Source organism: Homo sapiens, chromosome 3 (assembly GCF_000001405.40).
Source record: "Homo sapiens chromosome 3, GRCh38.p14 Primary Assembly".
Classification (NCBI taxonomy): Eukaryota; Metazoa; Chordata; class Mammalia; order Primates; family Hominidae; genus Homo; species Homo sapiens.
The window spans coordinates 120,137,854-120,684,144 of NC_000003.12; the positions used below are offsets into that span (position 1 = coordinate 120,137,854).

Below are 546,291 nucleotides of genomic sequence, written 5' to 3' on the forward strand. Positions count from 1 at the left end.
ACTTTGGGAAAACACGAGACCACCCCATCCCCACCCCTGCTTAGAGACTCCCAGAAATAGTTGGGTGGTATTTGAGAGTGGTCAGATTTCCCAGAGTTGAAGGCGACAGCAGAGTCAGAGAAATAACATTTTTACCATTACTGTGACTATTTTATTTCAGACAGGTGTGGCCTAGGACAACATGGGTTATATTCAGATGTGTTTATTTGCCATCTTAAGGCACACAGAAACAGCAGAGAGATAAAAATAGTTGCGTTTAGGTTACAGGATTATGGGTAATTTTTGTGGCAACAGTTTAATAACATATATAGTTATTATTAACCAGTTACCACAGAATTAACAAATATTATAAATATAAAAATGTTATCAAATTGCTACCATAAAATTTTATATGTTTAAAAAATATGGGCCAGGCACTGTGGCTCATGCCTGTAATCCCAGCACTTTGGGAGGCCAAGGTGGGCAGATCACTTGAGATCAGGAGTTCGAGACCAGCCTGGCTAACATGATGAAACCCCATCTCTACTAAAAATACAAAAATTAGCCAGTCGTGGTGGTGTGCATCTGTAATCCCAGCTACTCGGGAGGCTGAGGCGTGAGAATCGTTTGAACCCAGAAGGAGAAGGTTGCAGTGAGCTGAGATCGTGGCACTGCACTCCAGCCTGGGTGACAGAGTGAGACTCCATCTCAAAAAAAAAAAAGATATAGTGTATATATGTATATATTTATATCAATACATATTCACACATATGTACAAGGCATACCTTGTTTTATCATGATTCACTTTATTGCATTTCACATATGTATATTGCATTTTTACAAATTGAAGGTTTGTAGCAACCCTGGGTCAAGCAAGTCTATTGGCACATTTTTTCCAATAGCATATACTCACTTCCTTCTTGTGTCACATTTTGGTAATTCTCATAATATTTCTAACTTTATTTTTATATCTGTCATGGTGATCTATGATAAGTGACCTTTGATGTTACTATTGTGACTGTTTTGGGGCACCATGAACTGTACTCATACAAGATAGTGAACTTAGTTAATGTCGTGTGTGCTCTGACTGTTCCACCAACTGCTCAGTCCCCCATCTCTCTCCCTCTCCTCCGGCCTCTCTATTCTCTGAGACATGATGATGTTTAAATTGGGTCAATTGGCCAGGCACGGTGGCTCACGCCTGTAATCCCAGCACTTTGGGAGGCCGAGGCAGGTGGATCACGAGGTCAGGAGTTCAAGACCAGCCTGGCCAAGATGGTGAAACCCCGTCTCTACTAAAAATACAAAAAATTAGCCAAGCATGGTGGCATGCCCCTGTAATCCCAGCTACTCCGGAGGCTGAGGCAGATACTTGCTTAAACCTGGAGAGGCGGAGGTTGCAGTCAGCCGAGATCACGCCACTGAACTCCAGCCTGGGTGACAGAGCAAGGCTCTGTGTCAAAAAAATAAAGAAAAAAAAAAAAGAAAGAAAGAAATTGGGTCAATTAATCACCCTACAATGGCCTCTAGGTGTTCAAGTGAAAGAAAGAGTCATGCATCTCTCACTTTAAATCAAAAGCTAGAAATGATTAAGTTTAGTGAGGAAGACATGTCAAAAGCTGAGATAGGCCAGAAACTAGGCCTCTTGCACCAAACATCCAAGTTGTGAATGCAAAGGTAAAGTTCTTGAAGGAAATTAAAAGTCCAACTCTAGCAACACACTAATGATAAGAAATTGAAACAGCCTTATTGCTGATATGGTGAAAGTTTGAATGGTCTGGATAGAAGATCAAACCAGCCATAACATTCCCTTAAGCCAAAACCTAATCCAGAACAAGGCCCTAACTCTCTTCAATTCTGTGAAGGCTGAGAGAGTGAGGAAGCTACAGAAGAAAAGTCTGACGGTGGCAGAGGCTGTTGCATAAGGTTTTAGGAGAGAAACTCTCTCTGTAACATAAAAGTACGAAGTGAAGCAACATGTGCTGATGTAGAAGCTGCAACAAGTTATCCAGAAGATCTAGCTAACATAATTGATAAAGATGGCTACACTAAACAACAGATTTTCAATATAGACAAAACAGCCTTCTATTGGAAGAAGATGCCATCTAGGACCTTCTTAGCTAGAAAGAAGTCAATACCTGGCTTCAAAGCTTCAAAGGACAGGTTGACTCTCTTGTTATGGGTTAATACAGCTGGTGACTTTAAGTGGAAGCCGATGCTTACTTACCATCCCCCAAATCTTAGAGGTGACAGCGTTCTGGAGCCCTCACAGCCCTCCCTCGCTCTGGGTGCCTCCTCGGCCTTGGCGCCCACTCTGGCTGCGCTTGGGGAGCCCTTCAGCCTGCCGCAGCACTGTGGGAGACCCTCTCTGGACTGGTGGAGGCGCAGCCGGCTCCCTCTGCTTGTGGGGAGGTGTGGAGGTAGAGGCGCGGGCGGGAACCCGGGCTGCGGGCGCTCTCAGGCCAGCGAGAGTTCCGGGTGGGCATGGGCTGCACGGGCCCGCACTTGGAGCCGCCGGCCGGCGCTGCAGGCCCCGGGCAGTGAGGAGCTTAGCACCCAGGCCAGCAGCTGCGGAGGGTGCGCGGGGTCCCCCAGCAGTGCTGGCCCGCCGGCGCTGCGCTGGAATTCTCGCCAGGCCTCAGCTGCCTCCCCGCGGGGCAGGGCTCGGGACCGGCAGCCCGCCATTCCCGAGCCTTCCCCTACATCATGTGCTCCTGCACCGCCCAAGCCTCCCCTACGAGCGCCGCCCCCTGCTCTGCGGCGCCCGGTCCCATCGACCGCCCAAGGGCTGAGGAGTGCTGGCGCACTGCGCGGGACTGGCGGGCAGCTCCGCCTGCGGCCCCCGTGCAGGATCTACTAGGTGAAGCCAGCTGGGCTCCTGAGTCTAGTGGGGACTTGGAGAACCTTTATGTCTAGCTAAAGGATTGTAAATACACCAATCAGTACTCTGTGTCTAGCTCAAGGTTTGTAAACACACCAATCAGCACCCTGTGTCTAGCTAAAGCTTTGTAAATGCACCAATCAGTGCTCTGTGTCTAGCTAATCTAGTGGGGACTTGAAGAACTTTTGTGTCTAACTCAGGGATTGCAAATGCGCATTTATGCGTGTTCTGTGGGTAAACTGTTATCAAACAGCATCTCATGCTACAGAGAGATCTTTTGTGAAAGGCAGAGTCAATTGATGCATCAAACTTCATGGTTGTCTCATTTTTAAAAATTGCCACAGCCATCCCAACCTTTAGCAACCACCACCCTGATCGGTCAGCAGCTACCAACATTGAGGCAAGATCCTTCACCTGTCAAAACAGACCAATCAGCTCTCTGTAAAACAGACCAATCAGCTCTCTATAAAATGGACCAATCAGCAGGATGTGGCTGGGGCCAGATAAGGGAATAAAAGCAAGCTGCCCCAGCCGGCAGTGGCAACCCGCTCGGGTCCTTTCCACACTGTGGAAGCTTTGTTCTTTCACTCTTTGCAATAAATCTTGCTGCTGCTCACTCTTTGGGTCCGCACTGCCTCTATGAGCTGTAACACTCACCGCGAAGGTCTGCAGCTTCACTCCTGAGGCCAGCGAGACCAGGAACCCACTGGGCGGAATGAACAACTCCCCACGGCAGGAATGAACAACTCCAGAGGAGCCACCTTAAGAGCTGTAACACTTACTGCAAAGGTCTGCAGCTTCACTCCTGAAGCCAGCGAGACCACGAACCCACCAGAAGGAAGAAACTCCGAACACGTCTGAACATCAGAAGGAACAAACTCCGGACACACCATCTTTAAGAACTGTAACACTCCCCGCGAGGGTCCGTGGCTTCATTCTTGAAGTCAGTGAGACCAAGAACCCACCAATTCCAGACACATTAGGACCCTCAAGAATTATGCTAAATCTGCTGTACCTGTGCTCTATAAATGTAACAACACAGCCTGGATGACAGCACATCAGTTTACAGAATGGTTTACTGAATATTTTAATTCCACTGTTGAGACAGTGGGATTAAATGCTCAAGCGAAAGCATTCCCTTGAATATATTAGTGGTCATCAACAATGCAGCTGGTCACCCAAGAACTCTGAGGAGATGTAAAAGGAGATTAATGTTTTCATGCTGCTAACATGCATCTATTCTGCAGCCCATGGCTCAAAGAGTAATTTTGATTTTGGGGTCTTATTATTTAAAATATGTATTTCACAAGGCTATATCTGCCATAGCTAGTGATTCCTCAGATGGATCTGGGAAAAGTAAATTGAAAACCTCATAGAAAGGATTCACCATTCTAGATGCCATTAAGAACATTTGTGACTCATGAGAGGAGGTCAAAATATCAACATGAACAGGAGTTCGGAAGTAGCTGATTTCAACCCTCATGAATGAGTTAAAGGAGGTCAAGACTTCAGTGAAGGAAGTCACTTCAGATGCAGTGCAAATAGCAAGAGAACTAGAATTAGAATTGGAGCCTGAGAACTAGAACTAGAATTAGAAGTTACCATCTCATGACCAAACTTGAACGGGTGAGGAATTGCTTCTTATGGATGGACAAGGAAAGTGGTTGCTTGAAATGGAATCCGGTGAAGATGCTGTGAACATAGTTGAAACGATAACAAAGAAATTATTACGTAATCTCAGTTCATAAAGCAGTGGCAGGCTTTGAGTGGATTGACTCCAATTCTGAAAAATATTCTGTGGGTAAACTGTTATCAAACAGCATCTCATGCTACAGAGAGATCTTTTGTGAAAGGCAGAGTCAACTGATGCATCAAACTTCATGGTTGTCTTATTTTTAAAAATTGCCACAGCCATCCCAACCTTTAGCAACCACCACCCTGATCAGTCAGCAGCTATCAACACTGAGGCAAGATCCTTCACCAGCCAAAAAAAAATTACAACCTGCTGAAGGCTCAGGTGAGCATTAGGATTTTTTAAGCAATAAGATATTTTTAAATTAAGGTACAAACATTATTTTATATTATATATATATTATATATTATATATATTATATAATATATAATATTATATATATATATTTGAGATGGAGTTTCACTCTTGTTGCCCAGGCTAGAGTGCAATGGCACAATCTCGGCTCACTGCAACCTCTACCTCCCAGGTTCAAGTGATTCTCTGCCTCAGCCTCCCGAGTAGCTGGGATTACAGGCATGCACCACCACGCCTGGCTCATTTTGTATTTTTAGTAGAGACGGGGTTTCTCCATGTTGGTCAGGCTCGTCTCAAACTCCTGACCTCAGGTGATCCTCCCGCCTTGGCCTCCCAAAGTGCTGGGATTACAGGTGTGAGCCACCACGCCTGGCCAATTTTTTAGACATAATGTTATTGCACACTTAATAGACTATGGTATAGTATAAATAAAACTTTTATATGCATTGGGAAACCAAAAAATTTCTTTTCTTTGAGACAAGGTCTTGCTCTGTCACCCAGCCTGGAGTGCAGTGGATCATAGCCCACTACAACCTCAAACTCCTGGACTCAAGCAATCCTCCTGCCTCAGCCTCCTGAGTAGTTGGTGTACAGGTGCACACCACTGTACCTGGCTAATTTTATTTATTTTTATTTTTGTAGAGACAGAGTCTTGCTATGTTGATCAGGCTGGTCTTTTTGTTTGTTTTTGAGAGGAAGTCTCGCTGTTGTTGACCGGGTTGGAGTGCAATAGTGCAATCTCAGTTCACTGCTACCTCTGCCTCCCAGGTTCAAGCAATTCCCCTGCCTCAGCCTCCCTAGTAGCTGGGATTACAGGCGCCTGCCACCATGCCCAGCTAATTTTTGTATTTTTAGTAGAGATGGGGTTTCACCATGTTGGCCAGGCTGGTTTTGAGCTCCTGGCCTCAGGTCATCTGCCCACCTCGGCCTCCCAAGGTGTTGGGATTACAGGCATGAGCCACTGCGCCAGTCAGGCTGGTCTTAAACTCCTGGCCTCAAGCAGTCCTCCTGTCTCAGCCTCCCAAAAGGCTGGGAGTATAGGCATGAGCCACCATACCTGGCCAACATACATTCCTCACATTCATTTGGATACACTTTCTGACTGGACACTTCATGAGTCAATGACAGATTCCACATGAGGCCCCCTTCAGTTTCTGGTAGGAAAAGCCAATGTGTTTGGAGACAGAGGAAGAAAAGTTTCCATCAGGACATGAACAGGGAGATGGGAGATAAGTAGTCACTACCTGTGCACCAAGGAAAGATAAAAGAGAAAAGTAAATGATACAAGCTCTCTAGACATCAGGGTCAGCTTAGGGTAAGATCAGCTCGTAGACAGAATAGGTCTTTAGTCCAGTTCAATTCCACCCTCGTCTCCTTGGATCTCATTTTCTTCCATTTCTCCTTCAAATCCTTATTAAAATCTATGAAAGCACACCTCATTTCTTTGCCTGACTTTGTGTTTCTTGGGGCTCTATTAGCACAAGCGCTCATCCTCTGACTCTGAGTTCTTGAACCCCAGTTCTGGCTTTACTTTCAAGCACCAACTAGGGGATCCTGGACACCACATAATGCCCTTTAGGCCTCAGAAGATTCCCTCACATTAAGCTGGCTGTGTGGTGGCCTAACTCCCAGCTGCCACCTGCCGTCTTGCCCTGTGGATGTTCATCTACCAGGGAAGAGCTTTGGTGCAGACCCGGGCAATCAGTACAGTTTCATGAATGACATGGGCTCCTTTCCCGGGTGGACTGCATTCCTATCATTCCTGAGAGCATGCTCTGCTCTGATCCGTAACTTATCTGACCTCAGGAAGGCTTGAGAACATGTAAAGAAAGCAAATGAGCTGGGTATGGTGGCACATGCCTGTACTCCCAGCTACTTGGGAGGCTGAGATGGGGAGGATCACTTGAGGCCAGTAGTTCAAGGCTGCAGTGAGCCGTGATTGTGCCACTGCACTCCAGCCTGGGTGAAAGAGTGAGACATTGTCTCTAAAGAAAGTAGACTGTGGCTAAGGTCAGGCCCAGGCCATTCTTTCTGGGCCTACTGCTCTGTCAAGGATTTCTGGGGTTTACCATGCTTTAACCTCTGGGGCCTCTTCAGACTTCATGAATAGCATTTAGGTAAGCCAAGGTTGTAGATGGCCCCCAGGTCACATGACTCCCCCACCCCCATCCCAAGTGGCTTACTGAGTCTCAGATTTGTCTGATGCATTCATTAAGAAAATCCCAGCTGGGTGCGGTGGCTCACACCTGTAATCCCAGCACTTTGGGAGGCCAAGGCGGGCGGATCACAAGGTCAGGAGATCGAGACCATCCTGGCTAACATGGTGAAACCCCGTCTCTACTAAAAATACAAAAAATTAGCTGGGCGTGGTGGCAGGCACCTATAGTCCCAGCTATTCGGGAGGCTGAGGCAGGAGAATGGCGTGAACCTGGGAGGCGGAGCTTGAGTGAGCAGAGATCGCGTCACTGCACTCCAGCCTGGGTGACAGAGCGACACTCCGTCTCAGAAAAACAAAAACAAGAAAACCCCACGCAGAGTAAAGTGCTTCTGCAGAGCCTATGAGAAATCCTTCCTTTTGTCTTTACTTGGTCCATACACTATTCCAGGTGGCTCCAGGGATTCCTGGCCTGGTTAATATAAAGGAAACTTCTGGTAGCCTGACAGAAACTCTAGTCTAGGTTCCAGGTTTTCATCAGTTGAGAATTAATGGTTAACTCCCAATATCCTGAAGAAGTATCAGGGCTGTTTAATGCCCCAACATTGCCAAATAACAAGCTTTCTGTTGAACACCTAAAGCCTGCAGAGTTTCACTAATCCCATTGAGATCCTGACTTTTGGGACCAGACTGGACATCCCAGAGTTGCCAAAGACACCACACCCAGCATGAAATACTATGGCTTCAGGGCAGGCTCTAGATCAGTCTTCTGACACTTTAATGTGCTTGTGAGTCATCTGGGGATTTTGTAAAAAATGTAAATTCTGATTCAGCAGATCTGGGTGGGGCCTAAGATTCTGCATTTCTAACAGGTTCCCAGGTGGTGCTGATACTGCTGGCCTGAGGATCACACTTTGAGTGGCAATACTGTGAAGGCAGCAGTGTGGATGGAAAACACTCCAGAGTTCAGATTCCCTTCAATGAATATAGTTTTCCTGCAGCTGGAACGGAAAGTAGCTTTGAGACAAATGGTAATAGTCTTTATCCACTTGGCCTTTGACATCCCCTTGTAAGCAAGCAGAGACAAGGGAAGTGATTAGTGCTCAAGAGGAACCCACACACGTAGGTATTTCTGCCCAGCGGCACATATAACACCTCAAATGCTCACCTCATATCACCCCATCCCTCACCCACCCAGTGATGCTGACTGTTTTAGCCTTTAGGCCCTAGATAGGGCAGAAGAGAGGGTGTGAAATTGCTCAGTGACTGAACAAGGGTTAGTTCTGGAGAGCTGGGATTCTTAGAGAAGGTAACAGGGTTCTTTTCTCTTCAGTCTCTACTGGCTGTCCAGGTAGTAGTTGGCAGCTCACTGGGAAGGGCACTGTGATAGTCAGAAATAAATAGGCCAGGCGAGGTGGCTCATGACTATACTCCCAGCACTTTGGGAGGCTAAGATGGGAGAATTGCTTGGGACCAGGAGTTCGAGACCAGCCTAGGCAACATAGTGAGACCCCCCCCCTCATCTCTACAAATAATTAAAAAACTAACTGGGTGTGGTGGTGAGAGCCTGTAGTCCCAGCTACTCAGGAGGCTGAGGTGAGAGGACAGCTTGAGCCCTGGAGGTGGAGGTTGCAGTGAGCCAAGATCACGCCACTGCACTCCAGCCTGGCCAATAGAGTGAGACCCTGACTCAAAAAAAAAAAAAAAAAAAAGGGAAAGAAAGAAAAAGTAAAAATAAAAATATAAAATAAATAAAAACTTATTCCTGCTCTCCAGAGTCTTCTTATCAAGTGAGGAAGACACACGTGGGCAAATAACAATGGAATGATGTGCTAACTCTCTAACAGGCTTATGACAAATATCTATATTGAATGTACCTAGCAAGATGGTGGAGAATGAGGTTTGGGAAGGGTTCTGGAAACTCTTCTCAGAAGAGTAGGCCAGGAGCTAGGACTTTTCCAGGTGTAGAAGGAGGCATGGAAGGGTTTTCTACCCAGCATTTTCCTCAGGAAAGGGCCAGGAAGAGAGAGTAGCTCCAAATAGAAGCCCCTGGACCAAGATTCCTCAGAACATATGACATACGGAAGGTGACTGAAAGAGGAGCAAAGGCGCTTGCTGAATATTAGATACATGATTGGGCAGATGGAGCGTCTACTGTGGTATGAAGTTTTTCTCTTTTTTAATGTTTCTTTGAGTGATTTTATAAGTATTTCTAGTAAAGTTAAAAGTAGATAAAGAGATGATTGCTGTAATGAAAGGGGTGTTTATGAGCTTCTCAAAGATCTTTGCACCAGAAAGAGATCAAAGTCAGACCACAGTGCTGCAGGGGTGGGTCTGTTGCCTACCGCCAGCTGCAAAGGGGCATAATTGCCATCTAGTGGCACAAACCCACAAGTGTGAGCTCCATTCTTGGCGTCTGTAGTCTCTTCAGGTAAGAAATTGTTATGGCCTATACAACCTCCTCTGTCCTCTTCCAGTTCCTAGGCCCTTAGTTTGGTTACTGGAGAAGATTGGTCCAACTAGGAAAATGTCAAATGGACAGTATTATGCAAGAGATTAATTCATATTAAAATGTAAAGAGTCACTCAAATGAATGTGAATGACTGATGTTGCCTTGATGTCTAATTTGAGAGAGGAGAGGTGTTGGTGGAAGGACCAGGAGAACAGGAAGAGCAGGAATAGGGTGGGGATGGGCTGTCCCTAAGAGAAGGAACAAATACAGGAAGAGGCCCTGCAGGAGCAGCTGCCTTTGATTTTACTTGTTTACCTTCTCCTGGGAAGAAGCAAATAGAAGTTGCTCGTGACATTATTTTCAGAGCTATTTTCAGATAGTGTGGCTAGAAAGGGCCGCGGTGCTATTTTGCTAGCAAGAGTGTTTAGCACGGCTAATTTTATCACAGAGTGGCTTTGTTCCTAGATGCACCAGCATGTTGAATTAAACATTTTGAAGAAAGGAATCCCCTATCAGTGCTTCCTTGATGATGTGTGGTAGCTCCTTTGGCACCATGAGGGCCAGAGCATGGTCTTCTGCCAGTGCCTGACAGGGGATCATTGGTTAGAGTCTGTTTCAGTTTTCATACTGGGCTCCAATTCTCCAGGGCCCCTTATTATTTGCCTAATTCTTACATTACATAGAGAGAGCCCCAGGGCTCCTTATAGACTGTGAAAAGGTGTTTTCAGATAAGGAGGGTGACATGTAGCAAAGCAGAGCCATTATAGAGCAGGTGAGAGCCGGAATCCAAAGGAGGCCACAATCAATAAAACACAGGTAAAATGGGATTTCTGCAATCAAGGATTTTACAATCAGACCTACACCATTCTCATTTTGGCTTCTGATGAGCTGTGTGACAATTTAATTTTAATTTTTAGTTTAGAGGAGACAGGCTCTGGCTTTGTCACTTAGGCTGGAGTGCACGGCTCAGAGAAGCCTCAAACTCCTGGGCTCAAGTGATCCTCCTGCCTCAGCTCTTGAGCAGTTGGGACCACATGCGTGCACCACCACACCTGTCTATTTAAAAAAAAAAATTTTTTTTTTGTAGAGACAGAGTTTCACTATGTTGCCCAGGCTAGTCTTGAATTGCTGGTCTCAAGTGATCCTCCTGCTTCAGCTTCCCAAAGCACTGGGATTACAGGTGTGAGCCACAATGCCTAGCTCTGTGTGACAATTTAGGCAAGTTAGCTGATCTCTGGGGTCAGTTTCTTTGTCAGTAAAATGGAAATAAAAAGGTGCTGTGGTTTTTTTTCCAATGCCTACCTCCAAATCTCCCTTCTGAGTACCCCACTTCCTTCACTGTGCCTCCCCACTTCCTGTTGGCACAGTACCATCCTCCAGTGTTGCTCAGAGATCCCCCTCTTCTAGAAGGAGGAGTTCTCGTGGGGGATGGAACAAAACCACAATGAAGGTATATGAAGGCTGAAGCTTCTGAGCTGCTAAGAGATGTTCAGTGTTTGGGCTACCAGGTGGAGGACCCCTCCTTTCAGAATCTCCTGGCTTCTCTTTGGAATCCCTTCCTCCCTCTCATGCAAGGGACTGTATAGGGACCCCTTACCAAAAGTCTAGGTGTGGGTGGCTCAGGCTGACACTGCTCTGAGTCTAAATGAGGGATGGCTTTTCCCTAGGCACTAATTATTTGGTTCCCTTTTCCAAAGGGGCTCTTTTCACCATCTGAGTGTTAAAACCTCAAAAGGTCCAGATTAAGAAGCTAGACCCGAAGAAAAGAGTTTTAGAAAAACCGCCAGCTGCTCTTAGCCCTATTCTGGGATTTCTCATATTCGGATTATATACAATCCTCTTTTTAAAAAAATTGTGGTAAAATACACATGTCATAAAATTTAGCATTTTAAGCTTTTTTTTTTTTTTTTTTGAAACAAGGTCTCGCTCTGTCACACAGGTTGGAGTGCAGTGATACAATCATAGCTCATTGCTGCCTCCACCTCCTGGGCTCAGGTGATCCTCCTGCCTCAGCCTCCTGAGTAGCTGGGACCACAGTCAGCTAATTTTTTATTTTTGTAGAGACAGGGTTTCCCTATGTTGCCCAGGATGGTCTCAAATTCCTGGGCCCAAGGATCTTATCAACTTTACCTCTCAAAGTGCTGGGCTTACAGGCATGAGCCATTGCACCTGGCCCTTTTGAAGCATTTTTAAGTGTAAAGTTCAGTGGTAATAAGTAGATTTACATTGTTGTACAGTCATCACCACTATCCATTTCCAGAACTTTTTCCATCATCCCATATTGAGATTCCATACCCATTAAACACTAACTCTCCATTCCACTCTCCCCCGACTCCCTGGTAACTGCTATTCTACTTTCCATCTCTCTGAATTCTAGGTAACTTAAATAAATGGAATCATATTTGTCCTTTTGTGTCTTATACAGGCCTCTTTTAAAGGAAAAAAATTGTATGTTATAGACATGCTGTACTGAGTATTCTGATGTTACATACACGTACACATACGTGTAAAAGTAGATATAAAATGCTAAGCTTATAGCTCCACTTAAGCTTAGGCAATTATAAAATAAAATTACCAAACTAAACCTAAAAATCCACAAAATCTTGTATTATTAAGTTTAGTGTGAGAGATAATGTTTTGCTAAAACAAAACTTCCAAAGGCATCTAATAATAGAAATAGTTTTGGGTCTGGTTTCTACATTTAATTTGTGTTTGCATTTTGGCTCCAATTATTTTAATGCAGAGACTAACTGCACACATATGTTGTAGAAAATGTTACTAGTAACATCAAAGCTTTGTTTGATACTGCAGGATAATCAGGCCACATACTTAGCCATAATATTGCCAGTAAGCAATTCTTGGAGGCCAATTTTAATGAGGCATTACTAGATAATAATGTAAAATTATCTCTTCTTGGAGATAAAAGTAATATTGTGGTATTGTTGAAATATGAATTAAAGGGGCATCTACTCTAATTCTTGTTAGAATTGGGAAGAGAGAAACCCTTTATTGTGATTACCTACTATACTTGCTGCTAATGAACTGTTGCAAGTTGATATATACAAAGATAAGCTTTAAGTAATGGAATCTAAATACGAAATTGCCAGCAATGTCCAGGTTCTCTTGAGTTCAGTGTACTTATAAAACTATCTTGATTGCTATGAAACAAGCCACCCCAAAGCTGAATGGCTTAAAAGAACATGTGTCTCTCAAGTCTATGATTTAGGCAGAGCTTGCTAAGGATAGCTTATCTCTACTCCACTAGACCTTACCTGGGGTGGCTCAAATACTAGAAGCTGAAATCACCTCATGCAGAGGTCAATAAACATTTTCTGTAAAGGACCATATAGTAAATGATTTTCAGCTTTGTGGGCCATGCAGTCTCCGTTGTTAATACATTCTGCCATTGTAGTGCAAGAGCAGCCATAGACAAGTAAATGGACATAGCTGTAGTCCAATAAAACTTTACTTATAAAAACAGGCAGCAGGCTAGATTTGGCCCTCAGTTCAAAATCTGCCAACCCCTGATCTAAAAGCTTGCTCTCTCACATGCTTGGCAGTTGACACTGGCTGTTGTCTGGGACCTTACCTGGGTCTTCCAGCCAGAACACTTCTCTATTAGAGAGAGCCAGGCAGAAGCCCTATATTTTATTTTATTTTATTTTATTTTATTTTATTTTATTTTATTTTATTTTATTATTTTATTTTATTTTATTTTATTTTATTTTATTTTATTTTATTTTATTTTATTTTTGGCAGAGTCTCAGTCTGTCACCAGGCTGGAGTGCAGTGGCGCGATCTTGGCTCACTGCAACCTCCACCTCCTGGGTTCAAGCAATTCTCTTGCCTCAGCCTCCTGAGTAGCTGGGACTACAGGTGTGCGCCACCATGCCTGGCTAATCTTTTTATAGTTTTAGCAGAGACAGGGTTTCACCATGTTGGCCAGGTGGTCTTGATCTCTTGACCTTGTGATCCGCCCACCTTGGCCTCCCAAAGTGCTGGGATTACAGGCGTAAGCCATAGCACCCGGCTGTCCTATCTTTTTAAAAACCAAGCCTGAAGAGTCATGAGGCATCACTTCTACCATGTGATTTGTTGAGGCAATCACAAAGCCCCATCCAGGTTGAAGGGTAAGAAATATAGATGTCATCTCTTGATGGGATAGTGACAAGATTCTGGAAGAGCATATAGGACCAGGAATACTGCTGTGCTCATTTTTGAAAAAGACAGTCTTTCACATTTACCACTTGCCATGTGATGAATCAATTCTCCCACCACTTTCTTACATTCAAAATCATTTCAAAATTGTCACTTATACAGCAGGGTTTGACGTCATTTGAGTTTCATTTGTTGGGAAAACATTCTCAAACACAATCTCAGGCACTGAAATTTCATGGAGTTTGTTCTAAGGCAGTCATACAGATGATTCAGAACAAGCCAAGACGTATTTTTCTGTTATCATTAAAATAAAATCCAAATTTCCCAAATTTCTCAGAAAAATCTTGTACATCCCGGAAAATACTTTCCTCATTTGAGAAACATGAATCTAAGTCTTAGGACAAGGGGGCAAACAATATCCTCCCAGCTCTCACATAGTCCAGCCCAACTTCCTGGAGCAAAGGTCTCAAATCCTGTCATCATAAGCAGTGTGCGTTTGCTGCAAGAGTCATCTTGTGGCGCTCCCTTAGGAAGCTGTAGTTCAAGGATTTGGTCTTGGCCATCTCTCTGTCTTTCCCTCAGAGACACTATGAAAGGCCCTTAATTGCTCTTAACCATTTTCATTTGCATTGTGGTTCTTCAGCAGCCTTTTTACAGCAGTGTGAGACAAAGGTCCTCTTCATTTTTCTTATTATCTAGAATTCTGGTTGATGTGCCTCAATTTGTGGGTCATCTTTTAAAAATAATTAGTAGGGTTTCGGTTGGTGCCTAATCTGGAGGACTGGACAGGCTGCTCGGTGCTCAATCTGATGGACACCTGATGCCAGCTGCCAGCTGGTAGAAAAGAAAGCATGGGAACCTTTTCCTGCTTAACTATATAACATGTTTTTTTTTTTTGAGACAAGGTCTTGTTATGTTGCTCAGGATGGTCTCAAACTCCTGGCCTCAGGTGATCCTCATAACTCTGCCTTCCAAGTAGCTGGGATTATAGATGTGAGCCTGCATGCCTGGCTAACTTCTCATTGTTTGTTTGTTTTTGTTTTTTGAGACAGGGTCTCACTATGTCACCCAGGCTGGAGTGCAGTGGTGCGATCTCTGCTCACTGCAACCTCCGCCTCCTGGGCTCAAGTTATTCTCCCACCTCAGCCTCCTGAGTAGCTGGGACTACAGGCGTGCACCACTATGCCCAGCTAATTTTTTGTAGATACAGGATTTTGCCATGTTGCCCAGGCTGCTCTGGAATTTCTGAGCTCAAGCAATCCGTCCGCCTCTCTCTTCCGAAGTGCTGGAATTACAGGTACGAGCCACCGTGCCTGGCCAAATTTCTCATTCCTAATTAACTGAACAGGTAGATCTCAAGAATACTGCCAACTCTGATAAAGCCTTTGCTGACATCTTTGTTCAACATTTTTGTGATGTAAGATGACATGGGAAGCAGGTCAGGTGTTTCTGAATACCTCCTTTAGAGAATTCAGGATAGCTAGATTGAGACATTGTATCTGAAGTCTTTAGGAGGCAATAACAGCACATGGTGGACCTCAGCGTTTCAAATAATGTATGTCAGCACGGTGGTGACAGCCCATAGCTCTCACACCCAGGGAGGCTTCTCTCAAGGTGGTTGGGTGCTGAGCTGCTCACAGTTGGTCCAAGGACTGAGGGCAGGGGGCCCAGCTGGTGTGGGACTGTGGGTACCTTTACTGAGCTGCTAGAAGGGAACTGGCAACATATTCTGAGGTGAGAAGACCTTCAGTTGAAAGCTATTTTGTTGTTTCTGTTGCATTTGGTAACTGAGAGGTTGAGCTGTGAGGTCACCTTTTCTCCAGTACGTCTTAAGAGGCTTCCCTCTTTCCTTTCATTTCCTTCCTGAGAGCCAAACCTTCTCTCTCTGACTCATGTAGTTGCTGTAGAGATAATTCGGATGTCAGAAGCAATGGCCATTAATTTGAGAGGAGGAGGGCAATGATTATTCAGAAACAAGTCTCCTCTCATCATGCAAATACCCCTAATTAAGAAATCCAGAGTCAGATTCTGTGTCATGGAAACATAATTTCCTTTGACTCAGAGAGTTCCAGGAATTGCTGCAGGCTATGAACCTTTCTTAGCTTCCTGGGTTAAATGACTTCACCCTCTGCCCTGAGTTTTCTTGGACAAAAGTGAATTCAATGTGACATGGATGAAGCATCTTCCATGTGCCAGTCACTATTATTTAAAACATGGGAGTGAACAACAACAGAGTTCCTGCCCTCAAGGAACTGAGTAAAGGAATCTTTAAGTGACAAACCCTGAATAATCTGTGGATCGTGATAGAAAGGTGAAAACTTTGTTTGGATACTGTTATGGGTTTAATTATGCCCCTCCAAAAATTAGTATATTGATGTCTTAATCCCCAGTACCTCAGAACGTGACTTCACTTGGAGACAGGGTCTTTACAGAGATAATCAAGTTAAGGTAGGTCATTAGTGTGGTTCTGTATTAGTCCATTCTCACACTGCTATAAACAATACCCCAAACTGGGTAATTTATAAACAAAGGAGGTTTAATTGATTCACAGTTCTGCATGGCTGGGGAGCCCTCAGGAAACTTGGGCTGAGGCAGTTCATGGCAGAAGGGGAAACAGGCATGTCTTACATGGCAGCAGGCAAGAGAGAGAGACAGAGAGAGAGAGAGAGAGAATCTAAAGGAGAAACTGTCAAACACTTATAAAACAACCAGATCTCTTGAGAACTCACTCACTATCACAAGAACGGCACAGGGGAAACAGGCCCCATGATCCAATCACCTCCTACCAGGTCCCTACCTCAACACATGGGGATTATGGGGATTACAACTCAAGATGAGGTTTGGGTGGGGACACAGAGCCAAACCATATCATTCTGCCCCTGGTCCCTCCCAAATCTCATGTCCTTTTTACATTTCAAAACCAATCATGTCTTCCCAACAGTCCCCCAAAGTCTTAACTCATTCTGGCATTAACCCAAAAGTCCAAGTCCAAAGTCTCATCTGTGACAAGGCAAGTCCCTTCTGCCTATGAGCCTGTAAAATCAAAAGCAAGTTAGTTACTGCCTAGATACAATGGGAGTACAGGCATTGAATAAATGCTCCCATCCCCAATGGGAGAAATGGGCTAAAAACAAAGGGGCTACAGGCCCCGTGCAAGTCCAAAACCCAGTGGGGCAGCCATTAAATCTTAAAGCTTCAAAATGATCCCCTTTAATACCATGTCTCACATCTGGGATTTGCTAATGCAAGGAGTGGGCTTCCATGGTCTTGAGCAGCTCCTTCATGGGCTAGCTTTGCAGAGTACAGCCCCCCAGCCTGGCTGCTTTCATGGCTGGTATTGAGTGCCTGTAGCTTTTCCAGGCACATGATGCAAGCTGTTGGTAGACCTCCCATTCTGGGATCTGGAGGACCATGTCCCTCTTCTCACATTCCACCAGGCAATGCCCCAGTGGGGACTCTGTGGGAGCTCCAACCCCACATTTCTCTTTTGCACTGCCCTAGCAGAGGTTCTCCATGAGGGCTCTGCCCCTGCAGCAAACTTCTGCCTGGACATCCAGGCATTTCCCTAAATCCTCTGAAATCTAAGCAGAGGTTCCCAAGCCTTAATTCTTGATTTCTGTGCACCCACAGACCCAACACTATGTGGAAGCCAAGGCTTGAGGCTTGCACCCTCTGAAGCCACAGCCTGAGCTGTACCTTGGCCCTTTTTTAGCCACAGCTGGAGCTGGAGTGGCTGGGATGCAGGGCACCAAGTCCCAAGGCTCCACAAAGCAGCAGGGCCCTGGGCCAGGCCCATAAAACCATTTCTTCCTCCTAGGCCTCTGGGCCTGTGATGAGAGGGGCTGGTGCAGAGGTCTCTGGCATGCCCTGGAGACATTTTCCCCATTGTCTTGGTAATTAATATTTGCTTCCTCATTATATATGCAAATTTCTGCAGCTGGCTTGAACTTCTCAGAAAATGGGTTTTCTTTTCTATCTCATCATCAGGCTGCAAAATTTCCAAACTTTCATGCTCTGGTTCTCTTTTAAACATACGTTCCAATTTCAGATCATCTCACTTAAATTCAAAGTTCCACAGATCTCTAGCACAGGGGCAAAATGCTGCCAGCCTCTTTGCTAAAGCATAGCAAGAGTGACATTTGCTCCAGTTCCCAAGAAGTTTCTCATAACCATCTGAGACCACCTCAGCCTGGACTTCATTGTCCACATCGTTATCAGCATTTTGGTCAAAGTCATTCAACAAATCTCTAGGAAGTTCCAAACTTCCCCACATCTTTCTGCCTTCTTCTGAGTCCTCCAAACTGTTCCAACTTCTGCCTGTTACCCAGTTCCAAAGTTGCTTCTACATTTTCAGGTTATCTTTATAGCAGTGCCCCACTCCTGGTACCAATTTACTGTATTAGTCCAGTCTCACACTACTATAAAGAAATACCTGAGACTAGGCAATTTTTAAACAAAGGAGGTTTAATTGACTCACAGTTCTACGTGGTTGGGGAGGCCTCAGGAAACTTACAGTCATGGCGGAAGAGGAAGCAGGCATGTCTTACATGGCAGCAGGTGTGTGTGTGAGAGAGAAAGCGAATCTGAAGGAGGAACTGTCAAACACTTACAAAATCATCGATCTCATGAGAACTCACTCACTATCATGAGAATAGCATGGGGGAAACCACCCCCATGATCCAATCACCTCCCACCAGGTCCCTCTCTCAACACATGGGGATTATGGGGATTACAATTGGGGATGAGATTTAAGTGGGGACACAGAGCCAAGGCATATCAGAGCCCTAATCCAATATGACTGGTATCCTTAAAAAAAAGGGGAAATTTGAATACAGAGACACAAATAGAGGGGAGACAATGTAAAAAGACAGGGAAGAGGCCAGGCGCGGTGGCTCATGCCTGTAATCCCAGCACTTTGGGAGGCTGAGGCAGGTGGATCACGAGGTCAGGAGATCGAGACCATCCTGGCTAACATGGTGAAACCCCGTCTCTACTAAAAATACAAAAAATTAGCCAGGTGTGGTGGCGGGTGCCTGTAGTCCCAGCTACTTGGGAGGCTGAGGCAGGAGAATGGCATGAACCCGGGAGGTGGAGCTTGCAGTGAGCTGAGATTGCACCACTGCACTCCAGCCTGGGCGACAGAGCGAGACTCCATCTCAAAAAAAAAAAAAAGACAGGGAAGAGATGGACATCTACAAGCCAAGAAGAGAGATCTGGAACAAATACTTCCCTCAATCCTTAGAAGGAAGCAACACTGCTGACAGTTTGATATCAGAATTCTAGCCTCCTGAACTGTAAGACAGCAAATTTCTGTTGTTTAAACCACCCAGTCTGTGGTATTTTGTTATGACAGCCCTCACAAACTAATTTAAACATTTAGTGGCTCCCTCTAGCTCTATACATCTGGTGGGAAAAATCCTGGGTGGGCATAACTTAAATATTTGTGTTGTTTGCATTTACCAGAAATTTGGTAAGTTCATACATTCATTTATTTATTCATCCATTGCCCATCTCCTTATGCTGATTTATTAATTTTTAAATTACACATACCACTCTCTGGAAACTATTTTATCTTCTACTTACTTGTTCATTGTTTCACCACAAGCTTCATGAGAGATGCTGAATAAGAATTTATCCTTCCTTGTTTCCTTCCCTCTCTTCCTCCCGTCAATATTTAAGCACCTCTTATGTCTATTGTGTGCACAGCATTCCATGCTTGTCACTGTTAAAGCATAAAGAGGTACAAGGAATGTTTCTTGTCCCCAAGGAGTCTGTGATTTCTGGGAGGAGACAAAGCATGACCATGTGAGTGGCTGTATTCCACCACCAGGTAGTGGGTGAGTATGTGCTGGCCAGGTGCTGGATCATAACTGTTGCCAAGAGGGAAGGTGCAGGGGACTGAGGGTGTGCAGGAAAAGGCTCCCGGAGAGGAGGGGCCCGCACTTCAGATAAAAGAGGGGAACAGGAAGGAGTATAGTGGAGCAGAATGTTAGTAATCCATTGCCTTCCTTGATGCCTGGGGGCTATGTTTAGGGAGGAGTGGGGTTGCCTCAGGCCAGGGTTGATCAAGGCTTGGGGATAGGGTGATGCACAGAACCCAGAATCTTCATTCTGGCATCCCAGGAGGTCAGAAACAAAGCTCAGAGGCAAAAACTCTGGCCACACATTAAAATCATCTTGGGAACTTAAAAAAGGCTAATGTTAAAACCCTACCTTGACCGGGTACATCCCGGGATCTGCAGGCAGGACCTGAGAGAGAAGAAATCCTTTTAGGATGTGGATTGACAGCAGTGGCTCCTGACCGCAAGGCCCAGGCCACCCTGGCCCAGTCATGGGACACCCGCAGTTCTGGAGTGATGAGGGTAACTGCTGGAAATAAGGCACCAGGCTGCATTCCATTGGTATGGCCTCCTTGTCCTGAGCGTAAAAGTGCCTACTTGTGACATCAGAAGAATGTGTTGACAGATCTGTATCCCACTTCCAATTTTTACTATATTTTATGGTGGGAGCAGCAGCAACAGCAGCAGGATTAATTAAGCTGGTTTCCCTCTTTTTTTGGTCCCCATCAGCTTTCTGCAGCTGTTCATGGATAGAAACCATCCAGAAAGGTGTTTTGTTATTTTTGTTTTTTGAGGATATTGGAGACATTGGGTCCAGGGTTTTAGGGATTGTTATGGTTTGAATGTGACCGCCCCAAAATTCAGGTGATAGTATTAAGAGGTGATTTAGGTCACCTAAATTTAGGTGATTTAGGCCTTTAAGAGGTGATTAGGTCATGAGGGCTTCTCCCAGCTGAATGGGACTAAGACCCTTACAAAAGAGGCTTCATATAGCATTTGTCTGATTGACGCTTCTGCCTTCCACCATGTGAAGACTCGATGTTCCTCCTCTCTGGAGGACGCAGCCCTCACCAGGCAACTGAACCAGCCAGCGCCTTGATCTTGGAGTTCCCAGCCTCTGGAACTGTGAGAAATACATTTCTGTTCTTTGTAAATTTCCCAGTCTGTGGTATTGTGTTATAGCAGCAGAAAATGGGCTGAGACAGGAACCTTCCTCCTCAGGTCTTGGTGGCTCAATTTCTTCTAGCTGTATATGTAAGCTCCTATCACAGTGCCTGGCACATAGTGGGCCCTCAGCAAATGTTTGTTTCCTTCATTTCCAATGAGACAGCAGAGATTCTCAGAAATGTTAAATTTCAAATATGTTCTGACAGAAAATTGCTACCAAATTACTTTTTGTCTGTTCAGGACACTCTTGGTAAAAACAGAAAGATGGGAGCATAGAGAGTTGGCCCATCTTCAAAATAAACCTAGAAATGTTGGTTGACACCTAGGTGTCAGGCACTGCAGAGGCTAGCATGAAAATGCAGTGATAGATTATACAGGGCACTTGCCCTCCAGTATCTGATAATCTATTTGAACAGGTAAGATGTGAGCATGTGAAACCTTAACAATAAAGGATTTATAGAACAGCCCAAGACAACAGTAGAATTGCTGTCGGGGGCATATCAGGAGTATGCAATTTATTGCCTAATAAATCTGAGGACAGCTGGAACTGGTCAGAAAGAGGAAAAGCTACTTCAGGTTGGGGTAGTTAGAATGAAGGAGAAAGCAGCTGGTGTGAACAAAAGTGTTGAGCCTGATCTGGGCCTAGGTATGCCCCAGATACAGACAGCAAACCCAGCTGGCAGGAACAAGGAGAGTTTTAGGTAAGTTTAGTGGGAGGGTGAGCTGTGCCTCACTGGGGTCCCCCTTAAGACAGTTCTGGTGAGACCAGTCTTCCTCCCTTGATTAATTCTTCTTTGACAAGCATTTGCTGGGCACTGATCATGTGCCAGGCACAGTGCTAGGTGTGGGGGATTCCAAGATAATTATAACAAGTTCTAGGCTCAAAGAGCTCACAGTCTAGTGGGGAAAATGAGATTTCAAGCCCCAAACCAAGGTGAGATTTCATCCTGCAGGAAGTAGGGAGGAATGAAGATTTTTCTAGCAAAGTGGGTTTGAATTGAAAAGGGATTGTGGGCCGGGCTCAGTGGCTCACGCCTGTATTCCCAGCACTTTGGGAGGCCAAGGCGGGTGGATCACCTGAGTTAAGGAGTTCAAGACCAGTCTGGCCAACATGGCGAAACCCCATCTCTACTAAAAATACAAAAATTAGCCGGGCGTGGTGGTGGGCACCTGTAATCCCAGCTACTCAGGAGGCTGAGGCAGGAGAATCACTTGAACCTAAGAGGCGGAGGTTGCAGTGAGCCAAGATTGCACCACTGCACTCCAGCCTAGGTGACAGAGTGAGACTCCATCTCCAAAATAAAAAATAAAAAAGAAAAAGAAAAAGAAAAAAAAGAGATATTGTGGCTCTTCCCTCAGCTCAGTAGAAGATCTGAGAGTAGCACTGTTTCCATTTGCCACAGGGTCTTCTGGGTCTCTTGCGCAGAATCATCTTTTTGTGCCACTTACAAAGCACAATCCTTGAGAAAAGTTTTTCAGTTTGCAGGACTGACCGTGATCTTTTTAAACAGGGAGACTGCTTGCTGTCAGTATCACCTGTATTTTGCATTGAGCTTTCTGAAACTGAGGAGGACCAGGTAGCTCTAGGGAGCTCCCTTCCAGCCTCCAGGATGCTGATGCAATGACTGAGCAATGGAGAGTTTTGCAATATGCTTACAGAACCAGACCAGCTTGCTTTTCCTAAGGAAACCTTGGTGTCCTAAGAAAACCTCAGGCTGGGTCCCTGCCCTGCCGGGTTGAAATTCCTTCTGTCTTCTGGTAGCATGCCTGTAGCACATGCTCTGTAACCAGCTTTAGGGAGTCCACAAAAGGCTTTGGAATGAAGTCAAATTTCAGTGCAAACTCAGTCTCTGCCTCTAACCAGTTGTGTGATTTTTGGCAAGTGACCTAACCTCTCCCAGTTAAAGTTTCCTCATCTGTGAAACAGAGTCAATAACTACTTTGCTAGGTGGTTATAAATATTAAATAAGATGAGTATTAAGTGGTGCATAGCAGATTATCTTACATATATTTTCTTCTATTACAAAGTGCATAATATTTTTCTGTTTTTGTTTTTTTGAGACAGAGTCTTGCTCTGTCACCTAGGCTGGAGTGCAGTGGTGCGATCTCAGCTCTCTGCGAACTCCACCTCCTGGGTTCAAGTGATTCTTCTGCCTCAGCCTCCTGAGTAGCTGGGATTACAGGCACAAGCCACCACGCCTGGCTAATTTTTGTATTTTTAGTAGAGACGGGGTTTCACCATATTGGCCAGGCTGGTCTCAAACTCCTGACCTGAGGTGATGCACCCTCTTCGGACTCTCACATTGCTGGGATAACAGGCATGAGCCACTGCACCCAGCCAAAGTGCATAATATTTCTACTAAGGAAATTAGTGTCTCTTGGCTCCATCTTAAAAAAAAAATCGAATTTCCTGGCTTTCCAACTACACCTTTCCTTCTGGCCTCACCCTGATATTTGAGTTCTGCAGATGGATATGCTCCCTATAGTAAATGCACCTGTCTCAGATGGGTTCAGGCAGAAAATTCTATTTCCCCAAAAGTGGGCTGAGCCAAAAGGCTATCCTTGCTTTTCCAGATCTCTTCCCTCAGGAACAAATTGAAGACCAAGATGAGGAATTTTTGTGTAACACAAGAAAACATAAAGAGGATTTCTGCATATAAATCTGTGTTTTCCTTTGTAAGACTTTTTATCTACTTATTTTTATTCAACAAACATATGAAACTTGCTGCGTGCCAGGCACAGTTCAAACCATTTTACAAATATTAATTCATTTAGCCCTCATAACCTCATGAGGTAGGTGTTGTTACCCCAGGTGGCAGTTGGGAGCCTTTGAGCCATAAAGAGGTTCTGAACTTGCTGAAAGCAACATGGTCATGCAGGTGACTTGAAGCCCAGGCATCGCAGTGGGGATAGAAAATTATTGTACAAAAATTAATGAAGAGAGCACATCTAAAATGCCTTCTTTCCACAAAGGGTTCAAGATGTTATCACGGGGGATTTAAATTTAGGTGAAGCAGCAACACTGCCATCCATCACATAAGTTGAAGAGATACCTAAGCCTGGCTTCCCACTTGAACTTTTGTGAGCTGTGCTTCCCTGGGGTGCCCCTTAAGACAGTTCTGGTGAGGTCATTCTTCCTTCCTTGATTGATTTTTCTTTTGACAAGCATTTGCTGGGCATTGACCATGTGCCAGGCACAGTGCTAGGTACTGGATTCCAAGATAATTATAACAAGTTCTAAGCTCAAAGAGCTCACAGTCTTAACGGGAAAAGTGGAGAAATGAACAGTCACACATGCCCTAAAGAAAGGACTCTGCAAGGATATCTCTGCCATTCTTCGCAGAAGCAAGCCTCACCTCTCAACTTAGAACTGGCGTCAGTACATTTATTTATGTGAGAGGCAATTGCCACAAACTGTCCACATAGGATGCCTTTTGTTCTTTGATTGGCTTGCTCCTTCACCACATCTCTCTTCTCATCTCTCTGTTGTTTGGACTTCTTCTTCTTCCTCTTCTCTTCTCTTCTTCTTCTTCCTCTTCTCTTCTTCTTCCTCTTCCTCTTTCTCTTCCTCTTTCTTGTTGAGTTGAAGTTTCACTGGGTCACCCAGGCTGGATTGCGGTGTCACAATCATAACTCACTGCAGTCTCAACCTCCCAGGCTCAAGAGATCCTCCTGCCTCAGCCTCCCGAGTAGCTGGGACCACAGGCATGAGCCACCACACACAGCTGATTTTTTATTTTTTGTAGAGACAGGTTCTCACTCTGTTACCCAGGCTCGTCTTGGACTCCTGGGCTCAAGCAATCCTCCTGCCTTGTCCTTCCAAGGCATTGGGATTACAGGCGTGAGCCATGGGACCGTGCCTGAACTTCTTATCCATCTTCCCTTTTTTTCTCCTAGCCTTTTGCTTTCTTCTTAGTCACCCACAGACCTTTCCAGGGTGTCTCCCAGGCACTTATTCTCTGAGCCTAATGTTTCTTGGGAAACCTTGACACAGACCTTTTCAAGTTCACAACAGGTTTTGATTTGTGACATTGGCATTTCCTGTCTTCTTGTGACTTAAGTGGTGAACAAAACATCTCAAGATGTTCTCTTATTCAAATGTGGTTTGATTGGGGAATGCTAAGGTCAAGAATGTTTCAAGGAGCAAGACATCAGAGTGGGTGCCAGGGATAGGGAAAGCAAACTCTGAGGGCAAAGTGATAAGCTCTCTCCTGCTTTCAGCCTCCTAAACACCACTGTCTGCATTAAACCCTCCCTCTTGGGAGGCCGAGGCAGGCAGATCACGATGTCATGAGTTCAAGACCAGTGTGGCCAACATGGTGAAACCGCGTCTCTATTAAAAATACAAAAATCAGCCAGGTGTAGTGGCAGGTGCCTGTAATCCCAGCTACTTGGGAGGCTGAGGCAGGAGAATTGCTTGAACCCAGAAGGTGCAGGTTGCAGTGAGCTGAGACCACGCCACTGCACTCCAGCCAAGGCAACAGAATGAGACTCCATCTCAAAAAATAAAAATAAATAAATAAATAAATAAATAAACAAACAAACCCTTCCTTAACAGAGCCCAGATTGTGTTACTGGGAAAAGTGCAGTGGCCGGAGGGAATAGAGAAACTGTTTTGTTTGGAGTTCTGAGAAAGGGGACTCAGGAAGCTGTTGGTGATAGAGACAAACAGGTCTTTCTTCTGCTAATACTGCTTGTTACTCATTAACAAGCCTGCAAAGAAAACGTCTTTAAGACAAGAACTTTATCAAGAACTTTGCGCTTCTCTTCCATAAACTTCATTGCCCTGTTCCCCAACCCCCCAACAAACTTAAAGTACTGTCATTTTCAGAATTCAGTGACTCCTGGGTCTGCAGGTGATGTAGTTTCATGCTGTTAACTCACCGGAAGGCAGTGGAACCAGATGCGTGTTTTTCCTCCTGCTCCTCCGCTCTGGCCCCAAAACAGAAACTTTGCCTTCCTTTGTTTCACCCATTTATCTACCCAGAAATCCACCCATCTAGCATTTGTTGGGTGTATACTTTGTGCAAAGATCTGTAATGGCTACTCTAGAGGAGAAAAACGATGGAGAAGACATGCTCAATGCTTTCAGGAGCTTGGAATCTGTGGAGGAGACACATGTAAAGATAATACGATAAACACAGATACAGAAGAGATTTTATAGAACTTGCATTGACTTTTCTCTTTTCCTCTTTCAAAGTGATATCATTCTTTAAAAACAGGCCTCCTGCCTCTGATGCTTTTTTTCTCCTCTATGAACTCTAGGAAGGCCAAGTTGAACCTTTAAGGAAAGAGGGTTTGTGGCAGACCAGGACAGGGAAAGACATTGGGATCAGGATGGAATCCAAATGTTGAAATTCCAAGATTTTCAACAGCAGAGGACATATGCTGGGGTTAGAATCAGGCCTGGCTCCATGCTATGCCTTAGGACCAACAGAGACATGTATAGCTCAGATGACAGCAGCAGAGGCAATGTTTACTTCTCCAGGATTCCTTTGCACAATTTACTGCCCTTTCTTCAAGAGCAGAACAACCAAGAGCATGCCAAAAGTCATGGCACATTCAGCCCTTTAAGGATTTCATCACTGGATTAGCTGATCTTAGGTAAAAATTTAGGAAAGGAGGTGGGGAAGGGTAGGGGTGATGCACAGAGTAAATGATACATTTGGTGGCAACATTTTGTTGAGCACAGTTATGGTGTTTGCACATTGCTTTTGAACAAAATGATAAATTTCAATCAGGTCTGGCAAGCGTTACAAAGTCATTCTAGGTCAAATGGATAACAGAAGCCTCTATATAGTTGAGTCCAAAATACAGACCCTAAGACAGCCTTCCTTCTCTTTTTTCTCTTTCTTCTTTCTTTCTTCTCGAAACGGAGTCTTGCTCTGTCACCCAGGCTTGAGTGCAGTGGCACCATCTAGGCTTAGTACAACCTCTGTCTCCCGGTTCAAGCAATTTTCCTGCCTCAGGCTCCTGAGTAGCTGGGATTACAGGCATGTGCCACCCACGCCCGGCTAATTTTTGTATTTTTAGTAGAGACGGGGTTTCACCATGTTGGCCAGGCTGGTCTTGAAATCCTGACCTCGTCATCCGGCCGCCTCGGCCTCCCGAAGTGCTGGGATTACAGACGTGAGCCACTGCTTCCAGCCCATCCTTCCTTATTTAACTAGGGAATCAATCAGCTTTCTTTGGGGATGGCTGGGAAAGGTTGAAGAAAGAATGTATGCTCCACCTGAGCCTTGAAGGATGAATAATTCACAAGGGCACAAAGTGGGAAAAAAAATTCTAAACAGAAGGATGGAGATGTAGAAGGGCGGGGATGGTGGGACTAAGGTTCTAGAAGCAGACAGAGTGAGAAGGCTAGAAGGATTGCCAGATTTAGAGTCCACATGAATGAATGGTGGGCTGCTAGTGGTGGCATGCTGGGAGGAAGGGAGCTGCAGGAGGGGGAGCCCAGCCACAGGACCCCCAGGGGCAGGAAGAGTCCAGGGTCTCCAGGGTTTCCTATGTCCATTGAGGGAGTGTTTCTGGGATAAGAGGCTTCTTAGGGAGAACACAGAAGAATCTGTTCAAATGGAACTTTGGTAGAAGGTACACTGGGACCCAGGGTAGCCCGGCAGCAGCTCTGATGGCTTCTCTGGTTCCCCTTCTTTGGGTGGGTCAGCCTTCTCCGGGCCCCTCCTGGCCAGCCCCAGATTACAGTTTCTGAAAAGACTCCTCTCGGGAGTCATTTCTCTTTTATTATGGTACCACTTGGACAGCACACACACAGCACAAGAAACTGCAAACCCATGCACAGAATAAATTAGGAAATTCCTGTTTAAAAGTAGATGATAGAAGAAGCTGTGCTTCCAGGAGGGCCTCATGGTTCAGTGCCTGGAGAGTCCAGGGGTGTCAGCAGCCCCCAAGATTCCATGATAAATTGATGATACATTTAGAGCCAAATGCCCCCCTCTGAGAATATTTAATAAGGCCTGAATTCCTTCATGCAAACATGTGCACACCCACAGATGTATACACAGGACTCGGGGCAGGGGACAGCCTGGACATGACAGCCAGCTCAGCAATAAGCACAGTGGACCCAGGTGTGCTCTCCCTGTGGCTCTGGTGGTGGCTGAGTTCCTCGCACTCATCCTTCACCAGCTCCCCAGCTCCCTTGGGAGGTGCCAGTGTGGCCTTTGGCAGTGAGGAAGTGGAGGCCCGTTTCCTGAGGTGAGGACCCAGGTCTATTATTCTGGACTATAGGGGAGCACATCCCAGCTTTCTTACATGAGCCTTGCTTTGTTGTCTCGTCTGCCAAGCGTCACCTGCCATTCCCAGAAGAACACATGAAGCCATGTGTCCCTGGGAAAACCCACCTACTTGAGTCCCAGGAGCTGTGTGTACATCTCTGTCCAGCAGTGTGATGTTGCGGGAAACTACCTCATTTCTCTAAGCCTCATAATCCTTGTCTGTAAAAATGAAAGTGTCTACTTCACAGGGTTATCAAAAGGAATCACAAAAATATGATATTGCCAAGTACTATGCTGGACTCAAGTGAAATATTCAAATCCTGTTTTCTTTCCTGTTTTCGTGTCCCTCGTGTCTTCCTTTTTATTTCTCCATTTGGCTTCCAGGTTTATGTGTCTGTTGGTAGTCATGTAACCCCAATGGAACCAAAAGCACTCTTGACCAACAGGTTCTCCCATACCCCAACAGAAATTGCTGGTGTGTGCCTCCCCGCAGTACAAAACTGCATCAGTGGGTGAATCGAGGATGAGCCACAGGACAAGGGGACAGTGGGGACAGTCAGGACCTCAGGTACATCCGATCCCAGGGGAGAGATCTGGGAAGCCTGCGGGCGCATGGAGATCTGTCTCAGAGAGGAGGGTAAAGTGCCATAATGGTGGAAAGACACCATCAAGAAATAGTGGTGTAGGGGTGGCTCTGAGCTGGGTCTGGCCAGAAGCTGGAATCTAGGGAGGTGCTGTTCACAACATTCAGCAGAAATAAAACCACTGCCTTCCAGGAGTGGGAGGCCCAAGGATGTAGGAGACTTATCTTCCTGGTAGGTCTGTCCACCAAAAGGCCAGTTTGATGGGTCACAGTCCACACCTCAAGTTCTACAGAAATTTCCCATGCATCTCTCCATCTGTCTGTCCATTCAGCCATCCATCTGAATATATTAAGAGTTTTACAGAATGTAGGCTGACCTGGACAGAAAATCCTATGTGTTCATTCAGCACCTTTTATCCAAGGAGTCAGTGTCTTTCATAGTCACTCAACTGGAGTCTTTTATAGTAAGGCTGCGAGGTAGTAACAGGACAGGCAATGCCTCTCTTTTTATAGATCAAGAAGTACTCAAAGTAACACAGTGAGCCTAGCTGAAACATGGTATGGGCTGGTCAAATGCAGGGCACTAATCTGTTCCCCAAAGACCAGAAATTGGCTCTTCTCCTGTGGGCCTTGGTACAGCTTCTCTTGGACTGACCTCTGTGTCTAGACCAGCTCTGTTGCTTTTCACACCAGCGTGGGTTTCAAGTCATCTTTGAAGTTCACAATAGGCTTGGAGCGGGCCCACAGCTTTTCCCAGGAAGCCAGCCCCCCAGTAGGCTCAGGGTCAGTGTCTGATGTGCCACTGTCACTAGAGTCAGAAGAGCTCTGGAAGCAGATTTCACAGTAGGGCCGGTGGCAGCGGCAGAAGAACTCATCTGAGCTGCTGGACTCAGTATCAAAATAGCTGTGTTGAGAAGACAGGGAGGCACAGCCTGAGGGCACTGGGGGCCACAGCTGCCACTGTTCAGGCAAGTCAGGTGAGGCTTTGGAGAGGCATGGGGCAGCAGGACTTGGGGCCCGGCCAGAACCAGAAGGCTGGCGAAGAAAGGCTGCTTTGCTCCCTCTAGCCCCCTCGGGCTCTGTCTGGCTTTGTTTGCTGCCCTCCAGGGTACCTGGTCTGTCTTGAGGATCTGAAGGTAGTGAAGGCTTCCTGGAAGAAGGTCTTCGTACTCTGGAATCAGTAGTTTGTGGGGCCAGGCTGGGGCTGTCCCCATTCTGCACATGTAGCCTGCTGTGTGCCCCAGGAACAGTCCTGTTTGCCCGATGCCCCACAGATGAGGGTGCAGAGCCAGGAAAGTGTGAGCGGGCCCGCTGAGCTGCCCGCCTTCTCCTCACCATGTAAGGGCTAAAGCCGAGCTCCTTGGAGAGGGGCATCTTTTGGGGGCTGAAGGCAGCACTGTTCTTCCAGGTTTGCTGATGACAAGAGGGGGCGGTGGAGAGGGAAGCCTCAGGGCCCAGGCCCAGATCTTGTAAGACCTCCTGAAGTTTCTCCCTGATTACTGAACTAACCCGTGACCGCCGCTCTGGGGGCTCCTCTGAGTTCTCCAGATGCCTCTGTCTCTGGGGATCTGAGCCGCCTCTTTCTGGTAGGAGACTCTGGCTGGGGTTCATGGGGACTTGGTCTCCTCTTTCTGGACCCAGGCTTTGCTCAGTCCATGGCTTCTGGCTACAACCTGAGTCTAAATGATCAGAAAAGTCTTTTGAGTCAGATATCTTCTCCTCCTTCCCTGGGGAGAAGCTGGAGTCCTTCCCAGGCCCCTCAAGGCTTTGTGCATATGAGGAGGGCCCTGAAGTGCACTGGGAATCCCGGGCAGCCATGCCAGGATCATTCTGAAAGTCAGAGAGGTGACCCGAAGGCCCCTGAGCAGCTGCCAGGGTGTGGACCGAGGCTACCGCCTGGACGTCCTTGTTCGGGGAAGAGGCAGGTGGGGCAGCCCCCTCTGGGAGGTCATAGGTGCACTCAGCTGACATCAGCCTCACAATCTTCTCTTTGGCGTTGTTTACTTGTTCCTGCAGGCTTTCAATCACAGCATTTTTCTGTAAAATAAAAGCAAAACCATCAACAAAAGATGCCGCCGAGGGTTCCATAGTGCCCACCATGGTGGAGAAGGTGTGGCTTTCAAAGAACCTTGGCTGAAATCTCAGTTCTTCCAGTGTATTGGCTGGTGACCTCAGGTTCTAAGGAGGTGCCTCCCTCCAGTGAAATGAGTTGATGCATGTAAAGTGCTAGCACAATAACTGACATAAACGGTGCTCAATAAAGGCCAACCATGATTTATTGTCATTATCTTGGTCTTCTCCTTACATCCCCACACTGTGCGGCATTGCTTATGAAGAGCAAGGAGGCCCAGTCTGAGTGCCTGCTGGCCACTGCAGCGCCCTCTCACCTTTCCCAGAACTGAGAGGGTCAGGCCACTCCGCAGGTATGAGCTGAATAATGTTTGGAATGGTCCCACTTGGAGTTTATCACACTTTTGCAAAAATTTAGATAAATGTGAAGCATATCTCCAGGGGATGAAGAAGTAGGAGAACAAGTATTTTGCCTCTTACTAAACAGCCTAGAAAATGGGAAGAACAAGGAGAAGGGTGGAGATTTCTGTGACAATCAAATAAGATTGGAGCTGAGAGGGGCCAAAGAGAATCTCAGGTTGGTGTTATCACCTCCCTAGGCTGGACCTCTGGGAGTGAGTGGCCAAAGCTACCATGTGGCAATATCAGCTGTTGATTTCACCTAAAGCAGGGGTCCCCAACTCCTGGGCCACGGACCAGTACTAGTCCATGGACTGTTAGGAACCAGGCCGCACAGCAGGAGGTGAGCGGTGGGTGAGGAAGCATTACCACCTGAGCTTCCATCAGATCAGCTGAGACATTAGATTCTCACAGAAGCGCAAACCCTATTGTGAACTGCACATGTGAGGGGTCTAGGCTGCACACTCCTTATGAGAAGCTAATGTCTGATGATCTGAGGTGGAACAGTTTCATCCCGAAACCATCCCCCCACCACTATCTGTGGAAAAACTGTCTTCCACGGAAGTGGTCCCTGGTGCCAAAAATGTTGGGAACCACTCACCTAAAGGAGTGCAAGCATCAGAACTATTGAAGAAGCACAAAGAAATGAAAGGACTGTTGGGCTTAAGCCCCTGCTAGCTTGATTCAGCAGCCCTAGAATGGAGCCCAGGAGACGAAGGAGCCTGGGGCAGTTCTGCTACTGACCTGCCTACTCGCTGGATGTTAGCTGGTAAACAAGTTGTGCCGGAGAGGGCTGGCAGGTGAGAGCTGCAGAGGTGTGCCTGTCCTAACTGCGAGATTGTGGGGCATGAAGTAGGAGTAGGAGTGTTGGCAGTGGGTTGCAGGGAACGACTGCAGCCCAGACATCTTTCTGTGGTGCAGCAGCTGATTCTCTAGTTCAGACTGTGTGTCCATCTCTGGAAACTTCTGATCCTCAAAGGCAGAGCAGGGAGGAGATATTCACAGGGAACGTCTGGACTTGGGGCAGATGACATGGGGTCGAGGGTTCTGGGAAGGCAATAATGTAAGCAAATGTTCTAGAAAGTGCTTGTCTGAACACCAAAATGCTACCTCTTTGTTACTATCATCTTTAGGAGCTGGGCATGAGCATTTGGACCTCCATTTATTATGCCCTAGAAACAAAAGGATGTTCCCTGTGTTAGGATAACCAATACAAATTGCCTAGTTATACCGTCCATAACAGCTAACTAGGACTACTAGTTATAGAGTGAACCTGTGGTTTCATCTCAGGTTTACATGGGAGAGTTGCCTAGAAATGATCCTTTAAGGGAGCAGTAGCTTAAGCAAAATAGTCCAATATTCTGACTAGCAACTCTCCAAGCAGATGCACTGCTCCCCTTGTAGAATTGGGAAGGTGATTTTTCTGATAGTTGGTATTGCTAGTTTCACCCTGGTTGAGTATACTTCTTTTACCATCAGAAGAGAGTCCAGGGCCAGTGAGGGACTGGTGAGTAAGGTAGAAGAGACTTTCAGCTGAGCACATGTGTGCCTGTCCTCCCTCCCTTCCCTCTGCCCGCAGAGTGGTGAGGTCTGGGTGTTGCTGGGTGAGTGCAGATGACTCAAGGACTTGTCAGGGGCAGAATGGATGAGCAATAGGGAAACACTCAGGTGTTTGTGATCCTGGGCTGTGCCAGGCATCTCTCTGAGGATCTCATGGGGGGACCTCAACTCCCTCCTCCACCAGCCTCTCCTCCTGAAGCCCATCGTGCACATTCTCATGTGGGCTTCTGGAGGCCTCTATAGCCTCACAGAGTTAGGAAGGACCCATCGGCAGATGGCAACTACTCCCGTGGGTGAAATCTGAGTGCTGTCTTTTTGTGCCTTATCTATAAACTCCTTTGAGTATAGAAAGATACTATAAACATGGAGTTGGGAAGAAGCTGGCTGGTGACAGATTTAGAAACATCAACCTAAACAGAAAATTTCCTTCTTCCAGAAAAAGAAGTGGGACTCTGTTTTTACCATGGCTGCATACTAATTAGAGGTGTGGTGTGAGGCACTGCCATTATGAGACTGAAATCTGACCTACCACGGCAGCTGCACTTCAATGAGCTTATTAATTATTATTTTTGGCATATTGAGGGAAGCAAAACATCCACCTGCATGTTTCACAGGGGGCAGGCCATAAGGAGACATGGAATTAGCCTCTTGTTTCTATGGTTCAGGTAACAAAAGTAATAGGTTTGTTTACTTGGCTGCAGAGTGTATGAGGAAAGCACTTCAGCCTTGTGGAAGGTTCTGTCTGCTGGCCTTCTCTTAGACAGGGAAGTCAGTGATAGATGTGATAGATGCTGTCCGAAACAGCTTCTGGGGGGACCCCTGGCTATAGAGGCAAGAGGGAAAAGTGTGAGAAGATGGGGCTGCCCAGATCACGGGAAAGTAAGAGGAAGGCCTGAGTGGGGGAGTGGGGCCTGCACAGGAAGGCACTGCACACCATGGGCCAGAGTCAAGGTCTGTACATATGTTGAGCCAGGAGAGATACTCATGTTTCTCTAACGGGCAATGCTGGAGCTGGGGATGCAGATGCTGGAACCTCCTGACACCTGCCACCGGGCCCTAGGACTGGCCGCTTGTTCTCTGGCCTGTTCTGGGAAAGAGATTCCAGGTGTAGCGTGCACTGGGGAGGCCAGCTTCTTACCACTTGTGCACCTGTGCCCATTGAAGGGCTTCCTCTGCAGACTCAAAGCATCTTTTTGGATATAGCAGATTGAGTCCCTGCGTGGGAAACAGGGTAGCATGGCAGAAGTACAAACAGCACGTTGCAAATTACCATAAGGCTAAAGAGTCAGTCCACTTGGCTGTTCCAGCATCAGCTGACTGTGAATGAAAACTATCCTGGCTGTTCTAGCCAAGTTTCTGGCCTTCTGTGTAGCCAGGAAAAAAAAATGCTTATTTGAAGACTTCACAGAGTATCAAAGGCAATATTACTCCCTTGCCAGGTGGAAAGAAATCTGGCTTTGAAATACTTAATAGTAAAGAAATGGAGAGGTGTTACTCTGATGGACAAAAATGGTCCAGAACCATAGAGGGGCATGAACGGTGGGTGCCTGGGTGTGCTGAGTCCCTTCATCTGTTGTGTTTTCTAGGTCCCCACCACACTATCCTCTCATCAGGGACTATTAATACCTAGGCAGCAGTCCTAAAAAAAAAGCCCAGTTTTCCAAATAACACCTCCTGAGATAGGTTCTAAACTGAAAAAATATGGAATGTAATTCAGTTAGTGTCAAAATACTGACTAACTCCCCTGGGCCCTGTGCCTTCTTCCTGAGTCAACGAAGCCTTCAAACCTTTCCACGTGCTTTCTTCATGCCTGCATCACACTGCCCAAGTCTGGGAGAGGGGCCAACTCTGGCTCAAATACAGAAGAAAGAAGCCCGGGGGAGCTGCCTCATTCTCCCTTGGTGCTACAATCACATTCAGAAGCCCTTGTTTAGTCCCCTTCTCCATCTGTAGACATGCCTGGACTTTCTGGGATGATGGGCTGATTGAGATCTGTAGCCAGTACCTGGGAAAGACAGTAAGGACCCCAGGAGATCTTGGACATGAAGACACTACTCTATGTAAAAAGAGAAAATGAGGCCAGGCGCGGCGGCTCACACCTGTGATCCCAGCACCCTGGGAGGCCAGGGCAGGTAGATCACTTGAGGTCAGGAGTTTGAGACTAACCTGGGTAACATGGTGAAACCCCGTCTCTACTAAAAATACAAAAGTTAGCTGAGCATGGTGGTGGGTGCCTGTAGTCCCAGCTACTTGGGAGGCTGAGGCAGGAGAATTGCTTGAACCTAGGAGGTGGAGGTTTCAGTGAGCCAAGATGGTACCAGTGCACTCCAGCCTGGGAAACAGAGTGAGGCCTCATCTCAAAAAAAAAAAAAAAAAAAAAAAAGAGAGAAAATGTATCACAGGGAAGCTAGTGTCCACCACATTTCAGGGCCTTTACAATGCTGTTCCCGCAGCTTGGAATACTTTTCCCTGTACTCTTTGCCTGGCTAATTTGTACTTAACCTTCAGCCCTCAGCTCAATGAGTCTTTTCTGACTGGTCTAAGTTATGTTTTCTTGCCCTTACCACACATTATTCTGTCTTACCACTCTGATTTTTCTTTCATAATTCTTATGACAATGTATAATTACATGTTTGCTTGATGAATGAATCTCTATTTCTTCCACTAGACTGTGAGCTCTGTGAGGGTAGGAACCATGCTTTTGTTCATTGTTCACTGGCACAATGCCTGGCACATAGGAGTGACTCATTATACATCTGTCCACTGAATGAATGAAGTAGATGCGTGTCACGGTGGAAATGGTGAGGTTTTGCTTGCTGTTAAGAGAAGTGGGAGAATGAGAGGAAAAGAGAACATCAGCAATAAGAGCCTTGGGGGCCACCGATGCATGATTGGATCCTTTACAGGGAATCTTCCAGGCAGGGGCAGAGCTTACTTCTGTGAGGAGCCTCTCCATGGAGCTTTTCTCTCCCCTCGGGTGGCAGTTCTCCTCCTCACCATACTGGGTATGGAAGCTTTTGTTGGGAGTGCTGAAATATTTGGCCATGCGTCTGATTGTTTGGTTTTCCTCTTCAAATGCCTTCCATTGCTTCAGCTGTTAGATAAAAGAACACATGTTATTTATTTAATTACACATCCAGAAACACACTCTCTCACTCTTTCTCATAAACACCAAGGAATGACACTATCATAGATACACACATGCGCAAGCTATTCTCTCCTTAAAATGTACTTTGCTCTGGAGGGCTCAAAGATGGTAATGACAAAAGGTCCTTACCTTTTGTAATTATACAAAATGTTAAGGTTATATAATTTTTAAAATGCCAAAGGGCTGGGTGCAATGGCTCACTCCTATAATCCCAGCTACTCAGGAGGCTGAAGTGGGAGGATCACTTGAGCTCAAGAGTTTCAGGCTACTGTGAGCTATTGTTGTGATACTGTACTCTAGCCTGGGTGGCAGAGTGAGACCCAATCTTAAAAAAAAAAAACAAAAACCCAAAACACCCTAAAAACAAACACAAATTTCCAAAGGAAGAATAGGACAGGTAGATAAAATAGAACAGCCTTAGCCCATCTGCCTACCCATTGCCAAACTGGTCAAAGAAAACCAGAGCTGAAGTATCTTCTACCACCACATTCTAAAGCCAGAGTTAGGAGCTATCCTGGGGTTAAGCAACCTGAACACTATAAGTTTCAAATGACACTTTCTCGTTGCATGCAGCTATTTAATTATTTTTCATTTGTTCAGTAACAATGTGCTTGCTGCTATTGAAAATTCAGTTCCTTTGGGTGAACTTCTAACCCAAGTCAATAATCAAGGCTCAGAGAGCCTTTGAGGGAAGCCCCCTAGTCACATCAGGATGCTCTAGCTCATCACCCAGTTTCTTTGACAAACTAGGAAAGGCTCAGGAGTGTTGTGTCTAAGCTTACACAGCCACTTAGCAGCAGAACAACAGCTGTAAGCAGGACACTGTGCCATGTCTGTGTCCTCACTCAGTTGATGAAGAGAGAGACTGTTAACGGTGGCAGTCCAGGGAAAGCTCTTCAGGAGAAACTGGTCTTGAGGAACACTCTGCAGAAGCATGGGCTGGTTTAGTTTAACAGGAATGAAGCTGAACATAGAAACAGGAGCCTCTGCCTGAGTCTGTGGGGTACTGCTGACCCACCGAATGACAGTAATGTGAGTGACGCAGGAAGCCACAGTGGGGAAGGCCTCTGTTTTCCTCTCAGGAATCCCCATAACTAAGTGTCCTAGTGATGGACACTGGGGACCCTGGGACCTTGATTCTAGAAATGATGCTGCAGTGTCTATGGGTAGCCTCAAAGGGATCCTGGGATTTCTTTACTCATCCATCAAACATTTGTTAAGCTCCGACCATGGAGTGTAAACCAAATTTTGTAAATCTCAGATAGGATTCTGAATCCTGCCATCAATTTCAATGCCACTGAAATTGATATTATCACCCAAGTCCTCTTGGGTCCTCTGCTGACTCATCATGAGTCCATCATCGCACCAGGAGTCTGTGTGACCTGTGTTGGGTCAGGCCTGGTACCTCCCCTCTCAGATGCCCTTCTTGAAGGCCCCCTCCCCACGAAAGGATGCTCTCAGCTCACCATCCTACTTGGGAGCTACTGGAGCCAACAACACAAGGTCATCTGTGGCCTTGGGTGGATGAATCAGACCTCCTAGGGTTATTCTCCTCACACTGACCCTGGCAGTGCTGCAGTACAGCTTTTCCTTCATCTCCCCCAGCACTCCCAGACTGAGGCCTCTCTGCAGGGCTGGCAGAGGAGCAGCTCAGCACTGGCGTAAGGGCCCTCCCAGGGCTTTTGGTCTTCCTGTCTCTAAATTGGCCAAGTGGAGCCAAGATACCCCTTGATTACTCTAGCCCTTCATTCCTCATTTGTGAAGATACTCCTTAAGGCTCAACCCTTCAGGGTTTCTGGAATCCAGCTATGAATTTCACAATTCAGGGCCTCTCCTCTGCCTTCCTCCAGAAGGACAGGCAGATTCTGGTTTTCTGAGCCTCTGGGCTATGGGGGTGTGGCAGACTGAACAGTGGCTTCTCAAAGATGTTCTCTCTCATCCTAATTCCTGGAGCCTGTGAATATGTGACCTTATGTGGCAAAAGGGACTTTGCAAATGTAATTAAGGATTTCAAGAGGGGTGATTATTCTGGGTTATCCAAGTGGGCCCAATGTAATCACAAGAATCCTTATAGGAGGGAGGGAGGAGAGCCAGAGTTGGAGAAGGAGATGTGACAATGGAAACAGGGGCGAGAGAGAGAAAGATTTGAATCTCTTCTGGCAGATTTGAACCTGGCTGGCTTAGAAGGTGGAGGAGGGGACAATAAGCACAAGAATGCAGACGGCCTCTAGAAGCTGAAAAAGACAAGGAAACAGATTCTCCCCTTGCATCTCTGGAGGGAATACAGACTTCCTGACACCTTAAGTTTAGCCAAATAAGACCTATTTCAGATTTCTGACCTCCAAAATTTTAAGATAATAAACTTGTATTATTTTAAGCCACTAAGCTTGTGGGAATTTGTTATAGCAGCAGTGGGAAACTAATATGGTGGGACTAAATGTCAACTCTTTAACAGGGTCCAGCAGGGCCTCAGAAGCTCCCCAGGTGTGTCTCTCCCCAGTCCTGTCATTCTCCCCCTGGTTTCCATTTGTGCTTCAAAAATAACAAAGACCATGGTGCTCCAAACATACGCTACTCTCTTTCTAGCCTCCCTGCCTCTGGTCATGATGTTATTCCATCAGAAATGCCACCTACTTTCCCCCATCTCTTCAATGAACTCTTATGTTTCCTTCAAGACTGAGCTCGAACACCTCATCTTCCTTCCTTCCTTCCTTCCTACCTCCCTCCTTCCCTCCCTCCCTCTCTCCCTTCCTTCCTTCTTTTTTTTTTTTTTTGAGACAGGGTCTTACTCTGTCTGGAGTGCAGTGGCACAATCACAGCTCACTGCAGCCTCAACCTCCTGGGCTCAGGTGATCCTCCTACTTCAGCCTCCTGGGTAGCTGGGACCAGAGGCATGCACCACCATGCCTGGCTAATTTTTGCTTTATATTTTTTGAGACAGTCTCACTCTGTCTCTGGCTGGAGTGCAATGGCACAATCTCGGCTCACTGCAACCCTTGTCTCCCGGTTTAAGCAACTCTCCTGCCTCAGCCTCCCAAGTAGCTGGATTACAGGCGCCCGCCACCACACCCAGCTAATTTTTTGTATTTTTAGTAGAGACGGGGTTTTACCATGTTGGCCAGGCTGGTCTCAAACTCCTGACTTCACGTGATCTGCCCGCCTTGTCCTCCCAAACTGCTGGAATTACAGGCGTGAGCCACCACGTCTAGCCAATTTTTGCATTTTTTGCAGAGACCAGGTTTCACCATGTTGACCAGGTTGCTCTCGAACTCTTGGGCTCAAGCGATCTACCCGCCTCAGCCTTGAAAAGTGCTGGGATTATAAGCATGAGCCACCATGCCCAGCCTCATTTTCTGAGAAGGTGCCACTGAGTTCTCAGATGGGCTGGGGAAGGCCTTTCTCAAAGCTCTTAACACATGTATGATAATTCCTTTCATGTTTGCTCCCCACTAGACCTAGAGGCGGACTCTGTGTTTAAGTGCATGTACCCAGCAGTTAATAAGTGGATGGATGGATGCATGCATGAACAAATGAAGGAAGCTTTCTTTAAAATGCTCACTGGTCTAGTAGGGGTGCTGGGACATATACATATAATTATAAGGCAGATTAGAAAGGCCTGCACATCTTCAGGGAGGAGCAGATGAAATGCTTTCGGGGTTAGAGGAGAGAGAAAACAATGTCCTACCTTAGGACCTGCCTGCCTCTCTGAGGGAGCAGAGGGCTGGGGGATGGGTCATATTCAGGTCAGAACAGCAGCGGCTGGCTGACTTCTAGTGATGACCTCAGTGCTTGGCATAAACACTCAGGCATTTCCTGAGTGCCTGTGTAAAGAAGGCTTCTTGGGCCCCTTGTCTCCTTAGTAATGTCATCCATTTCACCCGCTCTCTGGCGCTGCCTCGCTGCCCTGGGGGTATCTGTGCCTTTGCTTTCACAAACTCCTCCCATCACAGTCATGTCTGAAAGCTCACTGGCAAGAAGGAACCCCGTTTTGCTGCAACCCCCAACCCTTACCCAGATAGTTCCCCTCACCCACTTTCCCAAATTTACTCAAATTACTTTCCCAAATTATCTTCTAGGAATACACAGTGCAAGTATCACAGGGAGAATCGTTCTTCTACCAAAGACCTCGGAGCCAGAGGGAAACACACAGAAACCTAACAAACCTCAGTTTCTTTTATATTTTGAAAAAGAACTACTTACCATCTAAACCTAAAATACAACAGACTACAAAATATATTTTTTAGTTTCACATCATGGTCAGTTAGTTCCAGAGGAGAAAAAAAAAAAACACAAGGGAGAAAATGGAAGAGGAAAGACAGAGTAAGAGAAAGGAAGCTTAAGAAAGCTAGGAGGGAAAGAGGGAGTGAGATAGAAGGAAAGCAAGGCCAGTGCAGTCCATCCACCCAATTCCTGTACCTCATAATCATTCCATTTCCATTCCCAATTCAACAAATCAAGTGTTTGTTGCTTAGTGAAAACCTGGAAGGCAGATTTCAAGCAGCACTTCATTCTGCATTTTTGTGTGTAGAGTACCCAGATGTCACAATTGTCCTAGCTGCTGAGGACTCAAACACCAGGCAAAGGGGAAGTGATGTGGCTGAGGCTTACGATGCAAGGGGGCAGTGGTGAGAGGTGAGGATGGAGAGAGGAGCAGTAAGCAGGGCGCCATCATGGAGATTGCCAATTCATTCAGTTTTCTGACCAAGGCTTTGTTTGTTCAGAAACATTTTCCTCTGATAGCTCTTTGATAATGACTTCTGCCCCAAATTATTTTGTTCTCTTTCAGAGACTCCTATCAGCTCTCAATTGTATTCCTAGATGTTTTCCATATTTTATTTTTTTCTTTTTATTTTATTTTTTGAGACAGATTTTCGCTCTTGTTGCCCAGGCTGGAGTGCAATGGCGTGATCTTGGCTCACTGCAACCTCTGCCTCCTGGGTTCAGGCGATTCTCCTGCCTCAGTCTCCCTAGTAGCTGGGATTACAGATGGATGCCACAACGCCCAGCTAATTTTTGTATTTTTAGTAGAGATGGGGTTTCACCATGTTGGTCAGGCTGGTTTCGAACTCCTGACCTCAGGTGATCCGCTCACATCGGCCTCCCAAAATGCTGGGATTACAGGCATGAGGTACTGCATCTGGCCATTTTCCATATTTTCTTATCTAGTCTCTCATTTGTTTCCTTATTTTCTGTTTCCTTAAAGTAATTCACTAATTCAATATTTTGTAGTGTCTAATTGCCCAGTCAATGCTTCTATTGGGATTTTAAATTTAATACCATATTTTTAATCCTTATTCAATATTTTATTAAGATTAGCTTTTTTTCATGATAGTTTGCTTTAGTTGAGAAGAGACAATATCCTTTGAATTCTATTGACAAGTCCGGTATCTTCTAAACACTTCTACTCCAGAGGAAGGCAGCTTCTCTAAATCTTTAGACATTTGTAGTCCTCTTCTTGTGAACTGCAGATTCCCTTCATAGATCATTTCCTCCAGAATTTATAATCTTACATGGAAAGAGCTGTATCTTCCTAGTATTATAACTATATTCTCTTAGTCTTTTCCTTATGTTCACAAGAGAGCTGCCATAGCTCTAGGAATCACATACATTCAAGGCAGGAAGAAGGTAAAAAGGGTGATGTTAGCCATGCTTATAACCTTTTTCAGGAAAGCAAAAGCTTTCTCAGAAGCTTCTCAGAAAACCTCTAGTGTTCAAAATGGTGTCATATAGGCACTCCTATCTCTATGGGAAGCTGGCAAAAGAAGAGTCTAGCTGTTGCTGTCTCTATAGTGCAGGCAAGCAAGGAAGAAAGGGGTTAGCAGCTCTGTTGCCCAGGCTGGAGGGCAGTGGCGCAATCTCGGCTCACTGCAACCTCTGCCTCCCGGGTTCAAGTGATTTTCCTGCCTCAGCCTCCCGAGTAGCTGGGATTATAGGCGTGCACCACCATGCCCAGCTAATTTTCATATTTTTAGTAGAGACAGAGTTTCACCATGTTGGCCAGGCTGGTCTCGAACTCCTAACCTCAAGTGATACGCCTACCTCAGCCTCACCAAGTGCTGGGATTACAGGTGTGAGCCACTGTGCCTGGCCAGAGTTTACCCTTAAAGGGTACTTATTTCTACAAAAACTCCTCCTTTTCCTCTGCCAGTAATCAGTCAACCAGGCCTCTCCGCCCTGACAGTCAACAGGTAGGCTGCTGTCAGGCAGGGCTTGCTTGTTTATGGAATCAGGACTGCCTTGTACCCTTCAGCACCAGTTCTCTGCATTGTTGATCGCTACCAATCCAACAATATTGGCTGCAGGGCCTAAGGGGTGGGCTTCCCAAAAGGCACCTGCCTACCCTTACCCCTGCCCACCCACCCCGCCCCCGCCCCCGGTCTCCCAGGGAGAAACAGTCCTTGCTTCTCAGAGCCCATTTCTGCCTCATCCCAGACAAACAAGCCTCAGCTCTAAATGGCTTCCTTCATTCCAGTTTTTACGGCATTAAGATTTGGCAAAAATTCCTCCAGTTTCTGGCACAGAGGCAATAGCCATCCATCGTTTCTAGTGCTGCTGCTGCAGATTTTTCCATATTTATGTATTCTGTTGAGTACTGTAATGAGGATTTGTGATAGAGAAGAATCGTAACAGGGCTATGCCCATGTCATACCATCATGACCCAAAGTGCACTCTTCCCTTTCACAAATACACTGTAACGTGCCATCAGCCAACACTTACATTATCAGTTAGCTCCATCATGAGGAATTAGTTTACAGTCAACTGGAAGTTGCAATGGGAATCAGGACAGGGTCTTGAAGGAGGAGTGGGATGAGGGAGGTCTCAGAGGGAAGAAAAGGAGAACTAGGAGGGAAACAAGAAAGTACCTAGTGCCAAGTTCATTAACCTAGATATATGTGGCTTGATGGTCCCCAGGGTGTAGCATGAACAATCCCACATCCCCTTGCTTTCTGAGCCTAGGATTCCTTCTCTGTTCCCTCTGACTACCTTTCTTCTTTGCTATCTGGCTATTTCTGCTTCTGTCTTCCTCCCTCATTTGATTTTTTAAAATCCCCATAATATGAAACATATTTTTATTTAGTTTCTACCTCTCCTTATTGTAAAAAGCAGAGAAATGTTCTGTATTTTCCTCCAATAAAAAGAAAGAGAAAGCACTTTAAATCATAAAGTTCCATCTAAATGGATTTTTTCCTGTGAGTCTGCAATCCCCAATTGGAAAAATATAAAGGTTCCTTGCTCCCAGGCTAGTGAAAGAAATAGTAATAACATGATGGAAATGAGGGGAGGATGGGGAACGAGTGCAGCAGACCAGAGGGTGGATGGAAAAGCAGGACTGCGAGGCAGCCCCCCCAAGGGACAGGCACCACAGGTGTGGAAGAGTGCAAACAGGGGCTGCCACCACTGCTTGGACCACTCTGCCTTGTCCCCCTTGCTGACCAGGACAGTGAGAAAGGACAAAGGCAACCAGCTCACTAGGATCCCCTGTCTGCTTTCTGACTCTCCAATAAGTGGCATGGAAAGGTATCAGTAGAAAACAAAATGAGCAATTTGTCAGTGAAAAACTCTAGAGTGACTAAGAGGACCAGCCCTGCAAAATCCATACCTGGGGAATGAAGATGAAGCAGTTGATTGTAGTTGTACAAACAAAGATCCCTCCAGATGTGAGTCCAAAGACCAGGTTGGGCCAGGAATGCAAGTATCTGGTGACTACAAAAAGCAGCCCAGCAGCCAGTACAAGGAGGTTGACCCCCACCATGATGGTTAAGGACTGATTCACAGGAGGGGAGCTGACATGGCCAGTCAGGCCAGCCAGGTAGGCACCATACAGCAGGAGCAGACCCTGGGGGGTGAAGAGGTGACGGAGGCTCAGAGAAGTGGAACAAGAGGTCAATGAGCAGTAGGTTTGCAACCAATTTCCTCATCTGTAAAATTAGGATAATAATACCTACCTTAAGGACTGCTATGAGGATTTACTAAGATATCACATAAGAAAACCCTCAGGGCAGCCCCTTATACCTACTAGATACTTAATAAATGTTATTTTCCTCTCCTTTGCTGAGAATTAGTTTATCAGAAGTCAGCAAGTCAGCCATTAAATAAGACTCTTCTGAGACAAGGCATAGGACAGGATCATGTGGGTGGGTTAGTATCCCTACAGAAAGAGCTGTTGGGCACTTGGAGGACAGTGGGCCCACAGAACCTCTGATAGTGAGTGCTACCACAGCCATTGTCTGGTGTTGCCCTGCTCAAAGCTGAGGGTGCACAGGGAAGCTGAAAGTGACCTCTGATCTGCTTGTCAAGTCATGTGCCACAGCCAGGGTAGTGCCCATAGGAAGGGGCTCTTTTCTCTAATTTGCCCAAAGGCACCATCTGCTTGCCAAGCCTTGCACCTGCAAGACTGCATCTGACTAGAAGGGATGGGCCTTCAAAAAATTTACACAAAGGATCTCTACAGGCTAGCAGCGGCTCCATGCCAGTGAGTGTTTATGGGAGATGAAGGGTAAAAAAAGGGGAGAACAAAGGCAGGCTGGGACCCAGGCAAGACTGTGGGGCAGGCACAGACAGCGAAAGCTCCATCTATAGTTCTCACCCTTTTTGTGACATTTCTTGCTCCCCTACAAGGAACCCAGGGCCCTATTCTGTTCTCTTTCCTATGAATATAAACCTGCTCTCAGAGTTGTCATTTGTACTAAGGAGAAAATAACTCATAGCACCTTAAAGTGCTGCCCCCTCCACAGGAGCTGCATTCATACAGAAATCAAAGCTTTAGTCAATAATACATAACACATAGATTCAATTAGGTTCACCTTTCTGACTATGTGTGCAGTGCCATAGTACGTGTAGGGCAGAAAATAGTGACACAAAGAAGTCATGGTCCTGGCTTTTAACACTTGGTCTGGTAGGTAGATTTAAGGTAAGCACAAAAATCTTCTTTTTTTTTTTTTTTGAGATGGAGTTTCGCTCTTGTTGCCCAGGCTGAAGTGCAATGGCATGATCTCTGCTCACTGCAACCTCCGTCTCCCGGGTTCAAGCGATTCTCCTGTCTCAGCCCCCGAGTAGCTGGGATTACAGGCTTGTGCCACCATGCTGAGCTAATTTTGTATTTTTAGTAGAGATGGGGTTTCACCATGTTGGTCAGGCTGGTCTCAAACTCCTGACCTCAGGTGATCCAACCGCCTTAGCCTCCCAAAGTGCTGGGATTACCGGCATGAGCCACTGCGCCCAGCCTAAAAATGTTCATGTTGATGACTCAGAACGTGAAGATGCCATGGGAGACGAGGTGGGGGTGGGACTGTGGGATTCAGAGGGAGAACTAATAATGAAAATAAAGTCAGGTATCAGCAGGACACCTGCTGGTGACCCTCAAATCATATGACGTGGTCAACTCCACCTTCATGGGTGACACTAAAGAACATATTTTGGAGAACTGGCTGTGCCAGAAGGGAAGGAGTCAGCATGGAAGAGATACCTTCCAGGTTCCCCTAATGCCCAGTGTCCCAAATGGGGCCTGAAGGCCAAATGTGGCCACCCTGAGATCTTCAATGACTAGAGGACACATAAGTCAGGAGACCAGGGAAGCCCAACTTTTGGGTAACTGACGCCATCAGGTGGTATTCAGCAGAGTTGGATCATTGCTAATTTAATAAAAGGCAAATGAAATTAATTCTGTGATTTTGAAATGTTCAGATATGATTCCACTAAAAGTTTTTAATTCCATTAAAATTCTTGTTAAAGGGGAAATGGGTGTGAATCAAGTGTCTATACATTCCTGGCTGGTGTCTGAGTGAGTCATATTTGATCCTTGCATATCACTGGCCTTAACTGCTGAGAAGTGTGGGGTAGGGGGCAGTTGACAGAGAGCAGGGGTCCTAGGACTCAATGTGGAGATTGGGGTCCTCCTGAGGAGCTTCTCACTGACCAGGGAGTCTATGGGGTCTGGCTCAGTAAGTTTCCTGATGCTCCATCCTTTTCCTTCTTTTTCCTACAGAAAGATATTACAGTAAAATAGAATGGAAATGAGAGTATATAAAAGGCAATGGAGAAAATAAATCAAATTGAGTCACAAAGTAAGTAGCTATGGGGGAAGTGCTGGCTTTCTGGGCTAGGGAGGACACACTCTTCTACAGGGACTCAAGGAACCAACAGAGGCAATGTATTTTCCAGAAGTGTCTAGGGGGCAGTGGAAGAATAGTAATAATAATATCTAACATTTATTGAGCTCTTGCTATGGACCAGGAGCGGCTGAAAACTCTTAACATGCATTAACTCTTTAGAGACAGAACAGTTCTGAGGGGATATTATCATCATCCGCATTTTAAAATTTGGAAACTGAGGCTCAGAGAGGTTAAATGAGGCTCAGGGTTGGCTAGCCAGGGGCGGAGTCAGATTCAAACCCTGATCTGTCACAACTAAAGCTCCTTTTTTAACCATTAGCAAGATTCTGGAGATCAAGAGCTGTTCACTTCCTAGAGTCTTCTTTTAAAAAATATTTCTGTCAAAGTAATATTTGCACATAGTTAAAAAGGAATGTTTCCCTGCCCTAGTCTGGCCTACCCCTAAACCTGTTCCTCACAAGCAACAACTTCTAATACTTTCTTAGTGGTGAAGTGGGTAAAGTTTACCCCCCCTTTTTTTTTTTATTGAGATAGAGTCTCGCTCTGTTGCCCAGGATGGAGTGCAGTGGCGCAATCTTGGCTCACTGTAACCTCTGCCTCCCAGGTTCAAGTGATTCTCCTGCCTCAAGCCTCCCAAGTAGCTGGGATTATAGGTGCATACCACCACACCCAGCTAATTTCTATATTTTTAGTAGAGGCAGAGTTTCACCATGTTTGGCCAGGCTGGTCTCGAACTCCTGACCTTAAGTGATCCACCCACCTCAGCCTCCCAAAGTGCTGGGATTACAGGTGTGAGCCACTGTGCCCGGCCAGAGTTTACCCTTAAAGGGTACTTATTTCTACAAAAACTCCTCCTTTTCCTCTGCCAGTAATCAGTCAACCAGAACTCTCTGCCCTGATAGTCAACAGGTAGTCTGCTGTCAGGCAGGACTTGCTTGTTTATGGAATCAGGACTGCCCTGTACCCCTCAGCACCAGTTCTCTGTCTCCCTAAGCTGAAAACCAGCTGTCCTGTTCTGAGGACCATCCTCAGTGCTCCATGCAGGTATCCTCTACCTTCTGGAAATAATATTCTACTTTTGCCCATCTAACAGAGACAAATGAGTCTAATGGTGAGAGATTTGGGGCAGTATGGGAGACACTGTGAGACAGGTGGAACCCCTCAAAGGGCCCTGTGAATGCTGCCATCTGTCTCAGAGCCAGTCTTGCTTCCAACCAGAGGGAGAAAGTCAGGTGGGTGAAAGGCACCAGGACACCTTCGCCCAAATCTTGAAGAAAACACAAGAGACATAATAAGGGCACTTAGGAGAACAAATAAAGCTGGGTCAAATTTCTCCTCATAATTCCTCTTGCAGGGAAGATGAAGGGAAAACTGGTATTGTCAAATCAATTAAGAAACCAGACCAATAAATAGGAGAAACAGTGGGTGAATTCCAGATGATTTGGGGGAGGACTGAATGAGGGAGTCTAAAGAGTTGGAGGGTCTCCCCCAAACAAATACAAATAGAAAAGTAAAAACAGTCATGGCTTTGAAGTTTATGCATCAACAGAGGTCTCCTCTGAGTTCAAGATTCTTTGCAGACATCACCTCGTTAATTCCTGTAATTCCCTCTTCATATCCATTTTCTTGGTGACAGAGACCATATCAGATGTGGTTACCAACCTTGCATCCCCAAATGAGAGCAATCCAAACATCGGAATACCGGGAAGCACAGAAGTGGGTGCTGGTCGAAGTGCAGGACACGTCTTTCCCTGTCACCTAGAAGGGACACAGAGTCAGAACTGGAGGTGCCCACAATTACCAGGAACACAAAGCAGATCTTTGTGAACATGCTGGAGCATGAATTCTTCTAGAGTACATGATACCCCCTCAGTATGTAAAAACTGCAGCATTTAGGTGACTCCACTAGAACCTAAATGAGAGTGACTACGTGTTAGGAGAAGAGATGATAAAGTTGGGCTAACAGCTGTGTGCTTGGTGACACTAGGGCTTACCCCTCATTTATGTGCTTTGCTACCCCAATCAAATTAGTGCCTCAACAAAACTATAAACTATTTCATTATGCACCTGCTTTTTGCAAATCATTGAATCCTTAAACATTAATCTTGCAGTGTCACGATTCCATGATTCCACTGTATTCCTCAGCCCCTCGTGAGGCTGGAGATATATAATAATTTTTTTTTTTTTTTGGCAGGGTCTCACTCTGTCACCCAGGCTGGAGTGCAGTGGTGCAATCTCAGCTCACTGCAACCTCTGCTTCCTGGGTTCAAGAGATTCTCCTGCCTCAGCTTCCCAAGTAGCTGGGATTACAGGCATGTGCCACCACGCCTGGCTAATTTTTGTATTTTTGGTAGAGACATGGTTTCATCATGTTGGCCAGGCTGGTCTCAAACTCCTCACCTCAAGTGAGCTACCTGCCTCAGCCTCCCAAAATGCTGGGATTACAGGCGTGAGCCACCGTGCCCGGCCATACTTCTTGTTAATTGAATAGTATGTACTGGACATGGTTAAGTCTTTTACCTACATTGTTTCATTTAATCTTTGCCACAACCCTATGAGATAGGTAGTATTATTATCTCAATTTTACCAATTAGGAAACAGACTTAGAGAGGTTACATAACTTTCCCAAGGTCACACAACTGGTGAGCTTGGTAGAGCTGGGATTTGAACCAGGGTTGACTGACTCCAAAGGCCACCTTAAACTACTACCTCCACCTCTACAATTAGGGGAAGGTAACTGCCGATAGCTGAAAGTTTTAATTATTGATAATGTGGAAGTGGCAGAACTGCCAGGCAGATTCCAGCATGCTGATATCTCATTGTATGCCCACAAAGAGACACTCGGGCAGGAGGAGCAGTGGGAGTGGCAGCAGACTAGGGCAAGAATTACATGGAAGCCACAACTCCTGACTCTCCCTCCTCTTGGAGTCCTTTATCTTCTTGTTGCAAGGATGACTCCTGTGTATCCACAGAGGTCAGTCCAGTTTGGGGATGAGATTCTCTAGGGATTTGGCCCCTCACCGTCATACTGACACTGAGAATCTGGAGGCACTGGATGGGATCAGTCAGCACCCACGTCATGAGCAGGATCACATCAGCCATCAACAGGGCTGCCACCAACCCCAGCAACTGCAGGTCTTTGATAATCTGCAAAAGAGTCAAGGTCAAAACTTCTCCTTGTTGACTGGCTAAATGACAGAGGGGCTAGAGTATCCCATGTGCTCTCAGCTATATGCTCCAAGGTCAGCCCTCCCAAGGAGCTTCAAATGTAGCTATCAAAAATGAAACAGACACCAAACATTTACAATGACTTCTATGCTGATATCATTATTAGCATTACACATTTCCATTTGTTTAACTTCTTCATATCCTACCTTTTCCCACAAAGGACTCAAGGTGTTTTATAAAATAAATAAACTATTATTTCTATATGTTTATATAAGCACATAGATATGAATGTCACACCACAATGTTAATAACTATTAACTGAGAGGGTGGGACTCAGAGATGCAGGAAGAATCATTAGCATTTTCATTATATACATATGAATTACAGATTGACTTATGATCTTGACTTATGATGGGGTTATGTCCGGATAAACCCATCATAAGTTGAAAATATCATAAGTCAAAAATGCATTTAATACACCTAGGCTACCAAACATTGCAGCTTAACCTAGCCTACCTTTAATGTGCTCAGAACACTTATATTAGCCTACACCTGGGCAAAATCATCTAAAACAAAGCTTAATTTAATTTATAATGAAGTGTTGAATATCTCATAAAATGTATTGACTACTGTGCTGAAAGTGAAAAACAGAGTGGTTGTATGGGTATTTTAAGTATGGTTTCTACTGAATGTGGATTGCTTTCACACCATTGTAAAATAGAAAAACTGTAAGTTGAACTGTTTTATGTCAGGGACCATCCGTATTTGACTTAGGATGAAGAGAATGTGTTAGTTTGTGACTACAAAAATAAAATTGAGAAAAATATATACTGTGATAGGATTAAAATATTTAACAACCGGGAAGAGAGAAAATAAAGGGAATTATGATGAAGGCTCAGATGAAGAGTGTATATATAATAGCATTTACTAATTGGAGCAGAAGAAATGTGGATCTGAGCTTTTGACAACCAGTGAAAAGAAGCACAACCAGTTACGTGATTCAAGGTGTTTGTAAAATTAAAAACAAACCAATTGCCTAATCAAACTGTTCAAAACCAGTGATAAAGGGAAACTACTCAAAGCAAGCAGTGAAGAAAGACACATTTTGTGTAGACATAAAATAAACCTGACACTTCTCATCAGATACAAGGCCAAGTGAGAAGACAGTGCAGGAACATCTTGAAAGTACTAGAAGAAGAAAAGAAAATTTCAGTCTAGAATTCTATACTCAGTAATATATCTTTCAGAAATGAAGGCAAAATAAAGACTTTTTCAGATAATCAAAAGCTGAAAGAATTCAGTAGTAGCACACCCACACTGGAATGTTAGATATCCTTCAGGCAAAGGAAAATAATATGAGATAAAAATGTGGATCTATACAGGAAATTAAGAACACTGGAAATGGTAACTAAACAGAAAAATACATGATTAGTTTTCATTATTTAAATATCATTAAAGAAAATAACAAAATTCAGCATGTTGTCCTGGGTCTTAAAAATAAAAAAATAAAATATTTTTAAAGATAATTGATTTATTAAACAAAAGAATTGCATGGGGCCTATAACATGTAACAGCAAAGATAGGAATGGGGATAAAAGGAAGCATACTATTGTAAGGTACTTATACATGAGTGCCAATTATGCTATTCTATAGAAATTATTCCTGAAATTGAAAAGAAGGGAATAGTTCCCAACTCATTTTATAAAGCCAACATTACCCTGATACCAAAACTAGAAAAATATATTACAAGGCAACCACAGAGCAATATGTATTAAAAACATGAATGTACAAATTCTAAACAAAGTTTTTATAAAACTGAGTCCAACAATATATGAAGAGGATAATGTAGCATGACCAAATGAAGCTAATCCCAGGGATGGAAGGTTGGTTTGACACCCTAAATCATTTAACATATGGGGAGAGAAAGAGATAATGAGCAGAAGCATAGAGGATTTTTAGGGCAGTAAAACTACTCTGTATGATACTGTAATGGTAGATACATGTCATTGCACATTTGTCCAGACCCATAAAATGTACAACACCAAAAGTGAACCCTAATGTCAAGTACAGACTCTGGGTGATAATGACGTATTAATGTAGTTCCATCAATTGTAATAAGTATATACTCTGATGGGGAATATTGATAATGGGAGAGGCTATGCATGTGTGGGGAAAGACTGTATATGTAAAACCTCTGTACCTTCTGCTCAATTTTTATGTTAACTTAAAACTACTCTAAAAAATAAAGTCTATTGTGTAAGGGTTTAAAAAAAAAACCATTTAACATAATCCACCATGCGAATAAACTAAGAAAAGAAAAACTGTATGATCATCTCAATAGACCCAGAAAAAGCTTTTGACAAAACCCAACATCAGTTCTTGATTAAAACTCTCAGCAAAATAAGAATAGAATAGTACTGCCCCAACTGGATAAATGGAATTTACAATAAAACTACTGCTAATATCATTCTTAGTTTTGACTGTTTTCCCCATAGGATCAAGAATAACAAATATATCTGCTCTCACCACTTCTATTCAGATTGTACTATTGTATCTAGCCAGTGCAATCAGACAAGAGATTGGAAATAAATTATCTTTATTCACTGCTGATATGATCATCTTTGTAGAAAATCTGATAGACTCTATAAAAAAGCTGCTAGAACTAACATGTAGTTTAGCAAGGTTGCAGTATACAAGCTAAGCATATAAAAATTAATTATATTTCTGTGGCCAGGCATGGTGGCTAATGCCTGTAATCCCAGAACTTCGGGAGGCCAAGGAAGGCAGATCATCTGAGGTTGGGAGTTTGAGACCAACCTGGCCAAAACGGTAAAACCTCATCTCTACTAAAAATACAAAAACTAACCAGGTGTGGTAGCAGGCACCTGTAATCCTAGCTACTTGGGAGGCTGAGGTAGGAGAATTGCTTGAACCCGGGAGGCGGAGGTTGCGGTAAGCCGAGATCGCACCACTGCACTCCAGCCTAAGCGACAGAGTGAGACTCCATCTCAAAAAAAAATAATAATAATAATTATATTTCTATTTATTAGCAACAAACAACTGGAAAGTGAAATTTAAAAAAATAGTAACATATAAAATAGCATAAAAATATAAAATCCCTAGAAATAAGTTTGATGAAAGATGTGAAAGAGCAATATTGAAAAGTACAAAAAAATGATGGGAAAAATTAAAGACCTAAATAAATGGGTTCATGGGTCAAAGGACACAACATTAGTAAGAAGCCAATTCTCCATAATTTGATCTATTAGATTCAACATAATCCCAAAAGAATTTTTGTAGAAATCAGTGAACTGATTCAAAAATTCACATGGGCATTCAAAGGACCCAGATTAGCCAAAACAGCATTGAAAGAGAAGAAGAAAGTCAAAGAACTAATACTACCTGATTTCAAGATTTAGTATAAAGCTACAGTAATCAGGGTAATATGGCATTGCTGTTGAGATAGACACATCAGTGAGACAGAATGGAGGGTCCAGAAATAGATCTACACACTTATGGACAACTGATTTAACAAAGGCACAAAGGTAATTCAGTGAAGAAAGGACAATCTTTTCAACAAATGATGTTGGAATAATCAAATGTCTATATGTAAAAAACTAAAATTCAATCAATACATCATACCATATACCGATCATAGGCCTAAATGTCAAAGCTAAAACTCTAAAATTTCTGGAAGTAAACACATGAGAAAACCTTTTGGGGCCTTAAGTTAGGCAAAAATTTCTTAAATATAATACCAAAAACATGATCCATAAAAGAACACATTGGGGCCGGGTGTGGTGGCTCATGCCTGTAATCCTGGAACTTTGGGAGGCTGAGGCTGGTGAATCACTTGAGGCCAGGAGTTTGAGACCAGCCTGGCCAACATGGTAAAGCCCCGTCTCTACTAAAAATACAAAAACAAACAAACAAATAAACAAGAAACCTAAAAACAAAGAACACATTGGTAAATTCAACTTCATCAGAATGAGAAATGTCTTATCTTTGAAAGACATTCTGAAGTAAATGAAAGTAAAAGGAACAAAAGAACAAACTGGAAGAAAATCTTTGCAAATCATACATCTGATAAAGGGTTTGTATCCAGAATATAAAAAGAACTCACAAAACTCAATAATAAGACAACAAAAAATCCAATTTAAAAATGAGTGAGGCTGGGTGTGGTGGCTCATGCCTATAATCCCAGCACTTTGGGAGGCCAAGGTAGGCGGATCACGAGGTCAGGAGTTCGAGACCAGCCTGGTCAACATGATGAAACCCCATCTCTACTAAAAATACAAAAATTAGCCGGGTGTGCTGGTGGGTGCCTGTAATCCCAGCTACTTGGGAGGCTGAGGCAGGAGAATTGCTGGAAAGCAGAAGGCAGAGGTTGCAGTGAGCCAAGATCACACCACTGCACTCCGGCCTGGGCGAAAGAATGAAACTCTGTCTCAGAAAAAAAAAAAAAATGGGTGGAAGATTTGAACAGAAAGTTTGCCAAAGAAGGTGTATGGATGGCAAATAAGCAAGTGAAGAAATGCTCAATACTGCATTAGAGAAATGCAAATTTGAAAGCATAATGAGATACTACCACACATACCTATTAGAATGCCTAAAATGAAAAAGACTGATCAAATCAAATGTTGCCAAGAATGTGGAGGAAATGGACTCTCATACATTGCTGGTGGAAATGCAGAATGGTACAACCACTTCGAAAAACAGTCTGACTGTTACTTAAAAAGTTAAATATACACTTACCATATGATCCAACCATACTCTTAGGTTTTCACCCAAGAGAAATAAAAGCCTATGTCTAAACAAAGACTTTGTACACGAATGTTCATAGCAGCTTTAATTTTAATCGCCACAACTGGCGATAACCCAAACATCCATCTACAGATAAGCAAATTGTGTCTATGCATTGTAATACTACTCAGCAATAACAAAGAAATAACTATTGATGCACACAACATAGATAAATAACTATAATATTCATAAAAACAATTATGTGAGTAAAATAAGCCAGAGAAAACAGAGTCCATACTGCATGGTTCCATTTATGTAAAACTCTGGAAAATGCAAACTCATCTACAGTGACAGCAAATCAATGATTTTCTGAGGATAGGAACAAGGGATATAAGGATTGGACAGGGGAGGGAGATAACAAAGGGTTGCAAGGAAGCTTTTGAAGATGAGGGATATGTTCATTATGCACCATGTTTCTTGGTTGTATATCCATGTCACAATTTATCAAATCATATGCTTTAAATATGTGCAGTTCACTGCATGTCAGTTATACTTCAGTAAAGCTGTTTAAAAAAGAAATTGGTGTTCTTGAGGGATGAATGCAGTTTTTGTCCTTTTAGGCAATCTTCTTCATAGGTATGGTTGCTCACAGCTGAGCTTTTGGTAAGTATGCACCATGATTCAATAACATTTGCTAAAATAAATTCCCATCATTCCAGAGAAGTAAACACCAACTGAATGATATATTGGGTCTGGGCAGGGCCTATACCCAATGAGGATAATGGTCAGGAATTGAGGTTTGAGCAGTCTCATCAGACAACCTGATAAAATGGGGAAATGTGGTTAAGTTGATGACTGATACCAGGGACATGTCGGTGATCTGGCTGCTACATAACTTAGAGTTGATTCTATCTGCTCTTCCTTGCTCACTGCTTTGGGCACATCCTTCTCAGTACAGAGAACTGCCTTCTACATAGAAAAGAACTGGACTCCAGGGAAGGAAATAACTACTTACTTGCTATAGTTTCTCTGTAATCACTCTTCCTCCCTTCACTTCCAGCTCGCACCTGTGCCAAACAACAGTCTCTGGGTATCTTGTTCTGCCTCACACTGGTGCCAGGTATTGGCCAGCTCACATGTCCCCACAGGGCCTGGGGTACATAGGAACCAGAGCCCACGTTTGAAGCCCTATCTTCAACAGCACTGATCCACAGCCTTCCAGACCTGAGGCCTTATGAGGCTGCATGATTCCAGGGTTTGGAATGAGAAACAGGAACTTTGGATGTCCTGAAAGGGGCTAGGCTCAGTAATGTGCATGAGCTTCTCTAGCTGTTAACCAATGCTGAAGCTACCATCTACAGTCAAGCATTGTGTACTTGCTGCCTACTCACCACTCTCTTGTCCGGGACCCTTTGGGTAAACACCTTGTAGAGTCGCCAGCTCTTTCCCAGAATGGGGCCAAACACAAGGGAGGTCCCAATGCACAGCATGGACAGTCTTGTCTATGGGTGGAAGGGGACAGAAGAGTCACAAGAGGAACCTTTATCAGTTCTCCACACACTCTGATCTGTAGGGTCTGGGTCCCACAGAGCGCACGAGGTACAGAGTGAACCTCACCAAGTGTTCTGGGATTCCCTCGAAAAGTGCCCACTCCAAGGATAAAGGAAACCACCACCCACGGGAGCAGCTGGTTTAAAAAAATAATCAAAACTTTATAGTCAAAACCAAATTTTAAAACTTCACCTACCTGAATGAGAGTTTCCATTGAGCTCCCCACTAAAACATCCTGAATCCCAAAGAGGTAAGCGCTACTGTAAGTGAGACAACTGCCCAGTAAGGTCACAATGTTCAGATTGGGACTGGACATCTTCACAATCCTAGAGGGGATCAGGAAGAAAGACACTTACAGCCATGACCTTTTGCCTTGGGGCCAAAGACCTACGAGACCAAAGCTTCCTCACCAGCATAATCTCCAGTGCAGCCTTGGAGTGAAGGACCACTGGGAAGAAACATCTTTACAGCCCTGTGAAAACTTATAATTTCTTTAAATTTATTTTCACAAAGAACTAAACTCTGGCACTTATTCCTTGTATAACTCCCAAGTCTTTTAAAAGAAGGATGACTACCTACAAACAGGTGGTATTGGAGAAGAGTTGGGATTTTATGCATGAAGTTTATGGTTGCTAGGGGATTGCTATGTGCAGCTTAGTGAATAAATAACCAGCAGGTAGATATCCACAGAGTTTGGAGCCCTTAGAGGTTTTTTTTTTTTCATATACTATTTACTTTATTTGATATGTAAACCATTTTCCTCTACTTTTCCAAGAAAGAAAGAGGATAAAGGGATTAGAAGCAGGAAATTGGGGAAAGGCCTTTTCTCAAGTATTAATAGTTTTAGATGAGATTGGAGACAAATTTGAAAGTTAGAGGGAGATGTAAATAATCAGGGTTTCAGACAAATACCCTGGGCACCAACAGAAGTTCAGGATGTGAACTGGTTAACCTAAGGGCAATGCCAGGCTCACACTGGACAGTGACTGATACTAATTAATTACAAGTAACAAGAAGGAAAGACATTGTATTTAAGAATTGTAATCTAAATAGTGTATATAAATGCAACATTTCTACTAATAGTCATTTGATAATTATACTTTGTTATACTTTTATTTTTAAATCATAACTAAGGAGGAGAGCATTCTTACCTATGTCTCTTGATGACATGGCAGACTGCCTTAAAGGCAGGGCCAAGGCAAAACTATCCACTTAGTGAAGCTTGTTCTAACCACAGGCAAAGCACCTAGGAGGCACTAAACAGTTTGGCAGTGCTGGATTTGCAAGCATCATAACCGCCAGGAGCACGGCTTAGTTACTTTGTGTCTGACATTGTAATACATCCATACACACAAGAACACCAAACCACTGTCCCAGGCCCCAGGTACTGTCAGCATAGGCCAGTGAATCCAGTTGAGCTTAGCCTTGTTTTGGAGGGAAGATTTTTTTCTTTTTCTAAAAGTGAGAGCAACTTTCATGCACACCCTTTTCTAAAATGAGAATAATAATTATGCGATCTACCTTCAAAGAGTTGTAAGGATTTAATAAGGCAATATGGCAAAATGCTTGGCACATGGCCTGGCACATAGTAGGCATGTTGCCAACATCAGCTGCTTATATTATAATCTCACTGTCCACCTCTTCCAGGTTTTAGAAACCTAGGAATCACCTTTTCCTTCTTCTGTTTCTTTATCAGAAACACCCAATCAATTGCCAAGTTTCTTTCATTTCTTCTTCTTTTTTTAATTTTTTTGAGACAGAGTCTTGCTCTGTCACCCAGGCTGAAGTGCAATGGCATGATCTTGGCTCACCACAACCTCTGCCTCCCTGGTTCAAGTGATTCTCCTGCCTCAGCCTCCCGAGTAGCTGGGATTACAGGTGCCCGCCACCATGCCCAGCTAATTTTTGTGTTTTTAGTAGAGACAGGTTTCACCATGTTGGCCAGGCTGGTCTCGCACTCCTGACCTCAAATGATCTGCCTGCCTCGGTCTCCCAAGGTGCTGGGATTACAGGTGTGAGCCACTGTGCCCGGCCTCTTTCACTTCTTATTTCAAAGTCTCTGAGTTTTCTCTCACTCTCCATCCTTTTTTTTTTTTGAGACAGAGTCTCTCTCTGTTGCTCAGGTTGGAGTGTAGTGGTATGATCTTGGCTCACTGCAACCTCTGCCTCCTAGGTTCAAGCAATTCTTCTGCTTCAGCCCCGAGCAGCTGGGATTACAGGTGCCCACCACCACGCCAGGCTGATTTTTGTATTTTTAGTAGAGAGAGGCTTTTGCCATGATGGCCAGGCTGGTCTCAAACTCCTGACCTCAAGTGATCTGCCTGCCTCAGCCTCCCAAATTTCACTCTCCATTTTTTTTTTTTTTTTGAGACAGTGTCTTGTTCTATTGTGCAGGATGGAGTGCAGTGGGGCAATCTCGGCTCACTGCAACCTCCACCTCCTAGGTTCAAGTGATTCTCATGCCTCAGTCTCCCCAGTAGCTGGGTTTACAGGCACGCACCACCACACCCATCTAATTTTTGCATTTTTAGTAGAGATGGGGTTTCACCATGTTGGCCAGGCTGGTCTCGAACTCCTGACCTCAGGTGATCCGCCCACCTCGGCCTCCCACAGTGTTGGGATAACCGGTGTGAGCCACCGCGCTTGGCCTCTCCATTCTTGATACCATGTTTATCCAGGATACAATCATGTTAGGAGCAATGGAACTGGGGTTGAGGGTAACAGGTGGGAACACCAGCTCTGCCACTCACAGCTGACTAAGCCTGTCTGACCAGGAAACAGGCTCCTATTTCCTCATCTGGAAAATGAAAATAACATCATCTTTTGTATCTACCCCACAGGTTATTGCAAAGATGAGATGATGTATGTGCCAAAACTGTTTGCAAACTTTAAGATGATGCAAAAATATTACTTTTTAGATTTTTGATGTAACCTTCAGCTCTCAGTAAACACCAATTTTTTCCTGTTCTAGTACATTCTGTACATTACATTCAGATTTATTAATCTTCACATGCCACATTTATATTTAGCAAAAGAGCTACATGTATAAACAACAAGCTTCTGTGGTTTACCTTAAGTCTCCTGTATCCAAATTTAAGATCTAGCCCTATCATATGATCCACTTATTCATTCAGGTCTGCCTCCTCAGCCTCCATGTCTTCAGATTGTGGACTTATGGAGAGTGATTTTCCTTAATTTCTTTATCTCTCCACAAAAGAAGGGGAATATGTGGTGAATATTAACTACAGAAGTAAGAACAGTGCTAACCAGCAGCTTCACAAAGCATTTTTTGAAGAAAGGTACTACATTAGAGAGACCAGTGCTGACACTGATTCAGAGCAGAGAGTACTGCTGACCTGGCACCGGCTGCACAGGGCAGTCAGAAGTTTGAGCAATGGCACAAGCAGTGGGACTCCTGCAAGACCCATAACCCAGGCCATTCCTCCCCATGGCCATTCTCACATTCCTGCACATAAGCCATGACTATCTGATGGTGACCTCGTCACCAAGCAACTGCCTGGATTTCACAGCCACATGTCTGTTTGGTCCAGATCACTGATCGGTACGTTTCTCTCATAATTTTTCTTTGGACCCACTTTATTTGAGTACCACTATACAATCAGTTTTCCTTTGAGTGATACAGTACTACATGAAATCCTGATTGAGGATTCCTTCTCTTTCTGATTTAGTTAAGAGGAACTCAATTTAGTTATTTTCCAGAAAATATACATTGAATAGTTTTCACCTCTCAGACAGTGGTGCTAATTCATTATTCAAATAGACATACTATGGACTTATATATGTATATTGTGATATTTTTCCCGAGCAATCTTACTGAAAACTTGCCTCAGGGAACAAAAGATGAATACAAGATGATTTCCCTTTTTTGTTTGGCCAAGTTAACACCTGTGAAGTCACTGAAAGGTGAATCATCTCCAATTCAGCAGGTGAATTATGTATGTCTGGGGAATGTCTTTGCCACGTTGGTAGGAATTCAGTCACCAATGTCATTTATATTTTTCTATTGAGCTAAAAGATGAAGCCTACATAGCTGAATATTTTAATCAGCCACAAACACATAATTTCCACAAAGCAAATAGATTTCAATATTGTATATTTAATTATAGATAGCCAGTACTATCTAGGTTACTTGTCTTCCATTTATGAAGAGTAAAAAGCCTGAATTGGGTTACTGTCAGTCAGAAACAAGGTGAATTTTTTTTTTAAAGGATTATATAGCTTTCTCATTATCTCTTCCTCTTCATTTATTGAGTGGAAATGTAAGACAAGAACTTGCTTGATTTTTCTATCCTCAAGTGAGGTTTCAATACATATAGATAAATATTGAACTACATCTGCAAAACCTGTATAATTCTGCATTATCATTTCAATAGTCTCTAATGAATTCAGATGCTTAAGCCACATCCACCAGCTCAATGGTATGATGTTGCAAAAACTTTATCAAATGTTAATTTCTCAACTTGGCAGTTTATTTTATTTGAAGTTACTGAGTCTGAAAACATGGCCAGAGAATGGAGCACAAGGTACTTGTTGGCATGCTGTGACTAACAGAAAACTTATCCTAAGATGTCACAAGACCATGCTCTCTAAAATGCTATAAAAATTGATGTAAATGGTATCACTGAGCTTTAACCTATCCAAAACCAAATATGAATGTCTTTCCAAAATGCTTTTTAATAAAACAATTAAAATTTAAATTGTGAAAATTTATCTGATTTCTTTATCAACTTACTGTTTTTGATCCATGCTACAATGGGATTGTAAATCTAACTCAAATAAAACTCCAAATACCTTTATCATAATGTTATCTGATGTGTTTCAGCAAATTTGATCTTTTAATATCTTGCTTATTTCTAATGTATACACTAATCTGCACCCAATTAAAATTCTGCACACCTCAAGCTAATATTAGTGTGACCTCTAACTATTTGTATTTAAAGTATCCATCATAAGGCCTGACCCCGTTCCCTACTCTCGTGCCTGGGCCACCATCCTCGTAGAACATCCTAGGAGATTTCATTAGCTTTTCAGCCTCCAGAGTTCTAAATTATTCAATCATAATGATTTCACTTTATTCCTCTTCAGACACCCATCCCCAGGTTACACTCTGGGTCTTAGGGTCACTCAGAATGGTTCCCCTTCAGGAATTGTAAACACCAATATCCCAACACCAATTTGACTACAATCTGTTCAAAATTTAACTCCAAGTCTCCCTCTCAATTGCTCACCTTCTTCCCCATTTCAGATAATGGCAACTCCACCTTTCAATTTGCCTGGACCAAAAACCTTGGAGTCATCCTGACTCTTGCTCACTACCCACATCCAATCTGTCATAAATCTTGTTGGCTCTATCCTCGAAATACATCCAGAATCTAACTCCTTCTCACCACCTCTGCTGCCACCACCTGATCAAAGTCTTACTTTGCATTTCTTATTTGGATTATTGCAATAGCCTCCTAACTGGTCTCCCTGCTTCTACCCTGGCACTTCCCTCAAGTCTATTTTCAACATAGCAGCTAGAGTAATCCATTAAAGAGACATAAGATCACATCACTTCTGTGCTCAAAACCCCACAATGACTCTCTATTTCCCAGAGGGAAAGCCAGTCTTTACCAGAGTCTACAAAGCCTACACACTCGATCCCTGTTGTTTCTTGACCTCATTTCTTACATCTTCTCCAGGCCCACTCCACTCCAGCCACACAGCCTCCTTGCTTTTCCTTGAAAACACCAGGCACTCACACACTGCGAGGCTTTGAAGTGGCTGTTCTCTCTGCCTGGAATATTTCAATACATGTATCTGCATAGCTCATCCTCTTTCTCTCCTGATTGTGTGTTCATATGTTACCTTCTCAACCAGAGCTATGATGACAACCCTATTTAAAATTATACCCTATCCTCGGAATTCTGAATTCTTATTCTGCTCTATTCTCTTCCCCTGCCCCCATCCAACCATAGTACTTATTACCTTTTAACATATTACATAATTTACTTGTTTATTATTATGATTTTATTTATTGTTTTCTCCTCCCAATAGCATTGTGCATGATGTACTCTCAGAACTAGAACACTACCTGGACACTGAAGGCACTCAATAAACATCTGAGGAATAAATGAGTGAGCATCCTATCCTCCAGCCCTCTCATGTGCTTACTCCTGCCACATTTGTACATTGACAGCCTATAGACCTCCAGTCACTTGGTTCTTTTGCTTCCTCATAGTTTATCAGTCTCTCTTACTGTCTCTACCTAATTTCAGATCCCTGGTTGGTCATCTGAACTGTTCTCTCAATAACATCCTATTCCCTTTTCAAACAAGCCCTTCTGCAGCATCTGCCCAATAAAACTCAGATCAGAGCCACAATCCATTGTCTGCTTTTGCATCCGGGCAGCCGAGTGGTGCAGGAGAAAATTAGACAACCTTGCAGATTGTTGCCACCAAAACTGACGTTCTCCAACATCAATCTGCCAAGCTTACTGTGCCATCTATCTTTTTATTTATTCTGAGTTATTTCTTTACATTTTCTTTGTGAGTGACTCACCTCACAGGACTCACAGAAACAAGAGCATGTATCTGTCTGGATGATGCCCTCAGTCTAGGTTTGGTGCCATCCTCTATGTCCCTAAAACACCCCAGGGTCTATGTGCATCAGTACAATTGTCATGTTATATTACCACCTTTTAATGTTAGTTCCACCGGACAGTTTCTACTCCTCAAAAGCCAGGCTGTTTCTTATTCTATAACCCACACCATAGTACGGTCTTTGGAAAATGGTAAGTGTTCCATAACCATCTGTTGAATGAATTCATTAATGGATATGGAAACTCCTTCTCTTCTTCTTTCTTTGTCCTCTTCCCTAATCTTATTTTTCCCTGGCAAAGCACTCCCCTATTAGGCAGAAGGCTGAGGGCTAAGCATGTGTGCCATATGGCTCTTAAAGTACTAGAGATCTGTGAGAGTTGGGGGAGAGTTAGGAACTGGTTCAATGCCTATGTGTTAGGAGGGGCACATTCTGGGTAATTGTAGTGGTTTCAGGGGGATCCCCACAGTCCCCTGGAATGGCTGAGAATTCCTTGGAATTAGTGAACACAAGGGCCAGAGATATTTGGGGGGCTCTGAGTGCTGTGGATGCTGTGAACTTCCATAGACACTGGGTTTTCACCACTTTAACAAATTTGCACACCCCAAACCCTCACTAAAAAGCTTTGCATTCTGGGTAAGCCCTTCCTTTGCCTCCCCTCTTAGCACAGAGCTGAAAAGAGCCTAAAAATAAACGAGAGAAAGCATCCTAACAGGATGCCTGTAAAGCTTTTTCCTCTCATTCTTTTTGTTTCTAGGAAAGTGCAGCACCTTGAAGGAGTGTATATTCACATATGCACTGCGTATATGTTTACTTGTCTCCAGTGAGATAGGGCCACTTGAAAGATTCTTTGCCAATGGCTGAATTCTTGCTGGAGAATTCTCCCAGGAAATGCTTTTGTCCAATATGTTTCTTACGTCGTGTGTTGAGAGCCACGCAGGCCCAGAGATACGATGATAGCCCTTGTCAAGCAATTGATGGATGAAATCTCATCTTCATGACCACACAGATTACAGACTCTCAGCAGACATCTGCATCAGAGGTTAACAACATGCATCCCACCCCCAGGCTTCAGAAAATCTGCTGATCATGGACTGAGTTGCTGCTTGCAGCTAGGCTAGGAAGCAGGCCTTTTTACACCCTTGAAGCCAGTAAATTATAACTTTTTACATCCTTGAAGCCAGTAAATTTGTAAATTATGTTTTGTCATGAGCCAAACACTCAGCACTGCCTCTTGTCCTGGGTGGGCCTGGCCTTTCCAAATCAGCCTGCTTTCCTGTAGTCCTGCTTTGTTTCACATGGAGAGAGTGATATCCTTACCCCGCACTGTCAGTTCAGGCCCACAGCTGCTGAAGTTGCACCTGGAAGAACAAAGACATTCTGCCCACAGAATAGCTGAATGGTTAGCAGTGCTTGGACCTGATGAAACCAAAGGTCTCTTCTAGCTTCTCCCTTCTCAAGTTATGCCAGAGACAGTTGTTTTTTGTTTTTTTTTAGACAAAGTCTCACTCTGTTGCCCAGGCTAGAGTGCAGCCAGGCTGGAGTGCAGTGAGGCGATCTCAGCTCACTGCAACCTCCACCTCCCGGGTTCAAGCGATTCTCGTGTCTCAGCCACCCCAAGTAGCTGGGATTACAGGCACATGCCACCATCCTTGCCTAATATTTGTAATTTTAGTAGAGATGGGGTTTCACCATGTTGAACAGGCTGATCTCAAACTCCTGGGCTCAAGTGACCCGCCTGCCTCGGCCTCACAAAGTGCTAGGATTACAGGCATGAGCCACTGCTCCCAGCCCAGAGACAAATTTCTTTTCTCTATCCTCGGCTTATTAATAAGCTGGTTACACTTTGCATTTCTGTCTCTCTTTCTTAACCAGGAAGGGCAGGCTGACTTGGTTTACCAGAGGTGCAATAGAATTTACACCCAAATCAATCAAATAATCAAATAAACAAAATATTTAGCTATAAGTGTGAAAGAAGACTTGCTAAATATCGTGCCCCCAAATTCCCCTTTAGCAAATGACCTTGTTTTCCCCATGCTTTATGAGTTATTGCTTTAATGATCTTCATGTGCCAAACATTAATTCAACAATTCCTAAATACTAACTTGCCAAGGTATTAAGAACCAGTGATAGGAAGGCAAAGGAGATATAATCTCTGCTATCAGCATATTAGGACACCACATCCTTGGTTTCTGACCTTTTCATTGCAAAGACGATTTTCTTATTTGTTCTTTTTCTTTAAAATAGAATAAAATTTTAATTTAATATTAGAAGTTGTTTTATCAGTATCTACTAGGCCATTTGACAAAAGTCTACATTCCTGAATCTATGTGTACTATAGATATTAATATGTGAATATACATATAAATTGACAGTGTACAAATTTCAGCATTCACAGCTCCCTTGGACTATAAACAGGCCTAAGGATCAACTTTTTTTTTCTTTCTTTTTTTATTTTACTTTAAGTTCTGGGATACATAGGCAGAATGTGCAGGTTTGTTACATAGTTATACATGTGCCATGGTGGTTTGCTGCACCTATCAACCCATCATCTAGGTTTTAAGCCCCACATGCATTAAGTATTTGTCCTAATGCTCTCCCTCCCCTTGCCCCCAACCCCCAACAGGCCTCGGTGTGCGATGTTCCCCTCTCTGTGACCATGTGTTCTCATTGTTCAACTCCCACTTATGAGTGAGAACATGCGGTGTTGGGTTTTCTGTTCCGGTGTTAGTTTGCTAGGATCAACTTTTTAATTTAATTTAATTTAATTTCTGAGACAGAGTTTCACTCTCTAATCTAGGCTGGAGTGTACTGGCATGATCTTGGCTTACTGCAACATTTATCTACTGGGCTCAAGCAATCCTCCCACCTCAGCTTCCCAAGTAGCTGGCACTACAAGTGCATGCCATCACACCCAGTTAATTTTTATTTTTTTGCAGAGACAAGGTCTCATTGTTACCCAGGCTGGTCTCAAACTCCTGGACTCAAGCAATCCTCCCATCTTGGCCTCCCAAAGAGTTGGGATTACAGGAGTGAGCCACCTCTCCTGGCCAGGATCAACTTTAAAAGCATCCTTGCAACTATTTTAAAAGCTGAAATATGGAAATTTGGATATAAGACTAAATGCCCACTATCTCATTATATAACAGCTGAAGTTTAGGAACAATAGTGAAAAAGCATAGTGATAAATTCAAGATAAGTTGGTGACAAGGAGGGGGAAAAAGCCCCAAAGGATACCCTTACTGGAAAGGAAGTTTGTGTGGCTTTACTTAGGAATATTATGGGCACATTCTGCTTTGTTTGTTTATCTTCAAAAAATTAGTTTCTGAATGTATTTTTGCCATATCTCATGCAATTATAATATATTTTAGATGAGCTTTTAAATGCTGTGGGGAAAACACTAGACACACACACAAAATCCTCTTTTCGCCTAGAACCTCAGACTCTAGGTTACAACCCTGGCATGTGTTGTAATTTATGAGGCAATGATTTCAACTTCCTTTCTCCGTTTAGCTGCAGGAAAAGGCCTTGAGCAATTCCTGGCAGGAGACTTGTAGCTCTTCCAAAAGGGCAGAGCAGATGTCCTGATTTTAAGTAGGGCATGAAGCACAGGCACAATTGGCCATAGGAAACATCCAATCACAAGGAGTCACTGCTAAAGCAGAATATTATGGGCTTCCAGGTGACATGTAAATTGATCTCCTTGAGGCAGGAAAGATTGCCTGCCATACTGGGGAAGATTCCTCTTTCCTCTTTTTTTTTTGAGACGGAGTTTCGCTCTTGTTGCCCAGGCTGGAGTGCGGTGGCGCGATCTCGGCTCGCCGCAACCTCCACCTCCCAGGTTCAAGCGATTCTCCTGCCTCAGTCTCCCGAGTAGCTGAGATTACAGGTGTGCACCACTATGCCCAATTTATTTTGTATTTTTAGTAGAGATAGGGTTTCTCCATGTTGGTCAGGCTGGTCTCAAACTCCTGACCCCAGGTGATCCGCCTGCCTCGGCCTCCGAAAGTGGTGAGATTACAGGCATGAGCCACTGCACTCGGCCTCTTTCCTCTCTTTCTTATCTTCAATTCTGTGGCAGAACTCCGGGCCTTGGTGTATCTTGGAATCTGAGAGGAATCCTGAACAGTGACAGCTGCTGGAATGGTTCCCCATTAAGCCAGAATCTAGGAATTCATGATGTTGGGACTGGGTTTTACTCAGCTTTGTCCCCATCAGCACCTTCTACAAGGCCCCGAGCCTAGTAGAAACTTATTAAATGCCTGTTACGCTGAATAAATCATTAGAATTAGAAGGTTCAGTACTTGGAAGAGATGAAAGGAAGCGTGCTGTACAGGAAGGCCTTGCTTGCTCCCACCTATCTCTCCACAGCAGGACTGGAGTCCTTGGGTTCTGAGGAACACAGTTTGAAAATCAGTGATCTGACCTGATTCCTTCATTTTTAGATGAAGAAATTTGCATGCTGTTTTATCGCCAGATAGGGACCATGTTGGGACAGCAAATCCAGATGTCCTGACTCCTGGTTTCCTTCAGTGTTCTTTCACTTCCCACTAGTGGACCCAACTGCCTGGGGCCTGTTTTCATCACACTGATTAATGAAGACCCAGGGTCTTCCTGCCCTAGTTTCTAACGTCCTGTAGTAGTGCTGGTAGGCCAAGAATTTTCACCTGCCTCCTCAACTGAGGATCCACAAAGCCCCCATTTATAGCCGGCAGTGTCAACAAGAGGAGACAGAGAGGAAGCCATGAATCTCCCGGGGGGCACAGAGCCTGCAGAGCCTCCTGCTGGGTTTTGCCTGCCCCTTTAGATTCTGACTGCTGGCTTGAACCTTGGACCTTGGCACAATTTCCATGATGCCTCTCGGATTTATCTACTGACTGAACTCCAGACTGAATTCTTGCTACAATCAGCTTTGGGTTCTTGGTTTCTGTCATCGTCTGGTGTCTCCACTGGCTTCAGCAATGGCCTGGAAGTGTCTGCGCCAGGCTGTGGCAGGAGTTGTAGAGTCTGCCCATGTAATGTGATGTAAAAAGAACAACTAATAGACAATATGTATGTGTTTAAGCATCTTTTATGGATTACTACTGAGGTAACAGTGTAGTGGAAAGAGCTTGGGCTTTGCCATCAGACTGCCTAGGTTTACTGTGTTGTTTATAGATGTTGGAGATTTGCCTAACCACTCTGAAGCAGTTTCCTCATCTGAAAATGGGGAAAATAGTATTTATCCTGCATGCTATAAAGGTTAGAAATAGTGTATTTAAAGTGCAAAGCACATAAAAGACATGTAATAGAAAGTAACAACTATTTTAATTTAAATTGTATTTACATATATAGGGACTGAGGGCTGATATAATTTATGAGTTGGAAGCATTGAAGGATCCTGAAGAAACTTTAATCAAAAATTACATTATGGTCAGAATCATCTGAGTGTATTATTGTTACGTCTTAGAAAATTGGTAATGGCATAGAATAGTATTAAAAAGAGTAGCCAACACTGATTATCTATGTGCTAGGTGGTTGCTAAGTGCTCTACATAGACAATCTAATGTAATCAGCTTTCAGAGTTAAGTAGTATCATTACCCCTGTTTTTAAATAGAGAAACAGGGTATAGCAAAGTTCAATAGAAAATCAAGCCACTGGATTTGAGGCTGGGTTTGATTCCAGAGCCTGAGTTCTTATACCATTTAATCTTTCACTGCACACATCACCTTTTGTGACCATTGTTAAAGAGGAACCCTTTTCCCCTTCTCTCCGTTTTCCCTATTGAGAAAATGGAGGCCTATTGAGGAGAGATTCCGGCCCCCTTCCCCATATGGGAAGCTGATGAGAAGTAAGCTTTCATTTCCCTTTCCACCTTAGTATTAGCTCCTCCCCAAGCCAGGAGTGACCTGTTTGAGAGGCCTGGCCCACGTTCTACCAAATGTTCTTCAAGGCAAGAATCTCCACTTCCCTTTACCCCTTTCCCACCTCCACCAGGCAGTGAGCTCTCCACTTCCTGGGTCCTGTTTTAGCATTATGTCAAGCAGTGCTTTCTAATTTAGCTTTTGTCAGAAATCCCTGTGCTTTATTTTTCTCAAAAGCTTTTCATTTTGAAATTATTTAAGACTCACAAGAGGTTGCAAAAACAGTACAGAGAGTTCCTGTGTATCCTTCGCCCAGCTTTCCCCAATAACATCGTACATAACCAGAGTTCATGATCAAAATCAGGAAATTGACATTAGTGCAATACTATTATATAAACTACAGGCTCTATTTAAATTTCACCAGTTTTTATGTGCACTTTGTGTGTGTGTGTGTGTAGTCCTATGAAATTTATCACATATATAGATTTCTATGAAATTCACCACACGAAACCACCATCATAATCAGGATAGTGAACTGTTCCATCACACATACACACTTATAAACACAACTCTCTCATGCTATCCTTTATAGTGACACGCTTCCCCAACCTAACTCCTAGGAACCACTAACCCATTCTCCATCACTATAAATTTGTCTTTTAAGAATGTTGTATAGAACTGGACTCTTACAGTGTGTAAGCTTGTGAGACTGACATCTGTCACGCAGCATATGCCCTTGAGCTCCATCCAAGTTGTTGCATCTATCAATACTTTGTCCCATGTTTATTGCTAGATAGTATTCCATTGTATGGATGTCCCACAGTTTATCCATTCACCTGTTGAAGGATATTTGGGTTTCCAGTTTTTTTCTCCCAGCTTTATTAAGGCAGAATTGACAAATATTATATATTTATGGTATACAACATGGTATTTTGATATTTGTATATATTGTGAAATAATTAAAATTATTAAATCAATTTAATCAACATCCATCACTGCACATACTTATCTTTTTTTATGGTGAGAACATTTAAGACATACTCTCTTGGAATTCTTCAAGTATACAACACGTTATTACTAATTATAGACACTATACTGTATAGCTCTCCACAACTTATCTGTCCTACCTGGAACTTTGTGCTCTTTGATCTGACCAACATCTCTCCATTTCTGTCAACCACCTCCACCCTAGTCTGTGGCAACTACCATTCTACTCTCTGCTTCTATGAGTTCAACTTTTTTAGATTCCACATGTAAGTGAGATCATGTAGTATTTGTTTTTCTATGTCTTGCTTATTTCACTTAGCATAATGTCTTCCAGGTTCATCCATGTTTTTGCAAATGCCAGGATTTCCTTCTTTAAGACTAAATAGTACTCCATCGTGTGTGTGTATGTGTACATATATATCTCACATTTTCTTTATCCATTCATTAGTAAATGAACACTTAGGTTGGTTCCATATCTTGGCTATTGGGAATAATGTTGCAGTGAACATGGGAGTGCAGGTATCTCTTTCATACACTGATTTCATTTCCTTTAGATACACACCCAGAAGTAGAATTGCTTGATTATATGATAGTTCTATTTTTAATTTTTTGAGGAACCTCCATACCGTTTTCCATAATAGTTGTACTAATTTACATCCTCACAAATAGTGTATAGGGTTCCCTTTTCTCCAAATCCTCCCCAACTCTTGCTATCTCTCTTTTTCATAAGAGCCATTCTAACAGGTATGAGCTAATAACTCATGGTTTTAATTTGCATTTCTTGATGATCAGTGATGTGAGAATTTTTTCATATACCTGCTGGACATTTGTATGTTTTCTTTTGAGAAGTGTCTATTCAGGTCCTTTGTCCACTTTTTATTGGATTATTTGTTTTCTTGCTATTGATTTGAGTTCCTTATAGTCTTTGAATATTTACCCCTTACCAGATGTATGGTTTGCAAATATTTTCTCCCATTCTGTAGGTTGTCTCTTCACTCTGTTTATTGTTTCCATTGCTGTGCAAAAACTTTTTAGTTTAATCCCATTTGTCTATGTTTTGTTTTGTTGCCTGTGCTTTTGGGGCCATAACCAAAAAATCATTGCCCGGACCAATGGCAGGAGCTTTTCTCCTGTGTTTTATTCTGATAGTTTTTACAGTATCAGGTCATACATTTAAGCTTTTAATTCATTTTTGAGTGGATTTTTTGTATATGGTATAAGGGTCCAATGTCCAATTTCTTTTTTTTTTTTTTTTTTTAAGACAGGGTCTCTCTCTGTTGCCCAGGCTGGAGTGCAGTGGTGCGATCTCAGCTCACTGCAACCTCTGCCTCCTGGGTCCAAATGATTCTCCTGCCTCAGCCTCCCAAGTAGCTGGGATTACAGGTGCATGCCACCATACCTGGCTAATTTTTGTATTTTTAATAGAGACAGGGTTTCACCATGTTGGCCAGGCTGGTCTCCACTCTTGACCTCAAGTGATCGGCCCACCTTGGCCTTCCAAAGTGCTGGGGTAACAGGCATAATTTCATTCTTTTGCATGTGGATACATAGTTGTCCCAACACCATTTATTGAAGAGGCTGTCCTTTCTCTTTTGTGTTTTCTTGGTACTTTTGTCAAAAATCAACTGACTGTAAGTGGATGGATTTATTTTTGGGCTCTCTATTCTGTTCCATTGGTTTGTCTGTTTTTATGCCAGCATCATGCTGTTTTGATTACTATAGCTTTATAGTAGATTTTGAAATTAAATAGGCTAGGGTGATACCTCCAGCTTTGTTCTTATTGGTGAAGATTGTTTTGGCTATTTGGGGTCTTTTGTGGTTCCATAAGAATTTTAGTTTTTTTCATATTTCTGTGAAAAACACCATCAGAATTTTGGTAAGATTGCATTGCATTTGTAGATTGCTTTGGTAGTATGGCTATTTTAACAATATAAATTTTTTCAATCCATGAATATGGGATATCTTTCCATTGATTTGTGCCTTCCTCATTTATTTCATCAGTGTTTTATAGTTTTCAGTGTATAGGTCTTTCATCTTTTAGGTAAAATTTTTTCCCAAGTTTTCATTTTTTGATGCGATTACAAATGGAATTGTTTTCTTGATTTCTTTTTTGATTGTTAATGTTTCCAGTTTTTGACTATTACAAACAAAGCTGCTAAAAAACATTTGCATACAGCTTTTTGTGTGAACATACATAGTTACTTCTCTACGGTAAATACACAGGAGTGAAACTGCTGAATCGCACAGTGAGGGAATAATTTTATAAGAAACTTCTAAAGTGTCTTCCAGAGTAGGTACATCAGCAATGTATGAGAGATTCAGCTTCTCTGCATCCTTGCTGACATTTGCTTTATTTATTTTTTTAAAAACTTTTATTTTAAGCTCAGGGGTACAAGTGTATATTTGTTACATAGGTAAATTAGTATCATTGGAGTTTGCTGTACAGATTATTTTATCACCCAGGTATTAAGCCTAGTACCCGTTGGTTATTACTTTGCTGACATTTGTTATTGTCAGTGTGTAAGCTTTTGGTTTGTGTGGTGTATATCGACCTTTAAGAGTAGATGCCTTGGACACCATTTGATCTTGCCCTCTCTATTTACTCTAGCTAGACTGAATCCTGGAGGGAAGGGGGTATATTTTAGTATGCTGAATTCTTATCAAGCACTTGTTATGTGCTAGACACTATGGCAGGTGTCAGAACACAGCACCATTGTATTTGACTCTGGGGACTCACAACTTAGCAGACCAGATAAATAAGTGAATAAGTAAACATGGTTATTAAATAATGCAGTAAGTAATACAGGTATGTGTAAAGTGCTATGGCCATTGATAAAAAAATTGTTCCCTAGAACAGTGGTTCTTAAATTTTAGAATGCATCAGAATCATGTGGTGAGCTTGTTAAAATTCACATTGCTGGTCCTTATCACACAAAGTTTTGGATTAAACAGAGTCTAAAGTGGGGCCCCAAGAAGTTGTATTCTAACAAGTTCCCAGGTGATACTGCTGCTCTGGCCCAGGGCCCACATTTTGAGAGACAGAAATTTGTCTTAAAGGATAGATAGGAGTTTGTCAGGTGATAAATGAGAAGAGTTGTGAAACAAGGAAGAGCATGAACAAAGACATGGTGAGGAATGTGCATGGTGTGCTCAAGGAATGGCCATTCTCATGTACGACCAGGGCACAACTTAATTTCAAGGGGAAAAGTGGATATTTTATGTTAGGGCCAGACTACAAAAGACCTTAAATACTTACCTAAGGAGTTATGTAGGCAGTAGAAGTCTGTATTTTAAAACTAGATTGTGTTTGGGGAAAAAAAAATGCTGGCAAGAGATCAGTAGCTGAAAATGTCGGCAAGATGAGTTAGGGGACTATTGCAATAGTCCAGATGAAAAACAAATGAAGACTATGGTTGGGCAATGGAGATGGACAATAGAAAGATTTGAAAGACATTTCAGAGGTTAAATATCTAAAACCTGGTAACTAGCCGGATGTGTAGGGAGACAAAGGAATCCAGAATGAGAACGGGTGGATGGTAGTGCTATTAACCACGACAGGAATTACACAAAGGAAGAGCAAGTTTGCTGGTAAGATATTAATCTGGTTTTGGTTACTGGATCAGAATAAACTGTGAAACATCTATATGACTATATCAACCATGAAGTTAGAAAATGGGAAGAGAGGCAGCACTAGGATATGTCACAGGAGAGGTTAAAACAAGGTGAAGGATATAGTGTAAGAAGTGAATCGAGACTGGAACCCAGAGTGTTACCAAAATTAAATAGGTAAGGCTTGTCTGAAGTCAGTAGTGTCTACAATTAATTGATCACAACCAGTTACAGATTTCTGTGTTCCTTCTCCATTCCCACTGCTTCACTTGACTAGCCTTAAAAAAAAAAAACAAAAAAGAGAAATACGTAAGTAATTCTGGAGCCAGTGAAGGTAGCTAGCAAGAAGTAGACAGGTAAAACCAGGACATTCACATATAATAAATGTTAAGAAAAGAGGTTTCAGAAAGGAAGAACAGAAGAAACAGTTAATGGTGTTATATATCTAAAGGCTAGAAAGAATTTAGTCTAAAAAGCGATCTGTTGATTTAATGACTTTGGCAATGAGTCAGATTTAATGACCTTTCAATGGAGTTAGAAGAATGGGTTGAAGAATGAATTGGAGATGAGAAAGTGAGGTGACTAGGGTAGACTATACACTTAGGAGCCTTGGTGGTAATAGGAGAGGGAGGACAAGGGCAGTGGCTTTAGGGAGAGGCAAGACGAGAAAAATTTCTTCTGGAGGCCTTCAGAAATCTCAAGATAAACACCAAGAGTTTCCAGTGATTAATCAGTATTTATTCTGCCTACCTGACTTGAAATATGCAAAACACAGAAAACCATTGAATTAACTACTACTGATCCATTCGTAGTAGGCAATTTGAATGTGCTATCACTCTGGTATCTTTCTCAATACATTCAGAGGCACATAATTAGTTTGTCTATTGTCTTTTGGTGCCTCAGCACTCCCTGTGCCCCCTTATTCTCAGCAAAAGATCCCACTGTTATTCTAGCTTCTTCCTTTTAATAGATTTTAAATAATCCCTTTATGTGTTTTGGACTCTCTTCGAAAGTGTTTCTTAAAGTCTTTTTTCCTATTTTGTACTTAACCTAATACACTCTGTGGGCTCCCTGCTCTCCCTTGGGGAGCTTTTTACATTCTTTGAGAGATGTCATTTTCCCTCCACAATAACCACTGTGACTGTCACATTTTTATGTGATTGGATTTTTAAAAATTCTCAGATACTCTTTTTCTATGCTTCCAATAAAGTCTCTTAAAATAGCCTCCAATCTTTTTATGCCTTTCAAAAGCCTCCCTTTCCATTTCTCCTAGCTAATACTCATTTTTTTTCACTTTCCTTAATGAACATTGAATAATTGACATAAATTATCTGGGCTTAAAGATTTAATTGTCATGATCACTCACATTTATTGGCTCTCCCATGGTTACCTCATAAAACCAATTCCTGCTCACTAGGCAAGAACCACAGCCAGACATTTTCTCTAGCTATAGGTGGTTTGAAACTTCCTATTATAGGAAAGTTTATCAATCTTTATTACAAATCTCAACTCTATCTTTTGACCTGATTAGGCATTTTATGATTCACATTTGAGTTAAGTCTCCCATTTTTAATACCTGGCATAATTTCTAAATTATCAAATCTTTAACATTTTTATATTGGTATCATCAGCTTAGTCATGTAGTCTATAGCAATGGCTCTCAAACATTAGAATCAACTGGAGATTTGTTTCTAAAACTGTTGCCTGGGTCCTACCCCAAGATATTATCATTTAACTGGCCTAGGGTAAAGCCTGAGCATCAGGATTTTAGGAAACTTTAATGTGAACCAAGTTTGAGAACTATTGACTTAAGAGCATTTCTTCTTCTCCTTCTCCTCCTCCTCTTCTTCCTCTTCCTCTTTCTTCCTTTTTTTTTTCAGAGATGGGGGCTCACTCTGTCACCCAGGCTGGAGAGCAGTGACATAATCATAGCTCACTGAAACATCAAACTCCTGGGCTCAGGCAATCCTCCCACCTCAGCCTCCTGAGTAGCTGGGACTATAGGCCAATTAATTTAAGTATATTTCCAAGACAATATTTATTTATTTATTTATTTATTATTTTTCTGAGACAGAGCCTCACTCTGTCGCCCAGGCTGGAGTGCAGTGGCACAATCTCGGCTGACTGAAACCTCCGTCTCCTGGGTTCAAGTGATTCTCCTGCCTCAGCCTCCAGAGTAGCTGGGATTACAGGCATGTGCCACCAATACCCAGCTAATTTTTGTATTTTTAGTAGAGATGGGGTTTCAGCATGTGGCCAGGCTGGTCTCAAACTCCTGACCTCAGGTGATCTGCCTGCCTTAGCCTCCCAAAGTGCTGGGATTACAGGCATGAGCCACCGCACCCGGCCCCAAGACAATCTAATTTTTTTAAATGTCAAAGGATTTGAATAGACAGTTCTCCAGGGAAGATAAGCAAATGGATAATAAGTACATAAAAAGACACTCAGCATCATTGGTCATAAGGGAAATACGACTCAAAACCACAATGAGATACCCACTAGGATGGCTAGAATTAAAAAGGCAGATAATAAAACAAGTGTTAGTGATGATGTAGGGAAACTGGAACCCTCATACATTGTTGGTGGGATTGTGAAATAGTATAGTCACTTTGAAAAACAGTTCTACACTTATGTTAAACAGTCACCATATAACCCAGGAACTCCACTCCTAGGTATATACCCAGATAAGTAAAAACATGTTCATGAAAAAACTTGTACACAAATGTTCACAGCAGCATATTATTCTTAAGAGCCTCAAAGTGGAAACAACAGATAGCATCAACTGATGAATGGATAAACAAAATGTGGAATATCCATATAATGGGATGTTCAGCCATGAAAAGGAATGAAGTAACGCTTTATGCTACAACACAGGGAAACCTTATAAATATTATGCTAAGATTATGCTAAATGAGAAAAGCCAGACACAAAGGGCCCCATGTTCAATAATTCCATTTATATGAAATGTCCAGAATAGGCAAATCTATAGAGATAGAAAGTAGACTAGTGGTTTCCAGGTGTGGGAGGAAGAGAGAAATGAGGAGAGACTGCTAACAGGTACAAGGTTTTGTTTGCAGGTGATAAAAATGTTCTGGAATTAGATAGTGATGGTGGTTACCCAAGCTTGTGAATATACTAAAAACTATTAAATTGCAAACTTTAGAAAGGAAAACTTCATGGTATGTAAAGAATATCTCAAAAGGAAAACAGAGTAAGTATATTCCTCTTGTTATCTTATGTGTCCAAGGAATTCTTACTCATGGATATTGGAGAAAAACTCCTCTTGCCAATAACATTTCTATTTTACTATTGTTCATTGTATATCTCATATAAAACTATGAGATTTTCTCTTCTTTTGAGAGCTTAAAGCCCACGTCTCACAAAGTGCCAGAATGAAACATTTGGCTTTAGTCACCTTTGCTCAAGAAGGATATGGGAAAACAAATTCCAGCGAGAAAACTAGAATGGCAGGGTCTCTACTGAATGAAGACAGACCGTTCTGTGGCTTGGAAAGAAGGCTAGTGAGGATGTGATCGAAACCTATCAAATCACAAAGAGATCCCAACCATGGCAAATGAAATCCTAGAACACTTGAAAGAGAAGCTACAATTTAAAGATTCAGATATGCATATTTAGGACACGAAAAGTAAAGCACCAACTTCACAAAACACATAGTAATTTAAGGATGATTATTATCCTCCAGGAAATAGTTACAGGCAATAAAATATAGTTTTAAGAAAATGGTCCAAAAATTGATTATTTGATCAAAATGAGTCATTACTAATTAGGAGTTTTCATTTCTCTTTCTTGGGAGATAGGCCTAACTGTTAAGTTGACATTCAGAGGATTAATCTGCCTTCTTACACTAAGGTATGTGGCTTTTAGAGACAAAACTGTTCACAGAATTGAGGCTCAAATGGTGGTGGAAGAGTTTAGACCAGAAGAGTTTAAATTCATGAGTCTGGGTGGACCCATGGGATTAAGACCCATATGCCAGATGTTGGGAACATGAAAGTAATAACAAGCAGTGGTGATTTAGGGACTGAACATGCAAGGATGTCTAAAAGCAGCAGCAGAAGAGAAATTCTGAAGAAGAGAAATACAGAAAGAGTCAATGAAAGAGTAAGCTGTGAGTCACTCTATCAAGCAGCGTCGGGAAGTGCAGAAAATTCTCAGAGCTCCTAGAGAGTGAAGGGTGGTACCAGAAAGGCCCAGGCTAGCCAAGATATCTAAGGCCAAGGTCTTGGATTTCGGGGAGGGGATGGGCCATCAGAAAGGAATAAGCCAACTCTGAATAGGCACTGGCGGCTCTTTAGTCTCTGCCCCAGGGCATGCTGACTGATTTGGGGGTGGGGTGGAATGAAAATACACAGCCCAGGCCCAGGAAATTTATACTGAATTGTTTGGCAGATTCCCAACATTGAAAGGGGTGTGGCTACTCTGATTTCCATCCAGGACGGTATCAATATCCCCACGGGTTGAATTTGATGAGGCTGCAGGGATATCTACGTAGTGGGGTTGCTTGGAGCCTAGAAAGTGTTAGTTACAGTCTCAAGGTTGTAGTGACGCCTACTATAAAATAAATTTAGCACTAAGTAACCCAGACCACTTATTTTCTTGTGCCTAGAGCCAAAGTATGCCAAAATTCTGGCTGATAGTTGGCAGTTAAGTGGGTGAGGGGGTGGGCAGTTGCAAAAAGAAATACAGAGGTTAGAAAACAATTGGTTCTCTGCAATCCTAAGGTGGATGGCCATGACACTGTTCCAGTATGAACATTCTCAGCTGGGAAATAATCGTTCTGATGTTACAGAAACAATATTACCTGTTTGTTTTCCTTTTCTTTCTTTGCTCTCTTCCTCCTCCTTTTTTTTAAAGAGCTCAGAGTATATAGGTACAGATGTGTAGAAAAAACCATGTTTCCAAAAAATTATACTCACAGATAAAGCTTCTCTAATTTGCCAGTTCTTCTGTGCTGAGGCATGCTTTTCAGCAAACAAAACACACTAATAAATCTATCAGGGGCAGAAAGGCAGTGGGGGACAGCTGCAGCAGCACCATCCAGGAGTGACAATGATTAATTCCTACATCTGCTCAGCCAGATAGAAACAAAGGTCACTGTGCATAGATTAGCATCCCGATCACCACCCCCTCCTAATACACACACACACACACACACACACACACACACAGAGAGAGAGAGAGAGAGAGAGAGAGAGAGAGAGAATCTTTCACCATTTACAATGGCAAAATTCAAAATGCCTGAAAAATGTTTACTATCTGGCTAAAAGAAACAAAAAATGCAAGCTCTTTAGTGGGATGGTGATGGAAGAAGACACAGAATAGGATCAGGCACTGATTACTGTCAGATAACTGTCTAATCTTGTTAGCATCCAAACTGAGTGAAATTTGGATGCTCAGCTACATTTACAAAAGCAAAGGAAACATGAAATTTAAGATCAAATCCTGATGCAGTAATTTGATCAAAATAAGAAAGGCTATTATGGTGAAACAGTTGGATACAGTGAATGTCTGGTGTATCAGTCTGCTCGGGCTGCCATAACAAAACACCACAGGCTGGGTGGCTTAAACAACAGAAATTTATTTTCTCACAGTTGTGGAGGCAAAAAGTCCAAGACCCAGGTTTTTTCAAGGGCTGATTTCTGGCGAGGCCTCTTCCTGGTTTGTAGACAGCTGTCCTTTTGCTGTGTCCTCACATAGTCTCTTTGTGCATGCAGGGAGAGCAAACTTCAATGCCTCTTCCTCTTATAGGGACACCAGCCCTGTTGAATTAGGGCCCCATCATTATGACCTATTTTTTGTTAACATTTTAGGCAAATTTAATATTCTTTTTTGACAAAATTATAGGTTTAGGATATAGAAAACAAGAATGCCTTCCTCCCTCCCTTCTTCCTTTCCTTTCTTTCTTCCTTCACCTTCCTCTTTATTGAGACAAAAATGTGCCAGGAAATATTCAAAGAATAGTCCCTGCCCAAATGATCATATAATCTAAGGACTAAAGCAAACAAATAAGCAATTTCATTAAAATAAGTTGTCTTAGATGTAAATTGAAGTTGTGTATGTGTCCAAAAGAGGGTCTTAATAGCTCCTCATAGAAAGAAGTCTCTCTTGATGTAACTTGAATGATAACAGTCATCAATATGCCAAAAAGAATTTCTAAGATCATGTAACTGCAACAGTTGAGTAGGAGAAATGAAATACCACAGGCACTAATCTTGATCCAGAGCAGTTTAAAAGTTTTCCCATGACATTCAGGATAGACCAAAAAAAAAACGCTCAGTAACACTGTAGCCATCTATGTAGAAAGTTCTTTCAAGGTAGGGGCTGACTTCTGCCTTAAAAAACACACAGACTTTTATTTGAAGTTCATGGGTACATGTGCAGGTTTGTTATACAGGTAAACTCGTGTCGGGGGGTTTGTTGTTCAGAATACTTTGTCACCCAGGTTCTAAGCCTAGGACTTAACAGTTATTTTTTCTAATTATCTCCCTCCTCCCATCTTCCACCCTCAGGTAGTGTGTAGTGTGTGTTTTTCCTCTCTTTGTGTCCATGTGTTCTCATCATTTAGTTCCTACTTATAAGTGAGAACATGCAGTATTTGGTTTTCTGTTCCTGTGTTGGTTTGCTAAGGATAATGGCCTCTAGCTCTATCCATGTTCAAACAAAAGACATCATCTCATTCTTTTTTATGGCTGCATAGTATTCCATGGTGTATATGTACCACATTTTCTTTATCCAATCTGCCATTGATGGGCATTTAGGTTGATTCCATGCCTTTACTATTGTGAATAGTGCTGCAATGAACATTCATGTGCCTGCGTCTTTATGGTAGAATGATTTATACTCCTTTGGGTATACAACCACAAATGGAATTGCTGGTGAATGGTAGTTCTGTTTTTAGCTCTTTGAGGAGTCGCCACACTGCTTTCCACAATGTTGAACTAATTTACTCTCCTACCAACAGTGTATGTGTTCATTTTTCTCTGCGATCTTGCCAGCATGTTATTTTTTGACTTTTTAATAGTAGCCATTCCAATTGGTGTGAGATGGTATCTCATTGTGGTTTTGATTTGCATTTCTCTAATGATCAGTGATACTAAGCTTTTTTTCATATGCCTGTTGGCTGCATGTATGTCTTCTTTTGAAAAGTGTCTGTTCATGTTCTTTGCCTGCTTTCAGACTTTTTAATTTTTTTCCATTGCTCATGAAAAAATTAACTCTGCCCACTTTTTCATAGGGTTGTTAGTTTTTTCTTGTAAATTTAAGTTTCTTATAGATGCTGGGTATTAGACCATTGTCAGATGCACAGTTTGCAAATATTTTCTCCAATTCTGTAGGTTGTATGACCTAATTTAACTTTAATTACTTCCCCAAAGACCCTATCTCCAAATACAGACACACTGGGAGTTAGAGCTTCAACATATGAATTTGGGGGGAACACATTCATTCCATAATGTCTGGTTGTATGTAAAGAAGGTATTCGCAGTCGACCCTTGGTTTTCATGTTCAGGAGTTCACTGAAGATATTGTCACTCCTTATTTATAACTCATACAATTGTAGACCCCTGACAGACTGCCTTAAAAAAAACTATAATCTTGGGCCAGAATACACACACACACACACAGACACACACACACACACATACACACACACACACACACACACACACACACATATATATTTTTTTTTTGAAAGAATCTTGCTCTGTCACCCAGGCTGAAGTGCAGTGGTGCAATCTCGGCTCACTGCAAGCTCCGCCTCCTAGGTTCACGCCATTCTCCTGCCTCAGCCTCCTGAGTAGCTGGGACTACAGGTGCCCGCCACCACGCCTGGCTAATTTTTGTTGTGTATTTTTAGTAGAGACAGGGTTTCACTGTGTTAGCCAGGATGGTCTCAATCTCCTGATCTGCCTGCCTCAGCCTCCCAAAGTGCTGGGATTACAGGCACGAGCCACCACGCCTGGCCAGGAAATGTATTTTTAAGTGTACAAATTAAAAATGTATAGCTCAGTAAATTGTAACAAAGAAAACATCATATAGAAAACTATAACCCAAGAAAGAGAACATTACAATACCTCAAAATTCTACCTCATATTATACTTTTTACTCTTTCCCTTCTCCCTTAAGGTGAACTACTATATTGACTTTTAATACTATAGTTGAGTTATGCCTGTTTTTAAACTTCATAAATGGGAATCATAGTGGATGCTACTTTGTGGTTGGCTTTTTTATTTGATGTTGTTTGTGAGATTTATACATGTTGCTGGGTGTAACTGTAGCTGCTATATAATATCCCATTGCAGGAATATACCACAATTTATTTATTCCTTATACTTCTGATGAACATTTGGGTGATTACAATAATGCTGCTATGAATATTTTTGTACACCTATTGATATAAATATGCACATAGTTCTACTGAGTAGAATTTAGAAATGGATTTGCTGGCTCTCAAGGTATATGTGTTGTTAATCTTAAAAGATACGCCAATTTCTTTTCTAATGTGGTTGTACCAGTTTATACCCTCCCAGTGAGTAAATGAGAGTTTCATAGTTTCACATCTTTATCTTATTATCTTAAAAAATTTAAAGATAATTTAAAGATAAGCATACATACCATCGGTATGTATCTCCTAGTAGTTTTAATTTGCATTTCCCCAGCCACATATAACCACGAATCTCCTTTCTGTCCCTATAGATTTGTCTATTTTGGTCATTTCATATAAATGGAATCAAATGTGATCTTTTGCGACTAGCTTCTTTCACCTAACATCATGTTTTCAAGTTTCATCCATGTCCTAGCATGAGTCAGTGTGTCACTTTAATTGCTGAATAATATTTCACTGTATGGATATAACACATTTCACTTATCCATTCAATAGTTGATACATGTTTGGGTTGTTTCCTTTTAGGGATATTATAAACAATGCTGCTATCAATATTCATGTACAAGTTTTTACATGGACATATGTTTTGATTTTCTTGAGTATATACCTAGGAGCTTAATCACTGAGTCATATGGTAACCCTATGTTTAACATTTTGGGAAACTGCCAAACTATTTCCCTAGCTCAGACACTATTTTACATCCCTAGGAGGAGTGAATGAGGGTTCTAATCTCTCCACAGCCTCACAAACACTTGTTAATTTTTATATTATAGCCATCTTAGGGGATGCAAAGTGGTAACTCATTGTGATTTTGATTTCCCTTAGGGGTAATGATGTGCCTACTGGCCATTCATATATCTTTTTTGAGATACTTCTATTCAGATTCTTTGCCCACTTAAAAATTGTTTTATTTGTCTTTGTATTATTGAGTTGTAAGCATTCTTTATATATCTAGATGTGAGTCCCTTATCAGGTCTATTATATAATTTGAAAACGTTTTCTTCATTCTGTAGGTTCTTTTTACTTTCTTAATGGTGTTATCTGAAGCACAGAATTTTTTTTTTTTTTTTTTTTTGAGGTGGAGTCTTGCTCTGTCACCCAGGCTGGAGTGCAGTGGCAAGATCTCGCTCACTACAACCTCCACCTCCTGGGTTCGAGCGATTCTCTTGCCTCAGCCTCCCAAGTAGCTGGGATTACAGGTGCGCACCACAATGCCTGGCTAATTTGTTGTATTTTTAGTAGAGATGGGGTTTCACCGTGTTGGTCAGGCTGGTCTCAAACTCCTGACCTTGTGATCTGCCTGCCTCGGCCTCCCAAAGTACTGGGATTACAGGCGTGAGCCACGGTGCCTGGCCAGAAATTTTTAATTTTGATGATATTAAACACATTTTTCTTTTGTTACTTGTGCTTTTGGTGTCATTTAATAGTGTCTTTTGATAAACACAAGTTCTGATTTTTAAAAACTATTCCTAATGGTGCCATAAACAAGTCTTATAAAATTTACTTCTGCATTTACAGTAAAACTATTCATTATATCCTTCAATATTAATAATAAATATAAAGCTGTGAGGGAGAATTTTTTTTCAGAAAATAGTATTTAAAAATTTTGTCTCTGCTAAAAAATTGACATGTATCCTTTAAACGTTTCCTTTTTATCTTTTCAGGAAGCCCAAAGATTATTTTTTAAACTTTTGCTGAAGAAAAATATGCATAAACAAAAATGCATATATATAAATGTATAATTCACTGAATTTTCAAAAACTGACACACCTGGGCAACCAGCATGCAAGTCAAAAAACATATTATTAGTGCTTCAGAAGTCTTCCTCTTGCTCTATTCTCCCTTTTCTCCACCCACCCAATCTGACTTCTAACATCTTAGATTAGCTCTGCCTGTTTTTGTGCATCATGTAAAAAGAGTAACATAGGGTATAATCTCTTTTTCTGGCTTCCTTTGCTCAACACTATTTATTATTTTTGTGAGAGCCATCTATATTGTGGCATGGAGTATACTGTGATATATTGGACATTATAAATAGATATTATAACTGTTGATGGACATTCAAACAGTTTACAATTTGGGCCTATTACAAATAGTGTTGCTATGAATATTCTAGTGCATTATTTTGGTGAATATATGTATGCAATTTTGCTGGAATTGCTAGGACACAGGGTATGAATATGTTCAAGTTTAGTAGATACTGCTAAACAGTTTTCAAAAGTGATTGTATCAATGCACACTTCCACACTATGCATGAGAATTCCAGTTGTTCTACATCCTTCTCAACACTTGGTTTTGTCAGTCTTTTTTTTAATTGCAGACATTCAAGTGAGTATGTAGTATTATCACACTGTGGCTTTAATTTGCATTTCTCTGATGACTAATGAAGTTGAGCCCTTTTTCATTTGTTTATTGGCTATCTGGATTTGTTCTTTTGTGATGTACCTGTTCATATCTTTTGCACATTTTTTATTTTTTGAAATTAAATTTTTTTATTTTTATGGATTTAGGGATACAAATGCAGTTCTGTTACATGGATATATTACACAGTGGTGAAATCTGGGCATTAAGTGTACCAATCACCTGAACTGTACTTGAAAGGTGGTATTTCATCCCTCACCCACTCCCATCCTCCCACCATTTGGAGTCTCCAGTGTCTATTATGCCCCTTGTATGTCCGTGTATACCCACTGTTTAGCTCCCACTTATCAATCAGAACATGTGGTTTTTGATTTTCTGTTTCTGAGTCATTTCAGTAAGCATAATGGCTTCCAGTTCCATCCACATTGCTGCAAAAGACATAATTTCATTTATTTTTATAGGTGTATAGTATTCCATGGCAAAAATATACCACATTTTAATCCAATCATCTGTTGATGGACACTTAGATGGATTCTATGACTTTACTACTGTGAACAGTGCTGTGATAAACATAAGACTGCACATTTTTAAAAAAGTGGATTTTCTATGTTTTCATATAGATTCCCACTTTTTTATTCTGAATAAAGATTCTTTGATGACATATGCATTGTGAATACATTGTCCCAGTCTATGGCTTGCCTTTTTCCTTAGTGATGTCCTTAATGAACAGAAGTTCTCAATTTCTAATGTAGAGCTTTTTTTTTTTTTTCAATTTAGACAGGGTCTTCCTCTGTCACCCACCCAGGCTGGAGTGCAATGGCGTGATCTCAGCTCACTGTGACCTCTGCCTCCCAGGCTCCAGTGATCCTCCCACCTCAGCCTCTAGAGTAGCTGGGACCACAGGCATGCACCACGATGCCTGGCTGTATTTTTGTATTTTTAGCAGAGACGGCATTTTGCCATGTTGCCCAGGCTGCTCCTGAACGAATGTAGAGCAATTTAACAATATTTTCCCTTATGAATAATACTTGTTGTGTTCTGTTTAACATATTTTCATGTCCCTAGTTCATAAAGATACTCTCTTCTATGACTTTCCTGAAGTTTTTTTGTTTTCCATTTCAGTAGTTCACCTGGAAGTAATTTTGTTGAGGTGGATTCAGGTTGCACTTTTTTCTCCATGTGGATAGCCAACTGACCCTGCACCATTTATTGAAAAGCATCTATATATCCTTGACTCTTTCTGGATTCTCTCTATTCTGTTCTATTGATCTATTTGTCTCTCCTTGCTCCAATACCATATTTAGCAGGTTTTAATTACTAGCTTTATAGTAAATATTGATATCCAGAAGAAGAAATCCTCTCACTTTGTCCTATTTTTTTTTTTTTTTTTTAGACAGAGTTTCACTCTTATCATCCAGGCTGGAGTGCAATGGTGCCATCTTGGCTTACTGCAACCTCTGCCTCCTGGGTTCAAGTGATTCTCCTGCCTCAGCCTCCTAAGTAGCTAGGATTACAAGCGCCCCCCACCATGCCCGGCAAATTTTTGTATTTTTAGTAGAGAGGGTGTTTCGCCATGTTGGCCAGGCTGGTCTCGAACTCCCGACCTCATGTGATCTGCCCGCCTTGGCCTCCAAAAGTGCTGGGATTACAGGCGTGAGCCACCGCGCCCAGCTTGTCCTTTTCTTTCCAGCCTATTTTTAGCCCTTTGAATTTCCGTATAAATTTGAGATTTAGCTTGTCAAGTTTCACACACACATATGCAAGTTGTTGGAATTTCTATTGCATTGAACCTATATATCAATCTGGGGAGAAATGATATTTTTACAATATTAAGTCTTCTGATCAATGAATATAGAATTTAATTCCTCTCAAAATATTTTATGATTTTCTATATAGAGATAATGCATATCTTTTCCTACTGTATTAGCCAGGATTCAAAAAGAGATATATGGATGTGTCACAGGCAGTTGAGTTATGCAATTTTGGGAGCTCTTTAAGCAGTCTCTGTAAGGCTGTTGTCTCCACATCTGATGCTAGAGCTTGAAGTCTACAAGGCAGGCAGTCAGGAGGGAAAATCAAGAGATTAGAGCATGCTCACACCCCTGTGAAGAGACTGAAACCCATGTCAGTTATTGTTGCCTCTGATCTAGGTAATGAGTATATCCTGCAGAAGCTGTGGCCCTTTGTCGTGGAGCTAATCACACACACCTGGCCCAGGGGCCTGACAAGTTAATGGAGGGTCCAGGGGAAGGTAGAGCAATTGCATGTCCAGCTCTGCTTCACCCCAGTAGGTGGATCAGCAGGTTCGCAACAATGTGTGTGCTATAAGATGGCTGGAACTTCCCTTAGCTTTCCAAATCTAGAAAGAATCTCCTTTGTGGTCAGAAAACATACAAGAAAGAGAATTCTAGGAAATGTAGTTTGGCCTAGTCAAGTTGACACACTAGAAAGCCGTCACAAATAGGATTTTATATTTTTTATGCTGTTTTAAATGATCTAAAAAATTTGTTTAAATGTTACATAAAATGGTGTTTACACATAGACCTTTCATCCAACAACTCTGCTGAACTTAGTCATTATGATATACTCAAGTACACAGTGTGTTCTTTCCATACGTAGTTTCAAATTTTCAGTTTTCTTAAATTAGAGGGTTTTGTTTGTTTTATACTTGTTTTCTTTCCTTGCTTTTATTTTCTTTTTCAGGGACTCTTATTATTGATAAATTGATCTTTTTTGCCTATTTTCAATATTTGTTGTTTTCTTTCAAAACTTTTTAAAAATCTTTTTTCATTCCATTTAAAAAATTTTCTTCCTTTCTACCTTTTATTTATGTTAAAGAATTATGTTGTATTCATTTGTTGTTGAGTTCCTTCTAGATCAGCCTTCATTTTTAGATGTTTATTTCTAATTTTTTCTTGAATTGTCTCATTTCTGAGCTTCCTAATTTGATTTATGTTGCTTTTCTATGTCTTATATGACTTCTTCAATGTCTTTGAATGCACCTGAAATAGTACATTAGGGTCTCAATCTATTTTCAATCATATCTTTTTGGCATGCTTTCATTGTCTGCAGATATTCCCCTTATTCTCTTTCTTAGGTTAATAATGTTGTGTTGGATTTGGCCTTGATATTTTCCTGCTGTAGATTTTTGTGGGTGTGAATTTAGTTTTTATGTGATTTTAAAAAGACATTTGGTTCAGATAGCTTTTCTAACTTCACATGGTTCCTTTGCTATATTGTATTAATATGGTGTTAAAAAATACTCTGGCTTGCTTTCCAAGGAGATTTCCTGACTCTGATATGCTTTCATTTGGATATTCCTCTTCCTTCTTCATCTGTATTGTCTTCATTCTGCTCAATTTTGAGCTCAATACTCCCCACAGTTTCTCTTCTTCATGAGATCCTATCTTGGAAGGGAGCCCCACCAGATCAGTCTAGAAATTTCACAGCAGCTAGACTGCTGCATTCCTTTTAGACCTTCCAGAGGTGGATCCCTTGCACTCACCCCTTATTAAGTTTCAGCTGCTGATCTCAAATTGCCCCACCCATGCTTTCCAGTGAATACCTTTGGGCTATTTTGAGTTCTCTGTTCTCAGGTCTGTCAGATGTCCATTGCCTCTCTCTTATTTCTCCTACGTAGACACAAATAACACAGCTCTTGTGGCTGTGGGTGGTCTTTCCCCAACCGGTTATATTTTGAGGATCATAAGAATACCTCATCATCTAATTTTCTTGTAAATGGATTTTATTTTGTTGCCCATGAGTTTTGTGTCTTCTATCTAGTTGCTGTTTTTATGTGGAGATTCAGGAATATCTAAAACCTATGCTACTACTGCCACTATCACCTTCCCAAAATTATTTGTCTCTTTTTAAGTCTAAATAATTTATCTGAACACTTTTGAATTCTCTACACATATAATCAAGTGTACAACGTACATACACATAAGTTGTGTTCTCTACTCATAAAATCAAGTGTTGTATGTGTAAATAATGTGTTTTCCTCCTTTCCAATCTTTAATCTGGATTATCTGATAGTCCCTTTTTGCTCCAGTTTTTATTTTGCGGTCCACGCTCTCTTCAAGTGTGTACAAGGAATGTCATCAGCAGTAATTACTTGTTACTTGCAGAACCAAATTTCTCTTGGCTTAGATAAAGAAGGGAACTGCCTCTTGAGGCAGTCTCTACTGCATATTGCCAAATTATGGCATCCCTGTGGCAAAGAATGCAGAGCATAGGAAGAATCCATGTGCACGGTGCTCTGCTAGGGAGCCCTCGCTTAGGAAGAGATGGCGTTAGTGCTCACCCACCAGACATGAGCAGAGGAGAAACAAAGAGGACTCCCCCATACATTTCCAGGGTTTCTTGAATTCCACTTTTACCCATTAATGTACATGAATTGAGGCACTCCAAGGAGCATGACTTTATTTAAGGTAATGCCATAGATATCTCTTTTAAAATTTAAAGGTCTATTCTCAATGCAGCAGCAGATTTCCTATTAGATGTAAGCAAGGTGTGCCATTTCACAGCTCCCAATCCTGCAATGGCTCCCCATAACAGAGTAAAAGCCAAAGTCATTACACTGTCCTGTGTGACCTTACGTGATGTGGCACCCATTACCTTGCTGATCTTATCTACTCCTGTTCTTTGCCTAATCTACTCTGCTCCAGTCACACTGGCCTCCTTGCTTTCCCCTGAACACTACAGATGTTTCCATCCCTGGCCCTTTGCATTATTTGTTCCTTCTGCCTGGAATGGTTTTTACCTAATGACTTGTTTTTTTATGCCTTTCAAGTCTATTCTCAAATGTTACTTCCTCAGCGAGGCCTTCCTTGGTCAAATGATCTTGAATAGCAACTACCACTCTGACAGTCCCCATTCACTGTCCCTGTTTTACTTTTCTTCTCTGATCACTAACATCCCGAATAGTTTACAATTTATTTTATGTCCTGCCTATTCCCCCTCCAGGAAAGCAAAGTCCACGAGGGTAGTGATTTTGCCTACCTTGTTCTTTGATGTAACCCCAGCACCTAGAACAGTATCTGAAACATTGCTGGCCAATTCAATAAATATTTATTGAAACAATAGGTATATTTGTGAGAATCTGACTATGAGAAGGCCTTCTAAAAGTACAGAACTCTGTGGCTGATAGTGCTTCAAAAGCAGACGGCTTTTCATGGCATACTAAGATTGAAATGAAAGTTGAGAATGAAGGGTCACAACCAGGATGGCTGGGAATCTGGGGCTCTGGACGTCATGCTTTGGGCTCCTAGAGGGAGTAACCATCAAGAAAGAGAGAGAATAATAATAAAAAGCAACTGCTTACCTAGGGCACAATTTTTACATAGAGTTGACATTATCTTAAACAGTTAAAGAATGAAAACAATAATCTAAGAACTGACCTTTATCATCATAGATATATTCTAGGCCAGTTAATTTGTTCATTCGGGAAACAGTGCGCAGTCCAGGCACAATGGAAACACAAAGATGAATAAACTCAAGGAGCTCACTGTATGGTAAGGGAGACAGAGCCCCGCTTCTCTCAACCTAGTAAGTGCCATCAGCTGTGATGGAGTAATGACAGCCATGACTATTTGTAACAGTAGGTGCACAAAGGAGGGTGTGACCACTTCATCTAGGGCTGATATTGATATAGGCCTGACTGCAGGATGGACAGCATCAGAAGACTGTGCAGAAACTATTCCTATGCATTAACTTTTAACCTACCTCATTAACTTCTGCTGACCCACTCGTACTCCATCTGGCAGCCAGTACTCAAGAAAGACCTCATTCCTGTTCATAGTTCTATATATTTTCACCTCATTTCTGCTTTGCACTTTTTTCCTGCACCATTCCTACATACCAGTGGCTTTTTTTTTTTTTGAGACAGGGTCTCACTCTGTCACTCAGGTTGGAGTACAGTGGCATGATCTCGGCTCACTGCAACCTCCGCCTCCCAGGTTCAAGTGATTCTCCTGCCTCAGCCTCCTGAGTACTGGGATTACATGCATGTGCCACCATGGCCAGCTAATTTTTATATTTTTGGTAGAGACAGGGTTTTGCCATGTTGGCCAGGCTGGTCTTGAACTCCTGGCCTCAAGTGATCTGCTCGCCTTGGCCTCCCAAAGTGCTGGGATTATAGGTGTGAGCCATCGCGCTTGGCCACCAATGGCTTTTGATCTCATGATACACCTCCTATTTTTGGCTCTATGCCCAATCCTCTAGAATTGATGATCAATACAATATTTTCCTTCTATGAACCTTAGCTTCCTTTTTGGTCAAGGCCTTGCAGGATCTGCTCCTGGTCACTCTGCCTCATTCAGTCCTTGACCCTGCAACACTAGCCCCAGATTATGCTGTATGGCTGGTAATTATTCTAGGCCTGACTAGCTCCCCTTCTTCCTTCTTGGCCAATAACCATCAAACCGGGGATTATAAAGAAGATCCCAGAAATTCTAATAGTGCATGACAGTGTGCAAACTTTCTTTTAGCCAGAAAAATCAGTACTGCTTTCTTTTATTCCCAATCACCTTCCCTTCAGCTCCAGTTTCTCAAACCACAAAGAGAACAGAATTGATATGAAAGCAGCACAGCTCCTATCCCTGCAGCAAGGCATTATTTTTTAAATGCTATTAAAAAAACCACCAGAATGTACTTTTTGGTTTCCTCATGTTTTTGCACCCAGGTGATGCATTTGAAGCTCCCAGGAACCCTTAAATCATATTTTATACATTATGCTGAGCATAGTAGGTGTTTAGTTCACTAAATATTTACTGTTGATATTGATAGAGAAACCTCACTTGGATGCTAATGTAAGGCTTTCAGGAATGCAAGAATAAAGAAAAGATGAGTATAACTCTTCTCCATAGCATGGAGACCTTGAGGCCTTTTACAAAAATGGAAAACGATGTGAAATCTGGGGAGTCAGAGAGATTCTGAGAAGGGTATAACAATAATACCAAGAACCATGACTCATGTAGTATGTTGGAATTTCTGAAGGCAAAGAAGACAAACTCAGCAGGGTACATGAAAGTATGTAACTCAACTCTGCCAGGTGCAGCTCAAAGGGCCTGCATGGGGACCCTAACTGGGAAGGAAGTTGTAGTGGAGTGAGAAGACCACAGGAACATATTTCAGCCATTCACTGGTGTCTGTGTCTCTGACTGTCACGCTAGCCCAGGATGCAGGCAGAAGTGGCAGGTGCCTCCATGCACAGTCCCTAGTGTGGGAGGCAAACCTACCAGGGGCCCTGAGCAGCTCTGTGCATTCTTGTCAGGTATGCCAAGAAGCAAGGCTCTGACTGCTCTTTATCCAGGCCATTTCTCAGGGTTGTGTTTGTAATGAGCAACCTTGAGGGATCAGGTAACATCTTCCCCTAGACAAAGAACAGGCTTGTTACAACTCACTATAAAAGCAGTGGACTTACCAGGCTCAGGATTCCTCTCCTTAAATGGTAGCCCACTGTGTGTGTGCAAACATCCATAAACATCCATTATGGGACTTTCATTCCCCTCATGGCACGTGGGGCATGGAAACCAGTAAAAGCTCAATATTAAGTTCTGATTACTGCTTTTGCCATGAGTAATCAAGTGTTTTTTCTCTGACCCAAGAGTCTCATGTCTTTAGCTAACATCCATCAAACATTACCAGGCTAACTTGTTAACTTGCATGTAAGGTAAAAGCTCATACCCTACACAATTCTTGTTACTCTACCTTCTTGATTTCATAGGCAATAAAATCCCAGATACTGCTGTGGAAATGCCACCTTTAACCCTGAGAAGTAGCAATATGTAAATAACAGCTACGATCTATAATCATTATCACAAGTGATATTGAAATAAGGTCTCAGAATAAAAGATAGTCCTTTTATTTACTTTTGAACTTATAAACTTTGAACAAGTTTAGCTTCATGCAGAACTTACAACAACGCCCTTATTTTGTGAATTTCAGAGGAGGCACCAGATGTGCTTCCCTTTGGGCCTGAAATATCTCCTTTGTTCTAAGAGTTAAGTTATTATGGTCCTTATTAAGCTGCATGAGGAATCTAGGAAAAACAAAACATTCTCCCATATCAATTATTAGTATTGGCTGAGCATGGTGGCTCACTCCTGTAATCCCAGCACTTTGGGAGGCTGAGGTGGGAAGATCACTTGAGGTCAGGAGTTCGAGACCAGCCTGCCCAACATGGCGAAAACCCGTCTCTACTAAAAATATTTTTTAAAATCATAATAAAATCATCAGTATCAGGCAAAGTCATCAGATAGGTTTTAGGACACCTAGCAAGGTCCTTTGAAATGAACACTAATAAAAATCAATTAATTAATTAATTAAAAAAAAGAAAACGAACACTAGGTATGGTGTATTTTGTTCTCCATGAGAACCTGCTCAGAAAAATAAGAATGTATAATAGTTTTACTAGCTTTATTAAGGTATAACTGGCACACAATTTAAAGTGCATGACATACATATTTAAAGTACATGATTTGATAAGTTTTGATATATGTATGCACCTGTGAAATACCATAATCAAGGTATAAACATATCCATCACCCCAAAAAGCTTCCACATGCCCCTTTGTCATCCTCCTTTCCTGACTCTTTGCCAACCCTACTCATCCACAGGCAACGACTGATCTGCTTCTGTCACTACAGATTAGTTAACAATAGATTAGTTTAGTTTTATAGAACTTTGTGGAATTGGATTTACATAGCATGTAGTCATTTTGCCTGGCTTCTTTCATTCAGTGTAATTATTTTGAGATTCATCTTTGTTCTTCCAAGTATCAATAATTCATGTTTTAAATTGCTGAGCAGGATTCTATTGTATGGATATACTACAATTTGTTTAGCCATTCACTTGCTAATGGGTATTTGTGCTATTTCCAGTTTTTGGCTATTACAAAGAAAGTTGCTATGAACATTGGCGTACAAGTCTTTGTATGGACATGCAGTTTCATTTCTCTTGGGTAAAAACCTAAGAGTGGCATAGCTAGATCACATCATAGGTATATGCTGAACTTTTAAAGAAACTGCCATGGCCGGGCGCGGTGGCTCATGCCTGCAATGCTAGCACTTTGAGAGGCCAAGACAGGCAGATTGCTTCAGCCCAGGAGTTTGAGACCAACCTGAGGAACATAGTGAAACTCTATTTCTATAAAAAAAATCAGCCAGGAATGGAATAAATAAATAAATAATCTCCCAGACTGCCTTCCAAAGTGAAGTGGTTGGACCAAATTATGTTCTCCTCAGCAGTGTGTGCCAACATGGGATTTACTCAGTCTTTTTAATTTTAGCCATTCTAATGAGTGTGTAGTGGTATTTTAATGTAGTTTTAATTTGCATTTCCTTAATGAGTAATGGTATTGGACATCTTTTCATATGCTTATTTGTCATCCATATATCTTCTTTGGTGAAGTATCTGTTGAAATCTTTTACCCATTTTAAAATATTGAATTGTTTTCTTATTACAATAGTCCCCCTTATCTGAGGGGGGATACATTCCAAGACCCCCAGTGGATGCCTGAAACCATGGATAGTACTGAGCCCCATATATACTGATTTTTCTTATACATATATACCTATAATAAAGTTTAATTTATAAATTAGGCACAGTAAGGGATTGGCAACCATAACTAATAATAAAACAATTATGTATTAGTCTGTTCTCACACTGCTATAAAGGTACTACATGAGACTGAATAATTTATAAAGAAAAACAGGTTTAATTGACTCACAGTTCTGCATGGCTGGGGAGGCCTCAGGAAACTTACAATAATGGCGAAAGGCAAAGGGGAAGCAAGACACACTTTCACAAGGTGGCAGGAGAGAGAGAGTGTGCAGGGGAAAGGGCCAGACACTTAACAAACAACCAGATCTTGTGAGAACTCCCTCACTATCATGAGAACAGCATGAGGGAAACTGCCCCCATCACCCAATCACCTTCCACCAGGTCCCTCCCTTGACATGTGAGGATTACAATTTGAGATGAGATTTGGGTGGGGACACAGAGCCAAACCATACCAAATTATAACAATATGTCAGCATCATTACTCTTGAACTTTGGGGCCACCGCAAAATAAGGGTTACTTGAACACAAAGCACTTCAATACCATGACAGGCAATCTGATAATCAAGATGGCTACTAAGAGACTAACAGGCAGGTAGTGTATATGGCATGGATATGTTGGACAAAAGGAGTATTTGTGTCCTGGGTGGGCCAGAGTGGAACAGCATGAGATTTCACCATGCTCCTCAGAAAGGTGTACAATTTAAAACCTATGAATTGGTTATTTCTGGAATATTCCATTTAATATTTTCAGGCCATGGTTGACCACAGGTAACTGAAACCATGGAAAGCAAAACCACAGATAAGGGAGCACCACTGTATTGCGTTTTTAGAGTTTTTTTTTTTCTTTTTTTTTTGAGATGGAGTTTCACTGTTGTCACCCAGGCTGGAGTGCAATGGAGCAATCTTGGCTCACTGCAACCTCTGCTTCCTGAGTTCAAGCAATTCTCCTGCCTCAGCCTCCTGAGTAGCTACGATTACAGGTGCCTCCACCACGCATGGCTCATTTTTTTTTGTATTTTTAGTAGAGACGGGGTTTCACCATGTTGGCCAGGCTGGTCTTGAACTCCTGACCTCAGGTGATCCACCCACCTCAACCTCCTAAAGTGCTGGGATTACAGGCGTGAGCCACCACACCCAGCCAGATATATGATTTCAAATATTTTATTCTAGTCTGTGGCTTTTTCTCATTCTCTTAAGATTCTCTTTGAAAGAGAAGATGTTCTTAATGATTAAAAAGTCTAATTCATCAGTGTTTTCTTTTATGGACCATGCTTTTGGTATTGTACCTAAGAAATATTTGCTTATTCCAAGGTCACAAAATTTTTCTTATATGTTTTCTTTTATAAACTTTACAGGTTTAGGTTTTATAAATAGGTCTGTGATCCATTTTGAGTTAATTTCTTAATATGGTGTAACATGTAGCTAGATCAAAGTTCATTTTTGCATATGGATATACATTTGTTCCAGCAGTATTTGCTGAAAAGACTGTCCCTTCTCCACTGAATTGCCTTTGTACCTTTGTTGAAAATCAGTTGACCATATACATGTGGATTTATTTCTGTAGTCTATTCTGTTCTGTTGATGAATATGTCTATCCTTGCCCAGTACCAAACTGTCTGCATTACTGTTAGTTTTGTAATATGTCTTGAAATCAGGTGGTCCTAGTCTTCCAACTTCATTCTTTTTAAAAGTTGTTTTGTCTATTCTAGGTCCTTCATATTTTCACATGAATTTTATAATCAGTTTGTCAATTTATACAAAAAAAGGAAATGTGACTGTTATTGGATTAAGTCTATAAATCAACTAGGGAAGAACTGACATTTAAACAATATTGAGTCTTCCAACCCAGCAACACAATGTATCTCCATTTATTTAGATTTTTAAAAATTCTCTTAGCAATGTTTTAAAGTTTTCAGTGTACAGGCATTTCACATTGTTTGTTAGGTTATCCCTAAATATTTCATCTATTTGATGCTGTTGTAAATGGTATTGCTTTTAATTTCACTTTTTCAATTATTTGTTGTTAGTATATGGAAATACAGTTGAGTGTTGTACATTGATCTTGTATCCTGCAACCTTGCTAAACTCATGTATTAGTTCTAGTAGTTTTGTTTTGTTTAGAGATAGGGTCTGGCTCTGTCACCCAGTTTGGAGTGCAGTGGCACAATCTTAGCTCACTGTAGCCTCAAGCTCCTGGATTCAAGCAATCCTCCCACCTCAGCCTTCTAAGTGTTTGGGTCTAAAGCTATGCACCACCATGCCCAGCTAATTTTTTAATTTTTTATAGAGACAAGGTCTCACTCTGTGCCCAGGCTGGTTTTGAACTCCTGACCTCAAGTGATCCTTCTGTCTCAGCTTCCCAAAGTGGTGGGATTACACTTTGGGTGGGTGAGCTACCATGCCTGCCCTGTTTCTTCCTTTTAAATGTTTCACTGGATTTTCTACATAGGTGATCAGGTCATCTGAGGGTAAAAATATTTTCATTCTTACTTTTTTTAAAAAGTAGGTGACTTTTGTTTATTTTTCTTACCTTATTGCACTGGCTAAAACCTCCAGTGTTGAATAGAAGTCGTGAGAGTGGATATCTTGTCTTCTTTCTGATCCTAATGGGAAAGGATTCGGTCTTTTACCATTAAAAATGATGTTAGGTATAGGTTTTTTTATAGATGCACATTATCAGGTTGAGGAAGTTCTCTTCTTTTTAAAATTTTTTTAACTTTTAAGTTCCAGGGTACCTGTGCAGGTTTGTTACATAGGTAAACATGTGCCAGGTGGTTTGCTGCACAGATCAACCCATCACCTAGGTATTAAGCCCAGCATCCATTAGTTGTTCTTCCTTATGCTCTCCCTCCCCCAACCTTCCCCAACAGGCCCCAGTGTGTGTTGTTCTCCCCATATGTGTCTATGTGTTCTCATAGTTCAGCTCCCACTTATAAGTGAGAACATGCAGTGTTTGGTTTTCTGTTCCTGCATTAGTTTGCTCCATCCAGGTCCCTGCAAAGGACATGATCTTATTCCTTTTTATGGCTGCATAGTATTCCACGGTATATATGTACCACATTTTCTTTATCCAGTCTATCATTGATGGGCATTTGGGTTCATTCCATGTCTCTGTTATTGTGAATAGTCCTGCAGTGAAGTTATGCATGCATGTATCTTTATAATAGAATGATTTATATTCCTGGGTATATACCCCGTAATAAGACTGCTGGGTCAAATGGTATTTCTGATTCTAGATCTAGTCTTGAACTCCTGACCTCAAGTGACCCACCCACCTCTTATTGTGGTTTTGATTTGCATTTCTCTTATGATCTGTGATGTTGAGCTTTTTTTCATGTTTGCTGGCTGCATGTATGTCTTCTTTTGAGAAGTGACTGTTCATGCCCTTTGCCCACTTTTTAATGGGGTTATTTTTTTCTTGTAAATTTGTTGAAGTTCCTTGTAGATTCTGGATATTATACCTTTGTCAGATGGATAGATTGCAAAAATTTTCTCCCATTCTGCAGGTTGTCTGTTCACTCTGATGACAGTTTCTTTTGCTGTGCAGAAGCTCTTTAATTAGACCCCATTTGCCAATTTTTGGTTTTGTTGCAATTGCTTTTGGCATTTTCGTCATGAAATGTCTATGTCCTGAATGGTATTGCCTAGATTTTCGTCTAGGGATTTTACAGTTTTGGGTTTTACATTTAAGTCTTTAATCCATCTTGAGTTAATTTTTGTATACGGTGTAAGGAAGGGGTCCACTTTCAATTTTCTACATATGGCTAGCCAGTTTTTGCAGCACCATTTATTAAATAGGGAGTCCTTTCCCCATTGCTCATTTTTGTCAGATTTGTTGAATATCAGATGTTTGTAGGTGTGTGGTCTTATTTCTGAGTTCTCTATTCTGTTCCATTGGTCTATGTATCTGTTTTTGTACCAGTACCATGAGGTTTTGTTTACCGTAGTCTTGTACTACAGTCTGATGTCAGGTAGCATGATGCCTCCAGCTTTATTCTTTTTGCTTAGAATCCTAAGCAAAAAGATATTGGGGCTATTGGGGCTGTTTTTTGGTTCCATATGAATTTTATAATAGTTTTTTCTAATTCTGTGAAGAATGTCAATGGTAGTTTAATAGGAATAGCATTCAATCTATAAATTTCTTTGGGCCATATGGCCATTTTCACAATATTGATTCTACCTATCCATGAGCATGAAATGTTTTTCCATTTGCTTGTGTCCTCTCTGATTTCCTTGAGCAGTGGTTTGCAGTTCTCCTTGAAGAGGCCCTGCACTTCCCTTGTTAGCTGTATTCCTAGGTATTTTATTCTTTGTAGCAACTGTGAATGGGAGTTCATTCATGATTTGGCTCTCTGCTTGCCTGTTGTTGGTTTATAGGAATGTTAGCAATTTTTGCACATTGATTTTGTATCCTGAGACTTTGCTGAAGTTGCTTATCAGCTTAAGAAGGTTTTGGGCTGAGACGATGGGGTTTTCTAGACATAGGATCATGTCATCTGCAAACAAAGACAGTTTGACTTCTTCTCTTCCTATTTAGATACACTTTATTTCTTTCTCTTGCCTGATTGCCCTGGCCAGAACTTCCAATACTAGGTTGAATAAAAGTGGTGAGAGACGCCATCCTTGTCTTGTGCCAGTTTTCAGGGGGAATGCTTCCAGCTTTTGCCTACTTAGTATGATACTGGCTGTGGGTTTGTCATAGATGGTTCTTGTTATTTTTAGGTATATTCCTCAATACTTAGTTTATTGAGAGTTTATTGAAGAGATGTTGAACTTTATCAAAGGCCTTTTCTGTGTCTATCGAGATAATCATGTGGTTTATGTGATGAGTTACGTTTATTGATTTGCATATGTTGAACCAACCTTGAATCTCAGGGATGAAGTCAACTTGATCGTGGTGGATAAGCTTTTTGATGTGCTGCTGGATTTGGTTTGCCAGTATTTTATTGAGGATTTTTGTATTGATGTTCATCAGGGATATTTGTCCGAGGTTTTGTTTTTTTATTGTGTCTCTGCCAGGTTTTGGTATCAGGATGATGTTGGTCTCATAGAATGAGTTAGGGAGGAGTCCCTCCTTTTCAATTGTTTGAAATAGTGTCAGAAGAAATGGTACCAGCTCCTCTTTGTACCTCTGGTAGAATTTAGCTGTAAATTCGTCTGTTCCTGGGCTTTTTTTGGTTGCTAGGCTATTTGTTACTGCCTGAATTTCAGAACTCATTATTGGTCTATTCAGGGATTCAATTTCTTCCTGGTTCAGTCTTGGGCAAGTGTTTGTGCCCAGGAATTTACCCATTCCTTCTAGATTTTCTAGTTTATGTGCATAGAGGTGTTTATAGCATTCTCTGATGGTTGTTTGTATCTGTGAGGTCAGTGGTGATATCCCCCCTATCATTTGTCATTGTGTCTATTTGATTCTTCTCTTTCTTCTTTATTAGTTTAGGTAACAGTCTATTTTATTAACTTTTTTTTTTTCAAAAAAAATCAGCTCCTGGATTTGTTGGTTTTTTGAAATTTTTTTTTGTGTCTCTATCTCCTTCAGTTCCACTCCAATCTTGGTTATTTCTTGTCTTCTGCTAGCTTTGGGATTTGTTTGCTCTTGGTTGTCTAGTTTTTTTAGTTGTGATGTTAGGTTGTTGATTTGAGATCTTTCTAGCTTTTTGATGTGGGCATTTAGTGCTATAAATTTCTCTCAACACAGCTTTCGCTGTGTCCCAGAGATTCTGGTACACTGTCTCTTTGTTGTCACTAGTTTCAAGGAACTTCTTGATTTCTGCCTTAATTTCATTATTCACCCAGGAGTCATTCAGGAGCAGGTTGTTCATTTCCATGTAGTTGTATGGTTTTGAGTGAATTTCTTATTCTTGAGTTCTAATTTGATTGTGCTGTGGTTGGAGAGACTGTTTGTTATGATTTCAGTTCTTTTGCATTTGCTGAGGAGTGTTTTACTTCTGATTATATGATCAATTTTAGAGTGCCATGTGGCTATGAAAAGAATGTATATTCTGTTGTTTTTGGGTGGAGAGTTCTGTAGATAACTATCAGGTCCATTCAATCTAGAGTTTAGTTCAGGTCCTGAATATCTTTGTTAATTTTCTGTCTCAATGATCTGTCTAATATTGTCAGTGGAGTGTTAAAGTCTTTCACTATTATTGTGTGGGAGTCTAAGTCTCTTTGTAGGGCTCTAAGAACTTGCTTTATGAGTCTGGTTGTTCCCATATTAGGTGCATATGTATTTAGGATACTTAGCGCTACTTGTTGAATTGAGCCTTTTACCATTATGGAATGCCCTTGTCTATTTTATCTTTGTTGGTTTAAAGTCTGTTTTGTCAGAAACTAGGACTGCAACCCTTGCTTTTTTCTGTTTTCCGTTTGCTTGGTAAATTTTCCTCCATTCCTTTATTTTGAACCTATGTGTGTCTCTGCACTTGAGATGGGTCTCTGGAAGACAGCATCTGGGTGTTTGCTGATGCTGACGGGTCTTTGCTCTTTGGCCAGCTTGCCATTCTCTGTCTTTTAATGGGGGCATTTAGCCCATTTACATTTAAGGTTAGTGTTGTTATGTGTGAATTTGATCCTGTCATCATGACGCTAGCTGTTTATTTTGCCAACTTGCTTATGTGGTTCCTTCATAGTGTCACTGGTCTGTGTACTTCAGTGTGTTTTTGTGGTGGCTGGTAAGTTTTTTCTTTCCATATTTAGTGCTTCCTGCAGGAGCACTTGCAGGGCAGTCCTGGTTGTAACAATTCCCTCAGCATTTGCTTGTCTGAAAAGGATCTTATTTCTTCTTCACTTATGAAGCTTAATTTGGCCTGATATGAAATTCTGGGTTGGAAATTCTTTTCTTTAAGAATGTTGAGGCCGGGCGCAGTGGCTCACGCCTGTAATCCCAGCACTTTGGGAGGCCGAGGTGGGCAGATCACGAGGTCAGGAGATCGAGACCATCCTAGCTAACACAGTGAAACCCCGTCTCTACTAAAAATACAAAAAATTAGCTGGGCGCGGTGGCGGGCGCCTGTAGTCCCAGCTATTCGGGAGGCTGAGGCAGGAGAATGGCGTGAACCCGGGAGGCGGAGCTTGCAGTGAGCTGAGATCGCGCCACTGCACTCCAGCCTGGGTGACAGAGCGAGACTCAGTCTCAAAAAAACAAAAAATAAAAAAATTGTTGAATATTGGCCTCCAGTTTCTTTGGCTTCTAGGATTTCTGCTGAGAGGTCCACTGTTAGTCTGATGGGCTTCCCTTTGTAGATGACCTGGCCTTTCTCTCTGGCTGCCCTTAACATTTTTTCTTTCATTTTGACCTTGGGTAATCTGATGATTATGTGTTTTGGGGTTGATCTTCTTGTGGAGTATCTTACTGGGGTTCTCCACATTTCCTGAATTTGAATGTTGGCCTGTCTTGCTAGATTGGCGAGGTTCTCCTGGATGACATTATGAAGTATGTTTTCCAATTTGGTTCCATTCTCCCCATCTCTTTCAGGTACTCCAATCAGTTGTAGGTTTGGTCTTTTTACGTAATCCCATATTTCTTGGAGGTTTTGTTTGTTTTCATTCTTTTTTCTCTATTCTTGTCTGCCTGTCTTATTTCAGAAAGACAGTTTTCAAGCTCTGAGATTCTTTCTGCTGCTTGGTCTACTCAGCTATAGACACTAGTGATTGGATTGTGACGTTCTCACGTTGTGATTCTCAGCTCCATTAGGTGTTTTATGTTCCTCTCTAAACTGGCTATTCTGGTTATCAGCTCCTGTAATGTTTTATCATGATTCTTAGCTTCTTTGCATTGGGTTAGAACATGTTCCTTTAGCTCAGCAAAGTTCGTTATTACCCTCATTCTGAAGGCTACTTCTGTCAATTCAGCCATCTCAGTCTCAGCCCAGTTCTGTGCCCTTGCTGGAGAGGTATTACAATCATTTGGAGAAGAGGCACTCTGGCTTTTTGAGTTTTCAGCATTTTTGCATTGATTCTTTCTTATCTTTGTGGGCTTATCTACCTTCAGTCTTTGAGGTTGCTGACCTTTCAATGGGTTTTTTTGGGGATCTTTTTTGTTTATGTTGTTGTTGCTGCTTTGTTTTTCTTTTAACAGTCAGGCTCCTCTTCTGCAGGGCTGCTGTGGTTTGCTAGTGGTCCACCCCAGACCCTAATCACCTGGGTCCCTTCTGCACCTGGAGGTATCACTATCACCAGCAAAGGGTGCAAAACAGCAAAGATGGCTGCCTGCTCCAAACTGACGCTGGCCCAAACACTCCTGTAAGAGGTGTCTGGGGATCCCTTTGGGAGTTCTCACCCAGTCAGGAGGAATGGGATCAGGGACCTGCCTCAAGAAGCAGTCTGGCTGCCCCTTGGGGGACTGGGTGCACTGCACTGGGGGGATCCCCTTTTGTCCAGACTGCCCAGACTCTCCAGAGCCAGCAGGCAGGAAAGGCTAAGTTGGCTGAACCACAGAGACTGTGGCCACCCTTCCCCTGAGGGGCTCTGTCCCAGAGAGATCAGAGTTCTGTCCATAAAACCCTGGCTGGAGTTGCTGAAATTCTCACAAGGAGGTCCTGCCCAGTGAGGGGGGATGGATCGGGGTCCCACTTAAAGAAGCAGTCTGGCCACAATCTGCCACAGCAGCTGTGCTGCGCAATGGGGAGGAAGTTCTGTTCTATGCTGTTTGTTGAGACTTTATCAGAAATTGATGTTGAAGTTTGTCAAAAATTTTTCTGTATCTACTGAGATGATCATATAGTTTTCTTTTTTAGTTGGTAAATGTCATGAGTTATTGATCAATCTTTAGATATTAAACAAAGCTTACATTCCAGGGATAAACCTCACGTTGTCACAATGATGTATTCTCTTTTTAACATTTGGTGATACTCAATTTGTTAAAATTTTGTTTAAAATTTTGAATCTATGTTTATAGGACATATTAGCCTATAGCTTTCCTCCTCCCTTCTTCTTCTTCTTCTTCCTCCTCTTCCTCTTCCTCTTCTTCTTCTTCTTCTCCTTCTCCTTCTTCTCCTCCTCCTCCTCCTCCTCCTTCTCCTTCTCCTCCTCCTCTTCCTTCTCCTTCTCCTTCTTCTCCTTCTCCTTCTTCTTTTTCCTATTCAATTTTGAAATCAGGGTAATACTGCCCTCATAGAATGAGTTGGGAATTACTTCTTTATTTTCAGTTTTTTTAGAAGAGTTTGAAGTTGAACTGGTAATATTTCTAAGTCACAGCTTAGTTGGGTGCCTGTGGCTCAGGTTTTCACATAAGAATACAGTCAAGGTGTCACAACAATACAGTCAAGGTGTCACCTGTTTCAAAGTTCACTGACATGGCTGTTAGCAAGCCCCAGGTACTTGCTGGCTGCAGGCTGGAAACATCAGTTCCTTGCCAATGGGGGCCTCTTTACAGGACAGCTTATAACACAACAGCTGGCCTCCCACAGAGTGGGAGTTAGTGGGACAATGAGAGAGCTCTAAGGTGGAAGCCACAGTTTTTGTGAACTAATGCCAAAAGCGACATCTCACTAAAAAGCAAGTTAGTAAGTTCACCTCATACTCAAGGAGAGAGGACTTCATAGGAGTGTGACTACAAGGAGGTGGGAATCATCGAAGAACATCTTAGAGGCTATCTACCATAGTTGTTTACAACATTACCTTATCCGTCATATCTACAGAATCTATAGTGATGTCACCTCTCCCATTCCTTATTTGGGTAATTGTATCTTATTTCTTTTTTTTCTGATCACTTTGGCTAGAGGTTGATCAGTTTTACTTATCTTCATAGCTTTTGGCTTTACTGACTTTTTTTTCCTATTGTTTTCTGTTTCCTATTTTATTTTCTAACCTGATCTTTATTATTTCCTTTCTTCTACTTACTTTGGGTCTCATTTGCTCTTTTTTTCTGTTTGTAAGGTGGAAGATGAGGTCATGGATTTGAGACATTTCTTCTTTTCTAATATGGGGTTTAGTTCTCTAGATTTCCCCCTAATACTGCTTTAGTGGCATCCAACAAATCTAGGTTGTATTTTCATTTTAATTCTGGTCAATATTTTCTAGTTTTCCTTTTGATTTCTTTTTTGACCATGGATTAAAGTGTTCTATGTAGTTTCTAAATATTTCAGGATTTTCCAGAGATCTTTCTGTTATTGATTTCCATTTTAATTTCATTGTCAGAAAACATAGTTTATATGACTTGAATCCTTTAATTTTTTTTTTTTTTGAGACAGAGTCTTGCTCTGTTACCCAGGCTGGAGTGCAGTGGCATGATCTCAGCTCACTGCAACCTCTGCCTCCCGGGTTCTCCTGCCTCAGCCTCCCAAGTAGCTGGGACTACAGGTGCATGCCACCACACCCATCTAATTTTTGTATTTTTAGTAGAGATGGGTTTTCACCATGTTGGCCAGGCTGGTCTCAAACTGCTGACCTCTGGTGATCTATCCGCCTCAGCTTCCCAAAGTGCTGGGATCACAGGCATGAGCCACTGCACCCGGCTTGAACCCTTTTAAATTTAATGAGACTTTTTCTATGGCCCAGAATATGATATATCTTGGTAAATGTTCCATGTGTACTTCAAAAGAATATGTATTCTGCTGTTGTTGGGTGAAAGGTAATATAAATGTCAATTGGGTCAAGTTGGTTGATAGTGTTCAAGTTTTCTTTATCTTTACTGGTTTTTGAAATTTTTATAAAAATTCAATATCTGCAACTGGATTTAAACATTTTTGTATTATTTTTATTGTGTTAAAATATTTTTCTTCCTCTCCTTTCTTGCATATACACACACATGAATACTCACACACACAGTCCCAAATTTAGAGACCACAGAATTGTAACGAAATAAAGCATCTGATTGTGATGCTGCATCTTTTAACAAATGTATTGTTCAATAAAACACTTTTGAAACTGGGTTATTTTATCTTTCCTTGTCTGACCTTGTAAGCCACTTAATTGTAAAATGTGTTTTTATTCACAATACCTCTTAATATTTTATTCTTTATGCCAAGTCATGCTCCCACTGCAAACAAAACAGGCAGCAAAATATTTAATAGAGTGAAAGAAATATAAGGGTTTCTAGTATAATGCTGTTTACAGGTGTTCCTGTTTTAACAGGATATATAAATACTTGATAAACCTTGTATTCTGCAAAATTATATGTAAAAATAATAGACTGTGGGGAAAATAGGATGGGGTCATAACACTCAAAACAGTTAACTTTGTAACAAGAGTATTAATAAAATATTAATTATTCCAACTAAAACACTACCACCCAGTAAATGTCCACTAGCATTTGTACCCAGGATCAAAGTCAACTTCTACAGTCTTAAATCTCAAGACACAGGTCCTCAGGGGCATTCATCTCCAGTAGATAACATTGTCAAAAAATTAAAAATCTGCTCTGGATCTGTGCTTTCTTTAACAATCAACTGAAGTTTTTAAACATAAGGCAAATGTCTTCTCCACTTCTTCATCTACTCCTACAGCCTCATCTTGTAGGGAAGACACAAGTTCTTAAGCCATTAAGCCAGACACTACTTGCACCAAGGGAAGGAACTGCCAAGCTTAAAGCTTCCTTTACTAGCTGTGAGAAAGCTTGCCCCTGAATGTTTAAATTATTGATTTGCTGGGGGAAAAGTAACATATGAATCAATGACATAATTTTCTTATTACCAACTGGGTAATACCAATTGAGTATTACTTTGCATTATAGAAACATGTTACAGCTGAAAAGACTGTACTCCATAGTTCTCTAACCTTGAAATGCATGATTTTCCCAGTCACTTTGTTGGCAGCAGCCACCGTTGGGATTTAAATCTCTTTCCTCCCAGGATCACTGGATGCATATTTACTGAGCACCTATTATATCCCAGAGTCTGTTCTAAATGCTGGAGACACAGTGGTGGGCACAAGAGGACAGGCAAAGTCCCTGTGTTCACAGAATTCCATTCTGGTAGGGGATACAGACAATCAACAGGTAAATCAACAAATATGGTAATAGCAGACTATGCTTGCTATAAGGAACATAAAACAGGCTGATAGGATATGGAATGAGATGAGGGGGTGATCATGGGTAGGGATACTACTTTAGATAGGATGATCAGGGAAGGTGTCTCTGAAGAGGTGACACTGGAGCCAAGACCTATAAGATGAGAAGGAACTAGTCATGGGAATATCTGAGGAGGACTTCCAGGCAGAGGGAACAGTACAGGAACAGTAAGTACAAAAGCCTTGAGATGGGAGTCAGCGTAGTGTGCTTGAGGAACAGAATGAAAAGTGGCTGAGGCAGTCTCTGGGGTATACTCTAGTTGGAGTGCCACGTATCACCACCATGCTGAGGCTGACCCAACAACCAATCACTGCTGCTTAACAATTCCACGTCCTCCATGCCTAACATGGCAAAACAGCATCCCAAAATGCAACTGACCAATTCTCATCTGAGTGTCAAATCCACAGGCAATGGAGCACGACATGCTTGGTCACCACACAGGGTAAGGCTGGAGTGGGGCTGGACGAGTTTGGCTGGTTTGAGGAAGTTGTTAATTTCTGATTGTGGGCTCCATCTAGAAGTCAGCTGTGGGCTAAGGAGAGGGCTGGAGCAGGGCTTCTCATGAGGCACCCTGGGACGGCTGTGGTAGGATGAGGGTACAGTGTGGGGGTGGGAGAGATGGGATGGGCCCTGAGGAAGGATGAAATTGCATCCAAGGCAAGGTGCTATAAGTCCCTTCAGAAAAAAGTCACCATTTTGCTTCTTTTGCGAATCCTGGGAGCCATACTTACCCTGATAAGCTGATGACTTTCTAGTCAGCCAGAATTATCTAGCAAATAGCCAGGTAGCAGTGCTTCACTGCTTTTGCAGAAACCCTAACTCACCCAGACTGGTTCTGCTGTGCTGTCCTCAAGTTTTTGTGTTGTTTTGGAATCCTCTACATGGTCTTCATTTTAAATACAGATACCTCATCTTCTCAGAAGGATTGTACCTCCATTATAGAGAGAGACTCTTCATTCTCTTCTTTGGATACCCTTGCAGTAGTTAGCACAATACCGACCTAGATCTTTCCCCTTCTCAACAGGTAGACTATTTCAGAGGGAATGTCTCATGTGGTTTAATCCTGTAGTGGGAGACCAGATAGTGGCTTGTGCTGCCAAAAGATACTAACATTTGGGATTTCATGATTGAGCTATGTGTGATGAGAAACTGGGCTGCTTACCTGTTCTTCCTGCAGTGAATTGTAAAGGCAAGAAAGAAAAGTATCAGCAGAAGTCCACAGCTGAGAAAAGTCCAAACAATACCCAAGAGGACAGGAGATAATGAAGAGATGGTCTTACTGCTGTGGTGGGAAGATGTCTGAGGACAGAATAAGGAGGAGCTGTTAGGAATGAAGGATCTTCTATAGGTCAAAAACAAACTGCCCCATCGTCACCAAGTGCTGGGAAATATGTATCCTGCATGAGCAGTTTCTCCTCCCACTCCTCCCCTTCCTCATCCCCCTTTCCCTCCACCTCCTCCTCCCCAACACCACCACCACCACATACATCTGAGCAGCCCTGGCATCCTGTGGCTGCTCACTTACAATTGTTGTCTTGCAGAGATCATGAAGGGGTCTCCGATCCAGCTCCTGGCCAGGAAAACTGTCACACAATTCAGAGCAGTTTATTTCAGGCTCCATGTCACCACATGCCCCTGTTGGTGTGTGCTTATTCACAGTCTTGGTTACCCACTGGTAGGGATGTAGATCTTTGACTAAGACACAAGAGCAACTCAAATCTTTTCTTCAGAGGCCCCATTTTGGAGCTGGCTGCAGGCTCAGAATCCAGAGTGAACAACCCATTCAGGTAGAAGCAAAGGGTTATTTCGCTAGGCTCCTTCATCAGACATCCTTCAACTGGTGACCCTCCAAAGTCAGACATCCTTCAACTGGTCCCCTGCTGCGAGTGCATGCCATGTGAGTCAAGAGTGGACATCTTAGTAACCATCAGGCTACACAAGGTGATGATTCTGGTTAACCACCAGATGGCAGTCACTGTTCGAGTACCCTCACTCTGGTTCCTGAAGAAAGGAAAGCAATTAAACCTGTTAAACAAAGGCATGTATACACACACACACACACACACACACACACACACACACACACACACACGTAAATGGTTTATTAGAGAGGTTTTAAAATATCATCTATTTTAATTATATAGTTATATTTTATTATACACTTTATTATATATATTACAAAGGTATCAAATATCATATATTTAAATCAACATATTTTAAGCCATTATAGTAAATAATATTTTTAAAACAAAGATAAAGCATATCTAACATTTTCTGCAGTTTCTTTTCAGATCCTGTTTATGGCCCAGTACTGTAAAGACCTTAGCTTAGACTTGTGAGCCACATTTTTCTTTTTTCCATACTGGGAAACCCAGTGCCCTCCCAAGATCTTTCTAGGCAGCTCATGGCTTAAGTTCTGTCTGATCCTGGATGGTGCTGGGCTCAGGTGCCCCATGCTGTCTCCACACATGATCTGTCGGTCACTCTAGCTCTTGTTCTCTCTAGCTCTTGTTCTCTATGTCCAGTCGGCTGGGGTCAAAGAAAGGTACCCAAGCTGCCTGCAAGAGTCTTTGTGTGTTTGTATTTAAACTGTGAGACTAACAGGCGTGAGATAGACTACTCAGGCAATAGGGAAAGAAACTGGGGAGCTCTAGGAACTCCTGCAGAGTGAGTGGCTGGCCAGAGGATGGTGTTATTTCTCTCAGAAGATCCTTGCAATATGAATAATGTGATCTAAAGAGAAGCTCAGCCTTGTGGAACAAAGACAGAAAGGCAAAAAGGCTCAAATTAGCACCAGTAGAAAAGATAGCCATATCCCTAATTCTTTAAAACAATCAATCCCTTAATAGAGAAAATAGATTTGAAATTTTACCAGTGGTAATCTAAAAGAGGCTGCCACTTCTGCTTTGTATTTTTTAAACAGCTTAGCACAGTTTTCTTTGATTGTGGAGGAAAATTGGACAAGGCAAAAATATCCATTACTATTATCTCAATAGCCACTGAACACAGGGCCCATGTTTAAGCCAGAACAACAGTGACAGGTGGAGAGTGCCATCTTTGGAGTCTGTGTGCTTAGGCACAAATAATATAGCACCAGGTGCTGACCATTCATTGGCCTCTCATATGTTCCTGAATTATTTACCAGGTTTATTACAATGAAATCCCAAGAGAACTAAAAGCCACTATCTCCCATCAAGGCATTTAAATTATTGCATATTCTAGTCAGATTATTGAATGCAAAATTAAGAAGCAAATATAAAAACCTATTTGCATTCTAATTTAGTTGAGATTTTAATTGCTAGAAAGATATTTTTTCTTTTCTTTTTTTTTAAAGTTAGAGATTTCCTATTGTGCCTTCTAGCACAGAACCATACTGCAACCACAGGGAGGATTATTACAACATGATGGATTAGAAGAAAATGTATTTTTCCTATATTGCCCTTTTAATCATAGTGGCAAATAAGTACACTTATATTTGAACCATTATTCATTCAATGTTTATATATTATTATATCATTTGGAAGAAGTGTATATGTATATGTATGGGTGTATATATACATAAAACCTCATTTTGTCCTCACTACAGTGTTTTGTGATGTAAACACCATTCCTCATTTTCAAATAAGTAAACTGAAAAGCAGAGAAGAAGAAAACCCTGCTCCAAATCTGCAGAGGCAAGAATCCCAGGAGTTTACATTCCAAGGTCAATGTCATCCCAGTATACACTCCACATGGTGCAGACACTCTGGACTAACTTCTTCCAAGAAGATACCAAGGGGCCTCTTGGGTTTCTTCAGCTTTAGTTCCCAGAGGTGCACTTCTGTGGGCTCCCTAGAGCTTGGCATGCCATAGTGCCTCTTTACCAGTAGTTCTCAACTATGCAATTTTGCACCTTTAGGGGACATTTGGCAATTCTGGAGACATCTGTGGTTGTCAAAATTAAGAGAAGGATGCTATTCACATCTAGTAGGTAGATGCCAAGGATGCTGCTAAACATACTATAATTCACAGGATGGTCTGAACAACAAAGAATTATCTGGCCCCAAATGTCAACAGTGCTAAGGTTAAGAAACCCTGGTCAACACTGTGCACCCCAGGTGGGCTGACAATCTTAAACTTAAATTATCTTTGAGGGATTCTGTAAATATGATGGGGTTGTCCATCTGAGCCTAAAGTCCTGGGGGATGCAACTCTGACTTGGAATAAATTTCTGAGCACATTCTAGAGGTACCCTTGGATAAGCTAAACTCACTGGCTTGGAACCCTGAATGCTAGGCCCCTCTTCAGTCCATGGATATCCAGTGTAGAAACTTTATATACCGTGATATTGGGCTCCTACATGGGACAGGCATTAAACTGCAAACTTGGCACACATTCAGAGAGATTCACACAAGAGGAGCTGATGAAACAATGAAGGGCTCAATCATTGAAAGGAAAGAGTTGAATGGTTTCAAAAAGTGTTTAGTGATTGGGAAAGTGGGTGGGGAGTTATCAGAGAGGGTAATGGTAAGACTTCTGACCACAAGATATATACAGAATCGAAGGCACAAAGGGAAGGGTCTTCCAGGCCCCTCCAAAAGCTACCTTCCCCCTGTACCCTCACAACTAAGTCTCTAGGGAGAAACTGTTTATGTCATAGACAGTAGTAGACCCAAGGCCATGTGTGGTAGTGTTTGCAATTTATTTGACAGAGATTACAGAATCCTTCCCAGTGATTAGGATCAGGAAAACAGACACTATCCCCAAGCAAGATGGTCATTTGCAAGTTCACCCCTCTGTACAGGCCCATATCTTTCTCACAAAATCTCTATTCTTCTATACGTAATTTATGACCAGTCATACAAATACTGTCTTTTAACAAGTTGTTTTGGTTGTTTTGCAGTTGGTAGAACTTCTGCTTCTGTCTGTGAAGAATTAACTGCTGTGCAAATTGCTTTTTTCTGTGAACAAGTTGAAAACCAGACAAAACACATGAAAGAATCATTTTCAGGCATTGTACAACAGATGCCACACAACTGGGCTTCCTAAGAGATACTGCCTGGAGGTCATTTCCAGGTCACAGCACGTGGAGGGAAAACCAATCAGAACCTAGAATTCTACCTGAGGTAAGGGGGAATGGATTGGAATTTAAGGATGTTGAGGTGGTTAGAATTTGTGGGACAGAGTAATGAAGAAGAGGGAGATACAGAGAGTGGGGAGAGCACTTTGGAAATCTGCAGAGGATCCCCCCCAGTCTTCTCCTAAGTATGATTTGGATATGAGCTGGAAGAAACTACTTGGAGTTGAAGAAAAAAACACTGATAGGCAATAGCTGAGTAATTCCTGGAGCTCACACAGGGCTGAGACTACCCTGTGTTTCCATCAGCCAGTGTGGAGAGACCCCAAAATACACAGGACATTGGATAAAATCCTCAGAAAAGCCACATCTTAGTAGTAAAAACAAATTAACTCTAAACTAGATGTTACTCTGGATATACCCTAAAGGAAAGTCTCAAATGGATCAAAGTGATCTGTAAAAACTCAACTGCATTCCAGAACACAACTCAATGCTCTTAAAAGGAATATAACAACATCCAGTGCTCAACAATGTAAAATTCAAAATAATCACCAGGCATTCAAAGAAATGAAAAAATATGACCTATACCCATAAAGTTTTAAAAAATAGATAAATAATATCAGACACAGAAATAACAGAAATGATATAACTATCACACAAGAACCTTAAAACAACTATTATAAATATGCTCTAGGATATAAAGCAAAATATGAACAAAATGAGGAGAGAATTGAAAGATAAAAAGGAGATCTAAATAGAACTTCTAGAGATAACAATATAATATCTGAAATAAAAATGTAACAGATCAGACATTGCAAAAAGAAACATTGGTTAACTTAAAAACATAGCAATAGAAATTATCCAAAAATCTGACCTCATTTAAAATTGCTTCACACTCCCTCTGGCTTTTGTAAATGTTCTTTCTCTGATCTGCCTTTTCCTCCATTGTCCTCAACAGCTTTTATTTTTATTTATTTTTTTTTTTTGAGACAGAGTCTCACTCTGTTGTCCAGGCTGGAGTGTAGTGGCAGGATCTCAGCTCACTGCAACCTCTGCCTCCCAGCTTCAAGCGATTCCCCTGCCTCAGCCTCCCTAGTAGCTGGAATTACAGGCACCTGCCACCATACCCAGCTAATTTTTGTATTTTTAGTAGAGACAGGGTTTCACCATGTTGGCCAGGCTTGTCTCAAACTCCTGATCTCAAGTGATGCACCCGCCTCGGCCCCCCAAAGTGCTGGGATTACAAGTATGAGCCACCATGCCCAGCATGTCCTCAACACCTTTTAATGTGTTATTTAATTTATATATGTATTGGTGTCCACCGATTATTGACTTCCCCCATTAGAACACAAATTCTGTGAAAGTAAGGATCTTAATTTTGTATACCAGTGTATTTTCAGGTGCATAAACAGAAAATGATTGATAAGAATGATATATGGCGGCGGATCAAGATGGCGAAATAGAAGGCTCCACTGATCATTCCCTCTGCAAGGACACCAAGTTAACAGCTGTCTACACAGAAAAAAACACCTTCATAAGAACCAGAAATCAGAGCAGAAAGGCAAACTAGATCAAACTCAGCTGAAATGTGCAAACGGAGGGAGGATTTAAAACAGCCCTAGCCAGAGAAGAATCACCAATCCCAGTGGTCTAAACTTGAGTGCCTGTAAACCTCACCAGTGAAGGCCACAGTGCTCTTTGTCTCCAAGTAAACTTCAAAAGCAGTCTAGGCCATAAGGACTGCAACTCTTAGGTGAGTCCTGGTGCTGAACTAGGCCCAGAGACAGCAGACTGGGAGTGCATGCAACCTACTGAGACACCAGCTGGGGCAGCCAAGAGAGTATTGGCATCACCCCTCCCCTTACCCCAGGCTACACAGCTTACAGCTCCAAAAGAGACCCCTTCCTTCCACTTGAGAATAGGAGAGGGAGAAGTGGGGAGACCATTGTCTTGCGTCTAGGATACCAGCGCAGCCACAGCAGGATAGGGCACTGGTCAGAGTCATGAGGCCTCCATTCTAGGCCCTAGAAACCAGGTGACATTACTAGACACACCCTGGGCCAGAGGGAACCCACTGCATTGAAGGAAAGGACCCAGCCCTGCCGGCATTTATCACCTGCTAAGTGAAGAGCCCTTGGTTCTGAATAACCAGCAGCAATAACCAGGGACTATGTTGAGGGCCTTGGGTGAGCCTCTGAGACTTCCTGGCTTCAGGTAGAACTCAGTACATTACCAGCTGTGGTGGCTGCAGGACAAAACTTCTGCTTGATAAAAGCAGAAGGAAATGTAAAAGGGACTTTGTCTTGCACCTTAGGTACCACCACAGATACAGGGGGTTAGAATACCAAGAGGGCTCTTGGAGTCCCTGATTACAGGACTTGACCCTTGGGCAGCATTTCTGGACCTTCCCTGGGCCAGAGGGGAGCCCACTGTCCTGAAGGGTGAGTCTCAGGCTAGGTAACATTCAGGACAAGCTGATTTAAGAGAACTTGGGCCTTAAGGGAACATCAGCAGTAGTCTGGCAGTCCTCCTCATGGGCTGGGTTGGCAGTGGCCAACATGGCGAAACCCTGTCTCTACTAAAGGCAGTTCCTCTGCCTTTGGAAAGGGGAGAGAAGAGTGGGAAGGACTGTGTCTTGTGGTCTGAGGGCCAGCTCAGCCACAGTATAATAGAATACCAGGTAGACTTCTAAGGTTTTGGACTCTAGTCCTTGACTCCTGGACCTACCTGGGGCATAGGGGAAGGACAAAGCCTTTCCTCTAAAATCTGGAACACAACAAGGATGCCCACTGCCATCACTGTTATTCAACATACTACTGGAAGTCCTAGCTAGAGCAATTAGATAAGAGAAAGATATAAAAAGCATCCAAATTGAAAAGGAATAACTCAAATGATCATTGTTTGCAGACAATATGATCTTATATTTGGAAAAACCTAAAGACTCCACAAGAAAAATGATTAGAACTGATAAATTCAATAAAACTGCAGGATACGAAATCAACACACATTTACCCAAATAAACATGAATCATTCTAGTATGTTCATTACAGCATTATTCACAATAACAAAGACATAGAATCAACCTAAATGCCCATCAATGGTAGACTGGATAAAGATAAAAAAATAAAGTTCTTGTAATACACAAGAACTTCACAATGCAATCACAAGTATCCATAGGATGGACCAAGCAGTGGAAAGAATTTCAGAGCTTGAACACTATCTTTCTGCATATAGACAGGCAGACAAGAATACAGAAACAAATAAAAAGAGAAGGAATGAACAAAACCTCAGAGAAATATGAGATTATGTAAAGAGACCAAACCTATGACTTGACTGGGGTACCTGAAAGAGAGGGGCAGAATGGAACTGAGTTGGAAAACATGCATCAGGATAGCATACAGGAAAACTTCTCCAAGCTAGCAAGATGGGCCAAAGTTCAAATTCAGGAAATGCCGAGAACCCCAGTAAGATACTCCACAAGAAGATCAACTCCAAGATACATAATCATCAGATTCTCCAAGGTGAAAATGAAAAAAAAAATGCTAAGGGTAGCCAGAGAGAAAGTCCAGGTCACCTACAAAGGGAAGCCCAACAGAAAACAGTGGACTCCTCAGCAGAAACTCTACAAGCCAGAAGAGACTGGAAACCAATATTCAACATTCTTAAAGAAAAATATTTCCAATCCAGAATTTCACATCGGGCCAAACTAAGCTTCATAAGTGAAGGAGAAATAAGATCCTTTTCAGACAAGCAAATGCTGAGGGAATTTGTCACAACCAGGCTGCCCTGCAAGCACTCCTGAAGGAAGCACTAAATATGGAAAGGAAAAACTGTTACCAGCTACTACAAAAACATACTAAAGTACACAGACCAGTGACACTATGAAGCAACCACAAAAACAAGTCAGCAAAATAACCAGCTAGCATCATGATGACAGGATCAAATTCATACATAACAATACTAACCTTAAATATAAATGGGCTAAATGCCCCCAATTAAAAGTCACAGAATGGCAAGCTGGATAAACAGCCAAGGGCCATCAGTATGCTGTCTTCAAGACACCCACCTCAAGTGCAAAGACACACATAGGCTCAAAATAAGGGAATGGAGAAAAATTTATGAAGCAAATGGAAAACAGAAAAAAGCAAGGGTTGCAGTCCTAGTTTCTGACAAAACACACTTTACACCAACAAAGATAAAAAAAAGACAAAGAAGGGCATTCCATAATGGTAAAGCGTTCAATTCAACAAGCAGAGCTAACTATCCTAAATATATATGCACCCAATACAGGAGCACCCAGATTCATAAAGCAAGTTCTTAGAGACCTACAAAGAGACTTAGACTCCCACACAATAATAGTGAAATACTTTGACACTCCACTGAAAATATTAGACATATCACTGAGACAGAAAATTAACAAAGATATTCAGGACCTGAACTAAGCTCTGGATCAAGAGGACCTGATAGATATCTACAGAACTCTCCACCCAAAAACAACAGAATATACATTCTTCTCATCACCACATGGCACTTTTTCAGCAAAGGCAAAAGTATTGAAATCATAACAGTCTTTCTGACCACAGCACAATCAAATTAGAACTCAAGATTAAGAAATTCACTCAAAACCACACAACTACATGGAAATTGAACAACCTGCTCCTGAATGACTCCTGGGTAAATAACAAAATTAAGGCAGAAATCAAGAAATTCCTTGAAACTAATGAGAACAAAGAGACAACATACCAGAATCTCTGGGGTGCAGCTGAAGCAGTGTTAAGAGGAAAATTTATAGCACTAAATGCCCACATCAAAAAGCTAGAAAGATCTCAAGTTAACAACCTAATATCACAACTAAAAGAATGACAGAACCAAAAGCAAACAAATTTCAAAGCTAGAAGAAGACAAGACATAACCAAGATCAGATCAGAGTTGAAATGAAAATATAGACACAAAAAACCTTTCAAAAAAATCAATGAATCCAGGAGCTGTTTTATTTAAAATTAATAAAAAGATAGGCAACTAACTAGACTAATAAAGAACAAAAGAGAGAAGAATCAAACAGACACAATCAGAAATGTTAAGTGGGATATCATCACTGATCCCACAGAAATACAAACAACCATCAGAGAATACTACACACACCTGTATGCACATAAACTAGAGAATCTAGAAGAAATGGATAAATTCCTGGACACATACACCTTCTCAAGACTGAAGCAGAAAGAAATTGAATCCCTGAATACACCAATGACACGTTCTGAAATTGAGGCAGTAACAAATAGCCTAACAACCAAAAAAAGCCCAAGATCAGACAGATTCACAGCTGAATTCTACCAGCGGTACAAAGAAAAGCTGGTACCATTTCTACTGAAACTTTTCCAAAAAATTGAAAAGGAAGGACTTCTCCCTAACTCATTCTTGAGGCCAGTATCATCCTCATACCAAACCTGGCAGAGATACAACAACAAAAAAAGAAAATTTCAGGCCAATATCCTTGATGAACATTGAGGCAAAAATCCTCAATAAAATACTGGCAAACCAAATCCAGCAGCACATCAAAAAGCGTATCCACTACGATCAAGTTGGCTTCATCCCTGAGATTCAAGTTTGGTTCAACATATGCAAATCAATAAATGTGATTCATCACATAAACAGAATAAAAGACAAAAACCACATGATTATCTCAATAGGCCCAGAAAAGGCCTTCGATAAAATTCAACATCCCTTCATGTTAAAAGCTCTCAATAAACTAGGTATTGAAGGAACATACTTCAAAATAATAAGAGCCATCTATGACAGTCCCACAGCCAGTATCATACTGAATGGGCAAAAGTTGGAAGCATTCCCTTGAAAACTGGCACAAGACAAGGATGCCCTATCTCACTATTTCTATCCAACATAGTATTAGAAGTTCTGGCCAGGGCAATCAGGCAAGAGAAAGAAATAAATGGTATTCAAATAGGAAGAGAAGAAGTCAAATTATCTTTGTTTGCAGATGACACGATCCTATATCTAGAAAACCCCATTGTCTCAGCCCAAAAGCTTCTTAAGCTGATAAGCAACTTCAGCAAAGACTAAGGATATAAACATCAATGTGCAAAAATTGCTAGCATTCCTATACACCAACAACAGGCAAGCAGAGAGCCAAATTGTGAATGAACTCCCATTCGTAATTGCTACAAAAAGAATAAAATACCTAGGAATACAGCTAATAAGGGAAGTGAAGGACCTCTTCAAGGAGAACTACAAACCACTGCTCAAAGAAATCAGAGAAGACACAAACAAACGGAAAAACATTTCATCCTCATGGATAGGAAGAATCAATATCATGAAAATGGCCATATTGCCCAAAGTAATTTATAGATTCAATGCTATTCCCATTAAATTACCATTGACATTCTTCACAGAATTAGAAGAAAATCATTTTAAAATTCATATGGAACCAAAAAAGAGCCCTAATAGCCAAGGCAATATTAAGCAAAAAGAACAAAGCTTGAGGCATCACACTACCCAACTTCAAACTATAGTACAAGGCTACAGTAACCCAAATAGCATGGTAGTTGTAGAGAAGCAGACACATAAACCAATGAAACAAAATAGCTCAGAAATCAGACCACATACCTACCACCATCTGACTGTTGACAAGCTTGACAAAAACAAGCAATAGGGAAAGGATTCCCTATTTAACAAATGGCGCTAGGGGAACTGGCTAGCCAAATGCAGAAAATTAATACTGGACCCCTTCCTTACACCACATACAAAAATTAACTGGAGATGGATTAAAGACTTAAATGTAAAACCCAAAACTATAAAAAAAAACTCTAGAAGAAAGTCTAGGCAAAACCATTCAGGACATAAGCACAGGAAAAGATTTCATGACAAAAATGCCGAAAGTGATTGCAATGAAAGCAAAAATGACAAATGGAATCTAATTAAACTTAAGAGCTTGTGCACAGCAAAAGAAACTATTATTAGAGCAAACAGACAACCTAAAGAATGGGAGAAAAATTTCTGCAATCTATCTATCTGACAAAGGTTTAATAACCAGAGTCTACAAGGAACTTAAGCCAATTTACAAGAAAAACAAACAACACCATTAAAAAGTGGGCAAAGGACATGAACAGACACTTCTCAAAAGAAGATATACATCTGGCCAACAAACATATGAAAAAAAAAGCTCAACATCACTGATCATTAGAGAAATGCAAATCAAAACCACAATGAGATACCATCTCATGCCAGTCAGAATGGCTATTATTAAAAAGTCAAAAAAAACAACAGAAGCTGCCAATGTTGTGGAGAAAAAGGAATTATTGGTGTGAGTATGAATTAGTTCAATCATTGTGGAAGATAGTGTGGCAATTCCTCAAAGACCTAGAAGCAGAAATACCATTTGACCCAGCAATCCCATTACTGGGTCTATATCCAAAGGAATATAAATCATTCTGTTACAAAGATACATGCACACATATGTTCACTGCAGCACTATTAACAATAGCAAAGACATGGAATCAACCTAAATGCTCATCAATGATATACTAGATAAAGAAAATGTGTTACATATACACCATGGAATACTATGCAGCCATAAAAAGGAATGAGATCATGTTCCTTGCAGGGACATGAATGGAGCTGGAAGCCATTATCCTCAGCAAACTAATGCAGGAACAGAAACCCAAACACTACATGTTCTCACTTATAAGTGGGAGCTGAATGATGAGAACATATGGACACATGTGAGGGGGCAACAACATACACTGGGGCTTGTCGGAGGGGGTGTGGTGAGGGAGGGAGAGCATCAGGAAGAATAGCTAATGGATGCTGGCCTTAATACCTAGGCGATGTGATGATCTGTGCAGTAAACTACCATGGCACACATTTACCTATGTAACAAACTTGCACATCTTGTACATACATGTACTCTTGAACTTAAAATAAAAGTTGAAGGGAAAAAAAAAGAAAATGTGGTACATATACATCATGGAATACTATGCAGCCATAAAAAGAATGAGATTATATCCTTTGCAGGAACATGGATGGAGATGGAGGCCATTATCCTTAGAAAAGTAACACAGGAACAGAAAACCAAATACTGCATGTTCTCACTTACAAGTGGGATCTAAATGATTAGAACACATGGACACACAGAGGGGAACAACAGACACTGGGGCCTACTGAGGGTGAAGAGTGGGAAGAGGGAGAGGATCAGAAAAAATAACTAATGGGTACTAGCTTAGTACCTGGGTGATGAAATAATCTGTACGACAAACCCCATGACATGAGTTTACCTATATAACAAACCTGTACCTATACACCTGAACATAACATAAAAGTTTATAAAAAATCAGTAGCATTTCTATATGCCAACAGTGAACTATGTGAAAAAGAAATAAAAATGTAATCCTATTTATAATAGCCACACATAAAATTAAATATCTAGGAATTAACCTGACCAAAGAAGTGAAAGATCTGTATAATGAAAACTATAAAACACAGATTATAAAAATTGAAGAAGACACCAAAAATGGAAAAATATCCCATATACATGGATTAGAAGAATCAATGTTGTTAAAATGTCCATACTACCCAAAGCAATCTACAGATTCAATGCAATCCCTATCAAAATACCAGTGACATTCTTCACAGAAATAGAAAATACAATCCTAAAATTTATGTGGAACCACAAAAGACCCAGAATAGTTAAAGGTATCCTGAGTGAAAAGAACAAAACTGGAGGAATCACATTACCTGACTTCAAATTATGCTACAGAATGATTGTAACTAAAACAGAATAGTACTGGCATAAAAACAGACTCAGACCAATAGAACAGAAGAGAGAACCCAGAAACTACAGTGAACTCATTTTTGGCAAAGGTGCCAAGAACATACACTGGGAAAGAGAGGGTCTCTTCAATAAATGGTACTGGGAAAACTGGATATCCACATGCATAAGAATGAAACTGGACACCCATCTCTCACCATATACAAAAATCAAATGAAAATGGATTAAAGACTTAAATCTAAGACCTCAAACTATGAAAATACTACAGGAAAACATTGCAGAAAGTCTCTAGACATTGGTCTGGGCAAACATTTCTTGAGCAATATGCCACAAGCACAGGCGACCAAAGCAAAAATGGAAAAATAGGATCACATCAAGTTACAAAGCCTCTGTACATCAAAGGATACAATCAACAAAGTCAAGAGACAACTCACAGAATGACAGAAAATATTTGCCAACTACCCATCTGACAAAGGATTAATCACCAGACTATATAAGGAGCTCAAACAACTCTATAGGAAAAAATTTAATAATCCGATTAAAAAAATGGGCAAAAGAGCTAACAGAAATTTTTCCAACAAAGACAGACAAATGGCAAACAGGTATATGAAAAGATGCTCAATGTCATTTATCATCAGAGAAATGCAGATGAAAACTAAAATATCTTCTCACCCCAGTTAAAATGGCTTATATCCAAAAGACAGGCAATAACAAATGCTGGTGAGGATGTGGAGAAAAAGGGACCCTTGTACACTGTTGGTGGGAATGTACATTAGTGCAACCATTATGGAGAACAGTTTGGAGGTTCCTCAAAAAACTAAAAATTGAGCTACTGTATGATCTGGCAATCCCATCGCTGGATATATACCCAAAAGAAAGAAAAGCAGTATATTAAAGAGATGTCTGCACTCCTGTTTGTTGCAGCATTGCTTACTATAGCTAAGATTTGGAAGCAATCTAAGTCTCCATCAACAGATGAATGAATAAAGAAAATGTGGTACATCTACACAATGATGTACTATTCATCCATGTATAAGAATTAGGTCCAGTAATTAGCAACAACATGGATGGCACTGGAGATCATTACGTTAAGTGAAATAAGCCAAGCACAGAAAGACAAACATCACATCTTCTTATTTATTTGTGGGATCTAAAAATCAAAACAAGTGAACTCATGAACAGAGTATAGAAGGATGGTTACCATAGGTTGGAAAGGGAGTGGGAGGTGGGAGGAGAAGTGGGTATAGTTAAAGTTTATAAAAAATTAGTTAGAATGAGTAAGACTTACTATTTGATAGTACAACAGGGTGACTATAGTCAATAATAACTTAATTGTACATTTTAAAATGAAAAGTGTAAGTACATTGTTTTTACACATGATCTTATCCCAAAAGGCTGAGAAGTGATAAGAGTGTAAGTGGATTGTTTTTAATTCAAAGAATAAATGCTTAAGGGAATAGATACCCCATTCTCCATGATGTGCTTATTTTACATTGCATGCCTATATCAAAACATCTCATGAACCCCTAAATATATTCACCTATTTACCCACAAAAATTAAAAATAAAAAAGAATGAACATTGTCTCAATGACTTATAGAATAATAGCAAGTTGTCTGACATACATGTAACTGCTGTTTGAGGGGGAAAAAGTGAGGAGGGAGGAGTAGAAAAAATATTTGAAAAATAATGACCAAAATTTTTCGTATTTGATGAAAAGTATAAACCTACAGATCCAAGCTCAACCAATCCCAAGCAGAACAAACACTAAATAACAAAAACAAAACAAGGCACAGAAATTGCTAAAAACCAGCAATAAAGATAAAATTTTAGAAGCAGCAGTCAGATTATGTACAGAGGAACAAGAGTAAGACTTACAACTGATTTTTCATCAAAAATAATGAAAGCCACAAGAGAATGGAATGGCATCTCTCAAGCACTGGGAAAAAAAAAAAAAGTCAGCCCAGAATACAATACCCACTGAAAATGTATTTCAGAAATGGAGTTAAAATAAAGTAATTTTCAGACAAAGAAAATCTGAGAGACATGCACTATAAAAAAATGTTAGAGTTAGTTCTTTAGGCAGAAGTAAAATGATGCCAGATACAAATTTGGATCTATACAAAGGAATGAAGAGTGCTGGAAATGGTAAGTGTGTGAGTAAATGTAAAAAATTATTTTTGTTATTTTGTAAGGCTATGCTCATAAGCATGTACTTATTGGAAAAATACACAAATACTGAATTCTTTAAACCCATATCACCTATATTCTTTCATTTTTCAAATACAGTTGCCTCAGTTCATATTCTCATTGCCAGTTGAGTTGGAGCCTGCATTACCAGAAAAAAAAATAATGAGAGTTCCAGGGCTAGCGGGTGATGGGACAAATGTATAAGAGGATGATATACATACATTAATGGAGACCCCCACAGTTACACCTTTGCTTTCTCCTCAAAATGCTCTTGCTGCTGATATTCATTCATTTAACTTTTTTCTTTTTGAGCACCAACAATGTGAAAGGAACTGTTCTAGGCACCTGGAATACAGTGGTAAACAAAATAAAGATCCCTACTTTTATAGAATCTGTGTTCCAATGGGGGAAGGCAAACAATAATCAGTGGACACCAATACATACATAAATTAAATAATATACTAAAAAATGTTGAGGACAGTGGTGGAAACAGTAGATCAGCCAAAGAGCATTTGCAAAAGCCAGAGGAGATATGAAGTGATCTTAAATGAAGGTGTCCTAAAAAAAAAAAATTAAAAAACCCTAAAAAATAAAAGGCTGATTCTACAGTGAAAATGATTGCAGCTTTCCAGATTAATATCTCCTTTGTTAATGCAGAGAACAACAGTGGTGGCACTGATGATAAAAGACTGACTCTACTGGGAATCAACTAATGATTATCAACTAAGTGAACTAAATTTGGAGAGGATTTGCTTCTTCCCTCTTCTTCAGGAATTTCTCACATTTCTGGTAACCTTCATGATGTATTTAGAGCTCTCTCTGTTTGGGCCTCAATCTGTCTTCTACAGAACCTTCCCATACACATCCTTATTTGCTCTAATCTCACTTGATTTTCATATTTCAGTGTTTCCTGAGAGTTTTCCTTTGTTGTCTTCATATGCAGTTGTGTTTAAAATTATTTTTAATTCATAGAAATTATTTTTAAAATTTTTTATTGTTTGTTTTTCTTTAGAGATAAGGTCTCACTCTGTTGCCCAGGCTAAAGTGCAGTGGCATGATGACAGCTCACTGTAATCTTGAACTCTGGCCTGCTACCTTTTGTGTAAGAAAGGAGATAGGATACATATAGGTCATTGGCTTATTTTCAAAAAGTAATAGAGGCTGGGCACGGTGGCTCACACCTGTAATCCCGGCACTTTGGGAGGCCAAGGCAGGCGGATCACTTGAGGTCAGGAGTTTGAGACCAGCCTGATCAACACAGTGAAACCCTGTCTCTACTAAAAATACAAAAATTAGCCAGGCATGGTGGTCAGTGTCTGTAGTCCCAGCTACTTAGGAGGCTGAGGCAGGATAATTGCTTGAACCTGGGAGGTGGAGGTTACAGTGAGCCGAGATCACACTACCGTACTCCTGCCTGGGTGACAGAACGAGACTCCTGTCTCCAAAAAAAAAAAAAAAAAGTAATGGAAAAATAAAAGCATTATCTATAAGGGGAGTAAAATAATAAGGGGGAGGGGACAGAGAGGCAAAATAGACCTCTCAATGTTCATAGATTTGACTCTGAAACCAAGAAAATATTTTACATAATTTAAAAACAAAATTAAATCAGAAGAAGAAAACCATCCTTAAAAATCGAAGACAAATTGAAATAAAATAATTGTATATGAAGTTGATGGCATAACCACATAGAGAAACATTATTTTAAGTAACAGTAATTTGATTAAATACCCTAAGGACAAAAAATACTCATAAAGAAATCTTAAGCTCCATTAGGTGGGTATTTTTCCTGTTTTACAGATAGAAACATACACACATACATACCTACATACATACATACATAGACATATACACATATACGTACCTATTAGGATAAAGGAAGTAATTATGTTCATGTTATTGGAAACCAAGATTTCAAAGTAAGAGAAAAGACATACACATATAAAATAAGTTATACGAAAACCCTTTAATCTTTAAATTGGAAATAACAATATGAACTCAGGATTTATTTTCTTTCTAAATCAATCTTTTTCCTAATTTGTTAACTGAGTCTTGTAAGTAATGACAACCCAGTAACAATAAACACTTCAAGTGCCCAGATTGTGTTCTATAAAACCACTTTTCACTGAAAAAAATCAAGTTTCATTAACAAAATGGTCAATTTGAGTTACGGAACAAGAAATATACGACATAAGCCTGGAACATCTCATCATGCTAGGAAAAAAAGTATCAAAAACTACAGAATAATGTCAAAAGGACATGAATCAACGGGCTCCTACTGACCCACAATAGGACAATTTGAGCATCAAAAAGAATAATTACTGCAATACACTGAAACATATACAGCACAAAGTAAGTACTCAATAAATGCTTATTGAATGAATGAATTCATCATCATGGGTATTAATACGATATCGTTGAATGTGTGGTCTACAACACTGACTTAGTGGCTCCTTCATGAGGACCCATAGTACAAATTTCTCTTCCTCTTGAACACAGAGAAATACAAATACATTTTTATGTCATGGAATAAATACTATTATGTTTATCTTTTTGGGGCCACTGGAAAGCTCAGAATCAAATTTATGGCTCATTTATAGCAACTATGCAGTTTCAGGTATCTGTGGCTCATTTTAGTATCCTATGACTATTTTTCTTTTCCCTGATTTCCTTATCTCTGCATCTTTCATTTCACTATATGTTTTAAGCAGGAGAAGGGAAAATTGGAATAATAGGGATGTTTCTACCCAATATGAGCAAATAGATACATTACTTGAAGTATTTCAGCCTCAGGTTATGCAATAAGAGAAATAAAAGAGACCTACACGCAAATTCACGCAAAAATGCTTATGTTCAAACCAACAACAAAGATAGCATTGTATGAGATGTTCACTATGATTCCTTCTGGCTCTCCTTTTACTACCTGACTGTAGGCAGCAGATCCATGAATAATTATAAATAGCAGGAAGTATAAAATGCATTTTTAATTGTCTTTGAATGACTGTGTTGTTCTGGTAGCAGATTTACAAACATTTTCAATATGGGTCACCTATACTAATAGTAAAATTCACTTCTATTCTCTGAGCATACACTGCTCCTTGTGGAGGCACCAGGCAGACGTAGACAGAGCCTACGTCTATCTCCTTCTGCCACAAACATCCTCAACACAGAAGACAGTTCACAGATGCAAATATTTTCTTTTTTTTTTTTTTTTTTGAGATGGAGTTTCACTCTTCTTGCCCAGGCTGGAGTGCAATAGTACGATCTCAACTCACTGCAACCTCCACCTCCCGGGTTCAAGCGATTCTCCTTCCTCAGCCTCCTGAGTAGCTGGAATTATAGGTGCCCACCACCATGCCCAGCTAATTTTTGTATTTTTAATAGAGACAGAGTTTCTTAATGCTGGCCAGGCTGGTCTCGAACCCCTGACCTCAGATGATCCACCTGCCTCGGCCTCCCAAAGTGCTGGGATTGCAGGTGTAAGCCACCGCGGCCCGCCGCTTTCTTTCTTTTTTTTCTTTTTAAATTGAGACAGGGTGTCTCTCTGTCACCCAGGCTGGAATGCAATGACATGATCTCAGCTCACTGCAACCTCTGCCTCCTGGGTTCAAGTGATCCTCCCATTTCAGCCTCCTGAGTAGCTGGGACCACAGGCAAGCACCACCACATCTGGCTTTTTTTTTTTTTTTTTTGTATTTTTAATAAAGACGGGGTTTCACCATGTTATGCAGGCTGGTCCCAAACTCCTGAGCTCAAGCAATCTGCCCACTCTGGCCTCCCAAAGTACTGGGATTACAGGCATGAGCCACTGCACCCTCAACAGTTGTAAAGACTTTCTAAGAGGGCATGAGCATGAGATTAAGGTGGGAAGGTGTTGACTATATAGGAACAGAATGTTGAGTCAGGGAAAGATGAAGAGTCAGAGAATGTTGGACATGGAAAATGACCTTAAGATATCATGAACTCCATCTCTTTATTTTGTAAGTGCCCTGCAAGGTTAAGTGAGGGGCTCAGGATCACATAATGAGTATAGAAAGAGAATCTAGGTCTTCCAAGTTCAGCACTCTTTCCATACTGCTCTAAAGGACCTTTAAAGGAAGAGTTATGGTTGGCCTTTCACACATTTGGGACAGCTGTGGTAAAGGTCTGCACATGGAGGAAAGAAGAGAAAGACTGTGTGTGCAAGGAGGGTGCTGGGTGGACATAGTAACAGGGAGAAAGGCAGGTTTGATTTGAATCCACAGCGTGGGTCTGAAACCAGTGTAGGCAATCGAAGCACACAGGGTCATGGGGTACCAATTTAGGACTGTGGTTAGAAGTTTGTGGAGCAGGCCCAAGAAAGAAAAGGAGCACAGTGGAAGGGAAAAGAATTTTCTGTTAGTGTGTAAATGTTGGAACTTGCATGCTTTTGCCCCAACACTGTAAAGTGGACTCAATTAATTTGCTTCTTAAATACTCAGACTGCCTTATAAAAGAGGGAAAGATGGTTTTTAAAATTCCCTTTTAAAGCCTTTAAGTGCCTCCGATTAAGTTTTCTACATACTTCTCTGGTTTCTGAATAATCATCCCAAGGACCCTGGAGCACGGTTGTGCAGGGAATCCTGACATACCAGAGGGAAGAGCAGGGGGAGGAGTGGTGGCTGTTCCAGACATATCCTCCTTAGGGGATTTGACAAGCAGAATGGAATTGCTGGGTGGCCCTTGGCAGGTGTGGAAGGTGAGCAGGGTGGGGTGCAGGGGAGCAGATCTGATTCACTCCTTTAGTCTAGTTATGGATCTGAGAGCAAACAAAGCTTTCACGTCCATGGGTTCTGGGTGAGTTATTGGACTACATCACCACTCCTTCCTATTCTCTGTGTTTCAAACTCTCTCCTCTCCTACCCTTCCCAGCCAACAGTTAGTGATCTTTCCACAATCTGGAGAACATTTATGCTCAACATTATTGAAAACTATATTCAACCTTTTAGTTCCACATTACTTATAAAGCTTTTCTTCTACTAAACCTTGATTTATCCCTTTGCTGTAGAGCGTTTATACTTTTCTGGCTGCTTGGTGGAATTATAGGTGAGCCAGACTGGCCCTTGGTTTGGGTTCCCCACAAGATCTAGAAAATAGTGTTGTAAACAGTAGGTGTATTGTAAACAGTAGGTCAACTGAATGCAGGGCACACACCAAGACCCCTGGACCAATTCATCCCTCCATCCTAGTGTTACAGGAGTTATTAATAAATTATTTTAGGCAGATAGAGAGGAAAAGGGGTCCTTGGGGAGTTTTTATTTCTTTTAAAGCAGCTCCAGAAACGTTTCTTGTCTAGCAGGAAAGCCCCGGCTCTGAGCTGGGCCAGCAAGCTTTGATATGCAAATGCCAGCCATTAGAAACTGGGTCCATCCAAACATGGTGATTCCTGCCATCTTCTTGCCCTTGCCCCTACATGTGCCTGGCAACATGGCCACCCCCACATGTCCCCATGTGTGTAAAACATAATGGCGCCCTGCATTTGCATATTAAAAAGCTAGGGTGGGAGGGTCAGTTTTTTCACAGGCTGCAGGAATGACATGACTGGTCAAACCAATCCCCTGAGCCCTATGCAAATCAGACACCACCTCCTCCTGCATCCTCATATAAGCAGCCACTTTTCTGCCGCACATGAGGTTTTCTCTTTGTTTGAATCCCCCTACTTCTCTCCCCGTACCGGGGAGCTGTTTTCTTCTTCCTTCCTGCTTTCCTGCCTATTAAACTTTTCCCTCCCTAAAACCACTCCACGTGTGTCCATGTCATTTTATCCAAACCGGCATGAGACCAAGAACCCCAGTGTTCCTCCAGTCATCGGAGCCGTATCACTAGTACAATACTTCAGAGTTTGGCTTTGCTTAACATATCCTAGGATCATTTAATGTAATAAGCGGCAGTGCAACAGACACAGCCTAGGCTGAATTTAAGTCCCAGTTCCACAATTTTCTATCTGTGATGCCTTAGGTTAGTCACTTCTCCAGTTCTTAGCTGCTTGCTCAATTAAACACAGATAATACTATCTACACCTCATAGGTTTTGTTGATGCTTAAATCATAGGATGTATAGGATGTGTGCAAAAGTAACTGATACGTACTAGATCTTCAGTAAACATTGGCTTCTTTCATTTTCACAAAATTTAAAAGGGTCATTTGATATACAGAAAACTTGGGGCACATAAAACCAAGATTATCTTGTTTCTCTAAATTTCCTAACAGAATTCCAAGTTCTGAATAATTAATATTTCTAACATGAAGAGCAACAAATTTTATACTGTATTCAACGTCAGATTTTGTAAGAATAATGAATCCTCAGATCCCTGAGGGCAGACAGCATGTTCATTAATTCAATAAACATTGATGGATAACTGTTGCCTCATTGTGCTAAGAGATAGGGATGCAGCAGGCAGCAAGCCAACATGGGCTTACTCTGGCATCTAGCACAGTGCCTGGCACATAGTAGGTGATCAATCCATGTTTGTTGATATCAACCAAGTGATGTTTAGAAAACATTTTACAGTGTAGGAGTCCTTGGAACAATCCTCAGCACTGTCTAGATACTCATGACTTAGGAGAAGCAGGAGGGTTGACACATGAAGGTAGAGAGGGCTGGAACATCCTCCCTGGCTACTGTGGGAGCGCTTCCTGCTTTTAGAGACCTGCCCTGATGCATTTTCTGACTCTCAGGTACAAGCTGGTACAACTACAGGAACTGAGTCACTACTACTGCCTTATATTTGGATCCCAGAGACCTGTTAATATTCTATACTATTCTAGGGGCTGGGGTTTGGGAACTTTTTTAAAAAGCATCATACAAAAACCTTCACCAACTTCCCAGAGTTGTACTGTTACCTAAAAGCACTTAGGTACTATTATGCAAATTGTACATGCATTATTTCCATAAAAAACAGTCACAAATGTCAATTAGTGCTCATTAGTATGCAATAAAATTCTCATTTGAAAACTATTAAGAGCCAAGAATGAATTCCACTTGGCTGCCCTCCTTTAATGAGAACCACTGAGAAGTACCCTGTGCTATTTCTCATCAGCAAAACAGTAAGGTGTAACAACAAATCAAGCTTCAAGCAACAGCAGGAGTAGACAGAATAAACACTTGAAGGTTTCAGAGACTGGTTTTGGACAGTTCAAGTTTTATGCTGCTACAGCTGAGATCCCTACCACTGGGTACTAAGAATATAGGCTGAGCGAATTCATTAAGTTACTTTGCAAACGAAGCATGGTGATACTGAGCACTCTGTTAAAGGATGTTTGTGAGGGTGCCACATGTCTGGAAGAGGGTAATGAAACCTCATTACTGAGGGTCAGTCTGTTCAAGAGACTGTGTTATATGCCTCAAAGGAGGCTGAGAGCCAAGGCCCTTGGAATTACGGGGCTCATCCCTAAAAAGCCTCCTGGTAAAAATTTTTGTGAGTGAACTCACATGCTGTGTCTCTATAATTCCAATTTCAGCTGGACATTGGATTACTCTAAACTGTTGTTTGGTGTTGCTGTGCAACCCAAGACACTTGTGTGAGGGTGATTTGGGCTTTTGAGGCTTTACGATTTTTCCATAAAGATGGAAAATAGAAGCTGTCAACATTAGACTGGTCTTTCTGCAGATACTTGCTTAACAAACTGTTCTAAACCTGGCTTGGGAGCGGGGCGGAGAACAGGATTTTCTAATTATAGCCTAACCCAGTGGTTATCAAACTTTAGTGCACACCAGAATCACCTGGAAAGCTCCTTAGAAAACACCGATTCCTGGTCCCATCTCCAATTTGTAACTCAGTAGGTATGGCCTGGGGCCGGCCTGAGAATTTGTATTTCTAACAAGTTCCTAGGTGATGCTGATGCTGCTGCTGATCTGGGAATCATACTATGAGAAACCCAGTCCAGGATAAGAAATATAGGGCTTTCATCAGAGTTTGAACCAGACAGACCCTTGGGATAACTTTTAATATGTTACTCCAGGCTGCTTTGATGACTCATGCACACATATTTAGATCAAGTCATTTGAATTATTCTCTAGAAATTAGTTTCAGGGAAGTATTATTGAGAAATTAGACACTTAACATGGCACTCGATTCTTTCATTCTTCAAGCCATGATTCTTAAATAGTTTTTGGTCATGAGAGACTGATGAAAGCTACGGACTCTCTCCTGAAAAACTGTATACAAACATGTAATATCTTACATACAATATTGGGGGGAATTATAGGCCACCCACCAACCCTCCTGCAAAGCCCAATCACCCCAAATAAAGAGCCTCATTTCAAACTAAACTCAGCTGAAGTCAGGGATAAAAGAATGTTTTAGGCCAGGTGTGGTCACTCACACCTGTAATCCCAACACTTTGGGAGGCCAAGGCAGGTGGATCGACCTGAGGTCAGGAGTTCAAGACAAGCCTGGCCAACATGGTGAAACCCCATCTCTACTAAAAATACAAAAAATTAGCCAGGTGTAGTGGTCCACACCTGCAATCTCAGCTACTAGGGAGGCTGAGGCAGGAGAATCACTTGAACCCAGGAGGTAGAGGTTGCAGTGAGCCAAGATCTTGCCACTGCACTCTAGCCTGGGTGACAAAGCAAGACTCTGTCTCAAAAAAAAAAAAAGAACATTTTAATTATTCTTCATGGTGTTCTTATAAATGTAGCTGTTTCTCTGTGGCTACCTACAAATAAAACATGATGCACTGAGATGATAAAAGGCTATGAAAAACTCTGTCACCAATTAAAACATTTAATAATCATTTTGAATATGTTTATTCTTCATCTAGTTTCACAATCTTTGTGTTTAAATTGGAGTAATCTATACTTGAAGTAATTACACAAATAAGTTAAAAGTCTAGGCAGGCCAGGCACAGTGGCTCACGCCTGTAATCCCAACACTTGGTGATCCCAAGGTGGGCGGATCACCTGAGGCCAGGAGTTCGAGACCAGCCTGGTCCAACATGGTGAAACCCATTCTCTACTAAAAATAAAAAAATTAGCTGGGCATGGTGGTGGGCACCTGTAATCCCAGCTACTCAGGAGGCTGAGGCAGGAGAATTACTTGAACCAGGAGTTGGAGGTTGCAGTGAGCCAAGATCACGCCACAGCACTCTAGCTTGGGCGACAGAGCAAGACTCCATCTCAAAAAAAAAAAAAAAAAAAAAAAAAGCTGGGCGCAGTGGCTTACGCCTGTAATCCCAGCACTTTGGGAGGCCAAGGTGGGTGGATCACGAGGTCAGGAGTTCAAGACCAGCCTGACCAACATGGTGAAACCCTGTCTCTACTAAAAATACAAAAATTAGCAGGGTGTGGTGGCATGTGCCTGTAATCCCAGCTACTGAGGAGGCTGAGGCAGGAAGATCGCCTGGACCCGGGAGGTGGAGGTTGCAGTGGGCCAAGATCGCGCCCCTGCACTCCAGCCTGGGTGAAAGAGCAAGACTCTGTCTCAAAAAAGAAAAAAAATCGATTATATTACTATTTGCTTTACCACTAAATATGATGTTAGGTGCACGTTTTGCATAGATTCCCTTTATCAGGCTAGGGAAGTTCTCTTCTATTTCTAACTTTCGAGACTGTCTATAATAGATCTGGGCTTTTACATTCTCTACTACCTCTTCAGTGAACTTTGGTAGCTTGTGTCTTTCAAGGAATTTGTTCATTTCATCTATTAATAAGTTGATGGAATTATTGGAGAAAAGCTATAATGTTTCCTTATTATCCATTAGTATCTGTAGAATTTGTAGTGATGTCACCTCTCTCATTCCGATATTGGTAAATTGTAACTCCTCTCTTTTTCCTCCTCCTGTTTTCTGTCAAGAGGTTAATCAATTTTATTAATATTCTCAATGAAACAGCATTTGCTTTCATTGATTTTCTCTACTTTTCAAAATCTAGTTTATTGATTTCTGCTTTGATATTTCTTATTTTCTTTCTTCTGCTTATTTTGAATTTCATTTGCTCTTTTTCTGTTTTGGTTTCTTAAGATGAAAGCTGAGGACACTAATCTGAGACCTTTCTTCTTATAAGCTTTTTTTTGCGGGGGTGTGGGGGGACAGGGTCTCACTTTGTTACCCAGGCTGGAGTGGAGTGCAGTGGTGTGATCTCGGCTCACTGCAGCCTCGAAATCCTGGGCTCAAGTGATCCTCCTGCTTCAGCCCCCATCAAGTAGCTGGGACTACAGGCACGTGCCACCATACCCAGCTAATTTTCTGTATTTTTTATAGAAACAGGGTTTTGCCATGTTGTCAAAGCTGGTCCCGAACTCCTGATTTCAAGCAATCCGCCTGTCTCGACTTCCTACAGTGTTGGCATTACCAGCGTGAGCCACTGTGCCCCACCTTATAAGCTTATAATACTATAAAATTCCACCTAAGTACTGCTTTTGATATATGAGCTTTTACTTTCAGCCCCAAATATTTTCTCATTTCCCTTTATTTTTTATTAAAAATAATTTTTTTAGAGACAGGGTCTCACTCTGCTGCCCAGGCTGGAATGCAGTGGCATGATCATAGCTCACTGCAACCTCAAACTCTTAGGCTAAAGCAATCCTCCAGCTAAGTAGCTGGGATTATGAGTGCACACCACCATGCCCAGCTAATTTTTTTTTTCTATTTTTTTTAAAGACAGGCTCTCACTCTGTTGCCCAGGCTGATCTTCAACTCCTGGCCTCAAGCAATCCTCCTGCCTCAACTTCCCAAAGTGTTAGGAATACAAATGTGAGTCACTCCACTCGGCCCTAATTTTCCTTTTGATTTCTCCTTTGACTAATGAGTTATTCTGAAGGATGTTATTTAGTTACCAAATATTTGAGAATTTTGTTACTGATTTCTTAATTAATTCCATTGTGATCAAGAACACACCTTATATAACTAAAATCCTTTTAAATTTATTGAGACTTGTTTTATGGTTCAGAATATGGTCTAACTGGATAAATGTTCCATGTACACTTGAGAGGAATATGTATTTGCTGTAGCTGGGTAGAGTATCTTATAAAGATCAATGAGGTCAAGCTAGTTGATTGTATTTTTATCTTCTTTTATATACCTAATTATTTTCTGTTATTTCATCAATTACTGAGAGAAGGTTAATGAAACTTTGGACTACAGTTATGGATTTGTCTATTCCTCCTTGGAACACTATCAATTTCTCATTTATGTATTTTGAAGTTCTGTTATTAGATGCATAAATGTTTAGTACTGTTATGTCTTTCTGATGAATCAACTCCTTTATCATTATGAAATGATTTTCTTTATCCCTGGCAATATTCTTCCCTCTGCAATATTACTAATACTGCTATTCCAAATACCTCTAAATAGTTTTGAGCTTTGTTCTGGGATGCAGTCAAATTAACTGGAACAATTTGTTCCTTTTGGGTCTTTTTAAAAGATTTGTTAGACAGGATCAGTGCAGTGCTCAATCTAGGGCTACTTCCCACTACTAAGGCATGGTCTTTCAAAGTATACTACCCAACCCTCCATGAATTATGAGCTTTTCAAGTCTAGCTGGTGGGAATAGGCACAATTCCCAGCCCTGTGTGAACAATGAGCACTATTTCTTCTAATCCTTTTGGGTAGTTCTTTCTTTATCCCAGGTAGTTTCCTTACATGCATGTGCTGCTCAGTACTCAGCTTTATACTTGAGGTGTACCCTGTGAGGAACTCTGGGGTTCTCTCTGCAGCTCTCTCCTCTCCAATACTCTGTCCTACAAACTCTAGTTGCCCTGGTCTCCCCAGACATGGGGAGCTCTGTCTTCTCAACTCAGGAAGTCTGGGTTCTCTCTGTACCATATTCTGGAAACTATATCTTGGTATGCCTGTTTTTGTTTTGTTTTGCTTTGCTGAATACCAGAAACCACATATGAAAAATACACAGGTTCTGGATCATTTTTTCTTCTCCAAAGAATATGGAGAAGACTTATGCTAGGGTGTTAAAATAAGAACAGATTACTTTAATCTAATCAGTGACTAAGTTGATCGGGAAATGGACTTCAATATTTTATTTGACCGGGTCTATTTCTGGTTTCCTTTAACTGGTCAGGCATAATCCGTCAGCAGTCCCAACTGAAAGCTTAGGGTGTTTTTCAGGCCATACCACATTGGTGGGCTTTACATTCTATAATAATTTTTATCTTCCTAGTGTAATAAGATTGCAAGTAGCTCTGATTAGCTTCTCAGCTTTTTAGCACCTTCTTTGTGTTTGGATTTTTGCAACCTCTTGGTCTGCGCTACTTATAAATCAGTGAATGACTTGGAAGGAAAATTGCTTAGACTATTGAGTTGATTTTTCTGGGCCTCTTTTCTGTCCATGATCATGGTTTCTCATGTCCTGAATCATTTGGTTTCCTTGAATTCAATTTTTTTTTTTCCTCCCCAGCCCTATCAGACTGTGGAATAATCTGCCTGGCTTCTCTGATTTTAGCAGCTGCTTATTGTTTGGGTTCTCCTCATGTGCTACTTAAAAATGGTAAGTGTCTACAGGGAAAAAGTAGCCTAGAATTTGGAACACTCAATGAGTTTCTCTTCTTTCTGAGGTCTTAGCTCTCAAGTCCTAGCTGCCTTATTAGGTCTTCTATGCCTTCAAATAGATTTTTAAAACTCAGCTTTTCTAGATGTCCTGTATAGGAGTAAAAATCTACTCACAGATAGTCCATTATAGCCAAAATCAGATGCTTAATATCTTATAATAGGTTTAGCCTTAAAATTTTTCTGACAGGAACAAATGTTTAAAGATAATCTTTACTCAGACGACAGTGCAAACTGTATAAGATATTACTATCCTTACTATTAACTACGACATCAACTAAGATACATTATAGAATCCCTAAGTTATAAAACATAAACCTACTATAGAGTCTAATTTTGCCATCATTATTACTGGTCAGTGCATATTTGAAAATTAAACATTCATGTGAAGTTTGTATTAACATAAAGGGTAATGCTTATTTTGCAGGCATATACATGCACAAACTAAAGTTAAAATTTTCTCCTTAGAAATTAAGTGCAGTAACTTCTATTCTGTTTTTCTTTTAGTTTAGTTTTCAACCTAGGACATAGAAATCCATTCCAAAGCTGCTGAGTAAAAATTGCAGCATATGTTATAGAAGTCAATAGCAAAATATCTGCCAACAGGACTTATCATTTCTCTGTCTTGCTTAGCTAATGGTTGTATTCTGAACACAGATTCACACTGGGGTATCTAATATGTTTTAGAGATCACAGATTTTTATAAAGTGTCCACTAGCTCACAGGACCACTGGTTACACAATAATCTTCAGCTGAGGATTTTCAAATTTCATTCACTTTTTGCCATTTTGTCAGTTCACTGTTTATATTTATTTCACTTATTTGTACTTACCAGCTTCCCTTAACGCTTCTCTGACATTTTCTCCTCTCCAGCCCTGGTGTGGTGGAGAATCCAGCTCCTCTCTATTCTGGTAGACTAGACTGAAGTTTTACATCCCAGCAAGGGCAAAATTAAAAAATGAAAGCTTAGTACTCCTGGGAAGCTTGCTCCTAATACCGGGTTTGTTAAAACCATTTGTTTAAAAATGTTCACGTCTGTTGCTTGGCACTGATCCTTAAGCTCCAAGACCCCTACCTTCTTAACTAATTATCCTCATGTCAAATAATCAGTTACAGTTGATTGATTATATACTCATAAAACTCCCTAAATCCCAAGTCCTCAAAATGAAGACAGAAGACCGGGATGGGAATTGAAGAACCTTTTTCAATCCAACTATTAAAGAAAGGGCATAACAAAAAAACATAACAGATATAGCTTTGTGAGAAAGTACAGTAACTGAGCCTATTCTTTCTGAAAAGACACCCTTCCCAAAAAGCCACCCCTCAGATGATCCTGCCACGGATGAAGACCATGTATAATTCCACAGCATGGAATAAATCAGCAAGGGGAATTGTGAACAGTCTGGCCAACCAAAAGCAAGAGAGACACAATGTAACTGAGACACTGCAGACTCCAGTTCCCCACTAAGCTGATATAATCCACACTTGGCACAGAGGAGTTCTCACTGCAGGCTTTCCTTCTTAAACACACAGGCCCTGCTGGCAAAATGTGGTGGGAGAGGGGAGAGAAAGACAAAAGGAGGAGAGAAACAACTGCTGTAAAGGAGACCTACAGTGAGAATTAAAATTGTGTATTCCCTTTGACCCAAAAATGACAATTTTGGGAATCTCTCCTATGGAAATAAAACCCAAAGTATAGGAATAAATGTAGAATGTTTATTGTAGCATAAGTTGTTGTGCAAAAAAAGTTGGAAGAAAAACATGAATATCTATCAATGGGGAAGTAATGAATGGGAAGAAATTATGGAACCTCCTATAATGGAATATTAGGTAGCTATTAAAAATAATAAATTGGATCAATTATATGTGTTAATCTAGAATAATGTACATAATATGTACTAAATAAAATGAAAGAAATAATAACATATATGATTCCATTTTCACATACAATAGAAAATAAGTCTACACACTCATATGTTTGTTTGAACATAGAAAAGGAGTGAAGGGGCTGAGTGCAGTGGCTCATGCCTATAATCCCAGCACTTTGGGAGGCTGAGGTGGGAGGATCACTTGAGCCGAGGAATTCAAGATCAGCCTGGGCAACACAGTGAGACCTCGTTTCTACAAAAATGTTTAAAAATTAGACGGGTGTGGTGGCATGTGCCTGTGGTCCCAGTTATTTGGCAGGCTGAGGTGGAAGGATCCCTTGAGCTGGAGATGTTGAGGCTGCAGTGAGCTGTGATCGTGACATGTGAATACACATGAAACTTTTTTTTTGAGACAGGGTCTCACTCTGTTACTCAAGCTGGAGTGCAATGTCATGATCACAGCTCACTGCAGCCTCAACCTCCTGGGTTCAAGCGATCCTCCCACTTCATCCTCTCAAGTAGCTAGGATGACATACCACCCACTTGGCTATTTTTTTTTTTTTTTCATAGAGACGGAGTTTCACTATGTTGTCCAGGCTGTTTTGAACTCCTGGACCCAAGCTATCCTCCTGCCTCTGCCTCCTAAAGTGCTCAGATTACAGATGTCAGCCCGCACGCCCAGCCTGGGCGCTTTAAATAGTGGTTTTGTCAGAAAGATGGGAGTGAGAGAAGGTGGAGATTACTTATATTTTCTTTCTTTTTTTTTTTCTTTGAGATGGAGTCTCCCTCGGTAGCCCAAGCTGGAGTGCAGTGGCACAATCTTGGCTCACTGCAACCTCTGCCTCCTGGGTTCAAGCTATTTCGAGCTATTCTCCCGCCTCACCCTCTCAAGTAACTGGGATTACAGGCACACGCCACCACACTTGACTAATTTTTTTTTTTGAGACAGAGTCTCGCTCCATCGCTCAGGTTGTAGTGCAGTGGTGCGATCTCGGCTCACTGCAACCTCTGCCTCCCTGGTTCAAGCAATTCTCCTGTCTCAGCCTCCCGAGTAGCTGGGACTACAGGCGCCTGCCACCACGTCCAGCTAATTTTTGTATTTTTGGTAGAGATGGGATTTCACCTTGTTGGTCAGGCTGGTCTCGAACTCCTGACCTCAGGTGATCCACCCACCTCGGCCTCCCAAAGTGCCAGGATTACAGGCATGAGCCACCTTACCTGGCCAATTTTTTTTTTTTTTTTTTTTTGAGACGGAGTCTCATGCTGTCGCCCAGGCTGGAGTGCAGTGGCAGGATCTCGGCTCACTGGAACCTCTGCCCCCCGGGTTCAAGTGATTCTCCGGCCTCAGCCTCCCAAGTAGCTGGGATTACAGGTGCCTGCCACTGCGCTCAGCTAATTTTTGTATTTTTAGTAGAGGCAGGGTTTCACCATCTTGGCCAGGCTGGTCTTGAACTCCTGACCTTGTGATCCACCCGCCTCAGCCTCCCAAAGTGATGGGATTACAGGAGTGAGCCACCGCACCCAGCCTAATTTTTAGTAGAGATGGGGTTTCACCATGTTGGCCAGGCTGGTCTTGAACTCCTGACCTCAAGTGATCCACCCATCTCGGCCTCCCAAAGTATTGGAACTATGGGGTGAGCCACTGCGCCTGGCCATATTTTCTTTATATACTGCTGTCTTACTAGACTTGTTACCATGAGTGTGTATAGCTTTTACAACTTAAAAATGCAAAAGTTAAAATATAAAAAGTATTTATTGAGACATAACTACAAGTAACCCCAGTCCCCAGAGTTCAGTGAGGTATGTGGTCCTCTGGCATTTGCTTTGAATTGATGCTGGTGGTTAACAGCAGATAGGAGCTTCTGCTCTTGAAGAGAGGGTTCACCTTGTGTCACTCAACAGAAGCCAATTAAAGCCCAGAATCAACAGTGCCTCCAGAAAAGGTCAGTGGTTGTGAAACAAAAACTACATCTATTTATTTAAAGCCTCAGCCACAGAGCTTGCCAAGGGGCTGCCTGAGCCAGTGAGCAGCCAGCAAACACGTGGACGAGAATAACTCACGCTTTTGTCTTGGAAAATCCCACTACTCCAACTATTGACAGCCTTTGTTGGCTCCTGTTCCATACTTCAGAGATGAGAAGCACAAAGCCAGCCACGTGGCTACAAGTATAAATATTAAACCCTGTGGGAGAGATGCTGCTGCCCAGGTTTGAAGTGTTCTCTATTAGCCTTTGGCGGAAAATACTTTGAGCATCACTGGAAGCCACATGTCACACACAGAATGGCACTGGCCAAGGCAATGGTCTTGGAGGTGTGATACTTAGCTCAGTATTTGCAATTCAGTTTCATGCCAATTGGTACTTCCAGATCTTCTGAGGGTGATAAACATATATATTCAATAATAAAGAAAAATATGCACAAGCTAGCAGTCTGTGAAACATAAAGTTTTAAAATTGTTCATTCATCTTCCAACATATTTTTCTTTTCTACAATCCTCTCTCCCCACCCCATGCCTCTTTCTCTACCTCCCTACTTAACCCCCTTTCTCCTTAATGTTTTTCTGATTATCAAAGAAATTCACACTTCTTAAAACAATCATGGAAAACATAGATAAGTTGAAAAAATACAAATAATCATTTATAATCTCACCACTAATATTTTAGGATAGTTTACCCTTTTAAGTACTCTGCATTTGTGTATCTTTGCAAGTGCAAATGAATGTCTTGCAAAATACCTAATACTGTGAATGAATATAAGGAAATGTGAAAGAGGGGTTTGAATAGACATCCTTGCTGGGACCCAGGCTGTTGTGATACGGCCATGTGTTTTCATGTGTCAAGTTTTTATTAATATTCCTCGGATTGACTGTGACAGCTGCCTTTGTGTCTCCTCCCTTCCTTTCTCCTCACAGCTGCCTTGGAAGTCAGCAATATTTGCATGTAAAATTCCCATGGGTAGTTATTTGATCTTCTTTTATCCCTGTTTCTCACTTGTAGATAACTGGGTACCCACAATCTCTGCGATTTCAGCACGTCACTACTCTCTTCCCTTTTCCTCTCTGCTGCTGTTATGCTTCCCTCTCCCTCTTCACTCTGATCTTCTGCATTTATCCTAGCAGCATCCAAAAGCAGGCAGCCATCACTGGCTCATGAATAATCACAGAATCATTGAAATATCTGTTCAGAAAAGGCACTCAGGTAGTGTGATGCTCCGGCTTTGTTTTTTTTTTTTTGCTCAGGCTTGCTTTGGCTATTCAGGCTCTTTTTGGGTTCCATATGAGTTTTAGAATAGTTTTTTCTAATTCTGTAAAGACTGATGTTAGTAGTTTGATAGGAATAGCATTGAATGTATACATTGCTTTGGGCAGTATGACCATTTTAATGATATTGATCCTTCTAATCCATGAGCATGGGATATTTTTTCATTTATTTGTGTTGTTTCTAACTTTTTTTCAGCAGTGTATTGTAGTTCTCCTTGCAGAGCTCTTTCACCTTTTTGGTTTGCTATATTCCTAGGTATTTCCTTTTCTTTGCAGCTGTCGTAAATGGGATCATGTTCTTGATTTGACTCTCAGCCTGGACGTTATTGGTGTTTAGAAATGCTACTGATTTTCGTACATTGATTTTGTATCCTGAAACCTTGCTAAAATCATTTTTCAATTCTAGTAACCTTTTGGAACAGTCTTTGGGGTGTTCTAAGTATAGAATTATATCGTCAGCAAAGGGAGATAGTTCATCTTCTTCTTTTCTTATTTGGATGCCTTTTATTTCTTTCTATTGCCAGACTGTGCTGGCTGGGACTTCTAGCACTACCTTGAATAGCAGTGGTGAGAGTGGGCATTCTTGCCTTGTTCCAGTTCTCAAGGGGAATGGTTCCAGCTTTTGCCCATTCAGTATGATGTTAGCTGTAGGTTTATCAGGGATGGCCCTTATTATTTTGAGGTATGTTCCTTCGATGCCTAGTTTGTTGAGAGTTTTTATCATGAAGAGATGTTAGATTTTATCAAAAGCTTTTTCTGTGTCTATTGAGATGACACAGATGATCATAACGGTTTTTGCTTTTAATTCTGTTTACATGGTGACTCACTATGATTTGTGTATGTTGAACCAACCATGCATCCCAGGAATAATGCCTGCTTGATCATGGTGAATTAACTTTTTGATGTTCTGCTAAATTTGGTTTGCTAGTATTTTGTTGAGGATTTTTGTGTCTATGTTCATCAGGGATATTGGTCTGAACATAGACACAAAAATCATATCTCTTCATCATATCTCTGCCAGATTTGGGTATTAGGCTGATGCTGGCTTCATGGGATGAATTGGGGAGGAGTCCCTGCTCCTCTATTTTCTGTAAGTTTTAGTAGGATTGGTACTAGTTCTTCTTTGCATGTCTCATAGAATGTGGCTGTGAATCTATCTGGTCCAGGGCTTTTTATGGTTGGAAGGGTTTTTTTTGTTTGTTTGTTTGTTTTACTGATGCAATTTCAGAGTTTGATGTTGGTCTATTCAGGACTTCAATCTCTCCGATTCAATCTCAAGAGATTGTTTCCAGGAATTGATTGATTTCTTCTAGATTTTCTAATTTGTGTGCATAGAGCTGTTCATAGTTTTCTCCAAGGATCTTTTGTATTTCTATAGGATCAGTTGTAATGTCATCTTTGTTATTTCTATTGTACTTATTTGGATCCTCTCTCTCTCTCTCACTGTCTCCTCCCGCTTTGTTAACCTAGCTAGCAGTCTATCAATCTTATTTATTTTTTCAAATAGCCTATTCTTGGTTTCACTGATCTTTCATATGGATTGTTGCATCTCAATTTCATTAAGTTTTTCTTTAATTTTAGTTATTTCTTTTCTTCTGCTAGAGTTGGGGTTGGTTTGTCCTTTTTTCATAGTTCCTTTAAATGCAAAGTTACATTGTTAATGTGAGATCTTTCCAGCTTCTTGATGAAGGCATTTACGGCTATAAACTTTCCTCTTAACATTGCTTTGGCTACATCCCAGAGGTCTTCATAAATTGTGTCCCTATTTTCCTTAATTCCAAAGAATTTGCTAGAGTAGCCAAAACAGGGTGGTACTGGTACAAAAAGAGACACATAGACTAATGGAACATAATAGAAAATTCAGAAATAAGGCTGCACGCTTACAACCATCTGATCTTCAACATGGCTGACAAAAAACAAGCAATGGAGAAAGGACTCCCTATTCAATAAATGGTGCTGGGATAACTGGTAGCCATATGCAGAAGAATGAAACTAGACCCTTACCTTTCACCATATACAAAAACTAACTAAAAATGGATTAAAGATTTAACATAAGACCTCAAACTATAAAAATCATAGAAGAAAACCTAGGAAATACCCTTATCAACATTGGCCTTGGCAAAGAATTTATGGCCAAGTCCCCAGAAAGAACTGCAACAAAAACAAAAATTGACAAGTGGGACCTAATTAAACTAAAGATCTTCTGCACAGCAAGAGAAACCATCAAAAGAGTAAACAACCTACAGCATGGGAGAAAATATTCACAAACTATGCATCTGACAAAGGTCTAATATCCAGAATATATAAGAAACTTAAATCAACAGGCAAAAATCAAATAACTCCATTAAAAAGTGGGCAGAAGACATGAAAAGACACTTCTTAAAAGAAGGCATACAAGTGTGGCCAATAGACATGAAAACATGCTCAGCATCACTAATCATCAGAGAAATGCAAATAAAACCACAATAAGATACCATCTCACACCAGTAAGAATAGCTATTATTAAAAAGTCAAAAAACAACAGATGCTGGCAAGGCTGTGAAGAAAAGGGAACATTTATACATTGTTGGTGGGAATGTAAATTAGTACAACCACTGTGGAAAGCAGTTTGGAGATTTCTCAAAAAACTTAAATACAGAGCTACCTTTGACCCAGCAATCCCATTACTGGGTATATATTCAAAGAAATATAAATCATTCCACCATAAATACACATGCTTGCATATGTGCATCACAGCACTATTCACAATAGCAAAGATGTGGAATCAACCTAGGCACTCATCAACAGTGTACTGGATGAAGAAAATGTGCTACATAAACACCATAGGATAAAAAATAATGAAATCATGTCCTTTGCAGCAACGTGGATGCAGTTGGAGGCCTATCCTAAGTGAATTAATGCAGGAACAGAAAACAAAATACCACATGTTCTCACTTATAAGTGGGAGCTAAACACTGAGCACACATGGACATAAACGCAGGAAAGATAGATACTGCAGACTACTACAGGGGGAAGGGAGGGAGGGGGCATGGGTTGAAAAACTACCTATTGGGTACTGTGCTTATGCCTGGGTCCAATTTACCCATGAACAATCCTACACATGTATCCTCTTAATGTAAAATAAAAGCTGAAACTTTAAAAAAAGAAAAGGCACTCAATTAAGCATGCACCCTATTTACCTGTTCAGCCAAAAGACTGATTAATGCAGCACTTGAGAGATTCCACCTCACACAGAAAATCAGGAATATTTTAGATAAGAGCCAAGAAAGACTTTATTGGTCTGAAGTACTGCCAGACCAATGACTTCAGGCCCTTACCACACCTTCAACCTAGACCACACCTTTAGGACCTTGGCATTTCCCTAGTTAAGACACCCACTTCTGCCTTCCCTTTCAAGGTTTTCTCAATAACTCTTAGAAAATCAAGATGGAGAGCTGGCAGTGCTGACTGATGGTCTGACATTCCAGTGTAGGCAGATGGCAACATGAAGACCCAGAGCATACTTTCCTGGGTGTTTTCAGTCACTGAAACCCCATGCTACCCATGGCAGCAGAAGAGCAATTCCAACCAGCAAAGCCCTGGGGAGAATCATGAAGGTCCTCCCTTGCCCTTTCCTATCCTTGACCCAAGAAATCCCTTCTCACCATCAGAACTCCAGAGCTTTCTAGCTAATCTCCACATATGCAAAGCTCCTCACTGCAAGACTGAAGACTGACTTTCCCGGGACAATTGTTTCCACAGTTATTTCTTCCCAATGACAACATAAGGTATAGATGACTGACATGTTTAACACTCCTCCCTACTTCACTATTTTTATTATGGGTTAAAAAATCAACATCCTGAGGCATTTTTGAATAGAAATCTGCAACCCAAAGGAAGAAGACATATGGAAGGGGCCTGGCAGTTGTGTCCACAAGTCATCAGTCTGCATGACCTCAACCCCCCAAGTTGCCTCTCTGGTCACAGCCCGATGGCCTGGTCAAAGCAGACCTGGGCTTTGTGGGGATGATTGGCCAGCTGCATCACTTAGCCCTCAGTTGCCTGGCAACCCATGTCTGAGGTATCCTGGCCCAGATTCAGGTGATAAGGGGATACTTAGATCATTGCAACTCCCCCAGCTGAGGCAAAGTGGTCATGAAGAAGTCTAGGGAATGCTGTGGATTCAATCTGACTCAGAATATTCTGAGTGTTTGTGTGCTGGGGGCAGAGAGGTGCCTGGTGAGGCCTGTTTCTGGTCAGTCCCAGGAGTATACTGAGTATATCTGACCTCCTCTGGTTTACCTCTCTTAGAGTAGACCACGTAGAGTCTTCATAGTGTTCTGGACACAGCAGAATATTCTGGAAATGCCTTGGACATAAACATACCTCAAGGCCTTGCCTAGGGTGGATATACTTCCCAAGAACTCCTCAAAATGTAACCCAATCTCTGGCCAAAAGTTACACGGCCCTCCAGCAAACAGACTGAAGTCCATCCTCCTGTGGCCTTCATAAGCTGGCCTTTAGCTCTCCTGCTTTATGTCTTGCTGCAACCCTGCCCTGACCCCCATCCACCCACCTTCTCTCCTTACTCACACCACACCGGCACTTTGGCCCTCACTCTATCATGCTATTCTGTCTCTCTGGAAAGTCCCTTCCACACCGCAGCTGCCAGTCAAAGAGGCACACCTCCTTCAGAACCTGACTCAAAGCCACTTCTTCCTTGAAGAGAAATGTTGACTCCTCTTGGAATAGCTCTCTGGCTCTACTTGGAAACCCTGCCTAGCCTCCACTTCTACTCTCATCCTCTCATAGCAGGTTGTGATAATTACAGCACTCAGCACAGTTGTCTCATATGAACCTCGTCCACATGAGTGTCAAAGGAACTGTGCATTTTACAATGCTGATTCCCCCATTCTTCCACTTGGAATGACTGCATCCCAGCATTCCTCTCATTTTAACAAGTTCTTTTCACTCTCCTCTATGGATTCATACCTTTGTTGGTACTATATTAACAGGCCCCTCTTTACTCAAGCCATTTTTATCAGTACATGTAGCCTTTCTCTTGATCTAGACAGGATTAATGTCAATTTTTCTGTGTGCTCATTCTTCTCCATCCCTAGAAAGCAAGGTGCTCTGTGTGGTAGGGTTTAATAACACAGGGCCGTATCATCCATCACTGTCTGAGTTCTTCACAATTACGACATGCATCTCAGAAAAATGCCTTGAGAAGTCTAGATGGAAACCAATGCCCCATGGAAACACATGAATATTTTATCAGGCTCTGAACAAGACTCTTGCTCATGAATGTTTAAACCCCTCAGTAGCATAATGCTCAGAAGCTGATTAGAGTCAACTTGTGCTGGGATGGGGAAGCTGAGAGGAGGAGGGAAATACAACAGTGATGGCAGCAGGCATTCCACAGTGTCTCTTTCAAGGATTTAAAGCACTTAAGAGTGCACTGGAGGGCTCGCTAATTTGTTAGACACTCATTTTCCAAGTGCTTTCCCTCTAAAGTGGGAAGCAGGTCAGCTCCCAGCAGAGCTGTCTAGAGAGAGCACTGGCTGGGGTACATGCAAGCTGCTACATCAGTCACAGCCCCCATAACCTTGCCATACTTCTCTCTGCATTGGTGGCACAAGGAAGATTTTCATATAAAGTAGAGAAGACTCAAGATGAGGCAGACCCTTTATAGGTTCACAGCAGCTTTGTTCAAAATTGCCACAAACTGGCAACAACCAAGTATCTATCAACAAGAGAACAGATAAACACATGGTCAATATTCATACAATAAATACTACCTTGGAAAAAAAAGAAATGAACTACTGATACACACAATGGCACAGATGAATATCACAGACATTGTGTAGGGCAAAAAGAAGCCAAACACAAGAGTGCATACTGTGTAACTGCAGTTATATGAAATTCAGGAACCAGCAACACTAATCTATGATATTAGAAATCAGAACAAGGTTTGCTGCTTCTGTGGGGTGGAGGTGACTAGAAAGAGACGTGAGGAAAAGTTCTGTGACTGAAATATTTTATGTCTTGTTTGGGATGTGGGTTTGTCAAAACTGGCCAGCTATTAGCATAGGATTCAGCTGAGAAGTGCTGTGAGGATAAAAGAGGCCACTGATCTCCAGGGTCATCATTTACCTATCAAATATTGATTAACTTGAATTATGAATTACCTCAAAGGACTTCTAGTATTTTACCAAGGGTTCTGCCACCCTTATGGGAGTCAATGCCTTATTTGTGTAATTTAGTTACCTAATTAATCCAACAGTTATTTATTAATTGCTCATAATATACCAAATAGGAACACAGCCATAAATAAGACAAAAAAATTCCTTGTCTTGATGGAGTTTACATTAGAGTGGGGAACATGCCCAATTAACAAGGAAACACATATACTATATAGTGTCAGGGAGTGCTAAGTGCCATGAAGAAGGATAAAGCAGGGTCAGAAGACAGGGAGTGACCACAGGCTGTTTTAGATCAGGTGGCCATCATTCTGGAGAGTATGAAAAGAAACTGGAATGAGCTGAGAAAAGAAGCAGTGGCAGTGTCTGAAGGAAGAGTGTTCAGGCAGAGGGAAGAGCAAGGACGATGGTAAGCAAGAGGACGGCCATAGAATATGAGGGCACCAGACCAAATCACAAGCCCTGGTGGAGAGTTGAATGTTATTCACAGTGTGAGGGGAAGCCATTGGAGGGTGTTAAGCAGGAGAGTAATATCATCCAACTGACTGACATTTTAAGAATGGGAAAAAGAAGGCAGTTAAGGGGTCTGCTCAAGATTCTTATGGGAAAGTCAGAAGAATAAGATCCATATTTTTTTCTTAAAATGTTAATATCCTTCACACATCTATATTTGAAACACCTTCTGATTCAAGCTCTGTCCAGGACCAGATCACATATGTCTGGATTCTAAACACTGATTTTTATTAACAAGTTTGTTTTAAGATAATAAGTTTATAAAATGAGAGGTAGAAAACATCTCTGTATGTCTAAAATTTTTCATAATAAAGTACTGGAGAAAAAAAGGTGAGATAGTGATTTGCATCCTTTATCAGGCAAAATTCATCAGCAACTAAACATGAATGTTCTGATTCTCAAGACCTTTGCAAAATAAAGGCTCTGATTTTTTTTTTTCAACTAAATGTAGAACATTTCTTTCAACCCCCAAATCCACCTTTGCAGCCCAAGTCAGTCCACGTTGCACTGTTTCTGCAGCATGTCAGAGCCTCTGGCTTCTTTCCTCTCTCCCCCTTCCCCCAATTAATCTCTGAAACCTACATAAGAATGGAATAAAATGCAAATTCAAGGAGAAGGATGCAGTTTTCAGAGAAGGCCTCATCCTCCTCCTACCCTATAATGGAAATTCCCTTATGGTTAAACAACAAAAATGGAAATATTAAAACCCTCAGCTGAAAACAAACACTTAAGCACCTATTCTCCTTTCCAGAGAATCTGTTTCCCTCAATCATTATTTTTCCACTCTTTTGAGAGCCTTCTAGGCTGAAAGTTGTTTCATCTCACCCATCTTGGGTCTCTCCTAGGTCTCATTTCTGCCTTCACCAGGCTTGAAGTTCTATATCCCTAGGCTATCAGAACTTTGACTCTGACCAGGCTCAATTCTAGACTTTACTGGGGAATGGGGAGAAGCTAAAAGCTGGGGGTGGAAGAGAAGGGGAAACAGAGGGAACATTCCAGAGACAGTAGTGTCCCTGAAGGGGAATTAGGCTGGCAAAATGGGGACCAGAAAGCCACCTCTATTCCTCACAAGGGACACCTAACTCAAGCACAGCCTGCTAAAGCACTTTATTCTCCAGACTCAAATTGCCTTAACCTGTAAGCAAACGCTTCCCCAGCCATTTATCCGCAAGCGCATTTGCCCCACCTGCAGCAATGAAAGAAGCACTGTTTTTGCAAGCCGGGCTGCTACCCAGACTGCGAGGAGACATTCTGTGCAGAATTCAGCCACTGGTGGAGAAAAAGAAGTTTTTCTTTGCAGGCCTTGCTGCCTAATACAACTATATCAACAATTTCTCCCGCTGTGTAAGCCCCATCTGAAAATCTTTCCCTTTTATCTAGGATGCAAAAATGTAATGTTATCCTCCATATTCTGGTTTAAAGAACTACACCAGGAAAGACATTTTATGATAGGCTAGGGCATCATTTACCTCTAATTCAAGCATGCATGTACCTAGAAAACTAACAAAGGGGTAAGTTATGCCATGCCATGACTTCTCTTCCCAGATTTCTATCCTGAAATCTTAACAAAATTCGATTTTAAAAACCTCAAGGTTTGTATTCTTCACGAGTACATGGATACCTTGAGTTCTACCTAGAGGCCTCTAGTTTCTGACAGAGCTAACTTGGAAAGGGCTGCTTGCCAGGGTACAAGGATGTTGCAGCTTCCAGGTGACTCCCTCATGCCCAGAAGCAAGGCAGTTCAACAGACGCAGTGCAATACAATTGTCCCTTTTCAGGACTTTGCAATCTCCATGGGGGAGCCCATCGTGCCCGCCACTCTACACCCTGGGGGTGAACATGCCCTGCAAAGCAGATTCGGCGTGAGGAGACTCTGGAAAGTCTACAGGCGGTGGGAAACTGTTTCGGGATCTCTCATTTTCAGCACAGCCGGTCGCTTATTCAGCAGAAAACCCACGGCCCCATCTTCACACCAAATTACAGTACTCTCCCGTCTCTTCCACTGAAATTGCCACTCGCATCCCTGATGCGTGACCCCTGCTCACCTCAAGTTCCTATGAGAGTTTCTTTACCGGTTCCAAACAAACTGCCCAGATTCTGGAAAGGGAGAGAAAGCCCCTCCCCCTTTCCACTTTCACTTAATAATTAAGTGTTTGAAGTTTTGTGGATCCTTAAGGTCGCTGTGCTCACCTCATCAGCGTCGGACCGCCGAGAAGCGCCAAGCCCGCTGCTATGTGCAGGACGCCCACGGTCCCCCGGCGTCTCGCGCGTTCGCGGGGCTGGAAGGGGCGGGAAGGGGCGGGCCGGGGCAGAGACAGGGGCCCGCGCCCATCGCCGCGCCGGGAGCCTGGCGTGGAGGCGGCGGGACGGCGGCGCAGGCCTCTGAGGTGTGCGCGGGGCGCCGGGCGCCTCTGGCCGGGGCACTGGCTGAGCCACGCCTGCCCGCCCCTCCCTGGCGCCGCCCGCGTGGCGCGCCTCGACCCTGCTCTCCCGCGAGGGCCGGGAGGGCTCCGGGACCTTGCAGACTCCACGCGCCTCACGGCTCCTCCAGCTCCTCGGATCTTTCTCCTTGCGTCGCCGCCGAGTCCCCTGGGGCGGCCCCGCCTCCGGCCGTCTCCTCAGAGACCTTCCCTGGGGGGCGCCTTCCCCTCAGCGCCCCTTCCCGGGCCTCGAGCCAGCGGCTGCCGCAGGAGCTGGCCCCGGGGCGAGGAGCTTCAGATTCAGGTCCCTAGCCGGCCTCGGTAAGGAGACTGGAAGGATTCTCCGCGAATGCTCATTTTTATTTCTGGAGTGGCGTCGGAGTTACCAATTAGTTTTCTTATTTTATACTCTCTGGAGTTGCCAAATTCTTTACGTTGAGCTTTTGCTTATTTTATAATCAGAAAGACAAGTACGTTTCTTTTTCCAAGAATGCTTACAGGAGGCCACAAACAAGATGTTCGCACCCAGCCCACTGTCTTCCGCTTAAAAATATGTGTGAGATGTTGTGTTTAAGACACCCTCAAGGAGAAACATAGAGGGGAGACCTGGAAATGGTCTTGGGAATCCACTTAGACTTTCCATATTATATTTGTTTCATTTATTTTAAAATCTCAGACCTATTTATGTGCATTAGGACATTCCACATTTTTACAACTGCGCAGAGGAAATCTTTGGTTGTAGAGGACGGGAAGAGAGAGGCCAGGTCCGCAGACCCCACTGTGACAAGACAGTGGCTACATTCTTAACTGTTTTACACATTGTGATACCCAAAGACTTCTTTTCACAGGATTCTACTGAGGGGGAAAACAAGAGGAAGAAAGAAAGATAGACAAGGTTTTCCTCAAGGCAGTAAGCAAAAAGCTGGTTTCTCAGAAGAAAGAATTATGTCTGAGATTTTACCCAGGACTCTCCAGATCTCTCATTCTACACAGAAGGACCCTTTCATTTGGAACGTGCAGAAACTGAGGAGGACCATCTCTCTCCTCCATGGGGGCTGCCTGAGTTAAAAAGGCCTGGGTCCATCTTTTTTCCGTAGGAGAGCTGACTTCAGAGTCTAGAGCCAAATCTTCACTTCTGTGGCTCTAGATTGAGGATTTGCCCTTCTGATCTCTGTGGGGCTTTTTTTTTTTAACCTGGGAATTCCCCTGGGCTCTTCGGCTGTTATTCTCATCAACCCCTCTCTATATTCTGCAAGACATTGAAATCTTTCTCCCAGCTTGGCCCCCACCTCCAATCCCAGTATTCTCTTTTCTGAGATTGGAGTATTTCCAACCCCTCAGTTGCCAGGCACTGAAGGTTTTCATCTTCCAGGCCTGCCATGTTTACCTCTGAGATGTTTCTGGCAACTGTCCACTTCTCTGCATTCTCACACTGCTGCTCTTGATAAGCTTCGATTATCTGGGGCTGAATTGTTTCAATAATTTCCTAACTGATTTTCTTGCCTCCTATCTGTCCCCACCACCAACATAGACTTAAGAATGTCACTCTCTTGACAAAACAAGCCAACATCCTCTATCCTCTGTCCCACTCCCAAACCTGCAGTAACTTTCCTGTGCAATTGTAATACAGTGTAAACTTTCATAAGGATGGGGAGTGGCCAAGATGGCTGACCAGAAGCAGGTAATGTACATGGCTCTCACGGAGAGGAACAGAAGGGACGAGTAGATACAACACCTTCAACTGAAACATCCGGGTACTCGCATTGGGATTAATCAAGGAAACAACCTGACCCACAGAGAACAAGGAAAAGCAAGACAGGACAACAGCCCACCTGGGAGCAACAGGGAACCAGGGGATCTTCCCCTGCCCAGGGAAGTGGTAAGTGAATGAGCGACCCCGGAAACCATGCTTCTCCCACAGATCTTTGCAACCCTCCTGTCAGGAGATCTCCTTGTGAATCCACTCCACTAGCAGCAGGGCCTTCAGTCTTCAGTCTGGCAGACAGGGCTACATGGAGTCTCAGCAAAGCAGCCACTCAGGCATGCGTGGAGACCCTGGAGGCTTAGATACTTGGGCGTTCTGGCAAAAGTAGCTGCATCTCCCACAAAGAGGGAGTTTAGACTCCCATTCATACCCCTAAGAAAGAGGCTGAATCCAGAGGGCTGAGCAGCAACAGCCCGCAGGGCCCACTTCCACAACACCTCACACAAGACAGGACCCACTGGCTTGGAATTCCACCCAGCTACCAGTAGCAACATAGCACCTGCCTAAGTAGGAGCTCCCAGGGGAGGGGTAGGCCAACATCTTTGCTGTTCAGGAGCTTTAGCTGTTCCAGCCTTCAGGGTTTGGAGAGTCTGAGACGACCTGGGGCGGTAAGGATGCCCCAGCACAGCACAGCTGCTCTACCAAAATGTGGCCAGACTGCTGCTTTAAGTGGGTGCCCAATCCCATTCCTACTCACTGGGTGTGACCTCCCAACCAGGGCCTCCAGCCACCCTGCCTGAGCTCTTCAGCTGTGACAGAGATCTGAATTCCCCCTGGGATGGCACTCTTAGAGGGAGGGATGGGCTGCCATCTTTGCTGTTTGGCTGACTTAGCTCTTCCAGCCTTTGGGTTGTAGAGTGTCTGAGGTGACCAGGAGCTGAAGTGGACCCCCAGCACAGCACAGCTGCTATACAGAAATGTGGCCAGACTGCTTTTTTAAGTGTGCCCCATCCTGTTCCTCTTCATTAGGTGGGACCTCCCAACCAGGGTCTTCAGCCACTTCCTACAGGTGCCTTTGGGCCAGCAACAGGTCCATACCTCCCTGGGACAAAGCTCCCAGGGGGAGGGACAGGCTGCCATATTTGCTGTATCATAACCTTCACTGGTGACACCTCCAAGTTCTGGAAAATCTGAGGTGACTAGGGACTGGAGCAGGCCCTAAGCATACCAGAGCAGCCCTGTAGAAAAGTGGCCAGACTGTTTCATGGGTGCCTATTCCCATATCTCCTCACTGGCAGGTCCTCCAGGCCTCGGCCTCCAGCCACTCCCCACCAGAGCTATCCAGCCAATACCAACTCAGCGACTTCCAGGACAGTGCCTCCAGGGGCAATTGAAAGGGTCTTAGCCACTGCCTCTGCTGTGGAACTCCCCTTGCCACCCTTGGACTAAAGAAGGAGCAAAGACCCTAAGTGCCTTTTCCATACCAACAAGCTGCAGTAGACCCAAGGAAAGGAGACCAGTCCATCTCCCATGTGTTCCACACTGCTCACTGGACAGGCAACCCCTGGCTTGGGTCCAAAGCACGAACCCTCCTTCTTGGGCTGATTGCACTGAGCAATTGGTAACCTGCATTTTTCTGGGGGTAGAGCCCCCAGGAGTCAAGCAAATGACTCTCGGCCACAGCACCTACTAAGATGAGCCTCTGCTACTTCTAAGCTGGGGAAGGAACATAAACACAGATCACTCCAGAGCTGCAGTGGGCAGTCCAGGGGTGCTAAGTCGTGAACTACAGCCAGCACTCAAGGGGGAGAGGAACCCACACTTTCGGAGCACTGAGAGGGAACACAGCTGCAACTGTGAAGAAACATACAGGAGCAGGAGTCTACCAATTGACCAATAAGCCTAAGTGTCACCTGCAGGATCACACCCCAAAGCTTCAACACGAAAAATATTTCACTAACATACACACCTCTGAAACCAGAGACAAGAAGTCAGCTTCAAATAAAGACCCTATAGAAAGCCTCAGCACAGTGAAAACATCCAAAAAAGAAGTCTGTTGACTGTAGTCAATCTACGTTGCAGTCAAATGAACACCCACACACAGAGATGAGAAAGAACCAATGCAAGAACTCTGGTTACTCAAATGGCCAGAGTATCATACGTCCTCCAAACGATCACACCAGTTCTCCAGCAAGAGTTCTTAACCAGGCTGAACTGGCTGGAATAACAGAAATAGAATGCAAAATATGGATAGGAACAAAGAGATCATCAAGATTCAGGAAGATGGCAAAACCCAATCCAAGGAAAATAAGAATTACAATAAAGTAATACAGGTGCTGAAGGATGAAATAGCCAGTATGAAAAAGAACCTAATTGGTCTGACAGAGCTGAATAACACAATACAAGAATTTCACAATGTGGGCCAGGTGCAGTGGCTCACGCCTGTAATCCCAGCATTTTGGGAGGCTGAGGTGGGCAGATCACCTGAGGTCAGGAGTTCGAGACCAGACTGGCTAATATGGTGAAACCCCATCCCTACTAAAAATACAAAAATTAACCAGGTGTGGTGGTGAGAGGTGACAGCATGCTGGCAACCCTCACAGCCCTCGCTCGCTCTCGGAGCCTCCTCGGCCTTGGTTCCCACTCTGGCTGTGCTTGAGGAGCCCTTCAGCCTGCCGCTGCACTGTGGGAGCCCCTTTCTGGACTGGCCAAGGCCAGAGCCAGCTCCCTCAGCTTGCGGGGAGGTGTGGAGGGAGAGGCACAGGCGGGAACTGGGGCTGGCCCCCATGGCACTTGCGTGCCAGCGCAAGTTCCAGGTGGGCGTGGGCTCTGCAGCCCCGCACTCGGAGCAGCCAGCCGGCCGGCCCCACTGGCCCCAGGCAGTGAGGGGCTCAGCACCTGAGCCAGCAGCTGCTGTGCTCAATTTCTCACCAGGCCTTAGCTGCCCCACCGCAGGGCAGGGCTCAGGACCTGCAGCCTGCCATGCCTGAGCCTTCCCCCCGCCCACCCCTGCCGTGGGCTGCTCAGTGAGCGCCACCCCCTGCTCCACGACACCCAGTCCCATTGACCGCCCAAGGGCTGAGGAGTGCGGGCACACAGCACAGGACTGGCAGGCAGCTCCACCTGTGGCCCCAGTGTGGGATCCACTGGGTGAAGCCAGCTGGGCTCCTGAGTCTGGTGGGGTCTTGGAGCATCTTTATGTCTAGCTAAGGGATTGTAAATACACCAATCAGCACTCTGTATCTAGCTCAAGGTTTGTAAACACACCAATCAGCACCCTGTGTCTAGCTCAAGCTTTGTGAATGCACCAGTCGGCACTCTGTATCTAGCTAATCTGGTGGGGACTTGGAGAATCTTTATGTCTAGCTAAGGGATTGTGAATGCACCAGTCGGCATTCTGTATCTAGCTCAAGGTTTGTAAATGCACCAATCAGCACTCTGTGTCTAGCTCAGCGTTTGTAAATACACCAATCAACACTCTGTATCTAGCTGACCTAGTGGGGACATGGAGAACTTTTGTGTCTAGCTCAGGGATTGTAAACGCACCAATCAGCACCCTGTCAAAACGGACCAATCAGCTGTCTGTAAAATGGACCAATTGGCTCTCTGTAAAATGGACCAATCAGCAGGATGTGGGTGGGGCCAGATAAGGGAATAAAAGCAGGCTGCCCGAGCCAGCAGTGGCAATCCACTCGCGTCCCCTTCCGCACTGTGGAAGCTTTGTTCTTTCGCTCATTGCAATAAATCTTGCTGGTGCTCACTCTTTGGGTCCACACTGCCTTTATGAGCTGTAACATTCACGGCGAAGGTCTCCAGCTTCACTCCTGAAGCCATCGAGACCACGAACCCACCGGGAGGAACAAACAACTCCAGACACACCACCTTAAGAGCTGTAACACTCACCGCGAAGGTCTGCAGCTTCACTACTGAGCCAGCGAGACCACGAACCCACCAGAAGGAAGAAACTCCAAACACATCCGAACATCAGAAGGAACAAACTCCAGACATGCCGCCTTTAAGAACTGTAACACTCACTGCGAGGGTCTGCGGCTTCATTCTTGAAGTCAGTGAGACCAAGAACCCACCAATTCCAGACACAGTGGCAGGTGCCTGTAGTCCTAGCTACTATGCTGAGACAGGAGAATCACTTGAACCCGGGAGGTAGAGGTTGCAGTGAGCCATTGCACTTCAGCCTGGGTGACAGAGAAAGACTCCGTCTCAAAACAAAAAAACAAACAAAAAAAAAATAGGCTGGGTGTGGTGGTTCGTGCCTGTAATCCCAGCACTTTGGGAGGCTGAGGTGGGTGGATCACCTGAGGTCAGGAGTTCGATACCAGCCTGGACAACATGGTGAAACCCTATCTCTACTAAAAATACAAAAATTAGCTAAAACTTTAGCTGGGCTTGGTGGTGCACACCTGTAATCCCAGCTGCATGGGAGGCTGAGGCAGGAGAATTGCTTGAATCCAGGAGGTGGAGGTTGCAGTGAGTCAATATTGCACCATTGCACTCCAGCCTGGGTGACAGAGTAGGACTCCATCTCAAAACAAAACAAAAACAACAACAACAAAGAATTTCACAATGCAATTACAAATATTAACAGCAGAATAAACCAAGCTGAGGAAAGAATCTCAGAACTTGAAGACTGGTTCTCTGAAATAAGACAGTCAGACAAAAATCAAGAAAAAAAGAATAAAAAGGAATGAACAAAACCTCTGAGAAGTATGGGATTATGTAGAGTCCAAATCTATGAATCATTGGCCTACTTGAAAGGGAGGAGGAGAAAGCAAACAACTTGGAAAATATGTTTCAAGATATCGTCCATGAAAACTTGCCCAACCTTTGCTAGAGAGGCCAACAGTCAAATTCAGGAAATACAGAGAACTTCTGCAAGATTCTACACAAGAAGAACATCCTCAAGACACGTAATCATCAGATTTTCCAAGGTTGAAATGAAAGAATGTTAAAGGCAGCTAGAGAGAAAGGGCAGTTTATCTACAAAGGGATCCCAATCAGGCTAACAGTGGGCCTTTCAGCTGAAGCCCTATAAGCCAGAAGAAATTAGGGGGTCTATATTCAACAATTTTTTTTTTTTTGAGATGGAGTATCGCTGTGTCGCCCAGGCTGGAGTGCAGTGGCGCAATCCCAGCTCACTGCAACCTCTGCCTCCCAGATTCAAGTGATGTGCCTGCCTCAGCCTCCCAAATAGCTGGGATTACAGACACCTGCCACCATGCCCAGCTAATTTTTGTATTTTTAGTAGAGATGGGGTTTCAGCATGTTTGACAGGCTGGGATATTTAACATCCTTAAAGAAAAAACTTCCATCAAGAATTTCCTATCCAGCCAAACTAAGCTTCCTAAGTGAAGGAGAAATAAGATCCTTTTTAGCTAAGCAAATGTTGAGGGACTTCATTACCACTAGACTTGCATTACAAGAGATCTTGAAAGGAGCACTAAATATAGAAAGGAAAAACCACTACCAGCTTATACAAAAACACACTTACACAGACCAGGGTCACTGTAAAGCAACCACACACACAAGCCAACATAGTAACCAGCTAACAGCACAATGACAGGATCAAATCCACACATGTCAATACTAACCTTGAATATAAACTTAAATGCCCCACTTAAAAATGCACAGAGTGGCAAGCTGGATAAGAAAGCAAAACCCAATGGTCTGCTGTCTTCAAGAGATCCATCTCATATGTAATGACACTCATGGGCTCATAATAAACGGATGGAGAAAAATCTACCAAACAAATGGAAAACAGAAATCAGCAGGGGTTGTAATCCTAATTTCAGACAAAACAAATTTCAAACCAACAGAGATTTAAAAAGACAAGGAAGAGCATTCCATGATGGTAAAGGGTTCAATTCAACAAGAAAACCTAACTATCCTAAATATATATGCACCCAACACAGGAGCACCCAGATTCATAAAGCAAGCTCGTAAAGACCTACAAAGAGATACACTGTCACACAGTAATAGTGGGAGACTTCAACACCCCACTGACAGTATTAGATCATTGAGGCAGAAAATTAACAAAGATATTCAGGACCTAAACTCAGCATTGGACCAAATGGATCTGATAGATCTTTACAGAAGTCTCCACCCCAAAACAACAGAACATACATTCTTCTCATTGCCACATGGCACATACTCTCAAATTGACCACATAATTGGACATAAAACATCCTCAACATATGTAAAAGAACTGAAATCATATCAAACATACTCTAGGTTCACAGCACAATAAAAGTAGAAGTCGGTCGGGTGTGGTGATTCATGCCTGTAATCCCAGCACTTCGGGAGGCCAAGGCAGGCAGATCATGAGGTCAGGAGATTGAGACCAGCCTGACCAACATAGTGAAACCTCGTCTCTACTAAAAATACAAAAATTAGCCAGGCGTGGTAGCACAACCCTGTAATCCCAGCTACTCAGGAGGCTGAGGCAGGAAAATTGCTTGAACCCAGGAGGCAGAGATTGCAGTGAGCCGAGATTGCACCACTGCACTCCAGCCTGGGCGACAGAGCAAGACTCCATCTCAAAGAAAAATAAAATAGAAGTCAACACAATGAAAACTGCTAAAAACCATACAATCCCATAAAAATTAAACTACATGCTCCTGAATGACTTTTGAATAAATAATTAAATTAAGGCAGAAATCAGGAAGTTTTTTGAAAATAATGAAAACAAAGATACAATATACCAGAACCTCTGGGACACAGCTAAGGCAGTATTAAGAGGGAAATTCATAGCACCCACATCAAAAAGTTAGAAAGATATCTAAATTAACAACTTAAATTCATGACAGAATTAGAGAAGCAAGAACAAATCAGCCCCAAATCTAGCAGAAAACAAGAAATAACAAAAGTCAGGCAGAGCTTGATGGCTCATGCCTGTAATCCCAGCACTTTAGGAAGCCGGGAAAGGTGGATCATTTGAGGTAAAGAGTTTGAAACCATTCCTACAGAAACTATTCCAAAAAAGTGAGGAGGAGGGGCTTCTCCCCAACTCATTCTATGAGGCTGGCATCATCTTGCTACCAAAATCTGTCAGAGATACAACAAAAAAAGAAAACCTGAGGCCAATATCCCTGATGAACATTAATGCAAAAATCCTCAATACAATACTGGCAAACTGAATCCAGCAGCACATCAAAAAGCTAATCCACCATGACCAAATATGCTTCATCCCCAGCATGCGACATTGGTTCAACACAAGAAAATCCATAAATGTGATTCATCTCATAAACAGAACTAAAGACAAAAACCTCATGATCATCTCAATAGATGCAGAAAAAGCTTTCAAAAAAATTCAACATCCCTTTGTGTTAAAAACTCTCAACAAATTAGGTACTGAGGGAACATACCTCAAAATGCAGCCATCAGTGACAAACCCACAGCCAACATCATACTGAAGGGCAAAAGCTGGAAGCATTTCCTTTGAAAAGTGGCATAAAACAAGGATGCCCTCTCTCACCACTCCTGTTCAACATAATATTGGAAGTCCTAGCCAAGGGCAATCAGGCAAGAAAAAGAAATAAAGGGCATCCAAATAGGAAGAGAGAAAGTCAAACTATCTGCAGATGACATGATTCTATATCTAGAAAACCCCATAGTCTTGGCCCAAAAGCTCCTTCAGCTGATAAACAGCTTCAGAAAAGTTGCAGGATGTAAAATCAATGTACAAAAATTACTGGCACTCCTATACACCATCAACAACCAAACTGAGAACCAAATCAGAAAGGCAGTTCCATTCACAATTGCCACACACACAAAAATAAAATACCTAGGAATATGGCTAACCAGAGAGGTGAAAGATCTCTACAATGAGAATTATAAAACACTGCTGAAAGAAATCAGAGATGACATGAACAAATAGAAAAACATTCCATGCTCAGGCATAGGGAGAATCAGTATCATTAAAATGGCTATAATGCCCAAAGCAACTTATAGATTCAATGCTATCCCTATTAAACTACCAATGACATTCTTCATATAACTAGAAAAATTTATTTTAAAATTAATATGGAACCAAAAGAGAGCCCAAATAGCCAAGGCAATCCTAAGCAAAAAGAGCAAAGCTGGAGGAATCATACTACCCAACTTCAAACTATACTGCAAGGCTACAGTGACCAAAACAGCATGGTACTGGTACAAAAACGGCCACATAGACCAATGGACAGAAAAGAGAACCCAGAAATAAAGCTGACCATCTGATCTTTTACAAAGCTGACAAAAACCACAATGGGGAAAAGACTCCCTATTTAATAAATGGTGCTGGGATAACTGACTAGCCATAAGTAGAAGACTGAAGCTGGACCCCTTCCTTAAACCATATACAAAAATCAACTCAAGATGGATTAAATGACGAGTTAATGGGTGCAGCAAACCAACATGGCACATGTATACATATGTAACAAACCTGCATGTTATGCACATGTACCCTAGAACTTAAAGTATAATAATAATTTTAAAAAGATGGATTAAAGACTTAAATGTAAAGCCCAAAACTATAAAAGTCCTGGAAGAAAACCTAGGGATCATCCTGGACCTAGGGATGGATAAAGATACCATAACAAAGACACCAAAGCAACTGCAACAAAAGCAAAAATTGACGTGGGATCTAATTAAACTTAAGAGCTTCTGCACAGTAAAAGAAACTATAATCAGAGTGAACAACCTACAGACTGGGAGAACATTTTTGCAATCTATCCATCTGACAAAGGTCTAATATCCAGCATCTCCATGGAACTTAAACTTACAAGAAAAATACAAGCAACTCCATTAAAAAGTGGGCAAAGGACATGAACAGACACTTCTCAAAAGAAGACATTTATGCGGCCAAAAAACGTGAAAAAAAGATCAACATCACTGATCATTAGAGAAATGCAAATCAAAACTGCAATGAAACACCATCTCACACGATTATTAAAAAGTCAAGAAAAAGATGCTGGTGAGGCTGTGGAGAAATAGGAACACTTTACACTATTGGTGGGAATGTAAATTAGTTCAATCATTGTGGAAAGGAGTATGGAGATTCCTCAAAGAGCTAAAAGCAGGACTACCATTCAACCCAGCAATCCCATTACTGGGTATATACCCAGAGGAATATAAAGCATTCTACCGTAAAGACACATGTATGCGAATGTTCATTGCAGCACTATTCACAATAGCAAAGACATAGAATGAACCTAAGTGTCCATCAATGACAGACTGGATAAAGAAAATGTAGTACATATACACTATGGAATCTTATGCAGCCATAAGAAAGAAGGAGATCATGTCTTTTGCAGGAACGTGATGGAGCTGGGGTCTATCATCCTTAGCAAACTAACACAGGAACAGAAAACCAAATAGCACATGTTCTCATTTATAAGTGGGGGCTAAATGAAAAGAATTTATGAACACAAAGAAGAAAACAACAAACACTGGAGTTTACTTCAACAGGGCGGATGGGAGGAGGGAGAGGAGCAGAAATGATAACTATTGGGTACTGAGCTTAATACCTGGGTGATGTACAACAGATCCCCATGACAAGTTTATCTATGTAACAAACCTTCACATGTACCCCCAAAACTAAAATAAAAATTCAAAAAATAACTTAAAATTTTAAAAAAAGAAAACCTTTTACAATTGGGAATCAGCTTACCTTTCCAATCTTCTATCCACTCAACACCTGTGTTCCACTTGTACCAAGCGGGGCCAATTCCCAATCTTTGTATATACCCTGTGTTTTTAACGCCTCTGATGATTTTGCTCACCCTGTCCTGGATTTCTCTTTATTTCCATCTTTACCCGTTGAATTGCTCCCAAGCCTCCAAGATCCGGCTCCAGTACCTTCTCCTATAATGATGTTCTTCCAGATCTTTGCAGTCAGATCTGTGGTATCAATTCATGTTTCCTTCCCAGCACTGCGCCTCAGTTCTAGCCCTCACTAACTACAGATATATGTTACAGCTGGCTGTGTCCTCCTATCTCCCCACAGGGTCTGCAAGGCAGGGTGTGTTTCTGTTTTATCATCAACCCCCAAGGCAATTGGCCACACATACCTTTAAAAATAAATAACATCCAGCTGGGCGCAGTGGCACAAGCCTGTAATCCCAGCACTTTGGGAGGCCGAGGCAGGCAGATCACGAGATCAAGAGATCAAGACCATTCTGGCCAACACGGTGAAACCCCGTTTCTACTAAAAATACAAAAATTAGCTGGGTGTGGTGGCACGCACCTGTAGTCCCAGCTACTTGGGAGGCTGAGGCAGGAGGATCGCTTGAACCTGGGAGGTGGAGGTTGCAGTGAGCCGAGATCGCACCACTGCACTCCAGCCTGGCAAAAGAGCAAGACTCCACCTCAAAAAACAAAACAACAACAAAATAAAACAAATAAATAACATGCTTTGATTGTATATAAACCATGTACTTATTGTAAAAATTCAAATACATAGACATATAAGAAAGGGAATAAACCTCCACCTCCTGCATTAATCACGGGTAATGTTTCAGCAAACATATTTTCATGCATCTCTTTATGCACACATCCATGCATATATGCACAAATGGAATCATTTTGTGCATGCTTGGTTTTCTTTTGGACACCCTCTTTTCTAGTCTTTTCTTACCTGACTCTCCCCCTCACTGCTTTCCCCTACTCCCAGCTATTTAACAAGTTAAGCAATGTATAGCTTTTCTTAATTTTTCCATGCTAATATATCTATATCAGTTTTTTGTTCTTGTTTATTTTACAAAATGGATTATCATGGTATATACACTTCTCTGCTTCTTGCTTTTCTAATTAAAGAAAGTCACAACAATTCTTCCAATTCAACTGGTATAAGTTCTAATTCATTCTTTTATTTTAGACCTCATGCAATGTTCCATGCTGTGGATGTACCAAAATTTATTCAAGAGATCCCCTAGCTATGACATTCAACTTCCTTTTTTAAAAAAATAGCTATTGCCATCAATGTTTCAATAATCGTTCTTACATGTATATCCAAATTCCCTGGTACTTTAATTTCTGAGGGATTGATGACCAGATATGAGACTGGACTACTTAAAATGTTAATAGATTGTCATCTAAAAAGCTGTAACAGGCCAGGCACAGTGGCTCCTGCCTGTAATCCCAACACTTTGGAAGGCCGAGGCGGGTTGATCATCTGAGGTCTGGAGTTCAAGACCAACCTGTCCTACATGGTGAAACCCCGTCTCTACTAAAAATTTAAAAAAATTACCCGGGTGTGGTGGCAGGAACCTGTAATCTCAGCTGCTCAGGAGGCTGAGCCAAGAGAATCACTTGAACTTGGGAGGCAGAGGTTGCAGTGAACCGAGATTGTGCCACTGCACTCCAGCCTGGACAACAGAGTGAGACTCTGTCTCAAAAAAAAAAAAAATACATAAAATAAAAATAAATACATAAATAAATAAATTAATTAATAAAATAAAAGGCTGTAACAATGTGCTCTGCATAATTTTAGCCATTCTGATAAGTGAATAGTGATAGTTTGTTGTTCCTTTAATTTGTATTTCACTGACTACTACTGAAGTCTTTTTCCCTCTAAGGACTTTTTGTTCTGTAAATTGCTTATTCGTATACTTAGCTCATTTTTCTTTTGAGCTACTGGTCTTTTTCTTTTCAACCTGCAGGAATTTTTTGCATATTATGGATAGTAACTCTTTAATATGTTGTTATGTATGGAAGCACTTTCCCCAATCTATCATTTATCTTTTAACTACGCTTGTAATTTTTTAAGCCATTACAACTTTTATAGGTTGACATGAAGCTCATGTAGCATTTATTTTGTAACTAGAATCAATATAGCACTTAAGAAATGAAAATAGTTTGCAGTTTCAAACTTCCTAGGGAAACCAATCTTCTATTTCAGTATTTCACAGCTTATTCTGGAATATGACACACCATCTGATGCCCTAATTCCATGCTCAGTTAATATTAGTTCACATTGCCCCATCCACAAACACAGTTGTGTCTATAATATAGTACAAATTTTTTGTATATTATTATCTGGCATGATCACATTATATAAACCATTTTGATTAAACAAAATTCTAGTTAACAAATATATTATGACCACTAAATGGTAACCACATTTAGTGGTCATCAAGTATTTTTTTCCTGCCCCAAGTTCACTCCTTTGGAAAATGTCTGCCTCCCACTGTCCCTCCCATGCAATTCTAGTGGTCTGCCAATCTTGAAACCCCACTCTCCTGACCACAATAGTGGGCACAAGCCACACTAAAACAAATACACTTCCTGTCCCAGGAATTTGAATCTTGAATTTTAGGATGCCAGTGTCTTAAAAGGATTGAATTTAATTTCAGCCACTAAAATCCCCAGATCAACCCTGCTTGTCTTAATATACATAGTTATTTTCTTAGTGAATGATGGTGATGGTTGCATAACAATGTGAATGTACTTAATGCCACAGAACTGTAGACTTAAAAATGGTCAAAATGGTAATATATATATTTACCACAATTTACCAAAAAACAAGACATTATAAAGAGGCCTTTGGAAAGATTGTTTATAGCCCATCTCCATGGGCTTACACTTAACAGTCACAGCAGCAGTATAGAATGGGCATACACTGCCAAGGCAGACAAGCTTCTTGCCTCCACTTGTGAGTCATGCCACCAACACCCTCTACTCTACTTCTCTCTAACCTCTGTTTCCTCATCTGGAAAATAGGAATAATAAAGCAGCATGACTCTGATGCTGTGGAGCTTTCTTGAAATCTAAAATTCTGTTAAACCACTGTAGCATATACTTGCCAATATAAAATGGCATAAAGCATAAAAGGAAATAAGTTTTTATTTGTTTTTTTTTTTTTTTTTTTTTAAGATGGAGTCTTGCTCTGTCACCCAGGCTGGAGAGCAGTGGCACAATCTCGGCTCAATGCAACTTCCGGCTCCCTGGTTCAAGCAATTCTCCTGCCTTAGCCTCAGCCTCCTGAGTAGCTGGAACCGTATCCAGCTAATTTTTGTTTGTTTGTCTCTTCATTTGTTTTTTGAGACGGAGTCTCACACTGTTGCCTGGGCTAGAGTGCAATGGCGCAATCTCGGCTCACTGCAACCTCCGGCTCCCATGTTCAAGCAATTCTCCTATCTCAGCCTCCCTTGTAGCTGGGATTACAGGCATTCGTCACCGTGCCCGGCTAATTTTTGTATTTTTAGTAGAGACAGGGTTTCGCCATGTTGGTCAGGCTGGTCTTGAACCTCTGACCTCAGGTAATCTGCCCGCCTTGGCCTCCCAAAGAGCTGAGATTACAGGTGCCCTGCCCAGTTTTTATATTTTTAGTAGAGACCGGGTTTCACCATGTTGGCCAGGCTGGTCTCGGACTCCTTACCTCAGGTGATCTGCCCACCTCGGCCTCCCAAAGTGCTGGGATTACAGGCGTAAAGGAAATAAGTTTTTAAAAGGAAAAATAAGAAATCCCACACCATTTAGCTATCAACTTCTAGTCCCCATCTTTCCCCCCACCCACCAAGCTCCCACCTCAGACTCAGACCTAAGCAATCTCTAATCTACTTTCTATCTCTATAGATTTCCCTGTTCATATGAATGGGATCATAAAATATGTGGTGTTTTGTGACTGGGCTTCTTTGTCTGTTTTGCTTTTAACTAAGCTGCCTCTGCCTGTGAGAAGCTGTGGAAACCCAGGAGCTCTAAACAAGCCTATAGGTTTAGAAATTTTAAAGTTTTTCCATTTATAGCAGTTTTAAGTTTTCTTGTTATAAAAGTAATATATGTATTGCAAAAATCTCAAAGGATACAGAATTAACAAAAATAATAAAATAAAAATCAGTTCTAATCCCACCACCCAGAAATAACCACTGTCAACATTTTGGTAAATATTCTTTCAGAGCTAGGCATATTATAAACACACACACATACATACATCATACTATATATATTTAACATTTTTTCCTGATTTTAAAATGTATAGATGCTTGTGAATAGCTATTAAAATGGTATAGAGATGTAAAATTTAGGATAGAATGTACTTCAGAATCCTTCTATATATCTTCACTTAAGAATATATCAAAACATTTTCCATGTTCGCTCATAGAGATCTATTTCATTATTTCCAACAGTTGTTAGTAGTCCACTATAGGAATCTGCCATTGTTTGTTTTGGCATTCTCCATTGATAAAATTTGTGTAGCTTCTATTTTTTGTCACTGAAATGACACAATCAAGATTGTGTCACTTGATTCTTTGTGTTAGTATTTCGTAGAAGTGGAATTTGCTGGGTCAAAGGGTATGAAAATACGTGTTGTGTAACCTGTTTGTTTTGTTTAACCTATTAAGATATTATGAACATTTTCAAGATCATTAAATATTTAATTTACCTACCTAGTTTTATAATCTATGAATATATTAAAATTTATTTTCCCAATCCCCTAACACTAGAAATTGAGTTATTTCTAAAATTTTCACTATTAGAAACAACCTTGCAATAAACATTACTATAGCTAAATCTTGCATGCATGCTTACAGTTTTTTCCTTAAGATGAATTCCTAGATATAAAATTGCCCCTTCAAGGAGTATGTATATTAAAAATAATAACTTTTATCAGTTTTTTTCTTATTACAGAAATAATACATGGTTGGGTGATCCTAGATTAGAAAATATAGATAGGCAAGAAAATGAAACGTGCATTACTTTACCACCCAGAGGTAACCACTGGTAATATTGTGGAGGTGATCATTCATACCTATGCTGTTTGCATACTTTTTTTTTACATGACTGCAAATACAGAGCACATGTTGCTTTAAACTGCCTATAATCAATCTTTTTATGTCATTATCATTTAAAATATCTGCATAGTCTTTTATAAATGTACCAAAATTTATTTGCACAATCCTTATTGCTGAGCATTTAGGTTGTTAATGTACGTACTTTGAAAACTTTTCAGATGAGTGCTGTACACATGGAGGGAATCGTCTCACTGTTAAAGAGCCCAGAACAAAAGACTCCTGCCTCTTTATAGACCTGAGAGACAGGGGGAGAGAGAGAGAGTGGGAAGGTCTAGGAGTAGAAAGGTACTGAGTCAAAGTGGAAAAAAGAAGTGCCTCAGCAAGGCCCCCAGTAAGGAGGCCAGTGAATGAAGGGACCAGGGCCAGGATTATGAATATGCATGGCTGGTTGGGGTAGGGAGAAGAAGGGCCGAGTTCTTGACTGCAACTCCCTTCAGAAAAGTACAACGCACTGCCAGTGCAAGTGTGGTATGGGGAGGCAGCTTCTCCTCAATCAGGCCTGCCAGGCAAAGCCCAGTAATTGCTTATGATCAGGCCTGAAAGATCACACATAGGATTTTGACCTGGAGCTGGACTCCTTAATAAATAGTAACAAATTGCCAAGACTTATTCGGTATCCCTCCCTACCAGAGTACACAACGGTGCCAGTAGAACTGGAAATGTGTCAGGGACCCCAGAGAAAAGACTAAAATGATTTCTTTTGGGGTGCGTAAACTGACAACTGAGGGCAGGTCGAAGAGTACCAACATGACTGGGCAACTGAATGAGCCTCAGCGAATCCTAAGCAGGCTGAGCCAAGTCTGATGTAATTGGGTCCCCTCCTTTTAGGGGATGAGACTGAGTCATTGCCATTTATCTCCTTTGAGGCCTCTACTTCTGGAGCGAATACTAAGCACATATTGTACAAATGCTTGATTCTGCTCCATGACCTCAGAAAGTTATGATAAATTTCCTGAATATTTTTCCTTAATAAATTATCTATTTTAGTTTGTATTTCTTGAGTTTCCTTTAAACTCTTTTGAAATTTGCAGTTTGCACTAATTCACAGTCTGTTAGACACTGTGTATATGCTTGTGTTAAATTTTCTTGCTTCAATATTTAAATAATTGGGAATTTAAGCATTCTCTGGGTTGCCTCAGTTACACTTTTCATGATTTCATAAACTGTCATCACATTTCCTTTCCATATTTATTGTTTTGGCTTGACCTTTTCTTTTTTAACTCATAAGATAAGTGATTCTCAAGGCCTTTGACCATATGTGGATCTTCCTGAGTTCTATTAAATTATTATTACTGGCCAGGTGTGGTGGCTTACGCTTGTAATCTCAACACTTTGGGAGGCCAAGGAGGGCAGATTGCCTGAGCGCAGGAGTTTGAGACCAGCCTGGGCAACATGGCAAAACCCCATCTCTACAAAAAACAGAAAACAAGAAAGAGCTGGGTGTGGTGGTGCATGCCTGTAGTCCCAGCTACTTGGGGGGCTGAGGCAGGAGGATAACTTGAGCCTGGGGGGTCATAGCTGTAGAGAGCCGAGATTGCACCACTGCACTCCAAGCTAGGTGACAAAGCGAGACATCATCTCTAAGAAAAATAAAAGTAAAATAAAATAAAATAATTACTACTACTATTACTACTATTATTATTTTAATTATCTATCATAGGGAAGCACTCTTGTAGGTTCTCAGAGAGGGACAAAATGTTGAATAACTTACAGCCCTCGATGAAATTATTATCTTCCCTTGGGCTGTAGAAGTAGCCTATCAGACCAAGTCTTTAGAACAGACATATGAAAGAACATTCCAGATGGACAGTCCATTTGCTAATTCACAGAGTTGCTCAACTTTTTAGTAATGAGCATGAATGGAAGTTAATTTTCTTAACTCTTTGTGTCATATAACTAGACTCTCCCCAAAGGTAGGGGTGACTGGACCTCACAGTCCTGACTTCTGCCTAGAGATTCTCCTTCCCTATGAGTTCTAACACCAACTACCAGAGTTAGGCCAAACTGCCCTCACTTCAGGCAGTATCTGCAAGTTCAACTTCCCCAGGTCACCCTCACCTCTGACCAGCTGGCTACAAAGAATTCAGGAAAGCACTCTACTTACAATTACAGTTGTATTATAGCAAAAGGACACAAATGCATATCTCATTTATTCTTGCAATTCCACAGTTAAGAATTGAGACTACAGATATAATACATAATGTATGACAAATTATATTTTCAAGGATGGTATTTGTAATAGCAAAATCAAATGTAACAAAAAAATAGCCACAGAAAAACTGGAAACAATGTAACATCAATTGGATACCTGTTAAATTATCTCATAATCACGCATTTAAAAACAATGAAAAGAATGAGATAGAGCCATGTGTGTTAACATAGAAACAGCTCCAAAATATTTTATTAAATATAAAAGCAAGGGGCAACACAATGTGTATAAATCTTTAAAAATAAAAACTGCCTGTATAAATACGAAATAGTACACACATGTATATTAATTGCTAGAAGGATCCACAAGAAACTCAAGTAATTTCCTTAGGAAAGAATGACTGGGAGACCTTCAGTTTTCATTTTTTACCTTTAGAAGATATTTGCATTTGTTAGTAAGGGCATATAATTTTTTTAATGGAAAAAGTAAATAGGTTGCACACCAATGTGAATGTGCTTAATGCCACCTAACTGGACACTTAAAAATGGTTAAATTGGTAAATTTGAGGTTATGTATATTTTTCCATTTAATTTTTTTAGTAAACAATATATGTAAATTTATTTTAAATAAAAGAAATATCAAGAGGGGAATTAAGAAGTCACGGGAAGAGAGTGTCTGAGTGCGTGAGAAGCTGCAGGGTGGCAGTAGAAACAGGCTCAAGGCTCTGCCTGTTGACGCTGCCTGAAGGCGATTTGCGTAGGAGGCCTACCTAGGCTTGGGTTCAGAAAGGAGCCCATTTGTCTGAAATAAGTTGGGGAGGGGAATCTGGTAATATTTTATTTCTATTCGAGCTGTTGATTAGACTCTGCACTGGGTGAAATTAGAGAGCAGGAGGATTTATTGGGCAGTGTGACCAGTTTTCTACCTGAGTAACCAAGGTTTAACTTGTACAGATCCTATATAAAACCTGAGCTGGATTCCTGGTAGATGAGAAACTGTCCTGGACTCATGGACTCCTTGAATATCAGAGCTGAAAAGAACCTTAGGGAAGCTCTCCTTTTACTTGGAGACACAGGACCAAGGAATGACTTCTGTTGGTCCAAGTCACATGGATGGTACATGACTAAGCCAGGATTGTAACTTGGGTCTCCAGGCAAATACTGTTTTTCTAAAAAAAAAAAAAAAAAAAAAAAAAAAAAGTTACACCAGCAGCAATAACGTTCTGGGCATGACTTCATTATCTTCACTCAATTTCTCTTCCTGTTAACTGCCCAACTGCTTCTCAAAATAAAGGTCTGGGTATTTGGTCGTTATTCTGTAGATACATTGCAGGGTTCCAGTTGCTAATATCTAGGATGATTGTGCCTGTATTCCATGTGTGAGGTTAAAAATTTTCTGGTTGTGTACTACTACATTTCATTGATTCCATGATGCATATTTTTTCACATTTTAACATCTCTGAAATCAGGATAAGGCTGATGATTGCTGTTGGCCAGGGCTGTCATGACAGTTATCATCACCTGTGCCTGTGCCTGTGCCTGTGTGAACTTGCCTGAAACCTTCCATTGACACCTGCTGGCAAGAACAAGAAAGCTACGGCATCAAAACTTGCCAACGGAACGTCAGAAGTTTGGAAAAAATCACAGAGACGATAATGGATGCTTCTTTTGGAAAAGGTCTTATTACTCTTGCTTTTTGGTACAGAGGACAGTATTACATAGAGAAATGCTGACATCAGCAGCTTTGACTTGGAAAGTGATCCAAAAGAGCAAAACTCTGAGCATGAAGCTATTTCCTTTTTTATAAATGAAGAAGAATGAGGCCAGGCGCGGTGGCTCAGGCCTGTAATCCCAGCACTTTGGGAGGCCAAGGCGGGCGCATCACCTGAGGCCAGGAGTTCGAGACCAGCCTGGCCAACATGGTGAAACCCCATCTCTACTTTAAAAAAAAAAAAAAAATTAGCCAGACGTGGTGGCACATGCCTGTAATCCCAGTTGAGGCAAGAGAATTGCTTGAACCAGGAGGCAGAGGTTGCAGTGAGCCGAGAACGTGCCACTGCACTCCAGCCTGGATGACCAGAGTGAGACTGTCTCAAAAAAAAAAAAAAAAAAAAAAAAAAAAAAGCTGAAGAATGATAGATGTTCAAAAATCTCTTAAAATAAGCCCAAAGCAGGCCAGGCGCGGTGGCTGATGCCTGTAATCCCAAGTGGGCGGATCACGAGGTCAGGAGATCCAGACCATCCTGGCTAATACAGTGAAACCCCATCTCTACTAAAAATACAAAAAAATTAGCTGGGCGTGGTGGCGGGCGCCTGTAGTCCCAGCTACTCCGGAAGCTGAGCCAGGAGAATGGCATGAACCCGGGAGGCGGAGTTTGCAGTGAGCCGAGATCTCGCCACTGCACTCCAGCCTAGGCTACTGAGCGAGACTCCGTCTCAGAAAAAAAGAAAGAAAGAAAAACCCAAAGCAGTGCTTTCAGTAAACTTAAAATAAAAATTCTAAGTGCTAAGAAGCGTAATGGTACATAATGTGAGTTTTATAATCATTGGCAGATTAGATGAACTATGTTAACTATATTAATATTAAACTATGAAATGAATCAAAGTCCCTTTTTCTTTTCTAGGCCTTGACCATTTAAAATAACATTATAATTCAGTAGAAGTTGCAGTGGTTCGGCCGCAGCTACCTCTCTGCGGCGGCGCGTCCCCTGTGCTTGGTACGGCTCAGCCAGTCTCCCCCGAAGCCGCGAGCCCGCGCCCCTCAGTCGATAGAGCCCGCAGCCCCCAATGTGGCCCGTAGCAGCTCCCTGCCCGCTAGGCCCGCGCCCGCCATGGTCCGTCCGCGCCGGGCCCCGTACCGCTCCGGCGCCGGGGACCCCCTCGCGGCCCCTCATAGTGCGCGCTGTCCGCTCCCGCTCCTGGCCAGCCAGCCCCCGAGGCCCGCAGTCTCTGCAGATCCGGGCCTGCTCGGCCCCTCCCGTGGAAGGTGCTCTTGTCTTCGGGGCGCTGGGTCCCATCGGTCCCTCCTCACCTGGGCTCACCCTCGGGGGCCTGGCCGTGAGCGAGCACCGGCTCAGCAACAGGCTGCTGGCCTGGAGCGGCGTCCTCGAGTGACAGGAGAAGCGCAGACCCTACTGTGACTCCACTATAAAGTTGAGGCGGACCCTGCCCCGCCAAGCCTACGTGAACCAAGGCGAGAACCTGGAGACCAACCAGTGGCAGCAGAAGCTGATCATGCAGCTGATCCCGCAGCAGCTGATGACCACCCTGGGACCCCTGTTCCGCAACTCCCGGCTGGCACAGTTCCACTTCACTAACCGAGACTGCTGCTTGCTCAGTGGGCTCTGCCGCATCATGGGCAACGGCTTCGCGGGCTGCACGCTGTTTCCCCACATCTCCCCCTGCGAGATGTGCGTGCGCATGCTCCTGTACTCTTCCAAGAGGAAGATCTTCATGGGCTTCATCCCCTACGACCAGAGCGGCTTCGTCAGCGCCATCCGGCAGGTCATCACTACTCGCAAGCAAGCAGTGGGACCTGGTAGTGTCAACTCAGGCCCAGTCCAGATCGTCAACAACAAGTTCCTGGTGTGGAGAGGCGTCATGGAGTGGCAGGAACCCAGGCCTGAGCCCAAAAGTCGATCCAAGAGGTGGCTGCCGTCCCACGTCTACGTGAACCAGGGGGAGATCATGAGGACCGACCAGTGGCCGAGGAAGCTGTAAATGCAGCTCATCCCGCAGCAGCTGCTGACCACCCTGTGCTGCTGTTGCGGAACTCGCGCCTGGTGCAGTTCCACTTCACCAAGGACCTGGAGACGCTGAAGAGCCTGTGCCAGATCAAGGACAATGGCTTCGCCGGCTGAGTGCATTTTTCCTACAAAGTGTTGTGCGAGATCCGCGTGCTCATGCTCCTGTACTCCTCTGAGAAGAAAATCTTCATCGGCCTCATCCTCCGTGACCAGGGCAACTTCCTCAACGGCATACGGCAAGTCATTGCCTACCAGCAGCAGGTCCTGCAGTGGAACCTGGAGCAGGAGCAGCAGCAGCAAGGAATGGAGGGTAGTGGCTACCCAGGGCTGGGCCCCTCCAGGAGTCACAGACGAGGCCCCGGCAGAGACTGGTGACACGCTTCTGAGCAGGGGCCCCTGGGGACTTCGATTGCCCAGCAACATGGAGGATGGCGTCCTGAGGCTTCCAAGGACGGTCCTCACCCCTGTACGTTTCCCCAATAAAGCCTTTTAAAAACCAAAAAAAAAAAATTCGTAAAAAGTCAACTAACACTCAGCTGTGAACCCACGTAATCGTGGGATCTTTCCCAATGCAAGACTTTTAAGGACAATTTAAAATTTTTCTGTGCTACTTGTTCTATTTATACTATCCTTATTTCAGAGTCAATTTTGGTAATTTGTATTTTTACTAGGAAATCAGCTATTTTCTTTAGGATTCCAGTTTGTTGCTATGGGTTTCTCTTATTAAACTTTTAATTTCTCCTAATTTGTAGTTTTCTACAGAATTTTTAATTTTGTTACTTTTGCTCAGTCTTTTTTCTTAATCAGACCAGATCTTTTTCATCTTTTGCAAAGGATTTTGTATTTATTTGTACATTCTACTGTTTTCTATTAAAATAATTTTAGCTTTTGTCTTTATACATTCTTTCTTTTCTTTTTTTTTTTTTTTTTTTTGAGGCAGAGTCTCACTGTCGCCCAGGCTGGAGTGCAGTTGCGTGATCTCGGCTCACTACAACCTGCGCCTCCGGGATCAAGCGATTCTTCTGCCTCAGCCTCCCGAGTAGCTGGGACTACAGTAGCTGGGACTACAGGCGCCCGCCACCACGCCCGGCTAATTTTTGTATTTTTTTTTAGTAGAGACGGGGTTTCACCATGTTGGCCAGGGTGGACTGAAACTCTTGACCTCGTGATCTGCCCACCTCGGCCTCCCAAAGTGCTGGGATTACAGGCATGAGCCACTGTGCCCGGCTCTCTTTCTAATTTTTAAAAATTGACTTTGTTGCTCTTTTTTTCTAATTTCTTGAAATGAAATCTAATATTATTTTTATATTATTTTATGAAAACTTTAATGTACACATTTTCTTCTGAGTAATTTCCACTGTGTCATTTGGATTTTGGTAAAAAGTGTTCTCTTTTTCATTGCTTTATAGATATTTTATAATTTAAAAAATTTTTTTCTGTGTGTGGTTTCTTACTATCTTTACATTATTTGTTTTCAATCTGTTGGCTTGAAATAAAGGAATGTGGTTTTTAGAGTCTGTTAAGGTTTTCTTCTTGGTCAAATATGACTGACTTTTGTAAATATTCTATCGGTACGAAAACATGTTTTCTTGTAGTTCGAGGGATGTTAGAGCTTACACATAGATACCACATCATTTATTAATTGTATTATTTAATTCCTATGCCATCCCACATTTGCTATATACCAAATTTATCCAATTCTGAAAAAAAAGTTTAAGTTTTCCAATATAATTTTATTTAATCAAATTCTTCTTTTATTTCTTACAGGTTTTGCTTCATATATCTAGCTATTATGTTGTTTTGTATCTGCACTTACACATTCTCCATCTGTAATTATCTAGATATCTTTTGTCTATATATGTCTTTATATTGATTTATTTGTTCTACATTTTGTTGCTCACTACTGAAGCAGTGTTGTTTGTCTGGGGTAATACCCCAGGTTCATTGCCTCACACCAAGGAAATCAAGGAAACGGACTAAGAAGGAGTGAGTTTAAGAGTGAAAGTTTAATAGGCAAAAGAGAAAAGCTCCCTTGTGCAGAGGGAGGGGGTTCCAAACGGATCTCCCGGAACCTGGCAAGATGCGGCTGGTTTTACGGATGGGCTTGAGGAGGTGGTGTCTGATTTGCAGAGGGTGCAGAGAATTGGTTGGACCAGGTGTGTCATTTGTATAGCATCTGAAGAGGCTGGCCACTGCACCCTAATCTTTTATTATGCAAAGGAATTTTCTACCTGGCTGGCACCATGTTCCCTGTTTCTTTACTGCACACATGGTGACAAAGAAAATGGAAGATGGAGCTTCCATGTTGAACATGCCTGGCCCCAGATAGCCTTTTCCTATTGGCACAGCTGCCGGCATTCACCTGCACAAGCTTCCAGCTTGCTTATCTATGTCTGCAGCTCGATTTTACTGGCTGCTGTTTGTTAGAAAAGAAATGGTTTTGGGGCTGTTTTTTGTTAAAAGTGAAGCCTCACCGAGGACTCTCTTACCCTCACTAACTGCCTAAATAATTTCTTTTCAGCTCCTATATCTCTACCATTTCTTCCCTTCTTTATCATCTTGTAGTTTCTCTTATGGTTAATCTATCATCTGGCTAGAGTCACTTCTTAAGTATTTTCTTAGGGTGGGAAAATGTAGGCATTAGTCTTTGACTTCATACATACCTACAAATAATTTCTTCCTATCACTCTGACAACTAAATGATTCTTTGGCTGGTCAAGAAATTCTTGAGTTGGAGTCCTTGCATTTCAGAAGTCTGCAGATATTCCACTAACTTCTAGCTGCTGCTGATGCACAAGAAGTCTGATTCTGTTTGCATTATAATTAATAAGGCAATTTATTTTTTCTGAGTGGAAAAGTTTGTAAAGATTTCTTTTTTTCCTTAGAGTTCCAGAATCTTTCCAGAATATTGCTAAGGGTGTGTGTGTGTGTGTGAATTTATCAATCAAGCCTGGACTTGTTGAATCCATTTAATCTGTAGATTCAGGTATTTCTTGGTCCAAAAATTTTTCTCCTTTCTTATGTTGCTTTTCCTTCTATGTGTCTTTTTCCCCATCTGGATCTCCCAATATAATATGCTAAACTTCTTGGATCTATCCTCAAAATGTCACATATCCTTTCTCTCATGATTTTAATTGCTTTTGTGAACCCAGAAAATCTGAAACAGGTCTCAATTAATTTAGAAAGTTTATTTTGCCAAGGTTGAGGATGCGTCATGACACAGCTTCAGGAAGTCCTGATGACATGTGCCCACAGTGGTCAGGGCAAAGCTTGGCTTTATACATTTGGGGAGACATGAGACATTAATCAATGTATGTAAGAAGTACATTGGTTCAGTCTGGAAAGGCAGGACAACTTGAACTAAAGGCAGGAAGCAGGGAGGGAGCTTCCAGGTCACAGATAGGTGATACACAAATGGTTACATTTTTTTGAGTTTCTGATTAGCCTTTCCAAAGGAGGGTAAGTCAGATATGTATCTATGTCGGTGAGCAGAGGAGTGACTTTGAATAAAACGGGAGGCATGTTTGCCCTAAGCAGTTTCCAGCTTGAGTTTTCCTTAGTGATTCTGGGGGCCTAAGATATTTTCCTTTTATACTTTATATCTTTCCTCCTTGTTCTAAGCTATTTTCCCCATTTGATCATCTAGCCCACTAATTTGGGTCTCAACAGTGATCATCTCCTTTCACTCATGTAAGGAATTTGAAGTTGCAAAATCTTTTATTTCTTTTTTTTTTCCTTTAGATATTAATATATTGTTTTTTGCTTTGTTGACTCAGTGGGGCTCATGATTGGTTGTGGAGTATCCTGAGAAGCAGGAGTCATAGTAAGGGAGGAGAACACCCCTCTTATTGTCTTATGCCCAATTTCTGCCTCCAAAGAAAAAAGAATTAAAAACTGAAGGGCAGAAATGAAATCCACAGGCAGGCAGCCCAGCAACGTGCCTTGGGCCTAGTAGTTAACAATCAACTCCTGACTTAACTGCTTGTGTCCCAGACATTGTATGGAAAAGCATCGTGAAAATCCCTGTCCTGTTCTGTTCCATTCTGATTACCGGTGCATGCAGCCCCCAGTCAGGTACCCCCTGCTTGCTCAATCGATCATGACCCTCTCACTCGACCTCCTTAGAGTTGTAAGCCCTTAAAAGGGACAGGAATTGCTCACTCGGGGAGCTCGGTTTTTTTGAGACATAAGTCTGCTGATGCTCCTGGCCAATAAAGCCCTTTCCTTCCTCAACTCGGTGTCTGAGGGGTTTTGTCTGTGGCTTGTCCTGCTACATTTCTTGGTTCCCTGATCTGGAAGCAAGGTGATAAGCGGATGGTCGAGGCAGCCCCTTAGGCGGCTTAGGCCTGCCCAGTGGAGCATCCCTGTGGGAGACTCTGGCCAGCTTTGGCGATGCGAATCCTGAGAGCGCTCCCCGGTAGGCAATTGCCCCAGTGGAACGCCTCCAGAGCACTGCACGGTAGGCCCCCGCGGAGGATTAATGCAGCGGCTGAACACCGGGAAGGAATTGGCGCTTGGAGTCCGGACATCTGGAACACGGTAAGACCGGTCTTCGAACTTGCCCACTCCATCTGAGTGGAAGTGTGGCCTGATCACCCATGGCGTGCCTTTTTGGCACCTTGGTTTTGGTTTTGATTTTGACTAGATTTGCACTGTTTTGGTTTAGATTTCAGTATTGACTTTTGGTTTTGAACTGTTTTGGCTTTGATTTCGGTTCTGACTTGGCTCAAATTGCTTGATGAATAAGTAACTCCTTATCCATACTTTGGTTTTAGTGTGAATTGCTTGGTGAGTGAGTGACTTTTTGCCCCTTTTTCCCTTCCCTCTTTGTGGTAAGAGTGTTGTTTTGTCTCCTGAGGAAAATGAGTAAAACACAAAGTAAGCCTACCTTGTTAGGAACTATGTTAAAGAATTTCAAGAAAGGATTCAATGGGGTTAATTTTGCCACATATCACCTTGTGAGGTTTATTATAGGAGGGTGTAGGTAGTTTGTTTATGCTTCCCACGACCTCCCACTGTGCGGTCCAGATGGTTTGTAATTGGGGTTTGCTTACTGCAGCAAGGTCTGATAAGTGAAGTCTGCTGGCTTCACCGTGGTGCCTAGACAAGGGCTTAGAAATGTAAAGAGACTTGGGGGAAGTGTGGGCAGCACCAAGAAGCTTTCTTGGGGGAGTCTGTCCCTAACAACTCCTGTGTGCCTTGACGTTTATAGTGGTGGGAAGAACTGTGGATTGGGAGAAAGTGAGAGCAGCAAGATTTTAGAGCCAGACCAAGGTACAAAAATAACATAATGGGTAGTGCACACGTCTTAGTGTCACTGTGCTTCTCTGATGACATAAACAATTTAAAAGTTATCTGCACATCTAATATGGCTAGCACAAATCACAAGAACCTTAGAAAATACTTCCTTTGGCTGGGTGTGGTGGCTCATGCCTGTAATCCCAGCACTTTGGGAGGCCAAGGCGGGTGGATCACCTGAGGTCAGGAGTTCGAGACCAGCTTGACCAACATGGAGAAAACTTGTCTCTACTAAAAATACAAAATTAGCCAGGCTTGGCAGCACATGCCTGTAATCCCAGCTACTTGGGAGGCTGAGGCAGGAGAATCACTTGAACCCAGGAGGTGGAGGTTGCAGTGAGCTGAGATTGCACCATTGCACTCCAGCCTGGGCAACAAGAGCAAAACTCTTGTTTCAAACGTCTCAAAAAAAAGAAAGAAAGAAAGAAAAGAAAGAAAATGCTTCCTTTAGTGACCATTGTTAAGCTTCAGAATTCCTAAAGAAGAAAAATCTTCTGGGAGTTATTTAAACATAGGATATGTTTTTACCCTAATGGATTAATTGTCCTTTTGCAAAAAGTGGTGTGATGATGACTTCTCAAGTTCTTGCTGCTAATCCTTTGATTCTATGTTTTCTTAGAACTAGAAAGAAATTCCTGGCTCTCTCTCTAAGATGGCCAACTACACGCAGCCAGGAGGAACATCTCCCCCCAAGGGACTAGGACATCCGAAGACTGGCAGACCTTGTCTGACCAGCAGAGTGCTCCAGCAGAGTGGCCCCTATGGACACACACCAGCCTGCCTGTGCCCTCCCTCCACTGCAGCCTCCCCCATGCCACTTTGACTGCATGCACTTGCCCACAGCCACCCCCTGCATCACTGTGCCAGTGTATGTGTATGAAGGCAGACTTTGCCTTACCTTCCCTGCCAGTATGTGTGGGTGTGTGCACCCTGCCATGTCACTGCTGCCAGGGTGACTGCACCCTGCTCCCCTCCCCCGTCACAATGCCATTGTTGTCAGATGGTGGTGAGCATGGAGCTTGCCAGTCCTACCCCTGCAAGTGCCCTGCCTCTGTGCCAACACTGCCACTGGCACATAACTAGTCATGGAGAATAGTGAACCCACCCTTGCTCTGACCAGCCACTGCTGTGGGTGTGAATGTGCACAGAGACCTCACACAGTCCTGCACCCTCCAGTGCCCCAACCCTGTACTAATACCACCACCAGAGGAACATGCACACAGCCCCATGAAGGCTGCCACCCTAGTACCCACTAGTACCCTGCTGTAGCTGATGAGCATGCAGTATGCATCCCACCATGCTGCTGCTGCTGCTGCAGCTGGCACAGGCAAATTAGGACAGATCACACTGTCACCCTGCTATGATGTGCTTTGGATGGCATCACCCATTAGAGTATTGTGACCAGTAGTCTGGGAACACCTTGGCCCCTCCAGCACAATAGGTTCATAACCTCGAGGAGCCAGAGAACAAAGTTGGGGCTCAATACCAGTCTCCCAGAGTTAGAACATGCAGTCCAGGAGTCCTGAGCTGAAGCTTGGCCCCCTAAAATCTTCCAGAAATGAAGTCAGTCACCTGAACCCAACACTACTATAATCAGGTCCCCAAGGTCACCAAATAGGATAAAGACAAAAAAGACAGCAACTTCAAAGATGGAAAGAATAAAAGCCCACAAATATAAGAAAAAACCAGCACCATAACTCTGACAACTCAAAAAGCCAGAGTGCCTTCATTCCTCCAAACAACTGTACTTGTTCTCCAGCAAGGGTTCTTACCTGGCTGAGATGGCTGAAATGACAGAAATAGAATTCAGAATATGGATAGGAATGATCATTGAGGTTCAGGAGAATGTTGAAACCCAATCTAAGGAAGCTAAGAATCACAATTAAATGATACAGAGCTGGCAGACAAAGTACCCAGTATAGAAAGAATATAACCAACCTGAAAGAACTGAAAAACACTCTACAAGAACTTCATAATGCAATTGTAATTAATAGCACAATAAACCAAGCTAAGGAAAGAATCTCAGAGCTTAAAGACTGACATTCTGAAGACAGACAAGAATAAAGAAAAAATATTGAAAAGGAATAAACAAAACCTCCAAGAAATGAGGGATTATGCAAAGAGACCAAATCTATGACTCACTGATGTCCCTGAAAGAGAGACTGGTACCAATTTGGAGAATGGTACCAATTTGGAACATATATTTCAGGATATCATCCAAGAGAATTTCCCCAACCTAGCTAGAGAGGCCAACATTCAAATTCAGGAAATGCAAAGAAACACAGTAAGATACTTCACAAGAAGATCATCCCCTAGACACGTAATCATCAGATTCTCCAAGGTCGAAATGAAAGAAAAAAATTTAAAGGCAACTAGAGAGAAAGGCCAGGTCACCTACAAAGGGAAGCCCATCCAACTAACAGCAGACCTCTTGGCAGAGACCCTATAAGCCAGAAGAGATTGGGGCCTATATTCAACATTCTTAGAGAAAATAAATTCCAACTAAGAATTTCTTGTCTGCCCAAACTAAACTTCATAAGCAAAGGAGAAATAAGAAATTGCAAATGCTGAGGGAATTTGTTACCACCAGACCTCCCTCAAAAGAGCTCCTGAAAGAGGCACTAAATATGGAAAGACCATTACAAGCTACTATAAAAACACTCTTAAGTACACAGACCAGTGACACTATAAAGCAACCACACAAAGAAGTCAGCATAATAAACAGGTAATGACATGAAGACAGGATCAAATCCACACATATCAATACTAACTTTGAATGTAAATCGACTAAATGCTCCAAGTTAAAGAGACAGAGTGGCAAGCTGGATAAAGAAGCAAGACACAATAGTATGCTGTCGTCAAGAAACCCATATTATATGCAATGACACCCATAGGCTCAAAATTAAGGGATGGAGAAAAATTTACCAAGCAAACAAGAACAAAAATAAAAAAAAATAGGAATTGTAATCCTAACTTCATACAAAACATACTTTAAACCAACAAAGATCAAAAAAGACAAAGAGGACATTCCATAATGGTAAAGGGTTCAATTCAACAAGAAGACCTAGCTCTCCTGAATATATATGCACCCAACACAGGAGCACCCAGATTCATAGAGCAAGTTCCTAGAGACCTTCAAAGAAACTTAGACCCCCACACAATAATAGGGGGAGGCTTCAATGCCCCATTAACAGTATTAGACAGATCATTGAAGCAGAAAATGAACAAAGATAATCAGGACCTGAACTCAACACTGGACCAAATGGACCTCATGGACATCTACAGAACTGTCCATACAAAAACAACAGAAAATACATTCTTCTCATCAACACACATTCTATATCAACCACACACTTGGACATAAAACAATTCTCACCAAATGCAAAAACCCCAAAATTACACCAACCACTCTCTCAGACCACAATGCAATAAAAATAGAACTCAAGACTAACAAAATTGCTCAAAACCATACGATTACTTTGAAATCAAACAACATGCTCCTGAATGACTTTTGGTAAACAATTAAATTAAGGCAGAAATCAAGAAGTTCTTTGAAACTAATGAGAACAAAAAAACAACATACCAGAATCTCTGGGACACAGCTAAGGCAGTATTAAGAGGGAAATTTATAGCACTAAATGCCCACATCAAAAAGTTAGAAAGATGGCTGGGTGCAGTGGCTCATACTTGTAATCCCAGCATTTTGGGAGGCTAAGACAGCAGATCACTTGAGGTCATGAGTTTGAGACCAGCCTGGCCAACATGGTGAAACTGTCTCTACTAAAAATACAAAAATTAGCCAGGCGTGGTGGTGCATGCCTGTGATCCCAGTTACGCAGGAGGCTGAGGCAGGAGAATTGCTTGAACCCTGGAAACAGAGGTTCTAGTGAGCTGAGATCACACCACTGTATTCCAGCCTATCATAACTAAATAACTAGAGAAGCAAGAGAAAACCAACCCCAAGCTTAGCAGAAGACAATAAATAAGCAAAATCAGAGCTGAACTGAAGACAATTGAGACACAAAAAATTCAAAAGATCAGTGAATCTAGGAGCTGACTTTTTGAAAAAGTTAGTAAGATAGACTGCTAGCTAGACTAATAAAGAAGAAAATAAAGAAGATCCAACTAAACAAAATTAGAAAGGACAAGGAGGATATTACTACTGACCCTACAGAAGTACAAATAACTATCAGAGACTACTATGAACAACTCTATTCCTCCAGACTAGAAGAAATGGACAAATTCCTAGATACATACAGCCTCGTAAGACTGAACTAGGAAGAAACTGAATCCCTGAACAGACTAATAACAAGCTCTGAAATTGAATCTGTAACAAATAGCCAACCAATCAAAAAAGGCCCAGGACCAGATGGATTCACAGCCAATTTTTACCAAATATACAAAGAAGAGCCGATACCACTTCTACTGAAACTATTCCCAAAAACTGAGAAGGAGAGACTCCTCCTCAACTCATTCTATGAAGCCAGCATCATCTTCATACCAAAACATGGCAGAGACACACACAAAAAAGAAAACTTCAGGCCAATATTCTTGTTGAACATTGATGGAAAAATCCGCAACAAAATACCAGCAAACCAAATCCAGCAGCAAAAGCTAATCCACCACTATCAAGTAGGCTCTATCCCTGGGATGCAAGGTTAGTTTAACATATACAAACCAATAAATGTGATTCATCACATAAACATAACTAGACAAAAACCACATGATCATCTCAATAGATGCAGAAAAGGCTTTCCATAAAATTCAACATCCCTTCATGTTAAAAACTCTCAACGAACTAGGTATTGAAGGAACATACCTCAAAATAAGAGCCATCTATGACAAACCCACAGCCAACATTATACTGAAGGGCAAAAGCTGGAAGCATTCCCTTTGAAAAGTGGCACAAAACAAAGATGCCCTCTCTCACCACTCCTATTAAACATAATATTGAAATTCCTGGCCAGAGCAATCAGGCAAAAGAAAGAAATAAACGGCATCCAAATAGGAAGAGAGGAAGTCAAACTATCCCTAGTTGAAAGATGACATGACTTTATATCTAGAAAACTCCATAGTCTTGGCCCCAAAATTCCTTTGACAAACAACTTTGGCAAAGTTTCAGGATACAAAATCAATGTGCAAAAATCACCAGCATTGCAATATACTAATAACAGCCAAGCTGAGAACAAAATGAGGAACACAATCCAATTCACAATTGCCACAAAAAGAATAAAATACCTAGGAATACAACTAACCAGGCAGGTGAAAGTGAAAGATCTCTACAATGAGCACTACAAAACACTGCTCAAAGAAATCAGAGATGACACAAACAAATGAAAAAACATTCCATGCTCATGGATAGGAAGAATCAGTATCATTAAAATGGCTATACTGTCCAAAACAATTTACAGATTCAGCACTATTCCTATCAAACTACCAATGACATTCTTCACAGAATTAGAAAAAAATTATTTTAAAATTCATATGGAACCAGAAAAGAGCCTAAATAGCCAAGGGAATCCTAAACAAAAAGAACAAAGCAAGAGGCATCATGCTACCTGACTACACATGGTTTTGTACCAGCATAGTACTGGTTCAAAAACAGACACATAGACCAATGGAACAGAATAGAGAGTTCAGAAACAGGGCCACACACCTACAACCATCTGATCTTCAACAAAGCTGACAAAAGCAGGCAATGGGGAAAGGACTTCCTATTCAATAAATAGTGATGGAGTAACTGGCTAGCCACAGGCAGAAGACTGAAACTGGACCTCTTCCTTACACCAAATACAAAAATCAACCCAAGATGGATTAAAGACTTAAATATAAAGCCCAAAACTATAAAAACTCTGGAAGACAATATAAGCAATATCATTCTGGACCTAGGAATGGGCAGAGATTTTACGACGAAGATGCAAAAGCAAGAGCAGCAAAAGCAAAAATTGACAAATGGGATCTAACTAAACTTAAGAGCTTCTGCACAGTAAAAGAAACTATCAACAGAGTAAATAAACAACCTACAGAATGGGAGAAAATATCTGAAAACTATGCATCTGACAAAGATCTAATATCCAGCATCTATAAAGAAATTAAATAAGTTTACAAGGAAAAAAACCCCAAACAACCCCATTTAAAAATGGGCAAAGGACATGAACAGACACTTTTCAAAAGAAGACATACACATAGCCAACAAGCATATGGAAAAAAAGCTCAACAGTATAGATCATTAGTGAAATGCAAATCAAAACCACAATAAGATACCATATGACACCAGTTAGAATGGATATTAAAGTCCAAAAATAACAGATGTTGGTGAGGTTGTGGAGAAAAAAAGAACACTTATACATCATTGGTGGTAGTGTAAATTAGTTCAACCATTGTGGAAAGCAGTGTGGCAATTCCTCAAATAGCTAAAAACAAAACTACTCTCCAACTCAGCAATCCCATTGCTGGGTACATACTGAGAGGAACATAAAGCATTCTACCATAAAGACACATGTATGCAAATGTACATTGCAGCACTATTCACAATAGCAAAGACATGGAATCAACCTAAATGCCCATCAATGAAAGACTGGATAAAGAAAATATGATACATATACACCATGGAATACTATGCAGCCATAAAAATGAATGAGATCATGTCCTTTGCAGGCATATGGATGGAGTTGGAGGCCATTATCCTTTGCAAACTAACGCAGGAACAGAAAGCCAAATACTGATGTTCTCACTTATAACTGAGTGCTAAATGATGAGAGCACATGGACACAAAGGAGAAGAACAGACACTGGGGCCTATCTGAGGGTGGAATAAGGGAGGAGGAAGAGGATCAGAAAAAATAACTATTGGGTACTAAACTTAGTACCTGGGTGATGAAATAATCTGTACAACAAACCCCTGTGACACGAGTTTATGTATATAACAAACCTGCTCACATATCCCTGAACTTAAAAGTTTAAAAAAAGATTTTAGCTGCTCTTATCACAAAAAAGTAACTATGTAAGATGATAGATATGTTAATCTGCTTTGTTATAGTATCCATTTTACAATCTATATGTATCCCACAACATCATGTTGTAAACCTCAAATATACACACTAAAATTTATTTTAAAATAAAAAAAAAGAAATTCCTATAGCAGACTAGGGCTTAAAATGTAATTACAGTTATGCCACATCTTAAGCCACAGGTATCTAGTAATTATCTGATTCATTCTTATCCATTGGTCAATTACACACACATCTTTCATGAGATACTGCCCCAGCAGAAATAAAACACTAAGATTATTTGTTTCAAAACCACCGATTGACATCTGTCATCCACTACCACAAACCCTTGGAAGTGTTATAAAGTGTGGAATTTTAATTGCAGATTAGGGGTAAAATTCTCATTACCCTACTAACTCTGCCCTTAGCGTCATGTGCATTGGCTTAGGAGGAAAGATGAAAAGACCTAAATAGAGATGGCTAAAAGAGGTGCAGTGAATGATACAAGAATTTACAAATATTTGAGACCTACACAAATAGAAAGGAGCTTTTCAGCAAGATCATTGTAGACTCTCAAAGTTAGAAAGAACTTGTGAAATCATTGTCAGGTTTACAAAGGGGTTAAAATTAACACAAAATACTAAAATTTTGGGAGCTTTCTAGTATAAAATAAGCTTAATTTTCAAGAAGAAAAACTTATTTCACATCTTTCTTTAGTTCAACTTTTAAAGTTTCCAAAGCTACATTTTAAACTCAGTCATTATTTATAGGGAGAAAATACCCATAATAATTATCTCGATAATATGTTCTTTTCCATAGAGTTCCCATGGCATCATGAACAAGTTTTCTTTTCCATTTAAACTTTCCATATATTTACAGAGGTCTTAAGACTGCATTATTATCCAGATTTAAGCAGGAAAATAATTACATAGCCTCATAACTAAATCTGAAAGAAACTAGGGTAGAACTTATGCATAGTGTTTATTTGTAGTTGAGTTGAACTTTTCTATAGAATCATGGGAATCTATGCTTATGGATTAACTATAGTGTCATCTTCTAGGCAGATGTTTACATCTTATCGTTCTTAGGAATGTCTTGCTGTTTACTGTTGTTTATGATGTTAGCTATGTGTTTATCTGTGATCAATAAAACCAGTGTACAACTTGACAAGGGTTTCCTCATAGATGGAAAGGTTGTCTCCTGCCTGTGGCCATAACCTGAAATATTTGACCAAGTCTTTCTTTCACGAATGTTTCTGGTCAAGTTGATCTGTTTGCTGCTTTTGTTTTCCACAATTTGGTGAACACTCTGCCTTAGTTGTAACTGGCTTCAAAATGGCCAATCCATTTGAATGTAACATCATATACCCTCAAAACACTTCCAGTTCAGAAGAAAAGTGACTGACAGGGAGAAGCAAAAAACATTGGATTAGCAGTCAGTGCCTGGTCTGAAGTATGCATTCAATTAAAAAAAATTGGGGGTACAGATGAATAAATTTTAGCCACAGCAACATCTAAGAGAACTTGAGCAAGTCACTTCATCACTTTGGTCCCATTTATCTATTAAGAAAAACTCTACTCCATTGACCTCAAGTTACCATAAAGGGACTTTCACTAAAACACTGATTATCACCCTCACTGGGAAACCAAGTCACCTACAAGAGCTTCTACAACTACGGATGCCAAGACTCTATCTTTAGAGATCAAGTTTCAATTGGTCTGGGGATGGTGTCTTTGTATCTGTATATTTTGAAAGCTTTTCTGGTGATTCTACTGTTCAGCAAGGTTTGAAAATAGCTGCCCAGAGGAAACACTTTCCAACATCTTTTTCCTCCCTGTGGGATAAAGACTTAATTCATCTGCTTAGATGGCCGAAGACTGAAGATAATTGGTCTAGTTTCTCTACTGGGCAGCACTAAGGGGTTTAAGAATTTACCTGTGCTCCTTTGGATCTGTCTGCCCAAAGTGGTATGTTCTGGGCAGTAGTATAGAATACTATCCAGGGGTAGACTCAGTCCTCGCAGGGGAAGCCTGTGATTTTGGTTGGTTACATTCAATTTAATTAAGGGAAAGAATATAAGCAGCTCAATTCTGATTTGATAGAGCTGGTATTTTGTTCCCTATCTCAGGTCAATGTCAATTTCTTAGTTGATTTCAAACGGCAGAAGGAAGGGGGAAGGCTTTGATAAACCACATGAACGTACGTCACCAAATCTACCTCAGCAGTGTCATGACGATTAAATAAGATAGCCTCTTGAATGTGCTTTAAAGAGGTACCCAGCTGTTTACTCTTAAAGTCATCACCAGATCTAAAATTCTGAATACATTGAGATATAGTGCAGATCGCATCACTTCAATACTAGTAGGCCTGTTATTGTGGAGTACTAATACTGTTACTGATTTCCTGTTACAGCATATTAAACAAAGGAAGCAGCATCCTATAGCAGAATCAAGTCTTTTTTTTTTTTTTTTTGAGATGGAGTCTTGCTCTGTCACCCAGGCTGGAGTGCAGTGGCTTGATACAAGCTCACTGCAACCTCTGCCCCCTGGGTTAAAGCAATTCTCCTGCCTCAGCCTTCTGAGTAGCTGGGATTATGGGCACCTGCCACCATGCCCGGCTAATTTTTTTATAGTTTTAGTAGAGCAAGGGTTTCACCATGTTGGCCAGGCTGGTCTCGAAATCCTGACCTCGTGATCTACTCACCTTGGCCTCCCAAAGTGGTGGGATTATAGGCGTGAGCCACCACGCCTGGCCAGAAACAAGTCTTGAAGCGGTAATCTGAAAGCCTGGATTCAAGATTCAGCCATATGGATTCTAGAAAAAGTTTCTTTCGATTTGAATTTTTTTCATTTTTCAAACAAGTGTGTCAATTTCAGATTTCTAAAGTTTCTTCTAGCTCTAATATTCTACGGGATTCTGACAGATTGTTCATGAAGCTGGAAGTGACTGGTGTGATGGATGGAACATGCCCGTCATACATATCCCCAGAAATGTTCTGGCTTTATATTTGGTATCTGCAAAGAATTAGACAAGTCATTTAAGAGTAAAATGTTCTTGTGGCACTAATGCTATGGAGACTAGGTGGATTAGAGAACGGTTTTACCTTTAAGAAAGGAGGCCGGGTACAGTGGCTCACGCCTGTAATCCCAGCACTTTGGGAGGCAGAGGTGGGCAGATCACGAGGTCAGGAATCGAGACCATCCTGGCCAACGTGATGAAACCCCGTTTCTATTAAAAATACAAAAATTAGCTGGGCACAGTGGCACGCGCCTGCAGTCCCAGCTACTTGGGAAGCTGAGGCAGGAGAATCGCTTGAACCTGGGAGGCGGAGGTTGCAGTGAGCCGAGATTGCGCCACTGTACTCAGCCTGGTGACAGAGTGAGACTCCATTTCAAAAAAAAAAAAAACAAAAAACAAAAAAACGAAAGAGAGGCCAGGTGCGGTGGCTCACACCTGTAATCCTAGCACTTTGGGAGGCCGAGGTGGGCGGATCACCTGAGGTCGGGAGCTCGAGACCAGCCTGACCAACATAAAGAAACCCCGTCTCTACTAAAAATACAACATTAGCTGGGCATGGTGGTGCACGCCTGTAATCCCAGCTACTCAGGAGGCTGAGGCAGGAGAATCACTTGAACCTGGGAGGCAGAGGTTGCAGTGAGCCAAGATTGCACCATTGCACTCCAGCCTGGGCAACAAGAGTGAAACTCCATCTCAAAAAAAAGGAAAGAGATCAGACAAACACATAGAGGGTATCAAACACATACACTCTATGTGTTTTCTCTTCTCCCTCAAATTTTTTGGGCCTGTCTTTGCCAAGCAGTCATCTGTATTAGCCCATTTTCATACTGCTATGAAGAAATATCCGAGACTGGGTAATTTATAAAGAAAAAGGCTTAATGGACTTACAATTCCACATGGCTGGGGAGGCCTCACAATCACGGTGGAGGGCAAAGGAGGAAAGGCACATCTTAAGTGGCAGCAGGCTTGTGCAGGAGAACTGCCCTAGTGAGTAAATCTCCTGAGACTTACTCACTATCACAAGAATAGCATGGGAAAACCCGCCCCATGATTCAATTACCTCCCACTGGGTCCCTCCCATGACACGTGGGGATTATGGGTGCTACAATTCAAGATGAGATTTGGGTGGCAACACAGCCAAACCATATCACCATCCTATATATTAACCAGGGAAGTGCTGAGTTTCTTCCATCTTAGCACATTTGAAACATTAGCTGTTTTGCAAAGTACATGTCCTTCCTATCCACTCTGTTTACCCCAACTTAAAACCACAATATTTTTCCATATCCTGGAATCTAGAAAAATGTCAGGTGCCAAAATAATGGCACTATAAAATATTGGTATGAAGTGCTATGTCAATGAGCTCAGTTAGAACTATATTACTGTGGGTTAAGACTGTGTGATTCTGTACTAAATACAAGAAGTAACTGGCCTTAGTCAGCAAGATGATGTCACCAATTTCTTATTAGAGCATGCACCCGTAAGTCTATTGAGACTGTGGAAGCAGAAGGAAGACTAGAAGACAAGTCCAATTTATCTTTTATCCATTGCATCTAGAACAGAGTCAATGTTAGTACATATTTAATGTATGTATTCAATGATGTAACAAGTAATCAGGCAAATATCAACATTATAGAGACTTTAATATAGAACTGGATTCCAACAAAACAGTTTTATTAAAATAAGGCACAATGTTTGATATGGCAAAATTCACAGAGGATTGGTTAATATAAGATCTTTTGTACGTCCTGGGGGAGGGGGAAGAAGGTGGTAGAATTGAAGTAGCCCATATATTCTTTTAAGAGCATTTAGCATTACAAGGCAATATATAAATTTGATATTAATATAATAAACAATAACTTATCCTAAATATAAAAATTGTTGAATCATGTTGCTGAATTACACTTATTTCTACCATTAAGTTTTACTTATTTATCTATAGATGTAGATATTCCTAATTTGCAAGATTTCAAATACAGAAAATTAAGAAATCAGATCATAAAAAGTAATTTGACCCAAGTAAAAGTATGTTTTCAGTACCCTTCGTTAATACTTTGACATCCCAAACTTTACAAAAACTTACAATGCTGCTTATCTAAAACTTTTCTCCCATTATGTTTTTGTTTCTCATGAATACAAAGCAGGCTCAGAAATGCAAAAAACCTCAACTGCAGGCACACGTCTTTACATGATTGTTGTAAAGTGACTGTTTAGGTTAATATTCTTTCTCAATATCACAACAATGTTAACAATTTAAGTTAGTGAAAGGATTCTCTTAAACATAAGCGGTAGACATAATTAACCAATTTAGTCATGTTTTTGCAATACTGCAACAGCAATGTCAATCTTATCCCCGTATCTTCCAACAGCTGGAACTTACAATAAAAAAGTCTTATCCAATTTATTCACAGCCAAAGGAACAAGTACATTCTGGTGAATGCAGATGTTCTTTCCACCATAGGTTTGTGGTATGACAGTATATAAATAACCTTCATTAAACTAATACACTTTAATATTTACTGGATTGAATACTATCCTTTACAACAACTATTGAGAAAGACTAATGTTAGGTAAAAGTCTAGTAGCACCCAAATCAATATTGCCCTGTGAGTGTTCAATAATATGTAGAGTTCATTAGTGAACTGTTTTTTAAATATCAATTCTTAGTAAATATAGACCAAGAAGAGATAGAAAAAGAATGGGAGATATTTACATACAAAAGTATTCAAACATGTCTCACTTTCAACCTATATTACAAAGAAAACCAGTGGCAAAATATGCTAAGCCTTACAATATCTTCATAAGATGCTATAAATATGAAGTTGGTTAGAAACTGCTGTCATTCTTTGGTGGCACCAGATAAATTTTTTAAATAATATATAACAGAACATATCTTTTCAGTGATTTTATTTCAGGGGACCCTGATTCTTATGACTTTGACATCCTGGGACAGAATGCATGGTAGAGGTTCCCTCCCCAGAAGTCCTAGACTGATACACATTAGGCCATTTTATGAGAAGGAATCTGTCAGGATCACAGTCTTTCTCCCTCAAATCAAATGAAAAAGGTAACAAGGCTGTCACAAACAACTTATTAAATAATATAGCTCTCCAAACTTTGGGTCTAGAGTAGAGGATTTAAGGCACATACTTCCTGACCACAACTGAAATCATGATACCTTTAAAAAGATACGACTATGAAAATACAAAATTGCACGCAATTTTTTTTTTATTTTTATTTTTGAGATAGAGTCTTGCTCTGTCTCCCAGGCTGGAGTGCAATGGCATGATCTCGGCTCACTGCAACCTCCGCCTCCTGGGTTCAAGCGATTCTCCTGCCTCAGCCTCCTGAGTAGCTGGGACTACAGGCATGCACCACCACGCCTGGCTAATTTTTGTATTTTTAGTAGAGATGTGATTTTGCCATGTTGGCCAGGCTGATCTCGAACCCCTGACCTCAGGTGATCTGCCTGCCTCTGCCTCCCAAAGTGCCAGGATTACTGGCGTGAGCCACCATGCCTGGCCCAAAATTGTACACTATTAAATTCATTAATGTTATACAGGGCATAGCACTTAATATGGAAACTGGGACATTCAATACAGAAGGAATCAGAAATGTATTATAGGTCACATTGAATAAAAATCTATACAATAGCTTTTACTATTGTTAAGTACCTGGCACAACTTAAAAGCTCACTATTTTGGACTAAATGGGGAGTAACATTCATAATGACAATAAAATCTCTACCTCTGGATGAAAAAAGGATCATTTAGGTAAAAATTAAATGTTCCTAACTAAATGCAGCTTAACTAACCTCATATATACATAATATAACCGATAGTTTTGTCTACCAAGGGTCTTATGAAAATTTAGGAATAATAACCATTAACTTTTTTTACATAGCTACTGCTAAAATGCTTTAAAAGACCAAATTTTATTTGCACTATTTGCTGTGTGTTTTTTCTTTTTTACATAGTGAAAAGGTAAACATTAACCAAGGCTACCTGTTATATCACAAATTCCAGGTTAATGATGTATTACTTTCTCCCTTTGGGAAGAGCAAGGTTGGCTGTAAGAAGATCGTATTACTTGCTGGCCCTTAATTACGGAGGGATATGGACAATCTCCCAATAGCAAACACTGAACAAATTTGGTGATAAAGGTTTTTGGATGGTAGTCAGTAGGCCACTCAATAACTTAATTTTAAAACAATTCACTATTACTTTAAAGGGCTTTCTAGGCCTAGGACTGTCCCTAGGTGTTTGGTGACTTCTCTTCTAGCCCTGTGGCTTCTAAAGATTTCTTTTTTTTTTTTTTTTTTTTTTGAGACGGAGTCTCGCTCTGTGGCCCAGGCGGGAGTGCAGTGGCGCAATCTCGGCTCACTGCAAGCTCCGCCTCCCGGGTTCACGCCATTCTCTTGCCTCAGCCTCCCGAGTAGCTGGGACTACAGGCGCCCGCCATCACGCCCGGCTAATTTTTTTTTGTATTTTTAGTAGAGACGGGGTTTCACCGTGTTAGCCAGGATGGTCTCGATCTCCTGACCTCGTGATCCACCCGCCTCGGCCTCCCAAAGTGCTGGGATTACAAGCGTGAGCCACCACGCCCGGCCAAGATTTCTTTAACACTCCAGCAATCAGCCTCTTCCTTCTCTTTTTTCATTTAAATCTGATAGTTACAAAATCTGGTAGAACTGGTGTGCAGTATTACAAAACATTATTGTGGACTGCTTTTTACTTTAATTTACACAAACACAAAAACTGCTCAAATTTGAGGTACAATTTACAATGCAAATTTTTTTGTTTGTTTTTTGTTTGTTTGTTTGAGACACAGTCTCACTCTCACTCAGGCTGGAGTGCAGCGGAGTGATCTCAGATTACTGCAACCTCTGTCTCCCAAGTTCAAGTGATTCTCTTGTCTTAGCCTCCGGAGTTAGCTGGGACTATGGGTGTGCGTCACAACGCCCGGCTAATTTTTGTATTTTTAGTAAAGATGAGGTTTCACCATGTTGGCCAGGCTGGTCTCAAATTCCTGACTGCATATGATCCATCCACTTCGGCCTCCCAAAGTGCTAAGATTATAGGTGTGTGCCACCGTGCCAAGTCTTTACTTTTAAATGTGGTAACTTGAAGCTCTAAATATCAAGAATTTTTGAACAAGAGACACTTCAGCACACATTTAGAAGTAAAATATAACCAGTCGCCTTTGGATTTACCTCCACTACTCAAATACTAGAATACTGAGGACCGTAGCCTGAGGACCATAGCCAGCTGGTCCTTAATGTCAGCCAATCCCTGGCACCCTGGAATCAATGTATCATATTCACTAATCTTCCTATTGCCCAGAATCTTAGCACTATTTCACCAATTCAGTTTGGTGATGCTGAGAGAATTGATTCTAGGGATAAAGACTACTAAGAATGCACAATGTACTAATTCCAATTTCAAATACTAGCACTGAAGAATGCCATTCTAAATATATTAATGTTATGCTTAGGCAGTTTTATCCATAGTTTTGGTCACTAAAATCGTCCAAGTAGAGCAATATCAAAAACTTATTTCATTATAAAAATTAGACTTCGCTAATTCTGTCTTTTAAAAACCCCAATTAAAGTTCATTTACTGTAATTAACAAACAAATATATGACTTAAGAACTAAAGAGACAGACTTATTTTAAATGCATAGTTAGCTACATGACTTGGGAGCTGATTATCTGGTTTCTAGATTATGAAGTCCCTTGTATTTGACTTCTGATTAATTTCTCCAATCAGTTATGAGAAAAGGAAAGGTAGGAAAAAGAAACAGGGAAAATCTTAGAAATTATTAGCTGCTCTTACAAAAGTTTAGGTCAAAGATTTAAGAAAGATAAAACCGACGGCTAAATGTAGACTTCATTAAAAATTACCAAAAGACAGTTGTATGCTGATCATAGAGTTTTCAACTATACATAGAACCATAACATTTTGTTGAAATAATACTGTGGTATACATCTATATTCTTATATGCAAAGGCCAGAAACTGTCTCTGGTTGGACCTATTTACATCTGTAAAAGATGAAGCAGTAGACCTTTCTAGGAAGCTGGAAAGGGTATGTAAGATTATATATTTACATACCTATCCATTTATTTTACGAAGACTAACTCTTAGAAGACTACTCAAGCAGTTACTTAAGTCAAGCTGGTAATTGATTAGGAAGTAGGCATAAGCATTTAGGCCAGAAAAAATTGGTCCTATCAATTTGAGTATTTTACTATGAATACATTATTTTCTATGAAAATATCTTATGTATCTTAGGTAAGTCACTTATTTACAAAACATTTTACATTTGTCACTTAGGCACAGCCTAAGTCATCTTTACCTTTCATAACTGTACAGTCTGCAGCTTGCTGTGGCCCACATGGAGAAGTAAGCAAAGACTTTATACCTCTATTTTATGATATAATCACCTATGTATTACTCTTCTAGGCAGTAGGAACATATTAGATTACCTCTATAGACATAGAAAATTTCTGAGTCAAAAGGAAAACAAAATCTTACTACATTATAACAAGGTAAAGGTGAAGGGATTCATTCTATAGCAGCGTTTCACATCTGCAGTTCATGAAACTCTCATGTTTCATGAATTAATATACAAATAAACACATAAACCCTGAATTATGCTAGTTTCTTCTAAAATAAAAAATATATATGAAAAAAACCCTAATACATGTATATGTTATTATACAACAATCTGCTTTTAAGAAATGGTGTGCCATGAATGCCAGAAATCAGAAAAGGTACACCTGATGTTCTAATGCCTATCTGATCTGTATAACATTTCTTACTGTAGGTTTAACATTAACCAACAAGTCATGTTATTAGTTATTTAATGATTACCAGTAAGCACTTACTTTATATCAACTTATAGTTGTACTATTATTCAATTTGTATTGCATATTAAAGTACTTAATAAAAATTTGGTAATTTCTAATAGCAATTAATTTGTGAAACTATTTTCCTGCTATACATTAAGGATACAATATATTTAATAATTTTTTTCTATTTTATTAATACTTTATTTTCAAAAATGCTTCCATAGTTAAAGTAGTTCTGGAAACTGTTCCATTAGGTATAAGGACAATGACTCCTTTTCTCCATTTTTATTTGGCTTGTTGTGATGTTTTTCTAGTTGTATTAGTTTTTCTTTAAAAAGTAGAGAAAGATGGTCCAGTACATGACATGGGTGAGAGTCATATTTTTTCCCTACCCATTTAATGCAAGATATAAAGAAGCTTTCCTAGCTTCTATCTCTTTTAGAATTTTCTGTTAAAAATTCTTACTCTGTCTTATGATGAACAGATTGATGAAGATTGTGGCCTACCATTAAGTGTAAAAGTAATGTGCTTATAAGGGATGAGTGCACATTTAAACAAAAAAATGTTAAGAGGGCCATGAGATCGGATATTAGATACACAGTTATTTACCTAGTTCTGTTAAAGAATATTTTACAATGTTCTGCATGGTATGTCAGGTTATAGGTTGCTCTGGCATTACTTCTTGAATACATTTTTATATCCTTGCTGGATTAAGGCACTATAACAGTCATTGCTAGATTACATAAGGTTAATAGCAATCATATAGAACAAAGGATAATAATGAAAAAGTTTTAATATCTCATGTAAATGTTATATGCCTTACTTTACCAGTTAGTTTGTCAGAAAGGTTTGTCCCATGTAACCATCTGTGAGCTTCTTTGAATAGTTCTGTAATCTAGACATACAGGCAATTAGAAAAGGGAGGGTTAATCCTGTTTATGGCATATAATATATATGGTATATATAGTATATATGGTATATAGTATATATGGTATACAGTGTTCTACCTAAACCCAAGGGCAACTCTGGCAATTATAGCTTTGATAATTTCTCACTTTCTCCATCTCAATGTCCAAAAGTTATACTACTCATGACTTATTGCAGAACTGCTCTTCAAAAGGTACCATTCTGCTTTGTGATTCATGCAAAACTTGAGTGAAAACTGCAAACCATCAGCCAAATGTGAAACTATCATTCACAAATTATGTTAAAATAATCTAAACATGGGACTGGACTCATTCTTGCTGAATGGGTAGATGAAACACAAAATGTTTTATATCATCCCAGACTCTTTGATGAACACTTAAGATGAAGATAAGATTTCTAGTGAACTTCAAGCTCTATTTTCTTGTCTAACCATTTTGCTCAGTTTTTTAAGTATTTCACAACACTGTGCACTCCTGTTCAACCAAGAAGAACTTTCTGCATTCTGCGTGCAGCAACACTAGCTTCATCTTCTGAGTCAGATTCACTCTGGGAAGTGGAGCTGTGAGAGGCAGAACTGCAAGGGGAAGAACATTCTGGTGAACACAAGTAGTGCATCAGTGGGAGGCGATACTTCCCACAGAAGTCCACAAATTTAATTTGTCTGACACAGCAGTCAAAGTAGACTCCTAAAGAGAAGAAGGAATAGAAAGTAATCATTACAAAGCAAGGAATCAATTTCTTTTTCAGCCCTTTCTCCAGTGTTCTGGAGAAATGTCATACACCATCTTCTGTTATGAATCTTAAGCAGAAGTAGTACTTGCTTGTATAGCTGTCTATAAGCCTACTGGAAGGTCTTAAAGGTAGAATCTGGGTGCAAAGAGGTAACCAGGACATTTATCTTAAAGGGAGCAGGCACAGAAAGGACACTGTGTACCTAGCTTCTTTTCTCTGGGAGACTTGGGGCAATGGCTGATGGAGATTTTAGGACACCTGAGGTGCCCTTTCTCTATTACCCAAGCCACCCCCTTGGTACTACCCTACAGTCACAGACTAAAACAAAACAACATAAAAACTCCTTTAATAATTATCTTAAAGAATTAGTATACGAAAAATTTTCAGAAAGGGGATGACTTTTGGCACTCCTGTTCTTATGTACTGGGAAGGCAAAATTTAAAGAAATAAATGCCATTTTACATTTCCAAAGACTGTAAATCTACAGGCCTCAAATCTGTTTCACTGATGATCTCACTTGATTCTCATACAATTACACATCGTCAGGTAAACTGAAAGTAATATCTGGCCCTTTTGATTCCTAGGTTAGTGCTCCTCGACTGTGGCCCTTCAGTTAAGTAAAAACAGAGCTAGAGCTGAGAGGAAAGCAGATGTTGCTGTGCCTCTGGATTCTAGCTGGTCCTTAAAATGATACTGCAAATCTCTAAGACAAAGACTGTCACAATGGTTGCAGTATAACCAGAACATCTAGAATTTTGGTCCAATCACCTCTCTGGAGAGGAATCTCAAGCTCTATACTCTGCCTAAGTTTCTTCTGGCACCAAATACTGTGTGTTTATCACATAAGGGACCAAAATTAAAAGATGTGGTCCAAGCAAAGGAAAAACAATGAATTCTACTTCTATTTTTTTCCTGATATCTCAACTAACCATGTAGTTTTTTTTTGATCTTGTAGTAAGTATAAAAAAGGCGAAATTTGTGGTACATTACTCTGAATGATTGAGGAAAGTAAATACATTCAATAAGTTGGTCAGTCATAGACCGATAATAAATCCCCTAAAATGTGTTAGCTTCTTGAAAACAGATGAAAGAAATAAAATAAAGCATTATGGGAGTTACTACGAACTAAAGCAGTATAACACTATCTTGTGATTTATAAGATTTCAGATTATACAAAGAAAAGTATCTCTGAGAATATAAAAGTACTTTTGTTTAAGTTACAGTTTAATAACTAACGAATTTGAGGGGGAAAATGTCTAATGGTTCATTTCATAGATTATCTCAAATTTTAAACTGATACTTTTTTTTTTTAAGAGACAGGGTTTCACTGTGTCACCCAGGCTGGAGTGCAGTGACATGATCACAACTCATGGGACCCTTGAACTCCTGGACCCAAGCCATCCTCTTACCTCAGCCTCCTGAGTAGCTGGGACGACAAGCACATGCCACTATGCCCAACTAATGTTTATATTTTTTGTAGAGATGGGGTCTCGCTATGTTGCCTAGGCTGGTCTCAAACTCCTGGGCTTAAGAGATCCTCTTGCCTCGAATGGCGTGAACCCCGGAGGCGGAGCTTGCAGTGAGCCGAGATTGTGCCACTGCACTCCAGCCTGGGCAATACAGCGAGACTCCGTCTCAAAAAAAAAAAAAAAGAAAAAAAAAAAGAGATCCTTCTGCCTCAGCCTCCCAAAGTGATAGAATTACAGACAGGCATGAGCCACCACACTCGGCCTTAAGCTGGTAATTTTTAAAGCATTTTTGTTCCTAAGATAAATGGCACATCAGTATACTAAAGAAGTCATTAAGGAAATATTTAAGAGAGAAAAGAGAATTCCTGTAGAGGTCCATTTCCAGAAAAGCATGAATTCAAAGGAGATTTAGACTTTCAGGCCTGAGGGCCTGGTGTGAATGCTGCCCTATGTGTTTTCCTCTGTCACTGTGAAAGCTAATTTAGGAATGGAGAATCAGAGAAAAGCACAGTGCTGCAATCTCTACTTCTAAGAGTGGGTGGCCAGAAATGATCCAGAGCATTATCTTTTTTAAACTCAAAGTGTCTTTTTTATCTTTTAACAATCTTTGAAGAATTTGATAATTTTCTCCCTTTTAACCTTGTAATAGCTTCAAGACAAGATCGGACTGCCAGAGAAAGTCTCACCTGGTTTTGATCATCATTATGCAGCATTTCCTCAGTACCTACTGGATTTTTTAAAAGTAGTCTTTTATGAGGGAGCCAAAGTGAAAAATGACCTACTATCAGTCACTAATTCTCACCCACACACCCTGGCCCTTCAGGCTCTTCACAACCAGGACTCAATGTAGCTTTTCACTCTCATTACTCCCCTAACCTTACATTTGGAGCAAATTACTACTCATCCAACAGTCTGCCCCATACTCTTCTGTCTCCACTTTGTACTCGCCATCTGAAAAATTTCCTATCCTCAATTTTATCCTATCAAAATCTAATTCATACCTCAAGAATTAGCTCATTGTTTCCAGATCTAATTAAATATACTCTCCCCCTCCTTTGATTTCCAGAAGCATTTTGAATTCCTTGGGATACTTACCTGACTCTGCCTTATATCATTTGCATAATTCTCTTCAAATGCTCTAAACTCAAGACATTTTGAACCATGGACTTAAAAGAATATAAAGTTTTGGGTACATTCTGTAACTGGCACACATTCAGCCCATTCTCATACATCTTGATTAAATCTGATACAGGGAATGGTGAGTCTAAGAAAACATCATTCAAATAAATATAAAAGGTGGGCCGGGCGTGGTGGCTCACGCCTGTAATCCCAGCACTTTGGGAGGCCGAGGTGGGCGGATCACAAGGTCAGGAGATCAAGACCATCCTGGCTAACAAGGTGAAACCCCGTCTCTACTAAAAAAATACAAAAAAAATTAGCCGGGTGTTGTGGTGGGCGCCTGTAGTCCCAGCTACTCGGGAGGCTGAGGCAGGAGAATGGCGTGAACCTGGGAGGCAGAGTTTGCAATGAGCCGAGATCGCGCCACTGCACTCCAGCCTGGGCAACAGAGCAAGACTCTGTCTCAAAAATAAATAAATAAATAAATAAATAAATAATAAAAGGTGTCCAAACATTTTAGAAACAGTTTTTAAACAATTAGAACTGTTTATACTTCCTTGTGTTTCCTCTCATTTTACCATCTTGATTTATTATCGTATGTCAAGACAGGATGAGACTTCCTGGGTATGTTCCTTATGTATGAATCCTAAAATATTATGAAAAAGAATTTTTTAAAAAACCCAGAGTGAAATGTCTTTCTCATAAATGAGTGAAAAAATAAAGGGAACAGAAACAGAGACTGCTTTTGTCTGAAAGAAGACTTAATTAATTTAAAAAATAGCTAAATAAGTGGGAAACATGAATACTGAATTAACTTACCTCCACACTTTGGGTTTGGGCAATTGCTGGCTGAACCCAAGTATCTAAGAAGATTTCCAGGAAGATCATAGGGAGTGTAGGAAATATTTCGAATCTTAATGGTCCGTGCAGCTAATTCCAGGAGAGTTGGAGGATCATAGGTTAAATCTCTAACAAAACGAACAACCAATGGATTTCCTCGTAAACTCAACTCTTCCAAATGAATAAGGTTGAGGATCTCTCGAGGCAGATATGTCAGCAAGTTATTGTGAAGACTTAGGGAACGAAGTGAATGTAACCTAGAATAAATGTAGTAGAAAAATCAATGGCAGTAAACAACGTAACTATCAAAAATATTGAATATATGTGTGTATACAGAACTTGATTTCCCCTTAAGAATGAGCAATTAAGATTAAGGTCAATTGAAGTAAAATAAAAAGGTGCTGAAACTAGATCAAAGTGCAGATTTGTAAATGTCATGAAGGACTTTTGCCCTTGCAATCTTGGCGAATTTAGAATACTTAGAGAATGTTCTGATGTGCTAACTGCTGTAAAACCTAGATTTGAAGATTTGGGGGTGGGCAGTGGGCATGCTTTCTCATTCAGATATCTAAAAAAAGGAAAGATTTCAAATGCAACAGAAATTAAGATCCTTCATATTATAAAGCCTAATTAGGATAGAAATGTTTCATATCAAATATAAAATCACTAAAAGTCTCATAAAACCTAGGGAAATGTATGCTAATACTCAATTCTTTGATTACAGAAAATAGACTGAACAAATATTTTGAAGAATAAACCAGAGCATTTAAAAGTGAAATTAAAAAAACTCAGCTTGCAGCAAACCTCAGAACTATAATTAACATATCACTTACTTTGAGAATATCTAATTCTTTTCTACATATAAAAACATGTGAGTGAATACAAGACAATAATTACTAAGCATAGATGTCTGCGTATATACAAATGCCTGGAACTACTCACTGTGAAAGTTGAGGAGGTATGCTTTGGATTTTGTTGTCACATAATACCAAATAATTCAGAGAAGGCAGATTTCCTAATTCTGGTGGGATTTCTTTAATGAAATTTCCTCCAAGATATAAACACTCTAAACTGCAAAAATAAATGAACAAAACCAAAAAAGTAAATAAAGTTGAAAAAGATACCCCATTGTGTCTACTACAAAAAACACGTTTCATCTATTCATTCAGCAAATGTTTTACTTAAGATTTGCTATGTGCTATCCAGTCTCTAGAGAAACAATGCAATTTTCAGGGAGCTTATACTATAGCTAAGCAGACGAGACAGACCAATGTTAGATAACATTATAATGAAACACAAAACAAGGCCAAAAATAGGCATTACAATACCAAAATAAGAGAGACAAACCATAAATGGTATTAGGAGTTGAATGAAAAGGAAGATAAAAGTTTTAAAAAGGCCACAGTAGTTCTGAATGGAACAGGCTTCCCCAAAGGGCTGTGACTTCAGCTGGGCTATGGACTTAGCCCATTTAGACAAGAAGAAAGAGTACACTTCAGGTTGGAGGAGAGGGCTTGTGAAGGCACAATGAATATACCTGTTAATAGAAGAAAATTCATCTTGAGGAATCAAAGATTAAGGTTGTAGAGAGACCAGATTACAAGAACCCTGAATTCTATGCTAGTATGCTTGGATTTGATTGATGCACTGACAGGCAATGGGAAAACCACTAGCTTGTTTTTGAATAGACTGTAAAACTATGAAGTCTCTACATTTCTTCTTCGCTCTTATTATAGCAAATACATTCTTCAGAGGCTGTGTAAATTGTCCACTACTATAAAATCAAAGTTCCAGGTAATTATACTGTTTTCCAACAATAGGTTAACATTTTAGACATGGCATATATTGCACTAAAATAAAAAAAAAGAGAGTACTCTTTGATGATTACTGTTGAAAGGCTTCCTTCAAAAGATTTTTGCAGGGGGTAGCAGGATCAGTTCTTACTATATATATTTATTTATTTATATATAAAAAATATATATTTATATATATTATACTATAAATAAATAAATAAAATGTATACAAACACATACAGATTTTTTCTCCCAATACTGTATTACTTTTATCTTCCTGTTAAATCTGCTAACTCAGTAGAACTACTGTTTTTTCAAAACACCTTTAAATGTGGGAGAAAACAGCCTACTAAAGGGTTACCCAAACTTCCATGGTAAGAATTCCCTATGATATTTTTAAAGCTATGAAGTCCTGACCCCATCCAGATGCACTAAATACTGTCTCCCTCCCTTGAATTGCCTGTGAACTGGCAGATTTTAGAATATAAGGTGTAATTTTAACAGATAAAGCCAAGTTACCTTGTGCAGCCATGGCTATTTACAAATCCATAATTAGCATATAAGAGCACTCCTTAACCTACAACTTTGCCAACACCTAGTATTATCACCAGCATTTATTTATTTATTTACTATTTGATGGTATAAAAAATGGTACCATTCTGTGTTTTTAATCTGCAGATCTGTAGGTCCCTAACTATTAGTGAAGTTTAGCATCTTTTTATGGTTTTAGACATTTGTATATCTTTAGAGAATTACCTGTTCGTATCATTTATCTATTTTTCTCATGAATTATGCAGCTTTATCTCATTAATTTGTTGGGAGTTCTGCTGTTGTTAAATATATATATATATTCTGCATAACTTTGTTCCTTTGTGGCCTCAAGCATGGTCTATTTTCATTCATGTATTATATGTACAAAAAGAACATGTAGCTATTATGATTGAGCTCGTTAACTGAGCAAATTTTTTTTCTCTTATTATTTTGCCTTCTTGCTCTGGTGGTTAGTCTCCTACTATAAACATGATTTTCCTTCTTCCCTTCAGAGTCCTGTCAATCTTTACTTTTTTTCTCATTAATATACAGAAGTTATACTACAGATACATTCAAGCTCATGACTGCTAAAAACTTCCTGAAATGAGCCTTAATTCATATGAATCATTTCTATTTGTTCTTTTTTTTTTGAGACAGACTCTTACTCTGTCGCCCAGGCTGGAGTGCACTGGCATGATCTCGGCTCACTGCAACCTCTGCCTCACGAGTTAGGTCAAGCAATTCTTCTGCCTCAGCCTCCCGAGGAGCTAGGATTACAGGTCCCTGCCACCATGCCTGAGTAATTTTTGTATTTTTAGTAGAGATGGGGTTTCACCATGTTAGCCAAGCTGGTCTCGAATTCCTGACCTCAGGTGATCCGCCCACCTCAGCCTCCCAAAGTGCTGGGATTACGGGCGTGAGCCACGGTGCCTGGCCTCTATTTTTTATTTTAAATACCTTTTGCCCTGAAATCTATGTCCTCTGATTATCAACACTGCTTACCAGTTTTATTTTTGTTGGTATTTATTTCATTCAATCCCAGCTCTACAACTTACCAGTATAAAAATTTGGATCAGTTACTTAATCTTGCAGTTTCTTCCTTTTAAAAATGGAATAATATTATCTATCATATAAAATGCCCAGTTAACAAATATGAACTAACACCTACAATGTGCCAGGCACCATTCTAGGGAATAGAATGTAAATAAGTTCAAGTTCTTGACCTGAATAAGTTTACATTTTAGTGAGAAGACAGACAATAAATCAATAACATGTCCATTATGCCAGATAGTTTTAAATGTCACAAAGAAAAAGGGGGAGCAATCAGATAGTGATGGAAGTTACACTCTAGAGAGGGTGGACAGAAAAAGTTTCTCTTAGGAGATGACATCTGAACAGAGATCTAAATGACTGAGTACAAACCCCAATGGAAAAGTGATTGGTGTGTTGTGAAACAGCAACACAGCCAGTTTGACTAGATGAGTAGATCAGAATGACTGAGGTGGGACTGTGGTCATCAAAGAGATCAGAGAGGTAGCCTGGAAAGGCCACATCACAGAATGTCCTTTGGGCCTCTGTAAGAGCGTTTTGAAAAAACAGTTCTGAACAAAGGTTAGTCATTTAACTTGACTTACTCTTTAGAAGGATCACTTTGGCTATTGAGTGGCAAACAACTGGAGAAGTGGTTAGGGGAGCACTGTGGGCAGGAATAGAAGGAGGAAAAGCAGACTGGAGCCTAATCCAGTACTTCAGATGAGAAATGACAGATTTGCCTGGTACATCATTTCCTATCCCTTTACTTATAACTTATTGGTGTATTTTTATTTTAAGTGTAAATTTTTATAAATGAAGCATAATTTGAAGATTGATATGTTCGGACTTGTGTTTTCTATTATCATGGTGTCTCTCCACATACCTTTTCCCTTTAGTTCTGCTTCTTATTGTGCTCCTCAAGTTTATTTTTGTTCTTTTCCCTCTACTTCTACTGTTTTGAACTGTATATGCTATTTCTATTTTGCCAGGAGTTACCCCCTTCAATTTTCGTTGTACTCTCTCAGTCTCAAACACATACCCATGCTCTCTTCTGTCCTTCTCTTCATATCATCTTCTAGAATTAGTTCTACCCCGATTTTCTACCAATTTATTTTATTTCCAATCAGTACATTGATTCAGATTTATCAATATGTTTTACCAATTTTATCATTTTTTTTGGAGGCTTGTTATTTAAGGTTCATTTTTCTTGGAGTACATCCTTCAGAAGTTCTTTCAGCAAGAACTCATGGTTGTTAATCTTTGAGTCCTTTGTTTCTGGTGTTTTAACTTTTTCCCCTCACTCTTGAGTAATAGTTTAGCTGGGCATAAAATTTCAGATTGGCAGTTACTTTTCCTTGGCACTACGAAGATGCTGCTCCGTTATCTTATTACAGCCAATATTACTATTGTTCCTTTGTAGGTAATCTTTTTTTTCTTTCCTCAATAGGAGTAAAGATTTTTTCTTATTCATCTTTAATGTTCTAAAGTTTTACTACGACATGTTAAGATATCAGTTTAGAGAGCTCCCTTTCTTTAACTGTGGGAAATTTCAGCCACCATTACTTCACACATTGTTTTTCTTTCATTGTCTTTCTAGAATTGCTCTTAACAGTTTTTTAATTTTTTTTTAATTTTTATTTTTTGAGATGGAGTCTTGCTCTGTTACCTAGGCTGGAGTGCAGTGGCACGATCTCGGCTCACTGCAATCTCTGCCTCTCTGGTTCAAGCAATTCTACCTCAGCCTCCCGAGTAGTTGGGATTACAGGCGCCCGCCACCACGCCTGGCTAATTTTTGTATTTTTAGTAAAGACGAGGTTTTACCATGTTGGCCAGGCTGGTCTCAAACTCCTGACCTCATGATACGCCCACTTTGGCCTCCCAAAGTGCTGGGATTACAGGCATGAGCCACCATGCCCAGCTGCTATTAGCAGTTTTAACTTCAGGATCTATCCTCTATGTCTTAATATTTCTTTCATACTTTTTATTTCTTTATCTCTTTGAGCTGAATTCCAGGAAAATAACTCAGTAAAATCTTTCAGCTTATGGATTCATTCTTCAGCTGACTTCTGTCCACCTTTTAGTCTAGTTAGTTAGTTCATAATTACATCTTTTCATTTCTAGAAACTCCAATTGGGGTTTTCATAATTGTCAGTTTTAAAACTCCCTATTCTTGCTTCACTGATGAAGTTCCTTCCTTTATCTCTCTGAAATTAAAAATTCTTTGCCGATTGCCTTATTACAGATATTTTCTCAAGTATAATTTTTCTGTCTTTCATAATCTCAGCCTTCCTTGATGTGTGGTTATTCAAAATGCCAACTTGAATCTAACATTTTGTCTTTTTAAAAAATACATTAGGTCAGGTGCAGGGGCTCACACCTAATCCCAGCACTTTGGGAGGCTGAGGCAGGTGGATGACTTGAGGTCACGAGTTCGAGACCAGCTTGGCTAACTGGTAAAATACCGTCTCTACTAAAAAAACAAAAACAAACAAACAAACAAAAACAAAAATTAGCCAGGCGAGGTGGCAGGCACCTGTAATCCCAGCTACTCAGGAGGCTAAGGCAGGAGAATTGCTTGAACCTGGGAGGCAGAGGTTGCAGTGAGCAGAGGTGGCACCACTGCACTCCAGCCTGGGTGACAAAGTGAGACTGTCTCTCAAACAAACAAATATATGTATATATTAATGACACTTTTAAAAAAACGTATCTCTGATCGTGTAAAGCTTTTCAAAATTCCATTTCTCTCTTTAGACTTAAAATGTTTAGAAAAAGTAAGCAGATAACTTTAATTTTCTGTTATTTTCTTTCTCTTTCAAAGATTATCTTGCAGCAAAAGTCAACTGGTTATAAGATTGAATTCTCCTACTGCAAGTGCTTAAGCATTGGTGAAAACAGTTCCTAGGCAGGGTTTTTAAAATTCTACCAAGTATGGCATAAGTTACTGCCCAGTTACTCAGAAATCCTTATTTTTCAATGATGACAGCTACTTGAATAGAATAGAACAGAACAGAACAGAATACAATATTTGGAGTCCAAATAACAGAAACTACTAGGTTCCTGGAAAAGGGACTATTTCAATGAGAATACTATCAGGGAAAAAAACTGAGCAAACCTCAAAGTCCTTTTTACAAAGGATTTGATAGCTAAATAATAACTTGCAATATAGTCTAGAGAGGGAGAAAAAAAATAAAGTAAAAAAAGGAAGAGTGAGTCTGAGGGCAAGTGTAAATATTATCCTTTCTATTTGCTTAGGTCAGTGTTATGGATTGAATGCCTGTGCCCTCCCAAAATTCATGTTGAAACCCTAACTCCTTAACGTTAGGGTATTAAGAAGTGGGGTATTTGGGTGGTAATTAGGATTAGATAAGGTCAAGAGGGTGGAGCCCTCGTTAATGGGATTAGTGTTCTTCTAGGATTCCCAAGGCAACTTGCTTCCTCTCTCCATCATGTTGATGTAACAGGGAGGCACAGCTGGGGCTGCACATTCCATGGAGCTGGGGGGAGCCCTGCCCTTCTGTGTTGGGAACAGAGCTCCCCAGGTGCAGCTGTGGTGGCCCAACCTGCAGCTGCAGACCCAGGCCTCCTGCTCTACAGAGCAGGGAGAAGCCCCACCCTCCTGGGTGGGGCTACAGCCACCTAAACTGCAACTGTGGATCTGAGCCTCCCTGTGCTCTAGGGGGAGGGCTGGGAGCAGGCAGGACCTGCCTTCCCGCGAGCAGCTGCAGCCGTCCTCCCAGGTGCAGGAGCTGGGTATCTCTGCAGCCTGCACCCTTGGGGGCCCCAGGAAGGATCCCCCCAACAATCCCTGCAGGCTCGAGGGTGTCTTCTCCCGCTGCCTGGCCTCTCTCCAGCCCCCGCTCCCATCTTGGAGCAGGAGCTGGGGCTGAGCCTGGGGCATCACAAATGGCATCAGGAGGCAGACTGATTCCTGGGCAGAAGAGGGTGGGTCCCCAGTAAGGCCCCACCTTTGGACCAGGGTGGGCCTGAAGGCTGGGGGCCAAGCTGCCAGTCGGGCAGATGGGAGTGGGGACTCCTGGTGCCTCTCCCCGCCTGCCCATGGTCACCCATGGACCAATCAGCATGCACTTCCTCCCCTCTGAGGTCCATAAAAGCCCTGGGCTCAGCCAGAACAGGGCAGAGGAGGAAGAAGACAGAGAGAAGATGGGATGGGGTGACCAGCTGCAGAGAGGAGTATCCTCTAAGCTGAGAGCTACAGAGATGACCTGCCGGGAGAGAGGAACCACCCTCTCAGCTGAGAGCTTCAGAGACCTCCAAGAGCTTCAGAGACCTGCAGAGATATCCGAATGACTTGCTTGAGGAGAGGGGCCACCCTCTCCAGGGCCTCCTGTCTGCTGAGAGCTGAACACTTGAAGGGACCACCTGCCTACAGAGAGGAGCTACTCACTCATCTCAGCTGTTCTAACAGTAAATAAAACTCTTCTTCACCCTTCACTTGTCTGTGTACCTCATTCTTCCTGGATGCAGGACAAGAACTTGGGCAAAAGTGCCATGGCCACAGAGGTTTCCAGTCAGAAAAATCAACATCCCAGAGATCCCGTAACAATGTGAGGCCACAGTGAGAAGACTGCAGTCTATGAACCAGGAAGAAAGCCCTCACCAGACATCAAATTCCAGGACCCTGATCTTGGAATTCCCAGCCTCCAGAACTGTGACACATAAATTTGTGTTGTTTATAAGTCACTCAGTTTACGTCTTGTTATAGTAGCCTGAACTTATTAAGACAGTCAGGAACCAAGAAAAACTAGTCTCTGGTGATCATTTGCTACTTGATGTCTTCTTTCAATGCTTTGGAAGTGGACAGGGAAGGTAGACGGAAAGGATGCAAAACATTAGTAGTTACCTTGACTGTGGCAGAAAAGGATCTGACGTTCTAAAATATAACTAAGGCCATGATTTTGCAATTATGTAAATTCTCTTTTGCAATTGATGAATAACACTAATCAAATTACATAACCATCATATTAAATTTACAGTTTCAGGCTTATTTTTTACTTTCTAACTCAAATAATTTCCAAATTTCTAGGGACTTGACATCTTTCGATGATTTGTGGGAATTAAATTTCTATAACACACTCTACTGTTTCTGAATACACTTTTTTTTAAGAAGAAAGGAAACTGTTGTTGAATTTGTAGCAAAACTGTAGGGTTTAAGTTCTTGTGGTTATCAACATTGCAACTCTGTTAATTAGGGTTGGAACAATTCTATTCTTTCAGTATTTGAGGAATACAGAAAACAAGAAAAGTACTCACTAAATTTATGGAACAAATTATTCCTTTCCTGTTTAGCATTAATATATTGACCTTAAAATTGTCTCTTGAAAAATGAATCACGTTTCCAATCCTTAGGGATACTGCAGTGGATGCCTTTTCTCTTATCAAGTACAAATGACCCACTGAAAAAACAGGCTAGCACAAGTAAAAGTAGAAAATGCTTTCTGCTTCTCCAATCAAATAAAACTGACACCGAACATCATAAAAATATACGTTAAGCTGGGCACAGTGGTTCACGTCTCTAATCCCAGCACTTTCGGAAGCTGAGGCAGGCGGATCACTTGAGGTCAGGAGTTCGAGACCAGCCTGGCCAACATGGTGAAACCCCGTCTCTACTGAAAATAAAATTTAAAAAAAAATTAGCCTGGTGTGGTGGCAGGTGCCTGTAATCCCAGCTACTTGGGAGGCTGAGGCAGGAGAATCACCTGAACCTGGGAGGCAGAGGCTGCAGTGAGGTGAGATCGTGCCGCTGCACTCCAGCTTGGTGGACAGGGCGAGACTCTGACTCCAAAAAACAAATAAACAAACAAACAAAAACAAAAAAAAACCCCCAAACAACAACAACAACAAAAATACATTAATCCTATCTTATATGGTTGGTTAAAAGGAGATGGAATTAAAGTAAGATAGGAATGTACAAAGAAGTAGAAAACAGAAAGGAAAAGAAACAGAAAGATAAGAACATCTGTGGATAAAGAAAGTTTTCTTGAAGTAGCATCTTTGTATTAAATGACAAATACTAACATACACCACAGGATTATAAGGTACCTATATGTTCAAAAGTAGACATACAAATAGATGCATCATCTCTTGACACTTGCCCCAAATTAAGGCAATAAAAAAAGTCAGAGGGACGATGTTGAGAGCCAGTGACAAGCTCAGTATGTGACTCTAAATGTGGAAAAGCATTTTCATTTAAACTTTACTGCATTCTATCATCTGGTTGAGTCATCTGTCTCCTTTCTAACATATCAACCTACTGTACACTAACTTCAAAACATTTGAGAGCATTAACTTTTAGCTTTTGTTTTGTCACACCCTCCTATCTCAATCTTTCAAAACCACATCAAACAGATGGTGAGAGGCATCATGAACAGAAAAAGGAAGGCATTACTTAAGAAGAAAAGATTGTAGAAGAGTACCAATGAAACTCAGTTGTGCTCAAACCTACTCTCCAAATATCTAGCATACTGGATTTGCCAAACAATCCAGAAGCTTTTGTTTACTTAAATAAAGTCTATTGGCCATTGAGTGATAAGCTATTAAGCTCTTCCTCAATTAATATCTAACCTAACTGAGAAGAATAAAAGGTATGATTCAGAAAAATAAGTCAGAATATGAATTATACCTACTTTTTCAGCATTATGTAACAAAAAAAATTTTGCCCATATACTATAGCCAAACAATTACACTTATTTGCTGAAGAATAACCACATTTTGATGGAAAGTAACTACATCCACAACCGCATGGTTCACATTGATAACCTAATTTACTCGAGGGGAAGGAAGTTAATCATAAAAATAAGTAAGATTTTCAGCATCTACTTATTTGTTATACTTTGAAAGTGATGCTTCAGAAAACGTTAAAAAAAAAAAGATTTTGCCACTAGGGGAAAGAATTAATAGGGTATAGAAAACATAGATATCTTGCTAAATCTGGAGAGGTCAATGACACCAATTAAGCCATAAGTATTCATTTGTTATTCCTTCCTTAAATGATGAAGAGTGGAAGGAGTGGGGGAGTTTTCATGGATTATATAGTCTGTACTATTTTAATAATTGCTCTTACAGAGGACACATATCTTCTTAATGTGCCAAAACACTAGATCTGGTTTAAAAAGCAGCATGGCATACATAGTATCAATATAAATCAGGGTAACCAATGAAGTCTAGAGGATCCAGGTATTTTCTAAGAGAAGATGGTGTTCTTGGACAGGTAGTTTAAGAGACTAAACCTCCACCTCTACATTTTTGAAGCTTTAATGCATCATATTAGTAGTGAATAGTTAGCAGTGTTTGAAGGCTGAACCACATAACTCTCACTTGTCACTATCTCGCCTCAAGTAAATCACTGATAATAAATCTAAGTTTCCTCATCTGTAAATAGAAGGGGATGAATCGGGTCACTGCCAAGGCTTTTTCTAGCTCAGAGTATATTTCTACACAACCCTTTTAACCTACAATCAGAGTTTATATGTGGAGCATAGCCTAAACCTTTACCGATTCTTAGCAGTAACGAGAAATAAGGCACGCAAGTGAAAAATGAAAACAGTGACGTTAAAGATATCATACATTATTGGTGTCAAAGACACAATGAACAATAAACACAGATAGCACGGTTGTTAGCCCAGAAAACTGAGTCAGAAGATCAGTCAACTATGTGAATGACTTTGACAAATCCTCCTGATCACAAATCCAACAGTACAGAAGTCAAGTTCTAGGCTGGGTGCAGTGCCTCACGCCTGTAATCCCAACACTTTGGGAGGCAGAGGTGGGTGGATCACTTGAGGTCAGAAGTTTGAGACCAGCCTGGCCTGGCCAACATGGTGAAACTTTGTCTCTACTAAAAGTACAAAAATTAGCTGGCGTGATGGCACGCTCCTGTGGTCGCAGATACTTGGGAGGCTGAGGCAAGAGCATCACTTGAACCCAGGAGGCGGAGATTGCAGTGAGCCCAGATCATGCCACTGCACTCCAGCCTGGGCAACAGAGTGAAACTCCATCTCAAAAAAACAGAAAACAAAAAACAAAAAACAAAAACAAGCAAAAAACCATGACCCTCCAACCCCCCAACAAAGATTCAGGTTCTAGTACTCTGCCACTGTGCAGAACTCAAGGGTTTGGAGTCACAGACCACAGAGGTCAAATACAGTTCCAATGCTTACTAGCCTTGTAATCTTATGACTTAATTTCTCTGAGCTTCAGTTTCTGCCTCTGAAAAATGGGAGCACATCATCTTATGGCATCATTGTGAGTATTAAAAAGCATAGTTAGCACCTATGACAGGATCTACTGCATTGTAAGTATTAAATAAATGGGATTTTTGCCTACTTTTCTCCCCATGTGATGGAAATAATACTTTCCCTGGGTTCCTGTTAGTATATTAAGAAAATTCCAAGGCTGGAATTATGCAACATTAAAATTAGAAGGAACCAAGGGCTGTCAATTTTACCTCTAAATCTTTTCTCGAAATCTTCCATTTCTTAGCATTTCTCCTAGTATCAAGCTGGTATAGGCTACCATCATCTCTCATCCTATTACAATGACCTCCTTCAAACCAGCCCTCAAAATCTCTATCTCTTCACCCTCTCCTCACTCCATTCTTGCATAGCAACAAGACACATGCTTAAAACTCTCTCATGTGCACTTAGAATAAAATCCAAACTTTATCATAGCCTTCAAGACCTGACACGGGCTGACTTGCCCAAATTTATATTTGCCACTTTCCCTCTTGCTCACTTCCCAGTACAATGTCCTTCTTTCAGAATTTTAGTAGTTACCCTCCTTGCCTCTGGGCTTTCCCATGTGCCTCTGTCATTTTGTCTCAAGGCATTCTGTAGGTCTTCATAGAACTCATAACCACTGTAATTAAATAATGAGGTTCATAGTTAGTTGTTTAATGTCTGTCTCCTGGATCATGTTCACCATTGTATCCCCAATACTTGGGACAGTGCCTGACACAGGGCAGGTATTCAATAAATATCTATTGAAGAGTAAATGAAGAGACATCTTGCCCAAATGCTTCATTTGTAGATTAGAAAGCTACAGTTAGGATACGCTACAGTTAGGATACAAGTGACTTGCCTAAGGCTGGAGCACCAAGAGTTCTTTTTTCCCAGGCCAATATTCTTTTTTTTTTTTTTTTTTTTTTTGAGACAGAGTCTCGCTCTGTCGCCCAGGCCGGACTGCGGACTGCAGTGGCGCAATCTCGGCTCACTGCAAGCTCCGCTTCCCGGGTTCACGCCATTCTCCTGCCTCAGCCTCCCGAGTAGCTGGGACTACAGGCGCCCGCCACCGCGCCCGGCTAATTTTTTGTATTTTTAGTAGAGACGGGGTTTCACCTTGTTAGCCAGGATGGTCTCGATCTCCTGACCTCATGATCCACCTGCCTTGGCCTCCCAAAGTGCTGGGATTACAGGCGTGAGCCACCGCGCCCGGCCTTCCCAGGCCAATATTCTTTTGCTCCACTTAACTCTGAGGTCCCTTCTACCTTTAACGTTCTGTTATCTCTGAAAATACAATAAAGTGTGAAAATATCTTACAGATGGAAGATACCTCTTTTTCGTTTTGTACAATACATTTGGCTCTATTTCCCACTCCCCCACCGGGCACTTTTATTATCCTGTTTCTCTGCTTCCTCCTAAAGTTAAATTTAACATATTTACTGCATAATCTAGTAGGTGAAGCAGATAATTCCTGTAAACAAGGAATCATATCCAATAAGGTAAATGCAAAGGCAAGATGAATGAAGCACAGAGAAAGTACAGCATAGGCTGTACTTTTTTGTGCAGGGAGTAGTAACGAAAAAAATTGTTGTGCAGGGAGTAGTAAAAAAGGAATCACAGAGATGATTAACTTGAGATAGCTTTTGAAGGATGATAGGCGTTTGCCAGGTGAAGGAAACATTCCAAGCAAGGGAAACAGCACGTGTACAGAGGCACTGCATCCATTCAACACATACTGAGTGCCTACCAGCAACTCCAAGCTGCTTTCTCTACGTGGGAAAATGCATAGGTCACTGAACTCCACAAATGGTAGTTGGTACTGCCACAGAGAAGAGGAAGCTGCAAATGTAGTGGAAAGCAAGGGTTAGATCAGAGCACCTTGTACGCCACGCTCAAAGGCACGTACTTTGATCTATAGAGATGGAAATCCACGGAAGACTTTTGAGCAAAGAAGTGACAACCTCTGATTTACATCTGTTTTGAGTTTCCACTCAGTTTGGATCACGCCCCAGATTCAATAAGGAAGACAGAAAAAATGCCTCGAGAATCTGCATAGGCCAAACACAACACACCAAACAGTCACACATGCGAACATACTAGGTATTTACAACAACTTGCTGAGATGGTTGGGCAGAACTCACTACCGCACAGTTAAAGAGAAAGCTTGGAAATAGTTACGTGACAAACGTTGAGGTGCCCAGGCCCGGCGCCCCAGGGTTCCCGGACACCGCCCGAGGCCTCCCCACCCTCCGGCACACACCCGCTCACCTCTGCAAGTTCTCGATCTCAGCCGGGATGCTCTGCAGTTGGTTGCCGCCCAGGCTCAGGGTCTGCAGCGCGCGCAGCTCTAAGAGCGAGGCAGGCACCTCCTGGAAACAGTTGCCGCTGAGGTTGAGCACCTGGAGGCTGCGGCAGAGCGGCGACTGGGCCAGGCCCTTGGGCAGCGCACTGGGCCCGCCGAGCCGGTTGTTCTTGGCCAGCAGCGTGCGCAGGCCGCGCAGAGCGAGCAGCTCCGGCCCGAGCGCGGTCAACGCGTTGCCGCTCACGTCCAGCAGCTGGAGGTGCGGGAAGCCGCTGCCCAGCGCCCGTGGCAGCGACACCAGACGGTTGTGAGGCAGCAGCAGCCGCAGCAGCGCCTCCCGCGCCCCGCGCCGCTCCTCCCCCCGCGCCTCCAGCTCAGACTCCAGCGTCTCGGTGGACACGCTGAGGCGGGACCAGTTCAGTTCGGCCTCCCCGGCCGTGACCACCGCTGCTCCGGCCTCCTCCATCCTGGCCACCGCACGGCGCGTGGCGCCGGATTCCCCAGAGCGCCGCGCGCGGTCCAGAGGCCGGGAGCTCTGCGGCGCCCCGGAACCTGAACCGAGGGCTGAGTCGGAAGTGGCGCGGGCGGGCGCAAACCCTGCGCGCCTTGGCCGAGTCACGCGACGCGAGTCCTGGGGTGCGCGCGCCGCTCCGGGGCGGGCTCTGCCTCACGAGGCGCGGGGCGCGGAGTGGCAAGAGCGCAGCATGGGCTGCGCAGAACTGAGGCAGACACCCAGAGGCTGCCAAATTGTCATCTGAGCCGGACCGGGTTTCGGCGGCCGCGCTTTATAGTCGCTGGAGCCTGGTGACCTATTCCAGGGCTACAAGACTGCCTCGGCAAACAGCCCAAGGATGTTCGGTTATCTCGCCTTGAGGGTTCGCGCGTCACGTGCCCCCCCCGTCCCCCGCTTGTTTTTCAGTTTAAAAGTGGGGCCCGTGTCTGCAGGACTCTGTGAGCACACAGTAATTTAGTGGTGATTTAGCTCCATGACAGAAAACCGCAGGAATTTAAAGTCCGAGGATTAACAAAGCCGACCTCGAAATGTGAACGCAGCTGGACTAGACCTCAGAACCCCCGGACCCTTACTGGAGGTTCCGCTGTTAAATAGCCTAGGGCAGGGATTTGATTTCAGTTGCCCCATGCATAAAATATGGGTAACACCCGCACTACTTGCCCCACAGAATTATTTTTTTCTTTTTTAAGGCAGAAATGTGTATCAAGTAAGGACGTTTTGCCCGTTTTAATTGTAGAAGCACATACGTGGCTTTTGGTGTAAGTTGTGTCTAGGAGTGAATTTGGGAGATATGGAGGCGGTTGCATGATTTGAGATAGCTCAAATTAATGAGTTAGTTTAAAAACTCAAAGCATAGAGTTTGTACTGCAGGTCAAAACTACAGTTTGGGAAAATCCTGATCTGGTACTAATTTAGTAATTCTAATTAACGTATTTTTCATCCTTGTCCCAAACTCAATCTTTTCTGAAATTACATTTTATGATTTTGAAAAGTAATGAATAGAAATGAGAAAAAATGCTTAGCTTTTTTTTTTTTTAACAAAGCTTATACATAAGAAAGTTAAGTGGTCGTGTATAATCAACGACATTAAATTGCTTTCCTCCTTAAAAAAGGAAAGTCGTTTTTTTCTTGCCAGTCATTTATTTGTATGAGAAACTATGCCTTTACTCTGCAGTCAAACTTTAATTTCTGATTGAGTGGTAGTCCTAGAAGGACGTACTTTGTATGTTTAAGCTAATGGTGGAATGCTTTTTAAAACTGATGAGTCATCTGTTTTGAAAGAGTCCTTTTAAGAACAGACCTTATTTTGGGTCAAGCCAGCATTCTAACAGTAGTCCTAATATCTGAAAATAACAAATATTTAAAATAATAGTTGTTTTTGCTTTAAAATATTTATCTTGGATTTTAAAAAGTGATAGGAACGTAATGTAAAATGAGAAAAAGAAAGGATTCAAACATAATTCAGAAATAAGAGTTGGCCAGGTGCCATGGCTCATGCCTGTAATCCCAGTGCTTTGGCCCAGGCCAGCAGATCGCTGAGGTCAGGAGTTCCAGACCAGCCTGGCCAACATGGGGAAACCCCGTCTCTACAAAAAATACAAAAATTAGCCGGGCCTAGTGGCGCTCGCCTGTGGTGCCAACTACTACACAGGCTGCTGGGAGGATTGTTTCAGCCTAAGAGGTAGAGGTTGCAGAGAGCCATGATTGTGCCACTGCCCTGCACTTTTTTTTTTTTTTGTCTCAAGAAAAATAAAATAAGAGGTAAGATTACAAATCAGTGGAATTAAAGGGAAAAAGATAACCTCAATAATAGCAAATGAGGCTTCCTAGTAGAAAGTTTGGAAAAAAATACTTAGTATGGGAACTCCACATTATATAGAATAAAGGAAAGGAAGTAGAAAAAAAGTGGTGTAGGTAAAGAAATGAGTAACCTGACAAATTTTGAAAACCTACTGCTTGCAACGCTGTACTAGGAGCTTTTAATTTAATAAAGTCTCCAACTATTTGGTTGTTGAATTTAGGATAAATGTAACCAGACCATTGAGCAGCTAAGATAACTGAGAAACTGCTTTCTAAAAGTTGAAAACTGTGTTTCTGCCTCATTGAAGCTATTGGCAAGGAAACTGTAAATTTCAGTGTAAAATGCACATCTCATGTCCAATTAGAGTAGGTTCCTACTTACATAGAATGACTATCTTTATTCATTTTTGGATTCTCCCTCACACCACCACCATCCCCCATTGCCTAGTATGATTTCTTGCAAATAATTTGGATTGACTGAGTTGGATATATCTCTTAGTTAGTGGACTTATTTTTTGAATAATTAGAGTAAATTGTAAAGTCCTTGAAAAGAACTGTCTTATTATTATATACCCATCCCCTAACAGTGCCTGCTCCACAGTAGGTACAGGTACTCTATATCTTTTGAAACACTGAATATATTTGTAAATATTAAGTTTTAGTTGAAAAGGAATTTTTATTTATCAAACACCTTTTATCACAAACCTTAAAAAATGTAATTCTACTTATCGCCACATTTATAAATAAGAATGTTTATCCGCATTTTAGAAATGAGGGAACTCAAGCTCAAAAATGATGAGTAAAGTCTGCTATCACAGAGAGTGAAAGGCTAATTAGAAATTCAGCCTTAGGGCTGTGTGGCTCCAAAGTCTATGTTCTTTCCACTACACTACACTGCTCTCTTGAGCTTAGTTTTTTTTGTTTTTTGTTTTAAATGATTCAAAGCAATAAGATCTTCCAAATAGTGTCAGTATTACAAGTGGCATCTATCCATTGATGGTACTTTGAAATATTGTGATTGTTGGAATTATACGGCACTTGTCTTAAGGATTGGGGGTTTTGTGGGCTTCATACACAAAACTGGAGCAGAGGCACCTGAACCAAACATAATTTGGGGTGCTGTCCTTGTATCATATGACGTCACTTTAGAACCTATGTTGATCGGAGCCATAGTGGACATCTGACCAAGGTAAGCCCATCAACAGACTGCCTGGTGGCCTGTCACTTATAAGGCACTGCCCAAACAGAAGCAGAGATTATTTTTTTTTCTCACTCGCCCAGGAATTTAATCCAAAGAACCCAGAGGGAAATTCCAGTTGGTGGCAGATCAGAAAGAAATTACAGTTGAATCAGAAAGAAGCAGACATGGGGAATGTCGCTAATTTTTTGTCAATTGTGAAACATAAGTGTGAAGATTCATAAAATATTGCTGCTGAAATCTAGGACTGCCTCATATCCAGAGTAACGCACCAGGTGCAGCTTCACTGAGGCCAACTTGTTAACAGCTGGATTAAATGTGAGCATCTTCTTACTGCCCAGTATAATAACCCTTCTCTATCTTAGCTAACGTGGATGTATCTCTTTTCACTGCAGCCAGATGGGTTTAAATGAAGCAGCATCCCCCAATCTTACAGTGGCCCTTGAAACCCTCCAGTCAGCCTGGAGAATACTGAAAACTTTCTGGGAGGTAAAAGAGCTGTGGTGGCTTGTGAACCCCCACAGTGATGGGGTTCATCTGTGGCTAGCTGAAAGAGATGCCTGAGAGGGGAGTGGAGGCACTGGAGAAGGTAAAGGACAGAGGAGACAACAGAATATGTTACATAGGGAAAGGAACATGGGTTACAGGGAACTGGGAAAGTACATGGCCTGTTTGTCCACTTATCAGAACTTCACCATTATGTCAGGCTTGGCCAATTGAATACATTTCAAGATAAGTCTCTTGACTGGAATAGTATTGGACATTTAGGAGACCAAATGAATTCTCCTCCTCCTTCAGCTACCCTTTCTAGGCTTCCTGAAGGCAGGAACTGCATCTGTTTACCATGGTATCCCCCAAGACATCGTAGGCAGCAAATAGTGAGTGAACGCAATAAATGCATGAATAGTTTTTGACATACCTTACTTAAATAGGCCCTATTGACCTACTGACTGCAGAAAAAACAAGAAATAATCTAAGTAGAGAATCCTTTCATAAACCATTCTAGTTAGGAGGCAGCATACTGATGCAGTTAAAAGAGTGGGCTTTGGTTTTTATCAGATACAGGTTTCAAAACCCACCTCTGGAAATCAGATTTCTCTTACTTAATCTTGATTTTGTTACTTAATTTCTGTAAGGCTTGATTTCATCATCTGTATTATAAAATATATTATCTGTTCCATAGGGTCATTGTAAGGTGAAAATCTAAAGTGCTTAGCATAGTACCTAGCACAAAGTCAATACTCTGTAAGTAGTGGCAATTATTATTATTAGCTGTAATAGTAGTTAATGTTATAACTATTGCTCTCTGCCACTTGTTATATCATGATCAGGGTAGAAAAACAAAGTTGAGAACAGTCTTTACTCATGATTGCACAATTTCCTACATAAACCATGGTCCTCTGCTCTGGGCCATTCTGTGTCTTAGGGATTAGGATTTGGGAGGTTGGTCTGACCTCTCTTGCCCAAGATTTATGCTTATTGTCTTTTTTGTCTTCAAGGTATATCAGGACCTCATGCCTGCTAAACCCACTCCTACCTTTATTTTAGCCACCTCTGATTCAGACTGTCCTTTCTAAAGCACTGCTTTCATGATTTCAACCCATCTCTTTTCCTCCTGCCTTTACCCCATGTTTCCTCATTGCTTATCAGATGAAGGCCAGTTGCTTAGGCTAGCATGCAAGGTTTTGATTTATTTCCACTGCTAAATCCCTCTCAGTCTGGTTTATCCATATTGGCCTAGGATGGTTTAAAGTTCTGCCATCTCCCTGCCAATTGTCCAAATCTCAAAAACCGGTTACTCTATGTTTAGGGCAGCATTGAAAGTAGAAGGAGCTATAGTCTTTCAATCGATCCTGAGGAGGAGTTGGCTTCTATATTTATAGGGACCAAGAGTAAGTCTTCAGCCAGTTTTGTGATATAAGGTCTAGCAGTTTGATTTTCAGCAGTTCTTCCTCTGCCACAGTTTGCTATTGCTGTAGAATTGATAGATTAAAATGTCTCCTGAAATATGTCTCCGGGCTTCTTTATCGAAGTTTAGTCCCTTTTATTTTGAAGATTCAAATAATGACATCTTTGGATATCTTTGGAGTCTTTGACTAAGCATTTGTTAGAGCTATAAAAGCATCTTCATGGCTACTCCCGTTGAATTCACTCCATTTAGGGGTTTATCTTAGACCCGGTGCGGTGTTTTCCTTATTGATTGTTTTGGGAGTTGAAGTGACTATCTTTTAAATTTTATCCACTTGCTCAGCTTATGTTGGTTCCATATTGGCTTGTTTGACCTTTTCATAGATAGCTAGTCATAACTACAACTATAAATGAGCTAAAATAATTTTAATCCCTAATTCATTCACAGATAGACATTGAGTACCTACTGTGTGTAAGAAACTGTACTATATATTGCAAGGTATAAAAACTAGTAAGAATAATAGGTAATGTTTATTGGTTATTTTATAAGTGCCAGGCACTGTCCTAGGGGCTCTGTCTAGGGATTATTTTTATTTAATCCTCACATCCCTTCTATAAGGTACATATTATTATCATCATTCTTCAGACAAGAAAACCGAGATGTGGGAAAATTAACTAACTTGCCAAGTCACATATTTATGGTGTGCTGGATAACAACATAGTAAAATGTTCATGATTTTGTTCAAATACAATCACTGCCTTCAAGAGATTTACTGTCTGGTAACAGAGATTAAACATGAACCTATAAAGAAATCCAAGTTAAAAAGGGCAAAAGATCTGAGTAGACATTTCTCCAAAAAAGATATAAAAATCACTGATAAACACATGAAAAGGTGATCAACATCATTAGCCATCAGGGAAATACAAATTAAAATCACAGTGAGCTACTACTCATACCCACTAAGATGGCTAAAATATAAAAGACAGCTAGTAAGTGATGGTGCAGATGTAGAGAAATTGGAACCCTTATAGACCAATACTGGGGATGAAAAAGTGGTGCAGCCACTTTGGAAAATAGTCTGGCTGTTCTTCAAAAGGTTAAAAAAAATAGTTACCATATGATCCAGCAGTTCTACTCCCAGGTATATACCCAACAGAAATGAAAACATACGTCGTCACAAAAACTTACACATGAGTGTTCATAACAGCATTTTTCATCATAGTCAAAAAATAGAATCAAACCAAATCTCTACCAACTGATGAAGGATAAATAAAATGTGGTATTTACATACAATAGAACATTATTCAGCAACAAAAAGAAATGAAGTGCTGATACATGTTACAACATGGATGAATCTTGGAAACATTATTCTGACACATAAGTGAAAGAAACCAGTCATAAAAGAACACCTACTGTATGATTCTATTTATATGAAATCCTCCAAAATAGGCAAATCTTTAGAGACAGAAAGTAGATTAGTGGTTGCCGAGAGCTAGAGGGAAGGGAGAATGGGCAGTGGTTGCTAATGAGTACAGGGTTTCTTTTTGGCAGGATGAAATTGTTCTAAAATTCATTGTGGTGATGGTTGTACAACTATGAATATACTACTAAAAAATCATTGAACTGTACACTTTAAGTAAGTAAATTGTATGATAGGAAAATATATGAAGTATATATCAATAAAGTTATTTTTAAAAACATGAACCCAAAGTAACTAAAATATAAAATAACATTTGGTAACTCATACAGAAACATAACCAAAAGCTATCAAAGTTCAGAGGAAAAAGACCATTTAGGCTACCACAGTTAGGATAGCTTTCAGAGGACAATGGGATTTGGATAGAGCTGGGATGAAATATACAAAATTGAAGGAAAAAAGAAAATATTTCTTACAAAGCATAGCAAAAAGGAGAAAATTATAGCATATATTTGGGAAATGGTAAGGGGTCTGGTTTGGTTGGCATGCTTAGTGCTGATGGTTAGAATAGACAAATATTGATATGCTTTAGATAATTATGGGAGAAAATATTTAAAATTTTAACTTTGCCCCCAAAAATCTAAGGTGTACTGTTAAGATACAGCACAGAGGAAGAGTAGTAGACTTTGAAATGATAGGTGTGTCTAGGCCTTGGAGAAAGAGGTATGAATACTAGGTAGGAGATCACCTCTGATTCTGCCCTCACTGGAAGCTCCAGATCCCATTTCCTTAACTTGTGTTCTTTATTAGCCTTGCAGTCTTTTCACGAAGACTGCAAGGCTTGGGAGAGTCTGTGGATTGTGGCACCTGTAGAAATAGTCTTATATCTGAGTACAAAGTATTCCTCATGGTTTCTCAATACTGTGCTAGCATCAAGATATTCCTCCTCTGCTTCAGGTGAAAGTCAAATGTAAGTCAAGCCTCAGCCCCCATAGTATGAATTCGAGAAGTGACACAAACTGGTCATAATTATTTCATTCCGTTATATTCCAGTTGTTTTCTTGAGAAAACCAAAACAAAACCAGGGCTAAACAACAAATCCAAAACAAAAATTCTTCAATACGTTGTGTTAATGGATATAGCTTTATTTTGAAACTGCATAGTTGTTTCCTTCACTCAGCCACTAAAAGTGATTTGAGAAACTGAGAGGACCTGGAGATGCAAAACCAGGAACTAACTGCTTCATTCATAGTCTGATGGGGTGAGGAACTTAGGGAGAAGCTGCCTCTGGCACCCATTCCCAGCAACAGGCCTCCTATTCTTGTCTTCTTCTTATTTACCCTGTTGTAATAAGTCTCTTTACCAAGGGAAGCGTTCCTTCAAACCCTTCTCTATCATTTACCTAGACTGTGCTGAGTGTCAGGACTAGGTCAACCCAGCTCAGACCCAGATGTAACCCATGTGCTGTGGGGTTGGAGAGAGAAGGGTTCCCTAATAAAGAATTGGCCACTGCTGAACTTGAGCCTCCAGGGTAATGGAAAAGGCTTCAAACAGGAGATACAAACCATGCTTATCCCTAAGAAGTAGAGAGTAAAGAACAAATCTCACTCTCTCCTTCCTGTACTGTCGCTCACTGTACCACATTATGTGTATAAAGTCAGTCTCTTCATTTCTTAATTTTTTCAGTTACAAAGTATTTATTTTAATGTAAATGTAAAAGGTCACTTTAGAAAATTCAGAGATATGAAAGGAAAACAACTGAAATCACACACACTCTCGCCATCCAGAAACAACTATGGTTTACATTTTGGCGTATTTCTTTCTTTTCCTATGTGTACATATTTCTTCCCACAAAGTTGAAATCATACATATATGTATATGTATATTAAGTTTTCTATTTTAATTTTTTTACCAAAAGTTGTATAGTGAGCATTATTCCCATGTTATTTAATTATTCTTCAAATATGTTACTTTGAAAAAATAGGTGCAGAATAATTCCCCAACATTGAAAAATTATGGAGTTCCTTTTGTTCCACTCTTCTCCCATAATACCTTGCAAACACTTTTTTTAGCTAACAAATACAGCCATTGAAATATTAAGTCTCATGGAGCTCTTTGCTGAGCTTTTATAGCAACAGTTTGGTAATAACAGTATCACCAAGCACTTTCCCTGGGGACATCAACAAGTGTCCCTTCAAAGACATGCTGACTCCACCTCACTTGCTTCTCACCTGGTGGATCAGAGGAACCAGCTGTAATACAAGTAAGCTCTTTTGATAAAGAGACAATTTATTGGGGAGAAATTGTTGACTGTGTTTGTAAACTGGAGAGTCAAATGACTGACAATGTAACTGAAGTGTTGAGGTATCTACATTCCCTTTACACTTTGTTGCCACCTAGAGCTGGTTCATTAGAGTTCTCATTGTTTTTCTACAAACCAGAGGTGAAAAGGGTACAATGCAAAATCTGTGTGCACTGCTAGAATTTTCTGTTTTGGGATAGTTTATACTTGTCTTTAGTAGTATATGATTTTTTTTTCTGTCTTTGTTGTTTTTCTTTTTTCTTGTTCCTGGTTTTTGTTTTGTTTGTTTTTTTTTCAGATGGAGTTTAACTCTTGTTGCCCAGGCTGGAGTGCAGTGGTGCAATCTGGGCTCACTGCAACCTCCACCTCCCAGGTTCAAGCAATTCTCCTGCCTCAGCCTCCCGAGTAGCTGGGATTACAGGAGCCCGCCACGATGCATGCCTGGCTAATTTTTTGTATTTTTAGTAGAGATGGGGTTTCACCTTGTTGGCCAGGCTGGTCTCAAACTCCTGACCTCAGGTGATCCATCCGCCTCGGCCTCCCAAAGTGCTGTGATTACAGGTGTGAGCCACCACACCCGGCCTCTTGTTCCTGTTATAAAGTGAAACTTTGTAAGAATCTTACACCAAATTCAATTCAATTCAGTTAATTCAACAAATACTTATTGGGTGCCTACAACTTGTAGAACACCATGATGGATATATGAAAGACAAAGAGGACCTAGCCATGCGCTTAGGGAACTTATAGTCTAGCAGGGCTGATTAGATAGGCATATAAATAACTGCAAGACAAAGTAGACCAGGCTATAAGAATATTTAATGAAGGAGAAATACTCACAAAATAGTGTCATGAGGAAAAAATTAAACTAGTCACTAAACTGTATATACAAATTGAGTTTTCTGAAAAAGTACACATGTAAAAAACTGGAATACTCTAAAATGGTAGTAGTGGCTGTCTGGGTGATGAATTAAAAGGGATTTTAATGTTCTTTATTCTTTTCTATTTTTTCAAAAAGTTATTTACAGTGAAACTGCTACTATTAGGATAAATAAAAGTAAGCTTTATTAAATGAGAGTGTCATGTAACAATAGAAAATGTAGTGCAAGTGCTGAGGAGCAAAGATCATAACTGACTGGGGTGGGGGAATTAGAAAGGCTTTAGGATTTATGTCTTTCAGAATGATGAAAAATTTTTTTTTTTTTTTTTTTTTTTTTAGACAGAGTCTCACTCTGTCACCAGGCTGGAGTGCAGTGGCACGATCTTGGCTTACTGCAACCTCTGCCTCCCTGATTCAAGCGATTCTCCTGCCTCAGCTTCCCAAGTAGCTGGGACTACAGGCGCACGCCACCACTCCCAGCTAATTTTTGTATTTTTAGTAGAGATGAGGTTTCACCATGTTGGCCAGGATGGTCTCAATCTCTTGACCTCGTGATCCACCTGCCTGAAACTCCCAAAGTGCTGGGATTACAGGCATAAGCCACCATGCATGGCTTGTTTTTTTGTTTGTTTGTTTGTTTGTTTGTTTGTTTTTGAGACAGAGTTTTGCTCTTATTGCCCAGGCGGGAGTGCAATGGCACGATCTTGGCTCACTGCAACCTCTACCTCCTGGGTTCAAGTGATTCTTCTGCCTCAGCCTCCTGAGTAGCTGGGATTACAGGCATGCACCACCACGCCCAGCTAATTTTTTGTATTTTTAGTAGAGACAGGGTTTCACCGTGTTGGCCAGGCTGGTCTCAAACCTCTGACCTCAGGTGATCCACCCACCTTGACCTCCTGAAGTGTTGGGATTACAGGCGTGAGTCACTGCGCCCGGCTGAAAAGCTTCTATATCTTAGAAATAGTAATAAAGTTTTACTGAATTGAAAAGACATTATATTTCTACAATTTTTTTTTCCCATGACATTTGACTATAGTCTCTGTCTCTATTAATGATAGGCTGGGCGTGGTGGTTCATGCCTATAACCCCAGCACTTTGGGAGGCTGAGGCGGGCAGATCACTTGAGCCAGGAGTTCAAGACCAGCTTGGGCAACATGGGGAAACCACATCTCTACTAAAAATTACAAAAATTAGCTGGGCGTGGTGGCATACACCTGTAATCCCAGCTACTGGGAAGGCCAAGGCAGAAGAATCTCTTGAACCCTGGAGATGGAGGTTGCAGTGAGCCGCAATTGCGTCATTGCACTCCAGCCTGGGCAACAGAGCAAGACTCTGTCTCAAAAAAAAAAAAAAAAAAAAAAGACCTATAGCTCTAGTAGCTGCTATCTGCCGTATTATCTTTTAAAATTTATATTATTTTAGATATGTCTTTAAAATATTTTACTACATGTACCATGAAGAGATATTTTCTAAATCAGAAGATGATGTCAATCACTAATCAGATTCATAGAGTATATAGACTTGGCAAAGAATCTTACTACTTGTCCCACTGAACGCAGAAATGCTTTATTTGGTCATTGGCTGGAATGGCTACTCGTTTGTCCTTCTTTTCTTCTGAAGATTTCTGTATCTGTTACGGTTCAACCCACAGAGCACATATTTTTCAGCGTCTAATAGGCTCTAGAAAGAGAGTTCCTATAATATTCTGAAAGTCAGCTGCTTCATCAGCCCATGAGCGTCCTGTTTTGGTAGATGCCCTGGGTGATGTGGCTTCCCATGGTGTGCGGGTGACATAGCAGAGGTTTGTCAGGTCAGAGTTTAGGTGGAATGTACAGGCTTCAGCTAACCTACAGAGTGAGAGTCTTGTCTCTGTGTAACCTGGATGAATTATTTATTTTCCTTCTGCCTTTGTTTCTCACTTATAAAATGAAGATAATAGTAGTACCTACTTTATAGGCTCATTTTATAGATTAGATTTGGCATTTGTAAACATTTGATGTAAAGTTGCTATTATTATGATGTATCATAGATAGACTCGATGGACTGTAGCAGATTTTTTAAAAATCTTAAATAGATAACAGGAAGAAGAGGAGAAACGAACATATGCTGAGAGAGTACGATTATGTTACCTTTGTTTTCTTGGAAATAGTGAGGGGCCAAAGAACAAGTAAAGAAATAATTGTCATGCAGTGTGATTCATGCAGCAATAAAAGTATGTTCAAAATAAAGAAGAAGGAATGATGAACTGCATATGGGTGCGGGAGGGCTTGAGAAGTGCTACTTGGGCAGAGTTGTTTTTTTGTTTTGTTTTGTTTTGTTTTGTTTTGAGACAGGGTCTCACTGTGTCACCCGTGCTGGAGTGCAGTGGCGCGATCTCGGCTTACTGCAACCTCTGCCTACCGGGTTCAAGCGATTTTCATGCTTCAGCCACCCGAGTAGCTGGGATTACAGGCATGCACCACCAGGGCCCAGCTAATTTTTTGTATTTTTATTAGAGACGGGGTTTTGCTATGTTGGCCAGGCTGATCTCAGATTCCTGGCCTCAAGTAATCTGCCTGCTTCAGCCTTCCAAAATGCTGGGATTACAGGCACGAGCCACGGAGCCCAGCCTTGGGCAGAGTTTTGAGTAAGTGAGTAGTTGGGGAGTGGATGAAGGCAGTGGTGATAAGGGATGTGCCAGGCACAGAGGATTTGGACAGCACCACAACTTTGGGATGGTAGGTGGGACGTAAAGTGCGGGGGAATAGTGAGAGATGAGGCCAGAGAGGGAGGCTGGATTCTGTGAGAATCAGTGGCTTTACCTATATGTAGATGTGCATTTGTGTCAGAGTTTCTTGAAAGGGCTGAGAGTTGCTAATTCCTTTCTTCTACCGCTTCCAAAGCTATCCTGAGCTTGTTAATGCCATTCCTATTAAACTATGGCCCTGGCTGGGCAGACTCATTTAGTACTGTCTCTTGGTTATTTTTCTCCATTTGGGAAGCATTGCACCATGACTTCGAAGATACACTTGTATATCTACTAGTTAAATGTCTTCCACTTTAGACTTGCACCAGCAACATCCAGAAAGGCCAGTGAACATGGCTTGGGAAGCATAGGAAACTGTCTTTTGTCCCTCATATATCTTCAGGGCTGACTTCAGATCCAAATGACTTCAACTGTGACTCAGTTAGAGAGGCAGATTTTCATATTATAGAAAGAGAGCTCCTGGTTCGTACAGCAAAACAAACAAACATGCACAAGATTAGGCTGTGTGAACTTGACTCAGTAGACATTCCCACATGGGGTACTGAGGTGCTGGAAGCCTGTCTACTAAAGGTGCACTGGTGGGCATGGAATCTAAAGGGGGTGTCTGTGAGGGCCATCCTGGGTCCCAGCAGCAGGTGGTTCCATGGTTATGCTGCCCCACACTTTCTTGGCTGAACCAAATTTTCTGCCTTTCATTTTGTTCCTTACAAAATGTCCTTCTTTTTGGTGACTGTTAACATACTTCTTCACAGTGCAGGTGAGTCATTTTTCAAAAAACTTTGTGGGCATTTATGAAATAGCTTTGGGGATAGTGAGGAAAACATTTGTTTGGAGATAAACGACATAATCTCTCTGAATCTCATTCTTTTCATTTGTTATATGAAAATAACAAATTTATTTTTTACAGGAAAAATTGTATTTATTTTAAAAATCTATATTTACTTCATAGGAAATGGTTAAGAGCAGATGGGAGAAAATAACAGACACATATTATAAATCATTATTGTTTATTCTGCTTTCTTTTTTTAAATGAGAAAAACTTCCACCCCACCCCCCCCAATTTGGTTTGTCCATTTGAAGCCATATCTGAATGACTAATCTCAGTCGTATCTATAGTGTGAACCTCCCAACCAAACCAAACAAAACAATACTAGACACCCACTTTCAAGTGACTCTGACAAGTGCCAATTTATAGTGTAGCATCCAAAATATTTGAAATCAGGTCTGTCCTGAAAAATCTGGATGGGCAGTCAACAAAGGGTTTATGTAAGTCTTTTTGTACTCAAATCTTCAACTCTCTTGGTGACAAACAATATACAGATGTTGGAAATGTTAATATGATTCAGCTAACCAAAAGTCCATAAGCAAAAGTTTTTTAAAAAAACACTGTGTATCCCAAATCTGGCTGTATAACTACTCCATAAAGTGATCAAACACATTTATAGTCTTCAGGCTTATGCCATCTTCCAGAGACCTGCAGCAGTTCTGTCAGTCCCTTAAAGGTGGCAGCAGCTTGAAGGCATCCTCAGGCTCCAGAGTTCAACTCAGGAGTTAGTACAAGGCCTGGTCAACCCAGGTTACATTTGCTGGCTCTTTTCTCTTGATGTTTGATTATTCTGTGTGTGTGTGTGTGTGTGTGTGTGTGTGTGTGTGGTGGGGAGGAGGGCGGGGGGGCTGGGTGTTGGGGGGTGTGTGTGTGTGTGCGGGTAGAGGAGAGCAGTAAGAAAAGTAAGGTGGTAATCCACTCATAGTTAGGAAAAACTCAACCAAATAAAGGAATAGGTATGTATGTAGGCAAGAAAGAGAATGATCTGTTGATTCTAATCTCACATTTTGTAGCAATATTAAGAACTTAATACTATGTGCTAGGTACCATGGCAGATGCGTTAGACAGTATCTTTCTACATTTTTCTAAGTGTTTTCCCACATTATTAACCTTTTTCTGAGCTTTTGCCTCGGCCTCTTAAGGCTTGGGAAGCTAAAGACACATGGTTTAGAAATAACACAGATTGAAATAGACAAAGGAGTTACTCAGATTCAAGCAGGGCCATCTGCAGACATATCAGTTAGAAATTGTCCTTTATACTAGTTACATCAGCAGGAAGTTGTGTTTCATGATGCATTGGCTAGAGCCTTTGGATCCCTGAGTTTGAGACCCCTTCCCTTGGGCCAGAAAGGGTACAACTGTAGCAAGAACTCCTGAGTACAACTGGAGAAGGTAGAATCAAGGACCACTCATGGGTAAACTACATATTCTTGTGAGAGACATTGGGGTGGGGGAACAGCTTACTAAAGTGTCCACTCATCTACTTTACTCCTGTCCTTCTGGAAAATGACCGAGCCATGTCATATAAAAACAGTCTGTAAGATCCCATGGTATTTCATTAAAACCTCGGACAGGTGTTATAATTCTAATTATACACAAGGAAGCTATAACTCAGAGAGATTAAGTGCCTTTCCTGATGCCAAATGATTAGTAAGGGGGTACTTAGAACTAGAACTTGGATTTACAATTCGTCAGACCAGGATTTTACAAAAATAAAGTCCCACAAAAATTATAAAACACTGCTTTTTGGTGATAACCACTTCAGAAAAATAATTTGAGCAAGAAAGCACTTCAGGTTTTTACTTGCAAATCAATCCTTCTAAAGGTTATGCAAGTTATTTCTCTTTGCCTCCTTTCCAGCCTGTCTTGTAGTCATTAATTCATTTAATTAGTCACTGATTCATTCATCAAACTTCGAACCAGTGCCTACTATTAGGAGACAAAAGAGCACATTTCAGTTGGAGAGCTTTGGAGTCAGACTGCCTAGCATTGAATGACAGCTCTACTGCTCACTAGCTGTGTATCCTTGAGTAACTTACTTCACCCACTGTGCCTTGGTTTTCTCAGTAGTAAATTGGGGATAATTACCTGCCTCAGTGTTAGTATCAGATTAAATGAATTAATGCCAGAAAAGCTCCTAGAATATGTTTAGAACATTGTAAATACTTGATAAATGTTACCAGATATGGTCAGAGTTCTCCAGAGAAACAGAACAAACTGGAAAAGAGAGAGAGAGGGGGTTGGCGGGGGGGTAGAGAGAGAGGGAGAGAGAGCCTGATTTTTTTTTTGAAGAAATTGGGTCATGCAGCTGTGCTTGTGGAGGTTGAGAAGTCCCAAGATCTGCAGTCAGCGAGCTGGAGGTGCAGAACAGTCTATGGTATAGTTCTAGTCTGAGTCTGAAGGCAGGAAAAGACTGCTCAAGCAGTAAAAGCAGGAGTTCCCTCTTACTTGAAGGAAGGTTGGCTTTTTTGTTCTATTTAGAACTTCAACTGATTAGATGAGGGCACCTACATTAGGGAAGACAATCTGTTTTACTCAGTCTGTCCACTCAAATGTTAATCTTATCCAGAAACACCCTCATAGACACATTCAGAATAATGTCTGACCAAATATCTGGGCACCCCCATCAACAGCCACGTGATTATCACTACTGGAATGAGCAGATTGTATCTGTCATTCATCTGGAATGTTCTCTATTACATGTCTCTTAGGCTGTTCTTTGCTTGGCTGATGGCTTGGAAGCTTCCTTGTCTACTAAGTTACCATTTGAATTTGGTCTTGGTGCATAACCTATTTTGCCTTCTATTTCATCTCACCTTATTTGATATAATGAGGTGAGATGAAATATCAAATAGTAGTCTTATTTAGGCTCACACTGACCAACTCTTCTGCCTTTCCACTGCTTGTTTGTTACCTGCATAGTGTCTCTAGAAGGAAAAAAAATGCCTTCCTACTGGAGTCCATATTTTCATAATGTTTAAGTCTCATTATTCTCTCTTACTCAAGCTGAGAATTTAATTAGTCTTTTATGTTCGAAAGTTTGGTAACCATGACCCTAATGGTTCTTTTTAAATTCTGAGAGGTCTCGTTTCTTTTTGCAGTGGTACTAGTATCTTACTTTGTGATCTTAAGCAATTGTGCTTCCTGGGAATCAGTTTTGTCTTTTAGTAGCAGAGACATTTTACAGAAGAATTCAATTTGGAAGCCTAATTTATAAAGTAAATTAGGGAGGGATTGTTCTGATTGAAGTGTTAAGGGAGTGGAGATCTCACTGACTTGCTCTTCACCTGGTCATCAGTGGCAACCTATGAGGTGGGCTTTGGGGAAAATAGTTCAAAAACATTGAATCAGAGGATCTGTAAGCTTTCTTGCAAATATAACACATCAGCATTCTATTCCATGTCATTATTCTATGAATATACATAGTGCATGGCTATATTCCCTATAGCCCTCAGGTCCTGCTATGGATAGCTCTGCCCAGATTGGTAGATATTTGTGGCAGGTAGAATAGACTTACTTACTGAACATCTTTTCCCGCCTTTCTGATGTGCATTCCTGGATTGCTGAAACTGGAGAGTAAAACATATTTCCAAGATTCCTTTGCAGTTAGGGTTCTGGGAATGACTTAGAGTCTGCCAATCAGATATATTTTCTCAAGAATTAAATGGCAACTGATTGAAGTGGGGAGAAAGGTTATAGTGCATGACGCATTCTTTCATTGGCCAGTGCAATCTAGCAGGTGCAGATTGGCTATGGAAGCAACACCCGTGGTGATGACTTCCTGCATCACCAGCTTCTTGATAAGGCAGAGGCAACTGTTCTTCCAGAAGACCAGTACTGCAGTGTTGTTGAGCCTAGCATAATGTGGGGGAGGACAGACACAGATATTACACATCTCACCTTCCATGCCCTTCTTTGGGCTCATTTCTTCAGCCTCCCAATGATTTTGTAAGTGTCTAGTTCTCTGTACTAAATCCCTTATGCATGAAATAGCTAGAGTGATTTCTTTTATCGCTTATTAAATCTTACCTGATGCAGTGCTGATTGGTCTTTATTAACTTCATTTCTTCTTTGACATTCTCGGTGTCTACAGAGGAGCTGCGGGCCCACCCATTCACTGATGTTACCCTCTCCTGTCATTTCTCCTTTGTGAAGGGCACTGAAAATCTTGAGTTTTCTTGGGAAAGAGAAGACATCAAACAGGCATATGAGGTAGAGGATAATAAAGAATATTACCTCCTTTTCAAGTACCTTGATTTTTTTGAAGTTTTCTCGAAGTTGGTTTACCAGTTTCACAATAACACAGAGCAACTAGAAGATCAAAATTCCTTGTATGAGGGAAGAGTATCTGTGGACCAGGCTGAAATTTCTGAGGGGACTCTATCACTTTTACTAAGAAATGTGGATTTCATGGATGAAGCTATCTACAAGTGCTCAGCCATCACACCAGATGGAAGAGGTGAAAGTACAATTAAGCTAATAGTAGAAGGTAAGGGAATTTATTGAATGAACTTGATTTCAAGCTCTGTCTCTATTCATAAGTTATAACAGTGACAACTTATCTAGTTCTCTCACTTTTCCCCTTTTACTCAAATTATTATCAGTTCTTCTTATTCCCAACACGTCAATTCGTCTTAGCTAAAAATATTGCCCTGAGCGAAAGATGCTGTATCTATACCTGTATACATTATTCATTCACACAGACAAACAAAACATTAACAACAACAACAACAACAAGCACTGGTCTATCAAAAACTCTCCAAACAAGTTGTAACACTGAAAAATCAAAATATGATATAACAGTCTTACATGAAAACGCTGAGATATGACATATGGTTTAGTGAGAAGAGCCCCGCATTGGGAGTCAGGAGGCCCATATTCTAATTTTGGATGACTTTGGGTAACTCATTTAGCTTTTCTAGGCTTCACTTTTCTCACTATTAAAATGTAGGTTGGACTGGATCAGTGGATCTCCGTAGTGATCCAGGGATCCTTACCCTTCACAGGATTGCATGAAGAGCTTTTCCCCCATCAGAGACTTTCAGGGATTGGGGAAGGCATGGCAGAATTCCTCCAGGATAAGAGTTGGAAGACATGAGAAGGTGGTGGTTGTGAGAATAATTCGTTATCTTCTGTGGTTCTCAGCAGGGTATGTGGAGTTCAGTGGTGAATCTGGAATGAATCCACTCAAAGAGGGGAAGATTCCAAAAGATAAAGGCAGCAGTGATAGATGAGAACTGAAAGGCAGGAGCATACATGTATCCTGTTCTTCTCTTACTATGCTTGGATCAAAATTTTAACTACAGTGAATCTCAAGATATATTGCCTACATAACGGGTTAATGTAAAAAGCGAGAGCATGTATTCTGCTAGCCTGAGCCTCTTGGGGCTGAAATAAAAAAGGAACTAATTGTTTTGTTATTTTTTCCAATCAGACTCTGAAATGCCCCAGGTGCAATTTGACAGGATTGATGATGAGGATGTGGCCACATGCATCTCAAAGGACTAGTACCTCACGCCCATTGTGACATGGCTGGACCGGACAGAGAGGGACCTGAGCAACCACAGCATCGTGGAAATCCTGGAGGAGCAGATGAATGGCTTCTACAGGGTGTTCTCCATCCTGAAATACCCTGTCAAGTTAAATGAGAAATATCTCTGCCACATAACAGAGACAGATGTGAACAACCAGCTCTTCAGAATCATCCACAAGTATCCAAGTAAGTGCAAATCCGAAAGGAACAGTGAAAGTGGGGTGCATTTCACCACAGAAAAGTCATCATTCATTAATATTTACTGAATGTCAAATATATCAGGCATGCCTTCGCACTTTGGGGATTTAAAGAAGCATCAGGAACATACGCTTGGAGCCTTGGGCAAGATAAGGTGGTGAAGTGGAGTCTCTCTGGGCTTGAAAAAAGAACATGCTTCAGAGACTGACAGCTTTCTCCTGATAGATGTGGCTCTTACTATTGATGAGGTTTCTTTTCCTCTGCACAGAACATCAGCTTTATGACGTGGCAGGCTGAGTAGTCATAGTGGCCATTTATTAGCCTCTCACCATGTGCCTGGCACTTTACATATGTCACTTTAATCTTTACCTCTATTTTAATTGTTATTACTGCCCCTCTTCTATATGAGAAAACCAACAAGTTAAATAATTTGACTAAGGACATAGCTAACAAGCACAAGACTCAGGATTCAAACCCATTCTTTCTGAATCTAAAGTTCATGCACTTCATTTTTCTTATGCATATACCACACTGCACTTACAGATCTAAGACTATAGACTGCATGAATAGATCTAAGTCATATATGTTTGGAGAAGGGGATTCCCTGTGTAATAAGCAAGGAGGCAAGAAATAGAGTCACTGCTCCCACTCAAATTCTGAGCAGTCTTTAAGTTGCCGTATCAAAGGCTGTCTACATTCTGGGGAATCTTAATTGAGTCCTCCAGAGAAATTTTGATGGATACTTTTTTGTGTAGCTGTTCTATTACTTCTAAACTGTCTAAACTTTTTCAAGTTAGGAATTTGAAAAAAAAAAGCATGTTAGAAAAAGAACAGGTATTTACTGAACACATACCATATGCTAGGGTGGACCCAGGTACTTTTGCATAAGGTATTTAACCCCACAATGACCTCTGAGTTAGATACTAACATTACAGTATTTAGCAGAGGAGGAAACCAAGGCTGAGAGAAGGTTAAGTATTTACCAAAGGCTACACAGCTGACAGTCTTACAACCCAGGACTTGAACTTGGGTCTAATTATTAACAAAGGCCTGGGCACATTCCACTATGTGGTTGACTCGTGGGCCTTAAGTTCCTTGTGTCAAAGTATCTGTAGCCTCAGGCTGAGGTCATTGATTTATTCTGCCACCTGTGACCTCACCTGCCTCTCCATCAAGAAGGAAGGGATGGTGATGAATACACTTGCACGGTGAGCTAATTCCTTCTACTTTCCTGTATCCCTGACTTAGAGATCTTATTAAGACTTCTTTGGAGGGTTAGCTCTGGCAGGGACTTTGGCCATCATCTACCAATCACAGCATATAGGGGTGACTAAACAGAAGTCCAGAGAGGTGAGATAATTGTCCAAGGTAATACACACTCTATACAAGAAGTATTAATGGAGTCTGACTTCATGCAAAGGTTGGGCAGTTACCTTTCAGGTCTAGTCTGTAGGGGCCTGGCAATTAATCAAAGCATTCAAAACACTATTGCAATCCTGGATCTCCCAGTAACTAGCCGTAAATATTTACAACCGTTAAGAGTATTTATTTAAATTTTTAATGACTTGGGAAAATACCCGCACTATCATGTTAAAATTTTAAAAAGCAAAATAGTAGCTTGTATGTGTAGCATGAGCCCCAGTTGTTTAACTATATGGAGATTTAAAAGATAGGATGTATTATTATTATTATTATCATAATATGAACAGTAATTACTGGTAACCTCTGAATGATAGGATTGTAGGCATTTTTTGTTTTCTCTTTTGTACTTGTGTTTTATGCAACATTCTATAATGAACATATATTATTTTTAGTCCAAAAAAGCTATATTTTTTAAATCTTTAAAAAATATCTTTATGAAAAATGGTTTACATGCCATAAAATTCACCCATTTGAAGTGTACAATTTAATTGTTTTAGTATATTCACAAAATTGTGAAATCGTCACCACTCTTATCATTTAGAACATTTTAATTACCCTAAAAATAAACCTCATGCTCATTCACAGTCACTCTCCATTCCCTTCACCATATCCCCCAGTCCTAGGCAACCACTAACCTACTTTCTAGCTATATAGATTTGCCTATTTTAGATCTTTCATATAACTGAAATTATACAATATGTGGTCTTTTTAAACTGGCTTCTTTTACTTGGCATAATGTTTTAAAGGTTCATCCATGTTGTAGCATATGTTAGCACTTCATTTCTTTTTATTTCTGGATAATAGTTTATTCCATTATATGGATATTACCACATTTTATTTATCCATTCATCAGTTGATGAAGATTTGGGTTGATTTCACTTTTTGTCTCTGATGAATGATGTTGCTGTGAACATTCACATATATGTTTTTATGTGGAAATTTATGTTAAATTTCATTTATCTTGGGTATATACCTATGAGTGGAATTGCTGGGTCATATGGTAACTATTTTTTAACCCTTTGAGGAACTGCCAGACTATTTTCCAAAGCAGCTGCACAATTTTACATTCCTACCAGCAATGTATGAGGTTACTGATTTGTCAACATCCTTGCCAGCACTCATGATCTTTTTTATTCTAGTCATTCTAGTAGATGTGAGTGACATTTGTGGTTTTGATTTGCATCTCTCTGGTGGCTAATCTTGGGCATCTTTCAATATGCTTACTGGTTATTTGTACATCTTCTTTGGAGAAATGTCTATTCAAATTCTTTCTCCATTAAAAATGGGTTATTTATCTTTTTATTATTGAGTTGTAAGAGTTGATATATTTTGAATACCAATTCCTTATCAAATATTTGACTTGCAGAAATTTTCTCCCCTTCTGAGTTGTCTTTTCACTTCTTGATGATGTCATTTGAAGCAGTAAATTTTCTGATTTTGATGAAGTACAATTTATCTTTTTTTTTGTCACTTGTGCTTTTGGTGTTATATCTAAAAAATTATTGCCTAATCTAAGTCACAAAGATTTACTCATATGTTTTCTTCTAAGAGTTTTATAATGTTAGCTCCTACCTCCAGGCTTATGATTCCTTTAAATTAATTTTTGTTTTTGGCATGAGATAGGTGTCCAACATCCCAGGACCATTTATTCAAAAGGCTATTCTTTCCCCCATGGAATTGTCTTGATGGCCTTATTGAAAATCAAGTTACTATAAATGTAAAGGTTTATTTCTGGGCTTTCAATTATATTCCATTGATCTATGTGTCTGTACTTATGCCAGTACCACACTGTCTTGACTACTATAGCTTTTTAGTAAGTTTTGTCACAGAGGAGTGTGTTCTTTTAACATTGTTCTTCTTTTTGAAGATAGCTTTGATTATTCCTATTTCAGCATTTTCATATGAATTTTAGGATGAACTTGTCAATTTCTGCCAAACAGGCACCTGGGGTTTCAATAAGGAATGTATGGAATCTATAGATTCATTTTGGGAGTATTGGCATTTTAATGATACTAAGTCTTCTATCTATGAACACAGATGTCTTTCCATTTGTTTAGGTCTTTTTAAATTATCTTCAATGATGTTTGGCAGTTTTCCATGTATAAGTCTTACAATTCTTTTGTTAAATTTATTCCTAAGTATTTTATTCTTTTTCATGCTTTGGAAATGTAATTGTTTTCTTAATTTCATTTTAGAATGCTTATTGCTAATAGAAAGAAATAACAGTAGATTTTTGTGGATTCCTTAGTATTTTCTATATAGAAGACCACGTTATCTATGAATAGAAATAGTTTTACTTCTTCCTTTCCAATCTTGATTACTTGTATTTAATTTTCTTTCTAATTGCCCTGGCTAGAACCTCCAGTACAATGCTGAATAGAAAAACTAAGAGTAGATCTCTGGGAGAAAGCATTCAATCTTTCATCATCAACTATGATGTTAGCTGTAGGTTGTTATTACTGTAAATGAACAATATCAGGTTGAGAAAGTTCTCTTCCGTTGCTTGTTTTCTGAGTGTTTTTATCATGAATAAATTTAGGATTTTGCCAAATGTATTTTCTGCATCTGTTGAGATGATCATGTGGGCTTTGTCCTTTATTCTATTAATATGATATATTGCACTAATTAATTTTTGTATATTGAGCCAACTTTGTATTCCTGGGATAAACCCTACTTGGTCATGGTATGTAAGTCTTTTTCTATGTTGGTAGATTCAGTTTGGTGGTATTTTGTTGAGGCTTTTTGCATCTGTATTCATTTGTAAGAGATATTGGTCTGTAGTTTTCTTGTGATGTCTTGGTCTGGTTTTGTTATGAGGATAATATTGGCCTCATAGGATAAGTTGAAATGTGTCCCTTATCTTCTGTTTTTTGGAAAAGGTTGTGCAGGATTGGTGTTAATTTTTCTTTTAATTCTTTAACTTTTGGTTTTGTTTATTTTCCCTATTTTTCTATTCTCTATTTCATTTACTTCCATTCTAGCCTTTGTTATTTCCTTCCTTCTACTTGCCTTGGGTTTAGTTTTAATTTCTTTTTCTAGTAATTTCATTTAAAAGATTAGGTTATTGCTTTGAGATCTTTCTTTTTTTTTAACGTGTTTTTGTTTATTATACTTTTAAGTTTTAGGGTACATGTGCACATTGTGCAGGTTAGTTACATATGTATACATGTGCCTTGCTGGTGCGCTGCACCCACTAAATCGTCATCTAGCATTAGGTATATCTCCCAATGCTATCCCTCCCCCCTCCCCCCACCCCACCACAGTCCCCAGAGTGTGATATTCCCCTTCCTGTGTCCATGTGATCTCTTTGTTCAATTCCCACCTATGAGTGAGAATATGCGGTGTTTGGTTTTTTGTTCTTCCGATAGTTTACTGAGAATGATGATTTCCAATTTCATCCATGTCCCTACAAAGGACATGAACTCATCATTTTTTATGGCTGCATAGTATTCCATGGTGTATATGTGCCACGTTTTCTTAATCCAGTCTATCATTGTTGGACATTTGGGTTGGTTCCAAGTCTTTGCTATTGTGAATAATGCCGCAATAAACATACGTGTGCATGTGTCTTTATAGCAGCATGATTTGTAGTCCTTTGGGTATATAACCAGTAATGGGATGGCTGGGTCAAACGGTATTTCTAGTTCTAGATCCCTGAGGAATCGCCACACTGACTTCCACAATGGTTGAACTAGTTTACAGTCCCACCAACAGTGTAGAAGTGTTCCTATTTCTCCACATCCTCTCTAGCACCTGTTGTTTCCTGACTTTTTAATGATTGCCATTCTAACTGGTATGAGATGGTATCTCATAGTGGTTTTGATTTGCATTTCTCTGATGGCCAGTGATGGTGAGCATTTTTTCATGTGTTTTTTTGCTGCATAAATGTCTTCTTTTGAGAAGTGTCTGTTCATGTCCTTCGCCCACTTTTTGATGGGGTTGTTTGTTTTTTTCTTGTAAATTTGTCTGAGTTCATTGTAGATTCTGGATATTAGCCCTTTGTCAGATGAGTAGGTTGTGAAAATTTTCTCCCATTTTGTAGGTTGCCTGTTCACTCTGATGGTAGTTTCTTTTGCTGTGCAGAATCTCTTTAATTTAATTAGATCCCATTTGTCAATTTTGTCTTTTGTTGCCATTGCTTTTGGTGTTTTGGACATGAAGTCCTTGCCCATGCCTATGTCCTGAATGGTAATGCCTAGGTTTTCTTCTAGGGTTTTTATGGTTTTAGGTCTAACGTTTAAGTCTTTAATCCATCTTGAATTGATTTTTGTATAAGGTGTAAGGAAGGGATCCAGTTTCAGCTTTCTACATATGGCTAACCAATTTTCCCAGCACCATTTATTAAATAGGGAATCCTTTCCCCATTGCTTGTTTTTCTCAGGTTTGTCAAAGATCAGATAGTTGTAGATATGCGGCATTATTTCTAAGGGCTCTGTTCTGTTCCATTGATCTATATCTCTGTTTTGGTACCAGTACCATGCTGTTTTGGTTACTGTAGCCTTGTAGTATAGTTTGAAGTCAGGTAGCGTGATGCCTCCAGCTTTGTTCTTTTGACTTAGGATTGACTTGGCGATGGGGGCTCTTTTTTGGTTCCATATGAACTTTAAAGTAGTTTTTTCCAATTCTTTGAAGAAAGTCATTGGTAGCTTGATGGGGATGGCATTGAATCTATAAATTACCTTGGGCAGTATGGCCATTTTCATGATGTTGATTCTTCCTACACATGATCATGGAATGTTCTTCCATATATTTGTATCCTCTTTTATTTCATTGAGCAGTGGTTTGTAGTTTTCCTTGAAGAGGTCCTTCACATCCCTTGTAAGTTGGATTCCTAGGTATTTTATTCTCTTTGAAGCAATTGTGAATGGGAGTTCACTCATGATTTGGCTGTCTGTTTGTCTGTTATTGGTGTATAAGAATGCTTGTGATTTTTGTACATTGATTTTGTATCCTGAGACTTTGCTGAAGTTGCTTATCAGCTTAAGGAGATTTTGGGCTGAGACAATGGGGTTTTCTAGATATACAATCATGTCATCTGCAAACAGGGACAATTTGACTTCCTCTTTTCCTAATTGAATACCTTTTATTTCCTTCTCCTGCCTAATTGCCCTGGCCAGAACTTCCAACACTATGTTGAATAGGAGTGGTGAGAGAGGGCATCCCTGTCTTGTGCCAGTTTTCAAAGGGAATGCTTCCAGTTTTTGCCCATTCAGTATGATATTGGCTGTGGGTTTGTCATAGATAGCTCTTATTATTTTGAAATACGTCCCATCAATGCCTAATTTATTGAGAGTTTTTAGCATGAAGGGTTGTTGAATTTTGTCAAAGGCTTTTTCTGCATCTATTGAGATAATCATGTGGTTTTTGTCTTTGGCTCTGTTTATATGCTGGATTACATTTATTGATTTGCGTATATTGAACCAGCCTTGCATCCCAGGGATGAAGCCCACTTGATCATGGTGGATAAGCTTTTTGATGTGCTGCTGGATTCGTTTTGCCAGTATTTTATTGAGGATTTTTGCATCAATGTTCATCAAGGATATTGGTCTAAAATTCTCTTTTTTGGTTGTGTCTCTGCCTGGCTTTGGTATCAGAATGATGCTGGCCTCATAAAATGAGTTAGGGAGGACTCCCTCTTTTTCTATTGATTGGAATAGTTTCAGAAGGAATGGTACCAGTTCCTCCTTGTACCTCTGGTAGAATTCGGCTGTGAATCCATCTGGTCCTGGACTCTTTTTGGTTGGTAAACTATTGATTATTGCCACAATTTCAGCTCCTGTTATTGGTCTACTCAGAGATTCAACATCTTCCTGGTTTAGTCTTGGGAGAGTGTATGTGTCGAGGAATTTATCCATTTCTTCTAGATTTTCTAGCTTATTTGCATAGAGGTGTTTGTAGTATTCTCTGATGGTAGTTTGTATTTCTGTGGGATCGGTGGTGATATCCCCTTTATCATTTTTTATTGCATCTATTTGATTCTTTTCTCTTTTTTTCTTTATTAGTCTTGCTAGTGGTCTATCAATTTTGTTGATCCTTTCAAAAAACCAGCTCCTGGATTCATTAATTTTTTGAAGGGTTTTTTGTGTCTCTATTTCCTTCAGTTCTGCTCTGATTTTAGTTATTTCTTGCCTTCTGCTAGCTTTTGAATGTGTTTGCTCTTGCTTTTCTAGTTCTTTTAATTGTGATGTTAGGGTGTCAATTTTGGATCTTTCCTGCTTTCTCTTGTGGGCATTTAGTGCTATAAATTTCCCTCTACACACTGCTTTGAATGTGTCCCAGAGATTCTGGTATGTTGTGTCTTTGTTCTCATTGGTTTCAAAGAACATCTTTATTTCTGCCTTCATTTCGTTATGTATCCAGTAGTCATTCAGGAGCAGGTTGTTCAGTTTCCATGTAGTTGAGCGGTTTTGAGTGAGATTCTTAATCCTGAGTTCTAGTTTGATTGCACTGTGGTCTGAGAGATAGTTTGTTATAATCTCTGTTCTTTTACATTTGCTGAGGAGAGCTTTACTTCCAAGTATGTGGTCAAGTTTGGAATAGGTGTGGTGTGGTGCTGAAAAAAATGTATATTCTGTTGATTTGGGGTGGAGAGTTCTGTAGATGTCTATTAGGTCCACTTGGTGCAGAGCTGAGTCCAATTCCTGGGTATCCTTGTTGACTTTCTGTCTCGTTGATCTGTCTAATGTTGACAGTGGGGTGTTAAAGTCTCCCATTATTAATGTGTGGGAGTCTAAGTCTCTTTGTAGGTCACTCAGGACTTGCTTTATGAATCTGGGTGCTCCTGTATTGGGTGCATATATATTTAGGATAGTTAGCTCTTCTTGTTGAATTGATCCCTTTACCATTATGTAATGGCCTTCTTTGTCTCTTTTGATCTTTGTTGGTTTAAAGTCTGTTTTATCAGAGACTAGGATGGCAACCCCTGCGTTTTTTTGTTTTCCATTTGCTTGGTAGATCTTCCTCCATCCTTTTATTTTGAGCCTATGTGTGTCTCTGCACGTGAGATGGGTTTCTGAATACAGCACACTGATGGGTCTTGACTCTTTATCCAATTTGCCAGTCTGTGTCTTTTAATTGGAGCATTTAGTCCATTTACATTTAAAGTTAATATTGTTATGTGTGAATTTGATCCTGTCATTATGATGTTAGCTGGTTATTTTGCTCGTTAGTTGATGCAGTTTCTTCCTAGTCTCGATGGTCTTTACATTTTGGCTTGATTTTGCAGCGGCTGGTACCGGTTGTTCCTTTCCATGTTTAGCGCTTCCTTCAGGAGCTCTTTTAGGGCAGGCCTGGTGGTGACAAAATCTCTCAGCATTTGCTTGTCTGTAAAGGATTTTATTTCTCCTTCACTTATGAAGCTTAGTTTGGCTGGATATGAAATTCTGGGTTGAAAATTCTTTTCTTTAAGAATGTTGAATATTGGCCCCCACTCTCTTCTGGCTTGTAGGGTTTCTGCCGAGAGATCCGCTGTTAGTCTGATGGGCTTCCCTTTGAGGGTAACCCGACCATTCTCTCTGGCTATCCTTAACATTTTTTCCTTCATTTCAACTTTGGTGAATCTGACAATTATGTGTCTTGGAGTTGCTCTTCTCGAGGAGTATCTTTGTGGCGTTCTCTGTATTTCCTGAATCTGAACGTTGGCCTGCCTTGCTAGATTGGGGAAGTTCTCCTGGATAATATCCTGCAGAGTGTTTTCCAACTTGGTTCCATTCTCCCCATCACTTTCAGGTACACCAGTCAGACGTAGATTTGGTCTTTTCACATAGTCCCATATTTCTTGGAGGCTTTGCTCATTTCTTTTTATTCTTTTTTCTCTAAACTTCCCTTCTCACTTCATTTCATTCATTTCATCTTCCATCGCTGATACCCTTTCTTCCAGTTGATCGCATCGGCTCCTGAGGCTTCTGCATTCTTCACGTAGTTCTCGAGCCTTGGTTTTCAGTTCCATCAGCTCCTTTAAGCACTTCTCTGTATTGGTTATTCTAGTTATACATTCTTCTAAATTTTTTTCAAAGTTTTCAACTTCTTTGCCTTTGGTTTGAATGTCCTCCCGTAGCTCAGAGTAATTTGATCGTCTGAAGCCTTCTTCTCTCAGCTCGTCAAAGTCATTCTCCATCCAGCTTTGTTCCGTTGCTGGTGAGGAACTGCGTTCCTTTGGAGGAGGAGAGTCGCTCTGCGTTTTAGAGTTTCCAGTTTTTCTGTTCTGTTTTTTCCCCATCTTTGTGGTTTTATCTACTTTTGGTCTTTGATGATGGTGATGTACAGATGGGTTTTTGGCATGGATGTCCTTTCTGTTTGTTAGTTTTCCTTCTAACAGACAGGACCCTCAGCTGCAAGTCTGTTGGAATACCCTGCCGTGTGAGGTGTCAGTGTGCCCCTGCTAGGGGTGCCTCCCAGTTAGGCTGCTCAGGGATCAGGGGTCAGGGACCCACTTGAGGAGGCAGTCTGCCGGTTCTCAGATCTCCAGCTGCGTGCTGGTAGAACCACTGCTCTCTTCAAAGCTATCAGACAGGGACATTTAAGTCTGCAGAGGTTACTGCTGTCTTTTTGTTTGTCTGTGCCCTGCCCCCAGAGGTGGAGCCTACAGAGGCAGGCAGGCCTCCTTCAGCTGTGGTGGGCTCCACCCAGTTCGAGCTTCCAGGCTGCTTTGTTTACCTAAGCAAGCCTGGGCAATGGCGGGCGCCCCTCCCCCAGCCTTGCTGCCGCCTTGCAGTTTGATCTCAGACTGCTGTGCTAGCAATCAGCGAGACTCTGTGGGCGCAGGACCCTCTGAGCCAGGTGCGGGATATAATCTCGTGGTGCACCGTTTTTTAAGCCGGTCTGAAAAGTGCAATATTCGGGTGGGAGTGACCCGATTTTCCAGGTGCGCCCGTCACCCCTTTCTTTGACTCGGGAAGGGAACTCCCTGACCCCTTGCACTTCCCAAGTGAGGCAATGCCTCGCCCTGCTTCGGCTCGCGCACGGTGCACGCACCCACTGACCTGCGCCCACTGTCTGGCACTCCCTAGTGAGATGAACCCGGTACCTCAGATGGAAATGCAGAAATCACCCGTCTTCTGCGTCGCTCACGCTGGGAGCTGTAGACCAGAGCTGTTCCTATTCGGCCATCTTGGCTCCTCCCACCTTTCTTTTTTTTAATATAGGCATTTCCAGCTGTAAATTTCCCCCTGAGCACTAATTTAGTGGTATCCATAAATTTTAGTATGTTGGTATGTTGTGTTTTCATTTTCAATCATTGCAAAATATTTTCTAATTTCTTTTGAGATTTCTTCTTTGACTCATTGGTTACTTAGGAGTGTATTATTTAATTTCCACATATTTGTGTATTTCCTAAATTTCATTCTGTTATTAATTTCAAATTTCATCTCATTATAATATGTTTTGAAAATTGGAAGTGTGAATTCTTCATCTTTGTTATTTCTCAAAAATTTTCTGAATATTCTATATCTTTTGCATTTTCATATGAATTTTATGGTCAGGTTTTTCAACTTCTGGTCAAAAGCAAGCTGGGATTTTAACAGGTATCATGTGGAATTGCAGAACAATTTAGATAGTACTGCCATTGGGTTAGTCTGTTTTACATTGTTATAAAGGAATACCTGAGGCTGGATAATTTATAAAGAAAAGAGGTTTATTTGGCTTAAGGTTTTGCAGACTGTACAAGCATGGCACCAGCATTTGCTCAGCTTCTGGTGAGGCCTCAGGAAGCTTTTATTTGTGGCAGAAGGCAAAGGGGGAGCAGGCATGTCACATGGTGAGAGAAGGAGCAAGAGAGAAAGGGAGGGTTGCCATGCTCTTTTAAACAACAAGCTCTCACATTAATGAATAGAGCAAGAACTCATTCATGATAGCCATGAGGGCACCAAGCCATTCATGAAACATCTGCCTCCATGATCCAACACCTTCCATTAGGCCCCACTTTCAACATTGGGGGTCACATTTCAACATGAAATTTGGAGAGGACAAACATCCAAACTATATTAGTCATCCTAACAATATTAAGTCTTTTGACCTATGAACATGTGATATCTTTCTATTTATTTGGTAGGTTGTGTCTTAACTCTGTCTCTGTCACATTTCCATTTATTCAATATTTCATTCATTCACTCATCAAATACTTGTTTTATGATACTCAAACTGTGCTAGATACTCTTTTAGGCACTGGAGATGCAACAGTGAACAAAACAAATTTCTGCCCTCAAGAAACTTACATCCTAGTAATGGGGAGAAATAGGCAACCAATGAAAAGATAATTAAAATATACAGTATGTCACTGTTTACATCCATTCACATGAAATACAAAAACAGAAAAAATTAATCTATGCTGTTAGAAGTCAGGATGGTGGTTACCCTTGGAGTTTGGGAGGAGGACAGAAACTGGAAGACAGCACGAAGAGACTCCTGGGGTGATGGTAATATTCTGTTTCTTGATCTGGATGCTAGTTACATGGTTGTATTCAGTTTGTGAAAATTAATTGGGCTGGACACTTAAATGTACTTTTCTGTATGTATATTATAAAGTAAAACATATTTCATATATCAGATGATGAATAGTCATACAGAGGAAGATAAAGCAGAGAAAGCAGAATAGAAAGAGGGGAGTGGCGTAGGGAGGGTTGTAATTTATTTTATTTTATTTTGTTTTATTTTATTTTATTTTATTTTTGAGACAGAGTCTTGCTCTGCCACCCAGGCTGGAGTGCAGTGGCACGATCTTGGCTTACTGCAATGTCCACCTCCTGGGTTCAAATGATTCTCGTGCCTCAGCCTCCCGAGTAGCTAGGATTACAGGCATCTGCCACCATGCCTGGCTAATTTTTGTATTTTCAGTAGAGACGTGGTTTCACCATGCTGGACGGGCTGTTCTCGAACTCCTGACCTTAAATGATCCACTGCCTTGGCCTCCCAAAGTGCTGGGATTACAGGCATGAGCCACTGTGCCTGGGATGAGAGTTGTAATTTTAAATAGACTGTCCAGAGAAAGCTCATTGAGGTTAAATTTTAACAAAGATTTGAAGGAGGTGAGGGAACTGGGCCTTGAAGTGGGCAAGGGCTGGTGGATTTTGGGCAAGGGCTGGTGGATTTGAGGAACAGCCAGGAGGCCAGTGGCTGCAATGAAGAGAGTTCATGAGACAGTGTAGGAGTTCAGATCAGAAAGATAACAGGAGGCTAGATTGCGTGGCGTCATAAAGTCCATTGTAAGGGTTTTGACTTTTGCTCATACTGTGGGAAGAGATGGAAGAAAGCCATTGGAGGGTTTTGAACAGAGGAGTGAAATGATGTGACTTATATTTTATAAGGATCTTAATGGGTACTTTTGAGAAGATGGTGTCTTGGTTCAATGTGTTAGTAGTGGAATTAGTGAGAAGAGATTGGATTATGTATATATTTTTGAAGGTAGAGCAAATATGATTTGCTGACAAATTAGATGAGGGGTATAAGGGAGAGAAGTCAAGTGATGACTAAAGCTTTTGCCCTGAGCCACTGGAAGAACAGAACCACCATTTATTCTGATTAAGAAGTCCTGGAATTTGGTTTGGGACATATTACATTAGAGATGCCCATTTGAAACATTTGAGGGGAAATGCTGAATGGGTGGTTGGATATAAAACTGGAGTTTAGGAGAGAGGTCTAAGCTTGAAACATAAACCTGGGAGATGTCAACCTATAGGTGGTTTTTCAAATTACGAGACCAGATGGGCTCATCAAGAAAGTAGACACAGACGAAGAAGAGTAGAGGTTCAGGAACTGAGCCCTGGAACCCTCCAACATTTATAGTCAGAGAGGCAAACAGAAACCAGTGAAGAAGAATAAGGAGTTGACAGTAAAGTAGAAGAAAAACTAGGAGAAGTGTCATGACCTGAAAGCAAATGAAGAAAGCATTTCAGGGAGGAAGGAGTGTTTGACTGTGTTGAAGACTACTGATGGGCCAAGTAAGATGAAGACTGAGAATAGATCATTTGATTGAAGGAATGTAGGCAACTTTTGGGCACTGAGAACAGATCACTGGAATGCTAACACCGAGGACAGTTTGCTTCAAAGAGGGGCAGCACAGAAATGTGTATTAACTGGAGAAGTTATAGTGTGTCATTTTTCATTTTCTTTTAGATGGGATAAATAGTATGATAATGGACAGACGGAGAGGGTAAACTTGATGCTACACAAGAAGGGGAAGAATTGCTGAGCAATGACTTTCAGGAGGCAGAAGGATAGGGTCTAATGCACAAGTACAAGGTTTGCCTTAGGTAAGATTATGTACAAGGAGGTAAGATAAAGTATATGGACATAGATGCAGAAAGGTGGAGACTGTGGTAGGGAAAGCTTCTGGAAATTCTCTTCTGATTGCTTCTAATTTTCTTAGTGAAACCAGAGGCAATTCATCAGCTGAGTGTGAGGCTGGGGATGGCAGTATTAAGGAAAAAGAATGAAAACAGTCAACTAGGAGAGTAGGAGATGCTAACTAAAGAAATATACCAGGCATCCCGGGTAGTGCTAAAGGCACTTTTGAGGTTCAAAGTCATGAATTTTAAGTGAGAAAGGCTGGGTGCAGTGGCTTACACCTGTAATCCCAACATTTTGGGAGGCCAAGGCAGGTGGATCACCTGAGGTCGGGAGTTCGAGACCAGCCTGACCAACATGAAGAAACCCTGTCTCTACTAAAAATACAAAATTAGCTGGGCGTGGTGGCACATGCCTGTAATCCAGCTACTCAGGAGGCTGAGGCAGAAGAATCACTTGAACCCGGGAGGCAGAGGTTGCAGTGAGCCAAGATCGTGCCATTGCACTCCAGCCTGGGCAACCAGAGCAAAACTCTATATCAAAATAATAATAATAATAATAAAAACACAAATTAAAAAATAAAGTGAGAAAACTCAGTGTGGTTGTATATTTTTATCCAGCCTAATTTAGCTGCTTGAGTGCAAACACAGAATGGGAGGAGAGTTGGGTTAATTGAATATTGAGGTTTTGCCGTACAAGCATGACAGAGGAAGACCTGCATGCTAGAAAGTGATTATAATGATCAACCATGGAATCTAAGCTGGGTTGGGGAGGATGAAGGATGCAAAATGAGAGAAGCACAGTGAAAAAGTGGTAGGATCATTGGATTTTAGGCCCTGATGGCAACCAAAACATTGTTAGAATTGGAGTATCAGAGAAAGTGAGTTGAAAGGATAGAAGGTAGTTGCTGAAGAGTAGGATGCTTGAAATTGAGATAATGGAGAAGTCGTGATTATTGCCAGTGATAAGATCTAAGTTCTAACCATGAGGAAAGTGGCTAAAATAAAATAGAGAAAAAAAAATCCTTGGAGGAGAGGAAGTCAAGATCCAAAGGAGGTCATGGGATAGATCATTTATGAGACAGTGACATCAAGAGTTATGACAGAAGCAGCGATGTAGAGCTTGACAAAGTCAGCAGCTAAAATCGAGGAATGGTAGGGGTGGGGAGAGGAACAATAGAAAACTGTAATGAAAGTGTAGTGGATAGCAAAGTCTAATGACATGATGTTTTAAACTGAAGGTTTGTAGAGGAAAGAGCAAGAAGGATCCAGTTTATGAAAGATGTTGTAAAGAAAACCAGCACCACTTGAAAGGGCTATGGAGGAAGTGTCCTCAGAGGGGAGCCAAGTTTCAGTTAGAAAACCAGAAGGTGAGGGAAATGTTAACAGAAGCTCAGAGTAGAAGGGATTTGTTGGTGATTAATAGCAAGTTCTAGAAGGCACAATAGAAGGGTTTCAAATGTTAGGTGTGGGTTTTGGGGTCAGAAAAGGGAAAGTACAGAGCCATATGGCTCAGAGTCCCTGAGATGAAGGATGAACTGGGGGTCTTGGGCTTCTTGTGGTTAAGTACGAATTGGGGAAAAATGTGATGAGATTAGATTTGGAGGTCTCAATACAAACCATGATGGTAAAGCTGTTGATGTTGTGTGTGGGAGGCAGAGAGAAGGGGCAGGGAGGAGAGGCAAGGATATTGCCAAGATTAGAGTTCTGAGGTACCATTATTCACTCTCAGTTATAGAGGTGTAGAGGCCAGGGTGGAGCAGACTTATCTAGAATAAGGAAAACTCTGGAAGTCCCTTTGGATTCATATGGATTATGGTGTGGAAGCTGGAGAATGAGAAGCACGACAACATATTACAACTCAAGGGTGCTCTATTCACATAGACTCTAATGTGATGGGCACCCCTGGAGGAGTGCAGTGGGACTCCCCTGGAAAAACACACTCTATAGTGCCTCAGAGTATATTTGCAAACTTATTGCATTGCTGAAATTCATTATTATTTATCTTTTCACAAGATTGTGAGTCTCTCATAAGCAGGGATGAAATTCTCTCTTTTCTGGCTCCTGGCATATATAATAGGCTCTTGGAATATGCATTAGCTCTTAATTCCCAAGTCTTATTATCATGGCTCCAGAGATACAAAATAACTTAGAACCTTGAAATGGAAATGTGCAACCCCTTGATTCCTTTTCTTAGGGTACATCAGGAGCATCTTCCTCCCTTCTACTCCTGTGGGCTCACAAACTAACAAGCAAAGTCTACAGTCTTTCATTGGCCTGGGATAACTTCCTTGCAGAGCATACTAGAATGTGGTAGCATTTGCTGACCTAATGACATCAGCTCCTCTTCCATGTGTCTCAGTCCCATAAGCCTAACAGACACAAGAGTGAGTGCTAGGCTACAGCCCAGGGCCTAGTTTGCTTCTGTTTCTCTTCTCTCTCTCTGAAAGTTAGTAAAAATTTCATCCCATTCACTCCCCTTTTCTCTTTTCTCTAATTCTTCCCCAACCAATACTTGTTGAATTAATGAATGGGTAAATTAGAATTTCATCTTACAAATGAAGGAGAACTGCGTAACAGTGAATGAGTTGAGGGCTACCACTCTTAGGGAGAAGAAAGAATTTACTTTGTACAGCTATTCTTTCCTGTGTGACTTCAAGAAATGCACTGTAGATAAATGTAGGATCTGCCTCTAACACAAAACTCAGGCCTATCCTGTTTTCTTTCTTTCTTTCTTTGCAGGGAGAAAGTATCCCCATACCTATTAAGAGATTTGAATAACATCTGCCCAAGAGTCTAATCATCTTGCCTTTAGCCACAGGTGCTCCTGGTTTTCTCTTGTGGATATTTTGTCCTAGACCCCTACCTATCATAAACAGAAAAAAGTAAGGTAGTAATAGGTCGAGTATGTTGCATGTTGACAAAAACTATAGAAGCTTCCACATTTTGCCTCCCTTAGGTTTGTATGTCAGATCTTGTTTCTTTATCTCTATTTCTGTCTTTTATTTATAAGATTTACTTTTATTTTCTCTTATGTATCTCCCATGTTAAATTCTGAGTGAAATTCAAAAATTTTAATTGCAAAAATGAAAGAAGATTAAAAGTCTAATGAACTGTCCATTTTGTGTATATTTCATTGGTGTGATGCTTCAGCGATGGATGACTTGTAAGGGAGTTCAGAGCAGAGAAAACCTGCCCTAGGTTTCCTCTAAGCAAGATTTTTTTTTTATTTTTTGGTAAAATGTGTCTCAGTCTGTTTCCTGTTGCTATAACTGAATACCTGAAACTGGATAATCTATAAAGAAATAATTTTTTTTTTTTTGAGACAGAGTCTTGCTTTGCCACCTAGGCTGGAGTGCAGTGGTGCAATCTCAGCTCACTGCCACCTCCGCCTCCTGGGTTCAAGCGATTCTCCTGTCTCTGCCTCCCGAGTAGCTGGGATTACAGGTATGTGCCACCACATCCAGCTAATATTTGTATTTTTAGTGGAGATGGGGTTTTGCCATGTTGGCCAGGCTGGTCTCGAACTCCTGACCTCAGGTGATCTGCCTGCCTCGGCCTCCCAAAGTGTTAGGATTACAGGCGTGAGCCACTGTGCCTGGCCAAGAAATTTATTCCTTACAGTTCTGGAGGCTGGGAAGTCCAAGACTATGGCACCGGCATCTAGTGAGGGCCTGCTTGCTGCAAATTAACATGGCAGAGTGTATCACATGGTGAGAGGGTAAGAGTGTGTATGTCAGCTCAGGTCTCTCTTCCTTTTTTATAAAGCCACCAGTCCCATCCTGGGAGCCCCACCCTTGTGACATTATCTAATTCTAATTACATCTCAAAGGCCCCACCTCCAAATACAATATGAAATTGGGGATTACATTTCTGACACATGAAATTTGGGGGACACATTCAAACCATAGCATGATGTTACATGGGCACTTTGTTGGCACAAGGAAGAACCTGAGAAAGAGATATCTTTTAAAAAATAATTATGGATAACAGTTCTTATAGTTATTAAAGTCTCTGGCTATTACTGCACAAAGGCAATTAAAATCTTGGAAATTCAAAGGTGAGACTAACCCTTGAACTTTTCTGATTTGCCCAATTGATTTCAGTCTTTATTATTCCTATAACCCACCTTCCAAATCTCTCCTAGTTCTATGCATTGTACATAGATTCTCCTCTGCTATAGTCTGAATGTTTGTATCTCCCCAGAATTCAAATATTGAAATCCTAACTCCCAAAGTTATAGTATTAGGAGGTGGGGCCTTTGGGAGGTAGTTAGGTCATAAGGGTGGAGCCCTCATGAATGGGATTAGTGCCCTTATAAAAGAGGCCTATGAGAGGTTCCTTGTCCCTTCCACCAAGCGAAGACACAGTGAGGAGATGCCGTCTATGAACCAGAAAGAGGTCCTCACCAGACACAAAATCTATTAGCACCTTGATGTTGGACTTCTCAATTTCCAAAACTGTAAGCAATAAATTTCTGTTATATATAAGCCATGCAGTCTAAGGTATTTTGTTATAGAAGCCAGAATAGACTAAGACATCTTCCTTTGTTTTTTTGGGGGGTTCAGGAGAAGGATGGCAGTATCTTCCCTGGGAGGTTGGGCCATGAAGGAATCAAGCTTAGGTTATAGAAGTGAAGAGAAAAAGATGTGGAACAGTAAGGAAAGAGAAAAGAGAAAAAGTTGTGGAACATTAAGGAAAGAGAAAAGAAAACTGTCCAGGAACTAGAGATTTTAATGGGCTCAAAACCCAATTTTTTTGAATGATCAGATTAATATTAAATAATTTCAATGGGGATAAGACCTATGTCTGCCTCTAAGTCCTCCACATAGTATGTCACAGCAAAAAGGAGGATCATCAGGGAGATTTGTGCAATTGTACAGACATCTGCATTTCTAAGGTAAGTTTTTGCCAGGCCAAACCTTTGAGGTATGTGCTGAGGGCTGCTGGGATACTCACACTCGCTGGCATGACTCCTGGATATAGCATCCTTTGGGAGACCAGCTTGGACTGGGGATCACTTTTTAGGAAACTTCAGAGGCATGGGTTGAACTGCATTCACATATGTACTTAAAAGAAACCAAAATGAAAGGACATGCAGACAGTTATTAGAACCACATGAAGGAATATATGGTTAGTTATATGTGCTCAGCAATTACATTATAGAAAACACAAATTAGGAATTAATGGTTCACAATGATGTGATGATCTTTAAAATAAAGGGAAACATTGTGGCAAGGCAAAATGAGCATGACAGGGACCTGGGTCTGAATCCTGAATGTGTTCCCTGTTAGCTGTGTTAGTGTTGAACAAGTTCCTGAAACTTAAACTACATGTTCCTCATTTGTAAAATATATTTTTCACAGGGTCAGTCTGAGAATTATGAGAATATGTTATAGGTATTGATAACTGGTAATAATGATACCTGACACCTACATAACACTTTCTATGTGCCAGAAACTATTTGAAAAAAAAGTTACACAGCATGGGCAACATGGCAAAACTCCATCTCTAAAAAAGGTACAAACATCAGCCAGGCGTGATGGTGGGCACCTATAGTCCCAGCTGAGATGCGAGTCTGGGGAGGTCGAGGCTGCAGTGAGCTGTGATCGTGCCAATGCACTCCAGCCTGGGCAAAAGAGTGCCCTGTCTCAAAAAAAAAAAAAAAAATTACATTAACTCATTTAATCCTCAAAGGAAAAAAAAAGAATGAGGTAGGTATTATTATTAAGCTACCTTAAAGAGAAAACTGAGGCACAGAGAGGTTAAATAACTTCCAGAAGCATAAAACGTAGGAGCAGAGCCAGGATTTAAACCCAGGAAACCTGGCTGTTAAACACTACATTGTATTGTCTCAGTGGAATATCAGCCATAATAAGAACCACGTTCTGATATAGGTCAATTAGGAAGGAGTTAAAACATGTAATATGTGATGATATAAAAATTACTGGCTGCCAGATTTGACTATGAAGTCCTGCAGAAGAATTTTGGAGCAAACTTATTTTACTTCGAGTTGTCCCAGCTCCCTGGAAAATGTCAAATTCCGCTAACTTGTGTAATTTAAAGCTAGGCCAGGAGACCCCACGTGCGTGCATCTTGATCCTGGAGCTGCTTCCCTGGTGTCCAATGCAAATGGCCTCTGTGGCCTAGCACCCCCCTTCCCACCACTCGAGGTTGCACCAAGGCCTAGGAGGGTCACGTTGAGGTTCCTACCCACTGGCAAGCAAGAGCCTGGCAGCCATCCCCTCCGTGGTTTGCCCGTGGCCACCCATGACTACTACCGGCGCCTCCAGGGTTCCACTCGCAGCAGCAGCACCTGATGATGGGCCTTGCTGAGTACCCTAGAGAAGCCATCCCCCACCCCCTGGTCTCTGGAAGGCTGATCCAGGTGATAGGAGTGTAAGGTAAAATAAAGCTGTAAACATGTTTTGACCATAGGACAAGACATTGTTGAAAAAAAGTTTAAGTTGTGAACGTATTGACCAAAGAGTCAAAGAGTCAGGACATGTAAAACAAGATAAAATAGAAAAACATGTTTATGTGGACTTTGCCAAACATATTTGGACTTTGGTAAACAACTTTAATGGATGCTACAAAATATGGTAAACAAGTGGACCAAAACAACAATGGAGTTCACCAGGGCATGACCAATCAGACAAAGGTGTTCACCACTACACTGGGATGGAACACAGAAAAGAACGACTTCATTGACCACTTAGGCGCGACGTATCCCCCCAGTCAGTCTCCGAGCCCCTTGCTGCATTGTGCCCATATGCCCATTCACTCTCACATTGGACAAGACCACCACAGGCAGACAAGAGACTATGCCTGGACTATGAATAGAATGCAAACTGAAAGGTTTTTTTTGTTTTTGTTTTGTGTTTTTGAGACGGAGTCTCACTCTGTCACTCAGGCTGGAGTGCAGTGGAGCGATCTCAGCTAACTGCAACCTCCGCCTCCCGGGTTCAAGCAATTCTCCTGCCTCAGCCTCCTGAGTAGCTGGGATTACAGGCATGTGCCACCATGCTCGGCTAATTTTTGTATTTTTAGTAGAGATGGGGTTTCACCATAATGGTCAGGCTGGTCTCGAACTCCTGACCTCGTGATGCACCCACCTTGACCTCCCAAAGTGCTGGGATTACAGGTGTGAACCACCATCCCCGGCCGACTGAAAGGTTTTAATTGCCTTGGTAAGGCTGCCCCTTGATGATCTCTTTTGAGTGTGTTTTTACATGTGTAGAGAAATGACCATTATTACATACAATCAATAAACCGTGTGATTCAAACATTTAACTTGAGTCATTGATTCTTGTCATTTTCTGCACCATAAAATCCTCAAGAAAGCATGAGTTATGTCCTTGTGACAGCAGGTCACTGGTGGGTGAGCTGCTTTTTCGGGAAGTCCACTGTCCTGTTCATGCCATGGTGTTGGAGTCCCCAGAGCACTTGGATTCCCCTCAGGCCTCCAGCATGACCACCTCTGGCCTGGTTCAGAGAGTCACCAGGAAGCAGCCTGGCAGCCACCCCAACAAAATCAGTGCCCATCTGGGCCTGTGCAGGCACCACGAGCCCCAGCTACTCGGGAGGCTGAGGCAGGAGAATCGCTTGAACTCGGGAGGCAGAGGTTGCAGTAAGCCAAGATTGCACCACTGCACTCCAGCCTGGGCAACAGGGCGAGACTCCATCTCCAAAAAAAAAAAAAAGAAAGAAAGAACCCTTTCCCTCAGATGCAGCATAGATGGGAAGGAGAATGACCTAGCAGTAGTAGATAAGTTAGGAGGCTATTTCAGGGATGAGGCAAGAAATAATGGTGATTTGAACTAGAACAATGGCAGTGGGGATTAACAGGGAAAGGAGGTAGCATTGATAACAGCTGGCTATTGACTAACTGGGGCTCGAGTAGCTGGGACTACAGGTGTGTGCCGCCATGCCCAGCTAATTTTTTGTATTTTTAGTAGAGATGCAGTTTCATTGTGTTAGCCAGGATGGTCTCGATCTCCTGAGCTCATGATCCACCCGCCTCAGCCTCCCAAAGTGCTGGGATTACAGGCGTGAGCCACCACGCATGGTCTGGGTTCTTTCTTAAACTGAATCTGATCATGCCTTTCTCCTGCCATTATAACTTCATTAGCTCTCTCTTGTTCTCAGGATACAGTCTTTACAAATAGCATTTATAAATATAATCAACATGTTACAAGGCCAACAACAGCTGTGTTTTATTGAGCAGTCACTATATGCCAGGGCCTTTACATGTTTATTTCATTTAATCAGCACAGCAACGTTATGAAGTAGTGTTATACCTTCATTCTGTAGAAAATAATAACAAAGCATGTCAGGCACTTTCTAACTTTTTGCATATTTTATGTTATTTAATCCTTATAACAATGCTATGAAATACAAATTACTATTTCCATTTTACAGAAGAAGAAATTTAAGCATAGAGAATCTGATTTGCCTAAGGTTGCATGTCAATAACAGATTGGGATTCAGACCCAGGTCTGAATCTAAAGCTTTTATTGACTCTACCACATCCCTGAATCTCTGCATATGCCACTCTTGAATGGACTTTGACTAGGCTAATTCTACTTGTTCAGATTTCAGCCTAGAAAAACCTTCCACGATTGCTGACGCCACACTATTGATCTTCTTGTTTCCATAATGTGTACTCGTTTCTCATCTTTGTCATAATATGGTTGCAAGATATCAAACAGACTGCTGACCTGCCTGTCTTCCTGAGACAGGAGACTGAGTCTGATTATATATCCAATCTGAGTGCCTTCCCAGTGCCTGACACATAATACCCAGTAAAAGTTTGTTCAATTCTACTTGTTCACATCATCTGTTTGTACTTCCTAGGTCTCACCTATTCATAGAGTACATACTCATTATTTCTTTTTCACAGATTCAAATGGTGTTTACACATCTAAAGCTCTTCTATAACATGGATTATAGTAAACAACTCCTGGTTTTGCTCATTCTCTACCAGAATCTTGAAAGGACCTACTTGATGGGTAGCTATATACACCAATGCATAAGTGATGGCATAATTCAGGTTTTCATAAAGGTATCAAATGAGGTGTTTGTTTGTTTGTTTTGAGACGGAGTCTCGCTCTGTTGTCCAGGCTGGAGTGCAGTGGTGTGATCTCAGCTCACTGCTGATTGCTCAAGCAATTCTCCTGCCTCGGCCTCCCAAGTGGCTGGGATTACGGGTGTGTGCCACCACGCCCAGCTAATTTTTTTTATTTTTAGTAGAAATGGGGTTTCACCATGTTGGCCAGGCTGGTCTCAAACTCCTAATCAAATGAGTTTTTGAGAATAATTGGGCACACATGCAGAAACAAGATCACCTGTAGTTTATCCTACTTATTTTCAAATAACAATTTATAAAGCTTCCTATCTCACTGAGTAAAAGCCAGATTCCTTACATGGCCTATTAGGACCACAAGATATACCTTCCTCACCCCTCAGTCCCTTACCCTGCCTTGTCACTTCTTTGCCTCGTATTCTGCTACTCTCTCCCTCATTCACTTCAGCCCTGCCAAGCTGACACTCTTGCACTGGCTCTCTCTTTTGTCTAGAATGCTCTTGTTCAGACATCACACATCGAATTCCCTTGGCTTAGTCTTTTTCACTTTCTCAATGAGGCCTATCCTGACCACTATATTTAAAATGGGAAACTGAGACAAACTGAGACACTCCCTTACCCTACACTCTCCTAGTCCCCCTCCTCTTGCTATACATAGTCCTTATCACCTTCTAACATACCATAAGCTTTACTTATTTATTGCATCTATTATCTAGCTCTCCCTGCTAGAATTTAAGCTCCACAAAGCCAGAGATCATTATGTCTTTTCACTGGTCACAGGTAAGTCCGAGCACTTAGAACAAACACTTAGAAAATGTCTGTAACGTAGTAATAGACACAACAAATATTTGGTAAATGAACAATAAATGATATTGATCTCCATCTCTACTTTTTCCTTACAAAAGAGTTGAAAATCACCCTTAAACAATCATAGAGTAGAATGGATCAAAGGATAGTTGAGGTACAGTTTGGATCCCCTACTATATTGTTCTTATTCCCTTAATTACAACCTTAGATTTAGCTTATATATTCCATGACTCTGGCAATGACTACATTATGCCATGTTCTGTCCTCCCCAAGTGGACATTTCTGAATGCTTTTTGAGGGCATCAGAGTTCTACTCTGGCCGTTTTCTGTCCTTAAGTTTCAACAATGACACAGATTTTAAAGTTCTTTTGTCTTAAAGACAGAAAGGAAAAGATGTATAAATCGGGTTATATAAAGAGTCGAGTTTTCTACAAGGCAAAGCATCTCATAAAGTCAAAAGAAGAAAAACAAACTGAGAAAGTATTTGCCACATTCACAACAAAGGGCTAACGATATACTTATGGAGAACTATGACAAACCAGTAAGAAAAAGACCAGCAACCATTAGAAAAACAAAGAAAATGAAGAAAATGACAAGAACCAATTATTCATGAGATGATATTTAATCTTACAAAAGGAATAATGAATATAAAAAATAAAACAAGGAGTTACCATTTTTCCTCTATCAGAGGCCAAAAAGTTCGAAGGCACAATGTTTGCAAGAATGTAGGGAAATGGATATGCTCAGTTTATGTACTTTTGGCAGTCATGCATACTGGTGCAACTTCTTTGACTTTATAGGCAATCATAGGCAAATTTATAAATGTACACACCCTCTTAAGAGGATGGTTTTATTCACTGTATTTTCTGTGATACAATTTGGATTTTTACCATGTACACATATTATTTTTTCAGTAAAAAAGTTAAATCATTAGGAAAACATTAATTCTCATTGACAGGAAGACCCTCCTTCCTATTCATACAGCAACATTTTACTTCCTATGTCACACCATGCAACAGCCCCCAGCAGCAGTAGGCCAGAGTTGTTTTCATGTCCCATATCCCAGCTAGGATTATTCCAGGGCTCTGAAGGCATCTGCTTAGATCTATCTATGCATTCATATTTTTTCCCTTCCTTCCTTCCCCTTATTTCAGAAATAATTCAAGAGGACTGATGATAACTTGATAAAGAAGCTCTAAAATAAAGCTGATCAAAGTAACATACTTCTTTGCACAATTCGTAATATTAAATTTTGATGAAAGGAAACTTAGCTTCTGAATTATGCTTAGTTTAATAATGTTGCACTTCCTGAATACATACATACTATAACAGCAGAAAAAGTTTTCCCAGAACATGGTGGAAGGTTGGGAAGTTAGCCAAAATTTAAAAGTGGTTGTGGACAAGGTACCCTTCAAACTGGGTTTAAGATTCCCTTCTGAGAATGAAAATTTGAAGAATCAAACTGTAAGAGCAGTAATCTGTAGCAATCACATAACAAAAAAGATTGCCTTTTAATATTTGATTAGCATTTGGGTAATATCCCAAATCCAATCAAAGTGATCCAGCTATAATTTTAGGAAAGCAAAACTTCCACATGACTGAACCGAAGAAACCTTAAACCTCATTGACTATAATATGCTCTTTTGGGAGGCAGAATTATTGTGGGTGGAGAGTGCATGATACATATGAAAATGGCAGGTTGGAAAGCGTTAGTCATGTGTCCCCAAGCAAAAGAGGTTTTAACCAGCTAACGTTCAGCCCACTTGGAACTGTTTACCCCCATGGAATGTGTGTATCAAGGAAGTGCCATTAAGGTTATTTAGCCTGTCCCTGGCAATGATTCCATGTTCCCTGTACTACCTTCCCATGTTTATTTGCCTTCTCACAGGCTACTGCAGTCAGCCTCACTGGATGCCATTTAGTCTCCTAAATCATATGGGGGATTTACGAGTCATTTAATTTAATGTCTTCCCAATACAGGAATGCACCTGCTATGGTTTGAATGTTTATGTCCCCCAAAATTCATATGTTAAAATTGAATCCCCAAAGCAATGGTATTGAGAGGTGAGGCTCTTGGGAGATGATTAGGTCATCAAAGTTTAACCCTCATGAATGGGTAAGTGCCCTTATAAAAGAGGCCTAAGGGAGTTTGTTCACCCTTTTCACCATGTGGGGATGCATCAAAAAGGTGCATTCTTTGAAGCAGGCAAGCTTCAACAAGCCGTCATCAGACACTGAATCTGCTGGTACCTTGATCTTAGGCTTCCCAGCCTTCAGAACTGTGAGCAATACATTTCTGTTGCCTATAATTACCCAGTCTGAGGCATTTTGTTATAGCAACTTGAAGGGACTAAGACACTTTCTGACTTGTCATCACCTTCTACTCCAGACCCACTATCCATGATCCTTTCAAAGAAACTTGTTCTACCAGTCCCCGAGTAAACTTTCCATCCAAGCTGTAGTCCCAGGAGAAACTCTTCAGTCCTTTTTAAGGCTCCTGAAACTCAAATCCACTCTTAGGAAGTAAATGGGTAATGTTCTCACGACTTTATTTGGCCTTAATTGGGGGAAAGGAAACCAATAAAACCATCACTTTAATTTCTTTATTCATCAATAGTATCCGAAAAGGAAGAATCAGGAGTTACAAAAACAAGTTAAATGCAATATAGAAGCCTACTAAATACAAATACAAGTTCACAAACACATATGCAACAGAAACTTGTTTAGATTGTTTCTTGAAGTTTGACTACTTAAAAACATAGGTGTAAAGGAAAGACATTCAGACTGGTCCACGTGGGCTTGTTAGCAGGCAGAGGAACCCTGCTTTCCAAAAACTGATATAGTCCAGAGTCACGGCATGTGGGAATGTTTCCATGGACACTGGATCTTAACAGATGCTATAGTGTTTACAAAACTACACACACAGAGAAAGCCCAAGGAAGCCTGCAGGCTAAGCCCTATGCTTTTAGAGGGCTGAAGGAACCAAACCTAGTTTAATCCTGTTTGTTTGCTCCATGCAAAACTTTATGGAAGACTCCCCAGACTAGGCTATTTAGCAGCTTCCATGAATGGTCCTCAGATCATGTGATTCTACGGCATAGACGACAGCTGCCCTATTTACACAGAAGCTGCAGAACTCAAGAGGAATGTGGATTTGCTCTTGGGAGTTCAATGTTGCAGGGTAGAGTAGTCTTGGATGATAACCATGTTCTAAATGACTAGTGAAGAGACACTGTGGTTTCTTGCTTTTAACAAATTGGTGTACTCTTGCCCTCCTCCCATAGTGTCCAAGGGCTGGTAAAACCTTTGATTAAGGCGTGCTGCTGTGAGTTCTCCAAGGCACTTGGACAGGGAGCTGCATTTCAGACTGAACAAGTGGAGTTTGAAGAGTTTTTAGATGGGATGGATACATAAAAGCTTGAAATGCTAAACAAAGTGGAATTTTCTCCTTTCAAATGAGAACAAGAAAAACTAGAAGGAATTCTATTTTTGGCACAACAGTTTCTCACAGTTGCCTGTGCATTACAACCTAAATAATTTCCTTCTGATGGTCTTTAATCTGCTTTCTGCAAATGAGATCTTATGTCAAGGATTTAATCTTTGGTATTCCAAATGCATCTGAAACAGGGTAGTGAGTGGGGTTAATAATCACAGAAGTCGAAAGACACAGGACTAACTGTAAATGACTGACCTCCCCAAGTCACAGTTTTAGGATTAAATCTCCATTTTCTTCCCCCTGTTGAATCTGAAACTTTCTTTTATCCTCATCTCTAAGGGAATGCTTTCTATTTCCAGCCGGAGGTTAAACATGAAATGCAAATATGAAGACAGAGTGGGGTGGTTCTCTTTCCCACTCTCTTCCTGCTTTACCCATGAGGACTCCATATCATAGCACGACCTGTAGGGTCATCAGGCTGAGATCAAATCTGGTCATCTTGTTTTTGGCCATCTGACATTTCTTGTTCTAGTAACAAGATTTCATTTATTCTATAGAGAAGAAGGAAAAATCACAGGAACCTATCTCCCCTCTGGACCAATGATCAGAACCACAGAATTTATAACTTATCAAATCAAAAGGTTAGTGCATTCTTACCAGCTCACTGAGGAAACTGAGGTCCAGAAAAAAGAAGAGACAGGGCCAACTCACCCTCCTAGTTAGTCGAATGAGCATATTGGTAGGCTGGGATATCCTAAGCCCTGCTTGGCTGCCCTTGTCGCCATCCTTGGGAATACTGATTTGCCTCAACTTCTCAGAATAAATAAAAACAAATTAATGTTTGGATCTTGAAAGTTTTTTATGAAGATGCTTCTTCCCCTGGCTTCGGTCTAAGGCACCCTTGCTCCTCTGGCAGATAGTGGACTGCTGGAAGCTAGGGGGGCCAACTATGGGCTGCATCTAGTATGTGGCAGGGTGGGGGCATCTGGGTTATTTCAGCCCCTGCACCAGGAAGAACCCCAAACTCCTTCCACCTATGAAGTGGTGGGACTACTGAAAAATAATTACAAAAGCTTAATACCTAGTCAAGAAAATAAAATATTAAAAAACAATAATATAATGATAATAATTGAAGAATAAAGTCAACTTGCCAAAAAAAAGTGTTTTACAGAGAAATAGCACCTTTGGTAAAAAGTATTTTTAAAATTTGGTTAGGTCGCTAAGGGGCTCAAAGTATACAAGTATCTGCATCATTTGGGTGTACCCTCCCAGAAACTCCATCCAAGTCTGAGGGACACTGGGTTAACTAGCAGTATGGCTATGTATCTAGAGGCAGTTATTGGGACCAAGAGATGCGTGGATGCTGGAGGTCTGTCATGCTGACGGCAATGGAAAGAGGCTGGAAGCAGAGAGCGTTCCTCTCCGTGGAGCTTCCCAAACCTCTCCTCCGGGGACACCCTGCTAAGTTCTCTCTGGCATCGTGTGCACTCCCTGCAGCCTGCTGACAGATGCAGTAAACTCAAAAGAGGTTCAGATTTGGGTCTGTTCCTCTTTCAATCGTGATGCAGTTTCCTTACTAGCCTCCAGCCCCAGAGCACCATTTACAGTTTCTCTTAAAGCACTCCTAGAAATGAAGGCTGTGGCCCTTCCCTTCCTAGCCAGCCACCTTCATATCCTTTATTGCAAAACAAATAAACAAAATAAAACTCATTGCTATATAAGCAAATACTGGTGATTTGGCGACTGTAGCAGACACTTGTGTATACTGAACTCAGCGCTGAAGTGGAGAAGATGCTGGGATCCAGACACTGGTCTGTGCCTCCTCATTAGATCTCTTTGGTGCTCACTCTCTTGGTCTTTTCAGCTGTTTCCTTTGAGATGCAAGAGAAAATAGGCGTCATGGAAATATTAAACAACTGTTGGAATTTATCTGTTCCTCAAGACTATATAGCATTGGCATTTACAAGCTTATGCTGAATTTTAGTTGTTTACTTGTCGGGCTCCTCCACGGACAATGAACAATTTGAGAACAAGAACTATGGCCTATTCATGACATGGTCATGCAGGGGCTGTTTACTGAATTAAGCTGACTCCATTTGGACTCCTATGAAACAAGCAGATCAGACATTATGGTTCCCATTTTAAGGATGAAGAAAATGATGTTAAATGGAAATGCTACAAGATGTTCTTAATCCAACAAGTCCAAAGAAGTGTTAAGTACAACAGGTTCTGGAGGCAGACTGCCTGAGCTTCAACCATGGCTGTGCTACTTTTTGGGTGACCTTGGGCATATTATGAAATCTTCTGTGTCTCAATGTCTTCAACTGCAAAACCACAGTAATAAAGTACCATCTCTTACAACAGTGCCTGGCACAAAATGGCCAATAAGGACATAAGAAGATGCTCAACATCATTAATCACACGGGAAATGCAAATCAAAACCACTTGACACCCGCTAGGACAGCTAAAATAAAAAATAGCAATAACAAAACCGTTGGTGAGTATGTGAAGAAATTGGAACTCTATGGTGAAGATGTACAGTGGTGCAGTAGCTTTGGAAACCAGTTTGGCCATTTCTCCAAAGGTTAAACATGGAGTCACCGTATGACCCAGCAATTCCACTTCTAGGTAAATACCCAAGAGAGCTGACAACATGTGTCCACACAAAAACTTGTGCGAAAATGTTCCTAACAGCTTTATTTATCAGAGCCCCCAAATTGAAACAACCTAAATATCCATTAAATGATGAATGGATAACACAACATGTGGTATATTCGTATCATGGAATATTACTCAGCCATAAATAGGAAAGAAGTACTGATTCATGCTGTAAGAATGAACCTTGAAAACATTATGCTAAGTCAAAGACAGAAAAGGCTATACTGTTGTATGATACCACTGTAATATGTCCAGAACAGGCAAATTTATAGTTAGAAAGTAGATTAGTGGCTGCAAAGGGCTGGAGGAAGATGAGAATGGAGGGTTACTTCTAATGGGTATGGGATTTCTTTCTGGGATAATGAAAATGTTCTGGAATTAAGATAGTAGTGAGATGATTGACAATCTTAGGAATATACACTTTAAAGGGGTGAATTTTATGGTATATGAATCATATCTCAATTAAAGAAATAAATTTTTAAAACCTGACAACATTGCCTGATATCTAGCAGACACTGGTGTTCCATCCATCGCCCCTTTGTGTTTAATGTCTTGGTGTACACTGGCATGACTTCCTACCTACTGCCAGCACCTGCATCTCTGCCTGAGGCCTTTCTCTGGCTGCTGGAGCCCACTCTGTCCACACACACTGATAGGCCACAAATGCCAGGGAATTAACATTTCCCAGTAGCAGCCCTCAGCCAATGGCTAATGGGAGTTCTTGTAGAAACAGCCCAGCTTCATCCCCACTCAGGCACTGTTATTCCATTCCCAGAGATCCCCAATAGGATTAAGAGTCACTTGTTAACAGTGGTAACATGCCTGAATACACACTCTTCATTACTTCCTTCTCTTTCTGGACTCATTTCCCAAATCTCCCTCTGGTGTTTCCTGGCATTGCTTCCCAAATAAACTATGTGTACTTGCATCCTTGCCTCAGCATCTGCTCTGAGGGGACTCACATCAAACACAGAAACTTAAACATATTAGCTACTATAATTCACTCTGTACTGTCTGATAACTGTACTGTCTGATATTCTAGACGAAAGTAATTCCTATGAAGTTTTTTTCTCTTTCATGGGATTGAACTCATTTGGAGACTCAAGACTGGTGAAATTTGAAAAGCAAAAGACTAGAAGCTTTTGCTTCTGCTTAAACAACCGACATGAGATTTCTATACTATCAGTGACAATGATGACAAAATGCACATTAAGAATGATCAATAAATGGGCAATTACTATTAATAGTAATAGTTCTGTTTACTCATGTCAAATATTTCATATCAATAGTTTAGCAGTTCTTGTGACCATTATATTCCTTAAAAACTTCTATGTCAGAGAGAAGGCTAATACTACTACATTCGGTCTACGGACAGGTAATGGAAGGTGCAATATCCTGTATTAAGACTACATAATAAGCCAGTAGGAGGATGGGCCAGGAGTTCAACAGTTCCACAATATGTCAGAGCATCACTATTCTGCTAAGAACCCTTTCCCCAAGGAAGCCTTTAACTTAATGACATAGAACCTGAACAAAATTCTTATTATCTTCTTGAGTCTCTGGGAAGGAGACTCTTTGTTAACCCCAGGCTATTTTCTAGCCAGACTGATGTTGAACTTAAATCCTTTCTGCTGTGGCCCAAATCCACTGCTTTCATGCTCACTGAGTGCTGACTACATACCAGGCCCTGTGAGACTGCAAGGGTACAATGATGAGCAAGTTACAGAGCCTGCTTTCAGGAGCTCACAGTCTTTGGGTCTGGACACTGGTCATGACAGGATACACACTTCCTTAAACCACGCTCATTTGCAAACCACTTCCACCTCATTTGCAAATCACCACCTGCCTGATTTTGCCTTATGCAGCCACTCACCGAGCTGTAACCTATATGTGTTGAGACCTACTGGGCCCTGTGAGGACTTTATCAGGGAACTGTCTGTATCACAGTTTGATAGTACAGGTGATGGGGTATCACTCAAGATGTACTGTATTGAGCAGAGAGAGCCTCCTTGGTCTCCTGGGGCACTGGGCAGTGTTTGAATGGTATAGGGCCTGATGGCAACAGCAACACCTGAACCAGCACGGAGGCTGCCACTCACCTGATGCTTTTGGAGCTCCTGGACATATCTGGTCATCTCCTCCTCTGTCTGGGTCTGGGCCCCCTTCTGATTCTTTCCTGCAAGAAGAACCAAAGCTCAGAGCAGTAGCAGCTGTGGTAAGCCAGTGAGGAATCCGCCAAGATCTACCTAGAGGCTCTCAATTCATCTCCCATTTAACTTGTGGAAGGAGAGGTGAATTACCCACATTTTCTGAGTATGAAGGCATGAAGGGGCCCTGTGTAATTGATACCTCCAAGGTAACACATTGTAACAAAGCAATCTACCCCAACTCCTCTCTGGCCTTTGTTCCTTTAACTGCTTAGCACATCCCAGCCAGAAGCTGGCCCTACAAAAAAAGTTATGGTGAAAACTTGGATCCTGACACTGGAGATTTCTCTGAGACAATGACTCTCAAGTCATTCATATACCATCAAAATGTCCTGGAGAACATTTGAAAAGATAGCTGTCTAGTTCCACCTTCAGAGATTCTGATTTAATTGATGTGAGGTGAGATCTGGACACCAGTATTTTTTTACAAGTCTTTCTAGTTGGTTCTAATGTGCAGCCAGGGTTGACAACCATTTCATCTAGCAATGTTTCTGAAACTTGCACAGTGATAAACAAAAACAAAAACTACACAGGTTCCCAAGCTGCTCTTTTGCAAATTCTGATTTACTAGGTTTAGGATGAAATCTCTAGGCTTATCAAGTAGAATGCTGACCATTAGGAAACACTTCTAGGACATATCTTCCAAACATTGCTATCAACCTTCCCTTCACAGCAGTTTCCCTTGGCTCTGCCTCCTCCTGGCTTCAAATTTTGATGCCCCTTCTTGCTTGTCCCATTTTGATTTGTGATCTAAGATCAGACTGCTAACTCTCAGGTATTAACCTGAAAATGCCCCAGAATGCTGGCTCCACAAACTCCTCTTAGATCCACGGCCTACACATCCATACGTGCTCAGGCCCCTGGGGCACCACCATCTAACATGGGTTGCTCCATGTTATACCCACATAGAGTTCTGGACTTGGTCATCCAGGGAGGATGAGCAGCCCATAGCTGAGTGGCTGTGGAAATGGGCAACATCCCATGAAGCTGATCATTTGAATTTTGTCTGATGCATGTGATAGAGATTATTATCCAAATGACCATGCTTATTCTATAAGCCAACTGCATACCAACTGCCTGCACCTTAGAAATGGAGGGCTACCTTTACAAAGCCAGAACAGCAGCAGTTAGAAGCGGAGAGGTACTGAAGGGAGTTTAGGGAAGACAAGTATAGGATGCTTCATGGTTGAGGCAGGCTAGGCCACTGACTGTTTTGAGATGTGTTTTGTTGGTTTCAGTAGCAACTCTGTGTTTGGTCTGGAGATCCTGGCTTGGTCTTGACTTCTAGGAACTTGTAGGAATTTCTAGTCTCTAAACAGCCTCTTCCTGTTCCTTCACCTGTCCCTGTAGTTACATTGGTTTGCTGTCGTTCCACACTGAAAACAGACTTGGTCCTGGGCAGCGGTAGACCAGTGATACCTTAGATAGTACTGGGCCATTTATACTGTTGCTGTTCTCTAGGATCCTTGTCTAGAAGAGCCTCATCCTGGGTTTCTGACCTCTGTCTCCTAGTTACCATTTAACCTGATCTTCCTGAACATTATCTTAGGTTCCAGCCAGCTCTTCCTTGACACAGTTAACTTCTTAAAATAAACTTTTTTTTTTTTTTTAAGACAAGGTCTTGCTCTGTTGTCCAGGCTAGAATGCAGTGGCGTGACTATGGCTCATGGCAGCCTCAACCTCCCAGGCTCAGGTGATCCTCCCACTTCAGCCTCCCAAGTAGCTGGGACTACAGGCACGTGCCATCACGCCTGCCTAATTTTCACATTTTTGTAGGGACATGGTCTCGCTATGTTGGCAAGGCTGGTCTTGAACTCCTGGGCTTCCCACTTTGGCCTCCCCAAGTGTTGGGATTATAGGCATAAGCCACTGCGCCTGGCTGATATAACTTTAGGTTCACCCTAGCTGGTGAAACTTTTCGGCCTGGTTCCAAATGACCTTAAGGCAATTCTCCGTTGCAGACCTGGCTTCAACACCCTTCTCTGTCTTGCCTCCACTCTGAATATCCCTGGTTCTTTGCTAGGGCTCGGCTTTAAGAGTCCCTCTTGATCTTTGGCATCATTGTAGCCCAGGACCCAGATGGGACTCCAGTGGTTCCAACATACCCTGTAGCCTCACACTGCCCCACAAACTCTCAGATTTCTCTGTCTCCCCAGACCACCCTGCACATATCTCAACTAGCTCAACTTTCTCTTTTTAAAAAAGATTACCCATCTCTGTTAGTTGAAAGAGGGTCTACAAACATATTTTCTTTTTCTGCTGGGTATGGCAAGGAGAAGTCATTTTGTCTTCCAACCACTAGTCTTTTACCATTTCCTAAGGTGTTATAAGGATCAATGGGTTAATATGTAAAGTGCTTAGAAGAGAGCCTGGCACATGGTTTTTGCTGAGTATTTGCTTTCACTGTTACTATTCCATTATTATTTTTGATTATTATTAAATAATAATTATTGTTTTTATTTTAATGTTTTAATTATTAAATAATTACTATTTTTAATTATTATTCCATTATTACTACTTTCACTGTTACTATTTCCATAATGTTACTATTCCATTATCATTTACTTTTGCCCAGGGTCTTGGTCCTCTCTTATTCCAAGCCTCTGGAGTGATTTTCAAACTGAATGCCTATGGGATAAATGTTCTGCCCTCAAAGCTCCCCACTTGGGGCTCCAACCTTACAGGTGTGGGTCTGCCTGGGTTCCTTGCTCCCAGCCACCGCCCTCTTCTCCATCATCCCCACCCCAACTTCTCTCATGCTGATTTCATGAAGCTCTCTCCTTGCTGTTTTTTCTTTCTGCTTGAAGCACAGCTCACCGTCACAGGTCATGGCTGTACAGACCCAATTTCCACAGGCACAGACACAGCGGTTACAGTCCACCTCGGTCTCAGCTCCATCTGCATACGTTTCATCCTCCAGGGCACACTCTGTTGGGCCAGAAATACGGGGCAACAGTTTAGCTGTGAGGGTGGAACAGGGCATCTTTGCTACAGTCTGTGCACCTTACCCTTTTTTCCCAGACAAGACCTGCCTGTCCCTCAGAAGCACTATATCTGAGCAAACACTACCATCAACCTAAAGAATGTGGGGCCCTAACTTCACCATGGGGAGAATGGGCTGGGGCCCAGTTTAGAATCATGGAAGGGGATTTTCTCAGCTAGCTCTGGAGAGTTCCACCAATCCTCTCTATCTTGGCTCCTACAAAATGCCTCCATTCACTACAGCTCTCTATTTCTTAGGTTAGGCATACTCTTCTCAGGAGGGTTGAAAGATGGGTTGAGGCACTTGAGAAACTCTTGGAAGCTGAGTTTCCAATCAGCATTTTCATCAGACAGTTCAATGAGAGCATCAACACAGAGTCCCCTGAAACAAAACACAGGAGAAATGTGTTAGCAAGACCTCAGCTTCGCTCAGAAGAAAGGAAGTAAGCATCAGGACCACATACACCCAGGGCCTCCACAGGAGGCCAAGAAGATGACTGCTAACTAAAACAGCCTCTCTCTACACTGACCCAACACAACTATTATCCATCCTGACCAATGCAGGCATCTAACCTTTAGTTTGTTATATGAATGTCAGATCACCCAGGCTGTCCAAATGTTCCCCCCCTTAAGATGACTAAAGTTTCGTGAATGGTTTTGTCTAATGTTTTCACTGCCTGCATACCTTCCACTAGCAATTGCTTTTCCCCATGGTATATACACGTCAAGTCAACCAAACTAGGAAAATCAAAACAGAAGAGATATGACAGATGACATGAAAGGAATATAGGATTTGAAAGAATATGAAGTTCAAGCAAGAATCACCATTATCATCCTTCTAGAAAGAGATTTTCAGAAAAGCTTTTAGAACTCAGCTCCATCAGCTTGCAGTGAGCCGAGATCCCGCCACTGCACTCCAGCCTGGGCGACAGAGCGAGACTCCGTCTCAAAAAAAAAAAAAAAAAAAAAAAACAAAAACAAAACAAAACAAAAACAAAAACAAAAAAAAACAAAAAACAAAACAAACAAAAAAAAACTCAGCTCCATCACTTCTTTCTTGGGCTGTATTTGAGCCCTGGCTCAATCACTTACTACTCAAATGGACTTGAGTTAGTTATTCAACTTTTCTGAGCCTGTCTTCCCATCCGTAAAAGGAGGACAAGAAGCCCTCCTTCACTGGGATATCATGAGGCTCAAACGTTGAAATTATAAAACATATAATTTCAGATTATCAAAATATGAAGGATTTACAGAACCTATACTTTAAGGTCATAGACTATTATTAAAGAAGAATCCTTCTAGAAACTGTGCAATGCACTTCTTTTGAAAAAAAGACATGCTTTTCCTATTTTTAATTCTTACCGATGTGCTGAAACCACATCAAAAGTTTCTTAGCGATTAGTTTTTATTAATATTGATTCTGGAATAATGCCATAAAAGTAGACGGGCATATATCTGTAACAGTTAGGGCAATTGACATGAAATAGCACTAATTATCTAAAAATCAGAACAAAGCTATTTTAGACCTATAGTTAAATAATACATTACTGTAATTCCTTCAGAAAATTAATCAGTAAAACATCACCCACAACATTCAGAAATAACTTGCTCTGACGTGCCCTTGGCAATTTATTTTAAAATTATATTCTTCTAGTCCTTGCAAGTTCTGACCAAAAACAATAACTATTTGATTAGATATCAGTGGTACTCAATATATTAATTCATACTTTCATAGAATAGAACAGGACAGAATTCCCATTTTGCTTTTTACGTGACATTCTCTCACTGGTGGCTCTTTTGCAGGTGGGAAAGGGTTTAAGTCCCCTCTCTCAGTTAGTCTTCCCTTGTGGATCATTCTCTGACCTCTCGGTTCCTCTCACCTAAGCAACTTGTTGTTCTCCTGGTCTGGATACGTTGTAATATTGATGGCAGTTTCATTCTGTTCCACAAACTTCAGGAATTCACTGGAGTCCAGGCGAGAATCACCATTATCAAAGTTCTAGAAAGGGCATGACAAGATCGTTCAGGGATGTTTTGCAGAACCCCTGTTCCATCATTACTCCACTCAGCTGACCTGCCTCTGATTCATCTTGTTCTTGATACATTCCAACCCTGCCCTGACCTCAGAGGGCCTTGGCAACAAATGCTCTAATCCCTGGGACATGCAGAGAAGGTACCTGTGCCCACAATGAGAGAGGAAAAGTGCCTGGGCAGAGGAGGCAACCTGAACTGAGGCCTCTGGGGTCCCTAAGCATGCTGTGTGGCCCCATCTCTGACACTGCCCTGTAGACACTTTTGACTATACCTTTGGGTTCAGACCAACCTGCACATCATGTTCTCAAGCCCTGATGAACATGTAACAAGAGTTTAAAGTTGCACGCTGTGAATCAGAATCTCTGTAGCAGGTCCCAGAATATGTTTCTAATGAGCTGCTCAGGAACAGCAGCAATGCAGATGACCCTCTGAGCTCACTTTGGAATTATAGGATTCCAAATCTTGTTGCTTGATTCCAGCCTCCTTGTCCTGTTCTCAGTGCTTAACTTTCACTTTGGTGCCCGTAACTGATCACATCAGTGAGAACTCAGGCAAAGGCCTCAAAGCAATAAGCTACAGACAGGGGTCATCATGCAAAGTTCCCGCTCCTCTGCCCTGTGGGCCCCACTGCAGATGTGTGCACAGGTCCTCAGATCATCCAGCTCAGGCTGCCCTCATGACCCAGCTGGCATCCCACAAGCACAAAGTGAGGAGTGCAGTAAGCTCACACACTGTTCTCTATGGCAAGATGCTAAACTGAGACCTCAGCCATCTGGGACCATTCAAGACACCCAGGCACTAGCTGCAGGAGGAGGGTGTCAAATCAAGACTGATCAAATTCCAAGTTGCATATGGCTGCTCTCCTAACAAATTTCAATAACATTTTCCCCCTTCCTCCCAAATCCTTTCCCTAGGCTCCCTCATGCTGCTGCCCTGGGAAAGGATCAGCTTCCCCATGTTACTTTCAAGATGGCTCCCCAGATGGTGCAAGGGATTCTGGAAGAAACATCTATCCAAATTTCTAGATAGAAGGGGAAGATGTAGCTAACAACTCTCCTCTCCTGCTTGCCATGTGTCACAGGTGTTCCACTCTAATGTTGTATAATGAAGGTGTGCATGAAACAACTATTAGGCCTTTGCTTAGTACGTACTTATCATTCTTGTCCTAATTCCTAGGAACAGGTCTCTGATGTCCTTTATTCACTATACAATTTTCCCTGACGAAACTTCCCTGTTTACCTTGTGAAGTCTTGATTAATTAATGGAAAATAATTAAATAAGTTTGGCTGGGGGCCATTGTTAGTAGCACAGGGCTTTCTTGAGTTCAAATATTGCATGTGCTGGGTAAATGACAGCAACCCTCAAAGACTCCAGTGTCATCAGGGCCTGATGATGGAATGAGTGTAGGGAGGGGAAACGTCCAGCACTAGCTACAGACCCAGTGCCACATGGCCCAAGTGGGCACCATGAACCTGGCAACCACAGTCCAGGCAGCTCTCAAAAGGCAGTGCTGTGTACACACACTTCAGTAGGACTAGAATAAGGCCTGCAGCTGGGGGAAGGTCCAGCCCATGTGCTTTCTCAACTCATGAGGGTCCAGTTGGGCCTCCCCAGGCCAGAGTTGTATGTAGAATCCACAGGAACACAGAATTCTGGTGCCTGCCCCAGAAATAGCCTGGAATGCCTGGGGGGTCTGCCTGTGAGGTCCTAATCATGGACCATGAACCAACCTAATTTATTGAGCCTCTCTTCAGCCAGTCAGTTACAAAGACATAATATCTCTCTGTGCCTCTTTCCCCAGCTCTATACAGGTTGATTATCCCTTATCTGAAATGCTTGGGACCAGAAGTGTTTCAGATTTCAGATTTTGGAAAGTTTAAATATGTATAATGAGATATCTTGGGGATGGGATCCAAATGTAAACATGAAATTCATCCCTGTTTCCTATATACCTTACACATATAGCCTGAAGGTAATTTTATACAATAGTTTAAATCATTTTGTGCATGAAACAAAGTTTTGACTGTGTTTTGAATGCTACCCATCACATGAATTCAGGTGTGAAATTTTCCACTTATGGCATCATGTTGGTGCTCAAAAAGTTTCAGATTTCAGCATTTGAGGTAACAAAACTTTTCCTCTATCTAACTGTAGGGTTGTGGAAAGGCAGAAAAGATGTATGTCATGAGATCTGTTCTTGGGGCTTATCAATGTAAGTTTGGAGACTCTTCAGAGGAGATGGGCTGAGACAGGCACTTGCTTGTGCACAGCAGCTGGGGCTGTGTGGGCTGTGGTGCCAGGGTAAAGGAGATAAGAAGGCTGGCTCAAGTGTCAGCCCTGGCCATCAGGAGCCACAGGGATTGAGATCACACCCAGATGAAATTAGGAATGGATTAGATTCCAAATTCCAAGAGCATGGAAGGCTCTTTCTACCTGGGTCTTTCTTTCTTCATTCTGTTACGCTTTCACCTAAGAAACAGTGACTACATCACTGGTTATGGTGAAAGTCAGATTTTGGCCTTATTCAAATTCTAATTCAATTTGGTTTTTGAACAATTTTGATGTAAGAAATGCCAGCTGGGCTGGGGAGCATTTCATTGGTTCATAACAGTCTCTTTGAGATATCAGACCTCTCACCAACAGGCAGCTGCTGACCTAGGAGGAGGCAGTCTCCCTTTGAAGACAGCAGCATGTAAGACTCTGATAATCATCAAAAAGTAGAAAATGAAACCTGTTTTCTCCTGTTAGACACTGCCAGAGTGTCTGGGAAGAGGGGATTTTGTGTCTGTCAGTCATGATCAAGCTTTCTTAGATGCCTGGTTGTGAGAATGTCCTAGAGAAGAGCTACTTTCCCAAAGGGCCTTATAGCTTTCAGAAGGGAGCCTGTAAAAGTGAGTTACTGCTGGAGGAGATGGAGATGTGTTGAGGGGAATGTGGCATAGGTTCTTGGGAATCAAATCTAATAGCAGGTGTCAGTGATGCCTGAGGCAGAGTGCCATCAAAGGGCCACTAAAAAATGGTTACAACGTCCTAAGTGGCCCCTGGGAAGGAGTGTCCTGGGCCCCACACCTCCTATGCTGTAATTGCAGGGCAAAGTCACTGCTCACACACAGCAGGCCCTGCAGGTACCTTTACCATTCGCTCAGCTTTTGAACAGTCACTTTCTTTACATTACTTTCTGTTCCTGTCCAAGTCTCCTGGCTCAGCACTATGATGTGTTTTTCTGTAGAAGAGGAACCATTCTTCCTCTAAGGGCTCTGTAATGTGGGAGTGATTGAGAGAGAGGACAGAGCAAGAAAGGCTGTGCTTTTTCATCTGGGTATGATCTCAAAAACTTGGAATCCAGAGATTTAGTATCTGCCATAGAGGAGAGAAATCTCTATGTAAAAATGACACAAGTGAAGTCTTAAATGACCAAATATCCATTTGAAGCCAACCCAGTATTTCTTCATCTGCGGGTTCTATAGTGTCAGAAAGAGAAATCCACAGACTAGACTGGCATTGGCCACATTAGGTGGCCTCAGAGCTGCCAAGAAAAGTCCTTCATGTGTCTGAAGTTGCTCCTGAGTCCTGGCTGGGTTGGGCCCTGGAAGCATGTGAGGGAGTAGATGGCTGGGGCATCTACCTAGTGAAGAGGGCTTTGGTGCTTGCATGGAAATGTGGGTATCTGAATGTGTCTGCATGTAGGATGTGTCTCTGTGTGGCATGTGAGTCTCTGTATGTGGTGTGTGTGTGCGTGTCTGGCATGTTTTGAGTTTAAGTGTGTCCTTCTCTGTGCTTCTGAGTGTGATATTCTGAGTGTGATGTACCTGTGTGTGTGTCTGTTCTTGTCAATCAGCTGTAAGAATGCCCTTAATTGCTTCTTCTAACTCTCAAGTTCTGTGAAAGATCTGCATGGCATGATAACCCGAGCCATCACTAAATATTATAGCTTCCTTCATTTCTCTTTGTGAAAATAGCATCTCTCCTGCTCCCAAGTGGAACACTCTGTCTCTTCAACTAATTATGATTGGGAACAGCAATATCTAAGTTCAGGAACAATCTCTGGACCCATGAAATGCCAGTCCATTGATTCTTCTCATATGAAGACTCTCTCCAAGCCATTGGCAGTCAAGTTAATGACTTAGAGAAATGTCAAACTAGGCAGGAAAGAGGCCAAAGTGGTCCAGGTCTGGGTGCAATCAGAGGGAATTTTGTATTAACAGCCAGATCCATAAGGTGTCATGGCGAGTAGGGGACAGAGCTTGGCCCTAACTGACAGGTTCTCCAAGACCTTTGTGGCTTTCACTGCCTGAAGGCAGCAGCACATGTGTGTTAGATCCCAAAGACTCCACTGCTTACTCCCACTGATCAAGCTGGTCAGAAGGCAACTTTCACAGCTTCATGAATGATCTATGATGAGGAAACTCAGGGTGTCTGTGCAGGTTTACATTTCCTGTGGTCTGGGAAGGTGTGATCGGGCAATGGGAGGAGGAAGCTTCCCTTTCTATGGGCCTGAATAGTCTTCCTCCTACCTCTGGATTACCTTAAAATACTTGTCTAGGATTTCACTGTAGTTGCTGCCTTTAGAGAACCAGCCATCTGGAATGATCTCAGCTTCCAGCCACTGGATGATGCGACGTCGGAGCTCATCACGGTTGGACTGATAGCAAACAACTGCAGGAAAGTGGAGGATGTCAGCTGGAGCAGTCAGGGGAGGACCCCAGTGATATCTGGCACCCACTGTGTGGGAGCATCCGTGCCCATGGTTCTGCATATGTCATCCCAGCAACACAGGGAGATAGGATTAGCACATCCAGGGTACACAACTGGAAAAAGTCTAGCCCAGGATTCAAGCACCCATCTCTAAAATATTTGTAAAGATTGAGAATATTGAAACAGAGAGATTTTGCTGCTTATGTGAGAAATAACTAGAGCAGAAAAATAATAAAGGATACTTTCATTAACTTTAGGAAGCTGAAGGGGAAAAAATCAATAAAGCAGCTCTCTTGACTCAAAGATGAGCTGAAATAATACATGAATAAATGAGAATATTACAGTTTTTATGCTACTAGATTTCTGATTTTCTCCAGTTTCTCCCTTTCTCACCAACTAGGTCCATCCAAACTTCCCCCCACTTACAACTGTATACCACCTGCATCATCCTTTATTATGAACAACAGAATGTGAAGGCCAGTGAGGGCTACGTCGAAGCCCTGCTCTGGACAGCTGTTGTCCACTGGAAATAACAGGGGGTGCTGAGAGTTGAGTGGATGGGGAAGCAGAGGAGAGAAAGCTTTGGCAAAAGAGAATTCCTGGAAGACAACACATGCTGTGGGTGAAAAGGGCACTGGGCCAGGGGAATGAAAATCTGGGAGTTCTTCCCCAGTCTGCCAATTACTAGCTGTGTGATATAGAAAACTCACTTAGCCTCTTTGAGCCTCAATTTCCTCATCTATATGGTAATTACAATAAGATCTACTTCACAAAGGCTACCGTGAGAATCTAAGGAAAGTATGTGCAAAAAAGCTCTGTAACTATAAATCATGATAAAATTTTAGTGATCACTAATAGAAAACCACAGAAGTCTTACTGGCATTTCCAGTTATCCCCTTTCAAAAAGAGTTGTGCCTTCTATTTGCTGGTCCCATGACACGAGCATGTCTTATAGGATGTTGAAAAATGAACTCAGTGGCTTTCCTGTTTATGCAGTTCAATCACTACTCAGGAAAAATGGGAAAACACAGCCAACATTCTGACCCAACCAGCTGCTTCAATTGGCAAACACATACACAAATGTAGTTTTGCAGCTTTTCTGAGCTGTGTTGAGGAGTGGCCAGTTCTGGGACACAATTCTGATGCATAGAAGATCTTATGAGCTTGGCAGGGATTGTGGAACACAAAATTTCTATCATGAAAAGAATGTCCTCCCTGAGATGCACACAGTAGAAAAAATAGGCACTCACCTGGGCTGGCAGATGGACTTACGGATTTCTTCTCTGCAAGACAAAAAGAGAAAACGTGTAATGCGAAGTGAAGGAAAAAAGAAAATTTTTCTGTATTTCTAGGATTACAGCTGCTCTACATGTAGGGGAATGTTTGTAACCTTTTCATCATTTTGTCTTGAATCCTTTCCCTTCCTTTCCTTCTTCTAGGGCCCAGGTATGAGGATCTTCTGTCTCCTGCTTTGTCTGACAATTTAGGGCCACTGAGTTACCCTTCTGGCCTCATACCTCCTCCTGTTGCATTGAGGGGTCACTGGGATTTTGAGAATTCAAATGGAGAATCATTCTGGACAGGGAATGGAGTGGAGACAATCACCTGGGAAACAGCTTCTTGTTTCTTCAAGGAAGGGCAAGGCTGAGAGGGGCTGGGCAGGGCTATGGCTTGGCAGGGGGCTGGTATCTAATTAGCAACAAGTGTGGGACTTCTTCCTTCTTATTCTAATGGCAGTGGTTTCAGTGCAAAATAGAGGAAACAATACTGAGAGGTGCCCAAATTAAAAAGCATGGGAAAAGTGAAACTTACCTACTTTCTAAAAAGGTACATAATTCATTTAAGGAACTTTCTTATTGTTACTGATTTACTGATGGGGTCCACCCTATCTACTATCCAGCTGCAGACAGTGCTGAAAACCCCCATGGGGATCTGATATAGCAAACCCTGGGCAGAGGCCTGGGCCATCCAGGGCAAACCCAGCAGGCTCATAAGTGACAAGAGGATGCAACTCCAACCAACTGGGCGCTTTCCACAGCTTTGAGAGGCTGTGGTCGTGGAGGAAAGACCATGTGGTCAGCCAGGCCACACTGCTCTGTTCCTTGGCTCCCCGTGGCTAAAGCTGCCTTGCAGTGGTGAGAGCACACCTTACCTTTGCAGTGTCCATCGTAATCAACCTGGATTTTGGATCCAGTGAGGCAGGCATCTCGATGCAGTTCACAGTGGTTGAGGTAGGTCTTGCCATTACTGCCACACACAGGCCTCTTGTGAGGTTTGCATTGCTGAAACAGACCCAAAAGAGAATGTTTGTGCAGTTATGGATATCGACACACAGACACACACACACACATACATGCACACACACACACAGAGCCATTTTGTAAGGGGACTCTCCACCACCAGAGATGGTGCTTCTACCCCATCAGGGCACAGGCAGTCACAGTTCTGGCCAACTGACCCTGTCTCAGTTGCCTATGGCCCTTCATGCCTATCCTGGTCCAGGGTCATCTCTTCTATTCAGTGAAGAAAGAGACACCCTCTATAGTTTCAATGTTTGTGATCCCTCCAAAATTCATGTTGATACTTAATCCACAATGCAAAAGTATTAAGAGGTGAGGCCTTTAGGAGGTGATTAGGTCATGAGGACTCCTCCCTTGTGGATGAGGTTAAGAAGTGAATAAAACAGTCTTCCTACAGCATTTGGCCCTTTGGCCCTTCTGCCTTCTGCCATGTGAGGATGCCACATGCAAGGTGCCATCTTGGAAGTTAGAGACCAGGCCCTCACCAGACATCAAATCTGCTTGCACCTCAATCTTGTACTTCCCAGCCTCCAGAACTGTGAGAATTAAATTCTTATTATTTATTAATTACCCAATCTCAGATATTTTGTTATAGCAGCCCAAACAAACAAAGACACCCCCCACATCAAATGAGCAGAAAGGGCGTTTTATTAAAAGCCAGAAATTTGAATTCTCTGTCACTTTGGAAAAAGTAATTTAATGTCTCAGAAGATCTAAGATCCCTTAATATTCCAACATTCAATGACACAAAACAGCCAGAGCTGAGAGCTGGGAATGTGGAGAGGCTGATAGGCAGGCAGGCAAACACACACACATGTGCGCGCGCGCGCGCGCGCGCACACACACACACACACACACACACACACACACACACTCCAATTCTTCTGCAGCCTAACTGTAAGGATCTCTTGCTGTATATACTATTGGGGGAACACTTTGTTTTCCTCCTGATCTCAAGCCTTTGTTGTGAAGCTAGGAGTAGGGTTGCCTGGGTCTTTGTGAAGTACTACAGAGAATCATTATGGACAGGGAAATGGAACAAAGTTCATATGGCAACTAGGTTATGCTTTGGCTGCTGAAGGTGCCAAGATCACAGGCAAGTTCAGTTTCTTTGGACTTCTATGGTTTTTAAAGGGGAGAAGCAGGAAGTAAATTTAGCTCAGATCCAATAAAGAAAGGAACTGAAACAAGAAAGAGCAGATGGTAAAAAGAAGCACAGAGCACTGGAAGTGGATGGCAGCCCAACCTTTCCAGTTTTAGTTGAGGATACCAAAAACACAAATTTCAGTGAACCAATATTTATTATGGAGTGCTCACTATGTGCTGGGCAACGGGCAAAACCAAATGTGGGCACTGTCTTCACAGCATCTCCTGAGACCTCAGGTTTGGTCTCAGCTCACCCACATCTAGTTGTACAATTTTTAGGATCAGGTTTCTAGATCCTAAGTCCAGGCTTATGCCACCACACTGTGGCCAGGTACACTGCCAGTGAGGACCTCCCAGAGCTAATGGATCCCCAGTAGGATCTGGCTTTTAGGTTTCTGAGTTAGAAAACTTCCTTTCTGGGGCAACAAATCAGGATCCTTAACCTGGGGACTAAATTGGTTGTATTTAATTTGCAGAAAGACGTGTTTCCAGGCTATGGGTTGTTTTGACAGAAAACAGAATGTCCAAGGTATTTATGTTCACTTTAGTGGCAGAACTTGTCAGAATCCAGCCTACAAAAGAAGTATTTATCAAAGGCTCTCTTTGTTTTTTAAACATTAAAAAAAAAACTCCCTCTCCCTCTCCCCCTCCCCCTCCCTCTCCCTCTCTTTCCACGGTCTCCCTCTCATGTTGAGCCGAAGCTGGACTGTACTGCTGCCATCTCGGCTCACTGCAACCTCCCTGCCTGATTCTCCTGACTCAGCCTGCCCAGTGCCTGCGATTGCAGGCTTGCGCCGCCATGCCTGACTGGTTTTGGTGGAGACGGGGTTTCGCTGTGTTGGCCAGGCCGGTCTCCAGCCCCTAACCGCAAGTGATCCGCCAGCCTCGGCCTCCCGAGGTGCCGGGATTGCAGACGGAGTCTCGTTCACTCAGTGCTCAATGGTGCCCAGGCTGGAGTGCAGTGGCGTGATCTCGGCTCGCTACAACCTCCACCTCCCAGCCGCCTGCCTTGGCCTCCCAAAGTGCCGAGATTGCAGCCTCTGCCTGGCTGCCACCCCGTCTGGGAAGTGAGGAGCGTCTCTGCCTGGCCGCCTATCGTCTGGGATGTGAGGAGCCCCTCTGCCTGGCTGCCCAGTCTGGAACGTGAGAAGCGTCTCTGCCCGGCCGCCATCCCACCTAGGAAGTGAGGAGCACCTCTTCCCGGCCGCCATCACATCTAGGAAGTGAGGAGCGTCTCTGCCCGGCCGCCCATCGTCTGAGATGTGGGGAGCGCCTCTGCCCGGCCGCCCCTACTGGGAAGTGAGGAGCCCCTCTGCCCGGCCACCACCCCGTCTGGGAGGTGTGCCCAACAGCTCATTGAGAACGGGCCAGGATGACAATGGCGGCTTTGTGGAATAGAAAGGCGGGAAAGGTGGGGAAAAGATTGAGAAATCGGATGGTTGCCATGTCTGTGTAGAAAGAAGTAGACATGGGAGACTTTTCATTTTGTTCTGTACTAAGAAAACTTCTTCTGCCTTGGGATCCTGTTGATCTGTGACCTTACCCCCAACCCTGTGCTCTCTGAAACATATGCTGTGTCCACTCAGGGTTAAATGGATTAAGGGCGGTGCAAGATGTGCTTTGTTAAACAGACGCTTGAAGGCAGCATGCTCATTAAGAGTCATCACCACTCCCTAATCTCAAGTACCCAGGGACACAAACACTGCGGAAGGCCGCAGGGTCCTCTGCCTAGGAAAACCAGAGACCTTTGTTCACTTGTTTATCTGCTGACCTTCCCTCCACTATTGTCCTATGACCCTGCCAAATCCCCCTCTGTGAGAAACACCCAAGAATTATCAATAAAAAATAAATAAATTAAAAAAAAAAGAAAGAAAAAAAATCTTTAGCTCTATTTAGAGATCTCTGCAACGTTCTTTTAATTTCTAAATTATTGCTTTTATACAATGGAATAAATACATATTCATGTTTGTTTTTCAAAAAAAAAAAAACATTAAAAAAAAAAAACCCTGCATCTCATCTACTGTTTTTAAAAATTTGCATATCCTCTGACCTAGCAAGCCCTGGTGTCAATCAATGCTACAGAAATAAAGGCAGGGGCATATAAGGGTATTTGCACAAGGATGTTATTGGTTATAGTGGTAAACAACCCAAAGAACCAACTGAATGTCCATCTATGGGAAAATGATTGAATAAATCTAGTTCTTTTATATTACTAAACATTATGCCACTACAATGAGTTAAATGAGTTAAAAGTATATGTGCTGATCTAGAGGGTTGTCCCTGATAAATTAATGAGTAAAGAATACAAACTGTATATATCTATATCCATATCATGATCCCATTTTTGCATAAAATAGGGGGAACCATTATGTCTACAGTAGCATATAAACCCTATGCTTATAGTAACATAGAAAAGAAAAACATGTGGAACATGTATCAAATTGTTAACGCTGGTTACTTCAGACTAAGGGATTGAAGGGTTATGGGGGAAGATTATAATTTTATGCTTGTGTAAATGTCTGTACTATTTGACTTATATAAAACAATTCTTATTTTTTAATTAAAAAATCTTATAAAGCTAAATTTTTTTAAAAGAAAAAATATCCATGCTTTAAAAATCAGGAATCTGGAATAAGAATTCCACGTTTTTCAGGGGGATGAAGAATGCTTTTATAAAGAGAATGAAATCATTGGCACTGCCTGCTGATGGGTGGCTCCGCAAGGTACCACATTGGCCTTGGCCACTGTCCTCTGGCTCCCGACATCAGGACTTACCTCAATGCAGAGACAGGTGGGTTCCCCTTTCTCTGTGACTGCACATTCCCGGCCGGCTCCACAAAACACATTGGCACAGATCTTGGATTTGCTCCTTAGCTCTTCCTAAAACATACAATCATAAAGGAAACCGTGTGACTGAGATGAACCCATTATGGAATGAGCCCATAATGAGATTATCTTTCAGGCTTGGGCTTTGCTCTGGAGTCATGGCTCATGGTCTTAAACAGCTAGATGTTGGGTCTTAAACAGCTGTTGGAGACGTTGCCTCCAACAGCTAGTGCCCTACTCCCAGATACTGCTTCAGCCCAGGTTCAGGTACTTCTGAGTCCCTAATATGTTTCTCAAAGAGCAAGAGTTCCTTTCTTGCATGCTTCCTTTCTTCTAAAAATGCTTGTTGAGCACCAATTTTATGCCAACACTACGCTGAGATGGAGATACAAAGGACAGACCCTGTCCTCAGGAAGCTCCATGACTCTCAGAGGAAACTCACAAAGAAAGAGACATTTGGAAAACAACACAGGAAGTGCAAGAACAGGATCACCAGGGAGCTGGAGGGGAGGAAGAGGGTGAGAATTTTTCAAAGGATACTTTCTGAAGATACTAGGTCTTAACTGATTCTTAAAGGGTGAGAGGAGTAAGTCAGGCAGAAATGGAAACATTGTACAGAACTATGACTATCTGAAGGACCCAAACCTGACTGAATGGTGTTCTAGGCATTATCATCTCAAAGGGCAAAAGAAGGATGGCTAAACCATTGGAAACGTGGATTCGCTATTTTTGCTATGGTCCCATTTAGCCCCTACCCATGTCTGCCACTGTCTTCAAGATTAAGAGGGCGAAGCTGCCTGAAAGTAGAACTATTCTCAAATCATTTGCTAGTCAGGCATTCCCCTGTTCAGACGTGTGCAGCAGAACTGACAAGGCAGGGAATGGTCTCAGTGTATGCCACCTGAGAATGTGGGGGTATTGACAGGCACTGATCTGTTGGTGGCTCATCCCTTCCCTCCCATTCACTGGTGGCAGAAAGCCAGCCCCACCTCATTCACCACTCAACCCAGGGGTAGTGGTGGTTGCATGAAGGAGAATGTGATTTCCCCAGCTTCTCATCCTGACTGGCTGGGCAGGCAAAATCACGAAAGACCTCCAGACTCAAGGCTACTGGGCTAGATGCTGTGACAAAACCAACAAAGACTGCAGGAGGCACGATGGGGTCATGGGGCTGGCTGGGGTAAGGCAGGGATGGAACCAGACAGTCCACCCTCCAGGCCATGTCTACCACATTATGCAGAGAACTCACACCCACAAGTCTTGTAACAGTACAATTCTTATAGTTGGTGAATGTTTTATACTCAAGATTAGGGGAAAAAAGCAAAAAGAAAGAAGAGGCTTTCGAGCTGAGGTGCTGTATCCAATACAGCTAGTCTGCTGCCACCCAGAGGCTGCTCTGCAAACTCCAGGTCATTATTTTCTGTCCCAAGCCAGCTTGCTGGTCATGCAGGGCTCCCATTGGTCTAGAAGCCGTTCTCAGCTCACATTTCATTGGTTCACATGCTGTTGATAAACCAATTCTTTTTTGAATGTTGCTAAGGCGAATTCAAGAAAGCTAGCAGGCGGGGAAGAAAGAGGAAGTAATTCCCAGAAGTCCGCGGGGATTGGAGAGCTTTTGTTTTCCTAAACAGAGAGTGGAGATAAAAATCAAGGATATTCTCCAGGCAGGGCCCTCTTGTGGAAACTGTGCCTGACAATGTAAGGCAACACGAAAAAGGAAGAGGAAAAGGTTTTTGCTGACGAGTTGTTCCCATGAGTTATGGACACACAAATGCATAAAAAAGCATGCTCAGACACATGCCTGCACTCAAAGACACCCGCACACAGCTCCACAGGCAAACACCCACAAACCTCCACTCACTAGTCTCTGTCCTTAACTAGTAATTTTCATTCTTTAAGGCTCACATGTCCTCATCTATAAAGTAGGGGTAAATGCCAACCCTGCCCTGCGGAGATTCAGTGAGATACATGTGGAAGTACCAACTGTAAAACAAGCTGCATATGAAACCTGTTATTCATGGGAATGCCTTATAGAGCTACTTGCAGAAAAGCCTGTGGCATGTATGGAACCTCCTTTTAACTTACATTGTTGTTTTTAGTAAGTATTAAAAACGGATTGAATTAAACCAAGTCATTTTTCAGGAATAGTTCTCAAAAATCCATTTGAAGAAACAGATAACTTTTGAGTTATAACAACTAATATTTGAATAGTACAATTTACAAAATGTTTTCATACACATGATTTTGTCTTATAGGGAAACCCTGCAAGAATAGGTATATTATTATTAACCCTATTCCATAGATGAGGAAATTGAAGACCAGAAAGGTCAGATAACTTGCCCAAGTTTCCAAAGCTAGAAATGAGAGGAGCTAGGATTCCAACTCGTATCTTCAACCACTGATAACTAAACTCCCATTTATAAATATCCGGCATCCTACTATTTTTATTATATGTGATTTAAGCTCTTCAATAACTCCTTAAGTTAGACATCATTACTAGCCCCATTTCACAGGTGAGAGAGCAGAGGCTTAAATAACTAGAAAGTGGCAGAGCTAGAATTCTGCCCAAAGGGAAAGCAGTTTATATTTGATTTATTTTCATATCCAGATGACGTAAGGAAATTATGATGGGGGTGTGAGTTGCATAATTAGCAAGTGTCGGGAGAATGTGCGTTAAGAGTGCGTCAGAGATTTAGGTTTAAATTACCCACATCCCACCTCTATTCCTTACTTGCTGGTCGTGGGCCAGGTGCTCTCTTTAAACCTCAGCTTCCTCGTGAAAACTGGGAGTACTGATTCTTAGAGGGTTGTTGTGAGGATTAAACGGGATGTACTGCAGGCAGCACAGTGCCTGCCACACAACTGAAAGTGGCTATTACTACAGTGGGCAATTTATTTTCAGACAACTTTCCCACTGAGATGCTGTCACTACCACCTTGGGCTGTCATGTCCCCGTTTTTCCCTGTCCTCCCTTGCACTGCAGTGATAATAGAGAACAGAAGGACTCACTGAATGGAAAAAACAAAAGGCCCGTTTGAAGAGCACACAGAGAAGGGGGGAGCCACTAGTTACACAATCATTCCTCTTTGCAGGTGACACGTCTGTCAATAGGTGGCAATCTCTCTCTGTCTTGCACAGCCCAGCACTGCAATGCAGAAGCGCAGTGTTGGCTCCTGCAGCTCCACCCAGCTCTGTCCTCGGAACAAGAAGTGGTGCAGGAGGTGGAAGAATAGGGTGGCTGCTCCAAAAACATGGGTAGGGGGATCTACCAATGTGGGGGAGGTCTCACCTGCAGCCTCATAGCCCTCCCCAGTGATCCCCATTCACAGGCATGCTTTGATGCAGAAATCAACAATGAAGAAAATTTTCTCCAGAGAGATAGGCTTTGTGCCATTGAAAGCTCTTCTCCAAGCCTCATCTTCTCTGGGAGTGGGAGTGTCAGGTGCATCCCCGAGGTGCCTAGAAAGTTGCTTAGGGTGGTGGGTAGTCTTACCCATCTACTGAGAAACTGATTCTGAGTGGGGGAAAAGAACACCTTGAGAGGGGTTGAACATGCTCATGGGTTCAACCCTTCTCGTGGTGAGGAAGAGGGAGATGAAGCAGGGTGGCAGGTGATGATGGGGAGAGGGGTGGCGCTCGATGGCTGACCTGAGGGGCTCTCCACAGCGACTATGAGAAGTGAGAACCTTGGAAGGTTTGGGATTGGGTAGGTAACATGATGGATATGGTGCTTTGGAATGTTAATTTGTGTTGGGTCCTTTCTGAAATTCTGATTCAAAGTGCAAGGCAGCCTGGATGGAGAGAGGCTGCAAGCAGGAAAACCGGCCAGGTTTAAGACTGTAATCTAGTCGGGGATGACAAGGGCCTAGGACCCAGGGCCAATGTTAATTTTAGCACCTTCAGCTGAGTGAGGCTCTGCAGATATCTCTGTCCTCACAACCTCTGTGCAGGTCTCTGTATTTTTAGTCCCATGTAACAGATGCAGAGGCATCGGAGAGTCAGGAAAGCTCTGTGACGCATGGAGGCCACATAACTAGTGAGAGCTGACTCAGGAATAGAACAAAGGCCAGTCTGACTCCAGAGCCTCAAGGTTCCCTCTTGGGGTACAATCAAGGCAGTGAGCTTTGGGGAGTGGGGACAGTTCCAAGGGCTGGCACAGGGTGAGGTCACAAGGTACAATGCAGTTCTTGCAAATAGAAGTGTTTGTTCTACCACTGTAATGATTTTAGGAATGAGGTCCCAAAGCAGTATGAGGACTTCATGTATGCGTAGATAACCACATTGGCACATGGATGTTTTCTAGGAGTATGAGGTCACAGGCAGGTCCAATATCACAAAAGTATGAACCTATAAGTCTAAATGTACCTGTGAGAATGTAATTGATTTGAGTGGGGGTAGAGGGTGTGTTTTGGAAGTGTGGACACTCAGATATATTGATAAAAATCAGCAAAATATCTGCCTGCAATGGAGAAACATCAGATTTCTAGCTTTATCCTTCTGCATCATCTTCCTGACCAGTCTCCGTGTTGTTTTCATTTCGTGTGTTGCAAGCCAAGCTCTGGAGATTTGGTCTCATTAATTTTCACATTGCAAACTCCCTTTGGTAGAAGACAGACTGGGAACATTCCTGACTTTTTACTAGGTAGAAAGTATCTGAGCAACGGTCAGCCATTGAATGGCAATATTCATACTTGCACAGCAATTCTGGTTGATCTGTAATTTTACTGTCATTTTTGATTCTTTTTAGATAGGCAGGCAGGGGATACCTCTGAGGCCCTTCTAGATTTAAGATCCTATGGTGAAAATAAAACTGAGGCTCACAGCTACATGTGACTGGTCCAAGATCTCACAGTTGTAGAATTGAGGCCTGGCCCTAGGTCTCCAGACTTTAATCCCAGCCTCTTTCCACTAAACCACTCTACCTCTTTACAAATCAAAGCCAGGAAATGTCTTGAATCCAAGGTCTTAAAAAATGGAAATGATTTTTGCAATCAAAAAAGATCTTTGCAAGCAAATGGAGAAGCAAGTTATTTGCAAAACTACCAGTAGAGGTGATCGTGCATCTGAGTCTCTGGGCCAACCAGAATTAAGTCTGAACATAAAATACACGTTGAATGTTTAAAAAAAAGTCTTCTGAAGTAAAATAATTTCTGGAAGAACAGTGTGCTTTGGCAGGAAAGGAAGCTTATAAGCAAAGCCATAAAACTGTCAGTTTAATATACCATCATTTCACTAACATGAAGTGGGCCGGCTCTGTCCCCTCCATTCTTTTCCTCCTTCCAACTCTTTTAAAAAAGAACAGCTCTACTTATGCCAAGGTGGAATTTTGGCTCTACTTGCCACTATTCTGCGACAGAGTGGCTTTGTTGACGTGAGAAAGGCTCTCTTTGCTTTGCCAGAATTAGTCATGGAAACTTCACAGGAACACCAGGGCCCCTCAGATATACACAGAATACCATGGAGCTGGGGACAAAGGAATTCACAGAACTGGGGAGAGCAGGGGGAGGTCTGCAGTGGGGCGTATGGGGTGAGATGCTGGTTGCTCCCAGGCAGCTCTTCTGGAACCCAGTAGCACAGGCCTGAGAAAAGCAGAGAGAAAGAGCAAAACCGCTTCAGGACCTTGAAACCTTGCTGGAGTATCTCATGACCTTGTTCAAGTCTCTCTTTTTTTCTGGAAAGAAATGTGTTGGTACATCCTGCATATGCTATGGACAGAGGAGGAGGGACTGGTGATTTCTAGCAGTGGTTCTGATGTGTGTGGCAGGGGGCACTGCATGTGTGCAGTCCCTGCTATAAGTTTCCCTTCCTTATATGTGCTCACAATCAGTCCCTCATCTCAAGGTTAATGCACTAGGGCCAAACCCTGGTTTTGTGGGGCCTCAAGCTTAAATGGTTTAGGGAGGGCTAAAAAAATATACAATTATAAATGCAAATTGGGTAAATGGCCTTGCAAGACCCTTGCAAATAAAAGGTCTGAAATCAAAGCTTAATTAGCTTCATGGTAATCCAACTCCCCATTTGCCCTATTATTTTCTTCATAAACAAAATCTTTCCAATAATGGCTTTTGGGTCCTTAGTCTATTAGAGAGAGTCCTATTCAATATCTGATGCACATATGGCTTATCTCAAGTAGACTCTAAGAGCCTTGCACACTTCAGCTTCCCCCAGACCCACCACAGTGTACTGCCTGAGAAAATGCTCAACAAATGGTTTGTATATTAAATGTCATTTGGGGGTACAAAGTTTCGGTTATGCAAGATGAGTAATTTTTGGAGATCTAATGTACAGCATGGCGATGATAGTTAATAATACTGTTTGTATACTTTTAATTTGCTAAGAGGATAGATCATAAATTAAATTTTCTCAACATGCACACACACAAAATGGTAACTATGTAGAGGTAGTGAATATGTTAATTAGCTTGATTATGGTGAACATTTCACCATATATATGAATATTAAAACATTAAAACATTTGTACACCTTAAATATATGCAATTTTTATATGTCAGTGATATCTCAATAAAGCTGCTTAAAAATAAACAAAAATTATTTTAAAATGTCATTTACAGTCTCTTCAGGTTAGTGCAGCAGCCAACAGTGGCACTTCGGATGTTTTTGGGTCAGTATGGCCAGGCTCCATGACATCCAGATAAGAGATATATCGCCTGACGAAGATTAGCTTTAAGATTTAAAAAAATCTATTATGAAGCTGTCAATCAATAATTTTTTTTTTTTTTGAGATGGAGTCTCGCTCTGGTGCCAAGGCTGGAGTGCAGTGGCACAATCTCAGCTCACTGTAACTTCCACCTCCCGGGTTCAAGCGATTCTCCTGCCTCAGCCTTCCCAGTAGCTGAGATTACAGGCACACGCCCCCATGCCTGGCCAATTTTTGTATTTTTAGTAGAGATGGGGTTTCACCATGTTGGCCAGGCTGGTCTCGAATTCCTGATTGCAAGTGATCCACCTGCCTCGGCCTTCCGAAGTGCTGGGATTACAAGCCTAAGCCACTGTGCCCGGTCAATCAAGAATTATTTAATTACCCTTTGATTAATTTCTATGTTTAGCCTCTATCACAGCTTATGGGATATAACATGTTCCTTTTACTACTCATTGCGTATTGTGTGCCTGGAAATTACTATATTCAAATTTCAAATGGGACAGTGATGTTTACCTCCACCATTTTCTTTATTATTTTACAGATTCTGTCACATTCTCTATGTGTCTTTTCAGACTGAAGAATCTAGGTTGGCTCAGGCCACCTTCACACGGAAGCCTCTCTCCTTCACTGCTGCTCACATGTCATCTCTGGAATGCCTCATGCTGCCTATGCTTAGAGCTTTCTTGAGGTGGCCCAGACACAGCATAGCACACTAGATGCTTGGTTTCTATAGAATGATCGGTTCCTGTGTTCTGCAATGGTCTTGTCTAGTCATAGCAGAAGTATAGCAGTATAGTAAGCACTTACAGAGTTAGAAACATGTTAGGCCTGTTCATATAGGGCTGAAAATCATCTCACAAAGATCTGTGAGGCTCAGGGATTCATCCCTGTTTGCACTGAGGAGACTGTGACTTCAAGAGCTGGGCCATGACTGAGGTAAGAGTCAGACCCAGGTGGCTCCAACTCCGGTACTTGAGAGAGGTGCTTCTGTTCTCATGGTCCACAGTGACGAGTTGGAGAGTCTCCCCTGTGACATACCACACCGCCTTCTCAACACAGGAACACCCAGTGACTCCACTGCTACTGACAGGGTCTTTCGGGCTCCCCATTATGAAAGCAACACTCCTCAGAGTGATTCTTAGGAGTTCCCAAGATATCTTGTCACTCTTCCTAAAAAATGTTTTTGTAAGGCTGCCACTAGTTTCATAATTTCACCCTTCGGTTTCTTAGGAAAGTCCAAGTGGAAGTTTCTAATACAGACCATTTATCTGCCCTGAATTAGCTTGTTAGGTTTGAATATGGTTCTTATTTTCTCCTCTCCAATTGTCTACCTAAGACTTGTCCACTTTGAAGGCCAATGTAGAGAGTATAAATCCTCCAGTCTTCTTCAGTAATGGCCAAGGAAAATGATTTAAACCCATCAAAATGCTATTTGATGAATGCCTGTAACAGCAAAACAAAAAAAGAGAACGGTCTGTAATGAGCATGGCGCAAGCTCCGTGGCATAAACCCAAAAGGGAGGCCTGGGTGCAGTGGCTCAAGCCTGTCATTCCAGCACTTTGGGAGGCTGAGGTGGGAAGATTGCTTGAGCCCAGGAGTTTGAGGCTGCAGTGAGCTAGGATCATGCCACTGCACTCCAGCCTGGGTGACAGAGTGAGACCCTGTCTCTAAAAATAACAACAAAAAACCCAAAAAGGAGCAGAGGATGTGGCTGCCCCCACCACAGGAGTGTCTAACCTAGTTGAGCTGATGAAACAAGAATACAGGCCAATGCAGTCCTAAGTAATGGGGCCGACTCCAGGAGATGGGACTTCATAGAAGAGATGGGACTTGAGCCGAGCTCTTAAGAAAGGTAGGATGTGGATGGAAAATCTATAGGTTTTTGAGCAGGAGAGTGTTAAGAAAAACATTTGAACAGTGGCACATGGCAAGAAATGGGTAAGGCGGAATTGGGGGCAGGCAGAAGGATATCAGTTGGAACAGGCCTGGGGTGATGACAGTTGCATCTACACTAGTGGTGGCATGGTTATAGAAGGAAGGGATCCAAGAGAGATCTCTACAGAATAACGAGGTCTGGCAACATCCTGAATAGAGAGAGGAAGGAGAGAGTCTGGGGGGCTGCCAGATCTTTGGCTTCTAGGGCCTGGAGGGTTGGTTGTGTGTCTCTATCAGAAATGAAGTCTGGGAAAGGTGTCCCGTGAGGGTGGGGTGGGCAATGATGAGTCAGTTATGGACGCGTCTCAAGGACAGTGAAACATCCCACCGACAGCTGCCAATATTGGCTAAAGATGCATATCTGGGCGTCACCTGTGTAGGGGTGAGAAATTGAGGCAGAGGAACAAATGAGCTCAGGAGAAAAAGGTGGGCATGGAAGGCCGAGGGCGGCTAGGGCGTGGAAGGAAAAGGGGGAGCACAGACAGCAGGAAGAGCAGCCCACAAGGGGTCTCTGTGCAAATCAGAAAAGGCACCTTTCTCTCCAGGAGATGCAGCACATGGCCAGGGTATGGGGCTTGGCTAGCAGAGTGTAGTTTGGATTTCAGCCCCTGTCACCTCCTCATGCAGTCAACAGCCTGCACAATGGTATGAGAACTCTGACAGCAAAGCAGCCGAGAGTAGAGTAGGAACATTCAGAGAATTGGGAGGAAAACCAGGAAGCCTAGAGAGCTCCCAGAAATGGATGATGAATGCCATGTAAGAGAAATCATTTGGCAAATGTCGGGATAAAACAGCCAAAAAAAAAAAAAAGCTTTTAAACTTCTGCTGAAACCTGAACTAGTAACCTGGAGTGTAAGCCAGGCAGAGGCAGTGATGTCCTGTGTAAGAAGAATTAATGCAGGAGGACTGAAATGGGCCCTGGATATATCTCTGCCTCTAACATATGGTGTGACATGGGGCAAGGTGCTTGACCTCTCTGGGCCTCAGTTTCCTCAGCTATAAAATGCAGAGGTTATAGATGATGCCTAAGTCCCTTAAGCTGTAAGAATTCTATTAATTAGAAAGCTCAGGAATTTACCACTTCAGATGTTCCTGAATATCAAACTTCACTCTCCCAAGGAAGCTAACCTAAATGGCCAAACTAAAGAAAGTGGTTATGTATACAGTCACATGAGGGTGTTGCTAGGTTCTGAAGGGGGGATTAAAGTTGGCTCTCATAGTCAAAGGATTCTCATAAGCAATGCCTTTTCATTCCCTCCCAGATCATGGCAGAGGGAATCAGGGAAGCAGTAATGGAACCCCAATTGAGTGTCCTGATTTTGTTTCTAGTGAACTGGGTGGAACCCTCTACTCCCCTAGAATACTATTAATAAATTTTTTATTCTACTTGCATTTGCCTTGCAAGGAGAAAAGGGAAGAAAAGAAAGGAGAGAAAGGCTAAAGGAAATTCACATGCGATTCACAATTCTTCATTCCTGCCAAGAACCTGTCACTGAAGTATGTCTGGGGCTGCCAGGGCTCACATTTACTCAGCATTCATGCTCTAATTATTTCCACATGTAGTTCAAGGAAAATGGTTGATCAAAAGTTTAAAAAAAAAATTCCCACACACCTAAATCCCAGTACCTTCAAATCAAAGAAGGGAGAAAGCTCTAGGGCAGCTGTGGGAAAATTCTCAAGACAGGCAGTTTTAGAAGCATCCCCTGCAGTGCCTGCCACATCTGGGCCAACATCCCTACACATTCCCATCCCTCCATCCCATGCAAGCCCACCCTCCACCCACCCCCAGCTTCCCAAGCCCTGAACCCATTAGGATTTGCATTCTTTGGAGTTCCAAGTGGAATGTAGGATTTATTCCCCTGATATGGTGGAAGGCAGATGAGATGGATATCGCCTAAGAGGTATCTAGTTCTCCACTCCACCCATTTTTGCCTTGGGTGCCACTGAATTTAAGTAGTCCCTGGGTGGTTCCTGATACCACAGACCTGCTGGGAATAGAATCCACTGTGGCAGAGAGCTTGCTTGCTTCCCTGAGCTGGAACAGTACCCCCATCACTTCTGTGGCTGCTTTCCATTACCCCAATTTGCACATGATTCCCCCTAAACCTGCAAGCCAAGCCACTATTCTCGACGGTGGTCCACATGCCCTGGCACTGAGTTGGATGCCCGACACTGTCACCTACTGCCTTCTACCTGGGCACTGTTAACAAAGTCTTTGGCATATGGCACAGGGCGTTTTTCCTCTCTCCTGGGTGACTTCATTGTTCATGTAGCCTCGAGATCTGTGGGCTCCTCACTTCGAGCAACCCTCCACTTCTTAGGGACCCTGGATACTGAAAGCTTTGGGAAGTGTCTGTAAGCAGAGCAGGTAGCCACAGCAGATTTAAGCTGTAAGTGGACTAAAATTTAAAAAAAGGGTCTAGGGCTCCCAAGGCTCTATGTTTTGAAATGAGAACTCATTAGCCTTTGAAAATGTCAGCATGATGAGGAATTGTCAGATGCTTCTTTAACCTTCAGATAGGCAGAGAATGTCCCACAAGACCACCTAAAAAAATAATGTCACCATCTGGGAAGTCTGATTTGTTGTCTGGCTTGCCCAAATTCTCCCTGTCCTTCAAGGCTTGGGTCAAGTTACACCACTCCATCCTCAGTGACCTTTTACTTTCTACTGGTATGAATTCCCCCTTCCTTCTCTGAACTTTGATTCCTCTTTGTATGAACTCATTTTGATCATTTATTTTTTTAAAAACAGAACTGACTGTGTGGATTTTGTCTTTCTGGCTGAACTACAAGCTCCTAGAGGACAAAGATTCTGTTTGTCCATCCTTTTGTAGGACCTAGTATACCTTGTGCCACTCCATTAACCTTTGTTGAAAGCAAAAAAAGGTGGATTGAACCACACTGCCCTGGGGACTTGGGATAGGGACAGAGAGGAACAACACCTGTGCCAACTCCTTTCCTGGGGCTGCTCCCTCCCAGAACTGGTCTTCTTTGAGGAAATACCCTAAAGACCCTGCCCTCCACCACCAGGCCATATATATTCAGCCTGGAATTTCACTAATTAGAGATTGTCTTAGGCCCACAGAAAGACATTGAAGAGTGTGTTTGTGCATGTGTGTGCATGCATATGTGTGTTAATGAGGTAGAAGAGCAACGGAGGACGAAAATGGCTTTCAGTCATTTCCTTTGTCCACAGTTTAAATATTTAACCTAACTGAGACATGCTGAGAGAATGAGAATTTGGTGAAGAGGAAGATAAGGTAATGTGGGAATGTGGGGTATCTCAGAGCAAAGCAAAATTGGGTGAGATTTCTGAGTATAGGGTAGGGGCAGCCAAAGAGCTGCCTGATACCTTGGGGGCCTATACTAGGGGGAAGTAGAGATGAAGAGAAGCAAGTGAGAAGGCAGGAGAAACTGTGGAAATGGGCTTATTATCTGAGGCCAGTGCTTTGCGTGAACTCTTCTGAGGAACCCCGCCCTTACACTGTCTTCTGAGGTAGAGGGAGACAGGCTGGCCAACATTTCTAGACCAGGAAAAAAGCTTCTTGCCTTGCTCTACCCCTCCTCCACTCCCAAAATATTCTGGGGATCTCTAACTACTCCCCTCTGTCTCATCCACTAGGCTGACCTTGCAGTGGGCTGGAATACACTGAAACACGAGTTGCCGGGACAGCAAAGCCTTAGGTGTGCCCACGTGGTTTATCTCCCCTTGGATTGGGCACATTAGTAAGAACTGTGATGCCCAACCAAGAGGTGAGACCATCTGATACAATGGTGGAGGCTGGGGGGATAGTAGGGATGTCAGGGTTGACTGAAACAAAATGGATCTGGGAGACCCAGCATAGCAAAGTAGCACCAGTCTCCACTTTAAAAACAAGGACAGGCCGGGCACAGTGGCTCATACCTGTAATCCCAGCCCTCTGGGAGGCCTAGGCAGGTGGATCACTTGAGGACAGAAGTTTGAGACCAGCCTGGCCAACATGGTGAAACCCCCCTCTCCATTAAAAATACAAAAATTAGCTGGGTGTGGTGACTTGCACCTGTAAATCCAGCTACTCTGGAGGCTGAGGCACGAGAATCGCTTGAACCTGGAAGGCAGAGGTTGCAATGAGCCTAGATTGCACCACTGTCCTCCAGCCTGGGTAACGGAGTGAGACTCTGTCTCAGACAAAAAACAAACAGCAACAACAACAACAACAACAACAAAAAACAGGGACAAAGTCCTGGGAATCTCTGGGGGTAGTGTGGCTGCAAAGCAGTTAAGGTTCCAGCATCCTGGCAATTATTCTCTAGCCTAAGGATGCAGACAGGGTTAAAACCCAGCAAGAAACTCAAAGCTAAATGAAGTCTCCATATGTGTGGCTCAGTAGGGTTCTAGGAGAAGCAGACAGATGTAATTAGAAGTTCTCAGACATTGTGTTGCCACAGCAACTGCTGGCCAGGAAGAAAGTGGGGAAAACCTGGAGTCCGAGGAATACAGTCTTCCAAGGAAATGCCAGTGGTGTTCATCATGCTTGGGCTTCATGGCTGGCTCCTCCAGCTTGCCCACGCCCAGGCTCTAGAAGGCCCTCTCCCTCAAATTCCTCCTAATCCCCATTCCCACCCCTGGAGCAATTTCAAATGCACATCAAGGGCTCCCTTCAGAGGGCATCCAAAGGAAGGAATGAGGAACTCTCAGAGGAGAGTTTGTGCTGAAGAGTAATCTCTGGTCTCTGGGGCTTTCTGGAGCTGAGTGAGGATCAGTGAGGGAGGCTGCAAGTTTAATTTATGCATCACTCTGGAGCACCCATGAGTGTGGCCTTCAGCCATATATTTTATCATCCAAATGGGGACATTTGAGAGTTAAAGGAAACCTTTTAAACAGACACACTTGGACAACAGGCCTAAACTGTGACACATGGTCACCTTAATTACTAGGCTGCCTATGGGATGGGAAAATTTGTGGTTTTTATTTTAGAGAGTGAGGATGCTAACCTGGTATCTATGGGCCCCCAGAAACCCATCCATAAATTTTGGGACTGGATTTTCAAGGGGGCATGAATTTTTCAATACTCAAAAGACCCAAACCCAAACCCAATAACCTAGGAAAGACAAACCCTAATTTACTGCTCTGGGCATGAACTGCCTTTTGTAGCCTTAATCTCCCTTGATTCAACAGCCACAGGAGGATTTTCTAGGGTTCTGCTGCTGGGAAGCTGGGGAGCCTCAGCAGATGGGACCATCTTTGCTTCTAAGTCTTGATCATTACAAATCCTTCCAACTACTCCTCTAAAGAGACAATCATTCATTTCACACTTTGTCACCTAAGGGAGATAGTTCCCTATTCACTGTTTACAGCAATAAAGTGGTCAGTGGAGTGGGATCATTCCACAGCAGTGAGACCTAATATATCTGCCCCTGAAGGGGAGTGGTTTCCAGGAGTGCATTCTTACACATTCTTTAACATCTGAACTGAAAACAGTGGCACAGGGATCCTGTAGTCATGAAATCAGGGAAAGATCAGGCTCTCCCAGAGCACCAGCAGAAATGACTATGTTTTAGGCATAAGCTAGCCAGCCTAGATATTATGAGCATGTGGTTCAGCCACAGGCTCAGTTACAAAATTGCAGGATGTTTAAAGGGTAAGGCCCACCCAGAGTGCGTCTCCTAGAATTTTCTCAGAGACTTTGGGAATCACAGCCATCTGGTAGGAGTTCCTGACAGTTACTCATTGACTCAGGCTGGTGGTGACCCTCTTCTCAACCCTGGTTTAAGGCTGGGAGTCCCTGGGCCAACATGCCTAATTTATTGCACCTATTACTCAGACAGGTCCTGAAAAGTAGAGCACAAGTTTCTGAGCTGAGTTTGGAACTTCTCAAGATTTCTGGGGTGGTCAGGAGGGGCTCCTTAAAACCTGTAAGCATCAATTTTAACACCATTGTTCTCTACTAGGCATGGGTGTCAGGAAGTTCTGGCACCCTCTACAGGTCCCCTGGATTTTAATAGTCCAGTTTAGAGGAATGTTAATCTTTGTGGAACAAACTAAGAACTACATAAAATCAGTTCCTTTGAAAAGAAAAGCAACAATCCAAACACAAATTAATCTGCATTTCCTTATCAATATCTAACATGGAAATAGATGAAATCTATAAGTAATATACAGGACAATCAAAAACATACCAAACATCATGCCAAGTGCCAGGGGCTCAAGGAGGAGTAAAGCACACTCTGTGTCTCTAAGGAGCTTGTAGCTTAGGTGAGAAGCTAGGGGAATGAATATATGCAATTTTAAATAACAGAACAACACAATCTAATAAGAGATAACTCAAGACAATGTGTGGCTATGGTTAAGTGACAACTGTCTAGAGCAGTGCTGTCCAACAGAAATAGAATACCCATCTCATACAGAATTTAAAATTTTCTAGTAGGTACATTTTTTTTTGAGACGAAGTCTCAATCTATTGCCCATGCTGGAGTGCAGTGGCATGATCTCAGCTCACTGCAAACTCCGCCTCCTGGGTTCAAGCAATTCTCCTTCCTCAATCTGCTGAGTACCTGGGATTATAGGTGCCTGCCACCATGCCCGGACAATTTTTGTGTTTTTAGTAGAGACAGGGTTTCACCATGTTGGCCAGGCTGTTCTTGAACTCCGGACCTCAAGTGATCCACCACCTCGGTCTCCCAAAGTGCTGGGATTATAGTTGTGAGCCACCGCACCCGGCCTCTGGAAGGTACCTTTTAAAAACTCAAAAGAAATAAGGTGAAATTAAGTGTAATCACTTATTTTAAGAAAATATATCCAAAATATTACCATCTCAACATGTAATCAATAATATGGAGATATTTTAGACTTTTTTCATACTAAGTCTTTGGAATCTGGTATGTCTTTTACACTTACAGTACATCTAAATTGGACTAGCCACGTTTCAAGTGCTCAATAGCCACTGCAGCTAGTAGCTATCGGCATTGAACAGCACAGTTCTAAACAGTTATGGCTGGATGCGGTGGCTCACGCCTGTTATCCCAGCACTTTGGGAGGCCAAGGCGAGACGATTCCTTGAGGCCAGGAGTTTGAGACCAGCCTGGGCAATATAGCAAGATCCTGTCTCTTAAAAAAAAAAGAAAAAGAGAAAAAAGGAAATAAAAATAGTTCTGAGTTCTGACCTCACTGCATCGGAGGAGGAGGGTTTGAGGAGAAAGAGGACGACCTTCTTTAACTTGGAATACTTTTCAAGTGGTGTATAACTGAAGTCAATAGAGATTATCTGAACATACAGGCAAGGCAGCATGTCAGGCTGCATCTGGGACCAGGATACTGAGTAATGAGGACCTAGTCCTTCAAAAATAGGCAGGCGTCATGGGCACTTAGGCTGAATTCTGGCTGTTTTCAATGCCTGTGGACAAGTCATTTCACCCTTCTGGTCTCCTCTATAAGAAAGGTAAAATGTTTGGTACTTCCTCTCTGTAAGACTTTTTATGGCTCAGCTCAGAAACAATGACAAAAGGGCTAATTAAGCTGTACATATTTGGAGCCTTCTCTTAGCTAAATATGCTTTTTTGGGGGCATACAAATCCATGGACAAATTTGGCAATGAGATAGATATATCTTTTCAAAACCTTTTTAAAACATTTTCTTGGCTTGACTGCTACACTCTCTTACTGCCAGCTTTCAATATTACACACACACAAACACAGTTTCAGTGCCTTGAGATTAAAGTCAATGAAAACATGCACATTCTATTCTTCTTGAGACATTCCTGCCTTGCATTCTTTCCTTGAAGCAGTTGGGATGTCACAGCTGGGGGGAAGGAGCTGTAAAACCTACTTATGCTGGCCAATCAGGCCTTGGCTGACAGGAGGCCCACCAATGAGGGACTGCCAGGTATTCCGTTCCGCTGCAACAAATTCCCCCCTATTTTTTCAGAAATTAAAACCCTCCGAGACCCTCAAGCTGTACACAATGCACAAAGACCTCCTTTTTTGTTCATTCTGTTTTTCCCCAAGGACTGCATTAGAAACTCTACACAAAAATGTACTAGCTTAGTTGCTATGGATAGATTATCATTTGTGGTAAAAACACTTCCAAGTATCATGTAACAATATTGTTCTCACAGCTCTGGTATCCTTCATTTTAACTGTGTAAACACTGGAGAAATGCCACATATTTAACTGTTTGGGGTCACCCTGAGGAACTCCCAACTCCACTGAAAAATGAAGTAGTATGCTATGGTAAGTCCGGGAACTCTGACTTAAGGAGTTAAGGCCACAGGTAAGTGGAGGTGGTTGGCCCCCAGGGACTTCACTCAATGCTGTCCACTGTGTTAGCGGTGGAACGTTCCCCAGAATGAGACTTCGCCTCTGAGATCTTAATGTGCAAATCCAGTGACACTGAATGCCTTTTGCTTTGTTTTATCCATACTGGAAACATCACAGTTGCCATTCAAATGAAACCAGAGAGAAAGAGTAACAGCAGGAAGGATCCAAAAAAGTAAAGGCTTCAGCAAAAGGTGAGGTCCAAAGACAAAGGTGACTAGTGACTATGGGCAAAGAATTACCAACAACAGAATTTAATGCTTTATTTCATATTCTTTGGGACATTAGCTTCCTCTGGGAATGGTGCCAAGTTATATTAAAATTGCTGATCATGGAAGGAAACAATAAAAATATTTACTATTCAGCTAGCCTCTGCTTAACTTCCAACTTCACCTGGGACTGAGAGACTTAGAATCCAGGTGTCTGATTAAGCAAGCCCAGCACTACTATCATGTCCAAGATTAAGCAAACTGTTGACGGGCAAGTGCTGTCAACCATCTTCCCAGATGCACAACATTCTTGCAAAATACGGCACAGAGATGACTATCATTAAGATACAAAGATTGTAGGCACCTCTTCGTATTACATATGAGACATTTGGCCTTATTAATCCATTTAGCTAGTGGATTAATTCAAAAAATATTTACTAAGCATCTACTATACACTAAGCACAACTGGTTCTAGGTATTAGAGATCCATTGCAGAATGAGAGAGACAAAGCCCTATTCTAAAGGAGTACATGCTCTAGAGGGAGGAAGGTGAATAAACAAACAAAAATAACAAGTTCATTTCAGCCTGTGATCAGTAAGTTTAGAGGAAAATAGAGTATGTATGACAGAACTCTGGGAGAGAGGGCACCACTTAGATTGAGTGGTCAGGGAATGCTTTCTTGAGCTGGGACCTGAAGGATGAGAGCAATTCAGACGAAAGTAGAAAAGTGCAAAGGTTCTGAAGCAGGGTGGAATTTGTTACATTCCTGGAACAGAGAAAAGGCCAGTGTAGCCATAGCACTGGGTCCAAAAGCCAGAGCAGCAAGAGGTAAGCTGGGAAAAGCTGGCAAGGGGTAGAGCATGTAGGGTTTTAAAGGTACTGATAAGTCTGTATTTTATTCTTAATGCAATGGATGTCACTGGGGGGTTTTGCTCAGGGAGTGGCATGATCAGATATGTGTTTTACAAAGATTACTCAGGCTGTCCTGTACAGAAAGAGCCAGGTCGCAGGAGAGAGAAAGCGGAGAGCAGCTAGGTGCTATTGCAATAGTCCAGGCACAATGATGGCAGCTTGGCTAGGGTGGTGGCGGTGGGGACAGAGGACAGTCAATGGAGAGGTGATACATTCTGACAGTACAGAAGGCAGGACTTGCTGATAGACTGGGTATGAACAGAGAAAGTGAAAAATAAAAGAGAAAATTCCTGGGTACATAAGTTGATATCCAAAAGCCCAGCCAGTTCTGGGTAGGTGTGCACATGGCCATGCTGATGGTCCATTCTAGAGTCACTACCAAGAGGATCTTCTCTGAGACAGGCTCTGGGTCCAGACAAGTCCCTTGCCTTCCTGAGGAAACTTAGTTTATGAGGTGAGTTCAGCAAGGCCACTAAGACCTGGGGTCACATATAAATAGATCCTGTTCATGGGAAGTCTGTCCATGGAACACTAGCCTTGAAATATTTATGGCCTTTTTTGAAATGGTGTTCTGTGGTAAAATGTTTGGGAAACATTACTTATTATACTTCCTTCTAGAGTCATAAACGCACACGAACTTTGTAAAACTCTGGAACATCCTCTAACTAAAAAACCATTTAACCCAGCACATATATGGACTTCACTCACTACACACTTTGGGTCTAGGCTCTTCATGTCTCTCCCTATGGTGTTATTACCGTTCCTTGGAATTCAAGCCATAACAACAAGGAGAACAATAGCAACTACTATTTATTGAGTACTTACCTTGTGGGAGGCACCTTTGTAGACATCATCTCCCTTGCCACACACTATGTACAGGTGCCATTTTAATTTACAGCTTTAATTATCATTTGTGAGTTGTGCTTACAGAGCATACATTTACTTACAAAAAACAGCCAGGCACGGTGGCTCATGCCTATAATCCCAGCACATTGGGAGGTTGAGTCAGGGAGCTCACATGAGGTCAGGAGTTCAAGACCAGCCTGGCCAACATGGTGAAACCCCATCTCTACCAAAAATACAAAAATTAGCCGGGCGTGGTTGCAGGCACCTGTAATCCCAGCTACTTGGGAGGCTGAGGCACGAGAATTGCTTTAATCCAGGAGGCAGAGGTTGCAGTGAGCCGAGATCCTGCCACTACACTCCAGTCTGGGCGACAGAGCGAGACTCTGTCTCAAAACAAAAACAAACAAACAAAAAACAGTGATATATCTTTTCTGATCATATACATCTGCAGTGTTCACTCACAGTATTTTCTCATGAAGCACTTAACAGAAATTCTTCACTCAATTGCCTCATCTGCATTTGCTTAACCCACTAAAATTAACAGAGTTTCCCACGTGCATCACCACCTCCCTTCTTCCAGTCTTCCTCATCACTATTTTCCTCCTCCTTATTTGTTCTACCCACTTCTAGGACAAGAACCATTTGGGGACAGTTCATTACATGCTTTGAACACTCTTAGGCTTACAATTCCTAACTTTTGTCTCTTTCTCAGAGACTGTCATGACTTTCTGAATATGGCTACTGTCACATCTGAGCCCACAGACTGGCAGTCTAGAGCCTCAGCTATCTATCTGAGCCCCAAATACATGCACACACTTCAGCCTAGGCAGAGAAAAGACTTTTTCCTGGAGTCAGAGTCAAACAACAAATCACTGGAGAATGAGGAAGTCTTTACATTCCAGGCCACTGTAACATGAGTAATTTCAGTCACTACACGACAATGCCATTTACACTGGGCAAAATAATTATAGCATTACCTGGAAAATAACCCAATCAACCAACGGAAACACAGCCACTGGGGAGGAACCCAGCTTGCTCTCTAATCCACACAGCAATTCCATGGAGCAACTTAAACAGGAAATGAAGAGACTTCTATTTGATCAAATGTGTATGGGGAATTTGGAGGAAAAACGCAATTACCTAAGCTGTAAAATGACCAACATAGTGGGGTAGTCATCCTCAAGCGCTGGTTGTTTTTACAGGATTTCATATCCCTATCACAGTTTATTTTTGTAAAAAAAAAAAAGTATCTAAAATAGGACACGTAATAAACAAAAACAACCCCAACATGGTTTCTTATTATCTAGCTTATATATGTTCCTTTGTAGAAAATGAAAAAACACAAAGACTCTTCTCCAATTGTATCTGTAAGAGGAAGCGGTTAACTTTGTAACTATCCTTTAAAACAACATGGTCCACAAGTAGCTTGGGGAGTTTTATTAAGAAATAAGTCTGCAGTGAGTACTGAAATTATTATACCCAACATTTAGCCAAGACTTGAATGTCTGGCCTCTACTCAAAACATTTCCCAGTCCCATTCTCCCTTCTAGTTTCATCTCCCAAGAAAGGAGATTGAGAAACCCAAAATGGACTCACACCTGAAGTGTGTTCCTACTGGGAACTGGGGTTTTCTTTGATCACTATCAAGCCCTTGGTGCCACACAGAAAATTACCCTTCTGTGGAACAGGAGGCAGACACCAATTAATGCATAAAGTGAATGTCTTTCTCCTTAAAATAAATAGCTAAACCAGAAAATCTGCATCTCTGCATGTGGCTGTCAGCAAGACCAAGGCCACATAGGATAAGAAAGGAAAGAAAATAGAAAATGTCAAGGAGGGAAAACTAGAGGAAGGGGAACAAAGCACAAACAGACACATTCCTGAAAGACTGCTGGGACTCTAGGGAGAAGCCAGGTGAATTTCCTGCTTCTGATATAGGACTCAGCCTGTCCCTGTAGCACCATAATTATAGCACATAGTGCAAAACCAGGGATGGTGGTGCCCTGGGAGAAGCGAAGCTGCGTGCTCCGAGTATTTGTGAATGACTGGCAAGCATACATCTGCCTCCATCCCAAAGCAAGTTTTGTGAGCTCGGCTGGGCCACCAAGAAGCCATGCTGGGCCCTCCTGGTAGGGACCCTGACAGTAAAGGGAACTCAGTATGTCTGAGTCTTTGCTCAGGGTGAGCATCTGTATTTCTGTTTCAATAGTGTTTAGCCTCTCTGATAGAAATTCCACTGTATCAATTTCACACTACAGTTTAGGTGAGCCAGGTATATGTGTGAAGGGGATCAGAAATTTCTCGGACCATCTTTGAGGTCCCGTCCATTTTCTTTTTCTCTGTCACAAATGTTATGCCACAAACTACAAACTTGGGCCCTCTCAATAGCTAAAAATACATGTAATTAGCCCAACCCTTACAGAAGCTAATAGGATATGTTGGCTGTGGGATTAGGGAGGGAAAACCTATGTCTTATTTTTGGAATATGGTAGGGAATGAGTGAATGAATGACATGCACTTATTAAATTCATTAACAGGCAAACTTCACACCATAAAAATAAGCACTGGTTTATGTGCCTAGGCTTAGAAAGAAATCAGGGCAGTATAACATAAGTCAAACACTAAACTAAATTAAAACAAAACAAATTCCACAGGAATTTTTGTGAGAAAAGTCTCACTATTAGAGCTATAGGGAGATGGCCATGTTCTCCTAGTGGTGAAATTTAAGTCAGTGTCTATTTGTGTGTGTGTGTGCATGTCTCCTTGTGTATTCTGTATGTACACAGACACATATCCATGCACACACACACACACACATATAGTCTACCCTGGGGCACAGCAAAATTTAATTCAATTCTAACCTGTACTGTACCCTTACTAGAAAAGCCACCTCCAATATTGAGCTGGCTGGCTCCCCAGTCAGGATCAATAGCACGATTTAGCACATTGGGATTTTCTAGTGAGATTCGGGAACTGGAGTACAGGCAAGGTACCAAGCATTTCAGCAGGACTAAAACATCTGCATTGGCCTCTGTTTCCTTACTGTGTTCACCCTAACAAGTCACTTGATTTAACCATTGGGTCAAAGCCAAAGACCAGTGCCCATGGGCTGTAGTAAGAGCCTGATCTGACCAGAGATCAGGGCCAGGGGAGCAGGGCAGGCAATTCATTAATACTTGTTCAGGAGCCCCTGGATCCTGATCATGGGCCAGGCAACATGATGAGAAAGTAATAAGAAGGATTCCAGAAAACAAAATTAGGGTCCACGCAATAGTTTCAGACAACTATTTCTGTAAGCCATTTGCAATACTGCATCATTATTTTTAAAAGAAAATGTGAACATTTACAGAAGCGAGAAAAAGTTTTGTTTGCTTTTGTTTTTCAAGTAAGTTCAATAAATCCCAAACTGCACACTCTGAATTAGGGGTTGTCTTCCCTTTTTCCCCCCAAAATTTCTTGATCGACTACAAGGAGACCCAGGATTCTTCATTTCTTCCCCAGTGTTGTTGAGCGGTTGGCTTCTGAAGTGGAAAATCAAGTGATTCCTTTCTGTAGAGTAAACAGCATTTGGGATTCCTGGGCATGAAGACTGTTCAGGTGCCACATGCCGTACTGTTTATATTCCACTCACTACATGGCGAGAGAAAGTAAAGGACACAAGATGCCTCCTGTTTTTATTCACTCTGTTTTCTCATTCTTGAGCCAGCCTATCTTTCAAACTGTTCTTCACTAGGCTGTAAATCACCATAAGAGTTAATCAAATATCCCAATTCCATTAAGTAGAATATTTTGACAGTCTAGCCTAGAATATCCGCCTCCTTTTATATGAATAGGACTTCAAAGCTGCATTTTAGAGCCCACCTACTCTAACCCCCATATTTGGCAGATGAGGAGTCAGGTGGCTGCTCATTACCTGGGGTGCCACTGTCTGTCCTGAGTTATTCATCCCAGCCCATCTCTGGCCAGTAAATGGAGGTTCGTTTGAAGCCAGCTCACACCAGGGATGTCTGTAAACTCAGCCACAGTTTCAGTCAGCACTGCTGCTATCTTCACTCTGAACCTTTCAAGGCAGCTGAATCCTGACAGTCTCATAAATTCACTCACCTGTTTCCTATGTGTGCGACTCGTTGCCAGTCCCCCGGGACAGTTTAAGCCTAACTAAGAAAACTGGGGAAACGAGTGAGGACAGACAACCAAAGTAAGAGCTACAGAACCATGCAGATTGTGCTAAAAAGGCACAGAGCCAAGCAGACAGTGTCTAGACTTTAACTGGCCTCTCCCAGCGGAGAGGCGTGCAGGGAGGAGGCGAGAGCAAGGCCGGAAAGCCTGCTCGGGTTTTGCTCAGCTAATGCAAACACATGACACAACCTCTGACAGGCTCCAGGCTGGGGGTTTACTCTAAGACATTTCTTCCCAGGGGCTGGAATTCAGCTGGAGGCTGAGGAAATTCTGCTAATCCAGCAATCAGAAGGAAGCTGGGAATACTTGTTTTAATTCCTGGGGAATCACAGTTCCCAAACTAGACTGACTTGTGCAACAGCCCAAAGTAGCACACTGTGGGTACAAGAAACCAGATATTTAAGATTTCCATGTCTATCATCTCTGCTTATCTATGAGGAAAATCCACAAAAACACAGAACTGGCTTTTGATGGAGGCCTAGTACAAAAACTTTGCAAGAGTCTAAATGAAATCAACTTATAAGATGCACAAATGTAGAAATGACTGCCATAGTCTAATAAACATCACATGACTCAGAGATAACGTTGGGTTTGGGGAGCTTTGCACATCAGTTAGAAAAAAATGTGCTCCTTCCTGTGGGTGGGCAGACAAGCCCTGTGCCACACACAGGTACATGACACACTTGTGCAGTGAACAGTCTGTACAACCCTACCTAGCAACTCTGCTGGCGTTTTAGAGCTGTCTTGCCATTTGGCCTTATTTAATGCGGAACAGTTGTGAATACATCTGAAGAACAAAGAAATTGCCTTAAAACATCCCCCAAGGCTGGGCACTGTGGCTCACGACTGTAATGCTAGCACTTTGGGAGGCTGAGGAGGGAGGATCGCCTAAGCCCAGGAGTTAGAGACCAGCATGGGCAACAAGGTGAAACCCTGTCTCCACTAAAAACACAAAAATTAGCTGGGCCTGATGGCACATGCCTGTAGTCCCAGCTACTCTGGAGGCTGAGGTGGAAGGATTGCTTAAGCCAGGATGTAGAGGCTGCAGTGAGCTAAGATTGTGTCACTGCTCTCCAGCCCGGGCAACAGAGCAAGATCCTGTGTCAAAAAACAAAACAAAACAACTGGTACAAAAAAAAACCCCCAAAACTCCTAAGTCACTGATCATTAGGCTGCAAATGCTCCACTGTAAAAACTGCATTCCAATGTGACTCAGAAGTAAATGGACCTAATTCCAAATGGAGGTCATGCCTGCCATGTCTATGTGGCCAGAATGGCCAAGTCTGAAGTGTCATTCCAGGCACATAGCCATATAACAACTGATGTTACCTGGAAAGTTAAACGGCTGGGTCTCTACAATGCTGAGTGGATGTTACCTAGCAGAAGTGTCTTTGGTTTTCAAACTTCCACAAGACACAGTGACTATCAGTCATTTTTCAGAGCTCAGCTGGTGGGTCACTTCCTCCTGGAAGCGCTCCTGAGCCCTTCGTGCTGGGTTAGGTTTTCAGCCCTGTCCCAATACTTCTCACATTGCATCACTTTGAGCCTGTGTTCCTGTCTGCCTCCCCTCCGGACTGCAAGCTCTTTGGGCACAAGGTCTCTTATCCACCAGCACTAACTCAGTGCCTAACAGAGAACAGATTTGCAATACCTTTTGTTTTCCTCTTTTGAGTTGACTTTGAAAAATTTTACTTTGTCCCAGATGAGTGATGCAAAATAGTGTATTGAGACTTTGTGCAGTTTTATCTCTGCATCTAATGTGAACGTGGTGGTTCGTGAATGTTTGGCAGCTCCTACTGCAGCCCAGACACTTCAGGATGACCTCTCTGTAATGGTGAGAGAAGGAAAATAGAGGAGAAAGATGAAGGGAAGAGCAAAGAGCAACATAAGGAGTGGTACAGAGAGCTGGCTCCAGGGCCAGGAAGGGGTGGGCATGTGAGGCTGGCATCGGCCTGGCTGCAGACACAGCAGCCCCTCCCTAGTGGGACTGCAGGTCTGTGTGCAAAGTACCAGAAGCTGTGGCCTTGGCTCCCAAAGGGACAAATTCCAGCTTGCTCCAGGAATACTTCTTACCCTGTCTTTGAGAGTAATTGGCACTTATTTTTGAAATAATGAAAGCAAAGGATCCTATTCCTTTGCATTATCACATTTTCCACACCAACAATTTGAAATTTATTGCCTGGTAACAGGCCATGCTATGAAGACCACAGCAAAATGGAAATGACCACCCAAGATATCTGTTTGCCACCTTCATACATACCTCTTTTTTTGCCTTTTCTTTCTGTTTTCTTCCCAGTTATTTCCATTCACTCACTCTACCTTTAGGGAGAACCTATGCTGGCTTCCCATCCTACTGCCTCTGCACAGGAGATGCTCCATGAGTACTTCAATCTCTTCCTGGAGGAATGATAGAACTGTGGCTTCACAGAAGAAACACTACATAGAAGTTTAAGGGCAAGATTAGCTCAGTAGAAGCAAGGGTTCTGATATAAATTCTGGGCCTTAAAGCATCCACTGAAGTAAATATCCTAGTTTTCTCTTTAAAAAAGAAGGTGATAATTAAATCTCTGGAGAGAGAAAAAGAAGCAAGGAGACTTCTGTATGCCATGAACACACATATACACGTGCGTGAATGTGTGTGCAAACACACGTGTGTACACACATGTACACACACACACACGCACCCATGGCTTTTGGAGTTCGTCCCCTAGAGATGCCCTGAAGATGATAATACCAACTAACACTGCACACTGTGTGCCAAAACACTCTGCTTTACATGTAAGAGCTTATTTAATTCTCACAACCAACCTATGGGGTAGATACTCTGGATTAAGCCCGTTTTAGAGATGGGGAAACAGGCTCAGAGAGGTTTTAAGTAGTTTTCCCAAGATCACATGGCTAGTAAGGGCAGTGCTAGGATTTAATCTAGCTTCCAGGTCTGAGCGCTAAGCCATTATGTTATACTTCCTCTCGAGGAAAAATCAGTAATCAGAGTAACAACCTGAGCCAGCACAAAGGCTGTGCAAATAAAGACCATGCCTAGTGGATGTTTACTTGTATACTGAGGATTCTCCTGGTGAAATCATTACAGAGTCAAAAACATAAGCGACCCTTCATCTCTTGCAGGTATTTGTTTTTGGTGTTGACTATACACCATGAGTAGAGGAGACCTTTTCCAAGATCTAATCGAGTAGACAGGTAGAGACACAGGAATGATTCCCATTCTACTGGTAAGGAAAGTGACTTCGGGGAGGTTAAGTAACTTGCACAAGGCCTCACAGCTGGACAAGGCCAGAATTCAAACTCAGTCCACTGCCCCAAAGCCCTCGCTCTTAACTGAAGATACAAGTTAGAGACATTATGTGACTTTAAAAAGGTGCCCAGAAAAGGGCACAGCAGGACTTCTAAGTTGGACTCTTTCATTGTTCTACAGCGTTGCTCTTAATAACAAAATGGGTTTGTTACAGAGTCTATGAAAAAGACAGAGTTAGGCCTGGCATCGTGGCTCACGCCTCTAATCCCAGCACTTTGGGAGGCTGAGGCGGGTGGATCACTTGAGGGTGGGAGTTCCAGACCAGCCTGGCCAACTAGGTGAAACCCCATCTCTACTAAAAACACAAAAATTAGCCGGGTGTGGTGGCAGGCGCTTGTAATCCCAGCTACTCAGGAGGCTGAGGCAGGAGAATCACTTGAACCCAGGAGGCAGAGGAGGTTGCAGTGAGCCGAGATCGCACCACTGTGCTCCAGCCTGGGTGACAGAGCGGACTCCATCTCAAAAAAGAAAAAAAAAAAAAAAAAAAAAAGCAGACTTGGAGACACCCAGAAATGAGAACAAGAAAAGACAAAGAAAAATGGGAAGAGAAAAACAGCAGACCCCCAGAACGGTCACAAGGTAAGATAAAGTGAAGGGGAACATCACACTCTGGGGACTGTTGTGGGGTGGGGGGAGGGGGGAGGGATAGCATTGGGAGATACACCTAAGGCTAGATGACGAGTTAGTGGGTGCAGTGCACCAGCATGGCACATGTATACATATGTAACTAACCTGCACACTGTGCACATGTACCCTAAAACTTAAAGTATAATAATAATAAATTAAAAAAAAAAGTTCCACACAAAAAGCTGCCATCTACTGGACATACTGATTAGGTGGACAGGCTGAAAAGGGCCCCAGCTGCCCAAGTGGAGTCTTTCAAATTCTGAGAAGGCAGGGGCCATCTATCCCACTGCCATGTTTCAGGATTTTCTGAAGTAGTGCCAAGAGGTGAGGAAGGGGAATTTCTGCTAAAGCCTTACATCTGACCCCTAATGGCCAAGCAGCGATGGTGGTAGCAGCTCCTTCAGAACAGGGATCTGTATGGTAAGGCTTTTTAGTCCCACACTCTTCCTAATAGTAGCTTATGTGCAAACTGACTAGCATAATGCCTGACACTTCTGTAGATCCATAAATTACACTTATTAACTGTCATTGAAGGATAAGAGGAAAGACAGGGGAAAAGACAAATTTTGCCTCAGACATAGGATTTTAAATCTTGAAACAACAAAAAGTATAGAAAGACAGAGAGACGTTTTCCTTACATCAATTCAAGCCAATATCCCATGACACACACACACACATGCACACATGCATGCACATATAAATCTGGGCCTGCAACATGTGATAGCTTTTGTCATGTATCATATGACCTGTTTGTCAACAGCTTAGTTGGTCACAAATGGTGTCCAGGATTATTCAAGGGACATATGGGGGTCATACATTCAGACTAATCCTGGGAATAGTTTATTGGTGATGGCTTCCAAATGAGCATCTAAAGTCTGTGAAAAGATTAAATGGAAATCCTCCAACCAAAGCAGGAAATGAAGATTTATGGGAATTATTTTGTACTCCAACTACCCAAAGAGCATTCTATTAGCAAGTTATTGCCAGGCTAATGCAAAAGCTGTTATCTATGACAGCAGCAGCTCTTAGAACTTTAGCAAGAGCAACTGTTTACTTCATCAGAATAGCCAAGAAAATTCTCGTTATATTTTTGTTGACTGGGCCAATGTTAGAAGGTCTGGCTTACTTTAAGGTGTTCAGATTCATCCAAAGAGCTTAGAAACTTGGGCCAAAATCTGGTGTAAGTGCTATTTTCCTGACATTTCATCCATTTGCTAACCCAGTTCTATCATCTATTACCCTATGTTGTTTTTGTCAGTTTCATACAGTCCCAAACTCTGTCTTCTAATTATCTTAATTTTGGCTAAAGATGTGTCAATGTTTGTCAAATTGGACTGATTTACCATCCAGCAGGGATGGTAAATAGCTTTCATCTCATATAGACTCTGATTGCTAGTGGCTACCTAGAATATTGCTGAGTAGGATTTTCAAACCTTCTCCAAGTTCAGTAGGAAAGAATTCTATGATTGATTAGAAATGTCTGTCATGGGTAAGGGAGAGGGTAATGGTAATATGTATGCCACGTCTGTGCCATCTCTGAAAGGCCATTTACCACCCCACCTTTTTCTCCTTAAGCAATCCCTGAAGTCCTGCCCCTTGGATATTTCATCCAGTGCCTTGACATCGTGACGATTCTTGTGATCCCCTCCTTTTTTCGAGAGGAATTTTCCCTTCTCCTAATATGTGGTATTTTATTTAAATAAAAAAGTTAATGTGTTATTTTCTGATAAAATATGAAAATAAAATATGCCAATTAAAAGCTTAGAGAATATAGAAAAGACTAGAGCAAAGAATAAAATGACCCATAAATCCACTACCTACAGATAATTTCTAACACATTTGTTTGTTGTACTTTTCTATAAATTTTTACAGTCGTGAGAATAAAGCTGGGGGGTGTGTGCTTTTTAAATTAAATTATAATCATTTGCCGGCGCTTCAAAATGTTTTTGTAAATGCTTTTGGTGGCACATACAGCTGTTCCATGATTTATTTAACCCTTCTCCTACGGTTGACTATGTAGTCAATGTTAAGTTTTTTGCTGTCATAAATAACATGACTGACATCTTATGTAGAGTCCTTTCAAAAGTAATAATGACCAGGGCAAAGTGGTCTAACAGAATGATTTGAGTTCTTTGTGGAATTCAATATAGATTACAGTGAGCCCTGGAATATCTATCCATCCACAAAACAGTCAAGAAAGCTCCCCAAAGCAGATCTAAAGTTTACTAAAATGGATTAATGTCAATTAAGGCTGTATTTCACTGTGTTTGCTGCACATCCTTGTAGCTAACAAGGAAAGCCATTTATTGTTAACAAGTTAAAATGTTAAAAATAACATCCAAATAGTAAGTCTCATATAGAGAGGATTAATTTATCTTTCATTAATTATTGAAGGTTTGCTGTTGTTAAAACATGGATTAAAAACTTGCTAAATGTTACCTGGGCTAGACACCAAGAGAAGAGACAGATTAAAAGATAGCCATCTTTGGGCAGAGAGTCATGAAATGTACCCTAGATCATCCCTATCCCTCATTTTCTTCATGGTAACTTTTCCTGTATGTAACTTCATGGTAACATACAGGTTCATACCTTTCTGTACTAACTCCCTCAGTCTTGTCGCATGGTGCCTACATGGGCCAGATGTAAAAGTTCATGAAGCTATACATGGAAGATTTGTGCATTTTGCTACCATAAAAGGATCTTACAAAGGAAGGCCCTACATTAATGTAAATTAAAAAAAAAACAGCAATAAGTATAAAGCTACTAGTTACTATGTAGTTATAATAATATAAACTGTAGCTGCCACGATTTAAAGCACCTGGACCCACCACTAGACTGTAAATAATGTGAGGGCAGAGACCATGCCTTGTGCTTCACTGTGACTCTGACCTGAGTACCAGGTGCGCTCAGCTGCAGCAGGGGATAGGCTCGATGAGGACAGTGAAGGGAAGGCCACGCCATTCATGGCATACTCTCAGAGAAAGCACCCCTTGCCAAAATCGCAGGAGTCAGAATAGAGCATCCTAAACAAAAAGTATGCATTTGCCCTCTGAGGACATTAATCATCTGGCTTACAAAGTGAACCTATCTAATGTACTTTTTTTCCCTATTAACTGGTATCATTAAGCTAATAAAATTTATGTCTGTTAGAAACATTCTGCCAGATGTCCAGTTATTTGAAGAGGACTAAGACAAAGAATCCATGACATTTTCAATTCTCATATGTGATCACTGGTAATTTACAGCTCATCCTTTACTTCCTATTCTTGTGGCAGCATGTGTTGCTCTGCCCCACTGACTTCAAAGACTTTCTTTTCGTCTTTGGGGCATTTCCTCTCGGATCATTACATCCACTTCAGCCCATGACCAGATCTTCACCTCATGGTTCCTCTCCAACTTGCTTCTATGAGCCTGGGGATGGAGTCCTGGTTTCTGTCACCCAATCCAGAGACTTCTAGGGGAACTGTAACGTGTCCACCTTCTAAAGCCACTTGCGATGGCCAGGGCCTCCTATGCTGGGTGCTTGCCCTTCTGTTCTGGCTAGTCTGCACAGCCCCTGCTATGTTTTACACCCCAATTTCCAGCAATGGTCTTTAGAACTGCAACAAGTAGCTTATTTGCCAAAGGATAAACAAGCAAGAGATCATTTTAGAGATCTTTTTAGCTTTGTTAATAATACAAGTTGTGGCACCAAGAAGATGCAGTCAGAGATATGGGTTAGATGCAAGGCTTACTTGAGTCTACCATCAGAACAATTCTAAAGAACATAGAGGAGCTCCCAAATATAACCCCTAGTGTACAATGCCGATAATAGGGTACGGTGAGGTTAAGAAACGTGGCCTCAGGACAAAGCCCTCATAATCTTCTAGTATTGCATGTCTAGAGCTAAGTGAAGTACATCTATTTGTAGAATTGCTATTGTTCTCTCTTAGGTAATACACTCAAAGTTCATGGGTCAAGCATGGATCCCTTACTGGAATGAGGATTCTGAACTACAAATCAGTTAACTGTACATGTGACTTATCATAATGAATTTCTAGACCTGGAATGCTGGGAATCATAGTGACAGCAGAGACATCCACCAAGGGAGAGTGGGGGTATGCTTGGGTACTTGCCAGGGCTGTCTTCCTAAAGCAGGCAGTTGGGCCACAGGGTTCTCTCCAGCCTGCCATGTTAGAGTGACAGATATCCACTGACTGAGCTTCAAGGGCACACACACTACCGCCTGTGTTCTTAACATTTTCCCAGGCTCCATACTATGCATCCACCATCAACACTTCTCAATGAACTGTAGTAATTCCCAATGGGAGGGGGATGGGAAAGAGTAGATGAGCAGGCTCACACAGTCCTCTCCCCAGAGAATCTAGAAAAGGGATATCTGTGTAATTATTAGTGCAGGCACTCCCTCTGCTGCTGCCCTCTCTGCCTAGTCCATTCACATGTTAATCTACACACATCTAGAGACATATGCTACACCCAGTACCTTCTTTCAAGCAGACTACAGAGTGCATGGGTGTGTGTGCTCAGGTGGATGTGGCAGAATCTGGAGGGAGGCTGGCTGAAGGTATATGCTGCAGACAGAGTAGTAAGAGAGTGAGCAGGTAAGAAAGAGAAGAAGCAATCAGAAAGCAACCCTGAGGTGCCAAGGAAGTAGGACACCATGGAACACATTCAAAACAATATGACACTTTGCTTAATGAGTTTGTTTCTATTTTTTTAAATACAAGGTTTCACTCTGTTGCTCAGGCTGGAGTGCAGTGGCACCATCACGGCTCACTGCAGCCTCAACCTCCTGGGTTCAAGTGATTTTCCTGCTTCAGCCTCCTGAGTAGCTGGGACCAGAGGCGTGTGTGCTACCATGCCCAGGTAATTTTCTTATTTTTTGTAGAGATATGGTCTCACGATGTTGCCCAGGCTGGTCTCAAATTCCTGGGCTCAAGCAGTCCTCCCGTCTTGGCCTCCCAAAGTGCTGGGATTACAGGCATGAGCCACTGAGCCCAGGCTCCTTTATGACTTTTGTTAATAGCTTTGTGAATCTAACCAAATGGGATTGACATAGACTGGCATTAATACTGATGACAATCACCTTTTCCCAAGTGGAGAGCACCTCTGATTCTGGTTTACTACAGAGGCTCTGGCTTCTTCAAATATCAACATGATTTGTAAAGTGATTAAATTGTTTAAAAATATGCTGAATTAAATATTTATGGTCGCAGAAAAGCAGAAAGCACCAAGAAGCCTCAATTTATTTTCTAAATTTCATTTCTAAAAAGTTCAACAATATTTGTACAATTTTAGCGATTTGAAGTTTACTAAAATAGATTGTCACTAAGGACTGTAAATATCATGATGTGACCATTTTTGCAGACTGTCCTTAGAGTTAACAAGGAAGAAATTTAAACAGCAAGCACCATTAACTACAAGATAAAAGGCTTTTAAAAAATCCAAATTACAATTCCCATAGGGAGAGGGTTAATGTACCTCTTCATCAATTGTTAAAGGTATATTATTATTAAATGGATTAAAAACTTGCCAAATCTTACTTGGCCAGGCACCAGGAGGTTGGAATAATTAAAAGATAATAATCCTTAATAACCTGGAGCCATGAAATGTAACCTAGCTCATACCTACCCCTCACTCTTTTCATTGTAACCATTTCCATACACTGTGAGTTCACAGCCTCTTTTCTCCCCCAACGCACTCTGTTTTCACATCTCAGTACTTCTCTATTTTGCCTTCTTCCCTGTAGTTTGCCTGGGAATTATGTGAGAGCACTGGATGCTCTTCTACCTCCAGCAGGAAATTGCTGCTGGGGGAACTTCCTACCAGGGATAAGTTTTCCCTGTGTGGAAGGGGGTTGGGAGGGGTGTGTGTCTTGCAGGCCGCCTAGAATAGATTCCAGACCTTGGGCCACACAGCCTGGTAAGTCAACCAACAGCCTCCTCACACCTCATATTTGCATTCCAGTTCACTGAGTGATTTCACACACTGGCTGGCAATTCTTGAGCCTGCTGGAAAACCAACCAGGGATTCACCTCATCCATCACTGGTCTGCAACTGCCTTTTGAGGGCCACAGCAGGGGATGGAGAAATGTTTCTTAACCAGGGCTACATCAGCCAGTGAAGGGGGATACGCTCTCAAATGCAAACCCTGGAAAACCAGATGGATAAGAAGCAGACCTGGAGTTCAAGATGGGCTCCAAAGGTAAGAGAGGTAGGTTCAGATCCTGCTTCAGAGCTAACTAGTTGTATGACCCTGGGCAAGTTACCTAATCTCCTTAAACCTGTTTCTTCCTCTGTAAAATCGGGATAATAAAACCTACATTACAGGGTTTGGGAGCTTTAAAAGAAGTAACTGCAGGTAACGTACACAGCCCAGTGTGTGGTAAACAAAAATGTACTTGGTAAATGTTAAACCATTGTGCTTGGAAGTGGTGTGGGTTAATGGTCAAGAGCCTTGGGTCCGGAGCCAGACTGTTTGGGTTCAAATCCCACCCTTAGCATTTAATAGCTGAGAGCATTGGGTAACCTTCGCTGACTCAATTTATCTGTCATTAAAATGGAATTTTATTACAACATAGCAGATATTTAATAAATATTAGCTACTTTTATTTCATTGGCAGTAAAAACAGTTGATTGAGTTTCCACCTCAATCAACAACGTAGTAGTGAATTAAATGAGAATTCAGTACAATGCGTATTTTTTAAAAATTGTGAAGACCTTGTATGCATTTATGACTTTTTTGGGCAGAGTCAAGCTGCGATGCTAAGGGTGTGGTTAAACTGTAATATGAAGGAAAAAATTCAAACAGGGAGCATAAACCACCCACCAGGGAGCTATTTCTTTTGTAATGTGCATTCCATTTCTTCTCCCTCATGCTTTTTAATTCCTTCCATATTTCCTGCCATAATTATCAAATGTTTAGTTTCTGACCTCACTTTCCTGGAGACTGGAGCCCGGGGAATTTAGAATTGTTTATTTTCTGTCCATAAACCTTTGAGTTAATGGAGCGGCTTCTGAGCAAAGAGTTTGTTGGTTTGTTTGTAGTGTCTCAGGAAGGTCGTTAGAGTTGAAAAAATTGGTACAAAAAAACAAGCGCTGAAATGCTTTAACTGGAAACTCGAGCCCCCAAAGAGCAGAGCAATGGATCTTCTCTTACACTTGCGCAACGTTACAGGGAACACTTGGGAAAAGGCCGTTACATTGCCCAGATGATAACACAAAACCCGAGGACACTTCACAAAGAAGAAAATACATTTCAGAGAATCATGATCTCACTTTAAAAGAGAGAAAGGAAAATTAATTTTGCCCCAAAAGAAGAATCCCGATTCCTCTGCCCCCGCCCCCAGGAGACAGACTTGGGAGGGAAAAGTCCCCAACTACTCTCAGTCTCCTCTGAAGTGAAGGACGGAACTGAGGCGCCTTTTTGAACTCGCTGCTGCTCCAGTCGCCGCCTCGTCCCCGTCGGCCCAGCCCGTCCCCTCTCCTCCTCCCCGCTCTCCCTCCATGTTAGCCGCGGCGGGGCTCCCGCTTACGGCCCGAACTACTTTTCCTGCTTTAAAGATTTAAGTTTCGTAAGCAGCATTACTGCCCCAGCTCCACCCCAGCACACCCCAAGGACCGAAACTCCCAGCGCCACCCCGGGAGAGCATCCCCAGGACGCGCGCCCACCCGCCCAGCGCGCAGACCCAAGAGGCCCCGGGGACCGAGTTCGGACTCCTCGGCCCCTCGCCTACCTCGGCGCGGACCCAGGCGACCGCCACCAGCGCGAGCGCGAGCGCGAGCCAGCGTTTCCACATCTGCGGAAGAGAGAAGAGAGCGAGTCTGAAGGCGCCGGGCCCCGCGCTGACCTGGGAAACTTGCTCGGGTCCCGCAGGCTCGCTCCGGCCGCCCAAGCACCCCCGGCCGCCCGAAGAGTCCGGCCTCCGCGCCGTGCGCCCTGCGCTCACCGTGGTCTGGTCCAGGTCTCCTGGGGGCGCGGGGCAGGACGGCGGCAGCGAGCTGTAAGCGGAGGTGGGAGCTCCGCCGATCGCCAGCCTCGGAGGAAATGCGACCTCCCCTCGCCGCCCCTTAAGACCTCTCCTTCCCCGCCTGCCTGCCCCCCCAGCTCCTCCCCATTCTCCTCCCCCTTCTGCTGCAGCGGCCCCCGCGGCTCCCGCTCCCCCTCCTTCCGACCCCTGCTCCGGGGAGCCCGCGGGAGTCCTGGCGCCGCCGAACCCCTCTCTCCGCACGGTCCCTCGTCCGGCGCCCCTTCGGCCCCCTGGACGTGGAGCGGAGGCAGAGGGGGTGTCCCGTGGGTCCCTGCCACAAAGGGGTAGGGGGAAGGGAAACCCCACCCCGGGAGGGGCTGCTGGCTGGCGGCGGCCCGGGCGGGCTGCGGCGGTGGCCAGGTGGGCGGTGCCGTGGGGGGCCCGGGAAGGTCCGGGACTGGAACCTGGAGGAAAAGACGTCCCGCGGCCTAGGAAGCGGAGCCGCCCCCCATGGCTGAAGGGGGAGGCCCAGGGAGGCAGAGGAGACCCCGCATCCCGGGGTCACGGCAGCAGGGCAGCGGGGCACCGGGAAGTGGGCGCAGGGCCGGGAAGACCGGCCGGCGTGGGGAAGGCTGCTGTGGGTTCTACAGTGCATTGTCCCGGGTGAGGTGGCGGCCGCCCTGCTCTGCTGGGAAGATCCTGAGTCCAGCGTTTGCCGGCAGCCTCATCCCCTCCTTCCCTCGGGCCGGGGAGCGGTGTCCCCCTCCTCTCTTCCGCCCACTCACTCATCACCTGTGTCCCTCCTCCCATCCCTGTCATCCCAAGTAGCCTCTGTGTTCAGGATTGCCATCTTCACCACCTTCTTCCCAGCCCTTGGCCTTCGAAAGTGTGCTACCTCTTTGACAGGGTTAACTCCCTAAAATGCTCCTAATTAAGGCGCCTTTCCTGCCATAACTAGTAAGGAGAGCAGATCCACTTAGCAACTCAGATTTCACATGCCCAAGACTAAGCCTCACTTCCCCCAGCTTCAGGGCCTGCTTATCTACCTCTTTCAGGGTGGTTGCCTTCAAACCTATCTCCTTTTCTCAGAGCCGGCTTGTACCCATAGCCTGGCAGTTTAGCCGCTGAGATCTCATATGCATCCCCTCGCCTCCGTTCACATGTCCACTTTCCTAGGCCAGACCTTCATCCTCCCTCACTCAGAAATTCTGGAAACCTCCTTTCGTTGTCCTCTGACTCCAGGCTCTCCCCTGTAGTCTCCACTGCAATCCATTGTCATATTCTTTCCCTTATTTTAAACATTGTCTTCCTCGTGTTCATGTTCTTCCTCTACTCAGAAACTTCAGCGTTCTTCTACCCACATCAAATCCAAACTCTGCCTTTCTTATAAGCCCTGCATTACTGGGCCCACCCTGTCCATCTAACTTCTCTTCAACTACATCAGCATACTTCCTCCGCTCAAAGCAGGCCCATCTCCTCGTTGTCCTCTGAACTTGTCATACTCACTCTGCTGCCAAGGTTTGTTGAGTGCCCACTGTTGTGGCTTTAGGGGGCTTCAAGATAATACCCATGGTCCCCATGTAAGTTCAGAATCCACTGAGATAGCAACAGGAGTCAGACTTATGGAGAGCAAAATGTCAGCTTTGTCTCTGCTAAAGGCTGGAATGGCAGCCATGGCTTTAGATCTGCAGGGACAGCGGGCCCAGAATTGAACATGTCCACTCAGTCACAAGCAGAGCTGGAAAACCTGCCTGTGTAAAAACTAAACTGCATGGAAAAGCAGAAAATATGTGCCTCCTGGGACATGCCTGCTCCCCAAACTTGAGGGGGTAGAGTGACACATCCCCAGTTCTTTCAAACTCTCCAGTCAGACAACTTACTCCTGCTCCCTTGTTATGGTAATAAGATTAGGGAATAGATGTTCCGCACCAGATACTCTGTCTTGGTCACTGTGCAAGGATTGAAGGGAACTATTGTGGATAAAGTTCTGCCCTCGAATAACGCACAATACATTGCATCCCTTGCAGATCCACTGCACCCTCTCAGAATCTGGTATCATCTTTCCTCCCTTCCTCTTATCTACTAAAATGCTTGGGTTTGTTTGTTTGTTTTGTTTTCAGGAACCACGTCAAGTTTGCTTCCTTCATATCTTTTCTGACAACAGCTTGGCATGGTAGAAGGCACAGGAGGTTTGAGGTCAAACCAATCTGGCTTTCCATCCTATCACTGCCATTTACTAGCTGCATGGCCTGACTTGCATCAAATAATAAGCCCTCTGAACCTAGGTTTCTGCCTCTGACAAATGGCAGTGATAATGCCTTGCAGGGAGTTGTGAAATTTAAGCAGATGCATATAAAAAGTGCCTGGCAGGTAGTAGACCTCTGTATGTGATAGCCATTATTATTTCATGATCGGCTTTGCATCTAAATTGTAGTTGGTACTATACACCAGGTACTATGAAAGCCATTCAACATCTCTTATTTTATTTAATTTTCACAATAGATAGAAAGGAGGCTGGGCACGGTGGCCCATGCCTTGTAATCCCAGCACTTTGGGAGGCCAAGGCAGGCGGATCACTTGAGGCCGGGAGTTCGAGACCAGCTTAGCCAACATGATTAAACCCCGTCTCCACTAAAAATACAAAAATTAGATGGGTATGGTGGTGGGCACCTGTGGTGCCAGCTACTTGGGAGGCTGAGGCACCAGAATTGCTTGAACCCGGGAGGCAGAAGTTGCAGTGAGCCGAGATTGTGCCACTGCACTCCTGCCTGGGCAATAGAGAGAGACTCCATCTCAAAAAAATAATAACAATAAAAAATAAAAATTTAAAAAATACAGTAAATGGAAAGGTCTTTTTTATTGCTTCCGTTTTCCAAATAAAACTGAAGCTCAGGAAGATTTAGATACTTTCCCAAGTTTATACTGTTGGCTACACAGCCTTACAACTTGGGGCATTATATTGCAGACTGCTATACAATGTTTAACACTTGTTCTCATAGTTATTCTTGATTCTCCAGCTAGTTTTAAGTTGCTTAGAGCAAAAACAATGTTTTTCATATCTTTATCCTCTCTACATTTGGAACACAATTAATGGATTTGAGTATATCAAAATGAAATGAAAGATTCCTGTTCAACTGAGGGCACCATAGACAAAATGATAGAAGGAGATATAAATGTCTAAAACTGACATGTAACTCATAACACACACACATACACACACCCTGCAAATCAATCAGAAAAAGAAAACCCAATAAAAAAGGGCAATAGGTATGAATAGGCAATTCCCAAAAGGGGAACCCCAAATGGACAATAAATATAGAAAAGATACTCAACATCACTACTATTATTTAAATTGCACAACAACCATTTGAAATCAGTATTATTTTATTATCTCCAATATACAGATGAAGAAACACACACAGAGTTTAAGTAGTTTGTCCAAAGTTATACAGTAAATTATAAATGTCACTTTACACTCATCACAGTGGCAAAAATCAGACAGTTGGACAATATCAGTGTTAGCATGTGACTAGTGCAATCTTTGTGGTGTACTGTAGCAATTAAAAGCATGGGTTTATGAGACAGACTGCCTTGGTACAAAATTGCCTTGGTAGTAAATCTTAGCTTTACTACTTATTATGTAACCTTGGGCAAGTTACTTAACCCCTTGCATCTCAGTTGCCTCATCTGTAAAATCGTGATAATTGTACTGATTTCATAGAGCTATTGTGTAGATTAAATGTATCAATATGTAAAGTACTTAGAATAGTGTCTGGTACACAGTAAGCATATAAATAAGATGTATTACTACGGAAATAATTCACTAGAGAGCTCTTACAGGTACTGATGATAAAACTGTGCTGTGGCGTATGGTTAACTCTACAATAAATAAAGCAAAAGACAAAAATAAACTATGCAGTGGAGAAAATATTTTGAAATGAGATATTTGGAAATGTCTTATCATTAGGCTATTTTGTTATCCAAAACAATAAAAGTGTGGCACCATAAAAACTCTCGTGTATGCACATTTTAAAAACTTACACAAAATTTTCTAACCTGTTTAAAAATCTTCAGACAGAATTCCAGTGGCTTATTTACTCATTTGTTGAAAATATAAAAATATAATAACTTGGGACCAGCATGGTGGCTCACACCTGTAATCCCAGCACTTTTGGAGGCTGAGGTGGGATGATCACTTGAGCCCAGGGGTTCGAGACTAGCCTGGGCAAATGTGGCAAAACCCCGTCTCTATAAAAAATATAAAAATCAGCTGGGTGTTGTGGCATACCCCTGTATTCCCAGTTACGGGGGGAGTAGGGGGCCAAGGTGGGAAGATCACTTGATCCTGGGAGGTGGAGGCTGCAGTGACCCATGATTGCACCACTTTACTCCAACCTCCGTGACAGAGAGAGACCCTGCCTCAAAACAGACAAACAAACAAAAACTAACCAACCAGCCAAACAAACAAAAAACCTTTCAATTAATTTTGATTTCCAGAGCAGATGGGAATTTATGAGCCAAATTTCAACAAAAAAACCTTCGCATGAATGGTTTATAGGACTGGAAAATGAGTAATTTGGTGGGTGAGCCAATGGTACACATCTTCCATCCAGATCTGTAGAGTGTCTTAATGTCACGATATTCAGTACACATTGATTCCTTTCGCATCCAGCTTGCTTTCGCCATGCTTCAGGTAACAATACCCACCTTCGCTCTACAGTACCATTCTTCTTCCACTCCTCAAACATGCAAATGGCCTAGGATAAGTCAGTCACCACATTTCAACCCCTTGACCATAGTGATTACTTTAAGAGTAGGAATTTGACCAAAGTCAGGCCAATACAGCCATATTTGTGGGTGCTTTCATCTTCCAGGGCTGCCATAAAAGTATATCACAGACTGGGTGGCTTAAACAACAGGAACTTATTTTCTCACAGTTCTGGAGGCCAGAATAACAAGACCAAGGTGCCGGCAGCATTGATTTCTTTTGAGATCTCTCTCCTTGGCAGGCAGATGACTGCCTCCTCCCTGTGTCCTCATATGGCTCTTACCTGGTGTCTCTCCCTCTGCTTGCAAAGACATGAGTCCTATCTAATGTGCACTCTACCTTTATGACCTTATTTAACCTTAATTACTTCTTTAAAGGCCATATCTCCGAACAGTCACATTGGGGGTTCGGGCTTCAGCATGAATTTAGAAGGAACTCAGTTCAGCTCATAACACTGAGTTAGCTTTTTCAGCTCTGACAGCTATAATACCAAATATCAAAATAAACTGGGCTTAGAATTGGACCTTCAGCTCTCTGTCACAAAATGTTAAGCAAATATTTTCTTTTTCTTTTCTTTATTGAGACAGGGTCTCACTCTGTTACCCAGGATGGAGTGTAATGGTGTCATCATGGCTCACTGCAACCTCGACATCCTAGGCTCAAGCAATGTTCCTGCCTCAGCCTCCTGGGTAGCTGGAACTACAAGTGCATGCCACCATGCTGGCTAATTTTGTGTATTTTTTGTAGTGACAGGGTGTCCCCATGTTGCTCAGGCTGGTCTCAAACTACTGGGCTCAAGCAATCTGCCTGCCTTGGCCTCCCAAAGTGCTGGGATTACAGATGTGAGCCACCATGCCCAGTCTAGCAAATATATTCTAAATGAAGTAATGACAACACCATCACTAAATGTACTACTATTTTTTTTCAATGAGATCATAAAGGTGTTTTCACCATTGATAAGTAAAATAAAGAATGTTGATTATTTTAGGTCGGGTGCGGTGGCTCACGCTTGTAATCCCAGCACTTTCAGAGCTGAGGCAGGTGGATCACTTGAGGCCAGGAGTTCGAGACTAGCCTGGCCAACATGGTGAAACCTCACCTCTACTACAAATACAGAAAATTAGCTGGGTGTGGTGGTGTGCCCCTGTAATTCCAGCTACTTGGGAGGCTGAGGCACGAGGCAAGGGGCAGAGGTTGCAGTGAGCTGAGATCATGCCACTGCACTCCAGCAGGGGCAACAGAGACTCCATCTCAAAAAAAAAAAAAAAAAAAAGCATGTTGATTATTTTATCTTTAACTCATTTCATATTTTACATGTTTTATAATGTATATATTAGCCTCACTGTTATTGGTGGTAGTATGTAACTGCAAAGTTTGCAAACTATGGCTACAGAAAATCGAATCTCACACTGAGGCCAAAAGAACACTTCAAGAGTTGAGTACAGTGTTTATTATGGTTAATTAATCATGTTCAGGGTGACATTTGTGTAATCATTGAGAGCATCTGTGACAAGATGGTTTCATCAGCAACTTGGGGAAATAAAGTACTTATTAAATATTTGTGTTTATTGACATATCCAAAGTAATGCATAATTTGAATGTATGCCTATTTTGCCCTGTCTAAAGGTACTAAACTCACATGATCTCCTTCAAATTAATTTGGAAAATTCTGCAAGTTGGTAGTATACGTTTTTGTATTATATTTATAAAAGTATGATTTATGATAATCCATCTATTCATTATAAGCTTGGCAGACCTATTCATTTGGATAAATAAATGGATTTTTTTTTTCTTTTTGAGACGGAGTCTTGCTCTGTCACCCAGGCTAGAGTGCAGTGGTGCCATCTCGGCTCACTGCAAGCTCCGCCTCCTGGGTTCATGCCATTCTCCTGCCTCAGCCTACCAAGTAACTGGGACTACAGGTGCCTGCCACCATGCCTGGCTAATTTTTTTGTATTTTTAGTAGAGACAGGGTTTCACCATGTTAGCCAGGATGGTCTCGATCTCCTGACCTTGTGATCCATCCGCCTCAGCCTCCCAAAGAATAAATGGATTTTATAAAAATTTTAATGTCATAATATTCAGTACACACTGATTCCTTTCACACCCAGCATGCTTTCCCCACACTTCAGGTAACAGCATCCACCTTCCCTCTAGAGTATCATTCTTCTTCCACTTTTCAACCATGCAAATGGCCTAGGATAAGCCAATCACTACATTTCATCCTCTTGACCATAGTGATTACTTTGAATAGGAATTCAACAGAAGTCAGACCAGTAGAGTGAATGAAATCCAATTCCAAGACTTGTTTACTCATTAGGGAGGCTGACTCTCTTTTCTGCTGGCCTGGGTACTGGATAGTGTGACTCTGAAGCTGCAGGGGGCCACCACCTGGGCCTGAGATACTGCCAATCCTGAAGAGGCAGCACCAGGAGATGGAGTCCAGTGACATCATCAGGGCCTCAAATCAAGCTGTACCTGATATAGCTCTAGACTTTTAGGTTTGTTACCTGCTTCTTTTTGCTCAAGCCTCTTAGGTTGGGTCTTTTAAATCACATTTGAAAAAAACCTTAAATGATCATCAAGTCGTAAATATAATTACAGGGTGTTTAAAACAATAAGATAGCATAAACAAATGCAATAGTCCTTTAAGCTTAATATTTGCAAAGATTATGAAACAGCAGAGCTGGGAAAGGGAAGTGATTTTCCCAAACACTCATGAAAGAGCAAATGTTCTGTCTACTGCACCTTGCTACTTCCTCCACTGCCCAGCCTGCTGCAGACATGGGGATGTGTGTTATTTAAGACACCCTTAAAACAAGTGACTGAACCAATTCATGCTAGCCTGGGCCAGGAAGGAACTTACTGGCTGATGAGGAGTCTACTGAGGTGGCTCATGGGGCTGAAGGAAGAACTGCAGAATCTAAGGTCTTGGGGACTCAAATGGGACTTGTGATAGACTAAAAAGCATACCCCTACCAAAATAGAGTCACTTCCTGGAACTTGTAAGTGTTATCTAATGTGGCAAAAGAGCAAATATTATCTTATATGGCAAATATGTGATTAACTTAAGGATCTTGTGAGGAGGGATTTATTCTGGATTATCTGGGTGGGCTGTAAATGCAATGATATGCATTCTTATAAAAGAGAGGCAGAGCAAGATTAGACACAGACAGGAGAGAAAAGATACACAGAAAAGAAGGTGATGTGAGGATGGAGTGATGTGGCCACAAGCTAAGGGATGCCAGGAACTGCTGGCAGCCACTAGAAGCTGGAAGATTCAGGAACAGATTCTCCCCAGACTCTACTGAGGGAGTGCTGCCCTGCTGATCCTTGATTTCAGGCTTCTGGCCTCCAGAGCTGTGAGAAAATAAATTTCTGTTGTTTAAATTACCAGAGTTGTGGTAGCACTAACAAACTAATGCAGAACTCAATGATGTAAGTTTCTCTCTCTCTCTGTCTCTTTCACACACACACACACACACACACACACACACACACACACACACACCCAGACTCTCAGCTTATTCAGCTGTTTTAGTTTTTCCATGTGGCTGAGAAGATAGCTGGTGCAAGCCCTAAAATGCCATCCTTTCAGCCTTGGCAGCCTAGCCAGAAGAGTCTGTTCTCCTGGTCCATAGATCCAACTCAGGGGAGGGTTCTGGTTGGCCCTGCTTGTGTCATGTGCCCACCCCTTGGACAAAGCACACTGTCAAGGGGGCATTCCTGTGGTTGGCTGCGTTTGGGTCATGATACCATCCCTATAGCAGGCTGCACACTCTTACTGATAGCTTCACAAACCACATGGCACGGAGGAAGAGGTTTCTCCAAAGAAGGGACCCTGGGCAGACTAAAACAACCACTGTCCAGGTTCTTGGCTCTTTCCCGGCTTGGGACATCATGAAGACATGTAGGATTGTGGACAGAAGAACCACAGACTTGTTCCTGAGCACAGGGCATTGGATATTCCAGACAGGGCTAAACAACTGCCTTTAGAATTTATGAGGAGACTAGAAAGGCTGCTTGTTTGATCAAAATGATGGGCCCACCCCACTGTAAGCTACAGTTAGAGTAAGCCTGGTGGGCCGGATGAGGGGATGGCCTCAGGGGCAGCATGAAGTATACCCGGTGGCATTAGGTTATGGGTGGGGTTGAGCACTTTTCAGAGGACCCCTGGGGATGGGAATTTTTCACGGCCAGAGGCTCAAAGCTGAAGCGAGTTTTTGCCTCATTCTCTGACCATTTCTTTTCCTTCTCTTTCCCTCCTTGTAGTCCGTTTCCTTCCTATACCTTCTTTCTTTCTTCTCTCCCACTCCCACCCTTGGGAGAAGAAGCAGGATGCTAAAGCACTAGCTGTAGGCTTTACAGGAAGCAGTTCATGCTTCCTCCTCCCCCCGAAAAGAAAATGCCTTCCCTTGACTAGTTTTGGTGGACCATTCTATTATCAGCATAATCACTGACATTTATCATAAAACCTCATGGACTGAGATTCTCTCAGGGTCTGGGCTACTCCCCAGGAGTAAGTCAGGCAATTTTGAGCAACGACAGGGCTTCTTTCAGACCCTTAGGTATTATTTTTAATGTGCCAGCAAAACCTAAAAATGGAAGAGGATAAATGCAGCTGTTCAAAGGAGCTGACCTGCACAAAAAGGTCATGCCGTGGAAGAATCTGGCTCATTAAGAATGTGTGAGTGTGACAGAAAATGCTCATTTTAACCAGCTTTTTATGGTAAATAGCAGTGCTGCCACTAACCGGCTGAATAACCACTCAGAGTGAGCCTATCAGATGGCAGCCTCCTCCAGCTGGCTGTGCCCCTTGATGTCTTCTCTTTGCCCTCATTAAAGTTTTAGTCTCTTATGGCTACTTCCAAAGAAAGCTGACTCTTTCAAGTTCCCGACTTAAATAGTGGTAATGAATGTATAGCTGTAATTGAAGGCAGAGAGGAGTAATGTAATGTCTCTGCAGGGAAGAGACTTGTAGTTCCTTTTTTAAATGTGAGGAGATAGGCTACCCTAATACAAATGAAAATCTGTGGATCTGATTGGCTGTGTGTTGGGGTCCCCCAGACCACTCCCAGGTTTAACGGTTCACTAGGGAGACTCACAGGACTCAGCATATAGTTGTGCTCATGGCTATGATTTATTGTAGTGAAAAGATAGCAAGTAAAATCAGCAAGGGGAAAAGGCATGTAGGGCAAAGACCAGCGGATATCAGGCGCGTACTTCCAAGAGTCCTCTCCCAGTGAAGTCGCACAAGATGCACTGAATTTCTCCAGCAACAAATTGGGACACCACGCGTCAAGTGTTGTCCTCCAGGGAAGCTCATAAGCGAGTCAGTGCCCAAAGCTTTTTGTGAGGCTGGTCACGTAGGCAGCTTCTTTTTATCATGTGCCAGAATTTCAGACTCCTTGAAGGAAAGCAACTGTTCAGCATAAACCATACTGTTCACACAAGCAGTTCTGAGAGTGGTGGGGACTCTCCTTAAATCCAAGTTTTCTGATGCCAGCCGTGGACAAGCCTTGCAATCAGCACTTTCTAAGCCCAGTAGTCTCAGCCCTGCCATGTTAACTGTTTTCTGCACATGATGACAGTGAAACTTTTCAATTCTTTAATCTCTGCAATTTACCAGCGGCCATTGCATTTCCTGCATTTAAGGCAACGCTGAAGTTATAAAACAGAACTTACTAAATATAAATTAAAAGACAGGCTATGCAGGCTGAAATTTCTCTCATGCCCCCAGCTCTCTTCTGAATGGTCCTCATATACTATGTGCTTATCTTGCTATCCTGGCTATAAATGATGGAACAGGGATTTTTCCCTTGAGTCAAAATCTAATACATATAAGTTGGACATGATTGAGACCAAGAGTCACAGAGACTGACCAATAAGGGGCGCTCCATAGTGTGATGGTGGCAAGCTGATTCAGTCCACTGTCTTTGAAACAATAAATACCAGATGGAGAAAATGAAAGTGGGTGACTAGAACTCAGACTGAGTGAGGACAATGTGAAGCTATTGTTCTAGGTCTCTGTGAAATGTGTTGTGCTCCCCAGTCTTGGAAGTCTATGTTTAGGACAGAGGTGATCGCCTCCCTGTGATCTTGGCTCACTGCAACCTCCGCCTCCTGGGTTCAAGTGATTCTTATGCAGATTCAAGTGGCTCACATCCTCATGTGTCCTTGCACTGAACACATTTTCTTCCTTAATATCGGTGTGTCTTTTCCAAGCAGCCTGAAAGAGCCTAGTAACATAGAGGTAAATATTCCCTTTTCAAAAGGATGCCACGACTAAACTGAGAATAGTTATACTAGAGGGCATCCAAGGAAATGTGAGAGTGTAGTTTAGGTCAGTTACAGGAAGTGGTATCTTACACTGCAAAAAGGAAGTTTTGGACCACTCTCAAAAGTAGAAAACATAAGCAGGCTTAAAAAAAGCTTTAAAAATTATCTTTGTTGTTGAATCATAAGGAGTTATTGATAAAAGCTGAATATGTTCGGACTGCTTCCTCTTCTATGAGGTGTAGGTCAGGAAAGTGAGTGATGTTCCCTTCCCGCCATGTAGCTCTGCTATCCTTGTCACATGCAACCTCTTGATGAGGCTGCCAGCAGAGGCTATAAAGTTGAGAATATCCTCTGAAGACCTGAGCCCCCAAACCCCAAACTGAACTTAAACTGGGCTAACGCATCCTGATGGGCTCGTAAAGTGCCAACATTCAACCCTGACCTCTAACTTAGGTGCTGAGGCAGGAGTATGGTGTATTTATCAATTTGTGGATTAAATGCATCTTAACAGTCAACATTTTATGACCCTGTGAGGATGAGGGTAAGTAAAAGTGCATTTGATGGACACTGCTTAGCCCAGGATATTGTGGTGAGAGGACCTCACAGCGTACTGTTGGTGTGTGGGAGCACGCTCCCTGCCTTCTGACCAAGCACTTATGGAAACTCCCGCTGACATGTTGGCTGAGGCAGGAATGTAATTAGAAAGGATGGTTTCATTCCAGCACCATCACCTTCTTCAGGAAAGGGTAACCCTTCTTTATCTGGCATGTGGCCTTTTAGTTGAACTTGGAGTATTTGGGGATTGTTCAGAGACAGTGCTAACTGGCACAGGAATACTCATTCTGTGTTGATTGTTCCCTAGGGAGCTTCCTGCAGTAAAAGTGATAAGGGTTGTTCCAGGCTATCCGGTTATAACATTGGAGCCATGTTCATTCTTTGTTACTAAAAAAGAAAGTTTCTTTCTCTAGAGGGGCAGGGGAAGATGCATAGCTCCCTTAAGCACTCAGGGCATGGTTATGCTTTTGGATACAGGGTGGTGGTTAATAATATAGCTTAAGGAGTATTAGAGACCTGCCACTTACTAGTTGGTTGGTTGCTTAAGCTCTTTGCTCCTTAGTTACTTCTATAAAATGTCAAGAATAATATTGCACATAGTTTTTGTAAGGATAGAATGGAATAATGTATGTAAAATACTTAGTGCAGTGCCTAGCCTGGAGTAAATGCTCAATTACTATTAGCTATTTAACTATTTTACTTATTCATAGGTACTGAGAATCTTCTCTATGATTATTTTATTCCTAAACTTTCCAAGATCACAGTTTCATTACTGGAAGTGATCAGCAGCAGAAAGTTGTATAGTCATTTATCAGGAATAGATTTCGGCTGTTTGAAAATGTTGTAGACGTTCGGCATTTGTGGATTTAGATTTTGCAGTTTCAGCTATTTATAGACAACCTCAGGGATTCATGACAGCATATTTTATCTGAAACTTTAATCTAAAAGAGATAATAAGTAATCAGGATGCAGTGGAATCATTTTGAATATCTACCCAGCCATGTCCTTCTCTGAGAACTGACCCCACTCAGAGAGGTGAACCCAGAGGTGGGATTGTTCCTTATAACCCCTGCACCACAGCTGATTGGACCAGGCCTGGACACCCAACTGAGGGAGAGCTAAGGTGATGATTGAGTCAATCCAATTTTCTCTCCTGGATTGTTCTTATTTTTAGGAGATACCGGAAGAAGAATTTGACAATAACATCTCATGATTCTGCAATTTATTTTCAAATGGTTCAGGGGAAAAATATATCTGTCTGTATATATTATACAGAGAAAGTGAGAGAGAGAGAGAGAGAGAGAGAGAGAAAGTAGACATCATAGAGGGCTAACAATTGATAAATCTAACTAAAGATTACACAAGTGTTCATTGTACTATTCTTTCCATTTTTCTTTGGTTTTAAATGTTAAAAGTTGTAAACAGCTTTTAATGGAAAATGAAGTGTCCCTTTAAAAAGATTTTCTTAAAAAAATCCTTGAATTAGAAATGTACTCCAGAGCCTATAACCATCTCTCCTGAGCTTTGAGCCAAGAAACCACATGTTAGTATTGAGTGGCAGGGGCCAGGCACACACAGAAGAGGAAACTGGATTTCAGAGAGACACAGAGCAGAGGGGCAGAAATAAGCAGGGGGAGAGCCTGAGGGTCTTGGGAAAAGGCGAGTGGAGACTTGATTCTTGAGTTCCTGGTTCTGTCTTCAGAGGCCTGGTGCTGGTGTGAGGCCTAGTTCTTCTTTCTGCCTGCAAGTTCCATGAGATACCCTGATATCCTTCCAATAAATTCTTTTTTAAAAAATTTGCTGACAACAGCTTGAGTGGTTCTGGTCCTTATGAACAAGTAGGCTCTGATTAGACCCCTGGCCGGCCTGTGGTAATGGGTGTGCTGAGGCACGTGTGGGACTCAACGTGCATAAGCTGTGGCTGAGTAGCTTAGCTGAGAGTGTGTCTCAAAGACTGCCAGTGTCTACATCTCAATGGCGCGTGTGTGCCATAGAGTATAGGTGTTCACTGAAAGAATCACTCTCAACTGGACTTTATAGCCTTTAAAGGAATAAATATTCTGTATAGTAGGAACACAGATTCCTCAGTCCATACACTCAGATGTGCAGAAAAAAAAATAACCTTTTTTCCTTTTCTAGGACTAAACTTAAGTCCCATCTGCAGCCTCCCTTCTCCCTGGTAGCAGAATCTGGGTTTGCTCCCTGAGTTCAGTGTTTTCCTTCTTTTCCCCTGGGAGAATGTGGGGAGGATGGGCATCATCATGCGTGCACGCCTGCATCTACAAAGATGTCCCCTTCACTCTCTAGTCCTCCTCATCCTCACTGTGCAGCTTCTTCTGGCCCACCTGCTCCCTGGCTCCTGACCTGCTGTCTGGATACACAGGGACTTTCAGAGGCAGCCTCTGGCCTCTCTGCCCATACCCAGATCATTCCGGTGTCCACAGGGGTGGAGTCTTACCTCTTCCTGGGCTCAGATTTCCCAAACATGATTCTGAGAGTTCTTCTGTCCACCTTCTTCCCAGGCCTGAGTTTATGGGGGGAAAGTTACAGGGCCTTCTGCAAGTCATCAATGTGACTTTCTCTCCCTTCTCATGCAGCCCCAGAAGGGGGGACTGGATTGTAGACCCCCTGGAGATTCTTCTCAGTTATTGTTTCTGGTATAGTTTCATTTAAAACTTGTTTGTTTGTTTGTTTTTTGACAGCCTCGCTCTGTTGCCCTTTCTGGAGTACAGTGGCGAGATCTCGGCTCACTGCATCTTCACCTCCCAGGTTCAAGCGACTCTTCTCCTCAGCCTCCTGAGTAGCTGAGACTATAGGCTGTGCCACCACACGGGGCTAATGCTTGTATTTTTAGCAGAGACGTGGTTTTGCCATGTTGGCCAGGCTGGTCTCCAACTCCTGGCCTCAAGTGATCAGCTTCCCTTGGCCTCCCAAAGTGCTGAGATTACAGGTGTGAGCCATTGCACCTGGCCAAAACTTAGTTTTTTATGTTTATTAGAATATCTGCACAGAAATAGCATATTTTATTGTTTACTTTCAAAATATTAATGACTATAACTAACCAGAGAGACTTTCTATATTGCCCCTTTAGAAACATGGGATTCATAATTTACTGATGTATGGTATAACTTTATGCCATGAGTCTTTTGGGGAATTAGCTTTTGATATCTAAAAGTCAAGTTTTGGGATTTCAAAATGCTTTTCTCTTGCAAAGTCTATTTTAGAACCCAAAATCAAAGGGCTGACTTCTTTGATACCCATATTTTGTTGCAACAAACCTATTCTGAGGTAATGATGACTTAGGTCTAGGTCAAATGGAGACTGGTCAAGGGATACAATGAATTGTAGGAGACAGTAGTGTTCAGGGGGAGAACATGTTGGGTTATATTATCCCACTCTGTATAACAATGTGGTGCTCATGAATCTGGGGATTTAAATATGTCCTAGAGTTTTGCTTGCCAATGTCAAAGTTTTCCTCTATGGAGAGGTAACAGATTTTCCCTTGCCAAAGTTCTACAAGATGACATCTTGTGTACCTGAAACTTGAGTCAGCTGGGTCACCCTAAACAATTCAAATGCAGCTGGGGGTAGAAGGTGGCAAGCAAAGTCTCCAAGTCACTAAAAGAGGTTTCATGGAAGCTGTGCAACAGAGTTGACTCATGGATAAGCCCCTTAAACCTTCAAACAAAGCCTATTGATTTACATATGTGGGCACCTCGGTTATCAAGTTTCTGGGCTACGATGGGGTTGGAAAATGACAGAAGGATCTGGTTGTATATTGCAAAGAGTAAGAAAAGCTCCTGATAGCATGATAGCAGTGAGGGAGTCAGAAGTACAACAAAAATCAAGTAAAAACATTTTAAAAATTAATGCTGTCAAAGGACATTAGTGTAAATATAATGATTTAAATTTCTCATTTGTTCTTGTACCTAGTACTATAATCAATCATAGTGTTTTAAGTCTCAGTGGGAATTTAAAGAAATCTAACCCAATTATAAAATATGGGATTCATAATTTAACAATATGACATAAGAATAATAGTATGACATGATTTTATGTCCTGAGTCTTTTGGGACATTAGCTTTTGATAACTAAAAGCCACACTTTGGATCTCAACTCTTCCATTTTTTTTGCATAGACTGTAATGGCCTGATTTGTGTACATCCCACATCATACTTTCCTCACCCCACACAGTACCTCAGAGTATGACTGTATTTGGAGATTGGCCCTTTAAAGAGATGATTAAGTTAAAACAAGGCCATTAGAGTGCCCTAATCCAATTTAACTTGTGTCCTATTTGTAAGAAGAAATTTGGACACATAGAAAGACACCAGGAATGTGTGTCCATAGAGAACAGGCTATGTGAGGACACAGTGAGAAGGCGGCCGCATGCAAGCCGAGGACAGAGGCCTCAGAAGAAACCAAATATGCCAACACCTTGGTCTTGGGACTTCCAGCCTCCAGAGCTCTAAGAAAGTAAATTTCTGTTGTTTAAGCCACACAGTCTGTGATACTTTGTTAAGGTGTCCTAGCACGCAAATACAAAGACTACACTGAAGCCCAAATGATAAGAAACGGCTTCTTTGGTATGTGCATTCTGCAGTAGAAACCTACTTGAGGCTTTGTAATTTAGTACCAGGGCAGATGTGTAGCTTTTCCAAGGTCTCCAGGAAGACACAGAATTGAACCCAGTGCTCCTCACCCTGGGCAGGCAGCTTGGTGCAGCAGAAAGAACATAACGTTTTAGCTTCAAATCTAAGCCTTGCTGCGCAGAAGATGGGCTGCAGTCTGTAAATAACTTAACTTCTGTGAGCCTCAGTTTGTTCATTTACAAAATGCAGATGAGCTACAGAAATGACATGTGATGATATTCAGGTTACCTATGTAAAATACCTAGCTCAGGCCTGGCCCATACTGGAGAGGTAACAAATACAGTTCTATTATTGTTTCTGCTACACTGTGTCATAACCTTAAGCCATCAATAAAAGGTTAAATTGTGATTGGTATCCTCTGTCACAGAAGACAGGAGAGTATGTTATCTTTTAAATAGATTTTTAGCTTTATATGATAAGAGGCAAATATCTTGGTGGTTACAGGGATGAGTATTAGGTATTCAGAATGCTTGATTATCCGGAACTATTCCTCAAAGATTATCAATAGTTGAGATTACAGTGTCAACATTTTGTGTCCTCTGAACTGTTTTCAATTTCTATTCTCCTTTTTTAGTTTTTCATTCCAAGAACTCCAGTTCTCTCATAGATGCCCCATGGGAGTGGAGCTCCTCTCAATGACTTTCTTTTTTACTATTTTTTTTTCTGTATTTTCCAAAATGTTCATGATTAATAATGAATGCGTATTACTCTTACACCAAGAAAAGTCATCCTAGAATCTACTAAGAGGTCGGTGAAATTGGCTATTCGATCATTGCTGATCTTGATGGAAGGTGTTTGAGTGACAGTGATAGATGGCAGACTGCATGAGTGGAGGAGTGACTGGAAAGTGGGGGAGCAAAGCTATGTGTGGATGAGAATTTGAAAAGGGAGCTGGGTCTTTTGAAGCCTTTTTTAGGGTAGGAGAAGATGTGGGTGTATTTATAGGTGGGGAGGAAGTAGCTCTTGGAAGGGTGAGATTCAAAATAAAGACAAGAGAGCAAGGCCTGGGAAGAGGTATGAGGGATCAGGTTTGAGGCCCACGTAGGGGAAGGTTACCCCGGTACAGGAGGGCTGAAAGCTCTGCCTCTGGGACAGGCAAGAAGGAGGGAAGTTAGGGCCATGATAGTTAAGTTTAGAGGAAGAGGGGAGAGAAGTTAAGGAGTTGCTGTCTGACAGCATATTTTCTTTGGGAAAAATGATCTCAACTGCTGAGATTGAGGCAGACAACTGAAGAAAGGGCTTATGGAGAGAGTGTGGAGCTGTCAACATGAAGAATAAAAAAGAGTATTAAATGGGGATCAGTGAAATCATTGCCAGTTAGGGATGACGGTCAAGGTGGAGAGAAAATGGGGATAGAGAGAGAGCCGTGAGTTAATAAAGGTTTTTGAAGTGGGGAGCAGTGTCATGACAAAGGGATTTTAGGAAATTTTAAAAAGTGGTGGTATACCAGATGGTAGAAATTAGCTTTCTCACATTCTAGGGTGATTGGTAATGGCATGGAGGAGAGATGTCCAGCAGGGACCTTTTGAAGGAAGACCATCTGCACCTTTATAATAAGGAAGATGCCTGGAAGGCAGCAGGAGCTTCTTGGGACTCCTTTGCATTTTGTTGTTGCCGGTGTTGCCTAGGAAAGTTCTGCACCTTGGTGATAAAAACTGGTTCTGGTTTCCATTTTTCCCATACTTGTGAGCCGACCTCATAGTGTTACTTTGGAGACACCAGCACGAGCCAGCTGTCCCCCCTCCTCAGAGATCTGAGTTTCAGCTACGTGGGTCCCTCCTCTGAGTTCAGAGGCACCAGCAGTGACAAAGAGCCCCCAGCCTGGCTTCAGCTCAGCAGGGCCTCCCTTCTAAGCTTCTAGATCCAGATCATGCTGCCTCTTCCCTTAGTTCCCCTAGCCCTGGGAATGGTGGCTGCTTCTTGCAATTACATGTATTCACACTTTACCTGGATAGTCTTCCAATACCTGTTTAACCAGTTTCTTAAGTTAAATTCTTTCTGAAAAAAAATTAACTGGTTTGGCTTTTGTTTTGAGACAGGGTCTTGCTCTTGTTGCCCAGGTTGGAGTGAAGTGGCATGATCTCGGCTCTCTGCAACCTCTGCCTTCTGGACTCAAGCAGTCCTTTCACTTCTGCCTCCCATGTAGCTGGGACTACAGGTTGCACCATCATGCCCAATTAATCTTTGTATGTTTTGTAGAAACAGGGTTTTGCCATGTTGCCCAGGCTGGTCCTGAACTCCTGGGCTCAAGCAATCCCCCCGTCTCAGCCTCCCAAAGTGCTGGGATTAGAAGCATGAGCCACTGTGCCTGGCCTGTTTTCTTGATTAAACCCTTATTATTAGCGTCACTTAGTTTTCTAGGGCTGCCGGACCAAGTACTGGGTTACTTAAACAGTAGAAATTTATTGTGTAGCAGCTAGAAGCTTGAAATTATCAAGAGACATTGGAACCAGGGTGATTCCATCTTGAATAAGGGTTGAGTGAAAAGAGGGTGAGACCTGCTGGGCTGCATTCCCAAGATGTTACACATTCTTACAGGATGAGATAGAAGGTCAGTAGAACTGGTTTCACAAGATAAGTCACAAAGACACCGCTAATAAAACAGAATGTGGTAAAGAAGCCAGCCAAAGCCCACCAAAACCAAGATGGTGACAAAAATGACTTCTGGTTGTCCTCACTGCTCATTATATTATAATTATAATGCATTATCATGCTAAAAGACACTCACCAGCGCCATGACAGTTTACAAACGCCATGGTAATGTCTGGAAATTACCTTATATGGCCTAAAAAGGGAAGGAACCCTCAGCTCCAGGAACTCCCCACCCCTTTCCTGGAAAACTCATGAATAATCCATCCCTCGTTTAGCATATAATCAAGAGATAACCATAAGTGTACTCAGTCAAACAGCCCATGCCACTGCTTTGCCTATGGAGTGCCCATCCTTTTATTCCTTTACTTTGAATAATCTTGCTTTCACTTTACTCTGTTGGCTCACACTTGAATTCCTTCCTGCACAAAGCCAAGAACCCATGTGGCTCCCAGGCCGAACTCCAATTGTGAGGTCCACCCTGTGACAAAAATCACAGTATAAGCAGGGTTGGTTCCTTCTGAGGGCTGTGAGGGAGGAATCTGTTTCAGGCCTCCATCCTTGGCTTATAAATGGCAATCTTCTTCCTGTGTCTCCATGTTCCATTTCTACCTGTCTCCAAATTTCCCCTTTTCATAAGGACACCAGTCATATTAGATTAGTGCTCACCCAAAAAACCTCACTTCAACTAGATCACCTCTGGAAAGACCCTATGTCTAAATAAGATTACAGTTTGAGGTACTGGGGTTTAGGACTTTAACATATAAATATTGGGGAGTGAATGGGCATAATTCAATCCGTAACATCCACCTTCAGCCCGTAATGAACAGAAATTAGAGAAAACTGTGCTTAAATTAACCACTTCTAGGTTGGTGTACTTGGGCAAGTAGCTTAATCTCTCAAAGCCTCCATTTTAATCCTTTATAAAATGGATATGGTAATTCTTATTTCAAAGATTAGATAGTACTTTTTTTTAATTCCAAATTCTTCTCTTTCTCCTTTTTTATTTTCCAGGAGAAGGTAGAACACGTTGCTCCTCCTCTTGCCCTGCTCACTCTCTTATTCTTACTCTATTTAGATTAAAAAGAAAATAAAGTTTGTTTGCTCATAATTTACTTTGAGCCTTGACTGACAAGGGCTGTACTGATCTCTGGAAATCCATACCTCCACTCCCAGCTCTGCAACCTCTCATTCTAATTTAAGTGCTATCATCAGGGCTTCCTCCCTGCCTGCCTTTGCTCTGTAACTCATTTCTCTCTTCCCTTTGGCACAACCCAGGCGTGGGCTCTATTAGAAACACCTCTTTGCCAAGCAAATCCTGGCCAAGTTTCTCATTGCTAACTGCACTCCTGCCTCTCCATGGAGAGTGCTTTTCCACACACCACGTTGTTTAGAAAGCCTTGTTCCTGGAAGCTGACAAGCTGTGAGTTGCTTAAAATGTAGTAATTTACCTGTGAATAACAAAACTAAATATAGTCATGCAATATACAGTATTTGGAAACAGAAGAGCATTGTTTAAACAAGATTTTGAATAGTTCCCTCCTTAGGAATATGGTAAATGGCCTCAGCAAAATCTGTATTTTATATTTTGAAAAGAAATAGGATTTTTTCTCAAATTTTAATGTGAATAGGAATTACCTGGGCATCTTGTTAAATGCAGCTTCTGATTCAAAAGTTCTGGGGTAGAGCAAAAGATTGGTCTGTGCATCTAAAATTTTCCCAGGTGATGTTGCTATATCTGCCCACCAACAACACTTTGAATAGCAGAGCTTCAGAGATCATAGGACAGAGCTTCTCAATCCTGACTACACATTAGAATCATCGGGAGTTCTTTTAACAAATATCAATGCCTGGTTTCCAACATCCAGAGGTTCTGATTTAATTAATCTGTGATCTGAGTCTTACACTCAGGTTACTGTCTTTTTTTAAAGTGATTCTAATATGCAGCCCAGGTGGAGAATCATTGCTCTAGTCCATTGCTCTTTAACTTTAATATGTATAGAATAGCCTGAGGATCTTGTTAAAATGCATACCCTGATTCAATAGCTCTGGGCCAGAGCCCAAGATTCTGCATTTTTAAAATGCTTTTAGGTCATACTCAGGCTGCTGGTTAACGGACCACATTTTTGAGTAGGAATGGTCTAATTCGGCATTTCTCAACCTTGACACTATTGACATTTGGGGCCAGATAATTCTTTGTTGTAGAGGGGCTGTTCTGTGCATGCGCTGGCCTCAACCCACCTAGATGCCAGTAGTAACCTCCTACTACCACCACCACATGAGATAACCAAATATGTCTCCAGACATTGTCAGATATCCCCAGGGTGAGGGGTGCAAAATCACTACTATCACCACCAACGTCACCTGCTGTGCTGGCTTGATTCATCCTTCTCATTTTACTGGAAATAGGTCCAAAAAGTCCAGTGTTACAATGTCTCCATCTTTAAAGATCTCAGAACCTCTAGGTATTTGAAAGCTGACAGATTACAAAGCTGACAGCTGCCTTAACAGGGTGTGGTAGATAGAAGAATGCACCCCCCACCCCCAGAGAGATATCTATATCCATGTTCTAATTTCCCAAACCTGTGAATGTGTTACTTTACATGGCAAAAGATGCTTTGCAGATATGACTAAGTAAAGGATCTTGAGATGGGAAAATTATTCTGGATTATCCAGATTGGCCCAAGGGTCCTCATAAGAGGGAGACAGGGTGTCTGAATAAGAGGAAGAGAAGTGACAAAGCAGAGGTCAGAGAACTAGTGATTAGAAGATGCTATGCTGTTAGTTTTGAAGATGGTGGGAGGGGCCACAAGCCGAAGAATGCAGGCAGCTTCTAGGAGCTGAAAAGGTCAGGGAATGGATCCTCCCGTAGAGCCTCCAGAAGAAATACAGCCCTGATGACACATTGGTTATAGCCCAGTGAAACCCATTTCTGTAAGAGAATAAATTTATGTGTTAAGTCAATAAGTATGTGGTAAATTGCCACTGCAGCAATAAATTTACACATAGGGGAATGTGATAAGAAGATAAACGATCTTATGTTGTGGGGAAGCAGAAGTAAGGTTGTACTTGGGTAGAATAGAATATAGGGAATGGGAAGGTGATTAAGGCAACTGAACAGACCCTGAGTTGAAAGGGAGAACTGATAATGCTGTTCAAAATTAAGAGTAATGAATGGAAAATTCCATGGGGACCAAGGCAGGACTAGTCGGAGCAGATGGGCAAGGTGGGAAGATTATGTGGGAGAGCATTGGCTGCATGTGTGGGGCCAGAGAGCATCAGTGTACTGCTTCCATGTTGCGGCCCAACATGCTTGGACAGGGCTTTGTGGTCCTTGGTGTTTGCTGCCTCTTAGAATAATCTGAGAGGAGTGTAAAACTCCTGCAGCTCAGGCTGCACCCGTACCAACAAAGTCAGAATCTCTGGGGACATAGTCATTTTTAAAACTTTGTGTGATTCTAATGTGAAGCCACATTTGAGAACCAGTGCTTAAGAAGGTAAACAGTGAGGGACAGACCAATAAATGCATGAACTCAAATTAACTTGTTTCTAGAATAACGGTTCTTTGGCACTTTTGAGGTGGCTACTTTCTTGCAGGGAGTGATGAAGGTGGGAAACCTGGTACCACCTGATGTAGCTGCAGGTGTTGGAGTGAGGATGAGCCCCAGGTTGTATGTAGTGGTGTCCAACGACAAGGCAGGGGGCCCCTCAGCAGTAGGGCAGGGGAATGGGGAAGAGAAGCTGGGAATATTGGAGGCCAGGGCTGAGAATGAGGCTACTTATCTAAATCTTGTCACCCAGAAAAATGTGAGGAATTCATACATGTGCTGGACTGAGGTCAACATCAAGGAAGAAGGGGGAAAGTCTCCAGAAAGCCATGAACCACCATATCCTTTAGCTGATTAACTTTCACTGGTAGTTCAGGGTGTATCTTAGATATGCCTCTTTCAGGAAGCCTTTTCTAACCCGCAAGCCTGAGTTAGATCCTCCCTTTTGAAGCCTTTTCAAATAGCCTGAACTCTATTCACTAGATGCCAGTAGCACTCCCCAATTTGTGACAACCAAAGATGTCTCCAGACTTTGTCAGGTGTTTCCTGGGGACAAGATCACTACCGGTTGAGAACCACTGGTCTAGAGTAATATAACGTGTGCACATCAGACACGGTCAGTTCTGTAGAGTCAAGTAAGGGTTCCTTCTTGTTGCCTCAGGACCTTATTTTTCTTTCATTCTCTTTCTCCAACTCAGACACTCACTTGGGGGTTGGAAGTTAATGATGTGGCTTCTACAGAAGCAGTGATTATGTCTATGCTGCTTTTTTTTTTTTAAAGTCATATTCTCAGTCCTGTAGAACTGGGACTCTTTCCATGGCTTATTCCATGCAGGGAAAAATGCCTCCTTCCTGAGTGGGAGCCCCTCCCTGAGGTGCACCACAGCTCCTGTAAAATCTTGAGGATGTGGGGAGTAGCTTGGACCCTTCAGAGAGGGTTGGTTTGCTTAGTGGTGGGATGGTTCTGAGGAACCATCTCATAGCTGGTACAAGTGCCAAATAAGAGACTTCTTCTGAATCTCCACACATTAACCCTTTTATTTTGTGCTTGGAAAATATGTGCTGAGCTAACCACACAACAATAGCTCCAGACAGGCCAATGAGTGATGTTTCTCAAGATAGATTTAATCAAATGCTGCACATAATTTGAAGTCTTAAAATGAATTCCTTCTGCTTTCCAGTCTATGGGAGCATGATAAATAAAGCCATGAGAGGAACTCAGAGCGGGTGAATGTATGTCATCCCATAACAATGCTGGGAGAATGTTTGGAAATCCTCCCTTCAGGGTTCAAGTTGGGATGCAGGAAAGGCTGGTTTCTCTCCCTATATCCCTTCCTGAATCTCCCAGAATATCTGCCATGCCTAGAAAAACCTTCTTTAGTTCATTGTGAACAAGAAAGGCAGCTCATCTAAGAAAACATTGCCTCTTCTGTGTTTAGGGTACTCAGCATCTCATTTTTCACTATGCCTCATGATGAAATACTCATTATAATATGAAAGGGGCCACAGTTTGAAAGTAGGAAACATGGAAGGGGCTGGTGGTCCCTAGGAAGGTGATGAAAGTGAGTAAATGTGCACTTGATCCTGTCATCACTGAACATTTATGGGGCTTCCACCATGTTCCAGACTCTGTGCTAAGTACAGGAGATGTAGGTAAAAAAGATAAAGTTTGGAATTACCAGTTGGTGGAAGGAGGCAAAAAAGTAAATAGCTGACTGCCAGCCAGAGTGAGAAGCTTAATGACAAGTAAGGGGTGCTGTGGGAACACATAGGGGTAACCTCAGTGAGATGGGGTCAGGGAGCATGTCCCAAAGGAAGTATCTTATAAGCAGATGAAAGCTATCCAGGTGAAGGACCTGGATGATGGGATGGGTGGGAATGGGAATTTCTGGCTAAGGGCAATTTAGAAGCCCAGAGGGAAGAGAGAAGCCATGAACAGGAAGCAATTTAGTCTGGCTGGAGTAGACAAGGTCAAGTGGGATGTGCATGGCGGAATCCATGTAAGGAAGGTGGCTGTTTCGTTTCATGAAGACCAGGAGCCAGCTTGAGGCCAGGTCCGGGAACACAGATATCCCCACCATTGAAGCCCACCTTAGCCTCTGCAAGAAATCCCCTGGGCTTTCTGCTGGCTCCAAATCCCGGGATCAGAAAGAAGATGCAAATCAGGATCAGTAAGAAGCTAAGAGGCCTACAGTGAGGTTTTGTGTCTTGGCAGGTGGTGGAGTTGAATTTCCTGAACTCTCTGTGTGGGCATAGATGTGTTTAGTCACACTGTGGCTTGAGGGCTGATTTGAACCTACCTCAAGCAGGTGCTCTGTGGGAATAGTTAGGTGGGGGTTGGCAGGATAACTCATTTTATTAAACAAAAAAAAAAGGCCGGGGGGTGGGGCTTCTTCCTATCAAAACAGGGGAAGGAATGAATAAATTATTGATGCTAATTAGAGATAGGCAATGACAAACCTGGAGTTTCTGCCAATCATCAGCATATAAGTGGATAGTGCCAGCCTAAAGGTGCAGACTCAGGATGCCCCACCTTGATGCCAGGTGTCACCAGCTCTTCTCCAGTGTGGCTGAGCCCATGATCTCACTAGGCCCCTGAAGAGATCCCCACTCGGCACTCTAAGGTCAGACTGGGCCACCTTCCTGAGGTGCGCCTGCTCCTGCACAGCTGGGTCTCACACAGGCCTGCTCTCCATTCCTCAGGATCCCACCTGTCATCCACTGCACAGGACTCCTAATAGAATTCCATCAAATTTCAGAGCCAGATGGAGCTTGCGGAGTGTATTATTCAAGTTCTTCATTTAACAGCTGAGGAAACACAATTTACAGCTGAAAGCATTGGTAGAAGCCATTATCTGCTATGCGGGCTGAGTCACAGAGGAAGCCAGGCAGCAGCAAGAGAGGCCATGAAGCAGAGAGATGCTCAGAAAGGAGCAGAGAAGAGCAATTGTGAAAGACGATCCCCAGGTTGCCTGGATCCATTTGCTTTTGTTTTCGTTTTTGCTTTTGTTTTTTGATACAGGGTCTCACTCTGTCACCCAGGCTGGAGTGCAGTGGTGTAATTATAGCTCAATGCAGATTTGACCTCCCAGGTTTAAGCCATCTCCTGCCTCAGCCTTCTGAGTAGCTGGGGCTACATGTGCATGCCATTACACCCAGCTAATTTTGTTTATTTTTTGTAGAGACAGGGTCTCACTATGTTGCCCAGGCTCATCTCAAACTCCTGGGTTCAAGTCATCCTCCCACCTCAGCCTCCCAAAGTGCTGGGATTACAAGGGATCCATTTTTTTTTGAGGTCCAGCTGCATCCTTGACCTCAGGCTCTATCAGACTCCCCTGTACACTATTTACAAATTCCCTTTTTTGCTTAGGAGGTAGCTAAAGTCAGTTGCTGTTACTTGTATACCAGTTACTTAACAGATACAATGAATTAGAATTCAGGCATGTAAAGACACCTGTAAGAGAAAGGGTGGCTCTCAAGCTGAAATTGTGAGCATTGGTGTATTAGTTTCCGTTGGCTGCTGTAAAAAATGACCACAAATGGGGTGGTTAAAAAATGGAAGTTTACTCTTTCACAGTTCTGGAGGCCAGAAGTCTGCAATCCGTATCACCAGGCCTGAATCAGGATGTCAGCAGGGCTGTGCTCCCTTCAGGTCATTCTCCTTTCAGAAGCTGGAGGGGGACCAGCCTGACCAACATGGAGAAACCTCGTGTCTACTAAAAATACAAAATTAGCTGGGCATGGTGGTGCATGCCTGTAATCCCAGCTACTCAGGAGGCTGAGGCAGGAGAATTGCCTGAACCTGGGAGGCAGAAGTTGTGGTGAGCCGAGATCGTGCCATTGCACTCCAGCCTGGGCAACAAGAGAGAAACTCTGTCTCCAAAAAAAAAAAAAAGAAGAAGAAACTCGAGGGGGCAATTTGTTCCTTGCCCCTTCCAGCCTCTGGTGGCTGCTGCCATCCCTTTGCTTGTGACTGTATCACTCTAATCTCTGCCTCTGTGTTCATGCTGCCTTCTCATCTTCTGTCTGTGGCTCTAATAAAAAGGGTTTAATCAAGAAAACATGCCAGGCACAGTGGCTTACACTTGTAATCCTAGCACTTTGGGAGGCTGAGACAGGAGGATTGCTTGAGCCCAGGAATTCAAGATCAGCCTGGGCAACGTGGCAAAACCCGTGCATGGTGGTGCAAACTGTAGTCCCAGCTACACGGGAGGCAGAAGTGGGAGGATTGCTTGAGTCCAGAAGGCAAAGATTGCAGAGAGCCGAGATCACGCCAATTCACTCCAACCTTGGCAACAAGAGAAAGACCCTGTCTCAAAACAAAATAAAACAAAACAAAAGCCACACTAGTTATTTTTTCAGAAATAACTTAAGAAAGTGGTTAAACAGGTATTGGAAGACTGTCCAGGTAAAGTGTGAAAACGTAATTGCAAGAAGCAGCCACCATTCCTAGGGCTAGGGGAAATAAGGGAAGAGGCAGCGTGATCTGGATCTAGAAGCTTAGAAGAGAGGCCCTGCTGAGCTGAAGCCAGGCTGGGGGCTCTTTGTCACTGCTGGTGCCTCTGAACTCAGAGGAGGGACCCACGTAGCTGAAACTCAGATCTCTGAGGAGGGGGGACAGCTGGCTAGTGCTGGTGTCTCCAAGGGAACACTATGAGGTCGGCTCACAAGTATGGAAAAGATGGAAACCAGAACCAGTTTTTATCAACAAGGTGAAGAACTTTCCTAGGCAACACTGGCAACAACAAAAAGCAAAGCAGTCCTGAGAAGCTCCTGCTGCCTTCCAGGCATCTCCCTTATTACAAAGGTACAGATGGTCGTCCTTCAAAAGGTCCCTGCTGGACATCTCTCCTCCAAGCCATTACCAATCACCCTAGAATGTGAGAAAGCTGATTTCTACCATCTGGTATATACCACCACTTTTTAAAATTGCCTCCCCTTCTCTCTTAGAGGGACACTTGTGTTGCATTTAGGACCATATGGATAATCCAGGATAATCTTCCCATTCATCTCAAGGTCTTTGATGTAATCACACCTGCAAAGACCTTTTTTTCGTCCAACAAGGTAACATTCACAGGTTCTAGGATAAGAATGTAGACATATTTTGGGGGGCCATTATTCAGGCTACCGCTATTGAGATATTTAAAAAGCAAAGTTTCAATTAAAAAGTGGGTTAGCTGTTAGTGGAAGAATAAAAAGTTAGAACCAGTAAGTGGGTCAAATAAAAGGCAGTCGGAACTAAAGAACACAAGGATTTGGCTCTCAAGGTTAGTAGATCCGCTTGGAAGAGGTGGGTTCATCAGGTTATCATGGTCCACCAGCCACGATCACTCAGCTAGCATCTCTTGTTCTGATTTCATGAAAATTTCTGATGATTTGGCTGCTTATATAGATTCACTTACAGTGACAGAATATGCTGATCTGTACATCAAAGTATCTAGTTTATTAAATCATTTTATTATTACAAATTTAGAAATCAGAATTCTGGTTTTCTGTTCATTCATTTCTACAAGTTTGAGTGACACATATTAGGATCTGAGATGAGGACTGTCCATCCTACAAGTTCAGAAATATAATTTTCTGGCACGCTAATAGTGAATCCATTCACTGTTGAAGGGGGAAATCAAACTGAGTTTTATTCTCTTGGTCATGATTCCAAATTCCTAATGAAGATGTCTAATGGGCCAAACTCAAACCAATTTCCCATCCTGGAACAATCAACTGTGGCTAGGGAATGATAGGGAATGAGGCCCCTTTGAATGTACTGCTTTTATTTAAGATTTATTTGGGAGGGATGGGCCAGTTTCCTTATAAGTTGGAGAATATGGCAAGCAAATCTGCAGTCTGTGTTATAATTGAACTTTCAGAAAGCATTCGACTTCCAAGTGTCACTCATACCTCTACTAAATCTTCTTCATAATCTTGTATTTGTGTGTGTCTTCAGGACTCATAAAACGGTAACTTAAACTAGTTAACATAAAACGGTCTGTTAACATAAGTTATGTTAACATAAAAAGTTAACATAAAATGGTAACTTAAAACTTAAAAAGCAACTTAAAAAGTTGCTCCTCCTTTCAACATATTCTTCTTGCTTCTATTAAATTAATCTTTTTTTCTTTTTTTTTTTCTTTTTTTTTTTTTTGAGACTGAGTGAGTCTTGCTCTTGCTGCCCAGGCTGGAGTGCAATGACACGATCTCGGCTCACTGCAAGCTCCTTGGGGGGCCTCCCGGGCTCAAGCAATTCTCCTGCTCCAGCCTCCCAAGTAGCTGGGGTTACAGACGCGCGCCACCATCACCACGTCCAGCTAATTTTTGTATTTTTAGTAGAGACAAGGTTTCACCATGTTGGCCAGGCTGGTCTTGAACTCCTGACCTCGTGATCTGCCTGCCTTGGCCTCCCAAAGTGCTGGGAATTACAGGCATGAGCCACTGTGCCTGGCACTAAATTAATCTTTATAAAATACCTTTGATTTATAATATATGATGACTATGACTATGACTTATATACAATCTCTACATTTTCTTTTCTTTTTTTTTTCTGAGACAGAGTCTCGCTCTGTCGCCCAGGCTGGAGTGCAGCGGCATGATCTCGGCTCACTGCAAGCTCCCGGGTTCATGCCATTCTCCTGCCTCAGCCTCCTGAGTAGCTGGGACTACAGGCGCCAGCCACCACACCTGGCTAATTTTGTTTTTGTATTTTTAGTAGAGATAGGGTTTCACCATATTAGCCAGGATGGTCTCCATCTCCTGACCTCATGATCCGCCCGCCTCAGCTTCCCAAAGTGCTGGGATTACAGGCGTGAGCCACCGCACCCAGCCTACCATCTCTATGTTTTCAGTCCTATATATGTATCTCCTGTATTTCATTATTTAATATTTATTCTTTAAATTGATTCACTATATAATCAAGTATATTAATTTAAAAAATAAGTTCTCTATCATAAATGGAAAAAAGATATTATTTTTTTTTTCTTTTGAGATGGGGTCTCACTCTGTCACCCAGGCTGGAGTGTATGCCACCACACCCAGCTACTTTTGTATTTTTAGGAGAGACAGGGTTTCACCATGTTGGCCAGGCTGGTCTCAAACTCCCGACCTCAAATGATCCACCTGCCTTAGCTTCCCAAATTGCTGGGATTACAGGCATGAACCACCATGCCTGGTCCACTTTTTAAAAATAGAAGGTAATCAAACAAATAAATATAGCAGGATGTTAGAATGAGGTTTCCAACCACATTTTTGACTGAGGCTTCAATAAAGTAGGTATATTACCAAAGTTCATGTGAGACAGGCTCCTCACATGTGAATTTACGAAGGAATTTGTGCAGAGCTTGTTCTACGATTTTTGGATATCTTAGCTCAATCAAAGATATTTAAAATAAGTCAGAATGTGAAGAGAGAGGAGGATTTGTGGAAGACCTTTTAGGAGGGACCTGGTGCTATGCTAGAGACCCAAGAGAGGGGGTACTGCCTTCTCCTTAAACGTAGTGCAATAATAAAAACAAACAAACAAAAAAAGAAACCTAGTGCAAGAAGCTTCCTTGGAACTACAAGGAGAGCTATGGAAGGTGCTCTCTGCACTTAGGGGATATAGGACAATGGCTCCTGACTCCCACCCAAGAAAATGTAGAAGTTACTGTGTTAGTCTTGACCTGCCGTCCTAATTGAGTGACCTGGAGGAATTCTTGCTTTCTTCTAGCAAGAAGAAGCCAGAGGGGAATGCTGTTTTTTAGAGGCTTTCAAAGAAGTTATCAATGACCACTTGAACTAGACATCATTAGGTACCCTGCACCATGGAATGATGGAAATCTCCATGAAAGTGCCCAGGCAGGTAGCCACGTTCGACTTTCTGCTTGACCCAGAGAGCTCTCAGCCACTAGCCAGCAAGTACTGTCCTTTGACCTATACCTCTTGTCCCTCCAGCCTGCCCCTTTCTGTCCCTGAGAGAAGTCAAACTTCAGCTAACAAGTGAAGGAGGAAGTGAGTGGGGAGAGCAGAAACCAACCACACTCCCTTTCTGGAAAACAGGCAGCTGTCAAGTAGAAGCCTTGCCTAGGGAACAGGAAGAAAATGGAAGAGCTGACTAATATCTAGGACTTGATATTCAAACTACCAAATTAAGACTGAGTTTGCACATAAAAGTCTGTAAGACTGTCTTTTATCTAAGCATTAGTAAAATATATATACACACACACACACACACACACACACACACACACACACATATATATATATATACACACACACACACATATATACCAGGCTTGCTGGGTTATTTTCCAGTGGTAGAAAGAAAGCTTTCCCCACTGGATAAAGTTTAGAGTTGACACAGGAAACAGAAAACGAAGTTGGATTTTGATTGTGTCACAGTCACACTTGTTCAATGTACTGCTTCTATAAACATGATGAAAACAAAAAAGTTATACTTTTAAAAGGTAAAATTTTTAAAACCATGACAATCAAGTAATAAATATTTATAAGATGCATACAAAAAATAGCTGCATGATTTAAACATGTGAAGAACTCCTTGATCTAGGCTTAAGATTGGCCAGTTGGGTGACTAATGCTGGCATTAAACCTAGATGCTTCCTTAATTCAGGATGAGTGGTGCCCCTGCTTGGTGATGTGATACAGATGGGGCACCTTGGCAGTCCACCGCCATTTGGATGCAATCTTAATATGGGAATGATAGCCCATCTAGACTACCAGGGGTGAAACGATGGGAGCAGTCATTCTTACCATCCCTGCTTCCAGAAAGTCATACTGAGGCTGGGCGCAGTGGCTCACGCCTGTAATCCCAGCACTTTGGGAGGCCAAGGTGGGTGGATCACTTGAGGTCAGGAGTTCAAGACCAGCCTGGCCAACATGGTGAAACCCTGTCTCTACTAAAAATACAAATATTAGCCGGGTGTGGTGGCGGGCGCCTCTAGTCCATTACTTGGGAGGCTGAGGCAGGAGAATTGCTTGAACCTGGGAGTCGGAGGTTGCAGTGAGCTGAGATCGCACCACTGCACTCCAGCTTGGGTGACACAGCGAGACTGTCTCCAAAAAAATAAATAAATAAAAATAAAAGTCATGCTGAAATGTTCAGTATATGAATGTCTGAAACATTCATGACAGAGTCTGTTAATTTATATGGTCTGTGTAACCATGTTTCTACCTACTGTGCCCAATGTATTTTTTCTGTAATATACATTAAAATAATTATTGAGTCAAAAAAAGGTTCAGCAATATGTGTCTGACATCATCGTGCATATTATACTCTCCCAGCATCCTCAGGCCTTGTTTTACCTAGCAGATGCTGTCTCTCACTGAGCTCAGCCCACTGCCTCTTTGGAGGGTAAAGCCTCTATGGTTTTCCATTCTTGTCATGTTCTCTGGGTTCCAATCCTCTGAACAGATTCAAATCTGCTTTTCCTTCAGGATTTCTCTATATCTCCTTGCAGTTTTTTTTTTTTTTTGGAGACAGTCTTGCTCTGTTGCCCAGGCCAGAGTGAAGTGGCATGATGTCGGCTCACTGCAGCCTCCACCTCCCAGATTCAAGCGATTCTCATGCCTCAGCCTCCTGAGTAGCTGGGACCACAGGTGCCCACCACCACGCCTGGCTAATTTTTGTATTTTTGTTAGAGATGGGGTTTCACTATGTTGGCCTGGCTGATCTCAAACTCCTGACCTCAGGTGATCCACCCACCTCGGCCTCCCAAAGTGCTGGGATTATAGGTGTGAGCCACTGCACTTGGCCTCCTTTCAGTTTTATCAATTTTTGCTTTACATAGTTTGCAGCTCTGTTGTTTGGTACAAGCACATGTAGGATTGCTATATGTCATTGGTAGATTGACTCTTTTATTACATAGTATCCTTCTCTGGTAATTTTCTTTGTTCTGAAGTCTACTTTATGAATATTGTTAATATTAAGTCTATGTGATTGATATGACCATTTCTGCTTTCCTTTGATTAATGTTTGCATGGTATATCTTTTTCCATCCTTTTACTTTCAACCTGCCTATATCATTATATTTAAAGCAAGTTTTTTGCACAGAGCATTTAGTTGGATCATGTTTTTAAAACCAATCTACCAATCTCTTTTAGTTAATGCATTTAGACTATTTGCATTTAATGTAATTGTTCATCTGTTAGGGTCTAATTATTTATTTTTATTTACTTATTGTTAATGAACATAAGCTTTATTACATCAAATAATAAATACATATAAATCTGCAAGTAGTTTTAGTCATTTTGAAATATGTTTTGATGAACTTACAGCAAACATAGAACTAAAATCTACATACAATCTTAGTAAAAAATAGTTAAGTTTAGTTGGTTACTCCTTATTCTGTATTTATAACTTGTGCATCTTTAATTTCAAAGCATTGATAGTGATGCAATACTTAAGCAAAAAAGAACTTATAGAGAATGTATACTGTATGGCAAACCAGGGACTGGCTACTAAGTAAAGAGTGCTGTCAGTATTCATCAAAAATAAAATTCATAGAGGTGTATTACTTTATGGAATGGAACAAAAAACAATTTAGGTGCATGAATGTATTCAAAAGAGAAGATTAATGTGCAACACTGGTATCTTGGAGGCAAGCAACAGTTTGCTGTAGGACAAAAAACTTTTACCTGCATCTTTTAAATCAATGCTTTAAAAAATCTGAGTAGCTCTAACTACTTAAAATGCAAATCCTAATCAACTGTAAGATCTTTGCTAGTTTGAGAACCTACTGAGCCACGGGAAAGAAACCAGGAAGAAAAACCAAATGATTACCATTTTGAAAACATGTTTCATCTGGACAGGGGAGATGAACTGTAACTTCCTATCTTGTAAAAAGATGGAATACCTCGCAAAACTATGAAGGTGGTTAGAATCTGGCATTCCATTCTGTTTTAACCAAGCACTCCCAAACTAGTCCTTTAGCATGAGTGATAACTTGTTTTGGTCTCTTCATTGTGCTCTTGCTCCCTGTACAGGTGGATCTGATCACTCCCTCAGCTCTTGGATGATAGCCAGCAGTTTAGCACATTTGCTTTGGGGTCACTTGGCTGTTTCCAGTTCCCTGGGTGTAGCCTAGGGATGGTGGCCTATAGTCACTCAGCAGCTGGTGGTACTGTGAGAATAATACCATATGGGTAGAAGGTGACATGGAAGGTGACAAGCTCTCAGCTGAGTTGAGGGAGGTGGTAGGCATTTTCAAGGTCAAGTTTAGTTTGTATGACATTCTTTCATCTCCATTCCCAGTAGCAGATTTTTATACACACACACACACACACACACACACACACACACACACACAGACACACACACACACAGACTGGTGCTGAAAACTGTGGCTGTCTTCCAGAAGCCCAGAGAATTTTGGGCTTTGGGATTAGAGGCTAAAAACCCTAGATATGATCAAGAGTGATCTGTTCCCTGTTGTGCACACAGCATATCAGGACACTTTGGCTTGTAGCTTCCTAATACACGTTCTTATCCATCTGTCCTCCAGGAAAGATACAATAGGACAGATAGACACACAGATGTACACATGCACACACACACACACTCCAACATATTTGAACAAGGCTAATAGAAAAATGAAATGAATTGAATATAGGAAAGGGTACAAAAATAATTTATTAGAAGGAATGGTGTGGGACAAAGCTAGCATTTATTGATCACCCACTATGTGTCAGATATCCCATTATTTCATTTAATTATTTTCTTTTTTCATGGACAAATAAAAATTGTATACATTTATGGTATAAAACATATTTTGAAGTATGTACATTGTGAAAGGGCTAAGTCAAGCTAATTAACCTACATGTTACCTCATGTACTTATCTTTTATTTGTGGTGAGAACACTTAAAATCTACTCTATTAGCATTTTTCAAGTATACAATACATTGGTCTTAAATTTAGTCACCATGTTGTAAAATAGATCTCAAATCATTTAATTTTTCAAGTTGGTATTATTACTCTCCTTTTACAAATAAGTAAACTGAGGCTCAGGGAGATTAAATAGTTTGTCTAATGTCACGTCTAATAACTGGCAGAGCCCAAATTCAAACTTTAATTTGTTGGATTTGAAAACCTTTGGCTTTGCTGTCTGTCTCTTATGGAAGAAGGTGGAGCTTGGGGGAACTGGCATTAGGAGATTAGGTAATAGAGATGGTTGGTTAAGTCCATGAGGTGGCCACAGAGGATGGATGTGGCTGGATTTCACTGTCTTCCTCCACCCCTCCTATTCTCATAGTTGTGATATACATTGCCTCAGAGTTGCAGCTTTCTTTCTTCCCAGGATGAATTTTAAAAAAAAATTTAATTAACAAAAAATACTTTTAATAACCAAATAGTTATAGGGTACCATGTGATATTTTGATCTATGTTTTATACACATTTGAGAAAGATTAATGAAGCTAATTAATATATCTACCTCACCAACTCATAATTTTTTGTTGGGAGATTAATAGTGAAGAGACAATAAAAGAATAGTTAAAAATCTATTCTTTTAGCAATTTTGAAATATATGATACATTATTATTAACTGTGGTCACCTATCATACAGTGCAATAGGTCACTAAAACTTATCCCTCCAGTCTAACTGAAACTTGGTACTTTTTGGTGATTAACATTGTCCCTTTCCTTATCCCTTCTCCTGCCCCAGCCTCTGATAACCACCTTCTACTCTTTGTTTCTATGAGATTGACTTTTTTTGATTTTCCATATAAGTAAAATCACAGTATTTCGTCTTTCTGTGCCTGGCTCATTTCACTTAACACAAATTCCTCCAGTTCCAGCTATGTTGCTGTGAAGAACAGAAGTTCCTTCTTTTTGAAGGTTGTATAGTATTGCATTGTGTATATATGCCACCATTTCTGTGTCCATTCATCCTTTGATGGACACTTAATTTGAATCCATATCTTGGCTATTGTGAATAATGCTGAAATGAATATGGTAGTGCAGGTATCTCTTAGATACACTAATTTCAAATTTCAATTTCTTTGGAAACAGGATGACTGGATCGTATGGTCATTCTATTTTTAGGTGTTTTTTGTTGTTGTTGTTTGTTTGTTTTTTGTTTTGTTTTGTTTTGAGATGGAATTTCACTGTTGTCGCCCAGGCTGGAATGCAATGGTGCGATCCCAGCTCACTGCAATCTCTGCCTCCTGGGTTCAAGAGATTCTCCTGCCTCAGCCTCCTGAGTAGCTGGGATTACAGGTGCCTGACACCATGCCTGGCTGATTTTTGTATTTTTAGTAGAGACTGAGTTTCACCATGTTGGCCAGCCTGGTCTCAAACTCCTGGCCTCAGGTGATCTGCCTGCCTCAGCCTCCCAAAGTGCTGGAATTACAGGCATGAGCCACTGCTCCCAGCCTTATTTTTAGTTTTCTTGAGGCACCTCCACACTATTTTCCAAAATGGCTGTACTAATTTCCATTCCCAACAACAGTATACAAGGGTTCCCTTTTCTTCACATACTTACCAACCCTTGTAATCATTCAGCTTTTTGATAATAGTCATTTTAACAGATGTAAGGCTATATCTCATTGTGGTTTTAATTTGCATCTCCCTGATAATTAGATATGTCTGAACATTTTTTTCATATATCTGTTGGCCACTTGTATCTTTCTTTGAGAATTGTCTGTTCAGATCTTTTGCCCATTTTAAAACCAAGTTATTTGTTTTCTTGCAATTGAGTTTCTTATATATTTTGGATATTAGCCCCTTATCAGACATATGGTTTGCAAATATTTTCTCCCAGTCCATGGGTTGTCTCTTCACTTAATTGCTGGCTTTGCTGTGCAGAAACTTTTTAGTTTGGTGCAATCCCATTTGTCTATTTTCACTTTGGTTGCCTGTGCTTTTGGAAGGATAAACTTTTATTTCAAGGGAAAATGCTGGACTCAGTTCTGCTCTCATCTTAGATCTGAAGGGAGTTGGCCAGGTCTCCTCTTCTTGAGGGTACATGACTAAGAGAGATGGGAGGGGGCCCACAGCACAGAGACCTGTTGCCAAGAACATCTCAGGGTGGAGAGACCTTTGGAACATTTTTTTCCACTCTACATCAGACAGAATAAAATTGATTAGCATTTAATTGGTTTCAGCTGTTCTTAACATGTTGCATAGAAAACGTCAATGTACTTTGCTAAATTCAATATTCCTTATGGTTAACAGATTGAAAACCAAAAACGTCCTTGAAGAAAACACCAGAAATCAGTGCTTTAGATCACACTGAGTTGTTTGCTATTGGTCACCCACTTGGAATGTTCTGGGAACGCTAACTACTTTGGATTGGATATATTCAGAAAAGAAACAAATCTTTGTCTGGTAAGACTGTTGGGTAGATAACTGCTTAGGAATCAAGATATCTATGTTGCAGTTCCAGCTTTCCCTGCACAGCCATGTGATTTTGGATAAACCTCTTCACCTCTCTGGATTATATTCAGGTTTCTAATCTAGAAAATGAGGAGATGAGCTCAGTGATCTCCAAAGTTGCTTTCATCTCTTACATGTATAATTGATTTGCATCATTCTGATGCTTCACTACAATTCTGGAAAAACGATGGTACAATCATCTCTCCTTAAGCAGTGTGCAGAATAGCAACAGCAAATTGTGTCTTGGAACCCAATGAGGAAGAGGTTTCAAAGAAAATACACTGGTTAAGCCTTAAATAATAAGGCATTTTAGTCTCAAAGGCCAGATGATAAATGAGGGGCTGGGAAAATCTGACTACTTCACTGTGTGTTCTTGGCCAAAGATACTTCAGTCCCTACCCTTCATATCTCCATCTACAAAACGCATATAAGGACATCTCCTGTTAACGCAAAAAACTGTTAAGAGGTTTGGTCAAAAGCTAAGTGCAAATCATGGGTATCAGACACTGACAGCTACAGATGGGCTACAGTTTCAGTAACTGCTCTTTTTCAATCCTACTTCCTGCTTTTGCCTGTATTCTCTTAAATTGTTCATTCTCCAAGTTTTTCTGCCATTATTTCTCCTGCCTTGCTACTTCTCTCGTGCTGAATCATCTTCTTTGTGTCTTTCCTTTACCAAAACTCATGAATGACGAAGGTGGCAGCTAGAACAGTGAAAAGCTCCAGAGAATTTCTGTTCTGTGGCCCAGCTGCTTAGGAGGCCCTGAGAGGAAGCCATCTGAAGCCCTGCTTGCTATCCACTTGCCTCTCTGGGGTCCCCAACAGCTGTTGGTCCCTTACTACCAGACCTCAAATTAGCATTCAACGGGCTAATTTGCAGGCCTAACTCCAAGGCTTGGGGAATTCCTGATCCATTTCCACAGCCCTGGGAGCTTCCTCAATGATCCCCAGGGCTATGAGGCTGAATGTGGACTTACTTATGCTTGAGCAGAGAGAAACATCAGGCACTTCCATGGAATGCCTTCCTCATCTCCCAAAGCTAAAGACTTTACTGAGCTTCTGTGAATGTTAATGTCAAGATAGCTCAGATTGTTGGTCCCATAGCTAGTGCTGCTGAAACCATGGACACAGGGTTTCATAAAAATCACAAGGCCAAAGCTGGCTCAAGGGAATGCTAGAGCCCTGCTATGGATGGTAACATTGAAAGAAGAGCTGTTGGCTTTGACTGCGATGGTTCTCTGGGAGTTAATGCTCTTCCTAGGTGAAGTAGATTTATGTTAGCAATGCAAAAAGTTATGATATCAAAGGCAAGACCAGATATTGGAAGTTGCGGGCTGTTTGTAAACTTCAGTAGGGGTATAATATCAATATGGAACTCTCTTTCCCAGGGTCAAATTATGCACTGGCAATCTGAAATGAGGGAGAGAGTTCAGTCTTGGTCATTGACTCAGTATCTGGGACTGCCAGCCTTACTAGATTGGAGAATAGGTGAACACTGTTCTCTTTTTCTGAAAATGGCATACGTGCACCTAAGAGGGGAGTAAAGGCTTATAGGCAGCTAGGTCTTCCCAGTCCCTTCTAGTGCCTCTTTACCATACTCAGGGTAAGACTTGCCTGCAAATCAGTGATTCTAGAAAGCAACACAGCATTTCTCAAGTTTCCTTCTCAGTAAGTAGTGGGATATTCGATCTCTCTGAATGACCCTAGAGAGCCTGTTGAGTGAATCCTCTTGTGCAGCAAAGTCCACAGTGTAACACTGCTGTGTGCTGAATACTCACTTGGAATCTGGTTCTCTTGCGATTTTAATTAAAACCTACTGAATCTTTCCCTGGCAACTTGGGAATGTTAGGACAACTAAATTCCTCTTCAAAGACTTAACTTCCTGCCACCTGTGAATAAATCCTACCCGCTTCTTGCAAATTGCATATTTACCCTATTTGGAAAGGTTTAAGTCTCAGCCAATTAGGTCAGCTTAGATTGTGCTGTCCAACCCCAGCCAATAGGGGAAGGACACAGAAACAGGAACTGTATTAGGGTTAAAAACCCCTTCCCTCCTTTGTTCAGTGGGCTCTTGTGATTGTAACAGGTGCAAACAGCACCCTTCTGCAGAAGCAAAAGTGCCTGGCTGAGAAATTTTCTGTCTAAGTGCAGGTTTCTTTTGGCTACACTGAGCACTTGTTTCCAACAAATCTGGGGGCTCATCTGAGATCCCACTCTCCTTTGGGAGGGGCTAGCGATTATCTTGCATGGGGAGATGCGTCCCACTGCCTTGTTGTGGTGGCCCAAGCAGCGGAGGATCAAGTCCTGCCCAAAGTGATGACTAAATCCAGACTCTGAGCAATGCGGGCATAGAAGGATCCTTAAGAACTCTACGGCGACCAGGTAACTCTGTGCACAGACCAAGGCAAGAAACATCGCTATTGGGGCGACAAAGTATTCCTTGGTGGTCAGGATCTCTGGAGGTTGAAAGTGTGTGAGTGAGACTCGCCATTGGGTGAGAAGCGAGTGTGGAGTCTGGACTTGGTTCCGTGGTCACCTCATACGGCTTAGGGCGGTTTTCCAGTTGGGGGATTATATTGACCCACCAATGCTAAGAGGGATCTAAAATTCCCACAAGGGAAGTGGCCAATAAGGACAGGTGAGTGCTCACGAGAGTGCAAGAAACCTCCAGTGGGAAAAGGGGAGGTTGAGCCTCTGGGACACGGAGGTGCAAGAAATCTCTAATATGAGAGATTGAGCCTCACCAACCTCCAGGATGGGAAATACCCCAAGTAAGACAGGGACTACAAAAGGCCAAGCAGGCAATAAAATTCTGCCTGACAGTCCCCTAAGCCTTATGCTAAAATGCTGGAAGGATAATGAAAGGACCAAACACAGGAAAAGGCAGCAAATGATAAAGTATTGCTGTTTTATTTGGACTAAGGAACCCATCCTCAGACCTTCGGTCTTTTGGCCAAAGTTTGGGTCAGACAAGGACTGGATATGCCAACTCCTGATCCAGTATGTCAATGATAAAAGTCCAGTTTCTCCAGAGGAGATAGATTATGCTATATGTTGGAGACAAGGACCTGTCCTTCTTCATCCCCTAAAGGATAAAAAGCAAAACCAAACTCAGTACCCCACAAGGACGACCTAGCTAAGTCAAATTCTATATCTAAAGAGGCATAGGATCCTCTAGTCCATCTTCCCCTGCCTACTCCTCTGCCCCAAGTTGAATACTCAGTCCCTCCCCCATATAACCCTGCCCCATGGGCCTTGCCACCCCACATCCCTGCTGGACAGCCACTCGAACATGCCTCTTCCTCAGGAAAGCTCCAGTGAGAAATAGAACAATGCCAAAGGGGTATTCAAAACTTTCCTTTCCCCTCTTCCTCAAAGAAGTCTGCCCAATCCCTTTTTCCCTTAAGGGAAGTACTGCTAGGAGGAGTGGATATTGGCTATTGGCTTCATAAATGACCCCCTTAAGCAGTTAGAGCTTATAAATCTAAAAAAGGAAGTCAAGCCACTGTTAGATGACCCTTTTGGAGTTGCAGATCAAATTAACCAATTTCTGGGGCCACAACTGTAAACTTGGGCTGAATTAATGTCTGTTCCAGGTATTCTCTTCTCAGAAGAGGAAAGAACCATAAACCACAGGGCTGCTATGAAAGTCTGCGAGTGCGAACACTCTCCTGGTCAAAATGTCCTTGCAGCGGAGCATAAATGACCAGACACGGATCCTCAGTGGGATAACAACAACGTGGCCCATTCAGAAAACATGAGAGATCTCAGAGATTTGATAATTAAAGGGATTCAGGAATCAGTTCCTCTAACCCAAAATATTTCCCAAGCATTTAACGTACAACAAGGGAAAGATGAAGGGCCCATGGAATTCTTAAACCAACTTAAGGAACAGATAAGAAAATATGGAGGTTTAGACATAGAGGACCCACTGGGATAAGGGATGTTAAAACTCCACTTTGTCACCAACAGTTGGCCAGACATTACAAGACATTATAAAAGATAGAAAATTGGGAAAAGGTATATGTACAGAGGGAAGAGGAAAGGTGGAAGCAAAAGGCAAAAATTTTGCTGTCCACCCTACAACAGGGAACTCTTCAACAGGGAGCCCAGGGAAATAGAACTTGTAAATCTTCCAAGTACCCGGCTGCCAGACCCTATACAGGAAGCAAAGGGATGAAACCCGACAGTCAGGGAACAGGAAGGGGGAGAGGGGAAAACAGATGTTTCAGGCATGGAAAGCCAGGACACTTTAAGAGGGAATGTCCCGAATGGGAGAGAGAGAAGGAAGTCCTTCCACTCATGACATTTGAAGAAGAATAAGTGGTCAGGGGCTCTACATCTTCCATCTCGAGTCCCACCAAGAGCCCTTGATAAATTTTACAGTGGGACCCAAATCAGAGATGGCTCACTGACTCAAGAATTTTAAAATATGAAGCTATCTTACTAGAGAGAGATGACCTGACACTAACCACTGACAATTCACTCAACCCTGCTGCTTTCCTAAGAGGAAATCCAAACCCGGAAGAACCTGAGCATAAATGCTTAGATCTAATCAGTTATCAAACTAGAGTCAGACTGGATCTAAGCAAAACCCCCTTCCAAACAGGGCGTCACCTCTTTATAGACGGTTCCTCCCTGGTCATTGGAGGAAAAGGGCACAACGGGTACTCTGTAGTTGATGGGGAAACCCTTACAAAGGTAGAGTCAGGAAGACTGCCAAATAACTGGTCTGCCTAAATATGTAAACTGCATTAAACCAAGCATTAAAATCCCTGCAGAATCAGGAAGGAACTATTTACACTGACTCCAAGTATGCCTTCGGAGTAGTCCATACCTTTGGTAAGATATGGACTAAATGAGGCCTCATCAATAGTAAGGGCCAAGATTTGGTCCACAAGGAATTAATTATGCAAGTACTAGAAAATCTTCAGGTGCTGGAAGAAATTGCGTGTCCCAGGACACAAAAATTGCATGTCCCAGGACACAAAATAACCCATCGTTTGAAAGCCGGGGAAATAACCTCGCTGATGAAATAGCTAAGCAAGCTGCCTCTTCCCAAGAGGCACCCATTTGCCATCTAACCCCTTGTCCCTCCTATCCAGCTGTGATCCCCATCTTCTCCCTTGCAGACCAAGAGAAACTAAAGAAAATAGGAGCTAAGGAGAGCCCAGAGGGAAAGTGGGTACTACCAGATGGAAGGGAAATATTGTCACAGCTTCATCAAGGAACTCACTGGGGTCCACAAGCTATGTGCGATGCAGCCCTCAGAGTCTACGGGTGTGTAGGGATATATACCCTCACTAGGCAAGTGGCGGATGATTGCATAGTGTGCAGAAAAACTAATAAGCAAACCCTAAAGAAGCAATCTCTTGGGGGAAGAAACCCAGGGTTGAGGCTGTTCCAAAGCGTCTAAGTTGATTACACTGAAATGCCCCCAATAGGCCACCTCACGTATTTACTAGTAATAGTAGACTATCTCACCCACTGGGTAGAAGCCATCCCCTTCCCAAGTGCAACGGCCAGTAACGTAGTCAAAGCACTGTTGGAACATATCATACCCAGGTTTGGACTAATAGAGAACGTTGATTCGGACAATGGGACCCACTTCACTGCACACATCATTAAGGGGCTAACCCAAGCACTAGGAATAAAATGGGAATATCATACTCCGTGGCATCCACCCTCACCAGGGAAGGTATAAAGAATGAATCAAACTCTAAAAAATCACCTAACCAAATTAATCTTTGAAACCCGGTTACCCTGGACTAAATGCTTTCCCATTGCCTTACTAAGAATCCGAACTGCCCCTTGAAAATATCTTGGCCTGTTCCCTTATGAAATGCTCTACAGGCTGCCTTATCTAAATTCCATTACTGACCTTCCTACATTTAAAGCAAACAAAAAAATCATTTTCTCAAAAAAAATATGTATTTGGTCTGTCTTCCACCCTTTCCTCCATCAGGACTCAAGGCCTCCTAGCGCAAACTCCACCCCTCGAATTCCCAGTTCACCAACACCAGCGCAGAGATTATGTCTTTATCAAAAGTTGGAAAGAGGGAAAGCTCAAACCAACCTGGGAAGGACCTTATCTAGTACTCCTAACCACTGAGACAGCAATCCAATGGCCGAGAAAGGGTGGACCCACCACACTCGAGTAAAAAGGGCCCCACCCTCTGCAAAGTCATGGACCATCACTCCAGGACCAACGCTCTCCAAACTAACATTCAAAAGGGTTTAATCTGTCTTTTCCTTCTTCCTTTAGCTACAGGAGGACATCTTATCATGAATGTAACCCGCTCACCCTTTCCCCAAACAATTACATTTGATGCTTGTCTTGTCATGCCTTGTGGGGATCTCCAAAGTCAAAGACACCTAGCTTCCTCAGAAAAATACCTTTGCCCCTCCAGAGAAACTGACACCCCCACCTCTTGCAATTGGTGGGGACACACCTGAAGTTGGGGATTATGTTATCAGTGGGGCGATGTTCTCTGGACCACTAAATATCAGGGCTGGACCTCCTCAGTGGGTTGCACCGAACTAAAACCCTACCTCCACTTCATCAAAGGAACTTCTCCCCCAATTGTCGGTCTTATCTTTGCAAACCAGTACTTATCTCTATTAATATCCCTACCTCCACCAACCCTACACCCACTTTAAAGTGCTTTTATGGCCTGGGAGTGGACATCACTGGAAAGGACCCTATGGGCTTCTTTCAAATGCGCTTTGTTTCTTCTCCTCCATCTCCCACCATTGCTCCTTCCCCAAACCCACAAAATTAAACCATTTCTTGCTTCATGCCCAAGGACAAAACCAAAGTAGCTGTAGTAGAATTCAAAGACTTAAAGCAAACCCTAGCCATAGAAACCGGGTATCAAGATGTAAACGCCTGGCTGGAATGGATTAAATATTCCAGTCCCACCCTAAATAACAGCAATTGTTACGCTTGTGCAATGGGCAGGCCAGAGACGGAAACTGTTCCCTTCCCACTCAGATGGGCCAACCAACCAGGTATGGACTGTATAGTAGCTCTCTTCCAGCACTCCAAAGCCTGGGGAAACAAGTCATGTGCCGCTCTTTTACTAATTTTCCCAAAGGTCAGGAGCCCTATGGGACAGCCCCCAAGGCCCATTTGACTTCCAGCTCACAATGCCAATTTTACCTCATGTCTCTCACGGCAAGGGGAAAATTTGACATTCCTTGGAAACCTGACAGGATGTAGTGGGCCTTAATGTTTTCAAGAGCTCACCAATCAGTCAGCCCTAGTCCATCGCCAAGTGGATGTGTGGTGGTATTGTGGGAGACCAATACTGGGTACACTGCCAAGCAGTTGGAACAGCGCTTGCACCCTAATCCAATTGGCCATCCCTTTCACCTTGGCATTTCATCAACCAGACAAAAAACAGGTAACCTGAAAAAAAATGAGAAACCCCTCATGGGTCCTTTGACCCCCACGTTTACATAGACAGTATTGGGGTCCTGCAGGGGGTACAAAATAAATTCAAAGCTCAAAACCAAATAGCTGCTGGGTTTGAGTCTATCTTATTCTGGTGGTCCACTATAAACAAAAGTGTAGACTGGATAAATTATATATACTACAGTCAGCAGCAATTTGTCAATTATACCAGAGATGCCATAAAAGGAATAACTGAATAGTTAGGCCCTACCAGCCAGATGGCCTGGGAAAATAGAATAGCCCTTGACATGATGTTGGCCAAAAAAGGTGGAGTCTGTGTCATGATTGGGGTCCAGCACTGTACCTTTATTCCTAATAATACAGCCCCTGATGGGACAATCACAAAAGCCTTACAAGGCCTTATCACCCTACCAAATGAATTAGCCGAAAACTCTGGAATAGACGACCCCTTATGGGCCTGATGGAAAGGTGGTTTGGAAAATGGAGGGGACTCATGACCTCAATCTTTACCTCTCTTCCAATTGTTACAGGTGTACTCATTCTGTGGGCTGCTGTATCATACCTTGTATTCGTGGGTTAACCCAAAGGCTCATAGAAGCAGCTCTCACAAAAACCTTCCCCACCTCTCCCACTACGTACTCAGATAAGCTCTTGCTCCTAGATAATCAAGAACAACAACAAGGCCGAATCCTATTGAAGAAATTTGAAGAGGAAGAACTGTAAAATAGAAGAGGGGAAATTGTTAGGACAACTACATTCCTCTTCAAAGACTTAACTTCCTGCCACCTGTGAATAAACTCTACTCCCTTCCTGCAAATTACGTGTTAACCCTATTTGGAAAGGTTTAAGTCTTAGTCAGGTCAGCTTAGATTGTGTGGTCCAACCTCAGCCAATAGGGGAAGGACACAGAAACAGGAACTGTGTTAGGGTTAAAAACCCCCTTCCCTCCTTTGTTTGGTGTGCTCTTGTGATTGTAACAGGCACAAGCAGCACCCTTCTGCAGAAGTAAAGGTGCCTTGCTGAGAAATTTTCTAAGTGTGGGTTTCTTTTGGCTATGCCGAGCACTTGTTTACAACAGGAATGTTATACTATTTCAGGCATCATTCCTGTTGAGTTTACCCATGGTTAGAAATGTAAGGGAGTCCATGGAATAGAAATGAGAGAAGAATTAAAGTTCTTTGTAAACTCTAAATGCTAATGTTGTTTATTATCATTATTGGTATCTAAAATGCCATAGACCCTCCCTCAGTGCTTCTCTTTCCTATGCATTGAGTCAGGGAATAGGGCTTTGTCACTTGGTGACTTACATGCTTATATTTCCCCAGGAGAAGCCCAACCCCATCCTTCTAGATTCATTAGGTCCTAGTTCTGCTCTTCCTCCCCTTAGTCATATCAACAGCCATACACACTGCCCCAGGCAACTCCTCTAATTTTCCACCTCTGAGTCATCTTGAGTTACAAATGGATGATGGAAGGTCACATAATTTTTGTTTTATTATAAAGAGGAAAAATGAGGGAGCATTTATTCTTGCAGTCACTCTGTGCTCCTCAAATGTTGCTCTGGCTCAGGTATGGGAGAGGAGGGTGTGGTTGGAATCATGCCTCAAGTCCCCCCAAGTTCTCAGGGCAGCCTCTGTTTCTCCTCGGCTCTCCTCTTCCAGCCCTTCTAAAGGCTTCTCTTTCTTTCTCTGACATCCTGTTAGTATGAACTCATGTAAGCTATTTAATGAGCCAGGCAGCGTTATCCAATTTTTATAAATTGAATGATAGCGGTTTATGAGAAAACAGCCATGATTATGAAAAGTGCCAAGAATATTAAGTTCTGCACTGCTGCTTTTGAATTGGCCTTTATTAAAAACTGATTATAATTCTTCTGGGGTCAGTGCTGCTAAAAGTATTAAAAATTGACCTGGAAATTCTGTACTTTCATGATGCCTGTTTTCCCCAGTTATTTGTTTTCAGCCAGATAATTTGATATATCTGAAGATATGTTGCATTTGCCATAGTTCATAAACTTTATTTTCAGTTGCTGCACCCTGGAAACCCAAGATACTCAGAACATTGTTATTTATATTGAGAGAAAAAGATTTTCTTTTAATCAATCAGATTTACTTTAGCAGTAATTAGGTCAGCTGGAACAAATCTGCATTTTCTTAACATTTTTAGTGGTGGTGAAATGAGAACTACTGTGTCCCATAATTATGCATTCAGATATTATACTATCAAAAAACACCAAATTAAGAAAAAACAATGAAATGAAATGGACAAATCCGAGAAAACTCTCTTCTTCCTCTGCCACTCACCTTCCCCCTTTTCTGGCTATTTGAGCATAAGCAGTTTCACTATTGTCCAGGAGAGTTTAAATTTTACTTCTTGTTAGGGTGACTATTATGAACTTCTCCCTAACTGAAGATTTTGTGTTCTGAAGTCATTGTGTTCTTAGGCTGTGGTCCAAAGTGACTTCATTTTCTGGTTGCTGGGATTTAACAGAGACTTAATGTAAGGGCTGCAGCTTTGTGAGCCAAAGATGTCTTTTTTTTCTGACTCATATTAAATAGGACTGAAGCGTGTGTTAAGATGCCCATCAAATTTCTCCAAAATTTCAATTAAGTATTGCAGAACTCTACTTGGCCAACGATGGGGTAATTAAAATGTACATTATGGATCTGATAGATTTAATGAATTGGCATTGTGAAAGAACAGGAACAGCTACTAAAATTCCAAAAATAACAGTTCTTGGAGAACAGTTCTCGGAGAACAGTTCTCAATCTCAAATTAAATACATCAAAATTAATTTTAGCTGTTTCAGGAAGGTGACATGAGAGCCATTTCAGTTTTTTTAAAATGGGTTTGAATGGAATGACAAAAGCATTCCATTCATCTTTGAAATTCTAGAGTTTCAAAAAGGAAATGAAGAGTTTACTAATTGAGAGCCTGTCCATTAAGAATGGATGCAGCCGTCTTAGCAACTAACATCAAGCCATCCAGTAACTGACATCACTGTGAACCAGAAAGTCAGCACTCCTGGGAGAGCCTGTGCTAGAAGAAAATAGTCACTTAAAAGTTATCCCTCAAGGTAGTTACTCTTGCCTTCAGGATGAAAAAAAAAAATGTTTCAGAAGTCACTTTAAAAGAGGATCCAAGATATACAAAAAAGATTTTTGTAGAAAGGAGTTCAGTGCAGCATTACTTATTAGAGTGAGAAATCAGAAACAGCCAAATAGAAAGTAGAGGACTGGTTAAACAAATTATGATACATTCACATAATTGAATACTATGCAATCATAAAATAATGTTATGCTGCAGTCATATTAAAGTTCATAAGAAAATGTTATAATATATTAAGTTAATTATTATATACAAAGAGAAAAAAGCAGGCTATAAAATAGTAGACTCCAAAATTTAATAGTGGCTATCTCTAAGGCAGGGCCAAAATACCTGATTTTTTTTTCTCCTTTACCCTTCCTATATTTTTCTTAGTAATTAAAGAAGGAGCAATAAATGTCATAAAAAGACACTTCATTTGCAAGTCTGCTGAGAGATAGCACATATTTTAATTCCTTATTTTTCGACTAGAACTTAAATTACTTGGCTTTTCAGAAATACATCTACTTCCTACATTTCTCATCAATTAAAAAAATATCTGTCACTTCCTATCATATTTGGAAGGCTTCTGCTTTCTACTTAGGCAATACTTTGGGGAAGTTAAATTTGATTGTGCCAAAGTTGTCAAAATGGCCTTAATTTTGTTTCAGTGAAGTATCTTTAAAAGTTGTTAGGTGGTGTCAATAAGCTGTTTAATTGGTCAAGAGGTCACAAGGCCTGCAATAAAACACCTCTTTATTACGCAAAAATCTTCATGGACAAACTCCATCCTCAAAGCAACATGAAAACCCCAGAAACTGAAAAGAAGACACAAGTGCTGAGCCAGGGACCTCCTGCATGCAGAACACAGATCAAATTACTTGACTGAAGATGCAGAAGAGAGGATTCCATCAGTAAGACTGTGTGCTGGGGAAAGAGCAGGCCTTAGGTCAATACATTCCTGTGTAGGAGGAGCCCTGTCCACTGCAATTTCACAGCACAAATGAGAATGACTCTTGGTTAGATGGGAAATTCCATTAAACTCTGTTATGCAAGAATGTCAGGAAACAGTGTTATTATACTAGCTGCCCCAGATTTCAGACACATATGTTGAGGGAAACCACATTTTAAAGACTACAAAATCTCAGTGATCTCATCTCATCCCTCTTTCTACTACACACACACACACACATATACACACAAACATGCATGCACGTATGTACACACATGACAGGGGAAAGAGAAACATTTTAAGATCATAGATTATTATGGCAATAGCTGAATTCTCAGTATTCTCTCCTGTCACATCATTCTTTTCTTTTCTTTTTTTTTAAAGATCAGATGTATTTGGAGAAAACAAAAAACCCACAACCCAAAGGATGGGATTTCACATCTCAAGACATCTCCCAGGTAATAAGTCTACAGATTACAAATCATTTTCATAGAAAATATTTTTGTACAAATTATACAGGTATTCAGGAGCTGGGTCATTAATCAATCCCCATTTCTATTTTAACAGGGGGGCAAGGTAGGGGAGAGGGAAAAACAGTTTTGGATACAACTATTTGGAAGGAGAGTAGATATGAAGAGGGCAAACCCTAGTTTTTCATTACCTACAATCAATGTTTTTTTTCTTTAAAAAAAAATCTTTCAATCTTCAGTATCTCTTTAAAAGCCCACTTCTTACCTACTAGCCAATCCACCCCAATTATTTAAATTCACTTGGTACACACCTTTGTCCACCAGGTAAATTATATTCATTATGCCCACTGCTGCAGCACACATAAACCAACACCCCTGCATGGCTGAACAGGGCCTAATCTAGGACTGATGGGAGAAGTGCTTGCAAACCAAGATCAAGGTGTCATTTCTCTGCTAATACTGTCTACCAAGCTGATCCCTACAAAAACGCACATAAAAGCAGGCAAGTTTAGCTACTGTGTTGCAAGAGAAACCAGGACCTTGTTAAATAGTTCTCTCCATTACCATTTATTCTCTCAAGGGAAGCTTAAAAAAAAAAAAGAAAAAGAAAAAGAAAAAACAACGCATTGGTCTGGCCACCTCATAAATCCCACAAGCATTGGTGTGGCATTTCAGTGGAGAAGGAAACTTGGGGTGGGGAAAAACCCATTAAGGTTGTAAAAAAGGCTCCCAATTTAACTGTCCCTGTCCCTATTTATCCACCTTTATTCACCACCCAAGACCATTCATTACCCTAGAGCCCTCTGATCTATAAAAGGGGTCAAAGCATCAGGAGCAGGGAAGGAGTGAGAACCAAAAGACATCAAGAAACTGATTTGCTTGAGAAAAGCAGCGATTCTTCCTTTCATAGCTCTCCATGGCTGAGAGAGAAAATGCCCAAGAGATCATCTATGTGACTTAGAGACTGCTTTTTGGGACGTCAAGAGTAGCATGAAGAACTTAAGATAATGACAAGAGCCTAAATATTTAAAGTTTCAAGGTTTCAACAGAATGTGGATGTATTTGAACTTTCAAAAATGTCCTGTCACATCTTTCTTCCCATTACCTGGAGCTCCTCCTTTTCCCAGGCATTCATATTTCTTACCTCCTCCCCACCCGCTGCACAAATTTGATTGCATGAAGGATAAGGGGGCAGCATTTCTTTCTGCTTCTGGTCCTGGTTGCCCAGGTTGCATGGTATAGGGAAGGAGGCAGCAGAAACTCTAGGCCACAGAGGTGTGGCTGGCTGCTCTAGGGTGGTGAGATACAAGAGACTGCAGGTGCTTGGTGCCCATATCATGGAGTTAAGGAGCCCCAGGTCAGTGAGGGAAGAGTAAAGTGAGGAAGAGTAGGGATGGGAGAGAAAAGGTTAATAACGTGAGCAAGATCAGCTGGATATAACAGTCTAAGTTGGAAGTTTTTTTTCCTTCACGACTTTAAAGACTGCTTTCTCCATTGCTTTGTAGCATTTAGAGTTGCTGCTGAGAAGTCTCATAGTGTTATTCTTTTTGATAATCTGAGTTTTCTTCCTGTCACATGTAAGATTTCCTCGTACTCTTTATGTTCTAAGTCTCATTACAATGCTCCTAGGTGGGAATTTATTTTTATTTATTCTTCTGGTATCAAGAGAGAACTTTCAATCTGAGATTTATGTCTTTTGAACTGGATAATTCTTAGGACAAAAGCTCTCATGTTAAGCATCTTATGTTCCTTCTCTGTCATTCTTTTCATTCTCTTTTTCTGGATCCATATGCATGTAACCACTCATTCATATATTTGAACTCTTTGTCTTTCTGTGTTGAATTTGGTGTGAACTCCTCCTTATGATCTTCCCATTCACCAGAACTTCCCTTACTGAGTCTAGAGTTCATTCCATCTATTAAGTATTTTTTAAAATATCAAGGGCTATATTTCTATTTGGTTATTTTTGCATATTTATCTCTTCTCGCTTTATTTTTGCCTATTTTAGTTCCATGACGGCTAGTTCTTTTTATAATCGTTATTCTCTTATGGGTTTCTTTAAGCTTCCTTGTTTTAACCAATATGTCACACTGTTCATTAAAGTTAATTTCCTTCTGGAGTGAGTTCATGTTCTGAATGAATTTGTGTTCTGAATTCATGTTCTGATTTCATATTTTATTGAGTATATTTTTTTCAGGATTAGATTTCGTGAATTTTGCAATTTTGATTTGCAGGTTTATTTTAAAATGTTTTTTGTTGTTTTCAGTCTTTTTGTCTCTCCTCTGTCCCTGTGACTGTTTCTCTAAATCCAGTGGTTTTGTGGGTGTCTTTTCACCCGGCTTTCTGGAATTCCATGTCAGAACCAGGTGCTATAAATGCAGCTCAAGGCTCTAGGTCATGACAATGTCACAGATATCTCAGGTCCAGTCACCAAGCCAACATGTGGCTTGGGTCTTTTTCTGGTTTCAAGACTGCATCTGTATCCTCACACCTCCCTGGGCCCACAGATTCCATAAGTCATAGCTCGGTCTAAGAGCAATGCTTCAAATTCAGGTCCCTTTTCTCAGGTGGAGTAGTAGACTTCCCGTCACCCAGCCACCGCCACCTGATTCTGGACCTGGAGCCAGCAGGCCCGTGGCTTCAGCCCAACTCACTCTTTTGTATTCTATTGCTTATTCTCATCATGGAAATAATCATCTTTTTTTTTTTGTCTTGAACTCTGCAATGTCATCATTTTTTTGTTTTTTTTTTCTAGTTTATCCATCTTTGCCATGTGCTTGGGGAAGAATGGCAATGCGAAAGTGTGAGCTTCCCGTCCCAGCTTATTAGAAGCCCACAGCTGTTTTTAAAAAATCTACCTTTCCGGCTGGGTGCAGTGGCTCACACCTGTAATCCCAGCACTTTTGGAGGCTGAGGAGGGCGGATCACAAGGTCAGGAGATCGAGACCATCCTGGCTAACATGGTGAAACCCCGTCTCTACTAAAAAATACAAAAAATTAGCCAGGCGTGGTGGCGGGCACCTGTAGTCCCAGCTACTTGGGAGGCTGAGGCCGGAGAATGGCGTGAATCCGGGAGGCAGAGCTTGCAGTGAGCCGAGATCGCGCCACTGCACTCCAGCCTGGGCAACAAAGGGAGACTCCATCTCAAAAAAAAAAAAAAAAAAAAAATCTACCTTGCCATGCTTTCCCTTTTCTGTGACTGTTAATTAGTACATAGGCCATGGGCTGTCATGCTTAAAAACTGAATGGGAATTTTGTCTTTAGCAGTGTTAGGACGACTGGCTGATTATAAAAATAATAGGAGCCGGGCACAATGGTTCACACCTATAGTCCCAGCACTTTGGGAGGCTGAGGCAGGAGGATTGCTTGAGGCCAGGAATTTGAGACAAGCCTGATCAACATAGTAAGACCCCATCTCTATATTAAACAATAAAAATAATAATAATAGGTCATGGTTTTCCCTGTCAAGGGTCAAACTGTTCTTACTGAACAAGAGCTCTCTGAATTGAGTTGCAAATTCTGTGGTTCCTCAAGATTTACATACAGAAAAAGCCAAGTATATTCCCTCAAGATTTTTAAAAAGATATGTAATCACGGGATTTTAGAGCTCAAAGGAATATCAAAGGTCTTATATTATAGGCCCCTCATTTCTGGATCTGCAAGAAGAAACAGAAATTAAAGGTCTTGCTCCAAGCTTCATGGTATACTGGTAGCAAAGCTAGAGCTGGTTGGGTTCTTCTAGATTGGTATTTCTCCAACAAAATCATCCACAGCATATATCAAAAGTGATATAACTAGGAGGCTTGATAAATGATTTCTACTTAATGTTTAATTATTTACAAAGCAAAGGTATTTTACACCCAGGTTCCTTAAGGTCTCAGTTTCAATCTGCTGTGTTTTTTAAATAAAAATATGTGCATACCAGCATTTTTTTGCTCCAGATAGAAAGCTGAATTTAGCCAGTATGCTCCTTAGTCCATCTATCACATGGCAGTAACCTATTAAGTGTCTAATTTAGATAAATGTAAGAGATTTAAAAAAATAAGAGTAGATAAAATAATAGAAGTATTATGTATTTCAGGGTCCATAGACACAAGCATCAAAAGCTGACTCCGGCTGATTAGTCAAAAAAGTAATTTATTACAAGGATTTTGTGTAGCTCACAAACTTGTTGGGAAGGCCAGAGAACCAGACCTGAGGACAAACTTTCGGAAATGGCTCAAAACTTTAGAACTGGCCTGTTGAGAAAAATCAGTACTGCTCCAAGCACTGACCACTAGATGATACATGAACTAGATGCTTGCAGCAATTTGACTTTACTGAAGCTACGACTGCCCCAGCATCACCGCCATTTCTGATGTGAAGACACCCTCCGCAGTATGTAGGTGCTGTTTCAGTCTTACCTCTGCTGACCCTGAAAGCCAGTCACCCCTCTCACAATCCTCAGCAGCACAATGAATTCTGCCTAAAGCTTCTTTCTTCAAGCAAGGCTCTGCTGTGCTTGGATAATGCTAATTGGGGGACTCTCATTCACAAGCTAATGAGCTAGCTGCAATTGAGGGGCTGGGGAAACAAATTTTCTATCTGGGAAAAACAGGGCTTTAAATATGGAGATTTACCCAAATGCAGCAACAATGTTCATGTACCAAGCAACTAGGAAGGTTACCAATGAATTGCCAAGCACATAAAGGAGTTAAGGTGTCCATGAACGGAGGTAAGATCATCTACTGAGCTAGACAGTCTCCATTTACCCTTCTAAACCCTTGCTCCACCCTTCTCCACTCTACACAATGCCCTTGAAGGCTGAAGGCTGACTACATGGTCTGCATCAACCAGCTTTCTTGCCCTCTGCCTCCAGCTGGGTTTGGCCAGTGGGAGGGGCTGGCAGGAGCTGGGAAGGTGGCAGAAGGATGAGGTTTGGGCATTTAGTTTCCTCCTGGCTGGGTTGCAGGTTGTTTCTCTCCTGACAGCCCCTATTTGGTGGCCCCCTCCTACAGCTGCCCCTCCTCTCTCCTGCCCTTCAGGCCCGGTGGTTCCCACTAGGAAACCCTGGGACACTTACCCCATCCCTTGGGTTTTCCCTTACCCTTCACTACACCTGGTAAATAGTTTATTTTAAATTCTCTCAATAATCCCATTTGCATGTACTATCAGTTCCCTGCCAGAATGCTGGAGTATATTCACCTTCACTGTGACAAATGCTCAGATCTTATTTTCTCCTGTCCTCAATTAAAGTACTGGAATATATTTCCTTTTGTTTTCTTCTCAAACGCAGATCACTGATTAATTGAATTAGAAGAAGATAATATTTTAAAATATGATAGTAGGAGAAATCATTTTAAAGTTTTGGAATTTATTTTATATATCTCTAGCCAAGTTATTTTCAGTCCTGGGCATGCGATATAAAAAGCTCTAAAAAAGCATGAATTTGGGACTCTATTTCAGTCCAGGAGAGACTATGGCATATACATCTTTCATTTTTTTTTTTTTTTTCTTGAGACAGAGTCTCACTCTGACACTCAGGCTGGAGTGCAGTGGCATGACCTTGGCTCACTGCAACCTCCGCCTCCTGGGTTCAAGCAATTCTCCTGCCTCAGCCTCCTGAGTAGCTGGGATTACAGGTGCATGCCACAACACCCGGTTAATTTTTGTATTTTTAGTACAGACGGGATTTTGCCATGTGGGCCAGCTGGTCTCGAATTCCTGTCCTCAAGTGATCTGCCCACCTTGGCCTCCCAAAGTGCTGGTATTACAGATGTGAGCTACCATGCCCAGCTCAATATATCTTAAAAGAAAAAGAAAAAGTTCTCCTGCTGGTTCTCAAGCAAACCACAGATATATGGTAAGGAAAAAGTGTTACAGTAGGTAGCTAGTCAGACATGAGCAGAGCAGGAGAGGGTTTCTCCTTGTTCCCCCCCCCCCCACTACACCCCCCCTTCCACCACACACACACACCAGGAATGTCAGGTGACAGGTGAGGGTCAGGCAGTTGTCAACTGTCTCTCTAAAATAATAATTGGTCACAGACAGTGCCAGGGAAAGGCAGTCCCCCTATAGATAGAAAAAACCTGAAACTGGTGACCAGCAGCTTCCCAATAAGATTTCAGGAGCTGGGTGAGTGAGCTCGAGCATGAGCATTAAGAAGCAAAATGGTGGAGTTTAACTGGTATATGACCTTCCTCTAGAAATGCAAGATTGGTAAGGAAAGAATGCCCCAAGTGAGCATGCATACAACTTCAGTAAACACATGGCGCATGTCCCCATCCCAGGTGCTAGCAGGCCATTGCGCATGTGGACAGCCCATCCCAAGGGAAGAATCGGGGAAAAGGGATAAAAGACCCCAGAAGTATGTCAACTTATAAAACCCCAAAGTCAAATTACCCACTTGTCTTGCAAGTCACCCACTTGGCTCTCTTCAAGTGTATTTCTCTTCCTTTTGTTTCTGCTCTAAAACTTTTAATATAGTTTTACTCCTGCTCTAAAACTTGCCTCAGTCTCTCCTTCTGCCTTATGTCCCTCAGTTGAATTCTTTCTTCTGAGGAGGCAAGAATTGAGGTTGCTGCAGACTCATACAGATTCGCCCCAGTAACTTGGATACTGGCCACTGGTAACATATTTTGGTGCCGTGGGACTTGGATAACTTCTGCCACTAACATACTTTGATGCTGCATGACTCAGATATGTTCCCTAGTGGTAAGAGACCCCTCTACCACACCTTCTTTGGCTGGAGGCATTCAATCCTTGTACATGGTCTTCTCCTTTTCTCTCTCCTGCTTGCTAACCAACCCCCAGAATAAGTCCTTCAGCCATAAGTGACTCTGCTCCTCTTGGCTGATTTCTCAGTTCACTCTGATGGATGGCTTCCAGGGGTGGGAAGGACTGTGGCATCTGCACCGAGTAGATCTGAGGCATGAATGGCCCTCCTGGACAGGAGGTTCACCAGAATGGTAGGGCTGAAGCCTAAAACTGTGCAATGTCTGGGGTTTCCTCTGCTTTTTCAACTAAAATTGGCTCTTTCCCAAGAACCTGCACTGCCTATTCTCTTGTTTTCTCTGTGTGTATGTTCTGAAAAGGACTTGTGCACCCTCTGGACCATCTGCCACAGGGGCAAGTCTGTCTCTTTGCTCTTACTTTGCATGCCACGTGACCTCTTAAACACACACTCCCGCAGCTCTTATGCATTTGAGAGGCAGCAAAGACATGGGCTTCCTTGTGGATATCTCCTGAGATTTATACTTGTTCTTGTTCTTACCTTACCAGCTTGGATGACTTTCAACCCTTTCAACCCTGTCTGCTGACACATTGCCGGGACAAACACTAATTGGAACTCCGGCTCTGCCAGCTCCTTATGACTTACTATATGCTTTTCCTTCCTGTTACACCCCAGGGCTGGGTTTCCTGGTGGCTTTTGCAAATAGGTGGGATGCTTAAAGGGCAGGGTAAGGCCCCATGCAGGCAGACAAACTGCTTCAAAAGCCACCCCTCTTCCTTTGCCCCATTCGTGGGCAAAGGAAGAATTTGCCCTCCTCTGCCAGTTATTAGCCCAAGCCCCAAGTCCTCCGGAGGTTACTACTTTACGTCAACAGGGCAAATAAACGTTGTCCTCTTGAATCCAAGGGCTGCTATTTTTGCAAGCATATGAAGGCTTTCCATGAGTATTCCTCTCACTTCCTCCCACTTCTTCCCGTAGACTTCATTTCTCTAATTACTTCCACATTCTTCTCAACATGAATTAGGACCTTCGGGGTCATATTCAAAAGGAGTGGGGAGGGAAGTCTAGCCCCCTTGTGGCAGTTAGCTGAAAAACAGGCTTTTGTCTGCTTAACATGGGAAATGGGAATCTGAGAAAAAAGGTCATCATTTTTATTGCTAGAATGCTCCAAGCAAGAGTCACTATAAAGTCATGGAGATAAGGGTATAGGCCAGCCCAAGGCTACAGGTGCAAGAGACAAAAGTACCCACAGGACAGAGATGAAGGGTGCTCCCAGGCTAACAGATTATCATTAGAACAGAGATGAAAGGTTAGGGATATGCAGTAAGATCAGTTATTCTGGAACCTCAAGGATGAACAGGCGATCCACTGTTCACTCCAGTATCTCCTCTGTTCTCAAGTGGGTAATTGTGATGAGATGGGACCAAGAGTACACAGTAAGGCTGGTTAATTCCGGAACCCAAAGGACAATGGGGGATGCTCCATTCAGGATAATAGGAATGTAGAGGGAATGCCTTCTTTTTTCTTTTTCCTTTTTTTCTCTCCTGTTCTCTCTTTGCAGATGGGTAATCACATTCCCATACCACAGGACATGCCCCTGGGATGCATCCCCCAAAACTAGGAAAAGTTTGATTCTACCAAATGTTAAAACAAAACAAAAAAAAACCAGTTTTCCTTTGTAATACTGTTTGGCTTAAAAATAAACTGGGAGGAAATTACAAAAGTCAGCCTTGGAACCCAGTTCCCCTGTGCAGGAGGTCCTCAGATTAGCCTCCTCAGTCTTTTATAAGTGAGAGTAGAATAAGGAGGACAGGGCTAAGAAAAAGGAGACATGTAGGACAAGAAGCAGGCTCAACTATTGGCTGCTTTACGAGTTCTCCAACCCCCTCTAGGTTGCCCTAAGAACACTCATACAGGACAAAGCCAAGGTCACCTATGGAGGCGGCAAGTAAAATTATAAATTTCCCTTTTGCTTTCAAGAGCTGCCTACTGTGTGCTAATCTCCTTCTCTAAGCAACTCCCCTCCAAATCCTGTTGGGTAATGGGGCCAATGGCACCCCCTCCAAGAGATTCACATCCCTTTGGGCAAAAATATACTTTTCAAATGGGTGCCTGCTTAATACTTACCTGAAATCTGAATTTGTTTTTCTCTCTAATAGCTATATTTCTCCTGGGAAACCTACCTAAATCTTTAACCAGCAACTTCAACCTGGATGGTCTTACCTCAGGAGTTTAGAAATAGCTCACCATTATTTGGGCAAGTCCTAGCAAAAATATAACTGAGCAATTTCTTGAGGGGGAGATAACTTCTATAGTATGTAAATAACCTCATTTGCTTCCCCGTCACAGAACTTGCACAGCAACTTTCAGTACAAATCTTAACTTTCTAACAGAAGGAATATGACTTTTGTCTAATTCAAAGGTTGTAAAGAGGTACTTTTCATAAGGAAGATGATAAAGAAAAGAGATTTCATATGAGAAAGGATCTTGCATGGTAAATTATTGTCCTAAAGTAAAATGACTGGTTCTTTAAAAAGAGGGATATTTAGGACAAGTCAGAAAGTCCAAGCCTGTCATAGATGATCTGTGTAAATTGTGAAAAATTTGTGAAAGGGAATTTATGAAAGAAATGTTCTGCAATTTTAAAGGTTTTTAGACCTACTAAATAAATGCTTTATAGACTGCCACTTTGACTTTTAACTGTACAACTTGACTATTTTAAAGCTAGGCATGGCCTGGGGACTTACAGAGTTAGCCATTCCCCCAGGTATGCTGGAAAGAGACCTTATATGCACTTCTGTCTAGTGAATCGCTTACTTATCAGGTTTTTCGCAAAAGTAAAAGTTGTGAACAGTTAGCCATGTAACATGTTCTTGAGACTACTGGAAAAGCAGTCTTACATGTAAGGTACGCAAGGAAAGTAGAATGTGCTTTTGTTAAAAGATTGTAAGAAGGTATGGGAATGTAAGTTTTGCCTAGTTTGGAGGGTTAAAGGATTGTTTTATGTTAGATAGGATAAAGCTGAAGGTTTGAGCAAGTTGTGGAAGGTTTGTGAAAAATTAATCCTATAAAAGAAATTCTATGTGTGAAAATTACCCAAAATTAAAGGACTTTTATTCAGTTTATTCATAAACACTGGAATTAAAGCACAACATAGTTTTATTAAAGTATTAATCTGCTTTTGATTAAAGTGTTATCAGTACATGTTCCAAAATTATGTGAAACTCCTATAATTCTAATGTAACATAGTATACATTATTAGGAATAATTATAATTATGTTTAATTGTTTTGTGCCTCAGGGGTAATAAATTTCTTTGTCAATTGTGTCTTTGATTGTGGCTACCCTAAGACTTTTTGTCATTAACAGATAATTGTTGTCTTGTTTTAACCCTCTTTAAAAGGTGGTTTTATAATCAGCTATAGAACTCTAACAGGTGCTCCTAAATACAGGCTTCTGATAACTTTGAAGATTGAGACATTAGAATAGAGAAAAAACTTTCAGGACTCTTATTGGAGAGCTAAAATGTTCATGAATATCAAGCAGAACAAAAGTTAACTGCATGGACTAAACTAATAGAAGATTGAAATAATCCTTTTATGACTTTTTGCTTAAAATGTTGCTAATCCTTTGTTTTCCAAAACCAAGAAAACTTTTCTTTTGAGCTATTTACAGCTTTTAATAATTGAGTACTCCTGTAAACAAAATTCGAGCATATTTGTTTCTCTCTACCTGCTTTCTTCAAAATTTGGAAACTACTTGTGAGTATTCTTAACTTATGGCAGTATAGTTATTTGCATAAGTACAATAAGAATCTGTTGTCTTTTGCAACAGAACACAACTGGAGAAGCTGGTTATTTTACGAAGGCTTTGACTGGAATGATATGCATTCCTTTAAGGAATCAAATTTGACTTATATAGCCAATAAAAGCCCCTTGTGAAAACTGGCTTCATACCTTGTCTACACAGTCCCTGTACAGGGTTCCCAACCTGTGGTCTGTAAAGAATGCCACTTTCTAACAGGCTCAGGAGCCCCAGGTTATCTTGGGACCTCAAGGGAGAGGAATTTACCAACTCATTCAGGTATTTGATGGTATAAAACTGTGGCTGGGTTTAAGCCTTAAAAAAAGTCTTGTCTGAGATTCCTTATGGAATGAAGTTCCATCAAAGCCAATTTAAACAGGAGCCTATTAGGCAAATAATTATTCTTGCTGTGCTTTATGCAAATAATCAGGCCAAGTATAAGACAACTAAAGTTTATTTTGCAAACAAATCAGTTTTATCATGATTTTTTATAAAAATGAGGACTGGAAAGAGAAAAAGTGTGTTTCAAAAATTATGATACACCTGTTATTTTTCTATTAATAGATGCTAGTCTCATCAGTTATTTTTAAGTTTTTGCCTGCATTTTAGAGTAATCCTGCTTATTCCTGTGAACCAGCCAGTGATCTCTGGCTGCAGCTCAGAAGAAACAAAAGGGATGGGTAATGTAAAAATCTGGATCAGTATTCTAATTCTGAGCACATATTGGAATCTGCTATCAACCCCATGTACCCAAGTCTTAGTAGGCATGACTATAGCCACCAGTTACCTGGGTGTGTAGGCAGCCTCAGGGTTCTTTTTTGGGGCTGTCCTCACCCCATTATTTTGTTTTAACATTCCTCTAATTCTAATAACCTGATTTGTCTCCTCTAGCCTTTAGGCCATTGAGCTCCAGATGAACCTCAGTGAGGGATAGTGTCCTCTCAATATTCAAGAGTTACCCTTCTATGGGGGACCCCCTAGACTGCCCATCAGTGAGACACAACAGAGGCAAAATCCTGCCCCTCTCTCCCTTGGACCTGGCTGGATACCAGTTTCCCCAATCCATGGAAACAGCCTCCTGCTCTGACAACTAGCAAGAGGCCAAGACTCACAGAACCACCTACAACCCCCCAACCTCTGTCAGCAGGAAGCCATTACAGAAGGCTCACCTTCATCCATTTTCTCCAAATAACTGGGGTCTTGGACTCTTGAGGGGGGAAATGCTATAGTAGGTAGCTAGTAAGACATGAGCAGAGCGGGAGAGGGCTCCCCGCCAAACCCAACTAGGAAGCTCAGGCGACCATCAGATGAGGGTCAGGTGGTTGTTAACTGTATCTCTAAAATAATAATTGGTTGCAGCCAGTGCCAGGGAAAGGCAGTCTCCCTATAGATAGAAAAAACCTGAAACTGGTGATCAGTAGCTTCCCAATAAGATCTCAGGAGTTGGGTGAGTGAGCTCGAGCATGCCATGATGGAGTTTAACTGGTATATAACCTTCCTCTAGGAATGCTAGATTGGTAAGGGAAGAATGCCCCAAGTGAGCATGCGTACAATTCCAATAAACACATTGTGCATGTTCCTCTCCCAAGTGCTAGCAGGCCATTGCACATGTGGACAGCTCACCCCAAGAGAAGAATTAAGGGAGAAGGAACACAAAACCCCCAAAGTATGCCAGCATGTAAAAACCCCAATTCAAAGGTCAAACCATGCACCATGAAAAACAAGTGTGCACTTGTGTTGCAGATTGCCCACTTGGCCCTCTTCCAAGTGTGCTTTTTTCCTTTCATTTCTTTTGTAAAGCTTTTTTATTTTATTTTATTTTATTTTTGAGACAGAGTCTCACTCTGTCACCCAAGCTGGAGTGCAGTGGCATGATCTCAGCTCACCACAACCTCCGCCTGCTTGGTTCAAGCAATTCTCCTGTCTCTACCTCCCGAGTAGCTGGAATTACAGGCACGTGCCACCAAGCCCAGCTAATTTTTGTATTTTTAGTAGAGAAGGGTTTTCACGATGTTGGCCAAGCTGGTCTCGAACTCCTGACCTCAGGTGATCCACCTGCCTTGGCCTCCCAAAGTGCTGGGATTACAGGTGTGAGCCACCTCGCCTGGCCGTAAAGCTTTTAAATAAACTTTTACTCCTGCTCTAAGACTTGCCTCAGTCTCTCCTTCTGCCTTATGCCCCTCAGTTGAATTCTTTCTTCTCAGGAGGCAAGTATTGAGGTTGCTTCAGACCCATACAGATTCACTGCCAGTAACTCGGATACTTGCCACTGGTAACAAAAGGATTCATAGAAATTCATAGAAATGGTATCATAGAAATGATTCATAGAAATGAAAGAGGAAATGATAGATACCGGTCCCACCTTTGCACATATTCCAGCTGACATATTGCCTTCTCAATACCACACCTCTGAGAGGGCAAAAATTAATTACCTGAGTGGATTTTTTTTAATGCAGAATAAGATTGTATGTGCCTGAATTCTTATAAAACTCTATAAAGGGCTTCCATGCTTAAATAGCTATTTCCTCTAGTAGCTTTTGATTGATGGATAATTTTCTCACATTCTAACAGATGTCTCAGCCATTTCTGCCACCTGTAGCAGAAAATATTCTGCACATAACACTTTTACTAATATAATACAGTAATGAATCAATAGAAATATTACTGCACTCTGCTTTAAAGAAAAGACATCTCAAGAAAACAAGGTCAGCTCTTCCAGGGATGCTGTCTGGAAGCGCTCAGAATGTCAGTGTTTGACATATTGTCTTAGGCTTCCTACAACAGCCTCTAACAGAACTCTGCTGTACTGAACCCCTAGTAATAGAATTGTTTACCTTTACACCAAGAAGGATGGAAAAGCACCAAAATCTGCATGTGGTGTGTGCCCAGGCCGACTTTGAGGGATTTCTGCTGTGAGACCTAAAGTTCTTATGATTGGCCAGTATGAAAAAACATGTCAGCAGGGCCTAAGGTGTCCCATGTGTGCCAAATGTGCCTGTGACAAGTTGAAAGGTGCTTTCCTTATCAAGAAGGAGAAAATTGTTTCAAAGGTGTTGAAGGCACAAGAAAGTAAGAAAGCTAAATTTAAAAAATGAAGCTTTTTTGGTTATAAAAAAATCAAAAGGCAACAGCAGCAACAAGACAAGGTCAAAATGAGGTAACTGAGTGAAAAAACAAAAACAAAAACAAAACAAACGAACTGGGGGCCAAGCATGGTGGCTCATTCCTGTAATCTCAGCACTTGGGAGGCTGAGGTAGGAGGATCACTTGAACCCAGGAGTTTGAGACCAGTCTGGGAAACATAGGGAGAGCCCATCTCTAGAAAAAAAATTACCTGGGCATGGTGGCCCACAGATACTCAGGAAGCTGAGGTGGGAGGATTGCTTGAGCCTGGGAGTTCGAGGCTGCAGTGAGTGAGCTATCATCATGCCACTGCACTCCAGTCTGGGCAACGGAGTGAAACCCTGTCTCTAAAAAAATCAAAATCAAAATTAACTGGCAGTACAGGTTCAACTCCTCCAAATCTACTCTTGGAACCATGTATATAATTACTGATCTTCAGAATGATGCATGGGAACTGCATTATCATCAGTCTTTAAAAATTGTTTTATTAAGTTTACAATTTACTAAATGTCTTTTATGAGCCCAGATCTCCTCTAAATTTTATGGGGAATGAAGAAATATGATACATGGCACCTGTCCTCAAGCAGCTTACAGTATAATGGAAAAAACAGGGAAAATTATTTAAATCATATTAAATGCAAAGTTGTATGGCATTCAATGTAGAGAAGTTCAGGTAAGACTGTATGATGCATATTTCAGTGTTTCTAACTGGTCAACCAGTTTGGATGAGTGAATCTTGGTGGATGACCCAGTCGGTGACTGTGAGCACCTCTCCAAGCTTTCTCTTAATATGGCTTGAAATTGTGTTTTATTTTCAGCATCTACATTATAAACTACTTCTAAAACTGTTTCACAATAATGCTTCTAACACTGTTTTTTAATATCCTACTCTTGTGCAGTTCATTTTTTGAAGCTATAAATAAAATTTATATTTATCCTTATTCAATTATTCTGATTGGTTGATGCTCATTGATCTAATTCATTAAAATAATTTGGACCCTGGTTGTATCATTCAATTTATTAGCTTTCCCTCCCAACTTTAGTCACCTGATTCAACTTGGATATATCTTAATTATAAGGAATTTTAGTGCACTGTGAAGTTTTTGAAAAATTGTCCTATATATTATCTCATTTTATGATCTAAGTCTCTGGGCAGTGATTATTCCCTTTCTTACAGGTGGCCACTGAAGCTCAGGGCAGTGAGGTGACTTACTAGCAAGTGCAGAGCTAGGACAAGGATTCATGTCTAGTATTCATGTCATGTATTCGAGACTAGTGCCTTGGTACCCTTTCTTTATTTAAAATACTATATATATATATATATATATATATATCCTCCCCCTCCCCCTCCCCCCTCCCTCTCCTTCTTCTTTACAGAGTCTTGCTCTGTGTCCAGGCTAGAGTGCAGTGGCACAATCACAGCTCACTGCAGCCTTGACCTTCTGGGCTCAAGAGATCCTCCCATCTTAGCCTCCTGAGTAGCTGAGGCCCTAGAGGTGCACTGCCATGCCTGCTAATTTTTAAATCTTTTTGTAGAGATAGGGTCTCCCTATGTTGCCCAGGCTGGTCTCAAACTCCTGGACCAAAGTTATCCTCCTGCCTTGTCTTCCTGAAGTGCTGGGATTACAGGCATGAATCACTATGCCCAGCCAAAATATTACATTTTTTCAAAGGAATATTTTTGTTTATTTTTAATTTTAAAGATCACATGTTGAATATGTTAACAATGCATAAACTCAGATACTACAGATACTGAACATCCCCTTTGGCCCCTCTTCCAACCCCACATCCCTCTCCAAAGGTACTCACTCAACTCAATTTGGAGTGTATTCTTCAAGACCTTTCCCCATATACTTCTTCATTTCTGGAAATAGTTCATTCTGTGGGACGTTGTACTTGTTTGTCTAAACTTGCCTTTTTCACTTCATAATATATCTTAGAGCTCTTTCCATGTCCTCATTTACATATATTATTTATCTTTTTATCTGATGCATAGTGTTCCATTACAGGAATGTATATAATTTAACTTTTCCCTGTTGATAAACATTAAGAATGTTTTCAGTTTTATTGCTAAAAAAGTGTACATGACTCACTGGGCACATGTGTGAAGAATTCTCTAGGCTGGATACCTGGGTGGAATTGTCACTTGAAAAGTATGTATATTTAAAATCTTGGTAACAAATGCCAACATTGTCTTCCAGAAAGGTTATATCAATGTATATTCCCATCGAGACATATGAGGGTGGTATTTTCTCACACTTTCAGTAATAATGATTAGTGCTAATTGTTACAGTTTTTATTAATCTGAATTTCTCCAATTACTAATGAGTTTGAGTATCTCATATTTCCTTTTCTATTAATTGCTTATTCTTATAATAGCCTCTCTACTATTACTTATATTGTCTTCATATGGATCCCCAAAAGCAGTGTTGAGTAAGACAGAAACATGTAGAAAACTACAAACCGCCTTAGGGACCTTCCTCTATGAGAGATACAAATCTACTAGTAAACATTTTAATGCAGTTGATCAGCAGTGGATTCCCCCAACTAGTTTACAAACCGAGTAACATCCCTCCATCATGTTCAAATGAATATTATGAGCATCTTTGCAAAGCATTGTGCTGAAAAAAAGATTAGTCATGCCTGGTATTCCCATAGTCCATCTTTTAGCTCTTCCAGAAAATAATATGAAGGCTGTTTAGCTTGTCTTAATTATTAGCTTACAAATGTTTCTTAATATGCATTCTAGAGTATTGCTGAAAGTAATGCTAAGCTCACACTATAAATTCCATAATCCATTTTTTCCTCCTTTTAAAAAAACTAGTTTTGCCTTGCTTAGATTTCTGGCACCTGGCCCATTTTCTATTTTCCAGAGATAAGAGGCAGTGGTTCTGAGACCTATAATCTTTCATTCGGTCTGCAAAGCCTATATTCCAGGTCGTCTCTGACTCTCTCCTCATTTGGGTTGTGCCTCAATTCCCTCTCTGTGATATTGGTTCTACCCTTCTCAGTATGAAGACTATGTTCCTTGCTGGAGAAGAAAGGAGAAATTGAGTGCCTCTGCCTTTTCTCTGTTATCACTTAACAGGTTCTTCTCTTGGCAGTCAGCTTATCCTTTCCCTTATCTGCTGGCTTCAAACTGTGTATGTTTTTAAAGCCCTTTCTGTGGTCCTCCTCACTTAGCACTGCTCAGCCTCTTCTGGAGTTTTCCTTCTATCGCTTTCTTCCCGGGTTCGTATCACCCATTGTCTCACTCTCCTTGGTTTGTGCCCTTTCTCTCATTTTTTGGTACACGCCATTTCAAAACAGACTCATCAAAGGACGCCACGTTGGATCATATTGGTTTCTGCAGTATAAAGTTTTATTTTTCAGAGTTCAAAATTTTAAAAATGTATTGCTTTCTATTGCCTCTGACCTTGGGGTTATAATTATATTTCTGTGAACTTTTTGAAGTTTGCTTTCCTAAAGCCTCAATTACATGTCTACTATAACCAGAGGTTCTTTCTTTTTTTCTATATTACAGAATCTGGGAAGACATGACTCCTTTCTTTCATCTTCAGGAAGGCAAAGACTGCATTTTATGTTGTATATTTGTTGAAGCGAAGATTTCTATCATATAAACATCACCAACAAGTCCTTCCTTGCTGGTCAGAATTGAGTGTAGAGTAGCAGTTCCTGTCATTCCTTCTCGTCCCTTTTGAAAGATGAAATTATCAGGAAAGCAAGTCAAGAATGCATTAAATTCTAAGCTTGTTGTAGAGATTTAGAACAGATGTCTAAATAGTTCTAGTGCCCATCAATATTACACCTTGTCTCTGTGACAGTTTTATCATTTAATTTAGGAAAGCATCCATCCTCCAACTCTTCCATTTAGCCTGACATTCTTAGCATGTTCTCGCTCTCACAAATAACACTACTCTCTTCCCCTCATTTAATCCTCTCCACGTACTGTAAGCTGTACGTGTGGATTCCATATATTTGCAATTTTGATGCATGGGGGTATTGTGTATCCATGTTTATCAGACTTCTTTATATTGAAAAACATGCGCCATTCCATTACTGAAACCAGTTCCATTTCCTCAAGTGTCAGTAACATTTAGGACGTCATATTTATGTGAGTGTTAGATGCTATGATGCACCCCTCATTCCCCTTCAGGAATAAAGGAATTATTACTCCAGCGACTGGGAGTGCCACTGAAGCTGGTCTTCAACTGTCAGTCCCTTTGGGGACTGCCTCAGCAGAGGAAAGTGGCCTCATCCCTCACAAATATGCCCCTTCCAGGGTAGCCTGCACCCATTCAGTGGTCTCTCATGCTCAATTCAGGACAGCTCTGAGGGTGGTCACGTCTTCAGAATTCCTCAGCAGCGCTGGCTGACACAGTTCACTAAGATTGCATTGGAGCTCTACTTCTCCCTCTGCTCAATCTTGCTGCTTCTGTTCCACGGGCATTAGTTCCAAGACCACTCCCTAATAAACTCCCTAAATGCCATCTCCATCTCAGGATCTGCTTCCTGGGAAACCCAATTAGGGAGAATTTGTTTGTTTTAAAGTTTCAGGTATATTATATTATCTTATGCATTGCAATATCAATAATTGAGCCTTCAGTATTATTCCCAATCTGGTCTTCTGCTATTTTCTTGGAATTACTGAGAATTTCTGAGCTTTTCTTCCTCCCTCTATGAATCTTCTTTTCATGCCATACATGTTAACTTCTATTTACATGATTTAGAAATTTCTTCTCACCCTTTCTCTTCTTTTCCTCCAAACTTCATGCAAGCAAATCCCTTTGACTAGTGAGCTTTGTTTCTGAAACATTTTTTCTAATCTTCTCAACAGGCATCTCTTGCCTTGTTTATCAGGAATCTGTTATTTTGGTATTGTAAACCAGAGTTGAGAAGAAAAAATATTGACATCATCTTCTGAGACCCTTTTCACTTGCAGCAGTCTTAATCCTCCAAAGGCACAATTTTTGACTAGAAGAGCCCAGATAGTGCTGGTACATTAAGCTTCTGCCTGTGACCCTGAGAGCCTTTTGTGGTGGGGATTCAGTGGGAGGCATTGTCTCCTGAGGGAGGGCACAGTGGGCTCATATTCTTGGAGGAGTTCTCAAGGGCCAATGAGCCCTGTGTATTAGTTTGGCTCCTCTGAGAATGTGATGGGACAGAGTCAAGAGTTTAAGAGTTAAAATAAAGGGGGAGAAAGCAGGCTGGGGCAGGGAAAGATTTCAGACTGTGATGTGAATCTGACAGTGATGAAAGGAAAGTGAGAAGGAAGCAGAACTGGGCAGGGAGAACTTCGGACCATGCTGCAGATCTAACAGAGTCTCGGCCAAGCCAATGAGAAGATCTAGAGCGAAGACTGCCTATTAGAGGTGTCTAGCAATGATCAGAAATGGCCAGGCCTACCATCCCTATTTGGCCATTGACTAGGGGCTGCCTGGGAAAAGCATGGCTTGGGCTTGAAAGTTGAGGTAGATCCTGGCAGCTAAATGTTTAGTCCTTTCTTGAAGGGTCAAGTGGGGCACCTCCATGGCTGCCACAGTCCTCCTGTGTGCCATGTGGTTCTCCTTCCCTGTACACTTTCAGGGAGCAGCTCCTCTAGGATTCTACTGGGCCCATCTCCCTGAGGAAAATCTTAGAAGAGGAAGGTTAGTGGGATGAACTATATCCCCTATCACTCACAAAACCATCCAGAATGAGATTTCTCATTGTTAGTAGGGCAGGAGGGATAAGGCCCAGCAGCTCATCTTGTCACCTGCTTTCTTGAATCATGGTCTATAGCAACTGTGTCAGTTGGGTCCTCCAGGAAGCAGATGCTGAGACACAGTAGGGAGTGTGAGACATTTATTGGGGGTGGGGATGTATGGGTAGGGATGACACCTGTGAAAGACAAGGGAAGGAAGCAGGACAGAGTGGGGAAGGCTTTAGACCATAATGCAGATATGACATCTGTGAAAAGAAAGAGGGGAAGAAAGTAGAATTGTGAAGGAAGACCATCAAACTGCAATGCAGATCTGACAGTCTTGGTCGACCCAGTGGAGAATTCTGGATTAAAGATGGTCTGTTAGAAGAGTCCCACATTGGGTAGAAATGACCACGCCCAGGCCCCCACCATGCTTAGCTCCTGACTGGAGGCTGCATGGGAAGAGCATGGTCTTGGCATTGCAGCTTCAGGCTGTTAGCTAACTGGATCTTTGCAGCTGAGCAGCAAGCTCTGCCTTGAAGGGAGACCTCTATGCTGCCATATCTTGCTTGAGCATGCCAACTCAGATTCGACGGCATTAGGGAACCAGGTTTCATTCCCTTTCATGACACAGTCTCATATCCTGGCCTGACCATGACTTACAAGGTGACCTATCATCGAGGGGCCTAGAAGTCTAGTTTGAGGTGGAGGAAGGAAGCCTATGTCTGTAAAATAAAGCATTTCATCCTATGGGGACGTTATCTATCTCTCTAGGATGCTAGGAGAACACGTGCTTCTCAGCACCTGGTGGAGCAGGATGTGCTGCTACTGCTTCTGTATTCCTGGATCTACCTTCATCCCAAAAGCCCCATGGATACTCTGGTTCCTCTAGGCACTCTTTCTACTTTTCGGCCTCTTGATAATTATTTTGAATTATCTCTGCCTCTTCGGGATCTTTTTTATTTATTTTTTTTCCAGTATAATTTCTTAAAGACTCTCTGAAAATCCTCTCCCTTTCTCATGGTAAATTGCAGCACCAGAGAGATAGCAAGGAAATGTTAGTTCTGCGGCTAACATGAATGTTGAGTGATACTGTGTTGGTTTCTGAGACAGCTGAAAACAGTTATCCATTTCTAATGTGGCAGGACATTCAGCATGGAAGCCTTCAATGAGAGGGTGGGCCGTAGGTAGGCCAGAGGGAGCCCAGCTCATCCTCAGTTACACATGCAGGGGCCTCACTGTCTCTGAGTAGACAGTAGGTTGGATGTGGTTAAATATTTCATTCTCTGAGTAGAGGGGCCCGGGCAAGACCTCATTTACTCCAAGGTCCAAGGGAATGGGACAGATTTAAATGTCTGGAGAATAAGCCATGCTTGTGATTTAGATTGTCTCAATCAGTGGTATTCTCTGTGTTTATTTTCCCATTGGTTATGATCCCAGTTTGGAGCTCAGCCGTTTTGGAAAAATCTAGCCTCGTAGAGGCTGTGCTATAGTTTTCAAGGGAAGGACCATTCATCTATGTTTTAATTAGAGCCTTTAGGAAGGAGGTGCTCAGTATTAAAGGGGCAAACCATAAAGACAAGTGACTCTCACCAGCACGTTCTCTTTGGTCAACCTTGAGGATGGTACATTTTTTACAGGGGTGCTCATCAAATCTTAGTGTTCTGTCTTCTAAGAAGGTGACCACCTTGCATATACACAATAAATATTTGATTGGAAACTCAAGCAAAAAGAGAAACAGCACCCACGCTCAAGTCCTATAACATCTTCCCCAGAGAGTATGCTTTCTAGGTCTTAATTCCTCTCTCATAAAGAAATAACTTTTTAGTAATAGTAATGTCTGACACCGGAGTAGCGACGGCTATTCAGGGAATGTTCTGAGCATGTTATAATTACATATTAACCCATTTTCTTTCTTTTCTTTTCTTTTGTTTTTGAGACAGAGTCTCGCTCTGTCGCCCAGGCTGGAGTGCAGTGGCACGATCTTGGCTCACTGCAACCTCCACCTCCTGGGTTCAAGCAATTCTCCTGCCTCAGCCTCCTGAATAGCTGGGATTACAGGCATGCACCACCATGCCCAAATAATTTTGTTTTGTATTTTTAGTAGAGACAAGGTTTCACCATGTTGGCCACACTGGTCTCGAACTCCTGACCTCATGTGATCCGCCCACCTTGGCCTCCCAAAGTGCTGGGATTACAGGTGTGAGCCACTGCTCCCAGCCTAACCATTTGATTTTCACAACAATAAACTCCATGAGGTAGGTGGTGTTATTTCCCCCATTTTGCAGATGGTGAAGCTGTGGCATAGAGAGGTGGAGTGACTTTTCCAAGGTCACAATAAGCAGCAGGCAGTAAATGAGCGCATGTACACGTAGGAACCCCTAGACTACATTGCCCTTTAAAATATTCATCAAGCCTCCTTATGGTGTCTCAAGAAATGTTACAGAAAGATTTGAAAGTAGGTGGTTATTTGAAAAAATTTAAGCCAAAGAAGAGTCCTTTTTTAGGTGGGCTCTCCCAGTTATTTCTCCCCTTGGGAACCAACATTGTCACCATATGCCGGGCCTCTGTACTAAGGGCCTGATTCACTTCACTGCTGACTCTAGGGCTTCTGAGAAGGCTCTTTTAAGTCTGTAGGTTGGTCTCCCTCTTTCTAAGCAGCCTTGGCCTATTAGCAAAGCAATTAACACCTGGAAAGATCACTTCCCCAGCAGCACTCTACAATAATTAGTTGATCTCTTCCCACCTGTTTGCCAAGACTATTCGGTTAGCTTCTTAGTTTAGGAACCTGTGAGAAGCCTTTTAAATTCACTTTGGTCTTTTTTAAGTTGTTATTTTTTACCCTTAGGAAACAAGCAAAGCAATGAGTGCTTAGTAATAAATTAAGGCAGAACATAATCCATTTTAGAAAGATTTTTCTACGGGAGATTTTTTTCCAGTTAACCTTCTATCTCCCATTACCCAGGAAATTAAATTAAAAAGAATGTCCAATTCCCTGGGCAAGTTGGTTAATCAATATTTCAATGTAAAACAAAGTTAATATTTTTGGCCATTAATTTGATTTTTCTCTAGAGAACATATTCATTTGATTAATATTTTTTCCTTGTAACTCTCTCACCTTGTGAATCTTTCCAATCTAATATTTCCTTGTTTGAGAATAGTTTGAGAATTCTGCCCTTACTATAAGAAAATGTTCATGGAATTGGTAGATGGGATAAATATCACAGAGCTATTCATGGGACCTGGGACTCCACATCATTTTTCTTATCACCTAAAGCAGAGCAGCTTGTCATCTGTGAGGCTCCAGTTTGGGTTCCAGCACCAGCTGGACACTAGTGATTGGCCATATATTGTGTAATGCGTATTACTTGCCAGCTTTTAGAATTAATTGAACCCAGAATCATGTCCTTTCACCAGGTTTGTGGATGTCATATATGTAAGATTCATCAAAGCCTGTGGAGCATTTTCTAGGTTCCAGTGAAGCAAGGTCCATGTTTCTCAAATCATGGTCCATCGCCAACAACATCAGATCAACTTAGGGACAGTGTTAAAATGGAAATGCCTCAGCCCCTGGCAGCATTCTCATTCTCTACTGCATGAGAATATTCAGATCAGGCCCAGACATGGGTGTTTTTAAAATTCTTAAGCACATTGAAGTTTGAGGCCCATAAGCTAGCCAAAGTAAATGGTGCAAGTTAAAAATCAGCTGAAGGTGGCTGGGCACGGTGGCTCACGCCTGTAATCCCAGCACTCTGGGAGGCCAAGGTGGGTGGATCACCTGAGGTCAGGAGTTCAAGACCAGCCTGGCCAACATGGTGAAACCTTGTCTCTACTAAAAATACAGAAATTAGCTGGGCATGGTGGCAGGTGCCTGTAATCTCAGCTACTCAGGAGGCTGAGGAAGGAGAATTGCTTGAACCCGGGAGGCGGAGGTTGTGGTGAGCCGAGATCGTGCCACAGTACACCAGCCTGGGTGACAGAGTGAGACTCTGTCTCAAAAACAAAAAACAAAAAACAAACAAAAAAAAAACAGAATCAGCTGAAGGTACTATTTTTTTGTAGATATTCACAAGCTGGTTCTAAAATTTATATGGAAAGACAAAGGAATTAGAATAGTCAAAAGAATTTTGAAAAATAATAACATGGTTGGAGGATTCATATCACCTGGTTTCAAGACTTACTAAAAAGCTATAGGAATCAAGACTGTGTGGTATTGGCAAAAGATAGGCAGAGAGATCAGGGGAACAGAATAGAGAATCCAGAAATAGACACTCAAATATGGTCAATTGAATTTTGACAAAGTGCAAATTAAATTTAAAGGAGAAGGGACAGTCTTTGTAACAAATGGTGCAGGAACAATTGGATGTCCATATGCATAAAAGTGAACCACAAACTATATCCCAAGCTTTATATAAAAATTAACTCAAAATGGGTCGTGTAACTAAATATAAATGTAAAACTATAAAACTTTTAGAAGAAAACAGGAGAAAATCTTTGTGAACTGGAGCTAGACAGAGTTCTTAGAACAGCAAAAGTATAATCCCTAAAAGAAAAAAAAATTGATAAATGGGGACTTCATTAAAACTTAGTTTTACATTGCATGGACATCACTAAGAGAATGAATGAAAAGCTACACATTGGGAGAAACTATTTGCATATCACATATATGACAAAGGCCTTTTATTCAAAAATATATAAAGAACTTTCAAAAAACTCAACAGTAAGAAAACAACCCAATAAAAAAATGAGGAAAAGGTTTGAACAGATACTTTGTCAAAGAAGGTAATACAGCCGGGCACGGTGGCTTATGCCTGTTGTCCCAACACTTTGGGAGACCAAGGTGGGCAGATCACTTGAGGTCAGGAGTTCGAGACCAGCCTGGCCAACATGGTGAAACCCCGTCTCTACCAAAAATACACAAATTAGCCGGGTGTGGTGGGGGGCGCCTGTAATCCCAGCTACTCAGGAGGTTGAGGCAGGAGAACTGCTTGAATCCAGGAGGCAGAGGTTGCTGTGAGCCGAGATCATGCCACTGCACTCCAGCCTGGGTGACAGAGGGAAACTCTGTCTCAAAAACAAACAAAAACAAAAACAAAAACAAAAAAACCCCCCAAAAACAAGAAGTTAATACATGATGGCAAAAAAAAAAAAAATACATGGAAAGATGCTCAACATCACTATTTATTAGGAAAATGCAAATTAAAACCATAATGAGATAACACTGTACACTTATTAGGATGACTAAAGCAAAACAAAGCAAAACAAAACAGAATGAAACAAACTGATAATTCCAAGAGCTTATGGGGATGATGTGGAGTAACTGGAACTCATATTGCTGATAAAAAGATCAAATGATACAGTCATATTGTATTCTTAGAAAACGTTGGCAGTTTCTTAGTTAAACATACACTTACAGTATCACTCAGCAATCACACCCGTAGGTGTTTATCCAATACAAATGAAAATTTATGTTCACACAGAAACCTACAAGTGAATATTTATAAAAGCTTTACTCATAAATGCCCCAAACTGGCAACAACCCGAACGTCTTACAACTGGCGAATGTATAAACAGATTGTGTATCCATTCAGTGGAACACTATTCAGCAATAAAGAATGAACTATTGTATATGCACCAAAATAAATGACTCTCAAATGCATTTTTCTAAGTGAAACAAGCCAGTGGATACATACTATAGGATTCCTATTACATGACATTAAGGAAAGGATAAACTACAGGGACAGAGAACTGATCAGTGGTTTCCAGGAACTCAGGGAAAGGGGAGTTTTTTTTGTTTTGTTTTTGTTTTTAACCACAAAAGGGCAGCATGTATGCAGGGAATAATGGAGCTGTTTCAAGTCTTAATTGTGGTTTGATTACATCACTATGTGTTTGTCATGACTCAGAACTACAAGTCAAAAAATATGAATTTTACTTATGAGATTCTAAATAAAAATTTTAAAAATAATCAGCTGAGGCATATCTGATTCAAAACTGCCAAGAGACCAAAACCAATGTTTATTGTCTATTATGAGCAGGGCCTGGACTGGTGTTGGGAAGAAAACAACACCTCACAGTAAGCTCCTTCTCCTCATAGACACCAATCCACTGGAAGACACAAGCAGGCACACAAATAACTAATATGAGGCAGTGAGGGATATGCGCTCAGAAAAGGAGCAAAGAGGGTCTAAGTGAAGAACGCTGGATTTTTACTAGGAGAATTCTCAGTGTGGAGAACTGTAAAGCTGAGTCATAGTAAAAAATAGAGCAGATTGTAAACTGACAAAAATAAGATAGGAGAAAGTTATGAGCACGGAAAAATATGGTTATTGATCTGGGAGGGTAAGGCAATAGAAGCAAATTCTAAATGTAATGAGATTGAATCAATGGATATGATGCTATTTTTTAAAAAGGCAAATCAAGTCATTCAGTACTGATTCCTCCCAAGGAAGGGAAATGAACGGATAAATGTATGAAGTTGCGTTGACTTTAGATCCTATTAGCAATTTCTTTATGCCTTCCCTACTCCCCCATACAATAGTTCCGTGCTCCGAGAGCTACTGTTGCAAGAAAAGCCAAGTCTTCCATAAGTGGATATGAAGGCTATTATGAGGAGAAATCACTGTCCTTCCTGGGTGTGAGGGAGTCATTTAGTAGTTAGATCCTAAAGAGGAGGTTGGTATCAAATTAAAACTCTATTTAGAGCATCATGTGTCTAGGATAGTGGTTCTCAAAGCATGGACCCTGAACCAGCTGCAAAGCACCATTTGGGTGCTTGACAAAACTGCAGATTCTGAGGTTTTACTCCAGACCTGCTGAATTAGAAACTCTCGGGTTGGGCCCAGGAAACCCTCCAGGGGATTCTGATGAACGTTTGAGAAGTTTGAGAGTTTGTGAAGATGTCAAAAGTGAATCCTGTGCTTAACTATTGCAACCTGCTGAAGCTGATAAAGGAATGTCAACTTTTAGTGACCCACCTGCCCTCACAGAGACCCTCACTGGGCCTAACTGAAGATTCCCCCATCCGAAGAGCAATGGGTCTTGTTTTAACCAGTCATGTAAGACTTATGGTCTGGGTCTGTCCTCTTCAGAACATTAGTTTTCAGGGCTTAATTAGCATAACCACCTTGAATCCCCTCCACTTCTACAGCATTTACAAAATTCTGACTTTCCCCCTCAGCAAACTAGTCAGTGATTTTTTTGTTTTGTTTTGTTTTTGTTTTTTAACTGATGACAGGGTCTTGCTCTGTCACCCAGGCTGAAATGCTGTGTTGTGGTCACTGCTCACTGCAGCCTCCAACTCCTGGCTCATGTGATCCTCTCAAGTATCTGGGACTACAGGTGCTCTGCTTTCTTTTTTGATGTTAAAGCTCTGGTAGGTAGTCTTTATTTTATTCTTTTACAGACAACAGGCAGTCAGCAAGTGACTCTAGGATGTCAATTTAGTAAGTTTACTTTTTCATTCCTGGATAAGCACTTTAGAATAATTTCAAGACCTATATTCTCATCCTTTGCCAACCCAAATTATTGGAAGGCCCTGGGCAAACTACTTAACATCTTGTAGAACTGGTTTACTCATCTGTTAAGAGCAAGCAGGTAATTTTTCCTGTCCCACCTCAGTTGACATAATGGCTATGAAGTTACTTAGTAAAGTAGAAAGTGGATACACATTTAAGCATTATGATCATTTTGTGAGCCTTTTTCAAAACTGCGCTCAACGTCCTTGATTTTTTCCCCTTGTCATCAGAGCACCACAGAGAAAGCCTGCATCCTGGACACGGTCCAGATGCCTCTAGAGGCCTTGCCTCCATTGTTTTGGAATTACTCTGGGTGAATAGGATAACAGAAAATATTCCAGCCTAGAGGATAATGGATAAAAACATTAAATGAGAAGAGAAATACATTAGAGACTTTCCATCAGAACTTGGAAATGACATTGTAAATTGGTGTGCAGTTTTACAAGTAAAAATGCTCTAATCCTTGGAACGAGCAACTGACTTATAGTAAATCTTTTGAGCTTCCCCAAATGGCAAAGCAGTGAAAATTTTCTGCATGCTGGGGGAATCGCATTACCTGAAACAAACATATAGGGCACAGCTGATGTCTAATGTCTAGATGTCCTAGGAAATAAAATGTGGCTTCTGGTACATAAGTGGCAATTTATGCTGAATTATTTGCTAAGAGTCAAATTAGTCCCTGCAGTATGTGCAGCATTTCTGAAGAATTAAAAAATAAACGCTTTCTGCCTAAGTAATATCCTGACTTAAGGCAATTATTACTGTGCTATATCTGATATAGAAATGATCCTGAAACTTGCCCAGGGCTTGTAGAAATAAGAGGATTTCTCTAATGCATGCTAACACTGAAAAAGAAAGTCGATATCTAGGCTTGGTTTAAAAAAGGCAAGCAGGGAATAGGTTTTATGGAGGAGGGAAAGTAATTTACCAGGTATCTAGCACTTACTGTGTGCCAGGCACTGGGCTAAATGTTACACATACTGACCTTATCCTCACAATAACTCTGTGAATCTCACAGAGATATTATTTCCCTCATTTTAACAGAATAAGACATTGTCATGGCTTAGAGCAGCCAGGTGGCTTCCACAAAGTCATACAGCACACAGTTTATCACAAGCTGTGATTTAAGCTCAGATGGTGGTGTCTTTTTTCCTAAACATTGCAGCAACAATCCTGTGCTAGATAGCTTCCCTATGCTCCTCCAGGTCCCCTCTGGCAGAGACTAGCCTTTTCAATCTTACTTTGTGTGTATGGAGGCTAGCCCAACTTGACTTCCGGTTTCCAGTTGTATTCAGCCAATGGGGACTCCTGGCAGAAGGAAAAAGAAGGAGGGAAAAGAGCCAGGCCCAACTAATTGAAAATCTATTTCCTGGCTGGGCGCGGTGGCACATGCCTATAATCCCAGCACTTTAGGAGGCCGAGGTGGGCAGATCACCTGAGGTCAGGAGTTCCAGACTAGCCTGGCCAACATGGTAAAATCTCCATCTCTACTAAAAATACAAAAATTAGCCGGGCATGGTGACAGGCGCCTGTAGTCCCAGCTACTCGGAAGGCTGAGGCGGGAGAATTGCTCGAACCCGGGAGGTGGAGGTTGCAGTGAGCAGAGAACGTGCCATTGCACTCCAGCCTGGACCACAGAGCGAGACTCCATCTCAAAAAAAAAAAAAAGAAAAGAAAAAAAAAGAAAAGTGAGGCCAGGGTATTTATGCTCTCTTTCCTAGCTTTCCCAGCTTTCTCTTGCTCCGCTGACCAAAAGTTTTAGCTCCCTTCAGCCTATCCTCTCCACACAGAAGCCTTCCTCTGGGTTTTGCTGACCACTCCCTCCTCTGAGGGCCCTGCACCCTGCCACATCTCAAATCACCCAGTTTCAGTGTGACATACGGTTACGGTACACTTTAGTTTGCCCAGCTTATAAGACATCAAGGCTTAGAAATGACTGTCCCCCTACTTTGTTGTGGTGGTTGTTAGTTCTGATTCAAATGAAGTCATTGAACGACGGACTCTTTCTGCTTATCCTTCACAGTGTTCTATCTGGATAGCTTTTGGTTCAATGCTTAGAGAGTGTCTCTTCCTCCGGCTTCTGCTCCCTGAGAAAAACAAAAGGGTTTTTATGAGCAAAAGCACCTCACTGAGCCATATGTGGTTTCTGAATGATGACATTCAGAGTTCGGTGAATAGTAACAGAACCTGACATTTATGTGATGTTCTATAGCTTTACATTGATTACTTTCTATTTAAACATATGTTAGGATCTAGCTGTGCCTACAGAAAAAAATTAGCTGAACATGAAGGTACAGCAAAGTTATTTTTTAAAAGACTGGTAATGACTGAACTCCTATCAAGACATTTAATAGCTGATAAAAGTCTCACCCCTGAACTATTTCACTAAGCTAATGATACTGGTCTGTTTTGGCAGTGCTACCTAACTCCTGTTTTCTGAGTGAATTCACTGCCCATGATTTCAGGAGGATGAAGAAGAAAGAGAAACAGAATATTAAGCAGAACAGATACAATGAGTATTTTACACATGTTAATTCTGTAAGCACAATTAAAATCTTTGGTGATCAGCAAAGGTCCTAACCTTTTCAGTATAGTCCTAACATTTTCAAAGGTGTCCTTCTTAAAGGTCTAATGGGAGGCATGGATATGTAACAATTTTTTAAAAATTGGTTTCATCATGTCTTTGCATTTGAATGACAAGGCACTTTGGAATAATCATCTTACCTGAAGGTAGTTATTCTATTGTTAGATAATTGTAGTACGTAACACAAGAAAGGAAGATAGAAATGAGTAATATTTTAATATCTTTCTATCATTATGAAATTATAAAATGCCCCTTTATGAAATGTCCCTTTAAATCTCTGGCAATACTTCTTGCCTCAGTATCTACTTTAATATTAATATAACTACACCAGATTTACTTTGATTAGTGTTAAATGACATTTAACCTTCCATTTTCAACATTTCTCTATTTAATCTGTGACCGTGAAATTGCATACATCTGGGTTTTGTTTTTTTATTCAGTCTGGTCAACTTTGTCTTTTAATTGAATCGTAGACCATTTACATTTAAAATAATTAATTTTAATGGTATAACATCTTGCTATTTGTTTTCTATTTGTCCTCTTGTACTTGGTTCCTTTATTTCTCATTTCTTGCCGCCTTCTGGATTATGAAAACGTTATTTAATATTCCATTTTTCTCTTTCATTTGATTTTCAGTTATACATTCTTCCATAATTCTTACAGTAGTTATGCTAGAGATAACAATATGCGTCCTTCATGTATTAAGTCTAATTTAAATGAGTACTTTTGGGTTTACCACTTCCTAAATAAGGCAAGTACCTTTCCAGCAGTTTAACTGCATTTACCTCACTCCCACAGTTTGTGCTATTGTTACCATGTATTTTATTCCTACGTATGCATTGGTCTTGTTTTAAACAGTCAATATTCTTTTATACTGAACCCCATATTTACGCTTTCCAGTGCTCTCCATTCTTTCGTGCATGCCTATGCTTCATCTGAGATTCCCCTCCCTTAGTGTCAAGAACTCCCCAGAGTTTTTCTCAGTTCACAGCAGCTGGCATTGCATTCTCTCTGAAAATATCTTCAGTTAATCTTCATTTTGATGTTTACATCTGTATTGTGGCATGATTTACATGTAATAAATGCACCCACTTTAAGTTTTTGTTTTTTGTTGTTTTGAGACAGTCTCACTCTGTCTCCCAGGCTGCAATGCAGTGGTGGGATCTTGGCTCACTGCAACTTCCGCCTCCTAAGTTCAAGCGATTCTCCCACCTCAGCCTCCTGAGTAGCTGGGACTACAGGTGTGTGCCACCACACCTGGCTAATTTGTTTTGTATTTTTAGTAGAGATGGGGTTTCATTGCGTTGGACAGACTGGTCTCAAACTCATGACCTCAGATGATCCACCCACCTTGACCTCCCAAAGTGCTAGAATTACAGGTGTGAGCCACTGCGCCTGGCCCATTTTAAGTTTATAAGTGAATGAGTTGTAGTAAATGTATATAATCTTGCAACCACATCCCACAATCCAGTTTTAAAACACCTTTGCTTTTTTTTGAGACTGAGTCTCACTCTGTCACCCAAGCTGGAGTGCAGTGGTGTGATCTTGGCTCACTGCAACCTCCACCTCCTGAGTTCAAGCAATTCTCCTGCCTCAGCCTCCCGAGTATATGGGACCTACAGGCGTGCACCACCATGCCCAGCTAATTTTTTTGTATTTTTAATAGAAACAGGATTTCACCATGTTGGCCAGGTTGGTCTCGAATGCCTGACCTTAAGTGATCTACCTGCCTCGGCCTCCCAAAGTTCTGGGATTACAGGCGTGAGCCACTGCACCTGGCCTCCAGTTTTAAAACACTTCTATCACCCTCAAAAATTTCCCTTCTGCCCTTTTGCAGTCCATCCTTTCCCACAGGGAGCCACTGAGCTGCTTCAGGTTGCTATAGTCTTTGCTTTTCTAGAATTTCTTATATATGGAATTACACAGTATGTTGTCTTCTGTGACTAGTTCCTTTCGTTTTGCATGATATATTTGAGATTCATCCACATTATTACATGTATCATTAGTCCATTCATCTTAATTGCTGAGTCGTATTCCATTACATGGATGTACTATATTTTGATGATCTGTTCATTAGATGGTGGACATTTGCATTGTTAACATTTTTGGCTATTATGAATGCTTATGCCATAAATATTCATGGCATACAAGTTTTGTGTGGACATGTTTTTGTTTTTCTTGGGTAAATATCTGGGAGTGAAATTGCCAGCCCATATGGTAAGTGTATATTTAACTGTTTAAATAACTGCCAAACTGATTCTCAAAGTGGCTATATCATTTTGTATTGCTGCTAACAATGTGTGACAATTCTAGTTGCTCCACATTCACCAAGGCTTAGTATTGTCAACCTTTTTAATTTCAGCCCACCTAGCGGGTAAATTGTAGTTATAATTTCCCTAATGACTAAGAATTTAGGGCATCTTTTCATGTGCTTGTGGGCCATCAATATATCTTCTTTGGTAAAATATCTGTTCAAATCTTTCGTCCAATTTCTCTTTGTAAAGTCTTGAGAATTCTTTATATATTCTGAATGCAATTTTTTTGTCAGATATATGTTTTGTTTTGCACATGTTTTCTTTCTGTCTGTGGTTTGTTTGCCCTTTCATTTTCTTTTCTTTTAAAAACATGTGAATCGTTTTCAAGGTCTTTTCATTTTCTTAAGGCTGTTTTTGGTATTAACATGAAGGATTATATCGAACCATTTTCAAATATTGAACCAACACTGCAATTACCAGGATAAACTCCTTTGATTGTAGTGCCTATTTTTTTTTAATATATTGCTGGATTCAATTTGCTAACATTTTGCTGGGGTTTTTGTGTTTCTATTTATGGGCTATATTGGTCTCAAGTTTTCTTGTCTAGTACTATTTTTGTCTGCTTTTTTTATCAGGATAATGCTGGCCTCATAAAGTAAGTTGGAAAGTATTCCCTCATCTTCTATTTTCTGAAAGAAATTGCGTAGAAACGATGTTATTTCTCCTTTAAACATTTTGCAGATTAGCCAGTGGAACCATCTGGGCTTGGGGCTTCCTTTTTTGCAAGACTTTAAACTGTAAATTTAGTCTCTTTAATAGCTATAGTACAATCCAGTTATTTATTTCATTTTGGATGAGTTTTGTAGTTTGTGAATTTTGAGAAATTAGTCCATTTCATCTAAGTTGTTGAATTTTTGTGTGTAGGGTTTTATTGTTTGTAGTATTCCTTTATTATCATTTTCATGTCTACAAGGTCTATAGTCATATTCCATCCTTTATATTCATTTATGATATTGGTAATTTCTCTTTCCCTTATTTTCTCTCTCTCTTGTACTGCCAGTCTGACTAAATAAAGGCTTATAAGTTTTATTGAGCTTTTGATTTTGTTGATTTTTTTCTATTGGTTTTCAATTTTCAGTTTCATTGATTTTTGCTCTTATCTTTATTTTTTTCTTCCTTGTGCTAGGTTTTGGTTTATTTGGCTCATCTTTTTTGGGTTTCTCAAAGTGAAAATTTAGATTATTAATTTGAGAACTTTCTTCTTAGCTAATATAAGCATTTAATACTATAAATCTCTCTAAGCAATGCTTTCAGTGTATCTAAAAATTTTGATATGTTGTATTTTTCATTCTTGTTCAGTTCTAGATATTTTCTCATTTTTTACTTTCAGTAGTCAAAAACTTTTTAAGAACTCAAGAGGAGAAGAATAGTCTCTTGTATTTACCTATATATTTACCATTTTTGTTGCTCTCTCTTCATTACTAATGTCTCAAGTTTCCTTCTGGTAGCATTTTCCTTCTGTCTGAAGGACTTTCTTTAACAATAATTTTAAAGCAGTTCTTCTGGCTCTTAGTTTTACTTCATCAGAATTTTTTAAATTTATTTTGCCTGCTTTCTTGAAGGATATTTTTACTGGATATAAAATTGTGGTTTCACAGTGTTTTTCCTTGTTGCACTAAAATGTTTCACTTCCCTTTGTCTTCTATAGTTACTAACGAGAATTCCACAGCCATTTGAATTGTTGCAGTCTATAAATAATGTGTCATTTTCTTCTGGTCAACTTCAGATGAGTTTTGTTGTGGTTGTTGATTTATAAGTTTGCTTACAATGTGTCTGGGCATGGATTTCTTTGAGTTTATCCAATTGTAGTTTGCTGAGCTTCTTGAGTCTGTAGATTTATGTCTTTCACCAAATTTGGAGATTTCTAAGCCATTATATCTTTAAATACTTTTTTTTGTGCTGCTCTCTTTATCCTCCCTTTTTGGAACTCTGACAACATAAATGCTAGATCTTTTGGTATCATCCCACAGATCCCTGACGCTCTATTCATTTTTTAAAACAATTCTTCTCTGTTGTTCACTTTGGGTAAATTTTATTGATGTGTCTTCAGGTCATCTAAGTTAGAAAAAAGTGTAAGTTTTATCTGTTGAGCCCACTGATCGCTTTCTTTTTCAGTTTTGTGTGTTTTAGTTCTAAATTTTTCATTTATTTCTTCTTTATATCTTCAATTTCTTTGCTGAGACTTTATGATTTTTTTACATTTTGAGAGTATCTACTCTTACTTCTTGGAGCATTTTCATAATTGCTACTTTAAAAATCTTTATCAGGTCTAGTAATCTTTTGGTGAACTCTTTAGAGTTTTCCAAGTATAACATCATAGCATCAGCAAAGAGAGATAACTTGACGTCCTCTTTTCCTATTTGGATGCCTTTTATGTCTTTCTCTTGCCTGATTGTTCTGGCTAGGACTTCTAGCACTGTATTGAAAAGAAGTGGTGAGAGTGTACGTCCTTGCCTTTTTCCAGTTCTTAGGAGGAATATTTCCAGCTTTTGCCCATTCAGTATGATGTTGGCTGTGGGTTTGTCATAGGTAGCTCTTATAATTTTGAGATATATTCCTTTGAAGCCTAATTTGTTGAGGGTTTTTTTAAATATCATGAAGGGATGTTGGATTTTATTGAACATTTTTCTACATCTATTAAGATGATCATATCATTTTTTAATTTTATTTATGTGGTGAATCACATTTATGGGTCTGTGTTTGTTTCCTTACATCCCAGGAATAAATTCACTTGATCACAGTGAATTAACTTTTTGATGTGCAAAGTCTTATGATACAAAATCAACATACGAAAATCAGTAACATTTCTATACACCAGTAATGTTCAAGCTGAGAACCAAATCAAGAACATGATCCAAGGCCAGGCACAGTGGCACACACCTGTAATCCCAGCACTTGGGGAAGCCACAATGGGAGGATCACTTGAGCCTAGGAGTTTGAAATTAGCCTGGGCAACATAACAAGACCCCATCTCTACTTCTTCTTCTTCTTCTTTTTTTTTAAAGAATGAAGTTTGATTTACAATGGCCACACACACACACACACACAAATAAAATATCTAGGAATACATCTAACCATGGAGGTGAGAGATCTCTACAAGGAGAACTACAAAACATTGCTGAAATAAATCATAGATGATACAAACAAATGAAAAGCATTCTATGCTCATGAATTGGAGATCAATATTGTTAAAATGTTTATACTCCCCAAAGCAGTCTACAGATTCAATGTGTTCCTATCAAATTACCAATGTCATATTTTACAGATTTAGAAAAAACTATTCTGAAATTCATGTGGAACCAAAAAACAGCCTGAATAGCCAAGGCAAGCCTAATTTAAAAAATAAAGCCAGAGACATCACATTACCTGACTTCCAACTATACTTCAAGGCTATAGTAACCAAAACAGCATGGTACTTGTTAAAAACAAAACAAAACAAACATATAGACAAATGGTATAGAAATAGGGACCCCTGAAATAAAGCCACACACCTACAACCAACTTATCTTCAACATGCTTGACAAAAGTAGTGGGCAAAGGATAACCTATTCAATAAATGGTGCTGGGAAAATTGGCTAACCATATGCAGAAGAATGAAATTGGATCATTACCTCTCACTGCATACAAAAATTAACTCAAGATGGATTAAAGACTTAAACATAAGACCTCAAACTATAAAAATCCTAGAAGAAAACCTAGGATAAGACCTCAAACTATAAAAATCCTAGAAGAAAACCTAGGAAATACTCTTCTAGACATCGGCTTAGGCAAAGAATTTATGACTAAATCTTCAAAAGCAAATGCAACCAAAAAAATGGAAAATTGGGACCTAATTAAACTAGAGAACTTCTGCACAGCAAAATAAATTATCAACAGAGTAAACAACATACAGAATGGAAGAAAATACTTGCAAACTATGCATCTGAAAAAGGACTAATATCAGAATCTATAAGGAACTCAAATAAATCAGCAGGGAAAAAATAATCCCATTAAAAAAGTGGGCAGAGAACAAGAACGGATACTTCTTGAAAGAAGACATACAAGTGGCCAACAAATATGAAAAAATGCTCAAATCACTAAGCATCAGTGAGATGCAAATCAAAACCACAATGAGATGCTGTCTTAAACCAGTCAGAATGGCTATGATTAAAAAGTCAAAAAATAACAGATGTTGGCCAGGTTGCAGAGAAAATGGAACACTTACACACTGTTGATAGGAATGCAAATTAGTTCAGCCACTGTGGAAAGGAGTTTGGAGATTTCTCAAAGAACTTAAAACAGAACTACCATTCAACCCAGCAATCCCATTACTGGGTACATACTCAAAGGAATATAAATCGTTCTACCAAAAAGGCATTTGCACTTTTATGCTCATTGCAGTGCTACTTATAATGGCAAAGACACATAACCTAAGTGTCCATCAATAGTGGGTTGGATAAAGAAAATGTGGTACATATGCACCACGGAATAATGCACACCATAATAAAAAATCAACGTATGTCCTTTGCAGCAACATGGATGTAGCTGGAAGCCATTATCCTAAGTGAACTAATGCAGAAATAGAAAACCAGGCTGGGAGTGGTGGCTCAAGCCTTTAATCCCAGTACTTTGGGAGGCAGAAGCAGGCAGATCACTTGAGGTCAGGAGTTCAAGATCAGCCTGGCCAATATGGCAAAACCCTGTCCTACTAAAAATCCAAAAATTAGCCAGGTGTGGTGGTACGCACCTGTAGTCCCAGCTACTCAGGAGCCTGAGGTAGGAGAATCACCTGAACCCAGGAGGTAGTGGAAGCCGCGGTGAGCCGAGATTGCATCACTGCACTCCAGCCTGGGTGACAGAATGAGACTCCATTTAAAAAAAAAGACAGAGAGAAAATCAAATACCTTATAAGTGGAAGTTAACCTTGGGTACACATGGACACAAAGATGGGCATACTAAACACTGGATATTCCAAAAGGGGAGTAGGGAGGGATAAAAGATTAAAAACCACCTATTGGTTATTGTGCTCAGTATTTGGGCTATGGGATCATTAGAACCCCAAACCTCAGTGTCAGCATCATGCAATATATCCATGTAACAAACCTGCACTTGTACTCCCTAAATCTAAAAACAAAACAACAACAAAAAACTTTATCAGATAAATCCTACATGTATGTCATCTTGGCATTGGTATCTGATGATTATCTTTTCCCATGCAAGATGGAGATTTCCCTGGTTCTTCATATGCTGATTGCTTTTGAATTGTATCCTGGACATTTTGAATATTATGATATAGAATTCTGGGTATTTGTTTTGTTTTAACAGACAATCAACCGATGGGTTCAGGTACAAGTTCCAGCCAGCTTTCTGTGGTTTCAATGTAATTTCTTATTTCAGAGCCTTTTCAGTGCTATTCAAATCTGTCTTGCATTCGTACCACACAGTGGCTAGTCTGGGACCTTGGCAATGTTTTATACTGTATCTGTACTTCAGTTCTTAAAATCAATGGTATGCTGTTTAGGGTCAGATCCGTGCATGTGCCACTTGGAAGTGAGCCCAGGAGCAATTTTGTAGAGCTGTTTCCTGATCTCCTCCTTTATAGAAATCTCCCTAGTACTTTCTGATTATCTGGGGCTCCCTTTTTGGTTCTGCAACCAGAAAGTTGGGGTTATTTTTATTCACTCAATGGTACATGAACTTTTTGCAACTACACTGATATCCAGAGCCAAGCACAGAAAGACAGAAAGAAGAAAAAAGAGATGGAGGTTTGTCTCACCCTCTGAGGATCACAGCTCTTCTATCAGAGGAAAGTTTCCCTCTCTTAGCATTTTAGACTCTTGTAGGCCCCGCTGTCACCACTATTGCTGACACTGCCATGCCACCATGGAATTTCCTAGGAGTTGAGTATGAGAGAGTGGAGAAAAGAAAAAAAGAAAAACGTGCTTTTCCCACACTTTCTGAGCCTTAGGAGACCCTCCTGCTCCTTGAGCCAGGACTAGAGGGCTTGTCCTGGAGATCCCTCTGCCCATGCAAATGCCCACATTTAGATTTTGTGTTGCTTTGGCCGGGCATGTGGCTCACGCCTCTAATCCCAGCACTTTGGGCCAAGGCGGGCGGATCACCTAAGGTCAGGAGTTCTAGACCAGCCTGGCCAACCTGGGGAAACCTATCTCTACTGAAAATACGAAAATTAGCAAAGCATGGTGGCGGGCGCCTGTAGTCCCAGCTACTCAGGAGGCTGAGGCAGGAGAATCACTTGAACCTGGGAGGTGGAGGTTGCAGTGAGCCGAGATCATGCCACTGCACTCCAGCCTGAGCAACAGAGAGAGACTCTGTCTCAAAATACATCAGTAAATAAATAAACAAATAAATAAATAAATAAATTTTGTGTTGCTTAGAGTTCAGCCTGAGTATGTAAAAGGGAAAAAATGGTAAACCCACCATAAGTTTTATGGTACTTTAAATTCCGCTCTTCTTTGCCAGTCACCAGCTACCATATAATTTTTGGAGTCCTCAAATAGCCGTATTCAGCATAAGGTATGTTTACTCCATTTTCCCCAGAATCAGAAACCTTTATCTTGTTTGAGCCACTGAATTATTATTATTATTTTTAAATTTTTATTTCTATAGTTTTTGGGGGAACAAATGGTTTTTGGCTACATGGATACTTTTTTTAGTGGTGATTTCTGAGATTTTGGTGAACACATCACATGAGCTGTGTACACTGGACCTAATTTTTTTTTGTTTTTTTGTTTTTGTTTTTTTTTTTGAGACAGAGTCTCACTCTGTCACCCAGGCTGGAGTGCAGTGGCACTATCTTGGTTCACTGCAACCTCCACCTCCCAAGTTCAAGTGATTCTCATGCCTCAGCCTCCCAAGTAGCTAGGATTACAGGGTTGCATCAACACACCCTCCTCATTTTTGTATTTTTAGTAGAGATGGGGTCTCACCAAGTTGGCCAAGCTGGTCTTGAACTCCTGGCCTTAATTGATCCACCCACCTTGGCCTCCCAAACTGCTGGGATTATAGGCAATAGCTACCACACCCAGCTCCAATGTGTACTCTTTTATCGCTCATCCCCTTCCCACCCTGCCTGCCCTCACTCTGCTCGTGAGTTTCTAAAGTCCATTGTATCATTCTCATGCCTTTGCATCCTCATAGCTTAGTTCCCACTTAAAAGTGAGAACATATGATATTTGGTTTTCCATTCCTGAGTTACTTCACTTAGAATAATGCTCTCCAACTTCATCCAGGTTACTGCAAATGCCATCGTTTCATTCCTTTTTATGGCTGAGTAGCATTCCATGGTGTATATATACCACATTTTCTTTATTCACTTGTTGGTTGATGGGCATTTAGGCTGGTTCCATATTTTTGCAATTGCAAATTGTGCAGCTATAAATGTGGGTGCAAGTGTCTTTTTTTATATAATAACTTCTTTTCCTCTGGGTAGATACCTAGTAGTGGGATTATTGGATCAAATGGTAGTTCTACTTTTATTTCTTCAAGGAATCTCCGTACTGTTTTCCATAATGGTTGTACTAATTTACATTCCCACCAGCAGTGTAAAATGTTCCCTTTTCACCACATCCGCACCAACATCTATTATTTTTTGACTTTTAAATTATGGCCATTCTTGCGGGAGTAAGGTGGCATCTCATTGTTGTTTTAATTTGCATTTCCCTGCATTTGTGATACAGTTCCCTGCATTAGTGATGTTGAGCATTTTTTCATAAGTTTCTTGGCCATTTGTATACCTTCCTTTGAGAATTGTCTATTCATGTCCTTTGCCAACTTTTTGATAGTACTATTTGTCTTTTTCTTGCTGATTTGTTTGAGTTCCTTGTAGATTCTCGATATTAGTTCTTTGTCAGATACATAGTTTACAAATATTTTCTTGGACTCTGTGGGTTTAGTCAGCTGATTATGTCTTTTACTGTGCAGAGCTTCTTAGTTTAATTAGGTCCCATCTATTTTTGTTTTTGTTGCATTTGATTTTGGGTTCTTGGTCATAAACTCTTTGCCTAAGCCAATGTCTAGAAGAGTTTTTCTGATGTTATCTTCTAGAGTTTTTATAGTTTCAGGTCTTAGATTTAAGTCTTTGATCCATCTTGAGTTGATTTTTGTATAATGTGAGAAATGAGAATCCAGTTTCATTCTTCTACATGTGGCTTGCCAATTATCCCAGCACCATTTGTTGAATAGGATGTCCTTTCCCACTTTATGTTTTTGTTTGCTTTGTCAAAGATCAGTTGGCTGTTATTTGGCTTTTTTCTGGGTTCTCTACTCTGTCCTATTGATCTATGTGCCTATTTTTATAGCAGTACCATGCTGTTTTAGTAAGTATAGCCTTGTAGTATAGTTTGAAGTCAGGCAATGTGATGCCTCCAGATTTGTTATTTTTACTTAGTCTGGCTTTGGCTATGTGGGCTCTTTTTTGTTCTATATGGAATTAATGATTGTTTTTTCTAGTTCTGTAAAGAATGATGATGGTATTTTTATGGGAATTACATTGAATCTGAAGATTGCTTTTGGTGTATAGTCATTTTCACAATAGTGATTCTACCCATTTATGAACATGAAATGTGTTTCCATTTGTTTGTGTCATCAATAATTTCTTTCAGCAGTGTTTTGTAGTTTTCCTTGTAGAGATCTTTCACTTCCTTGGTTAGGTATATTCCTAAGCAGTTTATTTTATTTTATTTTATTTTATTTTATTTTATTTGCAGCTGTTGCAAAGGAGACTGAGTTCTTTATTTGATTCTCAGCTTGGTCATTGCTGGTGCATGGCAGTACCACTGATTTGTGTACATTGATTTTTGTATCCTGAAACTTTACTGAATTCATTTATCAGATCTAGGAGCTTTTTGGATGAGTCCTTAGGGTTTTCAAGGTAAATGATCATATTGTCAGCAAACAGTGACAGTTTGACTTCCTCTTTACTGATTTGGATACCTTTATTTCTTTCTCTTGTCGGATTGCTCTGGCTAGGACTTCCAGTACTGTGTTTGAAAGGAGCAGTGAGAGTGGGTATCCTTGTCTTGTTCCAGTTCTCAGAGGGAATGCTTTCAACTTTTCCCCATTCAGTATTATGTGGGCTGTGGGTTTGTCATAGATGGCTGTTATTACATTGAGGTATGTCCCTTCTATGTCAATTTTGCTGAAGGTTTTTATCATAAAACGATGCTAGATTTTGTCAAATGTTTTTTCTGCACTTATTGAGATGATCATATAATTTTTGTTTTTAATTCTGTTTATGTGGTGTATTACATTTATCAACTTGCAGATGTTAAACCATCCTTGCATGCCTGGTAGAAAACCACTTAATCATGATGTATTTCTTTTTGATATGTTGTTGGATTCAGCTAGCTAGTATTTTGTTGAGGATTTTTGCATCTATGTTCATCAGGGATATTGGTCTGTTTTCTTTTTTCTTTATGTCCTTTCTTGGTTTTGGTATTAGGTGATACTGGCTTCATAGAATAATTCAGGGAGGATTCCCTCTTTCTCTATCTTTTGGAGTACTTTCAGTAAGATTGGTTCCAATTCTTCTTTGAACATCTGATAGATTCAGCTATGAATCCATCTGGTCTTGGACTTTTTTTGTTGGCAGTTTTTAAATTACTGTTTTGATCTTGCTACTTGTTATCGGTCCGTTCAGGGTTTCTATTTCTTCCTGATTTAATCTAGGAGCGTTGTATATTTCCAGGAATTTATTAATCTTCTCTAGATTTTCCAGTTTGTGTGCCTAAAGGTGTTCACAGTAGCCTTGAATGATCTTTTTTATTTCTGTGGTATTGGTAGTATATCTCCTGTTTAGTTTCTAATTATGCTTATTTGGATCTTCTCTCTTCTTTTTTTTGGTTAGTCTCGCTAATGGTCTATCAATTCTGTTTATCTTTTCAAAGAATCACCTTTTTATTTTATTTGTCTTTTGTATTTTGTTTGTTTCAGTTTCATTTATTTCTGCTCTGTTCTTTGTTATTTCTTTTCTTCTGCTGGGTTTGGGTTTGTTTTGTTCTTGTTTCTCTAGTTGCTTAAGCTGTGACATTAGACTGTCTATTTGTGCTCTTTCAGACTTTTTGATGTAGGTATTTAATGCTAATGAACTTTCCTCTTAGCATCACATTTGCTGTATTCCAGAAGTTTTGATAAGCTAGTTGTGTCACTATTATCATTCAGTTCAAAGAATTTTAAAATTCTGTCTTGATTTCATTTTTGACCCAAAGATCATTCAAGAGCAGATTATTGAATTTCCATGTATTTGTATAGTTTTGAGGTTTCCTTTTGGAGTTAATTTCCAGTTTTATTCCACTGTGGTCTGAGAGGATACTTGATATGATTGTGATTTTCTTAAATTTATTGAGCCTTGTTTTGTGGCCTATCATATGGTCCATCTTGGAGAATGTTGTATGTGCTGAAGAAAAGAAAGTATATTCTGTAGTTGTTGGGTAGAATGTTCTGTAAATATCTGTTAAGTCCATTTGTTCTAGGGTATACTTTAAGTCCATTGTTTCTTTGTTGAGTTTCTGTCTTGATGTCCTGTCTACTGCTGTCAGTGTAGTATTGAAGTCCTCCCCATCCTACCTCTGTTATTGTTCCCATCTATCTCATTTATTAGGTCTACTAGTAATTGTTTTATGAATTTGGGACCTTCAGTGTTAGGTGCATATATATATTTAGGATTGTGATATCTTCCTGCTTGACTAATCCTTTTATCATTATATAATGCCCCTCTTTGTCTTTTTTTTTTTTTTACTATTGTTGCTTTAAAGTCAGTTTTGTCTGATATAAGAATAGCTTCTCCTGCCCATTTTTGGTTTCCATTTGCGTGGAATTTTGTTTCCACCCCTTTACCTTAAGTTTATGTGAATCCTTATGTGTTAGGTGAGTCTCTTGGAGACAGCAGATACTTGGTTGGTGGATTTTTATTCATTTTGCTACTCTGTATCTTTTAAGTAGAACATTTAGGCCACTTACATTCAGTGTTAGTATTGAGATGTGAGGTACTGTTCTATTCATCATGCTAGTTACTGCCTAAATACTTCAGTTTTTTTTTCATTGTGTTATTGTTTTATAGGCTCTGTGAGACTCATGCTTTAAGGTCATTCTGTTTTTGTGTACTTTGAGGTTATGTTTCAAGATTTATAACTCCTTTTAGCATTTCTTGTAGCACAGGCTTGGTAGTGGCAAATCTCTCAGCACTTATTTGTCTGAAGAAGACTTTATCTCTCCTTCATTTATGAAGCTTAGTTTTGCTGGATACAAAATTCTTAGCTGACAATTATTTTGTTTAAGGAGGGTAAAGATAGAACCCCAATCCCTTCTGGCTTGTAAGATTTCTGCTGAGAAATCAGCTGTAAATCTGAAAGGTTTTCCTTTATAGGTTACCTGGTGCTTTCATCTCACAGTTCTTGATTCTTCCCTTTGTCTTGACTTTAGATAACCTGATGACTCTGTGCCTACATGATAAATCTTTTTGGGTAAATTTTCCAGGCGTTCTTTGAGGTTCTTGTATTTGGATGTCTAGATCTCTAGCAAGGCCAGGAAGTTTTCCTCAATTATTCCCTCAAATAAGTTTTCCAAACTTTCAGATTTCTCTTCTTCCACAGGAACACCAATTATTCTTAGGTCTGGCTATTTAACATAATCCCAAATTTCTTGGAGGTTTCATTCACTTTTTTAAATTCTTTTTTCTTTGTCTGTTGGGTAAATTTGAAAGCCTTGTCTTCAAGCTGTGAAGTTCTTTCTTCTGCTTGTTCTAGTCTATTGTTGCAACTTTCCAGTACATTTTGTATTTCTCTAAGTGTATCTTTGATTTCTAGAAGTTGTGATTGGTTTTTTCTTTATGATATCTGTTTCTCTGGAGAATTTTTATCTATATCCTGTATTTAAAAAAAATTTTCTCTAAGTTGGTTTTCACCTTTCTCTGGTATTTCCTTGAGTAGCTTAATAATCAACCTGCTGAATTCTTTATTTGGCAATTCAGAGATTTCTTCTTGGTTTTGATCTCTTGCTGGGGAGCTAGTGTGATCTTTTGGGGGTGTTATAAAACCATGATTTGTCATACTACCAGAATTACTTTTCTGATTCCTTCTCATTTGGTTACACTATTTCCTAAAATTTTTCTTGGATTTATTTTTGAATGGATTGTGGTTTTCGTTTTTTGTTTTGTGGTTGTTGGTGAGAATTTGATTCTTGGTGCTTGTAGGGGTGAAGACTCTGTATGAGATCCTTAGTTAGAGAGAGTTTTTGTGTGCTGAATTTCCCCAATGCTGGTTGTAGTAATTATATTTTTGGTGTGTGGGCAAGTTCACTGTCTCCTATGGAGTTGGAATGGGAGGGATCTCCTGAAACTTATCTTGTTCTCTTGTGTTGTACACTTTATTTATTTATTTATTTAATTTTTTCCTGGTGTTTTATTTACTGAATTGATGATTCAGGCTTAAGGCCATCAGGGAGGTAACCCTGGCTATGCAACAGTTATGACTAAGGTGGGTAGGTAGATGTAATATCCAATGAAGGGCCAAGGTCCCAGCCTTGATGAGGGTGGCTGAGGGAGCTCTGAATTAGATGTACTGGGGTTTTATCAAGATGAAGAGTGGGAGTTACTTCAGTTCCCTTGCCAGGTCATCAAGAAAACTGTTCACCTCACAGCCTCACTCCTGTCTTGGTGTTTCAGCTATTCAGATTGGACAGGTACCTCTTTTCATCTGTAGGTAGGTAGGAATTGTGACTCATGTAGGCCTGAATCTGGAGTGTGGTCCTCCTGTGGGGCTGCACTCACTCTGGATTGTTCCAGAAATGCTGTCTATAGGTGCCTCCATGTTGCATTCCTGTTGGGGAAGCCTCAGCTGTGTCTGCAGTGGAGTGCCAGAGGGGAACAAGGACCTCTTCTCAAGGCCCTTCATGATCACAGAGGCCACCTGCCTGTTGGGGTATAGGTTCAGACTTGGGGTATAGGTACTGTACCCAGCACTGCAATTGTGTCTCTGCTGTGAGGAAATATCCACCAGTGGAAAAAACAAAAACTCAAGGCCTGCTGATTCTTTTGTCCCATGGGGTAGTCCCCTTGATGTGGTGCTTTCTCCTTTCCCCTAGGGAAGGGCCTTCCTGCGAACTGGACTGCAGTGATTGTTATTGTTCTTTTGGTTTTAGCCACCCAGTGGGGCCATCAGGCTCTGGGCTGGTGCCTGGGATTGTCTGCAGAGCCCTGTGATGAGCCATGAATACCAACACTTGTTCTAGTGGAGGTGGCAGGGGAGTGAAGTAGACTCTGTGAGAATCCTTGGTTGTAGATATGCTTAGTGTGCTGGCTTTGTGACGTGCTGGTTATGTATTTGTCACATGGACAGACTCAGGGCCTCTGGTTAGCCAGGAAAATGCAGGCAGTGGTATTAAGTGTCATTTTCTCCTTCCTGGGAGCAGGGTTGATCTGCTATGAGTTGCTGTAATGGCCTGAGTTGGTTGGCCTCTAGCCTGGAGGTGGCACTTTCAAGAGAGCACCCGCTGCAGTATTAGTGGGATTTGAGCTTGCCCTAAGTTGGCCAGGGGAGGTATTCTGGTTACCCACATAATGGGCGGGGCCATAAAGCCTCCAAGAGTTTATGTCTTTTGTGTTCAGCTACCAGGGCAGGTAGAGAAAAACCATCAGGTTGGGGCAGGATTAGGCGGGTCTTGACTCAGACTCTCCTTGGGCAGGGCTTGCTGCGGCCACTGTGGGGGATAAGGGTTGGTTCTCAGGCCAATGGGGTTATGTTCCAGAGGGGAGAATGGCTGCCTCTGCTTAGCAGTATTGCTTGCCAGGAAAGTTGGTGATAGCCGGTAGTGCAAGGCCTCACCCACCTCCCATGCAGTTGGTGAGGCCGGCTTTGCTGCCTCAGTGCCCCACTAACAGTGCCAAGTTCAGATCCAGGCAGCCTGTGCATGTGGAACTCAGACCTTTCCCCAGGCCATAAGCTACCCCACTGAGCAAGCAAGCTTGGCTTTCAGGCCTCACTCTTCCCCATCTACCCACAATGTCAGCTGCAGCTCCTGCCCTCATATCTGCAGCAGTTCCTATTTGCCCCCTGGATTCTGCTCAAAAAAGTTAGTTCCCAGTCCAAATTATGCCAAAATCCAGTCGGAAGCTTCTTACACCCTGTGACCTCTCCCTAATCCCACTGGCTGCCTTCCCTGAGGGCTCCTGTGAGATATAGTCAGAGATGGTGTCCCTGGGCTTGAGCAGGAGAATGGCAGTGCCTATAAGACTCTTCCTGCTGTTGCTTTTACTTTTATATTTGGCACAGCTCCCTACATCCATTCCAGCTCTAGGTAAGGTTAAATCTTTCTCCTGTGATCTGTATTTTCAGATTCCCTAGTGGGGATGTGTGTTCAGAGGCAGTTTTCCCCCCTAACAGTTTGGGAACTCACAGTTTTTTTGCCTGTCTCGTGGAATTTGCAGTGGCATGTCACTTATTTCAAAGAATCTGTGAATTCTTTCAGTTTTCCTGGTATAGTCCTGCGGTGGTTCTTAGAACAAAAGCTTGTGGTGTGAGTCTCCACACGCTGTTCTGTACATCCCAATGGAAGCTGCATGTTAGCTCTGTCTCCTATCTGCCATCTTCCCCATCGCTCACTACTGAATTATTGCTGGTTTTTTGTTGTTGTTGTTATGCCAGCTAGGCTCATTCTAACTTATTGAGTTGATTCCCCTTCTCTTTGGTCTTGCTGTCTTAGTCCATTTTTTGTTGCTTAGAATACCTGAAACTGGGTAATTTATAAAGGAAAGAAATGTATTTCTTACAGTTATGGAGGCTGAGAATTCCAAGGTAAAGGATGAGGAAATTCTTGCTAGTGGAGATTCTCTGCAGAGCCCCAAGATGGTGCAGGGCATCACGTGGTGAGGGAGCTGAGCATGGTAGGTTAGGTCTCTCTTCTGTTGCTTATAAAGCCACTAATGCCACACCCATGACAATCTATTTACTCACTAATCCATGAGTGGATTAATCCATTGATGAAGGCAGAACCCTCATGATCCAGCTACCTCTTAAAGGCTCTACTTCTCAATACTGCCACATTAGAGATTAGGTTTCAACATGAGATTTGGAGAGGACAAACAATCAAACCATAGCACTTGCACTGCATCTGCTCTGCACTCTTTTAGCCCTGGATCAATCCTAGAACCCGCCTTCCTGCCCGCTATACTCAGGATGATGTGCCGGACTGGAAAAAATTCATCCAACTGTGTGGGCTGGTGGTCTTTTACTTGTTAAATATCTCTACATAGCTCCTCCCCCATTCTTCACAGAAGTGCCTGTTAATGTTTGTATTGCTCCTCAAGACCCTTACTACCATCCTCTCACTCTTTCAGAAAATGTCTTTACTGCCTGCTTCTCAGAGAAAATGTAGCTACTAAGCAGCTTCTTACTGCTCACCTGTAGATGTGTCTATTCATGTGTCTTCCCTCTTGTTTTAAATAAACAGACATCCTTTCTCTCCTCCTGTCAAAGAGATATTGTTTCCAGCTGTCTTGGCACATGCCTGTAGTCACAGTTACTTGGAGGGCTGAGGTGGGAGGATTCCTTGAGCCCAGGAGTTCAAAACCAGCCTGGGCCACCTAGTGAGACACCATCTTAAAAATCATCTGTTACGATTAATTTTAGGTGTCGACTGTACTAAAGGATACCTAGGTGCTGGTAAAGCATTATTTCTGGGTGTGTTGGTGAGGGTGTTTCCAGAGGAAATTGGTGGAGTTGGTGGACTGAGTGGAGCAGATCTGCTCTCAATGTGAACAGGCACCATCCAATCAGCTGGGGTCCCAGATAGAAAAAAAGGTAGAGGAAAAGGCAAATTCACTTTCTCTCTCAGAGCTGGGACACTCTTCTTTTGCTACCAGATATCAGACCTCCAGGTTTTCTGGCCTTTGGACTCTGAGACTTGCACGAGTGGCTCCCTGGGTTCTCAGGCCTTCAGCCTCAAATTGAGAGTTACATCATTGGCTTCCCTGGTTCTGAGGCTTTTGGACTTGGACTGAGCCATGCTACCAGCATCCCAGGGTCTCCAGCTTGCAGACTGCAAATTACGGAACTTCTCACCTCCATAATCATGTGAGCCAATTATCCCAATAAATTGCATCTTATCTATCTATCTATCTATCTATCTATCTATCTATCTATCTATCTACCTATCTATCATCTGTCTATCTTTATCATGACTCCCGGGTTAATGACACACCTGCGACACAGCCTCAGGAGGTCCTGAGGACATGTGCCCAAGGTGGTCAGGGTACAGCTTGCTTTTATACATTTCAGGGAGCCATGAGACATCAATCAATATGTGTAAAATATACATTGTTTCTGTCTGCTAAGGTGGGACAGCTCGGGCTTCCAGGTCAGAAGTAGAAAAGAGAAAAAGGTTGAATTCTTTTCAGCCTTCTACTGAATACACAACTTACTCTGGCTCAGTGAATCTGCATTTTCACATAAACAACAGGGCAGAGGAAGCAATCAGATATGCATCAGTAAACTATCGCAAGAACAAAAAACCAAACACCGCATAGCTGCCATGGATGCAGCTGGAGGATAATGGCCTCCAGCTGCATCCATGTTTCTGCAAAGGATATAAGTTAGTTCTTTTTTATGGCTGTGCAGTATTCCATAGTCTATATGTACCAGATTTTACTTATCCAATCCACTGTTGATGGGCATCTAGGCTGATTCCTTGCCTTTGCTATTGTGAATAGTGCTGCAATGAACATATGAATTCAGGTGTCTTTTTGGTAGAATGATTTATTTTCCTTTGAGTATATACCAAGTAATGGGACTACTGGGTCAAATGGTAGTTCCAAATTGTTTGAGAAATCTCCAAACTGCTTTCCACAGCAGCTGAACTAAGTTTCATTCCCACCAACAATGTATATAAGTGTTTCCTTTTCTCCACAGTTTCATTAGCATCTGTTATTTTTTGACTTTTTAATAATAGGCATTCTGAATTGTGTGATATGGTGTCTCATTGTGGTTTTAATTTGCATTTCTCTGATGATTAGTGATGATGAGCATTTTTTGGTATTTGTTGGCAGCATGTATGTCTTCTTTTGAGACGTGGCTGTTCATTCATTTGCCCATTTTAAATTGGATTATTTGGTTTTTGTTTGTTGATTTGTGTAAGTGCCTTGTAGATTTTGGATATTAGACCTTTGTCAGGTGCATAATTTGTAAATATTTTCTCCCATTCTGTAGATTGTCTGTTTACTCTTTTAATTTATTTTGCTGTGCAGAAGCTCTTTAGTTTAATTCTATTCCAATTGTCAATTGTTGTTATGATTGCAGTTGCTTTTGGGAACTTAGCTATAATTTTTTTTGCCAAAGCTGATGTCAAAAAGACTTTCCTAGGTTTTCTTCTAGGAGTTTTATAGTTTGAGGTCTTACATTCAAATCTTTAGTCCATCTTGAGTTAATTATTGTACCGAGTTAAAGGTAGGGCTCCAGTTTTATTCTTCGGCATACACCTAGCCAGTTATCCTAGCACCATTTATTGAACAAGGGTATCCTTTCCCCATTGTTTTTGTTGACTTTGTCAAAGGTCAGATGGTTGTAGTTGTGCAGCTTTATTTCTGGGTTCTCTCTTCTGTTCCATTGGTCTGTGTCTGTTTTTGTACAAGTACTATGCTGCTTTGGTTACTGCAGCCTTCTAGTATAGTTTGAAGATAATTCTTTTTTTGTTTGTTTGTTTTTTTGAGATGGAGTCTTGCTCTGTCACCCAGGCTGGAGTGCAATGGCGCGATCTTGGCTCACTGCAACTTCTGCCTCCCTGGTTCAAGCAATTCTCATGCCTCAGCCTCCTGAATAGCTGGGATTACAGTGCCTGCCACCACTCCCAGCTAGTTTTTGTATTTTTAGTAGAAACTGAATGTCACCATGTTGGTCAGGCTGGTCTCGAACTCCTCACCTCAGGTGATCCACCTGCCTCGGTGTCCCAAAGTGCTGGGATTAAAGGCGTGAGCCACCATGCCCGGCCTGAAGATAATTCTTAATAAACGTATTCAATTAACCAGCTTATCACTCCATCTCTAACCAGTCTATAAAAGTGGAAGTCACTGTACATTGAAAAACAAACAAAAAACCCAGGCCAGGTGCAGTGGCTCACACCTGTAATCCTAGCATTTTGGGAAGCCGAGGTGGGAGGATCGCTTGAGCACAGGAGTTTGAGACTAACCTGGGCAACATAGAGAGACCCCTGTTTCTACAAAAAATTTAAAAAGAAAATTTTCCAGGTATGGTGGCATGCACCTGTGGTCTCAGATGCTCAGGAAGCTGAGGTGGGAGCATCACTGGAGCCCGGGAGGTGGAAGCTGCAGTGAGCTGTGATGGTGCCACTGCATTACAGCCTGGAGGAAAAATAAACAACAACACAAATACCCTGAAGCCTGCATTATCTCCTCCAAACCATATGAGGTACTGTCAAAATTTGCATGGTCTCCAACTTGATCTATACTGGTACATTGCCTCCCAGGGTGGGTGGGTGGGGGTTAGTGGGGAGATGGAGTGAGGCAGAAACCTGCTTTACCAAACTGAGATAAGAATCAGGAAAACTATCCCAGCTGTCGATGCTGGTGCAGAGCAAGAAAGGAGTCTAACACTGTCTCAGCCCTCATTTCTAACATTAATTTTGGCAGGACATGGAAGCAACAGTGGAAAGCCTCCCTCTCCATTAATTTGGAGCTAAGAAAAAGAAAAGGTCATCTTCTGAGTTGAACTAGTAAAACTCACATGCAATGGATGTGATTAGTCACCTTTTGGAGTAAAGCTAGAGAATATCTGAAATGGTTGGACCTCAGAAGACTGCAATCAAGGCAAATGATTTGGGTGTAATCAGAGGAAGGCAGGTCCAGAATATGAACTTCATTTAATAGAAGGCATTTAATTAATTGTGTTGTAAGGTGTTGGTGTGGGGGAAGGTTGGACAGAAAGGGAATTGGTCAGCTTCGGCTATGGAAATCCCAAGGAATCATAACTAGGCAGTGTCCAATCAAGCATGTTGTAGAGGAGAGACCCTGTCCTCTGTGCCCTTATGGTTGCTGGAGAAGTTGCTCTACTTGGGGACAGTAGTGCCTCTTCTCTCCTCAGCACTCTGGGTGCCCTTTGTACAGCACCTAGGTTGATTCCTGGTCTTTGTTATTATGAATAATGCTGCAATGAACATAATGAGTACAAGTGCCTTGTTCACCTGTCGCTGGTTTTCCAGGCATTCTGATCCTAGGACAGGCTGCCCTGGATGGTGGACATAAGCTTTTCAGTCCCTGGGAAGAAATGTCCCCCACTGTGAGTTTATCAGTTGGTCATGAGGTTAGACTCATGGATTTGATTAACTTGAGTGACCTCAGATTCTGAAAACTTCTGAGATCTTGACGAGGGTAAATTGTGGAATTTGGAAAGTGGTCAGTTCCCATGAGACCTTGTGGTTGGCAGCATAGCCTTCTCTCAGAACATGCTGATCTCATCATCAGTCTCTTTCTGCCTTCAACAGACACTATCTACTTAGGTCAATGACTGTCAACCCTATCAGACTCAAAAGCCTATTTTTAAATGAATGTTTTATTATGTTCTCTTTACTATTCTGAAAAGAAATTCACAAGTAGGCCAAGGCAGGAGAATCACTTGAGTCCAAGAGTTTGAGGCTGCAGTAAGCTATGATCTTGCCACTGCAAGATCCAGCCTGGGTGACAGAGTGAGACTCTATCTTTAAAAAAAAGAAATTCACAGTAATACAACCTCCTACTCATATATTTTTTTAAAAAAGTCATTATTAAAAAACTGGTAAAGAGAAATACTTTGTAATAAAATTGTATGTATTAGCAAATTCTAATGTTGGGGATGACTCATTGGAAGACCTAACGAAGTAGTTGCTTTGAGATCAGAGTGAAGGTGGCGGAGGCAAGTGTAGATAGAGACAGGTGTGCTGGCAACTCAAATACCAAGAGTAATGTTGCTGTCAGTGAAGTGTGTTTCTGAAATTGTGACTACTGTTGGTAGAGTTCCAAACCAAAGTACAGTCTTACTTGCTTTAAAAATGCAGAGAGGGCCAATCACGGTGGCTCATGCCTGTAATCCCAACACTTTGGGAGGCTGAGGCAAGTGGATCACTTGAGGTCAGGAGTTCAAGACCAGCCTGGGCAACATGGTGAAACCCCATCTCTATGAAAAATACAAAAATTAGCTGGGCGCGGTGGCTCATGTCTGTAATCCCAGCACTTTGGGAGGCCGAGGCGGGTGGATCACTTGAGGTCAGGAGTTCGAGACCAGCCTGGGCAACATGGTGAAACCCCGTCTCTACTAAAAATACAAAAGTTAGCCGGGCATGATGGTGTGCGCCTGTAGTCTCAGCTACTCTGGAGGTTGAGGCATGAGAATTGCTTGAACCCGGGAGGCGGAGGTTGCAGTAAGCCAACATCGCACCATTGCACTCCAGCCTGGGTAACAGAGCAAGACAGTCTCAAAAAAAAAAAAAAAAAAAAAATGCAGAGAGAGCATGTATGGAAAATTCAGTGTACATTAAAACTTTGCAAAGGTAATCTGTGTTTCTAAGTAAAATGGAATTCCATTTCATACCCAGATAATTATAAACAGGTTTTTCACACAAATGTTCAGTGTGACTTCTGAAGGTTTTATAGGGCACAAGAATATTTCTTGGTTGTTGTACCTGTGCTGCACATGACTGGATAGCTAGCATCCTTGGTTCCCTCTCAGCAAATGCCACCAGTACTATTCCAATAATTCTGACAGCCAAAAATGTCCGTTCAAGTGTCTGATACATCCCCTAGGTGGTGGTACCACTGCTGTTGAGAGACACTGAATTAAGTGAACAGGAATCAAAATGAGGGTCCAATAATGCAAATATGCTATTTCCCACAGCACAATCATTCCATGGCCTGGCATGATGGAAAACCCTGGGTAGCAGAAAGAAGGCAAAGGCTGCATGAGAATGGGGCCAAGTGTTAGGTCTAGAGGGGGAAGCAACATTCCAGGCATGACAATATGTCAGAACTTAGGAGGGGAAACCAGGATAACACTTCACCTCTGGGACTTTGGCCAGCGTATGAGTGGGGCCAACATAGAAAGAACTGTGGCTCTGGGCCACATGGATACCCAGGTTTGTCCTCGGTGCCTGAGATCCCAGATCTGGCTGAAAAGGAAGGATTAGGGGTCAGTGCAGGAGCCTGGAAGCATTGGCTTTCTTCCTAAAATTTGAGTCTAGGGATATGACTTATTTCCAGATTCCTTATGCACAGCCCCACTCAGAAATGCCCCGATGTCTTGTATGAACTTAAGTCTTCTCAAGTAGTAGCAGCAGAGAAGAAAGCAGAGGCCAGAGAGACAACAGCCTCCATTTATCAGTACCAAGCATGTGACTGAAAAGGGGATGCCTATACCACACCATCTGATTTTCTTACATCAGAGTATTCTTTGTCCTCATTTTAACAGAAACGAATCAACTCATTATTCAAACAAAAACATGTGCTCAAAAGAACAAGGGTTGAATGGTGTTAGCAACCATGCCTCACTCCACCCCTGTCCAACTCTGTTGGTTTCCTCTGGATGGACACAAAACAGCTGCTTGGAACTCAGATTTGGAGTTCATTTCCACAAGTAGGGTCATGAAGGTGTGGCCATCAATTGAGGCAATGCTTATACTGAATACCACAATTTACAAGGGTAAGTAGATAATTATGCTGAGAGCCCAGGCTGAGTCCAGGCACCACGATCCATGCTTTGTAACTCAGAAGCCAAAAAGCACTTCCATAAACCTGATATTCCCTGAAGACCATCTGAACAGGATGATGCCTCATCTCCTGTGCTTCTGATCCCAAAGCATATCCAAGACAACCGTCTAATCTCTGCTCAGGATTCAAACTACTTAATGTTTTTATTCCATTGAGCAGGCTCCTTTGTGGATACAGATCCTGCAAAACAATAATAAAAAAAGCTCTTATCTCAATTATGAGGTCCTATTACTTCATCTGTCCCACATTCACTATAGTAGATGGTCATGAGAAGAACAAGTTCAGCTTTATAGTCCTTAATGAAATCTATTAGCAAAATTGAGTTTAAAAAAAAGAGAGAAGCATTCTGTACATTAAGAAAGATTTTCCATTTTAGCATATGAAAAGAGGGAAGGAACTAAAGAAGAAATTATCTGCAATTACAGAACAATCAAGGAGATAGCTGACTTGTCTTCCCTCCCATTCCCATAAGCTTTGATTCAATCATGCTTAAGATATTGCAGAATTATACTCCTGAAGTCCCAAGTCATTGTGCTGGTCTCTCTGACATCTTCTGTCCCTCTACTCTTTCCCATTCTCTCCTGGGGTCTCCTATCTCCCTATGGACAGCTTTCTCCAAACCTGGCTCTGCCCCTACCTCTTGAGCACATGCCTGAGTAGATTTGAAGGCTACTTATCTTTTGGGTTTTTCCCTCAGTACCACAGAGCAACGATTTGATCCCCTGGTAGTTTAAGATCTGAGACACCACTAGAAGTTCCTCTGAACAAAGCATTCTATGAAAAGGAAGGGGATCTACATATATGCTAATATATTTATCTCTGCTTTTCTTCTGTGTCCTTTGGATTTTCTTCCTGTGTGTATCTCATTTTAATCAAGATATACTTCCCTGCCCAGAAACCCTTAATGGTTACCTATTGCCTAAAAAAATCAAGTCCAAGTTTGTCAGCATAGCATTCAAGATCCTCTGTGATTTGCCCCCTCACATGCATTTCCAACAAATCAACTCCTCTAGCCAGAGTGAGAGTCTGTATAATTCAGTGCTGAACGTGTAGCCTCTGCAGTCCAATCCCAGCACAGCCACTTGTGAGCTGTGTCCTCAGGTGAGTTGCTTAAACCTGTCTATGCCTCAGTTTCCTCAACTGTAAAGATGGAATAATAATAGTAGTAATTTGAGTTGTGTGCAAACCAAGAGAACTGATAAATGTTTGTGGGCTGAGAGCAGGGCCTGATCATAATGTATCAATGTACTACTCTCAACCCACTTGCACTTTTCTATCTTTGAACATTTTTTCACAGTTACCAATTTTTGAAATGCTCTTCCCTTCTCTCCACTCCTCTAAATACTTTCCATCCTTTAAAGTCCTGATCGAATTTTTCTTGCACAAACTTCCCTGAACTGTTCAATTTACAGTGTTCTTTTCTGTTTATTGTTCTTATGATCTATTCCACAAATTTTGCAAATAATCATTTGTTGCATCATGGAACTTTTTGTATTGCCACCTTGTATGTTAACTGGGAATGTAATTTTGCCTTGTCCCCTACCAACTGGCCTGTGAATTATTGGAAGCAAGGACTCAGGCCTGTCTTTGTATACCTGGTATATTGCCTTTCCAATAGTGGCTCAATAAATATCTGTTTATTTGACTTATTTGATTCACAGGTTGAATGCAAGATTGCCAGATGCCTTTGGAAGTGGTTAGCTAAAGGGAGACTAGAGGAGTTAGAAACATTGTTATTTGCTTGTAAAATATTTATGTTTCTATGTAAGATGTTCCATTTCCATCTTGGAAGCACTAGAACTGTCTGACTAGTGGAAATCCACCAGGATGAGATCAGGTGCTGTTTCTGGCCAGAGGGAGAGATTTGGCAGCCAGATGGGCTCTTAGAAGAGCAATTTAACCAGATGCAGAATGGCAGAGACAGAGTCCCCAGGGCTGGCTATGATACAAAGGGATCTCCTGAAGCGCAGTTGCTTCCACAAAGAAGTTTTGCAAATTCAGACCTTCCTTCCTTGCTGCTTAATTTTCCCCTGGGTGGAAACCTTTGGCATCCGAGAGGGCCAGGGCCAGGTAAGATAGGAGGAAGAGCTAGTGTGTTACTGGGCCAAAGACTTCTGGGTTCTAGTCCAGATTTTTTCAACAACTTCCTGGGTGGCCTTGGACCTTATGTCATCTCCCTAATCTTCAGTTCCCTCATCTATCATGAATGTGTTGGATCAATATGTAATCTCTACAGTCCCTGCTGACTCTCATACTCTATCACTCTAGGATTTTTCTCATAGTGGAGTCATTAGTATCTACTATGCAGGAGACAGAGACCTCCTTTGCCTGGAATTAATATTCTTTCGGTTGGGGAGATGCAATCAGAACTCTGGCCAGTGGAGCTCAATTGAGTCAGTCCCTAGGGTGTGAGATGATCTCATTTTATGGGGAGTGACCCTGCTTACAACAACTTGGAATTCTTTACCTTCTCCACCACATCTGGGAAAGTAAGGACTTGGGATATAGGATAATGAAGAGAGGGCAGGGTAATAATGGGGCAAAGGACTTAAACTGGAGCCATATCTGATTATTTGGTCAATTGTCCTTGCCTCTAGATTATCACTGAGTGTTCCCTTTCTGTAGTCCCTGACTGAAGTCACAGTCATTAATGATGGTAGAAATCCAGGGAGATGAAGCAAGATTACACTGAGGCTTGGTGCCAAGTGTCTACAAGTGTCAGAGACCCCACCCAGGCCTTGGACTTGGCCTTATGGGTACATTCTCCAGGACCGCCCCCACCTCACCCTGCCAGAAAGTGCTCCTCCCCTGGAACCCGCCCCCACCCAGATGACCTTCGCAGCCTTCCTCAGGTGCTCCTGGCTGCTCTCTGCTCCTGCACCACCTCTCTCTGTCAACTTAAACCCATAGTAGCCCCTCCCACTAACTCTCCTCTACTCCCCCAGCTAAGACAGCAGGTCTGCCTTTTTAAACTCAGATCAGGCTACTGGGTGTGAGGTCCATGAGGCCATGGCCTTGTGTCTTTTGGTGCTTGTGAGCTTATCTTGGGCCTGGAAAATCATGCTGAGGAGGAAGATATTCCTGCTGCTGCCACCATGGAAAACAGTGCTGTGTTCCAGGAGCTGGGGAATAGTGTGGCAAGCAGATGACCCTTGTACAGCAGAACATTGATGACCTTCTGGAAGAGACCCAGAGATAAGGAGGGAACAGCTTGTGCGGAAAAGGGAGTCCTAGAAGCCAGTCCAAATATTGCAGATGGAATTCTTGTGAGTGAGGGCTTTCTACAAAACCGTTTGCCAAGACAGCTCACATGTTTGCAAGGCAAACATCTAGGCACAAGCTTACAAAATGAAACAGGCAGCTCAATGGCAGGCCCTGGCATGTTGTCGGTGGGAGGCGGACAAGTGAGGACCATGGGCCTTTCACCTGTCCATTTCTCTCTAGCTGCTATGGGGGGCCTCTAATGCTGTATGAGTTCTTTGACTTTCCAATCTATTTAATAGAAGAGAACCTGGGAAGTTAGCTCATCCAAGTCATGCCTCTGTCTCTACACTGGATGTTACCTGCAGCATGTGATAACAAGACAGTTCTGTTCTTTCAATAAATGCCTCTAGAGGAAAGTGCCCACCTATTCTCTGTGACCCATTCTAGGGTTTAATCGCTGTGAAATCTTGAACAATAGGCCTCACATTGACCTTAAGATGCCCCCTCGGTAGTTTACTTTTATTCCATTTCCTATTGATTACAGGTGGGGAATAGCCACTGACCAAGGTTTTCACTTGAAAGGATGCTTTTAAATACTTGACCATAACAGGCCCCCTTAACCTACACTTATTTAGACCTAATAACTTTAGAAACATTTTATACACTTATTTACTTGATAATCTTTTCCAACTATTCTATAATCTCTGCTAGTGACCACAGCTGCTCTCCCCCCGACAGAGCTCCCCTCTCCTTTCTAGGCACCCCATCTCTTCCCTACCTAAGAAATTTTTCCATCTTCAATGCACCAACATTTGAGCAGCTGTATAAGCACAAAATACTTAATTTGGGAACAGTGTCTGTGGGAAGGAATGCTTTGTTAGTTTCCAAAGTAATGCAAAGCTTAATTTTAGAAAGTAATTTAACTTTTTTTTTTTTTTTTTTTTTGGTTCTGGAAGTCACAGAGATTATGGATTGCACTGCAGAGGCAGCCTGCCTCCTGATGATGCTAGCACTTTGTAGCACTGGGTTTTTCTGCAGCAGTTTCATTTTTGTTCTCATTCAGAGACACAGTGGGTCAGTTCAATAAAAACATTTACTCCCTGAGGTCAGGGCCTATGTCTTGTACAGCCTGTCTGTATGGCCAGGGCCTGACAAGGACAAGTAAGTGGGAAGTATTCTTAAATGTTGAATAGCATTGCATTGCCTATCTGCCTCCCACTCCCTACCTTGGTCTTAAACTTGGTCCAATCAGGTTCTGGAACTAGGAAAGAACAGCTATCAAGTATTGGGCAGGACAGGGACAGGCGGGATCGGATCATACCACTGCTACATTCCATGGCTCCAGGAGAAAGTTATGGTGACAAGATTGAAGAGTATCATGTCCTACCAGATCTGATATCAGTCTCTTCCTCTCAGGGACACACAGGACTAGGAGCTGAAACATAATAGGAATTGGGATAGGAATCTGAACCAATAGAGCCAGATAGATTTGGAGACAGGGACCATGAAATGCAGAAATTAGGGGGGTACATCACCACCACCATAGTAGCAATATTTAGGGCTGGAACTGAGATAGGCTCTTGATAAGTAGCACTGCCCCAGAGCCCTCTGTGGGCTCCAGGTGAAGCACCTTCTATCATTTGCTGGGGTGCCTTTTGACTGTCATGGCATGCTCTAGTGCCTTAACACCACGATTGGTGACATTCCCAATTCCCCAGAAATAAAATTTAAACTCTATTTTCCAAGGGTACACACACACACACACACACACACACACACACACAGTCTCTCTCACTCTCTCTTCCAACTGTGTTATAAGCAAAAGTCAGTTTGAGAGGAAGACAGTGATGAAGTCCCCAAGAGAAAATCACTGTGAGTAAAGATACTGTGGCAGAGTGGACCAGACTCAACCAGAGCACCTGAATCTTGGAGGACAAGAGGTTCCAGGCAGAGCGTGAGGCTGTCTCTGTAGTTCTCACCTGAAGTCCCTCAACCCCAAATCCTAAGAGTTCCAGTATGTTCTGGAAACGAGGGGGGTGGTCTCAATTAGAAAACAAAAATCAAAACGAAACAAAAACATGTAAACAGAGGTACGGTCATTCTGGAGTTGGTATCTTCTCTAAAAGACCTGGAAGACCCGTCCTGCTGGCCAGGGAGGAGCTGACCATTGGAGGTCAGGGGTTTGGGGGAGGTGGGCAAGAGCGGCGGCAGCCAAGGGGAAGAGGCAGCTGTAGGGTGGCACGGCAGCCCACTCCGAGAACAGAGACGGGGAAAAGGAAAGACATGACTGCACAGCCAAATGTGGCAGAGTTAGCCACTTTTGCAGTATGTTTTAAATTTTATTCAAAGTGTTATATTCTGCCAGATCTTGAAATATTTCAGAGCTCAGCCTGTGGGTGGGTTCAGCTCCATATATTTTTCATTAACATCTACTAGTAGGCCTAGGATAGTACAGAGAGAAAAGAAAGAACCACGCCAGAAACACAGATAACGAAAAAAAACCAGGCTGACAAAAAGATACATAGGGAAAGATACAGGGAGATGCTGAGAAAAGCCGTTTTCTAGGTGCGGAGGAACACAGAGTTCTAGGAAGCAATTTAGTCAAGAGATTCAGGAAAGCCTATTAAGACGGTGTCCTGCGAGACGCTAGTTGCTACCCCAGGTTAGAGATCAGGCGGTCCTGGATTAAGCCTCCCCGAACTGAAAACCGAACAGAAACCGCAAAGCTGCATTGTTTTGTTTGTCCCTTGGTTGGGCTCCGGGCAACCAGCGCGCTGGGGTTCTGACACACTGCCTGAGCGCCCCCTGCTGGCCACTGTGCAGAACTTCACCGTCTGGGCCCAAGGTGAAATCGAATTACGTAATTTCTCGAGCTTTGCACACCCCATTTTTACATTTTTATTTATTTTTTATTTATTTTTGTATTTTCCCAAGCTCCTGGCTTCACTGAAGCCTACTGTCTAATGCCAGCGCTTGAATGCTCTGACTGCCAAGGTCCTAAGGCCCAGTGAGGGCAGTCCTGAGAGACCCAGCCTAATGAGAGTGCACGCAGGGGCTTGGCTGAACATTTATGAAACACGTGCCACATACAAAGTGCTGCGGAAAGGCCCAAAGGGATTTCATTTGGCTTTTCGTCTTCTTGCCTCAAAAGGGAGGCTAGAATTAAACTGCCCTTCTGGGGCCGGGGTGAGAGCCCTTCCCCGCCCAGTTCTGACCTTCGGAGCAGCCTTCCAAAATAAATCCCCAGAAGAGCCTCTCAGGGCACCAGCTGGCGCGCCTCCCTCTTTCCTTTCGTTATCTCTCTCCCTATTCATCTTCTCTTTCTTCTCTGCTTGGAGAGGAGAAATTGCAATGTGCAAAGCCCCTGGGGCGAGAGGGAGAGAAATACAAGTCTCCCCAAATGCCAAGCCTATGTTACTGCTAAGAATAGCCTTTATCTCTGGGAGGAAGCGCAGGAGACCTGGTTCCTGTTTCTCTCTCCCTCTCCCTCCCTCCTTTCTCCCTCTCTTCTCCCTCCCCCTCACACCAGATGAAGGTTGATTATAAAGAGGGCAGTGAGCCTGTCTTTCCTAAAGTGACTGAGACTTGAGTCACAAAGGCTAGAGAGGGGATGTGGGAGGAGAGAATGAGAGTCCAGAGGCAGGGTGGGAGGGAAGGGAGAAGGCAAGAGCAGCATGGGGGAAACAGGAAGAACAGGACACGGGAGTCTGCAGCCAACTGATTGACAGGGGTGGTGGGACCCTCAAGGAGCGTCCCTGAGGTCAGCAGTGGGGGCAACTGGGGCTTTAGGCACGCCCCCCCCCCCCCCCATTCTGGCAGGACACAGGCATCACCTTGAGGGATGGGGACAGGTTTCCAGACCTCTGGCTAGTATATGGGCTCACAGTAAGCAACTCTCATCTCCTCAGAGATTAGAAACCCAAATTATGTCTCTAAAAATCAGGTTCTTTCAGGCTGGGAGTGGTGGCTCACTCCTGTAATCCCAGCACTGTGGGAGGCCGAGGCGGGCAGATGGCTTAAGTTCAGGAGTTCGAGACCAGCCTGGGCAAAATGCAAAAACCCCATCTCCACAAAAAAAAAAAAAAAAAAAAAAAAAAGCAAAAATTAGACAGGCATGGCGACTTGCGTCTGTGGTCCCAGCTACTCAGAAAGCTGAGGTGGGAGGATTGCTTGAGCCTGGATGGCGGAGGTTGCAGTGAGCTGAGATCGTGCCACCGCACTCCAGCCTGGGCAACAGAGTGAGACCTTAAAGGTCAGAGGCACAGGGTGAGAACATCAGAAAGGATTCTCTTTCCTTTGTAATGAAGAATTAAACAGATGTTACAGTTAACTGCCTTGCAGGAGTGACCCTCAGGGAAATGGGGTCACATGCTTTAGTATCTTCATTACCTGCTGGGCCCCCGCCCATTGTTTCTTTCTTTTGTCCACCTTCCCTCCCAGCTTGCCCTCTTTCCTCTTTTCACGAGTGCAGCTTTTTGCCCACACCGTCAGTGATGTTCCCCAGCTCTGGGCTCTGGCTTCCTCCCCTACTCACCTTTCCTGTTGCTCCTGGATCTGCTTTTCCGGTCAGAGTGCTTTTGTGGAAGGAAGGGGAAGAGGATGTTGGCATATCTGCTTGGGGATCCAAATGTCTGATGCCTTGCAGATTTCTAACAGGACTAAGAGATATCTCATAGAGTTTGAGGAGAGTCAGGCTCTAGGTCTTTCTTGACTCAACATCAATCTGCAAAGCACTGCTGAAAAATTACTAGACATCTGACAGCCCGTAAGTTGTATTATCTCCTATCTTGAATAGCCCTTGTCCACTTCTACCATAGAAAAGTATTTTAGTGACTCATGAGTCAATAGGAGCAGAGGGGCCTTGGCAGGCACTGCATAAATACATATTATGGTTATTTATCACGAATGAAGATGGCTCATAAATAACTGAAACGGGCCCAGTTCTGCTTCTGTTGAATAAAAGGAAAAAAACCCACAAACATCAAAGGATAAAAAATAAAAAGGGAACGCTCTGCAGAAGATGACATTACTTTGTGTTCTATAGCTGAATAAATTGTAGCAATTGCTAAAATGCTCCTGGAGAATGATTTTAGAAGAGACCTGCTCAGCGGCCCCGAGTTGTGGGTCTGGGCTGCTTGTGACCAGCAGAGGGCAGACTTCAGTTATAAACGGAAGACTGTAGAACAGATAGTGGGGAAATGTAATTGATGGTTCAAGGTTGTAAACTGCTTATTCCATGGTGTAAATACTCACTTTGGGCCTATGCATACCCCCAGAGATCATAGTCCAAGATTCTTGATAGGTTACAAGTGACTAGATTTCAAGGAACCAGCTCTTTGTAATACATATTTATTTGTTTGTAAGGTTAAAATCTGGGCAGAAAGGGCTGGTTTTGCACAAACCTCCCTCTGGGTGCCACAAACTGCTATTTAATGTGCAGTCACCGAAGTGACTTGTCGCTGTCCTGGGCCTGACACAGCTACTCACAGCCGCATATAGTTTGGAGTAGGAGTGTTCGAGCTTTGTATCTGACTTGGAAAAGCAGGTGCTGTGTCATGCACTTGGTGAAAAAGCCCCTACTGTTGGTCATTCCTCTTTGTTTAATGAATATAGAGAAATCTGCTCCCGAGGAAACAGAGAGATAGGAATGAAGATTACTGGAAATGTTTCGTTAAGATATGGGTCAGCATAGCAACTTGACTCCTAGGTATATATCCAAGATAATTGAAAACACATGTCCACACAAAAACCTGTACACAAATATTCCTACCATTATTAACCATAGCCAAAAAGTGGAAACAACCCAAGTGTCCATTAACTGATGAATGGCTAAACAACATGTGGTTCATCCATATAATGGAATATTATTCAGTCTTAAAAATGAATGAAGTATTGATACATTACAACATAGATAAACCTTGAAAACTTCATGCTAATTGAAAGATGCCAGTCACTGAAGAGCCATATTGTATTACTCTAATTACATGAAATGTCTAGAATAGGCAAATTCATAAAAAGCAAATAAAAAATAAAATAGGCAAATAAAAAACCAGATTAGTGATTGATTGGGGCTGGGGAAGGGAGAGATGGGACTGACTACCAATGAGCATGTTATTTCTTTTGGGGATGATGAAAATGTTCTGAAATTCGATAGTGGTGATGGTTGCACATCTCTGTGACCATAATGAAAGCCACTGAATTCTACACTTTTAAAAGGTAAATTTTAAGTATGTGAATTATATCTCAATAAAACTGTTATTAAGAAAAGATTTGGGGCTGGGCACAGTGGACCATGCCTGTCATCCCAGCTTTGGGAGATCGAGGTGGGAGGATCACTTGAGCCCAGGAGTTCCAGAACATAGTGAGACCCCATCTCTATTGAAAAAAAAAGGCCGGGTGGGGTGGCTCACTCCTGTAATCCCAGCACTTTGGGAGGCCGAGGCGGGTGGATCACGAGGTCAGGAGATAGAGACCATCCTGGCTAACATGGTGAAACCCCGTCTCTACTAAAAAATACAAAAAATTAGCCGGGCGTGGTGGCGGGCGCCTGTAATCCCAGCTACTCGGGAGGCTGAGGCAGGAGAATGGCGTGAACCCAGGAGGCAGAGCTTGCAGTGAGCCGAGATCGTGCCACTGCACTCCAGCCTGGGTGACAGAGCAAGACTCTGTCTCAAAAAACAAAAAAAAAAAAAAAAAAAAAAAGATTTGGACCAAAACAGGCATTAACAGACACTACAGAAGGAAACTCAGAGCAGGAAACAAGGTGAATATAAAGAGAACATTTGACTTCTGGGACAGCCAGCCCTACCCCCTCCCAAAAAAACACTTTGGATGAGAACAGAGTAGGTTTAGTTCAGGTTAAAGACAGAGGCAGCCAAATTCAGTGTAGGAAGCAAAGAGAATTATCTACAAAGCTGTACTGACCTTGCATCTTCTCCAGCTGACCCACCTGTAAAGAGTTTACACCTCTCTGATCATGCTGGCCTTGGTAATATGGGTGCTGGTTCACTCAAGGCAAGAAGACCACATTTGAGCTGATGTCATGGTGACAGAAGGTGCACAGGGAAATAAGGGAGAATCACACTCTTCAAACCACAGTAACAAGAAAGGCTTCCCAAGCTCTCAGGAGGTGGCAAGGAAGGTGATAATAGTTAAGTCACCAGCTCAGCTACCAGGGAACTTCACGGTTACACTTGAGTTCCAAGTATATTACCAGTGACACCCAAGAGGCCAGAAGAAGCCTGTGCTCTGTTCCTTCTGTAGTAGCCACCACAGCACCTTGCGTAGGTTGGGCCTATGAGAGCCCTTAGTAAATACTTGGAAAAGGTGGAGAAATTAAGAAATAGATGAGCACACAACTCCAAAGGGCAGGGGAAGTACCCTGAATGACCGAAGCCAGGGCCAGGTGTAGCCTTGGTCAGTGCATTGGAGAGGAACTACCCTTGAATGAGAAAGATAGGAGATGCCTGCTCTTTATCAGAGCCATCCACTCATCCATCACTGGACCTGCCTGGCTGAGTTTAAGCAGGGCCATGTCTCAGGCACACTTGCACACACCCGTCTGCTATGGCATGCTTGGTATGCCTCATTTCTCGCCTTCCTCCAATTCCTGGGCAGAAACATCCTAGAAGATGCACCAGAAGATGCACTTGTCACTATGTCCTTGTCACTATGAAGATACTCTGCCTAAGAGTAGGCCTTTTAAAATTTGTGTTTACTGATTTAAAAACCAAACAAAACAAACCTCTCTGTTCTGTAACTGCTCTTGGTGATCAGGGAGAGCAATGATACTAGGGTGTGATCACATGTTTTCCAGTCCTGTGTTTTTCTCCAAGTCTGGTCCTCTGGGTGAACGTTACGCATTTTAGGGAGCCAGGGAATAGCTCTAACTATGTCTTACAAAATTACCTTAATTATAGATTCGGCCAAGAGATGGGAACTCAGTAACAACTGGCTAAATACCAATTGTTTTAAATAAATAATATGAGTTCAGCAGTGAAAATAATTGGATTTGGGAGTTGGGCAGATCTGGGCTTAAAACCTGGTTACTTCCTTCAGTTATGCCTTTAGTAAGTGTGTATTGATCACCTACAATGTACGAGGCACTCTTTTAGGCATTGACAATAAAAGCACAAATGGGAGAGACAGTCTGTATCTTCAGAGAGCTTACAGTCCCACAGCTACACTAAATACCTGTTATCTTTAAAAGGTTACTAAACCTGCTGGGTGCTGTGGCTCACACCTGTAATCCCAGGACTTTGGGAGGCTAAAGTGAGAGCGGATCACCTAAGGTCAGGAGTTTGAGACCAGCCTGGCCAACGTGGTGAAACCCCGTCTCTACTAAAAATACAAAAATTAGCCGGGCATGGTGGTGAGCACCTGTAATCCCAGCTACTCAGGAGGCTGAGGCTGTAGAACGCTTGAGCCCAGGAGGCGGGGGTTGCAGTGAGCCAAGATCGTGCCACTGCACTCCAGTTTGGGTGACAGAGTGAGACTCCGTCTCAAAAAAGAAAAAAAAGAAAGGTTACTAAACCTTTCTGTGTTTACATCTGTAAAATGAAAACAAAAACAAAAACAAATTTGAAGGTTGTTGTAAGGATTAAATTGAATACCATAAACAAAATGCTTTGAATATTGCATTCAAATAGTATTGCTTCCCTTCTCCTTATATATACCCCCTTGGTATCGTTTTATCATTTGTTACAACGTACTACTACCTTTAATTGAACATTCCTAGCTTAAAGGGAGACCAAATGTGTCAGGGGTTTGAAATGGAAACCCCAAAGCAACTCCATTAGGGAACAGTATGTGTTGTAGTTGAGAACACGGGGGTTGACATCAGAGAGACCCCAATTAGAAACCAACCCTGTTACTTGCTGATTTGGGGCAAGTTATTAACCTCTCTGAGCCTCAGTTTCGTCCTCTGTGAAGGCTAATAACCCTATTCTCCCAGAGTTGTTGGGAGGTTTAGTGAGATGCTATAGGTAAAACACTTAGCTCATTGTCTGGTACATAATAGGTGCTTGGCAAAGATTGTTACTCTTATTTGTTTGTCTTACTTTTAGAGTATCAACTTTTAGGGCTGGCACTGGTCTTGAATAGCATTATGGCCGATTCCTCATTTTACAGATGAGGAAACTGAGTTTCAAAGCAGGTTGGCCAAATCATAAGAACTGGAATCTCTGATTCCTGCCCCAGTTTTCTTTGTCTCTACTTCATGTTCAGGGGTGGAGTTGACTAGAATATTTGTTTTAAGGAACATTAAGCTCACACATGTAGGATGTGGTAGGAAGCCTTCTTCCTTTCCCAATCCTCAGTTTCTTCTTGTACGGTGATGGAGTTGTCTAAATGATTCTACTCAAGGTTCTGAGACACAATGTCTTTCTGAAGAGTAGCTAGGAAACACAGGTAACCATGGACAACTTCATCTGCCCTTGCTAATTTCAAGCTCTTGATCTTCCAAAGATTAGGTGCAAACAGATGGAAGATTCTCACCCATGCCTTCCCCTACAAGGCAACCATGGCTGACCTTCCAGGTGGCTGCTCTTTCAATGGAAGTGATTTTCAAACTGCAGATCATAACTTATTAGTGAGTCTTGAAATAAATTTAGTGAGTCAGTATTTCAAAAATGGAAATAGAAGTGATTTTAAAATATCAAAGTACGCCACAAGTTATAATAATAAGTATTACTTTGTGAAATCTTTGTTATATATGTCATATTTGTGTGTGTGAATTTATGTACTGTGATGTCACAATTTTAAAAATATTTTTTACCATGGGCTGTAGTCCAAAAAGATTGAAAACTACTGCTTTAAGACATAATTTGTGTTGCCTGCAATTAAAAAAAAATTCTCACTTTTAAATTGCACATTATTCATTACTCAACAAATGTTTATTGAGTGCCTACCAAATGCCAGGCACTGTTCTAGGCACTAGGAATACAGCAGTGAACAAAAGAAACAAAAATTCCTGCACTCATGGAGCTTACCTTCTGGTGGGGAAAACACAAGCAATACATAGGTAAGGTACAAAATGTAGGAAACACAGGAGAAAGGCAAGAAGGAAGGATGAGAGGAATGAAGAAAGAAGGAAGGAAGGAGGGAGGGAGGGAGGAAGAAAAAAAGAAAGAAAGAAAGAGAAAGAAAAAGAAAGAAAGAGAGAGAGAGAAAGAAAGAAAGAGAAAGAAAGAAGGGAAGAAAGGAAGAAAGAAGGGAAGAAAGGAAGAAAGCAAAGGACATTCATAAACATTTAACCCAGTAAAAACACTGTTGGCATTTTGGTGTATGTCCTTACAGACTTTTCATCATATGCACATGCCATTTATCTTGCCATTTAGAGGACTTCCAGGTAATAGTCCTCACATAAATGTGCAGGATGCTGCTGACCAAAGTCCTGTCCTCTGAAGCATGAAAGGAGAGGCTCTGCTTTCCTCTCTGCCTGCTTCCCTCCTCCCGCTCCTTTCTCTTCTGTATTAATTGCACTACTAGGCCCTTGGCCTTGGACACAGAGACTTCTGCTGCATGTTAATTAGGCACAGCACCAGCTGACCCTGCTCACTGGGAAGTTCTATGTCAGAGTTCTGTTGCATACTGACCTTTAATAGCCTTAATGATTTAATCATTTTATAGATTGAAAACACTGAGGTCCAGAGACGTTGTGACTTGTCTGAGTTCTCACAAACGATAAACGGAGGCAAGAGTCTGAAATGCTTCGTGCTCCAGCGCCTGAGAGCTCTGGTTTGGCCCCTTCATCTGCCGTGCATTTCACCTTCCTTTCTTATTGTGCCAATATAGTAAAAATAATTTTTTTTCTAACACTAAGCTATTATTTTAAGTTTCTGTTTTCTAACAGGTACAAACTGGTTAGACTCGTCCTGGCTTAAGTGACCGTTAATTTAGTAAATCTCCTTGGATTTTGTGACTGTTACGCTAAAAGCCTTAAAAATAAATGTAGTAAGAAGCTGCCCTTGGGTCCAGCAGAGAAGAAGATAAAATTGGATCCTTTTCAAAGCCAGTGTTTACACTCAGATGCCTCTGGCTTTCTCATTTACTTTAATAAGCTATTTCACGAGGTAACTTTATCTTTACAGATACTTTTTTTTTTCTGAAGGAGAGATGGTTTTTAGCAGAGAGCAAGGAACTTAAAATCAAGAGGTTTGCGCTCTAGTCCCAATTCTGCTCAGTAACCCTAGACCAGTCACCTGCCCTCTGTGAGCCTAAGACTGGATGAGGGGTTTCTAAGCTGTGGTCAGTGGGGCCTCAGGATTTCCATGACGTATTTCTGGGCTACTGCTGGAGACCTACAGTGAAGGCTCAGAGGCTGCCGTCCCAGAACCACACTGCCCCCTTGTCTCCCTCCCTCCCCTACTCAGAGCAGCTCTCCTTTTATTTGTTTTAAAGGGGAGAGTCTGCATAAGATTTTATTTAAAAGAAAAGTTCTGCTGTTGTTAGTATATAAAAATCACCAGAACAGTTAGATGATCTGAAAGATCTTTTCCAGCTCTAACATTCTGGGGTGTCTGAGTTTAAAGATCGGCTCTTGCTTTACTTTTTTAGCTACCTCTTTGCTCCACGGACATGCAAACCAATCATCTCTAAATTATAAATATTCTCTCTGCTGCCCCCAGCTGACTGCTAGCTATGTATTATGCTGGCTGTAAAGATCCTGGAAATGAGCTTGTCTGCTACTCCTGCCCTAATAGTGTTGTGACCAGCAGGGAAGAACATTTGTAGCAGTACTTATTTGCTGATCAGGGATTTTATTTTTTTTTTAAGCTTGCATTTGCTTTAACCGCTTAGGAAAAACAGTTCCAGAACTATCCCCAGCCCTGACCAGCACAGCAGCATCCTCATTCGTATGCTGCTGCTTTGTCTGGCAAAAGGCATTCTACCATGCCATTCCTAACCGCTCCCCACTGTGGTAAGCAGCTATTCGGATTGGATCCCACATCCTCTCTTGGATATTTTGTTTTTCAGGCTGTCTGTCTTACTGCATGCTCCCAAAGTTTCCTCTGAAAGCTAGTGATCTTTGGCTGCCACTGCAGTCCGGCCAGGCCTGAGCCAGGCTGTGCCTGCCCAGCCCTACCTAGAGCACCACAGACCTTTCTGGTGCTGATTTATTTCACACGCACTGTGCCTGCTTTGCCCAGAGTAGAGCAAGACCAATTTTTCCTTTACAAATACATGATTTAAACTTTCATCAAAAATTAACTGGTGCTAAAAGCAGACAAAGACAAATCAGCATTTTCTACTCACTACATGTCAGTAAGGTTCAAGAATTTGCTGCTAGATGTGTAAATCAGGATATAGGATGGGAGAAGCAAACACTGATCACACTCTGAGTGTTCCTTACCTCCCTTCATCCTTATAATAACCCTCCTAGGTAGATATTCTCATCTCCATTTGTTAGAGGAAGAAACAGGCTGGGGGAGGTAGAATAACTTGTGTAGACACACAGTTAGGAAGTGGCAGATGCAGGAATTGAACTTGTTCTATCTGGCACCAAATGCCTTGTTCTTTCCACGACACCATGCTGCCTTCTTGATGAGCATGCTGACTCATTTGGGAAGTTATGTAAGCTTGCAAATCACATTGAGATTCCCAGATAATGTGACTGCATAAAGAAGAACAAGGTGCTGCCACGAGTGGCTTTGGTGCAGTGACAGAAACACAGGGGAGAGGCTCTGCACTGTCGAGAAGGGGTCAGCAAAGCTGTTGAGAGGAGATGGGCTGCACCAGTGGGCCCCAAACCACAGGCAATCATTTATCTCTTCCCTTCCCAACCTGTTCTGCAAATAAACAGATTTTAATTATAAATATATGAATAAAGCTATCTATCCATTTAATTCACGTTACTGAAAATCCAGTCCAAGCTTTGACCACCTGCAGAAGGTATGCCAAAGGTGCCCAGGGTCAGATGGCTTGGCACCACTCCAGTCACCTGCATCAGGTGAAATAAGCAAGGTAGGTCTTTAGCATCATCCACATATGCTTTTATTGACTAGAGGAGTGTCATAATCAGATTTGCACCTCGGGAAGTTATCCCAGGCCTCTGTCGGGAAAGGGAGAAGGGAGGCAATGCAGCGGTGCTGTCAGTGCCCCGCCCACGTCCAATTAGTATGCACCCCACACCCCCAAGGCCTGTGACCCTCTGTGCTCTGGCTTGGCAGCATGCATAGCCCATACACAGTGCAGGAGTGCAGGCCAGATGTGCTGGGGGGTTGATGTCCCTGAGATCAGCCCTCAAACAATGAGGAACAGGAGAGTTGATGGGTAAACACCCCAGCTTCCTTGCCTGTTGGTTGGGATAACTCTTAAGTCGTATTCTACTCTGTGTCTCAGAGTTTCTCAGTGAGGTGGAGCTCCAGTGGAGTTTCTCAGTGGCATGGAGCTCGGCAGTGCTTAGTAACACATCCTTTATTGGCTTCTTTCACTTCCCTGTCCTGCTCCCTGAATCAGCTCCCAGGGATTCCTGAGATCACCTCTCAAATGAACTATTTATAGTAGAATCCATGTTTCAGGTTTCGTTTCCAGAGGAAGCCAGATAAAGACCATTCAGAAGCCGGTGTGGTGGCTCATTCCTGTAATCCCAGCACTTTAGAAGGCTGAGGTGGGTGGATCACTTGAGGCCACGAGTTGAAAACCAGCCCGGCCAACATGATAAAAGCCTCATTTAAAAAAGAAAAAAAAACACCATTCAGTACTTTGTGCCGAGATGGATAATGTGCACTAGACAAAGGGAACAGAAGTAGGAATGGAGAAGAGGGGGTTGCTATGAGAAATATTCACTCTGAGATTTAGAACTTCAAAATAAGAAACTCCTACATTTAATAGCAGTAATTAAAAAAAAACTAACCCCTAATTTTAAAAATAGGCTAAGGACTGGAATAGACATTTCTCCAAAGAAGACATACAAATAGCCAGCAGGTATAAGAAAATGTTCAACATCACCAATCATCAGAAAAACGCAAATCAAAACCGTAATGAGATACCACCTCACACCTGCTAGGATGGTTGTTATATATATAAAGATAACAAGTGGTGGTGAGGATGTGGAGGAAATTGGAACCCTCATATGCTGTTGGTAGGAATGCAAAATGGTGCAGCCACTATGGAAAACAGTGTGAAGTTCCTAAGAAAATTAAAAATAGAACTACCATATGATCCAGCAATCCCACTTCTGGATATTTATCCAAAAGAATTGAAATTAGGATCCCAAAATGATATTAGTATACCCATGTTCACTGCAGCACTATTCACAATAGCCAAGATGTGAAAACAACTTAAATGTCCATCAACAGATTAATGGATAAAAAGAAAATGTGGTACATACATACAACGGAATATTATTCAGCCTTAAAAAGGAAATTTGGCAATGTGTAACAATACAGATGAACCTTAAGGACATTACACTAAGTGAAATAAGCCAGTCACTGAAAGGCAAATATTGCATGACTCCACTTATATGAAATATCTAAGATGAAGTATCTATGATTCAAATTAATAGAATCATAGAATGGTGGTAGCCAGGGCTGGGAAGAAGAGGAAATGGGGAATCACTAACAATGAGCATTGTGTCTCAGTCAAGCAAAATAAATAAGCTCTGGGGAGCTGTTGTACAACCTTGTACCTATAGTCAACAATAATGTATTGTACACTTAATATTTTGTTAAGAAGGTAGATCTCGTGTTAAATGTTATCACGATTTTAAAAAACTGGTTAAATGGAGGGGTAAGAGAGAAAGGAGGGAGAGAAAAGACTCTACAAGAATTCTGAGTCTCTGGCTTAAGCTCCTGGGTGGATACTGATGCCTTACACTGAACTAGAGAATACATTTCAGGGGTAAGAAAGTAAATCCAATTTTGGATATGTAGGAGAAAGTGACATCTGGCTCTGTGATGTCATTTGCAAAAATGAAAGTGCCCCCTTTGCCAAAAGCATCTTCCCAAACCTCTTACCATAGGGCTTGAAATTCTCTATTACTCACTTATTTGGCTTGCTTTTTCCAGAACACTATTTTTAAAATGCTCCTGAGATTATTGATACTTTTGTTACGTGTGATAATAGCATTGTGGTTATGTAGAAAAAAACCTCCTTAACTGTTAGAAATACATGCCAAAGTATTTAATGGATAATATAAAACACTGTGAGGGACTGCTTTCAAATAATCCAGCAAAAAGAAAAATGAAGGGTATATCTAGGGGGATGGATAAAACAACATGGAAAAATATTTAAAATGATAAAAGCTGGAGAATGAATACAGTGGGTCCATTATACCATTTCCTCTACTTTTGTGTGTGGGAAGTTTCCATAACAAAAAAAAAAAGAAGTTACCCTGGTATTTTTAAGATGCTCTTGGCAGGATATCTTATCCAATTGTCTTTAACACCTGTGAAAGAACAACCACAAAAGTGTGTTTTGAAACTTTGGTTGGATTTCATATATTTAGAATATTTAGAAGAAAAGGAGGCTGGTTCTTTCAAAAAATAGACTTGTGAGGAGCTGGATTTTAAAAGAGAGAAGAAACCAAGATTCAGATGTAGAATTTCATATGTTTTTGCCAACCATGTGATTCCTTCCACCATTTTCCAGAGCATAAGAAGGCATCTCATGACCCTCCATCATGCCTTACCACGATGGTCCCACATCAGGGCCTTTGTGTGCATGCTGTCATTTTATCTCCAAAACGCTCTCTAGGCACCCATTTCAAAGATGAAGGAACTCAGGCTGGAGAGGTCAGGTTTTCTGCCTATAGACCATAGAGTAATCAATTCCAGGGGCATTGGGAGAAGGGCCCAGGTTTGACGTTCCATGTATCTGACTCCAAAGTCTGGTATATTCCACAGCCTTCAGTCTAGTTTGCTGTGGTTGACCTTAGGTCACCTTGCCATTCCAAGAAGTGGTCATTCACAAACTGGCTTCAGCAGAATTGACTTTCTGGGAATCAGCCTGCTTCTGCTGAGGACAAGCTTAAACCAACAAAAATCAACAGCATGCCTCCTTGGGCAGGGACAATAGGGTGATAGAGTTCATAGACTAAGTGAGAACTGTCAGGAAAGCATTGTGTCCGTTTCCTCCAAAGCCTTGAGGCATTGGCAGGGTTTGACAGGAAGGGTGGAGGTGGGCACAACACCTAGAAGAGCAACTGGGTGAAAAGCAAAGATAAATGGAACTGTAAAAAAGCATATAATTCCATAAGCAAACATAAAATGCTTTAAAAAGTGGTGTTTCCTTATCTAAGTACTTACTGATGCTTTTTAGAAAACCAATCTTAAGGCTGGGGCCGGCGGCTCATGCCTGTAATCCCAGCGCTTTGGGAGGTCAAGGCGGGTGGATCACCTGAGGTGAGGAGTTCAAGACAAGCCTGACCAACATGGCAAAACCCCGTCTCTACTAAAAATATAAAAATTAGACGGGTGTGGTGACGGGTGCCTGTAATCCCAGCTACTTGGGAGGCTGAGGCAGGAGAGTCACTTGAACCCAGGAGGCAGAGGTTGCAGTGACCCAAGATTGCACCACTGGACTCCAGCCTGGGTGACAGAGGGAGATGCTGTCTCAAAAAAAAAAAAAAAACCAACCTTAAAGTCAAGCAAAGGAGATAACTAAGTAAATTATAATTATTTCCTACTGTTGGAGTATTACATGTCCATAGTTTATGGATGTTATTATCCATAATAAAGATTATGGAAAACTGTTTATTTAAAAAATTTAACTGAAAAAGCAGAATATAGAATACATATAGGATAAGGGCAGTCAAGATGGCCGAATAGGAACAGCTCCGGTCCATAGCTCCCAGCATGAGCGACGCAGAAGACGGGTGATTTCTGCATTTCCATCTGAGGTACCGTGTTCATCTCACAAGGGAGTGCCAGACAGTGGGCGCGGGACAGTGGGTGCAGCACACCGTGCACAAGCCGAAGCAGGGTGAGGCATTGCCTCACTTGGGAAGCACAAGGGGTCAGGGAGTTCCCTTTCCTAGTCAAAGAAAGGGGTGACAGACGGCACCTGGAAAATCGGGTCACTCCCACCCGAATACTGTGCTTTTCCAACGGGCTTAAAAAACGGCACACCAGGAGATTATATCCCGCACATGGCTCGGAGGGTCCTACGCCCACAGAGTCTCACTGATTGCTGGCACAGCAGTCTGAGATCAAACTGCAAGGTGGCAGCGAGGCTGGGGAAGGGGCGGCCGCCATTGCCCAGGCTTGCTTAGGTAAACAAAGCAGCCGGGAAGCTCCAACTGGGTGGAGCCCACCACAGCTCAAGGAGGCCTGCCTGCCTCTGTAGGCTCCACCTCTGGGGGCAGGGCACAGACAAACAAAAAGACAGCAGTAACCTCCTCAGACTTAAATGTCCCTGTCTGACAGCTTTGAAGAAAGCAGTGGTTCTCCCAGCACACAGCTGGAGATCTGAGAATGGGCAGACTGCCTCCTCAAGTGGGTCCCTGACCCCTGACCCCCGAGCAGTGTAACTGGGAGGGACCCCCCAGTAGGGGCAGACTGACACCTCACACGGCTGGGTACTCCTCTGAGACAAAACTTCCAGAGGAACGATCAGACAGCAGCATTCGCGGTTCATGAAAATCCGCTGTTCTGCAGCCACCGCTGCTGTTACCCAGGCAACCAGGGTCTGGAGTGGACCTCTAGCAAACTCCAACAGAGCTGCAGCTGAGGGTCCTGTGTGTTAGAAGGAAAACTAACAAACAGAAAGGACATCCACACCAAAAACCCATCTGTACATCACCATCATCAAAGACCAAAAGTAGATAAAAACCACAAAGATGGGGAAAAAACAGAGCAGAAAAACTGGAAACTCTAAAAAGCAGAGTGCCTCTCCTCCTCCAAAGGAATGCAACTCCTCACCAGCAACGGAACACAGCTGGATGGAGAATGACTTTGACAAGTTGAGAGAAGAAGGCTTCAGATGATCAAACTACTCTGAGCTACAGGAGGAAATTCAAACCAAAGGCAAAGAAGTTAAAAACTTTGAAAAAAATTTAGACCAATGTATAACGAGAATAACCAATACAGAGAAGTGCTTAAAGGAGCTGATGGAGCTGAAAGCCAAGGCTCGAGAACTACGTGAAGAATGCAGAAGCCTCAGGAGCCGACGCGATCAACTGGAAGAAAGGGTATCAGTGATGGAAGCTGAAATGAATGAAATGAAGCGAGAAGGGAAGTTTAGAGAAAAAAGAATAAAAAGAAATGAACAAAGCCTACAAGAAATATGGGATTATGTGAAAAGACCAAATCTACGTCTGATTGGTGTACCTGAAAGTGATGGGGAGAATGGAAACAAGTTGGAAAACACTCTGCAGGATATTATCCAGGAGAACTTCCCCAATCTAGCAAGGCAGGCCAACATTCAGATTCAGGAAATACAGAGAACGCCACAAAGATACTCCTCGAGAAGAGCAACTCCAAGACACATAATTGTCAGATTCACCAAAGTTGAAATGAAGGAAAAAATGTTAAGGGCAGCCAGAGAGAAAGGTCAGGTTACCCACAAAGGGAAGCCCATCAGACTAACAGTGGATCTCTCAGCAGAAACTCTACAAGCCAGAAGAGAGTGGGGGCCAATATTCAACATTCTTATAGAAAAGAGTTTTCAACCCAGAATTTCATATCCAACCAAACTAAGCTTCATAAGTGAAGGAGAAATAAAATCCTTTACAGAGAAGCAAATGCTGAGAGATTTTGTCACCACCAGGCCTGCCCTAAAAGAGCTCCTGAAGGAGGCACTAAACATGGAAGGGAGCAACCGGTACCAGCCACAGCAAAATCATGCCAAATTGTAAAGACCGTCGAGGCTAGGAAGAAATTGCATCAACTAACGAGCAAAATAACCAGCTAACATCATAATGACAGGATCAAATTCACACATAACAATATTAACTTTAAATGTAAATGGACTAAATGCTCCAATTAAAAGACACAGACTGGCAAATTGGATAAAGAGTCAAGACCCATCAGTGTGCTGTATTCAGGAAACCCATCTCACGTGCAGAGACACACATAGGCTCAAAATAAAAGGATGGAGGAAGATCTACCAAGCCAATGGAAAACAAAAAAAGGCAGGGGTTGCAATCCTAGTCTCTGATAAAACAGACTTTAAACCAACAAAGATCAAAAGAGACAAAGAAGGCCATTACATAATGGTAAAGGGATCAATTCAACAAGAGGAGCTAACTATCCTAAATATTTATGCACCCAATACAGGAGCACCCAGATTCATAAAGCAAGTCCTGAGTGACCTACAAAGAGACTTAGACTCCCACACATTAATAATGGGAGACTTTAACACCCCACTGTCAACATTAGACAGATCAACGAGACAGAAAGTCAACAAGGATACCCAGGAATTGAACTCAGCTCTGCACCAAGCAGACCTAACAGACATCTACAGAACTCTCCACCCCAAATCAACAGAATATACATTTTTTTCAGCACCACACCACACCTATTCCAAAATTGACCACATAGTTGGAAGTAAAGCTCTCCTCAGCAAATGTAAAAGAACAGAAATTATAACAAACTATCTCTCAGACCACAGTGCAATCAAACTAGAACTCAGGATTAAGAATCTCACTCAAAGCCGCTCAACTACATGGAAACTGAACAACCTGCTCCTGAATGACTACTGGGTACATAACGAAATGAAGGCAGAAATAAAGATGTTCTTTGAAACCAACGAAAACAAAGACACAACATACCAGAATCTCTGGGACACATTCAAAGCAGTGTGTAGAGGGAAATTTATAGCACTAAATGCCCACAAGAGAAAGCAGGAAAGATCCAAAATTGACACCCTAACATCACAATTAAAAGAACTAGAAAAGCAAGAGCAAACACATTCAAAAGCTAGCAGAAGGCAAGAAACAACTAAACTCAGAGCAGAACTGAAGGAAATAGAGACACAAAAAACCCTTCAAAAAATCAATGAATCCAGGAGCTGGTTTTTTGAAAGGATCAACAAAATTGATAGACCGCTAGCAAGACTAATAAAGAAAAAAAGAGAGAAGAATCAAATAGACACAATAAAAAATGATAAAGGGGATATCACCACCGATCCCACAGAAATACAAACTACCATCAGAGAATACTACAAACACCTCTACGCAAATAAACTAGAAAATCTAGAAGAAATGGATACATTCCTCGACACATACACTCTCCCAAGACTAAACCAGGAAGAAGTTGAATCTCTGAATAGACCAATAACAGGCTCTGAAATTGTGGCAATAATCAATAGTTTACCAACCAAAAAGAGTCCAGGACCAGATGGATTCACAGCCGAATTCTACCAGAGGTACAAGGAGGAACTGGTACCATTCCTTCTGAAACTATTCCAATCAATAGAAAAAGAGGGAATCCTCCCTAACTCATTTTATGAGGCCAGCATCATTCTGATACCAAAGCCGGGCAGAGACACAACCAAAAAAGAGAATTTTAGACCAATATCCTTGATGAACATTGATGCAAAAATCCTCAATAAAATACTGGCAAACCGAATCCAGCAGCACATCAAAAAGCTTATCCACCATGATCAAGTGGGCTTCATCCCTGGGATGCAAGGCTGGTTCAATATACGCAAATCAATAAATGTAATCCAGCATATAAACAGAGCCAAAGACAAAAACCACATGATTATCTCAATAGATGCAGAAAAAGCCTTTGACAAAATTCAACAACCCTTCATGCTAAAAACTCTCAATAAATTAGGTATTGATGGGACGTATTTCAAAATAATAAGAGCTATCTATGACAAACCCACAGCCAATATCATACTGAATGGGCAAAAACTGGAAGCATTCCCTTTGAAAACTGGCACAAGACAGGGATGCCCTCTCTTACCACTCCTATTCAACATAGTGTTGGAAGTTCTGGCCAGGGCAATCAGGCAGGAGAAGGAAATAAAGGGTATTCAATTAGGAAAAGAGGAAGTCAAATTGTCCCTGTTTGCAGACGACATGATTGTTTATCTAGAAAACCCCATCGTCTCAGCCCAAAATCTCCTTAAGCTGATAAGCAACTTCAGCAAAGTCTCAGGATACAAAATCAATGTACAAAAATCACAAGCATTCTTATACACCAACAACAGACAAACAGAGAGCCAAATCATGGGTGAACTCCCATTCACAATTGCTTCAAAGAGAATAAAATACCTAGGAATCCAACTTACAAGGGATGTGAAGGACCTCTTCAAGGAGAACTACAAACCACTGCTCAAGGAAATAAAAGAGGACACAAACAAATGGAAGAACATTCCATGCTCATGGGTAGGAAGAATCAATATCGTGAAAATGGCCATACTGCCCAAGGTAATTTACAGATTCAATGCCATCCCCATCAAGCTACCAATGACTTTCTTCACAGAATTGGAAAAAACTACTTTAAAGTTCATATGGAACCAAAAAAGAGCCCGCATTGCCAAGTCAATCCTAAGCCAAAAGAACAAAGCTGGAGGCATCACACTACCTGACTTCAAACTATACTACAAGGCTACAGTAACCAAAACAGCATGGTACTGGTACCAAAACAGAGATATAGATCAATGGAACAGAACAGAGCCCTCAGAAATAATGCCGCATATCTACAACTATCTGATCTTCGACAAACCTGAGAAAAACAAGCAATGGGGAAAGGATTCCCTATTTAATAAATGGTGCTGGGAAAACTGGCTAGCCATATGTAGAAAGCTCAAACTGGATCCCTTCCTTACACCTTATACAAAAATCAATTCAAGATGGATTAAAGATTTAAACGTTAAACCTAAAACCATAAAAACCCTAGAAGAAAACCTAGGCATTACCATTCAGGACATAGGCGTGGGCAAGGACTTCATGTCCAAAACACCAAAAGCAATGGCAACAAAAGACAAAATTGACAAATGGGATCTAATTAAACTAAAGAGCTTCTGCACAGCAAAAGAAACTACCATCAGAGTGAACAGGCAACCTACAACATGGGAGAAAATTTTCGCAACCTACTCATCTGACAAAGGGCTAATATCCAGAATCTACAATGAACTCAAACAAATTTACAAGAAAAAAACAAACAACCCCATCAAAAAGTGGGCGAAGGACATGAACAGACACTTCTCAAAAGAAGACATTTATGCAGCCAAAAAACACATGAAGAAATGCTCATCATCACTGGCCATCAGAGAAATGCAAATCAAAACCACTATGAGATATCATCTCACACCAGTTAGAATGGCAATCATTAAAAAGTCAGGAAACAACAGGTGCTGGAGAGGATGCGGAGAAATAGGAACACTTTTACACTGTTGGTGGGACTGTAAACTAGTTCATCCATTGTGGAAGTCAGTGTGGCGATTCCTCAGGGATCTAGAACTAGAAATACCATTTGACCCAGCCATCCCATTACTGGGTATATACCCAGATGAGTATAAATCATGCTGCTATAAAGACACATGCACACGTATGTTTATTGCGGCACTATTCACAATAGCAAAGACTTGGAACCAACCCAAATGTCCAACAATGATAGACTGGATTAAGAAAATGTGGCACATATACACCATGGAATACTATGCAGCCATAAAAAATGATGAGTTCATATCCTTTGTAGGGACATGGATGAAAATGGAAACCATCATTCTCAGTAAACTATCGCAAGAACAAAAAACCAAACACCGCATATTCTCACTCATAGGTGGGAATTGAACAATGAGATCACATGGACACAGGAAGGGGAATATCACACTCTGGGGACTGTGGTGGGGTCGGGGGAGGGGGGAGGGATAGCATTGGGAGACACATTAGTGGATGCAGCGCACCAGCATGGCACATGTATACATATGTAACTAACCTGCACAATGTGCACATGTACCCTAAAACTTAGAGTATAATAAAAAAAAAAAAAAAAGAAAAAAAAAAAAAAAAAAAACAAAACAGGACACCTGGACACTTTCCTCAAGGAATAATGTATAGCGGACAGTGGTAAATGACTTTGCTGGTTGGTAAGAGCAACTAGCAATATTGGAAGATTAGAGAAAAAGGGTTCTAGATGACTCATCAAGGGAAGCTCAGTCAGCCTCTGTACTCATACACTCCAGTGCCTGAGCACGGAACTCAAAAATAAAAAAGCTATGGTGTCATAATAAAAATGCACATGGGCCAAATAGCATGGGCTCCCTCGTGCTAATCAGTACTATGTACTGCTGCTACTGAATATCAGATCTGTCAAAAGCAGAGATCAATGTTGAGCACTTGACGGATGATGGTACCATCCACCAAAGAGACCAACTAGCCACTTGGAGGCAAGTTGAAAACATCAGACCACTTACCTACTAAAAGGAGTAGTGATTTGCCCCGACTTGAATTATTCTTGGCATAGAACTCTCTGTCTTTCCCACAGCACCTTGCAAAGCACCACCACTCAAAGGTTCATAAATCTTGAAAAACATCTCCTAGGACCAAGGGTCACACTTTCAGAAGGAGGGGTGACAATGATAAATAACCAAGGAATGTACTGTTTCTACCATACATCATGTGGTCTCCTGAGGGCAGAGCTAAGCACCAACTTGGAAGTGACATCTCTGAGATGGGGACATTGTCCTTCAAGGCTTCAAGGTAAAGTATATTATTTAACTAATGGCCATTATATAAGACTGTGTACTTAGCAGTTAGAAAACATGAGTCTGGGACTGAAATGGTGAAATTAGGATTAGCATTTCTAATTATAATTTGCAGTTATCTGTGGGAGAATTAGTGATTTCATTACTACAACTTTAGGCTTTTCTGGACTAAAGGTCCCAGTTCCTGGAGTAGGGGTGGGGAAAGCTATTCTACCAGCATCCTTGTTAAAGGTTCCACCAAATCCAAACTGAGCAGCTGCATGGTCATTTTGGGATCTTCATGCTGGCAGACTGGCAGACAAAGAAAGGAGTTACTATACTGACAAGAGCCATTGATTATTGGTCCCTAGTGTTCATGATGCTATAATGTGCTGCTACCTAATGAAGACAAGAGGTAAATGACTTCGTTCCTTCTGGAAATTTAGAGGATTCACTGGAACACATCATATTGCTTCTACATAGTGATTACCCAAGAGGGAAAAGCAACTTTACTATTGTACTATTCCTTTGTCCAAAATATTTTAAGAATGTACATGGCTCTTATTATTGTAATTCAAAAACATATTTCATAGATGTTTAATGATGACGGTGTATATTAAACTTAATTCGTATGTTTCCCTAGATATAAAAATTTCTTACTACATCTATTATAAGTTTATTCATTTTAACAACCACAACAAGACTTGATTTGATTGACCTTTTACTAATATTTCTGTAACTGTCACAGCAGATAATATAAAGTGTAATCTAACATAATCTGTTTTTTATTTCGCTGCTTCTAAGAATCCCATCTTATCTTGAAGTTTTCAACCATGGTTTAATACACAGTAACTTATTGGAAGCCTCAATTGGTTTCCTGTTGTCTATTAATAATTAAAATGAATTGAAAGAAAAAAAAAAAAAAAAAAAGGATGGAGGAAGATCTACCAAGCAAATGGAAAACAAAAAAAGGCAGGGGTTGCAATCCTAGTCTCTGACAAAACAGACTTTAAACCAACAAAGATCAAAAGAGACAAAGAAGGCCATTACATAATGGTAAAGGGATCACTTCAACAAGAAGAGCTAACTATCCTAAATATATATGCACCCAATACAGGAGCACCCAGATTCATAAAGCAAGTCCTGAGTGACCTACAAAGAGACTTAGACTCCCACTCAATAATAATGGGAGACTTTAACACCCCACTGTCAACATTAGACAGATCAACGAGACAGAAAGTTAACAAGGATATCCAGGAATTGAACTCAGCTCTGCACCAAGCAGACCTAACAGACATCTACAGAACTCTCCACCCCAAATCAACAGAATATACATTTTTTTCAGCACCACACCACACCTATTCCAAAATTGACCACATAGCTGGAAGTAAAGCTCTCCTCAGCAAATGTGAAAGAACAGAAATTATAACAAACTGTCTCTCAGACCACAGTGCAATCAAACTAGAACTCAGGATTAAGAATCTCACTCAAAACTGCTCAGCTACATGGAAACTGAACAACCTGCTCCTGGATGACTACTGGGTACATAAGGAAATGAAGGCAGAAATAAAGATGTTCTTTGAAACCAACGAAAACAAAGACACAACATACCAGAATCTCTGGGACACATTCAAAGCAGTGTGTAGAGGGAAATTTATAGCACTAAATGCCCACAAGAGAAAGCAGGAAAGATCCAAAATTGACACCCTAACATCACAATTAAAAGAACTAGAAAAGCAAGAGCAAACACATTCAAAAGCTAGCAGAAGGCAAGAAACAACTAAACTCAGAGCAGAACTAAAGGAAATAGAGACACAAAAAACCCTTCAAAAAATAATGAATCCAGGAGCTGGTTTTTTGAAAAGATCAACAAAATTGATAGACTACTAGCAAGACTAATAAAGAAGAAAAGAGAGAAGAATCAAATAGATGCAATAAAAAATGATAAAGGGGATATCACCACCGATCCCACAGAAATACAAACTACCATCAGAGAATACTACAAACACCTCTACACAAATAAACTAGAAAATCTAGAAGAAATGGATAAATTCCTCAACACATACACCCTCCCAAGACTAAACCAGGAAGAAGTTGAATCTCTGAATAGACCAATAACAGGCTCTGAAATTGTGGCAATAATCAATAGCTTACCGACGAAAAAGAGTCCAGGACCAGATGGATTCACAGCCGAATTCTACCAGAGGTACAAGGAGGAACTGGTACCATTCCTTCTGAAACTATTCCAATCAATAGAAAAAGAAGGAATCCTCCCTAACTCATTTTATGAAGCCAGCATCATCCTGATACCAAAGCCAGGCAGAGACACAACCAAAAAAGAAAATTTTAGACCAATATCCTTGAGGAACATTGATGCAAAAATCCTCAGTAAAATACTGGCAAACCGAATCCAGCAGCACATCAAAAAGCTTATCCACCATGATCAAGTGGGCTTCATCCCTGGGATGGAAGGCTGGTTCAATATACGCAAATCAATAAATGTAATCCAGCATATAAACAGAACCAAAGACAAAAACCACATGATTATCTCAATAGATTCAGAAAAAACCTTTGACAAAATTCAACAACCCTTCATGCTAAAAACTCTCAATAAATTAGGTATTGATGGGACATATCTCAAAATAATAAGAGCTATCTATGACAAACCCACAGCCAATATCATACTGAATGGGCAAAAACTGGAAGCATTCCCTTTGAAAACTGGCACAAGACAGGGATGCCCTCTCTCACCACTCCTATTCAACATAGTGTTGGAAGTTCTGGCCAGGGCATTCAGGCAGGAGGAGGAAATAAAGGGTATTCAACTGGGAAAAGAGGAAGTCAAATTATCCCTGTTTGCAGATGACATGATTGTATATCTAGAAAACCCCATCGTCTCAGCCCAAAATCTCCTTAAGCTGATAAGCAACTTCAGCAAAGTCTCAGGATACAAAATCAATGTACAAAAATCACAAGCATTCTTATACACCAATAACAGACAAACAGACAGCCAAATCATGAGTGAACTCCCATTCACAATTGCTTCAAAGAGAATAAAATACCTAGGAATCCAACTTACAAGGGATGTGAAGGACCTCTTCAAGGAAAACTACAAACCACTGCTCAATGAAATAAAAGAGGATACAAATATATGGAAGAACATTCCATGATCATGTGTAGGAAGAATCAACATCATGAAAATGGCCATACTGCCCAAGGTAATTTATAGATTCAATGCCATCCCCATCAAGCTACCAATGACTTTCTTCACAGAATTGGAAAAAACTACTTTAAAGTTCATATGGAACCAAAAAAGAGCCCCCATCGCCAAGTCAATCCTAAGTCAAAAGAACAAAGCTGGAGGCATCACGCTACCTGACTTCAAACTATACTACAAGGCTATAGTAACCAAAACAGCATGGTACTGGTACCAAAACAGAGATATAGATCAATGGAACAGAACAGAGCCCTCAGAAATAACGCCACATATCTGCAACTATCTGATCTTTGACAAACCTGAGAAAAACAAGCAATGGGGAAAGGATTCCCTATTTAATAAATGGTGCTGGGAAAACTGGCTAGCCATATGTAGAAAGCTGAAACTGGATCCCTTCCTTACACCTTATACAAAATTAATTCAAGATGGGTTAAAGACTTAAACATTAGACCTAAAACCAGAAAAACCCTAGAAGAAAACCTAGGCATTACCATTCAGGACATAGGCATGGGCGAGGACTTCATGTCTAAAACACCAAAAGCAATGGCAACAAAAGCCAAAATTGACAAATGGGATCTAATTAAATTAAAGAGCTTCTGCACAGCAAAAGAAACTACCATCAGAATGAACAGGCAACCTACAAAATGGGAGAAAATTTTTGCAACCTACTCATCTGACAAAGGGCTAATATCCAGAATCTACAATGAACTCAAACAAATTTACAAGAAAAAAACAAACAACCCCATCAAAAAGTGGGCAAAGGACATGAACAGACACTTCTCAAAAGAAGACATTTATGCAGCCAAAAAACACATGAAAAAATGCTCACCATCACTGGCAATCAGAGAAATGCAAATCAAAACCACTATGAGATATCATCTCACACCAGTTAGAATGGCAATCATTAAAAAGTCAGGAAACAACAGGTGCTGGAGAGGATGTGGAGAAATAGGAACACTTTTACACTGTTGTTGGGACTGTAAACTAGTTCAACCATTGTGGAAGTCAGTGTGGCGATTCCTCAGGGATCTAGAACTAGAAATACCATTTGACCCGGCCATCCCGTTACTGGGTATATACCCAAAGGACTATAAATCATGCTGCTATAAAGACACATGCACACGTATGTTTATTGCAGCACTATTCACAATAGCAAAGACTTGGAACCAACCGAAATATCCAACAAGGATAGACTGGATTAAGAAAATGTGGCACATATACACCATGGAATACTATGCAGCCATAAAAAATGATGAGTTCATGTCCTTTGTAGGGACATGGATGAAATTGGAAATCATCATTCTCAGTAAACTATCGCAAGGACAAAAAACCAAACACCGCTTGTTCTCACTCATAGGTGGGAATTGAACAATGAGAACACATGGACACAGGAAGGGGAACATCACACTCTGGGGACTGTTGTGGGGTCGGGGGAAGGGGGAGGGTTAGCATTAGGAGATATACCTAATGCTAAATGATGAGTTAATGGGTGCAGCACACCAGCATGGCACATGTATACATATGTAACTAACCTGCACATTGTGCACATGTACCCTAAAACTTAAAGTATAATAATAATAAAATAAAAATAAATAAAAAAAAGAAAAAATACATATAGGATAATTACAATTTTCTAAAACATCCTCTCTGTGGAAAAAAGATTGGAAGAAAAAAATGTCAAAAATGTTATGTGATTGTCCTTAGGCTGCTGAAAGATGGGTTTCAAATATTTTAATTTTTCATTCTATTTTAAAATTTTCCTATAATGAAATGTATTACTTTTGGAATGGAAAAAATGGTTTAAAACCCCCAAAGAACTTCATTTTACTTTTTATCCTTGTTTAATCCAGGGTAATGCTTATAAGAATAAAAGAAGTTAAAGATACTTCATGTTGAGAATTTAAGTATAGTTTGGAAGAAACTCTGAGCAAGCGATACTAAGTTATGTCTTGGCTGCCCTCAGTTAGCCATATACACATGAAGCAAACCTCATCACTGGGTCTCCATCCCCTTTCCTTGATCAAGGTGACTATGAAACACTAAGAAGTCTGTTCACCTGGCTGGGTGTGTTGGCTCACACCTGTAGTCCCAGAACTTTGGGAGGCCGTGGTGGGTGGATCATGAGGTCAGGAGTTCAAGACCAGCCTGGCCAACATGGTGGAACCCCATCTCTACTAAAAATACAAAAAATTAGCCGGGCACAGTGGCAGGCACCTGCAATCCCAGCTACTGAGAAGGCTGAGGCAGGAGAATCGCTTGAACCCAGGAGGTGGAGGTTGCAGTGAGCCAAGATCGTGCCACTGCACTCTAGCCTGGGCGACAGAGCACGACTCCATCATAAAAGAAAAAAAAAGAAGTCTGTTCACCTAAAGATCATACCAATGATGGCAGAATACAGACTCTAGCAATAGGTCTAGCAAAGTCTGGTATATTCCACAGCCTTCAGTTTAGCTTGCTGTGGTTGGCCCTAGGTCACCTTGCCATTCTAAGAAGTGGTCATTCACAAACTGGCTTCTGCTGAATTGATTTTCTGGGAATCAGCCTGCTTCTGCTGAGGACAAGCTTGAACCAAAAGATAGGAGACCTCAGGAGGTTAAATTCATAAGCCAATATTTTTAATTAGCCATCCTTGGTATACTTAACAAGTCATAAGAGTTAGATTCTGTAAATAATAGTCTTTCAGAGGCCAGGCCTGTGCTGCATTTTTAGAAAGCCAGAGTCAACCCAGGCAAAAATGTCAATGATACCTTTTACCTGGAGAGAGAACATCTCTCTAGGACTGTTAAACCAAAAGCTATACTACACTCACCCACAATAGCTACAGAATTCCTTGGCAGGGGCTAGTGGTTTCTTCTAGCTGATTCTGAAATTGAAATATTGAATATCTATCATTTAGGAACATGAAATTCAGCAGCTTTCTTAAAGAGACTTAAACCAACATGGAAGAAAAATATAAAAAGTTTCCTTATAACCTAACCAGCATTAGGGCCTGCCATGCACCCCAAGTCCCGGGCCAGTTTCTTCAGGAGACATGTGGAGTAAGAAACAGAAATTGTTCTTAAGGAGAGGGAGAAAAAAACAAGTACAAAATTGCCTGTAATACCAAGTAGAATAAAATAAGTAGGATGCAAATTTAGGGAAGAGAAAAATCACCTCTACTTGGGGGCCATAAGGGAAGATTTCCAGAGAATGAGGCATTTGAAGCAGCCCTTGATAGACATAAGATTTCAGTCAGCCACAGGCAGCAGGGAAGGTATAAGATAACTTTGATGGAGGGAAGAATATTATCAAGCAAAAGAAGATATGAAAAAAAAAGATAACATGTTCCAATCCAAATTTCTAAAAATGCAAGTGGCCCTATGAACTGAGGACCCGGGAGTCATGGCCTGGCCTATGGCTGGGCTTTGTTTTGCTGGGTATGAACTTGGAGCTCTGTGAACTTTGAAAGGCAGGTGGAGGTGGAGGCTGCTTGGCTGGTGGGGCTCCCAGAACAGACTTAAGGAGTGGGGAAGAAGAGGAATAAGAGCTCTTGCTGCTACAGAGATAAGAACTTGGTAGGAAGCAAATAAGAGACACTAAAAAGACATCATTGAGTCATTTTGCTTTGTGATATAACTCCTCTCCTGTGTATCCAGATAAATCTTTGATCACAATCTACATTACTAGACAATGTGTTAGACTTGAATTTTGAGTGTGTGTGTGTGTGTGTGTGTGGTGGGGGGCTGTATGTGTGTATGGGTTGAGGGGTGGTGGGTATGGAATACATCCTGGAGGTGAGAGTGAGATGAAAGCAGAGGCAGCAAGAGGGGTGTAGGCACATTTGTTTAATAGACTTACTTGGAAGTGAAGAAAGGCAACTAGTCATTCATTCATTCATCACTACTACGTTGTACCAAACACTGTGCTAGTATCGAGATGCAGTAGATCCAAGTCTGATGTGGTCCTGGTCTTCAAAGAGCCTGCAATCTTGTTGGGGTTGGGGGCAGAGATGAACTAAATAATTTTAAAAATGCCTAATTAGGATTGCAGTTAGTGCCATGAAGGAGAAGCCTATATCGCTATGAAAGTTCGTAGAGGGATTCGACCTTGTTGATTAGTTAAGGGGCTATAGAATTGAGTTCTGAAGGACGAATAGGAATGTAGAGTGTAGTGTTTAAGGTAGAGCAAAGAGTAAGTGCAAAGGCCCTGTGGAAAGAAGGAACTGAAGACAGGCCAGCATGTCTGAAGCACAGACAGTGATGAGGAGCATAGAGACAAGTACTGCTGACGAGACAGGAAGCAGACCACCACTGGGTGTTGTAAGTCAGGTAAGGGTTAATTGGGGGTGATAGGATCATTTATATTTAAGAAGGCCACTCTGGCTGCTGTATGGAAAAGGAATGAGAGTATGACAAGAGTAGATGTATGCAAGAAAATCAACTAAGAAGCCGCTGCTCTCCCCAGGGAAAAGATGATGATAGGGCTATACTTTATCACAAATAAGAAAGCATGACATAGCCTCAGCTAAGAGGATTAACTCTCTTTTATATTAAATTGAAAGCGTGCAAGAAAATGTCACCTTACACTTTGTAGGAAACTTATTGTTCCTTTCAAGTACAAATATGTGCTTATGTAAGTGACTTTAGCAATAAGAACAGATATATGCTAACACTAGGATGAAAAGACAGTCTCTGAAGAAGTGGAATGCAAAATGTAATATTCATAAGCTTTTGGATATGTCTACATGACAGATGTGTTTCTAAGTGTACTGTATATTTTAGGCAGAATGTTTTTTCTTGGCTGGTTTGTATACAGCACACTGAATGGATAGAGGGAACAAAGCATTATATATGAGTTACTTTTTCTTTATATACAAACAATTCACAGAGGCATTCCCACTAAAATGCTTCCATTTCACCTTCAATTCATCTTGAATACTCTAATTTTGTTCAAGGAGAAATTAACAAATCACAATGGCATTGGGAGATTATAATACACCTCTATAGATCAAATAGACAAAATGAATAAAGATATGAGAGATTCAAACCACACAATTAACAAGCTTGATCTAACCCTGCACTCAATAAATATGGAATATATCTATTCTTTTTAAGCTCACATGGAACTATTATATACATTGACTATGTATGATTACAAGGTAAGTTCATTTTCTAATAACAGAATATGTATATTTTTTGCATTTTTCTATATGTATGTTAAATTTCCATAAAATGGCTTGTTTTTAAAAAAAGCCAAACCAAATCAGAGCAAACAAAGATAAAGTCTCAAAGAGAGGCTCAGCAAATTTCAAAGGAATATCACACAAGCTTCTCTGACAATAATGCAATTAAATTGAAATTTAACAATAAAAACTTAAAACATTTTTTGGAGAGCAAAAAATGCATTTCTAAAGAATTTGTGACTTAAGAAAAAAATCATACTGGAAACTGTCAAATACTCAGAACTGTATATGAATGAAAATGATAATAATAACTTGTAGAGATGTAATTAAATAAAATGTACAGAATAATATGCATGTATTATAAAACATAAAAACAAAAATGAATGAGAAAGCATTCAGTTTAAAAATCTAGAAGAAAGACATTAGAGTAAGTGCAAGAAAAGCAGAAGAGAGGAAAAATTATTGATTAGAAGTGATTAACTAAATAAAAATGGAATCCCAAAGTTCCAGCAGTTTACTTTGTGGATATCAATGATCTGACTCTAAGGTTTATATGGAGCAGCAAAAGACCCAGAATAGCCAACACAATATAAATAAATAAATACTGGGCCAAGACCTTAATAGACACCTCACCAAAGAAGACACACAGATGACAAATAAGCACATGAAAAGATGCACCATGTCATGTATCATCAGGAAAATGCAAATTGAAACAACAATGAGCCACCCCTATACACCTATTAGAATTGTCAAAATCAGAACACTGACAACATCAAATGCTGGAGAGAATGTGGAGCAACAGAAATGCTCATTCATCACTTGTGGGAATGCAAAATGGTACAGCCACTTTGGAAGACAGTTTGGTGCTTTCTTATAAAACTAAATATAGTCTTTTTTTTTTTTTGAGATAAAGATTAACTCTGTTGCCCAGGCTGGAGTGCAGTGGTGAGATCTCAGCTCACTGCCAGCTCCGTCTCCCGGGTTCAAGTCAACCTTGTCCCTCAGCCTCCTGAGTAGCTAGGATTACAGGCGCCTGCCACCACACCTGGCTAATTTTTGTATTTTTAGTAGAGATAGGGTTTCACCATGTTGGCCAGGCTGGTCTCAAACTCCTGACCTCAGGTGATCCACCTGTCTTGGCTTCCCAAAGTGCTGGGATTACAGGTGTGAGCCACTGCACCCGGCCAAAACTACACATATTCTTACCATACAATTCAGCAGTTATGCTCCTTGGTATTTACCTAAAGGAGTTGAAAGCTTATGTCCACACTAAAACCTGCAAGTGGATGTTTATAGTAGTTTTATTCATAATTACCAAAACTTAGAAGCAACCAAGATGTCCTTCAGTAGGTGAATGGCTGAATAAATTTTGGTACATGAAGACAATGGAATGTTACCCAGCCCTAAAAAGAAATGAGCTATGAAGCCATGAAAAGATATGAAGGAAACTTAAGTGCATATTTCTAAGTGAAAGAAGACAATCTGAAAAGGCCAGATACTGTAGGATTCCAACTATTGACATTCTAGAAAAGGCAAGATTATGGAAAGAGAAAAAGATCAGTGGTTGCCAGAGGTTGGTGAGAAGGTGAGAGGAAGGTTGAATATGCAGAGCACAGGTAATTTTTAGGGCAGGGAAAATACGCTGTATGATACTATAACATTGGATATGTGTCATTATAGGTTTGTCCAATACATAGAATGTGTAACAACAAGAGTGAACCACAGTGTAAACTATGGACTTTGGGTAATAATGATGTCAATGTTGGTTCATCAATTGTAACAAATGTACTAGTCTGGTGGAGGATGTCGATAACGGGGGAGGCTGTCTATATGGGGGCACAGGTGGTATATGGACAATCTCTGTATCTTCCTCTTAATTTTGCTGTGAAACTAAAACTGCCCTAAAAAATAAAATCTTCTTAAAAATGGGTTCTATTAAAAGACAAAGTAGGCAATCCTCTAGCAGAATGGATGAAGGAAAAAGCAATCAATAATATTAGAAGTAAAGGGAGGAACATAATTATAAAGACAGTGGAGATTGAAAAAATTCATGGGATGAGATTAGGAACTCTATGGCAGTACATTTGAAACAAGATATTTGAGAAAATATAAATTATCAAAATTAATTCAAGAAGAGAAAAACTGAACAAACCAACAACCATTACAGACATTAAAATAATAGCCAAAAAGCTCCCCTGAAAAAAACATGGAAGGCCCAGACAGTTATACAAGTTAATTCACCAAGCCTTCATCGAATAGATAGTCCCTATCTTATACAAACTGTTTTGGAGAGTTAAAAAAAAAAAAGAGAGAAATCTATCCAACTCATTTCATGTAAATATACTACCCCCATTAAAAAAGAAAGAAGTATATCCCATGTATTCATGTAAATATAATAACAAAGCTAGACAACAAAATAAGCTAAAAAGAACATTTAGAGCCAATTCACCTATAAACATAAATGACAAAATTCAAAGTAAAATGCTAAGAAATGTAATTCATCAGCATATTAAGAAACATACATCATAGCCATGACATAGGGTAAATTCCAGAATGCAAAACAACTCCACATCAGAACAACTTACCAAGGCTATCTACCTTTTTAATAGACTAATAGAGAAAAAACAGATAATAGATCTTAAAAATGTTGAAATAGCATTTGATCAATTAAACACCCATAAATGATTAAAAAAAAAAACTTTTGCCAAGGAATATAAGGGAATTTTCTTAACCCAATAAAGGGTTTCTGTCAAAACTTATAGTAAGCATCATATATGATGGTGAAATATCAGATTATTTTCTATTAGAGTTGGGAATAAGATAGGAGACCCCCTATTTCCACTATTATGCAACATTGTACTAGAGGTCCTAGCGAATGCAATAGGAGAGAGAGAGAAAATAAGTTTAAGACTTGGAAAAGAAAAGGCAAGACTGCTATTTGCACGAGATATGACTGACTACATAGACGAATCCTAAAGAATGTAAAGAAAAGCTAATGGGACTAATAAAAATTTTAACAAGGTTACTGATTCCAAGATAAGTATATAAAAATCAATAATATTCCCATATCCCAGCAATAACCAATTGGAAGATGTAATCGGAAAAGTAAACAACAGCAGCAATAAAAATCTATTACTGTATTAGAGAGGCAAGAGTTCTTTATGGAGAAAGTTACAAAACATGATTGAAGGACATAAAAGGAGACCTGACTAATGATCATGGATGGGAAGATACAATATTTACAAAGATGCCTATTCTCCCCAAGTCAAGCTATAAATTTAGTGCAATTCCAATAAAAATTTCAATGGATTTTTTATAGGACTTGATAACTTAACTCTAAAATTCACCTGAAAGAGAAGAGGAAAAAACGTAGCTTAGACAATTTTGAACTATGATAAAACAGAGGGATTTGCCCCATGAAATAACAAGATATTACAAAGCCATAGTAAAAACACATAAAAGTAACATATGTTTGTCATGGACACTCCTTGTATTCTCAAAGTGCCTGCTGGATACATTACCACTTAGAAAGAAAGTAGTCCTAGGTGGGTCTTTTCTAAATATCATAAACTTCTGTGACTTAGGTGTACCTATTGGGTGAAAACAGTTGTATGCTTATTCATGACTGATCAGGACACTGCCCAAGTCAACAGAACTACAGAGGAGTTGGATACAATGAAAGCCAACCTCCCATGTGGTGCTTTGGGGCAATCTAGATTGAAGTTTCAAATGGACCCAGTATGTCTTCTTTTGGAGGAAGAGTAAGTGCTAGGTAAACAAATAGAAAGTGGGTTATTAAGCTCAAGTAGGACCCTGAAAACCCTAAAATATTGTTCTTATTCTCCCTTAGGGCTGCTGTTCATTCCAATATTGGGAGGCAAGGTCCCAGGTTGGCTATACAACCAAAGAGATGACTGTCCTTGCTACCCCATGTTCCTGGATCTCCTTGCCAATTAAATTAATTCACATAGTACTCTCTGTCTCTTCCTTGCAACCTTAATAAAACTAACAAGAAGATCCAGGTTTGAGGAAGATCCAGGTTTTGGAGGAGTCTTCTTTAAGAAAAATTACACAAAACTACAAATACAATTAGATATAAATGAGAAAAATCACAATAAATTACAAATTTAAAACATAAACATCACAAAATGAAATATATAAAAGAAATAATAAAATATTTGTATTAATTTTCTGATATACCTCTATATTTTTTCCTACATATTTTGGCTGCATACACTTTGTTTGCCTCTTCAGATGGCAAGATTGTTGTAATATTGTATTCTATAGAGGAAAAAGCAAGACAATACAGTGCTTTCTTGATGCACCTTTCTTACAGTTTCTATATCCACCTATTCATCTTCTGTTCCCCAAAACCCTGCCCTATCCACATAACTTAACCACCCCTTCCCATTTGCATTCCTTCTTCACTTCACCACATCATCCCCCTTCTTCCAGCCAAACACAGGTACATATACTTTGTCCTTGTAACCCATGACCTGATAAACTCTGTTAGGAGGTTTCTTAGGAAGTAAAAGTCTTCAAAACAGGAAATATTCATTGATGAAATGACAACTTGTGAAATTGTTCCCCACTTAAATTGTCCAATCTTTTAACCTTAGTGCCTATACCCACTTCTATCAAAATCCTTGTCATTCATTTGGAAATATCTAGCCCTCAAATACAACTGAAATCTATTGCAAATTAAAAGTGCAAATTTACAAAAGATGTGGAATTTCATGATCTTGAAATTGATGTTAGTAAACTGCTGGATCCACATGCAAAGTCATTAATAAAGGAGGACTTCACAGAGTTGGACCAGATAACAAATGAAAAAGAGAAAAACAATGAGAACGATGTTGACATCAATACATCAAAGAGAAATAATCTGATTTCAAAGGATTAAGAGAGGTCTTTGGGAAAACTAGATAAACGCCTCCAAAACTTTTGCAAGTAAGACCCTGCAGCAAAAATCAAATGCACAGTGAAGGATAATGAGCCATATAAAAAATTATGTCCCTCCTCCAAAACAACATTTGAGTTACCAGAATTAGCACATACTTGCAGTTGTAACCTAACGTGTTAAATATAAGATAAATTCATTTTTATAAGTTTGGGTTGAATTTTTTTCAATATAAAGTTCAAATCAAGTCTTTTTCTTTCACTCTTTCACTATGGAATCTACATCTCTATCTTTAATGGATTCATTCTAAGAGGGCCTTTTCTGGTACCAATTATCTTTGGAAAAGAAAGACCTTTTGTACTCATCTCTGTTTTACAAGCATGTAATATATTTTAATACCACCACTCCCCCACTGGAAATTGTAAAAAATACAGACTCTTGGGTTCCTCTGCCATACCAATTTTGAATCTCCAGGTGGAGAACGGGAACTAGGAGTTAAAAAAAAATTCCATATTTTAATTTACTAATTATTTTTACTTCATTTTTTTTTTTAGAGGTGCAGTCTCACTATGTTGTCTAGGCTAGACTTAAACTCCTGGGATCAAGGGATCTTCCGGCCTCAGCCTCTCCAGTAGCTGGGACTACAGGTACATGCTACCACACCTGGCTAAACTCCCTTTTTTTTTAACACTCATCATAAGCAATCCTCGTGATAATCAGGCAAGTGTGGTAATAACTACTTTAACTCATCCAAAGCTTTCTTTATAGTAACCTTAAGAAATCTTCTTTAACCTAGTCAGCTGGTTTGAGGTAGGAGGTAGGACTCGGACACCGAACCAAATTGAGCACTAGCCTAAACAGGTCGGAGGTGGAAGCCGCTTTCCATCAGATACACACACCAGTGTGTCAGTTCATCATTGCCATGGCAACACCCAGGAGTTACCACCCCTTTCCAGGGCAATGACCTGATGACCCAAAAGTTGCTACCCCTTCCCTAGAAATGTCTGCATAAACTGCCTCTTTACTTTTTTGTCTGTTTGTTTGTTTGTTTGAGACGGAGTCTCGCTCTGTCGCCCAGGCTGGAGTGCAGTGGCGCGATCTCGGTTCACTGCAAGCTCCGCCTCCCTGGTTCACACCATTCTCCTGCCTCAGCCTCCCGAGTAGCTAGGACTACAGGCGCCCGCCACCACGCCCAGCTAATTTTTTTTTGTATTTTTAGTAGCGACGGGGTTTCACCGTGTAAGCCAGGATGGTCTTGATCGCCTGACCTCGTGATCCGCCCGCCTCGGCCTCCCAAAGTGCTGGGATTACAGGCGTGAGCCACCGCGCCCGGCCAAACTGCCAAATGTGGGTATAAATGTGACTCAAAGCTGGCCTGAGCTGGTGCTTTCTGCCTATGAGGTGGCCCTGCTCTACAGGAGCAGTCACGGTTGTGACACCACCAAAGCTGTAACACTGCCTCTTCAATAAAATTGTTTTCTTCTACCTCCGGGTTGCCCTTGAATTCTTTCCTGGGCAAAGCCAAGTTCCCTGGTTGCCTAAGCCCCACTTTGGGGCTCGCCTGCCCTGCATCAGTTCGTACTCGCTGGACTCATTCCTTTATCCTTTTATTCTTTTTACATGCTCTCCTTCCTAGATCAGTGTCTAATCTATACAGGTTTTGGAAACTTTATGTAGTCTTTAGAATTTTATAAACTGCTCTTGCTTTTCATATTGTATTATTTTCTTAGTATTTCAAAACACCTTTGAACAAGTCAGAATTTCCTTTTTTTTTCTCCTTTAAAATCGAGTCTGAGTAACTCGTCTTGTGTTCATTTTTTCTACATTCTCTCAGCCTGAATCCTCATGAGTCCATTTTGCTCTATATTCATCTGGACATTAGACTACTTTGAAATATTACCATTTCTGCCTATTCTTTCTGTACTGCCTGATTGTCAGCTCCCGAAAGGCAAACACCCCATCTTCCATTTTGTCTGGATTTCCCCCACTGAGCCTAGAAGATTGACTTAACACTGACTAGTGTGCTGTGTGCTTCACGCGGTGGGTGCTTAATAAATATTTTAAAACAGTATTAAAATGTTGAATAAATTTGACAGCAGTGCTGCTTCTCATCATTTCAAATGCCAACACTTTCTAGGTCCCTTTTCTAGCAACCATTTCCCAACATACCTACGCGCCCCCAGACGTTTCAGCCAAGCTGGGGCTCTCTTTTGATCCATCCTTCTTTGCCCGAGTTATGGAAATATTGTTTACATTTTTTCCCCTGAGGAGAAGGGGAACCCAAAGACCCTGCTGTGAAACTTGAAGTTGTTTTTCTCCTTGGTAACTGGGGAGAAGGAAGGACAGTAGGGACAGAGAAGGTTTTGTTTCTGATTACTTCAGTTTTCGCCCCAGATCGTCTTTTACAATAAGATACATGCCCCTATGAGTATTTTCATACCTGTAAGGATGTTTTTAATTCTTTGCATCTGAAGAGTGCTAAGGATTTTAGGCAAGAGGTTTTAGTATTTTAACTAAGATGTTTTCTCATGAGCTTTATTCAGTATCTCATTTTCTTCCTGACCTTCTATAGTCAGTCAGGCAACATTTCTCTTATAACATCATTTTTCCTATTAATCATTATTTCGTACCTGTGAAAAATAAGCTTACACTTAATGTTGTATGAATCTAGCATGGTAAAGTACAGAAAAGCTTATTCTCTTCTTCTTGGGTAGGGAATTCTGTTTTGCAAAGCACTTTGTGATCTATTTGTTAGCTTATTTAATCCTCACAACAACTTTGCTAGGTGGACAGGAGTCATTATCTCCAGGATAAGGAAAAGGAAACTCAGAGACTTTAAGTGACTTATCCAAGGTGACACAGCACGGTTAGACCCACAATGAAAACCCGGACTTCTGACTCCACAGCCAGTCCCACACAGCTCAACTTTACATAATAAGCCCTGGTTATGTCAGTAGAGACAAGGCTGCTAGGAAGAAGCAGCGCGGTGACAGATGAGTAGGTGGGGAGCGGCGGTGGGGCAGGGCGCACTGCGAGAAGAGCACTTCGCGCATGCGCATATCACCGAGCGAACGCGCCGTGTTCGGGAAGGTAGGAGAAAGAGGCGGAGCTCCTTGTTAACGACATCCCCAACCTCTGCTAACGCGCAGGCGCACTTCCTGAAGCTGAAGGTCAGCATAGACAAAGGGCCTCAGAATCGCGCAGGCGCAATTGTGCCCTGGTTCGCCAAGATGTCGTTCCCAAAGTATAAGCCGTCGAGCCTGCGCACTCTGCCTGAGACCCTCGACCCAGCCGAATACAACATATCTCCGGAAACCCGGCGGGCGCAAGCCGAGCGGTTGGCCATAAGAGCCCAGCTGAAACGAGAGTACCTGCTTCAGTACAACGATCCCAACCGCCGAGGGCTCATCGTGAGTGTGGGGCCTCCCAGGCGGGAATAGGGCCCGAGTCCTGGGAGAGACCGAGAGAGACCACGCAAAGGGTCGGCCACCGCTCCCGATCAGTATCTCAGACGCAGGTCCTCTTCCAGGCCTAGCCAACTCACTACCCTTTTACCTTTGCCAGAGCTTGGCCCTCGAGAGGACCGGCTCTGGACTCAGACCTGGCTGGGTTTGAATCCTGGCTTGATCACTTCCTGCCTGCGTGACCTTAAGAACGTTATTCACTCTGCTTATCCTCGATTTTCTGTCTGCAAAATGGGCGTAATATAGTGCTTACTCTTTTATCAGGCTGTTAGGATTAAATGAGATAGAGTATGTGACTGTCCTAGCACAGTGCCTCGTTCGTAAGGCGTGTTCAGAAAATGTTTCTATATATATGCATATATATATTATATTATATATATATTCTATATATATGCATATATATTATATTCTATATATATGCATATATATTTTATATATATGCATATATATTATATTCTATATATATGCATATATATTTTATATATATATATAATTTTAAAGAGCTGGTGTTTACCTTTCAGTTCACAGCTCATAGGGATACTGCTCTCTCCTGATGGGAATACAGTGATTCCTTCAACCTGCATCTTTTAAAGACCCTGAAGCTTGCTGAAGTTCTAGGCTTTGGAGTCAGAACCCAAAGCACTACTCATTGGCTAACTCTGTTACCTTGGGCAACTTCAACTCCTCTGAATTATAGTTTCCTGGTTTCGTATATAAATGATGTGCATTATGAGGTTAAATAAGACAGTCTGTGTAACATTCGCAGCACATAATATATGCCCAGTAAACTGGTAATTAACAGGTGTGCTTTCATTAGGTAGTTTTCTATACAGGAACTAAGTAGGTTAAATATGATGTTAACAGAACAGGACTGGACTTTTCCCACACGTTGCATTGGTGTTTTGGAATTTTTGGAAGTTATGAGGATTGAATGAAAGTTACAATGTGCCAGGCACTGTGCTAAAACTCTTTTTGAGTACTATTTACATATCACAACTATTTGGATGATTAAGCTCTACTACTGTCCCCATTTTACAGATGAGAAGACAACATGGGAAGGACAAGTAGGTCATACAGAGATACCTCTTTAGTAGGTGATAGAGCAAAATTCTAACCCTGGTTTGTGTAACCCACAGCATCTGCTTTTAACTAGTTGGTTATACTGTCTCCAGCCAGAACCTTGTTAACTTGGGAAGAGGGTGCAGAGAGACACATTTATTACAAACTCACATGATTGGGTTTGATGTGTTAGTGTGATGCATTAAAAAAGAATAAGGCCTCAGTCAGACCTGAAATTGAAACCAAGATCTTCTGTCTTCTAGCTGTATGCCTCAGGGTAGTTTCAATTTTCTCATGTGTAAATAGAGGTAATACTACCAGTCTCTTTGGTTCTGTTGATTAAATGAGTGTGTGACACTATCATTTATTAATCAATACATGTAAATTCTCTTGCCTAATTTTTTTTTTTTTTTCCCTTGAGACAGGATCTTACTCTGTCACCCAGGCTGGAGTGCAGTGGTATGATCTCGGCTCACTGCAACCTCTGCCTCCCGGGCTCAAGCTGTCCTCCCACCTCCGCCTTCCAAGTAGCTGGGACCACAGATGTGCGCTACCATGTCCGGTTAAGTTTTTGTATTTTTTATAGAGATGGAGTTTCATCATTTTGCCCAGGCTGGTCTTGAACTCCTGAGCTCAAGCGATCCTCCTGTCTCCGCCTCTCAGAGTGCTGGGATTACAGACTTGAGCCACTGTGCCTGGCCATCTTGCCTAATCTTTAAGAATGATTGATTGAATCAATAAATAATTGCTCAGGGTCTGTTATGGCCCTATTTTACATGCCAAGATAACAATGGAGATCAAAACAGGCAAAAATTCCTGTCCTTGTAGAACAAACTTTCTAGTAGGGGAGACAAGAAACAAGTTAAAAAATTAAAATCATTTAACATGTTAGTGGTAAGTGATGAGAAAAAAAATAAAGCAGGGGAGATTTGGAGTGTGTGTAAGTAGTAGGGGAGGTAAGCAGCTACAATCTTAGGCCCAGGGAAGCCCTCTGTTTGAAGGTGACATCTGAATAAAGATCTGAAAGAAGTGGGGTGAGGGACCTAGCTCTCTAGGAAGGCAGCCTACTCATCAGAGAACGGCAAGTGCAAGGGCCATTAGGCAGGAGAGTGTCAGGTTAATTGAAAAAACACTGGAGAGACCATTGTGACTAAAGTGGAGAAAGGTGAGGGCAGAGTGGGACAAGATCACACCAGGCCTTGTAGGTAATTGTAAGGACTTTTACTGAATAGAGAATTTCGTGATCTGGACTTAACAATTTCTCTGGCTGCTTAGTTGAGAATTGACTATGGGGGAAAGGACAGGATCAGGGAGACTAGGAGGCTTTTGTAGTAATCCAATCTCTGTTGATTACCAGGGTGGTGGCAGAAGGCGGTGAGAAATGGTAGATTCCAGGTGTATTTTAAAAGTAGAGCCAACCAGGTTTGCTGATAGACTAGATGTGGTGTATGAAAGAGGAGTCAAGGATGACTCCAAGGTTTTTGACCTAAGTGATTTTAAGAATGAAGTTGCCTTTTACTAAGAAACACAGGAATGGGAGAAGAGAAGGTATGGAGGTGGAGTAGACTGTTGGGAAATCAGTTTGGGATATGTGACGTTTTAGATGCCTGTTAGACCGTATGTCAGAGTTCAGCAGTTGGTTGGATATTAAGTCTGGAGAGTTACAGGGCTGGAGGTAAAATTTTGGGAATCATCAGCCTTTAGATAGATTATTTAAAGTTATCTGACCAGATGACATCATCAAGGGAGTAAATGTAGATAGGAAAGACCAGCGAGGTCCAATATTAAGAGATTGGGGAGATGAGGAGGAAAAGAGCAAAGAAATGAAGAGAGAATGGCCATAGAGTTAGCAGGAAATCCAAGCAGGTGTGGGCCTGGAAGTCAAGTGAAGACATGATTTTCAGGAGTTTTCACCATGTCAGATGCTACTGAGAGTGCACTGGACTTTTAGTGATGTCAGAGGAGGAAAACTCTCTTCATAGTGTGTCTTTTGGAACCTCTCAATAACATTACCGGGCTTAATGAACTATGGTCATGGGGCAATTGGTATTTTTATGAAATGAAATGTCTGTTTCTGGAAGACAGATCTGGCAGATATTAAAGCACAGAGAGGTGACTAGCAAATTGAGAAGTCTGCCATTTGATAGTCATTCAGATACATTTATAGTAGAAAGGATGTAAGAATAGATGCATTAATCCTTTCAGCTATTGAGCTTTAACATCCCCTTGGACCTAATCTGTGTCTTTACCCTCTTTTTTCTTGTTGGCAGTATAGGCATAATAATAAACAATGCTGCAGAACACTTGCATGTGCTTTCATTTTAATGTGGTGTGATAATGTCAATAGTTTCTAGAACAGCAGAAGATATTTTGGGACTTTGTATCTAGTAGTGAGTGCTTACACCGTTGAGGAATTTCAGTCTGATTAAAAGGAACGGAAGCATTTCCATCATAAGGTTTTTTTTTTTGTTTTTTTTTTTTTTTAAACTTCTGAGCTGCAGCTGATTATCTCAGGGTAAATTGTTGTAATTTAGTTTGAAATATGACTGTGGAAGACCTTGTGAAATTATTTTAGTCCTACAAATCATGACTTCTTGATGTTGGTTAGGACCTTGAATATTCATGTTATATATTAAAGTCTTAAAGCTGATTTTATTTGCTTATTTTTATCTGTCAGTTAATTGGAGAGACTAATTTTGTAAAATCACTTGGGCATTTAGCTAATTAAATTTATGTGTTTGTGGGTAGATTTGCTATTCATGGATAGTTATTCTAGTATAAATATATTAAAATGGACAATTATTTTCTTAAGACAGTCTGATTATTTTTCTTTAACAACTTTGACCTTTCTACAAAACTTCTAATAGTGTGAAATGTCTGAATTAATGCTTTTCACACTAGGTCAGCTTAAAAAACTTACAGTTCAGCTAGCCTACCCCCTCCTTCATCTTCCTACAGCTTATTTGTAGCCTGGAAAGACTATTTTGGTGATAGCATTAGAAAGGGTCCTGGAAACAAAATACAAAGCATGATAGAGCATATGAAATCTGTTTCTCTTCATTGGGAATACTGCATGGTTCTGATGGTCACACTTGACAATGAAGCTAAAAACAGTCCAGAGAAGAATAGATGAAAATGACAAAGGAGAAAAAGTGGCTTCTCTGACAGTTAGATTAGGTTAGATTAGTTAGATTAAGATTAGGATTCTTAAATAAACAGAAAGCTAATTAGTGATATGAGCCTTCTACATTCTGAAGGATTTGAACAAGATCATTAGAATTCAAAAAACACCAGAAATGAAAGATCTTTCCTGAAGCTGTTTAGGAATATTCATGATATACCCTTAACTGTTCTAGAGAACAAAATGCGTCTGTGCTCCTTCACAAAAGTCCCTATGAATTTGTTTCTCAATGTGATCCTTCTTAAGTTCTATAACTTTTTGTTTTCATTAATTTTAGGAAAATCCTGCCTTGCTTCGTTGGGCCTATGCAAGAACAATAAATGTCTATCCTAATTTCAGACCCACTCCTAAAAACTCACTCATGGGAGCTCTGTGTGGATTTGGGCCCCTCATCTTCATTTATTATATTATCAAAACTGAGAGGGTAAGTATTCAGACCAGATGTTTAGTATTTGAGTGATAGGTTCACTTTCTAGGGACCAGCTGCAGCTCCTTCTCTTGAAGATTGCCACCAGTGCCCCTCCCACCTTGGGGCTGTCCTCTGCCTTCCCTTCCTCTCTTCTTTTATCTTTATTCCTTTCCAGCAGGAGTTAAAACAGAAAGTTTTCAGTCACCTTTGTCTATTTTTGTTAGTTCATTTGTTTTTTAAAAAGATGATGTTTATTGGGTTAAGTATTAGCAGAATACATAAATCATTTAGTACGTTTCCTGTTTGCGTGAATTCTATTTATGTTGGTCACATTTTGCAAATTAATGTTAAAACCTATTAATACTCTACGGACAGAGAAGCACAAGCTGCCTGTGTGGGGAATAGCTGCCGTCAGCAGCCTGGGTATATGATTGGAGAGAAAGTCAAGCTGATCTTTGGCACCAAACCATTCCACATCTGGTACTAAACCCTGAGCTGCAGCCCCCAGGCTTGTGTTGCCACTGGAGCCCACTCGTCTAGCTTTGTCTTTAACTGGCCCATCTGCATTCCCATTAGAGTTCGTGTATTTTGATTATCTGGTGAATGATCTACTTAACAGAAAGGTAGTCCACATTTTCCCAGAAAGTGTTTGCATTTTGCTTTCAATATATGGTTTTATGGGATAATATATTTCTAATGACTAAAATGTGAGTAAGATGTTTTTGAATAGGAGCATTTTCTTACTGTGTCTTTAGTTCCTCGGATTACTGTTTCTTCGCACACTCCCTGGGCTTTAGACAGTGGGATTGCAATTAGGTTTGGAGTGTTTCATTCTGTTTGTCAGTTGTACGGTGGGTTGTGCCAAAATGCAGTTTTTCTTACCTTTTTTATTTATTTATTTTTATCTAATATAGCCAACTGGCAGAATATATTGTCTTTAATGTACTTTTTTTCTGTCTTTACAGGATAGGAAAGAAAAACTTATCCAGGAAGGAAAATTGGATCGAACATTTCACCTCTCATATTAAGTCTGGCAATGATGACTATATGTATTCCTGCCTAAATAAATCATCTATTAATCATTAAGTAGTAGTTTCTCTTTCTTAGTATTACCTTGATTCAATGTTAAAAACTATTAACACCCTAACAACACAGAAGCAGACGCAGCCCGTGTTGGGAATCTGCTGTCAGAGTGACAGCAAACATTTGCTGTACATTGAATGAATGAACATAAACTTCATTAAACTGTGAGCTCTTAGAAAGTACAGATTCTACAATCAGTTGTTCAACAAGCGAGTGTTAACTACGAGCCAGGCATTATGTTATGTGCAGAGAATACAACAGTCAGTAAGACAGAGCCTGTTCTTAAGGAGTACGTACTCTGACAGCTGTTTATTGAACAATTATTTGAGTGCTTACTACCGTCTGGTACTATTTAATACCTAAGCCCTTGTCTGGCCCCAGCTGCAGTGGTAAATACAGCCAAACTAACACCAATGTAAAAAATACAATCGAGATTCAGGAAAATGATGTAGGCAAGCTGATGAGAAGCAGTTCTACCTGAGGAATTTAGGGAGGTGGCATTTGATCTAGGCTCTGAAGTTCACAAGGCTGACAGGACAAAACAGGAGCATGAAGGGGCAAGGTGTGTTGGGTATGGCTGGATTGTGGGCTACTGTGGGGTGAGGAGATGGAGCATGGAGGTCATGCTGAGGAGCAGAAATATAATGGTTAGGGGCGTGACCTTTGGAGGTCAAATCTGGGCTAGAATCCTAGCTCAAGTTAAACAGTTGGAATACTGGGCCTCCATATGCTCATCTATAGCATGGAGATAGCCTACTACCTCACAAGGTCATGAAGATGACAATGAAATAACAGTATTATGCTTTGTAGTTAAGTCTGGAAACAGTAGGGTGATAATTTCACCACAAAGGCAGAGTAAAGTCAAGTGCTGTAGATAACCAGCATGCTCTGTAAGGCTGGTGTAGATGGTATATTGGTCTTAACTTTCAAAGGATATCCACGACTACTTTGATTTGAAGCTTGCATAAGCATGGGTTGCCCCAGAAAGCAGAGACTGAGGGAAAGTCTTCTGTGCAGGTAGTTTATATTAGGAAGTGATCTGAAGGAATAGAAGTTTGGGAAGAGTGAAACATGGAAGGAGGGAAAGCCAGCAAACATGTGCCATGAACCTGTTGCCTCTGAGAGTAACAGGCTCCCACCTGGGACCTTCTGAGAAGCCCTGTGGAATGTAGAATTTTTCAACCAGATGTGGGAAAAGCAAATGTTTGTCTTGTCTCCATTGGTCAAGGGTTATCCCATGCAATTCTCGTGTACATCAGGGTATGGACATACTCTGGAAAGGCTGACGATGTTTTTACAGGCATTACACATGCGGGAGAAAGGAAGCTTAGGGCAGAAAGCAAGTGATGTGCAGCTGAGGTAAAGTATTGTCAGGTCACACTTGCAGGCAGCTGACAGTGGCAGCAATAGTTAGAGTAAAAAGGTGGACCAAGAGGTTGTGAGGCAGGCAAAAGAGATATAGGATTTCTTCCTCCACTTCATGCGCTGCTTGGATCTATTTGGACATACACTGAGTCCAGTCTATAACATGTCCTTCAAGGTGATGGCTGTATACAATCTACAGAACACTCAGTATGGACAATTAGTGGAACCAGCTACAGTACATACTGTTGCAACTGGCCCAGAGTCTGTAACTCATTCATCTCCCCTCATCGTATTTACTAGATTTCCCTTCCTTGGCCATCATTTTAGCAGGTCTAGATTGCTAGCCAGATGAAGTCACCAAAGCCTTCATTTCTAAGGACCAGAATCTTAGTTACTCTATCATCATCAGCCCTTTGTTGTAGCAATTGCATGTTTACAGCTGGGCTGGAAGTGGAAGCACCGAGATGCTCCAGTGAATCCCCTGGACTCCAGACATTACCCTTTTTGCCCCATTGTGTAGCAGCAACCCTAGCTCCGTGGGTCACTTACTGCTGCCAGTATGGAAATTTCTTTTTCGGTCTACTGTTTCCCAAATACAAGAAGTACCAGATTATTTTGTTTCCCTGGTGAAAGTGTTCTTATGCCCCAGCATGGGAATCAGGACTTCTTCCAGCAGAACCTAAATTTGGAGGGAGGGGAAGTGCACATTCCACCATGAGTTACTGGGATGGCAAAAGGGGCCAATCCTACTTCTTGGTTCTCAGAGTCATAAATTCTAGCTGCTGGGGCATAGCACTGTATCTATGACCATTGGTTCATTGCATATACCACATGGTCAACCCTGAGCCTCAGTCCTGCTAGATGTCCTTAAGCTGGTACTTTAGCTAAGCCTTTAGTAGGCTTAGCTAAATTCATCTGTGCCCTAGAGCTGCTGTGTACATCCAATCACATGACAGTGCTTCTGACTGTCCAGATCTTGATAGGCAGTTCTGGTTGAATGGTCACCTCATCTCATACTGGGTGCCCAGCTGCTTTTGGAATGGTGAATTTTTCTTTGCTGCAGAAGGCATGGCCTTGCTCCACAACCTAAGAAGTCAGCACTGCAACTATTCTGTTGCCAAGGTCTTGTAGGAGACTCCAAGCAGCATCCTTAGCTACCTACCACAGACACCTAGAGTATTGGCTTTATTGTGTTATATGACCCAAGTGGCTGCTGCTTACACTGCAGCCTGGATCTGCTGCAGAGTCCTTTCTGGGCTCCATTCAAAACTGGCAGCTTATAGCCAGGCATGCCTGGTATGTGCCTAACTAATTGGAAGGCTGAGATGGGAGGATTTCTTGAGCCCAAGAGTTCAAAGTTGCAGGGAGCTATGATCATGCCACCCACTGCACTTCAGCCTGGGTGACAAACTGTGACCCTCTCTCTGGAAGAACAAAACTGGCAGCTTTACAAATCACTGCATAAATGGGTCAGAGTACTGTTCCCAAGTAGGGTATGTGTTGTCTCCAGAATCCAGAGGCCCACAAAGTGCTGTGCCTTTTTCTTTGTAGTAGAGGGTGTGAAGTGGTTCAACTTGTGCTTTACTTTGGAGGGGCTATCCTGGCATGCCAAAGACCACTGGATACCCACAAACATCACTGATATGGGAAGCTCCTAAACCTTTATAGAGATTATCTCCCACTTTCTGGATCTTATACTAGTGCATTAAGGTAATGAGGAATCTAATCTATGAGTAAACAGAAGCTTTAAGGCAGAAATACTAGAAGGTGTGAGAAACAGCAATTCAAAGGGGCCAAGGTGGTAGACACGTGGGAGTAGCTGTGTGTAATGGTGGAGTAAAGATCCATGAATTCCTGCAAAATGGATCTTAAAACTATTTTGGATCTACAGCTACCATCCTGTGCCCATGAGACTTGACCAAATCATATGATTTCCATGTGGTTCCTGTTTGCTAATTTGCCCCTGCCCATATCATTACAATAACGGTAAGACCCTGCTTCTTCCACCCATCCTAATGGCCATTATTGTTATATTGTTCTCCAGATCTTAAAGAATTGTATTACTTGATTCTCATTTTGCTAGAGGGCAAAAACAGAAGGAATCCTACTGTGACCTTCCGTCTTTTTTTCTAGATGACTTTAGTTTACCCCGTAGTCCCCACTTATTCAGTTATCTGAAGTCAACCACAGTTCTAAAATAGGTGAGACAGTACAATAAGATGTTCTGAGAGAGAGAGACCACATTCCCATAACATAACAGTGTTTACTATTATTATTGCAGTATATAATGATAGTTCTATGTTACTATTAGTTATTGTTTTATTCTCTTTTGGAGGCTGATTTCTAAATTAAATTTTATTATCGGTATGTATTTATAGGAAAAAACAGTATATATAGGGTTTGGTACTATCTGTATGGTTTCAGGCATCCACTGGGGGTCTTGGAATGTCTTTTCTGTTGATAAAAGGGAACACGCTATTCTAATAAGAATACAAGTATACAAGTCTATTATAAGAAAATTACAAATTTCCAAAAAAGAAAATTACAAATTAGTTAAGTACAAGAATAAGATAAAAGCCACTCCCAATTCCATCACACAGGGATGATATTTTAGTGTACAGTTGTCTTTCGGTATCTGCAAGGGATTGGTTTGGGACCCCCTGTGGTTACCTAATTCCTCAGATGCTAAAGTCCCTTATGTAAAATGGCTTAGTATTTGCACGTAACTTATGCACATCTTCCTTGAAATCATCTCTAGATTACTTATTATACCTAATACAATGTAAATGCTATGCAAATAGTTGTTATACTGTCATGTTTATTTCTATAATTTTTTATTGTTATATTGACTTTATTTATTTATTTAATTTCAGTCTATGGTTGGTTGGATTCACAGATGTGGAACCCTCGGATATTAAGGGCCAATTGCATATCCTTCTAAAACTTTTTTTTTCTCTGTGCTTATATATCTTTTTTTTTCAACAAAATGAGATACACTTTGTATAATAATTTGTAAATTTTTGGCTCAATGATTTGTCATGGACATCTTTCCATGCAATGACTTTTCTGCAACATTTCAAATAACTGCTAGTATTCCATGTGTCTACCACAATTTATTTAACCAATCTCATAGTTGGACATTTCATTTTCCAAGTTTTTCTTTTTTCTGAGACAGAATCTCGCTCTGTCGCCCAGGCTGGAGTGCAGTGGTGCCATCTTGGCTCACTGCAACCTCTGCCTCCTGAGTTCAAGTGGTTCTCCTGCCTCAGCCTCCCGAGTAGCTGGGATTACAGGCAAGCACCACTACGCCCGGCCAATTTTTGTATTTTTAGTAGAGACGGGGTTTCACCATGTTGGTCAGGCTGGTCTCGAATTCATGGCCTCAGGTGATCTGCCCACCTTGGCCTCCCAAAGTGCTGAGATTAAAGGCGTGAGCCACTGTGCCCGACTCATTTTCCAATTTTTTTGCTGTTATAATTAATGTAATGAATGCTCTTGCCATGAATTTTTGTGTGTGTCTTAAGTTTTCTCATAGGATAAATTTCTGGGAGTGAAATTTCTGGGTCAATAAGTATTCAAATGTTTTGTTTTGGGTATAAATATAAAAGGTTTTATAATTTTATATTCCTGGGCAATGAATGCAGTGTCTGTTCCCTGTACCCTGAGCACAGTCACAGAAGCCAAACTCTGCCCTTGTATCTTTGCTCTGCCACTTACTGGTGAAGTGACCTGGAAAGTGTTTACATTCTTTGTGCCTCAGTTTCCTTATCTTTATAATAGATGTACTAAATAACACATAGTATTGTTTAATGATTTCTTACTAATAAAGTATTTAGGACAGTGGTATATAGTCTTAGTGTTTACTATTATTATTTTTAAACCTAATGGATGAAAACTATTTTAAATTTGGAATTTATTTATTATTGAGGTTAAAAGTTTTTTTCATATTATCCAGTTGTTTTTTTTACTTCTTTGTTCAAAATCACTGCTTGTTTTTTTGTTTTTGTTTTTTGTTTTGTTTTGTTTTGTTTTGTTTTGAGGCAGAGTCTCACTTTGTTGCCCAGACTAGAATGTAGTGGCGCGATCATGGCTCACTGCAGCCTTGACTTCCTGGGCTCGAGATCCTCCCACCTTAGCCTCCCAAGTAGCTGGGACTACGGGCAAGTGCTACCATGCCCTGCTGGTTTTTGTATTTTTTTTTTTTGTAGAGACAGGGTTTTGCCATGTTGCCCAGGCTGGTCTCAAAGTCTTGGGCTCAGGTGATCCGCTCACCTCAGCCTCTCAAAGTGCTGAGATTACAGGCATGAGCTGCTGTGCCCGGCCTGTATTTCTTTCTCTCTCTCTCTCTCTCTCTTTGTTTTAAAATTGAAAATAGAGAGGAGGTCTTACTATATTGCCCAAGCTGGTCTTGAACTCCTGAGCTCAAGTGATCTGCCCACCTTGGCCACCCAAAGTGCTAGGATTACAGGTGTGAGCCACCTGACCTGGCTCTGTTTTTCTGATAGGTCTTTTTTCTTAATGATTTTAAGGCATAAACAATATATATTAAAGACATTAATTCTTGATCATACTAGTCTTCTTTCATCAGGAATTATTTTGGTACCCCTCAGTAACAGGAAAAATATTTACAGTATATTCTTGGTACCCAATGTTGAAAGAAGGCAGTACCCGAAGCAATTTTTACTTAGTAGGATTTTTAAAAAACATGTTTTAATGTTAGGAATTATTGAGCAGTGTGTTCTTGTGGATTTAATCAGTTTCAATAGATTTTTTATCAGTCAGGAACAATGAAATGTCTGAAATCACACCGGGAAGTGGTCCGGTGCGGGTAACAATTGCCACCTCGTCTGAGCACCACATGCTACCATCTGTCTGACCAATGCACTAGCCCTGGGCACTGGGCACAGGAGCTCACTCTGGTACTATTGAGCATCCAAAAAATGACATGTGCAATGAGGAAGGTAACCAGGAACCAGATCATAAAGCCCTTATCACATAAAGAGTTTAGGCTCTAGCCTGATGGCAGTGAGAGTCACTGAAGGGATTAAGCAGGACAAACATGATTGGATTTTCATTTCTGGAAAATCATCTGGTTCCTGGATGGAGGATGATTGCAGGATAAGAGAGGCTGCAGGAGGACGATAATCATGTTCATTTTCAATCAGACATAATTCTTTATTTTTGAGACAGCCCTCAATGCAGAACAAAGCAGCCCCTGCCAATACCAAGGTGACTCATTTGGATGTGAACTTGTTGAAAGCTTTATGAAAGTCTAAATACATTATCTCTATGAGTTCTCCTTTACGCATATGCAAGAGGAGTCAGTCTTATAATTCCTTACCCTTTTATAACATCTTCTCCCCGTCCCTGGAACAATATTGCTTCCCTAACAAGCTGGTTCAAGTACCATGTCTTTTTACCCTTTATTGTGGATCCTGCCTGGAGAAAAAGATAACATCCATGCTCTGATTGAAATCCCAGTGGGTCCAGTCTCTGATTTATTTTCCTTTTTATGTTTTCTCATTCCTAGTGGCACCTGGCAGTCTTCTCATAATATCTGGGTCTATATTCTTCAGGATAATTAATGGTGTACTTGAAAAAATCAGAGATCTGCACAAAAAGCTCTCTCGATCAAATTTGCATGGTTACAAAATATGGACAGCACTTTAAAATTACTAAAAATGTAATGCTATACATATATTCAAAGATTCTGGATTTTCAAAGCTTTCACTGCCACTGTCTTTTTAAAAAAACTCTTATTTTAGGTTCGGGGTACATGTGCAGTTTTGTTATATAGGTAAATTGTGTATTGCAGGGGTTTGGTGTACGGATTATTTCATCATCCAGATAATAAGCATAGTACCTGATAGGTAGTTTTTTGATCCTCACCCTCCACCCTCCTCCCTCCCTCCACCAGTGTGGTCTATTATTTCTTTCTTTGTGTCTGTGTGTACCCAAGGTTTAGCTTCCACTTATGAGTGAGAACATGCAGTATTTGGTTTTCTGTTCCTGTATTTGTTTGCTTAGGATAATGGCCTCCACCTCCATCCATGTTGTCGCAAACGACATGATTTCATTATTTTTTATGGCTGTGTAGTATTCCATGGTGTATATGTACCAGATTTCCTTTATCCAATCCACCATTGACTTGATCCACTTTGATGATTCTGTGTCTTTACTGTTGTACATGGCACTGCAATGAACATGCAAGTGCAAGTGTCTTTTTGGTAGAATGATTTATATTCCTTTGGATATATATGTATAATGGGATGGCTGGGTCAAATGGTAGTTCTAAGTTATTTGAGAAATCTCCAGACTGTTTTCCGCAATGGTTGAACTAATTTACATTCCTTCTACCAGTATATAAGTGTTCCCTTTTCTCTGCATCTTCACCAGCATCTGTTATTTTTTGACACACTGCCACTTTCTACCTTTGTGTGAACAAATAGAATTTTATCATGTTTCTATTCCTCATTTAGAGGACCCACTTATACCTATAAATACGACTAATACTTCCTATAGTTTCCCCTATGGCTGCATTGTTTACAGCCATTTTTGTGGCTAAGATAGAGACTCCTCATTCTGCTGATACTCACTGTGGCCTGGAGAGACACGGCGCCACATCACCTATTTGGAGAACCTTCATTTTGAGTTACCAAGAAAGTACAGAGCACATCAATCTCATTGCCAAGCTTCAGGATTCAAAGTATTAAAGGAAGCTCAATTCCTGACATCTGACCTCTGAATTTCCTGGAGCTGGATGGCTGGTGGAACATCTGAGATTTCTGGAGCAAACCTGGCACTAGAGTTCACTTGTCCCCTTAATCACAAGGAGTATTACCTTATCAGTTTTGAGTTATTATTTACTTCTATCACCAACTGTATTTAAATAATTCATCTATTATTTAATAATTATGCTTTGAGGAATCTTGGCACTAGGGGAAAGAGAAAATTGTCTGAGGTTGCTCCATAAATCAGTATAGGAGGTACTCAGGGGTTGAATTCTGGTATGAAATTGTTGAGGGTAGGAGAAGGTGGTAGGAGACTTCCAAAACTTTGCACATTTAAGCACTTAAAAAAAAAACAAACTCATGTTAGACTGGGCATGGTGGCTTATGCCTGTAATCCCAGCACATTGGGAGGCCAAGGTGGGCGGATCACTTGATGTCAGGAGTTCAAGACCAGCCTGGCCAACATGGCGAAACCCTGTCTGTACTAAAAATACAAAAATTAGCTGGGCATGGTGGCGCACACCTGTAATCCCAGCTATTTGAGAGGCTGAGGTAGGAGAACCACTTGAACCCAGGAGCAGAGTTTGCAGTGAGCCGAGATCATGCCATTGCACTCCAGCCTGGGTGACAAAGCAAGACTCCATCTCAAGCAACAAAAAAACCTTACATTATATGTTTCATATCCATTAAAAACAGAAAGTTTTCTAAAAAGGGTTTTATTCATATTTTATAGAAAATGGAGAAAACATCAGAGAGTATTATTATTTTATATGGGATGGCTTGGGTGGAGGGTAGATGGAGATGGAACTGGCCAACTTCCCTGAAGCCATCTATTATAAGCTGATCAGGCAGCTTCCCCTCCAAAATCATGTGGTGCAGAAAGAGTGGCCCAGAAGTGAGTTGGTCCTTTCAGAACAGTTTTGCAGGCTGTAAGGAGGATGAGCTGCTGTTGGTGTGCAGATACTGGGGATGGTTGGTTTTCTGGAGATGCTGTGGTAGAGGAGCCTATGTCCTATTGAATTCTTGTAGGTGTGCAGGCCTCTTCTGCATTGATCAAACACTTACTGAGCCCCTATCATTTGCTGAGCATTGAGGATACTAATATGAAGAAGATACAGCTCCTTCTTAGAGGAACTTATAGTGGACAAAGACAATTACAGCAGCCAACACTACTAACTCTGACTTGTGTTCCAGGCACTATGCTAAACTAAGGGCTTTACACACCTCTCAAAATACCTCAAAACAACCCTTTCAGGTAGGTCCTAATAGCCCCTTTATGCCGATGAGATTTAGAAGGATTAAATACTTTGCCTGAGTCCACGGAGCTAATAAGGTGGGACTTAAATCTGAGCAGCCTGACTCCAGAGAACATATCTTCAACCATGTTTTGAAAGGGATAAAGACTGATGCATTGGGGATCCAGGTATTGAGAAAGGACATCTGATCCAGCCTGGAGGGTTTAAGAGACGGTGCCTTAGAGATCAAGTATTCCCACTTGTGTCAGAGGCGTTCAAACCAGAGCCACTCCATCTTAAATAGGGGTTGAGTAAAATAAGGCTGAGACCCTACTGGGCTGCATTCCCAGGAGGTTAGGCTTTCTAAGTCACAGGATGAGATAGGAGGCTGGCACAAGATACAGGTCATAAAGACCTTGCTGATAAAACAGTTTGCAGTAAAGAAGCTGGCCAAATCCCACCATAACCAAGATGGCAACGAAAGTGACCTCTGGTCATCCTTGCTGCTCATTATGTGCTAATTATAATGCATTTGCCTGATAAAAGACACTCCCTCCAGAGCCATGACAGTTTACAGATGCCATGAAAAAGTCGGGAAGTTACCCTATATAGTCAAAAAAGGGGAGGAACCCTCAGTTCTGGGAATTGCCTACCCTTTTCCTGGAAAATTCATGAATAATCCACCCCTCATTCAGCATATAATCAAGAAATAACTGTAAGTATCCTTAGTCCAGCAGCCCAAGCTGCTGCTCTGCCTATGGAGTAGCCATTCTTTTATTCATTTGCTTTCTAAATGAACTTTCTTTCACTTTACTCTATGGACTCACCCTGAATTCTTTCTTTGGCGAGATCCAAGAACCCTCTCTTGGCGTCCAGATTGGCATCCCTTTCCAGTAACACTTGTACTTTTAGGTTTTCTAGCACATTCACAGACTTATAGAATGTTAGAGCTGGAAGGATCTTTAAAGATCTGCTAGTCTCACAGCCTAATTTTATAGGAAAAGTTTGGACAGGAGAAATGACTTGTTCAGTTCTTCGAGAAACCCTACAAATTCAAGGATTAGGATTCTAGGTTTTGATTAGGAACTACTGCTCCAATTGCCCCATCACCTGCTTGTGATTAGAAGTGAAACTGTCAGGCACTAAAGACGATGTCCAGTTGACTTTCTTACCTCATACAAACAGAAGACTTGAAAAGCCATTTTAATAGGGAAAGATTTAGGAAGAAATCAGGCAGATGTTTGAAGCATTTTTTTGTGTGTGTAAAGTATTAGCAGATTTGTCTCTTCTTGGGGCTGTGAGAATGAAGATATTAGATTCAAACCCAATGTCTCCCATATTGTTCTTGCTGGAATGTCACAATACAAGAATCCATGGCGGGCACTAGCTGTTGCCTACCAATACCACCTACCTTTTCTTTCTTTCCAATAGAATCCTGATTTGTTCAAGAGGCTGGTGGGGATCCCTTTATCTCAGGGAGGGTGAACATGACCCCAGCCCCAGAGAATGAATCGGGGATTCACAGGGATTGGTGTAAGGGTTATCATGTGACCCGGTTCTGCCCATGGGGCCTAAGGAGAAATCTGCAGGGAGGGCTTCCTTTCCCTCCTCAGGAACGAGCCTTCTATTCATTCATCATTTTGGTTTCTCCCCCTTCCTTTGACCTGGAACATGCATGTGAGGCCTAAAAATGAAGACAATAAGACAAAATGCCAGGAACAGAAAATCAGAAAGCACGTGGGTCTGGGATAACTTTATCATTTTCTTATCATTTTCTCCATCCTGAACTGCCAAACCTCAGACTTTTTCTTTTGGGAGATAAAGCCCTAGTTGTTAAGCTAATGTTAGATTTTCAGATACTTATAATTGAATGCACTCTTAATTGATACATATAAAGAGAAGTGATATCATACAATGTGCCTGCCCTTCAGATTTAAATTTTATTCATAGAATCCAAGATAAAGGCAGCAAATGCTCATGAATGAGCGAAACTGCCCCATTTGCTAATTTCTCTTCCAAGGACTGTATAGAGTTGCATATACTTGGTTACAGGGTTTACACGGTTTCACATTCAATAGTGCCATGGTGGGTTGAGTCGAAGCTTCTAATATAATTTCAGATTTTAAAAACCTAGGTTAGGCTAATTGGAGTCTCAGGGGCCCCCATAATCTAGATGATGTCGCATCTGTGCTCTTACATACTACACTGCCTCACATAAGCATAAATTTTGAACACACCTCAGATGTTGTGATGTAATTATATAAAGACAATAGCTAAAGAGCCATTATCTTATAATGGCTAATATTCGTGTATGCTCACCATGTCCCGAAAACCATGTGGGTGCCTCTAGTGTATTATCTCATTTAACTCTCAGAAAACCCCCTGTGAAATAAATCATTTACTTCTTTCAAATGAGGAAGGTAAGATTTACAGAAGTTAAATAACTTGCCCAAGCTCATTCAGCTATGAAAGTGCAGTCTGGATTCCAGGGCCTGTATTCTTAATGACTATTCTTTTGAAAAAATTAAACTAATTGATAATGGTTATTATATGATAACTTAACAATTATATTGAAAACTAATATATCAAGATCCAAATTTTAAAAACACCCTGAAATAATAGCTACTTGTTATACAGTGCTTATTATGTGATAGGTTCTATTCTATCTATTCTATTCTATTTTCCTGTCTTAACTCATTTAATACACTAACACTATGAGGTAGGTACTATTATTATTGTTTTCAAGCTGAGGAAAAAGAAACTCAGAGAGGTTAAGTAACTGGTTCAGGGTCACACAGCTAACACGTTGTAGAATCTGAATTTGAACGCAGGCAGTATGGCTCTAGCATCTGTTCTCTTATTTATACACTACTCTGCCTCACAAAAGGATACATTTTGGATATACCTCAGGTTTGGTGATGTAATTATATAAATTTAATTATATCAAATTGAAGCCTAGCTGATTACTAAATATAATAAAGAAGTTTAAATGCCAGCACTCAAGCCTATTTTTTCATTTTAATAGTTAAATATCTTTCTAGAAGGACACAATTTCCTTCACACCTGGAAGTGATAACTCTTTCATCACTCTGGAAAGTCACAATACAGAAACAGCACATTAATTTGTAAGAAAGTTTATATCTAAGCCTTAGATTTTTTTTAAACTTCCCTCTCCTCCTCCCTTTGATACGTTTTCGATGAGTGGAGGAACACCAGGGCTCTTGTCTTGTGTCAAACTGGAAAAAAACTACACGGACACACGTGCAGTGGTTTTAAGGAGTGGAGAGTTTAATAGGCAAGAAGGAACTGAGAAGCCAGAAAGAAGAAGCTCCCTGCGAGGCTCTTGTATCGGTTGGAACCCAGAGAGCCCACCAACAAACAACATGAAGCGGTGTGGAGCAACAAGCTGCTTTTTTTTTTTTTTCCATTTATGTCGGTGGATTATTTTATTTTTATTTTATTTTATTGTTATTATTATACTTTAAGTTGTAGGGTACATAAGCACAATGTGCAGGTTTGTTACATAGGGATACATGTGCCATTTGGTTTGTTGCACCCATCACCTCATCATTTGCATTAGGTATTTCTCCTAACGCTATCCGCCCCCAGCCCCCCACTCACCAGCAGGCCCTGGTGTGTGATGTTCCCCACTGTGTGTCCATGTGTTTTCATTGTTCAACTCCCACTTATGAGTGAGAACACGTGGTGTTTGGTTTTCTGTCCTTGTGATATTTTGCTGAGAATGATGGTTTCCAGCTTCATCCATGTCCCTGCGAAGGACATGAATTCATCTTTTTTTATGGCTACATAGTATTCCATGGTGTATATGTGCCACATTTTCTTTATCCAGTTTATTATTGATGGACATTTGGGTTGGTTCCACATATTTGCTATTGTGAATAGTGCCACAATAAACATACGTGTGCATGTCTTTATAGTAGCATGATGTATAATCCTTTGGGTATATACCCAGTAATGGGATGGCTGGGTCAAATGGTATTTCTAGTTCTAGATCCTTGAGGAATCGCCACACTGTCTTCCACAATGGTTGAACTAATTTACACTCCCAAGAACAGAGTAAAAGCATTCCTATTTCTCCACATCCTCTCCAGCATCTGCTGTTTCCTGACTTTTTAATGATTGTCATTCTAACTGGCTTGAGATGGTATCTCATTGTGGTTTTGATTTGCATTTCTCCCAAGAGGCTGTTTTAATGAGCGCCTGTATGCAGGCGGGCTGAGGCTTAAAATGGCGTCGGCACCAAATGAGGACGGGACAGGGGTTTTATAGTGTCCTGTAAACAGGAAGTGTCTCAGTCTGATGTAACTGCTACTCAGTATCCTGACGGCCTCTTCCTCAGTCTTCGGGGGATATGTGTCTTCCAGCCAGCTCTCTTCCTGCTTCTGCTGTCTTGCTGACACATGCTGCTGGCACAAGTGGCCTGGAGCCTTGGGACTGGGCCTGAGGAGGGAGGAGTTATTCATTCCCTTAAGCTTTCAGGCCCTGGGGAGAATCTTTCACTCCCCTGTACAGAGACAGAGGGAGGGGGGCTCCCCCAAGTGCCATGGATATCCGCCAGTTTTATGAATAGGCTGGAGGAGGCGGTGTCTGATTTGCACAGGGCTCAGGGGATTGGTTTGACCAGGCACGTCCTTCATGTAGCCCACGAAAAAGCTGGCCCTCCCACCCTAGCCTTTTAATATGAAAGTACAGGTTGCCATGATGTTCTACACAGGGGATATGTGGGGGTGGCCATATTGCCCAGCACATGTTGGGGCAAGGGCAAGAGGACAATGCTGGGAATCGCCATGTTGGGTGGACCCAGTTTCTAGTGGCCTGCATTTGCATATCAAAGGTTGCCTGCCTGGCTCTAAGAGCCCGGGCTTTACAAGAAAGGTTTCTGAAGATGCTTTAAAAAATGAAAACTTCCAAAGGACCCCTGTTCTTCTGTATCTGCCTAAAATAATTTCTTAATAACTCCTACAACACCTTGACTCTCCCTGTGCCCCACCTGAGCACCCTTGCAGAATTCAAGCTTATTATGGGAGGTAGTGCCCCTCCCCACACTGCTGTTATAAATAAAGTTTCAGTGCTGCAAAAGAAATAGCACTCAAATATAAAATTATCTTTTTAATACTCAGCAGGGCAATGTACTTATATAGAAGGGTGTGCCCTTACAGATGGAGCAATGGTGAGCACACACTTGGACAAGGGAGGGGAAGGGGTTCTTATCCCTGACGCACGTGGCCCGTGCTGCTGTGTCATTCCCCTATTGGCTAGGGTAGACCGCACAGGCTAAACTAATTCCGATTGGCTAATTTAAAGCGAGTGACAGGGTGAGTGGTTTGGCAGGAAAAATTGTTATGACAGAGCAGGTAATCAGAATGAGTCAGGGTGGAGCAGGTAATTGAAAAAGTTTGCTTTACGAGGAAGTTAAGTTTAAAAGTATAAGGTAAAGAATTGAACATACTGACGTATTGATTCTTTGAAAAGAAATTTAGAACTCATATCTAACAACCCTTCATCTTGCATTTCCTTACAGCAATTTCTTTTCAAACTTTTTAACATGTCTTGGCTTAGTTGTTCTGCTGGATTTTCCAAAAGAAGAAGCTTGTCTGGATAAGGTGGAGGGTAGTTAAGGGAGGTTTTAGTAAGTGACATTTTTATGAGCCTCTGCAGCAACCCACGGATGCATGGTGTGACACAGCACCCGACAAGAATAAGTACACCCATTACAGCTGCGAGGGAAGTAAGAATTGAGGCTATTATTTTTTTCCATTTACTGAACCACTTTTCTAGCCATTCTGTAAAGGGGTCATTTACCCCTGAGTTTCTGGCTAACTCACTGGGTAGAGCAGTCAGACCTTGCAATGCCTTTGTTATACTTCCATGTAAGTTGTTTGGGATGAAGGTGCAACACTGAAGTTTAATCTTGACGCAAACTCCTCCTCTTTCTGCTAATATCATGTCTAAGGCTATCCTATTTTCCTAAGCCATCTGGCTAGTGGCCCCTAATTACTCAGCTATTTCTTTAACAGCATCTCTAGTGTGGTTAAAAAATCACTGTTGGTTGTAATAGATGTAATTTATCCAATCTACATATTTTTTTTTTTTTGAGATGGAGTCTCGCTCTGTTGCCCAGGCTGGAGTGCAGTGGTGCAATCTCGGCTCACTGCAACCTCCGCTTCCTGGGTTCATGCCATTCTCCTGCCTCAGCCTCCTGAGTAGCTGGGACTACAGGTGCCTTCCACCATGCCCGGCTAATTTTTTTTTTGTATTTTTAGTAGAGACGGGGTTTCACTGTGTTAGGCAGGATGGTCTCGATCTCCTGACCTCGTGATCTGCCCGCCTCAGCCTCCCAAAGTGCTGGGATTACAGGCGTGAGCCACCGTGCCTGGCCCAATCTACATTTTTATGAATTGTCACCCACCAAAATATTGACTCAAATCCTGCAGCGATTTGATTTTGGGCTTTAAATTGATTTGGTACTCCCTGTGGGACTCCAATTGCATTTAAATAGACGTGAAAGTCGAAAGACCCACAAGGGGCTTCTCTCGCTTTACGATGTCTTATTTTTCCTTCCTCTGGCTGATGAAATGCCAGGGTGAAAGGGATAGCCAATTGGACTAAAGCACAAGTGCCACTCCAGTTATTTGGCAGAGTGTCCAGTAAAGGTCCACCATACATCCGCTCAGGGATGAACAAGGGCTGACTGATTGATAAGTAAAATTGAATCGAAAATTCTTAAGCTCACTACATCCCTTCAGGTCTCCAAGGAACACTAAGTTTCCTCCCTGTCATGAGATACACGAAGTGAACTTAGTGTTGGGAGATGGAAGCTGGATGGCTCTCGGGGGCTGACCTGCAGGGTGCTGGACTTTGGGATATAGCAGAGAGAGAGCATGGCATGACTTGTTACTCCAGGCTCTAGAATCCTGGAAAAGAGCTACCATGCAGCCCATGCCCCATCAACTGGAGGACCACCCTAGTGGAAAGGGGACAATCTGGGCCTCTGGCCTGCCGTGCGCATAAGCGTTAACAACTGCTTTTGTATAATGTGTGGACGGAATATTTGATCCATTCCAACCAGGCATTTGCATCTTGGTATCCTGTCTTAATTGCCAAAGTTTGTTTTAAGTCTTTAACTTCTATGATAGCTATCTTGGTCTTGTCGTTAGATGGCGGAGGAGCAATTGTTCAATTGTAAGAGGTTTTGGAAGAAGGCTTAGAGGAAGGTGCAGGTGGCGGGGGATCAAAGAAATGCATTTCAAAGAATCCAAAGGGTCTGTTCCTGAAACCTTAGCCCCCATACCATAAAACAGGCTTAAAGAAGTGAACCGGCTTAGAAAAGGGGAACAACTTTGAGGGTTCGAGATAATAACCTGTATAGGATTGCACCGGTTTAGCTGACAGTTGGTGGCGGGGGGCTGTCCCTCTAGTAAAATGAATGTATGGTTTTAGGAAATTACAAAAACCAGTTGTGGCAGTCCATTCTTGCTCTTTAGTGGTCCAAAGAACATTGGACCAACTATGGCATAAAAGCTCTACATCAGGGAGCAAGAATCCTGGTTGACACTGGGGTTTTTATTGAAGTCTCCTCAGATTAAATGGTCCCAATTCACTAATGCCCAGTCTGAGGAGAGTCAGGAGGGACAAACGTACTTTTCTGAAGTAGAGAGCAGTCTGACTTGGCAAGTCCCCACAGGGTATAACAAGGCAAGCATTAAATGTAATAGTTTGAGGCAAAATTGACTTGGTTATGTTAATAACTAGATGGTCAGCAATAGAGCGAGGATAGAAGAAAGAGTAATAGCATAGATGAAAGAGTTAAATTTTCCTTAGCTTTAGTTTGGTAGGGTTTTCCCCTGGGACTATGGCCCATGACTCTGGAGGGGGACAGTGCTTTCTTGACCCGGGTGTGATGAGTCCATCCCCTTTTCACTGTGCGAACAGCAGTCTCGGTGGTTAGCAGCACAAGGTAGGGTCATTCTCAGACTGGCTCAAGTTTTCCTTCTTTCCACCCTTTGATGAGAACGTGATCCTCAGGCTGGTGCTGGTTTACTGGAAATTCTAGGGGTGGTACCTATGCAAAAAGACTCAGTTTTGAGGGAAAGGAAAGTGGAAGTATATAATATAAAGTGGAAGTATATAAACCAAGTATATAATTTCTAAGAAATTGATCTTTTATTTTAAATGTGGGGACATCAGCAGTGGACTTTATAGTCCTCGGTGCCTTCTTACTGAGAAATTTCCTTTAGCACGTATTTTTATTAGCTTTTAGACTAAAGAAAGCCAAACACCATTTTATATTTGACAATGCTTCCTGTATGATTTTTATACCAAATAAGCTAAACTTCACCTTTATATTAGTGTTATTCATGTTAAACTTAATTTTAATAAAACCTTGTAGACATATTTATCCAATTTTTAATGTCTGACCATAGGGTAAGATTTTTATAGGCTCTTTTTAACCTTTTATAATTTTTGTTAAAGAGCAGGTTAGTGCTTTAAGAAAAAACTGTTGTGCTTTTATTTTAATGTCCAGTTCACAGACAAACTGGATGATACCCCTTTAACTTTAGCGAATATGTTTACACACAGAATTTCCTTCACAATTAACATTTCAAAACTTGCTTAAATCTTTAAAACAAAGTATTTTTTAACCTTTTAATAGATAAAAATCCACATTTTTATGCCTCCTTATAATCCTTTTACCAAAGGTATATTTTACTTTCCTTATACACCTTGCACATAAACTGTTTCTTCAATAGTTTTACATTCAGGAGGCCTAATTACTTTTAAACTATACAACACATCTTTCATAAATTCCCTTTTATAACATTTTTTTCTCACGACTTTCACAGTCAATTGTTTGACATGCCTCAACTTTCTGACTTGTTGCAAATATCCCTTTCTTTAAACAACCAGTTAATTTATTTTAGGACAAGATTTTACCATATAACATTCCTTTCTACACAAAGATGATAACCATTCTTTTCCAAAGTAAACTTCCTTCATGTCTGTGGACTAGACTGTCTAAGGCCTCAAGATTAGAAGTTAGGATAATACATGTTACACTATTAACTTTTAGCAAACTTTACTTTTGTTGAAAACCTTGTAAGTTTGGGATTTCAATTATCCTTTGCTATTAATAAGATCTTGTTTAGTCTAAATTAACTTAGAATTGGTACAGATGGTTCCTTCCTGGTTCTGTAAGTACTTTAAGGCTTGGTTGAGTGCAAACAGCTTCCAATTTGAGCAGACCAATTATTAAGCAATTTTCCTAACTCTACTTCTACAAGAGTTTTCCCTATCAATTACTGAATACCAATTGTGTCTTTTACCCTCAGTCACTGGGAGGAACCATCTATTGTTGTCCTGTCCTGAAGGGAGTTCCTCCTAGGTCTTGTCGGACCTTTGTATGGTAATTAATTACGATTTAGATCCCCTGTTAGGAAACCTGCTGGGTTAAGGGAATTATCAGTGATTAATGTTAAATCATCTTTTTCTAACAGAATAGCCCCAAACTTTAAGATTTTTGATTTAGTAAGCTACCTTTTTGCCTTTTTTTTTTTTTTTTTTGACTTAGGATAGTTCTGAACTGGTGAGGTGTGCTCACAATGAGGTTCCCTCTAAAAGTTATTTTTCTACTTCTGCTAGCCAAGCAGTTGCCGCTACAGATTGAATGCTTTTGGGCCATCCGCGGGTTACTGGGTTAAGGATTTTTATTTATTTATTTATTTATTATTATTATTATTATTATTATTATTATTATTATTGTTGTTGAGATGAAGTCTTGCTATGTCGTCCAGGCTGGAGTGCGGTGGTGCAATCTCGGCTCACTGTAAGCTCCGCCTCCTAGGTTCACGCCATTGTCCTGCCTCAACCTCCTGAGTAGCTGGGACTACAGGCACCCGCCACCATGCCTGGCTAATTTTTTGTATTTTTAGTAGAGATGGGGTTTCACCGTGTTAGCCAGGATGGTCTTGATCTCCTGACCTCATGATCTGCCCACATTGGCCTTCCAAAGCGCTGGGATTACAGGAGTGAGTCACCACGCCCGGCCTAGGATTTTTGACAGGAAGGCTACGGGTTGTCAGTGGCCTCAGTGCTTTCGGGCTATGCCCTTGTTTACACTGGCAACAAGGTGGTATTGGAGTGTTACAGGGTCATGGAGAAGACCTTCAATTATCAATTATGGGTTTTAAATCTACCATGGCTTTTAAAGGAATAGGGTACGCTGTTTTTTCTTTACTACTTCTGTCTCTTTCTTTTTCTCTTTGACTTTCTGTCTCTCTCTTTCTCTCTCTCTTTGACTCCCTCTTTGTCTCTGTCTCTTCCTCTCTTTCTCTCCCTCTCTCTTTCTCTCTCTCTCTTTGACTCCCTCTTTGTCTCTGTCTCTTCCTCTCTCTCTGCCTTTCTCTCTCTTTCCCCTCTCTCTCTTCCCCCCTTCCCCTCTCTCTCTTCCCCCCTTTCCCCTTTCTCTGTCGCTCTTTCCCCTCTTTTTTCTCTCTCTCTTTTCTCTCTCTCTCTCCCCTCTCTCTCTTCCCCCCTTTCCCCTCTCTCTTCCCCCCTTTCCCCTTTCTCTGTCTCTCTTTCCCCTCTCTTTTTTTCTCTCTCTCTCTTTTCTCTCTCTCTCTCCCCCCCACTTTCTCTCTCTCCCTCTTTCCTCTCTGCTGTTCTTTCCCTGCCTCTGCCAGCTGCTTAGGCTGCTGTTCTCCAGTCTCCTTCCCCTTCCCCTGGAGGAGGGACTGGCAGGAGTGGAGCTACTCTTTCTTCCCCCAAGAAGAAAGGAAAGGGGAGTTCTGAATATTTTTCTTACTACCGGAGGTTTGTGTGAGGTTCAATTCCCCCCATCAGGATTTCTCACCTCTTTTTGAGGTTCAACGTCCCCCATGGGGATTTCTCATCTCTTTTTGAGGTTCAACCCCCACCATGGGGGATTTCTCACCTCTTTTTGAGGTTCAACCCCCCACTTATGGGGATTTCTCACCTCTTTTAGAGGTTCAGCCCCCCCATGGGGATTTCTTACCTCTTTTTGAGGTTCAACCCCCCCCATGGGTATTTCTCACCTCTTTTTGAGGTTCAATCCCCCCATGGGTATTTCTCACCTCTTTTTGAGGTTTAACCCTCCCTCATGGGGATTTCTTACCTCTTTTTGAGGTTCAACCTCCCCATCATGGGGATTTCTCACGTCTTTTTAACCTCCAAGGCTTCCCAACTAAGGAATACTTCACTGCCCCCTGTGGCTTTCTTTCCCTAGTCCTAACTAAGGAATGCTTTACTGCCCCTGCAGTTTCTCTCTACTTGGTATGTCCTAACCAAGGAATGATTTACCGCCTCGCAGCTTTTTCCTTAGTCTCGACCACCAAGGAAATACTTTACCAGCTCCTGTGGCTTCTCCTTCCTTGGTCTGTGCACAGAGTCATTGTCGCAGTATGTGAGGATCCTTTAAGCTAGGTTGTGGGCCAGTTTTTTTTTTTTTCCCATGTTGCTGAGAGCTCAGGTTATTCCTTGCACTGGGTGAGTCTTGATTTCTCACCCCTGAGGCCACCACAAGGGGGCGGGGCATGCCTCCTCATGAGAGAGAACCAGAGACTGCCCCCAGAGTGGAATGTAATCCCGGATGAGCCCCCAAATTGTTATAAATAAAGTTTTGGTGCTGCAAAAGAAATAGCACTCAGATATAACATTTTCTTTTTAATTCTCAGCAAGGCAAGTTACTTATATAGAAGGGTGCGCCCTTACAGATGGAGCAATGGTGAGCACACACTTGGACAAGGGAGGGGAAGGGGTTCTTATCCCTGACGCATGTGGCCCCTGCTGCTGTGTCATTCCCCTATTGGCTAGGGTTAGATCACACAGGCTAAACTAATTACGACTGGCTAATCTAAACAGACTGAAGGGGTGAGTGGTTCGTCGGGAAAAATGGTTATGACAGAGCATGTAATTGGAATGAGTCAGGGCAGAGTAGATAATCGGCATGAGTCAGGGTGGAGCAGGTAATTAAAAAAGTTGCTTTACAAGAAAGTTAAGTTTAAAAGTAGAAGGCAAAGAATTGAACATACTGACATATTGATTCTTTGAAAAGAAATTTAGAACTCATATCTAACACTGCCCTGAAGGGCAATCCCTCACTCTATACCTCAGCTCATCCCATTATGTTACTCAAATGTTGGGAGCCTCAGGGATTTTTCACCTCCTTTCTGTACACCTTAAGAAACCCTGATATGGCTGGGCCTGGTGGCACATGCCTGTAGTCCCAGCTGCTTGGGAGGCTGAGGCAGGAGGATTGTTTGAGCCCAGAAATTTGAGGCTAGCCTGGACAACATAGTGAGACCCCTGTCCCTGAAAAATAAATAAAACAAAACCAGTCCCTGAGTTGGACCAGGATCTGAGGTTGGAAATAGAGGGTGTTTTGGATACTGATTTGAAATTCCTAAAACAATGGTCCTCATCCTTGCCTGTGCACTGGAATCACCTGAGGAGTTTCAAAAAAATTATCATATTTGGGTCTCATCCCTAGTGTTTCTATTTGGTTGATCTGAGGCATGCTCTGGGCACTGTGAGTTATGGAGTTGTCAAAAGATCCAATGCACAGATGAACTTGAGAACCACTGTTTCTAGAGGAGGGTTTCTGAACCTCAGTGCTATGGGCATTCAGCACTACGTAGTTCTTTGTTGTGGGAGATTGTCTTGGGCATTGTGGAAAGTTTATCAGAACGTCTAGACTTTACTGACTAGATGCCAGGAGCACCCTCCCCAGTTGTGACAACAAAAAATGTCTCTAGACTTTGCCAGATGTCTTGGGGTGGGAAGGACAAAATTGCTTCTGTTGAGCACCATTAGTCCTGAGCCATTGCTAGTAGTCTGGGCTGTGAAAGACATCTCTGAGAAAGAAAGAAAGAAGGTGGCTGTTATTGCACCCTCTCTAACAAAATATATATATATATATACATGTGTATATATATGTATATATATGTATATATATATGTATATATGTATATATATGTGTATATATATATATGTGTATATATATGTGTATATATATATATGGAGAGAGAGAGAGAGAGAGATGCCAAGGGGATCTGGCAGAAAATTCTCCTGTCATTGGAAGAAACTTAATCAGGGTGCTTTCTGTTCTTTAAGGTTTTCTATTTCTAAGCAAAGAGATGGCATATTTCTTGGGGAGCATGGTAGAGGAAGGCATCTTAGAAAACGGAATTAAGAAAATGATACAGGAAACTTTCTAGCTGATCTGAGGCACAACAAAAGGAAATGAAATCTTCTTATAATTAGTATGAACAGTCTGGCTTGGATGAAATCTTGCCTCCAACTAAGGAGTTGCAGCCAGCAGTGGGGTGACAAAGTAAAAGGGCTTGGGTGCTAAGTGGATGTCAACCAGGAATGTTGCATTAGCCCTAGGAAGGCTTTGCCACCAAATTGAGAGTAGAGTGAGCTGAAATGGGTGAGAGTTGATATATGTGTATAAGAATAGTGTTAGAATGAACTCATAAGGGGAAGCCTGGGGTTTGTGAATGAAATATTTCAGTGGTTGTCTTAGTTACTGGTTGAGAGAAGAGTCCAGGAAGTACCCTAGGAGAGTGGGGAAGTGAGAGGGAAGGGAAGGATGTGAATAATGGGTGCATTATCAAGAAGTTGCCATGTGGGCACTTGGAGCAGAATTCCTCTGGGAGCTGCAGAGAGCCAGGGCAGAACACAAACCTCAGAGGTATGAGGTGACAGAGCTGCTGTATTAATCCACTAATTCCTATTTGTCATGGGTTTAAGGCTACATCCAAGGCCATTCATTCCTAAGCACTTTGGCTGAGTTCTGGTTTTGGCTTCAGGCAGAGTTGCCAGTGCTGGCAATAGAAAGCAGCCAGTTGGCACTGAATGGTGATTGCTGATGGGATGTAGGTAAGCCACTGGCAGCCTCTGCTACAGTGGTCGATTTTTAAACTTATTTTAAAGTACTGACTTCTTTGCTTAGTTAATGTTTAATTTTTAATAGACTTTTTTTATATGAAAGAATATCGGGGCCAAGCATGTTGGCTCACACCTGTAATCCCAGCACTTTGGGAGGCCAAGGTGGGAGGACAGGTTGAGCCTAGGCGTTCAAGACCAGCCAGGGAAACATGGCAAGACCTCGTCTCTACAAAAAAATAAAAAATCAGCTGGGTGTAGTGGTGTGAGCCTATAGTCTCGGTTACTCAGTACTGAGGGTGGGAGGATCGCTTGAACCCGGGAGGTTGAGGCTGTAGTGAGCTGCGATTGTGCCACCGCACTCCAGCCTGGGTGACAGAGTGAGACCCTGCCTCAAAAAAAAAAAAAAATGTATCAACCTCCGTCAGCCTTAAAGATATCTTCACCTTAGTTTTTGAGACCATGAAATACCATTGCCAGAAACCTAGCAGTCATCCCAGCCCTGTCCTTAACTCTTCTTTGAGTCACCCATTACATCCAATCCACCAAGTCATTTCAGGTCTACTCTAAAACATTCTGGAATTTATCCACTTCTGTCTCTGCTGCTACCTCATTAGTTCAGGACAAGGTTTATTTTTGCTTGGACTATCGCAATAGCTTCCTCTTGGGCACCCCACATTCACTCCTCTTTCAGGCACTTGAATCCATGAGGCTTTTTCTTAAAATGCTTCTCCCCTTCCCACCTCTCCCCATCCCCGCTCTTCCAATGACTTGCTCCTTCCTATCCTTTAGGTCTGGTTAAAGTCACATCTTCACTGAAGACCTTCCTTCCTCTGAAGAAAGAGCTCTCCTAGCTCATACCACTTGTTATTCCATATCAATCCCCGTTTGATTTCTTCTCAGCACGTTCCACAGTTTGTAATATTTTTGTTTATTTTGTTGTCTCCCTCTCTTTATTTTATTATTATCTTTTTTTGACACAGAGTCTTGCTCTGTCAACCAGGCTGGAGTGCAGTGGTGCAATCTTGGCTCACTGCGACATCTGCCACCAGGGTTCAAGCATTTCTCATACCTCAGCCCCCAAGTAACTGGGATTACAGACATGTGCCACCATGCCAGGCTAATTTTTGTGTTTTTAGTAGAGATGGGGTTTCGCCATGTTGGGCAGGTTGGTCTTGAACTCTTGGCCTCAGGCAGTTTGCCCGCTTTGGCCTCTCAAAGTGCTGGGATTATAGGTGTGAGCCACGGCACTCGAACTCCCTCTATTTATTTATTTATTTATTTATTTATTTATTTATTTATTTATTTTATTTGCTATCTCTCCAGGGGGAAGTCATGTCATCTCCCTCTCTGTAATGTAACCTTGGTAAGGGCAGGACCATGCCTATCTCCTTGACCACTTACCCCTAGTAGGATTGCCAAATTTAGCAAATAAAAATACAGGATGCCCACTTAAATTAGAATTTCAGGTAATCGATTAATAATTTTTTAACATAAGAATGTCCAAGTATTGCATAGGACATACTTACACTAAAAACTATTTGTGGTTTGTCTGAAATTTAAATTTAACTGGGCCTCATATATTTTATCTGGCAATCCTAATCCTTAGGCCCTGACACATAGCTGACTCTCACTACATCTTACTGAATGAAAATTTGGTAGCAGCATATCAAAATTGCTACTATGGCAACAAAGCTGGGGAAATGTGCAAAGTACAGAACTGAAGTAGTGAAAAATATCATTTTCCATCATATTTCTGTTCAGATTTGCCTGTCTTTTCACACCAGGAGACTCTAATCAACTCACATCTAAAGTCTTGGGCAGCCCAGCGCTCTGGGAGGGATGCTGACCATAGGAAGGGAACTGGTAGGTACAGCTTTTCACACAGTGGAAATTTTTATCATGGCCTTATACTCGGGCCTTGATTTTCTTTGGCCCTTATCTCTCCAGACTGTGAGCTCCTTAAGGGGACAGCCTGCTTCTTTTTATTCAACCCTTCATTCCCAGCATCTTCAACTGTAGCTGGTAGTAAGGACTCAACATGTGGTTACCGAATGGATTGATAAATGAGTGAAGGGTAGGGTAACTAACTGTCCTGGTTTGACCAGGACTGAGGGGTTTCCTGGGATGTGGGTCTTTCAGTGAAAAAATTGATATAGTCCTGCACAAACTGGGACAGTTGGTCACCCCAAGAAAAGGAGTGATTCTTACTTCTTGGTGGCTGGTGTTCTTCTCCAGTATCATCATATTGGCTGCTACGTGACTACCAAGATTAGACAGCCTATTGGCCCGGTTCCTCATCGATTGAAAGCTGGATATTTGGAGCACTCATGATCCCCTAAATTTCCCCATGTCTGGATTGGCTCCTAAGAGCTTTGCCATACCTCCAGTCTCAGCTCATGGTCTTAACGTTTGGCCTTATGGCCTGGTCTTGTGATACCTAGTATATGCCTGGACTTGTGCTCCTAGAATGAAGGCATTCAGGCCAACCACAAGGCAAAGGGCCCTGGGCCTTGGTTCAATCTTAGCAAGACTGACCTGACCTGCCAGGTTTGTCTCATCAAGACTTGATTATGACCAATCACTACGTCCACAGAACACCAGCAAGTTTATTGAGTAATTAAGGTGACAGCCATAGAACTTTGCAAATGCGTTTCCATAAAAGTTCTGAGTTACTTGACTATGAAAAGTGAATTTTCATTTTAACCAACCCCCTCCTCCAATACTACCAGAAAGCATGAGATTCTGAAGAAATCTTCACAAATCTACTCTTAATTATGGTAGCAATGTTCCAGTCTCAATTAGGTTCTGCTGGGTTCCTGGAGTTGGGAGTGAAGTGGCTCTTGAGTGGCTCCCAGCACTTGTGGTAGTTCTCATCCAAACACCTGGAGGCCTTGAGTCCCCACTTTGTGACCGCCAGACTTAAAGATGATTCAAACATAAATGCCTGGAGGAAGTGACGATGGGGATGAGAAAAAAGAGGTGAGATAGATAATAAACACATTTGATTAGATGTCAACAGAAGGTATGGGTAGGTGAAATCTTCCAATAACAAATCAAAGATTTGTGTGCTAGAGTGGTGAGGAGAGCAGGCTCAAGCCCTGAGTTGTGGCTCTGGTCCTACCATTTGTAAGCTGGTGAGACCTGGTACAAGACCCTTAACTTCTCAGGGCCTCAAGTTTCATTCTGTAAAATAAAATTCAGCCCTTAAGCTTCAAATTATCTTCATGGTATTACGGAACTAAGTCTGCTAGATCCAAGGGCAGACATGGGAGAATCCTGGGAATATCCATCTTCTGAGGGCCTTCACTTACTGTGGCTATGTCCTTGTGAGGAAAGTCATACTTCCCATTTTGCAGAGGAGGAATTAAGGCTGAGAGCTGGGAAACGACTTGCTTAAGGCGACAAGTCATCGCAGAACTGGGATTTGAGCCTGTCTTTTCAGGACTCTGACCAAGAGATGGGCTGGGAAAAGGGAAAAAGGGAGTGGGGAGGAGAGGGAGGTGAAGGAAATGGCAGGAATGGCTGTAGCACTTTTAAAAGTCATATCTCAGAAGTGTCTGAATGGTGGATGTTGCACTGTCAGGAGGTTTTTGTCCACAACAGAAAGAATATGTAAATACTCTGTGCATCTTAGACATTACAGCTTCATCAATTGCTGACTTTTCTTATCCACTGTGGCTTTAAAAACAAAACAAAACCCAAAAACCAAACCCTACAATTCTTATATGCTCACATTTGGAAATTTGTATAATACAGACAGGCAAAAGGAAAATAATAGAATTATCTTGTGCTACAACCCAAAGCACCCACATTAATGTTTGGGCTCTAATATACATTAAATTATTTTTGTCTAAAACAATGGATATGAGTATCGCTGCCTGATTTCCTGTGACAGGCTTGATGGGAAGACTGGATGAGATCATATGGAAGTGCTATGCAAGTTATACAGTGCTATTCAAGATGCAGAAAAGGCTTTCAATAAAATTCAGTATATCTTCAAGTTAAAAACTCTCAATAAACTAGGCATTGAAGGAACACATCACAGAATAATAAGAGCCACCTATGACAAACCCACAGCCAACATCATACTGAATGGGGAAAAGCTGGAAGCATTCCCTTTGAAAACCAGCATAAGACAAGGATGCTCTCTCTCACCACTCCTATTCAACATAGTCTTAGAAGTCGTGGCAAAGAGTAATCAGGCAATAGAAAGAAATAAAGTGCATCCAGAAGAGAAGAAGTCAACCTATCCCTGTTTGCAGATGACCTGATTCTATATCTAGAAAACACCATAGTCTCAGCCCAAAAGCTCCTTCAACCAATAAACAACTTTCAGCAAAGTTCATGATACAAAATCAATGTACAAAAATCACTAGCATTCCTATACACCAACAACAGTCAAGCTGAAAGCCAAATCAGGAATGCAATCCCATTCACAACTGCCACAAAAAGAATAAAATACCTAGGAATACCCCTAACCAGAGAGGTGAAAGGTCTCTATAATGAGAATTACAAAACACTGCTCAAAGAAATCAGAGAAGACACAAACAAATGGAAAAACTTTCCATGCTCATGGGTAGGAAGAATCAACATCATTAAGATGACGATACTATCCAAAGCAATGTAAAGATTCAACGCTGTTCATATCAAAATACCAACGACATTCTTCACAGAACTAGGAAAGACTATTTTAAAATTCATATGGAACCAAAAAAGAGCCCAAATACCCAAGGCTATCCTAAGCAAAAAGAACAAAGCAGGAGGCATCATGCTACCCAACTTCAAAGTATACTACAAGGCTACAGTAACCAAAACAGTGTGGTAATGATACAGAAACAGGCACATAGACCAATGGAACAGAATAGAGAGCCCAGAAACAAGGCCGCACACCTATAACCATCCGATTTTCAATGAAGCTGACAAAAACAAGCAATGGGGAAAGGACTATCTATTCAATAAATCATGCTGGGACAACTGGCTAGTCATAAGCAGAAGATTTAAACTGGACCGCTTCCATACACCATATAGAAAAACCAACTCATGATGGATTAAGGACTTAAATGTTAAGCCCAAAACTATAAAAACTCTGGAAGATGACCTAGGCAATACCATTCAGGACATCAGCATGGGCAAAGATTTCATGACAAAAACATCAAAAGCAATTGGCAACAAAAGAAAAATTGACAAATGGATCTAATTAAACTTAAGAGCTTTATATATATATATATATATATATATATACACATACACACACACATACACACACACACACACACACACACACACACACACAGATAATGGAATACTATGCAGCCATAAAAAAGAACAAGATCATGTGTTTCTCAGGAACACGACGGAGCTGGAGGCCATTATCCTTGGCAAACTAAGAGGAACAGAAAACCAAATATTGTATGTTCTCACTTCTAAATGGGAGCTAAATGATGAGAACTTGTGGACACAAAGAGGGGAGCAACAGACACTGATGCCTACTTGAGAATAGAGGGTGGGAGGAGGGAGAGAATCAGAAAAAATAACTATTGGGTACTGTTTAGTACCCGAGTGATGAAATAATCTGTACAATAAACCCCTGTGACATCAGTTTACCTATATAACAAATCTTCACATGTACCCCTGAACCTCAAATAAAAGTTAAAAATAAATAAAGAAATAAAAGAAAAAAAATGAATAAGACCTAGCATTTGATAGCATAACAGGGTGACCATAGTCAATAAAAATTTAATTGCACATTTTAAAATAACTGAAAGAATATAATTGGATTGTTTGTAACACAAAGGATAAATGCTTGAGGTAATGGATACCCCATTTATCTTGATGTGATTATTACGTATCATATGCCTGTATCATCATATCTCATGTACCCCATAAATATACATACTTATTATGTATCCATAAAAATAATAAATAATAAGTAATAAAGATTTTTAAAAAGCACTATTCACATACAAGGATCATTATGGCCATTGCTATTGTCTCTTTGCTGACTGCTTCTTAAAAGCCTCTCCATTTGGCTGGATTAACAAAAGCCCCATCCCAGCTGACTTTGAAGATGCTATTGTACCAAGTTAATCACTCCAAACAAGAATAAGGATAAGGCATGTAGATAGACCTGGGTCTGAATTATATAATGGGAAATGGTGAGGACGACTGAAAGTTAGGTCTAGGTAAGATGTTGGACCCTCCGCCATCAGGTATTCTGGCTCCTTGATACCCAGGGTCTCCCATCCTAATAGGAGAGCTCTTTCTCACTAGTAATTCAAAGTATTGCTCCTCATAGAAACAGCCCTGTCCTACGCCTCACTGTTGTAAAACACAGCTCCCTCATAACATTGACTACCCAAAGCCAAATTGGGGGACCAAAGGTTATTGAGTGGCAACTCTAGAATAGCCTCCAGGACTGCACCTCCAGGAGACTTCAGAGGTAATAGCTTAACTGAGACTGCCAGACTGCATCTCTTTGAGATGTAGGGGTTCTACAGAAACTCCATAGAGGCCCTTGAAAGGGGAAATAGAGCCAAAGCAAGCAAATGGGACTCTGAACACCCTCCTTTTGCAAAGGAGCTCCACCAACTCTGGCTCCAGGGTTGGGACTGAAAGCAAACTGCAGTGGACAGACGGACAGATAATGCTCACTGTTTAGGTAGTTTGCAAGCATGAAGCAGGCAGGTCTCTGCTATAGATTTTAAACCAGGTAGCATTGAAGGCATTTATTTTCAAAAGTAAAGCAAATTTGCATGTGATTTAGCATAAAATTACTCCCTGTGGACCATAAACTCTACCTCGAAGAATGCAAAAATAAAATAAAATCAAGCACCGCAGCCAGCTGCAATTGTGTTCAGCCTCAATGTTTACAGCCTGACACAGGAAGAATACAAAACAGGTTTTAAATCCCATCAGTTGCATCCATGCCAAAGCAGAGCAAAGGAAAATGCAAAAAACAGCTGAGAATTGCTTCTCACAAGCCCTGACTATAGTGAGGCAAGGGCTTTTTGACCCTCCTTGGCTTGAAACACGTGCTGAAGGTGAGATCCTGCCTCCGCTACTACTGTGGCCCTGGAGGATTACTTCAAAACGCAGAAGACTCTGAGACATAGCATATGCCCAGGGCTGCATAAGGATACAGGAAGAGGCTTCACATAGTATTAATAATGTTCCCTTACATTTGAATAGTGTTGGACAGTCTGTTAGGTTAACTCATAGCCATCTGCTGGGTTGGATACTATACCCATTTTATAGATGGGGAAAATGAAGCACAGAGAAGCTAAGTGAGTTGTTCAAGATCCTGTAGGAACTAAGAGATGGGACTTAAACTCAGAACCCAGGTCTGACTCCAAGTCCAACGATCTTTCTACACCACCACAACAGAAGTCTAGTATATACACAAGGATGTGAGTATATATACATGTAAACATACTTATGCAGTCATTAACTCTCCCTCTTTTGACTCTTCCTCTGTGACTTTGGAGAAATGAAAAACGGCCACCCCTCTCAGTAAGGGTGGGGAGTTCAGAGGCCGCTGGAATGTGGCAGTTAACATACTTACCATGGTGCCATCGGCAATCCTCTCAGGTGCCAGCTTGACCTTGCTGGCCTTCTCAAAGCAGTCAGCATCAGGTCCATGGGGGGTCATTGTGCTGTGTAGACTCCCTCCCCCTGGCAGGAACCCACCTTGCTTTGCCTCATAGTGACCTCGGATGAGTCCCATGAACTCACTCATGCAGTTCCCTGGGAAGGTTGAAGCAGTATTATTTTTATTATCCAAGGCAAGACCAGTAAAACACAAAGCCCCTTAAACATTATTTCTGCAGAATTCCAAGAACACAGGAGAAACTAGTAAATTGTATAGGATTAATAAAGAATATGGATTGACAGAAGAACAATCATAAAACATTCATATTGGCATTCTTGGCAGGCACAGCTCTACTCCATGGCCATGTGGATTATCAGAGGTCTCGAGTTCCACTCTCTGACAGGAATCAGGCTAGATCTAAAGAAAATCAGGGCCCAGAGAAGATAATAATAATTAAAATGCTAGTCATAATAGAGAGCGAATGTACTCTATCATCTAAGCTTACGAGCCCTGTATCAAAGTTATCTTATCTCCCAGATCATAACCCTTTCCCAAGTAGCTCCACTGTAGGACACAGCAACAGCATATTTCTAATTCCCAATCTAGAAGGCTTAGATTGAGGGTGTGTGGTTTTGATGGATGATAGATGATAATGTAATGAAAAGAACCCCAGACTTAAAGTCCATTATCAAATGATAATCTGTGTGAAAGAATCTTGGTATGTGTATAAAACAGACCATAAATGCTATTTATTATAACAAATATTATCTTCTATAGATGAATCTGTTATCCTCTTGTTTTTCTGTTCTTCAGAATGTCTTTTGGATTTGTTTTTATTTTTTCTAGTTCCATTGATACCCTATTCATAGAGTCCTAAATCTTGAAATTGGAAGGTATCCTTACTTCTACTCAATGTAGAAGAAATTTCTATATCTTTCCTGACTGATTACCTCCCGGGCTCTGCCTGGATGTGAATGGAAGCTCTCCACTCTACAAAGCATATCATATTATTGAAGAGCTCTGTGTGTAAGAAAGTTCTTATATTAAATGGAAATTTGCTTTTATATGAGTTAAATTCATTGGTCCTAGTTGTGCTTTCTAGAGTCACACAAAATTTAACAAAAATCACCATGCTTCCACTCTTCCAATCTTATGCTTCTATTGAAATAAAGCTCTTTATTAGAGTAGCAATACCATAGAGCAGGAATTAAAGAAATATAACACCTGGGCAAATTTAAGTGCCTTTGCATCTCAAACCACACATCTACTTACCCATTCATTCATCTGTCTTTTTCCCACTTCACCCATCTGCCCATCCAGTTAGCCAGCACATATAATTAGATATGTGCTGGCTAACATGAGACAGAGATGAATAAGAAATAGCTTTTAAAGCTACTTAAAAAAGAAATAATTAACAACAACAACAACAACATAGCCTTTAAAGCTACTCATAGTCTGTCCTGTGAGAGTACTGAGAGGGCAAACCAAGGACAGAATAGAGAGATGTGGCAGTGGCAACCGTTACAAAATCAAACACTGGACATGATACATGCCTGCCCTTCTTGCTTACATGTGAAGTATAACCAAGTGCCAAATGCTTTTATAATTGACTAAGCAGCCACACCCACCCTGCTCAGAAACAGAAAGCTACTGCAGGCCCCTACAAAGTGAGTGAGAGTGTGTGAGCTCCTGCTGAAGAGGTGAGACCCAGATCATAGTTCTACTTGTTTCTCTATGAAGTGGAAATACAGAAAAAGAAGCAAATGTAAGCATAAATTGTCTATGTTTTAAAAACAGTTCAGCTCATGACTTAAATTTGGTGTCAAGCTCCTTGCTCTAGTATGTGTCCTCAGGGTCACCTTCATGGCTTAATTTTAAGAAGAGAGCAAAACAGAATTCAGCTTTGATCTGAATATGAATTTAGATAGCAGTGAGCTTGGTGATGACATTTCTATATCATTTTCTATATTTCAAAGGACAGTGGGAGGATAGACCTTGCCTTTCTGATTAAAGCTGAATCTAGGCCGGGCTCAGTGGCTCACGCCTGTAATCCCAGCACTTTGGGAGGCCGAGGCGGGTGGATCACGAGGTCAAGAGATCGAGACCATCCTGGCCAACATGGTGAAACCTCGTCTCTACTAAAAATACAAAAAATTAGCCGGGCGTGGTAGCGGGCGCCTGTAGTCCCAGCTACTCAGGAGGCTGAGGCAGGAGAACAGCATGAACCCGGGAGGCAGAGCTTGCAGTGAGCCAAGATGGCGCCACTGCACTCCAGCCTGGGAGACAGAGTGAGATTCCGTCTCAAAAAAAAAAAAAAAAAAAAAAAGCTGAATCTAGTTGACTAAGGCACATTAAGATGACTGGAGGCAATATTTCTATAGAAATAATTCTCCATTTTCTCTTATAATAAAGTCACATCAAAGCAGCAAAGATTTTGAGTATTGCCAAGGCAATATTTTTAATATCTCTGGAAAACTCATTTCTAACCTGGGGTTCTGTGGTTTTTTCCCAACGAACTCAGGGTACCCATACCTTTATAAGATCTACCCTGGGGCCAAATTTACTTTGAGAGTCATTAAAAAACTATAGGAGGCATCTCTCAAGATTATTTGTGTCAGCAAGTCTGAACTACAAATAAAAATTAAGGAATGGGTTGAGACCCTATAGCACAGTAGCAAACTTGTCTAAATCAGATGACTCTATTATTCCTCCACCTAGGGATGGGGACACACCCTAGGCCAGTATTTCTCAACAAGCAGTCTGTAAACCTCCTTCATCAGAATCCCCTGACTTGCCAGTGAAAAATGTAGATTCTGGCCAGCCATGGTGGCTCATGCCTGTAATCCCAGCACTTTGGGAAGTCAAGGCAGGTGGATTGCTTGAGTTTAGGAGTTCAAGACCAGCCTGGGCAACATGGCAAGACCCCGTCTGTACTAACAATACAAAAAAAAAAAAAAAAAGCCAGGTGTGGTGGTGCACACCTGTGGTCCAAGCTACTCAGGAGACTGAGCGGGGAGGATCACTTGAGCCTGGGGGGTGGAGGTTGCAGTGAGCTGAGATTGTGCCACCTGCACTCCAGCCTGGGTGACAGAGTGAGACCCTGTCTCAAAAAAAAAAAAAAGGCAGATTCAGCATCACTTGTGGGAACTTGTTAAAAATGCAAATTCTTAGGTCCTATCCCAGACCTACTGAAGCAGAAATTCTGAGGATGGAGCCCAGTAATCTGTGTTTTAATAAACCTTCCAGCTGACTGTGACACATGGTAAAATGTAAGAACCACTACAGGCACACAGAGTAACCTCAATACAAGAACAAGAGTGAAATGGTGAATTATTAAGGAGTAACATGCGAAGTACAGACTATAAGCCAGGGCAATTTTCTCTCCTTGACAACAGGTCCTCTAGGTCACTAACTTCCAGGAGGAGAAAAGTTAGAGTCTTTAGTAGGCTTCACAGTTTTTAGAAACGACTTATGATGCTATTCACAAAATAGCTGCTGTCTTTGCCATGGTAACTGATTGTTTTCTTTTCTCTACCATGATGGTGCCATCTGAAAAGGGGGATGCTGGCATTTGACCATGGAGTGGCCTACGTCCATCCTAAGGGCCTTCATTCCTGATGCTATAAAATAGCTAAATTGGCCATTCAGTGCACTGTTGTGTTCTGTTGAGCCCTGACACCTGGGAACTGGTATATATAGAGAGGGACCTATTATAAACAGAAGGCCCTGGAGTTTACTAAAGAAAGGAATTTGTTTTCTAGAATGTTCCAGGTGGAATGCCTCTTAGAGTCTTTCCAGAACTCTATGCACAAAAAAATGCACACTCCAGGAAGTAGAATTGCACATTGACCTTTGATTGGATTTTCAGCTAGCTATTGCACAATTAAAAATGTCAACCTCATTAAGTACAGCCGTGAAGTACTTTATTTATTCTTGTTGATGCATTCACTTATTAAATAAATATTTATTAAAAGCATGCTATATATCAGGCACTATGCTAGCCATACCAGTTAGTGGTCATGAGTGTTTGCTCTGGTATCAGACAGCCTGCAATTAAATCCTGACTCTACACTTAACTTGCTGTGAGTCCTTGAGAGAGTTACTTAATCCCTCTTGTGTCAGTTTAATTTTCTGAAAAAAAAAAAAAAAAAGCGGGGGGGACAATAATACTACCTGTCTCTTACAAGTATTATAAACACTTCATGAGTTAGTTTTTTAAAAAACTTGTAACAGAGCCATAGAAATTGGACAATAATTATTAGGTGCTAAGAATAATAATATTAATAAAATAAAAATAGTAGATTTGTTAGGTCTTGTACTAGGCAACAAATGTTCTGCAGAAACTCTTTCCAGAATAGAGTTCATTCCTTAATGCAGGCTGCAGTCTGCTTTGCCCTGCCAAAATAATTGGAGAAGGCACATTTCTGTCTCTCTGTCTCTCTCTCTGTCTCTCTCTGTCTCTCTCTTCTTATTTCTCTGGTTCTCTGAACCAGACTTAGGTGATGAACTTTCCCAAAACAACAGACTAACTAACAACCTCCCCAGTATTCCCCAAAAGGAAACATCTAAAATGTGAGGAAACTTGTTTAGAAGCCTTTCTAACAAGGCTTCTAAACTTTACCAGCCTTTCTGCCTCTTACAGGGACAGAGAAACTGGGAACTAGGCTCAGAATCAATGCATCACTGTTGATGTAGTTTGGATGTATGTTCCCTCCAACTCTCATGTTGAAATGTGATCCCCAGTGTTGGAGGTGGGGCCTGGTTTGAGGTGTTTGGGTAATGGAGGCAGATCCCTCATAAATGGCTTGGTGCCATCATGACGGTTATGAGTGAGTTCTCACTCTATGAGTTCACATGGGGTTTGGCTGTTCAAAAGAAGCTGGGACTTCCTCCTTTCTCTTGCTTGCTCTCATCATGTGATATGCCAGCTTCCCTCTTGCCTGCCACCATGATTGTATTTCCTGAGGCTTCATTAGAAACAGATGCCAGCACCATGCTGCTTGTACAGCCTGCATAACCACGAGCCAAATGAACCTCTTTTCATTATAAATTAAGTAGCCTCAGGTATTCCTTTATAGCAACGAAGAATGGACTAACACAACTACCATCCCTTAAAGAGATTAAAGCTTGGGGATCAGCACTAGGCCTTGTGCAGCAGGATCCTGAATTCATGCCATGGTGGGTGTCCAGAAATAACCCAGGCATTATTCCCAATGTGTAGCGCTCACTGCTTTGTTGTCTCTTTGGCTTGCAAATGTGGCTTGGTAAAAGAGAGACTTACTATGGTAATAAGGAGGCCTGAAGGTCTTATCAGCAACCCCCCATCGAGGTGGGAAGATGACAAAATCAGCAATGGCCACTCCAGGGCGGACAGACTTAGCAGTCAATACTGTGAAAATGGATGGGTCCTGTGAACACACAAGGAGAGACTGAACGCATGATGCAAGGGAAGTGACTGGACAATGACACACATTTCATGCATACATGAAGGTGTTTGCAAGTGACATTCTAATTTTTTTATTTATTTTTATTCAACTTTTAATTTAGATAGAGGGATACATATGCAGTTTTGTTACATGGGTATATTGTGTGATACTGAGGTTTGGGGTAGGGATCTGATATGGTTTGGTTGTGTCCCCACCCAAATCTCATCCTGAATTGTAGCTTCCATAATCCCCACATGTTGTGAGAAGGACCCGGTGGGAGGTAACTGAATCATGGGGGCAGGTTTTTCCCATGCTGTTCTCATGATAGTGAATAAGTCTCACAAGATCTGATGGTTTTATAAAGGGCAGTTCCCCAACACATGCTCTCTTGATTGCCTCCATGTAAGACATGCTTTTGCTCCTCCTTCGCCTTCCACCATGATTGTGAGGCCTCCCCAGCCATGTGGAACTGTGGATATGTTAAACCCCTTTTTCTTTATAAAGTACCCAGTCTCGGGTATTTCTTCACAGCAGTATGAAAATGGACTAATACAGGATCCCATCACCCAGGTAGCGAGCATAGTATCCAATAGGTAGTTTTTTCACCCTCCCCCTTCTAGTAGTCTCCAGTGTCTATTTTTCTCATGTTTATGTCCATGGGTGCTCAATGTTTAGCTCCCACTTATAAGTGAAAAGATGCAGAAGTTGGTTTTCTATTCCTGCATTAATTTGCTTAGGATTATGGCTTCCAGCTGCATCCATGTTGCTGCAAACGGACAGCCTAATTTCTGATCAAACAACAGAAGTCTGGGCTTGTCATCAAGGTGCAATAATCACTCATATGACTTTTTCCTCTTGCTGTGCTTGAGGCAAAATGAATTAACACCAGCTAAAAGGATTCTGAACTGCTTTTTCACCCTGCTGAGCCCACATTACATGCAACTTATTACCCCGTGGGTCTGAGAACCAACGGTGCCTGCTTCTCAACCTCAGATCAAGTTGACTAGAGCTGAGATGTGCAGCAGAAGGGATGCTCAGAGCAAAGTAGAAATAGAAATAAAGCAAAATCCAAGTTTTGGTGTAGATGTGCTCCTCTTTGGGAGAATACGGAGATTCCAGATTGTATCCATTGGCAGAAAAGTCTGAGAAGTGGTTCATTGCTTTCCTACCTTTGTTTGACTTTCAGGTCTAAAACACAGCATTTACATCCGTAGTCTTCATAGTGGTAGTGTAGAGATAGGATAGGTTGAGGGACGAAATTATACTTTTTAAAACTCTTCAGAATTCTTTAGTGAGAAGGTTGAGATTCAATTTAATTGAAATCAACAATCATGTTCCCTTTCAGATGCCATGTAAGAGTCTGGAGATTCAAAGATCATGGGGATCGATTCCCTGCTTCTTTAGCATTAATTGTGGGGTGGGGGTTGGGCAGCTAATTCTACCTGAAAGGGTCAAGGAAGGCTTCAAAGAGGAGGTGACATTTGAGGTAGGTCTTCAAGAATGAACAGAAAGAAAGAAAAAGAGAGAGAGAAAGGAAGGAAGGAAGGAAAGAAGGAAGGAAGGAAGGAGCATATGTACCCTTGAACCTAAAATAAAAGTTAAAAAAAAAAAAAGAAAGGAAGGACGTGGCGGGGATGGGGGAAAAAGGGAGGGAGGGAGGGAGGGAGGACTAAGGAAGTGGGAAGGAAGGGAAATGACATTTTAATCACTGAAAACACATCAAAGTGCACAGAGATTTTGTTAAGAGGAGAGAAGGCTAAAACCCCAGTGCATTGACAGAAGGGAGAGGGGCAAGAGGTGATACTGGAAAATGAGTCCAGGGACAGATGGTGAAGAGCATCAAACACCATGCTTCAGAGTGCAGACTTAATCCTAAGCCATGGGAAGCCTGCAAAGGCTTTCTAATGAAGACAGTGGTGGCATGATCAGAACTGAATTTTGGAAAAATAACTATTGCAGCAATACAGAGAAGATCGCATCTGTGTAAATTCAAATAAAAATAAACCCAACCCTTATTGCTGTGAGAATTGACATTTCTTCAACTGTCATGGGACATGATCTGAAACTATTAAAGCAAAGGTAGTGAATCACAAATAAAGCTTTATCAGTGTCTCAGGATCCTTTTTCGTGCTGTTTGTTTGGGGTCTGATGTCTCACTTTTCTTTTCCCCTTTGCTTTTATTAAGAGTTGCTGCTGTTTGGAGAGGTAGGTTTGTCCCCCCAGAGATAAACTGAACTGGCTCACAATAATCCTTTTGCCTCTGAGTCTCTGACTTCTGCTCTAATTATCCTTCCAGCTTGTGGGTTAGGTTCATCTCTTATGAAGTGAGCTGCAAAATGAACTTCCCCCCGGGGTCTCAGAACCACCACTTTATTAAGAATGTAGGGTCTTGGGAGCCTGCACTGTAGACCAGAGACCATTTGTGGCCTGCGAACTGAGTGAAAAATATGACCAAGTTCATGCTCTAGAATTTCTTTGGTTTAAACTCAAGCACTGAAAGTTATGAGTAACTTTAGAAGTGGGCTGTTCACTCTGTCACTGCCAAATACAGCCAGGAATGAAGGCACTGGGGTGAGAAGTCAGAGATCATAGAGGAGGCTCTTGAGAGTTGTGGGGTCAGGGACTTCTCCAAATTCATAAAGTTCCTTTCTCCTCATTCTACCACCGACATTAACACTTGGTTGTTTTGGGGGATAAATTTTCCACAAAGAAACTAAGTGTTTATCCACTTAGTTTGGCAAATACAAGTCAGAGTATCACCAATGCTCTGTAGAGAATGAAGCTATGTTCACAGGGGAATGTTGAGTATCTGGCTTTGCTTCCCTACTAGTTGTGTTATTTACTCCCTCACCAAAGGACAAATGACTATATCTAGGGCTTCCAATGGTGACATTGGAAATGTTAGATCTGTAAATGTCAGGGGTCTACTGTGGACCCCTCCCACCCAAGCGTTGCCTCATCCCAAGGCCCCTACAGGGTTCAGACTTACTGCATGGTCAAAGGCCACTGAGTTGATAACCATGAAATTCTTCAGGTTGTACTTGTAGGGTGTATAATTCCCGTGCCAGGCCACAACATTGAACGGGGAGACATCCTAAACACAAAAAGCAGGAAAGGATAATTTTACCATCTAATGCTTTTGTAGCTGTGATCCCACAATATGTACTGAGTATACCTCTCTCTTCTTTTGATTTGATTTTGTTCTCGATTTAATTTTACCGTCCTTTGGGAGAAGTATAACCCTGAATCATTTTGTGGTTGCTCCACACACCCTCTACTTAGCCACTAACCCTATTTTTCTGGTTCATAAGCTGCAGCTGCCTTCTGATCACACATGCAGCAGAAACACAGCACATTCTCCAAGTAGTGCCTTTTCAACAATTTTTAACCTAACTGTGAGGATCTGTGGATGTCAGCAGTTCTCAAACAATCTGGGCTACCTTCTGTTTCCTGGAACAGAGAGTACCTGCTGTGATGCTTCTCCAGGTAATTTCAGCCTAGAGGAGCTTGCAATAGACACAGTGCCTGGGTTGGTGAGTCCAGGAGAGGGGAGAAGGCCTCTAAAAGTTCCAACTCCAAGGACTTGAGATTTCAGAGCAATCCTAACATAATACTTCCTGGTCCTGTCCTGGGGTAGAAGAGGATCAGTGTCCTGCTATAGGAAGGTGGTCCCTTCTGTATCTATGGGTCCGAAAGTGCTAAAGATTTTAATGAAGGCGCTACTCATAGAGGCGTGGTTAGGGTTAACTGGAATGACTAGAAATGTTGAGGTATCTGAGCCTAGCAATAGCGGGAAGACACTGCTATTCCTGGGCATGTGGAATGAGGAGGGAAATATTGTTATAGGACTTTAGCAAGAGCTAGAATTATAAAGAAGGGTGTTACCCAGTGGTGTGCTGGTAAATATTTCACAACTAGCACTCTGAAAAAAATACATAAAGCATTGACATATAGTGTTTACTGATTTCTAAGGTGTATACAGTCTCACCATGATGATTTTCTAGCTACCAGTATGACATCAACAAATACACAGTTGGACAGAAGCGTGCATATCAGCTTTTGCAAGTCACTATGAATCAGCTCCAGCCCACCACTAGGGCTACCCAACAGGAACTGAGGTCATATGGGGGATGCAGCTACTGTCAGAAACACAGTCCTAAACAGCGAGGAAGCAGGGGAAGAAATATCCCAATTTGTCTTTCCTCCTGCCTTGTAGTTTCCTGTGGGTTGAACCCAACAGAAACCAGCTGGCTAGGGAGCCCGGGTGATACAGTCAACCTTCCAGGGCACAGATCATGGCAAAGAGGGAGAATGGATCAGTGGGGACTCACACAGAAAATAACCAGCACAGGGTCCACTTGGAAAGTGCAAACCTTTCGGAGGAGCTACTGGCTGCTTCTACAATTGTGGTTCTTTAACAATTGTATGTAAACAATGATCTGGGGAACATGCTTAAAATGAATGTAGGTTTCCATGTCCCATCTCCAAAGCTTATCATTTTTTGCAAGGCTAGAGTAGTATCTAAGGATCTGCATTTTTTTTGAGAGGGAGTCTTGCTCTGTCGCCCGGGCTGGAGTGCAATGGCATGATCTTGGCTCGCTGCAACCTCCACCTCCTGGGTTCAAGCGATTCTCCTGCCTCAGCCTCCCAAGTAGCTAGGATTACAGGTGTGCACCACCACATCTGGCTAATTTTTGTATTTTGGGTAGAGACGGGGTTTTGCCATGTTGGCCAGGCTGGTGTTGAATTCCTGACCTCAGGTGATCCGCCTGCCTTGGCCTCCCAAACTGCTGGGATTACAGGCATGAGCCACCATGCCCAGCCTAGGATCTGAATTTTAAACAAGCCTCCTTGAGGATTTCTGATGCAAATAGCCCCCGAATTTTGAGAGACCTTGACCCAGAGAATAAGAGAATAACAATATGTCTGCTTCAGGGGTTAATTTTAAGTGCCAAACTGGTTGGCCTCGGCTGGTTGGCATTATCTCTAGATGCTGCCTAAGAAGAATAACATACCTTGGAAAATATAAGGAATAAGTCAAATAGACAAAATGAAGCAAACAAATAATGCTAAACAGAAGAGATCTTTGGGTTCTTCTTATTATATGATTATTTTATTCTAATATATATTCAGTACATTTAGTAATATATTATGTTATAGAGTCCATATTACATTGTTGTTATTATTATTTATTAATATCTGTGCCTTTGCTTGTGTCCTGAATTGCCAGCCTGGTGGTACAAACCAAGCCAAGCTAATTAACTGAATTCTACTTGTTTTGTAGAATTGCTTGTATTTGAAATAGGGTGGTATTGGAGACTATAAATCTTGGCTGATCTGTTAACTCATTTACTTTTCAGAACATATTATGCTGCCCATATATTATGTTTTCCATACCACTTATAGAAACCTACATATTGCTAATATTTTCATTGCTTGGTGAGTAGAAAGGGCACAACCTTTGGAGTCAGACAGATATGGGTTCAAATTCTGGTTCTGCCACTTACTGTGAAATTGGTAAATTATTTATCATTACTGGCCTTTTCCATGACTATGAAAGTATAATTGACTACTAGAACTATTTGCTTTATTTGTAGTGCCGTAGTGGTATGATAACAACGAAAGGATATATGTAAAGTTTGTAACACTCGCCTTGGCAATCAGTAAGTGCTCAATCACTCTTCATTTCCTCCCTTGCCTGCCAACCCTTTTACTTTACCTGTTTGGCAGCAAACAGCTTGCCCTGGTATTTATTAATGACCGTGTAACCACCTGGTACTTGGCGATCCTCATACCAGGCAATGGGTATCAAGAAATCACGAGGATTGGCCAAGCCATTGGCCCCTAGAAAACAGTAACCCAAAAGTCTTTTAGAAACTTCCAAAACATAGGAAAGATGCCCATGGTTGCATGAAGAGAAAGGCTTTCTTTCATGTCAAGAGCTACTCCACAAATTGCTTTCATTGCTCAAAGATTCACTGCATTTCCAGTCTGGTACCTTTTAGGAAGACCCAAGGAATCTGGTCAGAAAAAAATTCACAAAAACCAGCATTACTTTCTAAGGTTGTGGAGTGACTATGGTTAACAAAACAATCTTATATGCATTATCTTATCACTACAGGTGAGGGGAAGGGAAGAGAGAAAGAGAACTGAAAAGAGGAAAAGGGAAGATCTGATAGAACTCCAGAACTTTTTCTTTTGAAGGAACCCTTGAATATTCTAGAAGTCATTGACAGTCCTTGATCTCAGATAGAAAGGGTTACACGCTGTTGCCTAAGGCATGCCTCTGCTCCCTAGACAGAACTCAGATTCCAGTCTGAAAACGGTTCTCCAGCCTGAAAAACCCTGTCTGCCACTCAGGAAGAAGTATTTAGGACCTGCCTGCTTACCTTTGCTTAGGAGTGAGTGTTTCCTCCAGAGAAAGGAAATAAATCAAAAGACCAAACATGAAAAACTTAAGTGCAAAAACAGTTTAACTCTGAGAGGAGCGAGCTGAGGAGTGTTTTATCATTTCCAGCTCCTGGACTTAAAAAAATAAGTCCCCGGCTGGTTAGCAAATTATAGATATTTTCCAGAGGGTACATGTTCCACGGAACCTGGAGGCTATGCTGACTATAGAGCAGCAGGAAGCCAGAGCAGAGTGGGAAGAGTGGGAGGTGAACAGGATGACAGACGGCCCACCACGGCTCCAGCTGCCTCTTGCTGCCTCCCACCTTCCTCTGCATATTTGGATTCCTCAGAGGAGCTGACCAGAAGGCACACACTGGCCTGTCCCTGTTTGCTCTAAAAAGCTGTTGACAAGGAAGGGAAGAATTGGGAGATGTGACCAAAGAGTAAACCAAGGGCCAATTTTCCCAGCCATTTCTTTCAATCCAAGAGACAGTTTGAGAACAACCCCTCCTAACATTTTCACTTCCTCCAGCTTGCCAGAAGAATGGGGGCTGTGGAGACCTTGGTTCACTTTGGAATGTTTTAATCTGCCTCCTGGGGTGTGGTTTCTAGATCTCTCATAGCACTGAGTGATGTGTTTTTTTGACTGCTAAGTGTGTGGATTTGGTGGGGTGTACACAGAGGTTCATAGACTATGTGTCACCCAGTCCATCCCTCCTTTCCATAGGAATACAGCCCAGGGCATTTTTATGGCCTTCCCATTTTATACAATATGCAAAACAAAAAGCAATCCAAACCAATCCATTATAAATCTCACTGACTTAACAAAAATATCTTCCTCCTAATCACAAAGCTTATTCTCACTTATATGCTTTTGCAAAGCTGTTCCCTTTCCTCTTTACTCTCCTCAACTTTTCATAAAGAATTAGTCAAATTCTCATCTCTTCTGTGGAGCTGTTTCTGGTGACCCAAGCCCACAGTAACCCAAACTTCTATATTCTTTCCTGTACACACTATGCAACCAGAAATCTATTACATGCCGTCTTTATCTCCAATGTCTGTATACTATTCTAGAGAGATTTATAATGGATTGGTTTGGGTTGCTTTCTGTTTTGCATATATTTTCTGGGAAGACACTTGGTCTAGAGAAGAATTTGTCTAGAGAGAAAAGTGGAAGTTTGAGTGAGACAGCGAAGGGAGAAGGATGTTTAACTTTCATGCAATTATCTGAGTCCTACATCTCAAGCGAGGCTTAGAGGCTTGTAATGAAGATTTACCAATTGGTCCAAGGTCAGGTAACTCAAAGTGGACACCATAGACCTCCAAGATGTAGCCCCTGGTCTCCTCAAAGACATCTATGCTGAACCGCATTCCTCTCTGGAATGGAAAGCAGACACTGGTGTGCCCTCTGAAATCACAGCTGTAGTTATAAAGAAGCTGCCCAGAGCCATAGCCCATCCCACATGCAAAAGTAAAGCTCTTGTTTGTTGAGCTGCTTGGGAGGTGACCAGAGCAAACATGAAAAACTGAATTTTTTTAAAAAGAAATTTTTAAAATTCAGTTTAAAAAGAAAAACTGAATTCCTAATCACACATGTGACCCAAGCCAATTCTAGTCTACCCTCTCATTGGGTCCAGAGATAATGGTAAGCCTGATTTAGCCACACTAAAAAAAAAAAAAGTCCACCTTCACTGCCTCTACTGCCATTAGTGGGAACAGGGCCTTATCCAGAGTATATGTAAATATTTAGGAAAGTGCAATGACAAGTGGTCTTTCCTTTAGAATTATGTGCTATATTAAAAGAAAGCAGGCACCCAAGCTTGCTTACTCTTCAGCACATGGAACCTTCTGCATAACTCAGATTCCCTCCTCGTTGCCCAGACATGACAGAGAAATTTTAGAGTTGGAAATAGCAGCAGCTGAAACATCTGACTGCTCCCAAATTAGTGAGAGGCAGGGAAGAGAAGGGGACACATCACCAACCTGAATGACGCAGATCTCATTGGGCTGTACAAGCATCTTGCCAAACTCGGTGTAAATGAGAAGGTTCCCTTTCTGCGGAACTGACAAAAAAAGACAGGGCAGTGGTGAGCAATTCTTTTGGTGTGATAACCATTTCATGAACAGGAAAGGCTTAAGGCTGCATTTGCTTTTCCATTCCAAATGCAAAGAGCTTTATTGAGTCTCTTGGGGAAAAAGATAAATTCTGACAACTTAGATTAGCTATTTTCCTATCTAGAAGAATGTGAATAAAACAATGACTCTGCTTTTTTGGTCACCAGGCAAGGAACTTGTATATGCACAATTTTGTGACATGGTCAAAAAGGGGTAGCAGAAATAGGATGGAAAATCACCCATTTCTGATAGTTCCAGTGAAAGGCTGACATTTGCTTGTGTGACATATACACGAAAATGTTGATTCCAAAATATTGATACTAAAAAACCATCAAGTATAATAGGCAGACCAGAACAATCTCTGATAGACTTTACATTTTAGATGGTCTCATGAAAATTTGAATTTAAATTGCAGTTACTAATGATAAATGGGCTTTTACTGAGAGAGTTTCAAGGCAAATACAGTTACCGTAATAAGTTAATCCCATTAGTATTAGTCTTCATTTCTTTTCAGCTGCCCAGGTCTCCCACATCAGAAAGGTCCAGAAGAGATGGGCAAAGACAGAGAGACAAGGAAATAGAGTAGGGGCTTTGAGGTACACTAGAAATCTTTTCCAGACCACCTGTGGCCTCTAGACCTCAGTCTCTGGATTGCACTAAATGAAATAAGACAGATTGGAGAATGAAGGAAAATAATGTGTATAAAATTAGAAAGCAGCTTGCGGTTAGGGGTCAATTAACAGTGAGGGGGTCTGAAGTCTTCAGAACTCACCAATCAAGAAGTCCCCATCTGAATTGTAAAAGCATCTGAAACATATAGAGTAATTCTTGTGATTTTCAGTTTTAACATTGTCTAGACAAATTACGTCATAACACAAATCATTGTTTAGTGCCTATGTAGCAAGCTCAGAGCTGGGTATAAAATGGGGAGCAAAATGACCCAGGCTCTGCCCTTGTGGAACTTAGAGTCTAGTGGGGAGTCAGAGAGCAATCAAATAATTACAGAACAATATCTTTGCAGACTGTAATGACCCTGTGAAAATCAAGTTTGAGGGAATGAAAGAATAGCGACTTGGTTAGTTTGAAGAATCAGCAAAGGCTTCTTCAAAGAAGGGACACATTTGACCGGATATCTGAAGGTGTTATCTAGGTGAGGGTTTGGAGAAAGGAAAGAATGTTCCAGGCAGAAGGAACAGCAAGTGCAAGTGCTTAGAAGGAGGGCACGCGGCAGCTTGAAAGAAGTGAATGAAGGCCAATGCGGCTCAAGTGGAGAGAGGGGAGGTGGCCTGATATGAGATTTGACCCAAAGAGAGGCCTCCAGAGCCTTGTCATAGGGCTGTGATCTTGTCCCTGATTCATGGCTCACAAGGTCGCTCAGCCAGGAAATGTAGAGTTGGGCTTTGGACACAAATGGTCCAGTTCCAGAGGTAGTGTATAATAAGGCAGGAATGCCATTTGCATACTTTGTTTTGCAAAGCCAGTATATAAGCTCCTCTACTTAAGAATTTTAAGCTTACACAGAGCTGTTAGCTGAAGCCAAAGTCGGGTAGCCTGCTACTAATGGGTGGTCCTAATGGAAACTCACACACTGTGACCTGGGACTCAAGAACAGCCCTGGGGAACCTTAGAAATTAAGGATATTCAAAGGCACATGTTCTCAGGATCTCCTGAGGGCTGGGTCATGGGTCACTGGTCACTCATATTTGGCTCAGAATACATCAATTCAAATATTTTACATATTAATAGTTTGACTATTTTTGTCAACAATAATTTGGCACCTGGACACATTGGGCCTCAGAGAAGACTCAGAACCCTGAAGGAGTTGCCTGAACTCAGAGCTAAGGTATCAGCAGGGACCTATTGAAAGCGCCTTCAACTTTGGGCTTCTCCTCTGATGGAACTGTTAAGTCCTCCTGAGCCCTGTTTGGTTGACAGTTCTTGATTTTTCCCTCCTAGGAAGCTCTTGTTTAGGTTCCTAATTCTAGTTCACAGGTCCATTCTAAAGGATTTCTCCATTGTCTTTTTCTTCTTTTTCTTTTTTTTTTTTTTTTTTTTTGAGATGGAGTCTCACACGGTTGTCCGGGCTGGAGTGCAATGGCATGATCTCGGTTCACTGCAACCTCCGCCTCCCGGGTTCAAGCAATTCTCCTTTTTCAGCCTCCTGAGTAGCTGGGATTACAGGCGCCCACCACCACGCCCGGCTAATTTTTTGTATTTTTTAGTAGAGATGGGGTTTCACTATGTTGGCTAGGCTGGTCTCGAGCTCCTGACCTCGTGATCCGCCCACCTCGGCCTCTCAAAGTACTGGGATTACAGGCGTGATCCACTGTGCCCGGCCTCCGTTGTCTTTTTCTAAAGACAACAAGAATGACTCCCTTTTGGGTACCCTGTTTGGTTTCCAGTTTGGAGGTGTATTCTAAATGGTCTACTCCATTGTTTTTTCTCCCCAAATTTAGCTCAGTTGGCTTGCCTGCGCATTCGTGTGACTGTCATTTTTGTGCATAAATGAGAGACTGAGCTCCTCAGCTCTGAAGAGAAAGGGCATTTTGTTCTTCCCAACTGAAAGGCACCCTGGGTGACTAGGGGCTGAGTTGCAGTGTCTGAGGGATTCATCCCCTGTGATGTGCAGTGGCGCTACAGGGAACCCCCCCAAAAATAGTTTTGTCCCGGAAATACATATAAGAGCTGATCACTTGGCATTTTGAGGCCTCTCAGAGGTGCTAGATCTCTGGAGAGAGAAACTGAGACAGGTAAGAGGGTGGAAACGACTCGGTGGTGAAACACTGTGGAGTCCTGCCTACATTCAGTACACCAATCCACCACCCACAAAACCCCTAGGTCACAGCTCAGTTCCTCCTTTTAAGAAAAAAAACGTGGGAAACAAATAATCTAAGAATGAGGAAAGACAAGGAGAAAGGTGCCTCTACTTGCAAGTGTTTGTGTAAAATGGAAAAGTTCAAGGGTATGCCAGAGTTTCTAGTACTCCAGCTGGTTACATATTACAGTCTGTTGTGCACATTTTAAACCAATGGGAAAATTGTATCATTCAGAGCCCAAAGGTCAACCTGCAACTACAGAGTTTCTAAGTTCTCTATTTCTCTGTTTTCTTTTCTGCCTGCTTTAAATCTGCTGTTACTTTTCTACTGAGATAAAAACCACAGTTTGGATCTAATGTACACCTTATATGTGTTGACTGATGTCTTATGCCTCCCTAAAATGTATAAAACCAAGCTGTAGCCCAATCACCTTGGGCACATGTTCTCAGGATCTCCTGATGGCTGTGTCGCAGGCCATTGGTCACTCATATTTGGCTCAGAAAAATCCTTGAAATATCAAACAACAACAAAAGCATATTTGGACTCAGACTTAAAGTCAAAATGCCTTTCGATCTACTCCTGCATTCCAGGGCTCCATCCTCCCTTTTCTGTTTACATTGTTATGTGATGTGCTTGTTTATATCACTGATGTTCAGTCAAGATAAATGCCTTTTGTCTCATTCATTATCATTGTCAATAAATATATATGAATATTGCCTTGAGGAGAAAACCAATAACAAAAACAACTATGTATGTGCATATGTGACTTCACAAGAGTGAAACCTGGAGTTTGACTTCTGGCCAAAATCCCTTAGAAGATGGGCATGTCCTTCCCTAGAACTGAGCCACTTACCTGTTCTCCATGGAGGTATTGCAGAGGAAAATGTGGATAGCAAGCCCATTGTTAGACTTTATGTCTCCAGCTCCACACAAGGTATGCAGGCCCTGGGAGAGACCCACAGAAGAGGGAAAGGTTAATGTGAACGGTGCCCAAGAGGCAGCCCTTCCACTGGTCCCTGAGGGTCATGAGGCACATTTCTACTAGGGTCTTCCCTTTGGGACCGGTGGGACGTTTGGAATCCAGGCAGCCTCTAAGGAGCCTGAATTTACTGACTCATGTTTGGTAGTTTGTGGTTTACCCTAGTCTCCAGCCATGGCCTAAATCTGGGTTGTCTTAGTGGCTATATCAGAAGAACTTACAGAGTATCAGTTCATTACTTGGTATTTTATCAATTTGATGCTTGACATCAACTGGAAGAAGAGATTCTGTTGGAGGTACCATCAGGCATCTAGGAGGCTTGGGGAGGAAGGTTGCAGCATCAGGGACCAGTTAATGCCTCTCAAGTACACTCCACTATGGGCAGCCCTCTGCTTATGGATAGGGTCAGCCTAATCTCTCTGGAACAGGGCAGAGGACTGTATTCAGATGGACTGTAATTCTCTCTGCTGTGTGACCAGATGATCCATAGTGCAAGAAACCTTAACACATGGGTCTTCTCAAAATAGCCCTCAGCCCCAAACCTGCAGATGGAGAGCCAAAAGGAGAGAGCTCTGCGCCTCCAGATATCTACAATTCACACAAGAAAGGAGATGGGGATATCATTTTGTATTTTAACTCAATTTGTAAGTTTAGGGTATATTTAAGTGAGTCTACAAAGAGTTTGGAGCACTTAATAAAGATGAGAACTTCAAGATGTTTCCAACAATTTATCCTATGGCTCGGCACTTGGAGTGTCCCTACGTAAGCCATGAGCTGAGGCTGGTCTGCAGAACCCTCCACTGGTCTCTTTGAGCCCCACTTCCTTAGAGCTCCTTTCTCCTCTCCCCCAGATACTCCTTGCTCTGTGCAGTTATTCCAGTACTCCTGGGACCTATAACTACCAAACAGAGCTTCCAATCAGCATTGTACTAACTAGAGTTGCCATGTTGAATTGACGCCATTCTAGCCCAAGCATCTACTTCAGGGAGATTTATGAACTTGGATGGGAAATATTTTATATTTACTTTTGCTAATCTCTGAGTGAAATTTATCATTTCTTTCAACTAATATGAATGTAGGCAAAAAACCACAGCAGTATTAGAGGTGCCTGTAACTTTATCAATGATAAAAATCATGGATATCACATTATAGTTGTTATAGATACCTCAAAGTATATTTATGCTCATACCAGAATTATTAGATGTTTTCCATAGATATTATGATTTAGCACATTAACAAGAAAGCACATGAATGACTATAAACCAAATCAAATTTGTTTTTAATAGTATTTTTATCGTTATATTTCAATATCATTAGCTTCTTTGTAATTTTATATAATTTATTTTATATATTTATAAACAAAGACATCATCAGACATCAGACATCAAAGTGAGAAAAAGGTTAAAAGCCCCCGTTCTAGCCAAAAGAAAGGAACTTAAGTAAGAAAATGTTCAATTGTCATTGGCCTTTCTGAGATATAAATAGTTCATGAATACCCTCTGGTGTCAGGGGCCATATGGTTTCTGTAAGTAAGACATCCCTCCGCCAGCCCCCAAAGCATACGCAGGTGGTTTTGTCTCTGCTGCCTCCTGATAGGGCTGCTTCTGCTTGGCATTCAGGCTGCAAATGGTTGGCTCACTCACCACAGAAGAGAGGAGAGCAGTAGGGAGGGTGTGGATGGGACTGACTTACACTCACAAAGTCTACTTTCTTCTGAGATGCTTTTGGAATCTCAAATGGTTTCCATCTAAGCTGGAAAAAAAATACACATACAGAAAAATTACTTCACAAGGGTAAACCATAGACCTTCTAAATAAATAGCATCAATTACATAGAAAAGAAAGGACAGCTACCCCCTCTGTGAGGCTCTACTTGTGATTTTGTTATATTAAAATGATTATCCATCATTTCCTTAAAGGGACTCTGTTAGTGTGTGTTATTTGTGCACGTGCACACACATGTTTGTGTGTTTAAAACTATGTGAATATAAACTGCTTTTGTTCCTTAGCACTTTAGATTATAAAAATAAAACCATTGCTTCCTTTTTTAGAAGCTATTTGTTTCTTTTAACATTTTGCCCAGGCACATCAGTGAGTTTTGACTGATGCTGCTTTTCATGCTATTTATAATCAGGTCCCTTTCCTGGCATGCCAGCCTCCCTGTGTGGGCTCCTGACACTGCAGGGGAAGGTTCTACTTCTACTTCAAGCCCTTAGAGTTCTAAATTGTTTTTTTAAGAGAAAGAAAGAGCACCCAGCTGAGATCTGATTTGGTAAATGCAGTACCAGGTTCAGCTGCTTCACCAAACCCCACGTTTGTCCCTAGGCTGCCTGACAGTTCAGTTTAAATCACAACAATCTTTAATTTAATAATGAAATGATCTAAGGAAGAGGGGAGGAAAATCAGCAGGTTTAGGCCCTTCTTGAAGTGTCAGCCCAGCGCTTATTAATCAACTTGGCAGCAGGCCTGACTTATCCAGGCTGGCAGCTGATAAGCCCAGCTGCCACGTTTCATGGAGCGACCCGCACCCTGAAGACTAGCTCCACTGGCTGCAGCACCTGGTCAAGGTGGGCTTGGCAGGGCCTCCATCAGGTCATAGGGCTCAGCTCATTCTGTATTTCAGGGAGGCAGCCAGATGGGAAAGGAAGCAGCAAGTGGAAAAGGCAGCCTTGGGATTATTCTGCCTCTCTGACACACACAGTCAGGCAGCAGCCTTCATTTCTTAAAAGCAAAGCAGGATGGTCACATTAAAAGATACTTAAAAAGGATGTAAAATGTTGATTTGGGAAACAGTGCTGAAATCATGCTTCAGAAAGAAGGAAATGCTTTAGGACTAATTTCATTAAGGATGGTATCTCTTAGGGGTATAATAGGGGGACCTGAGGGCAAGGATCTAGGAAATGGTTTCTCAATCTTGGCACTATTGACAGTTTACACGAAATAATTCTTTGTTGTGGGGAGGTGTTCTGTGCATTGTGGGATGCTTAGCATCATCCATGGCCTGCCTCCACCAGGTTCCAGTGACATTCCACCAAGCTGTAACAACCAAAAATGTCTCCAGAAATTGCCAAACATCACTTGGGGGAAATTTTCTCCCAGTTGAGAACCACTGACCTGGGAGGATATTTCCCTAACATCAGGAAGTGCCACAGCTAAGCACTGCTGGATTTTTTAGGGGAAGTTCTGGTCTACCACTAAACATTACCTGCTGCTTCCTTCTATAGTAACAGAGCAGAGTATTTATACCCAGGAAGATTGTTAGGAAGACAATACTACCTAGAATCTTAGTTTCAGAAAGAAAATCCAGAAAGAGTCATCTTTCTGGATTTCCCAGTAGAAGGGATTTAAGTATCAGATCAATGGTTGCCTGCGTAATCTTTTAGCTCTATCCAGAGATTCTCAATCCTGGCCACTCATGAGAATCACATGGAGAGCCTTTGAGACCAAGACCAAATTAAATCAGAATCTGTGAAGGTAGGGCCCAGACATCGGTATTTTATAAAAGTTCTTCTAATGTGCAGCTAGGGTTTAAGAACCCAATCCAGAGGTTCTGTGATTCTTGTATTGATGAACCAAGCATCATACTCAGAAAAGTCCATCCAGTCAACAAACCAACCAACCCACCAACTGATCAATCAACTAAATTCTGGCATCTTGGGCCATACGTGGCAGTGACAATGCCAGTTACTAAATAGCAGGAGTGATTAATTAGTACAAGTCTAAGGATTTACAAATCTAAGGAAAAAAGTGATCAAGAAAAAAGAAGAAAGAGCAAGGGGAAAGAAAGAAGAGAGAGAGGGAGAAATCCCAGTAGCAGGGGATTTTCTGCCTGGTTTGTTGTACTGGGACAATATCTTTGTACATCTGCCTGATGTTAAAATACCTGTGGTAAGGCCAGGGGCGGTGGCTCACGCCTGTAATTCCAGCACCTTTGGAGGCCAAGGTGGGTGGATCATGAGGTCAGGAGTTCGAGACAAGCCTGGCCAACATAGTGAAACCCCATCTCTACTAAAAATACAAAAATTAGCTGGGTGTGGTGGCATGCACCTGTAGTCCCAGCTACTCAGGAAGCTGAGGCAGAAGAATCTTCTGAACCTGGGAGGTGGAGGTTGCAGTGAGCCAAGACCTCACCATTGCACTCCAGCTTGGGTGACAGAGTGAGACTCTGTCTAAAAAACAAAAAACAACAAAAACAACAACAACAAAACAAACAAACAAACAAAAACCTTGCTGTGAGTGGTAATAAAGTCCTGGCCCTCAGAGAAGGGGTTTGTCTTCTTTGAGTGGAAAAGGTTGAGCCAGAGAGACTGATGGGTTGACCAGGTCAGCTGGTCATTTTTCAAGGTCTTCTGTAGCACATTAGCCCTCAAGTCATGAGAACAGAGAGCCTGAGGTGGTGGAAGAAAATGCAACTACATTTCATAGTGAAGAGAACATACCTTCAATAGGGCCCACAATCCGGAAGAAGCAACGACCTTGACGAACCTTCTCTAATGCAAAAAATGATCCCCACCAAATGACAGAGATAGTATAGGGAGAGGAGTCATTTATCTGTTGGCCCTGATGGCAGAAGATTATACAGAATCTATATTCAGATCATACTGGGCCTGTATCATGAAGGATAAGAAAATCCCCAAGGTGGTTCTGATAAACTCAGTACTCACAAGAGAAAGCAGAGATTTTGGTCAGGAGCGCTGATGTGATATTTTGATAAGTGTGAGGAGGGAGATTTGAGCAGAGGATTAATAGGAAGAGTCCATGGAGTGCATGGTACAAACATCTACTAAAGCCAGCTGCAGCTTTATTGTATGCTGTGGAGCAGTAACTCTCTGAGCCAAGGCCAGACCAAAAGGAGAGTGCACTGAAGACTTGGTTTTTGCTACTGTCTCTGTTCCCGTTTTCTCTGTGATCTTCAGGAAAGCCATTTTCTCTCCCAAATTTTGTTTTTTTCTTACATATAACAACAGGTGCTGGTGAGAACTATAATTCCATAATTCTCTCCAGAGGAGAAACTCTGAAAGAAGTAAAGGATGCTTGCTGACTGATTTAGTCCTTGATATGCACTAAATTGTGTCCTCTTCCAAATTTGTGTGTTGAAGCCCTAACCTTCAATGTGACTATGTTTAGAGATGGGTTTTAAAGTTAAAAGAGATCATAAATGTGGGGCCCTAATCTGATAGGATTGATGGCCTTATAAGAAGAAGAGATCTCTCTCTCTGCTTGCACTCAGAGGATAGGCTATGTGAGGATACAGTAAGAAGGACTGTCTTTAAACCAAAGAGGAGCCTCACAAGACATCAACCCTGCTAACACCTCGGACTTGGACTCTCAGTTTTCAGAACTGTAAGAAGATACATTTCTGTTGTTTAAACTACCCAGTCTGTGGTATTTTGTTATGGCAGCTTGATCAGACTAATATAGTCCTACAACTTTTAAAAATAGTTTATTTTATTTATACTATATGCTATTGTTAAATAGCTTCTTCTCTATAGAATTTACTTATTAAACATTTCAAAAATAATAAAATCAATTGTAATGCCCAATGCAATGGCTTGACTATAGTAGGCATTAATATTTGTTGAATGACTGAATAGATGAATAAATCTAAGGCACTAACAACATTGCTAAGAACAAGAATAAAGTAAATTTTTGAGATCTTTTTTTTGGGGGGGGGTTGGAGTCGCGCTCTGTTACCCAGGCTGGAGTGCAGTGGCGCGATATTGGCTCACTGCAACCTCCACCTCCTGGGTTCAAGCGATTCTACTGCCTCAGCCTCCTGAGTAGCTGGGACTGCAGGTGCATGCCCCCATGCCCGGGTAGTTTTTGTATTTTTAGTAGAGATGAGGTTTCACCATGTTGGCCAGGCTGGTCTCGAACTTCTGACCTCAGGTGATCCACTTGCCTCGCCCTCCCAAAGTGCTGGGATTACAGGCATGAGCCACTGTGCCTGGACCGTGAGATCTTTTGGAAGTCAAAATAACATTCAGGCGATGTCTAGAAAATCAAATATTTCTAAAAGTCCAAAGGTAAAATGTCAGTTCTTCACACGTGTAAAATCGTCACTTCCATATCCTTTCTTTTTTAAAAAACTTTTTTTCCAATCCTGCTCCTTCTGTAGATCACTTCTGTATCTTTTCTGACTTTCTGTTCAGTTGTTCTATCAACTGTTGAGAGAGGGGTGTTGAAGTCTCCAACTAAAATTGTGGATTTGTCTATTTATCCTTTTAGTTGTATTATTGCTTCACATATTTTACAACTGTATTCTATGAGTTCTATTGGAAGATAAACTTTTACTTGCTAGAAATGAGGTGGTCAAAAATAATTTGAAAGCATCTTTAAGGGTGTCCAAAGTTAGAATTAAAAATTACTTAAGATTACCAAAGGAGGAAGACAGAATTGGTATCAACATTTGATTATCAAGATTCAAAATTCATGCTCAGAGATGAAAAGAAAATATTAGATAATTGGCCTAAATATTTCCAGTTAGAATACTGGGAGTTGAACTAGATGATCCAAGTATCCCTTTCAAAACTGAAATTCTTTAATTTACTGAGATTCCCTCCAAATTTCCCATGGACTCAACTAGATTGGATGACTTGAGTACTCTCAACAACACTGGCTGAGGATAGACAGACATATCATTAGAAGTGAGTACCACCTATCCAAGAATTTTGAAGTAATTTCTCGGTGAAATAGTCATCATAGTGTACATATTAGTCTGTTCTCACATTGCTATAAAGAATTACCTGATACTGGGTAATTTATAAAGAAAAGAGGTTTAACTGGCTCACAGTTCTTCAGACTGTACAGGAAGCATGATGCTGGCATCTGCTCAGTTTCTGAGGAGGCGTCAAGAAATGTACAATCATGACAGAAGGTGAAGCAGGAGAAGGCATGGCTTACATTGCAGGAACAGGAGTGAGAGAGAGAGAGAGAGAGAAAGAGAGAGAGAAAGAAAGAGAGAGAGAGAGGTGGGAGGTGCCACACACTTTTCAATGACCAGATCTCATGAGAACTCACTCACTATCATGAGGACAGTACCAACAGGGATGGTGCTAAACCATTCATGAGAAACTGTCCCCAAGATCCAATCACCTCCTGCCAGGCCCCACCTCCAACATTAGGGATTATAATTTGATATGAAATTTGGGTAGGGACACAGATCCAAACCATATTATTCTGCCCTTGGCTCCTTCCAAATCTCCTGTCCTTCTCACATGTCAAAATATAACCATGCCTTCCCAGCAGTGCCCAAAAGTCTTAACTCATTCTAGTATTAACTCAAATGTCCAAAGTCTCATCTGAGACAAGTTAAGTCCCTTCCACCTATGAGCCTGTAAAATATAAAATAAGTTAGTTACTTCCAAGATACAATGGGGGTATAGACATTAGGTAAATACTTCCATTTCAAAAGGGAGAAATTGGCCAGAACAAAGGGTCTATAGGCCCCGTGCATGTCTGAAACACAGCAGGGAAGTCATTAAATTTTAAAGCTCCAAAAAAATCTCCTTTGACCTAATGTCCCACATCCAGGGTACACTGGTGTGAGGGGTGGGCTACCAAGGTCTTGGTCAGCCCCACTCAGGTGGCTTTGCAGGATTCAGCACCTGCGGCTGCTCTCATGGGCTGCCATTGAGTGCCTGTGGCTTTTTCAGGTGCACGGTGCAATCTGTGGATGGATCTACCTTTCTGGAGTCTAGAGAATGGTAGCCCTCTTCTCATAGCTCCACTAGGCAATGCCCCAGCGGGGACTCTGTGTGGGAGCTCCAACCCCACATTTCCCCTCCATACTGCCCTAGTAGAGGTTCTCTGTGAGCACTCCGCCCCTGCAGCTGGCTTCTGCCTGAACATTTAAGTTTTCTATACATCCTCTAAAATCTAGGTGGGGGCTCCCAGGCCTTAACTCTTGTATCCTGTGCACCTGCAGTCTTAACACCACATGGAAGCTACCAAGGCTTATGGCTTGCACCCTTTGAAGCGGTGCTTGGATCCCTTTGAGCCACAGGAGGAGCTGGAGCAGCTGGGATGCAGAAAACAGTGTCCTGAGGCTGTGCAGGGTAGCAAGGCCCTGGGCCTGGCCCACAAAATCATTCTTCCCTCCTAGGCCTCTGGGCCTGTGATGGGATGAACTGCCCCAAAGGTCTGTGAAATGCCTTTGAGGCCTTTCCCACATTGTCTTGGCTATCAGCATTTGGCTCCTTTTTATTTATGCAAATTTCTGCAGCCAGTTTGAATTCTTCTCCTGAAAATGGGCTTTTCTTTTCTACCACATGGCCAGGCTGCAAAATTTCCTAACTTTTACACTCTACTTCCCTTTAAATACAAGTTAAAATTTAAATATAGGTTTAAATCTAAACTTATTTTTAAATTTAAGTTCCAACTTCAGGTCATTTATTTGCTCATGCATGTGGGCATAGGCGGTTAGAAGCAGCCTGGTCACATGTTGAATGCTTTGCTGCTTAGAAATTTCTTGTACCAGACACCTTAAATCATCATTCTCAAGTTCAGAGTTCCACAGATCCCTAGGGCAGGAGCACAATGCAGTCAAGTTCTTTGCTAAGGCATAACAAGTTTGACCTTTGATCTAGTTCCCAGTAAGTTCCTCATTTTCATTTGAGATCTCCTCAGCCTGGACTTTATTGTTCATGTCACTATTGGCATTTTTGTCACAACAATTTAACAAGTCTCTAGGAAGTTTGAAACTAACCCTCATCTTCCTGTCTTCTGAGCCCTCCACACTCTTCCAACCTCTGCCAGTTATCCAGTTCCAAAGTCACTTCCACATTTTCAGGTTATCTTTATAGCAATGTCCCACTCCTTGGTACCAATTTTCTTTGTTAGTTCGTTCTTGCACTGCTATAAACAAAGACCTAAGATTGAGTAATTTATAAAGAAAAGAGGTTTGATTGGCTCACAGTTCTGCAGGCTGCACAGGAAACATAGCAGCTTCTGCTTCTGGAGAGGCTCAGAAAGTTTTCAATCATGGCAGAAGGCAAAGATATGATGGGAGCATCTCATATGATGGGAGCAGGAGCAAGAGAGAGTGGGGGGTGGTTGCATAATGGGGGTGGATTTCTCACGAATGGCTTAGCACTACCCTCTTGGTGCTGTTCTCATGACAGTGAGTTCTCATGAGATCTGGTCTTTAAAAGCGTGTAGCACCTCCCTCCTCTCTCTCTTGCTCCTGCTCCTGCCATCTGAGATACCTTGCTCCCCCTTTGCCTTCCACCATGATTGGAAGCATCCTGAGGCCCCTCCCAGAAGCAGAAGCCACTATGCTTCCTGTACACCCTGTGGAACTATGAGCCTCCTTTCTTTGTAAGTTACCCAGTCTCAGGAATTTCTTTATAGCAGTGCAAGAATGGACTAATACAATGTATAAATAGTTGTTAGCAGAGAGATCCAGGGTAATTTGTGGTGGTGAGTTTCAGTCCAGACTAAGAAAGATAGGAAGGATTAAAATAAAACAGTGGCTCACTTGAATTCTTCAGAAACTTTGGAAGTTTGAGGAAAAAAAGGTAGCATGAATTATGTGGAGAGAAATCAGGCTTTGGTTGATCCGTTGGAGTTCTTTGAGGTGATAGGCAAGAATATAGATAATGAGGATCCAAGTCACTGTAATTTAGATTTCTAAAAGTCTTTCAGGCCAAGCGAGGTGGTTCACGCCTGTAATCCCAGCACTTTGGGAGGCCGAGGCGGCCAGATCACCTGAGATGAGGAGTTCGAGACCAGCCTGGCCAACATGGTGAAACCATGTCTCTACTAAAAATACAAAAATTAGCCGGGCATGGTGGTGGGCACCTGTAATCCCAGCTACTTGGGAGGCTGAGGCAGGAGAATCGCTTGAACCCAAGAGGAGGAGATTGCAGTGAGCTGATATCACAACACTGTACTCCAGCCTGTACTCAAAAAACAAAACAAAACATAACAAAAGTCTTTCATGAGGCTACAAATGAAGATGAGCCATCAAGGATGAAAACTTGGATTCTCATTTGACCTTGTCCTTGAATGTAAAGCTAAGAGCTTTAAATCCATTACCTAGCACCTAGCACGAAGTATAGAACATAATAGTCACTCAATAAATATTTGTTGGATGACATTTAATTCTCACAACAACTCTCTGAGGCTCCCTATGATTATTATTATCATCTCTATTTTAGAAGTGAAAAAACTGATGGTTTAGAACAGTTAAATTTTCTCTACTAAGAACTGATGCCAACACTTTCTCAGACCCTCTTACTAACCTACACCCTGAGCCCTTTGATCTTAGCCTGTCTTGACCTGTTTCCCAAATTATTCCTGATCTCCTTGGCTCCTAAACCCAAGCTTTCCCTCCTTTTAATGGTCTTGTACCTGGTCTTCCAAATTGACCTTTGTTTACTGTTCCTCCAGTGCTGAATCACCCTGGCCAGTCTGATTCCTGGGACACTAACCCTGCTTAGGTCCTTCAGGGTTAATGTTTCTTGTCTAATCCCCTTATATTAATTATTTCAAACAGTATTTATTGAACCTCTCTGTGTGCCAGATTTTATGCTAGATGCTGGAGGTGAACATGACATTGTCTCTTCCCTCAGGTAATCCATTACAGAAGATCCTGGAAATGTGAAAACCTCATGATAGAAAAACAAGGAAGTGGATCAGTGCAAATAACTTTGGAAGAGAAATGTAAATAGAAATGTTCTCTCAGGAATAAGTCCTGGCACAGGGCCTATTTAACATTCTTATATATGGAAAATAAGAGATATAAGCAATGAAATCATCTGGTTTGCAGACAGCGCCAATATCTTTGCAAGAAGTGAAATGTAAGTTGATGGAGATGAAATGTAAAAAGAGCTAGCAAGCTGTCCAAAAGGGCTGAGCAGGGGAATGTGCACTGTAATGTTGGCACACACCACTGAATGCATTTAGAGAAATGCAATCTAATTTATTTATAGAATGATAGGATCTGAACTATCAGGGAGTAAATTCAACAAATACTTGCGATTCTATTTGGAAGAAGGCATGTACTGGATACTGCAGATCAGATGAAGATGATAGAGACATAGAACCTTAAATACTCTGAGAAATATTGAAAGGGCATAATGAAGAAAGTATTATTTAAAATGAATCATAAATCGTGAGTGAGATTTAGATGGGTGAGTATTTGTGATGGAAGAACAGGAAATCCCAGGTAGATAAAATGACGATGGTTCTAGTGTGACTGATAGGTAGGGGACATGGAAGTGAGTGGAGAGTCTGAAAGGCTGTGATAGTGAATCAGAGCTCTTGATCTCTTATCTGGAAGCCTGCACTGGATTGGCTGGGCAGTGGAGGGGGCGGGTGATGGTTAGATTTAAAGATTTTTGAGATGATAATTTAGCACGCTGATTCTGGCAGCACGGTGTGGGATAGGGAGGGGAAGACATAGGAATCAGGTAGAAGGTCATTAAAATAGTCTAGGTAAGAAGAAATGAGGTCTGAACCAGGTGGAGGTAGGAAAAGGAAAAAAGGAACCAGAGAGATCCTGAAAGCACACTCTACAGCAGAATTTCATAAAGTGCAGTCCAGCACCAACCTGCATGGGAGTCATCTGGGGAGACTCCTGAGTACCACCTCAGACCTACTGAACTGGGATCTCTGGGGAGCAAGACTGAGGAATCTACATTTTCAACAAGTCCCCTGGTAACTCTTATGTATACTCAGGCATCACCATTCTATGGACTTGGCACCTGATTCAGTGTAGTGAGCTAGGAAAATCCTCTATTGCTCAAGGAGTTCCTCCTGTTAGTTTGTCCCACTTGATTATTTCTTATCAACAACTATCCCTTCATCTCTAAGGCAAAGAGAATCCAAAAGAGTGGGAATCCTTAGTAGATATTTAGAGGGAAAAACAAGCAGAAGGAGAGAATTATGGGCTAGATTGTGTTCCTCCTCCAAATTCATATGTTGAACTCCTAACCCCCTGTATTTCAGAATGTGACTATATTTGGAGATGGAGTCTTTACAGGAATAATTAAACTTAAATGAGGTTACTAGAGTGGACCCTAATCTGATATGATTGTTGTCCTTATAAGAAGAGGAAATTTGGCTATAGACACAGAGGGAAGATGATGTGAGGAGCCAAGGAGAAGATACAAGTCAATGAGAGAGGCCTCAGAAGAAAGCAACCCTGCCGATACCTCAATCTTGGAATCCAGAACTGTTAGAAAGTAAATCTCTTTTGCTTAAGCCACCCAGTATCTTTTTGTTATGATAGCTCTAGCAGAACAATACAGAGGGGAAGGGGAAGGTTGGGGTGAAGAGAAGGAGAAGAAAAGAGGAGGATAAGAAAGACAGTAAGGAAGAGGAGGGGAAGAGAGAGAGTAAGTACTTCCCCTTCTCTCAGAGGGGAGATGATGACAAGGGGGAGGTGAGAGTTGTGTTAGTCCATTTTTATGCTGCTGATAAAGACATTCCCGAGAAGGAGTAATTTATAAAGGAAAAAGGTTTAATTGGACTTACAGTTCCACGTGGCTAGGAAAGCCTCACAATGATAGCAGAAGGCAAGGAGGAGAAAGTCACATCTCATTTGGGTGGCAGCAGGCAAAGAAAGAGCTTGTGCAGATAGACTACCTCCCACCAGGTCCCTCCCGTAACACGTGGGAATTCAAGATGAGATTTGGGTGGGGACACAGTCAAACTATATCAAGATTCTAGTTCAGGACCTTGAAGAATACTTATTTTGCAGGTTTGGGAATCATGCAATGTCATGGAACCCAGGGAAAAAAGGGGATTCAGGAAGAAAAGAAGGAGGTCTGTTGTTCCAGGCTGGGATGTAGAGGAGAAAAGGATTATATTTAGCGTGGATTTACTACATAATAGCAAAAATGGAAAAAATTCAAATATCTCACAATATTAGGAATTTTTATAAACATTTATTGGATTATAATATAATATCAAAAATATCTACACTCAAGAAGTTTAAAAAGACATGGAAAAAGGCGCAAAATATGATATTTAAATAAAAATAATCTAAGACTGCATTACACCATCAGCTTAATTATAGTAAATATATATGTAACTGATTTTTTTTTTAAAAGCACTATTATAAGTGTATTCATAGCCTCTTCCTCTTCCCTTCCCTGATCTCTGCGGAAAATTCAGATTTGCCTATTCTCACTGGAGTCCTTTGAACTCCAGTATTGCCATGGAGGTCACTGTTATGTGTGTGTTATCCCACATAACACCATGTGTGATCCCAGCCAAATGGGGTAGGGGATCTACAGTGCAGGTATCATTTTCTAGAGGCAGAATGTACAGGGAGGAAGAGAGAAGCCAACAATCAATGGTGACAAGGCATGAAGAGCTTGGGGAAGGTGAGAGGTGAGGTGAGAGAAGACAGATGTGAGAGGGTTGGAGTCTGGGAAAAACTGGAAAAAGGGGATTTTAAAAAGTGTTGCTGTGGGTCATATATTGGATACTGTTTAATGTCTTCAGGAAAAACAAGTAAAGATTAACTTTTCTTTTCTCTTTCTTTTCTTTCTTTCTTTCCTTCTTTCTTTTTTCTTCCTTTTTTTTTTTTTTTTTCTGAGATAGGGTTTCACACTGTTGCCCAGGCTGGAGTGCAGTGGCATGAACAGGGCTCACCACAGCCCTGACCTCCCAGGCTCGAGCAGTCTTCCCACCTCAGCCTCCTGAGTGCCTGGGACTACCGGTGCTTGCCACCATGCTCAGCTAATTTTTTTTCACATTTGTGTAGAGCCAGGGTCTTGCTATGTTGCCAGGGCTGGTCTCAAACTCCTGGACTCAAGTGAACCTCTCATCTTGGCCTCCCAAAGTGCTGGGATTACAGGCATGAGCCACTGTGCCTGGCCAGATATTATTTTAAATTACTCTTGGTTACTGGCTACATGGGACCCTAGGAATTATTTATTTACATATATGTACAAAAAGAAAGGACTGGAAAGAACCCAAAACATTAGAAGTTGTTAACTCTGTGTTAGTGGAATTACTGGGCATTGACACTTTAATGTAAGTTTTAAATAAAAATATGTATTAATTAGAGAGTGATGCACTATTGTGTAAAGAGGGTATAAATATTTTCAATAGAGTCATCTGGGCAGGCTGAATTGCATAGGGTTAAAGAGTGAATGAGGGTGATAAAGTGGGTTTAGATTATTTCTCAAGGAGTCTGGCTGTGACTAGGACAGACTTGGGCAAGAGAGGCAGGAAAATCCAAGACATTTGTGGAGGGAAGGGGATTTCAGGATGGCAAAACCTGGAAAGTTTGACAAATTAGACAGCAAATACCCTGTAAGGGTATATTGTTTTGAAACTTTTTTTTATAATTTGCATGTACTAGAGACAGAAGGCATTTTATGATATGTTCTTTAATTAGCTTTGAGGTATTTCTCACTTGATCCAAATTATACTGGTTAAGAACCAAGAGGTAATTTTCTCAGCTGAGTCTTAACTGAGTCAAGAATCTGATTTTTCAACAATCAAGAGGTTAGAATGAAATAATAAGAAAAATAAATTTTAAAGGACTCTTAAAGAGAAGTGCTAATTCAGGAATTCTAGCTGAAATCTGTAAAATCATGGTTAAATTGGATGTAGATTAGTTCATTAAATTCTGAGACTTCAGAAATTAGAGGCAGACACATAAAATTAGGTATACTTCTTATGTGAGGTATTAATTAATTGAATTTATGTCCTCAGGCTGAATTTAAATACACTCAAAAAGAGGTTGCATTAATTCTTGGATAACTGATTAAATATACACTAAAGAAAATGAAGGCTTTAGGGGGAGCAGCCCCCAGTCTTCCTGAGAGGGTATCAAGGATGACAGTGATGATCACATATTGCAAGATGCTGCCTTTGGGACTAAATGTTACACTGGAGGAATCATCAGGCAGTCCTCAGGTCTTCAAATTCCCAGAGATGACTAATGTGGATAGTTGGTGAAGCTGATGAAGTATTGGATTTGGTCTATGACAGGTGAAGACATACCTATCACACAGGCTTCAGCTGGGAAGGACTGTCAGAGGGTGCCTAAATATAATTTTCTCAGCCTTTCTTGCTGAGAGTCTGGAGTACATATTTGGAGGAGGTTATGAGGGAGAAAGTGATGAATGCAAAATGCTGTGGTTAAATAATGAAGTATAAAATTGGAAAGAGATATTAACTTGTAAAGAAGGTGTAAAAGAAAAGACAAAAGGGTAGATTTTGCAAGATCAGCCAGGGTTTATCATGGAGAGAGAAGTAGTTGGCAGGTGACAGAGGTCACAAGTCAGAAAGATAATAAACTGCTACCTGGTTGGAGCCGGTGTTCACAGAGACACTGAGACGCTATTGAATTCTGAGGCACATCTCTCCCAGTGTGTGTGAAGACAAGGTCTCAAAGGAGCAGGGAAGATATTGGAGAAGAAATTCATTTGGTGGCTACCATATAGAAAGTGTTCAGGGAATTCAAAACAGAAGAAAGGCAACAAGTTCAAGGACAAAAGCAAAGCCATTCTAACCATAGGTTAGAATGGGAGACATGGGAAGCGGGGAGAAGGGGAACAAATATGGGCTGAGGGTCTGCTAGAAAACAAGCAGAAACTTCCAATGCAGCTATTATTATTATTGTCATTATTATTTTGAGATGGAGTTTTGCTCTTGTTGCCCAGGCTGTAGTCCAATGGTGCAATCTTGGCTCACCACAACCTCCGCCTCCTGGGTTCAAGCAATTTTCCTGCCTCAGCCTCCCGAGTAGTTGGGAATTCAGGCATGCACCACCACACCTGGCTAATTTTGTATTTTTAGTAGAGATGGTGTTTCTCCATGTTGGTCAAGCTGTTCTCGATCTCCTGACCTCAGGTAAGGCTGGTCTCAAACTCCCAGTCTCAGGTCATCTGCCTGCCTTGGCCTCCCAAAGTGCTGGGATTACAGGCATGAGCCACCATGCCCACCCTGATACAGCTATTTTGATGCCTCTGTATTAACTCAAGCTTTTTAATCCAGTTGCTTCAAACTTCCTGGTCAAAATGTATGTCAACTATTTATGAAATAATGAATTAACATGTACAACTTATATACTTGACTCTCACTTAATGATGGGAGACGTCCAGTAATATTTTATTAATTTCTACAATACTTTTGGGTTTTTATAAGTATATTTTACTCATACAATCAGACAAAGCTAAGCTGGGTGCAGTGGTGCATGCCTGTAATTCCAGCACTTTGGGAGGCTCAGGCAGGCAGATTGCTTGAGCCCAGGAGTTCGAGACCAGCCTGAGCAATATGGTAAAACCCTTTCTCTACCAAAAATACAAAAAATTAGCTGGCCATTGTGGTGCACACCTGTATTCCCAGCTACTCAGGGGACTGAGGTAGGAGGATCATCTGAGCCTGGGAAGTCAAGGCTGCAGTGAGCTGTGATCACACCACTGTACTCCCGCCTGAGCAACAGGGTGAGACTCTTGTCTCAAAAAAAAAAAAAAAAAAAAAAAAAGACAAAGCTAGAAAAATTCTATTAGAACAAGATTGTCTTCCATGGATATGTCACACGAACTCCAAAATAGTTCCTATGAAAGGGTGTATTCATGTTAAATAAAATGTAGCAATGATAGTCAAGGAAATAATAATATATAATAAAGGTATATTACTGAGCATATTACACATCACACTCAAAGTAGAGTCACATCACATATTTTCTTTAAAGGTTAGGTTTAAAACCTAACCTCCCACCCCGAATAAAACTATGTAAAAGAAGTATGGCTCCACTGTTGTCCACACAACTATAAACAGATCTATGAAGATTTATTAAGGTTGAGAGGCTTAGAAAATTGTTGTGATCGACATGAGCAGGCAGGAGCCCTGGAACTCCCCAGCCTACCCTGTTAACCACTACTGATTTGATTGCTATCTTGAAGCAAAATAATAATAAATAATTATTTTTCATTATAAATAAACAATAATTTAAATTATCCAAATCTGCCCATGGACTTTTCTTATAATCCCTCATTTAGTTAACTTCATATACATAATTACTATACCCATATTACTTGAATCCACATGAGACTCAGGAATGAGGTGAAGTCAGGGTCCCCAGGTTGGTTGTGCAAGCTGTGCCCTGTGCAAGGGCCTTGTCCCACTGAAGGGGAAAGGGAGGAGCTGAATGCCTCGTCTGTGTCCCTTTGTGTGGGGGACTGAGTCTAAGGGGTTGGGGGTTAGAATAGGGGCTGCATTTTGCAATGTGCTTAAAGGCAATATATAGGCCAGCTGGGGACCAGGGAGGATGTCTGCTTTATGCATTAAACTTCATACGAGTTTAAGGGTCAATTATTTAGACAAAATATCTTAGTTTCAAAGTGGCTATGAGGTAGATAGTATTTTAAATACCAATTCACATTTTTCCACCCTAAATGCCTCCCTCCCTTCCTGTCCCTGGTAGAGAGGGGTGGTAACATTCAAGCAGATGCTTATTTCGCTGAGATTTCCATAATTAAGACAAGAGAGAGAACTGGGCAGGAAACCAAAGGTGTCTATAAATTATTTTGACTTTTGTCTTATAAAAAGTCTAAGCACTTAGGGGAGGGAGATTGGCAGGTATAGACAAAATGTCATGGTAAACAAAGGGGAAGCAGGAGATTTCCTTGGGTTGTGGAAAGTGGCGGGGTGGGGAGAGAGGGAGGAGAGAGAGAGTAGGAGGGAGGGAAAGAGGGCAGAAGAAGCCTTCAGAGTAAAAAATAATATAAAATGAAGAAATAAAGTTACCTGAATAATGTAAATTCAGGTAAATATAAATAGCTGTATCAGAATCATGGTTCTTGCCTATCACATGCCAGGCATTGTATGAAGCAGGTTCACACCTATTCTCTCATAATCTTCACAATAGCACTGTGAGGCAAATGTTATCATCCCATTTTACAATTGAAACATCATAGCTTAAGACACAGCTAGTAAGTAGATGGGCAGGGATGCAAACCCAGGTCTGTTTTTCTTCCTGCCCTACATACCTATTATCAGCAACATGTACCTAAACTCAGGGACAAAGGCAATACACTGGGGTTCTCAGAAGGTTAAAAAAAGAGCTCAGTCGTTTATAGCACTGGGTCTATCTCATTGCTATAGTACTGGTTCTGTCTCATTTTATCTTATATACTCTGCAAGCAGAGTACGTAAGTAATAACGATAATTAGAGAAAACGCCCACTATTACTAGACCAAAAGGAGGAAACTCCTAGAAAAAGAATGGAAGTCCTAGGTCTGAAGAGACTGTGATAGTGATCTGTGACCACAATAGACTTGCATAATTCAGCCCAGATAGCAAGACTCTCACCCCTATGCCAGATTTCAAAGGCCTCTCTTCAAAGATGTCTGTATTGAATGTATTTTCTATATTTTGTGGTAAGTTTAGATTAAAAACAAAAAAAAAACCATGAGCATGTAGATATTTTGACCAACCTATAAAATATAAAATATTTTGACCAACCTATAAAATTTCCGCTCATCCAATTCACCTGAGCAGTTCTAGTAAGTCCGAACTACTCCTGTGTCCATCTATATGCCATTAGGCTAGAAAAATACAAGCTTATGTGCGCATGTGCACACACACACACACACACACACACACACACACACACACGCAGACTGTTAATCAAGTTTGTCCTAAAGTTGCCTCCTTACATATTTTAAGTTCTGCCTAAAGGTTTCTCCATACATAGTGAACCATAACCTAATTGGATGTGTAACCTACTCTTGTGCCAATCATGGTGACACACTATTAAAACTGTGTTCAAGTAAGTCATATGCCGAGCTGCAACCAATCTGGCTATTTCTGTACCTCATTTCTGTTTTCTGTACATCACTTTCCTTTTTCTGTCCATAAATCGTCTTCTACTAGTGTCTGCACTGGAATCTCTCAGAACCTATCCTGGCTCAGGTAGAATAATTTGTGAATTGTCCTTTGCCCAATTAAACTCTGTTAAATTAGATTTGTCAAAGGTTTTTCTTTTAACAATATGTATATACATAATCAATCCATCATTTCCAAAATTCCCACCTCATATCATTTGTCTGTGTCTCACCCAAATCTCATCTTGAATTATAGTTCCCATAATCCTCACGTTTTGTGGGAGGGACATTCATGGTGGGAGGTAATTGAATCATGGGGATGGTTACCCTCATGATAGTGAGTTCTCACAAGATATGATAGTTTTATAAGGGGATTTTCCCCCTTTCACTTAACACTTCTCTCTCCTGCCGCCATATGAAGAAGGATGTGTTTGCTTCCCTTTCCGCCATGATTGTAAGTTTCTTGAGGCCTCCTCAGCCATGCAGAACTGTGAGTCAATTAAAAATATGTCCTTTATAAATTACCCAGTCTTGGTTATTTTTTCATAGCAGCATGAGAATGGACTAATACACCACCCAAGTTTGAGCAGAAAACAGACACACTTTAGCATTTATTAAAATAATACTTTAAAAAACTATCTATTTTTTCCAATGACCATGGTATTCTATTTAGGTATTTCTAGTCAAGGCTTTGGGTATATGATAAGCTTCAATTCACAGGACCAGGTTACCTGGTTAGGATCAGGATCAACTTCATCCCAGTTGTGAGTGACTTGGCCTTCGTCAATGGATTCAAAGGGCTTGTGAGAAACTGAAGGTAGAATCCTATACAGCCAGCTAGAGGGAAAAACATACAAGATATACAAGCCTTAGAGTAATGTTCTGAGTGATACACAGAATGGCTCAGGCAGTACCATCAGGAAGACACTCAAGTCAACAACGACCTGTAGGCTCTAATGTGTGAAGCAGTGAAGCAATGATACAGCATCACTTTTCATGGCCATCTGCTGCCCACAGCCCTGGCCTCTTCTCACTTTTTCATTCCACCCATCATGCTTCAAATGGACTCTGACTCATGGTTATTTCCATGCTGCCAAAAAATGAAGAATTGTCTTTTCTAAAAACTATAAGGGAAGGGGAAGTACCTTGAGGGATATCTGTGTAGGAAAATCCATAGAAAAACATTAGCTTATGTGTGTATCATAGGATGCTAGTCCTTGCTCTGGAAGGCAAGAACAATGAGTTCTACGCAGCTTGAGAGAATATGGGTGGTATCTTTGTTATTTTTGAAATAGTAAATCAATTTTCTCCTTTAAAATTACAAAAGTAATACATGCCAAAGGTAAAAATAATTCAAGTAATTAAAAAGTCCTGAAAGGTAAATGGCACCTTCGTCCTCCAGTTTCTTCAGGGCTATTCCTCAGAGGCATCAGAGCTTAGTGATTTTCTTATATATTTCTTATATATTCTTTCAGATACGTCCAGTGCATTTCTAAACAAAATTATCAGATCATTTTAACTCTTTATTATCATACTAACAACGTGTGAGAGTGCCTGGTCACCCACATCTTCACAAATCTGGAGTATTATTAAAAATTTTAGTGTTTTAGGTGAAAAATAGTATCTCATTTTATTTTGTATTTCCTTTATTATGAATTAGAAAATACAAAATATTTCCAAAAAACAAGTCTATTTGTTTATTGGCTCTTTATAGTTTTTCTGTGAATTACTTGTAGAAGTCCTTTATCATTTTCTATTGGGTTTGTCTTTTTGATATTAATTTATAAGAGAAAAAGATTCTGGAAAGGCTGTGGAGAGATAAGAATGCTTTTACACTGTTGGTGGGAATGTAAATTAGTTCAACCATTGTGGAAGGCAGTGTGGTGATTCCTCAAAGACCTACAATGAGAAATACCATTTGACCCAGCAATCCCATTACTGGGTGTATACCCAAAGGAATATAAATCAATCTGTTATGAAGATACATGCACACGTATGTTTATTGCAGCACTATTCACAATGCAAAGACATAGAATCAACCCAAATGCCCATCAATGATAGACTGGATAAAGAAAATGTGGTACATATACACCATGGAATACTATGCAGCCATAAAAAGGAATGAGATCATGACCTTTGCAGGGACATGGATGGAACTGGAAGCCAATATTCTCAGCGAACTAAAGCAGGAACAGAAAACCAAACACTGCATGTTCTCACTCATAAGTGGGAGCTGAACAATGAGAACACATGGACACAGTGAGGGGAATAACACACACTGGGGCCTGTTGGGGGGTGGGAGTTGGGGGAGGGAGAGCATTAAAAAAATGGCTAATGTATGCTGGGCTTAATACTTAGGTGATAGGTTGATAAGTGCAGCAAACCACCATGGCACACATTTACCTATGTAACAAACCTGTGCATCCTGCACCTATACCCTGGAACTTAAAATAAAATAAAAATAAATTAACACTTCTGTACTCTAAAATTATAAGAGTGTATGTCCATGTTTTATTGTAGTACATTTATGCCTTTATTTGTCTTTCTTTCTTTTCTTTTTAAAGTGTGTCCTCTCTACCAGGACCAGATCTCAGGCTTCAGGAAGGGAAGAAGACTCTGATAAAGGAATCTGAAAGGACACCAGGATAAGACCTTCCAGAAGCTGGAAGGGACATTGAAGCTCACTAAGAGGGACCCAAGTCCTTTCAGAGGGTACTGCCCTGACAAAATACAGAAGGACAACGGAAGACCAGACCTGAATCAACAGGCTCTGGCCCTTTCAAGACCAAGGACAGTCTACCTCAGTGAGTTGAGTTGGCCTGGCCCAACATTGAGCCATCTGGGGGAAAAAGGGCTAGATCTGTTTAGTTTCCATTTGATTTCTCCATCTCTTGATGACGTGACCTCAGACCTTGGTCTTACTAAGCCTCTCCAGCTCCCAGTATATGAAGTTCAGAGCATGTGTGTATGTCTTGGAACCACCTGTGTGATCCTGGGAGAGTTACTAGACTTCCTGAACCTTATGTTCTTCATCCTTGTCACCTAAGATTGTTGTGAGAACTCAGAGAGTTTGTGTACCAAAAATGCCTGGCATACAGTAGCTGCTGGCTTATCATGTGTTTGTTAAATTGCCTTTCTTCTCTTAATCTTCTGAATTTTTATCACAGTCCACATTTTCCAAATTATCTCTCCAGACTTTTGCCTTTTCAAGACCCAAGGGATCAATCAGCTAGCTAATCTGATAAAAATTAATCCCTGATAGGTAGGTAGGTAGGTACGTAGGTAGGTAGATAGACTCTTTAATAGTTTTGTGGTGGCCCTGTATGCTATGGTTCAGATGAGTAGTAACTAAGAATTTCAGGCTGGCCTACTTATGGATAAGACTGGTCCCATTTTCCCACTGGAGATTTTGGGTGGGAAGCATTTCCACAAAATTCTTGTGGATATCTTTGGAGAGTTCTTCTAAATAGATGGGTGAGCCATACCTAGTGTCCCTTATTTTTTAGCTGAGTTTATAAAACTCCCCAGGCAGTACTACATTGCCCTGAACAGAGATTTAATTCTGATTCAGGGAACAGTGCCAGCTTCTTAATGAAATGCCAACAGCTCCTTTTCAGCCTGCTGGAACAAAGCTCAGCTCCTGCTGGCTGAAGATATTGCTGAATAATGGGGACAGGCTGCAGAATCCGGAGACCAGGTGGCCTGTTAGGGAATGGGCCATAAAGTCAAGAACATAGTCATAGAGGACAGGTTGTCATAAATTAGAATGGACAGAATTATCTGCGTGCTTATCTTACCCTATTTGGGCTTACAGAGAGAGAGAGAGAGATGATTAAATAGTGAAGGAATTATCCCCTGATTTTTGACATGTATAGAAATCTTTCTCTATCTCTTCCTCTTCCCACGCATATATCTATTGAGAGAAAAGTACTGTTGATACTGACATTGTAACATAGCACTTGCCACATATCATGCCCAGTTCTCTTGACAGCCTCCTAGAGATACCCTGGAAATGAGGCAGAAACTCTGCTATGATGGCAATACTTAATGATAGTTATCATGACAATAACTAGCATTAACTGAGCACTAACCATGTGCCTGTGCCAATGTGCTAAGCTAAGCTAATGTGCTTTACACACATCCTTTCTTTTAATCCTCACCACAGCTATGAAATAGGTACCATAATTATCTTTGTTTTACGAATGAAGAACTAGAGGATCCAAGAGGGCAGATGATTTACCCAAGGCCACACAGCTGGAAAAGGAGCCAGGATTTATACTTAGGGGGCCTGCCTCCAGGGTGGCCATGATTAAACCTTGCAATCTTTATCATTTGTGTGGTCCATTATAGTTTTTTACTTACTATCTCATTTGCTTCTCAGAAGGACCTGTGGAGATAAACCCAGGCTGCCCTACTAAGCAGTACAAGACCACATGCCCTTCTCCCCGAGTCTCTAATACCAGCAGCATTCCTCTTCACAAATACCTCAGCCTAAAATTTTTATAATTAGACACTATTTGTTTAAATCATAACACTTACTGCCTCCCAAAACTATAACACATACTGCATCCAACCTGCCTGATATGAGTTAATCAAGGGATTACGTTCATTGACCTGGATGTAGGATTAGAGCAAACATGGAACATGGCACAGTATGTAAATGAATATGCTGGTTTCTAGCAAAGGCGAATACCAGAGTAAAAACCTTATTAATTCAAACCACAGTGGGCCATAATATGTGACTTTTTAACTATCCAAACTTCGTTTACCCAACATTTTCTTGCAAAGAACATACCTCTAGTCAGCTGAGAAAGATATTGCTCTGAATCTTCCATAATTGTGACTTAGTCATTATAAAACAAAACAAAACAGGTAAACCCCAAGCCAAAACTCAACAGGACAGTCTTTAGAAGAAGACCAAACTATTAGGAATATTTCCTTCTGAATATAGGAGGTAATTTGTAAATGGAACTGGACATGTGTATTTTCCCAGCTCTGTGCAGCTTTCCTTCACCTTCTTCCACCAGTCACTTGGTGCTAGCTGGCAGGAAGTTCATTCTCTTCTGACCATGACCCAGACCATAGCCTATAAGAAGCAGGATCTTGGGCAGCTCTGGGAGGCTGTGGCCCAGGGGAAGGAGGCAGCACAAAGTCCCTGTCATAGTACCCACAGTCTGCAGGTCAGAATTCATCTAATCCTTGTACCTTCTCTTATTGGTGCTCCGTGGACAAGTGAAAGCCGATCCTGAGAGCTGCTCAGCATAGAGATTGTAGGGGCAGACCTGAGGATTATTCTGAAACAAAGGATGCAATAAACAATATTACTCCCATCCGAAAAGCATCCCACCTTCCCACCAACCAACTCAGTAGGGGGATGGGGATGCTCTGGGCGACTGCACATGACCATCTGCAACCCGATATGTTTCTTGTAACAACTTTTGATGTGACTTGCCCCCCGATTATAAAAGTAATATATATTTATTGTAGAAAATGTATAAACTATATGATAACACCCATTATCTCACAACCAGAAATAACCAAGCGTTCACATGTTGGTATTTTTCCTTGCATTCTTATCCTCCAAAATTGTGACCCTATCATACCTGTAACCCTGTAATAATCAGGCATTTTTTCCTTTTTTTTTTTAAGAAATGAGGATTTTTTTATGCTATGATACGGCCTGCAAAAAGTTTTGAAAATATTTTTGTTTCCCGTGTTGTTGCTTTTCTAACCAGCACTAGTATGAACATCTTTGTGCATACATGTGAAAGCACCTTGTTATTTTATCATAATGCTCACATCCATGGTGTTCAAGGGGAATATGAGGGATTCTCTTTAACTCTGGATTTTTGGGGATCCTACTGGAAACCCTACAGTTAATTTCACTAGTTTGGATTGGCTGCTGTGCCACCAATCCAATTTTAATCTTTGTGTTGTCATTGCTCTGTATCTTCATTGCCCCTATGACTTGGGAAACCTCTAGACAGTTCACAGGCTAGATTGGAAGAGCCACGGTGGGTGGAGGCACTTTGGCCTGAAAGCTAGTCATCCAGGAATAGGATTCAGAGCTCTTCTAAGCACTTTATTTGCTCATACCTGTCCTTCTGGCAGGGAACCTGGGCAGCGAGGATCCTCTGAAGAACACTCATTCCCAAATCCAGAAATGTACTGTAGGTGACAAAGACACAAATGCCACCATTAGCAGGATTTAAAGAGCATTTCAGAAAATTGGCAGTTTACTAAGGTAAGAATTTCTATATGGACCTATGTTTGTGTATGATGTTCCACATATAATATCTTTACTGTGTCTTGACATATGAATCATTTAGGGAAGACAATATGGTTTCTGTGAATTTTAAAGACTTCTAATTAATCAGAAGAGTGCTGGATATTGCATAGACTTCTCCACCCTTAGCTGTACTTAGCTGATTTGTGGGTCTACACTGTAACCTCCCTGAACTTGAGACTCCATTTCCCTTTCAAACTCTGGGAAAAAAAAGAAAAAGCATCTATGAAGAGGTGTGTGGGTCCAACCCTGACAGCAAAACCCTCTCCAAACTAGCCTTGCTGTAGGCAGAAGCCTCTGCTATCTGCCTCATCTATGGAACACATCTATATTTGTGCGAATGCATGAAAATAAAGTTTAAAGATATGGGTGGCCTTCAGGAGACACGCCAGCCCAGCATCTTTTCACAATGACACAATGGAACCTACTCTGATTGCCATCTCTTCACTTTACACCCAGAGGAAAAAAAAAGTTAAAGGGTTTCTCAACCAGGTAAGTCATGGAGAGCCCCTGAAACTTACTCTTGCAACACTCAACACACTTGTGAGTTCTTGTGCACTGTCTGGCTTTTTTGCTAGCCTATAAGCTGCATGAAGGCTGAGACTATGGCAGTCTTGGCTCATAGAAGGTAATCAGTGGAAATTTGTCGATTGATTGAATTTTTCCCTTAAAGCCAATTCTAATGTAAGTGTATGTGTGCTGCTGTAAATAGGGTTAGAACCCTTTTTGCTCTAACTTAAATACCAATTGATTTTAGCCCAGGATAATGAAAATGCAGTCTTGCTCAGCAAGCGAAATGTAACCATCTGAACACAGCTCCTTAAGAGATATAAGAAGGGTGGAAGTGGGTGAAGGGTAGGCCCTCCAGAGTTCTCAGTTGTTGCGGGAAGTCTGGGACTCCAAACGGAGGGATCAGCTGAAGCCATGGCAGAAGTTCGTGGATTGTGAAGATTTCATGGACATTTATTAGTTCCCCAAATTAATACTTTTGTAATTTCTTATGCCTGTCTTTACTGCAATCTCTAAACATAAATTGTAAAGATTTCATGGACACTTATCACTTCCCCAGTCAATATCCTTGTGATTTATGCCTGTCTTTACTTTAATCTCTTAATCCTGTCAGCTGAGGAGGATGTATATTGCCTCAGGACCCTGTAATAATTGCATTAACTGCACAAATTGTACAGCATGTGTGTTTGAGCAACATGAAATGTGGACACCTTGAAAAAAGAACAGGATAACAGCAATTGTTCAGGGAATAAGAGAGATAACCTTAAACTCTGACTGCTGGTGAGCCAGGCAGAACAGAGCCATATTTCTCTTCTTTCAAAAGCAAATGGGAGAAATATCGCTGAATTCTTTTTCTCAGCATGGAACATCCCTGAGAAAGAGAATACGAGCCAGGAGGTATAGGCTTATAAACAGCCCCCCTCCAGGTGCGCCTGTCTCTTATGGTCGAGACTGCAGGGGTGAAATAGACCCCAGTCTCCCACAGCGCTCCCAGGCTTATTAGGAAGAGGAAATTCCCGCCTAATAAATTTTGGTCAGACCAGTTGATCCTAAAAACCCTGTCTCCTGATAAGATGTTATCAATGACAATGGTGCCCGAAACTTCATTAGCAATTTTAATTTCGCCTCGGTCCTGTGGTCCTGTGATCTCACCCTGCCTCCACTTGCCTTGTGATATTCTATTACCTTGTAAAGTACTTGATGTCTGTGACCCACACCTATTTGCACACTGCCTCCCCATTTGAAAATCCCTAATACAAACTTGCTGGTTTTTGTGGCTTGTGGGGCATCACGGAACCTACCGAAATGTGATGCCTCCCCCGGATGCCCGGCTTTAAAATTTCTCTCTTTTGTACTCTGTCCCTTTATTTCTAAAGTTGGCCGACGCTTAGGGAAAATAGAAAAGAACCTACGTGAATATTGGGGCAGGTTCCCTGATACTCAGTGGCGTGGAGATGTAACAAGCCTGGATGTGTGAGTGATGATCAGGCCAACAACAGTCTGTATTTGGAAGAAATATCAGATGTGAATGTTATGACCTAGGAAGCAATGGAAGTGAAAAATTATTCTTTTTGCCTTCAGACTCAATATTTTGTATATTTGAAAATTTGTCAACACAAAAAATACTAAGTTGTATACTGATTTGTTAAAAGCAGCAGCATGCAGTTAGGATGATATCTTTGGGGAAATGGCAGAGACCATCCAACATTCTGATTCTCCACTGCATCCAATTTTCTACTCTCAAAATGAACCCCATGCTCACCATCAACGGGATTGAATTTGAGCTGCTGAGAATTGGTAATAACCCCAAATTATCTTCAATTCTGTGAAATGGAATTTTAGACCAGCCTGTGACTGAAGCCACTGGGCATTACAGTGCCTTCGCTTTGTTCAACTGCCGCATTGTTTCTCTCTGCAAGAGAGGAAGGAAGGCTGGAGTACAGCTGAGCTTTCTGGCAGGCACTGGTGGAGTTACTCATTAACCTTCCCCATTCTTTGTAACTGGTGGCCTTAGAAGAGGGTTCAGGGTTATGTGTTTGGAACACGAGTTAGTATAAATGGTTCTGAAGCACTTGATTCAGACTGTGCTTTAAAAAATAGGAAAGAAAGTAGAAAGAACAGCTGATGGTTTGGAAGGGAGCCACCAAGCACCAAGAGGTGTGAGTTCTGAATCCGTTTCTCAATCTTAGCTGCAGGGCATTGGCTAAAGAGGAAGGTGAAAACTGCTGAGTCACTATCAAATCAATTGGTTTTTCTAATCCCCTGAGAGAAAAAGTACAGAGTTTATTGCAGCTTTAAAATGCCATGCCCCTCACGGCCAAAGGCATCTGAATTAAGGAAGCAGTATTCACAGCTGCTTTCTCCAGACATTGAGCTCAAGGACAGAATCTGAACTCTGCTTTTATCAGCTGCGAAAATCCAAGCATTCATTTCCAGCTGGTTCAGTGCCTATGTAAAAGTATACTGTGTACAAAAATAAGATTAAAAAGCTAACATTAAGCAAGTGTGTTTGTATGTTTTCTACAGTTCGGATTTCTGAATAATTTGATCCGACAGAAAAATATGATTTCATTTCTTTTCGAGAGAATTATATGCATACTTTCTAAATGCAAGAATAAATTCCTGAGCTCCATGTGACTTCAGTACCATCAGCTCTTTGGCAGCTTATGAGTATACAGCTTTTTAATTCTCACCTGGTCCCCAGGATATGGTTTACTTGTCAGAGTAGTTTTATGAGGTGCTTTCTCCTGACTCTGATTCTAGGTAACACCTGATGAGATGAACAGATGGTGCACCTCACTTCCTCTTACTGGGCATGAAGGAAAGAGAGAGAAGTCAGGGTAGAGATGAAACTACTGCTACATTTTTTTTTTCTGTGGAAAAAGAGTCTAATATTTCTAATTAACCTTGATGGGAACATAGAACATAGATTGTAAAGGGAACTTGCACATTATCGCAGTAGGCTGAATAATGGCTAATGGCTCACTCTGAAAGATATGTATGGCTTAACCCCTGAAACCTGTGAGTATTATCTTTTCTAGCCAAACAGACTTTTGCATATATAATTAAGGATCTTGGGATGGGGAGATATCCTAATTATTTGGGTGTATCCTAAATGTAATCACAAGTGTCATTATAAGAGGGAGGCAAAGGGAGATTTGACTTATAAGAGGAGAAAATGTGACGTGATTACAAAAGCAGAGATACATTTTTTTGAAGATCGAGGAAGAGGCTACAAACCAAGGAATGTGGGTAGCCTCTAGAAGAGGAAACAGAATCCATGGAAAAGGCAGGAAAACACAATCTCTCATAGAGTCTCCAGAAGAAACAGCCACACTGACACCTCGACTTTAGCCCAGTGAAACCGATTTCAGACTTCTGACCTCCACAACTTCAAGATAATACATTTGTGTTGTTTTAAGCCAATAAATTTGTGGTAATTTTTTACAGCAGCAAGAGGAAATCAGTTACGTAGAATAGTAGGTCCTGTCTCTGGCTAATCATTAGAATCACTCCAGAAGCTTGTTACATACAGACCCAGAGCCAGTGAATCAAGGATTTGGTGGTGGGGCCCAGAGCCTGAATATTAAGCAAGTTCTTCGTTTTAGAAATGAGGAAACCAAGGTTGGGAGAAGCTAAGCAACTTACTCAAATACATAGGGTATTTCATTTTAAATTTAATTTTATTACTTTATCTTTTGAATTTTCTTACCCCAGTTGTACTTTTGTGTAAATGTGATTTCATTTACGGCTTTGTGTTGACATATTCATTAAAATGAAGAAATAAAAGATGAGAAACAGTTTTAAAAATTATATAATGTTTATTGATTAGAATGAATATGATGCAATCTGGTTTTCTGTGTTCAGATTCCTGACCTCTGGAGTTAACCTTTCTTTGTAAAGATTAGACAGCAGGCAGGGAAGAATGCCTTTGAAACTGAGAGCAAAGACTGGCATGCAATTTACATTGATGTCCTGGTGCTGTGCATAATAAGTTGCTTAAACATGACAGCAGGATAGGATTTTACATAAAATTTATTTATAAATGGTAAAGATGTTTCCAACCTCTGCTGAACTTCCTCATAGAATGTTCATCAGAAAACAAAGTTTCTATCTACTCTTTCTTCCAAGACTTCAACTCCTACCACTGACATCATGACCCTCAGTTCTATTCCCCTAGCCCTGCCCACTCCCCTGAAATCCAGATCCATAAATCCAACCACCGCCTGGGTATCTCAGTTTGGCTGTCCCTCCATCAACTCAAATTTGGCTGACACAGTTTTGGATTCTAGAGCATGCAGGCATTCTGTATGTGCTGTGCCTTTGCACTCACTCTTCCCTCCAGACCCCGTCCTTCCTCACTTTGCCAGTTCCAACTTCTCTCTGAAGACTCAGTTTAGGTACAGGCTCCTTTAGGAAATTTTTTTTTGACTCTACCTAGCCCAGACTCAGTTCATCTACGATATTAATCTGCAGTGTCATGCACTAGCACAAAATATTTGCTGAATGAAAGAATGAGAGTTAACTTTTAGTCAGGCATAAAGATAAAAAACCAAAGTCTTTTACTCCGGTGTGGAGTGTTTTCAGGATTCCTACCAATTAGGAAGGTGTTTGATTCTTCAAACTCAGAAACACCTCCCCTTAACTGATGGATTCTTCAAACTCAGCATCAGTTAGAGGGCATTAGGGCACTTCTCAAACCCTGCATTCAGGGAAGATGTCTGTTGTGGGGTGGTCTGGCCTACTTGGCCTGAGCCAAGGTTCTGGGCAGTTCTGTTCAGTTACACATGCATGCGTTGAGCATTGATTCAAGCCTGGCCTGGGCACTAGGCATGGTTTTAGATATTAGGGACATATTCTGTTTTCCTTGCCTTAAGATACCAGTCTAGTAGGAGCCACTAAGGCCCCTTTTTGAGCCTGGACTTCGCATTCAAACATACCCTGCTTCTAATCAAGTCATCTATTGGCAGTGACCTTGGGCAAATCATAGTCTCTCCAAGCATTACTTTTCTAATTGAAACAAGAACCTCTCTCTATACCCCAGATTTATTTTGAGGATTATGAGTTAATTCATAGCTAAAATGCTTAGCACCTAACAGCACATAACCCACACATACTTTTCAATTGCGTATTACTAAAAAGAAGGAATGATTTCCTAGAGGAGGTGCTTCTTCTGGCCAAGGGCTGATTCAGAGCCTTAATTAACTAAATAGATCAAGCATATCTAACTGGTCACCGGAAGTGGTCCATGAGGCTGCAGCAATGGGAAGGTGTCAGAGCAGGGGTTGGGAAAAAGACATAGAGAGAAACGTGCATGTCCGTAGTGGAGGGGAGCTCTTAGGATGTCTACAGATTTCCAAGACAATAATTGAAATGAACAAAGGCAAGGGATGACCAATAAGAGCTTCATTTCTTTCCTTTATCACCTTTCCCTTGTTCTTCAGCTCCAGCTGTGCCCACAGACACCACAGGGAAGCCTCTGAACACAGGGGTTTGAACCAGGGCCTCTCTAAGTCTTTTCCAACTCTGATACCCTGAAGTTCTCAGAAACTTCCATAAATTTTGGCTGAAGAAGCCATAGCAAACTTGTCAGATGGTTTCTTACCTTTAACTCAGCCATTTTCTCTCTCCTCTATGTGTGGTGACTTCAGGAAACCCAGGCCCAGAGGATATAAAGCCACAATGCTTCTTTCTCCTTCAAACCACTCTTTGGATATTCCGGTTCCCACTGCTTCACTGCGCTTCACTGGTCAGTGCGTCACTCAAACTAGCTGAAAGAATTGTCTAACTCATACACAGGGACAAAGTCCAGCAAGCTTATTTAACCGGTTACACAATTGCCTTTGGTTTTTACAGTTTGTTCCTAAGTGTTTCCAGAGGCTTGGTTCCTCTTCACCTGAGGTAGAGATTGACCAATTATTTATTCCAGTTAAAAGTAGGCTTATTTCAAAAGGCAGAGAATTTGAAGCTATCGGGGAAAGGAACTGTGGCAGATAGTGCCTGCTGTGTGTGGTGGAGGATTCTCTGCTCAGTCCTGACTCAGGCTAGGAAGGAACAGGGCAGTGCTGAGTCTCCTGGAGAGCAGTGAGAAAACCCCCAGGCATTTACCAGCTGCAGATGTGTACACTGGGGTAAGATGTTTACACACAGCCACCTGAAGACAGGGACCAGGACCAGAACCAGTTTTCTGCAGGTGCCTCCCAGGAATGAGCTCAGGTTCTTGGGTGAACCATTCAGAGCCTGAGATATTTCACTTAGAGCAAACTGATATGTTTCCTACTGCTCCTTTTAATTTCTTAAAGTACGTTTAGTTTTCTTATAAATTCTTTAAGAGTTTTGTTTCCTAATGCCTCTATACTTCTAAAACAGACCAAGGGATTATTCTCCAGCCACCTCCTCTATGACTCCCTTGTTCTTCATCTTGGCCGCTCTCCTTGGTCATTGGCAGGTAGCAGCTTCATGACTAGTGGTGTTCAGAAAGGAGAAAACATATATTGAGTTTCTGCTTTTGTCAGATTTTTCCATATCTAACTTCACAAAAACAATCTTGTAAATTAGGCATTATCACAACTCAAATGCCAACAGATGAGGGAGGAAGTGTAAGTGAATAAAGTAGGCTAGCTGATTTTTCAAGATAAGATGAAGCTCCAATTTTTAACCATTGGTAATTAGAGTGAGAGAGACAGAGAAACCACCCTGTGGTAGATGGCAAAAAATGCTCCAATTCCTCCTATCCTTGTATGTGTGCCCCTTTGAATGTGACTTTGCTGTTCCTCCCATCAAGAGGTAGGGTCTTTTTCTTTGGCTAGTAGCAAACATGACACAGAGTTTGAAACATGCCTGTGCCTTAGGACAGGGCCCATTCTTGCAGCCTGAGACCACAGTGCAGAGAAGCTGGGCTGGCCTCCAGAGGTCCAGGCAACAGCCCTGCAAGCCCCACAGGAACTGCCAGACATGTGAATGAGGCAGTCTGGCTGCCAGGTGACTGCAGAACATGTGTGATCCCAGGCAAGACCAGCAGAAGAACCACCAGTTAAATCTGGCCCGAACTGCTGAGCCACAGAATTGGGAACAAATAGAATGGTGTATTTCACACTACTAAATTTTGGGGTGGTTTGTTAAGCAGTGATAAATAACTGATATAATCATGCAGGTTGAAAAACATGTGCATATTTGAAGTGGCCACAGGCTGCTAGTTTGAGACCCTCTGCTTTAGATAAATGGGCTTAAACAACCTCCAAGGGTCCCCAGGCTCCAGCATACTGCAGTAGCAGCAGAATTATTGCCTGTGTATGAGGTGCTAGCACAGACTGGGCCAGACCAAAGGGGACATGTTGATAGGAAACATGCTGGTAGCAAACCATGTGGACTGATGCCTACGGACCGGGCAGCTGATAGGAAACCTCAGCATATGTCAGCATAGACAGATGGCATTGTGGCATTATATAAACTATTCTGGAATTCATATGCAAACCTAGGAGGAAGGTAGGTGGAGGCCCTAGCTTTATTGAGGCTAAGTTTTCACTATTCCTATAACATGCAGACTCTGAAACTGAATTCGAAGAAAATATCTCCTGTGTATCTAAGTTTATGAGTACCTTGGGCCTTCAATCTCTATTGATCTTGGAAGTTAGCAGTTGGTCATTAGATAAA

At 41.6% G+C, this 546,291-nt stretch overlaps 5 protein-coding genes, 5 long non-coding RNA genes, 1 other non-coding gene and 4 pseudogenes across 31 annotated transcripts, besides 20 other annotated features; 7 read left to right on the top strand and 8 right to left on the bottom strand.

The window, feature by feature from the left end:
* Window positions 7,228-8,427: an enhancer, noted in NCBI's record as "P300/CBP strongly-dependent group 1 enhancer chr3:119863928-119865127 (GRCh37/hg19 assembly coordinates)". NCBI's record gives its function as "activates an origin of replication core promoter dependent on BRD2, BRD4, P300/CBP, MED14 and CDK7 cofactors, with strong dependence on P300/CBP, by STARR-seq in HCT116 cells {active_cell/tissue: HCT116}" and the evidence as "EXISTENCE:reporter gene assay evidence [ECO:0000049][PMID:35650434]".
* On the top strand, window positions 7,811-47,546 carry LOC105374065 (uncharacterized). Its single transcript, XR_924392.3, has 3 exons — window positions 7,811-8,093; window positions 45,657-45,735; window positions 47,420-47,546. It is a non-coding gene; the product is annotated as an uncharacterized LOC105374065 (long non-coding RNA).
* GPR156 (G protein-coupled receptor 156) lies at window positions 27,625-147,369 on the bottom strand. 7 transcript variants are annotated; one of them, NM_001168271.2, is made up of 10 exons: window positions 147,176-147,369; window positions 106,150-106,625; window positions 105,787-105,923; window positions 55,442-55,571; window positions 55,086-55,196; window positions 48,817-48,930; window positions 47,446-47,541; window positions 43,272-43,508; window positions 35,459-35,617; window positions 27,625-30,531 (listed from the first exon to the last, which is right to left on the bottom strand). In NM_001168271.2, exons 2-10 carry the CDS (start codon window positions 106,243-106,245, stop codon window positions 29,179-29,181), a joined length of 2,433 nt encoding a protein of 810 aa, NP_001161743.1. In that variant the 5' UTR covers window positions 106,246-106,625; window positions 147,176-147,369; the 3' UTR covers window positions 27,625-29,178. The 7 variants fall into 7 exon arrangements, with proteins under 7 accessions (NP_001161743.1, NP_694547.2, XP_016861285.1 ...); NM_153002.3 differs by having other exon boundaries at window positions 48,805-48,930; XM_017005796.2 differs by having other exon boundaries at window positions 48,805-48,930; window positions 147,031-147,369.
* Window positions 32,476-32,700: a silencer, noted in NCBI's record as "fragment chr3:119889176-119889400 (GRCh37/hg19 assembly coordinates)". NCBI's record gives its function as "represses an EF-1alpha promoter that drives an FKBP-Casp9 reporter gene in an ReSE screen in K562 erythroleukemia cells {active_cell/tissue: K562}" and the evidence as "EXISTENCE:reporter gene assay evidence [ECO:0000049][PMID:32094911]".
* Window positions 104,859-106,058: an enhancer, noted in NCBI's record as "BRD4-independent group 4 enhancer chr3:119961559-119962758 (GRCh37/hg19 assembly coordinates)". NCBI's record gives its function as "activates an origin of replication core promoter dependent on BRD2, P300/CBP, MED14 and CDK7 cofactors, and independent of BRD4, by STARR-seq in HCT116 cells {active_cell/tissue: HCT116}" and the evidence as "EXISTENCE:reporter gene assay evidence [ECO:0000049][PMID:35650434]".
* On the top strand, window positions 147,303-152,870 carry LOC124909418 (uncharacterized). Of its 2 annotated transcripts, none has more exons than XR_007096029.1 (2): window positions 147,303-149,284; window positions 150,409-152,870. It is a non-coding gene; the product is annotated as an uncharacterized LOC124909418 (long non-coding RNA). The 2 variants fall into 2 exon arrangements; XR_007096028.1 differs by having other exon boundaries at window positions 147,362-149,284; window positions 150,140-152,870.
* PTOV1P1 (PTOV1 pseudogene 1) lies at window positions 168,763-170,285 on the top strand (annotated as a pseudogene).
* Window positions 175,496-176,099: an enhancer, noted in NCBI's record as "H3K27ac-H3K4me1 hESC enhancer chr3:120032196-120032799 (GRCh37/hg19 assembly coordinates)". NCBI's record gives its function as "activates a minimal SCP1, AML or CMV promoter by ChIP-STARR-seq in naive H9 embryonic stem cells {active_cell/tissue: H9 hESC(naive)}" and the evidence as "EXISTENCE:reporter gene assay evidence [ECO:0000049][PMID:30033119]".
* LRRC58 (leucine rich repeat containing 58) lies at window positions 186,656-211,501 on the bottom strand. Of its 2 annotated transcripts, NM_001099678.2 has the most exons (4): window positions 210,891-211,501; window positions 197,972-198,100; window positions 197,009-197,286; window positions 186,656-193,555 (listed from the first exon to the last, which is right to left on the bottom strand). In NM_001099678.2, exons 1-4 carry the CDS (start codon window positions 211,388-211,390, stop codon window positions 193,347-193,349), a joined length of 1,116 nt encoding a protein of 371 aa, NP_001093148.1. In that variant the 5' UTR covers window positions 211,391-211,501; the 3' UTR covers window positions 186,656-193,346. The 2 variants fall into 2 exon arrangements, with proteins under 2 accessions (NP_001093148.1, XP_047303357.1); XM_047447401.1 differs by lacking the exons at window positions 186,656-193,555; window positions 197,009-197,286 and adding an exon at window positions 210,370-210,461 and having other exon boundaries at window positions 198,017-198,100.
* Window positions 210,767-210,816: an enhancer, noted in NCBI's record as "active region_20331". NCBI's record gives its function as "activates an Ori minimal core promoter by ATAC-STARR-seq in GM12878 lymphoblastoid cells {active_cell/tissue: GM12878}" and the evidence as "EXISTENCE:reporter gene assay evidence [ECO:0000049][PMID:35858748]".
* Window positions 211,167-211,496: a silencer, noted in NCBI's record as "silent region_14635". NCBI's record gives its function as "represses an Ori minimal core promoter by ATAC-STARR-seq in GM12878 lymphoblastoid cells {active_cell/tissue: GM12878}" and the evidence as "EXISTENCE:reporter gene assay evidence [ECO:0000049][PMID:35858748]".
* BTNL12P (butyrophilin like 12, pseudogene) lies at window positions 211,561-285,525 on the top strand (annotated as a pseudogene). Of its 3 annotated transcripts, none has more exons than NR_187255.1 (5): window positions 211,561-211,875; window positions 228,607-229,002; window positions 229,948-230,232; window positions 277,948-278,085; window positions 285,322-285,525. The product of NR_187255.1 is annotated as a butyrophilin like 12, pseudogene, transcript variant 2 (transcript). The 3 variants fall into 3 exon arrangements; NR_187254.1 differs by lacking the exon at window positions 285,322-285,525 and adding an exon at window positions 281,213-281,833; NR_187256.1 differs by lacking the exons at window positions 277,948-278,085; window positions 285,322-285,525 and having other exon boundaries at window positions 229,948-232,195.
* Window positions 224,678-230,412, bottom strand: LOC124906274 (uncharacterized). 2 transcript variants are annotated; one of them, XR_007096033.1, is made up of 4 exons: window positions 230,375-230,412; window positions 230,025-230,145; window positions 228,543-228,690; window positions 224,678-228,367 (listed from the first exon to the last, which is right to left on the bottom strand). It is a non-coding gene; the product is annotated as an uncharacterized LOC124906274 (long non-coding RNA). The 2 variants fall into 2 exon arrangements; XR_007096032.1 differs by lacking the exons at window positions 230,025-230,145; window positions 230,375-230,412 and adding an exon at window positions 229,511-229,751.
* Window positions 229,012-230,211: an enhancer, noted in NCBI's record as "CDK7 strongly-dependent group 2 enhancer chr3:120085712-120086911 (GRCh37/hg19 assembly coordinates)". NCBI's record gives its function as "activates an origin of replication core promoter dependent on BRD2, BRD4, P300/CBP, MED14 and CDK7 cofactors, with strong dependence on CDK7, by STARR-seq in HCT116 cells {active_cell/tissue: HCT116}" and the evidence as "EXISTENCE:reporter gene assay evidence [ECO:0000049][PMID:35650434]".
* Window positions 239,904-240,510: an enhancer, noted in NCBI's record as "NANOG-H3K27ac-H3K4me1 hESC enhancer chr3:120096604-120097210 (GRCh37/hg19 assembly coordinates)". NCBI's record gives its function as "activates a minimal SCP1, AML or CMV promoter by ChIP-STARR-seq in primed H9 embryonic stem cells {active_cell/tissue: H9 hESC(primed)}" and the evidence as "EXISTENCE:reporter gene assay evidence [ECO:0000049][PMID:30033119]".
* Window positions 254,440-313,139, bottom strand: FSTL1 (follistatin like 1). The gene is made up of 11 exons (NM_007085.5): window positions 313,044-313,139; window positions 312,831-312,893; window positions 278,070-278,174; window positions 274,001-274,130; window positions 273,099-273,131; window positions 271,679-271,809; window positions 267,000-267,118; window positions 265,389-265,501; window positions 264,955-265,065; window positions 262,030-262,106; window positions 254,440-259,143 (listed from the first exon to the last, which is right to left on the bottom strand). Exons 2-11 carry the CDS (start codon window positions 312,891-312,893, stop codon window positions 259,099-259,101), a joined length of 927 nt encoding a protein of 308 aa, NP_009016.1. The 5' UTR covers window positions 313,044-313,139; the 3' UTR covers window positions 254,440-259,098.
* Window positions 257,815-257,876, bottom strand: MIR198 (microRNA 198). Its single transcript, NR_029584.1, has one exon. It is a non-coding gene; the product is annotated as a microRNA 198 (primary transcript).
* Window positions 261,647-261,766: a silencer, noted in NCBI's record as "silent region_14636". NCBI's record gives its function as "represses an Ori minimal core promoter by ATAC-STARR-seq in GM12878 lymphoblastoid cells {active_cell/tissue: GM12878}" and the evidence as "EXISTENCE:reporter gene assay evidence [ECO:0000049][PMID:35858748]".
* Window positions 261,857-261,906: an enhancer, noted in NCBI's record as "active region_20332". NCBI's record gives its function as "activates an Ori minimal core promoter by ATAC-STARR-seq in GM12878 lymphoblastoid cells {active_cell/tissue: GM12878}" and the evidence as "EXISTENCE:reporter gene assay evidence [ECO:0000049][PMID:35858748]".
* Window positions 275,834-276,516: an enhancer, noted in NCBI's record as "H3K27ac hESC enhancer chr3:120132534-120133216 (GRCh37/hg19 assembly coordinates)". NCBI's record gives its function as "activates a minimal SCP1, AML or CMV promoter by ChIP-STARR-seq in naive H9 embryonic stem cells {active_cell/tissue: H9 hESC(naive)}" and the evidence as "EXISTENCE:reporter gene assay evidence [ECO:0000049][PMID:30033119]".
* Window positions 279,249-279,418: an enhancer, noted in NCBI's record as "active region_20333". NCBI's record gives its function as "activates an Ori minimal core promoter by ATAC-STARR-seq in GM12878 lymphoblastoid cells {active_cell/tissue: GM12878}" and the evidence as "EXISTENCE:reporter gene assay evidence [ECO:0000049][PMID:35858748]".
* LOC124900546 (uncharacterized) lies at window positions 279,384-312,801 on the bottom strand. Its single transcript, XR_007096030.1, has 2 exons — window positions 292,875-312,801; window positions 279,384-286,223 (listed from the first exon to the last, which is right to left on the bottom strand). It is a non-coding gene; the product is annotated as an uncharacterized LOC124900546 (long non-coding RNA).
* Window positions 331,955-332,876: an enhancer, noted in NCBI's record as "OCT4-NANOG-H3K27ac hESC enhancer chr3:120188655-120189576 (GRCh37/hg19 assembly coordinates)". NCBI's record gives its function as "activates a minimal SCP1, AML or CMV promoter by ChIP-STARR-seq in naive H9 embryonic stem cells {active_cell/tissue: H9 hESC(naive)}" and the evidence as "EXISTENCE:reporter gene assay evidence [ECO:0000049][PMID:30033119]".
* On the bottom strand, window positions 345,710-347,011 carry CDK2AP1P1 (CDK2AP1 pseudogene 1; annotated as a pseudogene).
* A 2,288-nt stretch (window positions 347,012-349,299) lies between these two features.
* Window positions 349,300-373,499, top strand: LOC107986121 (uncharacterized). The gene is made up of 3 exons (XR_001740868.2): window positions 349,300-349,767; window positions 361,653-361,726; window positions 373,145-373,499. It is a non-coding gene; the product is annotated as an uncharacterized LOC107986121 (long non-coding RNA).
* Window positions 362,313-362,882: an enhancer, noted in NCBI's record as "OCT4-NANOG hESC enhancer chr3:120219013-120219582 (GRCh37/hg19 assembly coordinates)". NCBI's record gives its function as "activates a minimal SCP1, AML or CMV promoter by ChIP-STARR-seq in naive H9 embryonic stem cells {active_cell/tissue: H9 hESC(naive)}" and the evidence as "EXISTENCE:reporter gene assay evidence [ECO:0000049][PMID:30033119]".
* RPL34P9 (ribosomal protein L34 pseudogene 9) lies at window positions 374,964-375,377 on the top strand (annotated as a pseudogene).
* Window positions 426,790-426,993: a silencer, noted in NCBI's record as "fragment chr3:120283490-120283693 (GRCh37/hg19 assembly coordinates)". NCBI's record gives its function as "represses an EF-1alpha promoter that drives an FKBP-Casp9 reporter gene in an ReSE screen in K562 erythroleukemia cells {active_cell/tissue: K562}" and the evidence as "EXISTENCE:reporter gene assay evidence [ECO:0000049][PMID:32094911]".
* Window positions 434,265-434,485: a transcriptional cis regulatory region, noted in NCBI's record as "candidate enhancer chr3.3352 targeted for multiplex CRISPR interference". NCBI's record gives its function as "positively regulates NDUFB4 gene expression with high confidence in K562 cells {active_cell/tissue: K562}" and the evidence as "EXISTENCE:mutant phenotype evidence [ECO:0000015][PMID:30612741]".
* Window positions 458,483-464,654, top strand: NDUFB4 (NADH:ubiquinone oxidoreductase subunit B4). Of its 2 annotated transcripts, NM_004547.6 has the most exons (3): window positions 458,483-458,686; window positions 463,258-463,404; window positions 464,355-464,654. In NM_004547.6, exons 1-3 carry the CDS (start codon window positions 458,507-458,509, stop codon window positions 464,415-464,417), a joined length of 390 nt encoding a protein of 129 aa, NP_004538.2. In that variant the 5' UTR covers window positions 458,483-458,506; the 3' UTR covers window positions 464,418-464,654. The 2 variants fall into 2 exon arrangements, with proteins under 2 accessions (NP_004538.2, NP_001161803.1); NM_001168331.2 differs by having other exon boundaries at window positions 463,258-464,558.
* Window positions 458,554-458,893: an enhancer, noted in NCBI's record as "active region_20334". NCBI's record gives its function as "activates an Ori minimal core promoter by ATAC-STARR-seq in GM12878 lymphoblastoid cells {active_cell/tissue: GM12878}" and the evidence as "EXISTENCE:reporter gene assay evidence [ECO:0000049][PMID:35858748]".
* Window positions 459,934-460,003: an enhancer, noted in NCBI's record as "active region_20335". NCBI's record gives its function as "activates an Ori minimal core promoter by ATAC-STARR-seq in GM12878 lymphoblastoid cells {active_cell/tissue: GM12878}" and the evidence as "EXISTENCE:reporter gene assay evidence [ECO:0000049][PMID:35858748]".
* HGD (homogentisate 1,2-dioxygenase) lies at window positions 490,319-544,386 on the bottom strand. Of its 8 annotated transcripts, none has more exons than NM_000187.4 (14): window positions 544,244-544,386; window positions 537,939-538,010; window positions 537,048-537,136; window positions 532,574-532,679; window positions 514,739-514,798; window positions 512,921-513,012; window positions 510,024-510,058; window positions 509,120-509,199; window positions 508,414-508,513; window positions 506,466-506,590; window positions 503,736-503,840; window positions 500,602-500,728; window positions 495,294-495,475; window positions 490,319-490,676 (listed from the first exon to the last, which is right to left on the bottom strand). In NM_000187.4, the coding sequence occupies exons 1-14, from the start codon at window positions 544,256-544,258 to the stop codon at window positions 490,527-490,529; spliced, it is 1,338 nt and encodes a 445-aa protein (NP_000178.2). In that variant the 5' UTR covers window positions 544,259-544,386; the 3' UTR covers window positions 490,319-490,526. The 8 variants fall into 8 exon arrangements, with proteins under 8 accessions (NP_000178.2, XP_016861766.1, XP_005247469.1 ...); XM_017006277.3 differs by lacking the exon at window positions 544,244-544,386 and adding an exon at window positions 540,051-540,141; XM_005247413.3 differs by lacking the exons at window positions 490,319-490,676; window positions 495,294-495,475 and adding an exon at window positions 495,480-495,737.
* Window positions 503,944-505,143: an enhancer, noted in NCBI's record as "BRD4-independent group 4 enhancer chr3:120360644-120361843 (GRCh37/hg19 assembly coordinates)". NCBI's record gives its function as "activates an origin of replication core promoter dependent on BRD2, P300/CBP, MED14 and CDK7 cofactors, and independent of BRD4, by STARR-seq in HCT116 cells {active_cell/tissue: HCT116}" and the evidence as "EXISTENCE:reporter gene assay evidence [ECO:0000049][PMID:35650434]".
* Window positions 539,154-540,104: an enhancer, noted in NCBI's record as "OCT4-NANOG-H3K27ac hESC enhancer chr3:120395854-120396804 (GRCh37/hg19 assembly coordinates)". NCBI's record gives its function as "activates a minimal SCP1, AML or CMV promoter by ChIP-STARR-seq in naive H9 embryonic stem cells {active_cell/tissue: H9 hESC(naive)}" and the evidence as "EXISTENCE:reporter gene assay evidence [ECO:0000049][PMID:30033119]".

What these genes read in the sequence shown, in the direction of transcription:
- FSTL1 (NM_007085.5), bottom strand. Translation starts at nt 312,893, where the DNA reads ATGTGGAAACGCTGGCTCGCGCTCGCGCTCGCGCTGGTGGCGGTCGCC. An exon ending in GAGAACAACAAGTTGCTTAG is followed by an intron (nt 265,502 to 266,999) that starts GTGAGAGGAACC and finishes GTTTTGTTTCAG; the next exon opens with GGGACTCTGTGTTGATGCTC. An exon ending in AGGAGCTCCAAAAGCATCAG is followed by an intron (nt 259,144 to 262,029) that starts GTGAGTGGCAGC and finishes TGCATCTCAAAG; the next exon opens with GAAACAGCTGAAAAGACCAA.
- HGD (NM_000187.4), bottom strand. An exon ending in CGGAGCACCAATAAGAGAAG is followed by an intron (nt 532,680 to 537,047) that starts GTACAAGGATTA and finishes TTTTCCCTCTAG; the next exon opens with CTGGCTGTATAGGATTCTAC. An exon ending in CAGGCCTCCTTATTACCATA is followed by an intron (nt 495,476 to 500,601) that starts GTAAGTCTCTCT and finishes CAACCTTCCCAG; the next exon opens with GGAACTGCATGAGTGAGTTC.
- LRRC58 (NM_001099678.2), bottom strand. Translation starts at nt 211,390, where the DNA reads ATGGAGGAGGCCGGAGCAGCGGTGGTCACGGCCGGGGAGGCCGAACTG. An exon ending in ATACCTCCTCAACTTTCACA is followed by an intron (nt 197,287 to 197,971) that starts GTGAGTAGTTCC and finishes CATTTATTCTAG; the next exon opens with GTTACATTCACTTCGTTCCC. An exon ending in CCCAAACCCAAAGTGTGGAG is followed by an intron (nt 193,556 to 197,008) that starts GTAAGTTAATTC and finishes TCTTCTCTTTAG; the next exon opens with GAGTCTACTTTGACTGCTGT.
- NDUFB4 (NM_004547.6), top strand. Translation starts at nt 458,507, where the DNA reads ATGTCGTTCCCAAAGTATAAGCCGTCGAGCCTGCGCACTCTGCCTGAG. An exon ending in CCAACCGCCGAGGGCTCATC is followed by an intron (nt 458,687 to 463,257) that starts GTGAGTGTGGGG and finishes CATTAATTTTAG; the next exon opens with GAAAATCCTGCCTTGCTTCG. An exon ending in ATATTATCAAAACTGAGAGG is followed by an intron (nt 463,405 to 464,354) that starts GTAAGTATTCAG and finishes CTGTCTTTACAG; the next exon opens with GATAGGAAAGAAAAACTTAT.
- GPR156 (NM_153002.3), bottom strand. Translation starts at nt 106,245, where the DNA reads ATGGAGCCTGAAATAAACTGCTCTGAATTGTGTGACAGTTTTCCTGGC. An exon ending in GGGTCCCGGACAAGAGAGTG is followed by an intron (nt 48,931 to 55,085) that starts GTGAGTAGGCAG and finishes ACTCTTTTGCAG; the next exon opens with ATTATCAAAGACCTGCAGTT. An exon ending in TTCTCAGTGTCAGTATGACG is followed by an intron (nt 47,542 to 48,804) that starts GTGAGGGGCCAA and finishes TGTCCCTTCTAG; the next exon opens with GTGACAGGGAAAGACGTGTC.